Genomic DNA, 572,584 nt, shown 5'->3' on the forward strand with positions numbered 1-572,584 from the left:
CTGCAGTGGCTGCGACGAGGAGAAAGTGAAGCACACGCTCGCGTACTGCCCTGCTTTAGCGGAGCAGCGCCGCCTCCGCGTCACGAAGTTAGGACCGGATATTTCGCTGCCAAGGATCGTGTTATACTTGGCGGCGACGAGTCTGGCAGGTCGACTTCTACGAGTCCATTATCTCGGAGAAGAAGGCGGCGCAACGGGAGAGAATACAGAACCGGATAGTCTTAGTTTTCAAAATTCCCAATCTTTACAAAACGCAGCTGAATGCGACTTTCTATTACATGATGTGACTCGGAACTAAAGCAAGCGACTAGCTAATATATACTAGCTAGTACATAATAATCATATGGCGATCTCCTGCTAATAAAAGACTACGCATAATATATCTCGCTTCAGGCCGTAGACAACACACTAAAACACATCAACTAGCAACATACCTTTATAATAATATGCCATTCTGCATTGTAATTGATGTTAAAAAAAGTCTTAGAACTACATATTAGGTTCACCTAGAGCTAGTGAATTACCGGAAGTTGTTCTAACCAACAACATAAATGTGACCAGTGTGTGTGAGAGTAACTTAACTAAGTCATAACTTCAAACAGATTTTACAAAAGTAATTTCACTTATTATACCTTGAAATCTCAAATGAGTAATCGTTTACGAATTAAATATGCATTAATCCTTGCGCTATGAACACACCAAAATCAAATTAAGGGTTTCCTTAAATTTTGCGTCGCCAATGGACTTTCGTAGTTAGTCACTAAAAATGATACAGAAAGTTTACAGTGAATCAACTTTATCAAAGACATGTGCATATAGGACGCGCTCGAGATGTGTTGGGAGGATTTGTCTCGCTCTGGTAGGCCATCAACGTCTGCAACTGAAGTTAGCATCGCAATAGTAAAGGTCACAAGGTAGCAAAAGTCACTGATAATCCTCATTCCATGGACTGCCTTTCGCACTAAGCTGTCAATACCAGAAAAGCTTGATGTTAAAACTAGACTCTCCACAGTATGCATTCTTAGAGTATTAGCAGTCCTTTGGACACATTTCTCGAAAGAATGGTCACAATCTTGAGCAGCTAATGGTGACGGGCAGGATGGTGGAAAACGTCCCATTGGACGCAGTCCCACGAGATGGTCGGACCAAATTCAGTCTTATCTGAACACCAAGATCCACGACACCCTCCACGAGGCCAAGGATCATAGCAGATGGAGAACAATCGTACAAGAGAGATTGATGCAGGAGGGAGTCACGATCCTCAGTAATGAGGAGAACGATGCAAGGAGGAATTTTCATTCAAGTTTCAGAGCGACGGCCGCTGAACTTTCTATCTCTCGAGTCGATCCATGCCATTTTAAATAATCAATTGGGTATGAAACATGTTCCTGCATAATATGTATTACTAAGTTTCCATTTTGGGCTGTTCAATTGTGCAGTATTCAATTGTTGCGCATGTTATCATCATCATCAGGCCACAGTCGTCAACTGCCGAACCTCTGTCTCTGCCTCTTCCGATCCACACCACAGAGCCCGGTTTTTGGCTTTCCTCATTCACCTTATCGTGTTATCATTTGTTTTTTTTTTTCCTACCTAAGCTGAGAGCCTTGAGAGGCTATTTCAGCGTAACCCTAACTTTTGTAGGTGAGCTCACGGGGCTCAAACCTGATGACGTTGCTAACACGAACCCTAGCAAGAGCCGTGCTTCGCAGAATCTACCACCGGATCGGAAACGCGACCCACTGAGAAGATCCGGCGAGAAACTCAGTGGGCTGTGTCTGTGGGCTAATTCACTCGTCGAGCCCTTCGTCGCAAGCGACGGGTTCGACGAGGACGGTGACCGGTGCTTGTAGTGCCTAAAAGCACCGTTAATGGATCAGGAGGATCCGTGATGACGTGCTTTGGGCGACGTCGACGGGTTACCATTCGGTCTACAGGATCGGGTATGTAGATTCCAGCGGCCACGACAAGAGGGTTCTCATGTGCCGCTTTATCGAAGTGGCGCATCGACGCCGACTGCATATACTTACTGGTGGACTCTAAGTCCAGGTCGTCGTGGAGGTCGACGTTCCTGACGAACCACGGGGCTCCGACGGCTATCCTGCAAAAACGGGATTGAATGATTTGGAAGGATTTTAAGTGAGTGCGGGTCGCGTGAGCGAACACTACACTTGCATAAGTCATGACGGGGCGTATGCAAGTTTTGTAGAGTGTCATCTTATTTCTAAGGGACATTTTACTTCGCCTACATATCATCGGGTAGAGACGTCCTAGAATAAAGGCGGCACGGTCGCGTACCGTCTTGATGTGCGGGCGGAATGTCATCCTACTGTCGAGGGTGACGCCTAAATATTTGACCTTCGGGGCCCACGGTATGGGCTGGTCGAACATCGTGATTGGGCGAATGGCGGAGGCGGAGGTGTTGACGCGCCTAGTCGGGAGAGGGATGCTCAGCGTGGTGTTCGGAGGGCGACCCCTTTTGAAGAGCACCGCTGTGCTTTTCGTGGGGTTGATGTCGATGCGCCACTTCCGGAACCACTGTCCCATGGTGGTAGCTGCGGTCTGAAGTCGTCGATGAAGCAACGCCTTCTTCCTACACGAGTAGTAGATGGCGGTGTCATCGGCGAAGAGCGCCAGATGGGTCTCCGGAGACCGGGGTATATCATTGATATACAAACTAAATAGTAACGGGGAGAGGGCGGAGCCTTGCGGGACTCCGGCTGTAATGTGACGGGGCCGGGAACGCGTTCCCTCGACTCGATATCGGAACGAACGGTTCGACAACTAGTCTCGTATGATGAGCACGAGTCTGTCTGGCACTCCCATGTTATACAGTTTGTATATCAAACCGTTGTGCCAGACTTTGTCGAACGCCTTCGCTATATCGAAGAAGAGGGCTCCTGTCGGAATGGTATCATTTGTAAGTTATAGAGTCAGACAGATTTTATAGACATTATGAGGAACGCAGGCAGCGCGAAATATGATAAGAGACTATATTGACGGTATAAATCAATTAAATAATCTTTATACTATATATTACCTTTATTCCATAATCAAGCCATTAACTGAATAAGATAAGTGAACAGGTTTTAGTATAAAATCTATCTCACCTTTCTACCAGACATTAGTTGAATCTACACAATTAAAAACGTAAGTAGTTACTTTTAAAGAATATTAAAAAAATAATCTCTAGTATTTGGTTATAATTCACCGTCCTCGTTATGTAAATTTCTGTTTTCAGCCAAAATGAAATTCCTCGTTGCCTTCGCCCTGATCGCCGTGGCTTCGGCCCGTGTCTTTGAACCTATTTCCGTTGGACCGGCACTCGTCGACACCTACGAACCCATCGACACCGAACCCGCCTACGTAGACATCCCTATCACTGACGGTGGTGTAGTGACTGCTCCCGTGAAGCCCACTCCTGTTGTCGTTGGACCTGCTGTTCCCTCCGGTGCCTCTCCTCTTGTGCAGCTCATCGTGAACGTCAATGTCCCCGCTGGTGTTTCTGTTGGACCCGCTGAAATCAAGCCCGAACCCGTTATTGTCGTCGAAGAGGCTGAAGAGGGCCCCATTGTCCCTGAGCCCGTCATCGTTGCTCCCATCAACCCCACCCCGATTGTCCCTGAGCCCGTCATCGTTGCTCCCATCAGCCCCGTCCCCGTCTCCCCCGTCATCATTGGCACTCCCATCATTCCCACTCCCGCCGTCACTCTCCCCGAGGAGCTCAACTAAACGAATGTACAAAACGTATTCTGGTTTCGATGAAAATAAAATAAAGTAACAATTTTATAATTACATGTATATTATCATTTAAAATCCTACCAGATATCATCACCTGCCACAGTTTCAAGCAATCATCCGTCGGTTTTGGTGCGCTGCAAATAAACCTAGAACTACTGAACCTTGTTCCAAATTATATTTACTACATTACCTTCATGAATGAAGATTATTAATTCGCAAGCATAGAAAATGACAGTAATCTAATTAGACGTTTAGCATATTTACAATAACTAGTGGTCGCCTCGTAGTCGAAATTAGACTATAATTGAGAAGCCATCAGCGTAAAAGCGGCCTAACCCAAAAATTTTGAAAATTGGTGCTTCAAAATTACAATTTATTTGAAACAAAATAAATTTTGACGCAAAACCGGCCTATCCCTAGTTTGAACGCCTCACCTTCCGTCTGGTGCAGGTGCTGACTGGGCACGGATGCTTCGGAAAGTATCTGCACCGGATAGGAGCTGAGCCGACGACGAGGTGCCACCATTGTGGACACGACCCGGACACGGCGGAGCATACGCTCGCTGTCTGCCCCGCTTGGGAGGTGCAGCGCCGTGTCCTGGTCGCAAAGATAGGACCGGACTTGTAGCTGCCTGGCGTCGTGGCGTCGATGCTTGGCGGTGACGAGTCCAGGAAGGCTATGCTCGACTTCTGCGAGTGCACCATCTCGCAGAAGGAGGCGGCGGGGCGAGTGAGGCAAAGCTCTCCTCACTACGCAGAAATCCGCCGCCGCCGAGCAGGGGGTCGGGACCGGGGTCTCGTCCGTAACCCGGCCCCCTAAGAGCTTCGGCCTCCACCCGTTTTGTGCGGGAAGGAGCCTAGGCGTGGGGCGGCGTGGTAAGCCGCGTTCCCCCGACCGCTCCGGGGGAAGGTGTAGCGCGGCGCCATCAATGCGGGCTCTTGGCCCGTCGACCGAGGGAACCGGCGGTCGTGTCGCTGGCGGCCGCTGGTCCGGCGTCTGGGGAACGGCGGGATGGATGTAATATGCTCTGCGTAAATCCTGTCCCGCCGTCTCAATAGCTCCGACTGGGTTCCCACCCGGTCCGGGGTAGGGCGCCGGCTGTGAGCGGCAGGAGTTTTTAGTGAGGTTCAACTCCCACATCCGGCGATTTTCTCCTGTGGAAAAAAAAAATCCCTAGTTTGAGCGATAATTAACAGATGGCTTTGTATGGACATTATTTTCGCCCGTCTTGTTTTTGCCTACGAAGCAATGTAAAAGTAAATTCAAACCTCGATATCTCCATACTAACTATCATAGGCTTAAACCACTTTTGCGCTGACGGCCTCAAATATATAATTGAAATTAAAAGTTTGAGCATTATTATGATTCTATTGTCAAAAACTATACTTGTATGATCAGAGATTTCGCCAAGGCTACACAACAGACGAATAATATTAGTCTATTCTCAGTTTGATCACATTAACAAGTAACAAGAGAGTATATATGCTTGTGTGTCAAATACATGGTAGAGTGAGTAATTTTTTTTATTTTTTAAAAGTGTATATTTAGTTAATGCACATCATATAACAAACACATCGCAACCTAGTCAGATATCGTCAACTTTATCGCCTAAACTAATAATAACTACTAAATTGTACTAGATTGTACATTACTACTAGATTATATTAAGTTCAGACCTATATTGCCCGATGGCGAACTGTGTTCATAGTACCATTGCATGGGACCTCATCTTCTACCCATAATTTTGCCGAGTATTAAATTTTTTTATATTTTTTTAATATTATTGACTCTACTATGTTTTAATATGTCTTGAAAGTCGCCATTTAACTACTTTGGAATTTTATTGAATTCAAAATTTATATTAGAAGAACGCATTTATAACTGCTTCTCGATTAAAATAAGCCATCTATGATATCGCCACCGAAAGCTTACGATTTTGAAGCCTTTTATTTTAATGGCTCGATTTTATTCTCTCGTACATAAACTTGATAAAATATCCGACATACGTCCTCATTGGAGATCTTTGACCACGCCGACTCAAGCCCAGACAAATGTAGTTCTTTATTTATTTGTCTTTATTTATATTAATCTTTATTTATTATTAATCTTATTTATTTATTTATTCAGCTTTATACACAAAAGTACAGTGGCGGACTTAATGCCTAAGGCATTCTTTACCAGTCAACCAAGGGTCGTCGGTCCTGCGTTAGGTGCATTGCTTTTTGAGAACTAAGAGAAATAATAATAATATTATATACTTATACAAAAACACACACACACATCACAACATACAATTATCTGTAAATAAACAAATTATCTAATTATTTTTTTTATTATTTTATGGCATACTGTAATTTATTTATTATAAAAAAAAGAACACAATATTCCTAACCTAAAAGTACATGTTATTATCCGCAACATGCTTCGTCAGATTACAGAAATAGAGCTATCAGCAACATGCTTCGTCAAAAAGTACAATACTTACTTTCAGCTGCAAGCGTCGCATATTATCTAAATTATATTGGATAAATATTAATGACGGGATTTTAAAAATACAATTATTTGACCTTTGGATTCACTCTTTATCACTCTTAGTTCCGTTACAATTAATTTCAAAGACAGATTACAAGTTTTACTTAAAAAATAATTTAAATTCCACACACCGGAACCTCTTGATACTGTTATTAATAAGGAGCTTACTTATCTAAACGTTGTTGATGAATGAATTTCGTACTAAAATGTGTAGATTACATTGTTATGCTTAAAGTTATCGGCGTCGCACTTTGCATGCGGACGCATAGGACAATACCTTCTTTGCTGTTAGCATTTAATCTCGGCTGTGTTACTGGCAAAGAAGACATGTCGTAAGATAGGCTGAAATTAAAATATAAATGTTAAAAAAGTTAATGGTTCTACTGAGAAAACTATTTTTTTTTATTGCTTATATGGATGGACGAGCTCACAGCCCACCTGGTATTAAGTGGTTACTGGAGCCCATAGACATCTACAATGTAAATGCGCTACCCACCTTGAGATATAAGTTCTAAATTAATTCTGTCATTCATTTATTTATCCATGCAGCTAAAGCCCTTTGTGAATTTTAATCTCGTCCAGAAGTGTTTTCCATTTCGCTCTATAACTTGCGTCTCTCTCCCAGAATTATAATAATATTATTATTTTTGAGGTTTAGCTTAAAAATCGACTTTTTTTACTAAATGAAATAATACGATGAAAATCCCGCAAAATAATAGCGTGTCTTATTTTATTGAAGGTTTACTTACTCCTTATCGCTAAATGCTTATTGTATCGAATTATGATATATAAAATTTACAATTGAACACTATTTTTGTAAACAATGTGTGTAATATTAAGAATGTATTACTTTGTGTATGTAGGTGAATTTTAATTCGCGTCTGTATGAATGTTATTGGAAATGTAATTAATCAGTAGATTCATTGAACAAATAAAAAGAAGTGATAAGACTCGATTTTAATTAATCTTTCTTTTCGTGCCTTAGAACGCAGAGAGACAAGCATACATACGGCCCACATTATTATCCTGAGTAGTAATTGGTGCTCGTGGATATTAGCAAGAAAAAATAAAAATAAAAGCTTTAAAAACTGTCTTGGCTTTTACGTAATGTTAATTCGAAACACCGAAAAGCTGCCAAGGGCGGTTTATCCCTGTTATTAAAAAGCTTTTTTTTATTTATTTTTAAAACACCTAATAATAATAATAATAATAATAATAAATTTTTATTTCAGAATTAAATTCCATATGAAGTGTTAGTAATACAAAATCTTGAAGTGTTAGTAATACAAAATCTTTACATGGACTTCATTCCAATGCCTCAGTATAGGGCAGCAATAGCGACTCCCTATCGCGGCCAGGAGGCTATTCAGGCTGTCCCGGAGCCGGCACCACGCGGAGGCCACGCGCTTACGAATGATCGCGTAAAAGCCATCTATGTGAGCCTCCACGGACATCGTCGACGCGCTACAGTAACGAGACAGCCCCATCAGTGCCCTGAAGCCGTTGTTATATTGGACGCGCAGGGCTCCAAACGCCTTTTGAGTGTACTCAGTCCACAGATATTATGTTCTGGTATCTTCAATTTTTTTTTTATTAAGTGAGCCAGGGGCGAGAGCAATTAAATTTAACAAAATATTTACTAAATGAATAAATGGATCAACCATACGTTCACACACCATAGTTCACAATCATAGTTTCACACAATCATACCCGTTCAATAAGGATGTTCAACTGACTTAATAATTACCAGAAATTTATGTGGGATTAAACAATTATTAAAAGTCAATTTAGATTTCTAAAATATATCCTATTATTCATTTAATTATCTTATTATTACTTAAAATTTTACAGGTGGTAAATGATTCGCAAATGTAAATTAATATTATGATGCTAATGTTAGTCTCAATTAATTATATCGAACAATCCAGAAAACTTAAAACTGTAATATTTAATATAGAAGTGATTCACAAAATCAAGATTTGCACTAAGATTAATAACAAAAGAGGCTTGATGAATTATTATTGTAATAAAACAAAAAACGATTGTTTCTTTGTTTTCGACTCGCGAAAAGCGAAAAACACACTATTATTATAAATATACTATCGTTTCCCTTTTCCCAGCGCGGTTGTGAAAGTCAGTACACAGTCTAAGAAGGACTTACCAAAGGCAGACTAAAGTTCCTATGCAATTCTAATACACGAAATCGGCAATACGTCACAAGTACTACACCTTGTAAAATTGCTGTTAAAACGTTGAACGCCATATGTAAAATCGAGTATTTTCATTCAGACCACAGTGTGAACGGGTGAGCCTTATCTTACTGAACCGTTCGGATCATGAAGATTACCCGTGAACCGCGTGAGGGTTCCAAAATAAACGCTTCCTACAAGCCACAGATTGCAGCTATGCGTCACCTGCACTTGTAATTGCACACCAATAAGACTGAAAACATTTCAGGATGAAATACAAATATAAATAATAAACAGGATGAAATATAAATAATAAATCAAGATGAAATACTTCGTTGTCCTCGCCCTGATCGCCGTATCCTCAACCGCCTACATCAAGCCTGCTCCCGTCAGCGCAGAGCATGCAGAGCTCCAGGCTATCATCGACGCCATCAATAGTCCCAGCACCGACCCCGCTACCGCTACTACCCTTGCTGAAATATTCTACAGCTTTCTCAGGACCAGTCCTCAGCCCATCCACATCGACTTCCCTCTCCCAGACGGTGGTGCTGTGACCGAACCCGTGAAGCCCACTCCTTCTCCTGCCGTCGTCGGATCCGCCGCTCTCAGCCAGACCTCTCCTCTTGTGCAGCTCATCGTGATATGCTCCCGCCGCAGCCCAACAGCCGCCGGCGGATATGCTCCCGGACCAGTTGTTGAGTCCGTTGAGATCGTCCCTGAGCCCGTCATGATCGTTGAGGAAACCGAGGTTCCCGAAATACCCGACCCCGTGATTGTTGACCCCACGCCCGTGGTCCCGAGCCTGTCAACCAACTCGTTGTAATCGTCGAAATCCGTCATAATCAACTTTAGCTTTTAAAAATCGTTCTCCATCTGTAGTTCGCCTTCCATTGCGAAACAAACTAATCAAAATATTGTTGGACGACCTTCGTCCATCTTATATAAACACATACCAAACAAACACACTGGCTATTATACAAACTGACTCGTTTATGCACATCAGACAAACATTCGTGTGATGAACAGGTTTGTTTGGTCTTTGCCCGGGGGTCTATTATCTATAATTAAATGTTTAAAAGAATGTATATCAATCTCTGGGATCCATAAAACAGCGAATCCTAATTTGGAGCCGGATAACCGTGCATGTTTTCTTTCCAGTTACAATTTATTTATTTAAACAAACGATCTGTACTTATTTTACTATAACAACGTAAGGTACAAGGTCCCACAACTTATATTGCTGAGATAGGTTGACGAGTTCACAGTCACGGCCCAGCTGGTGTCAAATAAATAGCTACCGAAACCCACACCAATCAACAATGTTAATACTGCCACCTACCTCGAGACATGAGTTCAAATCCCAACTTTTACAGTACAACAGCAGCCCAACTCCCCTAATCGAAACGCATTACTGCTTCATGGCAGAAATAGGCAGGGTGGTGGTACCACCTACCTGTGGGGACTCACAAGATGTGCTAATAACGCAAATTATGTAATAATTTAGCGAATTAGATTTTTACTACAAGATATTATTCCTTCGCCGTGGAAGTGAAGTGAGATTTTTGAGTGAGAAAAAAATTGGTTCTTGCCAGCTGGATCCGAACACCGGTGCATCGCTAGATACGAATACACCGGACGTCTTATTCTTCAGGCCACGACAGCGACTGTTTTTTTTCTATATTATTCATATCCGAAGGGGACATTACTCCACTCAACAACTGCGGTTTACAATTTCGATTGGTTATCGAGGCAACAGATCGATTTCGTTATTGATTTAGACTTTTTGAAAGAGTTAAAATATTACAACTCAATATTACAACTTAATATTTGCTATGTGTATGTGCATTACTATAATTCTCATGTTGTATTTGTTATTTTAGCTGTTCTACACACACTCATCACTTTTAATTATTATTCTCATAATCCTCTCGCAGGTGTGATGGAAGAGATTTCTTAAAGAAATAAGCAGTGCCTTTGTACATAATTTTCCTATTACTCTGTACTATGTCTTCCTTTTTGTGTGTACATTAATAAATAAATAAAAATATTATACCCTACCATTGTTTTACGATACTAGATAAACCAGGTATGTCTGTGGCGCAGTCACAAATGTCTGAAGATAATATATGTCAAAGTGGAGATCCTTTAGGTAAAAAAAATAATGTCGCGGTATGACGAGGTAATTTATTTTATAGAAGAATTAATTTGGATTAATTAAAATAAAGATAATGCTATTTTATTGATAAAATACGTCATATCTGGTGATTACAAAATTTTGTATAAACATTTATTATTCAGTATTTAATCAAATAGTAAACGTAATTCTAAAACTAACAAAACACGCCTAGATAGCGAACCGAGTTAATTAAACCTTGATGTCCATAAATCAGCCCGCCGAGTTTTTCGAGAATAGTATTTATTGATTTATAACACTTCATATCAAATTTACATTGGCGGACTTAATGCCTAAGGCATTCTCTGCCGGTCAACCAAAGGTAGTGCAGATAAATACAACTATTATTAATGGTAAATACAGTTGAATTTTTGATTAAAGGAATACAACTATTCACTGAAATACTAATTAAAACTCAATTAAATTATTACGACAGTTAAGGTACACTTCACTGTCACAATTCACCTCTTCACCATCTTGATGAGGTGATCATTTTAACAGATAATTTTTAGATCATTTTTAGGTTTAACACATCTCACATTTGAAGAAATGTCGATTTTATTAACACAAATTAAAGCCATTTTGAATTCAAGGCCACTCATTCCTCAGATGATGCTTCGGACTATTATCCTCTCACTCCAGTTCATTTCCTAATAGGATGATCTTTACTGTTTGTACCTCAGCCTGATTTAATAGACCATTCAGCTTTAACTCTCTTAAGCGATTCTAGCGCATCGAGTACCTTAAGCAGCATTTTTGGCAGTGATTCTCCAATGGATACGTCGTGTGGCTACAACAAAAAATGAAATGGCCAACTCAAAAGGGAGACTTAAAAGAAGGCATGATGGTTGTCATCGAGGAAATAGGATTTCCGCCTCTAATGTAGCTGCTAGCAAGTAGTATCTTTGTCCTGGATGAGATGGAGTTTTTTTTTGTTGCCCTTGTAGGCAGACGAGCATACGGCCCATCTGACGGCGAGTGGTTACCTTCGCCCATGGACTTCAGCATTGCCAGGGGCAGAGCCAAGCCGCTGCCTACCGCGTTAAGTACTCTCCACTAATCTGTAGATTTGGATAGCCGTTGAATAATAAAATTTAATGTTTCACATCAAGTTCCGAGATGGTGTGCGCCAGTTACGTCCTGGTCTATGGGCTATCTCCTCTTGTAACCCCGAGTACTGAGCGTTAAAGTTAAGTTTTTGGGTGGTTAAATTGTACAGGATGCAATTATTGCGCGTGTTATTACTCATACGTATAGAGCCAGACAGATTTTATAGACATTGGCTGTGAATTTAAGGAATGTATGCAGCGCGAAATTTGATAAGAGTATATACTGATGGTATAAATCAATTAAATAATCTTTATCCTATATATTACCTTTATTCCATAATCAAACCATTAACTGAATAAGATAAGTGAACAGGTTTTAGTATAAAATCTATCTCACCTTCCTACCAGACTGGAACAGACTAGAATATTAAAAAATTAATCTCTAAGTATTTGGTTATAATTCACCGTCCTCGTTATGTAAATTTCTGTTTTCAGCCAAAATGAAATTCCTCGTTGCCTTCGCCCTGATCGCCGTGGCTTCGGCCCGTGTCTTTGAACCAATTTCCGTTGGACCGGCACTCGTCGACACCTACGAACCCATCGACACCGAACCCGCCTACGTGGACATCCCTATCCCTGACGGTGGTGCAGTGTCTGCTCCCGTGAAGCCCACTCCTGTTGTCGTTGGACCTGCTGTTCCCTCCGGTGCCTCTCCTCTTGTGCAGCTCATCGTGAACGTCAACGTCCCCGCTGGTGTTTCTGATGGACCCGCTGAAATCAAGCCCGACCCCGTTATTGTCGCTGAAGAGGCTGAAGAGGGCCCCATTGTCCCTGTCCCTGAGCCCGTCATCGTTGCTCCCATCAACCCCATCCCCGTCGCCCCCGTCATCATTGGCACTCCCATCATTCCCGCTCCCGCCGTCACCCTCCCCGAGGAACTCAACTAAACGAATGTACAAAACGTATTCTGGTTTCGATGAAAATAAAATAAACTAACAATTTTATAATTACATTAATCTGCTCATTTAAAATCCTACCAGGCTTACATCTCTCAGGTCTGAAAATACGTTCAGTGTTAGTTAGCTCATTTACTGAGGAAGGCTGTCGGGGTTTTTTCCTTTTTGAGAGCTTCCGCTGCGTGCGCTCCGGAAACGGTAAAAGTTTCGCTAAAATAATGTATGACAAAATTGTCCCCCTTTAAAAGTTCTAAAAAAAAGTCCGCGACAGCATATGTCTATAATTTAAGGTTAAGGCTCACTATAACGTTTTTTATGCTAACCAAATTTGTTCTAAATTAAAGCATTATTTGTGAAGGTGTTTTTATATAGATGATATTTAACCTTATATCCAATAAAAAACGTTACTTACAAGTCTTTACAAGAATTTAATTTTAAAGAAATTTTCCCTCACTTATAAGTACCTATGACTATTTTAATGAGTATAAGATATCGCAGTTTTAAAATAACATCGCAGCAAAATAATGATCAAGCGTAATATTGATGTACAAGTGCGGGCCAGTGCGCGGCGGCACAGAAAAATAAGAATAACAAGAAACACCCGAATCACTTCAATAGGCATCAACAATCAACAACTTAGTCTTTGAAAATTATAGATTTTTTGAATTTCTCATCCCATTATCAGATCTTGATGATTACAGGACCATTCGGGAAGTCTACCCTTTCGAACAAAAAAAAGAAAAGACAATTATCGAAATCACCCACCCCACCCTTATCACAGATATTGGCATGAGCCTTCTTTTGGACCTTCTGCTGACTACTGACCCAGCCGGATACAGTGTGTTAGTTGACGCTCCGTTTGGATCGTCTGATCATTGCCTTATGCATGCTGCAATACCACTCTCTCGTCTGGTGGCAAGACTGGTGGTAGGACCTCTTGTGAGTCCGCGCAGGTGGGTACCACCACCCTGCCTATTTCTGCCGTGAAGCAGTAATGCGTTTTGGTTTGAAGGGTGGGGCAGCCGTTGTAACTATACTTGAGACCTTAGAACTTATATCTCAAGGTGGGTGGCGCATTTACGTTCTAGATGTCTATGGGCTCCAGTAACCACTTAACACCAGGTGTGAGCTCGTCCACCCATATAAGCAATAAAAAAAAGTCCTGGTCGTCGACGACTGGATATCGAAAAGTTTGGCAGTTTAAGTCAAGAGATTGGAATGTATAGTGTGAATTTTACGCATCCTACCCATGGGGGCGATTCTACTTTTTCTCTGATGTCTGTGCGGACCGTCTTAAAGTCGTGGTGCTCCAGGGGATGGAATTATTTATTCCCTCTGAGGTGCGCGTCGGGGGTCGCAGCAGACCCTGGTATAATAATGCCAGTGGGGATGCCGCACACCTCAAGCGGTCAGTATATGCGATCGTCAGTTGATCAGTGACCGACAGTACGGTTCCAGTCATGGTCGCTCAGCTGACGATCTTCTTGTATACCTTACTCACAAGTGGGCTGAAACCTTGGAGAGCAAGAGCGAGGCTCTCGCTGTAAGCCTTGATCTCACGAAGACCTTCGACAGGGTCTGGTATAGGATACTTCTATCGAAATTACTATCTTACAGAATCCCCGAGAGACTCTGCAAGTGGATCGCTAACTTTTTGGTTGGTCGGGGCATCATTGTCGTTGTAGAAGGCTGCTGCTCCGATACCATGACCATTAACGCTGGCTTTCCACAAGGCTCGGTGCTGTCCTCAACACTTTTGATCCTGTATATCAATAACATGCTATTTGTTGATGGCATACATTGCTATACGGATGTACGATATATCGGGCATTAGAATCTTTCTCAGAGCGTGGTGCAAGAGAGACGTGAGAGCTTAGAACTTGAATCCAAAGTGAAGAACTCTTTGAGGCGAGTCAACGAGTGGAGTGAATCGAACTTAGTTCAATTCAACCCATTGAAGACATAAGTTTGCGGGTTCACTACGAAGAAGGACCCCTTTGTCATGGTGCCGCAATTCCGAGGAGTGTCCCTGCAAACTTCCACGAGTACCGGGATACTTGGAGTCGACATTTCGAGCGATGTCCAATTTCGGAGTCACGGGCGGCCAAAATGCGGAGAATCCTCAACAGAGTGAAGCGGTACTTCACGCATGGACAAAGACTTCTACTTTATAAAGCACATCACATACAAGGCATCACGTGGAGTACTGCTCCCACCTCTGGGCCGGGGCGCCCAATACTAGCTACTTCTATTTGACTCCATCGCTTGGAACCTCTGGGTCTGCGGAGGGACTTCGTTTCTCTCTTTATTTTGTACCGTATAAGGAATGCTCTGAGGAATTGTTTGAGATGATCCCATCATATCGGTTTTACCATCGCACCGCCCGCCACCGGAGTAGAGTTCATCCATTCCACCTGGAGCCACTGCGTCCATCCATTTCCAATCCATCCATCCGTTTCCAAAGATATTTTTTGCCACGTACCGTTCGGCTTTGGAATGAGCTCCCCTCCACGGTGTTTCCCGAGCGCTATGACATGTCCTTCTTCAAACAAGGCTTGTAGAGAATACTTAATGGTAGGCAGCGGCTTGGCTCTGCCTCTAGCATTGCCGAAGTCCAAGGGCGGTAACCACTCACCACCAGGAGCGTTGTATGCTCGTCTGCCTACAAGGGCAATAAAAAAAAAAATACTGCGACATAAGCCAAAACTGGAAGATAATATTCATTACTGTAAGGAAGTTAATTTAAGTTCAAAGAAAATAGCTCAGATTAGGATGGATTTCGGCCCTGATAATGATATTTCATAATGATCACTCAAGGGCAATTACAATATAAAACATATACGTTTTATATTGTAATTGCCCTTGAGTGTTAGTAAGTAAACTGTGTAAAGGGTTCTTGCGATAATTTTTATATTTAATGAGTTCCCGACATTACGGTACTGTTGCAAAAGCTATGATGACAGGTGGACTATTAAAAAAATTCATAAATAAACGATGCCGGCCGGATATTTGAGCCAAATACGTCGTTAAAATGTTTATTTAATTAATATCATGCAACAGATCGGAACATAGTCAGGCATAGAGTCAATTTTATTGCCTAAAGCACCGATTCCAATGATCTACAACTAACTAATTAATTGGATTGTATTACCTAAGTTCAGGCCTATATTACCCAATGAAGAACTGTGTTCATTGGACCACCGCTTGGGACCTCTTCGTTTACACAGAAAATTGCTCATTATCATCAGAAACTAATATCATTGATATTATTTTACTATAAGGAGGTCGCGGGTTCGAATCCCGCCAAGGAAAGATATTTGTATGATAAATATAAATGTCTTTTCCAGGGTTATGGATGTATATTAAATATATGTATGTGTATAATAAAAATCTTACATTTATTTCCGTTATCTGGTACCTCTAACACAAGATCTTTACGAACTTATCACGGGACCAGTTAACGTGGCGTGATTGTTAGTAAATATTTATTATTATTTATTGTTGGTCTACTACTTGAGACTTTGAATTTGAGGTTAAAGTCTCAATTATATCGCGCAACTCCTCTTATTGTACTAGATAATAAGAACGTATAACTGATTCTCGATTAAAATAAGCCACATTAAGATATCGCTCCCGATATTAACTATATAATGTTTTGAGGGCTTTTGTATTAATTGTCGGAAGTTATTCTTTCATCGTGAAATTCGTTAATGAATTCGTTTAGCTATTTTCCGACATTGACGTATCGATACAATCTCATCGGAGAACTTTGAGCCCAGACAATAAATGACTACATTTAAATTGAAATATTAATTATCTGTCAATGAACAAGTTATCTTAATTATACTTTAAAAATGTACGTACTAGACAATCTACTTGTGGTAAGACGTCTTGTGAGTCCGCACGGGCAGGTACCACCACCCTGCCTATTTCTGCCGTGAAGCAGTAATGCGTTACGTTTTGAAGGTAGGGGCAGTCGTTGTACTGTATTTCGAGTAATTGAGACATTAGAACTCATATGTCAAGGTGGGTGACGACATTTGCATTGTAGAAGTCTATAGGCTCCGGCAACCATTTACCACCAGTTGGGCCGTGAGCTCGTCCACACATCTAAGCAAAGAAAACCTAAGGGTTAGGAAAAAAGGGATTTTAAAAATACAATTAATTGATCTTTGGATTCACTCTTTATTACTAGTGGTTCTGTTACAATTAATTTCAAAGATAGATTACAAGTTTTACATAATAACGAATTTAAATCCCATACGTCATAAGTTATTGATATTGTTATTAATAAGGAGCTTACTTATCTAAACGTTGTTGATGAATGAATTTCATATTTGCCTTAAATGCCATAAATAATCTTCTTTCAAAATCTTCGGACGCATCAGACAATATCTTCTTTGCTGTTGTCATTTAATCTCGGCTGTGTTACTGACAAGGAAGACATCGTCAGCATACTTGACATTCGTCAAATAGGCTGACATTATAAAATCGTATACTACTGAGAAAAATAATTAATTAATTCATTTATCCGTGATTCCTAAAACTCTTTGTGAATTTTTATCTCATCCACAAGCGTTTTATTTTTTATTGCCTTTGTAGGCAGACGCCCACCCGGCCATACGGCCCGCCTGATGGTAAGCGGTCACCGTCGCTCATGGACGTCAGCAATGCCAGGGGTAGAGCCAAGCCGCTGCCTACCATTAAGTACTCTCCGCAGTGTTATTTTATTTGACTCTGTACCTTGCGTTTGTTCCTCTCCCAGAATTATAGTAGCATTATTATTTCTGAGATTTAGGTAAAAAAACGAATTTTTACTCAATGAATTGATACGACGAAAATCCCGCACAATAATAGCGTGACTTATTTTATTGAAGGCTTACTCGTTCTTATCACTGAATGTTTATTGTATCGAATTATGATATAAAATTTACAATTGAATACTATTTTTGCATACGCTAGATAGTGTACGCAATGTTAGGAATGTATCATGTTGTGTATTTATTATCCTGAGTGGTAATTATTTTAGCAAGGAAAAACAAGCAACTGACGCAGATTCAGTCTATTGATAGGGCATAATAGAAGCCAAAAAAAAGTACCAGCGTCCTATTTAAACATATTGAAAGTATTGAAACATTCTCTCTAAAAGACTATTGTTGAATATGGCGGTCGAATGAGCGTGGTTACTGAATTTCATGGGCCACCAGACGGGCTCGGCTGGATCGCATGCAGCGTACGTACTGATAGTCTGAGTAATAAAAGCACTGACTTCTTATGAACAATTGTATTTCGTCTGAATTACAACATTTAATTATATTCAAGTCTGATTGAAGAGTACTGAAGACGCGTCCGTTCGCGTGAGAGGCGCTTGGGCAGAGAGCGAACAGAGTAGTTGAATGATAAAACTGAACATTAACATAGATTATTACGGCTTCGTACTGATCTAATACAGATAAACAATTTCGTTTCTACAGAGTAATAATTACATGTGAATTTGCGTGAACAACTATTACCTACATATTACTTGCAATTGATTCTTTCGGTTCTTGTTTCAAAGTGAGCGTTGGCATTATCTTTGTGAAATTTACGGGCTCCAGTTATTACATAGTAACAAAAAATGTCAACATATAGTCGACGACTGTCTGCAAGAAAAACACGGTCTGCCTCTTTTCCAATCACACTGCTGCTTTGCAAACAATGACTAACCCGAGTCATTCTGTAACTCAGTTTTCAACGTTTGCTAAATAAATACCTTTTCTGAACACCGTAAAAACGTGTCTCAAATTGCACTCAATAAAACTTATTACCCGCCATTGATGATAATACTTCATTAAATCCAGTGGCACTAAATTGGATAACGAATTTGTCATGTACGCACTCAATGTGACATCACCATGCTATAATAACATCGATAATAGTGGACGATTAGTTATTTATAAAATAATTTAAAGCTTCACGTAAAATTCATTCATTTTCTTTAATTCAATTCAGTTTTTTAATACAAATTCTCAGTATTTTACTGTCTTCGCTTTCGTGTAATTTTAATTTATCGAAAAGCTGTCAAGGGCGATTGTTAATAAATGAGATGAAGGATAACAAACGGTTTCTAAATTTCAAAAAAACCTGATCATATTCTGGAAACTTCCATTGTTTTATTTTGTTAAGAGAACCAATGGACACGAGAGTAATTAAATTTCACAAAAAAATTAAATGGATCAATACAACAACAAAACCATACAGATGGTTCCACACAATCACAGCTTTAAAAAAACTTGATCTGAATAAGGGAGCTGGTTCGGATGGCCTTCCTGCAGTATTTGTTTCTAGATGCGCTGCAGTACTTGCTCGTGCGGGTGGGAATACGGCGAGTTTCTCCTGTGGAAAAAAAAAAACGGTACTTGCTCACCCGTTGCGTCTTATATACAACAAACCGTTAATAACCGGTGTTTTCCCAAGCGATTGGAATCTGGCGTTGACTGTTCCTGTGCATAAGGATGGCCCGAAGGATCGTATCAGGAACTACCGAACTATTTCAATTCTTGCTGTATTCGCAAAGACTTTTGAGCAACTTCTCCACCCGATTTTGGCTTGGCATTTCAAAAATCTAATCAGCCCTCATCAACATGGTTTGACGAAGTCTAGATCTTCGTCAACAAACTTGACATCTCTCATTAACGAAATTGCTGTTGAGGTCGACAGGCGCTCGGCTGTTGATGCTGTGTACACCGATTTTAGCAAAGCGTTTGATCGCGTGATTCACAGAATCATTTTGCCGAAGCTAACGGCATAAAGCATAACGGCGCCGCTGAGCCATTGCTGAGCTGGTGTTCATCGTATCTCTCAGCCCGGCAACCAATGGTCGTAGCGTCGGGTTTTTTTTCTGACCCTTTCTCGACACCCTTTAGCGTGCCACAGGGATCCCATCTCGGTTCTCTATTTTTTAATATATTTATAAATGACATTGGTGATTGCTTTCACCATCGCAGACATTATCTGTTTGCGGATAATTTGAAAATTTTCAGGATTGTCAATTGTGTGTCGGATGTGATATTCCTGCAGAACGACATTGACCGCCTGATTTCATGGTGTTCACGCAACAATATGGACCTCCGGCCAAATGCTATTCAATTCATTTTTCCAGAAGAAAAACTAGAACTTACTACAACTAGGTACACTATAAGCCATAATATCATAAAAGAGGTCGATAGTATTAGGGATCTCGGTGTAGAAGTCGACAAAGCATTAAGATTTCACGTCCATATTGAAAAGATATTTTCGAAGGCTTTCAAGTCCCTCGGATTTGTTTTGCGGAACAGCAGAGACTTTAGTAGACCGGAAACAAAAATATTACTTTACAACTCTTACGTTCGTAGCACCTTGGAGTACTGGTGTCACTTGGAACCCTTTTTACGACGTGTACAAAAAGAATTTAGAGAGGGTCCAGAAGCGTTTTCTATGGCACCTTGTTTTCTCCTGCAATGTTGCTAGAACCATTCAGAGCTACCCGGCGAGGTTGAAGTATTTCCACGTGAGCTCTCTTTCGGAGCGGAGAAGCACTCTCGGTCTATTGTTCCTGCATAAACTTGTTAACGGAGAATACGATGCCCCTGATCTCTTATCTCTTCTGAACTTTAATGTGCCGCTGACGTCGACAAGGGCTTCGAAGTTGATGGTGTTCAGGGTTCCCAGATACTACACCATCCTTGGTAAAAACGCGCCTCTCAGCAGACTAGTTGAGGAATTAAATAATTTGCATAACAAGTATTCTCTGGACGTTTTTGCTGGCACTGTTGACAGTTTTAGACGAGAAGTCTACATACAACCTTGCTCGATGAGCTTTTTCAATTATCTAATAGCGTATTTGGTAGTAAATATGTAATAATGTAAAGTCTTCATGTAATGTTATTTGTTTTTTTATACAACGAACCTTCGATCAATAATAGTACTCTTGATCGAAGCAACGAACCGCTTTATTTTTCAATGTCGGTACCTGTAATTGTGTTAGCATTTAGTGTGAAATCAATGCATATGATACCTGTAATGTTCTGTGCTGATGTCTAACATGTTAGTACCCAATATATAAAATAAAATCTTACGAGTCCAATTTAAGGAATAACTCAACGGACTTAATAATCATCAGAAAGACATATGGAAGTAAACAATTATTAAAAAAAAAATTGTTGTCTAAAATATCTCTCTCTCCTTACACACACTAATACACTTTGTTTTAAAATTTTACTATTACTTAAAATTATACAGGTAACAAACGACATGAAAATGTATGTTAGATAAAATATGATGACAATGATAGTCCAGTTAATAGAACCGAACATTCCAGAAAACTTTAAAACTATGGCAGTGATCGGAAAGTCAAGATATTTTGTATGGTAGGTACTTCTTGTTTCTCTTTTCCGGCGTGGTTGTGGGCACACAGTCTATGAAGCACTTACCAAAGGCAGACCAAAGTCCCTTTTGAAGTTTTAATTCACGAAATCGGCAATAAACATACGTCACAAGTACTACACCTTGTAAAATTGCTGTTAATTGACCAATTCGGAAGATTATTTCATAAACTGACTTAATCTATGACTCCAACACTAATATTAAACGATAAAAAAATGTATAAAACATCTGCATCTACAACTAAATTTCATTCTTTGTTTGGAAGAGCAATCGCGAAGGTAAGCTGAAAAGTTTTATGTTGTGATTCGGTTTTGATCTGAGAAACGATTGCTAAATAAATCTATTTCCAACAGCAAAGATGAAATTCCTGATCACTGTTGCTACCATATTCGCCATGGCTTCCGCCGTGCCTGCCAACCGCGGTCTAGTGACGCCTGGCTTGGGCGGCCCTGTTCCCATCCTAGACGAGCCTATCGACGTCGGACCTGCAATCATCAACGAATTCGAGCCAATCGACAACGGACCCGCTATCGTCGACTTCCCCGTTCCTCCTTCCCCAGTCGTCATTGGCCCCATCGCCCCCGGCCAGACTTCTCCCCTAGTTCAGATTATTGTTAATGTAAACCATGCATTAACTCCCTCTCCCGTCGAAATAAATCCCGAGCCAGTGATCGTTGATGAGGAAAGCGAAATCAAACCTGATCCCGTAATCGTTGTTGATGGTCCTGAAGTTACGCCCGTAATCATTGCTGATCCCGCCATTGTTGTTCCTGAGCCCGTGATTGTGGTTCCTATTGAACCTACGCCTGTGTCACCCGTCATCATCGGTGCCCCCGACCTTCCCAACCCCCAATGAGTACTAGATAATATGACAACTGATATTGTTAAAATTTTAAGTAATTAATACAAAACAATTCATAAATATTCTTAAAGATTAATTCCGATTAATAAAGATCTGTTATAAAAAAATATAGTTTCAATTCATCTTACAGATAGAAATATTTCGTGCGTACCGGCTTCGATTCGTGAAGTGAGTAACTTTGTGAAGGATATTCAGCATACGGATCTTCAAAAATAGCGTAAATTCATTCTATAAACTCACATTGCATTTAAATTAAATTATAATACTTAAATTTTGAATCCTCAACAGTTTTATGTAGTTTTTAAATCTTTCAATTTCTCAGTGGTCATTGTCACTGACTGCCTGGAAATCTGCAACTGCAGGGACACATTGATGTCGCTATATACCGCTCAAGGATCCTCTTAAACCTCCTTTGAAAAAACATGCCATAATACTTTTTAGCGCAAGGAGGAAACTTCGGGGTATTTTCTTACTCCAAAGCCAGATAATAAGTGACTAAAAGATCTCTGGGAACAACTCACTCTGGATGAGCGTAGTGCTTCCGTTAGTATGAATAAATTTTGCTCCAACGACGAGTTTTGCGATGGTAAAAAGAGATGACAGACTCATTTCAAGCTTACTCTCTTACTATTAGGCTTACTCTCCACGAAACACACTGTCTGCCACGTTGGCCTAAAAACCTTGGCCGCCTAACTAGAACGGGTGAGCAAACTCGAGGGCTCAACTAAGAGGCGAGGGTTTGTAAACATGCATTCCAGCCCCCTTAGCTTCGCTAACAGCTCAAGGGCAGATGCTTTCCAAGTGCATTTACATACTACGAGATCGGAATCGCGACCCAACGAAGAATTCAGCGAGTTGTTAGTGTAGGACGCTGGATTTTGAGTGTTAAGGGATTGCAATCGACTCGACTGCAATAATGGTTAATAGTGGTTTCTAATAGTGATGGTTAATAGATGTGTTTCGAAGTATTGTAAGCTCATTTGGGCTGTATTGGCAGCGGCTTCGGTGTGCCCCTGGTATTGCTGACGTCTATGAGCAACGAAAACCACACACCATCAGTTTGACTATATACTCGTCATCCTACAAGTGTATAAAAAGGTGCAATGGTCCCCGAAGCAGTCACTTATTCCGGTGGAATCACCGTTAAACAATACAGTTGAGATTACGACATCGTTTGAAAGGCAGCTTTCAAAATCATTAGCCACGTACTCGAACCAGTAATCTTTTTTTATGATTGAAGGATTACTGGTGGCCCGGAGGCCTTTCTAGTTCCACAAGGACAGGTAGGCAAGCAAAGGCTGAGCCAGGAGGGGTGGGATTTGCTAACAGCTGCCCGAGCGCCCCCGAAGGAAACTTAACAACTCAAGAGTAACTGCTTCGCGAATAAATCTACTAAGGGATCGGAATCGCGACCCGCTGAGAAGATCCGGCGAGAAACTCAGCGGCCGATGCATGGGTTAGGTTGCACGTCGACCTCTTTGTCGAGTTCGACGAGTACGGTTACCGGGGTCCCTAAGCCTGCTCCTAGTGTTAGAGCTGAAGGCGTCTAATGCAAAGATCCGAGGGTTAACATTGCGCTCTGGAGCTTACTCGCGATTAGGGACTTGTTTCTACTCGAGTAGGAAACGGTTGTGTCGTCAGCGAATAAACTAAATAGGAGCGAAGAGAGAACGGAGCCTTGCGGGACTCCAGCCGTGAGTGGTTGCGGGGAGGAGCGGGCCCCTTCTACTCGATATCGAAAAGAGCGGTTCGACAAGAAGTCCCGTATGATGAGCACGAGGCTCCCGTGTAGAACGGTTTTGGTCGGTTAAGGCCAGTAATCTCTCAAGACCGATGTAACCTGAACCGATAAATACAATATATAAAAAAGTTTGACATATCCATGGAACAGGATTTCATCTCGATGACTACATTTACCTCTCAAATAAATAAGTAAACGATTGAAATTTTTGAACGTTTGTTTACTTGTATCGACTATTAACGCACTAAATTGTTGGAGGTTCAATCTTGCAAATTCTTTTGAATTTTCAGTAGTCTAGTACACAACTGAAAGTTATTATTATGCATTTAGGTGATCAGCTAGCCTATGTTTTCATCAGCATACGCAAATCGGATAGCTTTCCATGACTTCTCATGCTACCGTACTTTCTGGCATGTTAATCTCACAACTGATGATTTCAATTGAACAAACTTATTTGAAATTAAAAATAGATAAAATTAATTAACATTTTTTTTATTGCCTTTGTATGCAGACGAGCATAAGGCCCACTTGATGGTAAGTGGTCACCGTCGCTCATGGACGTCAGCAATGCCAGGGGCAGAGCCAAGCCGCTGCCTACTAGGCTGCACTAAAAGTATCGGGAATTATATTTCCACTGTTCCTGTCATATTAAAATCTTTTTAAATGAAAACTCCTTTGTTTTAAAAATCGAATACCATTTATTTATTTAAAAAAAGATTCTCGGTCTTGTCACGAGGTTTTGTCAAACTTGTTTAGTCGTTGAGAAAATGGAATTGACTCGAGAAAATTCAAGAGCGATGATTTATTATGACTTTCGAAGTGGTTTAACACAAAAACAGTGTGTTGACCGGATGATTTCTGCATTTGGTGATGAAGCCCCATCCAAAACCACAATTTATCGCTGGTTTGCTGAGTTTCAACGTGGACGTGTCAAGCTCAGTGATGATCCCCGTCAAGGTCGTCCAAAAACTGCAGTCACCCAAGAAAACGTTGATGCTGTGCGTAAGCTGATTGAGGAAGATCGACATGTGACATACCGCGAAATTCAGGCAACTTTAGACATTGGCATGAGTCAAATACAAATAATCTTGCATGAACAATTAGGTGTAAAAAAGTTGTTTTCCCGATGGATACCGCATTCGCTCTGTGAAGAGCAAAAAGCGGCTCGCGTTACTTGGTGCGTCAGAACTCTCGAAAGATTCCACGCAGGATCCTCAAATGCTGTATACAACATTGTATCAGGTGACGAATCCTGGATATACGCGTACGAACCCGAAACAAAAAACCAGTCACGAGTTTGGGTGTTCGAAAATGAGTTAAAGCCAACAAAAATTGTTCGTTCAAGGAGTGTTGCAAAAAAAATGGTGGCCATGTTTGTCTCCAAAACCGGCCATGTTACGACTATTCCTCTTGAGGGACAAAGAACGGTTAATGCAGAATGGTATGCTAGCATTTGTTTGCCACAGGTCGTTTCTGAACTCCGTAAAGAGAACTGCAACCGCCGCATCATCCTCCATCACGACAATGCGAGTTCTCACACCGCGCACAGAACAAAAGAGTTTTTAGAGCAAGAAAACATAGAATTATTAGACCATCCGCCGTACAGCCCCGACCTAAGCCCTAATGATTTCTACACTTTCCCTAAAATAAAGAATAAATTGCGTGGATAGAGATTTTCATCACCTGAAGAAGCTGTGGACGCCTACAAAACGGCCATTTTGGAGACCCCAACTTCCGAATGGAATGGTTGCTTCAATGATTGGTTCCATCGTATGGAAAAATGTGTCAAATTTCGCGGAGAATACTTCGAAAAGCAATAAATACATTTTTAAATAGAAATGTTGTGTCACTTCGTTAATTCCCGAAATTTTCAGTGCCGCCCTCGTACCATTAAGCACTCTCCGCAAGCCTCGTTTGAAGAAGGACATGTCATAGCGCTCGGAAAACACTGTGGAGGGGAGTTCATTCCAAAGCCGGATGGTACGTGGCAAAAAAGATCTTTTTAAACGCACTGTCGATGAACGCAGTGGTTCCAGATAATATGGATGAACTCTGCTCCGATGACGGGAGGTGCGATGATAAAAAGGAGATGAGGGGATCATCTCGAATAATGCCTCAGAGCATTCCCCGTGGACCATACGGTATAAAACACAGAGAGAACCGAAGTCCCTCCGGAGACCCAGAGGTTTCAAGCGATCCGCGAGAGCGGGACTATCGACCATCCGAACAGCCCATTTCTGTATGGAGTCAAACAGAAGTAGCTAGTATTTGGGAGCCCCGGCCCAGAGGTGAGAGCAGTACTCCACGCGAGGCCGGACCTGCGGTTTATAAAGCGCAAGTCTCTGCCCAGGCGTGAAATACCGCTTCGCTCTGTTGAGGACTCCCAACATTTTAGAGGCCAATTTGGCTTTACCTTCCAAATGACTCCGAAATTGGACACCGCTGGAAATATCGACCCCCAGAATCCCGATACTCGCGGAAAGCTGCAGAGATGCTCCTTGAAATACCGGCGCCATGACAAAAGAGTCCTTCTTTGCAGTGAACGCGCAAACCTGTGTCTTCAATGGGTTGAACTAAACTGAATTCAGTTCACGTTCAGCGTGTATTAAAATAATTATAACTTAACAAGAAATCCCGGTTTGGGTAAAGGCCACCTCCAAAGACGTGTTTTGAGAATCTAGACCCTAGATATTCCGGGTGAATTTCCAATGTAACAAAACATAAAAGTATTGTGTTCTTCTATTTTGTTACCCTGTCGTCTAACTTCCGAAAGTTCCATGATATCATAGTTATTTTTATTGAAACATTCTTCTAGATCTAATACTCGTAGTCGGTTGTATGATGACAGACAGGGTTCTAGCATTGTAAGTTATAATTTTTAATTAGCGACTATGCTTTGTGAGATTTTTCGAGGATTTTAAAGTTTGAGATTTGTAACTTTGGAGGGTTTTCTACGTAATCTTCCACGGTGACCAGCCGGGTTGGAAGATTTTTTGTCTTTTTTATTGAAGTTTGTTTATTTGTGGCATCGGTGTGGAGAGAGGGGGTTAGTTGTTAGGTATTTTTATTCGTTGTATTATTATTTGTCAAAAAGTTTTTTTTTATTGCTTAGATGGATGGGCGAGCTCACAGCCCACCTGGTGTTAAGTGGAGATATAAGTTCTAAGGTCTCAAGTATAGTTACAACGGCTGCCCCACCCTTCAAACCGAAACGCATTACTGTTTCACGGCAGAAATAGGCAAGGTGGTGGTACCCACCCGCGCGGACTCACAAGAGGTCTTACCACCAGTAATTACGCAAATTATAATTTTGCGGGTTTCATTTTTATTACACGATGTTATTCCTTCACCGTGGAAATCAATCGTGAACATTTGTTGAGTACGTATTTCATTACAAAAATTGGTACCCGCCTGAGATGCGAATACCGGTGCACCGCTCAACACGAATGCACCGGACGTCTTATCCGTTAGGCCACGACGACTTCACGACGACGAGTTCAGCATGCTTGGTTTTATAACTTTTCCGCGGCACTATTTGACCTTGTGACCTTGATTTTTGAGTCAGACTGTCCTTGTTTACTCTTTTGTGGTTTATTTACTAGATTATGGATATTTTCGGGAGACATTGAGAGACTTCTCTTATTTGTTATACTCTTGTCTTTATCTATGTAGTATTTATAAGTTTATCGTATTTTATTATGGCAGTGTTTCCTTTTTCTCTTTCATTCTTTAGTTCCTTTTGTAATTATTTTCTTTTATTTAATATGTCCCGTGGGTAATTTTCCTTTGTGTAGTACGTTGTGTCTTTTAGTGAATTTTTTTGTTTACATATTTCGTTTTTCAATCCTAGATTAAAAAAGTGACGAGAATTGGTCTTTCTCCTTTTTTTTCAATTCTCTTTATTTCTTGTACTAGCGACCCGCCCTCGCTTCGCTTCGGAAACATTAAAACACACATGAAACAAAAAAAAAAAAAAAAAATTAAAAAAGTAGCCTATGTTCATCAGGGACAATGTCTGCTTCTAATGGAAAAAGAATTTTTCAAATCGGTCCAGTAGTTTCGGAGCCTATTCGAAACAAACAAACAAATCTTTCCTCTTTATAATATTAGTATAGATGTCTCTTCGTTCTATATTTAACTCAAAGTATTTTTTCGTAAATTTAACTAAAATATTTTCCAAGTTTGAGTACGATGTCTCTTTTTCGTTTATTCCGAACAATACAAAGTTTCTTTGTATTGCTTGTTTTTCCAAGAAATAAATACATTTCTCTTGATTTTCTACTTTTACACACTATACATACACATATACTTTAATGGTGTAAATCCGTATGGCACTAAAGTTTTGTTTTTGAAAAGAAGGATTAATTAGTAAACGATACTCATAAATATATTGATATTTATTTAACACATTTAATGATTAATAACAATTATTAATGACACTTGTAAATCTTGTAAATTACATTTCCATGTAAAATCTACATGTGGAAGATGTCATTCGGTTATTTTTTTTATATTTTAGAAATGATTAGCAACGATAACTGGTTCCACTCCGACTGGCTCGACGGGACTGATGATGACAGGCTTAGGGGCAACAACGGCGGGGTCAGCCACGACCACGGGGGACACGATGGACACGTCACCGACGAGCACTGGGCTAGGGGCCACAATGGCGGGGTCAGCCACGACCACGGGGGACACGATGGACACGTCACCGACGAGCACTGGGCTAGGGGCCACAATGGCAGGGTCAGCCACGACCACGGGGGACACCAGGGACACGTCACCAACGAGCACTGGGCTAGGGGCCACAATGGCGGGGTCAGCCACGATCACAGGGGCTACACTAGGTCCCTCGGCAACAATTACCGGGCTAGGTACTATGATGGCAGGATCAGCAATGATCACGGGAGAAACAGCAGGCTTTTCTTCAACATTTGATTGTTCAGGTACGACGCTTTCAACGGGGGTAGCGCTGGCAGCATCGTTGATGTTAATAAGAATGTGGACGAGAGGGGTAAGTTGACCAGGAACGAGGGGTCCGACGTGGACTGGGGATGGGACGATGGGAGCTTCGACTAGGGCAGGACCGACATCTGGGCTCTCATAGTGTCCACGTTTGGCCGGCACGGCGGCAGCTACGGCGAACACAGCGGCTACGGTGATCAGGAATTTCATATTTGTTTCTAAAAAATAAAAAATGAACTTGTTAATGAATAAGAATTCACGTTCGGCGAAGAGCTCGACGAGCGAACTAGCCCGTAGATAATAATAACCCACTGAGTTTCTCGTCGAACCTTCAAAGTAGATCGCGATTTCTATCGGGTGGTAGATTCTGCGAAGCATGATTTTTGCTAGAGCCAGTGCTAGCACTTTTTTCAAGTCGAGCCCCATGAGATTACCCACGACAACGTAGCTGGAATAGCTCCTCAGGCTACCAGAGAATAGGTAGGGGATTAAACGAATAATCTCACATACATTTTTCGGCCCTCGCTGTAAATTACTGTATAAAATTAAAACGCTCTATTTAAGGAAAATATTCGGAAGAAAAATAATTTCGAAGGCACTTGTAATCATTTTATCCACGCCCGCACATATGGTACCGCAATCCTGATTGTCCTCAAGAGTACAACAGAGGTTGAACAGTACTTACCATTTGGAACCCATAGCAACAATAATAAATAAATAAGTTGTATTAAAAAAAAAAAACATTTAAAACAATTTCACAAATTTATAAAATTATTTTCCATACCTGTTTGTTTAGTAGAACAAAGTGAATCATTCCGGCTAGGTATCCCCATTTTATAGGAATGTATTATCATACAAAGACACTAAAATACGCATCGATAAGCTCTTTTGTGTGATGTAATCTCCGCACGGCTAAAAAGGATTATTGTCCGCTGCTGGGGTATAATTGCAATGAGGGCAATAAATGGTTTGGGTAAAGATAAAACGTGTTTCACAAAACGTGACAATATTGAAGACTTATATTGGTGAATTTAATTAAAAACTTCTTGGAATAACTATTTTTTACGTATTAATTTTGTACATCATCTTATTCTAACGCAATATATCTTTAAATGTATTTTATTGGTACGTGCATTGGTATTTGTCCCTGAACTCATTCTAAGTAATTTGACTGATTTTGCAAATTTTTGTTTTTTGCATGCATGGTTAGGATTACAATTGAACCCGGCAGGCAACGCTACCTCAAATAAATAAAAACAATATAAGTTGGTCTAGGAATGGGTGGCCTTTTCACTAAAAACCTCTTCGCAAATATCTACGTGAATGAGTTATTTGTTAAAGGAGGACGGTTATTTTCAATAATCCAATTAAATACTTTCTGTCAGGAAACTCATCTCCGCTACCGTATCTGTGTCTACATTATCAGATTTTGCTAATCTGATTTTAGGAATAATTTACAATGACTATAGAAGTAGTTTTAAGGACAAGATACGTGATCAAGGATTTTGAATTCAGCGCTGAAGAGATTGCCTTTCATCTAAACTTCAGATTGAAGAGTTACAGCGTAATCGTGATAAAGCCACACGCACAACAATAGTTTTCTCGAAGTTTTTGCAGACCCTGTAGATTGAATCTGGATAATACAGTCCAGTAATCGTTTATCCTTGCAGCATGTATTAATAAAGTTATTTCTTGACTATCCAAGAACACTAAGTCCATGCCAGGCGCTAAGTCTAGGACGGAGAGAGTGGTAAGTCCATGCCATGACGGAACGGAAACAGTGGTCGTATCCACTTCATTCAAGACGTGATTTGCCTTGTAATCTCGAGATCTAAATGCTGGAGAAAATAAGCCGCTTCGAATTCGTCGTAACAATTTGAGGACGAACATTGAAATTCTGAAGCGTATCTCATAAATATACAAGTTGTGAATAACATCATCCGGATTATGATTCAGCCGTTTGTTTTCAAGTAAAAAACCTGCAGAGTCTTGATTTTGCGTTCATATTCTTCTGAGTCAGCATCTTCATTTCTGAAAGTCTTTTTTTTTATTGCTTTAATGGGTGGACGAGCTCACGGCCCACCTGGTGTTAAGTGGTTACTGGAGCCCACAGACATCTACAACGTAAATGCGCATGCGTCCGGTGCAACACGAATGCACCGGACGTCCTATCATTTAGACCACGACGACTTCTAAATGTCTTCATGTCTAATTTGATGACTGTTTCCCATAATCCGTTGCACAATTCCTTTCCACGTGTCTCTGTCTTCAGCAGTCCTGAGTGCTTTAGGCATAGGCATGCTGGTAAGTGATCTTATCAATATTTACCAACGGGCAGGTGATCGACTACGTAGTCTTTTCCCGTCAATATGACCTACTATCATCAGCTTTTCGGGGTTCTCAGGGTTTCTGGGAGCAATGTGTCCATATTAGTAGACAACAGATTGTAGACAGCCTAGTTGTTATGTGGAGCTCTTTGAGGATGGATAAATTTGTTTAACGAGCGGTCCATGGACTGCGTAACATATGTATGTATGTAGGTAAGAATCTACTTTGCATTAGGGAACTACAATATCACAACTATACCACGGCGATATAAAAATAACAGCCCATAATAAAGCTCATTGATAAAAGAATGATAATCGGTACAATCTTGTACCCTTTTATGCTTAGATCTCTTCATTCGATGCTTCACATACACTTACAGTTTTCGTGGTGACATGAAGCTGATATTTAAAAGTCTAATTCTAGATAATTTGAATACTAAACGTGATATCATTTATCTCAAGGCTATGAAAGTAAACTGATCATTCAGTAAAGTTTAGAAAAGGAAAATTGCAATCAGCCTACGGTAAAATAGTGCGAAAAATCCCTCTCCATAGAGAATGCTTCAAATCAACGTAATAAAAATTAAGTAGTCGTAATTTCGCTTATCGCAGGTTGATCTTCTTGTGGGGTAGATAACAAGTAGGGTTATTATCCAATTACTTTCACGTAATCATACTAATTGAAAGATAATTCTTCTATTTATGGATGACTAGCTGACCCGGCAGACTTCGTAGTGCCTAAACCTTTGTATAAAATAAACTTAAAACAAACAAAAGGAATCCGTCCGACGGGGGACACATCAAAGGAAAAACAAAATTGTTATTTTTATTTAATTCCGAGCATTTTCATATGTATCTACCTTTTAAACCTTCTCTGGACTTTCACAAATAATTCAAGACCAAAATTAGCCAAATCGGTTCAGCCGTTCTGGAGTTTTAGCGAGACTAACGAACAGCAATTCATTTTTATACCTAGTCTGGCCATAAATACGGTTACAAAGGAAAACAAAAAAAATTCTATGGCAAATAACATTTATTACTTTTACATGTGTGTTACGTACCCTAGTTACATTCATTTTGCTAATTCGCGATTTCGCAATTAGCAACCAGTGGCGTACGTGACTACAAATTGTCGACGCAGCAACTAGGTAAGGCAGAAGCTAGGTAAACGTCACATCACGCGCGCTCTGCTCGATTGTGGAAGCGAGCGATGTTTCATCACAAAGCGATTATGCGATTTACTTAGTATTCCTACCATACAGTCCACTACTCACATTAAAGGTGTCGGAAATTCTATAACTCACAGTGCGCAATCATGTGAAGTTGAAATAAAAGCGATAGCTGGCACTTTTATTACACGCTTACAATGTTTCGTGCTGCCCGAGATAACTTCTTCGTTGCCACCCGTTTCTATACAAAGCGAACTTTTACGATTACCTAACAACATTCAGCTAGCCGATGCGCACTTTAATGAAAGTCAACAAATAGATATTTTAATCGGTGCGGACATGTTTTGGGACTTGTTAAGTGAAGGAAGGATGCGCTTGCAAAATGGACCTTTCCTTCAAAATACAAAGTTAGGGTGGATTATTTCGGGACTTGTGCACTCTAATAATTCAAAATGCGACAATTTAATTCATTGCAATTTTACACAAGCTATCGACAATCAATTAAGAATGTTTTGGGAACTTGAGGAGCTACCAAAGGCTAATTTATTAAGCGATGATGAGATTGCATGCGAAGAGCATTTCATCAAAAATACGATGCGAACAGCTGATGGTAGATTTTGCGTCAAAGTACCTCTCAAACGTTCTCCAGACATTTTAGGTGATACATACACGATAGCTAAACAACAATTTTTATCACTTGAAAAACGATTACAGCGCAACCCTTTATTTAAAAAAATGTACACGGATTTCATGAACGAGTATTGCAGTCTAGGGCACATGACTCGTGTAGACTTATACGGTACACCACATTATATCATGCCTCATCACGGCGTTCTTCGTAATCACAGCACCTCAACTGTTCAATGGATCATAAATAATGATTTTTATGTTGATGACATGATCACAGGGTCCGATTCCATAGAACATATTTTACGTTTGTGTCACGAAACAAAGAAAGTCCTAGAATCTGGTTGTTTTCCACTGCGCAAGTGGACATTCAACTTTAATGCGAATGACTGCAACTTAAATAATATTAACATAAATCAAAATAACATGGATCTATCATTGGGTGAAAACGTTAACTGTCGTACACTAGGCCTAGGTTGGAATAATTTCACCGATGTACTGTACTATCATACTCAGTTCAAAAAGAATAATAAACAAATTACTAAGCATTTTATACTTTCTGGTGTCTCTCAAATATTTGATCCACTTGGTCTACTTAGTCCTTTTATAATGATGGGGAAAATATTATTACAAAAATTGTGGTTACACAAACTAGACTGGGATGAACCCGTTCCCAGCGACATATTAACGTCTTGGAACCAATTCGAAAAATCGCTTTCGATTCTGAACACTTTACGAGTGCCGCGACTCGTTATTGGCTCCAACCCTAGCTACTTAGAACTACACATATTTAGCGATGCCTCGCAGTTGGGCTACGGCGCTTGCGCATACATTCGAACTATACATACAGACTTTACGATTAGTGTTGAACTTTTGTGTTCAAAGGGTAAAGTAGCACCTATCAAACCAGTCAGTATTCCCTGATTGGAACTATGTGGGGCTTTATTGAGTGCTAAATTATATAATAAAATTGCACAATCACTGCGTTGTACTTTTCATCAGGTATATTTTTGGACAGACTCCACAATTGTCCTAGGGTGGCTTCGTATGACACCAAGTTTGTTAAAAACCTTTGTTCAGAATAGGACTGTGGAGATACGCGAGCTCACGAAGGAATACCCGTGGCGCCATGTTTGTAGCAAGGATAACCCAGCGGACCTCGTTTCACGAGGATTAGCGTTAGATTCGCTAAGTATTTCTAAGCTGTGGTGGGAGGGCCCAGAGTTCCTCCGTGATCTCGATCTAACTTACAACAATAATAGCTCTGACATCCCTGTCACAGAACCTGAAGTACTACCTGAAGTTAAAAATACTCGTTCATACGTCATTTCTAATAACAATAAACCATGCGAATGACTCACGGACAGGGCCCGTGAGTGCAAATGAATTTCAAGAATCATTCAATTTTTTAATTCACTTAGTTCAACAAGAATCATTTAGCGATGTTTACGATTTCTTGACTAATAACCAAGCGTTACCTAGTAAACATAAATTGTCAAATTTAAATTTATTTATGGATGAAAATCAAATTATTCGAGTTGGGGGTCGGCTCAATAATTCATTAGAATTCAATTACAATAAAAAATATCCAATTTTAATTTCATGCAAACATCATTTTACCGTCATACTTTTTCGTTGTGAACATAACAAACTTCTACACCCTGCACCACAGTTATTGCTTTACACATTGAGAGAAAATTGGTGGCCACTAGGGGGACGTAACTTAGCCCGGAAGGTATTCCACGACTGTGTGTTGTGTGCACGATTGCGAGGTAAAACGCCACAACCTATCATGGGCGATTTACCTCCCGAACGGTTGCATCCAGGCTATCCGTTCATACACTGTGGTGTAGACTACGCCGGTCCAGTGCTCATATTGAATAGAAAAGGCAAAGGGGCTAAAACTGTCAAAGCTTACATTTGTTTATTTGTATGTTTTACCACTCGCGCTGTGCACTTGGAGCTGGTTAGCGATCTCACTACGGATGCTTACTGTCTAGCATTAAAAAGATTTATCTCTAGGCGTTCAAAACCTTCAATAATTTATTCTGATAATGGAAAATGCTTTGTAGGACTCATGAACGAATTTACAAAATTTTTATCAAACTGTTCAAGAGATATTGTTGATTATGCCACTAGTCAAAATATTACTTTTAAATTTATTCCCCCTTACGCGCCTCATTTTGGTGGATTATGGGAAGCCGGAGTAAAGAGCTGTAAATATCACCTCCGGCGTGGGTTAGGTAATGCGCATTTAACCTTTGAAGAGTTGAGTACGTCACTGGCTCAGATAGAGGCTGTAATGAACTCCCGACCTCTCACCCCTCTTTCCTCACATCCACACGACCTCTCCCCTCTTTGTCCCGCTCATTTTCTAGTTGGTCGTCCGCTGACTGCACCTGTTTGCGCTGATCTGCAAGAGAGACAACTGTCCAGCCTGACCCGGTACCAGCGAGTCGAACAAATACGCCAACATTTTTGGAACCGCTGGTCCAAGGAGTACGTGAGCGAGATGCAGACCAGAACAAAATGGAAGTCCAACCACTCAGACCTGAAACTGAATACGTTAGTGGTAATCAAAGACACTAACTCTCCGCCACTCAAGTGGACTCTTGGCTGAATCACATCGGTCCTACCTGGCCAAGATGGCGTGTCAAGAGTTGCCGAAATCCGCACTGCCACAGGAACCATTAAGAGGGCATTTTCCAAGATATGTCCGCTTCCAGTTGAAGTATGATTAACATTGAAAGCGACCCTGCAGTCTGTCAGCTTCCAAGGCCGGGGGCATGTCTATGCGCACAAAAACTACCAAAAAAAGAAATCGGTCAACGAGCACTACTGCAACCGCACCGACACTTCTCTCGCAGCAACCTTACGCACAACACCTATGTACCTGTTTATTGTGACTGCCGTTATTTCAAATATACTTTGGAACGAAAAATAAAATATTCATTTCGTTTGTACACCACTGCTTGCCTCCTCTTCCTCGCCAACAGGTTATATTCAAATTTTTCAGTATGTTAAAAATTTGAATAGGCGCGTAACCGCAACGATGCAACGCAATAACTGCAACACGGTCTTCTTTAAGCGTCCACTCCATATTTAAAAGTGAGTAAAATTCTAAAAGTATACATTTTTATTTTCATGAACAATTCGAAATTCGAATTCAATAAACTTTTTTGTGGCCAGCATTCTAAAAGAAAAGTTTTTACTGTGTGACAATACTTAAGACCTGACTAGTTATAAGGTACACAATGCATGACGGCACCTTTATCATTAAGATACTACTTTCAGAATGAATATATTGTGATAACTTATTCTTGTGTTTAAGTATTATAGGATAACATTCATATAGGACATATAGGACAACTTCAGTCGTCGAAGTCGTGAAGTCGAAGTTAAGTGTTCAAGTCACTTTCATAATAAATAAACAGCTTTTATCACGTTTATCTCTTTTTTAAATCAATTTTTCAAAATTAAGTTGTTTTGTGATCCATCCTTTATTTTATTCATCTATACTAATATATAAATCTACAGTGGTTTTTACGGATGTTCCGTTATAACTATTGAACCATGCATCCGATTGATTGACTTGAAACTTGGTATCCAAGTAGAAAATACATGTACTTAATGGATATGCTAATATTTATGTGAGTGTTGGACTCCCTAATAATAATGACAATAAATAATAAAGTTAATTTTAAATGCCCAGCGAAGCGGGCGAGTACGGCTAGTAATATAATAAATCTCCTCAATCAATGAGCTCCTTCAGAGAAAACGGCCAACTCGATGATGAGTGGTTACCGTCGACCATGGACGTCAGCAATGCCAGGGGGAGAGCCAAGCCGCTGCTTACCGATAAGAATTTTCCATAAGCCTCATTTGAAGAAGGACATGTCATAGCGCTCGGGAAACACCGCGGAGGGGAGCTCATTCCCCTCCTCAGTGCGTGGCAAAAAAGAAACTGAAACGCAGTGACCCCAGGTAGTATGAATGAATCCTACTCCGACGGCGTGCAGTGCGATGGTAAGAACGAGATGATGGGATCATCTCAAACAATTCCTCAGAGCACTCCCTATGGAACATATGGTACAAAATACAGAGAGAATTGATGTCCCTCCGCAGACCCAGAGGTCCCAAACGATCCGTGAGAATGCGATTATCGACAATCCGAACAGCCCTCTTGTGTACGGACTCAAATGTAAGTAGCTGGTATTTGGGAGCCCCATCCCAGAGGTGGGAGCAGTACTCCTCACGAGGCCGGACTTGTGCTTTATAAGCTGCTAATGCTAAGCAAAAGTCTTTGTCCAGGCGTAAAGTATCGCTTCGCTCTGTTGAAGACTCCCAGCATTTTGGACGCCAACTTGGCTTTGCCCTCCAAATGACTCCGAAATTGGACATCGCTCGAAATGCCGACCCTAATATATCCCGTAGAGTATCCCGATACTCTCGGAAGGTTGTTGGGATCCTTTGAGGGTCCTCCTTCTTCGCAGTGAACGCGCAAACTTGTGTCTTCAACGGGTTGAATTGAACCAAGTTCAATTCACCCCACTTGGAGACTCACCTCAGAGAGATCTCCACTTCGGACACAAGTTTTGATCGTCTCAGCTGCACCACGCTCTGAAAGAGATTCTGATGACCCATATATCGCGCATCCCCCGTGCTATCATCCGCATAGCAATGCATGCCATCAATAGATAGAATGTCATTGATATACACGATGAAAAGCTTGGAGGACAGCACAAAGCCTTATGGAACGGCAGCGCTAATGGTCATGGTATAAGAGCAGCAGCCTTCTACAACTACAGTGATGCTCCGCCCATCCAAATAGCTGGCGATCCACTTGCAGAGTCCCTCGGGGATTGTGTAAAATAATAATTTAGACAGACGTGCCCTATACCAGACTCTGTCGAAGGCCTTCGCGAGATCAAGGCTTACAGCGAGAGCCTCGCTCCTGCTCTCCAAGACTCCAGCCCACTTATGAGTAAAGTATACAAGAAGATCGCCAGCTGAGCGACCATGATGGAAACCGTACTATGGGTCACTGATCAACTGGCGATCCTAAAGATACTACTTCAGGAGTTGCGTATTTATTATTCTTTACACCATTTTCTTACCACAATTTAGAGCTAAAGTCGATAAATCTGTCTACCCTACCTTTCTAATTCCGAGGGCACACGCTATCGACAATTTTTTTTTAAAACTGAGAACATATTGCTCAGTAAAAAAATGTTTGTTCCTAACGTTCAATCCGTAGTCTTCGGTCTATCTCATAGGTGTGTGTAGTGCAGATAGTCACGAAATTTTAAAACATTATCTATAGCCGTTGTAAGCAGAAGATTACTACTACTAAGATTAAGATACTACGATTAAGATGTATTACTAACTACTACTACTGCGCTAGCGCTATGACCCCGAAGTGGGTCGTGGCCTCCGACAACAAACGTTGCCATGCATCCCGGCGCTGCGCAACACCTTGCCAGTATACGGCTCATCTTATTACAACGGCAATAAACTAAGGAGTGCAGCCAAGTCGCTGCACACTGATCAGCTACAACACATTGTCATAGTGATTTTAACTATATTGTTAGTGTGATAAAAATGAACCAATAAACTTAGGTGAACTTAGTAAATGAATAAAAATTCAGAAAATTCTCATCATGCAATTTATTCTAACTATTTTATTGACATACCATAATTTTCATTTAATAAAATAGTTAATATTCCGATTACGAGCGCTCGAGAGCGGTCATGGTGGACATGTCGAAATTGATCGATATTCAGTTGAGGGTCTCAGGAAGAGTGACAGCGGGTGCGGGAATGATGGGAGACGCGACGATCACTGGCTTGGGAACAACGGGAGTAATGTCAGCAACCTGGACGGGCTTGGGGACGGGGCCATCGACAACGATCACGGGTTCAGCAACGATTTCGGCTTCGTCAACGACAATCACGGGCTCAGGGATAATAGCATCGGCACCGGGTCCGGGGACAATAGGGGCAGAGCTAGCCTGGTTGATGTTCAAAATGATTTGCACGAGTGGAGTGCTGTCAGCAACGGGAGCGAGAGGAGGGTTGTTTACGATAGCAGGTCCGACGGAGATAGGTTCGAATTCGTCGACGATGGCAGGCCCAACGGAGATAGGTTCGAACTCGTTGACGATAGCAGGTCCGACGGAAATGGGCTCGAACTCATCTATGATGGCAGGTTCGACAGCGATAGGTACAAAGTCGTCGATGATGGGAGCAGGTCCGGCAACGCCGGGACTCACCAGGCCCTTAGTAGGGCCGGCGACAGCAACGGCCACCACGGCAGCGAAGGACAGGAAGAATTTCATAGTTTCTGTGAACAATATTTATATAATTTAAACACACTACAGCTAATTATTGTCATGTATAAAGTTTTATTGATATTGAAATTCACAAGTATTTTGTATGTATTATATTACTTAATTTAACTAATAAAATTTTTTTTTATTTGTCACCCTGTCACCAATTTAAGTTTTGTCTATATTTTTGCGTATTTAATGGAAAAAAAGGGAATATTAATTATTACTTACCAAGTGGTTTACGATTGACAAATTATACTGTTATACTCACAAAACATAGCATTATATACGAAATATTATCAAAACAACCTTACAAAGATAATCTAAATACGCCAATCTTGACTACCAAATTCATAGTTTGTAACGAACTGTCATAAATTTTTTTAATCCTTTTAATTGCTGTTAATGTTAGATAAACAATAGCATTATTTATACATGTAATGTTTTTTATACCAATAAACTGGAGTATTCTGGACATTTTCTTGTAGTAGAGCGTACTTTAAATCGGCACCTATCTACTTTGCCTATTTCAGCTGCAAAGCAGTTATGCGTTCGGGTTTGAATGGTAAGACAGCCTTTTTTTAATAATTTTTTTAAGATTACTGGAGGCCGCGAGGCCTTTCCAGATTCACCAGGACAGATGGGCGAACAAAGGCTCAGTCAGGAAGTGTGGAATTTGCTATAAACAGCTGCCCGAGCGCCTCCAAAGGAGACCTAACAACTCAAGAGCAACTGCATCGCGAATACCCGATAAGATAGCCGTTATGCTATGTTACAATGGAGAATTAGACCACATATGTCGAGGTTGTGAAAACTATGTTCTTTAATAACCATATTATGACCCGTTTACGCAATAAATAAATGAAAATACTGAGTAGGCTGTTGTTAGAGCTCTGACTGTTTGCGTCACGAGACGGTAATTTTTAATACGCTTTTATTAACTTTATACGTATATACATATATTATTATCTAATATGTTAGTGTATAAGGAATCATTGAAGATGATTTTGTCCCCCTTCAAAACGTCAGATTAACTCGAAATTTGGCGTACTTATCAAAGATCGATGATCAATGATTTTAAACAGTTAAACCTGTTATTTACTTTCGGCCATCGATAGTGTTACCACTAGATCCCGCGTAAAGACGTCAAAAGTAACCTAACAAAACAGTGCTTAGATTCATATTAAGCACTGTTTGGCCGTCAGTGTCACGCCGACCGTCGAGTGGAACGATGCCAAAATGCGCTGTAAAAAGTTGTAAAAAAACACGCTTACAAAGAGAAAACAACATGAAATTTAGTATTTTTGGTAAGTTGTATAACTTTTACTAATAGATAGTGATAAACATTTGAAATAAATCAGTTATCCTTGCTAAATTAGTACTTCAAGAAATTAAATCCTATTATTTTGCTTCGCAGTTATTTCTTTCGCACACATAATAACGTTTACATGCAAGACAAGGATGAAATAGGGCTATTTCAGAACAAGTGTAGTGGAGACACCTAATTTTTTATTTTACTTATTTTTTTATAATTTTTTATTGCTTAGATGGGTGGACGAGCTCACAGCCCACCTGGTGTTAAGTGGTTATACTGAAGCCCTTAGACATCTACAGCGTATTTACGCTGCCATTTGCGCATTTGCGCCACTCACCTTGAGATATAACTTCTATGGTCTCAAGTATAGTTACAACGGCTGCCCCACCCTTCAAACCGAGACGCATTACTGCTTCACGGCAGAAATAGGTGGGGTGGTGGTACCTAATCATGCGGACTCACAAGAGGTCCTACAACCTGTAATTACGCAAATTATTTTGCGGGTTTGATTTTTAGTACACGATGTTATTCCTTCACCGTGGCAGTCAATTGTGAACATTTATTAAATACGTATTTCATTATAAATATTGGTACCCGCCTGCGGGATTTGAACACCGGTGCATCGCTAGATACGAATGCAACAGACGTCTGTACAACGGACGGCGAAGTGAAATCTGTAAACTGGAATTTGTTTTACATTTTTACAGATTTCCTCAAAATGATGTACAAAGAGAAAAGTGGCGGTCAATAATTAAAAAAAAAGAAGCGACGATTATTTCAAACCGAATTGCTCCAGTGTGGTTTGTGCAGACCATTTTACCGAATCTGACATGTATTTAATAAATAAAACAATTTGATGGGGATTGTGTGTTGTGATTTAAAAAGCTCTTATCCATTTTCCCCACCGATGTACAAGGTACAATATAGCTAACTCAGGTATAATGATCTATAGTTTTACAATATCTGTTATTAATCATAAGGAATTAAATTGAAAAAATTGAATGAATATGAATTAAAAAACATAATAAAAAATAAATTACTCAAAATATTCTTACAAAAAGTACAAAGTGCGACTCCGTAATACTCTGTTCGGAGCAGTAAAGTCTTAATATCGTAAGTTTAAAATGGCGTAAGTAAAATGCTATGCGTGTAAATTTTTGCTTTATTTTTAAGAAAATAAGGTGGAAGAAAAGTTATTGTAAAAACTATCTCTTTCTGTCATTCATGGCGTAATGTCGTAAGCGAATGTTAAAACAATCTAAACTGCACTTTATTACTTGGGGAACAGGCATAGTTTAGGTTACACTTATTAAACCCTTACATCGTTTTTCTGCACTTGATGGTATAGTCAGATTAGTTAGTCGATGCCATATTTGAGTCGACTAGTATCAAAGCCGGCAATGTGACTTGTGGATAATTATTGGTAAATCAGAAAAACGAATTATTGACTTTGTATTCCAATGGCAGTCACAAAACTCTTCTGAACGACATCTTAGATAAATAACAGGTTAAGTATTAACCTTTATTTAATGCAGGTTTTGAACCGTATTCTTTGAAGGAGACGATTATATTCAAATCAATCTGTATTGAAATATCAATAATTTTTTTTTGTCCAAATGCACAGATTGCCACCTTTGATAATAGACGACTCATTTGTGTTTGGTTTTTGTTTGTGAGGCGTTATCTAGTGGTAATAATATTTTATATCGATGCTTTCGGCAGTCAAAACAACAAATTCGTTTGAGCGCCTTCTTTTTTTCACTTAGCAAATTGGAAACTCTTGTACGAGTATTTGCCTGTATGTACATTACCTAATGAAGTACGATACATTAGTTAAATTGTTAAGCTAAAAAATGAAAAATAAATAATAATTAAAAAAAAAACAAAAAAACACGCTTTTATACAAAACCCAACTAAAAAATAGAAAATAAATTTACTGTATAAAAGGTTTTTTAAGATATATTCACAATGTTAATACTTCTACTCATATCTGTTAATAAAATATTTATAATTATTGACACCAACCATGCACCCTACACTTTTTTTTAATAAATTTATTTTCTATTTTTTAGTTGGATTATCTATAAAAGCGCGTTATTTTGTTTTTTTTTTTAATAATATTTATTCACTTTGTAAGTCGGGGTAACCCTAAACTAAATTATGGTAGTCGGAGTTAGTCAATATTCAAACTTTAAACGGGAACTACAAATAAGAAAAGTTTTAATTTTCTTTGGTTTTTTACACAAAACATTTATAAAGTACTACTGGTCTATTTTTTCGAGAAGGAGGTAAACAATATACCTAACCTATAAGTTTTGCCAGTGGTCTGTTCCCTTGCTAATAATAATAATAGCACACTCAGAGACAATAATGTCGCTGAGTGTGGCAACGCCTTCATTGATTATGAATTTTGAAATTTATGTGACGGTTGTGATAACTCTCCCAACGTTTCTGGTAATTTTCATCACCATTTGAACCATGCTTCTTGAGTATATTCATTTTGATCTCTAGTAAAGCGCGTGTAAAGGTTTTTTTAAGATTTGACCGCAAGCGAAGATTTTTTCCTGTGTCTCGGATGCTACTATTGTAGGTGTAATTCTAGCATCTTCTAGCAAGAACAACCACATCCAAACGTCAAATAGCAAAAGTTCAACTGGGGATCCAACCGTAGCAAAGCGAGCCAGTCAACCTATTAAAACAACGAAATGAAAAAAAACGTGCCGTAAATAAACAATTCTGAATCTCACGTTTAATTACACGATTCAAATTACACATAATCGTATATAGTTATAAAGTAGATAATGATAATAATATAGTTAATACTATAATAAATGAGAAAGCAGCGAAGCTTAAGCAAATTGGAATTTTATCATGGTACGTACGTATATGGACGTTTTTTTTTTATTGCCCTTGTAGGCAGACGAGCATACGGCCCACCTGATGGTGAGTGGTTACCGTCGCAAATGGATTTCAGCAATGCCAGGGGCAGAACCAAGCCGCTGCCTACCGTTGTGTACTCTCCACAAGCCTCGTTTGAAGAAGGACAAGTCATAGCGCTCGGGAAACACCGTGGAGGAGAGCTCATTCCAAAGCCGGATGGTACGTGGCAAAAAAGATCTCTGGAAACGCACTGTGGATGAACGCAGTGGCTCCAGGTAGTATGGATGAACTCTACTCCGATGGCGGGCGGTGCGATAGTAAAAACGAGATGATGGAATCATCTCAAATAATTCCTCAGAGCACTCCCCATGGAACATGTGGTACAAAATGCAGAGAGAAGCGAAGTCCCTCCGCAGAGCCAGAGGTTCCAAAAACGTAGACGTAGTCAGGCCCTTCCTACGGCTACAGATATGACCTCCCAGTTAGTCACATAATACGGCAACACATACCTCCTATTTTAATTGCTTCCGCGCACACTATAATTTAGTATTCCAGGCCATTTCAAGAGCGACCCCACTATTGATTTTAAAACTGGAGGTCTGACCCACGGTGCTACAGAACCTTGTCGATCGGCCCTATGCTCTTAGCAGACACATTTATAGAAAACAAAGATTTAGGTAAATTCCTAAATAAGTTTTGTCAAAAATTCCGAAGATTGGTATTTATGTGAATTAAATAAACAATTGTGTAGCATAATTTCTTTTATTACACATTATTATATTTCATTACATGTTTATATACAAATATCACCTAATATATAAGGTACACAATGCACTTTTTTTTTTTTTTTTTTCCTACCTAAGCTGATAGCCTTGAGAGGCTATGTCAGCGTAACCCTAACTTTAGTAGGTGAGCTCACGGGGCTCAACCTGACGATGTTGCTAACACGAACCCTAGCAAGAGCCGTGCTTCGCAGAGTCTACCACCGGATCGGAAACGCGACCCACTGAGAAGATCCGGCGAGAAACTCAGTGGGCTGTGTCTGAGAGTTAATTTACTCGTCGAGCCCTTCGTCGCAAGCGACGGGTTCGACGAGAACGGTGACCGGTGCTTGAAGTACCTAAAAGCACCGTTAGTGGATCGGGAGGATCCGAGATGACGTGTTTTGGGCGACGTCGACTGCTTTCCATTCTGTCCGCAGGATCGGGAATGTAGTTACCGGCGGCCACGATGAGAGGGTTCTCGTGTCGTGCCGCTTTATCGAAGTGGCGCATGGACGCCGACTGTAGATACTTACTGATGGACTCTAAGTCCAGGTCGTCATGGAGGTCGACGTTCTTGACGAACCACGGGGCTCCGACGGCTATCCTGCAAAAACGGGATTGAATGATTTGGAAGGATTTTAAGTGTATGCGGGCCGCGTGAGCGAACACTACACTTGCATAAGTCATGACGGGGCGTATGCAAGTTTTGTAGAGTGTCACCTTATTTCTGAGGGACATTTTACTTCGCCTACATATCATCGGGTAGAGACGTCCTAGAATGAAGGCGGCACGATCGCGTACCATCTTGATGTGGGGGCGGAATGTCATCCTACTGTCGAGGGTGACGCCTAAATATTTGACCTTCGGGGCCCACGGTATGGGCTGGTCGAACATCGTGATCGGGCGAACGGCGGGGGCGGGGGTATTGACGCGCCTAGTCGGGAGGGGGATGCTCAGCGTGGTGTTCGGAGGGCGACCCCTTTTGAAGAGCACCGCTGTGCTTTTCGTGGGGTTGATTTCGATGCGCCACTTCCGGAACCACTGTCCCATGGTGGTAGCTGCGGTCTGAAGTCGTCGATGAAGCAACGCCTTCTTCCTACACGAGTAGTAGATGGCGGTGTCATCGGCGAAGAGCGCCAGATGGGTCTCCGGAGACCGGGGTATATCATTGATATACAAACTAAATAGTAACGGGGAGAGGGCGGAGCCTTGCGGGACTCCGGCTGTGACGTGACGGGGCCGGGAACGCGTTCCCTCGACTCGATATCGGAACGAACGGTTCGACAAGTAGTCTCGTATGATGAGCACGAGTCTGTCTGGCACTCCCATGTTATACAGTTTGTATATCAAACCGTTGTGCCAGACTTTGTCGAACGCCTTCGCTATATCGAAGAAGAGGGCTCCTGTCGGAATGGGTTTCCGCCTGTTCAGCCCTAGTAATATGTGCTCCGTGAGGCGGTGCACTTGATGGACGCACGAGTGTCTGGCGCGGAATCCAAACTGCTCGTCTATAAGAATTTTATTCGCGGATACGAAGTCCCAGAGGCGTTTACGAAGGAGCCGTTCGTATAGTTTGCCTATCGCCGGGAGGAGACTGATGGGGCGGTAACTCGCGGTTTCGTTCTTCGGTTTGCCCGGCTTGTGTATGCCGATAACGTCCGCTTCTTTCCACGCCGCGGGAAAGATGCAGTTCGTCATAGCAGCATTTAATATGGTGGCCAACATCGTTATCAGTTGGGCTGGTAACAATTTAAGCGCGCGGTTGCGGATGCCGTCGGAGCCGGGAGCTTTCCGTGGTTGTAGGCTATCGATCGCCTCCTTAACCTCGGAAGTGGTAATGGGGGGTAACGCGTCCGAGGGCGGCAGGGAAGCTCTGCGCTCGACCTCCCTGTCGACGAACTCGGTGTGTTCGGGGTCCGCGTGTTGAGTGCTGGTGGTGCACTGCTCTTGCAGTGCATCGGCCAGCAACTCTGCCTTGTCATCGTCATCGTAAGCCGGTGATTGGCCTGAGGGGCGTACGAGAGGCGGCATAGTGGCTATAGTTTCGGACTTGAGGGTCCTAGCTAGTTGCCAGTATGCTTGGTGAGTGGGCGCGAGCTCTTCTAAATAACTATCCCAGTTTTCGTTTCGGGCGTCGCTTAAGCGGGATTTGACCTCCCGCTGTAAGCGACGCATCCGAGTCCGGTTTGAGTCCGTGGGATATCGATCGTAGGCCCGGATTGCCGCGTTTCTAACTCTTACGAGGTCCCTAAGATCGGGGGAAAGTCTGATGCGGTGGAAGCAGTCCTCCACATCGACTTGCTTAGAAGATCTTATGATCGCCGTCGAGACGTGATCAGTGAAGATGTTTATGGATTCGACGGTATCCTCGGGGGATGGAGTTGAATCCGGGCCGCAAGGGAGGATTGGTGGAGCGGTGTCAGCTAAGCACGTGCCCAGCTTCTTCCAATCCACCATGGTCCTCGTATCTGGTTCGCGGTTGACTGGGCGACCGAGCTGCATGACGACAGGTCGGTGGTCTGAGTCGAGTTCTGACATTGCCTCGATGGAGCGCAAGCGCAGAGTTACGTTCCTCAGCAGTGCCAGATCTATTGTGCTCGGACGACGCGCGGCGTTGTACGGATAGCACGTGGGGGTCGGGGGGTTGAATATTTCGAATGTGAGGTCGTCTATGAACGCGTCGAGACGCCTACCGTTCACATTCGTGCGATGGCAGTTCCACCTAGTGTGGTGGCAATTTAAATCGCCTGCCAGGATGACCGCGTCCCCCATACCGAGCAGTGTCTCGAGGTCACTGCTCAGGAGGGGTTTGTCAGGGGGGAGATAAACGGATGCGATGACGATCGGCTGGTGTCCCGTCAGCGAGATACGGCACACTGACGCCTCGATATGTGAGAGCGAGGGAGTATCGAGAGGGACAACGTGCAGGGCCCGCCTATAGTAAATGGCAGTCCCGCCTTTGGAGGCGGTGAGTCTGTCATTCCTAACCATGACGTAATTCGCGACTTTGGGGTCGCGACGCGAGGGCTTTAGGAAGGTCTCCTGCACCAGAAGGATGTCGATGAGATTATCGCGGAGAAACTCATATACTTGATCGCGCTGACGCGCGAGTCCGTTAGCATTATAAAATGCTAACTTTAAGGAGCGCGGTTATTCCCTACCGTTGTTGGCCATTGATTACCGGTAATCAAACCAGCGTACGCTGGACGGACTCGATGACGTCTATGTATTCAAACGTCGCGTATAGGCGGTCTTCGGCCGTGACCGATCTGCGCATGGCGTCGGCGAATGAACGCATGCGATCGATGTTTATCGCGGCGATGTAGTCGCGAATAATCGAAAAGTCGTTTGAGTGCGCGGGGGCGGGGCGAGGCGCGGGACCGGGCGCGGGGGCGGGGCGCGGCGCGAGCAGGGGCTGGGGTGCCGGTGGTTTTCCTGCCAACGTGAGCGGCAGCGGTTTTGCCCACGCGGAGACGGTGGGCACCGGTGCCGGCACGAAGGCAGGTTTCGGCGCGTGAGGCGCCGAAGTCTTTGGGCTGACGGTTTTCGATGGCGCGTTGGCCAGACGCTTCCGCGGGGCCTTGGGGCATCCGCGGTAGTTGGCTATGTGGCCCTGCTTCTGGCAGAGCACACAGCTCGGCGGTTCGGTCGCGGTCTCTTTGACCCGCGAACAGTCGGCTGTCGCGTGGTCACCGAGGCACTTTACGCACCGCGGACGCGCGTGGCAGTTGCGCGCGGAGTGGCCATAAAGTTGGCACCTATGGCACTGTCCGGGAGTGCCTTTTTTGTGTGCGGCCTCGACGGTGACCCCTGATAAACCGCAAACGGTGCGGAGGCTTGAGGCAATTCGTTTGCCTTCGGCGGTTGGTTCCAACGCGACGAGAACCATATTATACGCGAATTTGTCGCGCCCGCTGTGCATACGGTGCACACTTACGATCGGGTACGCTTGCCTGATTAGGTCTTCCTTAATTAGCTCGACGTCGAGCTCTTTTGGTACTCGCGTATTACTACGCGGAGCTCGCGGTCCTCCTGGAGTGCATAGGTGTGGTAACCTATGCTCTCCTTTCGGAGGTATGAAGTGAGGGCCCTATGGTCGCCCGGTGTAGCGACCTTGATTTGTATCCCGTGCGCGAGATTACGCGCTTGGGAGTAGTTAATTTTATTGGCCATAAGGGCCTGGGATACCCGGTTCCACGCGGATTTTTCACGTAGGATTACGGGCGGGGGCGCGGCGATTTTGCTGACGGGCGCGGGTTTCGGCGACGGGGTTGCGCGGCGAGGGAAGTCGGGTGAGACCACGACTTTAGGCCGTGACGCGTTCGCGGCCTTGGGTTGTTTCGGCGCCGCGGACGGTTCCACGGCGCGGGCGCGTTTCTTACCGCGCGTGACGGTTTGGAACCCATCGGAGGTTCCGGGTTCGGGGCTGGCGGCCGACTCGAACTCCATCTCCGACTCGGAGTCGGAGCCGGAGCTCGATGCCGCGCAGGACGCTATCGAGGCGGGCGCGGGGGTGGGGGGCGACATTGGCGAGTCGGGGATATTCGCGGCGGCGGCGAGCGGTGCGCGGGACTGTGATGCTAATTTGGCTTTATGGGCCCTAAATTGAGTCATGATGTCCGGGCAAAACTCCCGGACGAAAAGGACGAACATGGCGGGGTCGTCGTCCGCCATGGTGGTTGTGCCCAGGGGGGGCGTCCCCGGGACTTAAAGCAACTCGCCGAAAGGCGAGTCCCCTGAGTAGGAGTTCACCCCCTGCGCTGTGCCAGCTACAAGGGGGGGAGTGCCTTTGCCGTGAGAACGGCAGTCAGCTAGGATTGGGGTGGAGTTCGGGAAGGTGGGGCCCCACTGGGTTGTGAGTGCCACAACAAGCGGTGATCGCAGTGGGGGTTTAGTCTTTAAAAAGACTGTTTTGCACGCCGAATAAGATAAATAAATTTAATAAATGAAATGAGTGAATGATAAATGAGTTGTCATTTTCGATAGCAAAACTAACGAACTCGAATTATGTTTTACTGATTCAAGGTCGCGATGCCAGCGACAGAGCGTCTGGAATGCAAAACAAAGTCACGATCAAAGCGACAACGACGATGTCGTGCAAACCAAACACACAATCGCGACAGCAGCGACAATTTTTCAGGAAAACGCGTCCGGGCTCAACAGCGTTGCGATCGGAACTGTCGATGACAATGCACGACGGCACCTTTATCATTAAGATACTACTTTCAGAATGAATATATTGTGATAACTTATTCTTGTGTTTAAGTATTATAGGATAACATGAAGTCGTCGTGGCCCAAAGAAATGGGCTCAGTGTAGTCATATGAAGTGTTCAAGTCACTTTCATAATAAATAAACAGCTTTTATCACGTTTATCTCTTTTTTAAATCAATTTTCCAAAATTAGGTTGTTTTGTGATCCATCCTTTATTTTAATCATCTATACTAATATATAAATCTACAGTGGTTTTTACAGATGTTCCGTTATAACTATTGAACCATGCATCCGATTGATTGACTTGAAACTTGGTATCCAAGTAGAAAATACATGTACTTAATGGATATGCTAATATTTATGTGAGTGTTGGACTCCCTAATAATAATGACAATAAATAATAAAGTTAATTTTAAATGCCCAGCGAAGCGGGCGAGTACGGCTAGTAATATAATAAATCTCCTCAATCAATGAGCTCCTTCAGAGAAAACGGCCAACTCGATGATGAGTGGTTACCGTCGACCATGGACGTCAGCAATGCCAGGGGGAGAGCCAAGCCGCTGCTTACCGATAAGAATTTTCCATAAGCCTCATTTGAAGAAGGACATGTCATAGCGCTCGGGAAACACCGCGGAGGGGAGCTCATTCCCCTCCTCAGTGCGTGGCAAAAAAGAAACTGAAACGCAGTGATCCCAGGTAGTATGAATGAATCCTACTCCGACGGCGTGCAGTGCGATGGTAAGAACGAGATGATGGGATCATCTCAAACAATTCTTCAGAGCACTCCCCATGGAACATATGGTACAAAATACAGAGAGAACTGATGTCCCTCCGCAGACCCAGAGGTCCCAAACGATCCGTGAGAATGCGATTATCGACAATCCGAACAGCCCTCTTGTGTACGGACTCAAATGTAAGTAACTGGTATTTGGGAGCCCCATCCCAGAGGTGGGAGCAGTACTCCACACGAGGCCGGACTTGTGCTTTATAAGCTGCTAATGCTAAGCAAAAGTCTTTGTCCAGGCGTAAAGTATCGCTTCGCTCTGTTGAAGACTCCCAGCATTTTGGACGCCAACTTGGCTTTGCCCTCCAAATGACTCCGAAATTGGACATCGCTCGAAATGCCGACCCTAATATATCCCGTAGAGTATCCCGATACTCTCGGAAGGTTGTTGGGATCCTTTGAGGGTCCTCCTTCTTCGCAGTGAACGCGCAAACTTGTGTCTTCAACGGGTTCAACTATAGCAGTTGTAAGCAGAAGATTACTACTACTAAGATTAAGATACTACGATTAAGATGTATTACTAACTACTACTACTGCGCTAGCGCTATGACCCCGAAGTGGGTCGTGGCCTCCGACAACAAACGTCGCCATGCATCCCGGCGCTGCGCAACACCTTGCCAGTATACGGCTCATCTTATTACAACGGCAATAAACTAAGGAGTGCAGCCAAGTCGCTGCACACTGATCAGCTACAACACATTGTCATAGTGATTTTAACTATATTGTTAGTGTGATAAAAATGAACCAATAAACTTAGGTGAACTTAGTAAATGAATAAAAATTCAGAAAATTCTCATCATGCAATTTATTCTAACTATTTTATTGACATACCATAATTTTCATTTAATAAAATAGTTAATATTCCGATTACGAGCGCTCGAGAGCGGTCATGGTGGACATGTCGAAATTGATCGATATTCAGTTGAGGGTCTCAGGAAGAGTGACAGCGGGTGCGGGAATGATGGGAGTCGCGACGATCACTGGCTTGGGGGCAACGGGAGTGATGTCAGCAACCTGGACAGGCTTGGGGACGGGGCCATCGACAACGATAACGGGCTCAGCAACGATTTCGGCTTCGTCAACGACAATCACGGGCTCAGGGATAATGGCATCGGCACCGGGTCCGGGGACAATAGGGGCAGAGCTAGCCTGGTTGATGTTCAAAATGATTTGCACGAGAGGAGTGCTGTCAGCAACGGGGGCAAGAGGAGGGCTGTCTACGATAGCGGGTCCAACGGAGATAGGTACCAACTCGTCGACGATGGCAGGCCCAACGGAGATAGGTTCGAACTCGTGGACGATGGCAGGTCCGACGGAAATAGGCTCGAACTCATCTATGATGGCAGGTCCGACAGCGATAGGTACAAAGTCGTCGATGATGGGAGCAGGTCCGGCAACGCCGGGACTCACCAGGCCCTTAGTAGGGCCGGCAACAGCAACGGCCACCACGGCAGCGAAGGACAGGAAGAATTTCATGGTTTCTGTGAACAATATTTATATAATTTAAACACACTACAGCTAATTATTGTCATGTATAAAGTTTTATTGATATTGAAATTCACAAGTATTTTGTATGTATTATATTACTTAATTTAACTAATAATTTTTTTTTTTTTGTCACGCTGTCACCAATTTAAGTTTTGTCTATATTTTTGCGTATTTAATGGAAAAAAGGGAATATTAATTATTACTTACCAAGTGGTTTACAATTGACAAATTATAATATTATACTCACAAAAAATTGCATTATATACGAAATATTATCAAAACAACCTTACAAAGATAATCTAAATACGCCAATCTTGTCTACCAAATTCATAGTTTGTAACCAACTGTCATAAATCTTTTTAATCTTTTTAATTGCTGTTAATGTTAGATAAACAATAGCATTATTTATACATGTAATGTTTTTTATACCAATAAACTGGAGTATTCTAGAGGTGTATGTGCCTAATATTTAATAATAATATTTTTGTTGGATATCTCCAGTATCGCACTATCGTTTGATTTAAGGCAGGAGTGCCATTTGAGACAAACCATTGATGGAAATAAAATGTATCAAGCCTAACGGAGAGAATAATGGGTTCATCGAAGGTCATCACTAATCCAAATGCTCCGATTCTTATACTATCATTGAATATAATAAATTATACTAGTGAACGGTTATGCTTACAAAGTCGTAAAATTGTCTTATACAGAAATAATTCACAATTATTGAGAATACCGTTACTCTAGATACCGGTATGTATTTTTTGTTCCTTATAAAATTTGTTTCAGTCACGGGAAAAGGCCGTCAAAAATTCATATTTCCTCAATAATCATTGAAGAATCAGCGATGAATTGATCTTGTTTTAACGCAATGGTAACATGAATATTGTTCTAAATAACGTATAATATAAAAAGAAATTAAAAAGAAAAATTGAGCTTTCTTTCAAATGTCCAACAAGCCTTTGCAGTCCGGGTCCATGAACAAAAAAAAACCTAAAGATTAAACCGTAAAATGTTTTGTAGACATAATAGCTCGAAGAAAACTCTGTTTACTAAATTATCTGGTTTCACGATAGAGCCCTTATGGAGGGCCGTCAGCTGATGCTCACATCGTGGTTAGTTGTGTTCCCGTTGAGGTCGGACTGCGATTGAAACACCTAGGTTCCATTCTAGACAATCGTTATATATACCTTTGTTTACATATTCCAAGCAGTCTGGTCCCCAAGCTGCTCGAAATGGTTGGCCTTTTGGGCCGGCTTCTGAACAAACCAACACATGAAGGTGGTGCGGTCCATATACGAAGCCTTCGTATAAAACAGATCCCCAAGCTGTCATAGTAACGAATCAAAAGCGGCACCACGTCCTTATTCGATTTATACGGTACTCCGTCGGCTATCCTGCAAAAATGGGATTGAATGATTTGAAGGGGTTTCAAACTAGTGCGGGTCGCGTGAGCGAACACTGCACTTGCATAGGTCATGACTGGGCGTATGCAAGCTTTGTAGAGTGTCACCTTATTACGATGGGCCAGTTTACTTCGTTTGCAAATCATGGGATAGAGGCATCCTATCGATATAGGGACGGAATGTCATCCCTCTGTCGAGGGTGACGCCTAGATATTTGACTTTCGAGGCCCACGGTATGAGCTTGCTGAAAAGAATTATGGGGCGAATGGTGGAGATGTTAACGCGCTTAGTGGACTGCTCGAAGTAGTGGAAAATACTAAACAGGCAAAGTCGCAAACTTTTCCCTACCAATCCTTGAAAAATAATGATTCACTAAGTATTTTCAAAATTTCGTTAATCCAATTTAATCGTGTACTATTAGATTATATTATCATTTACGCGCATGTAATTCGTTATTATCGCAGGCCATAAATCAATATCAAAGTCGTTTTCCAGACGTTTAACCGAAAAACACATTTCTAAAGTGATTTTTCCTTCTGATTAATCAGGTTAGTTTCTAGTTAGTAGCTTATAATTGTTAGTGCACGGTCGTGTTATCTCGTCGTCTGCGAGATATGTGGTCAATAGACTTCACAACATGAGTAGCAACGCTCGCTCATCAGATCCAATAACCCTTGCATTAAACACCTTTAGCTCTATCAATAGGAGCAGGGACTCCGGTAACCGTACTCGTCGAACTCGGCAAAGAGTTCGACGTACAACCTTTTTTTTTTTTTTTCGACGTACAACCTAACTTAAACATCAGCCCGCTGAGTTTCTCGCCGGATCTTCTCAGCGGGTCGCGATTCCGATCACTTTTTTGTATGGAAGTCGTCGTGGGTTAACGGATAAGATGTCGTGTTCGAATCCCGCAGGCGGGTACCAATTTTTCTAATGTAATACGTACTCAACAAATGTTCACAATTGATGATTTCCACGGTTTAATAAAAATGAAATCCGCAAAATTATAATTTGCGTAATTACTGGTGGTAGGACCTATTGTGAGTCGGCGCGGGTGAGTACCACCACCCTGCCTATTTCTGCCGTGAAGCAGTAATGCGTTTCTGTTTGAAGGGTGGGGTAGCCGTTATAACTATACTGAGACCTTAGAACTTATATCTCAATCTGGGTGGCGCCTTTGCTGAGTCTTTGCTCGCCCACCTGCCCTGGTAAAACTGGAAAGGCCTCCGAGCCACCAGTAAATTTAAGTATAAAAAAAAAACGCTCGCCTTAGGACATACATATTATTATATCAGTACATAAGATCGAAGTCTAATATGGTACGATGTACTAATATGGTATGGCGGTAGAAACTTAAGTCAAATAGCACGATGGCTCGGCTCTAATCTTCTTTGGTATCCTTCTTCTTTATCGTTCCCTCACTGCTGAGGATCACGACCAGTCCGTTGTGATTTTCCTCCACAGTGTTCGATCGTGGGTGGCATGGACCACGTCGTATAGACAACCATTAACCGCTTCCTTTATTAGATTTGACTATCTTGCTGGCATTCTGCTTGTATACTACCGCACAAAATGCAGAGCTTAACCCAATTTCCTGGAACCGCTTCGTTCATCAACAGTGTTCTACAGAGATGTTTTTTTGAGAAATAACATATTGCAGGCATAACATATTGCTATAATTATCTACTGTGGTTTCCGTCCCCACAACGTTATGATATATCATTCTCCCTTTTCTCCTGCTGGTAAGTGATAAGTGGTAGGTAGCGACTCGACTATACTCCAATACGCCTACCATCTGTCGCAAATTAAAAACATAAACGACATAAAACAAAATTGTTTAAAAACCTTGTCCTGCTCTTCAAACGAAACATTGTGAATGTATTTATTATTAATGCATAAGCAATTCAACTTTGAACGAGATAAATAATACGCACAATATATATTTTCAAGATTTATATAGTTGAAGTATCTCAGGAAGTCTAACAGTGGGTGCAAATAAAACATAAAAATCGTTTTATTTCTATTTAATTAAGCATAAATATTTCTGCTAAGCCGATTATTCAAATTAGAAAAATAAGATCATATTTTTTTTTTGTTATACTTACATTAATAGACTAATAATAAATTTTAATTTAAATTTAGTGAAATTCAAAAGAACCGCTTTTTTTGGGACCGGGATCTAATCTTCCGATCCGATCGAAAGCGAGTGACCAATTATATAATATGTACATTTTCTATAACGTATTTTGTCTGGGGTCAATCGCAAATAAAATAGTGAAACGGTGAGTGAACCCTTCATTCCCACATCGTGTTGTCTTGTAATTTTTTAAATACATACTTTTACATACATACCGCACAAAATTTCTCTTTTAGTAGATACCCGGGTGAACTAACTTACCCGGTATCTTTTTTTTATGATGGAATGATTACCGATGGCCCGGAGGCCTTTCCAGTTTCACCAGAACAGATGGGCGAGCAAAGGCTCAGCCAGGAGGGTTGGGATTTGCTAATATCTGCCCGAGCGCTTCCGAAGGAGACCTAACAACTCAAGAGCAACTGCTTCGCGAATGAATCTACTACCGGATCGGAATCGCGACCAGCTGTGAAAATCCGGCGAGAAACTCAGCGGGCTGATGCATGGGTTAGGTTGCACGTAGACCTCTTTGTCGAGTTCGACGAGTACGGTTACCGGTGTCCCTAAGCCTGCTCCTAGTGTTAGAGCTGAAGACGTCTAATGCAAAGGTTATTGGATCTGATGGATCCATAAGGACGTGTCTAGGGCGTCGACGGTAACTGACTCCTGCGTGATCAGGATTCGGGGAGTAGTCAGCGGCGGCAACGATAAGGCGATTATCATGACGCATAGCCTTATCGAAGTACCGTTCCGACGCTGACTTCATGTATTTCTGGATTGATTCGAGGGCCAGGTCGTCATGTAAGTCAACGTTCCTCACGAACTACGGAGCCCCGACGGTTAACCTGCAAAAGCGGGACTCTAGGGATTGGAGGGTGTCTATATGTGTGCGGGCCGCGTCAGCGAACACCACACTCGCATAAGTCATGACGAGCCTTATGCAAGTTTTGTAAAGTGTCACCTTGTTCCAAAGGGACATTTTACTCAGCTTACAGATCATGAGATAGAGTCTGCCGAAAATAAATGCGGCACCGTCGCGGACTGTTTTTATATGCGGGCGGAATGTCATGGACGCATCCAGGGACTTCCAGGTACTCGACCTTCCTGGGCCATGGTATAAGTTGGCTGAAGAGGGTGATCGGGGGTGTAATATTTCTCCTCCTGATGCGGAACCCGGTATCAAATGATTACGCGGCCTACATAGACATCCATTCGTGAACGTCGCAACCCACCTTGATTCATGAGTTCTAAGCCTTAATTCTCCCATTCTTCAAAAGAATGACTGCGGCACAAAACACCCTACCATTAGTAGGGACATAAAAAATGTTTTCTTCGACTGTAGCACCTTTGCTATCATTTAAGTTATATTATATTAGTGGATTCTCATGGAGTATGTGCTTTATTGTATACCAATACAAAACCAATGCTAAACATCCAACACGAAAAGCACAGTGGCTGATTTAATTGCTTAAAGCGATCCCTTCCAGGCAATCATCCTGGACAAGAATCATCTAAGATAAGGCATAATTATATAGTAAATTATATGTCAGTAAGATATTATAAAGCTTGCTTTTCGCTTTATAGTTTTCGTAAAGCAGTCTATTTCAGGTCATTTAAATTATTTGTTTGATATATTTCATTGTGAAAACAATAAAATTAATCGCCTGGAGAGAAATCAAGAGCAGAATTTCTTTAAGTATGTCAGTAAAGAGATTGTTTACGTGTTTAATGAAATATTGTTAAAATCTATTTAAACAATACAACATACTAAATAACAATAATTTTTGCTAAGATTAAAATCGTATATAGTATCTCCCTCCAGTCAATAAACTTTCACAATCTTTGACAATTACTCATCTCACGGGTAAAGTGCACGAAGATTCCAGAAACAATGCGGTCACCATTCGGACTTACAATTATTTTCAACATTGTATATTTCAATCTTGATGTCATCTTTCTATGAAGTTCTATTTATGATCAATCAATGGAATGCTTGCACAATGGTCAAGAGAAAGAGACTTTGTTACGGTCCATATGTGTAGTGTGTAAATATAATATGTGCATTGCCCTATGATTCGGTATTTTATTTTGAATAAATAATTATTGAAAAATGTCCTTTTGTCTAGCACACTCTTTGTGTCCTAGCATTGCGCCCTGATTCTTATCACGACTATTGGAGATATGGAATGTTTTGAGCCGAATATGCACTATCAATATGCATATACGAGACTTAAACAAATGCTCCTAAATCCCTAATGTCTTTAACAGAGCCTTATTGGCTATTAAAAAACGAATCCAGAGGAAGCAATCAGGGTCGCCGTCCACCAGATCAATTGTTGTTATTGCCGATGTTTGCAATGTAACAATCGTCGTTTGTAGTACAGTTTGTTCACATTCGGTTCCTCAAACATCGCCTGGCTACATCACATACCTATTAGAGATCTAAAACGAGCTGAAACACTGCTGTTGTACTTAGGAAATAATCATCACCAACGCAAATGAGAATAACAATATATAAAAGTATTCAAATTATTTATTTGTCACATTATAAACTCGTTATTTTGTGTCTTGTTGTTATTCTGGTTATTTTATTTTATATTCTAAAATGATGCACTTAAAGCTAAAACTGCACTTAGTTGAGGATCTCGGGTAAAGTTACGACGGGCGCGGGAATGATGGGAGAAGCGACGATGACCGGAGTGGGAGCCACAGGCTTCTCAACAATCTCGGCTGGCTGAGGATTATAGACGGGGGTTTCAACAGCAGAAGCAGTGGTTGCCTGGTTGATGTTCAAGATGATCTGCACGAGTGGGGTGCTCTGGGTGGTGGGAGTATCGACGATGGCGGGTCCAACGGAGATGGGTTCGTAGTTGTCAACATCCACAAGAGCAGGTCCAACGTGGATAGGTTCGTAGGTGTCAACTAGAGCGGGTCCAACATGGATAGGCTCATAGGTGTCAACTAGAGCGGGTCCAACATGGATAGGTTCGTAGGTGTCAACTAGAGCAGGTCCAACATGGATAGGCTCATAGGTGTCGACAATGGCGGGTCCAACATGGATAGGTTCGTAGGTGTCGACTAGAGCAGGTCCAACGTGGATAGGTTCATAATTCGCTGGGACGGCCACAGCCACAGCTACGACAGCAGCAAAAGATAAGAAGACTTTCATTTTCTGAAATTAAAAATTAATTAAAATCAACGTCTAAAAATAACTTTTAAAGATATACATTGCTCGTGCCATCAATGAAAATAATGTTCTCTTCATGCGTATATGGGTGAACACGCCAATGGGCCACCTTTGTAAAGCGTTACCGGAGCCTATAGAGATCACGACGGAAATGACGCTGCCCACCTTAAGACATGAGGCGGAATTCTCGATATTTTTGTATAATGACTTCCCGCCTTTTTTTTTAAACGGACCGCACCCGTATACTAATGTGAACTACACATGAGGGCTTACAGTACGCCCGACCACCGATAAATGGCGTTTGATGATCGCAATATTCACCCGTTCTCTGGTGAATGCTTTAGTTAAGCTTTTACAGCACCCACGGGAAGAAAAGAGTTGGTGCTATGCTAGATACAATATGGCCGAGTTCAGATAACTTAGTCTGTAGATCCTGAACAACTCACCGGTTTGTATTCACAGAAAATATACATTTATTTTCGATGTACCACATTTTATATGAAATTCTCACTGATCACCGTCACTAATCATTTCTTTGATTGTGCCAGTCATAAGTTCACTCGGATTTTGGATAATCTTCATATGTCAAAAGTATTACATAACATTAAGTTTGATTAATAACACCTCTGACATTTCTCACATCGCTGCAATAAATTATTAATTCTTTCATGACATCTATTGATTGATAATCTAAAAATTAAATGGCAGTTTCAATGTTAGTTTCAATGTGATAATGCGTTAGACTACTAAAGGGTTTTTCATGAAGAGCGCTCCCCTTAAAAATAAAATATAATAAAGCCGTTTAAGTGATATTGGCACAATTTTAATTTTATCTTAAAGTGTATTCGATGACATTATGTATGGAATATAATTTCAAGTGGGGCAGCCGTTGTAACTATACTTATAACTAAATTGTAACTATATTAAGACTTTAGAACTTATATCTCAAGGTGGGTGGCGCATTTACGTTTTAGATTCCTATGGGCTCCAGTAACCACTTAACACCAGGTGGCGTGTGAGTTCGTCCACCCATCTAAGCAATAAAAAGTAAAAATTAAATAAAACTATATTTAGTTACTACATAATATGTATTTAAGACTGTTACATAATATGTATTGAAAGCAACTTGACGACTGTGAATATAATTTTCTATACTTTATTGTTTTTTTTTATGATTGAGAGATTACTGATGGCCCGAAGGCCTTTTCAGTTTCACCAGGACAGGTGGGCAAGCAAAGGCTCAGCCAGGAGGGTTGGGATTTGCTAACAACTGCCCGAGCGCCTCCGAAGGAGACCTAACAACTCAAGACCAATTGCTTCGCGAATGAATCTACTACCGGATCGGAATCGCGACCCGCTGAGAAGATCCGGCGAGAAACTCAGCGGGCTGATGCATGGGTTAGGTTGCACGTCGACCTCTTTGTCGAGTTCGACGAATACGGTTACCGGGGTCCCTAAGCCTGCTCCTAGTGTTAGAGCTGAAGGCGTCTAATGCAAAGGTTATTGGATCTGATGGATCCGTAAGGACGTGTCTAGGGCGTCGACGGTAACTGGCTTCTGCGTTATCAGGATTCGGGGAGTAGTCAGCGGCGGCAACGATAAGGCGATTATCATGACGCATAGCCTTATCGAAGTACCGTTCCGACGCTGACTTCATGTATTTCCCAATTGATTCGAGGCCCAGGTCGTCGTGTAGGTCAACGTTCCTCACGAACCACGGAGCCCCGACGGCTAACCTGCAAAAGCGGCATTGTAGGGATTGGAGGGTGTCTATGTGTGTGCGGGCCGCGTGAGCGAACACCACACTCGCATAAGTCATGACGGGCCTTATGCAAGTTTTGTAAAGTGTCGTCATCTCGTTCCGAAGGGACATTTTACTCCGCTTACAGATCATGGGATAGAGTCTGCCGAGAATAAATGCGGCACAGTCGCGGACTGTTTTTATATGCGGGCGGAATGTCATGGTTGCATCCAGGGTGACTCCCAGGTACTTGACTTTCCTGGCCCAGGGTATAGGTTGGCCGAAGAGGGTGATCGGGGGTGTAATATTTCTCCTCCTAATGCGTGAGGAAATAAGCGGTGAGATTCCCCTTTAAAATAACACTGCGGTGCTTTTCGCTGGGTTGATGTCTAGGCGCCATTTTCGGAACCACTGTCCTAGGGCTACGACTGCGCTCTGAAGCTTCCTCGCAATAAGGGACTTATTTCTACTCGAATAGTAAACAGTCGTGTCGTCGGCGAATAAAGCTAACTGGGTCGGCGGCGACCGGGGAATATCGTTGACGAATAAGCTAAATAGGAGGGGCGAGAGGACAGAGCCTTGCGGGACTCCAGCCATGAGAGGTCACGACTTTATTATGTTTAATCTAGCGTTTGACAGGCATCCGTAACGAACGAAACGTGAAACGAAAATAATAAAAGTGAGATTGAACCATTGATATAAATACATACTAACTACATACCTAGGCGGCACTGAAAATTTCGGGAATTAACGAAGTGACACAACATTACTATTTAAAAATGTATTTATTGCTTTTCGAAGTATTCTCCGCGAAATTTGACACATTTTTCCATACGATGGAACCAATCATTGGAGCAACCATTCCATTCGGAAGTTGGGGTCTCCAAAATGGCCGTTTTGTAGGCGTCCACAGCTTCTTCAGGTGATGAAAATCTCTGTCCACGCAATTTATTCTTTATTTTAGGGAAAGTATAGAAATCATTAGGGCTTAGGTCGGGGCTGTACGGCGGATGGTCTAATAATTCTATGTTTGCTTGCTCTAAAAACTCTTTTGTTCTGTGCGCGGTGTGAGAACTCGCATTGTCGTGATAGAGGATGATGTGGCGGTTGCAGTACTCTTTACGGAGTTCAGAAACGACCTGTGGCAAACAAATGCATACCATTCTGCATTAACCGTTCTTTGTCCCTCAAGAGGAATAGTCGTAACATGGCCGGTTTTGGAGACAAACGTGGCCACCATTTTTTTTGCAACACTCCGTGAACGAACAATTTTTGTTGGCTTTAACTCATTTTCGAACATCCAAACTCGTGACTGGCTTTTTGTTTCGGGTTCGTACGCATATATCCAGGATTCGTCACCTGATACAATGTTGTATACAGCATTTGAGGATCCTGCGTGGAATCTTTCGAGAGTTCTCACGTACCAAGTAACGCGAGCCGCTTTTTGCTCTTCACAGAGCGAATGCGGTATCCATCGGGAAAACAACTTTTTTACACCTAATTGTTCATGCAAGATTATTTGTATTTGACTCATGCCAATGTCTAAGGTTGCCTGAATTTCGCGGTATGTCACATGTCGATCTTCCTCAATCAGCCTACGCATAGCATCAACGTTTTCTTGGGTGACTGCAGTTTTTGGACGACCTTGACGGGGATCATCACTGAGCTTGACACGTCCACGTTGAAACTCAGCAAACCAGCGATAAATTGTGGTTTTGGATGGGGCTTCATCACCAAATGCAGAAATCATCTGGTCAACACACTGTTTTTGTGTTAAACCACTTCGAAAGTCATAATAAATCATCGCTCTTGAATTTTCTCGAGTCAATTCCATTTTCTCAACGACTTAACAAGTTTGACGAAGCCTCGTGACAAGACCGAGAATCTTTTTTTAAATAAATAAATGGTATTCGATTTTTAAAACCAAGGAGTTTTCAATTAAAAAGATTTTAATATGACAGGAACAGTGGAAATATTCCATTCCCGATACTTTTAGTGCAGCCCTCGTAATTCTGTGTATTACATGTATATCGATGAATTGAACCGTAAAAAATTTATCAACTACATGTACGAAAACCTAAGAATATGTAATCATTTTATATTGAGTGTCATCATGTTATATTGAGTGGAGTGCTCTGAATAATTGTTTGAGATGATACCATTATCTCGTTTCTACCATCGCACTGCCCGCCACCGGAGTAAAGTTCATCCATACTACCACTGCGTTCATCCACAGTGCGTTTCCAGAGATCTTTTGTGCCACGTACCATCCGACTTTGGAATGAGCTCCCCCCTCCACGGTGTTTCCCGAGCGCTATGATATATCCTTCTTCAAACGAGGCTTCTGGAGAGTACTTAACGGTAGGCAGCGGTTTGGCTCTGCCCCTGTCATTGCTGTTGTCCATAGACGACGGTAACTACTCACTATCAGGTGGGCCGTATGCTCGTCTACCCACAAGGGCAATAAAAAAATTACCAAAAAATAGTTAATAGCCATCAGTTGACCTCTGTAAGTAATAATTAAAATATTTGAACTCCTATGTGTTACTGAATTAAACAATAAAATCCAACTGCATTAAAAATGCTGGCTAAAAAGAGAACTAAATTGCATTATTTTATTTCTTTGCAGTAACTAACAGTACTGCAGTAACTAACATTCAAGTTATATTTGATTTGGTTGACTATTTTTAGTTTTTTTTGGACACCACTGACTATGGACAAGTACAAATGGACAAGTATTATATAGTAATACTATACTACACCCACAACTGAGATGAATCTAACTAATAATACCTCATATTTTAAAAGGTTTAGATTCCTATGTGCTACAGCGTGCTGAAGAATACGTCTATATCTCACGTATTCTTCAGCACTGTATACACGATGTGTCACCGCCATCATTGAGACTTCTTTAATGGTATTTTCACGAACGTCATACGTGTCATTAATCGAACGTAATTTTATGTAATACTGATGGCGCATGAAGGGTATGCCTTAAATCATGAAAATTATCTAAAATACAAGTCAAATTATGACTGACACAATCAACCAAATGCTTATTAACGGCGATCAGTGATCTTCAATTCTTTGATAACAATTTCATATAAAATATCGTACATTGAAAAGAAATGTACAGTTTCTGTGAATACAAATCGGTGAGTAGTCTACAGTCTACGGACTATGTTATGGGCTTTAGAATAAATAGCACCAACTCTTTTCTGTCCGTGGCTGCTGTAAAAGCTGGCTAAAGCATTCACCGGAGAATGGGCGAATATTGCGATCGGCAACCGCCATTTATCGGTGGTCGGGCATACTGTAAGACCTCATGTCTAGTTCACTTAACGATATAAATGGGAGGAGGGGTGGTTTTAAAAAAATATCGAGAATTCAGCCTCATCTCTCAATGTGGGTAGCATCATTTCCTTGGTGATTTCTATGGGCTCCGGTAACGCTTTACAAAGGTGGGCCGTGAGCGTATTCACCCATATATGTACACAAAAATATAATAATTTTCGTTGATTGCACGAGAAATGTATTTCTTCAAGATGTGTTTTTAGACGTTGGTTTTATTTAATTTTCAATTTCAGAAAATGAAAATCTTCTTATCCTTTGCTGCCATCGTAGCTGTGGCTGTGGCCGTCCCAACGAATTATGAACCTATCCACGTTGGACCTGCTCTAGTTGACACCTACGAACCTATCCATGTTGGACCCGCCATTGTCGACACCTATGAGCCTATCCATGTTGGACCTGCTCTAGTTGACACCTACGAACCTATCCATGTTGGACCCGCTCTAGTCGACACCTATGAGCCTATCCATGTTGGACCCGCTCTAGTTGACACCTACGAACCTATCCACGTTGGACCCGCTCTTGTGGATGTTGACAACTACGAGCCTATCTCCGTTGGACCCGCCATCGTCGATACCCCCAGCGCTCAGAGCACCCCACTCGTGCAGATCATCTTGAACATCAACCAGGCTACCACTGCTTCTGCTGTTGAAGCCCCTGTCTATAATCCTCAGCCAGCCGAGATTGTTGAGAAGCCTGTGGCTCCCACTCCGGTCATCGTCGCTTCTCCCATCATTCCCGCGCCCGTCGTAACTTTACCCGAGATCCTCAACTAAGTGCAGTTTTAGCTTTAAGTACATCATTTTAGAATATAAAATAAAATAACCAGAATAACAACAAGACACAAAATAACGAGTTTATAATGTGACAAATAAATAATTTTAATACTTTTATATATTGTTATTCTCATTTGCGTTGGTGATGATTATTTCCTAAGTACAACAGCAGCGTTTCAGCTCTGAGATCTAATAGGTATGTGATGTAGCCAGGCGATGTTTGAAGAACCGAATGTGAACAAACTGTACTACAAACGACGTTTGTTACATTGCGAACATTGCCAAGAACAATGACAAGGTTTTGTCCTAAGCTGTGATAATAAATAATAAATAAATAAATATTTACTAACAATTACGCCCCACGTGGACGTGGGCTACGGACCGTCGAGGCGGTTTACCCAGTCTTTGATGACTGGGTGAATCGTGGCGAAGGACGTCTCACCTTTCGTCTGGTGCAGGTGCTGACCGGGCACGGATGCTTCGGGAAGTACCAGCGCCGGATAGGGGTTGAGCCGACGACGAGGTGTCACCATTGTGGACACGACCTGGACACGGCGGAGCATACGCTTGCTGTCTGCCCCGCTTGGGAGGTGCAGCGCCGTGTCCTGGTCACAAAGATAGGACCTGACTTGTCGCTGCCTGGCGTCGTGGCATCGATGCTTGGCGGCGATGAGTCCTGGAAGGCTATGCTCGACTTCTGCGAGTGCACCATCTCGCAGAAGGAGGCGGCGGGGCGAGTGAGGCAAAGCTCTCCTCACTACGCAGAAACCCGCCGCCGCCGAGCAGGGGGTCGGGACCGAGGTCGTATCCGTGACCTGGCCCCCTAAGAGCTAGGGGTCCCACCCGTTTTGTGCGGGGAGAGACCCAGACGTGGGGTGGCGTGCTTTGCACGCTCACCCGCAGTAGGAGGCCGGGTGATGGTAGACCGCGTCCCCCGACCGCTCTGGGGGAAGGTGTAACGCGGCGCCATCAAGGCGGGCTCTCGGCCCGCTGCACGAGAGAACCGGTGGTCGTGTCGCTGGCGGCCGCCGGTCCGGCGTCCGTGGGACGGTGGGATGGATGCTCTGCGTCAACCCTGTCCCGCCGTCTCAATAGCCCCGACTGGGCTCCGGCCCGGTCCGAGGTAGGGCGCCGGTTGTGAGCGGTAGAAGTTTTTAGTGAGGTTCAACTCCCACCTGCCGCGCGGGTGGGGATCCGGCGATTTTCTCCTGTGGAAAAAAAAAAAAAAAAAAAAAAAACAATTACGCCACGGTAACTGATCCCGTGATAAGTTCGTAAAGAACCTGTGTTACAGGTACCAAATAACGGAAATAAATGTAATATTTTTATTATACACATACATATATTTAATATACATCCATAACCCTGGAAAAGACATTTATATTTATCATACAAATATCTTCCCTTGGCGGGATTCGAACTCGCGACCCTCTTGTGTAGTGACCATGTCACTTACCACTACACCAGACAGCCGTAGACTAGTCCTTTTTTAATTCGTTTCATGTGAGACGCCGTCTGGATATGTTGCGATTAATGTATTGAGATCATTAAAACCATAATTATCCCTACCACATATTGATCTGGTGGATGGTGACCCTGATTACTTCCTCTGAATTCGTATTTGAATAGCCAATAAGGCTCTGTTAAGGACATTAAGGAATTAGGCGAATTTGTTCTAGTCTCGTATGTGCATATTGATAGTACATATTCGGCTCAAAACATTCCATATCTACGGTAGTCGTGATAAGAATGAGGGGTGCCATGCCAGGACACAAAGATGTGCTAAATAAAAGGCGCTGGGAATTGTTCAATAATCCTTTTTTCAACATAAAATAGCGAATCGTAAGGCAATGCACACATGTATGTGTGCAGTATATATTATATATTGAAGGAATAACATCGTGTATTAAAAAGCAAAATTATAATTTGCGTAATTACTGGTGGTAGGGCACCTCTTGTGGGTGGGTCCGCACGGGTAGGCACCACCACTCTGCCTATTTCTGTCGTAAAGCAGTAATGCGTTTCAGTTTGAAGGGTGGGACAGCCTTTGTAACTATACTGAGACCTTAGAATTAATATCTCAAGGTGGGTGGCGCATTTACGTTGTAGATGTCTATGGGCTCCAGTAACCAGGTGGGCTGTGAGCTCGTCCATCCATCTAAGCAATAAAAAAATAATAATAATAAGAAACAAAAGTTATGCCTCTGAATTCTAAATACCTAGAATTGATTCCAATTCGTGGTCAGTTTTACCTGATTATTAACAAAAAAATACAATAATTTACCATTAATTTTTGTTTTGTTATACAAAAACTATTATCAAGACTAAAAATTATCTTAGATAACTATTTTTTAGATATTAATTATCATTGTTGCATGTTAATCCTTCTTAGTGGATAATTTATGTATTTACGAACGTGTTAGTTTTTATTATTTGCAAGATAACTTATAATGTTTTAGCAAGTAATCACGTGTGCTCATATTCTAATTTATGATTTTTCGCATTAGGAATTTATAATCCATGGAAAATCGCTATCCCATATTAGGTTTAATTTATATACGTTATATAGTTATGATACATTATCGTTTATTTATTTACTCATTTTGGAGAATCTTTTTTGTACTTATGGAGTTAATGTTGAATTTTTTTTTTTGTGTAAACTTAATTTTCTAAATTTCTCTTTATTTTCCTTTCTAATTATATGTGATTTTGATGGTGGAAACATGTTTGGTTATTGTTTTAGCTATCTTTTAATTTTATTTTATTTTGTACTGTTGGTTTCCCAAATAAATACATAAATATGATTTTGATTCCAAAGTATATCAGCAAAGAGCAAAGAGACAGTTAAATACATGTTAAATCCACGTGATTCGTAAATCTCAAAAAATACTTCACATTTTCTAAGGCATGGCCTTAAAAATCTCCAGTCCCGTAGAGACAAGAGACTGTACCTACCTCTGCGCTCGCAAAATCATCATAGCATCAACATTTTAGACGGTAATCATGTGAAAAATAACAGATAACTCGGGAAATGAAATATTCAATTGCAAAAATAAAACATTCAAATGTATCAATATACTTTTGTGTCAATTTTATTCGTACAATTGAGGTAATGCAATACCTATGTTATTGACATTGCATTGGAGCAAGTTCTATCACAGTTACTTAGTTGAGCTCCTCAGGGAGGGTGACGGCAGGAGAGGGTATGATGGGGGTTCCAATGATGACGGGGGCGACGGGGGTGGGGTTGATGGGAGCAACGATGACGGGCTCAGGGACAATGGGGATGGGGTTGATGGGAGCAACGATAACGGGCTCAGGGACAATGGGGCCCTGTTCAGCCTCTTCGACGATAATAACGGGGTCGGGTTTAACTTCATCGGACTCGTCAACAATGACGGGCTGGGGAATGATAGCAGCATCAGCGCCTGGCTGGTTCACGTTCACAATGATCTGAACGAGAGGAGCGGGCTGGCCTGGTGCGACTGGTCCAACGATAACGGGGGAGGGCACGATTGGCTCAGCGACATCACCACCGTCGGGAAGAGGGAAGTCGATGATTTCGGGTCCGAAAATAGGCTCCTGGATGGGGTCTATGACGTTGAGAGCGACGAGGATTTCTTGCAGGTGCTTGAGAAGGAGAGCAGCGGTGGCTGGGTCTGTGCTGGGGCTGTGGATAGCGTCCAGAATGGCTTGCAGCTCAGCATTGATCCTAATGGGCTTGATGGGGCTGGCGACAGCCACAGCTACGATAGCAACGAGAGCAACGAAGAGTTTCATTTTTAGCTGAAAAAAGAAAAAACATATTTAAACATCTGGCTACTCGGTGCCCATATCAATTCTTTTTATTGCTTAGGTGGGTAAATGAGCTCACGGCCCACCTGATGTTAATTGGCTACCGGAGCCCATAGACATTTACAACGTAAATACCGCCACCTAACTACCTTGAGTTATGAGTTGTTAAGTCTGAATTTTCACAGTACAACGGCTATTTATCAACAATTAATTTTTGATTGAAGAACAGAATAGTGATAAGTAAAAAACGAAAAATAAACATTAAAAAAATTATTATTCGAACGTTTAAAAAAATGAAGTCTGACAGGTGGAATTAGCATACTGATTATTATATTATTAATATGTTTACTCCATAAATTGTACTTACATACTTTTGTTTGCTTGCAATGATCAAACTGATGCAATCGAAATGAATACGACCTATTTTATAGTATTTGGAATATTGCGTCTTATCATTATGAAATTAAGAAATATACCCAAAAAATTTATTGAGCTATTATTTTTATTAAACCTTTTTATTCCCAATCGTAAATGATATGTGTTTCTTATCATATTGTAAGTCAATTCAACATTTTTCTAAGCATGACATGTACAGTTTTGTCCTTTGAGTTCAAGATCATTTTACATTAACAAATTGTTGCGCAATTCATGTTTGAGAGGAGGGCATTGACCAGCGAACTTAGAAAAATGAGACCAACGAATTTATGTTAATTTCTAATAGATTTTTTTTTGTCAGTAGGAAATCGCCGGACTTCCGCCCTTCACTGGGGATGGAAGGCGGGGCCTGTCGGAGTCGAACCGACTAAAACCTCCTGTCGCTCAACAAGCAGCATCCAAACCTCGCATGACACAGAGCTCATGAAAAGGCAAAGGGGGGAAAGTGAAGTGTTTAGTGCGGAGCACATCTCTCCCATTACCCTCCCCCTGGGGACGCCGGACTGGCGATCGTCGGCGCCACGACCACCAGCCCTCTCGGTCGGCAGGCTATTCGAAACCCGTCTAGATGGCGCCGGTTAGAATGGTCTATCTTACGGAATACCCCGCTGGGTCAGAACCAGCGTGGGTTGAGGATAGCCGGCCTTCCATCACCCGGATGCTCATGCATAAAACGTGTGCAGAGCAGCTTGCACGTCGTGTTCTTAGACCCCCTTCGTCGGTCCCCAGGCCGACATGTGAGGAAGACCCGAAACACTTAGAGGGCCAGGGCTTGGGCGAAATCCGCCTCCCTTGCGCCCGCTCGACGGCGGCGGCCCTGTGCGTCTCTCACACACCCCGCCGCCTCCTTCTGCGAGATGGTGCACTCGCAGAAGTCGAGCATCGCCTTCCACAACTCGTCGTCGCCGAGCATCAATGTCACAACACTCGGCAACGACAAGTCGTTTCCTATTTTTGCAACGAGGACACGGCGCCACCCCTTCCATACAGTGCAGGCGACGAGCGTGTGCTCCGCCGTGTCCAAGTCGCAACCACAATGGTGGCACTCTGCCGTCGGCTCGGCTCCGATCCGGTGCAGGAACTCACCGAAGCAACCATGCCCAGTGAGCACCTGCGTGAGCCGGAAAGTGAGGCGTCCTCTGTCACGATTCACCCATTTCACAAGAACCGGGCGAATCGCCTCGACGGCCCTACGACCAGCCGAAGGATCGGTCAGCCGTCTGGACCATGACTCCAGCAATTTCAAATAGTTAGTAGAGGAGCCCACGATGCATAGAGATTTACTGCCTTCTGTGTCAGGCCAGCTAGATAACGAAAGTTTCTTAAGGTGTTGATCGAAATGTTTCGTTATCAAACCGTGTACCGTGTATTATTCGTTATTATTATTATGTATCTTTACTTCAGTAAATAAACCATAATATTTTGTTAGTAACTATCACTTATAATCTATGTTAGTAAATTAAAAACCTAACACATAATTATTAGATTTTTTGTCTCCCGGCTTTCTTACATATGTTTTTTTATTGCTTGAAACGCATTACTGCTTCACGGCAGCGTCGATGAATCCCCTACCGTGTCTGAGCCTGTCCAGGTCGTAGATGTCTCCCCCAGTTGTCCCTAAGCCTGTGATCGTGGCCAAACCCATCATCCTCGCTCCTGCTGTCACCCTTCATGCGACTCTCAACTAAGCTATAAGCATATAAATATTTTCAGTCAATTCAAATATGAATAAAGAAGCAATATCCTAATTTTATACAATTATATCAAACAAAGAGCAAAGAGAGTAAGGCGAAATATGTAACTAATAATAATAACGAATTCACTACAAAATAAAGATCTGTTTGCCAATCATTTTACCAATTTTTTTTCACCTTGTTCCTTTTTGTCTGTTCAGGCCAAATTTTGTACCTGTTTAATTAGTATTTTTTATTGCCTTTGTAGACAAACCAGCACACTGCTTATCGGCGTTCACTAGTCATTAGCACATAGGGACGAAAGTAACGCAAGAGACTGTTTTTAAAAGGTTTCCTTAAAACCTTTTCCTTCAGGTTCGTAGGGCCTGATGCAAAATGTTTTCGCATCAGGTCCTACGAACAATGTGCTCTGTCCACTTCGTCAATCTCGTAATTCTTCGGCCGTATACATATTACTATACAGTCAAACCTGGATAAGCGAGAGTTCAAGGGAGCACAATCTTATTCTCGCTTATAGAGGTTTCTCACTAACCCGAGTTTCTCCTTAATGCACCCTCTGAACTTCATTTCGCGATTTTCCGGATTCAAACGCATTAACTATTTTAAGTTTATTACTTAATGACAGTACTTTAATTTTCCGTTTTGACATAATGCAGAACAGAACTTTCCTTAGCAATTGATTAACGATAAACTGAGTAAGTTCGACAAACAGGACAGTACACAAGCACACGTGTCCATTCGAAAAGCATACGATAAAATAACAACGTTATTTAGTTCCACGAAATAGAATATTCAATATTGACGAGAAAACAATACGAAATCAATGATAGGACGTTCCACGAAAGTTAAGAATGAGTCATAAAATAGCACATGTTAAATTTGTAATTTGTTTTTTCATTTGTTCCTCCTAAATAATATAAATAAATAAAGCTCGATTGTCGCTTATAGAGGTATAGTTAAGTAGCTGTCTCCCTTATGGAGGTCCATGAGGGAAAAACGACTCTCTCTTACAGAGGTTTCTGTTTCTCGCTAATAGAGGTTTTGGGAGCTTAAAATGACTGGTCCTGGCTATTACTCTCACTAATAGAGTTTTCTCACTTATCCAGTTCTCACTTACCCAGGTTTGACTGTATATACCTATAGAAATTACCGCGGATGCCCCCGAGCCCCTAAAATAAATCGACGCGTCGCCCGCCAAAACCGCCTCCGAGATTTCGGCCCAGACATCAAAGCCTCGGCACCCTCTGTGTCGCAGGCTAAGCCAGCGTTCGTTTCGGCGCCGGTGCCCAGTGTCTCGGCCTGGGCGAAACCGCTGCCGTACACGAACACGGCTACAACTCCCTCCTCCGCGATTCGTCCCGCCCCCGCGACTCGTCCCTCTTCCGCGACTTGCCCTCCGACCGCGTCCGAAAATCTCGCTTTAGCGATCGACTTCTTTCAGTCGATCAACTTTGAGCGCGTTAACGCTTTGGGCGACGCCATTCGCGCTGCCTCCACTGCACAACACTTTATCGCCGTTGTGCAAGAATACGCCGACGTATACGCGTCATTAAATACGTACGTCCTCCCCTCACTCCGCCGGTAATCAATGGCGTATATAAGTAGAATAAAGCCCCTATCCGTAACGATAGGATTTTTTAACGCTTACGGTCTCGCAAATCAACGTGATCAGGTTTCTGACTTTTTGCGTGACCATCAAATTGATATCTTTTTAGTGCAGGAGACCCTACTTAAGCCCGCGCGCCGTGACCCTAAAATCGCGAACTATAACATGGTCAGGAACGACAGGCTCTCTGCTCGTGGTGGTGGTACCGTCATTTACTATAGAAGAGCCCTGCATTGCGTCCCGCTCGATCCTCCCGCGCTCGCTAATATCGAAGCATCAGTGTGCCGAATCTCACTGACGGGACACGCGCCGATCGTTATCGCGTCCGTTTATCTTCCACCGGATAAGATCGTTCTAAGCAGTGATATCGAGGCGCTGCTCGGCATGGGGAGCTCTGTCATTCTGGCGGGCGACCTAAATTGTAAACACATCAGGTGGAACTCACACACTACAACCCCGAATGGCAGGCGGCTTGACGCGTTAGTCGATGATCTCGCCTTCGATATCGTCGCTCCGCTAACCCCGAATCACTACCCGCTAAATATCGCGCATCGCCCGGATATACTCGACATAGCGTTATTAAAAAACGTAACTCTGCGCTTACACTCGATCGAAGTAGTTTCAGAGTTAGATTCAGACCACCGTCCCGTCGTTATGAAGCTCGGTCGCGCTCCCGATTCCGTTCCCGTCACGAGGACTGTGGTGGATTGGCACACGCTGGGCATCAGCCTGGCTGAATCTGATCCACCATCGCTCCCGTTTAACCCAGACTCTACCCCGTCTCCTCAGGATACCGCTGAAGCCATAGACATCTTAACGTCACACATCACCTCGACATTAGATAGGTCATCGAAACAAGTTGTAGCGGAGGACTTCCTTCACCGCTTCAAATTGTCCGACGATATTAGGGAACTCCTTAGAGCTAAGAACGCCTCGATACGCGCCTACGACAGGTATCCTACCGCGGAAAATCGTATTCGAATGCGTGCCCTACAACGCGACGTAAAGTCTCGCATCGCCGAAGTCCGAGATGCCAGATGGTCTGATTTCTTAGAAAGACTCGCGCACTCTCAAAGGTCTTACTACCGCTTAGCTCGTGCTCTCAAATCGGATACGGTAGTAACTATGCCCCCCCTCGTAGGCCCCTCAGGCCGACTCGCGGCGTTCGATGATGATGAAAAAGCAGAGCTGCTGGCCGATACATTGCAAACCCAGTGCACGCCCAGCACTCAATCCGTGGACCCTGTTCATGTAGAATTTGTAGACAGTGAGGTAGAACGCAGAGTCTCCTTGCCACCCTCGGACGCGTTACCACCCGTCACCCCGATGGAAGTTAAAGACTTGATCAAAGACCTACGTCCTCGCAAGGCTCCCGGTTCCGACGGTATATCCAACCGCGTTATTAAACTTCTACCCGTCCAACTCATCGTGATGTTGGCATCTATTTTCAATGCCGCTATGGCGAACTGTATCTTTCCCGCGGTGTGGAAAGAAGCGGACGTTATCGGCATACATAAACCCGGTAAACCAAAAAATCATCCGACGAGCTACCGCCCGATTAGCCTCCTCATGTCTCTAGGCAAACTGTATGAGCGTCTGCTCTACAAACGCCTCAGAGACTTCGTCTCATCCAAGGGCATTCTCATCGATGAACAATTCGGATTCCGTACAAATCACTCATGCGTTCAACAGGTGCACCGCCTCACGGAGCACATTCTTGTGGGGCTTAATCGACCAAAACCGTTATACACGGGAGCTCTCTTCTTCGACGTCGCAAAAGCGTTCGACAAAGTCTGGCACAACGGTTTGATTTTCAAACTATTCAACATGGGCGTGCCGGATAGTCTCGTGCTCATCATACGGGACTTCTTGTCGAACCGCTCTTTTCGATATCGAGTCGAGGGAACCCGCTCCTCCCCACGACCTCTCACAGCTGGAGTCCCGCAAGGCTCTGTCCTCTCACCCCTCCTATTTAACTTATTCGTTAACGATATTCCCCGGTCGCCGCCGACCCATTTAGCTTTATTCGCCGACGACACGACTGTTTACTATTCCAGTAGAAACAAGTCCCTAATCGCGAAGAAGCTTCAGAGCGCAGCCCTAGCCCTAGGACAGTGGTTCCGAAAATGGCGCATAGACATCAACCCAGCGAAAAGTACTGCGGTGCTATTTCAGAGGGGAAGCTCCACACGGATTTCCTCCCGTATTAGGAGGAGGAATCTCACACCCCCGATTACTCTCTTTAGTCAATCCATACCCTGGGCCAGGAAGGTCAAGTACCTGGGCGTTACCCTGGATGCATCGATGACATTCCGCCCGCATATAAAATCAGTCCGTGACCGTGCCGCGTTTATTCTCGGTAGACTCTACCCCATGATCTGTAAGCGGAGTAAAATGTCCCTTCGGAACAAGGTGACACTTTACAAAACTTGCATAAGGCCCGTCATGACTTACGCGAGTGTGGTGTTCGCTCACGCGGCCCGCACACACATACACACCCTTCAATCTCTACAATCCCGCTTTTGCAGGTTAGCCGTCGGAGCTCCGTGGTTCGTCAGGAACGTTGACCTACACGACGACCTGGGCCTCGAATCTATCCAGAAATACATGAAGTCAGCGTCGGAACGGTACTTCGATAAGGCTATGCGTCATGATAATCGCCTTATCGTAGCCGCCGCTGACTACTCCCCGAATCCTGATCATGCAGGAGCCAGTCACCGTCGACGCCCTAGACACGTCCTTACGGATCCCTCAGATCCAATAACCTTTGCACTAGACGCCTTCAGCTCTAGGAGCAGGCTTAGGGACCTCGGTAACCGTACTCGTCGAACTCGACAAAGAGTTCGCCGTGCAACCTAACCCATGAATCAGCTCGCTGAGTTTCTCGCCGGATCTTCTCAGCGGGTCGCGATTCCGATCCGGTAGTAGATTCATTCGCGAAGCAGCTACTCTTGAGCTGTTAGGTCTCCTTCGGAGGCGCTCGGGTAGCTGTTAGCAAATCCCACCCCTCCTGGCTGAGCCTTTGCTCGCCCACCTGTCCTGGTGAAACTGGAAAGGCCTCCGGGCCACCAGTAATCCTTCAATCATAAAAAAAAAAAAAAAAAAATATATACCTATAGAAGATTGCACAAAGTGGGAATGAGTTGCTCGCTCCGGGCATTTCAATATTGTAATAATTGTTATGTTATAATACTCATGTAAAAATGAATATTTAAAAATAATCTAATATTCAATATTTAAAAAAAAAAAGACATGCCCGCTGAGTTTCTTGCCAATTCTTCTCAGGACGGAGGGTAGTTCTTGTGAATTGGCGGTAGTTCTTTTGACGTTCAACAAGTATGTATATTTTTGGTCGATCAGTCAATACGCACGTCATAGAGCTCCGCGGAAAATTAAAAATAAACAGTGTAAAGAAGTGCCAACAAAGAGTGTCATACGAACTATTGTTTACAACAAAGAACAAAATACACGATTAGCAAAAAATTACAGAAAAGTGTTAAATTGTGAGATCAAATCAACCACATATTGTTAACATTCTACCCTACAAAAATACTGTCAAGTGTCATCTGATGCAAATTGTACATAGACTGCAGAGTGGAAACTACAGTACCAACATGACAAACATCGAAACAAGTGCTGCCACAGCAAAAAAAGTGCTGCCATTATAAAACCAGTGTTGTCACAGCGAAACAAGTGCTGCCATAGCAATATAAAATATACCAAACATGGAGAAAAGTACGGAAATTCTATTGGCAAAATTAGATGAAAAGTTAGACCAACAAACTAAACTTATAACAACTACAGTAACACAAAATGTCATGGCAGCACTAGACGAAAAGTTTAAAGCGATCACCGAAGAAAACACCCAACTCAAAAATAAAATAAGTGAGCTAGAGTTAAAATTGAAATTCGCTGATAAGGATAAGCGCAAAAATAACCTTGTCTTTTTTGGCATCGAGGAAGGAAAAGCAACAACAGAAACGGAGCTAGTAGACTATATAAAAGACATTATACTGGAAATGGGAGTACATTTTGATACCTTCGAAATTAATAATACTTACAGGATCGGTGAAAAAGAGCTCGATAAAAATCGCCCTGTTGTAGTCTCACTCACAACTACGTGGAAAAAACACATAATTCTGCGAAATAGACGTAACCTACAAGAAGGTATAAATATCAAAGAGGACTACCCTAAAGAAATAATAGAAAAACGTAAACAACTACAGCGGCAAGTTGAAGAGGAAAAGAACAAAGGGAATATAGCGTTCATCAAATACGACAAACTGATAATAAAGAAAACACATGAAAGCAACAGAGAAAAGAGGAAAAGAGAGACTTCAGGATCACCGAAATCACCATCACAAAAGAAAGTCAATGCAAGTAATACCCAAAGTACATCGACCACCCTGAACAACGCCTCTTCTAAATCCGCGACAAAGGAAACAATGCGCCCAAATATACTGATCTATATAGAGCGCGGGAGATCAGCTTCATTATCAAATCCCTCAAGAAACTAATATGCGGCACCCGGATCCAAACAATCCCAACAACCACATTACCAAACAACATTTATAACAAGCACCCCAAGCCGGCTTGTCACCGTGGGGGAAGAAGACAAACACCCTCCATCTAAATCAAAATATTACAACTCGAAATAACCTAATATCCAGAAAAAATATGCACAAAAAGAAAACAATACAGACAAAACAAGATAAAAAGAACACCGAACATAATAATATACATGTCTGCACACTGAATGCTCGGACACGAAGAACGGAAGAGAGCCTAAAAGAATTAGAAATAGCCATATCCAACATAAAATGGGACATAATAGGTATCAGCGAGATGAGAAGGCCAGGAGAAGGAATAGAAGAGAGGAACGACTATATCATGTTTCACAAAGGAGAACACACCGGACAAAAAGGAGTAGGTTTCCTTATTAAGTCTAGGCTGAAGAAAAACATTATGGGTTTTGAAGGAGTATCTGACAGAATTGCGGTAGCTCATTTTAAATTTCCGGAATACAAGAAAAATTGGGCCATCTTCCAAATATATACTCCAACAGAACAAGCAGGGAAATCAGACATAGAATATTTTTATGAAAGTATCTCAGAAGCAATAAAACCGCACTACAATAACAATATAATAATCATGGGCGACTTTAACGCACAGGTTGGAGAAAGACAAAATGGAGAAGAATCCACAATCGGGAAGTTTGGGCATGGCAAAAGAAGCCAAAATGGACAGAAACTAGTAGAGTTCATGATGGAAAATAACCTTATTTTAATGAACTCACGTTTTCACAAAAAGACTAAAAGCAAATGGACGTGGTCCTCCCCAGGTGCAAAATTCAAAACTGAAATATACTTTATTATAACTAACAAAGCAAGCGCGTTCACAGATACCAACATAGTTAAAAACCTTAACTTTAACACAGACCACCGTATGGTAAGAAGCTGCCTAAGCTTAAACCAATCCAAAAGATCCAGGAAAAACCTAGCAAATAATAATAAGCTGTATCAAATGTCAGAACACAGTCATTCCATTAATTCCCCCACAACAGAATCACTTAAAGAAATTATTGCTTCCGACGCAGAAACTGGGATTAAATACAGGAGATTACAAAACAAATTGAAAGAGATGCTAGTCAGCAAACCCAGGAGCAAAGAAAGCTATTTAAGCAAGGAGACACTAGAACTATTGGATAAAAGAAGAACACTAATATCAAATAAAGGGGATAAAGAAAGACGCCAAAAAATTGCAAACCTTAGCAAGGAAATTAAGGAGAATATGAGAAAAGACCGTAAAGAGAAAAGAAATAGTGTTTTAGAAGAAAATATAAAAAGAACAGGAGGAACAAAAAAGGCTCTGAAGCAACTAAGCGAACATGGGAAAGAATGGATATTGAAACTGAACCAACGCGAATCTAACTTAATTAACCGACTCTCAATACTGAAACTAGCTACTGACTATTACCGCCTATTGTATTCTGATAAATTTGGTTCAGGGTTGGACACAATTGTGGAAGTTTACGAAGCAAATGAAAACAAAGTAGACGAACTGCCAGAGATCCTTGCCTCAGAGGTAACCAAGGCAATAAAATCTCAAAAACTCGAGAAAGCCCCAGGACCGGACAAGATACCTAACGAAATGCTTAAGGGAACTTTAGAGGAAATCAGTCCTGTGCTGGCAAAACTCTTCAATGAAATCTTACAAACAAGGCAAATCCCAGAAGAATGGACCGAGTGTCACATAATTTTACTACATAAAAAAGGCACTAGAGACGAGATTGCGAACTATAGGCCAATTTCTCTAATATCAAACATATATAAAGTATTTGCTAAAGTGATCCTGGAAAGAATATCATTAACGCTAAACGAAAGCCAACCCGCAGAGCAGGCAGGATTCAGAAAAGGCTTCAGACAATAGATCACATTCACACAATAAAACAGTTGATACAGAAGTATAATGAATACAATAAACAAATATACTTGGCGTTCATAGATTACTCAAAGGCATTCGATAGCCTCAGGCACCAATACATATGGCGGAGTCTTAAACAACAAGGAGTCCAGAGCAACTATATAGAAATACTCAAGAGTATATATAAATCTAGCAAGGCCAGTATTAAACTTGAATCAACAGGAGAATCATTTCCTATCAAAAAGGGTGTACGCCAAGGCGATCCTCTCTCCCTTACACTATTTAACGCCGTACTCGAGCACATCTTTAGACAGCTAAACTGGGACCACTTAGGTCTAAATATAAATGGAGCTCGCCTAAACCACCTAAGATTTGCCGATGATCTGGTGCTTCTTGAAGAGGATCCTGCGGCAATAGAACTAATGATGCAGAGCCTAGCAAATATAAGTAAGGAAGCTGGTCTGGAAATCAATGCCAGTAAAACAAAATTGATGACAAATTCAAAGGAAATAGACGTTATGGTAGATGGCAATAAGATCGAATATGTCAAAGAATATAATTACTTAGGCCAGATTATATCCCCTTCAGATGTAATGACCAAGGAAATAACCAGGCGAATAGCCCAAGGTTGGAGAAAATACTGGTCACTGAAGGAAATAGTGAAAAGTAAGGATCTAGGCAATCACATCAAAAAGAAAACATTCGAGACCTGTATTCTACCAGTTCTTACTTATGGCTGCGAAACTTGGTCATTGACACTTAACCACAGGGAAAAGCTAATAAAATGCCAACGTACCATGGAAAGAAGCTGCTAGGGTTAAAAATCAAAGATAGAGTCAGGAACGTAGACATAAGAACAAGAACGAAACTCACAGACATTCTCACCCGGATAGACGTCCAAAAATGGAGATGGGCTGGACATATGCTACGCCACCCCACTAACAAATGGAGCAAGCAAGTCACCCTCTGGCAACCAAGAGACGGCAAACGAAGTAGGGGTCGTCAAATCAGGAGATGGGAAGATGACTTGAAGCAGACAGCGGGACCATTCTGGCTGAGAGTAGCAAGGGATAGGACCCATTGGAAGGAATTGGACGAGGCCTATGCCAAAAGGCACACCGAACTTAGGGACCTCTTGTAACCCTATGTTTAGGAATAAAAAGGCTATTATTATATTCAATATTTAAAAAAAAAAAGACATGCCCGCTGAGTTTCTTGCCAATTCTTCTCAGGACGGAGGGTAGTTCTTGTGAATTGGCGGTAGTTCTTTTGACGTTGAACAAGTATGTACTTTCATTTATGTTGAATAAAAATTTTTTGATTTGATTTGATTTGATTATAAAGAATTTATTCATTTCTGATTTTGAAGCCGTCGTGATCTAAAGGATATGACGTTCGTTGTATTCTATGCCTGTTCCCGTAGACAGGTGTCATTTTTTTATGAAATACGTAGATACTCAATACACGTTCACTAAAGATTTCCACGATTATGGTATAATATAGAATAATATAAATAAAACCCGAAAAAATTGCAACATACGTTATTACTAAACAATTGAGACGTAGAACTCAAGTCGAGAGGTGCGTAGCGGCGTCCACCTTGATGTCACGTTGTCCGTGGGCTCCAGAAACCCCTTAACAGCGGGTAAATCAGAAGCTCATTCACGCGTCTACACAATAAAAGTAATTTAAAAATAGAAATTGATAGCAAAAGTAATCTCTTAATTATCGGCACCAGTTAATACGCTTTTTTTTTATTTTCGAGGATTTCGTTTCTACGAATAATATACTGGCGCACTCCAATTGGCTAAACATTATAGGAACATTGACGGATACAATAGCAAAATGTATTTTTTTGGTAGTTTTCCTCCTAATTCTTGGTTGTATTGGAGATTAACTTTACAGTTTATTTAGTTAGCCTTTGAAAGAAGTGAAGTCTCTACTAGTCTCAAAGACCTGTATTACTGATCTCCAGGCTCCATATACAGATAATAAAACAATAAAATCCAATATGTATGTACATTCAAGATAAATAACTAAAGAAGAGTAATATTGTGGTCCATAGACAAAACCCATTGAGTTTCTCGCTGGATCTTTTCAGTAGGTCGCGATTCTGATCCAATGGTAGAGTCTGCGAAGCATTGCTCTTGCTAGAGCTAGTGTTAACAAATTCCCTCGGGTTGAGCCGGTGAAGGTGACCTCATGTGAATACCCGTCCCCACAAAGCTGGAATATCCCTTAGGCTACCAGTGAACAGGTAGGGAAAAGATACTGTGGAAAATATACCAACGATTTTTAGAATTATTTTCTGCCTGTTTATTTGTTGGCATCGATTTCTGACACCACTAAATGGATTTTCATGTAGTTTTACTATTAGACAGAGATTCATTTGGAGTTTAATATAGATTTTGTTTAATTAAAATCGGATGTTCCCAAAATAAGTTGTCGTCATTTATAGGATTTTCGAGATATTTTTATACTTTTTTATTTATTGCTAAGATAGATGAACGAGCTCCCGGCCCACCTGGTGTTAAGTGGTCACCGGAAGCCATAGACATCAATCACAATAATACCACCACACTTCAAATCAAAACGCATTACTGCTTCACGGAAGAAATATGCAGGGCGGTGGTACTCGTACCAACCCCCTACCAACAGTAACAAATATTATTAGAATTTACATTTTGCTATGTTTATGTGTATGCCATATTATTTTATACATAATTAACATTACTTGTAAGTTAAATTGTTAATTCATAATAATAATAATCATATTTTCAGTTTCCTTAAAACCTTTCTTAAAAATTATAATGGCCTTTTAAATATTTATTCACTTAAGTATTTATGATCCAAGAAAGTGCTGTGTAAACTTAAAGTTCACCATCATTATCTTGCCCTTCTCCCAGTCACCTGGGGTCGGTGCAACATGTTTTCTCCTTCCATACTCTTTTATCATATACTATTTCTTCGCTCACTCCCTTCTTACCCATATCGTCTTTCACGTAATCCATCCATTTCTTCTTAGGTCTACCTCTTCCTCTATATCCTTCCACATTCATAGTTAACATTCTCTTACCAACCTCATTTTCATTTCGTCTCATCACATGTCCATACCATCCCAAACGCACAATTCTCAGCTTCTCTATCACAGGTGTCACTTTCAGACTTCCTCTAACATATTCATTCCGTATTCTATCCATTCTCTTTACTCCACACATCCATCGCAACATTCGGATCTCTGCTGCATGCAATCGCCTTTCATCCGCTACCTTAGTCGTCCAACAAGCTGATCCATACAAGACGGCAGGCCTTATTAAGGTTTTATTGTCTTCCCTTTTAGGAGGTTTAAAATCCACCGCAATTATTAAAAAAAGTCAGAAATTACTCCGAAACACTCCAATACAATGTAGGTAATAGACCAGAGATCGAGGAACCGCTAAGTTCTTTTAATTATGTGTACAAATCACAAGTTTTAAGTACCTAATTGTTGGGCGTGTACGCAGCTGAACTATGGAAGCATGACGGTGTATTTAAAGAAGATGCGAAAAGTAGTCCATAAGTATTAAACACGTTTTAGTTAGGGATCCACGTGATTCGTAAATCTCAGAAAATACTTCACATTTTCTAAGGCATGGCCTTAAAAATCTCCAGTCCCGTAGAGATGAGAGATTGTACCTACCTTTACACTCTCAGAAATCGTCCTAGCATCAACATTTTAGATGTTAATCATGTAAAAAATAGCAGATAACTCGGGAAATGAAATATTAAATTGCAAAAATAAAACAATCAAATGTATCAATATACTTTTGTGTCAATTTTATTCGTACAATTAAAGTAATGCAATGCCTATATTATTGACATTGCATTTGAGCAAGTTCTATCACAGTTACTTAGTTGAGCTCCTCAGGGAGGGTGACGGCAGGAGAGGGTATGATGGGGGTTCCAATGATGACGGGGGCGACGGGGGTGGGGTTGATGGGAGCAACGATGACGGGCTCAGGGACAATGGGGATGGGGTTGATGGGAGCAACGATAACAGGCTCAGGGACAATGGGGCCCTGTTCAGCCTCTTCGACGATAATAACGGGGTCGGGTTTGAGTTCATCGGACTCGTCAACAATGACGGGCTGGGGAATGATAGCAGCATCAGCGCCTGGCTGGTTCACGTTCACAATGATCTGAACGAGAGGAGCGGCCTGGCCTGGTGCGACTGGTCCAACGATAACAGGGGAGGGCACGATTGGCTCAGTGACAGCACCACCGTCGGGAAGAGGGAAGTCGATGATTTCGGGTCCGAAAATGGGCTTGGTGGGGCTGGCGACAGCCACAGCTACGATAGCAACGAGAGCAACGAAGAATTTCATTTTTAGCTGAAAAAAGAAAAAACATATTTAAACATCTGGCTACTCGGTGCCCATATCAATTATTTTTATTGCTTAGGTGGGTGAACGAGCTCACGGCCCACCTGATGTTAATTGGCTACCGGAGCCCATAGACATTTACAACGTAAATACCGCCACCTAACTACCTTGAGTTATGAGTTGTTAGGTCTGAATTTTCACAGTACAAAGGCTATTTATCAACAATTAATTTTTGATTGAAGAACAGAATAGTGATAAGTAAAAAACGAAAAATAAACAATAAAAAAATTATTATTCGAACGTTTCAAAAATGAAGTCTGACAGGTGGAATTTGTATACAGATTATTATATTATTAATACGTTTACTCCATAAATTGTACTTACTTTTGTTTGCTTGCAATGATCAAACTGATGAAATCGAAATGAATACGACCTATTTTATAGTATTTGGAATATTGCGTCTTATCATTATGAAATTAAGAAATATACCCAAAAAATTTATTGACCTATTATTTTTATTAGACCTTTTTATTCCCAATCGTAAATGATATGTGTTTCTTATCATATTGCAAGTCAATTTAACATTTTTCTAAGCATGACATGTACAGTTTTGTCCTTTGAGTGCGAGATCATTTTACAAATACATTTGACAAAATGTTGCCCAATTCATGTTTGAGAGGAGGGCATTGACCAGCGAACTTAGAACAATGAGACCAACGAATTAATATTAATTTCTAAATACTGCTCCACTAACTAAATGCGTCAAACTGATTAATTTCGACATTTTATTAAATTATACATTACTAGCGACCCGACCTCGCTTCGCTTCGGAAACTAATTTATTATTGATTTCTCCACTATTTAATGGTTGTTATTATACACCTTCCTCCTTCCTTCCTATACAATCATATAAACCTTCCTCTTCAATCACTCTATCTATTAAAAAAAATCACATCAAAATCCGTTGGGTAGTTTTAAAGATTTAAGCATACATAAGGACAGACAGATATAGGGACAGAGAAAGCGACTTTGTTTTATACTATGTACCTAGTGATTAAACATTATTATCTATATATTAATACGTGAAGCAAAAACTTTGTATCCCTTTTTACGAAAATTGCGCGGACGGAGGAGTATGAAATTTTCCACACTTATAGAGGATATAAAGAAGAAGTGCACAGTGCTATTTTTTTTTTTAAATAATGCATAAAAGATACATTAAGTCAATAACGAAAGCATTACACACACTACATACTATGTATTTGACGCACACACGCATGCATACTATTTATTGTCAAACTTTTGTTCTTCACGTCTGTTGTCAAATTGAGATTAAATATTGTTTGTCTTTGTTAATATTTTTTATAGTGTAGTCTTGGCGAAATTTGTGACTATAGAAGTATAAAATACAATCACAATAGTGTACAAACTTACAATTCCAATTAATTATAGTCGAATTTCGACTACTGTGGGACCTCTAGTTCAGATTATTCGTTGATGATCAAAATACAACGAAAACATCGCCTCAACTATTTTCTGGAGTTCATGGGTCTAGCAGGAGCTTCTTATTTGAGCAAGAACATAGGTACAATATCTACGTAACAGCTTTCATCCGGTAAATTACGTACACGGACATAGACGTAAAATATAACTGCGTACTTTATCAAAATGATTATGTTTGTTTTATGACCACTATAAATACGGAATCATTAAACAGTAACTATAAATGATAAGTTAATATATTTATCTCTATGGCTCTTTAGTAAAATACGCCGTTTAATCGTCCTAATATCGTAACAACTGTGAACCTCCGAAGACCTATTGAATTCGGATCGATGAACTTTAAACAATTAATATTATTCACATATATAGAGAGAGCGAAACTAGTCGTTATTCACCAACATAACTGAATACCTCAAGCATCTTTAATCATTCAATATTAAATGAGAATCGACGAAGGCACAATCCGGATAGAGAAAACAAACACTTCCAACAGAAGCTATATACATAATATAAATATCTATACATATAAATAAAATTGGAGTGTCTGTTTGTAATATTGAAATAACAGCTTTTTACTACATGCATATGAATATATATACGGTACATACATCAAAATAACATTTTTTTACAATTTTTGTCTGTCTGTCTGTCTGTTCCGGCTAATCTCTGGAACGGCTGCACCGATTTTGACGAGACATTCACTGATAGGTAGCTGATGATAAAAGGAGTAATTTAGGCTACTTTTTTAGACTAGCTTCAGCCCGCGGCGTCACCCGCGGTACGACAATAACCGCGGGTAACATCGCGGGACTCAGCTATCAATAATAAAATTTAATGTTTCCGAAGCGAAGCGAGGGCGGGTCGCTAGTATCAAGTATTTTTAGAATAGTACGATATGTGTGTGTGTATATTTTTGTTGTTGTATAATAATATACTTCACTTTAGTGCGTTGTGCTATACATGTGCGAGTTTGTAAAGCATTATCTTTATTTAGGAAAATATTGTCACCCCGAGTAACAGGTTGCGCAAAATCTTCTCATTCCAAACACCGCACTGCTTCAAGACAAAAGTCACGTAGGTATGCGTTGCCGTTAATGATAAAATATGGTAGCTAGTTGTTACTTCCAATGAATCTCAAGCTCAAAGAGCAATAGAAAGGCAATGCTCGGAGTCTCTGTCCGCGAGGGAATCAGGAGTGGTGAGATTTGCATGAGATTCGCAGGAGAAGCATGGTCACCGACATAGTCCTAAGGATTGCAAGGTTGAAATGATAGCGGACAGGACAAATGATTTGCTCCTAATAAGTTCTCATTTTCTTTTTATTGCTTAAATGGGTGGACGATCTCACAGAGCTTAGATGGTTATTGGAACCCATAGACATCTACAACTTAAATGCGCCACCCACCTTAAGACATAAGTTCTAAGATCTCAGTATAGTTACAGCGGCCACTCGGAATTCAAACCGAAACGCATTACTGCTTCACGGCAGAAATAGGCAGGGTGGTGGTACCTACCTACCCGTGCGGATTCACAGGAGGTCCTACCACCAGTAATATAAAATAGTATGTGTAGGATGTATAGAAATGAAATCCTATTTATTTATTTATTCCATTCAATACAAAGTCAGGCTTACAGTTTTCACCAAAACGCCTGACTCGTTAACACAAAAACATTATTGAAATTATAAATTATTATAATATTATGCTAAAAATAAAATTATTTTGGAATAAAGTCTTCCCCAACTATCGGCAAATACGTGAGCATCCTGGATTTCGGACAGAAATTCGTTTAACAGCGCAATTACCCTGTCCGTTGGACAGTTCCTAGCTCTACGGGTCTATAATTTATAAAGCTGATAAAATACGAAACGATATAGATATGTTTAATACACTGAGAAGCTTATAGATGTCATAACGGTAATTGCCATATTCAATGCCAATTAACATACCTTACCGGACATGTAGAACTAATACAAACCAGATTTAAACCAAATAGAACTGGTTTGTCGTGAATAGTGATGTGATATTTGTTGGAATAAAGTTCTACATTAATCTTACAATGTGACTTGAACGTATCATTGCCAGATACAAAGTAGATAATATTAAAGATAAAATTTAGCAGTAGGCAGCGCGCTTGATAACGGGTTTTTTTTTTTGTAAATTTTACCGGCTACTGGATTATTCAACGTGAATGTCACTGCTCACCTTGAAATGTAATGCTATAGTCTCAATTCCTACAATGGCAACACCTCAGCGCTCTGTAACATATATATTTAAAAGTAATAAGATAATAAGAGGTTATAATTATATTTTAATTTATTTATTGCATTTTATAATAGTTATTGCATCTACGATATCTGATTCTCTCTCTTCTCTTTTTCAACGTATCTGATTTAAAGTGGTAACGAAGCCCATAATATAAATTCGTAGCAGCGGGTCCAGGTGATCGTTGACTGAGTGCTAATACCAGGCAGGTTCACTAGATGCGCTACCTACCACCAGTAATTACGCGAATTATACTTGTTGCGGGTTTGATTTTTTTTCACAATGCCATTCCTTCACAGTGGCGGTTAGTCGTGAACGTTTGTTGAAAAATAAATACTAGTTTAAAGGTGCATGGTATCAGTAGTTATAAATGTTTTATGAACAGATATGAGTAGAAGGGTTATTTTGATAATATCCTGAAAAGCACCCCACGCTTTTTTTACAATAAAATATTTTTTCGTTCCCTTATTTTTAATGCAAATTTATTAATATTTATTTTCTAGTTTTTAGTTGGATTTTCTATAAAAGCGTATTTTGTTAGTTTTTTTAAACTATGATTTATTTTTCGTTGAATTTCATTTTTTTTAATTTTTTTTTTAAATATTGAATTGTCATCGGTCCTTAATAAGTATACAAAATTTCGAGTTAATCCGACGTTTTGAAGAAGGTCAAAATCATGTTCAAAGATTCCGTTACAAACATACATACTTCTGAAGCTAATAAAAGCTTATTAATTAGTGCAAGTAAAAGGGAAGATTTTCCACCGAGCGGTTGACATTGCTCGGTAGACCGATATTCCAAATGTTGCTGTTCGGAACTTGTATATGTGCAAGCTTATCTTGAAAATGTTGTAAGCGGGATTCAGGCATCTGTCAAATATCCTGTGTTCTGTGATGGCTACCGCCACACCTGTCTTCGGGATTTGAGCAACGGCACAGCCGCATCGCTTGATACGAATGCACTGGACGTCTTATCCTTTACGCCAGGATGAATTCACCCTATTTTTTTTATTGCTTAGATGGTTGGAGGAGCTCACAGCCCACCTGGTGTTAAGTGGTTACTGGAGCCCATAGACATCTATAACGTAAATGCGCCACCCACCTTGAGATATAAGTTCTAAGGTCTCAAATATAGTTACAACGGCTGCCCCACCCTTCAAACCGAAACGCATTACTGCTTTACGGCAGAAATAGGCAGGGTGGTGGTACCTACCCGCCCGGACTCTCAAGAGGTCCTACCACCAGTAATAGTAAATGCAAATAAAATAAAAAGGAAAACATTGGAATAAGTCTGCCAAAAAATTTCATTAAAATTACATAATGAAATTAAAAAAGGACAGTTTAAACGCCCAAAGTAGTTTTAATGATGGCTACTCTCGAAAACCGAAGACAATAAATACTATTATAGTAACCAGAAAAACAAAACCCATTTAATCCTATACTAACCCATCTAACTAAAATGACATCACCGCGTCGTAAATAGTTTCAGTTAATACAGGAAACGGTAAGCCACATTTATCGGGTAGATAACGCGTGTTATCGGCAGTTCAATATCTCGAAGTTCAATTGTACAATAACTTAATCATTTCGCGGTCATCGCAGCGAAGACTTGTTTAGACGGTATGTAAATAAAACACAATAGAAAACGCGTCTGCTTACAAAGCGAATATAAATGATCTATATATAGCTGTTGGTGCTTACGACATTTTAGATTTTATGAATGTTATTACTGGTGGTAGGAACTTCTTGTGAGTCCGCGCAGGTAGGTGCCACCACCCTGCCTATTTCTGCCGCGAAGTAGTAATGCGTTTCGGTTTGAATGGTGGGGCAGCCGTTGTAACTATACTTGAGACCTTAGAACTTATATCTCAAGGTAGGTGGCGCATTTTCGGTGTAGATGTCTATGGGCTCCAGTAACCACTTAACACCAGGTGGGCTGTGACTGCTGTGAGCTCGTCTACCCACCTAAGTTGTAAAAATGATAAACAATATACGAAGAACTAAAAAACTTTTTATGAATTAGCACATTCTGTGGTTCGAGAATAGAAACGGGTCTAAATGCTTCTGATGAGAATGCTTTTTTTTTAGTAACATTGATGGCAAACATCGTGTACTTTCTATTTTAACCAAAAGTGTCCAGTGAAAGTGCGTTCGCACAATATTGAGGATATCGCATATCAGCTAATTATTATTTAGGTTACATTGCGTGCAGCGCAATTTGTAGGCAGCGGCTTGGCTCTGCTCCTGGCATTGCTGAAGTCCATGGGCGACGGTAACCACTTACCATCAGGTGGGCCATACGCTCGTCTGCCTACAAAGACAATAAAAATAAATAAAAAAAGCAAGCCTAAAAAACGGCTCTGAAATATCCTTTGACAGAAATCAGTAGTTACCAACAGCTGACTTTGCTATGAGCTATTCCGATATATCCTAAAAAATGTTTTAATTCGTTCATACTTCATGTCTGATTTTATAATTATAGAAGTTTTATTGATAATACAATATTTTTTTTTATAAAAAAAACTTTGTTCGCCAGTGACGTGGATTCGCAGTCCGAAAGAATCAACATTAATGATTTTGATTAACTAAAACTACACGTCACTTTTGATTTATTGCTTAGTTGGTTGGACGAGCTCACGGCCCACCTGGTATTAAGTGGATACCGAAGCCCATAGACATCTACAACGTAAATGCCTCCAACCATCTTGAGATATAAGTTCTAACGTCTCAGTATCGTTACAACGGCTACCCCACCTTTCAAACCGAAACGCGTTACTGCTTCACGGCAGAAATAGGCAGGGCGGTGGTACCTTCTCGTGCAGACTCACAATGCGTCCAACCACCAGTTGCACTTTTGCTATAGAGTCTTAGTAAGTAAATACAAAATATTACAAATTTAGTAACATTGTATCGAGCCGAGTTTTGAACACATTCTTCATAATGGTTTATATCAACGAGGTACTTCAACGCCTATAAAACTGATTATAATTAAATTACGAAATAAAATAAAATACATTTTAATGTATTTATTGCTTTCATGGGTGAACGAGTTCGCGGTCCACTTTGTGTTGATGACCACTTAAGTGGATTCGGTAGTCATCACAAAAAAAAACCTACCTATGCTGATAGCCTTGAGAGGCTATTTCAGCTTCACCCTGACATGTCGGTGAGCTCACGGGGCTCAAACCTGAAGTGTTGCTAATACTAGCCCTTTTTTTAACGCTGGGGAATCCATTTACGAATACCCGGTCGGAGGGGTAAGAGACCGGGTTATGTCAGACTCCGCCGCCTCCAGAGAAGACAAGCCCTGGCAAGAGCAGTGCTTAGCAGAATCTACCACCGGATCGGAAACGCGACGAAAAACGCAGTGGGCTGTCTAGCATCACAACATGAACGCCGCCTCCCACCTTGAAACTTGACGTCTACGTCTCAATTGCACAGTAATTACGCAATCTCTTCTTGCGGGTTTGATTTTTATTAGACTATATTTCGTAGGAGTCATTCGTGAACACGAGTAATAGGTTTCAATAGGAAAATTGGTATCTGCCTACATGATTCGAACACCTGCACAGTGATACCTATCACTCAAAACGAATTCACCAAGCGTCTTATTCTTTAGACCACGATGACTTCAAGTAGGTGAAAACTATATTTGTACTTTCTACTACAACTACGTAAGGACTGAATGTGGACATTGGAATATTCTCGGTTGCAATATTTTCTTATTGGACATACAAATGTTAGTCTTCAACTCTACCTAGGCTAGGAAGCTAGCTAGCTTAGGAAGTGTTTTTAATTTGATTTGATTTGAGTAGGTAACTCATGATGCTATTTAATACGAAAATAAGCTATAACTATCAAATCCAGGTCCACATTTGGAGTCGAATCGATGATACTTACTTTTTTTTACCTGATTATTATCGAGAAGCAGTGGTGTAACGATCTTAAATTGCGCCCGGGGCACCATACCTTTTTAGAATTAGTTAAATAGATACCTATTATTATCATAAATTTCCGGAAATCGATTAAAATAAAAATAAAAATTATCGAGATTTGTTTTTGTTTTGCAGACCATTTGTGAGTAGCGCCAGGTGCATGATGCCCCGTGCCCCCGCTCGCTACGCTACTATCAAGAAGCAATAGGTTTTCATTTGCTAGACTAGGTACCTATTAACTTATTTAATCTGTAGATCCAGAAACTTTGTGAAAATTGACTGGCAGACGGCAAAATAATGCATAAGAGCGGGTTGAATTTCAGATGGTGCACATGCATGAACACGCTTATCTATACAAATAATAATTTTATTAGATTTAAAAGCATGTATGAAATCATGGCTCTTCCATTATTCCCACGGTTTAGTTCCCTTACAGTTTGAACTTGTTAAAGATTAGCTTCATAACGATAGAGAGCAACAAGGCATTGGGAGACACTGTCATGAACCTACAACAGCCTACGGGTATACTATTAACTTGCGACCGAGAGGGCTGGTGGTCGTGGCGCCGACCAACGCTGGTCCGGCGTCCCGAGGGGGAGGGTAATGGAAGACATGTGCTTCACTTTCCCCCCTTTGCCTTTTCAGGAGTTCTGTCTCATGCGAGATTCGAACGTGGGTTGTTGAGCGACAGGAGGTTTTAGTCAGTTCGACTCCGACATGCCGCGCCCTCCATCTTCAGTTGAAGGCGGAAATCTGGCGATTTCCTCCTGACCAAAAAATAATAATAATAATACTGTTAACTACATACTATGGCGAATATGACATAGTGTACAATATACCATGTGTAGAAATGATACTAAACTCATTGTGGGCACTGTTTTACACTGAGTTTTTTTTAAATACTTTAAATTACTCTTAGCTCTTGGTTTAAAAATTAAACGCAGGTTTTTAAAGTTTTTTTTTTTCAAATTGATACTTGATAAAATTACTCAAGAAGGTAATTGTGAAAAAATTAATAAAAAACCTTATTGACACAACCTTTTATTTCCAGAAATTTAAATAATATTATATTAGTGAATTTTATTCACACACATTTCAATCATATAAGCTGTTTCAAATCATACTCAATTCATTAACAATTTACCTGTTTTGTTAATGTTCACAAAAATACATTTTTAAACATAAAATGTTTGTGTGTGTATTTAATTCAACAAATTATTAATGAGAAATACATTGCTTTTCTATAAGCATTACACTTAAAAACCTAATTTACTTTGAATTTATTCTTAGGTTTCACCTGAATAGTTTATTCTGTTTGAAAATTTTAAACATTAATATAATGTAAGCACATCTCAACAGCAATCTAAAATTAATGTTCTGATTAATTAAGTTTAGGATGTTTAAATTGCTTTCTGTTCACGAAGATAATTATACTAATTAATACTTCACAATTTATTGCATGTTTACATACTGTTTATTTATCTGACTTAAAAATACAAAATGGGTTACAAACACCAATAGATAATTAACACTAATAGATAACAAACATAAACTTTGAACAAAGACTAAGCACTTGTTTTTTATGATTTATGATAATAATTGCTTTTCATACTAAAAGACAGCCTACACCAAAAATTTTCACTAAGAAGTAATTAATGTTTCCTATCATAAGTACGCCTTCTCTGATCATCTATTTTCACAAGGTAATATGTTCCTGGGAACAGGACATCTAAAGAACCAGTAGGCTCATATGGTGCGGAATGATAATTTTTAGTTCTAACATCCATTATGTATGAAAACTTACTGGGTTCCACACTCTGCCTTTTATCCAGTAAAGCAACTGTTTCATGCAACGAGGAGATAAGCTTTTCTAACTTTGATCCAGTACTCATGTCATGACATACATTTATGGAATACATTGTCGATGCCAATCCTGACCCGTATGAAAACAAAGCAAACTTCTTCCCAATTAACTGATCTGGAGATTTGCTTATCAAATAAGACACAAGACCTCCGTATAATGATGGTGTGTACATATTACCAACATTACGTGCAATATGAAGAGAAGGTTTTGTTTTCTCCTCAAATAAACTTAAGCTATATGTCATAAATGCTTTTTCAACTTCCCTATCAAAGTAAGTATCTTCTAATTTATGATTACTAAACTCGGAGAGCCCAGGAAATTGTTTCTCACGTTCCTCAGCAGGTATATTCAGAAAATCATTGAAGCACACTCTTGCTAATGATTTCTGAACAAGTTTACAGTACGGAGAGTGGAATAGCATACCGTCTAAACTAAGCAAACCTTTGAAGTTAGGATCAGTCTTTCTCATTTTTTTACTAAACAAATTATAACAATTATCTAAAGCATTGAGGTAGCACTGTATGGATAGTTTCCCATCTACATAAGGAAACTCTGATGATAAATCTGGCTTGTAAAAGTCATATGCATGTGTCATGTATGAGGCCCGCACTCCACAATCAAACACAAGGGGTGCATCAGGCCCTATCAACATAGCAACAGCACCAGCACCACCTGTAGGTCTCGCAGGGCCCTTTCCATAGACAGCAATATCACCAGCAACAACTATGGCCTTCCTACCATCCCAGGATGAAGATTCCACCCAATTTATGGCATTAAATAGAGCAGCAGTACCACCATAACAGGCATTAGTTGTATCTATTCCTTCTATGTCAGTAGCGCCTTCTTTAGCAAACAATGTCATCAAAAATGTCTTAACACTCTTACTTTTATCAATGATAGTTTCTGTGCCCACCTCCAAGCGCCCAATATCATGCAAGTTGATATTTTGTTTGTCAATTAGTCTGTGCAAGGCTGTGAGACAAATGGAATTGATGTCTTCACGATCAGAACAGAAACCCATTTTACTCTGGCCCAAACCAATAGTGTACTTGCCAGTAGACACCTCATCAAATTTTTCTAGTTCAGTCTGATCAACGTATTGCGACGGGAAATAAAGTTCCATGGCGAGTATGCCTACATTCTCAACTTTTCCGCCCATATTTACAGAATACTGCTTTCACAATAAGAATTGAACAAGTGTTAACCGGCGCGAACTAATAAGAGCACTATTTACCGACCGTTCTCTGGCCAGTCGAAACTCGTCTGTCAACATAGATTATACACTTAATTGTCTGTCAATGAATGCCGGTCGAACACAGACGTCACACACTACACAGTAGGTATCGACACGCACGAAACACCATTGACCCAATACCAACATAGGCAGCAACTAGCTTTCTTTATTATAAAAACTAGTGTGCTTGGAGTATCTTTATTTATTTTATAAAGAAGTTTGTCGCGATTTATCAGTATGTTTTTAGTACAACAAGTGGGTACAAATGAATATCAATTTCAATGAAAAATTGAAAATCTAACCGTAAATCTATCGACACCAAATAAACTAGTTTATATTTCACTTATTTCCTTAAGTTATATCAAAAAGCAAAAGTGAACTTCAGGAATCAGCAACAAGACATAACGGTGGCGTAGCGTTTGCTTTTCATAATCTTTGAACATAACAATTATTTAATAAAGTAATATTGTTAGTTAGCTGTCTGTAATTTTTTTAAAAGCATTTTGTTCCATTTGCTTGATTTTGTGACTGTAGTAAATTTAGGTGAAATATTTACATACTTCCAATATGTACTTTTTTAAATTATGTGTATAAAATATCTGAAAATATCTAATTATCTATGAATAAAGTAAAAAACAATTTTGACGTTTGACATTTTTTAAATGATGTAGGTAGGTACCATAGACCTTTATTACTTCAGTGGTAGGTAGGTACCGCTGAAGTATGAAACCTGTAGGTACCCAGTACGGTACTTTAGCGTCATACACTATGGTCATACAGTAAATCATCAATAAATTTACAGTATAATGTCAAAATTAACACAGTTCAATCTTAATGCAAGAGTACCTACTGGCTAGGTTCCTCAATGAGTATACAAAACTATCTCGGCTATAGCTAAACTCTAGACTATGAATACTGATCTACTGATCTTAGTACTAATAATTAGGTAATTACTGAAAAATGCAACTTTCTGGCAGAAACATGAGGAGCAATGTAAAAGACATTGCTCCTCATGTTTCCTTGTGATATGATTTTTACGTATCTGTGTTAAAGTACAACGGCTGGGCCACTATGCAAAACGAAACGCATTTCTGCAATCTGCTTCATGGCAGAAACAGGCAAATTTTGGTACATAGTTGTAATACGTGCTACAACGAATAATTAGGTAAATTATATTTTTTAAGGTTTAATTTTTATTACACGATGTTATTTCTTCACTGTGGAAGTCATTCGGGAACATATGTTAAGTACGTATGTATTTCATTACAAAAGTTGGTTCATGCCTACAGGAGTCAGCACGAGCATAGTGACATCGCTCGATACGAATATCTTAATCTTAACCTTTAAAGACCACGATGACTTCTGTTACATAGACAAGTGAACGAGTTTAAGACCTACCAGGTATGAACTGGTTGCTGCCAAGAGCATAGACAAAGCACTTGAATCTCAATTTTATAGTATAGCGGCAGTCACAACTCACACTCTTCAAACCAGAACTTCACCCTTCAGAAATAGGACAAATTTAATATTAGTGCATACGATAACGTATCAAAATAAAACATTGATTTTTGTTGTATTACTTTTATTTGTAGTGAATAGAAAAGACTGGTTTATAATCCAATAATTTATTGATATAAAAGTTTAGCTATTTTACAAAAACTAATACTAATTACACACTTGATTCTTCACAATCATTTTTACTGTTATATCCAAAATCTCCGGCATAGATTTTTTGCTAATGAATTTGTAAAATTTAACTCCTGAAAGAAAAATAAGCAGTTGACTTCATCGAAAATGAGGCGCAGTGAACAAACTAATCTTTAAACATAGAACGGTAGCCTTTTTAATACTCGTTTAAAATCAACCAAAAGTATTAGTATTAATTATATAGATTTTTATAAAAAAAAAATACTTAACCATTGTTTTTAAACATTTTCTTTTATATTAATAGCCCCCGTGTTCCGTTCTATTTCATTTCATTCCATGGTGAACTTAAGGCGCTTATTTAGTTTATGTTTATAGTTAATAATATACTTTATTTTCAGAACTAAAGTGAGTAGTTTTATGACCTGCGCGTTAAAAGTTGCCGACCATTACATTATAACTTATCAAAACAACAAACAAACAGAGTTACGAAATTCAACATTCCACCCCAATTCCTCTTGTCTCATGTTGTGACGCAATGGGCTCTGGCTAACGCCTCTGACATTCTACTACCAAAAGTAATCGATTTTTTGGCAAACCTGTACTTATACCAGGTTAAAAATATTCTAATAAATGCAATTAATGCACAACACTAAATAGTCAGATGTATATAATTAAAGCACATACTTCAGAAATATCTCGGTGAAACCACTCTTTTTGCCATTTTCGTATTAAATAGCAACGGCTCTGTTTATCCTTCGAGATTTTAGAAAACAATAAACGCCAGAACGTACCGGTAGAAGTTAAGATAAAGGACAAATTTAATTACCAGAAGGGTTAATCCGAACTTCGAAGTCGCTTGTGCCATCCCATGACCGAATTTCTTCTTCTTTGTATAAATCCTAAAAAAACAATTTCAAATTATAAATCAGTCTCAATTTAAATTCAAAACAACTAAAATAACAAAACAAATAAACTCATGACGACGGTAACATTTAACATTTTCCGGCAATTAATTTTCGGGTTCATCAAAAATTACGTACCTACACCACATGTATAAGAGACTAATTTCCTTCTGTAACTGACCTGTACTTCAAACTCCGACTGAGGTAATTGCATGTCATAATAAGTAAATTTGGCTGCGTAAGGTATTCCATCGTCCCGATAACTCACAAAGGCCATAGCAAAAGAACCGTCATAAAGTTCTCTTTTCCATATCTCTAATTTGGACCTCTGTAACAAATAAATATCACATGTTCAAAGTCTATCAAGGTGAAATGCGCGCGATCTCCATAGCGCGATTGATACAAAAAAAATATGTTTCTACAGTAATATTATTTTTATTAAAAGAAAAACTTTTTTTTTTATTGCTTATATGGGTGGACGAGCTCACAGTACACCTGGTGCTAAGTGGTTACTGGAGCCCATAGACATCCACAACGTAAATGCGCCACCCACCTTGAAATATAAGTTCTAAGGTCTCAAGCATAGTTACAACGGCTGCCCCACCCTTCAAACCGAAACGTATTACTGCTTCACGGCAGAAATAGGCAGGGTGGTGGTACCCACCCGTGCGGACTCACAAGTGGTCCTACCACCAGTAATTACGCAAATTATAATTTTGCGGGTTTCATTTTTATTACACGATGTTATTCCTTCACCGTGGAAATCAATCGTGAACATTTGTCAAGTACGTATTTCATTAGAAAAATTGGTACCCGCCAGCGGGATTCGAACACCGGTGCATCGCTCAACACGAATGCACCGGACGTCTTATCCGTTAGGCCACGACGACTTCCTTTAAGCACGAAGCCTTTAAGCACGAAACTGTCATAGATAATGCAATTAATATGGTAAACTTTTCTGACCGAAATGTTATGTTTGCAAGCCATGACGATTCATTTGGCTATTTTCTGTTCATATCGGTTGTCTTCTCTTTCTCATCGCTCCGATCTCAACATTAGTAATAAACGGCGTTGTGATATTGAATACATTAATAACCTTATTATTAATAGTAACAACATAATACAGCATTAAGTTCAATTTTAATAGGTAAATAATAATTAAAAGTACTTTTTCGCTTTAATCTCGCATTTCTTTTATTGTCAATATATTCTTTCCGGCGTTTCGAATAATTTACATTTAGGAACAATAAAAAAGCGCGATACAATCTTAAAACTAGTTTTAATTATGTCTACGACTCGCTAAAACCGGAGAGAATACTAGGTAAATAGCGTCACCGAGCACTAATAGATATACTCACGGATCCAGATCCCATTTTTTTCCAAACACGCAATCCTTGTTTACCCAATTTGTCTTGGTTGATGGCTATAATGTCTCTGTTCAGTAATATTTGTTTGAATTCTGGCCTTATTGTCGCCAAATCAGTACTGATCAGAAGCGGTGCTGCTAGGATCGCCCAAACAGCCATTTGTACTTTAGCTTGGTCCACCGATAGACCGAAGTTGCCAATTAGTAACTAAAAAGAAAAAATCTTGCTTGCTTGCAATTATTTCATTAAACAATATAAGATTTTAGAAGAAACGTAAAAGGTGGGCAAAAAGAAGTCATTCGATGTTGTTTGGCTCTCATTTTTTTTCTAAATGAAAAACTTCGATTCTGTTTTTTGATTATCTTTATTTGAACCTTTAGAATTTTATTGGTCAAATAAGTAATAAGAGCTTCTTCCAATAGGGTGATCTCTTTTGGCTCACCTTGTACATTCGTCACACCGTTTTTATCGCCATTACCTATATCAAACATAGAAATGATTTTAAATGCGTGTCCAACATTGTGCATTTGTGCTACAAATTCTTTTTTTTATTCTACTTGGAGGATCATAATTATAGTTTTATTTGTCTTATTGCTTTAATCTTTATAATCTATTGACGTAAGATTTAACTTGAGAAAGTCAGGCCATAAATTGTCAAAAGAGGAAATAAATCAGTGAGGGGGTTGCATCTATTACAACTACTGATGGAAGACGTGAAAGTATTTACCGCCCAAACTGGACTCGAACTTCCGTATCTCCTTTCCTCATCATAACCTTATGACCTCAAAGTAATGTTTGAAAAACTAAGTAATCTGTCCTACTAACCATATCAGGGTCGTTCCAGTGTCCAGGCCCGGCGTGCTGAGCAAGCCTGTCCTGGTTGTCACCAAACCAGGCCATGATCTTCGTAAGAGATGCCCAAGAGTCTTCTATATCATCATAATTGCGCCATAGGTTACAGTGTTCAGCTATCGATGCATAGTTTGGCTTAAAAAAAAAACAATTATTTAAATACATAATTGACAACACATATTTATGAAATAAGAATATGTACCTACTAGTTTGATTGCTAATTTAAGCCTAATAGTTAAGAATAACAGTGCTTTCGCTCATTAAACGTATATTATGAAAACATTAAACCTCCTACCGCAGCGACTGCAAAAGTTTTTGTCAAATATCTTGGTATTAATATGCGTAACCAAATAAACTCTGCTCAAACTGCCCCGTTTACTAAAAATGAGAAATTACCCAACAAATGAGAATTTGACGAAAAGTTTATACAAACAGCGTAATTGAAAATATATTTTAAGGTTTACGTAACCAAATAAAAAACAATACCAATATCTTTTTTTCCTCTTGATATGCTGGCCAGCTACAGGAGTACAAGATGGATCGTCCAGTAGCGTTCAACAATTTACCGAAGTCTGGATAGCCTAAGTAACATAAGGAAGATATTTGTAACTGTAAACTACGATAAAACCATGCCTTAGAAATATAGATTTGGAGTTTGGAAGTAATTAGAATTTTGTGCGATAGCGTTTTGATATGTGTTAGTGGCACGCCAGAAACACCGAAGCTTACGAATGCATTGCGACTTGGAGAACGCTGTACTGGGTTTCAGAAAAAAATCTGGAAGATCGTTCATAGCAACAAAAGTTTCAACTTCACAAAAACGCAAGCTACAAAAATGTTAGGTATAAAATGGTGCAAGTCTGTCCTGCACTGTCAAAAAAGGTTATTGGCATCTGCGACCTCTTTGGAATCCAGATCAGCATTCTTCTCTTACTTTCTAACTGAATCCACAAGCAGGGTATTCGTATTGCCTCCGCTTACCAATCCCTAGAAGACTAGGGTTGACATGTGACATACAATCATTCGTAACAATGTGAGTTAAACCAAAACTATATCGTGGATAAGTCCTGTTCTGACCATTACAGGATAAAAACATAAAGAACGAAGCATATACCTTTATCCATTTGTATCGGGTCAATATAACATCCATCGAGCTTCAAATAATCGATTTCCCATTCGACAAATGTGTTGATATCGATTTTTTCGTTTCCAAGCACCCCGGGGTAACCGGCACATGTGAGGTTTCCATAATCTTCGTACATGCCGAACTTTAAACCTTTGCTGTGGATCTGAAAGTAAGCTTTTTTTCTGTAGTAAATTATTAAATTTTACAAAGGAATACAGATAACCGGGAAAGATGGTTGAGAAAGATGATGCTATGTCTCAGATGTCATGCGTTCACAGTGTGATGGCTTTAAGCTCTGTGATTTAACACGTCATCTAGTTACTCCATTCTATTCTCGAATAGTTCCTAGTGAATCTATGCTGTGTACTTTAATGCCCTTAATTAATTTTAACTTACATTGATGCTTGCACTAGATTGCCAGAGGGATATACTAGGGGCACGTGACCATCTATAGTTTAGGGCCAGATGACAGTGTGTGATTCGTCCCCAGTTATTTGTTGCCAGTTAATAAAAATTCAGCAAAATAATATAGTGTTATGTTAAAACCTAAGGAGGATTGACGTTAGGCAAGCGGACGGTCCTAACACTTATGCCAAAACCCTATGCAACATGATAATATGACATACACTTACATTTACTGGTGGTAGGACCTCTTGTGAGTCCGCGCGGGTAGATGCCACCACCCTGCCTATTTCTACCGTGAAGCAGTAATGCGTTTCGGTTTGAAGGATGGGGCAGCCATTGTAACTGTACTGAGATCTTAGAACTTATATCTCAAGGTGGGTGGCGCATTTACGTTGTAGATGTCTATGGGCTCCAGTAACCGCTTAACACCAGGTGGGCTGTGAGCTCGTCCACCCATCTAAGCAATAAAAAAAAGTAGGATTAAGGCAAAAAGAAGAAGATTCATATTTTTGTGTACATTATAAAACTTTACGCCCAACAATACTTTACTTACATAATCAGCTATGGCCTTCATCCCATTTGGAAATCGTTTCCTGTCGGGTACCAGCCGACCTTTATCATCGCGTGTCTTCTCTAACCAACAATCGTCGATACCTAAATATTCATATCCTGCATCTAGGTATCCTTCGCTGACCATCAAATCTGCTGTTCTCTTTATTAGGCTCTCGCTGAGAATAAACATAATTTTCAATTTTTAAATTTGAAGGTACCTAATGAATAATCACGTTCGCAAATTATCGGAACTCTATTCCGGTATTGTAACAGATAGGCAATTCTAGATTTTATAATCTATTTAATACTAGCTGACCCGGCAGACTTCGTAGTGCCTCCATCGATAAATAAAAGACCTAAAGTTTTGTATAAAATAAACTTAAAACAAACAAAAAGAATCCGTCCGACGGGGGTCACATCAAAGGAAAATCAAAATTGTTATTTTCATTCAATTCCAAGCATTTTCATATTTATCTACCTTTTAAACCTTCTCTGGACTTGCGCAAATAATTCAAGACCAAAATTAGCCAAATCGGTCCAGACGTTCTCGAGTTTTAGCGAGACTAATGAACAGCACTTCATTTTTATATATTTATATAGATATACCTAGATTAGTCACGAATGCTCGGTCCCGTTAAAATTAAATGTCTAAATTATATATTCAGAAATATCAATTACTAAAACGACAAGTAGCGGTGCTTATTTTATCATTATTTCCTTAAAGACACATACTTCATTGAATAGTCCCGAAATCATGTCAGAAACTCTATGACTGTGAGAACAGTATTCGGTAAATATTATTATACTACGTATGGGTTTTTTTTAATAGACCCCAAAAATCTAAGCCATAGTCAGGTAGTACCTATTCACGTATAAATACCATAGATAATACACATAAATTAGTTATAGATATCCAACTCAAGCACTCAACAAAAATGTTTCCGGGCGTCGGCCACTAGATGGCTTCGCTTCGATCAGTTTCTCATTACTCTTGTAGATGACAGTAACATATGACCTACCCTATATTTTATTTTTAATGAAGGATTTTGTAAATTTCCAGGAACCACAAATTGATAAAATTTAATCAATAACAAACAAAGACTTGTATGATATTTTTTTTCTGTGTTAAGTTATACAATAATAAAATGCCTTAACTTTAACAAAATATAAGTTTAGGGGTATGCGCTACAAGATGTCGCTAGTTGCCATAAAAAAAAATAATTGTGTTAAAGTATCGCAGTTTCAGGGCCCTGATAAATAAATACCTTATGCATTCGTTGGGATATTTCTCGCAGTCGGTTATACACCTAAAACGTTCCCATGTCAGCCAGCCCATTGGTGGTGTCATTGCTAATCCATTATTCAAGGCGTAGCTGTGCGATATTGTTAAAAAAACTAAAATCAACCTTATCATCTGAAAACAAATACGTTTTTAGTTCATCAGTATTTATTAAGCTTACATACACAAGCCACTGAATTTCTCGCGAGACCTTCTCCGTAGGTCACGATTCCGATTCGGTGGTAGATTCAGCGAAACACTGCTCTTGCTAGGGCAGGTGTTAGTAAATTCTCTTAGGCTCAGCCCCGTGAGTTCACCTAACAGATGTGGCGAAGACTGAACGGCCCCTTGAGGTCATTGGCAGATACGTTAGCAAAATAATAACTTAACGAACTCTCGGAACGGCTATTACCAGAATCTATAGTCATGCTGTCAAAATCTCAACTTTATTTTAATTATTTAGATGGGTAGACGAGCTCACAGCCCACCTGGTGTTAAGTGGTTACCGGAGCCTATAGACATCTACAACATAAATGCCGCCACCCACCTTGAGATATAAGTTCTAAGGTTTCAGTATAGTTACAACGGCTGCCTCACCCTTCAAACCGAAATGCATTACTACTTCACGGCAGAAATAGGCAGGGTGGTGGTACCTACCCGTGCGGACTCACAAGAGGTCCTACCACCAGTAAAATTAAGTAATTTATTTATTTATTAAGTAGGTAATGAAAGTTGTTTATTATGCAATTGTTTATATAGTAACCAGAAAGTAAATTGTTTAATAAGTAATGACGTAGGAGGTGACAGAAATAAATAGGTGGCACCATAAAACACTTGCGGACTCAAATTAAAAATAAACAAACGCTTGAATCTCCAAAATCGTGCTAAACTAATATTTTTGTATTACGTCTCATTTTGTCCCTGTATCTCATTTTATCGTTGCTACTTAGTAAAATGTTTTCCTTGTTTTACAACCTAATGTCGTATTAAGGTCATCGGTCATTTAATTCAAATCATTAAGTTTCCTGTACCCATGCAGCATACAAATAAGTTAAATGCATATATTTATCAGGATACATACGATATTGCCGCTTAGTAAGTACCTATACAGAAAGGGATTTTTTTATAAATTGTACATCTTTTTTATTTCTATCCGTTAAAATATACACCCATACCATCGATGCATCGGTGATGTAGTGGTAATTTTGTCAATGTCCCTCTTGAAGAAGTCATCTGTCCGGGAACCAACAAACTTTTCAAATATGTTTTGTACTGTAACTCAGCTACTTTTATTTATTTATTTCCCTTGTAGATAGACTAGCATACGGCCCACCTGATGATGAGTGGTTACCGTCGCCCATAGACTTTTGCAATGCCAGGAGCAAAGCCAAACAGCTGCCTACCGTTAAGTACTGTCTATTAATTTTTAAGTACTATTAATTTCTAAGTACTATTAATTTCTAAGTACTATTAATTTCTAAGTACTATTAATTTTTAAGTACTATTAATTTCTAAGTACTATTAATTTCTAAGTACTATTAATTTTTAAGTACTATTAATTTCTAAGTACTATTAATTTCTAAGTACTATTAATTTTTAAGTACTATTAATTTCTAAGTACTATTAATTTTTGTCCTGAAATCTGGCGCAAAGTCTAGTGTGTACGGTGGAAGACGCAAAACTTCCAACCTTCCAAGATCTTATAGGTTAGAGGCCATCTGTTATGTCGTATGAGATCGGGCGTTGTCGTGTAGGAGCAGCGGAGACGACCAATTAACCAAGGCTGGTCGGAGATTCACGAATTTCTCCATCATTGTGTTCTTCACAGTACACATCCGCAGTTATGCTGGTGTCGCTTAATAAGAAGTTATGATAAGTTTTTTGCTGATATGATTTTTTACTGGTGGTAGGACCTTTTGTGAGACCGCACTGGTATTTCTGCCGTGAAGCAGAACTGCGTTTCGGTTTGAAGGGTGGGGCAGCCGTTGTAACTATACTGAGACCCTAGAACTTATATCGCAAGATGGGTGGCACATTAACGTTATAGATGTCTATGGGCTCAAGTAATCACTTAACACCAGGTGGGCTGCCAGCTCGTCCACCCATATAAGCAAATTTTTTTTATCAACACTGCCATCAAACAGTAAACATGTAACTTATAAAAAAACCAATTTAACTGTTTTTTAATTTTTAAATAAACTACTACTAATTGAATAAGAACTGTCTGATGAACTCATCTTTGTTTAATACTTCACTATTAAATTTTATTGCCTTTTGTTTATTTCACTTTTACACTAAACACAATATTGCAAATTACCCGAGCACAACAATGGCGGAGAATTATAGGTGCGTGAGAGCAGACGTAGACACTAACGCGCATGCGCACTTGTACCCAGGGAGAAAAAGTTACACTTTCTTCCCTGTACAGCGGGACGAAAACCGCACTTTCGGCGTAGGTAGGAGAAAAAAATATTTTATAGGTTGCGAGGAGGGCGTGGTTCATTGCAAATGGCTGCGGAGCCTAAAAAGTTTCCCTCTTTCAAAGTGGAACGCATGACTCTTCATGGCAGAAAATACTTGGTATTCAGTTTTCCGATACATAGAATCTGAACGCGTTATTTTTTAAATGCAAGTATATGTATAAAAAAAATTATGCTTTTTTTTATTAATGCTTTGATCAGTCATACTGTGTTACTTTCAGTACGATTGAATGTAATGTTTTTCAATCTATAATAATATATTTTTTAAAATAGTAGAAAAATACATGCCGCACTATATTACTATATTATTCTTTCAATTAAATAAAAATTATGAGATGTTTTATTAATGAACCATGCGACCCGCCCTCGCTTCGCTTCGGAAACATTAAAACACACATGAAACAAAAAATAAAAAATATTTTTTTTTTTTTAAAAGTAGCCTGTGTTCATCAGGGACAATGTCGGCTTCTAATGGAAAAAGAATTTTTCAAATCGGTGCAGTAGTTTCGGAGCCTATTCGAAACAAACAAACAAACAAATCTTTCCTCTTTATAATATTAGTATAGATATTAATTGTAAAGTGTGTCTCTTTAATGATATAATATATATTCAAATACGGTCAGATTTTTAAACAATGCCGTGACAATGTCTTCTGCGTGTACTTAGCTGTGAAATTTAAATATTTTTACACACAATTAGCATGTAACCAATGCTAACATTATATATAAAATTTCTATGGATGTCAAATTAAATCGACGATAATTTAAACAGCTTCTACGGTATGTAACGCTTTGGTATTTTCATTTTATTATGTCCTGTACTTGGAATTGTCTATTGTTTTTTGTTTGGGTGTACTCAAATAAGTAAAGTACCTTCGCTCGTTTAACACTACATTGGTATACCTACGGACGGGACGTAGTCATGCTATTCTACGTAAGCACCACACAACTCGTCGAGGATATCGCCCCCGTCATCTGACTGCCGGAGTCCCGCAAGGCTCCGTGCTATCCCCGATATTATTCAGTTTGTATATCAATGATATACCCCGTTCTCCGGAGACCTATCTAGCGCTCTTCGCCGATGACACGGCTATCTACTACTCGTGTAGGAAGATTTCGCTTTTGCATCGGCGACTCCAGATCGCAGTAACCACCATGGGACAGTGGTTCCGGAAGTGGCGCATTGATATCAACCCCACGAAAAGCGCAGCGGTGCTCTTCAAAAGAGGTCGCCTTCCGAATACCACTTCGAGCATCCCACTCCCTAATAGGTGCGTTAACACCTCCGCCGTTAGCCCCGTCACTCTCTTTAGCTAGCCCATACCGTGGGCCTCGAAGGTCAAATACCTAGACGTCACCCTCGACAGAGGGATGACATTCCGTCTGGTGTAGTGGTAAGTGACATGGTCACTACACAAGGGGGTCGCGGGCTCAAATCCCGCCAAGGGAAGATATTTGTATGATAAATATAAATGTCTTTTCCAGGGTTATGGATGTATATTAAATATATGTATGTGTATAATAAAAATCTTACATTTATATCCGTTATCTGGTACCTGTAACACAAGTTCTTTACGAACTTATCACGGGACCAGTTAACGTGGCGTGATTGTTAAGTAAATATTTATTTATTATTTATTCCGTCTCCACCTCAAAAGGGCACGCAACCGTGCCGCCTTCATATTAGGACGTCTCTACCCTATGCTTTGTAAGCGAAGCAAATTGTCCCTTCGAAACAAGGTGACACTCTACAAAACTTGCATACGCCCTGTCATGACGTATGCAAGCGTAGTGTTCACTCACACGGCCCGCACCAACTTGAAGCCCCTTCAGGTTATTCAATCCCGATTCTGCAGGATAGCCGTCGGAGCACCATGGTTCCTGAGGAACGTGGATCTCCACGATGACCTGGAGCTCGACTCTGTCAGTATGTATCTACAGTCGGCATCATTGCGCCATTTCGAGAAGGCGGCACGACATGAGAACCCTCTTGTCGTGACCGCTGGAAACTACATACCCGATCTTGTAGACCGAATGGTAAACAGTCGACGTCGCCCAAAGCACGTCATTACGGATCCTCTCGATCCATTAACGGTGCTCTTAGGCACCACAAGCACCGGTTACCGTCCTCGTCGAACCCGTCGCTTGCGACGAAGGACTCGACGTGCGAATAAACCCATAGACACAGCCCATTGAATTTCTCGTCGGATCTTCTCAGTGGGCCGCGTATCCGATCTAGTGGTAGATTCGTGAAGCACTGCTCTTGCTAGGGCCAGTGTTAGCAACACTCCGGTTTGAGCCTCGTGAGCTCACCTACATGTTAGGGTGAAGCTGAAATAGCCTCTCAAAGCTATCAGCATAGATAGGAGAAAAAAAAGTTTAGGATATTCTTCAGCAATCGGGGACACGAGTTTGGGGGTAATGACAAATAAAATTTTCCACCTCATGTCTGAGTGAGTGTCTTTGCTCTGCAGACCGACTGATCCAAAAATGTACTAAACTTTTTGTAAAATTGTATAACAAGCGCGATCCAAGTTTTATCGGCTTCCCTCCATGGAAATTGTCGTATGTGAAAGCCTCCCTACATGCATATTCGGTCACCGTCCTTGCCGAACCCGTAGGGGCTCGACGAGTAAATTAACCCATAGACACAGCCCACTGAGTTTCTCGACGGATCTCCTCAGTGGGTCGCATTTCCGATCCGGTGGTAGCTTCTGCGAAGCACTGCTCTTGCTACGGCCAGTGTTAGCAACACTCCGGTTTGGGCCCCGTGAGCTCACCTACACGTCAAGGCGAAACTTAAATAGCCCTCAAGACTATCAGCATAGGGAGAAAAAAAAAACAACCATAAATATATTTGTTTAGTTGGTAACGTTGGTAAAACACACCCTCAAGTGTATACCAAATTAAGGTCAAAACTCTATAACAAAACGACGTGACATTTGTTATCGATTACTTTATCATTTTAAATTCGATTCAGAATAAATATTTAATCTTAGCAGCTCTTGAGAATTTAGAAACAATAATCGTACGTGTTGTGAATTAAAATTAATTTCAAATTATTAAAGAATATCTGGAACCAACGATGAATCAAAAAATTCTTACACTAATATAACAATACGTTTAAGTAATCGAAAAATCGAAGTAATTTATTAGTCATTAAGCAATCGAGAATGGTCTTATGCTCAATTAATTTTAATTGTATTGAGAAATATACAAGTTACTAAGCACGCAAAAGAAATAAATGTCTTGTTATTGTAGTATTTTGGTTAGTACTTAAGCTAAAAAAAACACTGGGTACCTAGATCGTTATTCACACTGTTGTTCACTAGTTTTTCCCATTTCTACCAATGCTAACTTTCCGTCTACAACTTTTCCCGTACGAACTACACTTCCTCATCAAATTTTTAGATTTTGTTTCTTTTTACTTGTGTTTTTTATGTATCTTTTTAGCTTGTGATGTGTATTGTGAACCTAATAAATAAATAAAATAAAATAAATAAAATAAATTTGGTCAGCATACGAAAACAGTCACTTTTTACATAACAACGTCATATTTAGGCCATTTTATCTGTTATTTTGTACAATTTAAACACACAAACCATTCTCGTTTATTATTCTGCCTATTAACAAAAACCGCATCACAATCAGTTGCGTGGTTTACAAGATATAAGGGGCATATGGTGAAAAATTTAATACTATTTAGTATTAATCGTGACATAGAATTAAATTAAAAGATTATTTAATAAATACTTTCTTACAAAAACGAATTAAGAAAAAACTTTTAAATTAAATCCAAATTTAAAATACAATCAATCGCGTTTGAAGTCATCTACTCTGAAATTATTTAGCGAGAACGCTAAACATCACCATGTGCCCGCCCTCCCAAGGCTTCTCCACTTAAGCAACGTTCTGTCGATCAATGCCAGATATTTATCGAAAATGGCATACGTTGGGTTATGGATAATATATAATATAAGCGATATATAGATGAGTGGCGCCCTTGGTGACGTGGAGAAAATACATACAAGAAATTAGTTTTATTTACGAAAGAGCTCTTTCACGAAACGAATATGTCACATCATGAAATTCATCAGTATACTAAATAAAACTTAACGAAAATTATCTTAACATTAATTTCAGAATTTCGCGGCAAGGAATCATTATTGGTTTTTTGTTAAACCGGACTGAAGGACTCCATTTTTATTATCATTATTTTCTTCGCGAGTGTCGCGATTCGTACACATAATTATAACTACTTTTACAATTTAATATTACAATTAGTTTAGCGTTTGTGGTAACAGAACAACTGAAAACTGTAAGTAATTCAAAATGTCGGAAATATTACACTTCACACACACTTCTGACGTGTGAACTCTGTTGTATTAGTATTTGAAATCAGGTGTGAGACAAGCATAGCTTATTTTATTTATAAATTAAATTGTACATACTAGGTATATACAATACTAGGTATGTACAATTTCTTCAGCAAAAACTTCTGTCCTAAAACAATCTAATACACCTCTTGCGATCAATAAATAATAAATTTCAAAGGAAACTTCTATTTAGATACACCATTTCAGATAAAACTCGAGACATATTTTTTTTTTGTTGATAAAAATATAAGTAACCTTTAAACCTTCCAGCATTTAAAACATCGTAATCCGATTAAGCACTAAAAATTTCAAAATAAAAAAATATTTATTTAAATATGTACGATATTTATGACTTTGAACTTTATCTGCAAAATATAACACATACATAATATCTGTTAATAAACAACATTATTAAATTAGTAAAGGATAATAAAACATGTTCTTTTAAAAAATTGGTATTTCTAACAAATAAGAAGCCACTTAAATAATATTTTGGCACCTACCTTGATTTTGGAACGTACTCTTTCAGTGAATTTAATTTTCAATTTATCTTTATTTTAACACTTGAACACGACTGACCACTAGTGCGTGTTGTTTAAAATACAAACGATATTAAAATTTGAAGGAGGTCCGTGTAGATAAGCTTTGTTCGCAAGACCTGAGAACAATTTACTATAAAATTCGAATTTGATTCTAAACGTAAACTAACAGGGTCTATTTTAATTTGCAGCTTTAAGAAAAAGGCTTTCATCGCATTATCGATCTACTATGCTTATGTTAATTATGAACTAACCAATACAGAAAGTTCATTGATCTTAAGATTGTTGCTTGAAAAATATTGTCTCGTCTGTGCTGTTTTTTTGTTACCATCATTTTAGAGGGGCTATTAATAAATTAAATTTAAAATCCAAGGTAGCCAGGACACACAGCACATCATATTTTTAAGATTGAGGTGATATCGGGACCTATCGATCACAACGTGTGGCCTGGAAGTGTACCTGCTATTAGGCTATTACTGTTACTAGAGACCGAAGATGATGACTTGTGTATCAGTTTTCAAAGAGTACAGGACTTTGTCGCATGTTGAACTTTGTCGTATTACACTAACTTGTAATGGTTGCGGTTATTAAAACTTTATAAATATTCGCCTTCGACGAGACGCAGGGATAAAGATGAAAATATATGGCATAGATAACACACATAAATTAGTTGTAGATAAGCAACTCAAGCACTCAACAAAACTGCTTACGGGCGTCGGCCACTAGATGGCTTCAATTCGATTAGTTGCTCATCGCTCCTGTAGATGACAGTAACACATGACCTACCCTATATTTTATTTTTAATGAAGGATTTTGTAAATTTCCAGGAACCACAAATTGATAAAATTTAATCAATAACAAACAAAGACTTGTATGATTTTTTTTTTCTGTGTTAAGTTATACAATAATAAAATGCCTTAACTTTAACAAAATATAAGTTTAGGGGTATGCGCTACAAGATGTCGCTAGTTTCCATACAAACAAAATATTTGTCTTAAAGTATCGCAGTTTCAAGGCCCTGATATTTATATGGTACAAAATCGTTGATGATCGCAATCGCTAGCGGACATCGATAATGCTACGAAACATGACTGCACTGTGGAACCTCCTAACTCACTCCATCTGAATTGTTAAAAATGTGCAACAAAAGTAATTTTCGCCAGAAAAAACACTGCACACACTTTTAAGTATATATTTAACGAGAGGCATCAAGAAATTTTAATGATATTTCTTTTTCTTCTACTATTCATGTTGGAGAGATAAAAAGTTATGTTTATCAGATGTCATAATTTATAATTAATTACCACTCATATCAAAATTTATTTTGATGGAATAGCAAGAATTCTTTTAAGTTAACTGTATCAAAACCGTTGTAATAGATTCAAACTTGTTTTTATTTGCATAGGAAGCTAGCATGCATGGTAAACGGGGCGATGAACCTAAACTATTTGCAATGCAAACAGTTTAACATAATAACATATGTACCACATGCCATTGTGTTTATGGAGAAGTATGTATTTGCATCTTATGATATTATGTAAGATTATCCACCAACCAGAAGTGATTTGTAATAATTAAGTTAAAATATTTAATTTTTTTATTTAAATTTTCAGTATTTCATAAGAATGATACGATCACAATTAAAAACGCAAACAATAAGCTGTTTCAATAAATAATTTCATCAACAGATAATGAACTAGCACTAGCAATTCATGAAGCCAATAAAATTGATACTACTACGTCATATTAATTAAAATATGGCGAGTAAAAATGTTTTATTAAATAAAATATATTCAATAGCGACCTCTTTGGTTTGCTTTTCAAAGTATATAATATCAAACAACGGCTGGCAGCAGCAAATTGAAACATCAGATTTTTTTGCGTAGCGCCATCTATCCGTCATTTTTAGCTCCAACACTTGCAGTCAAAAATGTATCTTTTCATATGACGTAAAATAAAAATTAACAATGGTTCTATTTCTCCAAATCAAGAAACAAAACTTAATAAAAATCTTTTTTTATTCCAATTCGAATTTCGTCCTATGTCAAAGCATTTAGGTTTGACACAGAGCACACTATAAATGGTACGTCGAATGGAACGCAAGCCAAACATAAACAAAGCATACAGTGAGTCTAACGTCTTACTGACGTTAATTTGAAAATCGGAAAATCCAAAACACTGAAACAAAAGAATAACAATAATAAAAACAGTGATAACGATAAAATATTTATCTTGCTTTTAAGATAGCACGGTATATGGTATAACAGGACAGAAAACCAGTGTTTTAAATGTGCAAAAGTGTATCGACAGGAAATCCTGCAGGAAATGAGTGGAACTTGCGGTTTCCAATCTCGATGACTAATGTTTAATCTAATATTTTCACTTAAGCATAGCCATGGGAACGACGTACAAAGAGTGTTTTAAATTATACGACTTAATTCAGAACGGCAAGTTCAGGTATGGATTATTTTGTTTTTTTTTTATGGATCGACATTAAAAAATATGCAGCTGCTCTTACACCTGTCGACATGTAGGTACGATACAAAATTTTTGCAATTCAAATTTCGAATGTCAAAGCGTGGTGTAAAAATTTTACTCTAACAATAAATTCTTACATCTTTATGTAATAATTGTGAAACTATTATGAAAGTTGGATAACAATATTAACTATTTGTAATTATTATGCAACCTAAATAAGCTTAGACAATATTGATAAAAAAAGCATTTAATAAACATTTCTAAAAATAAATAATAAGAAAAAATAAAACAGATTCATCATGTTATATTTTTTCTTTTTAGGTTTATGGCAATTTTAAAACAGATGGTTAAGTTCGCCCTTTTTCTCAACACGACATTTAACTAAAACAACCTTTATATTAAAAACAAATTTATGATATTTATATTTTCTACTTCAAATATATTATTTTAATTATTTAGTAACAATGAAAAAGGCCCTTAGGAAATATACTTTTAAATAAATAATGTGTAAAAATTGAGTAATAAAATATGTATATTTTCATTTTCAACATTTTGTGTTATTATTACTTATTTAGTTTTTTTTTTAAATGATTATTTCTTAGTAACCATAGATACAATTACAGTTCAGTGAAGCATTTCATATCTAAAAATACAACTAACATCAATGTGGTGCTACCGTGCAAAGGGATTGGAGTGCTGCATCTTGCTGTTGGTATTGAGCCTTTAGAAAAATCAAAGGAATGCACAGAATTACTCCTGAAGAACGGAGGTGATCCTAATCTTTGGTGAGTAAAGTCTTCAGATATTGATAATAGAGACTAAGCCACTGTAGGCAGCGGCTTGGCTCGGTCCCTGGCATTGCTGACGTCCATGAGCGACAGTAACCACTTACCATCAAGTGGGCTGTATGCTCGTTGTGTATGCCTGCTCGGGCAATAAAAAAGAAATCAATACATATGAGATACAAAAAATTATTAAAGCGTTTAATTACTATGTTTGTAAGCTTATTAAAATGGTTTAATATGGTATAGTCTTTAACAAATATTAGTGCGCTGTACTAGGAAAAGATCAACAATACATAAAATATTAGTTAAAGGCTTTTTCTGGTATTAAGTTCAGTTCTCAAATTCTCATTTATGTCTTCTTTCAAATGAAAATAGATGCCATAAAATAGTCATCTTAGTTTAGAAAAAAGAAAGAAGTTTGCTGGATCCATATATGGTGAATAAGGGGGGGTTGTTTGATTGAATTCATTGAATTTTTGGAAAATTGTTTTTCTACAATGATGGTCCTGTGGGAAGTACTGAGAAGGCTTATTATCATGGTGCAAAATCTAAGATTTTTTCACAAATTTAACCGTTTACGTCGTATTTGCTCTCGTAAACGCCGTATAACTCTCAAATAATATTCTTTATTTACCTATTGATATACCATTCGGTAAGTAAGACCAGTTTTGATCGACTTTTACATGTTTTTTTCGGTTACGATTCAGTGGGAAGGCTCCACTCCTCAAATTCGTAAACCAAAGTCTCGCAACCACTGCGTTTTATGAATGTTGCGTCATATGTGACTCATTCTAGCAGTCCTCGACGAATCTTATTCGATAGAATTTTTGAAAAAAATCAAGTTTTTTATTTAGAATGGTACAGATCGATTCGTGAGATACAGAAAGTTCATCAGCTATCTCTCTCAAACTTGAATAGTCGTGATCTCAAAGATTGCTTTGATCTACGTTTGTCGGGAAATTTCAGTTCCTTCTGTGGTCTGTAATGTATATTCCATGGTGACTGTACTAAGAAATTGTTTGATCATCCGCTTTTAACCATTGCACTGCCCGCCACTACAGCAGATTTCATAAATACTTCCTGGAATCACTTGCGTTTTACGAAGTCAATTCTGCCACATGTCCTTCTTCAGGTGACGTTTCAATAGAGTGCTTGATGGTAGATAGTAGCTTCGCTGTGGCTTTGTCATTACTTACCTTACCGCTCACCGGAAGGGCGATCTTCTTGTCCGCCTTCGAAGGCAAAAAAAAACAAAACAAATACGACCAAATTAAAATCATAATTAGCATTGAATATGTCACATAAGTTGTTCCAAGAACAAAAACTATTTTGAGAGCGATCACAATCTGAATCCTAACCTCGAGACACTGAGTTTCTCGCCGGATCTTCTCAGTGGGTCGCGTTTCCGGTCCAGTGGTAGATTCTGCGCGAAACGCTGCTCTTGCTAGGGCTAGTGTTACCAACATCCTCAGGTTAGAGCACCGTGAGCTCACCTACTCGCCCGGTTACGCTGGCATAACTCCACTAGGTTATAAGGAAATCAAATTGAATCCCACCAAGGACCTTCAAACATGAGGTCCGAATATAAAACACAGGTTATATATTATTTACTACTATTTACTACTGGTGGTAGGATCGCTTGTGAGTCCACGCGGGTGGGTACCACCACTCTGCCTATTTCTTGAAGCAGTAATTCGTTTCGGTTTGAAGGGTGGGGCAACCACCCACATAAGCAATAAAAAAAATATGTGTAGTTACAGTATTATTGAGGCTTCGATACATTGACCACTCTAAACCTGGCATGAGCTCTTTCATCTTTTAATATTTATTACCCTTGCTTTATTAATTTTCCAGAGTTAACAGCAGGCCCAAATGTTGTGCTTTTAAAGCAATAACACAAAACGAATTTTTAATAATTGTGTATATGAACTTTTTCATTAATCCCGTTTAACAAAAACATCCGGTTAAATTTTCATATCCTACTTGGAAATTGACTGTTGCATTAAAGTGACACAAACAAACAACGGTTTTAATTGAACACGTCCGTCATAGACATAGTTACGTATATACATGATAAATGTCTCTCATCCCAAAAAGCAATAACAAACTTACCAAGGACCAAGTAAAGTTTTATGCCGCCAATTTAGTGCAAATGTGTCCTTTCCGTTTTAATCATGAAATAAATTGCGTAAAGAACGCGATTATGATGCAATGGACTTTTATGTTTCGTCGGGCTTTAGTCATCGCTTGATATGAGTCATTGGAACCGTAAGCGAGACCTCTACTGTTCTATGCCAGATAAATTCATAAATAAACCCGAAATATGTCAAATATAAATAGTACTTTTCAATCGTTTTAGAATCTGAAATAGTATCCAACCTATTCGAAAAAGACAACGGAAAAAGTTAAAACAGCTATAAACATTTGTCCCGTCCGGGCGTAGCTATTAGGCTACCAGCCAAAAAGGTAGAGAAACAACTAGAATTTGTTAGTAATTTATAAAAACTTTTACCGCCTTTCGTTTTGACCATCGCTAAGTTTTCGTCGCGTCTTTTTTATGTGACAGCTCTTTGCGAGAAAATAACTGGAATTCCAACAGCAATTTAAAATTTCAACTCAATCTTGCGAAAGGTATGCGAACCTATAGAAAAGCTTCTTCTATTCGACAAAATCTTTTGTAGATAACACAAAATGCACAAAAACGCATTCAGTACTAGCTTATTTGAGCAAGCAACAGAATGAATGGAGCAAAAAAAATCACATTGCGCATTGAATTAAAACGTACTCTAACAGCGGAAAAGGGTGCTTAAGGAGCTCCCACGTGAAACTGCAAGTGTGTAGGTTGGCAAAATTTATTATACTTTCGAAATATAAATTAAGTAATTTTTGTGATCACGGTATTGCGTCAGATGTGGGTGTAAGTTTTGTCGCGCCACTATTCACTGTGGTTTCGATTGATAAGGTCACAGAGCCATTAGGGTTAGGGTCTTACGTCGTCAATAGAGTGATTAATTTTTATAATACATCTGTGCTCAAGTTGCGGTAGGCAGCGGCTTGGCTCTGCCCCTGGCATTGCTGAAGTCCATGGGCGACGGTAACCACTCACCATCAGGTGGGCCGTATGCTCGTCTGCCTACAAGGGCAATAAAAATAAAAAAAAACAATGGCTGACGGGTGGGTACCACCACCGCTCTGCCCATTTCTGTTGCTTAGCAGAAAACATTTTTGATTAGAAGCTGTTGTACTATAAAATCGAGAATCAGAACTCATGTTTCAAGACAGGTGACGGCAGTTACCTTATTGAGATCTGTGCGCTGTGTTATCTGTTAGCACATCTAAGCAATAATAAAAAAGAATAATAGTTGTAAATAGAAATGCTTTAACAAAAACCGACTTCAAATAGAAAAAGAAGATATTCCAAAACAAATTAATATATATACTAAAAACAATAATCATCGAAATTGGTTGGCGTTATATTGAGTTATTGAGTTATTCATCTATTTATCGCGCACATACTTAATGCAAATTTAAGACTTATATGGTTTTCTCATGGAACTGGACTAAATTGAAATGGGACCACACGGGAAGCGTCAGCTTTCTAATAAAAAAAAAGTCATCAAAATCGATTCACCCAGTCAAAAGTTATGAGGTAACAAACATAAAAAAAAAACATTTTTTTCCTACCTATTCGCTAGTAGCCTAGGGGACTATTCCAGCTACGCCCGAACGGGTAGGTGAGCTCACAGGCTGAACCTCCGAGAATTTGCTAACACTAGCCCTAGCAAGAGCAGTGCTTCGCTGAATCTACCACCGGATCGGAATCGTGTCTGTGTCTATGGGTTATTTCACTCGTCGAACACTTAATCGACTAGTTCGACAAGGACGGTGACCGGTACTTGAGAAACCTAAAAGCACCTGCATGATTCCAATTCGGGTGCACACTTCGAAATCAAATGTACAATCCCAAATTCACTAGTGCCTACAAAATCGACCGGCAGATTTTATCAACTGGTAGCAATCTATTGCCCATATTAGTTTAAGATCATAATACCTATAGCACGATGCATTCAGGAAAATTGTCATTTTTAAAACCTGCTTGCCAAATATAGAAATTATCGAAAGGTAGATATTTCACTACTATGTAAAACTTAATAAAGTTTTAAAAATATCGAGTGCACTTAAATCTACGCCAATTGAAATATACAAATAAAATGGATTCGTTTTTGTGACACGAAATCAGTAGAGCGTGCGAACGTCGAGCACCAGTGAACAAAGGCACGTAGAGGAGGCAAACCAGTTTAATCCTTTAGGTTAATTTGAAAAAGCTCAATGTTCTTGATTTTAAAGTTTTCCTCAAGTATTTTAATATGTTGTGTACCAATTGACTATAATCATGAACGCCAAATAAAATTATTTTTAAAATATTTTTCTTTTGGATTCGTATAACTGGGCGTAAACGATGTAAACTCTGAATCTACTAAGAGATTTTTCTCTCTCTTTGTTTTGTACCGTATATTCTACGGATTAGGTTCTGAGGAATTATTTGAAATCCCTTCATATCTATTATCGCGCCACTTTATAATTCCTCCATCTCCTTTTTACCATAGCACCTCTCGCCGACGGAGTTCGTCTGTACTATCTGATTCCGCTGAGTTCATCCGAAGCGCGTTTCTACATATCGTTTTTGCTACATACCATCCAGTTTTGGAACGAATTCTCCTCCACGGTTTTTCCCGACCGCTATGACTTGTCCTTCTTCAAACGAGGCTAGCGGATATTACTCAACGAAAAGAAGCGACTTCACTGGCCCTTGGGGCTGTCCATGAGCGGATAGCCACTGACCATTTAGTGGATATGCTCATCTGCCTACAGAGGCCATAAAAATAATAATAATGTGGTTCGGTAGCGACTACTGCATACATTTCCTTAAAATTGCTTCAAGAGAATGGAGATGGTTTATAAGAGGTTTCAAAACAGCTCTAAGGTTCATACACGCACAGTTTCGGTGATCACAAGTACTTACAAAGTTTCGATCATAAGGAATAACTTAAAACCTATTAAGTGTAGCCATGAGAACTAACAAGTCCATTCTAAGGTAGCTAAACATTCGAAAAAGGTTCTCTTCCATCTGCCGGGAATGTGTTATGGGCTTCTTCGGACACATCATGTGGTCTCCTAGACATGAATTAGAGAAGCTCATAATTGCGGGTCGCATAGAGGGCAAGCGCGCCGTGGGCAGAACACCAGCCAGATGTTGAGATCTAGTAAGAGAAGCAGTTGGTGGTAAGTCTGTACCATGCGGTCCATGCCACCAATGATCGAACACAGTGGAAGAACAGAACGTCACATGTGGTCGCGATCCTTAGTAGTGATGTAACGATATAGAAGTGTAACCAGCTACAAATAATAATAAAATTTTGTAAATATTTCTTTTTAAATCTAGCAACTTTAAAGATCAATAAATTCTCGCTACAAAACTTGGCCGGACTATGTACCACAGACCTGTCTACTTCAGCCGCGAAGCATCCAACCATGTTTCTATCCGAATTGTAGTAGAGCCGTTTTACAAGCCAACTAGAATTCTATCTCGTGTCTCAAGGTGCATTTATAAATCAAGTCCATCTATGCCCTCATGTAATCACTTAACATCAAAAAAATCGTGAGCTCGTCCACAGATCTTTTGCAATATGAGAACCAGGAAAGCTTGTCCACGCACACATAACAATATCGCGCACATAAAATGCAAATAGAAGTACCTCACACACGAAGACAAGTTTGTGATTCATCTCGACACTCTGCTTCTAACAAGTCAAGCATCTGTTCAATTACCGTAACTCAATTCCTCTGTAATTGAGACAATGGAATTAATCGTAAATCATCTTGAGTGCAGCTGCGTCGGTCTGATTGTTAGATTAATAACGCTTGAGATTTAAACGATTGTTCTGCTCTTTGAACCTTTTTATTTATTGCTTAGATGGGTGGACGAAATCACAGCCCACCTGGTTTTAAGTGGTCACTGGAGCCCATAGACATCTACAACGTATATACGCCACCCACCTTGAGATATAAGTTCTAAGGTTTCAACTATAATTACAACGGCTGCCTCACCCTTCAAACCGAAACGCATTACTGCTTCACGGCTGAAATAGGCCGGGCGGTGGTACCTACCCGTGCGGACCCCCAAGAGGTCCTACCACCAGTAACTTGAACTATTTTTTTTATTATTTTTTTATTAGGGGATGTGAAAATTTTATTGGACGCACCAGAGTTCCTTTAGTCGTTGTATTTATATAGACTTAAACGGTGAGAAATGTCAAATCGCAATTCGTCATTGCAGTTTCATAAAGAATAACCTTATTGATTGATGACCAGCGACCAGCGGCCCGCTCCGGCTCCACTCGGATCTTTAACAAAAATTTCAACGATATTTGACGTTGTTTTTTTTTTTTAATAAAAGAACACTTATTGCGGCATATAGTTAGACATATTATGCTGTCGCGACACTTTTTGTAATTAATAATGTGTTCTACAAAATCTTAGTACATTATTTTATTCTATCATCAATAGTTTTCGCAAGGCACACGATCTAAAGAATATATTAGGTAATTTTTTTACACCTTGGGTTACATTATTGGAGTTTTAGTAAGGATCCCAAATTTATTTCAAAAAAGATTTTAGCCTATGTCACTCGTGAATAGTGTAGCTTCCAAACAATGAAAGAATTTATCAAATCTGTTCAGTAGTTTCGGAGCCTATTCAATACAAACAAACAAACAAATCTTTCCTCTTTATAATATTATTATAGACTAGCGACCCGCCCTCGCTTCGCTTCGGAAACATTAAAACACACATGAAACCAAAAATAAAAAATAAAAAAAATAATAAAAAAAGTAGCCTATGTTCATCAAGGACAATGTCGGCTTCTAATGGAAAAAGAATTTTTCAAATCGGTCCAGTAGTTTCGGAGCCTATTCGAAACAAACAAACAAACAATTCTTTCCTCTTTATAATATTAGTATAGATTATAGATTATTAAAACTATCGCGATCCAACCCATTGTTCTGCTCTTGAACTATTAGGGGATATCAATTTTTTTACTGGACGCACCAGGGTTTCTTAGTTAGAATTATAATTCGTTAACGATAGCTAAATATGCATTGTCCGATACTTCATGAATAAATGTTTCTAATCATAATTCTTGGGCGACATCAATATTCATAAAGAACGGTTCAATTGCACCGGCTACCTCACGATTGTGTGATATTCAATAGGCTCAAAGGGAATGAATAATTAGATGTGTATTTCTTGTCTTGATTTTAACTCCATTGCTGGCTTCCTGCCTTCCTCGATGCTAAGGGTAGTGACTACTCTCACTATCTCTCACACGATATTTCTCTGTCTCTTCCTGTCTCAGGCGGCTTAATAACTACATAGTATAAAACAAAGTCGCTTTCTCTGTCCCTATGTATGCTTAAATTTTTAAAACTACGCAAGGGATTTTGATGCGGTTTTTTTTAATAGATAGAGTGATTGAAGAGGAAGTTTTAATAACATCCACTAAATAGTGGAGAAATCAATAATAAATTACAGTTTCCGAAGCGAAGCGAGGGCGGGTCGCTAGTAATATTATAAAGCTGAAGAGTTTATTTGTTTAAACGCGCTAATCTCAGGAACTACTGGTCCGATTTGAAAAATTCTTTCAGTGTTAGATAGCCCATTTATCGAGGAAGGCTATAGGCTATATAACGTCACGCTAAGACCAATGAAATGATAACTTCCTCTTTTGAAGTCGGTTAAAAAGCGAGATTTTGGTACCTTAAATAACTCTTTAACATTCTATTATTCAAAAATACTTTCACTTTCTACGTAAATGAAGAGACTGGTAAAATTTAGCGTTATGCCAAAGTAACTATTCCACGCGGACGAAGTCGCGGACAAAAGCTAGTAAGTAATAAATTTGGTGGCTTTAACAACATTCACTAAAATTTTAGCAGGCTTCGTCCGATGATGTCACTTATGTTAATGTTTAATGTTAATGTTGTAATGACGTCCCGGAAACCACAAAACCGCTACCGTAAAAGTGCGCATGGTTCGCATTACAAGTACCCTAGTTCCTTTAAAAATAAAACTAGATGCGCTTCTCTGTTGCACTCGCCTCAATTTGCCTCAACTTTTCCAAAACATCAAAACACCTTTCCGTCATTCCATGAAAAAACGTCCGAGAAATGAACACGCATCACGTTTTTAAAAAGTACATAAATGATAATTAAAACTACTTTTATTACGTGTTATCTTACTACGTGTTAATCTCGCGTTCTTTACTGTCATTATAATGTTATTTCAAACGTTTAGAGTAAGCCGTAAAAAGTATGTACATAGTTTAATTAACATGTCCACAAGGCACGCAAAAACCAACGAAACTACTAAGTACCACCCAGTTTTCTACCCACCTATGTAAAGCTCTCCGTCTTTAATAACGGTTAGCTGGTAGATAACTCAATTGTTGAGTTAAGCTCGCCGTTTTTATAACTTTTCGCAATTATTATATTGTATTAACTGTGTGTACAATAAAGAAGGCGCAGAAGGTGCAGAAGGCAACGGAAAACCACTGCACTAATTTCCCACGAGAGTCATGAGCAGGTTGTATCCGACTGATGCATGATCACGACCACTCTGTCAAGAGTGTACGAATAGGAAGGAAGAAGAAGACAATAAAGAATAAGTATCGATATATAATTAAAATTGTGCTCTCCACAATTAAATGAAAAGAGATTGTAAGAAATCGCCTCGGGGCAGGTAAAGTAATTTTGGGTTATTTTAACCCACGCCGTGTTCCGTGTAGAAGTAATGTCCAGTCGTTATGAGATTTCGTAGGCGTGTACGTCGTAACGGTAGCGCTGCTTTTGTTCTCGAAATAACATCTGAGCGTCGGTCACGAATCTAGGATAATCCCTTCAAAACGTGCGGTGTGCTTTGTTCCTTACGTTCGCTACGAAATCACGAGCCGCAATTAGCTACAAGTACACACGAAATAACTTAGAAGTGCAACGAACTTACAATAGTACATTGTGCACCAAGGAAGAAAAGTCGGACATTTCTTGAATAAGAACTGTCTGATGAACTCATCTTTGTTTAATACTTCACTATTAAATTTTATTGCCTTTTGTTTATTTCACTTTTACACTAAACACAATATTGCAAATTACCCGAGCACAACAATGGCGGAGAATTTTAGGTGCGTGAGAGCAGACGTAGACACTAACGCGCATGCGCACTTGTACCCAGGGAGAAAAAGTTACACTTTATTCCCTGTACAGCGGGAGGAAAACCGCACTTTCGGCGTAGGTAGGAGAAAAAATGCTCTTGATTCAACGGTACGGAATGAGGTCTTTAATTACAATGAAACAGTTTTCAAACTTACGGTGCTAAGCGGTTACCATAGTCATTAGACATGGCAATGTGAAAACATTAGGTCCAGGTCACGACGTTACCAACAGAACGAATGCAAGATTACTGTCGTTGGTAAAAAATAACAGACGCGCGACCCGGGTTCCATTTCTTTGTATTGTAGAACTCCAATAATAGTTATATTTAGTTGATTCATTAATTTACATTCTTGGTCCTTTAGGTTCGTCATTAAACTGTTATAAGGCTTTCAGATCTTCTAGCCATTTGTCCAAAACACTGACCATTCTATAGCTGTTAAAAGTCATAATAATATTTTGCTTGTTTTCATTGCAATTAACACATATAATAAGAAATGCTTTGAGATTTATAAAAATGAACATATTCATGGTTGTGTTTTTATTCGTGATCTATAATTAGCATGTAAGTTTATTTATTTCATTGAATTGGCTCTTTTAGTATGACAAACAGAAATTGAGTCGCGCGCGAATATTTTGTGTTGTTTTTTTTAGTGTGTTTTCAAACATATTACACCGTTCTCAATAGCTCACAATAATAAACCGCATCGGAAATATGCTTAGGTCTTATCAAATGACATATAAATTGCACTTCACGCTTGAAAGATCTAAATTGGGAATAATTCTTTTTATTTTTTTATTGCTTAGATGAATGGACGAGCTCACAGCCCACCTGGTGTCAAGTGGTTACTGGAGCCTATAGACATCTACAACGTAAATGCATCACGCACCTTGAGATATAAGTTCTAAGATCTCAGTATAGTTACAACGGCTGCCCCACCCTTCAAACCGAAACGCATTATACTGTTTCACGGCAGAAATAGGCAGGGCGGTGGTACCTACCCGCGCGGACTCACAAGAGCTCCTACCACCAGTAATTACGCAAATTATAATTTTGCGGGTTTCATTTTTATTACACGATGTTATTCCTTCACCGTGGAGGTCAATCTTACTTAGTGTCAATATTACATGAATTACAGTAATGACGACGGTGTAACTCCGGTACACATAGCGGCGATATGGGGCCGCGTCGACAACCTGAAACTCTTGCTCGGCTGCGGAGGAGATCCATATGTACGGGACCTAGACGGGCTGACTGCCTTTGACTACGCTGCCAGAGAACAGCAGTGGAACGTATTTGACTACCTACAGAATGTAGTGGACGAATCCAATGACGTGGGCACTGGTTGCGGGTACACTATGGACTTGGGTAAGTTTTATATTTGTTATATGAGAATGTTTAATGTTTTTTTTTTCTTTTTTACTGATAGCGTGACCTATCGTGCGTCTGCATAAGTAAATACGTAATAAATATGAATTTACTGGTGGTAGGACCTCTTGTGAGTCCGCGCGGGTAGCACACACTGCATATTTCTGCCGTGAAGCAGTAGTGCGTTTCGATTTGAAGGGTGGGACAGCCGTTGTAACTATACTGACACCTTAGAACTTATATCTCAAGATGGGTGACGCATTTCGGTTGTAGATGTCTATGGGCTCCAGTAAACACTTAAAACCAGGTGGCCTGTGAGCTAACGTCCACCCATCTAATCAATCTAGTAAGGATATCGGGTCGTAGATGATCATAGTTTGTGGTATAGACAAAACACCAGCTCATCTCGACCCGTTGTTGTAGAAGACGACAAAGAGATCGACGGAAGAACGGACAGCATTAGCCTCCGAATATTGTACAAGTATGCTGGATATGTATTTATTTCAAGAAAAAAATATGCGTTCTGCTTTAAAGCTAAACACAGTCGTTATTCCAATGCAATAGAACTGAGATTTCGCGTAGTCTTATCTATGACTCTCACTGACTACTCGACACCAAAAGTGCACAAATGTGGGAAAATGAAACAAAGCTGCTGGACGTAACTTCTCGGGTTCCTCCAAAAAGTCCACTGAAAAAATCTCAGTAAATGACCACCATTTTACTGCGATTATATTTCATCCCCTATCATCTCATTTCATTAAATTTATCTCAGTTGATTAATGTCTCAAATTAATCATCTTCATTTCATTTCACTCCATATTATCATTTTTCATAAAATTAAGAATATAAAGTAAAATAAGACATGACTTAAAGGTCATAGTTACCAGGTCATAAAATCTCTTAAAAAAACTCGACACCAACTGACAGCACATGTAGCTAATAAATAATAGTAATAACATAATTTTAATACGCTAGCAAATGGAATCGTGACTCGATACAATTAAAACTACCTCTACTATTTATGTTAGAAAATTCAACAGTAGTTATCACACTATTCAATAGTCCACGAATAGCAGGCAACATCTTAGTTGTCGGTAGGTACACATGAAAACTGTGAAGTATTTATTCTAAAGGTCGCAAATAATGACAAATGAATGGGAGATTAAATCGTAAAAGTAGTTTTTAGTTAAAAACAGTATGTTTTATAGTTGAATAGTTAGTCTTAACTATCAATATACCGGTCTTTGCTCCGTGATTTTATTAAATCAAATCAAATCAAATCAAATCAAAAAAGTTTTATTCAACATAAATGAAAGTACATACTTGTTGAACGTCAAAAGAATTACCGCCAATTCACAAGAATTAGCCTCCGTCCTGAGAAGAATTGGCAAGAAACTCAGCGGGCATGTTTTTTTTTTTTTTTTTAAATATTAGATTTTTATTTTTATTTTAAATATTTTTTTTTTTTAAATATTCATATTACAATAAGTAATTATAACATAACAATTTTACAATATTGAAATTCCCGGAGCGAGCAACTCATTCCCACTTTGTGCAATCTTCTAGATAATCATTGACTTTATAGTAAGCTTTATTGCACAGATGTTCTTTAATAGTTTTCTTAAACCTATGTATATGTAGGTTCTGAACATCTTGTGGGATTTTGTTGTACAGGCGCACAGACAAACACCCGAATGAATTTCGTATCTTATGTAACCTACTCATCGGCACAACAAGCTTGTGTTTGTTCCTAGTATTTCTATTATGTATGTCCGACATCTTAGGAAACTCCTCAATATGTTTACGAACATACATCAAATTTTCAAAGATGTACTGGGATGGCATAGTGAGAACTTTAATTTCTTTAAATTTTTCCCTCAGGGATTCCCTTGAGTGCATGTTATAAATAGCACGTATAGCTCTTTTCTGCAGAATAAATATCATTTCTACATCGGCCGCATTGCCCCATAGCAAAATGCCATAGGACATGACACTGTGGAAGTAACTAAAGTAAACTAAACGAGCCGTGTCCGCATTTGTTAACATTCTAATTTTTTTTACTGCGTATGCTGCAGAGCTAAGCTTACTCGCCAATTTATGAATATGAGGTCCCCACTGCAGTTTGGAGTCCACTGTTATACCAAGAAATACGGTTGACTCAACAAGCTCCAATGATTCCTCAGAAACAATTACATTACTATCTACTTGTCTCACATTTAAAGATGATTTAATACATTTTAAAGTAAATTTAATACATTTCGTTTTCTTACTATTCAATAATAGGTTATTGATACGGAACCAATGAACCACACACGAAATCGCATCATTCACTTCGTCATAGACTTGTAATTGTCGTTTAATTTTAAATAATAAAGATGTATCATCTGCGAATAATACGACCTCGTGTCGGGACTCAATAAAACTAGGCAAATCGTTTATATATATTAGAAATAAAAAAGGACCCAAAATGGAACCCTGAGGTACACCCATTTTCAACGTGGTGCCTGAAGATCTATTTCCTTTCACATCTACTGTTTGTATCCTTCCTGATAAATAGGAAGTAATAATATAGAAGAATAAACTTAAACATTTCACATTTCGACCCATACCCAAGGTTTCTGTCAAAGAAACTAGACATTCAATGCTGCTATCACTCACTCACTCATATATTCTCTCACTCACTCATTCATTCACTCACTCACTCATTCATTCACTCACTCACGAGTACAGTAAGGGCACGCAATAAGAATCACGATTCCGAACCAACTTAAAAAGGCATTCCTGTACGGTATGATTGGTACACGATCACAATTTGGTTTTTTTTTTTGGGGTTGCGTGATTTGAACGATCAAATCGTTTTGGAAGGTAATAACATAGAAACTATTGGCATCGAATTTATGTCTTGATTGTCTTTCCATCTCGTGATCCGACGTTCGATGGTCGCTCGGTTTCTTTATTGAAAACATACGGTGTTTTATAGTTTGGATAAAATATGTTCTTGTATTCTTAAATCGATGGGTGAAAGGCTATATTTGATTTAAACGACATTTATCTTTGTGACTAAAGTGCCGTTTTATTTGGTATTAGCATCAACAATTCGATGTTTTTAATTGAACTTCAATTAAGCTTACCTCATTCAAATAGTAGAAAAAAAAATTTTGGTCATGATATTTTTTCTAAATTTTAAACTTTAAATGGTTCGCCTGTAAAGCTGCACAAATGTCGCTTAAACCAAATAGCATTTCACTTCTCGATATAAATCTGCATTAATACTGGAGGAAAGACGTGCCGGATATTAAGTATTGGACTCTGCCTCTCGCGGTGGCGACATTGTGACGTCTATAGTGACCACTTTATAACAGGCAAGCCGTGACCTCGTGCACCCATCCGCGCAATATTCCTCCCGATCCATTAACGGTGCTTTTAGGCACCTTAAGCACTGGTCACCATTCTCGTCGAACCCATCGCTTGCGACGAAGGGCTCGGCGAGTAAATTAACTCATAGACACAGCGCACTGAGCTTCTCGCCGGATCTTCTCAGTGGGTCGCGTTTCCGATCCGGTCGTAGATTCTGCGAAGCACTGCTCGTTCTAGGGCCAGTGTTAGCAACACTTCGGTTTGAGCCCCGAGAGCTCATCTATACGCTAAAGTGAAGCTTAAATAGCCTCTCAAGGCTATCAACATTGGTAGGGAAAAAAATGCGCAATAAATAAACAACATAAACACAGCTAAGTTGTTTTTTACTACTCTGTTTATCTTTTCCTTTTGGACGAACGTTGAATATGACTTAAATGACCTATTCATCCTTTTTTTTTTTTTTTGTTCGGGCCGAGAACCGATGTCCCTTAACTAATCTCAAACTATCAAACATTTTTCAATGCAGTTACCAAGAAAAACATAATTGAATTGAACTTTTATTATCTCGCAGTGGCTCGCGTTAACCTCTGATCTTCGATACGGGCAGCTGACAATGTTCATTGTACAGGCCGAGTGAATTATATGACAAATGAAGAATGCATTGTTTGTCAATCATTCCTTCTTTGAACATTGAGTAACTTGAAAAGCATTCTATAAAATGTCCACAATGCGTATTCGTCACTCGCGTATAAATCTATACATATAAAAATGAATTGCTGTTCGTTAGTCTCGCTAATACTCGAGAACGGCTGGACGGATTTGGCTAATTTTGGTCTTGAATTATTTGTGGAAGTCCAGAAAAAGTTTAAAAGGTAGATAAATATGAAAATGCTCGGAATTAAATAAAAATAACAATTTTGTTTTCCTTTTGATGTGTCCGTCCGTCCGTCGGACGGATTCATTTTGTTTGTTTTAAGTTTATACAAAAGTTTAAGGCCGGTTACAGTGCTCCACCGACCGTCTGTGCGTACGTTCCGTCCTGACGGTACGCATTAACCGATCGTCAGTTTGCTTCATTCAGTGCTCTCCTGACCAACAATCTGACCAGATTGGTATAGTCGGTACACGAAATGGAAGCGTTTGCAAATAGTGTAATTGCTGCTTATTTTCGAAAACGTTTAAGTAACAAAAGACGTAGATATCACGTACATCCAATCGTCGTCCAAAGAGCATTGCAAGGGGAATTCACTACTTTATATTCATTATTGCGCGAAGATCAAAAAACAAAATTTAATTACTTGAGAATGTCGATTAAAAGTTTTGATAAATTATACTTCTTGCCAGGCCTTTAACTTGGCATTGCGTTCTTTATATAACACGTGGCCTTTGTCCCAGAGAGGTTCACGAAGATGAACTTCGGTGATTATGCGTTCGGTGTCGATATATTTGGCCATGTTCAATACGAAATCGCTTTTTTTGATGATGATACACACATCCGTACTGTCGGTCCACCCATCGGTGCAGCACAGAACGCGTTCATTTGTTTCCATAGCGCGTCGGTCGACCGACGGCACGCATGCGGACGCGCTAGACCGACGGTCCTCGTACGCAGTGCGTAGCAATATACGCGTGCGTACGGTCAGTCCAGCACTGTAATGATTTATGAATTTTCATATAAACGACAAGCGCGACTGACGTACGCACAGACGGTCGGTGGAGCACTGTAACCGGCCTAAGTCTTTTATTTATCGATTGAGGCACTACGAAGTCTGCCGGGTCAGCTAGTAATAAATAAAATTCAATTCAAAACACTATATGTTTACTGTAAAATGTATATTCATTTTCAAAGACAATAGCTTTGTACAAATTACGCCATTGGAATGTGAATCAGATCAATAATATTCCGTGAACTTTCAACGGTCATCAGTTCCATTTATTAGATTATCGTTCGTAATCGAACCCTGAAATACGTTGGATAACTTAGAATTACTGTATTTGAACACAAAATAATAAAAAAAACTTAAAATTAGCTCTCGTAACGTCTCTACCCCTGGCATTGCTGTGCGTTCATGGGCTACAGTAATCAGTCACCACCCGATGGGCCGTAAAGGGCAATAAAATATGTGGTTTTTATGTTTAATCGTTTTTTTGTTGTCAAGTCAGTTTTACTGGTGGTTAGGCGTTTTGTGAGATCCCGCGTAGGTTTCACCTTCCTGCCCATATCTACTGAAGAAGTAGTAGCACGTGTCGAACGTCAAGTGAAGCTAGCATAACCCCTCGAGGTTACTAGAAATAGTTAGGCAAAAAAACACGTGTCCGTTCAAAGATTGGTACTTGGATATTCTTGGGATATTGAGATGGGCAGTGGAATAAAAAAGTTTTTGATATGAAACATCATAGCCCCACCTAAAATCGATTGCTGGCGTGGCGACGCATGCAGTGGCGACGCATGCTGTGGCGATGCGTCGCCGCTCTATATAGTACCAGCAGTATATATAAATAATCAATCTGTATGTAGTAGTGTATACGTATATAGTGGATGTGTGTATACTGGTGTGCCGACGCATTGCCATGTGCAAGCGTCTGTTTCTTAAATATTTCATTTTTCATTAACATTAATACATGTATTTCCTATCGCACACTACCCTTATATGCATCTATTCTATACAAAATAATATCAATGTTTCAAATCTATCATCTATTTTATTACGTGCTACTATTTCCATTACATGATACTATGCTCATCAATGTTATTGTCGTGTATTTACAAATTTACATTGTCCAATTGTAGAACGAATTCTGGTTACAACGGACAATATGGTGGCTGAATACGAACCGATAACTGACGAACAAATGCAAAACAAAACGTACAGAAAATCCGACATGATCCGTCAGTGGTTCGACGATAACAGTTTGGTTATAAACAAACTGTACCCGACTATATTAGGCGAAACGTACCTCATAGACGACTTCCAAAGTATCACGTTGGACCTGACCGAATCGCACGACACGAACAATACGTTCAGGACTTGCCGATCGAATGGGGACGTGGAAATAAGTGGCGTTAAACCTCTAGATTGTACCGTTGACAAAACAGGAGATCCCAGGAAGCAAAGGTTGAGCGTTTTCGAAAACTTCTCGCTCCCCGGATCCCCAAACAACATAACGCATATGAATTACAATACGAAATCGTCTTTAAAGAAATCAAAAACGATCGAAACAAAAGAGATTCCGAGAGATGACCGCGAACTCGATAAAGCTATGGCCGTTGTACAGAATAGGACAAACGAATTTCTGTCTTCGACTAATGTAGATAGAGTATGTAATACAAGGAGATCGTCTAACAGCAGCGGAGTGAGCAGTAATTATTCTGGTGGCAGCATCACTATAGCTAGTTTCCACGAGGAATACAAGTATGAGGATAAAGAAGAAGATATAGTGCTCGTTGAGAAGAGACTGCGAGTTTCGCCTATTGTGTGAGTATTCTATTGCTTAAGAGACATTTTTGCACATTACAGGAAACCCATTTAAAATTTGAAAAAATATAACAAAACGTCTTCAGCTCTTTGAATAAGGTAAACTTATTGAAGTTCAATTAAAAACATCGAATTGTTGATAGTAATACCAAATAAAACGGACCTTTAATTGTAAAGATAAATGTCGCGTGTTGAGCGAAATGTCGCATGAAAAAATTTGTCTTTCAACCTTTCAAAGATTTAGAAGCATTGATGATTGATCTGTTTAATTATTTATAATTTTTTTCTCGCTAGTTGCCTTATATAGCTCTTCTACTTAAATGGCTCACGAAACAGACAATAGAGACGAGGCGACGGATATGTGAATTTGCTACACAATAGATTGTTAAATGGAATTTCCTAATTCCAAAAACTGTTCGGTGTTTACATAATAATAGTTTTAGGGGAATACGACAAAAGGTAGATCTTCTACGGAGCGACCGAAGTTGCTCGGTAGATTGACGTGCCGAATGTATACATTATTTAAACTAATCTTGAAAATATCTTTAAAACGGATCCTTCCGATCCATTAGCGGTGTTTTTAGGTACCTCAAGCACCAGTCACCGTCCTCGCCGAACCCGTCGCTTGCGACGAAGGGCTCGGCGAGTGAACTAACCCATAGACACAGCCCACCGAGTTTCTCGCCGGATCTTTTGAGTGGGTCGCGTTTCCGATCCGGTGGTAGATTCTGCGAAGCACTGCTTTTACTAGGGCTAGTGTTAGCAACACTCTCGGTTTGAGCGCCGTGAGCTCACCTACACCTACGTTGGGGCGAAACTGAAAAGCAAAAAATACCCAAAATGTAAAAAATATCCCACAGCTTGCCCCTGGAAGAGACAGTGGAATCGATTGACCAAACAGCAGTTTCGGTGGCATCTTCCCTACCGACCACGGTACAGTACGATAATAACACTCTGAGAGCGGAACTGTTGAAGTTAGGCTTCTCGCCGGGTCCCATACAGGATTCAACAAGGACTCTTTATCTAAAGAAATTGCAAGCCTTGAAGAAAACCCCAGTGGTCGTGAACAGCCAGGGCAAAAGTGAGTATTAAACTGAAAAGCAAACCCAAACAGTTTATACTGAATATTAAAAAAAAAATTGTAAATTAAATGTCATCATTTTGAAAAAGTCAGTTTTTAGGTTATGTTTGTATGTCTTGTATAAATATTTAAAAATTTACAATGATATTTACAAAATGCAAATATTTAATGAAAATTCCTAAAGTCTACCAATCTTGTAATCTTTGGAATGTTCCGTATAGGAATAACCAAATTGCCTATAAAGGTATTATATAAAAATATTAATACAAAGTTATTGTCACGTATTGGTTGCTTGAAAATGTTCTTTATTCCCGCAGCGTACAGTGTAGAATTAGAAAAATCTCTACGTAACGTTGATTGGATGCTGAATCTCCAACAGTATGTTGAGTTGGAAAGCAAAGCGCGCGCCGATTTCGCTAATCCCAATAAAAAATGGCGGGAAGGCACGGCGAAGACTTCATTCACGTATCTTCTCTTGGATCCGCGACTCACGCACAATCTCCCGGAGAGAGCCAGCAAACAAAACCAACATGTCTCTTGGGTCACTTTTGTAAACTCCATATTTTACGTCGGGAAAGGTATGTTCGAAAATTTTGCATAATTAACTATTATTTATTTTTCATTTTTTACTTGAATATCAATTTTTTTAATATATTTTTTTAATATTGAATTGTCATCGGTCCTTAATAAGTTTACCAAATTTCGAATTAATCCGACGTTTTGAAGGGGGTCAAAATCATGTTCAAAGATTCCGTTACATACTAACATACATACGTCTGAAGAAAATAAAAGCGTATTAAAATCGGTGGAGGTACGTCGTACCTGAAGGTACGCAGCAGACTCCGGCGACCACGCCAAACTAGAGCAACGAAACCTCACACAGCAAATGTCTCCTTATTTCAGGTAAACGTTCTCGGCCCTATTCTCATCTATACCAAGCGCTGACCCTGTGGAAGCGCGACTTCAAAACATCTAAAGACAAGAAGGTTCAGCAAATCCTGGACATATGGTCGGATAAGGTGGGCGTAGTTTGTCTTCACATATTTCAGAACGTCATACCGGCGGAAGCGTACACGTACGAAGCGGCCATGATCGATGTGCTCGGAATAAGTAATATTAAGAATTTGAAGGCTGGCAACTATTACGGTGTTGCCGCCTCGTGGCCGCAGAAAGAGAGAAGGCTGCTCGGTTTGTACTTATTGTACAAGGCCATGCTGATCTTCCTTAGCGAGGGCGAAAGACAATTAAGGCCTGATGATATAGACTGAAATATTTATTAATTATATTATATGTATATGGAATATATATTTTTTATTAACTGACATGTTATTTCTATTTGGTAACGAGAAAAATATCCATTCGCGGAAACAAACGAAACTAACCTTTCACAACCGAGGTTATGTCGGTAAATGCCGCCACACACCTTGAGATATGGGTTCTAAGGTCTCGATATAGTTACAACGGCTGCCCTACCCTTCAAACCAAACCGCATTACTGCTTCACGGCAGAAATAGGGAGGGTGGTGGTACCTACCCGCGCGGACTCACAAGAGCTCCTACCACCAGTAAAATTACATACATATTACATGTGCTAAGTTTTATATTTGAATTAAAAAAATATATATAGACAGAGGTTGTATAGCAAAAGAACGGGAATACGAAAAAATATTCTACGTATATTTTAAATGATATCCTACTTCGTGGACGCGCAATGTATAGCAAACAAGATTCGGAGGTTAATGAACGCGGGAGACAATAGAGTACAGTCAATTAAACGACCACGATCAAGTACCCTGCACTATTAACCACTAATAATATTGCATACATTTATAGTTTAAAATAAAGAAACAAACGCTTTTATAGTAAATAGATAATAATAGACAATAGTAATAAAATCGTTGTATTGTCTCATTCCACTACAGTTCATTGACATTTGAATTTTATTTGCCATAGGTTGCGGGTTCACAAAATAAAAAAAAACGAACTTTATACTCAGATTAAAGTAGTTCTACCTTTCAGATTTTCAAAATAGTTACATTACGCTTAAAAATATGTATACAGTAGCAATCAAAAATAAATATAATAATATGTATATACATTGGTTGTGAAGTGTTCTTGCGAAACTAGAATGTAAATAATTTATTTATTAATTTGTACATTAAGTACTTCTCAAACGATTATTTCTACGTGTCTACGTGCATGTGTATTTATGTGATTTGGCTTTGTTTTTTTTTATATGTACCTAGTAATGTAAAATTTAGATCTCTTATTAAACCAAATTAAAATTTCGAAATGCTACTTACATTTCGAGCCCGTAATAATTGCTTACTTTTGGTTTTGATTTTTTTTAGGGTGAATATATTTTTATTATAGAAATTGTATTTAGTTAGTACAATATTTTTTGACAAGCCTTGCGAAGTTACGTGTGTAACCAGCTTAAAATGCGCTACTATGTATATACTAAGCTTAAAAAATGTCTAAGTAATGTTTTTTTTTTTTCGAAAACCTTGCAATGAATTTTCGTTGAAAGTTTTAACTAAAAAAATGAAATTAACTTGACACATCTTCTATACGAAGATTAAGTACCTGGGCACTAACATGAATTTTAAAACTAAACAATACGACCAAAGACTTTATTTCTAAGTATTAACCCTTGACAAAAATAATATAATTAAAGTTTACCACGTCCTCAGTATTGTCCACTAATTCTAAGCTTTAACATTTTGTATTTTTCTATTTATTAAACGTGTTTTTATTTTGTAATTATTCGAATTATTTATGCACGTATTCTATTTTGTATGCACTGTTTAAAAATCTGATTTTATATTTGAAGAATAAGAAAATAATTAATATAAGTGCTTCCATAAATACGAAATATTATGTACGTTAAAATTACAATGTAGATGAGTAAGTATTCGTGAAATTTGTGAAACATTCTTGATCAAAATATGTTCCTATTTTTTGTAACATCACAATTTTTTGTCGCATTGTATTTGGAATTAAAATCGCATCGAATTGGGATTAGTTTACCGTTTTTGGGAAACAGCCTATCATTATGCCGATCACGATGTGTTTTACATTTTATTGTTCATTAATTTTTTTTATACTAAACTGTCATAGCTTCTGTGACGTCACGTGTTGCGAAAAATCCTACTTCTACTTTTTAAGTTTTAAAGTAAATACTTTTTAAGTTTTAAAGTAAAATTTAAGGATAAATATGTTTCGTAAAACGTTGGCTGATGGGCTCTGGCAAATATATATTTATATTTTATGTATTGACAATATGAAATAAGTTTGTATTTGTAAATTGGATTTATTCAAACCAGCCATAGAATTTGTTTTATCAAGTTTTTCATAATTCATTTTTAGCCTTACTCTTAATTATGAAACTAAAATAAAACACATTTTTTAAGAAATAATGTTATTTTTATTATTCCTTTTTTTCCAACGTCTCGAATTCTTTTCTAATAAAAATCAAACTTGGCTTTATAGTTACATCAAAAAAAAAAAATACACAAATGTCCATACAAATTACATTTATAAATACAATGATGTTACACACATCAGACACTGGTAAGTCGAACCATAGGAAAGCGTAATTGGCGTCGTGTGAGGATTAAAATAAAAACTCAGTCTATGCATCCGTACAATGTCGAGCGTTTTTGAGATCAACCCGTCTCTCAATCTAATTAAACACTCACTCTTCAAACAATCATAGAAAGGAAATGAGTACTGTGAGTTTAAAGTCGAATTTGAATTTCTCAGATCGTGCTATTAAAAGAGAAAAGCATACAATCGTCTGAAATCATGTTTTCATTTCGCGTTCCAATGCTTCTTTTATTGAAGATTTGCAAACAATTTGGATGTAGATTTTTCGTGATCAACCATTTTGAACACTACCTTAATCATAAGGCGTAAGCCATCATTAACAACAATTTTATATTCATTCAAAGTGAGAATTTGTTATTTCATTATATTTGAGTGGCAACTCTTGTATCCAATATTAGTTGAAAAAAGAAAAGTGTTTTACAAATATATAACAAGAAAACAAATAGAGTCCTGTCTAAAAATACCTATTTTACCTATTTTATCAAATTAGCAATTTTGAAACAAATCAAAACGTTAAAAATTGACATTTGATTCGACATTTTGAAATAAGCGGCTTGAAAGCTTTTAAATCCCAAAACACAATTCTTTTCAACTAACATTTGAAGCAGATTTAAAATTAAAGATGACGGTACGCCCACTTTTGATGACAAATGTTCGCATACAGTTTGCAAATAATCTCATTATTATCAAACAGTGTTGTAAAAATGTTTTTGTACCTATACAACTGAGACAATTCGGTACAGACAAGATTCACTAAGTGGATATGTTCAAGTTTAGCTAATTAATACAGTTTTAATTAAATAAACTTCAAAGCCACACATTGCCAATTAAAAACAAAATCATAAGATCTAAATTATTTTAAAAGAAACTAATATTTCATAAGTCCTTACTTTGCGGAATCAAATATAGATAAAATAATCTACTAGAATATGGAACGAAATTTACAACATTGTTTGGAAGCAATTAAATGTGTAACACAATATACAATATTGGCCTTTTACAACAGTCTTTTTTTCTATTTTAAACATTAAGTAGGTATGCACTAAGAATTATTATAACAAGAAAATTAACGATCACTGGTTCTTTACGGAACTGTCGCTTGCATCAACACGTTTAGGCCCCGAATTCTCTACGAAACATTGTTTTAATACACAAGGAAACAGGTACGCGCGTACATTGACTAAAATGTCATGAAAGTAATACCATTATTTAACTACAATAGGTCAATCTCTATGATAATGTCTACTAAATTGAAGTGTGACAGAGGGCCGCAACACTAGCCGACACACTCGATTATAACACTTCAGACACGTAACATTGCGTACAATTTAAAGTAATAATCAATTATGAAAATTATTCACGTGAACACACAGGATCTTTCAAACGAACCAATTGGAAGACTAGGGAGGGAAACGTCAGCCCAACGGCGCTGCGGGGAGACTTAATTTAATACACAGTAACGTCCAACATAATGCTTTAGAACATCGCTTCTCAACCAAAGTGCAGTAGTAGAAAGACATATGCGAAACGAATGAACTTTATTTAATAATCACCAAAAATATAAGTGAGCTCATTTACATTTATGATGCGACTGAAATGCGTCCTCGAAACTTCTTCAAGAGTCGCCCAAAATTTTTTTGGAGTATTTTAAATGAACCATACCGTTTCTCATTAAGCGTTACCATTCATAAATGAGGATCGGAGGTAATTGTATATAGTAATAAAAAAAATTTGTTTAGGTTGGAAACCATAGATATTCTTTAATATAATTATATATACTGTGGGAACAGTTCGGCCTCTTTCAGACGTGACGTCACGAGCACTTGTATGCATGTTGAAACGCATGAAATTTGAAGAAAAAACTACAATATAATTTAAAAATAGATTCGTCTTCAATTTTATTTAAAGTTTTTGAACAAAATAATTTAAAATTTCGTTTTGTACTTATTAAACGAAACCAATACATTAATGGGTTTTAGTGAACTTTCTTACTCAGTTTCTATAGCTCAATGGTTGAGAAGCAACGCTCTTTAATAGTACCATTAAATGCGTTTAAGTGCAATTGTGTGGTACACAAACAGAAACCGGATTTAGTATCAGAGAATATCGGACTATGAGATTAATTAAATTTTTTTTACATTAACTTTTAAAAGCCAGACAGACAAACACACGCACAGCGATGTCCAAACACTCCACAAATCTATAGGATGCTCTCTACGATACATTGAATGATTCCTCACTATCAGACATAATACGATTTGTGCACGCTACGTTCATATTATTACGATCACATTGACGCTCTCACGGTGCACTATCATTACCTAAACATTAATCGATATTTAATTTTTATAAACTACGTTCGCTCTCGTCTCTGTGGAATGCTGTATTCATAAATAAAGGTATCGTCCGTGTTCACTTCGATTCGGTCCTTCGGGGGGGCTTCAATCTTCAGTACGACGCCCGGCGTGGAGAACAAACCCTTCGACGTTTTATATTACATTAAATTATTAACGGAACGTTTCGTTATTATCGTCGGCTAATTTACACATAACACTAATATATACAAGTACTAGTTTGTGCTTCCACTAGTGAAGGTTCATTCGGGGGGGGGCGCTCGGCCGGTCCTCGCCTCGCGCCCCCTCGCACTCGGTCCCTATCGCGGGTAACTATCCGGAAACATTCTAGAACATTCAAAGCGCACATCACATACACATATCCGTGGGTCACGCGAGATCATTGTTTCAATTATCCGACAAATTGTTCTCGGTTAAGTTCACTACGCGGTCGCGTCACTGCCGCGTCAGTTCGGAGCGGAGGGCGGGCGGGGGGTGACGCGGGGCGGCGTCTCTGGGAAGGCTCCATTGTTTGCGCGGCCCCTCGTTTCATTTGGGCGGCGTCGGAAACGAGTTGACCACGGCCTGCGTGCTCGCCAACACCGCCGCCGCTGCAACACACAATCTTCGGTTACTCTCAGTGCGGCGTCCTACCTATGCGGCGCGAGGACTGCTATCGAGCGCCTGCAACCCAACACACTACAGATTACGACACACGTTGCGACCACCACAGACGATATCGAAACATTTAAATTTAAATCTACAAAGCGAAACCAATCATTTTCGCATTAAAATACAAAAGTTTATTACGAATACTCTATTTACTTATTTGGTATAATCATAACAATAATAATCAAGATTCTAAGGGCGGTATTCGTAAAAAATCCCTCCTGATTGCACCTTTTTTTTCCTACCTATTCTAATAAGCTCGAGGGGTTATTCTAGATTCACCGAACTAGTAGATGAGCTCGCGGGACTCAAACCGGGAGTTTTACTAACACTGACAAGAGCAGTGCTTCGCAGAATCTACCACCGGATCGGAAACGCGACCCACTGAGAAGATCCGGCTAGAAACTCAGTGGGCTATGTCTATGGGTTAATTTACTCATCGAGCCCTTCGTCGCAAGCAACGGGTTCGGCAAGGACAGTGACCTGTGCTTGAGGTACATAAAAGCACCGTTAATGGATCGGGAGGATCCGTAACGACGTGTTTAGGGCGACGTCGACTGTTTACCATTCGGTCCACTGGATCGGGTATGAGAATTGCACCACTAGGATACTCTATATTACATGGAAATTCTAGTGGTATAGATATATACGTCCAATTAAAATCCCCACTAACTAAAAAGGCTTTCCTTCTTTTTTTCTACGCAGTTGGTCGGTCATACGGGCCACCTGTTGGTGAGTGGTTACCGTCGCTCGTGAGCCTCAACAACGCCAGGGGCACAGCCAAGTCCCTGCCTATCGTATCGACAAATTTAAACCAATAATTCGTATAATTTTAAGAACCGTGGAATTCCAAACACACTTCAGTTGAGAATTAACATATTACCCTCATATTACCTAAATTAATCATTTTTTTCGTAAATTTTTTAAAAATGTTAAAATGAAACATTTTATTTTTATGAATAGTGCAATACAAAACAGTTCTCAATTGAAAATTAACATATTATTACCCTCGTATTGAATATAGTACAATGACCTCTTTACCTACTGACACTGGTCACAAACGTTTTTGTATTAAGTGCAGTTTACATAAAATGTTTGAACAAGAAAAACAATTTAGTAACTTATTAAATAAATTATTGTTATTACAATAAATTATTTATTAAGATTTTATATTATAACAGGTATAAAAATCGAGTTACAATTACTAAATAGGCAGAAATAAAAAAAAAAAATTTCAAAAATCACAATCCGATTCCTCTGTATCGGAGTTACTACTTTCCGACGACGCATCGCCAATCATTTATTATAAAAGTATCAACAGTTTTGTCTAATTTAATTTCCTAACTTCTAACCTAAATGATCATCTAGTCTACCTAATTTCTATATTCCTTTTTTTTACGTGACTGGTGCAATTCTACCATTTTTCTGCTGAAATATTGCCTAAAACCTCCTTAAACAACTTTTTAACATCCGCCATCTTAAATGTTGTATTTTTCCGGGCCAGATGCACCTGACGCCTGCCCACACTATTTCGATCAGATTCAATTCGCAGTGGTATGGGGGTAATCTCAATACCTTCACACCAACTGCTTTTGCTATCTCATCGACCACGTACGATTGGTATTGAGTTTTGACCCTCTTTCACAACATGCCAACATGCAAACAAGAACAAACTTTACCGTCTCAGATAAAAGGTTTACAATCCCTGAGGACGGCGGTCATTGCATCTGTGCGAGCGAGACTCATTATATTTACGCGGGAGTGACAAAGACAGGTAATAATAACAGGTTAAAGGCTTCGTCAAACAGAACGCGTACTTAGCGCTGCGTTTTAACGTCGCGCTCTTTTCATGTCACACAAATTGACCAGATGAGCCTAACGCTCCTTGACGCAACGCATTCGCCAAATCATAGTGCCTTTCGATAGCAGTGTGAAAATTTAAAAGTATTAAGATGTCGAGTGATTCAGATGTGGCATTGTATAAGCATGAGTATTTTCTAACTATTTCTATCAATTTTTCAGGCATTATCCAGTATTCTAATACACATTCACTTGGACGCTAAATGAAATTTGTAAAAAATTACAACGCCTGACGTCAAAGCGTCCTAAAGCCGCGACAGAGCGCTGCGTACTTATAGCGCTGGCGCTCTATTTGACAGTATATCACCAAGGTAGTACAATACATCTCGGCGTCATAGCGCGCCGTCAGTTTAACGCTCTGACGCGCGCTAAGTACGCATTCTGTTTGCGTTTGTTGTTTGCGTTGGACGATGCCTTAACGTACGAAATTGTTCCTGCTTCGCGGCCGGAGTATACCTAGAATGTTAGAGTATATAAGTATTGCACCGACCGGGATACGGCGGCGGGTAGAGCGGGTAGCCGAGCCCGACGTGCGTGTGGTGGTGCGTGTGCACGTGCCGCTGCGGCGGGGGCGAGCGCGCGCCCTCCTTGGGGGCGTCGGCGCGGGGCTTCCCCGACGGAGACTTCGCGTGCTCCTGTACGTACACGTCACAGATTAACCACCGACCTTAAATATTAGCTTTTTTTTATAGCCCTGGTGGTAGGACCTCTTATGAGTCCGCGCGGAGAACCACCACCCTGCTTGTTTCTGCCGTGAAGCAGTAATGCGTTTCGGTTTGAAGGGTGGGGCAGCCGTTGTAACTAACTATACTTGAGACCTTAGAACTTATATCTCAAGGTGGGTGGCGCATTTACGTTGTAAATGTCTATGGGCTCCAGTAACCACTTAACACCAGGTGGGCTGTGAGCTCGTCCGCCCATCTACACAAATAAAAAAAATAAAAAAGGCAGACGAGCATACGGCCCGCCTGATGGTAAGTGGTTAGCGTTGCTCATGCAAGACGTCAGCAATGCCAGGAGCAGAGCCAAGCCGCTACCTATCGCTTAATACTTTCCACAAGGCTCGTTTGAAAAAGGCTTCATTTGTAGTTCGGCACTGCATATAACCACATACATACTCTATACGGCACCGAGCCCGTGTGCGGGTACGACAAACATTGCAACTAAGACTTTGACTTAATGTGGATAGCGTTCAAGTTAGGGGCCATCCATAAAGTACGTCACACGTTAATGGGGAGGGGGGGTATCACCGAAGTGTGACATCGTGTGACAAGGGGCATGGGGGGGTCAATACTTTTGTGACGTCACATGTTAAAATTTAATAAAAGAGTGGATCCAAAGTCCATGGACACTCGATAATTAAGTTTTTCATATTTAATTAATATAATTAATCGTTTATTATTTTCTAACTAGTCGTTTGTTTTTTCGGTTTTATGAAATGTTGGACTTTATGTTGATTTTATTAGATTATTATTTAATAAAAATAAGTAAAAAATGAAAATAGCTGTTTTCTCTCGATTATTTTTAAATACATACATAAATTAAAAAAATGTGTGACGTCACATCAGGAGGGGGGGGTTATAAAAATGTGACAACCTGTGACAAGGAGGGGGGGAGGGGTTCAAAAGTCCTAAAATTCGTGTGACGTACTTTATGGATGGCCCCTTAGCGTTGGCAACGATCTGACCGCTCGTTTACATAAATAATTAATTACAATTTTTACACAACTATAAACTATTTACTTGCAAAGACTGTCAAAATGTTCAAATTTAGTTAGTTATATATTAAGTTGATAACTCTAGTTAGCAAACCGACCTGCAGCTCGTGGATTTTGTGTTGCGCGTGCGGCGTATGGGGCGCGTGGGAGGCGTGGGGCGCGTGGGGCGGATGGCCGGCGTGGGGCGGGTAGGCGTAGGGCGCGTGTGCGGGGGGCAGCAGGTCCAGTTTGGGCGGCGCGGGGCGGGACAGGTCCTCGGGCGCCGGGTACCGCGGCACGCTCCAGCCGGCGCCGTACCCGCCCACCAGCATGGGGGACAGCGGCCCGCGGTACACCGGCTCGAACTGCAGGGCGCCGTACCCGCCCTGCATGTAGGGCGGCAGGTAGTACTGCGACGTGGGCGGGGGCGGCGGCCCTTGCGTTTCCGTCGTCGGCTTCTGACCTTCCTGCTTCACCTGCGAATTAATATGATATCGTTTTTACACTCACAATATTGAAAAGATGTGAAATTCTACCACAAGGTATTATTAAAATTTGTATGTTATTGCTACATGATAACAATCGAGCGAATGGTAAACAGTCGACGTCGCCCTAAACACGTCATTACGGATCCTCCCGATCCATTAAGGGTGCTTTTAGGTATCTCAAGTACCGTCCTCGCCGAACCCGTCGCTTGCGACGAAGGGCTCGGCGAATAAATTAATCCATAGATACAGCCCACTGAGTTTCGCGCCGAATCTTCTCAGTGGGTCGCGTTTGCGATCCGGTGGTAGATTCTGCGAAGCACTGCTATTGTTAGGGCCAGTGTTGGTAACATTCCCGGTTTGAGCCCCGTGAGCTCACTTACTCGCCCGGTTACTCTGACATAGCCTCTCAAGGCTATCAGCTTAGGTAGGAAAAAACAATGATAATAATAAACTAATCTAAAAACGAATTAGTTATAAAGAATGCTAATTAAATTGAAAAGATTATTCAATCAGTATCTCTGCGAAATGTTTAATTAATATATAAAATCTGATAACATTTTTGACAGCAACCATACCGCATAATGTGTCATTAGTAACTAATAGTTTTGTATTCGTGTATATATTCTATAATTAGCTCATCTTTTTAGACTCGAATGACGTCATAAGTAATGAAACTGAAATAAAAGACAAGCGCTTTTTTCCTCCATTAGTAACTTATTGTCTGTAATCACCTAATTCGTCAACTCTCTCTTTAATTTTGATTAGAACTCTTTCTGGCAGTACTTATTCAAAGCCCCCCACAAACTGGCACGACATTCTTATTTGTTTTTGTTTCTTGTCATGACTTATGTGACTGATGGAACTCACAAAGCGATGTCAATGCCATTAGTGACACTAAGGGCTGGACCCATCATCAGGACTTGAGCTGGTCATATCCCTAAGGGCCGATATCTATATCTTAATACGTGAAGCAAAAACTTTGTATCCCATTTTATGAAAATTGCCCGGACGGAGGAGTATGAAATTTTCCACACTTATAGAGAATACAGAGAAGAAGTGCACACACAATGCTAATATTTTTTTAAAATAATGCATAAAAGATACATTAAATCAATAAAGAAAACATTACACACACTACATACCATGTATTTGACGCACACACGCATGCATACTATTTATTGTCAAACTTTTGTTCTTGACGTCTGTTGTCAAATTGAGATTAAACATTGTTTGTCTTTGTTAATATTTTGTATAGTGGTAGTCTTGGCGAAATTTGTGATTATAGAAGTATAAAATACAATCATAATAGTGTACAAACTTACAATTCCAATTAATTATACTCGAATTTCGTCTACTGCGGGACCTCTAGTAAAAATAAAATTTTAACTCACTTTAACGTCGTCCTTTGGTTTTTCGTCTTTATCTTTCCCGGAGGACTTGTGCGCAGGCTGCGGCGCCGGTCTGGGAGGGACCCCGGCTCCCTGGTTCGGAGGCTTCGAGTCGCCCCCACCGTCTTTTCTTCTTTGCTCTAAGCTCATGTAATATCTGCAATTTTTTTTTTTTAATTATAGCACAGACTTTAACCCATAGATCCTAACGGTCGCAGCGTCAGACAGACATTTGTTCAGATACTATTGAATAAGATACGCCACGAATACACGTGCAATAATAATAGCCTCGAATTTAAACTTTATTACTATGTGATAAAGTCATTATTCGTCTAGTTAGTAATCAAATCACGAGTGACATGTTCTAAATCATTAGTACTGAGACTGAACAATCGCTTGAGAACAAACATACATATGCGGGTAGGTCCGTACGGGCCGTGAAGCAGTAATGCGTTTCGATTCGAAGGGCGGGGCAGCCACAGTTAAAAGACCTTAAACCTCGTCTCAAAGTGGGTGGCGGCATTTACGTTGTAGATGCCTATTGGCTCCGGTAACCATTTAACACCAGGTGGGCCGTGAGCTCGACCAACCGAGGAAGCAATAAAAAAATATATATACGTATGTACTGTGCCCTATGCAATTCTATAATAAGCCCACAATTATGAAATAATCTCTCACCTCCTCAATTCTTCTTCCCTCCCGTGCGGAGGCCTCTGGAACGCGTACGGTCCCATCTGCGCCTTCATCTCAATACTCTCTTTGAGGATCTGATGGTTGTCGTTCGGTCTGTTCTGGTTATCTTTCCCCTCCCTGGGCTTGCTCTTGTCCAAAGGGCTGGGCGTTGTCTTCGATCGGTCAGTCTCTTTGCTCTTGTCTTCCAAAGGCGTCCCCGGTTCCACGTTGTACGGAAAATTCGGTACGTAATTGTACGGGTAGAAATGTTGCGGAAGCACCTTTTGCGGTCCGTTATCGGTTTTGCCGTCCTGTTATATATAGAGGAGGATGTTTAAACGAATATAGAATGTATTTATATGTAATTTAAGATGTATTTATGAATGAATTAAAATTAAATTTTGTAACCTTTTGGCCGATACAAGTCGTGCGCCCTCTCCCTATCAATGAACATGTTCTTGGAATTCGAGTAATTGTAGGAAAAAATGAGGTAGTTAACACGAGTGTCATATAGACTCTATGAAGTATTATTAAATATTGAACGTTTCGAAGAAATAGTTGTAGAATAAATAAAACGTGTGGCACTGGGGGACTGCCGCGGTAAAGCTATTGCATAGCATTTTTTATCAACTTATGCAATTATAATTAGACAATAATAATTTAATATTAAAACAATAATAAAATAAGACCACGCTATATTTATAAACATTAACAAAAGCAAAACATTAACTGTCCCCTTCACAGTCATAAGCCAGACCGCGCGAGAGAGTGATGGGCAGACTTTTCATGATACGCATGCAGTGCGACGTCACGCCGCGCGCTTCTTCACAAACACTACACAAGTGCAACGTTTGAATGTGTTGAATGCGAGCTACATAGTAGGCGGAGTGGGGGTGTTAGGTTTTATTTTCGTTACGGAATTTCATGATTCGGTCGCTGCGTTCAAAGCCCGCGATAAAACATATGCAATAGCTTAATATATTTTTTCGAGGTAATTAGGCATAGTCTGCCTTGGAAAAGGAGTTTTAATTATACAATTTTAATGACGCGTAGTCATTGATCTCTGTCTAGAATTTAAATAAAATAAAACGAAATGGTTCTACATGTTTTAGATAAAAATTATCATCTACAATGAACTTCTGAATTTACGAATAAATGTCTGAGTATGAAAATAGTCGGCACCTTAAGGTCTCCCTTAGAATCTCCTTTGGACGGATCTTCTTTGCTCTTGTCCCCGGTAGGAGGCGGTCCTGTCGCCGGGTGACTCGGCGGTAGATACGACGGCTGACCGTAGTACTGTAGTGAGAGGTTCAATTAAACCGACGTATTAATGACAACACTAACTGAGCCCGCGGCTTCGGCTTGCATTTTAAATTGAAAAATGTCGACGGGTAAGACCCTATTTGGTTTAAGCGACATTTCGCTTTGTAATTAAAGGTCCGTTTTATTTGGTCAACAATTCGATATTTTTAATTGATTTTAATTAGGTTTACCCTATTTAAATAGCTAAAGATGTTTTTTTCTTATGAGACAGAGAGAGAGAGAGAGAGAAGAGAGAGGGAGAGAGTATTCTTTATTGTACATCAAAAAATTTAAAAAGTATAATTGGTGGTCTTATCGCTAAGAGCGATCTCTACCAGGTGGACAAGAATCATTTGGAAACAAATTACGCGCGATGTACCAACCCAGTGAAATATATATGTGTATATATACATACATACACATACACCATATTATATGCACATGCATATTTATTTATACATAACATAATTTCCACAAATTTGAGGATTTGTTCCTCCACTTCCGACTTTCTCGTGGGAGAACGAAAGAACGAACGATACTGGTGGTAGGACCTCTTGTAAGTCCGCGCGGGTGGGTACCACCACCCTACTTATTTCTGCCGTGAAGCAGTAGTGCGTTTCGGTTTGAAGAGTGGGGCAGCCATTGTAACTATACTGAGACCTTAGAACTCTTATCTCAAGGTAGGTGGCGGCATTTACGTTGTATATGTCTATGGGTCCAGTAACCACTTAACACCAAATGGGCTGTGAGCTCATTCAGCTATAAAAAAATCGTAAAATTGAAAATATGGAAAACGTGATTGATGTCAGTACCTGGTGGTAGACGGGGAAGGGTCTGTGGGTGGTGTCCGTGTCGGGGGCTCCGTCGGGGGGCGCCGCGTCGTCCGAGATGTCTGAGTAGGCCGGCGACCGCACCCCGGGGGTCGGCGAGCGCCGCGCTCGACGCTTACCCGGGGACTCGCCGGGAGGAGACTCCGTCGACTTACGATCCTCTGACGGCATCAACGCTGATCTAGGTTTCACCTGGAATTCCATTCAGAGGTTTCAAATACATCGTCTCTGTGCATAAAGCTGTTTTTCAGACTACGCTATACTATAGTGCCATATCAAATCAAATCAAATCAAATCAAATAAAAAAAAATATTCAACATAAATGAAAGTACATACTTGTTGAACGTCAAAAGAACTACCGCCAATTCACAAAAACTAGCCTCCGTCCTGAGAAGAATTGGCAAGAAACTCAGCGGGCATGGGCATGTCTTTTTTTTATTTTAAATATTAGTTTTTTTTTTATATTAGATATAGTATAGCAGCGTGTACTTAGCCAACAATATATAGTACAGTACAGGGTTTTTTTTTTACCTACCTATTCTAGTAACGTCGAGGTGTTATTCTAGATTCACCGAGCTAGTAGGTGAGTTCACGGGGCTCAACCGGAAGCGTTGCTAACACTGGCCTTAACAAGAGCAGTGCTTCGCAGAATCTACCATCGGATCAGAAACCCACTGACCCACTGACCCACTGAGAAGATCCAGCGAGAAACTCAGTGGGCTGTGTCTATGGGTTAATTTACTCGTCGAGCCCTTCGTCGCAAACGACGCGTTCGACGAGGACGGTGACTGCTGCTTGAGATACCTAAAAGCACCCTTAATGGATCGGGCGGATCCGTAATGACGTGTTTAGGGCGACGTCGACTGTTTACCATTCGGTTCACAGGATCGGGTATGAGTACAGTGTGAGCATGTCCATAACAACGTATGGTGCGCGTTATTGTTGTGTTATACGCTATATACTATATGACACTATAGTATAGCGTAGTCAGAAAGCAGCTTAAAACACCGAAGTTTTTATTTACAAGTAAAGCAGCTAATTGAATTCAGTTTTGCTCATACATATATCTAAAGATAGTTGATAATCACATACCAATTAGGTATAATACAAGCCCCCACTGGTAGGTTCTACCATCCATCCCATTTCTACCACGAAGCAGCCATACGTTTCCGTTGGCAGAATGAGACAACCGTTGCATAATACAAATGAGACTTAAACCTCATGTCTCAGTGTGGGTGACGGCATTTACGTTACGATAAACATGTCCGTGAGACATTTCATTACAGCAGCGGTCGGGGAACTTTTTTAATTATTACCCCAAAATATTTTTGTGTAAGTTGATATTGTTGATATTATTACACTATGGCGGAGAACAAAAAAAAAACGAAATCGCTTCTTTTTAGCATCTTTCATATTATAGCCCCATGATAATTTTGAAAAGAAAACAATAACTAAAAATTTAACGATTCTAAAGAAGTTTCACTTCAATATATACTTTTTACTCACAAAAGTTTCATTTTTACCCCCCAAAATTTAATTTTACCCCATTTGGGGTAATTTACCTCGGTTCCCCGTCCGCTGCATTACAGAAAACCACTTAACGTCTGATAGGCCGTCAGCTCGTGCAACCAAACAAGCTCGAAAATAATTAAAGGTGCTCCGTAACTAGTATTATTACAAAAAATATGTACCCTAATCAATATCTAGATTTAATTAAACCAATATATTTGAGTACAGTAAATATTATTAATTTATTGCACTTTCGCATCGTACAATATCCTCCAGGCAAAAACTAAACAAAAAATATAAACACATGTATAAAACGTGCACGTAATAGTACAAAGATTACAAAGCAAAATAATTTACTGGTATAAATCTTAGAACAGCCTAATCTATCATCGTAAAATATATATATGTATGTGCGCTGTTATCAGTGATAATTTTGAGGAGTGCTTTGACTGTGCCGTCTGATAAATGTTGTATTAAGAACGGAATATGTACTTTTCAGATTTACGCTGCTTTTGATCTTTTTTTTATTGCACTTGTAGGCAGACGAGCATACGGCCCACCTGTTGGTGAGTGGTTACCGTCGCCCATGGACTTCAGTAATGCCAGGGGCAGAGCCAAGCCGCTGCCTACCGCTTGATACTCTCCACAAGACTCGTTTTAAGAAGGACATGTGAATCTTTTCTTATATCATACGTTTTTTTTTCATTTTGTTGTCTGTCTTAAAACTGAATAGTAAGCATTATGTTTTACCTTAAATTGTGTAGTCTGTAAGGAAGGTAGAGGCTCAGGCGGCGTGGCAGGGGGTGCGGGCGGGGTGTGCGCACGCTCGGGGGGGGCGGGTGTCTCTGGCGTCGCGGCCATTTCCTCTGGGAATCTCGTCTGCGCGGGGGACTCTGCATTTGTCTCCACCTTCTCCGGCGACTTTTCTGGAGACTTTTCGCTCTTCGATTCCGGGGACTTTGCGGGAGTTGGAGATTTGACCGGGGTGGCGGGCGTGGCGGGCTCGGACGGCGGACACGCCGGCGAAGCTGGTTCCACGGCAGGCTCTTCCAGTTCCGAGCTGGACTCGTCTTTGTCTTCCTCATCGGGCGAACCGTGTGCGTGTGATCGGTGATATTTCAAACCGTTCGCGTGTTTGTATTTTTTGGAACAATTCGGTTCGGGACACTCGAGAAGGATCGGGTCGGGCGGCGGCGACGACGGCGTAGGCGGCGGCCGCTTCGCCTTCGGCGTGGGCGGTCGTTCGTCCGCTTCTGAATTTCTTTTTCTTTTCGAATCCGGTCTCGGCGGAGTGAATGGAGTGGGTGACGGCAAAGCTCTTCGGCCTTTCGCTCCCCCGTTTCGGAGTTTGCTGTGGACTGATGATCGCGTTTCTGTGAAATTCGTCATGTCCGTGGGCGCCGCCCCGCGACCACGTTTCGCTCGTCCCTTAGGCGTACGCGAATCTAATTCTTCCGTTGGAGAATCACAGAACCTGAGAAATTTAATTTGCTCATTACGACATCGAAATTATATTTGTTACTAGCTTTTGCCCGCGACTTCGTCCGCGTGGAATAGTTCACAAATAATGCTTTATTTTAGAACAAATTTAGTTAGCATAAAAAACGTTATTGCGAGCCAACCTTAACATATAGACATATGCTGTCGCGGACTTTTTTTAGATGTTTTAAAGGGGAATAATTCTGTCATACATTATTTTAGCGAAACTTTAACCATTTCTGCAGCGCACGCAGCGGAAGCGGTCAAAAGGGAAAAAAGCCCGATTTTGAAATATTATTTATTGGTGCTCCGCTTGTATTGGTCTTAGCGTGATGTTATATAGTCTATAGCATTTCCTCAATAAATGGGCTATCTAACACTCAAATAAATTTTCAAATCGCACCAGTAGTTCCTGAGATTAGCGCGTTCAAACAAACAAAGTCTTCCGATGACCGAGCTTTTCTCTGTTTTTTTTTTGATAACGCCATCTTGTTGTGCCTTTAAATAGTATTATTATTCGCCAATAGATGTCGGGAAGAGTTGATTATTGAAAACACGAATAAGACAACATTTTCTGAAAACAAATCGTAGCTAGATCGATTTATCGCCCCCGAAATCCCCAGAATTTTATGAAAATCGTTGGAGCCGTTTCCGAGATTCAGATTATATATATGTATATAAGAATTGCTCGTTTAAAGATATAAGATAAGATAAGATATTGTTTTTGTGACGCCCGATGTTAATGAACTAGTGATTTTCTCCATAACGCGCTGCACACGCCATAAATATCATTAACATTGTTTCACGCTCCTAATGTTCAAACAGTGTTTGGTATTTCTGTTCACGTCGTTCCGCTGACTCATTTTAGACATACGTGACCCAAGCGAACCAAGATTGTGGCTCTCGTTTCATTTAAGATATTATTTTTCCGAAATTATTAGTATTCTATCTCCGTTAACATTACTAGCTGATCACATAACTCACCGCGGTGGCGCCCAGTCGTGTCGCGTGCAATCCAGTAGGGTTCCCACGTAAGTCTTCCCTCGCCACGTCACGTTTACAACTAATACACCTGTAACAATAACAACATAATATGTTCAACTTCAATGTTCGCGTGCGAGTTGAATCACTCAAGAATTAGATTAGTTTTAAGGCGTGTGTAAGGAGATAAGTTTTTAACGAAATTGATGCATCGACGCGACTTGTACTGTTCAAATCCAATTTGTGAGGCGGCTTCGAATTTGCATGTCGGGGACGCAATCCGGCTGGCGGTAGCTCGCGTCCGGAACGTGACTTCGGTCGTATATTTAGAAGCGTTGTTCGCGTCATTTTATGCCGCCCCTGCCGAACGCGCTGTCGTGTTAACTTATGCAAATCAAATTAATCAATTTCACCCCGACTATTCCAGTCATTTTTTTTTTTTTGCTTTTATGAGGAGCTCTGAAGTTATTTTTATTGTATTAACTAGACGTAGCGTCATGAATTTATAATGTATGCAGACCGAGAGATCGCGTAATTCAGGGAGAGTTAATCTCTCTTTGTCCTCTTATGTTTTTCGTAAACAACGGTAACAAATTGAGATAAAAACGGGGTCTCGAGCGATCCTTTTTAATCCCTTGGGAGCCTTTCGCTGAGTCGATCCCGCGCGGCCGCCTCGTTGAATTGTAAATAGGTATCTTTTAAAATTGTAAATGGGTTAAATGGGATTTTGCGGGTCTCGTGTGTTCGAATCGCGTCATTTCGTTATGTATTCTTGCGTATGAACCAAACAACATTTCGTTTTCTCTCAATAAAACTGTATAATCTCAAAACTTACTAATTTTACAGGAGAGTGTTTTAAAGGTTTAACATGTGATATTTTTAATAATAATCATCTTTGCTTTTTTTTTTGTACCAGTTACATTATCTGTCTTTTAAAGTAAGATAAAATTATGTATTAATTTTGTTAATAATAGTCAAAACAAAGGCAAACTAAACAAAAAAAAAAAAAAACTAAACTACGCTCTTTTGACAGTATTTATTAGAGAAAAATACTGGTATGATACTAAATGATTCCGCATACTAACTTAAATTTCGAATATTTTTGGAAATTGTACGCTTTTAATGCGAAAAGACGATTTAGCGGTCGTCGAGAACAAAATATTTTACCGCTCCGCGCGGCGCTTTGGCAGCTAACGACTTTGTATTATGCCAACATTGTATCGAATGTTTTACAGTTTTAGTAATGACCGTTTCCTTTGTTATTATTATATACACAAAATATTTTCACAAACCGAACACGCATAGTGCACTCGTAAACGTAAAATAAACATTTGAGTTACAATGCAAATGTTTTATTTACACTCTGTGTGTGCAAATAGATCTTTTTCGTGTATATTATATTTCTTGGTACGAAACGTATTTGCATATACGTACTGGCGGTAGGACGTCTTGTGAGTCCGCACGGGTAGGTACCACCGCCCTGCCTATTTCTGCCGTGAAGCAGTAATGCGTTTCGGCTTGAAGGGCGGGGCAGTCGTTGTATCTATACTGAGACCTTACAGCTCATATATCAAGGTGGGTGGCGCAATTACGCTGTAGATGTCTATGGGCTCCGGTAGCCACTTAACACCAGGTGAGCTCGTCCATTCAACTAAGACCCTCAGACACAGCCCACTGAATTTCTCGCCGGATCTTCTCAGTGGGTCGCGTTTCCGATCCGGTGGTAGATTCTGCGAAGCACGGCTCTTGCTAGGGTTCGTGTTAGCAACGTCGTCAAGTTTGAGCACCTTGAGCTCACCTACTAGTTAAGGTTACGCTGGAATAGCCTCAACGCTACCAGCTTAGGTAGGAAAAAAAAATCAACTAAGCAAAAAAAAAAATTAAAAAAAAATGTACGTACACCATTGCTTAAATTAATGAATTCGGACGGTACATTGTATCAATCTAAGGTTACAGAAATATGTATCTACTCGCTAATTACCAACAACAATTAGATATACAACGTGACACTACGAATACGTAAATGCTATTACAGAAATAATTTCAATAATGAAAACGAAAATTCTATCAAACAATTAAATCGACTTCAATACTAAATCTTTAGATTCGCTTAAAAGTAAATTCAAAAACTTCACATGATCAATTTAAAAGGCAATTTATGAGTAGATAAATTTGGAGTCGATCTAATTGATTTCAAAGATTACTAAATATATTTTATTTACTAACTAAAATAAACTTGTTACTCAAGCACACGTGAAGAAACTAATAATAATCAATGTTAGTTAATTTATTTGAACAATAAAATATTTATTATAAAGCTTTCCGCCATAAGCCATTACCATGAAATGAACGATGCTATTGTCGAGATCTGTGCCATGACATAATATTAATTTGACAATCAGTCGAATAACAGCCTTAAACCAAAGTGATAAAGTTAAGGTTACATCGCGTGCTCATTATTCGTTAGAAATATAAAAAGCAGAATGTTATTATAGGATTACTTGGTCGCTTCCGTTCAAGAAAAGATTAATTAAAAAATTTCTTTTATTTTATAACGAAATTCAGAATCGTATTTTTGTAATGTAAATTTTGAACAATTTCTCTCTTGTCTTTAATTTAGGAGTTTTATTTTCTTCTTTTTAATAAAACCAAAGTTCACTACTAGCTAACCTTTTAAGCTCTACTGAAATATTAAATCCAAAATGAAATAATAATTTGAAACCTGTTCTAACAAAGATAACAAGGTAACTTTAAGTACCAGGCGCCCAGAAGTGAACAGGAATTAACAAAGAAATTGATACGTACGGAGCACGGCTGAGTTTCGTGTAAAAAGGAAATCGTTTGCCGCGCTCGCTTTTATTATTTAGGGGTTGAGCAAACTCCCTTTTAAATTGTTAATACGGGCCGCCAGTCACGGAAAAGTTAAATTAGAGGTCCACCGGTTGTTTGGTCGCGTGTAATCGCTTCGATTTGTCTGTCTGTCACTAATGGCCAGCCACCGTCATTAACTCACTCGTTAGTAACATACGACTGTAATTACGATGACATTTGTTTTCTAATAACAAAATTGTACGTCCTTAAAACGGTCGAACGTTGAATAATTTATTATTCGCAGTGTATCTTCGAGTATTAAACTTTTTACGGTCTGAGTTGATAATGTAAGTAAATATATTTAGCTGCAAACAATGAGGCAGCTGGCATAATAACGTGCCAGCATTTCAACTGGTATCTTAATTAAAAGGATTCTACATTCATTCACCCGTAAATGTAAACACAATTTATTTTTGTTTAATAAATAAAGTTCTAGGACTATATAATGACAGCCTGGAATTATCCTTCATCATTAACGTAGTGTCTAGTTTGGATTTCAATTAAGATGGTGACTAACACACCAGGAGATCAGAGAGCTGAAATAGGTTCGTTTGACTGGCGCTAATTACCGCTTGGATTAGGGTAATCAACAGTCTAATGGTTTGTCCTAACCCTTTGTCTCATTCGATAACGCTAACTGGTTTCCCGTATTCGCTTTCGAGTTTTGGTGGCAATATCAAAACGTAATCGCATTGTCTTCGAGTTATTTGTCGATCAAGTTCGATAAACACGGTAGGGGCGTTGTGTCTGTCATCGGTACTTACATCACACACACGTTCCATTGTTTCTCACACCGAGACAAACAAAGTTCCGGTGATTTCATTTACATCCATTCAACGCCCACGGACCGACTAAAACAAACTTGGCGCTCTTAAAAGGTCCTCTAAGCAAATGAAGTCCATTTCGGGCTATGAAATTAACAGTCTCCTTTCAAATTCAACGAAAATTTTGATGGGAATATTTGTTTTTGTATATAAAACACGCTGAATCCACGAAAGAGACGTAAAACTAAAGTTTATTATTACGAAGCACAGTATAAATGTGCGTCCACTAATTAGTGGAGCGGGTTCCGAGGTGTTGGGTTCGGGTGGACAGAGTTTAATTGTTAGCACGTACCGGTACACTGAATGAACATCGTAAACCTGTCTCCGAGGGGTTTTTTAGACGTCAGCCGCGCAAGATACCGCCATGCCGCTCCGCTGTATATACCCAAGCTTTAGGAATTAATTCCGAGAGGCGTCGGCATCGTCCCGGACGAGGTACTTACGACCAAACTTCATATAACTCGGTTTACATGCGCGGCCGTGATAAAATTATAACGCGGTCGGAGTCTCACTGTAAACAGTATTTAATTTCCGTAAGCTCCTCGGCGCCATTAGCCGAAAATAAATAAGCCGAAAGAGGAAGGGCGTGAATTGCCTACCCCGGTCTCCGCGCGCGCCCCTGGGACCATCACGCGGATAAATTTGGAAAGTGGCAACAGAAGCGAGCAGATGGTGATTTATTATCGTGTTTTATAATAATTACGAGCCGGATCGAGGGAGCGGCATTGTGTGATGGGTGCCGAGACTCTAAATGTGTTCGGGACAGAGTTCTCATATTACATTGTGTTCTATTTTATATTCGACCCGATGATGGACGATCCCATCTCTACGATAAGCATTGAATGTCCAGCGGCCGACATCCGGAGTGTTGCAATCGAATCATTTATATAAAACAGACAGCAATTCTCATGGATTCCACGATCAATGTGGAAGATAATAATGATTATGTAACAGTACAATACAGAATAAACGTATTTGAACCGTGAGGCTTTAGATTAAGGTCGATATTATGTGTTGAAAAATATTAACTCGTCCAATAATTATTACCGATACAATCGTAACCAATAATGAAAATGATTTGTGAGTGTGTGTGTGTGTGTTAAAAAGAGGATCATGGAATGAAGATACATTTAAGTATATTGAATTTATTTATTTAATCCCAACTAGATTGTGATGGTTGAGTATTTTATTACGTCAAGTTTAACTGCTTTAAAATGGCGGCCGTCAATAAACTGGAACTGACTCTTTTAGAATCGATCGCGTTGATTATTTTTTAAAGTTGCAAAATGTATTTATGTCTTTAAAGGATAAGTGAAAAACATACAGGCTGCAATTATATTTATATATTTGAAATTAAGCGGAGATGTGCATGGATAGAATTCCTTGTACAGTAAGTATTATGGTATTATCTGAGATATCGTGAAAATGTGGGTTTTTAATTAGGTTATTTTTCATGTTTTTTGTTCCTAATTTGGTCTTTCTAATGTGATAAAACTATAAATGGTACATTCACAATAGTACTTAATGGCACGAATGCTAAAGTTCTTCTATGTTACTAAATCAAAATAATTAAAATTGAATTAAATTTACACTTGGTACGCTTATAAAGTTATGCTTATTATCCAATCTAATTCTTTTTCATCGATAGATAAAAAAAAACTTTAAAAATAATTCGATTACCTACTTTGTATCGTTTGAAAAAATAAAGGTGTTAAAATTGTAATTAAGAATGTACCGTTATTAATTTCGCGATGGTATCTGTGTAATGAGCGCCACAGTAATAATTATGCGGGGCCCATTGACTCCCGGTTTTATGTAAGCCATGAATATTCAATGTTAATCAGAAACCATTAAATACGTTGAAGGAGCGGCAAGATTATGTTTATATTCTTTTTGTTTATGCTAGTTTAATTGGAGCAAGGGGATATGGGATATGGCCGATTTTATTAGAGTTAAATAAATGTAAATATTTATGAATTGTTTTATTTTAGTATATTCTCGTGTTTTTGCGAGTCGTGGACTTAATTAAAACTACTTTTACGGTGTCACGTTTTTATGTGCATTATATTAATTCCGAAGTTTCAAATATTTTACTATGTAGCACTAAATTCAAATGTCGACTCGAATAACATTCCGTGACCATGAAATCTAGAATATTCGAAACATAATATGAAATAATAAGTAATAACAATAAAAACTCGATATTAAACCGTAAAAATATTTTTACCTAATTATGTAAATCTTTTGTTTCGGATTCCCTTCATAAAGATGGCCGAAATTATTTATTCATTGTACAAGAGTTGAGACAAATGAGAACTTCTGCATTATGAAAAATCAATTAGGCGGATGGGTAACCGACGATACAACAAAAAATAAATTATATACAGTATCAGTAGCAATCAGTGAACCGGCAGGTGCCACTAGTCCCCGGTGGGTGGCTGGTGTCATATTAGCGACTCATGAAGACTTAATTATTTCGAAACTGCTTTAATTATCCCCTGTTTTAAAATTGCTTTTAACGAACGATAAACAAATAAAATATGTAGTAGTAGGTTTTCGGTTTGCTTTTATGTTCGTCGAATGTCGTTTGTAATATAAACAGTTTTATAGTTTTAATTTTTATTATTCATTTTTATTGCTGTTTATTTTGCTTAAGACTTCAGTACAGCCGTATATGGTGCCCGCGAAATATGTATTTTAAAATTACATTTCAGTATGAATTGGGGTTAAATACATATTCTAAAAAATTCCCAATATGTCGCAACTAAATGTTTTTGGTGGTGCTCCAAATGTTTGGTGAAATAAAGTGGCGATTTCCGTTCTACAAAATCGAATTTATCTTTGGTATAAATAGATTAGATCGATTTTGTACGATTTATGACTGAGTCAGTCATTTAGTAGGTATTTTAATGTACTTTTGTTTGAATAAAATAATCATGAAGATGAAGTCGGAAAGGATCGCAGAGCGCACAAAAAGTACCAGGCGTGCATAAGCGTGAGGAACGAATGTTTGCGGTGCGGCGTGCGCTAGAACAAACTCACCACCTTCCGTCTCATGCCAGACGATGCCCTCCAGTGTGACCGATGTACCAGGCTCGCAGGGCCCGAGGCAGTCCGGCTCAGTGATTGTGCCGACTGACGTTCCCACACACACTTCTGCAGTCTCCTGCGATAGAAACAAAATGATCACTTACAAACTGTTCTAACGTTCTCAACTCGTTTATTAGTCTAGACAATATATACAATTTGCACTTAAATTAAATTACACAAACGAAGCGTATTCAGTCTAAATCTTCGAGATTATGAAACATATTAAAATTTCCTTTGAGAATTCAACAACGAATTATTTATATACGCTCCCCATACTAAGTAATAAACATAACAGACGAACGTTTTAAACGCAACAACAATACGAATTTATTAATAAAGTTTTACCGCCTGCGCTTCCCACGCGGAGATCTCGAAATAAAAACCACATCAGTGAACACGTGTTTAATATTAAATAATTTATTGGACACGAATGAGTTGCTTTTAATAATGAGGTATTCGGCGCGAACAACCAACGATACGCGAAATTTAATAATTTACAGTAACGGGATCGACGACAAAATATGGAATCCGATGCAAATTGTTTTCGACGCCGAACCGCGAGGTCCGCATGGGTTAATTGATCTATCGTGCAATCGGTAAATTAAAATTTTATATTAAATACGAATGACAGTCGGGATGTCGAAATGCATTGTTTTCAATGGTTAACAAATTCGGTACATGTTTATTGAATATTTTAGATTGTTTTCAAGTGCTTCAACCACAAATGTTTTCGGTTTGATAAATTATATTTTGTTTGTAAGTATTGTACCTAACAAGCTTTTAATCTCCATTTTTAACATTAACAAACAGCATTTCAGTTCGTTTTAATAATGAACTTTACGTAAAATTAACGTAACGTAAAATGTCTGTGTTCGCAAATACTCCATTAATTCGTGGCAAATTTCAATGAACTCTTGTGTATAAATAATATATTTTGATCAAAAGACAAAGCAATAAAATGTAATCTAACATCGATTAGGTTATCATTAAAATTCTATTTCAAGGCCCAACTCTTGAGATTCTCAAAAATAACAAATAACGGAATCTCTATAGAACAAAGATTCGAAGAACCAGGCTTGCATAAATGCAAAGAGCATTTAAACGACGCTGAACATAACCAAATGAAGCCATTTACATTCTACGCATAAAGCTAGTTCTTGCTATCTCGCTCACGCGCGCACTTAATGGCATCACAAATTGTGAACTAAAGCGCCGATGGTATTGAATCTGAGATTTCGATGGCGAAAATAGTATCTAACTACTGGAAGAATAACAAAATTCCATGTGAATCGACAGACATAATATCCGAACAATAATCTCTTCACGTTTCTGTATCTAACAAGGAGGAAACGACGTCAAGTGGGGTCGGGATAAATAAAACCCTCGACTCCCTCAATCTTTTATACAATAGCTCTTTATATTTGTCTATTACAGCACAAAGGCTCGTAATGTTTCTTTGGTTTCTCACAAATACAACAATAGTTGCTCTCTCAATCCGGTAATTATTTCTATCAAATCAAAAATTGAATATTCATAGTTCGATAACAGCCGTATTCGTTCGTTAGAAAAGCACACCCACATACTGTTTGTTAATGAAATGAAACACATTACTGTTAGCACAATGATAAATGTGATATTCTATCATTTTACGCCCACCAGTAAGTAATCGACGGTATAAACGTGTAACCAATTCGGAACAGCTCCGCCGCAAACATATTGATTCTTAGACTGGCATGTGAAGCTTGCGGGTATACGGAGCAGCGTTGAGAGGGTGTGATCTGAGGAGGCAACGTTCGAATCTTACGAGGGGTTGAAGCAAAGTTGTGAACGAAGCACAATTCTCTTCAACTAGTCGACTGCAAATACAAGGGGACGACCCCGTCCAGTTGCTACTTTACATCCACCGAACAGCTCGCTTTACTGACCAGATACTGATCAGATTCGCATTTTAAAAGTAATGTACGAAGGCAAGCGCCTTCAGAAGAAACGACATACGAGGTGCGTGCAAGGATTCTCACAAACAATAGGGTGTAAATCAATTCACTTGTCAAGAACAAAAGGATCGCGACATGCGAGAGGGAGTTTAATGAGCTCACCTCGCTTCAATTGAGACACTAAAGGGAATCGTTTTGGAAAATATTCCAGAGAACGGCGTCGCGGGAACTAATTTGTAGTCACGACGCGCTGCCCGCAAAAGGAAAGCGTTCCGACGAGCCACTATCGTACATGCGTAATGACTCCAGGCGACCTCCGTTCCACTCACACGGCTCGCGCATAACAGTATCGTTTCCAAAACTCGAAGCTCCAGCCAGCCGTGTATGTCGAATTTAGGAAAATTCTCGAATATTTGGCAACGACCGCGTCCTTGGGGAAACGAGAACGATCTCTGTCATCTGGGTAGTATCCAAATTACAATACAGTCAACCTTAGGAACATACGTCATTAAAACGATTTAGATAAATGGCAGGTTTTAGTAATCGCGTTTATGGCAGCCCGGTGGACGTCGTGCCAGGAACAATAAATACTCAGTCAATACCTCCCACGGTCCTGTTTATACATAACCTATCCGGGTGGCCATATTGCTTTTCCTTTATGCGGTATAACTGACGACGGACAATATATAGATCGCCTAATGGCCTAGAACAGACATCAGAGTTTTGAGTAATGTGCCAAGAAGAATTTGAGATTAAATGTCGATATATATGTATAACTTTTGCCGAGAGCTCGGTAGGAAATCGTAAGACGCTGGCCGGTTAGAAGTCAAATTTCCTTTTAACTTCGAAGGTTAAAGAGCAAATAGCTAACGATCCTTTCTGACGGATTCATTCAAAATTTTGTATTCTACCTGTTCGTTAACTAACCATTATCACGAACATTTTAAAGTGTTTACGATAACACAGGTCAAGGTGACAACAATTTTTATTTATTAAGCGAATACATTGGAGATATTAATAGGCGCAATTAAAAATCAATACGTCGGTATCTCGTTTTGGGACCGTGGAAACGTTAAGAAACAGTATATTAGAGATGTTACGACATTTTACGCGGTCATTTGAATAAATCCATCTTCACGTTCGGTCGTAAAAGTTTAGTGGATACTCAGAATGTAGGATCGGAAACACGAACGAGGTATAAATAATAATTAGTAGCACAATCACGAAGCGGTCTGAGGGACCGCACGTACGGATAAAGGGTCTGCGAGACCCTGCTCAGGGCTGACACTACCTAATTAACTTTGTACAATTCGATTTGCCCACGCAACTGTTACAATATTCGTTTATTCAACCCTCGTTTGTCTGCGCGCTAACATTTTTAATTGTTTTCTTTTTGTAATTTAGTTTTAGTGTTACCATAATCTGTTTTCAATAAAATTAGATACATCTATTAATTGTTTGCAACATTTGCTTACGTTATGTATGAGAGTTATAGAGTTATCCTGTTTGTAAATTTATATTCGTTTTTATGTATAATTTTGGTTTCTTCTCTGAATTCTCTGTTATTGTTTGGATGGTTTTTGAAACGATTATGTATTTTTTTTTTGTTTGAAAGGGTATAATACTCTCATGGTGGTCCTATCTTTATCTCTAAATGATACGTTTTATGCTTTTCATATATATATTTTTTTAAATTAGGATTATATAAAACATTTTAATCGACATAATTATAATTAACTGTAACGCTATAATATCGTGGTTTTTTATTGTCATTATATATATATAATTTTCGACTTTTCGAATACAGTTTTTGTGATCACTAACGACTGACCGACTGACTGACCAAGAAAATTGTAAAATGTTTTTTTTTTTTTATTATATTTCTTAGATATGCGAATTTTAGTGTTAAGTGGTTATCGACATGAGTTCTAAGTCTCAGTTTTATTGCAGAACGGCTGCCACACCTTTGAAACAGAAACGCATTATTAACAGTACCCACCACGCCGTACGGCAGAAGTATATGGTGGTATCTACCCGTGCTCACGAGACGCCATGCCACCGTAAATAAATTACGTATTGAAAACTAATGTTATTTTATATTGATAATTTATAAAAATTTCAATTACACGAATACTGTATATCATTGATAGTCCAGTATTAGTGTTAGTGACGCCTATCAATAGAGCGTAATGTGACAGAGACGATAGTAACAGCATCGAGTATTGATTCTATCGGTCGACCCGTTCTTTCGTTCGACGCTGACTTATGTTTAAACGCCAGGTTTCTTACGGTCATAATACCGGTGCACGTTATCGTTGAGCCATCGCAATTTGTTGGCATGTCAATGTATTTGACTGGCTTTTACCTTGCGGCCATTACAAGTAACCGATTTCGTGTTTCGAGCTTAAAGTGACCGGTGAGTGAGCGCTAATCGTGAACTAGTTCAGGAATATTTGTTATTTAAGAACGAACTACTTGCAGTTTTTTTTTTTCGTTTTCGTTCTTAGGGTCATTTCTTTTACAAGTACAACGGAGGCCAATACTGAAAAATAACTAGGTACACATTAAATGGATCTTGTCGCAAATTGGATTACATCGTATTGGGACGGAGGCCATTCGGTTAGAATTCCATTTTCGAAGCGTGCGAATAAGTATCGGCGGACCGAATTTATTGACTGACTCAATGACCATGTTGTATCTGTCTCTGGTTAGGGGGTTATAGCGAATCCCTAATTTTTAGAGCCAGATTTCCGTGGATTTCTTCCAGATTATTTATTTATATTCTATTGTGGAAAATACACATAGATTACTTCAAATTTTATATAAATTACTTTTCTTCGCCAAGCAATTTTGGACATGAGATCGAAGTCTCAATTATATTACATAACTGTCCTATTCTATATCAGAATGAATGAGTGCTCCGTGGTTATATTGGTCGGCACAGTGGCCCTACCCGTACGGGCCCGCAATTACCCAACCGCCGATAAAAAAGTTAACCATAAACTAGCCACGCAATGAATGTAAGCAAAAAAACATCGTTCTGTTTTATGATCGTTCCACGAATTAGTCTGTAAAAAAATGGAGTATACAACAACGATTTTCAAATTAATTAAACTCCGAAAGATTTTAGAAAAATAAAATTGAAAGACCCGAACTTAGTTTGAAGTCACGAGCAGTCGAATGGAATTAATTTTATGAGTCGGTTAGTGAATTATACTCAGTATTTCGTCTAAAACAATCTGCCAGATATTATTACGTAGTAACTTTCTGATTATTTCCATTTTATTCTGTTCATTATTAAACTCTTTATTCATTTTTCATTAGTAGTAGGTCGTTATCTGAGTCTACACCGGTAAGTACCGCCTCCTGGCTATTTTTGCCTCAAAGAAATCAAGTCTTACGGTTTGTGAGACACTGTTATAATATACAATTGAAGCATTCAACTCCACGCATCAAAGCTCAAGGTATTTCTTCTTACCCTTCTCACTGTGTGGGGTCCAAGCACATGTCTTCTTTTTCCATTCAGCCCTATTATACATCATCTCTGCACTCACACACGTCTCTCGCGTATCCTCTTTCACACAATCCATCCAAGTCTTTCTTAGGACGCTTCCTTCATACTTCACGTCTCAAAGTGAGGGGCGGTATTTACGTCTATGCCCTTTGATAAACATCCAAAACCAGTTGGCCGCGGGATTGAGAAAAAAAAGACAATTTCCTATTATTATTATTTTTTATTGTTTAGATGTTTGTTTAGATAGCCCACCTAGTATTAAGTGGTTACCGGAACCAATAGACATCTACAACGTAAATGCGCCACCCACCTTGAGATATAAGTTCTAAGGTCTCAGTATAGTTACTGATATGAATTTATCTCATAATCCGTATTCAATTGACAACGATTCGAATGATTTTCAAATCGAAAACGACTTTATTTCCGAACGATCACAAAATATAAACCAACCGGATTAATTAAAAACCCAGACGCTTCGGAAACGGATTTCGAGTTTTCATTAGCAATTAACAATAAAAGATGGGCCCCTTACTGAAATGTTTCAATCGTTATATTTTAGTTTTTACTGCTACGCCCCCATTATTCCGCTCCCCCGGCGCCTAATTACCCTTTAAGTAACGACAGCAATGCACAAACAACTTATTTAGTTTAATCGCAGATTGAATACTTCGGCGGCTCTTGGCTTATCTATATATTAATACGTGAAGCAAAAACTTTGTATCCCTTTTTACGAAAATTGCGCGGACGGAGGAGTATGAAATTTTCCACACTTATAGAGAATACAGAGAAGAAGTGCACAATGCTAATATTTTTTTAAAATAATGCATAAAAGATACATTAAATCAATAAAGAAAACATTACACACACTACATACCATGTATTTGACGCACACACGCATGCATACTATTTATTGTTAAACTTTTGTTCTTGACGTCTGTGGTCAAACTGAGAATACATTAAATATTGCTTGTCTTTATTAATATTTTTTATAGTGTGCCTTGGCGAAATTTGTGATTATAGAAGTATAAAACACAATCATAATAGTGTACAAACTTACAATTCCAATTAATTATAGTCGAATCTCGACTACTGCGGAACCTCTAGTTTAATTGAATATGCAATTTCGAAAAGGGCACATGTCGCATATTTTGTCAAATACGTTTTTTCATATTGTACATGTAGTTTTGAGGCTTACCTATACCCATTTTATAATAATTCCAGTAATTTTCAATTGCTAATTAACACAAAAATATATCTCAAAAGTTAATATTTTAAATTTTACACTGCTCTAGAAAATAATCAGTTTTTTTCATTTCCTGAACATTTTACATTTTCAGAGATGTGCCCTTTTCGAAATTGCATATTCAATTAGGTTACGATTTTAAAGGAATACTCGATGCTCTTATAAGTTATGTAAAAATATTTACACAGTGTTAGAAAACATTACAATTACACATAAAAAAATTAATTAAATGATTGATGAGTTTTAATTGAACTCAACTTCTTTAGATCATCTTTTGATCTAATGCTATAACATATTTGAAAGTTTGAAAGTTAATGTAGAGCGTTAGTTATTTCGTTAAAAGCTTTGTTGTTTAGCGAATATTCATAATATATTATAATTTATAATTATATAATATTTTATAATTATATTATCCCCTTTGATATTGTGAGTCATAAACAAAAACGTAATTGCGTTTCTCTGTAAAACATAAGGATGTAAAGCCAATATTTAAAGTTTGTTTTTTATATTCTAGAAATAGAGAATATATAATACATATATTTATCATCCTCTATTTCTAACATTTTTTTGGATAATGTCAGTTATAGCATCTAGCGAGGTTGGTGCTTGCTCGATGACACGGCGTAGACAAACTTGAGGAAAAGCATTCGTATGTGAGTTAAAAATATGGCGAAGAATGTTTGAGGTTCGTTAAAAAAAATCGGCAAAGATTTGTTTTTTTTTTTGCTTAGATGTATGGACGAGCTCACAGCCCACCTGGTGTTAAGTGGTTACTGGAGCCCATAGACATCTACAACGTAAATGCGCCACACACCTTGAGATATAAGTTCTAAGGTCTCAGTATAGTTACAACGGCTGCCCCACCCTTCAAATCGAAACGCATTACTGCTTTACGGCAGTAATAGGCAGGGCGGTGGTACCTATCCGTGCGGACTCACAAGAGTTCCTACCACCAGTAATTACGCAAATTATAATTTTGCGGGTTTCATATTTATTACACGATGTTATTCCTTCACCGTGGAAGTCACCGGACGTCTTATCCGTTAGGCCACGACGACTTCAAATCGACATCAACTTCGATCATAAAATGTAGCAGGATAAGCTCTGAAACATTTTCACACACGCCGTTTTCAACTGTAACAAATTTTCCGTCGATATAATTCCCATTCAATTTAACCGCTGCGCAAAATTCTAGAGGCTAGCTTTACCCGGGAGATAAAGGGGTATTCATCGGAATAGAGGGGCGATGATAATAACATGATTACATTGTGCTGGTTACAAAAAGCGTTCTGAGTATTTATGGCACATGCTTGTGTAATCTGTGCGCTCGTTTCCGGTACTTTTAAATATAGAATGCTTAAATAATAGAAGGTATTCTCATACGATCTATATTTGAATATATCTACTTATGTATACTTACTAAACAACTTAATAAAAAAGTTAAACAAAAATACATTAGTTTTAGTAAATTCAATGACTTGTAAGTGACCTCTATAAATAGAAGCCGCAAGAAAACAATATACACTCATATTAAATATTTAAAAAAAAAACATAATCAAACACCAAAATAAAAGTTTACAGAATTTCAATAAGAATCCAGAAACAGAAAAACGCGCCCGACTCCGCAAAATTACTAATAAAACATTTTTTTAATATGCGAAGCCCGTTCAAAGAGTCTTTTATTCAAGAGTGGAAGTTTCCTCGTACCTAAACCGGAATATAAAAAGGAGCCGTAGATTACTCTAAACAGGACCGAACGAAGCGCGCCCAATGAATACATTTTTATACAGCCAATTCATCGCTTCAAAACTTTAAACGAATTCCATAGACAAATATCTTGAGTAACCATCAATAAAAAAAAATGACACATGTAGTCCATAAATTTGAGACTCTGTGGATCTAAACGCTAATAAGAAAAAAAAAACAGACTGAAACAAATCGTATTTCGCGGAAACATGTAATAACACATTCCTCGCGATTCTAATGATTGTGCAAAATATAATATAAAAGATCCGATCCTCTTTGTGCTCGACAACAAAAGAAAACGCTACTCGCATGTTGTTCTCGTATCAAAGGAATACAAAAATATTTTCATCGTAACACATCCGAGAACGGATGGAAGAACTTAAATGATCGGGATGGTTATAAGCTTTTTTGCGGCACGACCGTGAAATGTTAATTTAAAAGACCGCGAGCCCGGCTCTAGCTGAAAACAAAGAGTTTATTCATTACAAAAGAGAGAGCAAAAACCTAAGTAGGGTCGTAGCGCGATTCTCCTTACAGGCCGGGTACGAGTGGAAGAATGCGACTTTGTCTCGAAGCGTTCTTTGTAAACGCGAAACGAAACGCATAGAGCCGAGTCTCGCATGGCGGAAGCCAGCTATGGCACACGGAACGCCGACACTGACACACGACGAAGTTGCATTGAATCTGGAACACCTTTATCGCCGCAGGGAGCCTTATATCTCGACCTCGCCTTTATACAATTGTAGTAAATATGGAAATACAAATCGCATAACGCACGCAAACATAATGGACGCGAACAAAGTATAGATCGTTCAAGAATTTGATTACACGGTCGATCTATGTTTTTGTTATCATCAGACTAGACGCCGGTCAATGTTATCGTGTGCCTGTAAAATAACATCATTCTAATTTAAACGAGCAGCCATCGAGCAATGATTAAAAACAATTTGCGTAAATGAGTTTAAAATTAATAAAATGACGTGTACCGTTATTTGACCAATTTCAGGACGTATTAATTTTTTAATTTATAATATTCATGTAATAAATCACCTACGTATTATTAAATCTGTTAGAATTTCCTCAATAAAGCGACACGAATAGATCGAAACAAAATACAGCGTTGAATAAAACATGATGACATATTGTTTCTGACAATTTGATAACATAATACAAATTATATTATCATCGGAAGTTCATAGTTACTTCGATAAAATTGTATTCGTTACAATGTGAGGAATATTCAATACAAACATTTTAGTCAGTAAGTAAGCAGTAGTTAATTTTATTTAAATTAATGTATGTTGCGTTAAATATTCGCCTGAATATGGAAATGGATGGTGAATAACCGGGAGTTCAAATGTGTCTAGGAATAAAGCAATAAACGGTCATAGTGATTTAGAAGCTCGATTTAAGAGGTTAATAACCTATATAATTACTTGATTGCCGTTTTGAAATATAGGCTGGATTTTCGGATAAAACATAATCGAAAAGGCTTCTTCAAAATCTGTAGATTAGGTTTTTGTGAAATACTAGCAAACAATTCAATATATTGTTTAGGAGAATTTGATACGATTTTCGATTCTAACCATTCATATCATCACAAAAGAAGACGAAAATCGGATATCTTAAAACGCCGTCAACTCTTGAGGCGACCACTTGTATTAATTGAATTATTTTATGTTCAATTAATTCCAGAAATTTTTTATTTTCTTTTCACAAATAGTTCGGAACACAGACACGATTTCCGCTGGTATCACCAAAAAACGAACTAGAAACAGCGACATATACAATCAACATCTTTATCACACACGTACATCTTAATTCCGAATCTAGATGGCCACGTCGCAGGCTATCAAATTAATTTCCGTATAAATAATAATTATATTCTCAAAATCAAATTGTATCGTTTTTTTCTCTAGAAGAAAATTCTCTCCCGAATTTATAAATCAAAATTATAATTGAACCCTCAAAACGAACTTTTTTGTGCTATCCAAATTGATAATGGCCAACTAATTAGCTTCCGTTATTGGTCTATTGTGTGAAATTCTGAGATGTATACAACGTAACTGTCAGACATTAAAAATGATCAAAATGATTCATACGGGGCCGGTATTTCTGTAGTAACACGTGGGAGTCTTATTAATAAACATTGAAGCGTTAAAAATTGAATTGGCCGCACTCTGAGAAGAAATTAATTCCTTGAGAAGAATGAAACGTTATTATTTCGTTGAAATGTATCTATATATCAATACGTGAAGCAAAAACTTTGTATCCCTTTCTACGAAAATTGCGCGGACGGAGGAGTATGAAATTTTCCACACTTATAGAGAATATAGAGAAGAAGTGCACAATGCTAATATTTTTTTTAAATAATGCATAAAAGATACATTAAATCAACAAAGAAAACATTACACACACTACATACCATGTATTTGACGCACACACGCATGCATACTATTTATTGTCAAACTCTTCTTCTTGACGTCTGTTGTCAAATTGAGAATAGATTAAATATTGTTTGCCTTTGTTAATATTTTTTATAGTGTAGCCTTGGCGAAATTTGTGATTATAGAAGTATAAAATACAATAATAATAGTGTACAAGCTTACAATTCCAATTAATTATAGTCGAATTTCGACTACTGCGGGACCTCTAGTTTTCATAATTGCTGGATCGTAAACCGTTATAGTATTTGGAGGCACTTCTTCGCTGTAATTTCACGGGACGGGTAAACAACCAAATAAAATAGTGTTGAAAACATCGTGATTTTTGTACGAAGCCATTTAATTTAAGCACAGCGGGCCTCCAGAGGGTATAATCTGATTTATATCCGCGGCCGGTTCTTTATTTTTCCGCTCGCAAAACTAAACTTATTATTTGAAATAATAATAAAAAACAACAACAATTCTTCAAAAGTAATTTCTTTTTTTTCCGAAATCACATTACGGTTGATCGTATCTAATTAAAGTTTTAATTTAGGTAATTAAATCTTTCAAAGTGGCTTATGGATGGTTTTATTGCATGCACGCGTACCATAATACCAACCATTTATGCCGCGAAGCAATCATTCGTTACAGTTTTGAGGATATCAATTTAATAGACGCCTCAAGATTGGTGGCAGCCGCCATGTTGTACTGTCTATATGAGCTACAATAACTACTCAATACACAAAGTCGTAACCCAATCTGCCCTGTCTATAGCAATAAAAAAACACGTAATGAAACAGAACAAACATGATCCCATCAAACTCGTATTACAACAGTTGGATAAAAAAAAACACTCCGGTGTGTGTAGCGCGTCAACCCTCCGAACTCGCGGCGTACATTCCCGACGACGATGTGTTATTTATCCCCTTCGAATGGCGTCGAAGCGCCCTTTACGAGCACAATATCGACGTCCGTTTTTCCATTCCGCCTCGGGGAGAGCTAAAAGAAGTTTAACGGACAATCCTTTGCGCGCGGCTCCTGGCAGATCGCAAATAAAACTATCAACTCGAATAACTTGACATTCCGGGCCACTTTAACAATCCACACAGCGTTTCCTGTCTCGAAGCTCGCCCCCAGAACGTCCTCAAGCCGTGTTAATATTACGGAGGAACTTAGGAATTTGCGAGCGCTAATGAAACAAGACGCTAACTCCGAACGGCTTAGCGAAAGCTTAAATTATTCCGGGCGCGTCCCTCTCGTGTCATTGTGCCGCAGCTATTATTTCAAATTATTTTTAATTGAGTTAAAGCAAGCGAAAAACACGAGAACGGCCCTCAGAGTTAATTAGCAGTCACAAGACTTTCTGAGAACTAAGGCGGCACAAATGTAAACTGTACGACAGAAGTAGCGTTTCGGTGCAATTCTTTAAAATTAAATTAAATTAAAAACTTGAAAATCATAACGCAAGAATGGGCCGTAATGAAATCGCTTTTTTACGGTTCACGGCTACACGGGGTCCGAGCAATTTTAACCTCGTTTTCATTGAAATTCACATTTCATCCGAGCAACAAAAGGGTTGGGCTCTTTGCGAAATGTCAATTGTGAGAAGGGTTGGAGAGTGGCGCGGCGGGCCCGGGATGTTATCCCGATACCAGCGGACACGTGAACGCCGCCATGACAAATACAACAAGTCGCATACACGCGCGTACTATACCTCACTCAGCCCCTCTGAATAATGCATGAATACCGAACGAATGCTTTAAAAAGTTAACAAGCTTTTCCGAGCTTTCCTTTGTTCTGCTACTTGGCGAACAAAAACAAATCGCTTCAACTATAGTTTACTGAAATCGTTTTTCAAAATTCGAATATTTTTCGAAATTTCCAAAAATATTCGAAATTGAGTTTATATCTACATCTAAGCAATAAAAAAAAATATATATGCGGAATCATTTGGTATCACCAGTATTTTTCTCATAAATACTGTCAAAAGAGCGTAGTATAGTTTTAGTTTTTTTCTTTTTTAGTTTACCTATATTTTGACTACTATTAACAAAATTAGTACATAATTTAATCTTACTTTAAAAGACAGATAATGTAACTGGTAAAAAATAAAAAATAAATGTTGCAAAGATGATTAATATTAAAAATATCACATGTTAAACCTTTAAAACACTCTCCTGTAAAATTTGTTTTGAGATTATACAGATTTAATGCGAGAAGACGAAATATTTGATTTCCACGGGAACACAACTTGTACAGTCGAGTGAATAGGTCTGAGAACGCAGAGACGTGCCTTCGTGACTCCAATTACAGTAATTTAAAGGGTTACTTACTATCTGCCGGAATAATTATACAGCTAAGTTTTATTCATTCAACTTCGCGGCTTATACCGTATTGCAGAAACCATTATTTATTTACGCTACTTACACGAGCTATTTCCTTTTGAACCATTTAAAAAAGGAGAAATATCTTGAGATTTTTTTCTTGGTGAACCAACTTTGATCGTCTTTATGTTTGAAAGCTGATGCTGTACTCTATTTTTCAAGATATGTCCAGTAGTTTTCCTTAATAATGTACATTTTGATTGACTTCAACTATATTGATGAGTTTCTCATTTTTATTTTATTGAAATAAAACGTTTTCATTTTATCTATGTCAGTTAGTTTCAAATGAATGAGACTTTTTGGCGGGAACGCGAGGAGTGAAGTTGTGTAATTTGTTTTATTTTTTCTATTTAGTGTTTCTTCGGGTTTAAATGTGTAATAACGTTGGTTTATTAACTGTTTAGAATCTGTGAAAGTGCACAAATGTGAGAAAATGAAACAAAGCCGCTGGATGTAACTTCTCGGTATCCTCCAAAAAGTACACTGAAAAAATATCAGTAAATGAACACCATTTTACAGAGATTATATTTCATCCCATATCATCACATCTCACTTCATTTCGTTATCATTTCATCATCGTCATTTCGTCATTTCATGCCATGTTTCATATTAATCAACTTCATTTCATGAATAATATCATTTTAGATATAAAAAGGTTTTCATTAAAATTAAAATAAGACTTGACCTAAAGGTCTTAGTTACCAGGTCATAAAATCGCAAAAAAAAATAGAATGAATGAAGTTCGCTAATGAATTCAGTACCTACGTAAATCACTTATTGCAGACCGATTTCTTTGAAGGTAACAATCAAGTTTAGCTACCAGGGGATAAGAAGCTGGTAAAAGTTGTAGTTACGCCTACGAGCATTCCACGTCTCGGGCGGGATACGTTCCCGATAACGGGATTAGCGCGCCCTCCCGTGTTGTTACCGGCTAATTCGCAACTTCCCACGCGCCGCACTCTCTGCGGTAATACTATCTCGTACTTGGCCCGATATTCACTTAATACTTCCGACGAGTTTCCAACGAAAGCCAAAGTAAAAAGTGTTTCGTGTAACAAGAGCGACCACTGCTGATTTCGTTTGTCGGTACTTTGTATATATATTCGCGTTGCTAGTTCTCCGAAGAAACTTCTAGATAATGTGTTTCAAACAAATCGCACAAACAAAAAAACAAAACAAAACATTTCTGTCGATAGAATCACGTTAAAGTAATGAACGTCTTTTTTTTTCATTCTCGAGACGAAGGCAAATAAACCGTCGGTTGACGGGAGCTGCGAACAGTTTACGAGAGTATAAAACAGTAATGGATTAACTTGATCGCCGCAGTCGGCGTTTAACGACCGACCTGGGGGACTTCCTCAATAAAATTATCGTCTGTCACCGCCTTTAGTCGCGCATCTCGAAATGATCTCGAACGTACGTAACCCACTCGCCCATAGGTACTTGTTTTGTTAACAGCAACATAATAATATTATATCGCACCTTTAGAGTTATAGAATCCTATTTCGAAATTTTTGAATTTCGACTTTAATTCAAAAATGGATTTAGAACGACCCTTTCCAGCGAATCTTATTAATTAAATGACCAAAAGTAGCTTAAAAAAGGACACACTTATCCATCGGTCTCTTTCACTCCGTCCCCTTCCTCTATGTCTTTCCGGTTTGAAAACTTTATTCAACGTTTTCCAAAAAACACATTTTTGGGTTGGGTCTCTATAATTCTAAAGGTGCGATGTATTAGGAATACCAGAACGCGAGTCCACACGTCGCTTTTCTGTGTAACCGTGAATTTATGGATAGACATTTTTTTATTTATTGCTTAGATTGGTGGACAAGCTCACAGCCCATCTCGTATTAAGTGGTTACTGTAGTCCATAGACATCTACAACGTAAATTTCACCACCCACCTAGAGATGTGAGTTGTAAGGTCTCAGTATAGTTACAACGGCTGCCCCACCTTTCAAACCGAAACGCATTACTGGTTCACGGCAGATATAGGCAGGCTGGTGGTACCTACCCGTGCGGACTCACAAGAGGTCCTACCACCAGTAATAATAATGCATTTAGATTTACAGTTCATAAACACAAAACGAGTTCATAGATGAATAGGTACCAGGATGTCATAACTTTTAAGAACTTTTATAAGCATTTGTTGATGTTCAAAGTGGATTAAACTGTCTATATTACTAGGTATTTTATCCTTTTTAAATTTCTAAATAAGGCGATAGCTTTCGTAACTTAATTTATTGAACATAATTTATTAACGTCAAGTAATTAATGCTCATCGCAAACTATAATTAATTATATACACTAAAACAAGAAAGGCAAGTCTCAATTTACAAACAAAAAGCTGTATCCGATATTAATAGACTTCTAAGAAGAGTTTGTTGGTACATAATAATTTATGTATCTTCGAACCACTGAGAGAGGAAAAATAATGAATAAATTTTAATGTATCGTGAAACAAGTATAATAATTTCAGACTACTTATTTTAATGTCTCGAAATTGTTTTTGATTGTATTCTCGTATGTATACTATTTTAGTCATTGACACAACTAATTTTATTTCGTTTTGTCAGTGTCAAAATGGCTTTCGTAATTTGAATTCAGACAACGCCCATTACATATTTGTAACTGGCAACCGTATCGAAAACTGACAAATAAAAAACCATTATTTTTTTTTAACAATCACAACATTAAGTCTCGTAAAGTATAACTTATTAATTATTACAAATATAACTTGGCCCAGTCGTAATTAAGAGTCCATTTTGTGACAGCCTCTTAAAATTCACTCCACGAACGCGAGGGGCCTCAAAGGCGAAATAATTAGAGCCGAGGGTAAGAAAATGGCGGAGGTGGGGAGATCAAAGCACAGAATTTCCCCTCGGGTAAATAACTGGTGTGCTGGATTTTGGTACTTGCCGTAACGATGCACGCTTTACCAACTTTATTGGCAACAAACAGGATTTCATAATATAATTAATCAATGAATCGTCTTGTTTCGTGCGCGGAGCTCATTAATGACTATTAGTTTACTAATTATTATATTTAGCACGGTCTATTTGTATTGTTGATGTACCGTTTCGTAAGGAATACTTACTTTTTTGTCTCTTCTTTCGAAATCTGGTACGTCGCTACTAATTACGTTACTGTCTGAACAAATTCGCTCAATTACGAAATAGAAATTTTCAAACAACATTCCGAGGGCACTTTTAGATTAATCGTAATATCAGAACGTTCATTTAGCATAATTAGGGACTAATAAAACGATACTTCGCTTCCAGAGGCCACCGAAAACATTCAATTATGCAAACCTGGCCGCGTTGTAAAATGGCTTTATGAATATTAAATTTTAAAGCAAACGAAACTCGGAGATGATTCAAAATATCCTTTGTTCTTGCGTTTCAGCTTTGTGAACTTACCTCGGTCGCGCGCCGGCGTTACACATAATTTATACAACCTCGATTGCGCTACGTGTACCCCTCATCCACGAGGACTTACCTGTAAAGAATAACAACTACAATAAAACGTAATTCATTCTCGTTCTTCGACAAATTGAAAATAAAACAATTTTCGTATAAAACACGTAGCTCTTTTTGAAGTTACGTACGCGTGAACCAGACTGCGTTGTCTCTTTTTAATTCAAAGCGAATGAACGCTTACGGTATGTAATAATCGTAAAATCGCATTACTCCGTCAACCTTTAAGGCTGCTATTTCGAGCGTAAATATGAGACGAATGGAGCCGCGCGGATTTACGTATTCGCCAGACGCGGTTCAACTCGGGACAAAGTCACTAAACAGCTTTAAATTGTTAAAAATTAACATTCAAATTGGGAGAGTGCTGTTAGTGGAATTAGTACGAGTTTCACTCATAAATCGTCTGAAGAGGGTGGCGAGTGCACGCCAGTTTATTGGCTCGAAGTCGACATTCGCCCGTTAATAAATGAAGCAGAAAACTTGTACTTACGTAGCGCTGTTTGTCGAGGGCGGAAGACATCACGATATGACCTACCTAACCGAAAACTGCGCTTACGTCCAGCGCCGTAGAGCTCAAACTTCGATGAGGAATGATTTTATAGCTGTTGCCGTCCCGCTCGTTCACGACGAGGAAAAACGAAACGGAGAAAACGCATTATGGGTTATGAAATGAGCTCCGTTGCCTCATGTTACCCGGCGGAGAAAATGAAATTATGGCCGTGGCGCGGGCAAAGAAAGCGGACATGACATTCACGAACAAAAAGCTATTACAGATTGGAAGAAAACATCTATCTTTACAGCTTCCTAACTTATTCCGTTGGCTTCGCGAAATCCGTTTATATGAATAACATTAAGGATACTAAGTTCAATTGATCCATTATACACTAATCATATGTGGCAATGTACCGATTATGTCGTAATTAGTTTTGATGCGAATATAGGGCCCATTCAGTATCAATTTCGATCCAATCAAAACGATAATTAAATCGAGGGGATCCTTTGATATGGCGCTGTGTCGACGAACGTTTACATACGCCGTAATTTAACATCAATTTACTGCCGATACATTTGAATAAAGCCAACAACACACGTAAAGGATCCCAAACGAAAATTGCGTGGACGGAGGAGTATGAAATTTTTCACACTTATAGAGAATATAGAGAAGAAGTGCACAATGCTAATAATTTTTTTAAATAATGCATAAAAGATACATTAAGTCAATAAAGAAAACATTACACACACTACATACCATGTATTTGACGCACACACGCATGCATACTATTTATTGTCAAACTTTTGTTCTTGACGTCTGTGGTCTAATTGAGGATAGCTTAAATACTGTTTGTCTTTATTAGTATTTTTTTATAGTGTAGCCTTGGCGAAATTTGTGATTATAGAAGTATAAAATACAATCATAATAGTGTACAAACTTACAATTCCAATTAATTATAGTCGAATTTCGACTACCGCGGGACCTCTAGTTTTGTCTAATACGCCATATGAAACGTTTGATCGTGAACAACAGAGAAAGTATAATTGGGGGGCGCGTTCGAACACATACATTTCCTCTCAAATAAATCGACAATCATAAAGGGAAGAAAAGGAAGCGAAGTGATTTAAAGAGGTCGTGAACGTTTTGAAAAGAATCACGGGAGCAATCATTGAAACGCGACCCGGTGAATCAATATTCCACGTAACCGAGGCGGCTGAAGCTACAAATGGAGCTATTCGTGCCGCCTAATTGAAATCTATTAGCTTATAAACGGCAGTTGTTCAACTGTCTACATTACAATCATCGTGTCGTTGAGTTTATAATGAAAATTAATTTCATAAATATGATTCTTGTGAGATTATCGATTTATTACGCGAACTGTTACTAAAATCGCATTTAATATAATTCTATTATATTATTTCATTTCATATTCCATTATAATTTCCAACGCTTTCAATAATTTACAGTTTTCATTGTCACCATGGATAATTGAAGTATCATTTCAACAATAGTGTGCCATCTATTCTTTTTATAAGAAATAACATTTAACTTGAGATTTAAAACGTAAAACGTCTACGACTCATGAAATCCAAAGACATTACCACATTGACTTTACACAATTCCACACGATTCAAGCAGAACTAGTAACTCCTAAAACTCCTTTGTTTTGTACAAACTTGCGTTCTATTTCATCATTCTTTTTTTTTAACCTATAAATGAGTCTACTATTATCAAAGCCGGCAATGTGACTTTTGGACAATTATTGGTAAATCAGAAAAACGAATTATTGACTTTGTATTCCATTGGCAGTCACAAAACTCTTCTGAACGACATCTTAGATAAATAACAGGTTAAGTATTAACCTTTATTTAATGCAGGTTTTGAACCGTATTCTTTGAAGGAGACGATTATATTCAAATCAATGTGTATTGACATAATAACATTTTTTTGTCCAAATGCACAGATTACCACCTTTGATAATAGACGACTCAAATAATTTCGATTTTTAATCTTATTGAATTTTCAACGCTTCAATTACGTTGTTGTTTAGAGAAATACGAGTTTGATCGCTAAAGTAATAGCCTAATGTAGTCTTAAATTAACGTGAGGGTTTTATGACAGAAACCATTCGGTCGTTAAACAAGGCAATTTCATTCAAATGAATGTTTGAATACATCGTTCGTTCATTCGTACACGAGTATAGGTCTTTCGGTTCACAGCCCGTTATACACTCGGCGATTCAATCTGCCATTCCTCGCATATCTCTCATTATTCACTAGGGCGTTGTCACTGAACATTTCCCTCAACGCGCGATGTTCGCAATTATGAATTGCCTTAATATTTGTTGCCTGACAAAAGAAAATATCGATTGATAATTCATACGCTTTTTTGAGTTAGATTATTTCTTTTACACTGACGATTTCTGTTACTGCTCAGTTAGGTAATGCCGTAAGCCTTATTTTGAACCAGAATAAACTTTTACCAAACAAATTACTGCGATTCATATTTATCAAATACTAGCCGTACTCGCCGGGTTTTTAAAAATTAACGTTATTATTTATTGTCATTATTATTAGGGAGTTCAATAATAAATATTAGCCTATCCAGTAATTACATGTATTTTCTACATGAATACCAAATATCAAGTCAATCGGATGCATGTTTCAGTAGTTATAACGGAACATCCGTAAAAACCACTGTAGATTTATATATTAGTATAGATTACGTCTTCATTCGTAATTGTTGTGATAAAAGAACCCCTTTTATACCATACCACGTTTAGCTCATTATTTTCCGAGTAGCGTCAAATTTACGATGCTAACATTATATTTAACTGTTAGCGGATTAAATTAATACTGCCTCACCCAAAAGACGTACAAAAGTACAGTACTTTGTATGTTAATAAATAAACACGCACAAATTACAAAGAACAATAGAAGACTCGGAAAATTTCTAAGAACATGTTGGTAAAGGAATTTACGATTTTGTTGCTCCCAATAACGAGAATTCAGAATAATATTTGTCTTTTAGAAATATAATATATATCCGTTCGTCGTTCGTAGCATCCGAAGTATCTGTTATTATATATTATATACTGTTATATACGTAAGATTATTTATTGAATACTAGCGTAATTATATTTATTGAATACTAGCGTAATTGTATTTATTGAATACTAGCAACTCGCCCTCGCTTCGCTTCGGAAATATTAAATTTATTATTGATAGTTGAGTCCCGCGATGTTATTGTTGAACCGCGGGTGAAGCCGCGGCGAGAAGCTAGTCTAAAAAAAAGTAGCCTAAGTTACTCCTTATATCATCAGCTACCTATCAGAGAAAGTCCCGTCAAAATTGGTCCAGCCGTTCCAGAGATTAGCCGAAACAAACAGACAGAAGACAAAAATTGTAAAAAATGTAATTTTGGTGTATGTACCGTTTAATATTCACATGCATGTAGTGAATAGCGGTTATTTCAATATTACAAACAGACACTCCAATTTTATTTATATGTATAGATAACAGCATTAGACCGAGATACGAATCTGGGCTACAGTACTGTTAGTGGGGCGTGATTCTGAACTCCCCCACGTGTAGAGATATCTGCAGCGATGCATATGTACTATCCGAATCTATCTATCGCTTCGCATAGTTTAACTCGTGTGTCTCGGGAGAAATATAGGTTTGATTTCAATAGCCGCGTAGTTCTGATTTGAATGGTACGACAGATCATATTAGATTATAATTGGTCGGCCCGTTTAATAGTTATTCTCAGTCGCCATTCATATCTTTAATATTTGGTATTCGTCAGCGCATAAAAATATTTACAATAAAAAAAAACAAGCCATAATTTGCGCAAGGGTTCAATCAAATCTGAAGTTATAATATTTTAGATTTTTCCTCTTCTTTAAGTTAGACCTCTTAAGTTTGACGTTTGAAGTGTACTTTTGATCTACAATCTCTTTCACACTGACCTTTTGAATATTATTAGTGTACTAGAATAACTAATTTACTTAATACTTTTTTACTTTGTTTCAATTATTATACTATCCCACGTTTTTCTCATCAAATGATGGCACAGTAAGAAGAATTGTATTCATTACAAAGAGGATATACCACTCCGATATAATTATAGATCTATGTTCGGATTGAGTTCACTTATATTTTTTCTTATTGCTTAGATGGGTGGACGAGCTCACAGCCCATCTAGTGTTAAGTGGTTACTGTAGCCCATAGACATCTACAACGTAAATGCCGCCACCCACCTTGAGATATAAGATCTAAAGGTCTCAGTATAGTTACAACAGCTGCCCCACCCTTCAAACTGAAGCGCATTACTGCTTCACGGTAGAAATAGGCAGTATGGTGGTACCTACCCGTGCAGACTCACAAGAGGTCATACCACCACTAAAAAATTGTTCTACTATCCAACGTTTTTCTCATCAAATGATGGCACAGTAAGAAGGATTGTATTCATTACAAAGAGGATATACCGATCCGATATAATAATAGATCTATGTTCGGATTGAGTTCACTTATTTAGCTATAAAATTATATAATAATGTGGAATGTTGCACCATACGTTTGTTTATGTATTAATTATTCGAGTTATATCGCTCAATTACTTCTATTGCGGAGGCAAGTGAACGAGCTCCCGGTCTACCTGTTGTTAAGTGGTTAACGGAACCCATAAATCGTGAATGCACTCATCCGTTCCTACTCACAATACACAGCAGTCTATTTTTATTTGACTTTCATTGCGTTTAGAGAAGTATAAAATAATTTTATTTTCGTGTCTATCACCAATACATATTACCGCTGGTTTCGGCAAATATTCCTTACACACCCGATACATTCTTATAAATGAGATTTTAAGCTATTTAATTCACAGAAACAATTCGTAGACTATTATAAAAAAATAGCGACCCGCCCTCGCTTCGCTTCGGAAACATTAAATTTTATTATCGATAGCTGAGTCCCGCGGTTATTGTCGCACCGCGAGCGACGCCGCAGGACGAAGCTAGTCTAAAAAAGTAGCCTAAGTTACACCTTATATCATCAGCTACCTATCGGTGAAAGTCTCGTCAAGATCGGTACAGCCGTTCCAGAGATTAGCCGGAACAAACACAGACAGACAAAAAACTGTAAAAAATGTTATTTTGGTGTATGTACCTACCGTATATATCCATATGCATGTAGTAAAAAAAGCGGTTATTTCAATATTACAAATAGACACTCCAATTTTATTTATATGTATAGATAATCATAATAAAACTCATCAATGAACATTAAAATAACAGTCAACACGAAACACACTGCTTTCGACCAAAGTCGTATAAAGAACAATTCCCGTAATATCGAAGTTCTCACAATTATTCGAACGTACAACTAAAAATAAAGTCGTGGAGCAACAGTGCGAGCGATTACAGTTGTTTGCGAACACAACTGTTGACATAACAATTGCTGTTACAAAGAAATGGATTTTGTGTTAAGAGAGGACGTTTTTAGTTTGTAACTTTTGGAAACTATTGAATAAAGCGTTTTTAGCTTCACAGCTTTTTTTTTACATACATTATCCTGAACTTTACGTCAATGACATTTTTTACGATTTGAAATAATTTTGTAGTTGCTTTAACTGGTCATTGCTCTTCATTCGTTGATTTTGAAACAGTTAAAATATTATAAATTACAGTATTTAATACCCTTTTTATTACTCTACTAGTGTGATGAGCTCATGCCCCATCTAGTGTTAAGAAGTTAGCTGGGCTCATAGACATCGCGACGTGTTACATCACCCCTTATAACCAATAAAATGCGAACGTAGCATACTATTAGTATTTACATCATCACCCCTTATGAACATCTCTACATGGTTATAAAAATTTTAATGTACAATACGTTCATGTAATTACTAATTAACGTTAACATTTACAAGTGCTGTTATACCGATCACACTGCAATGTAGATCATATCAAACATAGGCAGATACATCGTACAGTAATATAATGTTTATTAAATCAATTACCGTAGTCCGCGTCACGGATGTGCGCGACTATGACCGTCTTAACGGCTTAATTCATCGCTTCGACTTTTTAAAGCGAACACGCAAGCGAAAACGGGACGGCTGCGTTTAAGCACGGGCGCGATAGAGACGCAAGAGCCAGAGGTTCTCAACATGTCGCGTTTAGCGGTGTTAAGGTTAATAGCGCTATTTGTATGGCGTGCGGAGATCTTATCACCGGAGGCTGCGGCTGTGAAGCCGACACTTTATTGTATGTAGACATCAAATAATTCCGGGAATAACGCTTCGTATGTTCCCTGTGCGCATATATTTTTAAAATGTTAAAAAGAAATCCCTCGTTTTGTAAAGAATCGACGGCAGATGGCGTTTCACCGATCATGTGCTTCCTGCGAGATAAGGAAAATCTCCAATTCGATTTTTTATTTATTAACAACTCAGACCTTTTTTATGACGACGAAATCGATATTTACTTACCTACGTACACGTGTTGACTATTGCCATAAAGATGCACACAGTTGTATTGCTCAATTATTTTCCTTTTTTCATTTTATATTTTCGCAACGTTATCATTACGAAAGTAACTTTACATTGAAACAAGCTTAAGAAACAAAATTACATTCGTGTCAATACAAAAATTAAATGATTGTTTTGCAAATTATTTATTAACGCAATAATATCGAAGTAATGTATAACATTGTCATCAATAAAACCGTGTCACCACACGAAAAAGCATATTACGCACGTTAAGTAGTACATTTCAGAATTCGAAACGAGAAACACAACGATACAACAATTTTTCTTTTAATTAAACCCAATTAACTAATGTAGCTGCGTGCGCACGCCATACATAGATCGTTACAATAAATTTCAACTCAACTACAATAACAACTCACGCTAGTTTAAACGCAAAAAGGAGTGGTTATGCTAATCCAACAACGAACATACACGGTAATGACACTACAATTAGGTGCCCGCAATGTGTTATTATCATCGCTTCGACATGATGAGCACGCAAAAAAATACAAGCTCCGCTCAATAACGCGATCGACATTCGCTTGGCCCGCAGAAAATAAACCTGTTCTCGTACCAACAGGGCTCTTTGATTGCACTACAAAACGTCCAACACGACAATCTGTAACTGCGGGCAAAAACCGAACACGGCCAAGATACATTGCGTTAAGCACGTATATTATACCAGACACGTTCCTGCGTGGTTAGAACTCCGCGTTGAACCTAATACATCTTTTAATGTTGACACGATACGAACGCTGGCACGTAAGCAAATATGATGACAAGATGAAAATTAAATATTGGCCTTATTCTGACGTCGAATGACAAATAGACGTACTCGAAATGTAACCGGAGCGCCCGAGGGATCTCACGGAGCTTGTAAGTACCATTAAGCCGCCTGTAATACACCAAGTAAGTATTTGCATGAAAACGACAAGATATTTGCATATGCAAATTACGTTCCGTCTTTATTTGGGGCGCGGACGGTTATCTCTTATGTCCTTATGTAAATGTATGAAGCCCTTGGTTTCGATAGCCGAACCCTGCGAGCTCATTGTTTCGAAAGCCCTGTAAATCAGTTACCGTGTCGACGACTTTTTCATCGCGTCACTACTCCACGAAACAATTAAACTCGATGTCTACGAGCGAACCGAACAAAAACTAGACGTGAATAGAGCGTTAACAAGGCAAAAACCGTAGCCTATTACTGCGTTTAATAATGCCATTATACGGAACGAGCTAAGGCTTCGAGAAATCGTCGAGACGGACCAGAGACAAGAGTTTAACGAACAACAACGATGGTTCCGTTCATTTTCGTAGTCTCAAACGAAAACAATAAAAACAAAGGGAGCGCAAAAACGAAACCGAACACGCAAGCTGGGCTCTCTCGGAAAATAGCAGCGGCACACACGCGACGCGCTGCGGTGCCGGCCGCGCCCCACGACCGCCATCAAACCACACATGCACGAATAAAAACAGGCAACCGCACACCGGGACAGCTCAGCTTACCCTCGTACTTGTGGAGGCATTCGTGCGTGAACCCGACCGACTCTGCTCTGTGTACCTACGTACTTATTACCGGTACGTGTGCTGCATCGCGGTATCCATTACGCGGCGCCGCAATGGAAATAGCGCGCCGGCCAACGATGTGTGTAATTGATTTACAGTTTAAGCACTTCTTGACTGATGAAACTCTCCGAGCAAGCCTCGAGGAAGGCCCAGCTCGTTGCTCATTTAAAATCTTTATAGATGCACGTCATTTAAATTTCAATTATATCAAAACCAATTGAGACTTGTTTCTAATTGGTTGTGCGCGGTACGTTCACTCTTATGACTGTTATTTTTATGTTGGAGTTTTAAAACCACGTTTATTGAGCGCACCGCACGTTTTTTTATTATTTAATTTTAACGTTTCAGAATTCAAAATTTAATGTGCGTTTTATTGCTTCCCTTGGCACGAATTCAATTAACTATTTTCAATGGTCGGTTAAAGAGCGGAGACGGTAAACCGTCGGTACGCTCATGTGTAAATTAGTGCAAATAATAAAGGTTCTATGGGTTATAAACTAGATGAGTCGGTTATAAATCGAAATATCGACTGATGTGTATATTAATAAAATTGATCGTATTCAATAGAACGATTTATAACAATAAAGGGAAGCTTGGAGATGTGTTTGCAAGCGCGTCTGGGTGCTCCGCCGTTTCAATAATTCATACGACATCGCGCCATTGAGAAAGTGCTTTGCGCTATCCATACTAATCTGCCACACCATTAAATCAGTCATACATTTGTAAATTATTGAGTACAGCCGTACTATACAACAGATATGATACGGTGATACGGTAATAATACCTATGTATTGATGTATTTTCTGTTCGAAAAATCTTTGTTCAACAACAATTTTTTATGTTGATATTTTTATTGTTTTAGCAAAGTTTTAGTTTTAGTAGGCCATTAATTGAGTTTTTTCATCACTTTTTATTAAACCCTTAATCACAACTAACATGTCTACTACATATATTATATACAAACATGTCAGTCTAAAATATAAACTATTATTTAAATAAGCTGTCGTAAAGTTAGCAAAGTCCACCCGTGCATTTACTAAAATTAAATTTGTGAAATCTAGAATTTATCTAGATTCAAAACGAATTTGAAACGTTAAAAACGAGAGAAAAACAACATGCAAGTTGGTTGATAGAGTCCTGGGCACATTCATCCCCCGGGAAAGCGCAGTATCCGGCTGGATTAATTCGTGTAATTTAAACTCCAATACCAGGAGAATACGAAGCAAAGGAGGTATTCAGAGCATCGACACAAGCCGCTCGACGTAGACGAACGAACCCGATGCTTTTTTTCAATGCATTAATACGTGAACGTGTGAACCGAATTAACTAGGCCCCTAGACGTCACCACACCAATCCCTTAAGACATAAGGTGGATATTGGAATGAATAACGGCTTTGCGCCAGAAATAGACAAGATGATTGCACTCACCTACTGATTTTTATTACACTCTGGTACTCCATCTTCGTGGAAGTCATACGTGAATACGTTTTAATGATAATAATTTACATGGTACCTGCCGGTAGAATTACACCGGACGTCATATCTGAAGTATCTAAACAGCTATTGGTTTTAATCATAGAAACGCTGTTATAACATTTTTATCGTTAAAACTAATTTGATTGGTTTCGATTCTAATCAGTTTTTATTATATTAGAGACAATAAAAACATATTATTGGAAATAATATCAATTACTTTTAAAAAATTCTGTGAACTAATAATTTTGTTACTATCGACACGTGTCTGTAAAAGATTACAGAATTTAGAATAAATAGTAATCAAATTAACGATAATTCTAGATAAAATTTATCTAAAGATTTTTTTTCGTAACGTCATGTTATTAATTAGTGATAATCCAAATAACAATCACATATAAATAAAACTCCATTCGAATAAGATGAGATGGTTCTGATTGCAGAACATTCGACGGCAGTGGAACGCTCGCCTGTGTAATATCGCAGAGGGCGAGGGAGGGAGACCAACTCTGGGCGGCAGCGAGGGTGTGAGGGAGAGGTGGATATTTCATCGACTCCAGCTACAAGATGGCAGACGTTTGCGGTTGATAGTTTATAGTTATTGCGAGAGAGCGCGACGTGTCCGGGCCCGCTTTATCACATTGTTAGCGTTGTTATCCGCGTCCACCGGATTAAGTGGAGATCACACCCGAGTTATCCGGCTTCCTATAACACCTTTTAACATTTACAAGCCCATTCATACAATAAGTGAAAACCTTTTCGATTCACGTCCCGCACAAAGCATCTGTTCTCTTTGTTGTTATCGTCTAAAATATTACAAACATAATTGTACAACTTTACGGCGTTTTAATTAAAAACAGCTACGGAGCTCGACAAGAATTTATTCCCCCTTCGTCGTGGCGACTTCAAAGGGCGGAGAGGTGTCGCGCTCAAATATAAATCTCCCGGTGGGATAGAGAAGTGGGTAAGCCCAGGACAGATCTATATAAATGTTGCAATTCGTGCGGGTTCGCGTGATCGATTGCTCACACTATCGTCCCACTATTTCCAAGTACAAGACGTCTCATTTATTCCTGTCATATTCGAAGCGTTTTTATTTCTCCGTGAAGAATTCGTTGCGATAAATCAATACGGGTTACCTTTCTCCATGAATGCTAAAGAATTTCAATGAAGCGCGGTGACTCTTTTTTTATTTATTTAAATAATACAGTTTTGCCTATTACCAGTTTCTAGAAAGCAATACGAAATTTTAATGCAAATAAAACGTTAAATGATTTTGCGTGAACTTGAGCGGTACCAGGAGTACAGAAACCGTGGAAGATACACGAGCGGGCGTAGCCGAGCTCTCCGCTATAAATCGACGAGTAAAGAAAGCGTTAACTCTGATTTACCGACACCCGCGTCGGCCGTGACGGGCATCACGGAGCACGAACATTGGCACCGGTAATGCACCAAGCCGTATTACCCCCTGAATAAATAAAAGTACACGTTGAAAATTCCAATTCCACGCTATGGTTCGCAAGGCGCGAAGCAGAGAACGGAGATGTTCAAAGGAACGACAATATTGGTGATTTAGCGAGAAATCCTCCTCGGCATAACCGAGATAACCATCTGACGGATCGTTCCAGCCTTAGATTCCTGTCACACGAACAAAGGAATTGTGTACGCGTGATCGGAGCTCGCCGACTCAGCTCGGCTGTTATGATTTTAAAGACGAGATTCTCTTCATTGAACTATCCGATCCGATTTGACATCGACCAAAAATTGTTTCGCAAACGAAATTCAATTAAAACTTTATTCATTTAGCAAAGAATCGTCGTCGGAGAAACCCCACGGTCCGTCGAAACTGTTACGACGACGCCGAAGTTGAACAAAATTTTGCTTAATACAAATTTGTAAAGAGATGGAATTGCGATTCGGTACCGCTCACAAAAACCCGATTCGAAATTATTTAATTTGCATGAATAAACACACAACAACAGCGACATAGAATTGTATGTTGAGAAACGTGTCAGTTTATCTGAATAGTGAGCGTATAACGAATGGCAGCTGGAAATAGTGCTAACGATTTGTTCCCTGCGGGCGGGTTATTAGTTAAAAGTGGAACTGTGTAATTAGAAACATATTTGGCGGGCGGAGAACGCGGGCGCGGCTGGCCATGCGTCCGACAGCGACCTAGCTGCACACAAGCCGCATTCATTAAATAATTAAAACACACTCGTGCACACACGGCGGACTAATGGCCGTCTCATGCAACGGCTTTCACGGAAACAAACACTCAAATACGTGATCATTGTTCGCTTATATAACAACGAAACAGAGCGAAACCGACGCTCCTTTTTTGTTGTTTAGAGCCCGTAGACTTTACCAACGTAAATAACGCCACCAACCCGCGAGTCATTCCAACTGGTCATTTACTGGTGGTAGGACCTCTTGTGATTCCGCACGGGTAGGTACCACCGCCCTACCTATTTCTGCCATGAAGCAGCAGTAATGCGTTTCGGTTTGAAGGGTGGGGCAGCCGTTGTAACTGTACTGAGAAATAGAACTTATATCTGAGTCGTCTATTATCAAAGGTGGCAATCTGTGCATTTGGACAAAAAAAAATTATTGATATGTCAATACGGATTGATTTGAATATAATCGTCTCCTTCAAAGAATACGGTTCAAAACCTGCATTAAATAAAGGTTAATAGTTAACCTGTTATTTATCTAAGATGTCGTTCCGAAGAGTTTTGTGACTGCCGATGGAATACAAAGTCAATAATTCGTTTTTCTGATTTACCAATCATTGTCCAAAAGTCAGATTGCCGCCTTTGATAATAGTCGACTCATCTCAAGTTGAGTGGGGCATTTACGTTGTACATGTCAATTGGGTAACCACTTAACACCAGGTGGGCTGTGAGCTCGACCACACATCTAAGCAATAAAAAAAAAAAAGTTTTACACTACAAGTACCCGACTCTTCAAACTAAGTGTATGAGCGGGCTCAAAAGACGCTCTGCCACCAGTGTTATAGATGAAACTTCAACACTTCAAATTACAATATTACCCATAATAAAATTTAAATCCAGTATTACAAACATTGTAGTTTTAGTGTTGGCTCGGATAGATCGTAAAACAACTATTCGTGCACGCTAACGTCCACTGGTCCAGCCCGACACATTAAAAGTTGAGGTTCCCTGTTTAAAGAGACAATGTACATCGATTACAAAGTCTCTATAGATAAGATAACGTTTTGTTAGAGACAGACTTAAAGCACAATAACTGTTATAATACGATTCTGTTAATCGGATAACGAACTAAATTTACAATGAAACGGAGCGATATATAAAACAGAGCCGAGTCATTGGTCGAACGGGCATAATTTGTAACACAAATAGCTCTGAATGGGATTTGAAATTTAAATCGTAATAAACGCTACAAGATTTATGCGCCAAGTCGTATAATTATTTAAAATCTTTTGAGACCATCTTTATGTTAACGATAAGATGACACGGTATATGACGCGTTCGGATTATACACGGCCGCCATAATTCCATTTTATGCATTTCATAAATATATGAAAAGAAGAACTGTATTAATCCGAAAATCCACTTAATATTATTTTGGAAGAGAGTTTAATTTTTTTTATTTATTGCTTTGATGGGTGGACGAGCTCACAGCCCACCTGGTGTTAAGTGGTTACTGGAGCCCATAGACATTTACGACGTAAATGCGCCACCCATCTTGAGATATCAGTTCTAAGGTCTCAAGTATAGTTACAACGGCTGCCCCGCCCTTCAAACCGAAACGCATTACTGCTTCACGGCAGAAATAGGCAGGGTGGTGGTACCTACCCGCGCGGACTCACAAGAGGTCCTACCACCAGTAAATGACATGCAAACTCTAAGATTCCTCTCGTGTTAAGTATTATAAAAAAAAAAAAAAACCATTACACCACGGATATAAATAAAGACGACAACACTACATAGATCAATAGAAGTGTACAACATTATTTTCTTGAGTGGCCGCTGAACTTAATAAAATCGGAGAATAATGTCCGAGCCCAGTGAAGGCTGCCCGCTGAGATTATTAGTAGAGATTACACCGAAGTAATAGATCGAATGGATTTTATCTCTTCGGATTAAACTAATTGCGTTTTGTAATAATGGTTTTCATTGAAGATTTTATCGGTGTTTTATCGGTTCGGTCTGTCTGTACGTACGTTGACAGATATTATGAATAAATGTTTTCACAATGATTCCTTGCTGTTCCTTCCTAGTTTTAATCTTATCGGTGTTTTATTTTTTTATTGTCTACCTGTTCGTTGATAGACCAAGAGGCTATTCCAGCTACGCCCGGATGGATACGTGAGCTCACGGGCTCAAGCTCAGCAGTGCTTCGCAGAATCTACCACCGGACCAGAATCGAAACCCACTGAAAAGAGATCCGGCAATAAACTCAGTATTATAACCCAGTATACTACGAATAACTCATGACATAGCGATGACTTATTTAAATAATACTACATATTTAATGATCTCGCTTTTAATATCAATATTGACAATTACCTACGGTTTAACTTCGCGTTTTCTTTTGTCGTTATATACTAGATCCGACATTTCGACTACTTTACGGGTGGGTACCTACCGTCAATATTTCTATACATTTCGACTACTTTACGGGTGGTACCTACCGTCAATATTTCTATAAATTTATTTCTCCACGTTTCTCAAGATACTATACTAATATCTATAACAGGAAGATAAGATACTAATAAACTATCATTTAATAGTATCTTATCTTCCTGTGTGAAACTCAATGTAAAATACATATCGGAATGAATATAATGACAAAAAAAGCAAGATTAAACATTAAAGGTTTTAATTATGTCTCGTGAAAATGAACGAAGAAAATAATGAAAACAAACTACACATGTGTTGGGAACTTGCAAGAGCAGACGTCGCCATCATATCTTTTTTTTACGGCCTGCTAACGAGACCTTTAAGCCAAACGTCGTGTCTATTTCTTACGCAAAGCAAAAGTGCGTTTCGTTAGGGGAGTTAGTTTATTATGACGTAACCGTTACGAAATACAATTGTTATTTGGAGGTCATATCTTGAAGAGTGGCGCTTTTGGTTCCGGTAATCGTTTAAACCAGGTAGATTGAGAACTCGTCTGCAACTTATAAACGCTTTCACGAAACCGCAGCCATAAGCTCGGATCTTCTCTGCAAACTAACACAAAGTTTATACGTACTCCTTTTGTTTCTTTAAGCCTCGATTTCTAAACTATAAACTGGAGAGCAATCATTCAAAGAATTAAGAACGAAACTTCACTAATAACTTAACCAACAGTAGCTTAAAATATACAAATCGAAAATCTAGAATATATAAAAATAAATGTTAAATGCTTCGTTAAATAATTTACTAACCATCTTCCCCATTGCCGGCAACGGTTATTGCAATAAATAGCAATGGAACGCTAATGATTCACCCGGGAGGAAGTCAGCACTTAAAGGACACGGTCACTAGCAATCACCGGTCAATAAGCAACCGACATAACGTACAAAATAACTTTAAATAATTCAAAATACAGCATTGGCGTAACGTTAACAATAGCTTATCATAAATTAATAAAATAAAGTACTGAAACAACATCAAAACTATAATTAACCGACTGCTAATTAAAAGGAAACAAACAGGGAAAAGTTTATAGTATGAAGATAATTTCGGAATAAAAAAAACTCCTAGTACATATTCCACGTTAGCGAGCCGAAACTAAGTGTGCTGCTACAAAATGAATAAACTTTTTACCGTGTTAGCTCACCCGGTGTCCGCACAGTCATGAGTCAGACTTCACTTACCTGACAACACGGGGAAGCGAATCTGATAACACGGATGAGAAATTCAAATCGATTTTTACAGCTCAGGGAAATTTATTGCCTTCTGACCACGCACCGGACACCGAAATCGCATAGAGAATGGACATAGCTTATTTATCATTAGATAAAGTCTGCCTTAAAAGACCACGATACCCGTAAAAGCCCTTGGGCGATCGTAAAAATGTTGGAAACGAATTTTTTGTCGATGACATTAACAATGTTGCCCGAAATTCTACCTGACTTGAGAAGTTAGACGAGAATATGTGAAAACCGTTCTAGAATATTCAAGGTCGATAATTCGGGTCGAGTAGGTGAGATAACGTAGCTATGAACGAGACAAAATCGTGACATAATTGGCTTCAAACACAAATATAACTCAAGAACGATCTCTATAGATTCTTAGGCTATTTTGATTATACATATAAACGAAAAAAAATACTAATTATAAAAATTCTAGACGAAAGTCATTAATTTATCAAGTTATGGTGGTTTTTATTTGTGGCTTTATTTTTAATCTCTTCTTGGTGTTGAAATTTCTCCCACGAACGAATCACAGTACGTCGACGTATTCTCTGCTCTTTAGTATAAGATTCAATCACTGAAAACGTAACTGCAATATTACATATTTAAAAGCAAAAAGAAAATGCCTCGTTATTTTGAGTGCATGCTGCCATTATATTTAAAGCTGTTTTGTGGGTTAGGAGCATTTCCTGGACGAACCGTGATGCAAATAGCTCGCTAACGGAACAGAGTCGCTTTTTATTTTGGTCTCGTGTTCAACTACTATTACGTGCATCCTTTATTGCTCGTAGCGAAAATAAACACGGTGCACTTTATTTAGGGGGAGGAAAACGTTTTGTACAACTAAAACAAAGTTACAACGGGTTATTGAATGTCTAAACTAGTGCAGATGTTAATGTTCAATTAAATGTAAACTTTATTATGTTTTTCATTGTACAATATACAAAAAAAAAAACGCGAGAATTTATTTTCATTAAAACTTCAGTATTTAATTAATAATCATAAATATGTAAATATATTGAACCTATGTTAATAAAATAAAATATTTTAAAGATAGTCGATACCTGGCATTTTTAGTTAAATGGTTTTAAATTTTTATGTTATTATTATTTTTCCCTACCTATGCCTCGAGAGGCTATTTTAGATTCTCCTTGACGTGTAGGTGAGCTTACGGGTCTCAAACCGGGAGTGTTGCCAACACTGACCCTAGCAAGAGTAGTGCTTCGCAGAATCTACCACCAGATCCGAAACACGACCCACTGAGAAGATCCAGCGAGAAACTCAGTGGGCTTATTTTATCAGAATTAACATAATAAAGGAGAAAAAGCATTGTAATTGTTGTGGGTATACAAAAAAAAACAATTTTGATACTAAACATTGTTCGCGTAATATCACCGTAATATCACTACATAGTATAAAGTCGCTTTCTTTGTCCCTATATATGTCCCTATGTATGCTTAAATCTTTAAAACTACGCAACAGATTTTGATGCGGTTTTTTTTAATGGATAGAGTGTTTGAAGAGGAAGGGGTATATGTATAATAACTGCCATTAAATAGTGGAGAAATCATTAATAAATTACAGTTTCCGAAGCGAAACGAGGGCGGGTCGCTAGTTTAACTATAAATAGGCCTGCACTTTGAACAGATGAGATATGTCAAAGAACATACGCGATAAACGAGCACATCACTAAAGTCCATAACTGTTATTTCGAAATACAAGTAATAAATAACGATTCGCTACGATGTAGCGTTATTGTTATTGATGTTAACGTATATGTCAAGCCTAATGTCTGGTTAATGCGAGTCTGTGTACGGCTGAATGGGCACTGATGTACGGTCGTTTAGCGAGACAAAGAGACTGTACATTATAAATAAGTGATTTCATTATGAAATTTTATACAGCTAAATATCGTCTTTTTACCTCGCCTAAAAATATTTTATTTGTGCTGCATTCAACGACTTATGTATTAGTTATCATATTAAACCGGTCTATGAATATTTATTTATGTGAAAATCGATTCCGAAAATATGTTTCATTCAATAAACATTTTATGAATCGAATGCCAATTTCTTAACGAAGTTGGTGATTTGCATTAAAAATATTAGTTATTTTTAAATCTATACTAATATTATAAAGAGGAAAGATTTGTTTGTTTGTTTGTTTCGAATAGGCTCCGAAACTACTGGACCGATTTGAAAAAATCTTTTTCCATTAGAAGCCGACATTGTCCCTGATGAACATAGGCTACTTTTTTTTATTAATTTTTTTATTTTTTTGGTTTCATGTGTGTTTTAATGTTTCCGAAGCGAAGCGAGGGCGGGTCGCTAGTAAATGATAAATATCAAATTTCACATTTATTTATATGAATAACTGTTATTTTTTTATATATTTTAAAACGATTGATTATTAATAAATGCCAGTGAGGTAACAAAAAAAGTTGATTATTTTATGTTTATATTTAGTTACAATCAGATTGCGCAATGAATTTCTGAGAAATGCAAACGTTACGAACATAACAATGGAAATTATTGTTCAAAGACTTCCTCGTTGTTTCGAATTGAATTGAGTTGGTTACTTATTGTCCGATGACAAAAGCATGCGACCAATATAACATATAATATTTACCGCGAAACTTATAACCTACACTTTATAAAAAAACAATTAAAACAATATCTTATGCCAGTATCTTCGGAGCCTTGCCTAAAGGGACTTCTTTTGATAATATGTTTTAGTTATTAAATTATTATTATTATTTATTTAAAATCTTATTAATTACATAATATTTTTTAAAAAAGATATTAAGAATACAATTTAAAAAAAACACTATATAAAAATAGATTGCCGCTGATGGCGGTGTCTACGACACAAGCTATACACACATTATTATTATTATTGTTGTTATTTTGTAAGGTTTTTAGTTTTAGATTCATTGTTAGAGTTGATTGCTTATTTATTAATATATTTTGTATTTGTGATTTTATTGTAAGTAAATTTGTCCAAAAAAAACATCAAAGTGGTCCGAAAAGATAAATTGAGAATAAATTAAATATTGTTTGTCTTCATTAAAGCAACTTAATCGTAAATTCAAACTTGTTTCAAAATAACACAGACGCTTTCTTTCAGCGGACGGACATTAAATAATATTTATGTGACTAAAAGAGGAAATGTGGGGAGATTTTTTTAAGAATAAGTTTTAAATTTTTTATATTTGTTCCATCTCTTATATTTCCACAAAAATTACGTATAAAATAAAACGCAGCTTGGACTGAAAAACTAACTTTAAATCGGCACTTTGTATTTGTTAAGCCAATTAAAGAATCACTCGATGCCTGTTTGTTTTATTTTATTCCTTTTTCCTCGTAAAATGTGGTTGGCTTACGATATGAGATTGGTAAAAACAACCCGGCAGATACGTATCGTACGGTATATACAAATATTTACTTCAGTATCATCCAGGAATTAGGAAGGGGTGTACGTTTGCATGTACTATACGAAGCCCGCGTTATCTTTTTTTTTTTACCTAAGTTGATAGCCTGGAGAGGCTATTTCAGCGTAACTTTAACTAGTAGGTAAAGGGGCTCAAACCGGAGTGATGTTAACACTGACCCTAGCAAGAGCAGTGCTTCGCAGAATCTGCCACCGAATCGGAAACGCGACCTCTGAGAAGATTAATTCATTTATGTATGGTTTCTTAGTAAAGAACGAATTGCCAATTTTATTGCATAGATGGCGTTAGTAATGTATTGAATCGGTGCTTGTAAGCCAGAACAGAGCTTTTACCTAATGCTTATGTTGCGTTAGATGTTTAGTAGAGCTTACGACCCACTTGGTGTTAAGTCGTCCTGATCCTAATCCTAGCATCGCAGCGTGAACGGCATGAAATTAAAGTCTCAATTATATTGAAAAACGGCTGTCCCATCCATCAAGTTGCCGTTCACGATTGACTTCCACGGTGAAGGAATAATATCGTGTAATAAAAATCAAATCCGCAAAATTATAATTTGCGTAATTACTGGTGGTAGGACGTCCTGTGAGTCCGCACGGGTAGGCACCACCACCCTGCTATATCTGCTGTGAAGCAGTACCAGTAATGCGTTTCGGTTCGTAAGGTAGGTTGCGGCATTTGCGTTGTAGATGTCTTTGGGCTCCGGTAACCACTTAACATCAGGTTGGCCGTGAACTCGTCCACCCAATAAAGCAACAAAAAAAATGACTGTTGAAATGACAGCAATGGGCAGGATAGTTACTGGTACTGGCTTACAATATGCCCTACCTCCATTTAAACTGTCAAAACATTAGCAAAAAGTATACTAAGTGGCCCCGCAGTAGTTGAAATTCGACTATAGTTAATTGAAATGATAAGTTTAAACATTATTATGGTTCTATTGTCAAACACTATTATAATTCGATAATATAATCACAGTATTCGCCAAAACTACACTATAGATCAATAATATTAAAGACAAACCATATTAATCTATTTTCAATTCAACTACAGACTTTAAACAATAACAAAAGTTTCCCAATTGACAGTGAACAAAGAGTATATTTTTATATATGTGTTGTGTCAAACACATGGTAGTGTGTGTAATGTTTTATTTATTGATTTAAAGTATCTTTTATGCATTATTTTAAAAAAATATTAGCATGTGCTCTATATTCTCTATATTCTCTATATTCTCTATAAGTGTGAGAAATTTCATAATCCTCCGTCCGCGCAAATTTTCGTAAAAAGTGGTACAAAGTTTTTGCTTCACGTATTAATATATAGATACGTTCGAATTTGTCATTAAATGCTAATAAATAACAATGACAACGTACGCTGAGTGACACTCCGTATTCACACGCCTCGTTGCCTCGCAAACAATGAGCGAAGAACTTTTTATTTATTTATTAAACCTCAGATCACAATTTTCGATAATAACCGCCACGCCACCGCAGTCACTGGCCGAACGTGTCAGTTTGCTTTGCGATAACAACTTAGGTAAATAACGACTGTTACTACATAAAACGTGTGAATTACACACAATTCGTCTTTTCGCATTAAAAGTGTACAATATCCAAAAATATTCGAAATTGAGTTAATATGCGGAAATATTTCGTATCACCAGTATTTTTTTCATAAATACTGTCAAAATAGCGCAGTTTAGTTTTAGTTTACTGGTGGTAGGACCTCTTGAGTGGAGGACCGCGTTTGAGAGTCCGCGCAGGTACCACCACCCTGCCTATTTTCTGCCGTGAAGCAGTAATGCGTTTCGGTTTGAGCCCTTCAACAGGGCAGCCGTTGTAACTCTACTTGAGACCTTAGAACTTATATCTCAAGGTGGGTGGCGCATTTACGTTGTAGATGTCTATGGGCTCCAGCAACCACTTAATACCAGGTGGGCTGTGAGCTCGTCCACCAATCTAAGCAATAAAAAATAAAAAGTTTTTTTTTTAGTTTTCCTATGTTTTGACTACTATTAACAAAATTAATACATAATTTTATCCTACTTTAAAAGAGATAATTTAACTGCTACAAAAATAATTAATAAATGTTGCAAATATTCCAAAAATGATTAATATTAAAAATATTACATGTTAAACCTTTTAAACACTCTCCTGTAAAATTAGTAAGTTTTGGGATTATACAGTTTTAATGCGAGAAGACGAATTGTACTTTTCGGACGGCGCCGCGGCGTCTTCGCGATTATCGCAGCGCGCAACGCTCGCTGTAATAAGATAACGTGTCTCGTATATGTTAAATTAATGAGCCGCTGACACCAAATTTGGGTATCGGATATCGAGGCAAGCCGCCCGATCGCCAGCCTTTAGACAATAAAAGCGGCCGTAATAAAGTTCACACATGTCGTCGTCGGGCACCGCAAAGAGAATAAAACGCTCACCTGCCCGACCAGTTCGTTCTTACCTGCAAAACAAAACGCAGCGTCAGTGTTGCCAACATACGACTACAATAATAATAATATCGATTCCGGGGTACCTCCGGTTCGCGACTGCATCAACGATTATCTGTGCTGATGTGAGACTAAATCAAATGTTTATCGATTTATCGTTAATGAATTTCGAAAGATACAAGATACTCGTACTATAAGTCGTACGACGTATATCGGAAAGTTGATGATAAGATCGCTATATACAAAAAAAAACTTTAAAAACGCCGTTATTCCCGCTTAAACGCGATAACACCGGGCGATTAAGATAATGTACTTCAACAAAAAAATTAATGTGCCTTTCAAGACAAGACAGCTTGAAAACTTTTAACGCAGATAAATTTAGATTGCTTTTTCGTTTGATTTGACATACTTTTAAATAAGATTACTGATAATATATTGTATGTTTTATGGACGAAGACAGTTCAATATACAAAGCCTGTATTTGATAAACACATTTTATCGTACAAAAACCTTAGCACGTAAGTTGATATTGCTAAAACTAAACCTACCTAAAGTTCTCTATTCCACCCACATTCGGTCAAATTGATCGATAATTAAAAAGTTATCGATTTTATTATACAATGCCGATAGCTGTTTTATTGACTTGCAAAAGAGAAAAAAAAATTTACTTATAGTTTAATAACGGCATTAAAACGTTTTAATTCCACGAAGGTTTAAAAAGGTCTAATGTTAATTAAATTAACTATACACGCACGGTCCTTGTAAGTTCTGCTTACTTTAATTTCAGGCAAAGATCGTCGCTTTGAAGGTTTCATTTAATAATGACTCATAATAAATTTACTCGGTTAACTTTGGCTTTAATTTTTTTATTTCTTATCTAAATCGATAAACGATCACGTAGTGCATCAAGTGAGTAGCTAACGGAGTCCATGTACATTCATGATAACCTGAATGCCGCACTATGGGAGGTCCGAGAGACCTAGACGATTTTCATTTTAATAAAAAACTAAAAGATAATTTTATTAGTGAAAATTATTATCACATAAATGATTTTCTTAGGGGGGACGACATTGAAAATAACTGGATTTTTTAATTATTAGTTGAATTATGGATGAATGAATGGTAATTTATATAATATCATAATATAATATCTTAGTATCTTGCACTGCACTAAAACTCTCATGTCAAGTAATAAGAAAGCATACACGCTGCTTTTAACTTATGTAATAACTCATTTTCACTATGCTTAGCGAATAAATGATTTCTTTCTTTCTTTCTTTCTTTCTTTCCGTCAATTAAAACCGAAATGCATGTGAGCTTTGCGGTAGGAGCAGCCAGGATGGTGACCTGATCATTCGGCTCATAATAGGCTCCAGAATACACTGCAATTCATTACGAGCATTAGAAGGGGAAAATATTCCCTTTATAGACACTTATAACATATTGATGTCTTTAAGAAAGCGAAATTTTCTGTTGGAATTTACGATCATTGTCCCACATGTAACTTACAGTTCATTTCATGGTAACTACGTGACTCGGGTTTAAATAGTGATAGATGAAGGAAAGATTCTTCTCAGAATTTTTTCTTTTCGGCTTTTTTTTATTTAGAAAAATAAAATAAAATCAATATAAGCACAATTATTTAACGGATCCTCAGCACTTTATTTAATTCGAATAAGTTCTCGATATTTCGGCTAATAATAATAGTGTTTAGAATATAGATAGTCGCGAATGTTTAAAATTATTAATGCCATATTATGATGTTAGTTAACTTATTATAACAAACAAAGAAACCTTTTAACTTCGTACACAAAAAACAAATTAGGATGCTCGTTGCAAAAGTTCAGAAATTTTAGTAGTTTATTCAGTTACCTCGTTTCGCAAATATAATTAATGCTACTTTTACAATTTAATCTCGTGTTTCGTGGTCGTGAAAACTGTAAAGTATTCAAGAACGCGAGATTAAACCGTAAAAGTAAATTTAATTATGTTCAGAAATCTTGTTATGAATACCAATGTCAAATGGAAAAAAATGAGAATTCCTATATTTGTCTATTCCATTTTCAAATAACTGAATGTAATTCCAAAACGACTAGGTTACTAGCTCTGTCAGCAGTTCGTGATAATTGCGCTTCTAAAGTCGTAAAGTATTCAAGAACGCGAGATTAAACCGTAAAAGTAGATTTAATTATGTTCAGAAATCTTGTTATGAATACCAATGTCAAATGGAAAAAAATGAGAATTCCTATATTTGTCTATTCCATTTTCAAATAACTGAATGTAATTCCAAAACGACTAGGTTACTAGCTTTGTCAGCAGTTCGTGATAATTGCGCTTCTTTATTTGTAAAGTATAGAAGAACGCGAGATTAAACCGTAAAAGTAAATTTAATTATGTTAAGAAATCTTGTTGTGAATTTCAAAGTCAAATGGAAAAAAATGAGAATTCCTATATTTGTCTATTCCATTTTCAAATAACTGAATGTAATTCCAAAACGACTAGGTTACTAGCTTTGTCAGCAGTTCGTGATAATTGCGCTTCTTTATTTGTAAAGTATAGAAGAACGCGAGATTAAACCGTAAAAGTAAATTTAATTATGTTAAGAAATCTTGTTGTGAATTTCAAAGTCAAATGGAAAAAAATGAGAATTCCTATATTTGTCTATTCCATTTTCAAATAACTGAATGTAATTCCAAAACGACTAGGTTACTAGCTTTGTCAGCAGTTCGTGATAATTGCGCTTCTTTATTTGTAAAGTATAGAAGAACGCGAGATTAAACCGTAAAAGTAAATTTAATTATGTTAAGAAATCTTGTTGTGAATTTCAAAGTCAAATGGAAAAAAATGAGAATTCCTATATTTGTCTATTCCATTTTCAAATAACTGAATGTAATTCCAAAACGACTAGGTTACTAGCTTTGTCAGCAGTTCGTGATAATTGCGCTTCTTTATTTGTAAAGTATAGAAGAACGCGAGATTAAACCGTAAAAGTAAATTTAATTATGTTAAGAAATCTTGTTGTGAATTTCAAAGTCAAATGGAAAAAAATGAGAATTCCTATATTTGTCTGTTCCCTTTTCAAATAGCTGAATGTATTTCCAAAACGACTAGGTTACTAGCTTTGTCAGCAGTTAGTGATAATTGCGCTTCTAAAGTCCTAAAAGGTAAATATTATGCGGTTAACTCCGCGAGTCAGGGTCAAATGGAAACAGGTGGGAATTTCTTTTATAAATTTATATATAGAATTAAAATTGAAATTAGTGGGAATAAGATCTCTCGACATCGGAGCTGTGTGGTTTTATTCTACTTTATGCAAATATCGTTCGTTCATATTATTGTGTAGTTTTTTGTCTTATTCTTGGAGTTTTGCTCTTCTTGACTGTGTGTAACTTTAGGAAGAATTGATTAAACAATCTTAGCCTAAAAACGGCGACTTAGAACTAATTGTGTTGAAAATTTTATTAAGGTTAAGGCTGTGCTGTCTATATATTATATGTTGTTCAATTTTGGGATATTGATTACATGTGAAGTTAATGATGAAACAGCTGTACAAAAATATTGTTTTTCACAAGTATCAGTAAGTCACACTTTGAGAAGTAACGAGTGAGAACTATGGTGCAATACTTTGCTGTCGATAGCAAAGTTTTTATTTTTATTTTTAGTTTCATCTGACGGCTATGCGATTCAATTTCTTTTATACTACAGAAAATTTCAGAAGACCTTTTTATTGAAGTTCATAGTGAGATTTTTTTTTTAAGCCACAAAAGCCGTACTGCAAATCTACCCTCTTTGTTTATCTTTTCAACTATTGGGCAAAATAAATACAAGTAATCATCGCCTTTCAGTTTGATTAAGATTTTAGATTAGGCGTTTTTATTATTATTTGTATACACTTCACAATAAGATTGAATTTTCATTGTGAAAGTTCATTGCGACTACAAAAGCCTCCACTGTGTTTGCGATGAGCACATGATCCATTGATTTTGTCTGTAACATATTTCTTAGACCTTCAATTCAAACTTTTAGCAAAAAAGTAGCCCTTGGTAGCAAACTGACAGGCCAGTTTAAAAAAAAACCGCAAATTCAAACTTCGGCATAACTTTTACACGAAATGTGAATAAAATATCTGAGCGCGATTTGCGTGTAACTAACTGCATGTGTGCAGCGTTTTCATGTTTGATGTTGAAATTTTGCATATTTAGCGTGAAGTAGTGAGGCCTTTTTATATTATGTCATCGAATATGGCAAAGCTTTTTTCGCAGAAATTCTAAAACGTACTTTTTCATGGAAGACTGCTATAAAATTTAACACGATCACGGTTTTGATACGGATTTCTATACGAGGGTCACGACTCGATGACAATTAAGGACTCGCATTCATTAGCAATTCACTCAGTTTGTATTCAATACGAATATCACAAGAAAATAGACTAATTATTGTATGTTGCTTGCGTGTATTGTTAAGTGCTTATTTCATTCATCATGTCGATTATCACTGGTGGTAGGACATCTTGTGAGTCCGAACGGGTAGGCACCAACACCCTGCCTATTTCTGCCGTGAAGTAGTAATGCGTTACCTTAGAACTTATCTCAAAGGGGTGACGCATTTACATTGTAGATGTCTATGGGCTCCAGTAACCACTTAACACCAGATGGGCCATGAGCTCGTCCACCCATCTAAGAAATAAAAATAAAAAAAAAAACCAAAAAAAAAACAGTAGTACGTTGAAGAGCCGGACACTGAAGTTTCAACGGTATCTGATAAATAAACTTGTGGAACATTAACAAACAATTTCGAGAGCAATGACTTGTATTGACTTGACTGATTGAATTTACAAGCAAAGCAACAATAACCTTAACGAGATTTAATTAAGATTCAAATTTGATTACTTTTATGTTCACTTAAATAATACTTTCCAAACAAAATATTTTTATCTAAGGTGACCCCAGAGATTTGTATCACTCTTGCACCCTATGGGCTGAATACACATACAACTGTTTACTAGCCCTTATCTTTACTACTACAGTTATTAGATTATTTATGTATAATTGAATAAATGTGCTAGATCCAACTTCAATTCAACTACATATATATTTATTGAATGTAAGTATGTAGGGGTGTCGCGCATTTGTAAAAAGCATGTAAGTGCGTCGCTGAGTTAAGTATTTTTTTTTTTATTGTCCTTGTAGGCAGACGAGCATACGGCCCACCTGATGGTGAGTGGTTACCGTCGCCCATGGACTTCAGCAATGCCAGGGGCAGAGCCAGCCGCTGCCTACCTATGTATTAAGATCGCTGGACTAGACGTTCTCTGTAATATTTGAAAAGCAAATTTAAAAACAAACAGACAGTACATTTTTTAAGGTAATGTTGAAGATTCTCTTTGGAAAAAAACACACACACAACTTACTATCTTCGTTTTAATTTTTATCGATTCAACTAAGCTAGATAGATAATTGTGATTTGATAATTTTAATATTTACGATAATTTTATGAAAACATTTTTAAACAATCTCATAGAACAATAATTTCACAAATTTAGGCTTTTTTATTCGAAAAACAACATTTAGGCCACTTTTAGGTGCTGACGGTCTCATATATGAAGAACGGTGTTCATTAATATGGCGCATTAATATTGTTAATAGCATTAATATGGCGTTGCGACTGCGCCAATTGGTAGCCACCGAGTGCGGGTTGCAATATACTGTAGGCAACGGCTTGGCTCTGCCTCTGGCATTGCTGAAGTCCATGGGCGACGGTAACCACTCATCATCAGGCGGGCCGTATGCTCGTCTACCTCCACGGGCAATAAAAAATAATAATCATAAAATAAAAATAGTAATAATAAAAATACTCTGGAGTCCAAACCACTGGTGGCTTGTGTCGTAAGCACCGCTATCAGCCGCAACCTATTTTATATAGTGTATTTTTAAAAATTGTAATTTTAATATCTTGTTTAAAAAATATTGTGTAATTAATAAGATTTTAAATAAATCTAAATAAATAATAAAAAAATAAAAATATATTAACTGCGTAGTTATAATGAAAACAGGGATGACTTATTGCTTCAAACGGGCGACCCGTGGTTCATCAGCTTATCGCTACGAGACAAAATAGAGATAATTGCGTTACCCTTATTGTTTCCTTTAATAATATTTTAATTATATTCCATATTTATAATAATATGGGATTGAAATTTCCAAAACTGAAGCTAAAAAATATATTTAAGAAAATTTTATTTTAAAGTTGTCTTAATGCGCAGGTTTTTTTTTCAAATTTGACCTGCGGCTTTATTACTGCGAACATAAATTACAACAAGTTCTGATGTTGTAGATCATTATGTAATGCCGACAACATTTCGCTTTAAGTGCAACGAAATATGCAAATTAACTTTTTTTTTTCTCTTGACCGATGAACTCCCGTCCCAATTAGTTTTAAATGGCATCACATCATAAACCATGCCGTCCATCTTGACACTTGAAAAAATAAATTTTCAATTTTATTATCTCACTTTCAGATTGTTTAATTATTTTTAGTTTAAACTTCAAACTAATGACATCGAGGGAGCATTATTTATCTTATACTAGCTGACCCGGCAAACTTCGTAGTGCCTCAATCGATAAATAAAGACCTAAACTTTTGTATAAAATAAACTTTTTTATATTTATCTACCTTTTAAACCTTCTCTGGACTTCCACAAATAATTCCAGACCAAAATTGGCCAAATCGGTCCAGCCGTTCTCGAGTTTTAGCGAGACTAACGAACAGCAATCCACCTTTATATATATAGATAAATTATTTTAACGTTTATACAATAACTAGTGGTCGCCCAGTAGTCGAAATTCGACCACAATTGAAATTATAACTTTGAACGTTATGGTTCTATTGTCAAAGACTAATACTTCTATAAACACAGATTTCGCCAAAGCTACACTATAAACAAATAATATTAAAGACAAACAATATTAATCTATTCTCAATTTGACCACAGAATTTAAACAATAACAAAAGTTTGACAATAAACAAAGAATAAATAACTTATGCGTGTTGTGTCAAATACATGGTAGTGTGTGTAATGTTTTTTTTTTAATTGATATAACGTTAAATTTTATGCATAATTAAAAAAAAATTGCATTCTGCACTCCGTCTCTATATTGCGTGCTATATTATCTAAGCGTGGGATTTTTTTTTTTTTTTATTGCCCTTGTAGGCAGACGAGCATACGGCCCACCTGATGGTGAGTGGTTACCGTCGCCCATGGACTTCAAGAATGCCAGGAACAGAGCCAAGCCGTTGCCTACCGCTTAATACTCTCCCCACAAGCCTCGTTTGAAGAAGGATCATTTTCCTCCGTCCGCGTAATTTTCGTAAAACGGGTTACAAAGTTTTTGCTTCACGCCTTAATATATAATATATAATTATAATTATAAGTAGATACTGGCGCCTTGAATAACTCATTCGTTTCTGAAAGAAGCTTGTCTATTTTAAACAGAGGAGTCTATTTTAAATAAGTTCTCAAGTTTTACTGATATTCGATAGAAGCATTCACTAAAAATAGATTTAAATTTAAGAAGCTGATAAACAAGAAAATGCAGACGTATTATGACATCGTCTTACGAATACCACATATTTTACACGCACACACACCTATGGCCGAAGTGAATTCCACTACAAATTCTATACGAATTCTAGTCTAGAATTAATAATGTCATTAAATTTAAAATATCGTTTTTATATTTTGACCAAAAGTTTCTAAAACAGTCAATTTATTTATTGCAAATGCACATAAAAAAATGCATAAATATTTTCTGGGATTAGTTGTTTAATAATTTTGTTTCTCTTGATATCTCTAGAGAAATATGGTTGTACGATCACTATGATTTTGAGTACCTGAGAAAATTTAAACATTTTATGGATTTGGATCATGGATTTTTTTACTATTAATAGAATTACAAATACATAATTCATAAATTTATGTAATTTGAAAGGCACTGAAAATTTACATGAAAGCATGAATTTTCTATAGAGATTGGTTGAATTTAGAAAACAGTCTATGTTTATTTTAGAGACATAATTAGGCAATTCAAAACTGTTTTATACATTACACGCACGCTACAAATTAAGATATAAGTACATGACGGTTTCGGTATATTTCGGTATTATAGCCGACTTAGCTAATTCTCGTGAATAATTTCATACCGATATTCAAGAAAACGGCTACCATTTGTAACAACCGAGCTTATTGTATTAAAATATCTCTACCTATTCGCTGGTAGCCTACGCCCAGTATTCCAGCTACGCCCAGACGGGTAAGTGATCTCACGGGGTCAACCTGAGGGAATTTACTAACACTAGCCCTAGCAAGAGCAGTGCTTCGCATAATCTACCACCGGACCGGAATCGCGACCCGTTGAGAAGATTCGGTGAGAAACTCAGTGGGTTGTGCCTATGGGCAATTCGCACGTCGAACTCTTCGTCGCAGTGGTCAAATTGGACGAGGATGGTGACCGGTGCTTAAAGAGTCTAAAAGCACCGAGAGTGGATCCGGGAGATTCGACAAGACATGTTTTGGGGACTTCTCTAAGATACGTACGTATCGGTCGGTAGATTTAGGTCGTCGTGAAAATCTACATTCCCCACATACAACGATGCTCCGACGGCTATTCTACAAAAACGGGATTGGATGACCTGGAGAGAATTAATTTATGAACGAGACGCGTGAGCGAACGCTAGACTTGCATAGGCCATGATGGAACGTATGCAAGTTTTGTAGAGTGTCACCTTATTATGGAAGAACAATTTACTTCGCTTGCAGATCATAGGATAGAGCCGATAAAGTAGCGAAACGCGGCTCGATCGCGAACTGACTTAAGTCCCCATTAATGTGGGGACCGAATGTCATCCGCCTGTCAAGGGTGACGCCTGAGTAATTTGCCTTCGAAGCCCACGGTATGATCTGACCAAAGATTTTAATGGCGGGAATGGAGTTACTGTGCCTAATTCGTGACGAGATACTATCAGGGCGACCTCTTTTGAGGAACATTTGGTAACGCGTTCAAAATGGCTGGGAAGCATTGCGCTCGACATCCCTGTGAACTAACTCGGTGTGTTTGGGGTCCGCGGTTTGAGCAATGCTATGTATTTGTGGTCAGGAGAATCATCATTGAGCGGGTGATGAAAGGTTCGCGTTTCATACAGGCAGAATAAATGATGACGAAATATTGAGAAATTTATTGAAAAAACATTTAAATTTTATTTCAAATTTGAATTTGAAATGAAGGAATTGAGATTAAATCAGTTTTAAATGCGTTATTAATTCGCTACGATTTAGTTATTTAATGAGAAATAATGTATAAAGTGTTCATTAAACAACCTGCAGTTTTAGTGACCGAATCCGTATAACCCGAACGACCGACTACACCTCAATTAAAGTTTTAATATACAATATAACCGGTTATTTCATTGCGATGGAGTTTTTTTAAGTTATTTTTTTCTTTCGCCTCTAAATAAAAGATTCAATTATGATTCAGTCTGTGCATTTAATTATTTTACTACAAAAAATAATTAATATTCATTTAATTAGTTATAATACACGATTAGAATAAATTGATCGTTAAAAAACTGGTTTTAACACATTTTTAAGTCAGAAAAGTCCGATCTAAATGTACATTAATAATAGCATGTATAAAAAGAAAATTATGTTATAACCTTATCTGAAATTCTTTCACTAATATATTTCAACACTTACTGAGCGTCGTAGGTTTTAGTTAATCTTAAGAAAAATGAGTTTTCTGTTCGAAATATCAAATTGTATTTTTTTTTATATATTTTGTGCATGCATTTTGATCATGAATTTATTAAGTTCAGGGCGCTGCTTTATTAAAGTTTGACCTCTAATGCGCTGTGAATTTCAATGAACTAAAGTTTTTTTTTTAAGCAAAATGACTTGAGCGTCAGTACATACGTATAAAAAAATATTTATTAAAAAAAACTTCATCCTCACTTCAACAACTGTACAAATTTCAGACTCGAACGGACTAACAAACACAAATTTACATTGTAACGATAATATTGTGACATTTATAAAGAACTACCCAATTTGTCGTACAAATAGTTTGAATTTCCTATATAAAAAAAATTTAGCTTAACACACCTATATATCAGAATAAGAAAACACGTGAAATGACATAAACCGGACACTAAAGCCCTCTTGATAATGTAAAACATTTTACGACCAGTAATTGTATAGCATTTGAATGTAATAAAATATTTAAACGACTCTTTATATGCAAATACGAAACGATTTGAATATTTATCACTATACGCGTCTCGATAGTTAAATTTTAACATTTTAATTAACTTGTTATGCTGATATTTCTGTTTTGTATCGGAACACGGAAATTCTCGGACGTCTGTCGAGTTACGAGGTCTCATCATTGGTATTTCAAAATGGCCGATGAAGTTTAATGGCGGCGTATACAGTACCCGGCAATAAATGTTGCACATCGCGACACCTACGGAAAGAGAGAGTCGTCTTATTTTGGCTCCGAAAAGCGTTTTCTCCGTTTTCTTTTATAAAGTATTTTATAAGTTAAATTATTTAACGTGTCACCTTCTTCGTGGGCGACCAACGTTTTTAGCTACTGAATTTCGATTGGGAATAGAACTAGGATTCGTGAATCGCCTCGATAAAGAATGACATTAGTCTTCGGTGCCAAACTGTGATTGGCATTACTTTTGAAGCCATTGTTACTCCATACATGTTACATATTTCGAAAGTTTCGTATACCTGTGACCAAATGGAAATATTTAAACATATGCAAATATGTACACGACAATGTTGCATTGAAATTAAATTCTTGTTACGGACTGTAATTTTTTATCGCTGGTTATCTTCCGTAGATTTTTGTTATTTTATCAAATTAAATTGAAGTAATAATTCTTAAACAAATTTTTATATCTACTTAGTTAACTTCGGTCACGTTTCGCTTTTGATATCACATGCCTATACGTACACTCACACGTTTGATGAAACTAATTTTTTGCTCAAAGCTATAAAATTTAAGTTTGGTTAAGACAACTGGGTAGCTTGCACATTAATTATCACAAAGCTCAATCAACATTTCGTTATTGGCACGTTGGTAAATCAAAGTTCACGATAAGTTAGCATCGAATACAATTATCATAATGTTTTATAAATTAAGATCACGTTGCACTAGCACAGACTACGTCTAATATATTCGTTTGCAATAAAATTATCATGATCGACGACCGCTACGGTTTAATGTCACGTTTATTATTGTCATTGTATTACTTCCGACTTTTTTAATACCTTACTGCTTACGTTCTTTTTTCTTTTCCAAATCTAGAAAAATGGAGCAAAATACATACTACACATTGGTACCCAAAGGAAGGCAAGAGGAAAAGAGGCAGACAACAAAAAAGATGTGACGGTGATATCAGGTAGGTTGCATAACATGGAGTAGAGTAGCCAGAGAGAGATCAGAATGGAGTAGGTTAGAGGAGGCCTTTGCCAACTGGCAAACGGATTTACAGAAAGTAAAAAAAGCACCAAATACGTGAACAATTTTAATTTTGTAAGATACATATACATATTATATATAAGTATAAGTGCAGTAGTTTAAGAAACATAATTGTATATCTGTTGTCCGAATAAAAGGGTTTATTATTATTATTGCTGTTTACGTGGTAACGGAGGACCTGCTCCGTATGAGTAGTTTTAATCACTCAGGAAAACTACTATAACACTACTATGTACCTACTGTGAAATTTTTTTATTGATTGAAGGATTACTGGTAGCTCGAAGGCCTTTCCAGTTTCACCAGAACATGTAGGCGAGCACGGGCACAGCCAGGAGGGGTGGGATTAGGTAACAGCTGCCCGAGCGCCTCCGAAGGAGACCTAACAACTCAAGAGCAGCTGCTTCGCAAATGAATCTACCACCGGATTGGAATCGAAACCCGCTGAGAATATCCGGAGAGAAACTCAGCGGGCTAATGCTGTGGTTACTGTGTATCTGTGTGTATAAGTATAGTCCGAATGATATCGTAGAATCTTTGTAATAACCAGTTTACATATTGGACAACTTGTTTTGTTTTAATGGATAGATGAGTTCACGACCCACCTATTGTTAAGTGGTCATTCACAAACATGAATGCTGTCATCCACCTTGACCCCGGTTTTGGTAACTAAGCAATAAAGCAAACAACCTTTTAAAACGTTTGCCGCTTCGTGTCATAAATACACAAGATGGCGTTTCGCGTGTGAGCTTACAATACGCCTACCATAAGCATAGATACAGATTAATCTTTAGTAGTGGCCCCGCAGTAGTCGAAATTCGACTTTAGTTAATTTAAATTATATTTTTAAATATTATTATGGTTCTATTGTCAAACACTATTATATTTGTATAATATAATAACAGACTTCGCCAAAACTACACTATAGATAAATAATCTTAAAGACAAACAATATTGATCTATACTCAATTTGATTACACACAATAATAAAAGTTTGACAATTGACTATAAATAAAGAGTATACTTATATGAATGTGTTGTGTCAAATACATGGCAGTGTGTGTAATGTTTTAGTTATTGATTTAAAGTATTTTTTATGCATAATTAAAAAAAAAAATTAGCATCCTGCGCTCCTTCTTTATATTCTCTATAAGTGTGGGAAATTTCATACTCCTCCGTCGGCGCAATTTTCGTAAAAAGGGGTACAAAATTTTTGCTTCAAGTATTAATATATAGATTTAATACTCTTTGACAAGTTCTGTAGATAAATAATAAGTTTTAAGCATTTTGTTAATCGCTATGTTTTGCGTAACAGAACATCGAAGTACTGGTTTCAATGCCGTATAATTGGTATTGAGTTTTAAATAACGGTTCTGTAACTGTTTATTTAAATATAACATTAAAATTTCATTTAGCAACGTGATTAAGCTTTTTTTTATATAATAAACAGAAAATAACAGGCGACGAAATTAATATAATGAAATCTGCGTAATCAATAAGATTGTAAGGCAACTCACTGTTAAAATATCTGGCATTTGTACACATTAGAGTAATAGAAATATACCACTATTATTTCCATACAGAATAAAGAATAATAAAAATGAGATTCAAACTTGAAAAATTATTCAAATATTAAACTAACTTTTATTTTAAATTTATTTATTGAGGAGAAGCATCGACATAATTTATAGGAGGATAATTTAAACACGTTTAATACACCATTTAATGTCGCCATTTAAGTTGCCACTTGTAGACGAAATGAATTATGTGATAGAGTCAGTAAGTAAATGTTAATCTAGCAAAAAATATTACTCGTTCCATTAATAAAACCTTTGTGTTCGTAAGATACATAATAGTTATTATATCCATTATCTATCTCACAGTCTCTATAAATAAAACTTTTTCTGGCATAATAGGCATATGAGACCTTTTCTGTTTCTCAAGGATCCCGCGCAACTTCATAAGTTTGCAGCTGAACTGAAGTTCTTTACGTGTGACGTCATTCGTGGCCAATGGCGCCCTAACTATAGAATATACACTTCAACATAAATAGCCAGATATGGCATCGTGCGTTGTGGATGATGTAAAAAAAATTGTTAACTACTGATTAATCTTCACTACTTTTTTTATTTTTTTTGTTTGCCCTTGTAGGCAGACGAGCATACGGCCCACCTGATGGTGAGTGGTTACCGTCGCCTATGGACTTCAGCAATGCCAGGGGCAGAGCCAAGCCGCTGCCTACCGCAAGTATTAGATTATCTTTTGTTATTAATTGCAAATCGATTTTAAGCATGCATTTTAAATGACATTATAACGATTGTGCATTTAAATTTCGGGTATAATTTTATGAGGAATAAATAAAAGGCACTTAAGCGCTCATTCGATTCCGAGAAGCATGTGTTCAAGTTTTTTTTGTTTGTCGCCAAGCGAAACGAGCGCACGCTATATTACGTGCCCGAGCGAAGTCGACACACAAAACCGATTATTCACACGATTTCAATTAGCCACGCGTATTACTATTACTACAATTTCATCAGAAAAAAAAAAAAAAAAAACCATTACATGACATAGTTTATTCTTTCAATGTCACCTAGGAAATGGTTTGTTTAGATTCATATTCTAAACGCTTCATAACGCAAGCGAGATACGAAGACATTTAAACATTTAAATGTTGAAATGAAAATATTTGCGGATGAAAATTAAATCCGGTTCCCAAAAAAAAAGCATGAAATAATCTATGTACATCTATATATTAATACGTGAAGCAAAAACTTTGTATTCCTTTTTACGAAAATTGCGCGGACGGAGGAGTACGAAATTTTCCACACTTAAAGAGAATATAGAGAAAAAGTGCACAGTGCTAATTTTTTTTTTTAAATGATGCATAAAAGATACATTAAGTCAATAAAGAAAACATTACACACACTACATACCATGTATTTGACACACGCATGCATACTATTTATTGTCAAACTTTTGTTCTTGACGTCTGTGGTCAAATTGAGAATAGATTAAATATTGTTTGTCTTTATTAATATTTTTTATAGGGTAGCATTGGCGAAATTTGTGATTATAGAAGTATAAAATACAATCATAATACAAACTTACAATTCCAATTATAGTCGAATTTCGACTACTGCGGTACCTCTACTATCTATAAATATATACATAAACATAAGTTAGACAGATTCCTACATGTTTCGACTAACTCAATTTCGCATGACATAGAAATGTGTCGATCAAACACTGAATGCTTTATAAATTAATTTATTAATGAATTCTGTATGTTCATAAACAAATTATAATAACCAGAGTGTACCTCAAATTATTGTACTCACCACTTTCGAATCTGCTGTGTCAACTTTTTATTTATTTATTGCCCTTGTAGGCAGACGAGCATACGGCCCACCTGATGGTGAGTGGTTACCGTCGCCCATAGACTTCAGCAATGCCAGGGGCAGAGCCAATACGCTGCCGACCGAGTCAAGCCGCTGCCTACTATGTATGTCTATGAGCATTAGTTTTCACGGTAAGTTTTTTTTAAACTCTATAATGGGATTAGAAAAAGCACTAATTAACCTAAACGTTTGCAAGATTGATGACACAAATTCTCATAATTACAATGTTGCAGTATTTTTTTGTCCAATTATACTTTATTTAGGCTCAAAATTAGCCGCTTTGAAATACTTTAAGCGCTTTGAATTACAATAGCATTTTTAAGTCTTAAATACGTTAAACAATTTAAATTCATTATGAAACGAGGCCATTGTAACGAAGTCTAGATTTTAATTACTTAAATCGCATCTTTGATGTGAACTTCTGAATACAGATGAGGTATTCATGTTGAGAGTTTCAAATATTTGCATATTTTTTTTAAATTAATGACCGTTAATTTTAACAATGTTATTCTCAGCGAGTATTTTTAAATTATATTCTATTCTGTTTGACTTATTAATATTTCATTTCGAATTTAGAATTTTTAAATTTTAAATGTCATTAACTAATAAATGTTAACTCTAGGATGAGTCCTAGATAATATGAAATTGAATATACATTTCTACGATTTGATATTCCGGGTATTGATTGATAACAATAATGTATTTTTAGTGAATCACAGCTGATTCGATCATGAACCGATCTTGAAAGATGATACGTCTTTCACATGAATCCACAATGCAGTTTCTTAGTACACCAATTTGGTAAATGAAAGACTTCAAAAAGTTATCCACCCCTCGGCTATGAAACGAAAAGTACTGGCGAAGGCAGTGCGTTTCATTAATTCAGTAACAGTTTCATCTTACAAATAACAAAGGGGCGTACAGTCGCACCGAAAAGAAACTCAACCAATATTTGTATGGCTTTAATAACACTACAGTTTTTTCTAGCTTTTTTTTTGTAACTCTTAAAACGTTCCAACTTTACTCAGTTTACGAAAAACAAAATACTGCGCATTATATATTCGATGCGGCTTTAGGTTTCAGCAAAACAGCGCAAGAACTCATTAACAAATAATAAGTGAATAAAGTAAATTCATGCCTTTGTACAGCCGAGGAAGTAATTCCAGTCGGATGCACGTTGAATGCCTTTTCAGATACAACACGACCCACTCTCCGCTGCTCTGTGCGCCTGGTACTTGACGGCGTGCTTATAAGTAAAAATTACTTATCGTGGCGCATAAGATAAAACTATACTGTTCTCTTGAAAATCTTCTCTTAAAAATATTAACTGACATCTTTTTTACGTCTAACTTATTCAGACGTCTTCGGTATCTTCCTTTCCTCTGTCAATCTTTTTTCCCTTTCTTACCGTTCTCTCTCATTCACATCTTAACGCTCCGTTCCACACTCTTTTCATACGTTCCGTTTTTACCAATCCTACATGTATTTTTATTGTTATGAATTGAAACATCAAGTGTTTAATCAGCTATTTATAAAGAGAAAGAACGCCATTACATTACCAGAATACATTATGCTGTTACCAGTAAAATTACTCGCATCGATCATAAGCGTCATAATTCTACACAAAACCATAATTGTTATTATAGAAAGGTCTCTATTAAATTTTAATAGAGCCATTGCTGAATTCCTGTATCGTTGGTTCATGAATAATAAATGATTTTGACGCTCCAGTGCAGACGAATCATACGAAATTAATGTTGAACTCCCGAGAAATAATACGGACCGAATCAAACGTATCTCTGGTTTACATTGCAATAAGATGATGGCGCGTTTCCATTTGCCTCGGAATGTCATACCGCCTTCTGTGGAATCAAGCGATGCAACCGTGGAATATATTTCAATGACATTTATATAGTTTTATCTCAATGTTGATTACGATAAAAATCAATGCCTGATTTACTGCGCTATTTTACTGCGCTGATTTAGCTATAAAAAAACTGCTTAATCAAAAACACTATTTTGATTCAATATAAACTATTCTATAGCTCTTTAATTTTACTACATATGCCTCTCGATAGTCATAGTTTGAATTTTTTGGATTCCTTCGAGATTTTTCGATGTAAGAAATTCTAGTTTCAACAAAATTTACCGATCATAGATTTTTCAATTTTTATAAACCATTCACCGCTATGCTTATTATACTGCTAATTCAAAACTACCGTAGTTTTCGACTTTCGCAAACTGGACAGATGCTGAACGTAATTTAATTGAATTCGTTCAGGACTGGCGCGGGCTGTTTCATTGCAGACATACCTTCATCAGATTAAGTCGTCAATTTCGCGTTAGGTGTGGATAAAACAAAAATAAAGGTTTTACATTTACTTTTTAAATTCCCAAATGTCGGAATTAGATCGAAGCGTACAGTTAATCGTTATCGTATATATCGACAGATAAACGTTGCTTTTATATCGAACACGGGCCGGGCTTAAGAATAACAAGATATAAATGTTTGCTGAGCTAAATTAGTTGCCACGTGTTCTTCTTGGTTTTAATTCCTCGTGATCTGCGCGCTAATGACCCCATAATTTCGTGTTAAAAAAACATCTACTATCCAATGGAAGGACTCATGAAGTTTTGTTTGGAATTTTAACGGTCTAATAATAAAAATGAACACAGTTCTTGTTCTAATAGAGTGTTATTCTAAAAACGTTTTTCTAAACTTCATACAACATCTATTTGCTTTGAATCGGCATCGATTTACTGACAAGCCAAAGTGTCAAGCTCTCTCTAATTAATAAAACAGTTCACTTAAGTTAGATCAAGATATATTGGTACTTGAAAGATCTCCGTCCCTCTTACACTTGCCTTTGTACAAGAAATACAAGCGAGACGAAAACAAACTAAAATACTGTAAATTGTAAATTGTTTGTCTGAGTCTTCAATAAAAATATATTTCATTTTATGTAGCATCTACCTATGTCTTACATATTAAATATTAAATGGAAACGGAGCAAGTCAGTTACGGAATGATACCCAAAGGATTGTAAAAGAAACCGTGAAGATAAAATTCGAGTTGGAAAACGGTGTAAGAATGAGAGCAGAACCAATCTCTTCAACGTTGTCAAAGACAGACACAGTAATGGAAAAATGGAAATTGTTTGAGATATAGAGAACTTTACCTAAAGACAAACCGGAATATGGCATTTTGTTTATAATTATAGCTTATTTTTACGATTTCATGTACGACTCACAAATCTATATAATGTATAAAAATAAATTGCTGTTCGTTAGTCTCGCTAAAACTCGAGAACGGCTGGACCGATTTGGCTAATTTTGGTCTTGAATTATTCGTGGAAGTCCAGGGAAGGTTTAAAAGGTAGATAAATATGAAAATGTTCGGAATTAAATAAAAATAACAATTTTGTTTTTCCTTTGATGTGTCCCCGTCGGACGGATTCCTTTTGTTAATTTTAAGTTTATTTTATACAAAAGTTTAGGTCTTGGCACTACGAAGTCTGCCGGGTCAGATAGTACAGAATAAAATACTATCTTGTTTCAAGTTTCCAAGCATTGTAAAATTAAATCTATTAATTCTAATACTTATGTGATCTAATAACGTGTCTCCTTAAAATAAATAACTAAACGCTCTCTTATATGCACGAAAAAAAACGGGACAGCGAACATTTGACCTAAAAAAGTATATTAGATACTACGTAACCCCACGTACTGTGTTTATTTCGTTCTAAAATGTTTAACACATCTGATATGCGCACATCATTTATATTTGGACATGTCTAAGTGGATTATATCTTGAGTGCTCCTGAAGATATAAATTTGAATTCGGAATTGTCCGTATTTTTTATTTTTTTTTGCTAACCAGCCAATCATGACAAAAGAGTTTTTGGCGATAGTTAAAGATCAAGAGTAAAATTGTGAGACTTAGTAAAGAATCTACAAAATAATTAATACCTACCAAACGTTAGTTTACAATCTCATAAATTTATTAATCAAATTCGAATAAAAAACAAAGAGAGGTTATCAATTGGAGACATGTTTTGTTAGTATTGCTATTAAGTTTTTTATTTCAATGTTTTTTCTGTGATCTGAATAAGCGGTTGTTGTTTCCGTTTAAATGTCATTCCGAAAATGAGCTACTCTTTTACTTATAATGCTGGCACCTCACTAAGCCTCGTCATTATACCAATAGCAACTTTAGGCTTATTTAGGATTAAGTCCATTTTCGTTGCGACGAATATCTGTACAAATAAAAACAAAGTGAAGTCCAATATAGCGCAAAAGAAAAAAGTAGTAATGACAAATGAACACGGTTTTGTTTTCCAAGAACCCGTTGAAGATTGCAAAGAAACGAGGGGACAAAGGAAAATGCAAAGTAAAACTTTCATCGAGCTACATTCATATGCAAAGGCCACTTAAGAACAAAAGACTCGAATTCTTTATGTTGAAAGATAAAAACTTAAGAATCACGTGAAACTACACTTTGTTGTATGTTTAAATCTGCGCAAATATTCTAACTGGTAAGGTTTATTTTTTGATAAAGGGATTGTTTTGTGGTGTTATGGCCTTTCTTCGTCAAGGAAGGGGAGAACGGGCTCAGCCTGGAGGGGCGGGATTTGCTAACCTCTAGCTGCCCGAGAGCCTCCGAAGGAAACCTACCAATCATCTCGAGGGCAGCTGCGGAACCGGGACCCATCTTTTATTTCCTACCTAAGCTGATGGTCTAAAGAGACCACGTCAGCGTCACCGGGTTAGTAAGTGAGCTCACGAGGATCAAATCTGACGATGTTGCTAACACAAACCCTAGCAAGAGCCGTGCTTTGCAGAATCTACCACTGGATCGGAAATGCGACCCAGTGAGAAGATCCGGCGAGAAACTCAGTGTGCTACCAGTACTGGTAGGTGCCACTATCCATGCTATGTCTACCGTAAAGCAATGTGTTCTGATTTCGGCATCGCCTCAATAAAATAGTGACTTCGTGAGATCTCATATTAAGATATGATTAATGTCCGTGACAACTTTAACGCTCTGTCTCAATAGATCCTGGTAACCATTTAGAACCAGTTGGATCGTGAGCGTATTTATCCATGATAGCAACGAAAAACAGCGTAATTTACAAAAAAATACAGCACACTAGAAATATGTTTGAATTTTGTCTATTGTGCTTAAGGGATTTATTCTATGAGTGCGATCAAAATAGACAAGCCTTTTCAAGTACACACTTCGGCTAGATATTGTGAAAACAAGATTTTATTGAGGAGTGACGTTTTAAGCTTCAAATAAAAAAGCGAAGCCGAAATAACATAACGTAGTTTTCGAATTGAATTCGTATTCAATTTTTCGTGGGTGATTTCCATTAAAATTTATTGATTTGCAGTCATGAATTGGAAGTATATCGAGGCCTCTTTGCGCCGTTTGTTTCGTAGCTCAATTGTTGATTGTTTTAATTCGATACATGAACGATGTAAAGTGTGTTGTTGTTTCTGGTATCGTGCCGTCTTTTTTCTTTTCCTACCTAAGCTGATAGCCTTGAGAGGCTATTTCAGCGTAACCTTAACTAGTAGGTGAGCTAAAGGGGCTCAAGCCGGAGTGATGCTAACACTGACCCTCGCAAGAGCAGTGCTTCGCAGAATCTATCACCGGATCGGAAACGCGACCCACTGAGAAGATCCGGCGAGAAACTCAGCACCTAAAAGCACTGTTAATGGATCTGGAGGATCCGTAATGACGTGTTTTGGACGACGTCGACTGTTTACCATTCGGTCTACCGGATCGAATATGATCGTGCCGTCGGAATGTCGTGTTTTGGCTCGGATACTCGCGTCTCTGTAAATAGATAGCGCCGTATCGGCCTCCAGCCGTGCATGAAGAGCGCTCACCGGACTTGTGGGCGGCCATCAACATCAAAATATTATGGATGCAAACATTCCGAATTAGCCACGAATAATTTCATCCGTCCGACGTTCGAATAAATAAAATTCAAATAAATTTCGATAAAGCGAACGATTTATAGCTTTATGTACTTTGAATCTAAAATGCTTTGAAATAATATTACGTATTTTTTTCTTTCAAATAGACGATTAGTAGGAACCCGATAATATGAAGTAGCATTCTTTACTTTCGTAATCTAAATACAACAAAACACGAAAACTAAATCAACAATGTATCAATTGATGAGGATTTCTATTGAACAAATTGTTACTCTCAAATATTTACTCTAAAGCTTCTATACCACAAACAACGAACCGCACTAGCCAATTGAACAAAAACTTTCTCCGTTAGGGTTGCATAGTAACGTTTTTATATTTTGCGATTATAATTGTTGTTATTAAAACAGGATTAGCATCAAAGAGCATCGCGACCTCATAAATAATTCATTTCGTATGCATGAAAGTTTGAATTTTTATTGAGTTTACGTGTCTAGAGGTAGTGTTACGGTTTTGCCAAACGACGCCGAAGATAAACTGTGTGCAGCAGAGTCGCCGGGTAGCTTTGCTTCGTGTCGAGAGATAGCCGGGGCTTTGTGGCCCACCGAGCGAACGATCCGAGAATCCGTGCTCGCTAATACTAGGGGAACAGAACTGAGCCGAAAGTGGCTGTTGTATGAACACACGCACACACGAACAAAACACATAATCGATACGGGGCGGCGCCCCGCGGCCCGCTCCGGGGATGAATTTAAATTATTCACAGCGGGCATAACTGTGTGCATGCAGTCTTTAACAAACATATTACGTATTCGTTCCTAATAACGCGATACACGGACCGGACTTCTGGGCCGCCGAGCTTTCAATTATAAGTTTGAAGATAAGCGACTCGGCTCGGCTTTGTAATTACCTCCTGCCAATTGTTGCGAGCCGCGTGCGGAATTCTCTAATCACTTCAACTATGTCGTAATTATGAGAGCTATCAAACTAAATTCGCCTGAAGATCTCAACTCGAACCTTGAGATGTATCTTCATTTTATAACTTTAAATTTATTTATTTATACTGACTGCGATAAATTAACAAAAAAAAAAAACTTTAAGTTTACAGATAAAATAATCGATTAAATCCTAACAAAGAACTACTTGTTCGTTCTTTTTTTTTTGTAACTTGACTTCCTTCTATTCTTATAAATCAGTGTGATGCGTTTGCTTTGATCAAGGTTATTGAACGGGGACTCAGTAGGAATAGCTTTGTGTCGAACAATGATCAGTCAAAGAAGCCAACAAAACATCAGGCGAGAACTGAATACCAGACGCCGGTTAAGGAAGAGACAAATGCTCGCCAATCTCAATCATTCGCCCCTAAACGGCGACACAAAGTAAGAAAGTAGGGACCGTATAAAACGTCAAAAGAGATTGAATATCGATTGTGAAGTCGACAGCAATCTCGGCGGAGGAGCTCGCCCGGGGGGAGGGGGGAGGGCATTTCCGACCACCCGGGCACCCGTGACAATTTATGTTATTGGCACCCTCGCTGCCCGGCGGTGATACGGGACCCTCACATGTAATTGTTAGTTGGATATCGCGGGATATTGGGGAATTAAACGAGACCTGTGATTGATTAACCGCCGATAACGATTACGGATATTGCTGTGCCGGAAAAATAGGAGAGGGTCTTTCTCGTTCAAATGAAGTGTCGATTTAAAATAATAAAATTCGCCACCGAGGTGCCGCTATCGAATAGATTCCGTCATCACATATTTTGACAGAATTTTCAAACAAAACATCGGAATTGCGCTCTAAAGTCGCTCTAAAGGAGAAAAATCAACAAATATAATTTAATCCGACCCAAAACTGTAGGTGCTCACATTTCCGGCGGCAAAAACGCGTTCGCCGCGACACATGGGCCAGAAAAAACCGGAGTTATTATCTTAAGTCGAACCCAACAGAACCCATTAGTAAACAACACGGGCACAAAAGAGGGCAAAATAGCGGCTTATAAAAAAAAAACTGTAACAAAAAATCGGCTTTTGATCCCCGGCTCCCCTGTTTGTGCAGGTTTTATTAGTCGACGAACTAGTCGTCCGACGCGATTTCATCTCGGATTTACGAGTGTGTAGTTTTATTGTATTCAAATGTAGATATTTGGTTTTGGCATACAATTCTCAACGTTACCTACAAATCAATTTTATAGCTTCAACTAAAATATTCTCATTTAAACATTTTGTTTAACCGAATTGATATTTCGTTTGGCAGCGAAATATGGATGATGGTTGGTTAAGTTAAACTAGAGGATGACCGAGCTTTGCTCTGTATTTTTTTTTATAACGCTTTTTTTTGATAAATTTTGTTTTTTAGAAATTATATTTAAATACGAATTACATATTGATATTATATTATTTGTTATTTTCTTTCAATAAAAAAAAGTTTATGTTTAAGTTGATTATCGATAAAATTGATTATTGAAAACACGAATAAAACAACATTTTCTGAAAATAAATCGTAGTTAAATCGATTTATCGCCCCCGAAATCCCCTGTATACTAAATTTTATGAAAATCGTTGGGAGCCGTATCCGAGATTCAGATTATATATATATTTATATACAAGAATGGCTCGTTTAAAGATATTAGATTCGGGCCAATACGTCACATTATTTTTATTACTATTCGAGCACGGGAATTATCAAAAGTTACGCTACAAATCGGCTCGACGTAGTCACGAGTAGACACTTTCCGAGTGAACAAAGAGGCAGCCAGGTATACGGCAGCTGCGGATTAATCGTTCACCCGAACAATTCCAGAACCGAGCCGAGTCGGCCATTCGACGACTCCTGTACCCGACTATAATATTACGAGCTTAGCCGCATTTACGACAACTAATACTGATTAATTTATTTGACTACCGAAACTGGGAAACGTTTTATTTGGTGACAGAATAAATTTAGCTTTAATTCAGCTCGTAATACAGAAGCCGGAGAGGCGAATACAGCAGCTGTCAATTGGCCAGCAAACATTTCGAGCGGAATATTATTCAGTTAGCCAGCCAAATTGCGAAACCGTTAAATGAGTAACTGTAAACATGAAGTGGGCACGTCGTGAACGCCGGAATGGAAAAGCGTACCGGAGGAACGTGAATCGTTATAACTCAGAGATCGCCTTAATTATAGCTTAATCAATTTGCTGCCGCCGGGAGCTAATATTTATTATCGTTTCAATTGTTCATGACATAATAAACGAGAATGTAACAAACCGAAGCGGAGCATAATGCGGAGCGGAAATAATAATGGCATTTGTTAGAGTGGAGCGGGTCTGTCGGCGCCACGGGCTCACCGGCCCCACATCCTAATTACGCCAATAATAATTACACAGTAGCCGCCGGCAGCTGGCGGACTGCTTCGTCGCACCTTCTGCTGTCAAAACCAATTTTATTTAAGTCTATGCGTAGTCAATTAGTCTTGTTTTAATTAATTTCACTAAACTTCTATATCAAATCCGAATACCTCTGTTTATTGCAAGGAAAGTACAAATTTATATCTAATGTGTTGTTTATGAAACAAAAAACCAAGTCGTTGCTCTGCAGAGTTATTTATTATTATTATTTTATTAACTTATTTCTACACATACAATTATTATAATTATTTTCGAACCTGCAAGGATAAACAACATTAAAAGCTATTGCTTCAATATTTAGACCTTTTTAAATCTCCAAGTTTTTTAATTTTTTAAGAAAGCACAATGTATTTTTGAATGTCCAAAGCCAGAGAGCAATTCCAATTATAGAATGAACATAGCTTCCACCATAGATAATACAATTATGATAGTCGAAGCTAATGCGCGGGAAATTTAAATGTAATGAAGGGCCAAGAGAGCTTCATTTACATATTATATATGTTTTTTAAGTTCATCACTGGTGACATGTGCTTTTGAAATATAGTGCAAAACAAATTCGATATTTTTACACGCGACTCTGGTTTGTGTTCAAATTAGTTCATGAATGAAAGTAATGATAATTGTTTTCATGATACGATCACTGTAGCTAACGATATTATGGCGATTTTATCACGGAGTGCCCAACGAAAGAGTAATTACAGCGATTCACTACGGCCCCGCAATGAAGACACGACGAGTTCGAACATCAATTTTTTTTTATCGCGTCAATCAATTACGCTGTGTAGATTATTAAAATATTTAATTCACGGCAAAACCGAAAAACGTGTTGAGCAAGCTCCGAAGCAATAACGCTTTCCGAAGTGAATAATAATAACACGCTCGTAGCCGGTAACGAAATACGTTCGTTCTGTTGTATAAATAAAATCTTTGATGTGAAAAAAAAAATAATCAGAATTTATTATTGCTGTCGGCGTCGGTTTGGTTTTGCACGTTTCAATGGATACATTCTCGGCTAAATGCCATTCGATATTTAGGTTTTTATTCGAGAATCGTGTTACAAATAAACTTTAATATAGACGCTGTAATGTTATGGCGTTGAGCAGTTAAAAGTCGTTGATGTGAGACTTGATATTTGAGCTGAAATGGTTTGATTTGAGAAATTCGAGTAGTTTGGTGTGTGTGTGGTAAACTCCTTGGATTGTTTCATGCGTGCGACAATGTTGGCAGCCAGTTAGCAGTTAGTTTAGCGAGAGCACTGATCAAGCAACCATCAACATGTAAATTTATTCAGAGCGATCTGTATAATCGAGCCGTGCGGTGCTATTAACCTCATTGCGGCGACGTATACATGCAAAAACATCATTCCGCCCTGGTCGCTACCATTCAAATCACTTTATCATATTAATCAAGATTTTTTTGTCTTATTCATATTTTTTTATTTTTTTATTCATCGCCCTCAAGAAATCTTTTATTTAAATGTTAGTTCGAAATGCATTAACAGAAAATATAGTTTGAACAGAGTCTCGAATTAAATATTGCTGTAGGCGATATTAGGCGGTACATTAAGCCAGTGATTTAACCTTTGATAATTACGTATAATGAATGTCAAAACATTTATCTTCTGTAGTCATTTTAAATGATAGTTTTAAAATATTAACGACATATTGAATGTGAAATAGAGTAGGACTGCCAACAGTAACAAATTGCTCTTAAGTAATGCTTGAATCAGTTTCATATCAGTTTAAATTTATACCAAGTTTATTTGCTCAAATTCGTTTTGTCAATCCAAAATAAGCGCATTACCGAGGCAACACATTGAAAGGATATTTTATTGACGGAGGGATCGTCCCTATCCGAAAGTGGCTCGTAATAATAGTGTATTATGCGACAGTTTAAGTATTTTGGACGTATATTGTAAAGGCTGCACGGCTGCCGCGCGTAGCAAATACATATTACGAAACACATTGGATCCCTTTTTCGCAATAAATAAAAAGAAGAAACGTTCACAAACGGTTACCGTTCCAAAAACGATTCTTCGTCGACATTTTAATTGTTACTACATGATGACCGAGCTTTGCTCGCTTTTTTTTTATAACGCCATCTTCTTGTGTCTTTAAAGCGGTTAGTTGCCCTCAATTAAGAAAAATAGTATTATTATTCGCCAATAGATGTCGGGAAGAGTTGATTATTGAAAACACGAATAAAACAACATTTTCTGAAAATAAATCGTAGCTAGATCGATTTATCGCCCCCCGAAATCCCATGTATACTAAATTTTATGAAAATCGTTGGAGCCGTTTCTGAGATTCAGATTATATATACCTGTATTTGTAAGATTTGCTCGTTTAAAGGTATAAGATTTTTGTTAATGAAACTGAATAGAAAACGTTAGCGTTAAAATGAATTTAAATAAAAAGTAATTGATACTTCGACAGCTCACCGGGATAATTTAACGATTCGTACACGAGGGCAGAAGCTGCAAAATTATTAGGCGGAAACAAAGGGAAAGTACATTGTAACATTAAGTTCTCGAAATTGATATCTCGTCTTTAATTATCGCGATCGAGAACTTTCCCGGTTAGGGGCGAAAGCGAAATTGATTCCGCTAGCACTTTAAACATTTTTACAGTTCCCGACAGTTGTGATTAATGAATGGAATTTTTGAGTCTGCCGATGCGTTCGTCCCCCGTGCGAAATAGTAACAAGAAAGCGTAGGGTGACGACCCTCGTCTTAAACACACCCCATACACAGCGCGGTAATATCGCCTGTCGTAAAATATTGTGGTAACGACATAACGCAGCTGTCGCGCTGCTGATAAAACTCTAAGGTAAGAACTACCCATAATTTAATGTGTTTAAACATGATGAGTTCGTAAGTCGAACGCGATTTGCATTAACCTTTGCAATATCAAATTCAGTCGTGATTAATAGAGTTTGTATAGTTTGGGCTTTACTACATTAAAAGACGTGCGTTCAAATGCTAATTACTGAAAATTTATGAGACAGTGAATATGTGTATCGTTATTTGATGAGATTTTAATCGGACAAGTTTTGTTTTTTGCACTGCAGTATTTTGCTACAACTAAATACCTTGACGGCGGCTTGAATGTACAATTACAATGTTATATACGAATTTATTAGCAAACAATACATTAATTATCTCGCGATTGACTATGGTGTTGTTAAACGTCATAGTGAGGTCACAAAGACATTTATTACGGTGGAATTCTTAATTGAGCACAGCAGAAATCGTTTTGTTTCGAACTGAATCTACAAATCGACGTTTGAGATTTATTAGACGTTGTTTATCGTCAGCGGAGACGTTCAAGGCCCGGCGCCACGATCGTGGAAAACATTTAATTGCGAATTCAAAACTCGATTGTTTTGCATGGACTATTCGGCTTCTGCAATCCTGCATTGAGGATACAAAACCTTATTTGCCACAGAGGCCGCAATCGCATTAATTTGTGGAGTGCAATGGGCATTGTGAGGCCGGGGGTGTGGCGAGGGACCGGGCAGCGTAGGGGTGATTTAATGAACCGATGCGGCGAGCGACAGGCGCGGATTACACCCCACGACCGTTTGCACTCAATCAGCCTCGCAAACAGCTCTAAGCCCTGACAATTAAATACACTGTTCCGAAACAATCGGATACATGCTCGATAAGAGCAATCAGACGATTAGCAACCGATTACTACTATCATGGCAGAACGGGTGATCGATAGTTTGTTTATGATTTCCACTGTTATGTATAGTTAGTTTCATGAAAGAAAAAAATTAAATATAAAATAACGTTCATTTCCATATACTTACGTGGTATTTATTTATTGTGTGAGGCAGACGGTTTCTATTGTATTCATTGTTGTAAATCATACGATTTTTAAATTAAAAGTAGTTGACATGACAATTCGTAATTTAAATACCTTTTAAATGTATATTTACCTTGGGTTCCGTTTTTTGTTTCTTGGCTGGTGGCTGTATGTTTTGATTTTCTTGTCTTGAGTCGTCTGGTTCAGGTTTAGAAGGGGGTGGAGGATGAGGGAGATGCGCAGGAGGCGCGGGAGCCGGCGGTGGCGCAGGCGCTGTCGCCGCCGACTGTGGGGATGGCGTGGGTGCCATAGGCTTAGCTTCCAGCCGGGGCGCTGCCGCCGGCCTCTGCTCGGGCTTGGGAACCGTGGGAGTGGTCGTACTGCCGGCGGGTAATGACACAGGCGAGGGTGCTGCGGGGGGACCCGGTGCGTTCGGTGGTGGGGGTACTCTCGCCACGCCGTTAACGTCGTGCGGCGGGTGCGGGTGATGATGTTTGTCTCTTGCCTTGTCCCGCCGGTGTCCGCCGGAGCCGCGCTTGGCGGCGGCGGGCGGCACGGCAGTAGTCGGCGCTTGCGGCTTCGGTTCGCCGTTCGTCTCGTTAGATTTGACGATCTCGTGTTTGGCCTCGGAGCTTTTAGTGCCGGGCTTGGTGCGCTTGATCTTCATTTTGAGCGCGGTGCGCTGTGCATCAGGTTCGGCGCGCGCCGCCATGCCGCCCGCCTCGTCAGTCTTCTCTATGTCGGCATCGAGGTCTATGATAAGGTCGCCGATGCCGATGTCCCACTCGTTGTCATCGTACTCGAAGTTGGCGGGATGCGCGTGGGGCGCGGGGCGAGTTCCGCCGGCCGGCGCGCCCTCCCTCATTGGCGCCGCCATGCGCGCCGCTCAGCACCGCCCGCCCCCCGCTGCCCCGCACGCGCACACACCATTGTAGCCCTGCAACAATACCACCACCGTCAACTTTGGAACAAAACTTGGATTCTCTTACAACTTTGTAAGATGAACGAAATTAAATTAGCATCAAAAATATGTTGGCGATGAGTTTTTAAACGCACCTACAACATGTTTGCGTAGATTAATAACTGATTATAATTTTATTGACATGTTTTGATGTAAAACAGCGATAAGGTATAATTTGAATAACAGCACCGGTCGTTTCCGAGCTGAGAGCTATAAAAATTAATACAACGCCGTAAAAACCACTTAAATTAACATGTCCATTTGAAATTATTCCTTTATAGAAATTTCATATCGTACGGAGTTATAACCGATTCAAAGGGGGCAATAATCGTAAAATAGTCATAAAACAGCGTAGATAAGGCCGGATACTCTCGCAAAGCGTAACATAAACCCAGACTAGATGTGTACTTAGTGCCAAACCTATGCGTATTTATTGCTACAATGCCGTCACTGTTAAACTAATTGACGATGCAAAGTACCTCTGTCGGCGTCGATGTTGCGACGTGTTGACGACACTACTGCCTAATAGACGTACGAACTCAGAACGGCTGATACCGTTTGGACGTAGAATGTTAAAAGCGTTTATTTCGTGCCAACGTGCCGTTCCGAAATCCATTACCGCGCTATCTATAAAACTGCTCTGTTTTATTTAACCGCTCGCCCCTCTGACACTAACCGTGTATTCCAATATGTTTATAAAGAAACACTCGAGTAATTAATATGCTAAGGGGGCGATCAGAATTCGTGTAATTAGTTACAAATCATTCTAATTTTAGTGTTGTGACATATAAGACTAATATGACAATTTGTTTCACTTACTCATTTTTTATTATTACAAATTTTGTTTTCATGACTGCAGAGAAATGAATTTCGGAATAAATATCCATCTTGTTTGGTATATCTAAACCGCGATTTCAGAAAAAAAATATCGTGAATAAACTACTGACATATTTTAGTGAAATTGAGGGTATGTACTTTAGTGGTGTGAAAGTACCGTATTTATACCTATTTTTGCCTTGAACACGCTTACCGCTTTGAAGGTTATTTAAAAGTTATTACAATACAATAGAGATTTCGACCTTACAATAGCAATAAGCAATATTAAAAAAAACATCTGTTTAACATCAATAAATTTCGATTCACGAAAGTTAAGTTTTATTTAATTTCATAATTCCGTTTCGGATACAGAAAATTAAAAACGATCATTAAAACAATAAAACTCTCCAAATAATATCACAAGAATAACAACATACACCTGTATAAATAATTGCGCAATTACAATACCATAACCCACAGCAAATTTCTATAATTTATGCAATACGATGATAACAATAAAGTTTTATGATGTCTCCATAAACATTATATTTGATTAACTGTAGACATTAATGTAAAAGTAAATAAAATAACAATTTTAAGCTCGACAGTTTGCTCCAAGTTTAAGTACCAGGAAAACAGGGGTATAGAGGGGATATTGAATTTATGTTCGAGAAAAGAGATGGCGTTTACATTATTATGAAGTGAATCGTTATTTAATAGTAGACCAGGTTTAAAGTTTACGAGAATTGTACCTTTGTATATTAGATTTAAATTTAAGTCTTTACAAAAAGAAAAGAAAAAATTTCTGCGTTATTAAATATAATAACAAGAATCTAGAAATACAGAATGTTAAACGATAAAATAAGCTACACGTCTTTTATTAACGATGTCACTTTATGATAGCAAAATAAAGAAGTGAACCTATGAGAGAAACGTCAAACCGATCGTAAAGGGTAAATAAGAAAGAAAAAAGTTAAGCAAATTACAGAGTATAAGTAGCTCTATTCCTCGATTTCAAGAAAGACGGCCGCGCGGCGTGTCCCCAAGGCGTACCTTTTTCGGGAATTCGAATGTTTTCATCCGAAACTTCTAAGTGGTGTGGAAAAGTTGTATATGGCAACCCTACGACATCCAGCGGGCAGTTTATAGCTCAGTCGACGACGCCGACTTTACTGCGCCCTTTTGATAACTCGTCGTAACTTTTTTATGACGCGCGTGCTTATGCGAGCCTGGTACAGCGTTCGGTATTTTATATGAGAAAATGGAGCTGCATCATGGAAAACGACCATGTTTTTTCTTGATTTTTAAATATATTAATAACATACTAGAGGTCCCGCAGTAGTCGAAATTCGACTATAATTAATTGGAATTGTAAGTTTGTACACTATTATGATTGTGTTTTATACTTCTGTAATCACAAATTTCGCCAAGACTACACTATAAAAAATATTAACAAATACAAACAATATTTAATCTATTCTCAATTTGACAACAGACGTCAAGAACAAAAGTTTGACAATAAATAGTATGCATGCGTGTGTGCGTCAAATACATGGTATGTAGTGTGTGTAATGTTTTCTTTATTGATTTAATGTATCTTCCATGCATTATTTAAAAAAAATATTAGCATTGTGCACTTCTTCTCTATATTCTCTATAGGTGTGGAAAATTTCATACTCCTCCGTCCGCGCAATTTTTGTAAAAAGGGATACAAAGTTTTTGCTTCACGTATTAATATATAGATCCTCAACACATACGTGGGAAAGTGAACAACAATTAGTTTACAATAAAAACATTTCCGATAAATTTTATCTATTCAAGCATCACACTCGTGCACTCAGTTAAATGTAGTTAGAAGATTAACCACTACAATTAGCTCGTTAAGACAACCACTAAATTCGTGTATCGTAAATGCAGTAGGTACAATCAAAACCGAAACGCGTCCACTGTTTATCTACAAAACTTAAGACAAGCACGTTTTTAAACGACCAACCAAAGTATTAAAGACCATTAAACGGAGCAAATTGAACCGTAAATAGCTCTAGCAATTTACTTAATAACCAACAGAATTATACCTGGACTTGATTACCTAATTAGCGGCTAGTAGAAGTGAACTTAAATAATTGTAAAACATCTACCTGCTTATTTGTATTCATTCATAATATTACGTTGCGCTACTTTAAGAGGCGTTTTTTGTGTCCGTTGTGTTCGATGTCTTGACACTTTTATGGTAGGAAAGTGGCCGGTAGAAATGTTGATGAGAGGAAATTGTTACTTTGTTGTAAATTTAAATCCGGATTAGTTTGTAACTGAGGATTGACGAGGTTTTATATCTACTCTTATTAGATTTACTAATTAAAAATATAACCGTGTTACTGTTGTTATAATAGTAGAAAAAAAAAAACATTTTAACGTTAAAAAAAGAAGATAAGCAAGATTTTTTTTGTCAGGGAATGCTCGTAGAAAGAATTTTTTTTTATTGCCCTTGTAGGCAGACGAGCATACGGCCCACCTGATGGTGAGTGGTTACCGTCGCACATGGACTTCAGCAATGCCAGGGGCAGAGCCAAGCTGCTGCCTACAAGAGAAGTTTACTAGTATTAAAATTAAAAGACAAACAGAAATTCTACAAAAGACATATCTATTTACTTTATATTTGTCGTATAAGGTCTCATTTTATATGTTTAATAAAGACAGGGCATATACTGTATTCTTAAGTTTGGTTAAGGAAAAATTACGATTCATATGCAAAATTTTAGTGTTTCCAATTAAAAACACAGATTTCCAGGAATTCGGTTCATTGCAGATGAAATTTCGAGGCTTGAAAACATTATTAGATCAAAATCTAGTCAGTATCTACGCTTTATATTTATTTACAGATTTCTCATTCAAATAAAAAAAAAACTTAAGCAAGAATTTAAATGATTCATCAATTTCAAGTCTAGAACTAAATCGCAGCGGATAAGCCGTACAAAAAAAAACATGACGTTCGCTATTGGCTCTAGCATCATTTTATTTCAGTGAAAGACAACATTTTCTTAGATTTCATTGAATCCCACTTTGATTGTCTTTATTCGAACAATAAATATATACTAAGAACCACGACAAATGAAAAATGACTTTAAGAAATATATAATACATAACCAATACAATATGAACTCGACATATTACATTAGATATTCAGAAAACTATGCAACTTATCCAACTTAAGCTTCTTAAAATACTTGCGTTTTAAAAGATTCCAATTGTCATATTAAAAAATATGCTACCAATTGCTTAAGTAGTTAAAATAGAAATAGATTTCAATCAATTTAAAACGATATTCAAAATATCCAAAACAGATAATCTTGAAATCATTCTGTCAGCCATTATAATGGCAACTATAAAATAATTTGTGTAGCCGAAATATTGTTCATCAATCAAAGTTAATGGTGCTTCATTTAACTCGTCTGGGCATCTCGCCCGAAAAGTGTGTTAATGATTTATTATTTGAAGCTGAGTTTTTATTTATTTTTTAAATAAACTTTTCAATCCAATATTAATAACGGTGAAGCGACACACAGTCTTGACTTACTTATTGGAATCGAACGGAAATTAAACGGAGATTAGTCTAGAAAGATGCAGCCATTGGATCCTCTTCGCCATTATAAAACTAATTTCGTTCGAAACATCTAAGTACATGTTCTATTCATATCATATGAAATAGTTTAGTAGAATTACATTTCTATTCGAAAGAAAATAAATGATGAGTCAAACGTTATCAATCGCCTTTATTAAGTAGAGATTCCACAGCCAATTCCACTTTACGGTCAACTTGATAAAAGTTATGAAACGAAATGCAAATAAACGTCGACAGACTCCATTATGGCTCGGCCATATGTTTGTCAATAGGGCGGTTGATTGGGAGTTCCTCGACGCGCTGCAAGCCTGGTAACTCTCAGCTAACAAAGACTTGAATGATGATAGAATTTATTTTGATTTATTTGTAGAGAAATATTGTTCGTATGTGTTGCTTTTTGAAACTTTTTGTTTTATTTTAATGTCCGCAGTAAATAAAATACAAAGTTGTTTTATAGGAAAGTAACAAAGAACAGGAAATATGTTTTTGTTGACTTATATTTTGTGGTTTTATTTTTTTATTTTCACGATTATAGAAACAAACCTATGCGGTATTTCTTTATTACAATTCGGGGAATGCTTAGGATCAAACGTTATTATAATTCAACCAATTTTCTGACCCAACCGTCATCAATTGAACGGGAAGTCGTGACAAAAAATAGATGAAAATGCAGGCAAGCTTCTTGGCTCAGTGAGTGTGGGTGATTTACGTACCGGCCGGGCGAGTTGGCGAGTTGCCCGCGCATCGAACCCGGACCGGCAGTGCACTTACCACGAGAAAAATTGCTAGCTGTAAGGAAATACGCCCGACGATACCCCGACATTAGTTTAAACATGTTGTTTTGGAATGTTTTCGACGGAAAAAAAACAAATTTTTTTTTTTAAAAACAATGTCGAAACTATTCTTTGACTGTTTTATAAGATGAACGTATTCTTGTTTTGAAATATGTGAAAACGATTTTTTTGTGATCGTATTTTCAAAACAGCTTCTTCAACTGAAATGCTACATTATTTTTACGTATTTTGCTTGCTTATTCTGTAGTGCAATACCTTATTTTCCTCGCTTTTGTAGCTCTGTTTCAATTTTAATATATCATTGTACCTACTACTAATGTGTTTTCTTGTCGTATCTCACGGTTCAAAATGACGTAACTACATAATATTTAAGGTTAAATTACTTTACCAGATGGCAGACAAGTCGTTTGTCTTCTTCGTTTGTATAAGGATTGAGCAGGACGGGGAAAGATCTGCTTCCAACCAAGGCAGGTAATAAGGTTGATAGCGGCGTGTATTATCGTGTTAATATTACCTTTAATGGTATTGGATGCTTGATATTATATTAATGAAATGTTGTTTAGAGGTAGGGAAGCAAAGTTATAATGATCTTATTAAACGAGCAATAATACTGTAATAATGCTATTAAATATCTAAGAGGTTCAACGTTAATAACTGATACAAAATCGTGTGAGAACCCAGAAACCTATTAATGATCATGTACATTCTATTTTAAACTTTAATTAGCCAAGATATAAATAACCGCATGAACTATAAACTAATACTGTTATTGGTAATGTAATGTTCTAATGGGTGATGTTGAATCGCCTTTATTAGTGTTGCAATTCCGGTGTAATAGTCAAGAGTAATGGCACTAGATAATTTACAGTTTACTTCAATCCATCCCATAACAGATTTAAATAAAGAATGGCGGTCGCTTTTATAAAAACACGATATTGCCACATTCAAAATAAAACTAAGAAATTGATACAAAGTGCCAAGCACTGGGGTTAGTGCCAGTAACATTATTTGACCCTAGTTGATGCTTTGTTCATTTCAATATTTTAACATTAAGTAAACCAAACCGAATAAATAATACTTAACATATTCAAGTTTGATCAAATCGAAGATTTAAACAGATATTATACGACTGAACATTCGCGCAAACAAAAGTCAAGTATACATTCGTAAGTAAATCGATTTTTCTTTCTCAAAATAACTTTATTTTCGAAGATCAAAGATTAGGATTTCAAATTTATATATTTTATGATATAAAAAAATATGAGCGATGCTATCAGCTCGCTTTTTCGCATTAATATGCGTAAACATTTGTTATCACCAGTATTTTTCTCATAAATACTGTCAAAAGAGCGTAGTTTATCGTTTTTTTATTTTTTGTTGCATAGATGGATGGACGAGCTCACAGCCCACCTGGTGTTAAGTGGTTACTGGAGCCCATAGACATCTACAACGTAAATGCGCCACCCACCTCGAGATACAAGTTCTAAGGTCTCAGTATAGTTACGACGGCTACCCCACCCTTCGAACCGAAACGCATTACTGCTTCACGGCGGAAATAGGCGGGGTGGTGGTACCTACCCGTGCGGACTCCCAAGAGGTCTTACCAGCAGTTTTTTTTTTACTTTACCTATGTTTTGGCTACTATTAACAAAATTAATACATAACTTTATCTTAATTTAAAAGACAGTTAATGTAACTGGTAAAAAATAATAAATTAATGTTGCAAATATGATTAATATTAAAAATATTGAATGTTAATAAACGTTTAAAACACTCGCCTGTAAAATTAGTAAGTTTTGAGATTATACAGTTTTAATGCGTGAGACGAACTGTTGGAAAATAAAAATTGTATTGGTGTATCACTTGAAAAGATTTCTGTTTTAATATTAACATAGACAGCAAACGCAATTCACGGCTCGGACGATATAGATAATGAAGATAACGATTACCTACCGTCAGACGCTACTGCATGACTAAAGCTCACCTTCAGACCAGACGAAGTCTCAATTCCATTTAATCCAAGTAAATAACTAACCTGCCCAACAAAAGTCAGATAATAGAATTCCGATAGATTGTGTAGCTAGTACAGAGTAACAGAACCCCTTCGAAATACAAAACAAACTTAAAAATACACTCATATTGTTAAGAATAGCTTCGTGGTGCGTCATAACAAAAGGACAACATCGTTAAACACACAAACGGGCGACCGGCAACAATAAATACGTCTTCTGTTTAATGTCGATTGAATGGAAACGATAATTAAAGCACAACAAATTAAACTGAGTTATGAAACTGCAAATTATTCATGTTCTTGGAATTTCTCGCATACCTGGCAATATTGGATGTCATTTATTACTTTATTACGATATCCAGATTAGGTTTTTATGTGTATAAAGTCTGCCCTGTTTTCCACAAATGAAATTATTTTAGTAACAAAAATAGGTGATTACTGGTGGTAGGACCACTTGTGAGTCCGCGCGGATAGGTACCACCGCCCTGCCTATTTCTGCCGTGAAGCAGTAATGCGTTTCGGTTTGAAGGGTGGGGCAGCCGTTGTAACTATACTGAGACTAGAACTTGTATCTCAAGGTGGGTGGCGCGTCTACGTTGTAGATGTCTATAGACTCCAGTAACCACTTAACACCAGGTGGGCTGTGAGCTCGCACACCCATGTACGCAATAAATAAAAATTTCAACCTTTCTAGATAAAGATAGAAAGATAACAAAAAATCTGTCCTATTCCATAGAAATGCTAACAGAAACCCCACTATAAACATAAGCAATTTAAAATGTTAATAATTAAATTTTAAAGACTTTTCTGAGGAAATTTTGTTACACGGTTTAAATTGAAGTTTTTATCTACAGTCTTTCTTTTAAGTCATAAATTTAATTATATTGACTTTGTGCTTTTTGCTGTGTTTAGTATTTTATTGAAACGCTATAAAACCAAAGATAAGATTACATTTTATTTATAATCAGCCGTATCAGGCACAAAAAAATCTTTTTTACATCTCGAAAATCTATTGAATCTAATCTAAAATGTGTTTTTAGGGAAATGCCTTCAGGGTTGTGGATATCTTTTTTGGGACTGGGCTCTCTAATAACAAAAGAGAATAGTATATTTGCAGAGATAAAATACTTATCTTCAAAGTTGTATCTCCTTTTAGTTCCTTTGTATATTTTCGTTCAAAGCCTAAGCATAAAATGAAAATCTTACTTCATGGGATTATACTAAGCGTACTATTGCGTTGTTTTAGCGTATAAGGTCAAAGATGTGTAAAAAAGATGACAGACATGCCCCGCTAATCTTGAAGCGAAAGATCCTCAGCAGAATTTTGGATACAATACAGTTAGAAGATGTTGACGCCACTAAAACAAACTGTACAAAAGTCGCTTTCTCTGTCTCTATATCCCTATGTATGCTTAAATCTTTAAAACTACGCAACGGATTTTGATGCGGTTTTTTTTTAATAGATAGAGTGATTGATGAGGAAGGTTTACATGTATAATAACATCCATTAAATAATTCAAAAATAAATTACAGTTTCCGAAGCGAAGCGAGGGCGGTCGCTAGTGTTCTATAAAGAACATTGGCAAAATTTATGAAATTAAACAATGCAACGGATAAACGATTTTGGAAGCAAATTCTAAATCCACTTTTGTGGATAAAGTCAGGAACCCTAAGAAACCGTTGACGCCCTAAGTCAAGTTGACGCCTCAAGTGGTTGGTTGGCACGTAGACAAAGGCGCCAAAATAAAAGGCGTTAGTTAGTCTTGGGAAAATTGGATAGAAACGAGTTTTTTTATTTTTTTTTATTGCCCTTGTAGGCAGACGAGCATACGGCCCACCTGATGGTGAGTGGTTACCGTCGCCCATGGACTTCAGCAATGCCAGGGACAGAGCCAAGCCGCTGCCTACCGCTTAATACTCTGGTTGATTTTTTCGACCAGATTAAGGCTCTGGCTGGCGAGCCAAACCTGACCACCAAAACCTATTTTCAAATTAATCTGTATTTAATGAAAGAATAACGATGATTGTTTGCTGACGTCATGCAAGATATATTGCCAGATTTAAAAATAAAATAAAAATCCAATTACTTAATCTTTGTTTTATCCCATTACACGGTACCGTGGCTGTATTGCTCTTATGAGTTCATAAAATGATAAACGCAATATGCTGCTGTGTATTCTTCAAATCTATTTACTCTGTACCGTTTATCGACGTCGTAAAGAAAACATTTGTACACGTATACGCGAATAACTGTACCGTCATAACTAACAAGAACATTCATAGCACAATATTGTCATCGTTTTGTACCTTTCGAGTTACGAGATGTGATTTCGAGTCACTAAAGCTTACAGAGTGTGTGACACTAATTTTATTTAGTTAATTTATTTATTATAAAATAAAAAGAACACAATATTCCTAACCTAAAAGTACATGTTATTATCCGCAACATGCTTCGTCAGACACTAATTTGTAATAACAACTTTATACATAAGCATGCGAGTGATGTGTCCGGTGTTCAAAATGAAACAGGTTTATGTTTCTCAAAATAAATATTGAAAACTTTTTGGAACAAAAATGTCATTACTTTTTCGTTTTTTTTCTCCCTACCTAATCGTTGTAGTCCAAGAGGCTATTCCAATGACGCTCGAACTGACAGGTGAGCTCAGGGGGCTCAACCTAGAAGGACTTGCTAACATTAGTCCCAGCAAGAGTAGTGCTTTACTGACTCGTCCACCGGATCACAATCGCGTGATTTTACTACTATTGATACTACCACTGAACAATATTATTAGCAATCGCCTCATTTATGTATTCGTATTCACCTCAACAGTTAAATTGCATTTTCACTGAGATCTTTACTCAATTAATTATTTTAATCAAAAATATATCGTACCTTATCTATACATATAAATAAAATTGGAGTGTCTGTTTGTAAAATTGAAATAACCGTTTTTTACTACGTGCATATGAATATATAGACGGTACATACACCAAAATAACATTTTTTTGAATTTTTGTCTGTCTGTCTGTTTGTTCCGGCTAATCTCTAGAACGGCTGGACCGAGTTTGACGAGACTTTCACTGGTAGAAAGCTGATGATCTAAAGAGTAGCTTAGGCTACTTTTTTTCGACTAGCTTCGCCCCGCGGCGTCACCCACGGTACGAAAATAACCGCGGGTAACATCGCGGGACTCTGCTATTAATAATAATATTTAATGTTTCCGAAGCGAAGCGAGGGCGGGTCGCTCGTCTAGAATAAAACTCAGTAAGAATATCATAAACCCGTTCCGAAATTATTAAAGTTCGTAGTCTTTTAAATTAGGTGGCGGAGGAAATTGTTCAAGCCAAAAGCATGGTTTTGCAATGGACGTGCAAGAGAGATAGGAGATCCCTGCAACGACACTCACTCATCTATAAAATGTTTCAATAATACGTCAACGAATTTTTATTCAAAAAGAGGGTAATTTTGGTTGTATTTTTATTTACGTATTAAATAATTTATGCAAATTAACTTAAGAAACATCCCTATTCGTGTTTTCATAAAGAAATAACGAATAATGTTTTTTGAATTTTTAATACACTCGGTATCAAATACTAATAACCTATCTGTTTAAATTCTTCAGCTTATTTTTCAAAGACAAATTTGTTTATTCCTCTTTTTATTTGTAGCTAAAACAATGCAAAATCTAAATAGATAGAATGACAACAAATTGCTTCGACGAAATATCGGGAGAGATATCGAGATATCGATCGCTATTTCACAAGTAAATTCCAGTTCTATTTCACGAGCCATCTAAAATTTACTGTACAATCAAAATTGATTGGGGATTATCAAAACGAAATGGATTACGAACAGACTAAAACATTAATAGTTGTTTAATTGGCGGTATAGATATCTGTTCAATTTGCTGAAATCCTATTCTCAAATAACAACATAATATTGAATGTTGTTAGTAAGTGCCGTCACTATTGTAAAAGATTGGTCGTTCATTTTATAATAAACAAGTGACCCGCTCCGGCTCCGCTCGGGTCTTTAACAAAAAATTCGACGATACTTGACGTGGTTTTATTTTTTTAAATAAAAGAACACTTATTGCGGCATCTATTATAGATTATAGATACAATATTATATTCTATCATCAATAGTTTTTGCAGGGCACGCGATGTAAAGAATATTTTAGGTAATTTTTTTACACTTTGGGCTACATTATTGGAGTTTTAGTAAGGGTCCCTAATTTTTTTCAAAAAAGATTATAGTCTATGTCACTCGAGAATAGTGTAGCTTCCAAACAGTGAAAGAAATTTTGAAATCGGTTCAGTAGTTTCGGAGCCTATTCAATACAAACAAACAAACAAATCTTTCCTCTTTATAATATTAATATAGAAGTATAGATATTTTATGAAATTAATACACACACTAAGCTCTACTTACTTACCTAGATCATACGTTTTCACATTCGATTTACTCTATAAATACTATGACTTAAGATTCACTTTACAATGATCATATACAGGCCTTACAAATTAATAGCGTGTTGAATTATAAAATTATTCCGTTATTACTATTCGCTAACGTCAGGGTGCTTAATTTGAAAAAAAATACTGCCTTTTATCAATCGCTTCCCCAAAAACAGTATTTTAATAGTTTTGATTATTTTAAAAATATTATTTTATTATTAAATATATAAAGAATATGAACCCAAGCCATTCTCATTGTTTTAAAAACAATTTTAAAACTAAATGACGCTCTCATAATAACTCAAATAAACAAAGGGACCGTTGTCCCTTGCACGTAAAAAGCTTTTGAGGGGAGCCATGTTGTAAGTGGATTTTTTCACAACTATTGCAATGTAACTCTTATTCTTATTAGCTTAAGGTTTTCTTTGGATCGAATGTACTTCTCTAAGAAACACAGCTTTGCATTTTACATCTTTCTTCGTTTAGAATCGACTGTAAATTTTAAGTTTAGTGTTCCGGCAGTAGTGGGAATTTGAATCTAACATTGAAAATTTATGTTTCTATCAAAATTTTATTCTACGACAGGCAAAGACTCTGCTCCTGACTCTAAAACAAGTGGGCCGCGTGATCATGTGCCTACTGAGGCAATAAGAAAAAAAGTACAGGCAGGATATTAATAAAACAAGTTGTAATAAAGTTAAGATATCAAAACCTTTTTAGATACTTTTAAAGCTAGAGCAATACATCATTTAATATTGTCATTATAAATATGAGATTAATATTTATATGTTTTAGTTTAATGACACAATAATTCATCTAATGAAAGACTATATGTACATAATAAATCAAGCCGCTAGAATCCATTAAGTCAAATCTATGGCAATATCGCTAGTCTGGGTTTATCGATGTGTTAATTAGAAACGTTCTTGTATAGGTATTCCGCATTTCAACTATCTTGTCGTACCATTTTAAATAAACATATTAATTCCAGAACAGTAATAAAAAAGTATCTACTCTTATTTTGTATGTTATAACTAATCTGATAAAATCTGTCCATTAAAACGCTTAATTAACTGTAGACAAGATAAAGATGTTTACATATTTATGAGCTACTCACAGATGAACATTAACACTTAAATACCAATCTAAACAATATGTTAATTTATATTATCTAAATTTAAACATAGCGTTTAAAAATAACATTTTTTTATGTACGCTAATAATAATTACATTAGATAAAAACGAAATTATCTCACCGTTCCCAAGTAGATCTAGTGATGATTCGCGATGGCAATCCAAAAGAGACACAATCCGATAAAGCACTATACGGCACTATAGTTAACACTGACACTGCTACGTACCGGCACGACTTCAATGCACCATCACTAGACACACAGGCATCCCGGTAACGATTCCCGCACAAGAATCGGGCTTCTCCGCACACCTACGGAGAGACAAAGGAACCATCAGCATACACAGCACATTCGAAACAAGAAATTTGCAGTCGCACGACACACACAATGCAGTGCAGAACAGCGACGCGATAAAAAGCGAACACGAAATAAACGCGCGTCACAATCGCGCGCCGCACGTATACTGACTCCGACCAAAACGGCGGGCGCGCGGACAGTCAGGCACGGAATTCGAATCGTGATGTTTCTGTACAAGCAGCGGCAACAATCATTTCACGCTTCACTAAGTGTAAGAGCAAAGTGTAAAATCACAGACAAACACTAACGTGTACATACTTTGTGTTCGCGGTAATGCTGACGATGTACTTGCGGTTTCCGAGATGCTAATTTAAAAACAACGGTAACCACAAACTCGTGCAAGGTAACGTCTTTCAATGCTTCAGCACTAATGATTGGTAATAAAATTGGAGGTTTATCTATGCTGAAATTGAACTTAGTTACGCATTCGCATGTTATACTTACCTACCTAATTGGAATGCCGATCAGTCTATGCCGAACTATTTATGACAAAACGTTACATACTGTATGTCTTTTAAAATATATGCAAAGAAAAACCTTTTTAAAGAGATTTTTCTTTTATAAATTAACTGAACTCTCTGTCATTGAAAAAAAAGACGAGTTCAGTTTTATTTAATTCAACAATATTGTGTAAAATGATTTGTGAAAAATAAAGGCTTTAAATGTTGTTTTCTTAATAATATTATACAGAAAACGCAATTAAGTATTTTATAATTGTTTAACCACTTTTAGAATATTCCATGTCATTGTAATAGGTTGGGGAAAAAGTTTTTTCGTATTTTTAAAAAAAATTCACTGCCTTTTTTAATATAGTTTATTTACATTTAATTAAAGTATGTAGGTACTATTTTGTTCGATAACTTTTTACCATCTTGTTACATGATCCCATTGCTCTAGAAATTTTGGGGCTTCTGATCAAAATACCGCGACAATTGGTTTTGGCAGTACTCTCGTGATGTTAACCTGACACTGCCTAAAGAATTCTGAACAGACCGAAACAGGTGGAAATCTGAAGGTCAGGACTATACGACAGATGCATTAACAACTCCCAGCCAAGTCTTCTTATTTTTTGCTGAGTGGCTAAATATGTGTGAGGTCTAGCGTTATCATGATGAAAAACCACACCCCTTTTGTTGATTAATTTCGGCCGCTTTCTCTCAACTTTTTCCTTTAATCTCATCAGTTGTTCGCAGTAGAGTTTAGAATCGATGTTCCTGCCTGGTGGTAACAGCTCATAATAAATAATGCCCTTCCAATCCCACCACACACACAGCATCACCTTGTTGCGAGTTAACCCGGATTTCGTCACAGTCTGTGAAGCCTGACCGGCCTTTGACCACGACCTTTTTCGCACGTTCTTGTCGTACGTGATTCACTTTTCATCACCAGTTATCAGCTTCTTCAAAAATGGTTCGGTTTCATTACGTCGTAATACAGAATCACAAACGAGTACACGGTTCATTAGGTTTCTTTCAGTGAGCTCGTGAGGTGGTACCCAAATATCGAGCTTGTTTGTGTACCCAGTTTTTTTCAAATGCGCTAAAACTGTTTTGTGGTCAATTCAAAGTTCTTCAGCTACGTCGTAACTACTGATATGCCGAACTTGCTCCACTTTTTCAAAAATGGCATCCATTTTATCCGTAATAGGGCGCGAGAACGACGTGCATCTTTGATATCAAAATTTCCGGATTGAAAACGCTTAAACCAAATTTGTGTTACCCTCACAGATACTGCACTAGGTCCATAAACATCGCAAAACTTTTTCGCGGCATGCGTTGCATTTTTACCTTTTTTGTAATAAAATTTTAAAATGTATCGAATATCTTCATTAGATTCACTCATCTTGACAGTACGAAAAATCAATAAAATCACACATTTTCCTAATTTGAATTTGGAATTATCTGCTTTAAAATTTAAACTTTTAATGATACCTAAACCAGCCAGATACAAATAGTATAGACAAAGAGTTATTATTGCAAGTTCATACATACTATAATGCGAAAAGACTTTTCCCCAACCTATTATATCACTCGAATGTTCGTGAATAGAAAACACGAGATGCCGTTGAAAGCTACACTGAACGAATTTAAAAAACGTAGGAAACCGCATGGATGCTTGTAAAATCGAATTTAGCGCGTAAACTTCACGAAGCTGCTGTGTGTTATGTCATTTCAGGCCAAAACGCTTGCAATTCAAGCAAACCATAGATCATACACTAATACACAACGATTACTCACATATGACATCAGAGGCTGTGATTAATGAAGCCGAACGTGTAGTGTGAGAATTATTAGACAATATTTCGTTTATTAACTTTTAATCATCGGTAAATAATATCTTCACATCTTATATTTTTATTATGTAAAAGAACATTTAACGCAATTTTCACTAATAACGGTTCGAACACACGGAAAATCAAATTTGTACATGATGACCGATGGTTAAGAAATGATTTTATTGCCTAATACTCGGACCAGTATCAGTAATAGATCAGTATCAGTAAGTAATAGATCAGTAAGAGAATATAAGTTCGAAATATTAAAACGCTTGGTAAAAACTATAAAGCGAGTTTTTTTGTTTGACTTCGGTCTACATTTACATATTCTCAAACACATTAAAGTTCAAATTTAATTTAATTTAAATTATATAAGTCTATTTTTCAGTGTTTTGTTATTACTGTCCGCTTGTCTATTATAAACGCGACGATGATAGATCAACAGTACATTTAAGCTCTTAACACATTGATTCCCATGTAGGTCACCGGTGCCCTACGCACGCACTGAAGTAATTATGTCGACGCTTGCAGCTGAAAGTAAGTATTGTACTTTTTGACGAAGCATGTTGCTGATAGCTCTATTTCTGTAATCTGACGAAGCATGTTGCGGATAATAACATGTACTTTTAGGTTAGGAATATTGTGTTCTTTTTTTTATAATAAATAAAGTTAAATTATGTCGATGTCTGTTACTAAGTGCCTGGATTGCGTAACTTTGCCTTTTTTGTTTGTTAATGTTTTAGTCTCTTAGAAATAGATTCATATTCAGTATCTTCGGATTCAGCTTTCCCACAGTCTGCCAGATATCCCGGCGCCTTAATAAGAAGAACGAAGAGGGCAATCGATATAATTACTTCAGTGCGCCGCGTAGGACACCGGTGACCTACAGGGCAGTCAACGTGTTAATGTACTTCAGTTACTTAGTAAACAGTGGTAACTTTTATATTATATGAGGCGACCGCATATGTTAGGAGCGCGCGGTAGGTGGTAATAAAATGATTTTTTCCTCTACACGCCTCGAGAAAACCATGTGAGGCAATAAAAAGTTATGTTCAAACATCGAAATCGTAAAGTTTATTTGTGTAATACATTTTCTTTAAAGCAAACGGATAATTACAAAGCGTTTTATGATCTGTTACAACGTTCGTCGGGTACGAATATATATATACCTATATATTATTTTTTAAATGGCAATTTGCCGATACTTTCAGCAATTTCTGCCAGTGTCGTGTTATGGCTACACATGGAACATTGTGGAGCTATTTAAACACACTTTATATTATAAAAAATATCCAATTTTGGCAATAATAATGGTGCCCGGGACTAACACAAAATTAATGTTACTATAAACTTACATATTATAATAAAGATTATGTACAGAGAATAATGCACTACATATAATTATAATTTTAATGGAGTTAGTAGTTATAAACTTAATAAAAGCACTTATATATTAAGCACGGATATATTCATTACTGGTGGTAGGACCTCTAGTGAGTCCGCGCGGGTTGGTACCACCGCCCTGCCTATTTCTGCCGTGAAGCAGTAATGCGTTTCGGTTTGAAGGGTAGGGCAGCCGTTGTAACTATACTGAGACCTTAGAACTTCAACCGAACTCTCAAGGTGGGTGGCGCATTTACGTTGTAGATATCTATGGGCTCCAGTAACCACTTAACACCAGGTGAGCTGTGAGCTCGTCCACACATCTAAGCAATAAAAAAAAAAAAAAATATTACCGAAATGGATTGCATCTATATAATCAAAATTGAGAGACGGGTAACGTGTAGTTTAGTTAGTTACTGTTTCTTGGAAATTCTTTGGTGGTTTATGTAAATAAGCACTGAGTCGACGCCACGTTTTGTTTATTTTAAACGGAATTACTAAGACATTTACGAACAGATTTAAAATTGTTTGATTACATTTTTATATTTATAATATTTTTGTATACCGTTACAATTGCTTTTTTATTCTGTTTTTTTTTTATTACTGTTCGTATCTTTACTGTGTATCTTAAAAGAATAACATAATTTATTTAGTTTTAAAATAAAGTTTTTAGAAGGAATTTTAGATAAAAATAAACTTTGTGCGTTGAAAATGTACCATATTAGCAATTTAGCATCCAAATTATGAAATTAAACTTTTTTTTTTTGACAAAAAATGCTAATGAGCATACCTAGTATTTTAGTGAATTGTATAATTTTAACATAAAATAGTTCAAACAAAAACATTTTTATGATCTCTAAATATTCCTCATAAACCTTTATCTGTGTTCATTATAATATAAACCGCATTACCTATATTCGGAATCTATTATAATTATGTTTTATCGTTCACGCTATTAATAGACATTAATTATTTATCCACCAATGTTTCCATACACACGAAACGAAGCAAACATAATAATAAATGAAAATAAATATAATTCCGAAAATAACATCAAAAGGAAATGAGAAATTATTCCGGCGTAGTCATTAACTGTATAGTAAATTGGTACGCGCTCCTTACTTCTGGGAGGTTTGTTTAAAAAAGACGCACGTTCCCAGCCAGCCGGGAGCTTCAATGGCCGAAACTATTGACATTTTAATCTTGGCCCGATGAGGCAGACAGCGAGAAAGAGCACGAGGGACTGACGCCTGTTGGCTTTCCGAGAAACAACCTAAAGGGCGTCCACACACGGCGAAGAAACTATTTTATCTTAACACTAGCTTTTGCCCGCGACTTTTGTCCGCGACTGGAATAGTTACTTTGGCATAACGCTAAATTTTACCCCCCACTTCATTTACCTAAAAAGTGAAAATATTTTGAAACATTCTTTACTGGTGCTACACTTGTATTGGTCTTACCGTAATGTTATATAGCCTATAGCCTTCCTCAACAAATGGGCTATCTAACACTAAAAGAATTTTCATCAAATCGGACCAGCAGGTTCTGAGATTAGCGCGTTCAAACAAACAAACTCTTCAGCTTTATAATATTAGTATATATACAATATCGCTCGCTATACATTTTGTATGAACTATCAAATATATGTGACCTTAACCGCGTGTGATAGTTCATACGAAATGTTTACCGAGCGATATTGTATGTTAAGATAAAATATTATAGGTTTTTTGTTTTATGATTGAAGGATTACTGGTGGATTGCTTTCCAATTTCGCCAGGACAGGTGGGCGAGCAAAGTTTTGCTAACAGCTGCCCGAAGAAGACCTAACAACTCAAGAGCAGTTGCTTCGCGAATGAATTTACTACCGGATCGGAATCGCGACCCGCTGAGAGGATGCGGCGAGAAACTCAGGGGACTGATGCATGGGTTAGGTTAGGTTATGCACGTCGAGCTCTTTGTCGAGTTCGACGAGTACGGTTAAATCAAACCAAATCATTTTTTTTTTATTCAACATAAATGAAAGTACACACTTGTTGAACGTCAAAAGGAACTACCGCCACATTCACAAAAACTAGCCTCCGTCCTAAGAACTGGCAACAAACTCAGCAGGCATGTCTTTTTTCTTAAATATTAGGTTTAGATTACCGAGATGACCGAGGTCCCTAAGCCTGCTCCTAGTGTAAGAGTTGAAGGCGTCTAATGCAAAGGTTATTCGATCTGATGAATCCGTAAGGACGTGTTTAGGGCAAAATATTATAGTATCTTCGCCGTGTGTGACGCCCTTTATATACGCCTAAATACGCCGGATGGAGCCGAACTTATACTCGGCTAAACTGACAACACACAATGGAACGTAAGTAAGGGATACCGGATACTGTAATCGACGTGAATTCGTTTTAAACCCAAAATCCTCACATCGTAAATCGTCACAATAAAACCTGTCCTCGCTTCGATTCATATCTCGCGACGTATCGCCTTTGCGCAATGCAAGTTTATCGCGTTTCGTAATACATAAGTTTGTGAACGATTGTTTTGTGTCAACGGATATAAAATTACCTTCGTGTCGCGTCCGCATCGTTTGGCGAATATGTTCGTTGATCAAACTTCGAATTTGTGTGCGTCACGCGGATCGTTCGATACGTTTCGAACCGCAAAACGTACTCTACGAAATGAAGCGTTAATCTCTGGATCGACAGCAATTTGTAAGCGATAACCACAGCTGCAACATGACACCCATACCATATACACTCGATCGGTCCACTCGCTCCAGAGTGATTGATGGCGCGGTGTCAATATCGTGTTATCGCCGACACCCCAATCTATCGGCTGGCACGATGAGATTGTTGCATAAATTTTACAATGCAGATATATCGTTACAGAATTTAATATTTGGCTCAAACAATGCCGACACCGATCGAGTAGAGCGCATTCAATTATAATTGTTTTAATCTAAAATCGGATTATTAAAGTTCCAAATTTTAACACAAAACCAGCCCACTGAGTTTCTCGCCGGATCTTCTCAATGGGTCGCTTTTCTGATCCGGTGGTAGATTCTGCGAAGCACGGCTCTTGCTAGGGTTCGTGTTAGCAACGTCGTCAAGTTTGAGCCCCGCGAGCTCACCTACTAGTTAAGGTTACGCTGAAATAGCCTCTCAAGGCTTAGAGCTTAGGTAGAAAAAAAAAAAACATTTTTAAGTATACACAAATAATATTCTAACAAACCTAAATTCCAGATTAAAGAATTGGTAGAACTTGAATTGGTTTTAAAACCGATCCTAAAAATGATGATCCTTGAATTTTGAGATTAAAAATTGCCCACGAAAATAACAGCGGACGAAGTGAGGCGTGTGACGAATTATTAACGCCCCAAACAATTTGGACAATAGAGCGAACAGCTTTCGTCGGTACCCTGCGCCGCACCGCCGCGCCGCTCCCCACAATACAGAGACTTCACTCAACACATTTATTTTCTGTGAAACGCTTCGTCAAGCTCCGTGTGCCGGGATAATTCTCTAAAATATAAAAAAAATACAAGCACATAACGAGTTCATGTTTGTGTCATTCATTTCTGGTTCTTTTTACCCTTTTCCCTCGATACTAAATGGGGTTATCACATCACACGGTAGTTGAGTTGTTTTATAGTTTAACTTGCTTTTAAAAATTGAGCTCTGGGTTTGATTTCAACATTCCCTATATTGATTCGGGAATGACAAATCGGGATAGGAAACAGTAGTTATGTTAGAAAACATAATCCCGCATTCCGTTTATTATAAACGAAATCCGAATTAAAATTCGTTGTTCAAAATTCGAATATAGAGTCGAGAGCGATCAACAGAGCGTATTAAGCTCACTAAAAAAAACGTCTATTAGTATATACAACAATATCGTGATACAACAAAGTGTAAAAAATATTTAACGACAATATTAAATGTCAAACGTACCGGTGCGGTGTAGTGTACGAGTAATATGCGGCAAATGTACATTTTTTTTTTTATTATTGCTTAAATGGGCATCACGAGCTCACAGCCCAGCTGGTGTTAACTGGTTACTGGAGCCTATATATATACAACGTAAATGCGCCACCCACCTCGAGATATAAATTCTAAGGTCCCAGTATAGTTACAACGGCAACGTTTACCCTACCATTCAAACCGAAACGCATTAGCTGCTTCACGGCAGAAATAGGAGAGGTGGTGGTACCTACCCGTGCGGACTCACAAGAGGTCCTTGTAACTGCAGCTGATGATCGCTTCGGTAATAAGTTCGCGTGCTAAGGCACAATGTTAAACCGCTCGATACTTCTGTAGTTCAACGTTAAAAAAAAAACACGACGTTTTATATACGTTACAATTCCCCTTATGATAATTTCGAACTAAAAAATACCAAGCACGTAATTGCACGCGCGCTCGCATACTTTCGCATTTTTAATCTCGTAAAATTGCGAATATCGCTTACCGTTTAGTTTTGGTTATTACAAGAAAATAAAAGCGTAACGATTTTTAAAAAAAACCCGAAGCATTTGTATTGTACACGAGAGGAATGTCACAAAAACTTTTATCGAACGTACCTAAATATCTATTTATGTCCTCGTCGATTTCAATGTTTTTACAACACAATCAATCTTTGCGAATACAATCGATCGTTGTTGTGATTTATCTCATATTTTATTTTTCGTAAGCCTAAATATAGATAGCTAGATAAGTCGCAGATAAAATGAATCAATTTATTTTATTAAAACTGAAGGATTAAATAAAGTGTAATAACTCTTGAATAGGATCATAAAACGAGTTACCTATCCGAATTCACGTATTGGAGTAGGATTACAATATACGAAACGCAAGCAGCTATATCGTATAAGTAAACTCATAACATAAATACGGGACTCGATAAAAATCCCTCGTGGTCCCCTCTGCCCCCACTCGCTCCGAGTTCGCGGTATGCTCATAACATTCGCACTTTTGATCTTTCTTTTGATATAATATAAAAAACATTTTTTTTGCCTCTGAGCTTGAATACACTTTCAATGAAATGTAATTTCAGACTTAAGTTCAATATGCTTAGTGCGAGTTTTTTAACGTTGTCGATAGCGTAAAATTTTTTTCTTTTTCTACCTATGCTGATAGCCTTTGGAGGCTATTTCAGCTTCGCCCTAACGTTTGTAGGTGAGCTCGCGGGGCTCAAACCGGAGAGTTGCTAACACTGACCCTAGCAAGAGCAGTGCTTCGCAGAATATACCACCGGATCGGAAACGCGACCCACTGAGAAGATCCGGCGAGAAACTCAGTGGGCTGTGTCTGTGGGTAGCGTAAAAGATAGCTCATATTCGTATAGAATGGGATCGTTTGCGTACGTTTGCCGCTAGGGGCGCTGTTCCAACTGCATACAAAATAGAGTTAACTTTTACGCTTTCGAGAACGTTAAGAAACTCGCACTAAGCACACTGAACGCGAGACGGTCCCCGCCGTTAACCGAACTTGAGTTATCAGGGATTCACTTCATGTTAATCTTGTTTATGCGAGTGGATATTTAGTTTTTTTTTATGACTCGTATTCCGTGCAGCTGTTTAGTTACGTTAGCTGATGATTGTCGGACGCGTGGGAAAATGTATAACTGTAAACACAGCGTTTATTTCCCCGTTGTGTAGCCGGAGTGAACGTGTGGATAAGCTGCATGAATCATCACACATCTATAATAGTTTTTTTTTATTGCTTAGATGGGTGGACGAGCTCACAGCCCACCTGATGTTAAATGGTTACTGGAGCCCATAGCAATCTACCACGTAAATGCGCCACCCACCTTGAGATATAAGTTCTAAGGTCTCAGTATAGTTACAACGGCTGCCCCACCCTTCAAGCCGAAACGCATTACTGCTTCACGGCAGAAATAGGCAGGGCGGTGGTACCTACCCGCGCGGACTCACGAGAGGTCCTGCCACCAGTAATATGTGTCGATGTGTCGATTTTGTTAAATAACTGTTTTCCTATTCTTACCGGACTAAACAGATTCGCGGCAGAGATAGGCAAGACGGCGGCGTGGATCTGTGTGCTCGTATTGGCCTTTTATCTAAATAATAGGTAAAGTATACTCGTAGATAGGAAAATAAAAGAATGATTTTCAACAAATACAAGAATTAGCGTGAAAACATACAAACGTTTTAAGAAGCGATGACAACACAATAATGCTATTGCTTTCGCGTGATATTTCCATCAGGATCACGAGAATAATAAAAAAAAATGTACGCTTTACTATTAAAGCGTGTTTATTTTAATTTTTTTACTATAACTCTATCTGATAAAGAACAGGAAATTCAATGATGAATCCTCTAGTGATTAGACTTACATGGATTCTCACTGCTACATAGCTCGACCGCACACACATACGAGGTATGTACATGTCGCTAATAAACACTTCAACGACTCCACGCACGTACCTACCGCGTCAACTTGTACGGACACAAATTGGTTTTGTTCTACATCGGACGCGGAACATACTGTTTGCTACAACAGTATGCTGGTTCCATGGAATTATTGCGGCCGACGGCTGATAGACTGATAATGGCTCCTCACAGATAATTACTTACTTTACTTTACTGGTGGTAGGACCTCTTGTGAATCCGCGTGGGTAGGTACCACCACCCTGACTGTTTCTGCCCTGAAGCAGTAATGAATTTGGGTTTGAAGGGGTGAGCAGCCGTTGTAACTATACTTGAGACCTTAGAACTTATATCTCAAGGTCGGTGGCGCATTTACGTTCTAGATGTCTATGGGCTCCAGTAACCACGTAACAACAGGTGGGCTGTGAGCTCGTCCACCCATCTAAGCAATAAAAAAAAACTTCAAGTATCAGTTTCCCTAGTGAATTGATATTAAAGACACTTAAAGACATACAAAAGCGTTCTGTTGAGATTTGAAGGATTGTTGCGAAACTACACGTGTACGCAGACAAATTACGTGTTGATATTATTTTACACTAAGTAGTGTATAACAGCTATTTATTTACCAGCTTTATATCTGAAATAAGCGTGATCAAATGATAACGACATTTTTATGATTATTACCGTACAACAAACAATCTCAGATTAAGTTTATACTTTGTAAATGTCCATATCTAATCTTGTTGAAATAAAAAAAAAAAGAAACAAGGTTACATGAGGAATCTGAGAAGCCTTTTTTTTTTTTATTGAAACAAGATAAAAATACTCTATAAATTTATATTCGAAATCTGACTTTAAATATTATTATTTTTTTATTTCTTAGATATGTGGACGAGCTCACAGCCCACCTGGTGTTAAGTGGTTACTGGAGCCCATAGACATCTATCTACAACGTAAATGCGCCACACACCTTGAGATATAGTGCTAAGGTCTCAGTATAGTCACAACGGCTGCCCCACCCTTCAAACCGAAACGCATTACTGCTTCACGGCAGAAATAGGCGGGGCGGTGGTACCTACCCGTGCGGACTCACAAGAGGTCCTACCACCAGTAATATATACATACCTAGTCAAGTAGGTATAGTCTACTATAAATTCGAATGAATAAGTTTTATTTATGAAATGTCAATGTAATTACATTAAAATTCGTCTAGGATTGAAACACTTTTATGGCATAACATCGCGCTTCTTTTTTCGAACGTGTTATTTTCATCTAAACACGGACAATAAATAATAATGTCATGATTTTTTTACGTCAAAGTTCGAAATCAAATTTCAACAGTATTTATATTCACGTTACAAGACTATCGTAATTCAAATTGGACCATTATTTAACCCGAAACATTAACATTACGAGCAAAACAAACAAACGTATTTACTGATTTTCCCTTTGATGGTCGATACAAAGTATATATTCCATACTAATTAAAATTATTAAAAAATTATTAAAAACTAGCTGACCCGGCAGACTTCGTAGTGCCTCAATCGATAAATAAAAGACCTAAATTTTTGTATAAAATAAACTTAAAACAAACAAAAGGAATCCGTCCGACGGGGGACATCAAAGGAAAAACAAAATTGTTATTTTTATTTAATTCTGAGCATTTTCATATTTAACTGCCTTTTAAACCTTCTCTGGACTTCCACAAATAATTCAAGACCAAAATTAGCCACATCGATCCAGCCGTTCTCGAGTTTTAGCGAGACTAACGAACAGCAATTCATTTTTATATATATAAAATAAAATTACAAGTAATTAAATTCGCAGGTCGTGCAGTGGCGCGGATCTTCGAACCTTTAAGGTCACCCGTTATCGCTTCAACGATCACAAACACGTGGTCGGCTGCTCTAAAATCCATGTTTCCCATATCATTATTACAACAAACACACTTATTAACATTCGAACTAGTCACTTTCACAAACAAATGATAAGTTAAACTAGTTCTTGGAGTACACACATTCGACAACGCATAGAATCTGCCCGTAATGTTTTGATAACGTAGTTAATAACCAGTTGGAGAGTTGGAAACAAAGTAACATTGGCGCAACACCAATGTCGTTTACAATTCTGATTTAATACACTAGAAGTTACAAAATGTCGGAAGTATATTTTTATACCGCTGTGGAAATATTTGTAGACTATTTGATGAGATTCGATGTGATTTTAGCTTGTTTGTTTTGTTGTTTTTTCATTCTATTCTCTGGAAGCATTGAACGAAAAGGTAGCTTACACTATTCCTAATTCATTTACAAAACAGGTTCCCTACATTTTATTTTGGCAAGGATTATACATTAGTTTTAATTCTAATATTTCTCCCTACATTACTTCTATATGTGACCAATAATAACCTCTTAAAATTAGATCGCGGACACGATCAACTTTGTCAGTGAAAAAAAATGGTAACATAGTTCAAACAGTTTCGGACTGATTTTACGAATACAACCTTATTGCTATAATAAAATGGTTTGCCATTTTTTTATCTTATTAGATTCATGGATTTCCATTTCAATAGTTAACTATTTAATTAAACCTTTTCGGCCTCACGAGTATAGGACTGCTTTTGATTTTTCAGATACAAAGATTACATTTTAGATTAATTGTAAATTTAAAACGACCGGAGACGTGAATTGCCTTTTATTATTATTATAAAAACGAGTGTCGGTGGTAATTTGTGAATTTAACTGAGAAACCAATTCCAATCGTGTCATTAGGTAACGCTGCTATTCCGGACTCAGCTATGCGATGACTAACGCTCTAAATTATTTCTCCTGAATACACGTAGCCATAAAATAAAGTCATTAGTCAATGAAACGATTGTAGCAAACGAAAGAATACATATTGAAGCGACATAAAACTCGTTGAGAATATGAGTACAAGTGTAAGAACGCCGGCTGGCTATCTTCCAACGACCGTCATTATTGTCACGCAACACGCAGCCATCATTTAATGTCAAATTTACCGTGACACACAAAATGCCTACCGATTACCTCAATATACCATTCGGTAGAAGTCCAACGTGAGAGGTTGTAAATAGCAATAAAATTCGGAAAGATTTCTCTTTGTTCCCCCCCTCAAGCGACTTAAGAATTCATTTGATTTTTAAAAACATAGATTCGTCGGGAGCAGACTAAATTAAGAGTAGATGTATTTATGTTTTTAAAGCTGGGTACGCAGCACGTCACATGTGTCGATAAGGCGAGTGACGTCAACCTGGGTTGGATGCATCTTATAAGACGCCGGATTCCCGCTCGTGGCGATTACTCTTGCCGATCCGAAGTACTCAATGTAGGGTCCCAAGGTGTACGATATTGCATAAGCTCACTCGATATTAAACTCAAAACAAATACCGGTCTTTGTGAGTTATCAGCTGGAGGCAAAATATTAAAGTCACAGAGGTTCGGCGTAGTCTCATTAAAAACGTTTCCGAGAGCCGCGGTCCCCCCGGCTTACGGCTTACAGCTATCAACGGTACAATACCATAATCGATTTTATTGCTGATCCCTATAAAATCGGTCGCCGGTTTGTTTTAGTTTTATCGCAACCCTAGTTAATCTTGCGAATCAATTCTGACCCCCGAAACGGCCTGTCGTACATATTTTTAAATGTATTACGGCTCTAGATTTCATAAAAATTAAACTGTCAACCGAACCAATTTCTTCTCTATAAGTTAATTTGGCTGTAACAGATTTATGTGTACGTCGAACAAAAGACTATTCTCTTATAAATATAACTAGACGATGAACGGTTTTTTTTTTATAAATTGTGTTTTTCGGGTGTCTTAACAACGTCATCTGCTGAAATACCTTTAGTGTTATTGTGTCTTTAAAAATAGTATTATTATTCACTGGGAGAGGAGGACTATTGAAAACACGATTAAAACAACATTTTCTTAAAATAAATCGTAGGCTAGATCGATTTATCGCCCCCGAAATCCCCTTTAAACTAAATTTTATGAAAATCGTTGGAGCCGTTTCCGAGATTCAGAATTTTATATATATTTATATACAAGAATTGCTCGTTTAAAGGTATAATATATTAAATTTAACAAGTCTCAGTCATTACTTGTCTAGTTACTTAAATGGAATAATAACAAAGGAGACGGAAAATCGTGGGCCAAAAATGTAATAACTTGGAATGTAGTCTAAAAAATTTGTCATATTTTTTTATATAAGAATATAAAAAATCACCTCAATCCTCTTTCTGGGACCGGAGAAAAATGAGAAAGTTAGTTTTTGTCGGTATAACGGTATGATCGATTTAATTAATCGATTACAGGATTATAAAAAGAAAAACATTGCACTAGGTAATTAATGCAAAGTAATTAAATGAGCGATTTATACTTGTTGTATACAAGTGCGGTATGCGCCGGATTTCATTGCGATTATATACATAAATGAAGAAAAAGTCTATTATTACTTAGCAAAGTAATATGATTATCGATTTCAAATCGATTGTATTTTTGATGACAGCTTTGACAGTAAGCTGACATGACGTTTGTTCATAGATTATACAATTATTTTTTGGCGCTTGTTGGTTTTTTCTGCTCTACTCGTTTTGTATCTTCGACGCATTTTGAGTGTGTATCTATCCGGCTGTTTTTATATTTTCAACGATCACTGCTTTATTATTACGGATTCCAACTCTGCCAGCCTTGTACGACAATTGCTTCTACACTGGACACCGAAGATCGCTCACACGTTTGACTTGAAATTGTTGCATTGGATACTGTTGAAATTATGGATCGCTGTGTGAATTGTGGGATAGCAATTCCATATTCCATACCTGATATATATCATTGATATTCATTCATAATATGACATTTAAAAGATTATCCAATGGATATAATAAACATTTACTTATGCTTAAATAAGTTATTATTCAGCTCTTTTAAAGAGATTGTAACATAACCTAACTTTTACTAAATCTTTAATAACTCGGCTCTCAGATTGAGAAAACTTTTATAATTTTCAGCAAGGTACTGATAAATCTGAATCTATTAATTCATATTAGTTTCATCACGTTACATTCGGGCCCAAAAATGTATGTAATCGTTTCAGTCTCCTTTATATTGGAGTATATTTTATTTATTGCTTATATTGATGAATCAACTCTCGGCCCGCCTAGTACGTGTATTCAATGGCTAACCATAGTCATTAGAACGTGAATACCGCCACCCACTTTAAGACTTTATGGTTTTTTGTCTACCTATGCGCCCGTAGCCTCGAGGGGCTGGTTCTTCTTCTGATTTCATCTACATTAGAGGACGACCTCACGAAGCAAAATTTAGAAGACTTTGCTAACATCTGCCCTAGCAATAGCAGTGTTTTGCTGAATCGCGACGATCGAAAAAGATGCGGTGAGAAATTCAGAGGACCATATCCATGGGTGAAACATGATAAGTCTCAATTGAATCGTATAACGGTTGTCGCCAATCAAACCGGTCGTTTTCCGAGACAACACGTGCGATCTTACAATACCACACACTTACAATAATTACGCAAACTTATAAAATTGCTTATAAAAAGTTGTTCCTACGTCGTGTAAGGCCTTCGTGAACACGTGTTAAGTGTGTATTTCCTCCTTATGAAAATTTATATATGTTTGCGGGATTTGAAAATGCGGTATTAAGTATTAAGCTTTGTATTAGGTATATAAACAACTTTCAGCAAAATAGTTATTGTTTTTTATGTGTTTCTCGTACGAATAAATATACAAACGAACAAACAGATAGACTAACAAATTAACTACTGTACAGTTTATGGAACTATGTATACCTAAAATAAAATGAAATTACTCATGTATAAATTAATTCATATTAAAACAGAAAAAAGCTACTAAAGTTAATTCGTATCCTTCAAGTAGGTATGTTAATAAAAAAGGCCTAATTACGTAACAGTTTACGTTTGGTGCCAACATTATTAAATGGTTAAACTGAATTTAAAGTTTTATTGAATAAAGTGACGTGTAGTTTGCTAGATGAGTCGTCTATTATCAAAGGTGGCAATCTTGTGCATTTGGACAAAAAAATGTTATTGATATGGCGATACAGATTGATTTGAATATAATCGTCTCCTTCAAAGAATACGGTTCAAAACCGGCATTAAATAAAGTATTAACTTAACCTGTTATTTATCTAAGATGTCGTTCAGAAGAGTTTTGTGACTGCCAATGGAATACAAAGTCAATAATTCGTTTTTCTGATTTACCAATAATTGTCCAAAAGTCACATTGCCGGCTTTGATAATACTCGACTCAGATAGTAGATAGAAGGCACAGAGGCGTTAATTAAAATACCATGAGGACAATACAGAGATGACACGTTGAGTACGGAGCCGGGTCTGTTTGAGTCGAGTCAAGTTGCAAGCCGAGTTTGGTTAGCGGCAAAGCAGAGTCGCTCGCTTGCTGGCGCTCGCTCCTGTAATTTGATTTGGAGGGGACGGTGAGCGGGGAGGGGTGAGATCGATAGCGCGCGGGGTCCGTGCGGGGCGCGGGGGGCCTCAACCACCAGGCGCGTGTTGTTATGGAAACCGAAGCTACCCTCGCGCCTCCAGATTTCGGTCGGTAGTCCCGCTAAATTAAACAAAGAAGATCACTGATATTATTTCCAAGTTACTTGGGATGTTAATGGTTCGAGCAACTTAAATATTAGGTGACGTTTTAATGTTAATGGAGCTTTTGAATATAGGATATTGTTAGTGTTTCGGTCGTAAATATATTTCACGAACGTTCTATTTTATTTAGTGATTGTAACACAAATAGTTTTTGTTTAATTTTCTACTTTGAAAATTTAAAAATGTTTTTAATAACACAACATAACTTTGAATAAACAAAAAAATATTTGTTTGTACTTACAGCATTCTATTTATATTCTGTATTTCGTAAAAAGAATGCAAAATAAATTCGCTTCACACAAAAAAAAAATAAGCCAGCGAATCTCGAATAAAGAGATGTAAGTAAGCGTGTGTATAACATGTATTTGTTACGCAGTTTGAAACGATATATTTGCTACTTTGAAATTTTTTAAATGTTTTTAATAACACAACATAACTTTGATTAAACAAAAAAATCTTTATTTGTACCTACAGCATTCTATTTATGTTCTGTACTTCGTAAAAAGAAAGCAAAATAAATTCGCTTCACACAAAAAAAAAAATAAGCCCGTGAATCGCGAATAAAGAGATGTAAGTAAGCGTGTGTATAAAATGTATTTGTTACGCTGTTTGAAACGATATTGGAAGCGATAAACGTTGAAGTCGGCCGGCGAAAAGCCGAACGCAAGCCACAAAATGAATTCCAATTTACACATTTGTGGGGAAAAATCTTAGTAGCGGTCCCGACCGCATCGTCGAGTTTTCATAATACCTGTCCTACGTAATACGAATGACTACACGTGAAAAGAAACTTCAATACTTTAGAATTAATTTCAGAAAATTGTTCATAATGATATTTATTATTCTCAGATACACATATTCAGTAGTATCTTAATTACGAGGTTACATTTGAACTTATCAGATTTTATTATTAATACGCTTTTATTAGCTTCAGACGTATGTGTGTGTTAGTATGTAACGGAATCTTTGAACATGTTTTTGACTCCCTTCAAAACGTTGGATTAACTCGAAATTTGGTATACTTATTAAGGACCGACGACAATTCAATATTAAAAAAAAAATTGAAAAAATTGAAAACAACTAAAAAATCAAAAATAAATATTATTTAAAAAAAAACTAACAAAATACGCTTTTATAGAAAACTCCGCTTTTTTTTACAATAAAATATTTTTTTCTTACACTATTTTTAATTCAAATTTATTTTCATTTTTTAGTTGGATTTTGTATAAAAGAGTATTTTGTTAGTTTTTTTTAACTATTATTTATTTTAACAGCAAACATCGTCGATAATATTATCTTAGCCGCAATAATTTCACTTACACTGTACTGTTTACGTGTAGAAGCGCTGGCGGCAGAGAACAATTCTATGGGCTCATTTAAATTGCCTTCAATAGGCCCATTTAAATTGCCTAGACCAGAAGATAAGCAGACACGAAAGGGCGGGCGATGATGTTAATGCAGTGCACTTAACCTGGCCCGCAGCACCTTGCGCCCAACCAAACTGGTTCTTACGACGACCTTCGTTCACTCGACGGCTAGTTCTTAGCGTTTATGTCGCCCTGGTACAACCGATTGTTAAACTACACTTTAACTGATCGGAAGAACATATTTTAAAACGATTGGATACATCTTTTTTTTTCCTAATCTTTAGTCGAACTATGTTTTGTTGTTATTTCACCAAGAAAAAAAAATAGGTGACTCATTTTACCCTAAAAATTTTATTGAACAACAAGCCACGTCATATTTTCGCAGAAGAATTTTTTGCAAAATATTTTATTAGTTAATCTGTTAGCAATCTGGCTACTAATTAGTTTTTCTTTGGTTATTTTTAATCTTAGTTGTGGTTTATTCTAAAATGGTTTTGTTACGCTGACTAATTCTATTTTAAATGCATCAGGTAAGAGATTATCCGCTTACGGACAGAGGGTTACAACATAGTTGATTTGTAAAGATTGCTGGACGAATAGAATTATTATGTAGATAAACAATGGATTCCAATACACAGAATGACATTATTATCCTATCCATAACATAAAAGCTAGAACTTTCTTATTACGGTATAAAGAAAAGTCTGGAAATAACATGGAGGATGAGATATTTAGTCGTATTTTATCGTCAGAGCTGAGTAAATTCTTCGAAATAAAATGGAACAGAATTGTTTTCGTCGAAGCGCTCGTAATTTTTGTACATAAATGGTATTATTAGAAGCTAAACAAAGCTGAATGATAATTTCGATGCCTCCAATGAACACTACGCTAACTCCAAATTCGTAGATTTACAGGAGGAGCGTTTAAACGAAATAAGTTTATAAAATCTTTATTATTGCAGATATATTTATGGTAATTTTGTGTAACTAGCTGATTCACTCTTGCTTCGAACCCCATCAATAATGATTAATTTGTAATACTTTTAACATAGTGAAGCGATTTGCGTGCAAAACGATTATTTCAAAATTTTGAGTTAGAGTAGTGTTCATTGGAGGCATCGATTTGCAATCATTATACAGAGCGCATTATCATTTAAATCATTGAAAGCGAAATCGAAGAGGACTGAATTGGAGGGTGCTTCAATAGATATTAGAACTTATGTCGCAAAGTGGGTGACGTTGTTGATATCTATGAGTAACCGGTAACCATTTAACATCAGTTGGGCCGTGAGCTCGTCAACCCATCGAATCAAATCAAATAAAAAGAAAAAAAATCAACCCAAATGAAAGTACATACTTGTTGAACGTCAAAAGAACTAGACTCCGTCCTGAGAAGAACTGGCAAGAAACTCAGCGGCCATGTCTTTTTTTTAAATATTAGATATTTTTTTTAAATATTAGATTAATAAATATATATAATAACAATAGTAAATTTCCAAAGCAGAACGATCATGTTACCAGATTAGAGACTTTTATAATAATCCACGACATTAGTCGTCGAACATGGAAATGGTATAGCAATTCACGGTAGAGTAATGAAAGAGGCGTCTCTCTATAAATGGAGAGGCAATCCGTAAATCGTGACAGTGTAATCGCGTGAATACTATAATTGGCTTTAATCAAGCTATATGGCCCGTTAGTCACAGATACATGGTTATGTATTAAACCTGATTGTTCTTGTGTTACCGGTTACATATTAATATTCCATTAGGAACATTTACTATTTGTTTGAATTCTAATGGCGAAACATGTTCTATGCGTAACGATATTTACTTTGATAAAACATTTCTTCTTCTATATCGTTCCCTCACTACTGAGGATCGCGACCACATGTGATGTTCTTCCACTGTGTTCGATCTACTACCAGACTACCACCAAGTGCTTCTCTTACTAGATCTCACGGGCTGGTGTTCTGCCCACGGCGAGCTTGCCCTCAATGCGACCCGCAATTATGAGCTTCTCTTATTCATGTCAAAAACAAATAAAACATTTATTTTTATAATACGCATATGTATTGTGTGTGCGTGTGTGTGTGGACTTTTTGGCGAGAACGCGAGTGTGTGATTTGTTTTATTTTGTCTATTTAGTGTTTCTTCAAGTTTAATTAAATAATAACGGTGGTTTATTAACTGTTTAACATCTGTGAAAGTGCACAAATGTGAGAAAATGAAACAAAGCCGCTGGACGTAACTTCTCGGGATCCTCCTTCTTAGTCCACTGAAAAAATGTCAGTAAATGACCACCATTTTACTGAATTATATTTCATCTCATTTCATTTAATTTCACTTTATATTATCATTTTTCATAATAATAAGAATATAAATTAAAATTAGACTTGACTTAAAGGTCTTAGCTACCAGGTCATAAAATCCCTTAAATCTATATTATGTATATACATAAACATTGTGTATGTTTGTGTCACAAAACAAAACAAACAAGAGTCGAATATTTTATGAGAATGTGTCACCTTCACGCGTCTACAAAAACGTATGAATACGCCGAGAGCCGGAGTAATTGCTCGTTACGTCATATCGCGTGGTAAACGTCGCTAAGAAATTTCTCCGGGGAAATGGGAAAACAAATGAGAGAGCTCTTATCTACGCATTACCGGCGCGCACAGTGATTTACGATCCGGCTACTAAGCTCCACACACGCGAGTCTTGCCCAGACACACATTATACCGGTTTTAGTGAGTGAAAAGACATAACCTCGTTGAGAAACATACGTGAATTGAGTGTTAAACATGTCAGTTGCGACGTTGCAAAACGCTTCAACATATTATTACGAACAAGAGTGTTGTTTGACATGCGGCTCTGTCTCACGTAGGGTTTCGAAATTTTAATGTTACAATATATTATTTGAACAGTTGAAGTCGTCGTGGCCTAAAGGATAAGACGTCCGGTGCATTCGTGTTGACCGACGCACCGGTGTTCGGTACCAATTTTTCTAATGAAATACGTACTCAACAAATGTCCACGATTGACTTGCACGGTGAAAGAATAACATCGTCTAATAAAAATCAAACCCGAAAAATTATAATTTGCGTAATAACTGGTAGTAGGACCTCATGTGAGTCCGCGCGGGTAGGTACCACCGCCCTGCCTATTTCTACCGTGAAGCAGTAATGCATTTCGGTTTGAAGAGTGGGGCAGCCGTTGTAACTATACTTGAACTATACCTTAGAACTTATATCTCAAGGTGGGTGGCGCATTTACGTTGTAGATGTCTATTGCTCCAGTAACCACTTAACACCAGATGGGCTGTGAGCTCGTCCACCCATGTAAGCAATAAATAAAGAAAAGAATACCCTGTGCTAATATAAAACAACTCGCGCAGCCCAACACTGATCTGTAGAAAACACATCTAAAACAACCATGTGATAATAATTAGTAAGATTCCGAATACTTTATGATATGCAAACGACTGAGAATTTATATCTTGAAACCAGTCTCGGACATCACGACATTTTAGCTCAAACAAAAAAAAAATAGTAACGTTGTGAATCATGACCGTAATATCAAGATAATTATCGAACGTGATACAAAGAAGACGTTAAAAAAAATTTGCTAAAATTAAAATTAATTGCTAAGATTAGTCTATTAGTGCCAAAACAATAACTCTAACAGCCGTAACGTAATCATCTAATAACGTCACTGCCTCGGATGTCTTATTGAAAATTTGAAATTAGCCGTGGGCTGCGGATCAAATAGGGGCCTATTACATTAGCATAGCGTTTAGTTTGAGAACATGCCTAAGAGGCGAGGTACGAGTGAGGCGCGCCGCGGGCGTAAGGCAAATTGCCAGTGGGCGGCCGCGTCATGATCCCGCGACCCCTACTATAAATACTCTATCTAACGTGCAAGAACCAGTACCACACAAATAAAACGACTGCTGAACAACAATAAAACAAATAAAAATCAAGACCCAAAACAACAAGCAAGAGATCGAAATTTAAAAAGATTTGAATGCAATTTAATAGCTTTAGAACAAGATAAGAATTATGAAAACGTAGAATTTAAAGTTCAATAAAACGAAGACATTGAACAATTTCACTGGTGGTAGGACCTCTTGTGAGTCCGCACGGGTAGGTACCACCACCACGCCTATTTCTGCCGTGAAGCAGTAATGCGTTTCGGTTTGAAGGGTGGGGCAGCCGTTGTAACTATACTTGAGACCTTAGAACTTATATCTCAAGGTGGGTAGCGAATTTACATTGTAGATGTCTATTGGCTCCAGTAACCACTTAACACCAGGTGGGCTGTGAGCTCGTCCACCCATCTAAGCTATAAGAAAAAAAAAAACAATAAGCAAATGCAGATGGCCGTGTTCACGCCTCACGGATTGCGTTTAGTGTCGGGCATTGCCGCATACGGCTGTGCTCAATAAACCAAACCAGATCTAATCAACTGCGATTCTAATAGTGTTTGAGTTGAGAATATAGGGGAAGACAGCCAACATACGCTCCCTTAAGCACACATTATGCACACATTATATTATCGCTCCACAATTCAATTTCACTCAAATGTGCTACCAATTTCTACTAGTGTTTTACGAGTAAATTGACATTTACATACGTTCAAACGGGCCGGCAATAACATGTTGATGCAGTCACGGAAGCCCAAAGATAAAATATGCGAATAATAAGCAAACGAATGAAAATAACAGGGAGGGTTCGTTCTCAAAGTTTAGTTCACAACACAACTTAGTAGCAATAATTAGTTCACTCGCTGTAATTTACCGTTTTGAGCGTTAAAAATACTCAAAAATACGATATGATTGCGCGCAATCATCTTAGATCTATGGCCCACTGAGTTTCTGGCCGGATCTTCTCAGTGGGTCGCGTTTCCGATCCGGTGGTAGATTCTGCGAAGTACTGCTCTTGCTAGGGCCAGTGTTAGCAACACTCCCGGCCTGAGCCCCGTGAGCTCATCTACAAGTTAGCATAGGCAAAAAAAGATCTATGTATATGTGGAACTAAGTGTGTCCAGAACTTTTCAGAAATAAGTGATCGATGTGCGCTCAATAAAAACAGTCGAAGACGTAGGCAGCCTTGACCAAAACATATCTCATCTCAATCAATATTACATAGTTTGTTATGGAGTTTAAGTTCTGAGTCCGCCTGGAGATCACCGAGATTGTGGGGCTTGAGAAATAGCACTCCTACGTAGTCCACAATCAACTGGAGGTACACGTTAAAGTAGCCTCTAAAAAGGACAGATGAAAAATCTTCATTTATCAATGTCCCACTCGTCACCGAAGTGCGGGTTTGCAATACGGGTGTACCTACAAGAAACTAAGCAAATATCCAAAAAAAACTTCGGGTATTAACTTCGAGCATTACAATAACCCATCCTCGCCGGGTGTTACCTGAATACGATCGAGCCGTTTTTATCTATCAAGCCAATCTTATTTTTTTCAAACTACTTACACTAAGTACTCGTACTTGATGATCAGAATCCAAATGGGATTGGTAAAATTCATATCATATCGATATTGTATTTGTTTTACTCCTCTTTTTATCTATACTAATTTTATAAAGAGGAAAGATTTGTTTGTTTATTTGTATTGAATAGGCTCCGAAACTACTGAACCGATTTGAAAAATTATTTCACTGTTTGGAAGCTACACTATTCCCGAGTGACATAGGGTATAATCTTTTTTGACAAAAATTAGGGATCCTTACTAAAACTTCAATAATGTAACCCAAGGTGTAAAAAAATTACCTAAAATATTCTTTACATCGCATGCCCTGCGAAAACTATTGATGATTCTTTGTAGAACACATTATTATTTACAAAAAGTGTCGCGACAGCGTATGTCTAACTATTATAGTTATGCCGCAATAAGTATTCTTTTATTTAAAAAAATAAAACAACCTCAAATATCGTTAAATTTTTTGTTAAATACCCGAGCGGAACCGCCTAGCCGGAGCGGGCCGCTAGTTATCTATATGTTTATTCTGTGATACAAAAATATTTACCAGCAATGAATTGAAATTGAGTTTAAAAAAAATTCTTTTTAATGATGCACGTCTAAATCCTGAGATTCTAGTACGATAAGTTAAAAAATACCAGTTTTTTAGTCGTCAACAATATTTATGTAGGTAGCATTTTTGAACAAACAAATATAGATAAAAATACTAACATTCTTGTCATTATTTGTTTATATCTCCAAAGAATTAAGTTGCCCATACAAATACTTCTTTTACAGTCATACAGTTGCCCATACAAACCCAGTCCTCGTCGACTGCGGAATATAGACCTCTCATAATAATTATGTGCCACTGAACGCGGTTTTCGACTCTTCTCATTCCGTTCTTACTGGGCGCCTTCGGTAGGTACCTAAGTAAGGGCTCCGGCTGGTCGGGAGTAGGTACTCGACACTTTTTGCGATTCGTTGACAGTTTTGTAATAGAATCAAAGACGTTACATGTTTACACAATAATTATACAAATAGTAAAACAATTGAATAATTGCGAAGCATTGCGAACTTGTGCGAAGATATAAGGCGGTCTTAATTTTAAAGAGATAGAAAATGTCTTTGTTTATCAAAAAAGATATAATTTCGATCGACACGTACAACAAAGAAGTAAAAATAGAAACACGCAACACTGAACATAGTATTGTTTAGAACTACAAACAAGCCAGAGACCACGTGCATTATTAACACCGTTGAAACATTTATTTTATATACGAAATCGATTTGAAGTGTTCAAAATGAACCAGTTAACGTACGATATTGAATATTGACATAAATACGTTCGTTCGTAATTCGCATGAATGTTGAAAACACGCAAGGCTTGACTAATGTAGGCAGGACGTATTCCTGCTAAGGAAATGAGAAAGCGTGACAAAGAACAAGCCGTGTGACAATGAATATTACGCTTCACCGACTTCGGCGACGCGTCCGTCCGTCTTTCTGTACGGTGCCCTTATAGCTTCTTAACCGTTACGCTGTTGAGGGGACGAAAACATAAAAATGTCCCTTTTCATTGATCTGTTTTGTAGAATTTTCAACGAGGTATTTCGATGATCGTTCACGGGACCCTCGTTCGGACGTAGTTTATTCTCTGCTTGAAGCGATGTTTCTTTGTGTTTCGTCTTGCTAATCTATTTGTCCTTTAGTCAATGATTCGTATCTGAAGACGATTTCGATTTATGGGCATTACGTGTTGTATTATATTAATTTCGTAGATCTATAGAGCACCTCAGTTTTCTAGTTGCGACAAGGTTTACTGTGCCCATGCTATCTGCGTCTTTAAGTCGATATGTACCTATTTTTGGTCACGATTTCAAGGCGAAATTTGGGACCGTTGTTTAAGATACTTTTAAGTTTATAAACCTCCTCTAAATTTATATAGATTATCCATATAAATTGCAAATATGGACTGAATAATGTAACGTAAAATAGTATGTTTAATTCTATTAAATAAACATGTACATGGGCACAAATCGTATACATATACTAAATCGTTTGTTTCCCTTTACATTAGTATTCCAAGTAAAATATTTTTAAACAGTCGAAGTTTTACAACAATGGCGGCTTTAAAGTGCCACTTGTTATAACACAACATGTTTGTTTCCAGAGCTAAATTCGCAAACATATCTTTGCCCGTCCATTATTCTAGCAATTCACGACTATTCTTAAATGAACATCTGAAGTTGTTAGTATAGTGAAATTATTTATTTATTACGTGTCTTCATAGCATACCCGAGCGATGAAAAGTTTGAGTAAGGCATTAACAACAAAACTGTTTTAGCATGATATGCGATTTTAAAATAGTGTACGCGACACGACGCAATGCCTCAGTAATTTCAGTTCGGTGTTAAGACGTGTTTAATCTTCTATCTATATATATAAAAATGAATTGCTGTTCGTTAGTCTCGCTAAAACTCGAGAACGGCTGGACCAATTTGGCTAATTTTGGTCTTGAATTATTTGTGGAAGTCCAGAGAAGGTTTAAAGGGTAGATAAATATGAAAATGCTGGGAATTAAATAAAAATAACAATTTCGTTTTTCCTATGATGTGGCCCCCGTCGGACGGATTCCTTTTGTTTGTTTTAAGTTTATTTTATACAAAAGTTTAGGTATTTTTGAGGCACTACGAAGTCTGCCGGTTCAGCTAGTTTGTAATAAAACAGACAGCGAAATTCATAGTCGAGTTAGTGAATGTTAGGTCTTATTGGCAACTACCGCAGCGAAGTTATAGTGTGTAATTTTGAGTCATTTATGAGCGTCGAGCGCTATCGGCGAATGCCCGCTGCCGTCTAATGGCAACGCAAACAGACGGACCTTGTTGACATGAGCGAGTCGACCGCTTTATAAATATTTCGTGTGGCGGTCGCGCCATTATCCCATTAGGGAAGGGCATTACTCACTCACAATGTGAAGCTATTAGCCGATGTGGGACGTTCGATACATACTGAACGGGATTATCGCGCGACAACTTTATGAAAAATTCTTATGAAATTAAAACTGTAAAAATTTGTATTTTTATACTGACTGACTACACAGTAAATCACTACATAGTATAAAACAAAGTAGCTTTCTCTGTCCCTATATCTGTATGTCCCTATGTATGCTTAAATCTTTATAACTACGCAACGGATTTTGATGCGGTTTTTTTTAATAGATAGAGTGATTGAAGAGGAAGGTTTTTATGTATAATAACATACATTAAATAGTGGAGAAATCAATAATAAATTACAGTTTCCGAAGCGAAGCGAGGGCGGGTCGCTAGTAAAATATAATTAACAAAAGATCATGTAATGTACAAATTGTAGTGAATTCTCCAAAACTTCTTAATCGTATCCAATACGAATACGACCAAGTAGTGGATTAATAATGAGATGTTCGTGACGTTGCTTGTAAACATTCGCTTCAAGTAACATGGCGTAACGATCACAATGTTTTTAGTTATCAGTAGGTAACTGTGAAGTTTGATTATAAATTTATAGTATATACTATATTCTGAACTTATATCAAGTATCAAATGAATTATTTATGTATAAATATAAAAGTGACATTTATTATTACGCCGTAGATAGGTAGATGATATCACGTCCACATGGTGTTATGGGGTTACTAAAGCACATGGATTGTTAACTCGGCTCACCTTAAAACGAGAGAATTGGACAACGGCTACGCATTTTTCACCGCATGTTTAGTTCTCGGCACAAATAGTCTGAATTGAGACAATAAAACTCAGAAACAATAAATACAATAATACGCTTGTAGGTAACATCTAAACAAAAGTCCTTTTGTATATAAATTAGGTCAGGTCGGTCTGCCCACAAAAAAACTACATTTTTTTTTACAAATTCAGTTAACATTATGTTAGTCTTTGTTTATTATTGGTGTAATCATTGATACTATAACTTAGAATGCAACAATAACGCGGTTCTCCTTGCTTGTCTACGTGAGTAAAAGCTCGTGTCAGTTACCATTCTGTTGTGTTTACTCTGTGTATGTCGCATCCTCTCTTTCGCAGCGTCGGACAGGTCCGACTGCCTGAGCGGTCGGTGCCGTTGATTCGTATAACCAAACTAATAAAAATACTCACCTCTCGTTTAACCGGCTGATTCCTCGCCGCAATGAAAATCCACTGCTTTGTCTCTCAAAAAGATCGATAAACACCGACCCTTAACACGGTAAAAGCAAAGTAAATTACTTTTAATCACTATTCAACATAAACGAGCACGGACCAACGTTTCACAATAGTATTTTGTTGATTAACACACAGGCATGTACAGTACAGCTCACAGGAGCAATCCGATCCTTGATACGATGATGTTCAATACAGTTTCCACAGATAATGTTATATTAATAAACAACACTTGATTTTACTGTAGAAAACATAATATAAAACGATGGAGACAGCGAAAAGGACGTCAGCGCCGCATCGAGTCGGCGGACGACCGCGGAACCCAGTTGAAGTTGACACGAGGAACGCTACGTGTCCCCCGACTCTGAACTGGGTGCATGAGTGAGAAGGCAATAGTCTCTCGATTGATGTCTGACAGAGAGGACGACATTTTACGAGGCGGGTGGCATAAAAATGTGAGAAGGGCGCGTAGGTACTAAGTACACAGAGTAGGTTCAACGCCGGCACAGCGTGCCTTCTGCCTTGAATTGATCCACAGTGAATAGGTAATTATTGCTGTAGAGTTTGTGGCTGCGAACGGCATCAGCGAGCTATTCATTCATTTCATTATCCAACAATAATGAAGTATTTCGAGTAAGGTCGTTGCCTGTTCGCACGAGAATCTCTTCGCTGTTACAGAGTCGTGGAGTAATTAGATGCTAGTCATAACGAGACATGCGATCTCATCGGTCTTAAATGTTTTGAAAAAGAAAAATTCAAAACTCAACATTTTTTCTTATTAAATGTAAATGCGGCTTGCTTGCATGTTGCATACTGAGTCTTGATCTTGAATAGTGAATGTTAGGCTCGTAAAATAAAATTTCAGATCTTGGCTATTGATTTGTTTGGACTATCTATAGGGTTCCTAATTAAATTCCATATAAGCTTGATGATGAAAGGAACCATCTTAAACTGAAGCAACAGCTCGTTTTTTATTGATTTCACTTCGTAGATAATCGAGCATACAGCCCACTTGTTTTTGAGTGGTCACAGTCACTAAGGTATGTCAGCAATGCCGAGGCACAGCCAAGCCACCACCTGCCGCGGGTTTAATAACATTCGAGCTCCAGTAATTCACCTACTCAGGTTAAAACAATGAAACACAATCTCAGAGTATTTACATTTATTTCGCTGTTACATACCTAACCAGTTACATTCATTTCTTTTATCAATACATTTTTGGAAGTTATCGCAATTCTGTAAAATACCAACGATCTCATTTTAATGTCTAACTTATTAATAAATAATTTAACTTCTATCTTAGAGTGTGTTACATGGAGAATAGAAAGATCTTTAAAAATACATATTTAAATTACAGGTACACATTTATTTTAATTGAAATCTTTGATAACAAGACTAACATTTTTAATATCATTATTTAATGTCATGCTCCACAAAATGTTTTTTTTTTCAAAATTCATACCAGTAATGACAGCAACCAACACAGTCATTATCCACCAGTCAACTTAACTTCCAATTTAATTACTATTGCTAATATTACAGCTATTTTTTGCATATTAATTTCGAACCATGTCATTCTGAAATAATGTACAAAGTTTTATTGCATTCATAGTTGTAATTTCAACACTTAAAATTAAATTTCCGGTTTAGTTATTAGAAATATCGGTTATTATAAAATTTCCAAACGAAATTTAATTTACAATTAACTAATTTTTTGTCTTTAGTGAAAATAACAGTGTTCTTCATGACAAAAACAATTTAAAAGTGACTATGGATATTAATATGACTTGTATAGATTTCAATGTAAAATATACGAACTTAAGAAACAAACTACCTTCACTACGTTCCCGCGAGCAGTATAAATAATAAGATAGAACACACTCTAAAAGAACGCTTTAAACTATAAAGACAATCTCCTGTCCACATAAAAACACTTCTAGACATCATTATAGGCTACTTCTTGCTACAAATCTAGTGTAATATTTACATTTCAAATCGCTCAGAGATCGAACTATTTGAATACAATAGCTTTTAGTGTCTATAGCCAGTCAGGAGATACCTCCACGTTTTGCATATTACATCTGCTCATAACGGGCATAGTTCATTTAGATTTAGATTCGATTTTCAGTTCACAGATTGTAGTTAATACGCGATGCGTGAAGCAATTGTCGGCACACACATTTAGTCCTCACGGGGACGTACGTATAATGTCCAGATTAATTTAACATAATTCCGTAGCATTAGACGAAATCAGGCCACATTTCTTTAATGTTGGCGGCATTGCGCTCACAGCGACAATAATGGCACCTCCGGGTACGAGGGCTCCTGGTCTTCTTCTGAAGAATGGCCACTGACATACGCGACGCCATTCTTCTCCCTTAGTCAGTATCTGAATTAAAATAATGTACTTTGTTATTAGTTTGTCTTGCTACAGCTGTTGTTCAAACTGTTGGCAGAGTTCAAGTTACTTCAGCTAACTCATCTTTTTTATCCCTGTATATTTATTCTCAGTGGCGCAAGAAAGAAAGGAATGGAAAAGGGAGGAGGCCTTTGCCGACTAGCAAACTGATCTAGGAAAGATCTATAAGTTTTTTACATAAGTTTAAAAATTCATTGTATTATAGATCTAGATACTAGAGATCTGAATAAAAGGCTATATTATATTTTATTCTATTGTGACCTGGAGTGATGTCAATGACAAGGGTCAAGTAGAGACAACTTATGAGGGCCTAATGTACCGGCGGGGTTCTCTAGGACTACATTTATTCTAGATTTTTAGAAGCAGAATTGTTTACGACTAAAACATAATCAGCTTGTTTAATTTAAGTGAATCGTCATAATTAAGTTTAAAGTAGTCATTTAACATACTTTCTGTACGCGTCGTCTCTGTCGCTGTCGGCGTAAGGCGCCCAGTGTGTAGGTGTGGTATCGTTGTCTTCACGCTCAGAGTTATTGCTCGTACCTGTTTCACATAAAACTAATTGTAATTACCATAATACGCATTGCCTTTCATTGTTAGACTATGGAATATATTAAAGAAATCTTATAAACAAAAGTAGGACAGGAAAAAGCGATGATGCTTTACAAACACATATACGGGGATCAAGTGTGATAGAACAGCTTTTACAGTGTGTAGGAAGCGCATAGTGCATGCTGAAAACACACTTTATATTGGGTGGTCTTTGGGGACTTACGACAACACATGAGAGAAATAGAGATAAAAGAAAACCTTCTGGAATAATTACTTAAGACGACAATTAGGGGAAACTAAATTGACAAGATTGTGGTGATTTCCTCGTACACGGGTGTGACAGTAGACGCCTCTTTGAGGAATGGAATAATATATTCAGATACACTATTACAGTGGAAAACCATTGGCGTTGTATGGGACCAGAGTGGACGGCAAAGGATACTTTTATTTTAATCTATACTAATATTATAAAGAGGAAAGATTTGTTTGTTTGTTTGTTTCGAATAGGCTCCGAAACTACTGGACCGATTTGAAAAATTTTTTTTTCCATTAGAAGCCGACATTGTCCCTGATGAACATAGGCTACTTCTTTTAATTTTTATTTTATTTTTTATTTTTTGGTTTCATGTGTGTTTTAATGTTTCCGAAGCGAAGCGAGGGCGGGTCGCTAGTTCTCATATAATCAAGGAATTCATTAAAATATTTTTTTAAGTCATAATCTCTCGTTTGGCGCTCGACAGTCTACGTTCATTTCATAATAAATGGAAGAGTAATATATATATTTTTGGATTGAGGTTGGGGTCACGAGGAAGTTCCTTTATAGAAATAGACCAGCATGTGTCGTAGTCTAGTGTGCTTTGCGCTCTTTGAGTGGTTGCAATAGTAATAAGCAATACTTACATCGTTCGATGGGCGTGATGGAGACCTGAGGCTCGTGCGCCGGCGGCGAGGGGCTGTCCAGGGAGATGACGGCCGCCGCGCCGCCCGGGGACCGGTACCCGCTCGACGACACCGCCTCGACAGCTGCGGAATATGCACACTGGTAGTGAACCCATAAACCCATAGACACAGCCCACTGAGTTTCTCGCCGGATCTTCTCACTGGGTCGCGTTTCCGATCCGGTGGTAGATTCTGCGAAGCACTGCTATTGCTAGGGTTCGTGTTAGCGACTTCTTCAGGTTTGAGCCCCGTGAGCTCTCCTACTAGTTAAGGCTACGCTGATATAGCCTCAATACAGCCTAAATTGAGCTCAGGCGTTCATTATTACTGTTATTGTTGTTCTATTTTTTTTTTTTCATTTTTTAGTAAGGAAGGTTGCTCGAAAACCTTTCTAGTTTCACCACAACAGATGAGCGAGTAAAGGATCTGTCACGAGGGATGGGACTTAGTAACAGCTGCCCGAGTGCCTCCCTGAAAAATTCAAGAGCAGCTGCTTCTTAATCTAATATCCGATAATTTGGATCGGAATCGTTACCCGTTGAGAAGATCCGGCGAGAAGCCAGCGGGTTGATGTATGGGTTAGTTCTTCTAATAACGAATGTGATTAATAATATATGACAACTCCAATGATCTAACCTTTAGTTACTAACATATTTTGCAGGCTAATTTTTACAATATTACTCTTTTATAATGGATATCATTTGCGAAGACCTGTTCTCACAGTGCCGGTGGTCGAATAAAATTGTAATTAATTTTAAGTGTATTTTATTTTATTAAAGTTTTATTTAAAATTTATTTTACTTGAAACCAACAGCCTGACTCTAATTTTAGAATTTATCAGAACCGGTCTCTGAACATCTATCTCAGATATAGTTCCAGATTTAGGAATTAGCCACCAAAAATTAATCTCGTGCAAATATAAAATAATTCCTATTACAAGGTTATAGAAAATAAAATAGTGCTAATGTTCTGCAGGGCTACAAACATTAAATTCGGAATAAACTGAGGAGGTAGCATAATTAGTTTTATTTCTACTTAATCTCTTATTAGCACCGCAAAAGATAAGAAGCTTAAAACGGTCTAATTGATAAATATTCATACACAAAACCAGTTAAACACATTTTTTTCTTGAATCAGTCAAGGTTTTTGCGTATTCCTAACAAATCAACAAACAAACAGACTAAAAGCAATATTCAACCAGATGTACCTAACTGTTCATAACATGGCTTTTTTTTGCAAATAAAGTATTCCAACACTACTCTAGCAGTTTTATTGTTGTTTTATTACGAGGATGAGTGACCCAATTCATTAGTGAAACCACCACCTCGTGACTTAAAATCAGTCTCAGTACACCAATACGAAACATTAGAAACATTAGAAACCAAATGTATATGTATATGTGATTGTGTATATATACACTTTTTTTGTGTATGTATTCGTAACTTAATATAAATTTCATTGCACCTACCACTATTTACTCTGCACTACCTTTGGTTGACTGGTAGAGAATGCCTTAGGCATTAAGTTCGCCAATGTAAGTTTTACATGAAGTGTAATAAATAAATAAATAATATACCACTGGAAGAAGAGTAATTGTCGTCGCTCTTGATGCTGGACTCGGAGACCGGGGGCGTCGGCTTCGGCTGCGGCACTTTCCTCTTCAACGGCAATTCGTCTTCAGAATCTGAAGTGAGATCAACCAGAACTTCGGTTGCGGGTTTAACTGCTCGATTCTCACCGACGGCCGCGCGTTTCGCTCCGCTACCGCCACTGTCTACTGGGATAACTTCTATAATGGGAACAGACGTTCTAACATATAATGGTTATTGAACAACAATCACAAAACTTAATAGAGACCACCAGGAGTTCACCAGGTAGTTGAAATTCGACTATAATTAATTGAAATTATAAATTTTTACACTATTATGATTCTATTGTCAAATCTATTGTAAATACCAATAATATTTAATCTATTCTCAATTTGACAACAGACGTCAAGAACAAAAGTTTGACAATAAATATTATGCATGCGTGTGTGCGTCAAATACATGGTATGTAGTGTGTGTAATGTTTTTTTTTAAATGATTTAATGTATTTTTTATGCTTAATTTAAAAAAATATTATCATTGTGCACTCCTTCAGTTCCTTCTTTATATTCTCTATAAGTGTGTGAAAGGACAAACCCGAAATCCATACAAACTTGGGCCTGGCGTTACAGTGCTAGAATTTGGGCATAAGTTACAATACCTAAGAAGGTTTCATGAGCCCAATTTTCAGGTCTCCCAGCAATGGCCAAATTGGTAAAATCAGACAATGTTTACATTTTAGGTTATGTTTATTGTTCGAGATATTTTAATAAAAACGATATTTTTGAGGCTATTTCCTACTAAAGATGAGTAATTTTTTACGAAACCTGTTGCAGCAACAGGTTGCTTTAAAATAAAAATGGAACCTGTTACGAGAAATCGCGCGTTAGGTTGTTTACGAAAACGAACGAAAGCCAAAAATTAAAAACAACGTAATGCGAAACGCGCTGCGCACGAAATGATTTTTTTAAGGGATTTTATGACCTGGTAACTAAGACCTTTAGATCAGTCTTATTTTAATTTTAATGAAAACTTTTTTAAATGAAAAACTATATTTATATGATAGCTTTTTTATATAAAATATAAATCATTACGTGCTCCCATATTATCTCATCACATTTCATTTCATTTTAGTTCATGCCTTTTTTATTTTTATTTTTTATTGCTTAGATACCCATCGACGAGCTCACAGCCCACCTGATGTTAAGTGGTTAGTGGAGCTCATAGACATCTACGACGTAAATGCGCCACCCACCTTGAGATATAAGTTCTAAGGTCTCAGTATAGTTACAACGGCTGCCCCGCCCTTCAAACTGAAACGCATTACTGCTTTACGGCAAAATCCAAAATATCTTCAGTTGGCAACATTAAAGATAACTTAACACGATTTGATACATTTGTGTTTTTCTATGGCATAGTCACATTAATATAAAAATGCAAAACTACCTTTTCATGCTATATTTAATGTTGTCAGTTGTAGATATTTTGAATTGCCGCCATTGTAAGTAGTTGTGTCACGATTCGATGGCCATACTCTATTTACATTGATTAAAATACCTATAAAAACAGTCATTTATCCTAAAGCAAAAGAGTATTAATTATTTTTTACACTTGATTTCCACTAAATCGATCCTATTTTATGGATGTTCTAATTCTAATCCGCACGTTTGTGGAGCTAGTTACGTATAATGAAATAAGTGTTGCGGATGTTTACAAAGATTGTTTAAAACAAAAAATTGAATTCAACTTATTTTCTACACTTGGCCATTGTCAATGAAGCTAAGATTTTAATAGGTTAATCAAGCAAAATAGACGAATTTTTTGGTACGTATCCCATTCGTGTAACGCTTAGGCCCAAAATGGGGTTTCTCCTTTCATACTCCTCCTTCCGCGCAATTTTCGTAAAAAGGGGTACAGTTTTTGTTTCACGTATTAATATATAGATATTGAAGTGCACCATGAAACTGTCTGTTTGTACCGGGCTCACTCATAATTCAATTGAAACTCTAGTTTCAACACAGTTATTTTATTCACATAAATCATTAATACATAATACCGCCTCATTATTTTAGATTTTGGTAGCACATATTTTTTGAAACAATTTCATTTCATTCAGCTTTTAAACACAACGATTTTTATTAATGTTCCGGATATAGTATGTAGCAACGGACCTAATGAAGTATGTATTGTAACTACTAAGTCACACCGAGCCCCAACTCGACCTATATTATGTTGGCTCACTTCTCACCCCCACAAAGATTCTCATCATTAACGCCCCCGCAACTGGTGTAGGGAGTCCAACACTCATAAACATCAGCCTATTCATTAAGTATATGTATTTTTTACTTGGATACCAAGTTTCAAGTCAATGGGATGCATGGTTCAGTAGTTATAACGGAACATCCGTAAAAACCACTGTAGATTTATATATTAGTATAGATGTTAGAGGGAGCAGTACCTAGATCATCTGGTATGAGCGTGACGGGCTCTGGCGCGGGCTGCAGGGGCTGCGGGGCGCGGGGCGGCGCGTGCGCGGACCAGCTGCCGTCGGCGTGCAGCTGGATCTCGTTGCAGTCGGCGGCCAGGCGCGGCGACGTCAGCACCTCCTGGAAGTAGCCGTCCACGACGAGCGAGTCGTAGGGCGCGGCGCGGTCGCACACCGGACACAGCCAGGTCGGCTTGCGCTCGTTCATCTGCAGGAACAGCGACGCGTCGAAGCACTGCAGGTGCGGGCAGTTGGCGGGCCGGCACGGACACGACATGCGCATCTTGCCGAGCGGGCACATCAGCGACACGCGCAGCGACGTCGTCGCTATCTCGCTGTCGTAGTCCTCGGACAGCTTCTCTTTTACTGTTGCACAAAATTAACGTGGTGGGTCAATCAAACTATTCCCTTTACACCCTAGCTTTGCCACTCATATAGTGCAGCCAATATATATTTTTTGATTGGTTAGATGGTTGGACGAGCTCACAGCCCACCTGGTGTTAAGTGATTACTGGAGCTCGTAGACATCTACAACGTAAATGCGCCACCCACCTTGAATTATAAGTTCTAAGTTCTCAGTATAGTTAAAACGGCTAACCCACCCTTCAAACCAAAACGCATTACTGCTTTACGGTAGAAATAGGCAGAATGGTGGTACCTACTCGTGCGGACTCACAAGAGGTCCTACCACCAGTAATAAATAATATTACTAAATATTTAAGAATTTGTTACCTAATGAAACTATCATACTACTACATGGTATTGGTAGAAGAGGACAACACAAATTATCAATCAATGGTATGACAGTGACGATTCTCAAAGTTTTTATTACTTTATTCTTTTTTAATTTTGGAAAATTGGCTACGCAGCCGATTCATCTTAAGACATCACTATCCTATTTCTACTAGTTGTCATCGTTATCATCATATTAAGCCTTGCAGCCCAAGGCGATCCTTAGCCTTAGTATAAGTATGTCTCTCCAGACATATGTATCTTATATATTTTACTAGTGGGTGTCAGAAAATACGACTAAGGAATCTAATAGCGAAATGACGGCATCATTCTCAGAGTGTTATACCAGTGCAGCGCGATCGACATATACAGTTGATAAGGTCTAAGTAAATGGTCGCATTGATAGTATGATACATTTCTGTCGCAAAGCAGTCATGTGTATCGATTTGAGAGTTCTCCCATCTTTATACAATAAAATCGAGATTCTAGACCTTATCTCTGGACTTGAACTGCCTTATTTACTTCATGTTGTTTGTGGGCTTCACTAACTTTATAACAGAGAGCTCGTGAGTCCATTCACGCATCTACTAAGTAAAATTCTTCATGATTGCAGTTTAATGGCTAGTCTGTCGCGCTGACGGTAACACAACTGTTAAGATTTGCCATGCTCTGGACTGTTTGAAGCTGTCAATTTATTCCTTTGCATCGTTTTAGTGAACAAACCTTTATAGACAATTTGTTATTTGACTTTTGACTTTTGTTATCTGACAAGCTATTGCGCCCTTGTGATTTTAGCATTAGCGATATAGACAATAGACTTGGGTGGTCATTTTCTATCAACACACTCGTTTACCTCAGTGCTTGTAGAAACATTATTAACAAAAAAAAAGTTTGAGAAACTCTGTTCAAGTGTTGAACAGAGTTGGCGTATTTTCTCACTGGATACAGTTATAACAAAACGAGTTGAAAGCGATGTAATAGAATCGCACTTACTTAAAGATCTAGTGTAGTCTGGATTTTTGGTGCCCTTGTTCTTCAGCCGCTGTAGTAGTTCTGCAGACGTGAGCTTTTTGACCATGAAGACGCTCAACACGTAAGCTCGTGTAAAGTCCGCCGCCCACGTCACCTGGATCGTGTTGGAGACCGTGGGCGACAGCTTCACGAGCGACGATATGTTTACTGGACGCGGTGGCCTTTTTGGTTCTGGAGTTGGCTTATTGGTCGGTATTGGATTCTGTAGATTGCAAATTAATACATTGTATATTTCAATACCATTATTCGTAACTTTTTGTCTTATCAACATGCAAAACTTATAATTTTGTATAATTACTGGAGTTTTTGTATAATTTGTATAATTAAACCTGCTTACTTTCATTATTTTTAATCTTCAGTCTACTAGACTGAAGAGTACGAAGCATCGTAGTAACAATGTCAACGGACTTGCTATACACCCTACTGCCAATTTGTTTAGAGAATTGGGGGCAAGGAAAAGTAATTCCTTTGGTAAAGAAAACTGTTATGTATGTAGATGAGTTGGAATGGGTAGCAGTAATTAGAGACAGTCGGGGTCCCGACAATTATAATCAGTGTAGGATCCGAAGACATGCAGTGTATTCCTCAATATATTTTGATAATAGATATTGATGTTTAGAATACTTACAGGTAGTGGACACATCTTGTTATTGACTTTGACATTAACGCTAGGAGGGAAGTGGTCCTCTTGTTCACATGAAGTCTCCAGCAAACAAAACCGCAATTGAGCCTGTTAGCAATAATAATGCATGCAGTTTACATAGAGTATTTAGTTGTAGTACTTAGAGTAGTATGCTTTTATGGCAAACTAAAGTGAGCATTAAAACACTAATTTTTTGTATCCGGATCAGGATATTAAGCTAAAGTAACAAAATAAATCAATTTAATATGACATATTAAAGAAAACAAATACTTTGAAAGATTCTGTTTCATAAATACAATAAAACATGTCTAACTAATAAATGGTTAAAACAAAACACATCATATTTGTTTTCTTTTACTTAAAGATCAATGAATATGTCATCAAAATATAAAAGATGAGAATTACATTTAACGGTTGTCTGGAAGAGATCGTTTTTAGCGATAAAACCGTCTATTGTACAAACGTATCTGCTTGTTGACTGTTTTCTGATGTTAATTGTGTTTTGGTGTGCAATAAAGTATGTTCTCTTTCTCTCTCTCTCTAAATTTCCTTTTTTTTCCCCTACCTAAGCTGATAGGCTTGAGAGGCTATTTCAGCGTAACCTTATCTAGTAGGTGAGCTCACGGGGCTCAAACTTGACGACGTTGCTAACAAGAACCCTAGCAAGAGCCGTGCTTCGCAGAATCTACCACAGGATCGGAAACGCGACCCACTGAGTGGATTCAGCGAGAAATTCAGTGGGCTGTGTCTGTAGGTTAATTTACTCGTCGAGATGACCCGGTGCTTGAGGTACCTAAAAACACCGTTAGTGGATCGGGAGGATCGGAAACGTCGTGTTTTGGGCGACGTCGACTGCTTTTCATTCTGTCCGCAGGATTGGGAATATAGTAACGGCGGCCACGATGAGAGGGTTCTCGTGTCGTGCCGCTTTGTCGAAGTGGCGCATCGATGCCGACTGTAGATACAAACTAAATTTCCGAAACACACACCTGTATTATGTAATCAAGTTTGTTGCTGGTGCCGACGATGTCCTTGCCGGTCGCTATCTCGGTCGCCTGCTGCGGGGTCAGGTGGAATATGTACGTGCTCTCCTGCATTCGTCCCGCCTGTACCGGCATCATCGTCGAAGGTTTCATCAACTCTGCTAGCACGTCGTAAAACGGTAACCTATAAGCATCAACAGTCATTTTACAACAAATAAACTACCAGTCAAAATCAATATTTTCACGGATTACTTTTTTCTGACGGGACATTAGCTTAAGAGCACCCGCGCTGCTGATGCGTAAGAGTCGCCGCACACGGGCCACCGGCCACAACCACAAAACGCCTCCACCGGAATATTCCCTTTTAATCTTCATACATTTTATATGTAGCGTGTGGCGGCCATCGGCGTCATCCGCGTGCGGCCAGTCAATATAAAATGTACGAAAACAACAAGAAATAGGTCGGTGACTGCGTTCTGTGGTTGTGGCTGGTGGCCGTGGCGTGGGCGGCGACACTATTATAAAACCCTGCCATTATTTTTTCGGACAAGCAACCGACTAAATACCAGACTGTAACCAGTATCAAAGGTCATAATGGCAATGTCCACTTTAGAGACGTTAGCAGCCTTTTTCCCCTACCTAATCGCTGGTAAGGGGCTATGCCAGCTACGCTCGGACGGGTTTACAGCTGTTTCGATATTATAGCGGCGATTTTACCTATAATATTGCCGGTATCTATGACGGTAGTGACCACACTCTTATGCCTAATGATACAATATCATTCTCAGTATCGGATACAATCTCATTCAGTTACATTCAGATTCGGTCACCGTCCTCGTCGAACCCTCCAAGGGCTCGACGAGTGAATTAACCCATAGACACATCCAATTGAGTGAGCTCAGCTACACGTCAAAGAGAAGCTGAAATAGCCTCTCAAAGCTATCAGCATAGATAGGGAACAAAAAAAAGCATTCAGATAATAGCCATCCAAAACGTGGTAGGGGCCAGCACGGACATGTCCAACCATGTTTCCATATTTTTTTTATTGCCCTTGTAAGCAGACGAGCATACGGCCCACCTGATGGTGAGTGGTTACCGTCGCCCATGAACTTCAGCAATGCCAAGGACAGAACCAAGCCGCTGCCTACCGCATATAGCCACAAATGGCCCAACAGCCATTCCCGTTTGTCCTATATGTTTTGTTTAATAAAAACTGCATATGTGTTATCTTACTTTTTAAATTTGACGTCGGGGTGCACGGGAAAAGGCGGTAGCGGCGTGGTAGGTGACGGCGAAGGCATTGGCGCCAAAGCCGCCGGCCCGGCCGCTCCGCCATACCCGTGGTACATGGCGCCCGCATACAGCGGGTTTTGCCGTGCCTGAAATCATTGTCAGTGTAAGTTTTTTTGTTTTTTAAGAAAGAACAACTAGTCTTGGCTCGGAGGACTTTCCAGTTTGAATAGGACACTGGCTGGAATTTGCTAACAACTCCCCGAGAGCGCTTGCAGAGGAGGCCTGACAACTCGAGGTTAATTCGCGAATGATGTCAATTTAGTTACAGTTAAAAAAGCTCACTTTCCCCTGAAAACGATTAGTAAATATTAATACTCTAATATAATTACCGAGACTGGCATTGTTTGCGATCGTGTATCCTGTGGATTGTAGCCGCTAACGGCGGGATGCTGGTACATGTTGCGCGAGTTAGGAACGACCGGCGCCAAAGGGTCCTTGCCTTGAGAGCCACCAGGGCCTACGTTGCCGGACGACAGTGCCTGACTGGTCCTGTTCAATTACGTACATGAAAATAAACAGTGGGCACTATTGAATTATTGTCGACAATAAGGACACGGTATGATCTCGGTTTCAGGTAAGCTCTGAACCGTCTTACCCTGTTTTCTAGGCTATGGGCAATTTTCAATCATAAAATGCAAAAACACATGGCATGTTTCATGGTATGGCATGGTTGTTTTGAAATTTTCATTAGTACCAATTTTTTAAAGTTATACTTCTTTAGGCGCGTTATGAAAAATTGATGAGTTTGAAATTTTACGATGCGCGCGCACCGTGACACAAAATGAACAGAAATGAAGTTGATGAGAGTGACATTTTACGATGCGCGCGCACCGTGACACAAAATTAACAGAAATGAAGTTGCCCACTAAATCGTTCATTAAGTTGTGGAAAATATGCTACCAACAAAACAGAAATGGAACCTCTGTTAGTGGCGCATGTTGGCACGCACGCCGCCTCTGTTCACTGTGTATTTATATTTATAATATTTAACCACATGCTTTAAGTTTCTACATTTAAAACACATGTTTTCATTTTGTTTTCATTATACAAGTGCGAATTTTATATGTGCGTCTGAATTATAATCAGAAGTGATTTAAATTAAATATTTAAATAAATACTAATTAATATTAGAAAATATTTGTGAAAAAAACTGTGCTCATCAACCTTCTAAGTACTCCAATACAATTGAGGTTAACTATCCGTATGTATTATTTAGTAATATAAATGACAAAATTATTATTTAATATAATTCATACTAAATATTATTAAATTATTAACGTTAAATATTTTTTATTAATTATTTAATATTAAAAAAATATATATATTAATAAAAATAAAGTATAACTTCTTATGTGCGTAATTTGTTTTTTAAATTCCTGATGGGCCTCTTTTTAGTCGTGGAAAATTACTATACGGTAAAGAAGTATCTACGTCCATATCAATTTGTTCATCAATAGAAGTATTAATAAACTGTTCCGGAGAATTGGAAGGAACGGCTTCTCCGTCTCGTGGAGGTAATTCCTGGTCCATAATCGTGTCTTGATTTAATATATCACGCTCCTGATCATGTACAATGTCTTGAGTAGATAAAATATGTACATTCGAGGCACCAGCTAATTGTTGAATAGTTTCTTGGGCATGAAGCAGTCGGTTTTGCCCCATGTCTGCTAATAAATTATTTTCTGATGTACGTTGATTATACGGCACAGGAGAATTAGTCATATGCACCTCATACAACTATAAAGTTGCGATTGTCGTGTATTGAAGCAGATAAAAATGAATCGTTTACATTATCGCCATCATGATCAGCGATACCAGTACTGGACAGCGTTGAGACATCTGGTTGATTTGTACTAGCACTGATGGTAGCTAACCGAAATGATGGCGCAAAAGTCCTTATTCGTGAACTTGAAGTTGACGGTGTGGATAAAATCTCAGCCACGGATGATTCGTCTACTTGTGAAAGCATTTTTTTTCGCAGCCTATAGGCACGATTACGTTCTGCTCCTGTTTTTCTAATTGGCTTTTTTACTGACAAGCCTTGACGAGCTTTTTCAGCTTCCTTAGCAGCTTTTTTTCGATTGTAATAGTTTTTACAATGTTCCGCATTTGTTTTACCCATCTTGAAATCTGAAATAGAAATTGAACAGTAGTACCATTAATAGTCATCAAATGTAAGCGAAAAAACTCTTAGATTGATAAATAAGAATGATAGTAAAAAATTAGATATAAAAAATTAATAATAAATATTAAAAATTGACATTTAATAATTCAATTATATATATATATATATATGGCATCATTTGTACTACATATTACAGAATTCTTAATTTAAAATATTTATTTGTTAAAAATTAATTCATATTTCAAGAGTCAATGAATGAACTTATTGATAAATTTGAAAATTGTATTTGAATTTATTCATTTTTTTAATATTTATTATTTATTCAATTTATTTCTTTATCGTTAATAGTTTCATATTTAGTATATTATTCAATTATTAATTAATATTAATAATAAATATTAGAAATTAATATTTAAATTTGATGTTCAATTTTAATTTTTTATTACAAAAATTTCACTTAATGTTTTATTAAATTTATTTCATTTTTTTTTTAAATATTAAGTAACCAATAATAAATATTTAACATTAATAATTTAATAATATTTAATATTTAGTACATTATTCAATTATTAATTAATATTAACAATAATAATTATTATTAATTATTATATTATATTATTCATTAAATTTAATAATAAATATTAAAAGTTAATATTTAAATTTGATGTTCGATTTTACTTTTTATCACAAATTTTTCACTTAATGTTTTATTAAATTTATTTCTTTTTTTTTTTTTAATATTAAATAATTAATAATAAGTATTTAACGTTAATAATTTAATAATATTTAGTATGAATTATATTAAATAATAGTTTTGTCATTTATATTACTAAATAATACATACGGATAGTTAACCTCAATTGTATTGGAGCACTTAGGAAGGTTGATGAGCACAGTTTTTTCACAAATATTTTCTAATATTAATTAGTATTGATTTAAATATTCAATTTAAATCACTTCTGATTATAATTCAGACGCACATATAAAATTCGCACATGTATAATGAAAACACGTGTTTTAAATGTAGAAACTCAAAGCAAGTGGATAAATATTATAAATATAAATACACAGTGAACAGAGGCGGCGTGCGTACCAACATGCGCCACTAACAGAGGTTCCATTTCTGTTTTGTTGGTAGCTTTTTTCTTAGTGGGCAACTTCATTTCTGTTAACTTTGTGTCACGGTGCGCGTGCATCGTAAAATTTCACTTTCATCAATTTTTCATAACGCGCCTAAAGAAGTATAACTTCAAAAAAAAAAGTGAAATATATAAGAGCACTCAATCTGAATTATTTTTATCGGTTTTAATTTAAGTTTCTGAGATATAATAATTTATTATTTTTGGTTCATTTTGTACGGATGTCCCTTTTTCATCAAAAGTCGAGCATCGACATAACATTTGTAGGGCACACAAAAACATTCTTTTATTATTTCATTCAATAATAGTCTGTCTAGTAAAAAAGGGTGCGTGTACTTATGTACGCGCGTAAGGTATACTTTATTTTTATTAAATTTATTTCTTTCTTTTTTTAATATTAAATAATTAATAATAAATATTTAACGTTAATAATTTAATAATATTTAGTATGAATTATATTAAATAATAATTTTGTAATTTATATTACTAAATAATACATACGGATAGTTAACCTCAATTGTATTGGAGCACTTAGGAAGGTTGTTGAGCACAGTTTTTTCACAAATATTTTCTAATATTAATTAGTATTGATTTCAATATTCAATTTAAATCACTTCTGATTATAATTCAGACGCACATATAAAATTCGCACTTGTATAATGAAAACAAAATGAAAACACGTGTTTTAAATGTAGAAACTCAAAGCATGTGGATAAATATTATAAATATACACACGTGAACAGAGGCGGCGTGCGTGCCAACATGCGCCACTAACAGAGGTTCCATTTCTGTTTTGTTGGTAGCATTTTTTTTTTAGTTGGCAACTTCATTTCTGTTAATTTTGTGTCACGGAGCGCGCGCATCGTAAAATTTCACTCTCATCAATTTTTCATAACGCGCCTAAAGAAGTATAACTTCAAAATAATATATAACACGCTTTTAAATTCTTTTTTTAACAAATTGTGTATCTTTTGGAGTTTCTATGGGGTGTTAGATTTGGAATAAGATAATACAAATTAATCAATACGAAAAATTATGACAAAATCGTATTTATTTCATAAAGATCACACTTGAATCGCTATAAAAATACAATTGTAACCTTTGTAAAATCTCGTTTATTTACTACCTAGTCTTGCCATAAATACTGAGACTAAGGAAAAAAAAAATCCATTGCAAATAACATTTATTACTTTTACAGTGTGTTAGTTTAATACATAAATATAAAACAATTTAAAGTATAAAAAGCTTATTCGAAATGGTCTCCATTGGCTGCAATACAGTCCTTTAAACGTTGAGGCCAGTTATCAATAGAAGCACGCACTCTTTCCATGGGAAAATTTTTCACTGCCAATCGTACGGATTGTTTTAGGGACTCCAAATTATCATGGCGTTTAGAGCAAGCCGTACTCTCTAAAACTGACCATAAATCATAATCCAGCGGATTAAGATCGGGACTAGACGACGGCCAGTCTTCAGCTCTGATGAAGTCCGAAACGTTCGTTTCCAACCAAGACTGCGTAGACCGAGCTTTATGACCTGGCGCCGAGTATTGCTGGAAGGACCATTCTTGATTATTGAACATGGTGTTGTTACGGGGCTTCACTACTTTCTCAAGAATGGTATCTTGAAATACTTGTGCCGATCTTTTGATACCTTTTTCACAAAAGTATGGCTCAGTCACTCCTTCATAGCTAATACCCCATCAAACCATCACTGAAGTCGGATAGTGCCCACGTTGCATTCTGGCGACTAATTGGGAAGCTTCCTTAGAGCTTGGAGCATAAATACGGTCATTTTGTTTGTTAAAATGTTGCTCAATTGTAAAAAAATTCTCATCCGTAAACAAAAATTTTCTATGACCTCCCTTTGCGTATTGCTTCAGTAGTTGTTTCGATTTTACCACCCTATTCTCTTTTAAATTATCAGTTAAGAAATGACCAGTACGTCTCTTATAGGCTGCAAGTCCTAAGTCATCTTTTAAAATACGCGACATGGTTCTAGGTGCTATCTTCATCTCCCGAGATAAAATATTTTGCTTTAGGACAGGATTTCTTCGAATTCTTTCCCTTACTGCTTTGACCAGCTTTTTCGTACGAACACTACGTGGACGGCCAGATCTTTTCCTGTCACAAACAGGTCTCATTGCACCTTTTAATAGCCCGGTACACAAACATTTTACCAATACCAAGCGTATGGAGAGTTTTAAAATTGCATTTGTCTCCATACCTACTTTGTGTAATGGAATCACAGCGATTCGGTTCTCTTTATCACCCCACTACATTTTAATATCGCAAAATATTTTACAATGTATTGGCGCAAAAATGAGAAAACTCAATGAGCAATCATATAAAGATGACAGATTACAAATTCAAATGTTATATTATTCTTCATCTTATTCAGATTACATCAACTTGTTGCTATATGTTAGACTTTTTCTATCCGTATTACTTTTAGGAAACGTGGTTGTGATCATTTTCTACAACTGGAAGATCTTTTGAGCTTTCTATGACCCGCTATAGGACGTCCATATGTTGTTACAACAGTTACTTAATGGATACCCACGTCACGACATTTATGTACACGGTACAATCTGTTTATAAATACTGTTATAATAAAAAATACATTAATATTACATTTGTATTTGAGACATATTTTATTTGATAATTCATTGTCGAAATTGAATGAAAATTCACTGTGATAGCATTGCATTAACTTAGTACCTATGAAGCCAAATACATTTTTGAAGTGAAACTTCTTTAGGCGCGTTGAGGATAAAATTTAACTCGCGTTAGATTCTTTGGGGCTAGAGAGAAAAGATACAATTTAGGAAGAGCGAGAGTAAGAAAATAGATAGCGTCTCGCGAACCACTCGACCGTGGAGAGAAGGAAAAGATGAAAGGACAAAGCAAGCTAGGTCGTTTCTCTTATTCACAGCATTCCCTCCTATTACAAGAAAATAAATATTTAAGGATGAAAAATGATGAAAACCACAATACTACACACCGCAAAAGAAGTTTCACTTCTTTCACGTACAACAAGTTGCGCGCGTACCATTTTTTATTTTATTTCTTCGTTCGCTTCGGATTAGTCAAGTGCATGTGCACCGAGCGATTCATAGTAAAAAACGAAGCCCGTTTGCAACAGCCAAGTTCTGGCCGTCTACGTACTTTTAGTGCTAACACGCTGATCAGAGCAAGGAAAGACAGAATTCGAATCGTAAAACATTTTATATAGGAGTATCTGAAACCACTTCGCATTTTTTAAAAGAGGTCTTAGAACTTCTTAATAATACATTGATTGTTTTTTTAATAATAGTAGTATTTTATTAATAACCAAAATGTTGTTTCTTCTAAAAGCTTTATTGAAACATCTCAATTAGTCACTAGGGTACAACTTGGTCTTATCCGGCTAGAGGAAGGTCTTGATGGGGTGCTAAGTACCAGGGGAGCCTCGTCGTATTTTTCTGAAAACGATTTCAATACAAAATATTATTATTAAAAACGATAAATTGTCTTCGAGTGGCTCTATGGAAAGTTTGAAGTAAAAAAACTATTGACGTTCATGAAGAAAGGGCTTGATCGTTTGAAACCTGGTCTAGAATGAACGAATTGCCTCAACCGACTTTCTCATAAATGTACACCCTATTCTTCCTGTTTATACGTAGATCAAAAATGAAATTCGCCCCGGCTTGCAGTCGCATCGCAACACAAACGATCGTATTGTATATTGATTTATCGATATTGTTTCCTCATCTTCAATGGTGCCAGCTTCGCGCCCGCTTGACAAGATGACAATGAGTGTTTAAGCTTTGTGAATCTACAATAAAATGTAGTAAAATGTAGTAAAATTATTAATAAAATAGTAGATATCTATTAAATCTATTACAAAAAATAATCCCCTCCTCATCGCTGGTATACTTTTTCCCCTACCTATGCATAGGAGTGCTATTTCTCGAGCCCCACAGTCTCTGTGATCTCCAGGCGGATTCTTTAGAACTTAAACTCTATAACTAATACTACTAATATAACTAAACTATGTAATATCGATTGAGATGAGAGATGTTTTGGTTAAGGCTGTCTACGTTTTCGACCGTTTTTATTGAGCGCACATCGATCACTTATTTCTGGAAAGTTCTGGACACACTTAGTTCCACATATACATAGTTCTTTTATTTTTTTTGCCTATGCTGATAGCCTTGACAGGGTATATCAGCGTTACTCTAGCATGTAGGTGAGCTCTCGGGGCTCAAGCCGGAAGTATTGCTAACACTGGCCCTAGCAAGGCCAGTGCTTCGCAGAATCTACCACCGGATAGGAAACGCGACCCACTGAGAAGACCCAGCGAAAAACTCTGTGGGTTAGTTTGCTCGTCGAACTCGTTGGCCTAATCAGACGGTGCTTTAGGGCTCTAAAAGCGCCAATTGGATCCGGGGAATCCGACAAGACATGTTTCGGGCTACGGCGGCTTTGCGTTGCCCCGTCGCCTGAGTCAGAAAAGTAATTAGCAACGGTCACGATAAGAGAACTAGCATGTCATCACGTCACTTTGACGAAGTAGCATTCTGGCGCCACCTTAAGATACTTACGTTCGGTTCTAAATTTAGGTTGTCATACAAGTTCACGCACCATAGTGCTCCGACGGCTACCCTGCAAAAACGGGATTGGATGACCTGGAGAAAGTTTATGGGAATGCGGGCCACATGAGCGAACACTACACTTGCATTTCTAAATCTACCTAACTACTTACTAGGTAGCAAGGTGGATGCCAAAATTAAAATTATCAGAAAAATACATAAATATGAAAGTATGCACTTACTTTTTTACTTCTTTATTGTTTTCTCTAAAAGCACAATCGGCACGTTTCAATAAATCAATCAAAAGATAATTTTAATACAGAGAAACCCGGAACCACCAATCACGTCCATCGCTGTCCCAAAAACTCAAAACATTCGATGAATTTTTTTAATGTAAATAGTTTTATCATCAAAGATGGTACATATGAGTCGACTATTATCAAAGCCGGCAATGTGACTTTTGGATAATTATTGGTAAATCAGAAAAACGAATTATTGACTTTGTATTCCATTGGCAGTCACAAAACTCTACTGAACGACATCTTAGATAAATAACAGGTTAAGTATTAACTTTTATTTAATGCAGGTTTTGAACCGTATTCTTTGAAGGAGACGATTATATTCAAATCAATCTGTATTGACATATCCATAACATTTTTTTGTCCAAATGCACAGATTGCCACCTTTGATAATTTATAATAGACGACTCCTATAGTAGATGATTAATCAATCAAGAATTTTTTTGACTCACACGAATTCTCAAAAAGTGTTGCCTATGAACGATACGTCAGAGTATTTTAAAATCAAAGTGTTAATGGAAAATCTTTATGTAGGGTGATTTTCTGAGGGCGCTGACGCCCTAGAGAGTTCATTATATCGTATAATCTGCCAGCCAACTTTGCATTTAATGATCCTATTTCGTTTTTAATTTGCAATCATTTCATTTCCCCCTTATATTGAAACATTGTTGAATTTTACAGTTACAATTTTTTTGTTTTACGCAGGAGACAGTACCACTCATTTAATTTAATATACTTTTAGTTCCTATCTATAGCAATTTTTGTAACTATTTATTTTAATTCTTTAGTCACACTATTTTCAAAAATACACCTTTTGTTGACATTATAATTCATCTACATCTTAAATTTCATAATGATATGGGTCAAATTATACATGCAACATTGACTTTAATTATATACAGTCAAACTTGGATAAGCGAGAGTTCAAGGGAGCACAATCTCATTCTCGTTTATAGAGGTTTCTCACCTTTGATTATTTATATACACTTTAATCAGTTTCTCACTAGCCCGAGTTTCTCGCTAATGCAGGTAGCGTTTCTCTCTTATAGAGGTACGCAGCCATAACAAGACACAGCAAGTACGAATGTAGTAAATATGTAATATAATAAATTTATGTGCATAATATGCACAACATATATTATGTACATATATATTGTGTTAAGTTCATTAGATCTCGACATATAAGTACTTTATAAGGGTAGGTATCAATATGCTTACGAAAACGAAACAAAAATTCATGGCACTATGTAATTTTATTTTATTTAGAACTTATTTGAACTTTAAAAAATCCGTCAATTTCGTTTGGGTTTCTGTTTTTGTATTAGGAACGTCTTTTTCTTAACTCATAAATTTTGTCGAATATTGCTTGATCAACAACCGCCGCGTATTTAAGGTACTGATGGGCCGTCTCTAACGTATTTAAAGCTAGCTTTATTGGAATAATCTTTATTTCTGTTTCAGGAATCTGTTTTTTTTTTTCCTACCTAATCTGATAGTCTTGAGAGGCTATTTCAGCGTAACCTTAACTAGTAGGTGAGCTCACGGGGCTCAAACTGGAGTGATGCTAACACTGACCCTAGCAAGAGCAGTGCTTCGCACGCAAAAAAATTTCTTACACTATTTTTTATTCAAATTTAATAAAATTTATTTTCTATTTTTTATTTGGATTTTCTATAAAAGCGTATTATTAAGTTTTTTAAACTATTTTTTATTTTTTATTTTTTAGTTGTACATATTTCAATTTTTTCAATTTTTTTTTAATGTTGAATTATCGTCGGCCCTTATTAAGTATACCAAATTTCGAGATAATCCGACGTTTTGAAGGGGGTCAAAATCATGCTCAAAGATTCTGTTTCATACTAACATACATACGTCTAAAGCTAATAAAAGCGTATTAACAATGCAGTTTCATACGCGTTATAAATATCGTCTGGTTCATACCCTTCTAAAAGATTTGGCAGATCTTCAGTCCAGTGGTTGCACACACCTTGGTCCACAGATTTACTTTTCCCAGCTGCTTTTTTGAAAGCTACATCATGACGCCTTTTAAAACCCTCTAACCAGCCGTTGCTAGCAGAAAAGTTCTGGATTCCCAGTTTTGTAGCAAACTCTTTTGATTTTTTTTTCAACACATGTCCATTTATCGGAATATTCTTATCGAGAGTTTGTTTTATCCATTCCAACAGGCACTTTTCGATATTGGGAAATTCAGAAACTTTAGCCCTCTTAATATTTCCATGTCCATCAGAGCACTCACACTTTATAGAGTCTTTTGATTTTATAATTTTATAATAGGTGGATTCTGGTAAATTAAACTCCCTCTGAATTTCATTTCGCGATTTTCCGGATTCAAATGCATTCACTATTTTAAGTTTATCACTTAATGACAGTACTTTAATTTTCCGTTTTGACATTATGCAGAACAGGACCTTCCTTCGCTATTGACAAACGATAAACTGAGTAAGTCCAACAAACAGGACGGTACAAAGGGACACGTGTCCATTCGAAAATAATACGATAAAATAACAACGTTATTTAGTTCCACGAAATAGAATAGGTTCAATATTGACAAGAAAACAATACAAAAACAATGGCAGGACGTTCCACGAAAGTTAAGAATGAGTCATAAAATAGCAGATGTTAAATTTGTAATTTGTTTTGTCATATTTTGTTCCTCCTAAATAACATAAATAAATAAAGCTCGACTGTCGCTTATAGAGGTATACGAGCCCCGATGTAAAATAGTTCGTCTATACAGTGTGAAATTTTCTCTGTGAGATTTTTTCTAAGTTCATTATTTTTGTATATCTATAAAAAATATTAAGCTGTTCTACTATCGCATGTCGCGCTACTTACGCCCTTTTTTAATTATGAACTAATAAACTATTTTAGCTTTTGAAATTTATAAATACTCGCGGTCCCCCGGTATAATATAATTAATTAAAATTAAAAGTTTGTACACTATTATCTATATTTAATATTATAAAGAGGAAAGATTTGTTTGTTTGTTTGTATTGAATAGGCTCTGAAACTACTAAACCGATTTGAAAAATTCTTTCACTGTTTGAAAGCTACACTATTCCCGAGTGACATAGGTAGTAGACATCTTTTTTGAAAAAAGTTAGGGATTCCTTACTAAAACTCCAATAATGTAACCCAAGGTGTAAAAAAAATACCTAAAATATTCTTTACATCGCGTGCTTTGCGAAAACTATTGCTGATAGAATAAAATAATGTACTACGACTTTGTAGAGCACATTAGTATTTATAAAAAGTGTCATGACAGCATATGTCTAACTATTATAGCTATGCTACAATGTGTTCTATTATTAAAAAAAATAAAACGACATCAAATATCGTTGAAATTTTTGTTAAAGACCCGAGCGGAGCCGGAGCGGGCCGCTAGTGATTCTATAAAGATACTTCTATAATCACAGATTTGGCCTAGACTACACTTTAGACAATAATGATAAAAAATATTAAGGCAGATTTATATTGAGTCAGTAACTAACGTCAGTGCTGGCGCCGAAAACTGACCCATACGATTTATACGCAGTAAGTACTTCGTCAGTAGTTGAGGATATTTCTTATGGTGTACACACATTTGTAAAGTCAGTGTGGAAAAATGAATTCTCGAAAACAGCAAAAAATCTGCGTTAATAATTTGTTGAGAAAATGTACCTTAATGATGATGCAAGAACTAACTGGTATGTTAGAAGAAATATCTAAAAAGAAGCGAATTTGGACAAGAAAATGAATAGGTGCCAGCGATCAAACTGGAGGCTCAGCCCTGTTGTTAACCCAGTTGAGAATTGAAGATCCTGGAGAATACAAACTGGCATTGAGAATGACGTCAAAAGACTGATGATTTGCGTATGTTGTTTCAAGCTCTATTCAGCGTCAAGACACATTTATGAGAGACGCCTTGCCAGCCAATATTCTGTAATGCTGTTGCGCGCATTTCTTTATTTCTATAATTTTGTGATTTATTATCTCAATATAATAATAATCTTTAAGTTCTCCGTGTCGTTTACTTTTCGCGTCATTTTGTGATGTGGTGCAACGCAGCGTGGTCACCGTACAATAAAGCGGCAGCGACTGACTTCGGCTTTTACACAGCGCCAGTAGCGCTGGAGTGGGTAGCGGGGGAGCGGACTGATGCCGAAAAATATAAAGCAGGAATATTGAAGTCAGTACTGACGCGACAGTACTGTACTGACTTGAAATCAATTTACACGATGCCAATGCCAGGTCAGCACTGACTCGGCAGCGCACTGACGTAATGACGTTATTTACTGACTCACTGACTGACTTTTTTACTGGTGGTAGGACCTCTTGTGAGTCCGCACGAGTAGGTACCACCACCCTGCCTATTTCTGCCGTGAAGCAGTAATGCGTTTCGGTTTGAAGGGTGGGGCAGCCGTTGTAACTATACTTGAGACCTTAGAACTTCAACCGAACTCTCAAAGTGGGTGGCGCATTTACGTTGTAGATGTCTATGGGCTCCAGTAACCACTTAAAATCAGGTGCGCTGTGAGCTCGTCCACTCATCTAGAAATAAAAAAAATAAAAAAACTCAATATAAATCTGCCTTTACTCTATTCTCAATTTGACCACAGACTTTAAACAATAAGAAAAGTTTGACAGAAAACAAATAGTACCTATGCATTATTGTGTGTGTCAAATACATGGTAGTGTGTGTGTAATGTTTTTTATGGTATTGTTTATGCATAATTAAAAAAAATATTAACGTTCTGCACTCCTTCTCTATATTCTCTATAAGTGTGGGAAATTTCATACTCCTCCGTCCGCGCAATTTTCGTAAAAAGGGGTACAAAGTTTTTGCTGCACGTATTAATATAAGTATAGATCCTGTTTTAAATTCGAAGACGTTCTAAGCAAAATAGTTCGTCTATCAGTGAGATTCAATAAGATTATTCCTTCTTTGTACAATTATGTTGCATAATTTAAATTTGTAAAAGTAATTCTATGTCACTTTACAAGTGAGATAGTAAAAATTCTGAAAATTGCAGCTATTTTCATTAGTTTTCAAATAACAATGGGTCGTGGCAAACCCGTGTGTGAAGAGCTTCGAAAGCGAATAGTTTGTGGGGTCGATGCTGGCAAATCAAGTTACCCAATATCTAAAGACTTAAATACTTCCCAGATCTACAGTCCAATCTATCATTCAGCACTAAAAAAAGAATAGAACGACTTCTTGTTTGAAGAAAACTGGTCGACCACGCATCAGAAGCAGTAGAAAACAGAATCCTGAAGAAAATTATCAAAAATAATCATGGTGCTCGAGCTGGAGAACTCACGGTGCAATGGAAGGACATGATTCAAAAAAGAATGGGTTACGGATTTTACACCGCTAAGGAGAAACCACTGTTGACTGCTTTACAAAAGAAACAGAGGTTTAAGTTTCCTCGTGATCATTTAAATTGGACTTCCGATCAGTGGCGGTCATCATTTGGAGTCCGATCATCATTTGGAGTGACGAGTCCAAATTTGATGTGACAGTCGGCGATGAAAGGAAAAAAGTGATTCGGAACAAAAATGAAGCATTTCATACTGATTGTCTCAAATGCAAAGTGAAGTTTCCGGCGTCTCTTATGACATGGGGCTGCATGTCTGCACAAGGTGTTGGTGGTATGCAGTTTGTGGATGGTTCTATCAAGGCTGCGAGGTATCAAAACCTTTTGGAAGAGAATTTACTGCCCTCTATTCCGTCACTCGAGCATTAAGATTCCTTCATTTTTCAACAGGACGATGCTTCCTGCCATACTGCAAGGACAACAGTAACGTGGCTATTGGCGAAAAGCATCCCTACAATCGAATGGCCATCTAACAGCCCGGACTTGTCGCCGATCGAAACCCTATGGTGGAAAATGAAAAAGCTCTCCGTAAAATACTTCAAGATCGAAGAGCGACTTAAAGGCTAAACTCTTGGCTGTTTGGGAGTCAATTACGCTTGACGAGTCTGCAATGTTGGTTCCAACCATGCCTCTTCGCATTAAAGATGTCATTGAGAGCAAAGGCGACACAACTGAGTGGTAGACGAACTATTTTGCGTGAGTGACAAGGGTAGACGAATACTTTTGCGTTGTATTTTAGAATATTTTTTAAATTTTATGTAAATTCATGAAAGAATTTCAGTTATGTTAAAATAAACTTTAAAATGTTCCTCAAATTGTGGTTTACTTTTCATTAAAAGTTCTTAATTATTATTTTACCAATATTTACTTTCTATATTTTACGCTTTCACTACTTTCCATACTAGACGAACTATTTTGCATCGGGGCTCGTAGATAAGCAGCAGTCTCATTACAGAGGTCCATGTGGGAAAAACGACTCTCCTTTACAAAGGTTTAAGTTTCGCTAATAGAGCTTTTGGGAGCTTAAAATGACGAGTTCTGGCTATTACTCTCGCTTATAGAGTTTTCTCACTTACCCAGGTTTGACTGTATATTTGCATCGCTCTTTTCCCAACACCAAAAGCCAAGATGGCATGCTCAATATGCATGTTGCAGTCCAACTTTAAGACAACATACTTTTACTCCCTATAAGAGGATATGACATTTTATTTGTCTTAAAATTGAACTATTTCAGATAGATCTTTCACACTCATGTAACACACAAGTGAAGTCAATTAGTATGTGTCGTCAGATGTCATGCTGGTAACTGACGATGTGGACGCAACACAGACTGACACTTGCCTAGATGAGTAGCTCTTTTGTGATCGGTTGTTGTGTCCATTCTCAGTTGTTTTGAGTCGGGTTCTAAGTTCGGAAGACGTTCCATTTTCAGCAGACGCATTGGTGGCCGCGTTTCCTACTCTCGCTGAAGATCGTGTTTTAACCATTGTTGACGAGCGACCATGTCATGTCAACTGAAATTCACGAATCCCAAAAAGGGACAAACTATAAAGTAACTATTAGGAAAGTGCCTTTTTCTGGAAAATTTCTTCAATGTGGCAAAGAACCGCAGAACACCTTATTTCTCTTATGCTGTAAACTGCAAGTAGGGAATGGGATCTTTTATAGATAAACATCTGCAATTGAATAATTCCATTATTGTCGTCAATGGTTAAAACAAGTCTTGCAGCAAATACATATCATAGAAACCGAACCTTTGAAACGTAAATAAAATTGAAAACAATGATGATCCTTTCATTTAGTGGTATTTGGTAAATTATTCCACTGCAGCTGTGAATGAGTGAGGCTATGGAGAAAAAGTACATTAACAAATTCATCTTGTTACATTCAACATTATATTGAACAAAAGACTGACAGGAGCCAAGAGAAATAAGGAATTTGTCCTGTCAATGAAATTTTCCAGAAAATAAATAAATAAATGTAATTAGTACAGTTGGACTGTCAAGGTTTAAGATCGAGAAATGAGAATCACTCCAATTTGCCATTTGCAATTTGGGATAGAAGTTTGTTATTTTAAGATATAAGATTATATTATTTGTTTACGAATAAATAATTTAATTTACTGAGTAACAAGGTACATTTTAGAATATTACTACTAATCATTATACAATGACAATATTCAATGATGTGATGTGAAACAATAAATAAATGAAAATTTTATGAGAATTCTGGCTGGAGTGTTTAGATAAAAGTACAAAAATAAAACTTGAAAATAAAACATAATGGACAATGTAGTGTTAATTTTTTTCTGATGCTTTTATATGAAGACTTTGCTTTTTGTGTAACCACTCCATGTTTCAAACATAATGATAAATTAACGCAATTGTTCGATTAGCAATTGGAAATTCTGAATTTGAATGTACTTTTACTTAACAAGAAAAAGCTGGAATACTCAACAACTAAATAACTCACCAAACATAACTTTGTTTGTTTGTATCAAAAACATTGTTATAGTCTTTATTTACAACGAGCGAGGAAAGACCACTGATTTACATTGATTTTGAAATGCAAATAACGTGATACTGTAACCGTCCCCCTCCTGAATTTGAATAAAAATCAATAATCACCCCTGCGGTCAATTGACGCCGTGCTGCGTTCTCTAAATGTCATACGAAAACTAAAGTCAGCATACTTTATTAAATATTATTATACTTTATTCCGGCATACAGACCACGTTATACCGAACGAATAACGTAGGCACGTAGTCTTTCACAGAAACACGTTAAATCGACGTACCTATCATTTAACAAATAAACAATGTTATTCAAAAAGCCCGGTACGTGACTCAATTTTATTTACACTACAGTTAGCTACATCTACTGTTAGATATTTTAATACACCTTCGAATTAAATTTAATGAAATATATGAGAAATACATGTTGTAAACTTATAAAACAAATGTTAAGTGCATGTCAAAGTGGACAAAAAAAATACTCACCATGATATCGCGTTACCGTAATCGTAGTATCTACTCATATTATGTTTATGTTATCAAAATTTTTCTGACATTAAATTTACTTAAAAACACTATTTACAAAAGTTTATTTCTAAACGCCATCACTTGACGCTTGCGGTCGAATCACTTGTGTCTTGGCGGCCATATTGGCAATAGACTATTTTCTACTTTTTACGCTGGACCGCACTGGAACTGTAAAGTCCCAAAGAAAGTAAAAATCTTCTCAGTGCAGCTATGTACTGAGTATTTTAGATATGTTTTTTAAATTACCTACATCCTAAACGATTACAATTACGAAATGGACTGTACTGATATAAGAATTAACACAAGTAGGAAATGAGTTAATGAAACGTTCCACCATAAACAAGATAATTCACAGAACACTATTTCCGTTTCCTAACAAATCGTGCTGTGAAAAGCTTGTTTGGATACACTAGGAAAAATGCATCTAAGCTTTATATAGCATTATTTTAAATTTACAAGAAGAACCTTTCAACTTTGTTGAGAATGTTGTAGAATTTTGAATTTTGAATTTTGAATTTGAATTTGAATTTGAATTGAATTTGAATTTGAATTTGAATTTGAATTTGAATTTGAATTTGAATACAAAGGATTGAAAATTATAAAAATGAGGTATATATAGGTATATGAGGTATTAGCAAAATATACGTCACTGTGATTTAATCGGAACGTTTTTTGAAATAATTAGTTGCTAGATTAATAGTAAAAAATGATTTTTTATTCTCTGGCTAGTTTCTTTCTATTTGTTTTGATATTTACTACGTCTACTATCATTACAGTGATGTTATATGTAAGAACTTTTTTCTCGATAGTAAACAATGATAATGAACTTGAAATAAAGTTGTAAATAATAATGTAAGGAAATACAAATTATTTAATTTTTGAATTTAGATTTCGACTGATTTTAATTCCCGAACATTGAATTTGGTAATTCATATTAATTTGTTTTTTGTTTTAGTTATAAATATATGAACAGTAAAGTGTTATGATTAAATACTTCTAACATTTTATTACACATGGTCACATAATCCTACCCAGCGATAGGAACTGAATTCATGACCGAGATTTAAGGAAGTAAATAATTTTATTACTTAGGAAATTATGATTTGTTTATTCAAATAGCAAGACACCGTTTAAGATATTATGTAAAAATTAAGAATCAACTAACGCGCATATTCAATGGTTAGTAAATTTGACCATACTAAAACATTACCTAAAATTCTTGTTGGCTTATGAGGAACATTAAAAAACAAATAAATCAATGCACACAAATTTTCTGTCAGTTAATTTATAATTTTGTAGGTAGTTTTTATTTAGGTCTTACGTATACGATACATAGTTTGCGTTGTTTAAAATGACAAATATGATTTTTAGATTCCTTTTTTTATACTGTCATGTTGGTAAAAACTACTTGTATTGGAGGTATCTGATTAGTACAATAAATTCGAGATTAACGTAACAGAAGAATCACCAAAAGCGTGGAGTATAAGCAACGCAAATTCAATTTCATTTCATAAAAAAAAATGCTTGCTTATCTAGAGTTCATCTCAAAACTTTAAATCAAATAATTTAAATCAATAAAAAATTTGACTCGCCAGTGAGAACAGTTGAGAATTAAAGGCAAGTTAAAATTCTTTATTCTCGCCGCGAATGTGCCAGACATTCCATTCCTTTACATGATCCTTAATAAGACATGTTTGAAGAAATGATAATAAATAATCAGAATAATTAATAAACTGAAGATATAAAATTAGTTAGTTCCACAAGCGAGCTTCAGTGACCTTCTCCGCCGAAGAATGAAGCTGCAAGTATCATTTGAACACCATAATACAATTTGATAGTATTTTATTGCGATTTAAATTAAATGCAATAGGTAAATATACTGGTATAGCTTGCACCTACACCGTCGATCTACCGAGAAAAGATAGCCGCTCGGTAGAAGATCCTTTCGTTATCGTTTCCCTCGAAAACTTAGCTGCTTGATTTTAAATTTGTACCTGTGTGTTCGACCCAGGATTAGACAGAGATTTTGAACCAAAATATTTACGTTGTCAGTTTTTTTTCCATTTAAGTTAAAGATTCACTTTATTTTTCACTTTACCGATCTTGTTTTGTGAACCTTTACACTTACAGCCTATTGAGATTTCTTCAAATCTATTTTTTTTTAATAAATTTAAGTAAATAATGATTCGATTATCATTTCCCAGAATCACATCAACTGTTCTGCGTGACATTTTTAAATAATAAATATTGATGAAAAAAAAAAATTTTTTAAGAGTTTTTAACAGCCATTAATCTAAAATAAAAATAGAGATTTATTATATACAATTTAATATTTAACACGTGTAAGGGTTTTGAGTACACCACATAGACCATATAGGTGCTGCTTTTAGACCCCGCGCAACCAACCGAGAGCGATGCAAATCTAACCTCGCATGTACCGGACGGGTCGCGCCTTCGGCACGGTCTGTCCATAATCTTTCTGCTAAAGCAGCCGCCCTAGGCCACACCGTGGCATCGAGACCATCATCACTTAAAGTCGAGGACCAAACTGTTGCCTCCCCTCCTTCTATATTAGCGACATCTTTCGCCCATGGCCGGTGTTCATACACATGTTGCCATGAATTGTAAGGGATACCACCATTAGTGTCATACCAAGCTCCCATTCCATTATTCAGATCCCATGCGTCTTCGTGTGAAATGACTGTTCGTATTCCATTAATAGACTTATGTTTCCATGTGAATTCTCGTAACTGCAAACCTATAAAGTCCGCGGACTCTTTCAAATCAGTCTTGATACGGTCGCTTATGGAAGAAAACCAAAATAATGTTAGATTGGGTAATCGGCCATTGACATAGCGTAGCCGATCTAACGCAGACCGAGTAAATTCTATCAAATAGTTTTCACTGTTAGTATCATTGAAATAATGTTCCCAACATTCTAGTGACACATCGTCGCCTCCTATGTGAAACAAATCATCGACTCCAGTGAGCTGGATGATTTCTGTAAAAACTTGCTCTAAAAGTAAAAACAAATCAGTGTTACGTGGATTTAATTGCCCACAAGGAGGCTCATGACATAATGGACTCCAAGGTTGAGCGTTGGTACATAAAGATAGATCATCAGTTTCCGAATCTGAACTGAAACTCCAAGTTTGACCAACATGAGATGGTACATCTATTTCTATCAGAACTCGTATCCCACGTAATCTCGCTCGATGCACTAATGCTCTGACGTCATCTTTTGTGTAAACATCTCTCAGACTGTAGGCTCCTCGTTTTGATAAATGTTTTACACTGTCTAATTGTAAAGGGAATGCTTGGGTATCGGTTACATGCCAGTGAAAGGTATTAAGCTTAGAAATGGCCATACCATCAATAGTTCGCATGAGATCACGAACCGGAAAATAATTACGCGCTGTGTCTAATAACAGCCCCCGGTATTTGAATCGAGGCGAGTCGTCAACTGATGCAGCTTCTAGCATAAACAGTGATGCGACGTAAGGATCAAACCATATTAATTGTATTAAAGTTTCTAAGCCATGACGTGCACCACAGAACGTAGATGCAGATATATCTACGAGCATCACACCGTCATCGGAATTAGGGCGAATTACAAGTTTGTAGTTTTCTTCAGTATCTATACGCATTCGTGGATCTTCACTACCATTTATGGCAACCCGGACGAGTACACTTCGCCGCTCTTCGAAACCAAATGCTGACTGTTCGAGTATTTTAACATCTTCCCGAAATAATTCAAAGGACTCTTGTAGATATTCTTGAACCGTACGGGATGGAGTTAATAATATTTTCAATCTGAAAGAGTCAGCGTGTACTGGCACAGCGGTTGTGGAAAGGCTGATCGCTCCCCTTGGTTGAGGCCAAATTTGACCTCCTGCACACAACATGTTACATGTTTCAAGAGATTGTAATTTATTCGTGGGATCGGGACGAGATGGTACACATTTTTCATCAATACATTCCCAAGTCCATAAAGGATTTTTGCTCCTGCTTAACAATACATTATTTTTTCATATGTAGTCAAGTTTCTATTAATATTAATGAAATAACTATTGGATTTAAATATTTTAAACTAACCTGAAACTACAATTGGAAAATGTGACAAGAATTTGCAATCCAAGTACTGGATAGTATCTCGATACAAGTATCATTCCACAAAATATTCCTTTCTGGAAACATTATTTAATATTTAACATAATTTAACATTGTGCTATAAATTGTAATGTTGTGCAGTGCCAATATAAAGAATAGCAACATCAAATTCCAAAAGTCAAACAACGTGCAACCTTGTAAATCAAATTCTCTCTAAATTTTTCTGTAAATTTTAATTTATATTATTTTACGTCATTTAATTCATTCAATTTAATTCCATATAAATTAAATAAATTCAAATTATTTTATTTCATTTTCATACAACAGCCATAAGCTAAACCATTTTTTTTTAAAAAATTGCCCGTTTTGTCTATGTTCCCTTTGGTCTGCTAAATCATAAAATCAAATCAAGTCTATGTCTAAGACAGCGACTTAGTTTTGCCATATGCACTGTAATTACAGAAGATTCACTATAATTTTTTTGATTTTACTTTCAACTACGTTTTTAAAAATACAATGTATGAAAAACAAGTTGAGTAAATCAAAATATCTATCTATCTCTATACACCCCTATTTTTTAATTAGTACAAAAAATTTAACTGGGCTCTAAGTATCTTTAACTAATCATATTTGTGTAGTTAAAAAATAAAAAACACTAAGTCTCAAAACTGTCCACAAAAATACGTAATAACTGGTAAATGCTAAATAATTATAAAAAAAATCAATCAATGACCGATAGTAGGTACGTGCGGCGGGGTTTGGGTACCTACGGGGCGCTGCTCCATTGATAAATTCCGGGAAACTCAAGTCGAAGCCCACCAACCACCCCTTGTCCCTCTGCGCCCGCGCCGCGCCCCGACGCAACAACGACAAAAAACAGTGCTAAATTGTTATCGGAAGTGTGCGCATGCTTTTTTTCGTTGCAACAGTTGTTTGTTTAAGTTTTCCCTGACGCGATGGCTTATCAGTTCACATCACGGGAGTATGTAGCTATGCTTCGTGCGTACTTTTTGAGTGGAGAAAACGCGAGTGCAGCTGTACGTATGTACAGGGAAGACACCCAAACGCTCGACAGCCAAATGTGCGAACCGTGGTAAATGCTTACCAGCGTTTACTAGATCACGGTTCATTCCACGCACGGTCACCTACGTACGTCAAGAACAAGGAAGACCGGCGTTGTCACAAAATCTGTACGACGATGTACTAGCGTATTTTGAAGAGGATCCCCGGCGGAGTACAAATGACACTGATCGACGGTTTAACATCAGCCAGTCCTGTGCCTGGAAGATTATTAATAAGGCTGCATTACATCCATATCACTACAGGAAATCTCAAGAATTAACGCCCATGGACTTCTTTTTGTGGAGTGAAATTAAGAGACGTGTGCACAGAAGCGAGCGAATTAGGCTCGAATGATTAAAACAGCGCATATTGGACGCTATTCATGAAGTGAAAAGACAGAGAAGCTTACTTTTCTCGTTAAAAACAATTTAATGAAACGAGCCCGTCTGTGTATTAACAATAGTGGCGGACATTTCGAAGGACAATTGAAGTACTTGTAAGTTTAGTAAATAATACCTATGTAAATAATTATTGTAAATAGCACCTGATTCTAACTTCATAAATATGCCAAAATTTCTCTTTTCTTTTAGTACAGAATACCTTATTTTATTGTAATATTTGTTTATTGTTTTCTAATCACATACGTATTTAATTAATTGTAAAAAGGTAATTTTGCCGGTCCTAAGCCCGGATGAATATGAAGGAGAGGTTAGAATTTAGAAAATTAAATAAAGTAGGTAACTACATCACATGTTCTTTTGTTTCATTTTATTGCCTAAGGCCATCTACGTCACAAGTGCGATAGTACGAATGCGAATGAGTAGGATGGAATACCATCAATGAAGTTCAATGAACTAATGAATGGATTGTAAAGTAATATGTCCATGATTTCAGTGAGATTTTTTACAATAAACAAATGATAATAACTTTGCTATTTAAAGGTATTATGAGATTTTTCCGTCACATATATGATAATAATGTCTTCCCTAATATGTCCTTAAAATTTTTGTACTAGTTATAAAATAATGGTGTATATATATAAATGAATTGCTGTTCGTTAGTCTCGCTAAAACTCGAGAACGGCTGGACTAATTTGGCTAACTTTGGTCTTGAATTATTTGTGGAAATCCAGAGAAGGTTTAAAAGGTAGACAAATATGAAAATGCTTGAAATTAAATAAAAATAACAATTTTGTTTTGATGTGTCCTCCATCGGACGGATTCCTTTTTTTGTTTTAAGTTTAGTTTATACAAAAGTTTAGGTCTTTTATTTATCGATTGAGGCACTACGAAGTCTGCTGGGTCAGCTAGTCTGTTCATAAAAGCGAGATGCAACCCTCTACTTCTAAAACAAAAGAAATAACAAACAACAATTCCGCGATTAGTTGTTACGGTATGAATATTTTAGAATGGTTGCGACGTGATTCACGACATCCCTATCGTGCCTATTGTGCAATACATCGATGAATGCTGACATGAGGGCATTGAAAAGCCTAAGTTCATCAATAACCTAATAACAAAGATATTTTTAAAACTCAAACTTCTATGGCAAGCGTATTTTAAATGTCGTCAATATCTTTAGCATCAATGCATTAAACCGCGAAAATAAAGTTAGCAGGTTGTATTACTAGGAAAACGAGATATGGACAACGCGCTATAACCACGAGTTGTATGATATTTACAAGGATCCTAATATCATAACAACTATAAAAATTGAGTGCCTACGATGGGCAGGACATGTGGTTCGAATGGAGAATACCAGAATGCCAAGACAACTGCTCTATGGCAAATCAGAGGGCAGAAGTCGTGGCAGACCCAAACTCCGATGGTTGGATGGCGTGGAGCGCGACCTCAAAGTTATCGGTATCAGGAACTGGAAGGAGAAAGCTTTGAACAGAGCAGTCTGGAGAGACATACTGGACCAGGCTAAGGCCCACCCTGGGCTGTAAGGCCTAATATTTTGAGGTTGTATTACTGAGCGTAGAATATCTCAAAGCTATAGATCTTTTAATTGACTTTTTGCCAAAGATGTTTCCAGATTCTGAGATAGCAAAGAAAATCAAAACAAAATTCTGCGCCGTAAAAAGTAATTTTTTGGGCCCACATCATCGGGACATCGACCCACAGACACAAGGCACTCAGTTTCTCGCCGGATCATCTCAGTGGATCACGATTCCGATCCGGTAGTAGATACAACGAAGTACTGAACTGGTCCCCGACAGTTGCATTGATTTTACCAAACGTCCGAAATCTCGAAAATGAGGATTTCATGAACTTGGCAATTTTCATGTTCAGCATCTCAAAACTATGAAATTCAAACGTAGAACATGACGGAAGGTAAGCGCGAGAAATGGCATCAAAAGAAAGAAGATGAATCGGTTGCTTAAATAAACAATCAAGTGAAATTTTTAACACGCCCTTACCGGTTGCTTAAATTTTAAACCAAGCTATACCATAAGGCTTTCATAGTTAAAATTAATAAAAATGAAACTGCTTTAAGTTAGAGAATGATTTATTTTATTTTTAATTAATACATGTGATTTTCAGAACATAAGGGTATTTTTATTTACCTGTAAAAGTGCAGTATTTAACTAGAATATACCGTATATTTTATTTAAATAATAAAACACTGTAAAATATAAATCTTGTCTGGCAGCACTGCAGTGAATACCGAAAACTAGGGAACTTTTTGGCGGGAACGCGAGGAGTGAAGTTGTGTGATTTGTTTTATTTTGTCTATTTAGTGTTTCTTCGGGTTTAAATGTGTAATAATGGTGGTTTATTAACTGTTTAATATCTGTGAAAGTGCACAAATGTGGGAAAATGAAACAAAGCCTCTGGACGTAACTTCTCGGGATCCTCCAAAAAGTCCACTGAAAAAATCTCAGTAAATGACCACCATTTTACTAAGATTATGGTTCATCCCATATCATGTCATTTCATCCCAATAGATTAATATCTCAAATTAATCATCTTCATTTCATTTCGTTTCACTCCATATTATCATTTTTCATAAAAATAAGAATATAAATTAAAAATAAGACATGACTTAAAAGTCTCAGTTACCAGGTCATAAAATCTCTTTAAAAAAAACCGAAAACGACTTTTTGGCGGGAGCGCGAGGAGTGAAGTTGTGTGATTTGTTTTATTTTGTCTATTTAGTGTTTCTTCAGGTTTAAATGCGTAATAGCGGTGGTTTATTAACTGTTTAATATCTGTGAAAGTGCACAAATGTGGGAAAATTAAACAAAGCCACTGAACGTAACTTCTCGGGATCTTCCAAAAAGTCCACTGAAAAAGTCTCAGTAAATGACCACCATTTTACTGAGATTATACTTCATCCCATATCATCTCATCTCATGTCATTTCATTTCGTTTTCATTTCACTTCATGCCATGTTTCATAATAATCAACTTCATTTCATTTCATGATATAATTTTCTTGCAAAAAAGTTACGTATCATTAAATTTAAAATAAGACTTGTCCTAAAGGTCTTAGTTACCAGGTCATAAAATCCCTTAAAAAAAAAAACCAAAAACTAGACTTTTTGGCGGGAGCGCGAGGAGTGAAGTTGTGTGATTTGTTTTATTTTGTCTATTTAGTGTTTCTTCAGGTTTAAATGTGTAATAACGGTGGTTTATTATCTGTTTAATATCTGTGAAAGAGCACAAATGTGGGAAAATGAAACAAAGCCTCTGGACGTAACTTCTCGGGATCCTCCAAAAAGTCCACTGAAAAAATCTCAGTAAATGACCACCATTTTACTAAGATTATGTTTCATCCCATATCATGTCATTTCATTCCAATAGATTAATATCTCAATCATCTTCATTTCATTTCGTTTCACTCCATATTATCATTTTTTATAAAAATAAGAATATAAATTAAAAATAAGACATGACTTAAAGGTCTCAGTAACCAGGTCATAAAACCATTTTAAAAAAAAGTTACTGAAAACTATACTCTATACCAAAGTTTGTTATCTATGACTATGTTAAATACAAAAAGACAAAAGTGCTAAAAATTTTGCAATTAGCCGACTAGTATTTATGTATGAGTTTCATTATAATACCTTAATGATAAATGACATTCTGGTGCTAAATTAATCACATCAAGATGATGTCGACAACAGAAGTGGAAATAGACTTTGATCCAACAAGCGAGCGCGAAGAGGGGGAGGTAAGCTTTTGTAATAATTCCTTCAAATTTTCGTATATTTTTCTGCTTTGTAAAATATACAATATTTTCAAGAACCCCAAAGTAATCTACGAATATTGTTTTGGAACATTAAACAGATCATGTTTTGGTACACCCAGTATTTGATAATTGTTTCGCTTTTGAAAACATTCAACGTTTCATAGAAACAAAAGATGTTGGCCAAAAGTAATATTTTTGACCTATCGTTTTTAAGAAAAATGTGTTAGGAATACTTAGTATTACATTCTTGGTTGTGAAACCACTCTAAAAAGATACAGCTAAAACACGTCATGTCAAAAATAGTCTTTTGAGAATGGTAAAAAAGGTCAATTTTTTTTAAAAACAAACCTGTTTTATTTTTAATATCGTACAAATATCGCAATTCTTACCTTCACAAAATAAGCTAACAATAACTTAAGTTGCTCTAACTAAAAACCCAGCACTTAACTTGAACCTGTTTGCTGTATCTGCCCAGAAACATTAAGATGTAGTAATGTAAATGAACTTACGACCCACCTGGTGTTAAGTGACCAAAACAAAAAAAAAGGGGAAGAAAATACTAAAAGTACCATCTGGCTTGGAATAAGCTTCCCCACCACTGTGTTTCCCAAGTGCTAGACATGTTCTTCTTCAAAGGAGGCTCGCGGAAAGTGCTCAACGGTGGGCAGCTTGGCTCTATCCCTGGCATTGGTAACGCCCATGAGCGACTGTGGACCGCATGCCTGAAAAGCCTGAAAAGGCAAAAAAAATTTTTTTGCCGTACTATGTTATTTTCATCTTCATAACTTTACTACAGAAACTTTATATGGAAAAAGATCAATCAACATTTGTTGTTGTTTTATGAATGTCAAGTACACAATTTGAAGAATAAACCAATATAATTCTTTTCAATTATTTTTTCTATATCTTGTCGTCATTTTGTTGTACTTAAGTACAAAATGTTCTGGTCTTTGTATTGTATTGTATAATTCTCATATTTGAGTTTATTTCTAGTACAAATCACAGGAAGGCGTTATTGTACCATTTACCAATATATGGTATTGGCCAGAGCATATTGCTCACAGAACAAATTGCCTCTGTAGTCAAAAAGTATATGAGGTAATCAACAGCAATCCAAGTTGGACTGACAACCTATTTTATGTCATTGGTATCAGCTGGATGCGGGCAGCATAGTACTGGTCATTGAACTTCAGAGAGGAGATTCACCACCAGGAGATGTATGTGTATAGGGTGTGAATGATGATGATGATGATGATTATAAAATATTTAGCCAACAACAGTTTTGTGAATATGCTATGCTGAAAAATTTCCTTCTCTAAATATATACAGCAGCAACCTCTTCTAAAGATTGCTAGAAAATTTTGGCTTTCAGAAACATTGTTAAAATTAAATATTTGTAATGGTATAAAATTTAACATTTTAGTTGGAAGATTCAGATGTAGAAGAAGGTACCTATATCCCCTTAACAAGACCAGAAGCTTTCAACCCTCCATCCTTAGTACACATGCAAATTCAAGATGAACAAAGCGATGATCCATCACCAGAGTCATCAGCTACAGATTCTGATGAAGAACCCAGGAGGCGTGCTAAACGCACAAAAGTCAGACCAAGAAGGCCGCAATCTCAACCCCAAAATAATAAAAGGGAGAAATATAATGTGTGGTATAGAGCTTTGCAGGTTTGTAGCTTAGACCACTCTAGCAATATTTATTACAAATACATAAAATAAATTAAGTAAATTTGTGATTAGTAGTGTTAAGCCACAGCCAACAATAATTTATAAAAATCCAGAATAAGACATACATTTTTTAAATAATGTACCAATAAGGACTTTAGGAACAGAGAATGCATGGAATTGAGTAATGGTTTGAAATTTGATACTTTTGACAATTTATTAAAAAAAAAAATACACATTATTTCTTTATCCTTCAATCATTATCCAACTTACATAAAAATTAGTGATGGAAAATATACCCATCATAATCTTTTAAGAACCATTTAACCCCTAGACCTCTGTGAAGAACCTCAACAAACCCATTGGAATTGCTAAACTGTATTATGTTAAATAATCCTTTCCATCTTAATATTCTCAGTAAAACATTCATCAACTATGATATTGCTTTACTATATTATCTGTACTATAGGTGTCATTTCATTATAAAGAGATATCAATTACTATTACCAATTTAAGGTATTCTTATTTTTTTATGGATTGAATTGATTCAGGTAGGCAAAGCTGCTTATTTCTGCCGAGCAACTATCTTGTAGCTAAGAAATAGAATTGGGACAGCGACTTTTATTTCAAAGGCAGAGTAGAGTAGTATGACCAACCATTCATTACCAAGTGGTCTGTGGCCTTATTAAAATAACCTTATAATGTTTTAATTTACTCAGGAAATACATATCGAGGAGTGAAAGGCCATTTGGTTCAAGCAACATTTTTGCAACTTTACAGGAAAGACATTTTAAGTTTAAAATTTGGAAAAAAATATAACAAAAAACATCTTCAAATATTTGAATCGAGTAAACTTAATTGAAGTTCAATTAAAAACATTGAACTGTTGATGCTAATACAAAATAAAACGCACTTTTAATTTCAAAGGTAAATGTCGTATTTCACTGAAGCAAATTGTCGCTTAAACCAAATAGCCGTTCACCCCTCAATACTTCTCAATATTACAGGTACTTAATGTCTAATTACAGTAGAGCCTTGTGATGAATTCCAAGAGCTATTTTAGGTTAAATTTCAGTGTTAATCTTTGAGCAATGAGCTTCGTTCATTTATTCACTTAATCTACTTGTATTTCTTTTGAAGAAGTACTTATCTAGCTATCCAAGAAATCTATGTAAATTCTTTCAAGAAATAAGAGTTTTGTTTGTGAATTACAGGAAGAACTACTCTCGGAAGACATGATTGGTTTCGATGTCTCAAAGAAACGAAGATATGGTGTTGAATCTTATGATTACACAATAAAGTATCGATTAGAAGAAGAGTTAGCATCAGGAAATGCTTTTACAAAAAATAGCAACTCCAATAGAGACGTGACATCTAACAAACGAAAGCACTCTGACAGATCTAATGTAAAGCTAAGATTGGGTAAAAGAATTAATAGTAATTCGCATATTGAAGAGAAACATGCTCCGAAATACTTGAAGGATTTGGTGGTTAATGCAGAAGATCCGTTAGATATAGTAGCATCTGATATAGCTGATAAATTATCAGAAGAAAAGAAAGAATTAATACGTAAGCAATCATTTATACTTAAAATATCCATTCACTTTTGACTCTTGCAATATGAATAACAAGTGGTTTTCAAATAAGCGGCACACAATTGTGCTTTAATATTAATATTCAGTCATATCATGAGTTAATGAATCATATGGTTAATATTTATTATATTTAATATCCTTCAATCACTTAAGTACTCTCCCTTTTAGTTAAATTACTCCACCAAAATAGTCAGTAAGCAGTTACTTCTAATCAATGTTTTTTTCTTCAGTTCTATTCCTATTATTATTAATTGGTATTGACTTACTATCACAAACATCAAAACTATGAAACTACAATAGTAAGATTTCTCAAATTTCAACAGAGTTCTACATTTAGTATTTTTCTTTTTCTTTTACAGACAGAATCGTAGGAGCAATTGGATCACAGAAAGCAATGGAATTGTTTAAAGAAACACAGAAAATAGAGGCTGATGGTGGCATGCTTGTAATGGTAAACACCAACTTTTCACTGAAGTAACATTTGAAATATTTATTTCAAATTACAACCGCATCATTTGTTTTGATATTATTTGGATGTTTATCTAAATCCAGAAATATATAGTTATTTAACCAGAAACAGTAAATTATACGATCTGCAGCAAGAGAATCGGTAAATTTGGACAGAACAAAAGCCTTCGTTGTACAGTCCTAAATATGTTCAAAATAAGAATATGATACCATTGGAAAATGATACCATTGACAAATACCATTGGAAATATAAATTAGTGAAAGATGGAAGAGCAGTTTGTGCTTGAATACAAATCCTTAAAAGAGGATTACTTTTAATAGGAAAACGAATATAGAACTTTAATAGAAAAGATGGTTGGCGCTTAACTAGGAGTCTAGAAATATTGTTTATAGAATAATAGAGAGTAGTTAGCACACTATTCAAACGTCGATGAATATGAAAGTAAAATGAAATTTTTCAATTTACAGAATGGAACACGTCGTAGGACCCCAGGAGGTGTGTATTTTTTTCTTCTGAAGCGTAATGACGAAATCTCCCAGGACGTAGTCAGTAAACTTTTCGCTGAAGAAAAAAAGGAGAATACGCGCCGTATAAAGAAAATTCACAATAAAAGTCGTCAGAAAGCTATGGAGCAACTAAAACAAACTTTAACTGGTAAATAATAATGTATACTATGAAACAGTACAGTAGTCTAGTTTTTAAATATTATTCATAATCCTAACATATAACTTATGATATGCAATTAATATTAGGAATGCATAAGCAATAGATGTATTTTTTAATAATTTTTGATCGCTTCATTGCCATCTAGCAGTATCCCCGAAAAAGAAGACGCATTAATCTTAATGTCACAGAAATTTCTTTAGTTAAGTTTTGTTCATTGTCATTGTAAGAGAAATGAATGATTAAGTTAATACTGTTAATAGGTCCTTTCCACCATTTAAGCAAAAATAATTACATACGATAAATACTCGAACAAAATTTAAGAACTATATTTAAAAAAAAACTTCAAAAACTAGGTTTCACTTGGGCTACATAATCAGAAACTGATTTCAGACTCGGAGCTACCGTCGTTAGTATCTCGCGGCGAGACAACGGCACAATCAGAGCACGGATCGAATCCACCCCCCTCCCCGGCGACGGACGCCCGTGAGTGTTCCAGTGACACGGACGCGCACTCGCACACTGAGGCGGACGCGCACGCACTAACAGAGGTGCACTCGCACGCGCGAACACAGGCGGACGCGCCTGCGCCGTCAGCACCTGCCGCCCCGTCCGTCAGCAACGACCCACGCTCCATACAAGAATACGAAGACGACGACTTCCTTGATGTCATGTGTAATGATGACATGGACCTGTTCTAAACACAAGTCTGATACTGCAGCCCCCTTTTTTTAGTGAGATCCGTTAATCGTGTGTAATTATCTTGTCATGGGACAAGATAAACTCGAATTATTGTTGTTAATTTATCGATTTAAGGTGCGTCATGTTCGCGCTCGCAATTTGTCAGTTTTGCTTATACCTTCCTTCAATTACATAAAATTGGCCCGAATATGTAAATATGTATTTGAAAATAAATTAAAAATAATCTAATGAAAGACTGAGTAGATGTTTCGGTAGTAAATAAGTTTCTCTATTTTTAATTTATATAAGTCTTAATAAAGTAATCAAGACATAACGGACGGCAGTGGCTCTGCTTTTGGCCTTGTCGATGTTCACCGAAACCAAGAAGAATAAAAGTATGTGGTCTATTACTTCGACTACCTTCGCAGTCCATAAAAAAAGTCAAGTAACTGTTATAATTATAAATATCAATACAAACTAATTTTGCGAGTGGGAACATTATGTATATCATTTAATTACCATTAGTTTATTCTAATATAGAGTAAAAAACCTCTGACCATAAATTACTGAAGACTTCAATTTTAGTGTTTGAAGACTTGTAATTAATTACTGTAAGCATAGGGTGGGTGTTACTGCTCGTTGCAGTAAAAAGCACTGTGCTAAGAAAACGGCTTAAAGATTTTTTCATAAACCATATATAAAAAAAATGTGTAAGGCACCCATACATTTGTTGTTTGGTTCATGTAAGTTGGTTAATTATTGTACAAAAACCTCTGCAATTTTAATGTGTAGGTATAATAAATCTAATCTTATATGCTCGAAAGAAAACTAGTATAGTCTACCCCTTATAGTGTTAGATCAGCCTAAAGAATCTATATTTTTATACCTCAAAATATTATATCAAAATTAAGTCACTTTTTAGAATGCCACTGAAGCTAGCTTATCTGTGTGCAATAGTTTCATCTTTCTATGTACACTGTATGTTAAGTGCCTTCACATGTACTCAGTGTTACAAAGAGTATAAAACTCTTATGTTAGAACTAATAATTGAAAACGCATGTTTAATTTTGTTTAGTTCCATTAAATAGTTTTATATAAATAATGAGTTTCTATTTAATTTTAATATTCTTGCTGGTTTATGGTGTTGGTTCTATATTAAATATAACTTTTGCCCGCGACAACATCCACGTGGAATAGTTACTTTGGCATAACGCTAGATTTTAGCCCCACTTCATTTACGTAGAAAGTGAAAATATTTTGAAACATTCTTCATTAGTGCTCCACTTGTATCGGTCTCATGATGTTATATAGCCTATAGCCTTCCTCAATAAATGGGCTATCTAACACTGAAAGAATTTTTCATATCAGACCAGTAGTTCCTGAGATTAGCACGTTCAAACAAACTCTGTAGCTTTATAATATTAGTATAGATTAAGTATATTATCTATGGTCCTATACTATCCTGAATTATGCTATCATCGAAAAATCTTGGGCTTTTGGAATTAATGTAAATCTTGAATTCCAATATAAAGCAACTGAAAAATATGGTTCTTCATTTTATTGAGCATTTTGGAACTCTGGCCAAGTTAGCGTTATAAAAATCTAAAATGCCTTTCTTAAAATTCTTTTTGTGTACAATAAAAAATAATGTTTTTGGTTTTCATATTATTTTATTTGAACAATAAAATAATGACTAATTGACACTGATGATATATTTTAAAATGGTACACAGTTTGGTCTAAATTCAAACAAATGTGTGACTATTTCATTAGTTGTATTTTTATTACATCGTTTCGCAACCACAATCACTGGCAGGAGTGTCGAACGAAGAATTATTATTATTATAATTTATTATTGACGTATAAGCAGACGATAAGACGATATAGGCATACGGCCCATCTGATTGTGAATGGTTACCGTCGCTCATGGACATCAGCAATGCCGGAAGCATTTTTTTTTTTTTTTTCCGGGCCGAGGGCCGAACCTCCTACGAGGTCCCCACGCCTAGGGGGCGCGCGGGGTATGTGAGACTCAACGATCTGCAGGTGTTGAGAGCAGACCGCGGGCCCAAGGAATTTAGGGCCCACCCACTAAACGACTCCCCTGCACTCTTACACCCGGCGTCCGATCTCCGTCCGGGGTCAAAACCCGGTCAGAGTAGGGGGGTTCCCGCGGTAGCAATGCCGGAAGCAGAGCCAAGCTGTTGCCTACTGTTAAGTGCTCTACACAAACCTCATTTGAAGGACATGTCATAGTGCTCGGAAAAGACTGGAGGGGAGCTCATTCCAAAGCTGGATGATATGCGGCAAAAAAGATCTGGACACGCACTGTAGATGGACATAGTGGCTCCAGGTAGTATGGATGAACTCTACTCCGATGGCGGGCGATGCGATGGTAAAAACGAGACAATGTTATCATCTCAGACAATTCCTCCTATTATCCATACTATAAAATAGTTACCAATAAAACTCATTCCATTTGTAGCATCTTTATTAATTTAAGGGAAGTCCAGCATCTGCAATTATGGGTTAATAATTTTAATATGTAACATTAGACTACAAGAGGAAGCGGAAATAATAAAATTTACAAGAAAGAAAAAATACTAAAGTGAACATTAACACTTGTTTAAAAACCTGACATTTTAGCAACCCATCATTCAACAGTAAGGCTTGGTGGCAGTAGCCCCTGCATCAGAATGTTTTTAATTTGAGTTGGTTGATATACAGGAAAAACAAAGATTATCATTTGATTGAATGTGTTGTATTATAGTATTGCTAGAAACCATTGTCTGTTTTCCAGATTTTTTCCAATATACCAAGTTTGTGCATAAATAAATATAGCAAGTATGCTGAATAATCTCTTCATATTAAAAAAAAGCAACTTTAAAATGTTGTGGGAGAAAACAGTATATTACATTCTATTTCCTACTCGGGACATTGGTTGAGCCATCTGTACAGAGAAAAGAGGAGAAAAGTTTTGGTCTATAATTACCAGCTGGGGTAAACATTTCTCAATATGTTCTACATCAACTTTGTTAGAACCCTCTCTCTGTGCTTGTTTGACTGCACGCAGGCATGTCTCGGTGACCAGACATTTGGCCACATCTGCCAACAACATAAGAGCATGTGGGGCAATCTTGGTTTTACTTTCTTGGAAGTGGTTTTCTAATAGTTCCTTTATTACATCCTGCAAATTTTCAAAGCTTCATTTTCAGTTGAACTTACTGCAGTTTGTTATCAACAACTTTATTTGGAATTCAGTGTATTAAGCATTTCATGTGATTTAAATATTTTTAGAAAGTAAAAAATGTGTTTAATGCTCAAAATCTGATTCTCACCTTTTTAATTGTACTTTTCACATTAGATAATAAAGTAGCCGGATCAATATTATTATTGTCCTTATTATTGCGGGCCATTGCTGTTATTAAATTTCGGAATATTTTAAAGCAAAATACAGTTCGTATAAAATTAAAAAATAGTATTAGTGTAACAATTATTGTATCAGGGTATAATAGATCTATTATCTAAAGAACAAAATTAAGTAAATATTGAATTCGTTCACTTTTCTATTCGTTGACAACGACGACCTTGCCCATAGATTATACACTTAATATATTAACCTTGCCTTTACCTTTGACTGCATTAAGCTGATAAATATTAAGGGACTTTTTGGCGGGAACGCGAGGAGTGAAGTTGTGTGATTTGTTTTATTTTGTCTATTTAGTGTTTCTTCAGGTTTAAATGTGTAATAATGGTGGTTTATTAACTGTCTAATATCTGTGAAAGTGCACAAATGTGGGAAACTAAAACAAAGCCGCTGAACATAACTTCTCGGGATCCTCCAAAAAGTCCACTGAAAAAATCTTAGTAAATGACCACCATTTTACTGAGATTATATTTCATCCCATATCATCTAATTTCATTTCATTTAATTTCATCCCAGTTGATTAATATCTCAAATTAATCATGTTCATTTCATTTCACTCCTTAATATAATTTTTCATAAAAATATGAATTTAAATTAAAATAAGACAAGACTTAAAGGTCTCAGTTACCAGGTCTATAATCCTTAAAAAAAATTAAAAAAATTATTAAGTGTATAATCTATGTACTGATAAAAATATACCGTAAAACGGGGTGATTAGGGATTGAGAGGTGAATGGGGAAAAAACCAGGAAAATCGTTCGACGCTCAATATTAGTTTTATATTCGTTGCAAAATCTTCCATTTTTTTTAGTATAAATTATAGTAGAATGTTGAAAGTTCACAAAGCAACTGAAAATGCATTGTAAAATGTTTATTTACTGAGACTTTTTCGATGATCCCAAGAAGCTGCGTCCAGCGGCTTTGTTTCATTTTCCCACATAGTTATACTTAACAGTTATTAAATCTCGTTTCTTACACGCTTAAGCCGAAAAAAACACAAAATTAACAAAGTAAAATAACTCACACAACTTCGCTTAATTACATTGCGTCTGGGCTCTCGAATTAACTCAATTTACAAGAGGATCATCCGTATTGTCGAAAATTCTTGGTTTCAGGAATGGATAACGTGACTATACGTCCCGCTTTCAGGCTGTACGTCCCGATGTCCCCAACGAGAACAAAAATCTCCCGCTTTCATTTATTGTTACTTATCCCAAATCCTTATTGTATTAGAAAATACATACTTACTAAGGTAATTCTAATTTTGCTGTAGAAAATTAGTTTTTTGTTGCGAAATTATTTATATATATTATTTTAAGGGCAAGTTTATTGTAAGAATTAAGATGTCAGTGAGGGTAAGAATACCATAAATTTTTTCAAGTAATTTTTAAACCATATTTTTTATTTTGCACTTAAATATTACATCTTACCCCGACGTACCCTTTAAGTATTTATCTAAATACGAAATTCCGTAGGCGTCCCACTTTGACAGGAAAAAAAGGTCACATTAGGGATGGACCAAATTAGTCCGACAAGTTTATCTCAACTTAGCGATTGATATTTTTACGTTTTCATTTTAACATGAATCAAGAAGCTCGATCAAAAATGGCCACGCATATGTTGATTAACAATGCACAAAGGGTAAAACTTCAGTTTGAATGAAGTGCAATTTACATGCTAATAATATGCCTTTATCTATGATGTTGTCGTTTTGTAATACTGGCCATTTGAAACCTAATTTCTGTATGACTGATAATAAACTCTAATTTCAAATGAACTTTATTTAAAGAAAAATGGAATTCTATTTTCAAATTGACTGATTCATTTGTAGATTATTGTTGTTAACTTTACTTTTGTATCTTTTTCATCAATATGGATAAGATAAAAAACGAGTGATTAAGAAATACGAGTTCCGTTCCGGTAGGAATGCCGCACAAACTGCTCAAAACATTAGCGCGTACGGAGTGAGCACTCCAATCGTGCGCACGACTCGTTATTAGTTTAAAAGCTTCCGGTATGGAAACTTTGATCTAAAAATTTAACCTCGTGCTCACCCGAAAACTAAAGTCGACCATGACAAATTGAAGGCGATAGTTGACGTTGACAATACTCAATCTATCGCTGAGTTAGCAGCGGTTCTCAACTTTACCATCTAAACAATATTGGTCCAGCTTGAAATTCGCATTGGGCATTGGTTAACAGACAAAAATGAAGGTTTTTGAATGGCATTGTGACTTGTGATGCAAGGTGGATTATTTCTAGTAATCGTACGCGGTCATGTTGGTTAGACCTGGTTCAGCACCTGGGCAATGCCCTAAAAGAATTGTCCCTAAAAGCTCATGGTAAATGTTTAGCGGTCTGGTGCCGGTATAATTCATTACAGCTTCTTACCAAAGGACCCTAGCATTAATGCGGATGTATACTGTGAGGAAGTGTGCTTAGTGCGAGTTTTTTTAACGTTCTCGATAGCGTAAAAGTTAGCTCATATTTGTATGGAATGGGATCGTTTGCCACTAGAGGCGCTGTTCCAACTGCATACAAAATTGGGCTAACTTTTAAGGCTTCGTCAAACAGAACGCGTACTTAGCGCTGCGTTTTAACGTCGCGCTCTTTTCATGTCACACAAATTGACTAGATGAGCCTAACGCTCCTTGACGCAACGCATTCGCCAAATCATAGGTTTTTTCGATAGCAGTGTGAAAATTTAAAAGTATTAAGATGTCGAGTGATTCAGATGTGGCATTGTATAAGCATGGGTATTTTCTAACTATTTCTATCATTTTTTCGGGCATTATCTAGTATTTTAATACACATTCACTTAAATGCTAAATGAAATTTGTAAAAAATTACAACGCCTCACGTCAAAGCGTCCTAACGCCGCGACACAGCGTTGCGTACTTATAGCGCTGGGGCTCTGCTTGACGGTATATTACCATAGTAGTACAACACATCTCGGCGTCTTGGTCCGTCGTCAGCTTAGCGCTCTGACGGGCGCTAATTACGCGTTCTGTTTGACGAAGCCTTAACGCTATCGAGAAAGTTAAAAGACTCTCACTAAGCACACTGGACACAATGATGAAGCTTCTGAATCTCTGGCCAGCCATGGTTGATTGCTCGCCCCGCAGCGCCTACACCACAACACTAGGCTTCGGACGGAACAACAGACTGTCTCTAAGCTACAAGGGCTAGAGTTGGAAGTTTTGGGTCGTCCAATGTACTCACCAAACCTTACGCCGACAGACTTCTACTTTTTCCAAAGTTTCGATAATTTCTTGGCAGGGAAAAATGTCAATACCCTATACAGGCAGTACAAAATGTCTTTGAAGAGTTTTTTAAGAGCATTAAAAAATTACCATTGCATTAGTATCCATTGCAGGGCATCAATACCCTAGGTCAAGGATGAGTAATACGCTGCCCGCCAAATATTTCTAAAATTGAATTTATTTTTTCGACTTTCTCCCATCAATTCGTTTTTCTTTTCTTTTCTTGTTTGGTTTTTAATAAAGAAATAATGTTTCGTAAATTATTAATAAGTGTTATACTATACGCGACCCGCCAAAAACAAATCAATTTTTTTTTTAGATCGGTCCACTTCCAACTCTAGCCCTTGTAGCTTAGAGACAGTCTGTTGTTCCGTCCGAAGCCTAGTGTTGTGGTGTAGGCGCTGCGGGGCGAGCAATCAACCAAGCCTGCCCAAAGATTCAGGAGCTTCATCATAATGTCCAGTATGCTTAGTGCGAGTTTTTAAAGGTATCGATTTATTTTTTTATGGCTTAGATAGGTGGACAAGCTCACAGCCCACCTGGTGTTAAGTGGTTACTGGAGCCCATGGACATCCACAACGTAAATGCGCCACCCACATTGAGATATAAGTTCTAAGGTCTCAAGCATAGTTACAACGGCTGCCTCACCCTTCAAACCGACACGCATTACTGCTTCACGGCAGAAATAGGCAAGGTGGTGGTATCTACTTGAATATTAAAATTGGCCCATTGATTAAAAAGGTTGCCCACCCCTGCCCTAGATGCATATTTTGATTGATAAACCAATTACTTTAATTTTATGTATGTATAATACAATATGGAAATTTTTTGGGCGAAAAAAGCTAATATTTTCATAATTAAAAGCCACATAAATCAAACCAAAAAGGTTAACAGTATTAAGTATGATTATCTAAAATAGTAAATAATAAATATAAGTATTTCGTTTATTGTTATAATATCACGATTGATTTAACAAAACCATTTCTAGTAAATACAGGACTCGCGATTTTATATCTTCTAAAGTTTTGTCAGTCAAAACGTCCGCCAACGTTCTGTACACGTCTTTTTCCTCCATAATTTCTAGAATACTTTTGTCGCTCCCGTTTTGCGAAACAATAAAATGTTTTATGACTTCAAGGATTATTTTGTCTTCGTCGCGTTTCCATTCGACTTCCGTTTTGACATCCTCCTCCGCTATAAGCATGGGTTCAACGACCTCTGTTCTGTGTTCCGTCCTTAGCAGGTCGGTGTCTTCGCTTTCATCAACGACTTCCTGAGAAAGAACAAAAAAATATTGAATAAGTGCTACACAATTCATAACGATGCCAACACTCAAGACCAATGCACCGGACGACATATATGTAAATATACTTACGATTTTAATAATATGGTTTTCTATGTCCTGATTTGCTGTTTGGTTGGTTGTTTCTACGATGTTCTCTTCTTCGCCATCATCACTAAAAACAACGTAATATTTTGTAAGTAGTATAAATATTGGCAAAAAAATGTCGATTGGCATTAACAGGGTTTCAAACTAGCATTAGCTTACTATATTGTTACTAATTAACGAATAGTTGACGGTTAAGGGTTGTTACCGTGGCTTAATGTGAATGTATAGATCTATTCAAACTTTTTGGCAGCTCAGGAAAATGGTAACCAGATAATATCTGACCAACACTAAGTCCTACTCGGGTACAGGGCCAAAAACTTTTTTACCTTGATGATGATTCTTCGCCACTATCTTCGTTTGAATCACTCTTATCATCTGATGGATCGGTGGCTGTCTGAGTATTCTTCTTATGCAATGCAAGAGTTTTAACTGCATTCGTATTGTCACTTACTGAACTGGCAACTGTCCCAGCAATTTGCTTTTGCGACTCATTAATAACTTTACTGGTACATCTTTCTTGATTTGATCTACCAAACAATTATATTTATTGATATGCATTTACAATTATTTTTTCATAGATGAGTGAATGAACGAGCTGATGGACGTATGAGTTAAGTTGAAAATTTAATCAATGAGATAATCAGCAGCCTCTTTCGATTGTTACAATACTTTTTACGTTGAGGATTCCATGCTTTTTTTAAAATTTATTTTTCAGTTATAACCCATGACGTGTCCCCGTCATTAGGTTCTATTTAATAGAAATAGTTACTGTAGTCTTTCAGAGGCACCGCCAAACCAGTAGTCCACCACGTCACGAAGGATTGAAAACTTATTTGATGACTACAATTTTGTTTCAACTGTTTATGACTCAAGATGGGTAACGGCACTCACTTAGCGTTGTTTACGACCAGTGGGCCAAGGGTTCATTGTAGGATTTCCGTAAAACGAATGCATTAGATCAGGCCTAAGCAACTGGCGGCCCGCGGGCCGGATCCGGCCGTGTCTTGTCTGGCCCGTGAAGCATTGTATATGACGGCATTAACGATATTTCTGTTATATAGCACGTGCCATAGGAGTGACTCACACAAGCCAGGTGCGCCGGCCGTGTCGTTCCACTCGTAAACAACAGGTGCAACAGAAGTGACTCATAAATAAGCCAGCTGCGCCGGCCAGTATAAAAAGGCGGTACGTGCCTCGCAATGAACATTCGTTGGACTGCGTTTGCCCGGTGCACTTACTATATCGTTGTTACGTTGTGTGATTCAGTGACTGTTGTACGTACTGGTTAAAGTTGGACAAGTGTTAAAGTGAATTGTTAAGATAACATATTGTTGATTAAATCAGGAATCAAAAAGTGACTTCGTTTTACTTGGTGTTCAGCAAGATAATGTCTACCCTCAAGCTTATATATATGTCGGCGCAAATATGACTATTTACCTACTGATCATCAACTAATTACTCTGTGATAAGAAATTGATGTTAAACAGTTCCTTTTATTGTAATTTCAATACTTTAAAACGTGTTTGAAAAACGTGTAAACCCGCTCACGTGTTTGAAAAACGTGTAAACACGCTCACGTGTTTAAAACGTGTCAACACGCTCACGGGTACGAAGCCCCATAAATACGGCCGTGCTGTCTAGCACTGATTGATTCGTGTCCGAGCCGTTGTACTGTACGGTTATCTCTGTAACGTTGTTATGCTTCTCGTGCAATATACGAAGTTCTCGTGAAGTTCTCGTGAAGTTTTGTTTCGGAAACCCAAACATGAGTCATTCGTCAAGAAAGTGGTGACCGCGACGTCAGCGGTGCTGACGTCACACTTTTTACAAACATCACGGCGGTCTCTACTCCGTCATCAGAAGCGGGATCACACGCCGCCTCCGCTCAGCAACAACCTGGTGACCAGATAACCGTATCGGCGGATAATGACTACCCTCCAGCATCAGCCGATAAGCCTGTACCGTCTGCTTCACAAACCAGCATGGTCGAGCGACGGAATCAACAATCAACTGATCAATGAATACAAAAGATAAGTTTTTATTTTTGATTACTAAAATTTCACCACAAAATTCATCTGAAGACCATGATATCCTTACACAACGAACAACACCTTACACATTCTTATCCCACCTTCAATAAATCTACGAGAACCTCCGAGAAATCTACGAAAACCTCCGAGAACCCTACAATAAAATCGCATTAATAGTCTCAAACTTACATAGTTACAAGTAACGCAAGTATAACAGATGCGCTACTCAGAGAAACTTTTTATTCCTGCAGATCAATGGGAATCAAAGAAAACCTACGAGAATCAACGAGGCTGGTGCAGAGCGCGCACCGCCCAAGTGGGATCACATGCCGCCTCCGCTGAGCAACAACCTGGAGACCAGATAACCGTATCGGCGGAAGAAGACTACCCACCAGCATCAGCCGATGAACCTCTACCATCTACTTCACAAACCAAGATGGTCGAACAACAAAATCAACAATCGGCATAAGGATAAGTTTTTATTTTTGATTAATAAAATTACGCCACCACATGAGTACCACAGTGTACGCCACCACATGAGTACCACAGTGTACGCCACCACATGAGTACCACAGTGTACGCCACCACATGAGTACCACAGTGTACGCCACCACATGAGTACCACAGTGTACGCCACCACATGAGTACCACAGTGTACGCCACCACATGAGTACCACAGTGTACGCCCACTACATAAGTACCACAGTGTACGCCCACTACATAAGGTACCACAGTGTACGCCCACTGCATAAGTACCACAGTGTACGTCCACTACATAAGTACCACAGTGTGCGTGCACTACATAAGTACACAGTGTACGTCCACTACATAAGTACCACAGTGTACGTCCACTACATAGTACCACAGTGTACGTTCACTACATAAGTACCACAGTGTACGTCCACTACATAGTACCACAGTGTACGTTCACTACATAAGTACCACAGTGTACGTCACAATATAAAACTACACAAAAACATTCCATTGTTTCACATGGACTCCAAGAACTCTCTGGTGATACACCATACATGGGCGGCTGGTGCAGAGCGCGCACCGCATGTCAGTATGGCCGTGTCGGCGCAAATATGACTATTTACCTACTGATCATCAACTAATTACTCTGTGATAAGAAATTGATGTTAAACAGTTCCTTTTATTGTAATTTCAATACTTTAAAACGTGTTTGAAAAACGTGTAAACCCGCTCACGTGTTTGAAAAACGTGTAAACACGCTCACGTGTTTAAAACGTGTCAACACGCTCACAGGTACGAAGCCCCATAAATACGGCCGTGCTGTCTAGCACTGATTGATTCGTGTCCGAGCCGTTGTACTGTACGGTTATCTCTGTAACGTTGTTATGCTTCTCGTGCAATATACGAAGTTCTCGTGAAGTTCTCGTGAAGTTTTGTTTCGGAAACCCAAACATGAGTCATTCGTCAAGAAAGTGGTGACCGCGACGTCAGCGGTGCTGACGTCACACTTTTTACAAACATCACGGCGGTCTCTACTCCGTCATATATATATTATTATTAAAAACACAAATATTAGTTTTTGTCTAATATAAATTTTCTTTTAAATTTTTTAATTCAAATTACTTGATAAATAAATATTTTGATTTAATATTTTGATTGAGCAAAAACTATACTCAAAATTAGAAAAAAAAACTGTTTGTCCTGAGGTCAAATTTTCATCTGCAATGTGGCCCGACTATCAAAATATTTGCCCACCCCTGCTTTAGATGTTCAATAAATACTTTTTGTATTTCACCTTTGCTCGCGTTTGTGTGAGAACAAAGAGAACCAGTGTTGGGCGAGACGCGGATGTCCTTCCATGGTCTTCAGCAGCAAAGAGCACATCTCGCACGGCTTGTGTTTGAATGGACCGTACAGTATCGACTTCAGTTCCGAAAGTATGACATTTCGTTTCTCTTTAACTGTTACTTCTTCCTGAAACAAATTAAGCGATTAACAACATATTATTTTGGTCATTGACAAAACCTTTAATAACGAATATAATCGGCTTACTAAACCGACACAGAGCGCTAATTTATTTTGAATGTTTGTACTGTACTGAAAAAAGGACTTTTTATTTTAAATCTTACCTAGTAGAATTGAAATTATCGTGTGAAAATGAAATATTTTTAAGAAAATTATTTTGTGTCATTCCATCAGTTCTCATTTCCAGAAATGAGAAATTTTATTCTCACTACATCACTACATAGTATAAAGCAAAGTCGCTTTATCTGTCCCTATATCCCCATGTATGCTTAAATCTTTAAAAGTACGCAACGGATTTTGATGCGGTTTTTCTCTATGTATAATAACATTCATTAAATAGTGGAGAAATCAATAATAAATTAGTTTCCGAAACGAAGCGAGGGCGAGTCGCTAGTTCAATATAAATGAAAGCTTATTTAACGTCAAAAAGAACTACCGCCAATTCACAAAAACTAGCCTCCGTGCTGAGAAGAACTGGCAAGAAACTCAACGGCCAAGTCTTTTTTTTTTAATATTAAAATTGTTTTTTTTTTAAATTAGTTTTTTTTCAAAATCAAATCTATTCAATCTTATTTAGATAAAACTTTGTACAGTATATAGAGATGTCAGAACTTCAAATGTCACAACTCACATCGATTATCCTGAGGACGTCCCTGACGTGGCTGGCCAAGTAATTCTTGAAAACGTCCGCTTCCTCCGCTTGTTCGGGCGTCAGAAAACCGAGGAAATCCGTGTAAACGTCCATTAACTTACTGTTAACAGCTCTGTGCAGTGTTTTGGCCAGCTTTACTGGGTTCCCGCTGTCGGCGTCGAACTGTGAGAATATCGTGTGTATCCGATTCTTTAGGCGCGATTTTTTGTGGCTCATCCGCATTGTTAACCGTATTTGATATGACGTTACAAATGCTGAAAGACAGGAATATATATATATATAGTTATTTAAATGGTACATGAATAACAAAAAATAATAATTTGAATATTAATTTGAAGTCGTCGTGGCCTAAAGGATAAGAAGTCCGGTGTATTCGTGTTGAGCGATGCAACGGTGTTCGAATACCAGGCGGGTACCAATTTTTCGAATGAAATATGTACTTAACAAATGTTCATGATTGACTTCCATGGTGAAGGAATAACTTCGTGTAATAAAATTAAACCGGCAAAATTATAATTTGCGTAATTACTGGTGGTAGGACCTCTTGTGAGTCCGCACGGGTAGGTCTTGTGAGTCTGCACGGCACCACCACCCTGCCTATTTCTGCCGTGAAGCAGTAATGCGTTTCGCTTTGAAGGATGAGGCAGCCGTTGTAACTATACTTGAGACCTTAGAACTTATATCTCAAGGTGGGTGGCGCATTTACGTTATAGATATCTATGGGCTCCAGTAACCACTTAACACCAGGTGGGCTGTGAGCTCGTCCAACCACGTAAGCAATAAAAAAAGTGGCTAGATTTAAATCATAGTTAAATTAAAAAGTCTAAAAGTAAAGTCTTAAAGTAAAAATGTTTAAATCATTGAATAAAACATATTGCTAATAAATTTTCATAATATTTTTCTTATTTCATAGACGAGTGAACGTGCTCGCGACCTACCTGTTGTTTAGTTATTCGGGAGCCCATAGACATCACAATGTTAATGCCATAACTCACTTTAAGACATGAGGTCGAAGTCTCTCTGAGCACTAGACTGCTTCGCGGCAAAAACAGGCAGGGTACCTATCCTACCCGTTGAACAGAATAAAATAATAAAATAGGCTAGGTTGCACGTCCTCGTCGATTTCGTAGATTAGGACGAAGAGTTCGATGATCAAACTAACCTATAGACACAGTCCAATGAGTTTTTCGCCGGATCTTCTCAGTGGGTCGCGATTCCGATCCGGTGATAGATTCAGCGAAGCACGGCTTTTGCTAGGGCTAGTGTTAGCAAACACTCTCAGGTTGAACCCTTGAGCACCTACCAGTCCAGGCGTTGCTGGAATAGACCCTTAGGCTACCAGCGAATAGGTAGGGGAAAAAACAAAAAAAAACCGAACTCTTCGTCGCATTCGACAAGAATTGTGACCGGTGATTGGAATGGTTAAAAGCACCGAGAGTCTATCGTGGAGGGGGGGGGGCACATGCATGACGATGGCGGCGTGGCCCCGTCGTCTGGGTTGGTTAAGAGAGTTGTCGTGCCGCGTCGCTTTCAGTTAAAACCGTCTACTATACTTGTAGTGAATTAGCTAAACTTACCGAGATCTTCTGGGCTCGAACCGTCCATTTCGCTACTAACTTTCACATCACTATTCGATCGGTACTCTATCTCCTGCGACAGAGTTTCACACTGACACTTGTAATTCTTCACAAAAATCTTCAACCTATTCGATATCTTTGGATGCGATACATCACTGCAAAAACATTTTTTACTTTTCACTGGTTTCTTGTAGCTAAAATAATCTGTTATCGTTCTTTGGTTCCCTTTGGTTATCTTCTGCATAATCGTACAGCACTGACAGTGGTTACGTTCTAATTGTGTTGCTGTCTCTTTCTCCGGTAGCTCCGTCCTGTTCTCGTGTTGCGGCTGCGCTGTAGCGCTGACGACAGCGGCTGTGGTCACTGGAGACTGTACTGCGTTGACTGTGTTCGTGCTTTCTATAAGTTTTAAAGGTATCAACACCGGTCCCGTGGACGTTTCCACCATGCTGTATATGTTGGTCGCCAGCAGAACCTCAGTCGACGGCGTCTCTGTCCCCACGCTACTGAATATTCCCGGATCGGGTAAAGCCCCGGTTCTTTGCTTGTTCTTCTGAGGTTCGTCCGTTATCAAGTCGATCGGTAAGGGAACTTTTTGCGGAACTTCCAAGGGCTTTTCAAAGTCAACCAGTACCCCTGCCGGTGGTTGGATGGGCACCACGGTGCTTCGATGCAAGTTAAACTGAAACAAAAGATTTTTTCTATATTAATTTCTTTTTTGCAACTCGGCCAATGGATTACACCTTCAAAACCACCATGCCTTTAGTTTTACCATTTGTATAATCGTAAGACGTTTGGTGCAGCAAAGCGTGTATGTTTTTGAAAACGACAGGAGACGCAAACTGGACGACAGACGAAATAAACTGAAAAATAGACCGTCTTCCACCATTTTTTACAACTTCGTGGATGGTGATCTTATGTTTAGCTTCTGTTTTTTTTTATTGCCCTTGTAGCCAGACGAGCATACGGCCTACCTGATGGTGAGTGGTTACCGTCGCTCATGGACTTCAGCAATGCCAGGGGCAAAGCCAAGCCGCTGCCTACTATTGTGCTACTGCTGTTTGCGCACGTTTGAGAACAAAATAGGCTACCATAGCCATATTAGAGGGCACGCCTTTTTTTCCCTGCCTATGCTGATAGCTTTGCGAGGCTATTTCAGCTTCTCCTTGACGTGTAGGTGAGCTCACGAGGCTTAAACCGGAATTGTTGCTAACACTGGCCCAAGCAAGAGCAGTGCTTCGCAGAATCTACCACCGGATTGGAAACGCGACCCACTGAGAAACTCAGTGGGCTGTGTCTATGGGTTAATTTACGCGCTGAGCCCTTCGTTGCAAGCGACGGGTTCGGCGAGAATGGTGACCGGTGCTTGAGATCAAGTGCACGACAGGCGCGAACATTAGCTATTAAGTTATTAAACGAAAAATTTTGACCGAAACCGGCTTGGAACCATGACGATGATTTATATTTGACAAACGACATCCTTAATCTGGTGGTAGGACCTCTTGTGAGTCCGCGCGGGTAGGTACTACCGCCCTGCCTATTTCTGCCGTCAAGCAGTAATGCGTTTCGGTTTGAAGGGCGGGGCAGCCGTTGTAACTATACTGAGACCTTAGAACTTATATCTCAAGATGGATGGCGCATTTACGTTGTAGATGTCCATGGGCTCCAGTAACCACTTAACACCAGGTGGGCTGTGAGCTCGTCCACCCATTGCTTAGGCAATAAAAAAAAAACTTACTTTGAATCGCTTGCATTTCTTGGCGAGGTGTCGTATCCATATCCTTGGCATTTCCGTTTCGGAATGTTCGTAGAGCGTCATCTTAGGGTTGAAAGGCAGGAGGCGGTGAGCGACCGGCGTCACCTGACCAGTTTTCAAGAATTTCTAGAACAAATAATATGGCGTTATTTTAAGTTCTTATTTGATCGATGAAATTAATTTCACAACTCTATAAAAAGAAATTCGTTCTTTGTCCTAACGTTTATGCTAGGGTTTTGCGGTTAATTATTCAACAAAAACAAAAATAAAATACCTTTTTTTTTGTATAAAGTTTGTTTTTGTGATAGTTATAGTAATAATACTCATTTTTAATTTTTTTTTATACATTTTAATTAATTTTAATACTTTAAAAAAAACCGCGCTATGAGAATGGAGTGTTTACGTTTACACAGTGCCACTGGATGGCACTCGAGTCATAAACAACGATCAGGTGTTTTGTGCAAGCCCAGAAAAACCTAAAACGTCACGAAAGTGTAAATACGATGCTGATGCATTTTGTTTCACATGTGGTCAATTTATTAAAGTTCAAAAGCAAACTGTTTCATGCCATGTATTTTTTTTCCCGTCTAATTACGATCTAAAATATCGAAATTTTATGTTTTGCAATCAAAGTAAAATTTGGTGTTGACCCGTGCTTTCAATGCAACTAAAACGTATGCTACATCATAATATTAACACATACAATCACATCTCCAAAACGTCACTTTAGCGTATTAGGATTTTGGAAATTATATTTTGTACTAGCGACCCGCACTCGCTTCGCTTCGGAACCTTTTTTTTTTTTATTGATACATAGTTGAGTCCCGCGATGTTACCCGCGGTTATTGTCGTACCGCGGGTGACGCCGCGGGGCGAACCTAGTCTAAAAAGCCTAAGTTACTCCTTATATCATTAGCTACGCGCGCGATTTTTTTACCGCCAGTGCGGATACTCCTATAATATTAAATGTCTTACAGAATTACGAGAAAAAAATCGCGTGGTGAAATATCGCTGTGCGGACAAGGCCTAAGTGTTTGTAGACCATTTCTTAGAAAATCATAATTCAAAATTAGATAATTTTAAAATAAAGAATAACGTGGTATTTTAATTAACAATTGATGGGTTATAGTTTCCGGTACATCGTACAATACATTGAAAAATAATGAAAGTAGTAGAGTAATTAAAATTATGACAGTAGAATACATAAATAAATTATGCAATCAACTCTAACAATGAACCTAAAACTAAAAACCTTACAAAATAATAATTATAATAATAATTGCCATCAGCGGCAATATATTTTTATATAGTGTATTTTAAAAATTGTACTTTTAATACCTTTATTGAAAAATATTGCGTAATTAATAAGATTTTAAATAAATATAGAACATAATAATAGTAATTTAATACGTGATTCGCTACACTACAAACAGCTACTAGACTTAACATGTTCGCGGAACTAAACAGCTACAAGTACAAACAGCTACTAGACTTATCATGTCCGGCAATGTCCGCGGAACTATACAGTTCCGCGAACATGTTTTCTGGAACTAGTTCCGACACTCGAAAGAACGATGTCATGTTCAATCCTTTACAGAACATGATTAGCGCATGTCTAATCCCGTCTTATCATCAGGACGGGTACCGACGAAGGCGGACTTTCAGCGCGCACTGCGGTACCGTAGGTCTGGTGAAGCCGGTGTGGTGGAGCTCGATGAGGTTTAGTCTGTAGTCGTTCTGCGGGGCAAGTGCTTCGCGCGCCTTTTTCAAGGCGTAGTCTCCTGCGAGGAATTCGGGGAGGTGGAGGACCTTGGCCCTCCTCGTCCCCCTCTTCCTCTCAGGAGGAACCGGAGTCCGACATAACCCGGTTCGTTACCCCCCCGGACCGGGTATTCGTAAATGGATTCACCAGCGTTAAAAAAAAAAAAAGAAGGTATAATGTAGCAAGAGAAATACGAGAACGTCTACCAACTGTGTAACATCTCGTCACCGCGATTCAGGAATTGTTGAATTTACGTGCAGCTCCTGTGTTACAGAAAAATGACTACTCACCGTAATAGGATTACTAATGTCTCCGTAATGCCTGACTTTGAGTATATGCGTGACGAGCAGCCTCCCGGTGGTCCAGGGAAACATGTGGCGGGCCACGAGATCTACGGCGGCCGCCAGCCCGGGCCGGTTCCACGGCCTCTGAGCCTTGCGGATCTTGAACAAGTCAGTGTTGCTCTCGACGTACTGCCAAAATTGATCGAGGCCTAACGCGATCAACCTGATGCGGATAATATGTACTATTTTTTTATTGCTTAGATGGGTGGACGAGCTGGGTGAAATAGCCATTCAATCTTCGATATGTTTTATTTGAATACACACATGTATATCAATATCTGGTTTCCATAGTATAGGGAAGAATTGATCAAATGACATTTAGATGTCTGCCATTATTTTTTACCTACAAGAACATTATTTTTTTAAAAGATCACAAGCCGTACACTTCTTACAAAGCTTCACTGGGCATTGAAAATTAACATTATTATTTATTGTCATTATTATTAGGGAGTCCATCGCTCATATAAATATTAACCTATCCATTAAGTACATGTATTTTCTACATGGATACCAAGTTTCAAGTCAATCGGATGCACGGTTCAGTAGTTATAACGGAACATCCGTAAAAACCACTGTATTCGTATGTCATATCACTCATGTCAGAGCGGTCGTGGTCGTCATCCAGCATAATTGCTGTATGCAGATGTTATGCGCCTCACGAGCAATCGCCACTCCTCCCGGTTTGTGGTGAGCCGGGTACACTCATAAAAACCACTATAGATTTATATATTAGTATACACAACTCACTCGTCCTCCGACCGAACGTAGTTCCTCCTCCTGACGACGTCGGGTCGGTACGGCGCCGGCGGCAGCAGGTGCGGGTAGAGGAACACCGTGCTGTTCGATACGATCTCCTTGAACGTCGCGTGGAACTCGCACAGTAGCGCCGTGTTCGTGAGCACGCGCTGGAGGCTGCAAGCACGTGAGCGGCGATGACGTCAACATTACGAGTTAACCCACAGACACAGCCCACTGAGTTTCTCGCCGGATCTTCTCAGTGGGTCGCGTTTCCGATCCGGCGGTAGATTCTGCGAAGCACTGCTCTTGCTAGGGCCAGTGTTAGCAACACTCCGGTTTGAGCCCCGAGAGCTCACCTACACGTCAAGGAGCTGAAATAGCCTCTCAAGGCTATCAGCATAGATAGGAAAAAAAAGGTCACAGCCACACTAGTATCTGAGCTCTTATATGATATTAGTCCATTATCGTAGCCCAATATATACTTTTAATTAAGAAAATCATCAGTTTCCACTGGCAGCTTATTTGTATTTTAAAGTCAACGAACTAGGTTTTTATTTTAAATGAATGAATATTTTTTTTATGTGAAAATGAGAATGCTTTCATCAATTAGATGAGGGCAGTTGAGTGGACAAGTGAAATTTAGTTGAATGAATGAGACTAAAAACTTATTTTAAAACGCACGCTACAATTAAATATGCCTGTTTCACATGTATCTTCAGTTACTCAATTAATGTATTTTATTTATAACTAGCTGACCCGGCAGACTTCGTAGTGCCTCAATCGATAAATAAAAGACCTAAACTTTTATATAGAATAAACTTAAAACAATCAAAAGGAATCCGTCCGACGGGGGACACGTCAAAGGGAAAACAAAATTGTTATTTTTATTTAATTCCGGGAATTTTCATATTTTTATACCTTTTAAACCTTCACTGGACTTCCACAAATAATTCAAGACCAAAATTAGCCAAATCGGTCAAGCCGTTTTCATGTTATGTCGTGACAACAGAAAACGGGTTTCATTTTTATATATATAGATTTTATATTATTATACTCAATTTGTTTTTAAAACGATGTTCACTGAATGAAACGATGAATACTGTTGATCTTAATTACGAATGTTTGTGGTTCAACCTTTAAAACCTGCAATATGGTCGAGCTTAGGCAATTTAATACAAGGCAAGTGCAATTGCCTACACGTTTGGTAAGTTCATCGAAAACCAATGCAAATGGCCAATATAGACGAGTTTTGAAGAGATGGCCACACGATGGGCTCCGTCTGTTGAGAGTAACATTTTGTACGCCTACACACGACCGACGGAAGTCGTCGTGGCCTAAAGGATAAGATGACCGGTGCATTCGTGTTGAGCGATGCACCGGTGTTCGAATTTCAGGCGGGTATCAAATATTCTAATGAAATACGTACTCAACAAATGTTCACGATTGACTTTCACGGTGAAGGAGTAACATCGTGCAATAAAAATCAAACTCGCAAAATTATAATTTGCGTAATTACTGGTGGTAGGACCTCTTGTGAGTCCGCGCGGGTAGGTACCACCACCCTGCCTATTTCTGCCGTGAAGCAGTAATGCGTTTCGGTTTGAAGGGCGGGGCAGCCGTTGTAACTATACTGAGACCTTAGAACTTATATCTCAAGGTGAGGGGCGCATTTACGTTGTATGTAACCAGTAACTACTTGACACCAGGTGTGCTGTGAGCTCGTCCACCCATCTAAGCCATAAAAAAAAAACGCCAACCGCGTAATGTCGCGCTGACAAACATGCGGACAGTACTATTGGCCGAGGTTGCGCGAGCGCCTTGGATTTGTGCAGAAAAACCGACAGCGCTCCGTAGTGCGAGCTACGCCAAATGAGTTCTATACGCGTTAGCGCTTAACTTCACTCGGCTAACTAGGCGAGCGGCACCGAGCGACGGCAAGACAATGCAAATATACTGTCTATAAGTTGATATTGGCGTTCACTCGGCGACGCTCGGCCAACATGTATGTATTGCAGGCTTCACACGCGACTCGCGAAAACTGGGATTGGATAAGACAAAAGGAATTTAAAAAGTTAGTTAAACGAAAGTAAGTTAGCGTGAATGTCACGTGCACTAAAATATTAATAACTAAAGGAATAAGTTAAACATTGATTATTGTAAATTCCTCTGCCACTCACTCCCACCATTTAGCTGCTGTGTGGCCAGGATTCACAACTCACGTGTAATTTAGACTGGGATATATGGCAGATGACGTTGCCATGAAACACACGCATAATTATTATTATTATTATTTATTATTAACATAGAAGTAGAAACACAAGCATAATGTGCATCTGTGCTTGAACTAGGTGATAAAACCTGTATCTCAAGCAGCAGTGCTCCTCGTACAAAGAATACAACAGCTTTACTTCACAGAAACAGAAAGTTAATAAACAAGAAATACACTGAATTTCATGGTTTACATAAAAGTGACAAAATGTAAGCTTAAAAATATAAAAATTAACAAAAAAATAATATTGAAATGAATTTATTAATGTATTTGCGTGCGTTTATTTTATTAAATTAACTATATAAATTTTTACTCACTTTTTGCTGCATTGCTCTTGGTAAAACCTGAAAATCGAAATAAAACGTTAGACCAATAATCGGTAGCTAATATATTTACGATACTATTGGAGGTCCCATTTCTGTTGGAAACCCAAAATACGATTCTTAAAAATACTTAATTTTAAAATAATAATTTAAATCTACTAGATCACAGAAAACATATTTTCCTATTCTATATAAAATATAAATATTCAGTATTTATTAGTACAGTATTACTTAGTACTGCTGTAAATAAATTATATTTGTTAATAAAGATTTGTCAATAACAATAATAATGATATTTTAATTTATTTATTTTTTAAGATTAATATTTAGATAAAAATAAAATACTTGATAACCGTTTTCTCTTCTTCCAGGTAATCTTTTTATTCTTTTTAGTAACTATTGGCTTGTTTTATTGTTATAAATGTATTTTTTTGGGAATATTCTATTTTCGAAATTATTTTTTCAAAACGTCCAAGACAAAATGTAATACATGAATTAAACTCTTCAAGCACCAGTGATTATGGTCTAATTTCGAATTTCAGGCGAACGCCACTAAAGTTAATTATGATGGTAACACCGAATTGCTCATTAAAAGTTCGTAGTAAGTCAATCTGGCAAATGCTCCCTCCAATAGTGCGGCTTATGTTCAGATTTGCTTAAAAAGGCATGCATGCGCTAGTGACGACGCATTACGAAGCCGCGCCAACCAGCTACAGAAAAAGTCCTTAGAGTACGCAAATTATTAGTACTGTACTATACTAATATTATAAAGAGGAAAGATTTGTTTGTTTGTTTGTTTCGAATAGGCTCCGAAACTACTGGACCGATTTGAAAAATTCTTTTTCCATTAGAAGCCGACATTGTCCCTGATGAACATAGGCTACTTTTTTTATTTTTTTGGTTTCATGTGTGTTTTAATGTTTCCGAAGCGAAGCGAGGGCGGGTCGCTAGTACTGTATAAGAATGTTTTAACATTCAAGTCTATAAATTGTGCCCGACGTAATTTATCGGTAAGTCATTGATTTTACATATATGCTTGTTCTATAATGTATCATGAACTTATTATGTACAATTCATACGTTATAGGGTTCCAATAGTCCCGTAAATCGTGACATTGTATATATTGGAATACGCTCCGTGGTACGTTACGTCCCGGAATAGAAAAAGGATCTAAGTACTGTACTGACTGACGCGAGGGAACTGGTACAACATCGAGCCAGGATCCGATCTTCGTAATCACCGTATCGTACACAGAGAAAGATACGTATTTACTTGTATTATTTAATTACATCGCAGAATCTGTATTTACCCTCAATTAATTTTATAACCAGAACATTGTAGTCTAGTTTAAGTATTTTTAGTTATCTCTTTTTATATTCTTTTAAATTAATTTAGTATACGTGTGTGTGTGTGTGTGTGTGTGTCTTTTTTTAAATATATCATTATGTGTGACTGTATTTCAACTTTTATTTAATTTATATGGCACCCTGGGATAAACAGTAATTAATAGTACATTCTCTCCACTGCGGCTACTGGTGGGTGTAACCAAGTTTTCACCTTAGATTCATAATAAACGGCCGTCTGGTGTAGTGGTAAGTGACATGGTCACTACACAAGGGGGTCGCGGGTTCGAATCCCGCCAAGGGAAGATATTTCTATGATAAATATAAATGTCTTTTCCAGGGTTATGGATGTATATCTATACTATAATATTATAAAGAGGAAAGATTTGTTTGTTTGTTTGTTTCGAATAGGCTCCGAAACTACTGGACCGATTTGAAAAATTCTTTTTCCATTAGAAGCCGACATTGTCCCTGATGAACATAGGCTACTTTTTTTTATTTTTTTTTTATTTTTTTTTTTTGTTTCATGTGTGTTTTAATGTTTCCGAAGCGAAGCGAGGGCGGGTCGCTAGTTAAATATATGTATGTGTATAATAAAAATCTTACATTTATATCCGTTATCTGGTACCTGTAACACAAGTTCTTTACGAACTTATCACGGGACCAGTTAACGTGGCGTGATTGTTAGTAAATATTTTTTTATTTTTTTATTTATATATAAGGTAAATGCGTTACATGATTTCGAGCGATAAGTAACTGAACAGTAAAATCAACACTCACTTGACAACCTCTGCGTTTTCTGGAGTGTCTTTAGCCATGTTCTTCTCCCACGATGTCACTAATTCTAATGCCGGCTGAAGATTGCACACATTGGCTACTGTATTCGGATTCGCATCGTACATTTTTATAAAAGTCTCCTGAAAAAAATTATAAGATAGAATTATAAACATAAGTGTAAAGACGCTCTTAGTTGAAAGTGTCTTTGGCTTAAAGCAGGGCTGTCCAGCCTACATACCTTTGCGGGCTAATTGAGTTTGCGACAAAAGTTGGAGGGCCACAAAAAAAATTGTATAAGATAGCTTCACTTTTAAATGATGCCATGGGAATGGAATGTTATAAGTACAATCATAAATTATACTAAATATTGAATATATGTTTTGACAAAGAATTCTATTATCCAAACTGTTTACATCCAAAACTATTTTCTGATTAAAACATGCGTTGCGGGCCGATGAAAACAAGCCCTTGTCTAAAGGATAAGTCTGTTAAAATTCCGTAGGAGGGTACAAAATTTTCTACTGAAATCGTATAGATACTGTATCATATTATAGGAGAGAAAACAAGAATGCTTTTTGGTATAGAAATACAATACCACCTACATACTTACCACCAGTACAGTCGAAGTGGGAATTGTAGCATCCAGCAAATCATATAAGATTCGTTTTAAAACGTTAATAAAAGTTTACGTCACACGACTATTACCTACCGCGTACATACCAAATATTCTTTATAATCTGACGCATAGCTCCAGTGATACGGATGTATGAAGATCTGAAGGAAGTTCGAAGCGGCCAGCTGGATGTGCTGACGCAGCTGTTGTTGCAGCAACAGGACTTGTTGAGGCAGCACCTGCCCACAGATACGGTAATGTCTCATATATTTTAAAGTGAAACTTTTATTACATCGTCTCATACTTTTTCGTCTGTGTGTTGCATGTCGCGTGACGGTCGGCTGCGGAGTAGGGATAAAGTGTAAGGCGCTCGTCAGAGCAGCCAAGGTCAATATGGCGGCGCCTATAGTTCGCAGCAGCTGACCGTGTAGTGTATAGACTATTACTCATTTGTGCCAGTGCTCCACGCTATTTTGTTTGTTTTTGTCAGTGTTTAATGTAAATGTTATTTGTCAGACTTAAATGTCTATAATGTGAAAAAAAGTTTCACTTTTACCGTGGTTTCATAAAATCACACAATCCTTTTTTTATAGATAAAAGAAAGAAATTTCAGCGGTAGCTATCCTATAACACAAGATGCCTGAGTCGCGCTAACGACATTTTCAAGATCAATTTGCATGTCTACAAGTTCCGAACGAGACTTGGATTGTAGTTCCAATGGGCAATTTCAAATCTACAAAAGATCTTTCCTTTATATATTCGTAAGATCGAACAGCTTTATTAAGGTATCATTCTACATTATAATTGGACTACATATCTGCCACTATAGATATAGACAGCTACCACCACTACTACCATAGATACTATATTTACATATCTGTGTTGGTGTCCAGTCCAATATTATAATTTGTGGCAGTTACGTTTTAGATTTGCATTATTTTATTATTGTAAATTTTAGGTGTGCTATCAATAAAAATTCTGGCCAATCACTATCTCTAATGACCTTTGGACTAAATGTGACCAAAACCCCATCGCGCCCATCGGCAATGGCTTTGGGTAGGACACACTCTGCGGCATAGCAGAGTCAACGCAGCACCAATCGCGTTTAATTGGCAACCGTTTGGCAGGAGAAGACCTGGTCGCCCTGTACACACTTGGCGACGCACCGTGGAGAGTCAGATGAAGACTACCAACGTGACCTGGAGTGATATCAAGTAACAAGCGCAAAACAGGGTCAAGTGGAGTCAACTTGTGAGGGCCCTATGTACCAGCGGGGTACCCTAGGACCACAACAACAAGAACAAAAATCAATAAAAAACAAAAGAAGTACCAAGGCATGACTTACAGTGACTCCAGGACTGACGTGTACGTGGACAATGTAAGATTCTTTATCTTGTGTTTCCCCGAACTTCCTCAACGACGGCGGAGCTTTGGACAAATTCATGGACACCGGGTCTTCTTCCCTGATCATTATATCTACTTGGCGTTTCCTGTAGGTTTACAGAAAATAACTTATAGAGCGGCGGGCGTGGACGCTATCATCCTCTTCGAAACCTGACCTGGTGAGGTTGGAAGCCCGTCCTTGTGGGTACCACCATCTGCCTATGTCTCAAACTGAGTGATGTCTATGGGCTCTCGTAACCAAGTGACGCATCTCAACGCGTTTACCAATTTGAACATTAAACATATATGCATAGAGTTGTATGTTGAAGTTATGTTAGAGAATAGCTGATATGGATGGGCGTCTCTGGGTGAGAGCCGCATCCACAATCTGTATCTTGGCATCTATAGTCGACAAACTATCATTGTAATGGATTTCTGGCCTGTTTTTTTTTTTATTGCTTAGATGGGTGGACGAGCTCACAGCCCACCTGGTGTTAAGTGGTTACTGGTGCCCACCCACCTTGAGATATAAGTTCTAAGATCTCAGAATAGTTACAACGGCTGCCCCACCCTTCAAACCGAAACGCATTACTGCTTCACGGCAGAAATAGGCAGGGCGGTGGTACCTACCCGCGCGGACTCACAACAGGTCCTACCACCAGTAATTAATTATTATTAATTAAAATTATATTTTTTTTATCGTAAACGAAATGCTACTTTGACGTTGTATAGTCCGATAGTTCGGAATGCATTATGTCGGCTGCAGACCACAGTGTGCAAAACAAACAGTAACAAAAAGTTGGTTTACTTTGGCAATGAAGGCGTCAACTTCCCCCTCTCCTTAAATTTATTAGTTTCCATAGATTTGTTGTTTCCCTGTCCGCCCTGAACCTTGTCCACGGATATTTCTTTTCCGTTCGAATCTGAATAACCGTGCTCCGGTATATCTTCCACTTGTTTCTTCCCTGCGCATGCGTTTTCATAGTTTTCGTGTAACGTTTTGAGCGTTTCATCGTCCGACGTGGGTTCCTGTTTCCCTTCCCAGTGTGAGACCTGTTTATAACCATGTGTTATACTTTCTCAAAACATGGATAATTTTTCTTTAGATCTTAAAATATTTTTAATTCAATTGGTTTAGTAATATTATGTTGAAAGAGGCGCAAAAAAAAAAAACTGTGCGCGTGCAACTTGGTGCACGTGAAAGAAGCGAAACTTCTTTTTCGATGACTCTCCGAAACTTCATTTTTCATCCTTAAATCAGATTGCTTTTGTAATAGGGAATGCTGTGTATAGGGACTTCCACAGTGAACGAATAACGTCGTGTAATAAAAATCAAACCCGCAAAATTATAATTTGCGTAATTACTGGTGGTAGGACCTCTTGTGAGTCAGCACGGGTAGGTACCACCATCCTACCTATTTCTGCCGTGAAGCAGTAATGCGTTTCGGTTTGAAGGCCGTTGTAACTATTCTGAGATCTTAGAACTTACATCTCAAGGTGGGTGGGCACCAGTAACCACTTAACACCAGGTGGGCTGTGAGCTCGTCCACCCATCTAAGCAATAAAAAAAAGGTGTGGCCTAAGGTTCGTTCCTTACATCGGTGCGCGCGTTGCCCGTGAGCACGCTGTTGGCCAAGTTCTCCGCGAGCTGCACGTCCTCCGTGGATTCGGGCATAAAGTTGAACAGCTCCGTGACCAGATCGTTCAGTTCCTTCTTCGATATCTTTATTATGCTCTTACTGAGGTTGTCTTCGTCTTCGTCGTCTGTTGGAATGAAGGATAATGTGTGTGTAATAACCAGCTATTAGATTTACCCAAATATACCTAGTCAGGTCATAAATTCTGTCACATGTTTAATGTAAAATAATTGAAACAAGTTTATTCATTATGTAACCATTCATATACCAAAATGAACTTAACAAAACATAGATTCTTATGACACTAAAGTTTACTCAAAATGACCTCCGTGATTTTGAATACAGGCCTTCAATCTGCGCGGCCAGTCGTCTATCGCAGCACGAACGAGGTCCATGTCAATATCGGCGGCTGCCTTAATCAAGGATGTCTTGAGTGACTCCAAATTGGGATGAGGCTTTGAGCACGCCTTTTTTTTTTTTTTTTTTTATTTATAAAATTAGCCGGATACAAGTCCATTGGCCGTCTACATATTATAATACACTAATAAAGTTAATATTTACGAAATTTCATACAGTATACAAAATTATTAAATTCCCGGTTTTTTCTAAGGTTTTCATGTTATTTTTTCAGGTCAGATTTTTTCTACAGTCGCTGTAATAAATTTATATAAGCCCGGGAAAAGTCTTTCATTGCTCAAAAGTTCTTGAACGCGGCGGGTTAAGTCCTCTGACACTGACACATAAGTGTCTGACACTGAGAGTGACATTCGTAAGTCATCATCTTCAAGGGCTGTTCTTGTTTTCGTTAACTCAAAATTTTCTTCCAATTTTTCCGTTATTTCTGTTACTAGGGTCAGTCTTTGTGTGGAAAAGTTGGAGCATTTCAATATTATGTGCGTCAGGTCTGCATTTTCATCATTACAGAATTGGCAGTGGCTGTGAGCACGCCTTTTCCTCCAAGTGTTGCCATATCTTGTAATCTAACGGATTCAAATCTGGACTGGAGGAGGGCCAGTCTTCGTGCCGGATGAAGTCGATTTTACGCGCCGCCAGCCAGTCTTGTGTGCTCTTCGCTCTATGAGCTGGCGCCGAATCTTGTTGGAATACCCAGCGCCTGTTATTGAACATGGTATGAGAAACAGGTTCCACAAGGTTCGTCAGGACTGTATTTTGATACACAACTGCATTCGTTTTTACACCTTTCTCACAAAAATGTACCTCTGTTAAGCCCCAATAAGAAACTCCCAACCATACCATGAGCGAGGATGGAAAATGACCTCGTTGGACACGCGGAATACGGTTGCTCGCTTCTTCACTACTGTGTGCGTATACCTTATCATTTTGTTTGTTGTAGCTCTCTTCTACGGTAAAAAATTTTTCATCCGAAAAAATAATTTCCCAATATTTTTTTCCCGCGTACCGCTTCAACAAAGCGCGGCATCTCTTCAGTCTCAGGTCCATTAGACGAGCATTCAAACGATGTCCTGTTTTTCTTCGATATGCCCGAAGCCCTAAGTCTTCATTTAACACCCTTTTCACCGTGGTTCTGCTTAACCCCATCTGAAGGGCCAACAGTTTCTGCTTACGTTTGGGATTTCTTTGAATTCGCGCCTTCACAGCTTTTATCACTGCTGGAGTCCTAACAGACCGAGGGCGACCACTTCTTGACCTGTCATCTACCCTAGAGTCTTCATTGTATCGTTTGATGGTACGATAAACGAATCTTTTGGTTATATTCAAATTTTTCAGTATGGTAAAAATTTGAATTGGCGCGTAACCGCAACGATGCAACGCAATAACTGCAACACGGTCTTCTTTAAGCCTCCACTCCATATTTAAAAATGAGTAAAATTCTAAAAGTAAACATTTTTATTTTCATGAACAATTCGAAATTCGAATTCAATAAACTTTTTTGTGGCCAGCATTCTAAAAGAAAAGTTTTTACTGTGTGACAATACTTATGACCTGACTAGGTATTACCATGCAAAAAGCGACAATTTTAAATACGTGCCGGATTGTTCGAGGTTTTTGCAGGACGAAACTAAAACTGAAAATGAACTCCACTTGGCGTAGGCCCGTGGTTTTTCAATATTTACCGAAATTCATAGAAATTCGAGAATAAAAACTGTACATAATTGTTGGCGAGGAAGAGGAGGCAAGCAGTGGTGTACAGACGAAATGAATGTTTTATTTTTCCTTCCAAAGTATATTTGAAATAACGGCCGTGACAATAAACAGGTACATAGGTGTTGTGCGTAAGGTTGCTGCGAGAGAAGTGACGGTGCGGTTGCAGTAGTGCTCGTTGACCGATTTCTTTTTTTTGTAGGTTTTGTGCGCATAGACATAATAATAATAACCAGGAACAAAAATGGTCATCAGGTCCGAAATTAGGATTTCCTATACTAAAGAGCTTACAGTTCACCTAGTGTCAAGTTTTCATCAGCCCATAGACATTCACAACATAAATGGCGCCACCTTGAAATATGAGTTCTAAGTTCTATAGTTTAATGATTGCCCTACTCTTCGAACCAGAACAAAGCCGAGGCCTTCCTCATTCATGGGAAGGCATTCTTCGTGAAACGGGCAGCAGTATATTCTGAGTACATATGTGATACCAGTGTACTGCGTTCGTCAACACTTATTTACTGGTGGTAGAGCATTTGCAAGACCGCACTGGTATATACCAACATTCTACCTGACTCTGATTAATTAAGTAATTAATTAATTAATTAATCCTAATTCTAAGGACCGGACGAGATGGAAACAGCTCACGAGACAGGCAACGGTCAAGTTTCAGGGACACGACCTTCAGCAATGAAGAAAGCGACGAAGAAGAAGAACCTGACTCTGACGCGAAGTAGTAATGTGTTCCAGTTTGAACAGGTGAGGCCAGTATTGTAAAATGTAAGCGAGACTTCAACGTTTCAAGTTGCGACAACCTTTCAGGGTTCATAATATGTGGTCTACGGGTTTGTATAGCCTCTTGGCAACAAGTGAACTGTGAGTTCGTTCAGACATCCAATAGCATTAAAAAGTTAACATTAGTGACTTACTGGCGTCAGGATCAGCAGCTACATTATACTCGGGGTCTGCTTCGTCATCATCTTCATTTCTGGATGTGGAAGCTGGGTTCAGGCACTCGTTCAAGAACTGATTCCAGAGGTCATCGTCAACAGGCATGGGTATGTCATCTGGTGGTACAAAAGTACTTTCTATGTGCTCTATGGGAGTTGAAGAGAGAGAGAGCTTGGAGCGAGTGCGACGGGCTATAGTTGCTTCCTCCTCGTCGAGTTCAAGTTTTCGTTTCGCTGCTGATGCTGTCTACGAAATAAAGCACAAAGCATCCTTTTCAAATTCAAAAAGCAAATTTTGATACATTTTACGGTTTTTGAAACGGTTTATCTCAGGTATATTTTCAATGTCTCTTTTTTTAGGATTGAAGGATTACTGGTTGCCCGGAGGCCCGGTGGCATTTCCAATTTCACCAGGACAGGTGGGCGAGCAAAGGCTCAGTCAGAAGGGGTGGGATTTGCTAACAGCTGCCTGAGCGCTTCCGAAGGTTTAACAACTCAAAAGCAGCTGCTTCGCGGACGAATCGACTACCGGATCGGAATCGCGACCCGCTGAGAAGATCCCTCGAGAAACTCAGCGGGCTGATGCATGTTTTTACTTTATCGTCAAAACATAATAAATAGCAAATATGTGGCGTTTAAGGTGCTATGTAATTATTTGCATCATGCCTGTGTGTCACATACCTGTGGTATTTTAAATGGTCCATCTTGAACAACCTTAGGACTCTTTTGTTTGCCCGGAGTGGCCGGAGTCCTCGGTTGAGAGTCCAGATCGCTGCATGACTCTGCCTGATCATCATCACTCTAAAAAAAATAATTGTTTTGTTACTTTCATTTTTCTAAAACAATGTGTAATTTTTTAATCTTCTTCTTCTTTCTTTCCTATTACCCTCTGCTGGGGTGTAGGGCTCGAATCAAATTCGTCAATTTACATCGGTCTTAGACAATCTGTTCTAGCTCCACCTACGTCATACCCAAGACGCCCAGCTCCTGCTCCACCGAGCGACGCCATCTTGTTCTGGGACGGCCTCTGTTCCTTTTGCCAGACATTTCCCAGGTCAGTGCTCTCTTGGATAGGTGGGTATTGGGCTTTTTTAATAGATAAATGTAATTTGTTATGTAAAGAATTTGAGGGATAGGATCGGGAGGTAAGAAAAGCGATCACAGTCAACGCTGTAATAAGACACATGGTCACCCCAAGGACATGGAGCGACGAAGTCATCGGCGAGCACTATTTTAGGGAATTACGGTCAACGAACTGGGCCTCCTAGGCGGTTCCACTGATATTCCGAGGCACCCCATTGTACCAGAACGTGCCAGTTGAGTCTGGGCGCTATTCACTATCAACCGGCTAATTAATTTCAATCCTTGCGGCAATCGAAAGTGAACAGTGCGCTACGCGACCTCCGACATGACCGGCCGCCCTCAATCGGAATACCGAGGAAGGGCGTCTCTTACACACACGAGCTGGGGGTCAGTCCTCCTACCAGACTCGATCACTACTTCTATGTGAAGACGAGCCTTTTTGTCATTGCGCCAAAATTCCAAGGAGTATCCTTATGGCCTTCCGCGAGTGTTGAGATTCTTGGTGTCGTTTTTGGTTTTATTCCTACCTATTCTAGTATCCTCAAGGAGTTATACTAGATTCACAGAACTAGAAAGTTTCATGTCCAGTATGGGAGTCACTTGGAGGACAAAACCAAGTGGGCCTAAATAAAGCTGAGAGCCCTCAATAGAGCGATAAGGAGCTTCACACCAGGACAAAGTCTTTTCTTTACAAAGTACAAACAAAGCACATGTTATATAACTATGATTTTCAAAAACACTGAAAATAGTGTGGTACAGCCTTGAATGAGAAGAATCTCTTGGATGTTTAGTGACCAGGAATGTAACTTTAATTTTTTTACTTTTGATTCTAATGATAAGGAAGCAAGCACCTACTTATTCACTTACAATAATTTTATTTTCAACTAAAAATCAAGTAAACTCACCGGGATATCATCTGCTGTTGGTTGATATTCATCATCATCTTCATCTTCAGGTAACTCTTGGGCTATCAGAGCTTTCACCTCAGGCCTTGTTTTGACAGGTATGTGTTTAATTGGACATAAATCAACTGGAATTTTCCAAGCGATTTTCGGTGATACTTTCATTAGCTCCCTAAGAAAAGATTATTTATTTTTACTTAGTAATGATTTGTTACAAACATTGCTAAATAAATATAATAAATATCGACAGGATATTAGCACCGACCCGTCCTGACTTATATTCATCTAGTCTACCAACATTCATTTTAATTTTACGAGGATTAAAACTTGTAACCTTTGTAAAAAAATTGTTTGAAGTATTGAAATGGTAAAAATGTGTATCCTACTAAAATAAATCACTACATTACCCAAATCACACAATTTTTTTTACACAATCACTAGCAGACAGCACGAGACACAGTAACCACTCACCCTCAGGTGTATGCTTGTCTGCCTAGAGGGGTAGTAAACAGGGAAAAAATACTGGAGTGATAAATATTTACTTGGCCTTTGATCGAGTGATCTTAGTTGGCACTTCTCTTTCTTGAGTACCACTCTCCATCTCTTCTTCTTCACGTAGTTTGACATAAGCTAATACATGATCATTTTTTACAACTGTCTGAAATGAAAACCATAATTCAATTAAAGTGTATCTTTTTTACTTTTACTGAACTTAAGATGTTTATATATATTGACATTTAATAGGAGTAAGATGTTGACATTTAATAGGTTGAACATTAAGCGACCCACTAGTGGACCTAGCTTCCATTTGCAACCATTTGGGCCAAGCCAAAATCAGGTAATCAGTAATTTTTATCAACTTGAGATTTTCATTCTAAAATTTATAAAATGAGATAGGTGTTGAGATAGAAACTACAAATTTACCATCTAGTTTTTAAGATATTTGAAAAGGCTATAATCTTGATAAAAACTACAACTGAGGAACTTGTTGAAAACCAATGTGCTTGCTCAGTTTGGCTAAAGAGCCACACGGCTCTCTTCTAATACACATTTTGTCTGATACTTGCAATCTGTGACTTGTAGGAAACGTTTACATCGGAACACATGGCTCACAGGTGACCCTCATTGCCGGAATGGTTCAGTAAGATAAGGTTCACCGGTGACCACCATGGCCTGAATGCAAATACTCAATTTTTCAGGTGGTGTTCAACTTTCAAGAGAAAAAACAATATTATTGGTATGATGATTTTATACTGAAAATAGCCTTGTAGCCAATTTATGATATAGCTTCAAGATGTAGGCTATAATGTGAAAAAATAGTTTAAGTACAATTATGTGAGGTTTTTAATAACATTGTGATAGTTTATAGTATTTTATTAGAAGAGAACTAATTATATTTAAATTGTTCTCTAGACAAAACATTTAAAATACTAACCTATACTACACCTGAGTTTTTAAATTTGATCTAAATTTGTATGCAGTACTCAGCCAAATATTTTTTATAACTAGTACTTACTTTTATAATTTTTCTAACACCAGTTTCATTCAAGTTGTTTTTGATGGCAGATGCATTTAGTATTTTTTCAGTTTGAAGAATATTTTCTGGGAGTTCATCAAGATCATCATCACTGCTGATGATGCTATCACTTTCACACCTAAAATATACTTTATTTATTAATAAAATTCTCAATTTATTAATTCATTACTAATTTATACTTCTTAAGCATGACAGTGGTAATAAAACACAATTAAAAAAAAATCAATTTACTTTTCAATAAATTGATTACCAATAATCATGAAGACAAAGTGCTAACATGGTATTACTATTAATATATCTATGCTGTGCCACTAATTTTGTAAAGAAAATTATTTCTTAGATATCGTTATGCTTACCAAAATGGGATTAATTAATCTGGAATGAACTCAGTGGTTTTTAGTAAACGTATTATTGTACATACCGTTTACGTTTTAATGAGACATTTCTGGATTTTTTTAATGAGTTGAGTTCCGATAACGTTGGAGAAGGGCATTTAATAGATTTACTAGCTTCCATTCTGTGTCCAATTTGCCGTCTTAGAATTTTTCAAATAAACATTGTCAAAATATTTACAGGTAAGTTTATTCCATAGACCTATATAGTAGGGACACGACATATTGTTCTATACGTACAATTGCTTATATAAATAGCACCCATTTTGAAGGCACATACATAAACATATATCTATCTCGTTCTTACTCAGCACTTTAACTCGCAGGAAAACAATATAACAGTATTTCAGTGCGTACATAAAATGAAACATGAATATACGTAAATATCTCCATCTCCGTCTAATGAGGCCGAAAATCCGCCATGCTTAGCGCGCCAAATGTCATTGTCACGTCAGTTCGGCCGTCTGTTTTGGGTTGTACATTATTTATTGACTATGATATCGATTTAATATGATTGATTATATAAAATTTCATAATTTATCATGCTTAAAACATACAAAAATAATTATTAAAACTTATTTTATAGGATCTCAAGAAAGTCGATGTCCTAAAACTATTATCTATATGTATTTAAATTCATTATGGAGCCCTCATCCGAAAAATCCATTTTTCGGTCGGAATTTATTGATCATGACACTAATCATAAATACCACTTTAAAATATGTCATCAGAACATATTTAGACATTCTGTTTAGATATTTCGGGAAAAAGGCTACCGACAAAATCTCTTCGGAACTATTTAAATAAAATAGTTTTATTCCGCAGTGAGTAAAACACTATTGTAAATTTGTTAAATATTTAATAATTAAGTGATTTTAGAGAGGAAGTCACAAGGAATGACGTTTGTAATTAATGAATAAATGTTCTGTAGGTGTTTTTTTTTTCACGCGGTCCCTTGATAAGTTTAAAATTTTAATCACTCTCAAGCGAAAGTGATTCAAATGGTGCGGCGCACCTTCCTTGGGGTGCGCTGCGGTAGTATATTACGGACTTTAGAGTCAGCAAAACAATTAAAATAGATTGTAATAGTCTAAGAAAAACACGTACTCAAAATACGATAACATTTAGCATGCTGGAAATGGGCTGATGGCTTTGAACTACGCCATATCTTTATGTTTTGCGACAAACGACAACTTTTAAAAATCATCATATCGTTTACTTGGCAAATTCGAAGGACGAACTTGTCTTAGATTTCACCCATCTAAATCATATCATATTTGCACAATTCTACAAATAAATAATACTCAACAATATTTAAAATAAAATGAGCCAAGAACGTTTATCGATAAAACCTGATAACATTGAAATCTTTTGTACAGCACTAAAGCCGCCATGTTTTGTGGCCAGATGACGTCACAGTGGCACGAAATTTTGGTTGACGTTTCATTTCCATAGGTTTCCTACTTCATTGGTTTATTCTGGCTTAATCTATGGACTCAGTAGTAGTAGTAGTTTTATTTTTCCAAATGGAAAGGCAAAGGTATCATACCCTATTAAGTGTATAATCTATGATCATACCATTAAGCGTAATCTTATATATATTTTTTGTTGGAGTTTGAATATAAATGTAATGGCAGGCAACACTTGACACATGATTACAGATTTCGAATATTAGAATAATTTTAAATGTTTAAAAAACAGATGATTATCTTCTCGTAAGAAAAAGTTAGGACTTCTCATCTAGACACGGTCAAAGAAACATGTAAGAGTTTTATAAAAAATATAAAGATAATAATTTTATAATGGTGTAACAGTGTTCAAATTATCTGCAATATAATTATAATGAAGCAGTGTGTTTTTAAATAGCCCCTCATCACCTACAGAACCCAATCCCCTCAAAATCTTAAGCATCCAACATATTTTATAATAAATATGATATTATGAAATGAAATGAAGTTAATTAATATATGAATCATAGCATGAAATTAAATGATATGATATGGGATATTTTTATGAAAAATGATAATATGTATGGAGTGAAATGAAATGAAGATAATTAATTTGAGACATTAATCAACTGGTATGAAATTAAATGAATGAGTTGAGATGATATGGGATGAAATATTATCTCAGTAAAATGGTGGTCATTTACTGAGATTTTTTCAGTGGACTTTTTAAAGGATCCTGAGAAGTTACGTCCAGCGGCTTTGTTTCATTTTCCCACCTATGGACTCCGTGGTCGTTAACATAAATATATTTTTAAGGGATCTATGACCTGGTGACTAAGACCTTTAAGTCATGTCTTATTTTAATTTATATTCTTATTTTTATGAAAAATGATAATATGGAGTGAAATGAAATGAAGATGATTAATTTGAGACATTAATCAACTGGGGTGAAATAAAATAAAATGAGATGAGATGATATGGGATGAAATATAATCTCAATAAAATGGTGGTCATTTACTGAGATTTTTCAGTGGACTTTTTGGCGGATCCCGAGAAGTTACATCCAGTGGCTTTATATCATATTCCCACATTTGTGCACTTTCACAGATATTAAACAGTTAATAAACGACCGTTATTACACATTTAAACCTGAAGAAACACTAAATAGACAAAATAAAACAAATCACACAACTTCACTCCTCGTGTTCCCGCCTAAAAGTCTAACATAGATATGGCAGTGAGATACACTTGATACGCTTGGCTATCGACTGAAGCAAGTTAGAAACTTCTGATTACCGTGTTCTAAATTCTGTTACTGAATCACTTGTCAGTTTAAGCGCGACGAAGTAGGACGTGTCGTGTGTGTAAGAGGATGGCCCCAGTATTGTCTAGACAACAAAAAATTGGTCTTGGCGTAGCCCTCGCTGTCGGCTCAATTGAAACAAAAAAAAAGAAAAAGAAGAATATGGGTAAAGAAATATTTATTGCTGCGCGGAAAGTTAGCAAATATGAAGATTAGGAGTGATTTAGAACCAGCAGACTTTAGATATTATATATGAAAGCATTCGAAATCGTTTGACCTAATATTAAACCTTGTGACACCGTTTATTCAAAAGCAGGATACTATCCTACGAGATAGCATAAGTTCAAAAGAAAGATTGGTTGTAACATTAAGATTTCTTGCAACAGGAAATTCGTATCAAGATTAAAATTTAGTTCTTTAATATCCCAACCCCTTGCTGACAAAAATTATCCCTGAAACATGTCGGGCTATTTAATTTTATAAATGTCTGGAATATTAAATAAAGGTGACAGAAATAAATGCTTTTCATTCGGAAGTAAAAAACAAACTAAAATGTCCTTACGCTCGGAGACCTATTGGACGACTGAAATCATTAAGTAAATAAATACGATTACCCCTTCCTAAATGCGTTTCTAATTAGGCTTTTAAATGATTTAGTCAGTCAGAAACCATCCTTGCTACTGAATTTAGTAGGCTAACTTACTAATATACATTAATAACAGCATTCATTACACTTAACTGAACTCAGTAGAGTCTGAATTCAGTCGACTAAATTTAGCCAAGTGTAGCCTTTTACCGCCTATCAATGTTGACTACCAGTTTTGTTTTATTTTACTATCTAGACACAACTAACAACAATGACTAATCTAATTATATCTAATAAATGAATAAAAATAATGAATAAAGTTAGAATGTAAATCATTTAAAACGAAAAATTAAGTGTTTAACTATGGTGGACCAGTTATCGACATTAAAATCATAGGTATTATACTAGACCTTGAGACAGACTAGACATATTAAGTGTATAATCTATGGACTAGACTAGACTAAGACACAAAAAAAAAGGGCGGGAACGTCAAACTAAATAGGCGCTTTTTTCAAGTTAATTTTAATTTATTTGGTTTTAGCCCTTTTTTACGACATTGTTTCCTAATTTTTCACTGTGTTTGAGTTTAAAATTATATTTCATAAGTGTGTTCCGTAATAATGGACGATGACGACGGGGGTGAGGGCTTCAGCTCCGCCCCTGTGTCCGCTCCCATAATAATGGGAAAAAGAAGAATGAAGTCATCTGAATACTACGAAAGCCGCAAAATAAAAATGACTTTCATTAAAAATAAGCGCGGTCTTTTTAAAGACCACCATGCTCTTTACGAAGACCTTACAAAAAAAGAATACCCAGTGCTTCTTCAATCAAGCATCTCACAACCTAATAACAGAGTCCCAATGGACCTGTTAAAAATAAATAAAGCATTAAAAAATATTCAAGGGGTCCAGTATGTCAAAGCTGCTGGGAACTTTTTGCTAAAATTTACTTTGGCTGTGCTCGGGATGCCAACGCTTTTTTATTAAATGTAAGTTTTATGGAGTTAAACAATTGGACAGCAAAAATACCTTACGATAGCATTGAGAGTCAAGGAATTATTCGAGCTCCTGTGGAATTGAACGAAGAATCTCTTTTAGTAAATTTAAAAGCTTCATGCACAATACTCGGAGTAAAAAGATTTTTCAAAAAACAAGAGAATGGAAGTGACAAGCCACTGCAAACTGTGCTGGTTACATTTTTGGCGTCTAGCCATCCTGATCACGTCACATACGAGCATATTTGGATGCCTGTTTCGGATTATATTAGACCTGTGTTACAGTGCTTCAAATGCTACAAATTCGGACATGGAAGTGGTGCCTGTAAAGCCACTCAAGTTTGCTCTATTTGTTCAGGCAATCATTTTTATAAGGAGTGCAGCACTCCCAACATCTTCAAGTGCTCCAACTGCAGTGGGCCACATTCTGCAGTTTCTTACTCTTGCTCAGTAAAGGCAGCCAAGGTTGCTGAAGTAAAAAATAAGATCATCGGCAAGCAAACATCATATGCAGCCATACTAAAGACTCCTGTTATTAAGAACCCCGTGACCTCTTCTGACATACCTATATCTGCGAAGACCCCTCAAGGTAGGGCTTTAATTTCAGACATTATCAATTCAGAAATTGTCATCAGAACCATTACAAAAACTTTAATAGAATTGTTAAAGAAAAAGGATTCTAAATCCCCTTCTGGACCTATATCTACTCAATTAATTAAAGAAATGCTAGTAACAAATTTTACATCATAAATTATGGATAGTTCTACTCAATCTTATATGCATAATTCTGTTGGTCAGTTTAATATCATTCATTGGAACTCTAGAAGTTTATTTCCTAAATTAGATCAACTTAAAGATTTCCTCAGTAAACTGGACAAGTGTGTTGATATGATTTTATTCAATGAAACCTGGTTAACTTCACATAAAATCATCAAATTACCTGGATTTAATGTTATAAGAAGAGATTCCAACCAACCACATGGTGGGGTTGCTATTGCATTACGCTCTAAGTATCAATTTAAAATAATAGACACAATTTCTCAATATCATTTTCAAAATATTTTAATTACAGTTTACATTAATAATTTTTCTTTTGACATTCTATGTGTTTACATTCCTCCACCACCAAATGGTAAGTTCACTATTAATTTATTGAAAGATTCATGTTCTAAATTTGTTTCAAATAATTATTTAATAATTGGTGACTTCAATGCACATCATGCTTCCTGGAGTTCAAGAGTCAATGATAGAAGAGGTAAAGCCCTTCATGATTATGTGGAAAGTTCTGAGTTGGTTTGTTTAAATGATGACACAATCACGACCTTTGCTCCATTTGGTCAACAAGGTAATTTATTGGATCTAGTATTCGCATCCCCTGCTCTTAGCTCTAGTTGCACAGTTTCTGTCCTTGATGATTTGCTCAGTAGTAATCATTTCCCTCTATTTATTGAAATCTTTAACGATGCTTTTATTTCTTCCTTTGGCCCGACCACCTTTTCAATAAATCAAGTTGATACACTAGATAATACCTCCTTAGCTAACATAAATTTTAATAAGATTGACTGGTCAAAATTTAATAAGTTATGTGAAAGTGAGTTTTCAAGTTTTAGCTTCGCTGATAACTCTCTTGAAAATTATAATAAGTTTTTGAGTATTTTACATGACTTAATAATGACTTTTGACAAAAAGTGTTACTCGCACAAAAAACGGATTTATTCCAAAGCTGTTCCTTGGTGGAATGCTGATTGTGACCGCGTAGTTTTACAAGCCAAAGTTGCTTTATTATCGTACAAGCATTATCCAAATATGGAAAACTATATTATTTTTAAAAAGCTGGACGCTTTGAAGAAAAGAACTTTATAGGAAATAAAACGTTCAAGCTGGATGAATCTTTGTTCATCATTCAATCGAATGACTTCGAGTAAAATTATTTGGGATCACATTCGTAGATTTAAGCACGCTAAACTCAATAATATTTCTACGTCTTCAAGTTTTTTTCAAAATTCCGCTAATGCATCTTTGTTTTTGGATTCGATAGCTGGTTCTGAGAATGAAATTTCCGAATCTAAGTTACAAGATTTTTTTAACAGCCACGGAAAACTGGAGGCTCAATGGTTGGTAGACCCATTCTCTATGGGCGAATTTGCGACTGCGTTAGAAAATAAAAAGGAAACCTCCCCTGGTCCTGATTTCATCCCTTATAAAGTAATCAAAAATCTTCCCCAGTATGCCAAGGAAATTTTATGTCAAATATTTAATGATCTTTGGCAAAACAACTGTATTCCTCCGATTTGGAAAACTCAACATGTAGTACCGATTTTAAAGCTTTACAAGGATCCCAACTGTATCAATTCTCACAGACCCATTTCTTTAACTTCTTGTTTTTCGAAAATTTTCGAAACTATGTTAAAAAACAGGTTAGAGTGGTTTACTGAAAATAACAACTTAATACCAAGTACTCAATACGGATTTCGTAAAGGTAAAAGTACAATAGATAACTTAAGCTGTTTGATTGGCGATATTAAAAATAACTTCCATAATAATCAATTTACATTAGCGGTATTTTTGGATATTAAAGGGGCTTTTGATAATATAGATCATTCCTACCTTATTGAAAGTCTACATTCTTTAGGCTTTCCAGGACATGTTCTGTTCTGGCTGTACAATTTCCTGAACAAGCGCTCTATGTTTTTGAAAATTAAATCTAGTTTATTTGGTCCTAAAATTTCTACAAAAGGTACTCCTCAAGGTTGCGTTTTATCACCTCTCATATTCATACTTAGTTTAGTATGTTTCATAAAGAAAATTCCAAATTCTGTTAAACATTTATTCTTTGCTGACGATCTTGTTCTCTATGTAAACTGTAATGATATTAAAAGTGGTGAATCGGTTATGAATAGTTGTTTGCGTAATATTTACGATTTACTTACAAATTCCCTAAAACTTGAGGTCAATATTTTCAAAAGTTCTGCAATTTTATTTTCCCAAAATGGATTGCATTACCCTAAAGTTTTATACAATTATGATATTATTCCTGCTCAATCTTTCGTAAAATATGTTGGTCTTTCTCTAGATTTTGATCTTTCGTGGAAAACTCATATTGATGTTATTTGTAAAAGAGCTGAATTAGGTTTGAATATATTAAAATCGCTAACTGGAATAAAATGGGGAGCTGATCCCAAAGTTTTAAAAACGATTTACATTGCAACAATCCGAAGCCATTTCGATTATGGCTGTATGTTCTTTTCGGACGCAAATTTTTCTATTCTTAAGAAATTAGATATTGTGCAAAATAGAGCATTACGAATAATTACTGGTGCTATGATGTCGTCTCCAATTAATTCCTTGGAAGTTGAGGCTGGTATTGTTCCTTTATTCATACGAAGAAGTTTTATATTAGATAATTATTGCCTTAAGCTTATTAGCCGTGATAATCAAGTAACTTACAGGTATTTGAAGTATGCAAATATTCCAAATTATAATTTAATTCCGCTTCCTAATTCTTCATCCATATCCAGTGCCTTAACGTACTTGAATTTTGAATTTCAGGATGTGGTATTTTGGTCTACTCTATTGCCTTGTTTCGAATATAACTTTCATGACATGTTGAGAGATGTGGCTGTTGATCTAATCAAGTTTAAATCTAAAAATGATTTTCTGGAGTTCCTTGAAGATAGGACTGATTTTGTTAAAGTGTATACAGATGGCTCTAAAACTAAAGATAGAACTAGTTTTGCATTTTTTGATTCGTCCATGAACATAGGATCAGTTTATAAATGTAGCAATTTTTTCTCTGTTTTTTCGGCTGAAGTACTAGGTATTATATATGCTTTAGAGCACATTCGAGTAAATTACTCTGCAGGGGACAAAATTCTAATTCTATCTGATTCAATGAGCGCCTTGCAAGCTCTTAAAAATAAATGTATTAGTGCATCTGTAAATTATTTAATTTATAAGTTAAGAAGTTGTTTGAGTTCTTTGTATTTCAGAAATATATTTATTGAATTTTGCTGGGTGCCAGGTCACTGTGGTATTGTGGGTAATGAATTTGTTGATAAATTAGCCAAATCTACAAAAGATATAAATATTTCCGATTTTAAAGTTCCGTACTCAGATTTAGTTTATTCAATTAAACAAAATATGATGAAACGTTGGTATAATTACTTGTCTAAGTCCAGAGAAACGAAAGGTAAATGGTTAGCTGAAATAGTCCCAGTACCTAGTACTAAATCTTGGTTTGATAGTTTTAGATTCTTCCCGGGAAGAGCCTTTATATCGATTATTTGTAGATTACGTATAGGCCACGGCCATTTTCCTGCGCATCTTTTTAGATTAAAGTTAAGTGAATCAACTGCATGTACTTATTGTAACTCTGGCATGTGTGATCTAGATCATATTTTTTTTAATTGTCCTGAATTCAATCAACAGAGATTATTGTTTAATGCATTATGTAAAGACACAGGCTTAAAATCTATTCCTAATTCCATTCAAGGTATTTTAAAGCTTCCACAACTATTCTCAATAGTGTATAATTTTGTACTTCACACTATAGAACGACTATGAATGTATAATTCATGAATGTATCATAGGTCTCCTGCTTATGTGCAAGTTTAATTATTTTTTATAACGACTCATGTTCTTTTTTTGTTGTTTGTTGAAAGAAAACTTGTAATTTTTTATTTTTTTTATAGTAAGTTCTTACAATTCATTTTGTCATTAATTTGTTGTTTTCAATGATTTGTAATTGTTTCTTGGTTTGGTTTGTTTCTTTTATTTGTGTTTTTATTGTAAGTTCTAGTTCATGTACTATTTTTTTGTAAAATTAGTTTAAGCTGATGGCCGTGTTGCCAATGATTTCAATAAATTAAAAAAAAAAAAAAAAAAATAAATAGACTAAGACATTTTGGGGACTTTTTCGCGGGAACGCGAGGAGTGAAGTTGTGTGATGTGTTTTAATTTGTCTATTCAATGTTGAAACAAAGCTGCTGGACGTAACTTCTCGGGATCCTCTAAAAAGTCCACTGAAAAAATCTCAGTAAATGACCACCATTTTACTGAGCTTTTATTTCATCCTATATCATCTCATCTCATTTCATTTCGTTTTCATTTGATTTTGTTGCACGGTTAAATTTGATCGGATTGGGTTCTGTAGGTGATGAGGGGCTATTTAAAAAACACTTTTTGTTAAAATAGTTGTTTGGAATTTTTGTTTTAGTTTTATATTAAAATAATTGAATTCTTAATATTAAGAAAAGAGAGAAAATTTAAGAAATGAAAGAATGAAAGTTTGTATGGATAATAAAAGGTTGTATGATTAATGTAAGGTTGCATGTGTTATGTGAATTCAAGTGTTGAGTATGTTGAAGTTGTGTGAGGTTATTTGTTATGAGTTATGTTGTAGTTTGTTAGTGGACTTGAAGGTTGTTAAGCTTAAAGAAGTCTAGAAGGAGTTTAAGGTTTGAAAAGGTCGAGAAGGAGTTGTTGTACTATTGTACGGGAGTCCGTACGGGTAAATACCACCGCCCTGCCTATTTCTGTCGTGAAGCAGTAATGTGTTTCAGTTTGAAGGGTATGGCCATAGATTATACACTTAATATATTTTGGTATGGCAGCAGTTGTAACTATACTGAGACCTTAGAACTCATATCTCAAGGTGGGTGGCGGCATTTACGTTGTAGATGTCTATGGGCACCGGTAACCACTTAACATCAGGTGGGCTGTGAGCTCGTCCACCCATCTAAGAATATTTTTTTTTTCTTAAATATTAAGTTTGCTATCTATTATTTAATTATTAGAATTTTATTTAAATACGGTATTCATGGAAATCTAAAGTGGACCAAGTAATCTGGTCTACTAAAATCTATTTATATTTTCTAATCAGAACACAAACGCTTCATGATTTTTTTTAAATATTGTATTTGGCTACATATCTAGTTTGTTTAACTCTAACACAGCAATTCCTTTTACTAACACATGCCATAATTTTTGTGAAATGCTATCACAATCATTATTTGACAAACACTATGCTGTTAATATAAATTGATTATCTAACAAATACAGATATAATTTAAAAAAGTTATTTCTGTGGTCTACAGAGGTATTTACACACCACAGAGGCATATGATATAAGATCTAGTTTGTTAATTTTTATTTTCAAACACTTATAAACATTGTTTTTTTATGATATACATTGATCATTGGTGTATGGAAGTGGTACTTGACAAAGATACAATTTCAAGATTAATAATAATTTTAATAATTCGATTATCGACTTTTACATTTCTCATAAAATTCCGCAAGCAATTGTCTCATGTCTTCATATTTTGATATTGCCTGTGCTTCTTGCAATGAGAGCCACTTCATATCTTGGTGTTCAGATGAAAGGGTGACTGTTTGTTCAGGATTTTTAAGCTTCGCCAACCAGTACACAACAGTTTTGGGTTCTCCGTTCACTTCATAATTTAAAGTTTTGTTTATGTCTTTGTAAATCTGAAATGAAGTTTTTAAAATGATTGCCTTTTTAATTTAATTAATGGCGTTGGCAATAAGTATAACATCTATAAACTGGTTTGCAGGTAAATTTAAATATTAGGTGATATCAGGATATGATTACTCCTGTTATCTGTTTTTTGATTCTCTTCTACAAATACTAATATGTTGAAAAGTTCATAAGAACCAATTTCTTACATCTAAGTGATCTTCGCACAGACCGGCTTCTTCTTTTGTTTCTCTCAAAGCTGTCATCCAATCAGTTTCTCCAGGATCAACATGTCCTAGTAAATTTCATGTAATTAGTGCTGAGATTAACCAGTGATGATAAATTCGGTTTTGTTATTATATCGGATATGTATTAAATTCATTCATTTTACCTTTTGGTGGTGTCCAATGATGTTCTCCGTAGGATGTTTGCAGTAATAGGAATTGTATAATTTGATTATAATTTCTGAAAATAACCAAACCTGCGGCTCTTATAGATGACATAACTTCTATTTTATTTTAATTTTTGCATAACTTTTAACCTCACCTAGAGTGTCTAACGTAAGTATTTTCGATGAAACTAATGCATAGACCTATGTGTATTAACTAATTTAATAAAGTTAATAAATTCAAATTTTTTTAAGGTATTTTATGACCTGGTAACTAAGACCTTTAAGTCATGAAAAATGATAATATGGAGTGTAATTAAATGAAATGAAGATGATTAATTTGAGATATTAATCAACTGGGATGAAATTAACTGATGTGAGATGAGACGATATGGCATGAAATATAATCTCAGTAAAATGGTGGTCATTAACTGAGATTTTTCAGTGGACTTTTTGAAGGATCCCGAGAAGTTACGCCAGCGGCTTTGTTTCATTTTCCCACATTTGTACACTTTCACAGATATTATACAATTATTAAACCACCCGTATTACACATTTGAACCTGAAGAAACATTAATACGAAATAAACAAATCACACAACTTCACTCTTCGATTTCCCGCCAAAAGTCCTAAGAAATTTAATTTTTTTAAGAGATTTTATGACCTGGTAATTGAGACCTTTAAGTCATGTCTTATTTTAATGTATATTCTTAATTTTATGAAAAATGATATTATGGAGTGAAATGAAATGAAAATGATTAATTTGAGACATTAATCAACTGGGATGAAATTAAATGAGATGATATGAGATGAAATCTAATCTCAGTAAAATGGTGGTATTTACTAAAAAAATTTCAGTGGACTTTTTGGAGGATCCCGAGAAGTTACGTCCAGCGGCTTTGTTTCATTTTCCCACATTTGTGCACTTTCACAGATATTAAACGGTTAATAAACCACCATTATTACACATTTAAACCCGAAGAAACACTAAACAGACAAAATAAAACAAATCACACAACTTCACTCCTCGCGTTCCCGCCAAAAAGTCCTAAGAAATTTAAACCTACAAAATAATCATAGATTCATAAAATAATACCATAGATAATATGTACACTTATTTGATAATACCTACCAAACCCAGGTAACTCTTTTTTTCCTACCTATGCTGATATCCTTGAGAGGCAATTTCAGCTTCACCCTAACATGTAGGTGAGTTCACGGGGCTCAAACCGGAAGTGTCGCTAACATTGACCCTAGCAGGAGTAGTGCTTCGCAGAATCTACCACCGGATCGGAAACACGACCCACTGAGAAGATCCGGCGAGAAACTCAGTGGGTTGTGTCTGTGGGTTAATTCGCTCGTCGAGTCCTTCGTCGTAAGCGACGGGTTCGACAAGGACGGTGACAGGTGCTTGTGGTACCCAAAAGCACCGTTAATGGATCGGGAGGATCCGTAATGACGTATTTTGGGCGACGCGGCGACGTCGATTAATTACCATTCGGTCTACAGGATCGGGTATGTAATTTCCAGCGGCCACGACGAGAGGGTTCTCATGTCGTGCCGCCTTTTCAAAGTGGTGAAATGATGCCGATTGTAGATACTTACTGACTGAGTCAAGCTCCAGGTCATCATGGAGATCCACGTTCTTTAAGAACCATACAAGGTACTTACGTTACATAATATATGTAGATGCAGTACCGTACGAGTAGGTAGGTAGAAAAAAAAATAGGTACACTTGCTTAAAATTCTTCTTCATCTCTATTTTTTGGCTCCGCCACAGTTTGCACATTAGCCAGCGTCGAGTAATAAGATTTTTATCTAAGGATTACCCATAATGGTAATTACCCATTTTATTTTATTTTATAATCCTTAGATGGGTGGACGAGCTCACAGCCCACCTGGTGTTAAGTGGTTACTAGAGCCCATAGACATCTACAACATAAATGTGGCACCAACCTTGAGATATAAGTTTTAAGGTTTTAGTTACAACGGGTACCCCCCCTTCAAACCGAAACGCAATACTGCTTCACGGCAGAAATAGGCAGGGTGGTGGTACCTACCCGTGCGGACTCGCAAAACGTCGTCCTACCACTAGTAGGTGTCATGTCAAGTCATTCAGTACTATTTCACGTTTTAAACAGCAGACATGATTTTGGTTTGTGGTTTTGGCTTTTGTTACCAAATGGCTGTATGGATGCGATTTCTTAGCCTATCCAATGAACTAAACAAATGTGTTACAAACACCAATAGCGTTTGATGTTAAAATGAAACAAATTCGAATCGCAACGGCGAGGACTGCCTCCTAATTTAATAAAACGACAGTTTAAAAACTGTTTGTATTTGTAAAGTACCTACCTGCTTATGTGTTTATCTGTTTTATATCAATTAACATAATAAGAGTCTTAATTTCAGTTTAAAGTTAATTATAACTATGATACCGAAGTGGAAATCTATTCTTATTCATTGGGTGAGCAGCAGATGTGTAAAACGACAGATGTTCGACAAAAAAGTCTGTGATAGTTACTGTGTTCGGTTTTCATCCCATTGATCAAAGCTCTATTATCTTATTACAGATAAACTGTTATTTCAACAATGCCAATAAATACGAAACCTCTATTAATTTAGAGTCTCTTATCAATATAATCGCTCATCTGCGTGAAAATTTTAGTTTGGACGAATCTAAATCTTCTCTACTAGAAGCTCACACCGTTGAGCAGTTTATACTTGAAAAATATCCACATTTCAAATTTGAAAATGGAACTGTTGAGCCGGCTAGCGAGAGCGATTTTTACTTAGCCGCGTCATTGTTATTGTTCTTTGTTTGTGTGAATTCAAAACAAATTGATATAAAAAATGTTATGTGTAATAAATTGAGTGCTGACGACCAAGAGGTGATACTGAAATTTAGTAAAAACCTAATGGAGTCTTCTCCTGTTTTGTACCAGGACTTACAGGCAGCAATTACAGGTAAGAAAGGAATGAGAAAAAAAGCAAAGAAATGCATTCTAGGAACAAATGCTAATTTCGAATGGTAAATTTGGGAGTAACTTTAGAAGTGAAATGGTTGTGAAAGAAAATTATAGGAACTTGAATTGACCTGAAAAAATTGAATGGAAAAAAGTTTGTTTTTTCAAGATATTCAAGCTTGTAATCCTAATACATCCTTCTTTTGGTGAACGTTCCTTACACTGAATGCACAATTAAAATGACAGTACTACCTCACTGCTTGATTGTACTTTGACAGTAAATATTAATCTATTTTACAGATGCATGTGGTCAACAAATAATACCATCCACTGGTGTACCTCATTCCATTATGACTGAGACTCCTCCAGCTCTGAGGTCATTGCACAGTGAAGTACGCCGTCTGCAGGTAGCACTTGATGCTGAGAGGTTCGACCGTAATTACTTGCAAGATGAATTGGCCAGGACTAATTCTAAATTAGAAAAGTTGGGTAGGTGATTTAAAAAGAATTGTTACAAGTGCTAAGAAATAATTTTACTAAGACTTTTACTATGTAATGCATTATTTGTCACCTTCTCTTTTTCAAAAACATTTTTATGATGAATCTGAATATATTTTATGAACAATCATTAAAAAAAAAATGTATATAGAGCAAAATTATTTCTTTAAATCATAAAAATTCAAATCTTACCCTTATCCCTTTTCAAAATAATGGACTTAATTGACGTCTACTACTTACCTCCTTGTTTACTTTTTACATGTTAGCTAAAGACAAGGAACAATATAAACTTGAAATCATGGATTTGAAAGCTCAGATATCACTGTGTTGTGGACAAGAGGAAAATGCTAAAAGCTCAGAAACTAAAGCTGATCTTTCCACTAAACTTGCTAAAGACCTACAGGAGATGGAAGAGAGACTAGTCCAGATCAAAGGAGAGTTAGATGATGTTGTCTATGAAAGAGATTCATTTAGAGCCAAGGTATTTGTTATTTGTGAAATAGTATTGAAACTTGAGTACAGATATTATGACTGTCAGTCTGAATATAAAATGCACTTACTTATTAACGATTGTGCTTTTTGGTGTTGAATGTGTACCAATAGGCTTCTCAGTGAAATTTGGCTGTGTAGTGTCACCCTAGAATAGCACGACCTGTTATTGTAAAAGGGACTAAATAATTTACTGAAGATTGGGCTGCTGTATGCTGAGGCTGCTATTCTTTGACTATTACACCAGCATATCACTTGTGGTAATGCTTATTTATAAATTCACATTGGTTTGAAGGTAAAAAACAAAGTGAAGGTCTTCTGACTAGGCAGGTGAAGTTGCTCGGTAGATCAACGGTCCAAATTTTCAGAACTTGTATATATGCAAGCTTATTTTGAAAATGTTATTAGTGAGATTCAGACATCTGTCAAATAAATGTCTTGGGGTTCTATGATGCTACCGGTACAATACCTTTGTCAGAGACAGCTGTAATTTAATGTATTTGAAACTGACTATGTGTCTCAACTTGGTTAGTGACATTCATATTGTGATGTCTACACGCTCTATTAGGTATTAAGCTTGTTCACTCATAAATGTACTATATACAAAAAAAGTTTCTACGAGAATGAAATGGTTGAATGCAATTTACAAAAAAATGTGTATAGAAACTGTTTTATTATCCAGATACCCTATGTAGACAATATCTTGATCTGTTTGGATCAAATAGTTTTCTAAGAAAAACATAAATTACTAAAAGTTCATGAATCCCATTTGAATATTAAAAAAAATCTTATTTTAATAAAATTAAATTAGCTATTCATCTGTAGAAGTAAAGTACTAATTTCAGGATGTTTCAATTAATGTACAACAACATAATTGTAGATTGAAGAACTCAAAAAGGATCGTGATAAATGGTTTGGTCTCAGTCAACAAGAGTCTACTCGAGTGAGCCAGTTATCTGAACAACTTGAAATTGAGAAACAGCATGTAGCTACATTAAAAGAACTGGTTACTGAATTCCGTCAACATAATAGATTGAATCATTTTGACTCAAGTTTATTGGAATGTGATGACCCTGATGCTAGTATGCAGATTTTACAACATAATTCTTGTAAGTTTTAAAGCACTACTTAGTTTTTTTCCAATCAGTAAAAATAATCACAAATTCATTGTAGCTATATCCAGTGAAGTATGCGCGAATGTAGTTGAAGTCCAGTTAGGAGAAGAAAGAGCAAAGATTGTCGAATTAAAACAACAGATACAGGATTTACAGGTGAGACTATAAATATAATTGAAATTATAAATTAATGCTGAACATATAAATTGCTAGTAAACAGCTCATAAGAAGCAGATAGTATTAATATTATTCAACTATGCAGGACCAACTAAATGACATCAATAAAAAATCTCAACAAGACAAATATTCTTATGGATTAGAATTGTCTGAGAAAGAATCCGAAATATTTAATCTAAAACATCGTATCAATGAGGAAATTGAGCAGAAAGACCATCTCAAAATGTACTATGACAATGAAATTACTAAATTAAACAATGAGATCAATGAATTGGAACAGCGTCTCAAAGATAATGGTGAGAATTCCAGGAATATTATTGAAAGGAAAATGCTTGAGATTCAGACATTGCAAGAAGAAAAACTGTCCTTACTACAAAGCTTAGATGACGAAAGTGCTAAACTTGAAAATGTGATACAAAGCTTAAAGAAAGAGCTTGAAACAGAGAGGCAGTTAAAAGCTAATATGAAAGAAAGTTACGAAAGCCATATTATGAAACTTAATGAAAAAATGTTGAATAGGAATAATGAGCTAGTTGAGTTACAAAATAATGTATGTTCACAAAGTGAAACTATAGAAGGTTTATACCTAGATTTGAGAAAAGAAAATGAAAAAAGAGAAGAATTAATTAATAAATTTGATACAGACAAAAAACAACTCAATGAACAAGTCAATGATTTAAGCAGAGATATAATTGCCAAATCCAATGAAATTGTAAACTTGAAAATGATTTTAGATCAAAAAACAAATCTTATCGAGGAGTTATATAAAGAACTGAATAATAATAAAACTTCATTGTCGACAATCATAGAGGACAATAATCTTTTGGAACAAACTAAAGCTAAACTATTGATTGAAGTAAATAAACGTGATACAAGACTAGAGGAGATCTATAAAGACATTGAAAACCTCAAATTGGTTTTAACTGAAGAGAAAGATAAACTTATTTTCGATTTGGATGAAAGAAATGCAACCATAAACACCTTAAAAAATCAGCTGGAAAGTGAGATTAATTACAAAGTAGGCTTACAAAATGAATTGGCACAACTGCAAAAAAGTAGAATTGAATTATCAGACACTGTTAAGAAAATGAACAATGACTTAATAGAATTACAAAAAGTAATTGATGACAAAGATCTTATTGTTGAAGAACTTAATAAACAAAATGCTGTTTTTAATGCTAAAATAAATGAAGCGAAAGTAGAAAATGAAAAACTTTTTGAAGATTTAAAAAAACAAACTGAGGACAATTCTAAAAAGGAAAGTTGTATTAAGTCATTAGAACTTCAAATTGAGAATATACAGACAACTTTTAAAAATCAGCTGCTGGAAAGAGATGAAGCTTTAAAGAAAATTACAAATGCTTTAGATATAGAAGCCACTGAAAAAGAAATGGCCCTGAGTAATCTAAATAAGCTGAATATAGTAAAAGTTAACTTAGAAAAAGAAATATCGGACGAGACACTTAAGAATTCGGAACTTCAAATTAAAAATGATGAATTAGCTCATTTTATATCAGAAAATAAAACAGGTATTTATTTTTAACTATTTTACAATAAAAAAAAATTACTTGTCGTTTAAAAAAACTTTCATACATTTTATAATTTTTTATCCTAACCTCGTATCAATTAATGTTTTAGTAATAGAAAACTTAGAACAAAGTTTACAAGCAGAAAAGCAGACATATAGAGATCTTGAAAGTAATTTTAATTTAAAGATATCTGCTATGACTGCTCAAATTGATGAATCTGAGAAAATTAAACTAGATATGATATTGGAACATGAACAGTTTGGCCAAAATAAAGATTTTGTTGTACAAGGACTTGAAAGGGATAATGAACTCCTTAACAAGCAAATAGAACACTTAGCAGAAAAAATATTACACATTGAAAATGAAAAGAAAGCAGTAAATGAAAAGTTAAGTGATGAACTTTCACATAAGATGGATATTGAAGAGACCTGTAAAAATCAATGTGTTTTATTGGGAAATGTTAATGATGAATTAAAAGCTAAAATTGATGAAATAACTAAGTTGAGATCTGAATTAAAGTCTGCTGCAATAAATCTTGAGAAAACACATGCTGGTAAGCACTTTAAAATGTAATAAGATATTCAGTGGTGTTTACATTTGATATTGGATATTTACTGTTCTATCTAGCTCACCTGTATATATGTGTCAACGATATTGTATGCATATCTAATGTAAAGAGAACATCGTCGACTCAGAACCTATTGCATAGTATACTTGCGCGGTTTCCAATCTTATTATTGTTGGGAACTTGTAGATATGTATACATATTTTTTCTATTGAGTTGAAACAACATAGCTCACTTGGTTCTATAGCTACTAGATTCTATATGACCATGGACATTGTCTGAGCTATTGTACAATGGTTGTCCCACCCTTCAAACCGGAAATAATTACAGCATCATATGCAATATTTTTATTATTCCGAATATAACAGATTATATGTTTGTTTTTGTCTTAAATACTTTTTGGCAACATCTTTCTACTGGGTATTATACATTTTTATTGAAAGGGTAGCACATCCTTTATCCCAATGAATGTAACTGGAACTTCCACTTTATGCTGTAAGTTGAAGGCGAAAGCATTTATATATGGGAAACCCTTAAAAATAGTAACGTACTAGTGACATTGGGTCAAACGGTACTTTGATCATTATTGAATGTATGAAATATATTATTATAATACACGACCTACTGTAACTTAATTATTATATAGTTATAGTCATAAAATGTGAACCAACAAATAACATTTTTTTTATACATGAAATTGCTTTTCAGACATTGAAAGTTTAAATGATAAAATACTTAACGGTAATCACGAGGCGCAAGTTGTTGTGTCTCAAAAAGAAACACTAATAGCAAACTTAAAACAAAACTTATTAGATATTACAAAATTAAATGAAGAATTAGAACACACACTAGAAAGTAAAAACTTAATGATTGAATTGTTGAAAAAGGAAAAAGAAAGCTTACAGCGTTCTTCACAAGATTATAATAATAAATATGAATCAAAACTGAAAGAAAAAGTTGAATTCATTGTTAACTTAGAACATCAATTGAAGACCAAAGAAATTGAAATTAATTCCATAAAAACTCAACTAGGACAAAATGAAATACAATGGCAAACAGAAAAGCTTGAACTGACGAACTCTCTGCAATGTAAACAAATTGAAATAACTGAATTAAAAACGATTATTACTGAACTCGAACAAACACTTAATGATTGCGAAGACAGGAATACTAAACTAAGAAACGTTTTTGATGAACTAGTTGATGAACAACAAATAAAAACACTTAAGTTTGAAGATGAAATTTCTACCCTAAGAGAAGCACTTCAGTTAGAACAACACAAATGTTTAGAAATAGATGAACACCGGAATATGTTGGAATCTCAATTAACTGAAGAAAAGGCGATAAAGGATGCTTTGGAAAACGAAAAGAAAATTCTTTCAGAAGAGAAATGTAATATATCTGATGAATATAAAGATTTGCTTAATGACAAAGCTATACTTGCGCAAGAAGTTTGTGAAGAAAGATCAGTTCGTAGAATAGTGGAAGAAGAAAAGAATAATTTACTTTTAGAAAAACATGCTCTTGAAGAGCAGCTACACAATGAAGTATCCATTAAAATCAGTCTTCTAGAAGAAAAAGCATGCCTAGGTCAGCAACTCATAGAGGAACGGCTAGTTAGAGAACTTATTGAAAAAGAAAAAGAAGATGTGGTTGCAGATAGAATGGCAGTACAGCAAAAGCTTGTACAGTGTGAGACGAAAATAACTGGGCTTGTTAAAGAAATTGAATGTTTGGTTCAAAGGAAATCTGCCCTGGAACACGAAATAATTATTGAAAAGAAGTGTAATACAGAAGTAAGTGCAGAATTAGCTTCGGCTATAGAAGAATTTGAATGTGTTAAATCAAAATACAGTTTCGTAAAAACCGAGAACAAGAAGTTAATGTCTGAAGTTACTGAATTGAGTCAAAACAATGTAGAATTACAAGACAACGTAGATACCGCTCGAGAAGAATTAATAACTTTGAATTGTAAACATAATGAAATTCTTTCAGAAAGAAATCAGTTACATTCTGAAAATGAGCACTTGAAATTGTTAGAAGAAGAAACAAAAAATAAATTCAATGTAACTAAGAAAGCACTTGAACAGGTAGATTCAGAATTAGTTAAAGTGGGATCTGAGAATTCCATGCTACTTTCTGAACTGGAAAACTTGAAATCTAGGGAAAAAGCATTAATTGACAAATTAAATGTAGCAAATAAACAATTAGAAGAAATGAAATCGAAATATAATGCATTGGAAAATGAGAACAATAAGCTTCTTTCTAAAGTAGAGCTGCTAAAATCTAATGAAAAAGAACTCAAAAATAAATTAGAAGAAATGGAATCAAACTATCATGAATTACTTTCTGAAAAAGAAAACTTAGTTTCACAAATTAATCATCTCAAAACAGAAACAGCGGAGATTACACTAGCAAACGAAATGCTAGGCAAAGAAAACCAGTTCTTGATATCAGAAAAAGAACGAGTATTTGAATCGCTGACAAACGAAAAACATGTTTTGGATCAAATTGAAAATGAAAAGAGAAACTTAGAAAAAAATATTTTAGAAATCAATGAAATTCATAGTCTTGAATTAAAAGCGAAGACTGAAGAACTTAACAGTTTAACAAAAATGATGGAACAGATGAAAACAAAAAATGACAGTGAGTATGAATTACTATTAAAATGTTTAATTAATTCCTTTTAGTATTATGTATATTATTATTGATCTAATAAACACTATTACGCGCTGGGACTTGGGGTCAAATAAACTCACCAAAGTATAAAGTAAAACTAGTAATTAGAACACTGAAATATTAAAAATTAAAATGCAACTGATGACAGGGTGGTATACAGAGACTGTATTTTGTATTTATTTTGTTGCAGTGAAGCTCTAAAATGTAAAACTTTTCTTTTTCAGATCAACAGGAAATAAGCAAAAACATATCTAAAGCTTTGAATAAGAATATTGGGTATATTTTTGAAGAATTAAAAGAAAACAGTCCAAACAGTGAAATCCTACAAAAAATTCAAGGATTCACTGAGTTTGAAAATTTAATGGACAATGAGAAATGTAATGTGCTAGCAAAAATAGTTGAATATCTTATTAATGAAGTGGTACTAAAGAGTAAGATAGAAAAAGCACTAGAAAATGAAAAAAACACATTAAGCGAGATCCAAGAAATGTGTAACCAGAAGGAAATTAAAATATTTAAATTAGAAACTGAAGTAAAAACTTTACAACAAACTATAACTGAATATAAGACTGGTCAGTAATTATTTAATGTTGTATAAAATAGTATTACTCTTTGAAATTTTTAATAAAGTTATTGTAGAATTTATTAAACTAGTGTGGTCACAAATGCATCATCTTTGTTTATTATATTTTAAGAAAAATATTATTAAGATTAAAAAAATATGTTTTAAATATTTTTCAGAATTTTCTAAAAAAACCGAAAGATACACAACATCCATGAGTTCTAAATCTAAGGACGTACAAACTTTGCTACAAGAAAATCAAACGCTTCACAGTGACTTGGATGATGTCAAACAACAATTGGAATTAAAAGTGCATTCATTGAAGGAGAAATTAACAGATAATGAGAATCTAACCGACAAGCTCAAAAAGAGTTATGAATGTCAGATAGATAACTTGAATGTTATGGTGACTAAACTGACTAATTATTTGAAAGACAAAGTATTGGAATTGGATATGTTACGGAAGGAGAAAGATGAGTTGCAGCATGCAGTTGAAAAAAGCAATGAAGGTAATGTATATTATATGGCTATGGTATATGTAGTATGGTTTTTGCCGCTTGATATGTTCTTTTATATTGTTTAGTTGGTTGGACGAGTTCACAGCCCACCTGGTGTTAAGTGCTTACTGGAGCCCATAGACATCTACAACGTAAATGCGCCACCCACCTTGAGATATAAGTTCTAAGATCTCAGTATGTTCTGACAGTTTTCCTGTGAAGGAATTCAAATTTCAAGATTTGACGTAAAATCGCGGCACAATTTGTAGCCCATTGAATTAATGTACTATAACTTTCTTCTATTAAAGGATAATAAAAAAATAATTCTAAAGATTAATTTTTTAGTGAACTATTAAAAATTAGGAAAGGATTCATTTGGACAGAAGCTTTCAGGAAAAATATGTAAAAGCGAGATGTTGAAAGTGAAACGGACTTTCCATAAATGATCAAAATTTTTTTTCATTCTTACAGGTATAAAATCTCTAGAAGACGATCTAAAACTAGCAATGCAGAATCAAGAGAAACAAATTAACGATTTCGAATCTGAACGTCAAGTTCTGAGAAACATGATAACTGTGACCGAATCCATAATGGAGGATCAGAAGACTGGTTTTAATAATACACTCTCTGAATATTTGAAAAACATTGAAACTTTAAAATTAGAAAACAAAGGCATTAAAGAAACTTTCGAACAGGATACTTTGTTATTACAAACAAACTTAAAGGAAAATGACAATATAATCCAAATGCTCATGAAGGAATTGACTGACGTCAAAAACGAAAAGGTTGATATTGAAAAGAATTTGAGTGAAGTACAGGCACAGTTAGAGACTATAACAGCGGAACTGAATGCAGTCAATAACGAACTGGGTTTGAAGAAAATTGAATATGAAAAACTTGAGGCGTGTAACAGATCCGTGACAGAAGAACTTGAGAGACATAAAAACGGTAAGTACATATAATTCAATTATGAGTACTCATTAATGGGTAATTTGGGACTTAAAGATTAATGCATATTTTTAGATGTAGATTGTTTAGTAAAACATAACAAGGAACTGTCGAATCAACATGAAATATTACTAATGCAATTACAAGAGTTTGAAGACTTGAAGAGAGATTTGATGGAACAAAATGAACTTAATAAACATGCAGAATTGATACTCAAAGAGAAAACTGATTATATAGATGCAATTGAAGAAAAATTAAGTGGACTCATGCATGAGCTTGCAGCTAAAGACGCTATCATATTAGAAAAGGCAGCTGTTGTAGATTGTCTTAATAACGAAAATGTAAAATTAATCAAAGCTATCGAAGAAAGGAATACTTGTGAGTATTAAATTTTTTTTAAACCATTACCTATTTGCTGTATTGCCTTCTCGCTCATAAACAATTTTAAGACACTGTTATGTACTGGGAATTTGTAATTTATTTAAGTAATTGTAAGTAATGCTTGCTACAACCGTTAACTAAAACTTTTTTTTGGCAGTATACAATATGCACATTGAGTAAGTTGCTAAAACATAATAACTCATTGTTTATAGATACTGCAGCAAACCAAGAGACGAGTCCAGAAGTAATTCAAGACGTTCACAGAGATCAGGTAGATAACTACTCCGAAATTACTCAGTCATCACTGAAGAGTCTAAATACTATTAATGATTTGGAAAAAATATTACGCGATAAGAACCGTACAATAACAACATTACAAAGTGATGTAAGTTACATGAAGTCATTGATGGCCGAGTCCGAAACAAGACTTATGGACGTCACCAAAGAACTCGAACTCAGCAAGGAGAGCTGTCAGCAACTGTCGCATCAGTTGAAGAAAATAGTGTATCAGAAAAACGAAGAAATCGCCGAACTCAAGAAGCAAGTTAACAAAATGACCGTTATGGAAAACAGGGCCAGTCAGATCATTAAAGTGTCCGCGAAGTACCAGGCGATTATACTGAGGCGCATAGCCGAAATCAAATCTAATACAGTCTTGAAGGAACTCACGAATTTCGGAAACTCAAATACTTGCGACAACGAACTACGGCGCAACTTGAACGCTGGCACCATCACCATGGAAGATTTGGAAAACTTTTTGGAGACCACAGAGAGGCATCTACGACGATGCTCTGAGAAACAGATCGCGCTCCAGAAGGAACGAGACAGACTGAGCGAAGTGAACAGAATCAACGAGTCAGAAATCATCAACTTGAAGAAGTTCTTGACGGAAATGTCGGTCACATTCCAAACATTCAATTCCGTGAAGGACTTGTACGCGCAGAAGTTGACTCGAGTCGTTTCGATTCAGAGGACGGTCAGACGAGAAATATTGAGCTTAGACGGGCACGTCAATGATTCGGACATGTGTAAATTAGAAAGAGGATACGCGGCCGTAATGCAAGACCTGGCCGAGTGCGCTTTGACCATGCAGAGGTGGGTCGAGAAGTCCGTCTCGCGAGCCGTGTCGCCTGAGAAAATTAAACAGGCGTTTGCGAGCGACAACGAGCGCGCCTCCTTCGCGTCGACAACGTTTCAGAACGCCGGTCTCGAAGTACAACTTGAGGAGTTGGAGAACACGTTCCAGAAGCTTCTAGCAGAGGTCGCGGCGGGGCGTGACGTGGCGGGGCGGGGCGCGTCGGGACGGGGCGGGGCGGGGCGGGGCGCGGCGCCGGAGTCGAGCGCGCTGTCGGAGGTGCGCGCCGAGTACGAGGACAAACTCAACTGCATGAAAGCCAAAATGGTCAGTATCCTACCCCTCTTGTTAATATTGCTCTATCAAATCGTGTGGTGGTTTTATCTGCATATGGATCACTGACCTGTTCGTTTACCTGTGTGGCTCGTTATGTCGATTATTTATTAAATAAATTATGTTTTAATGGATACTTTGGTTTTATTTTTTGTTTGTTTCGAGTGTTCATTAAAACGTTGTAGTTTAGTTCCTTTGCTTGTTGAAGCTACGTTCTGACGCAAGGTAATTTCATTTGTTTGATGCATGCTTTTTCATGAGTGCACGTCAATGAATTTTTTTGCATGATCGTTTGGTCAGTCAGTACGAGCAGCCAAGTCTTACGGTACGAACTAAATTCACGAATTTTCAGAAACAACTGTACCAAGAGCAAATAGCCATTTTTAAGGAGAAACAACGAGAAGACATTTCTGTCCTCGAACAAGAACTAGAAAAAGCTCGAGATAAATTAGCTGAGTCGAGTAGAGCTTACGAGGAGCACATCAGGGGGTTGACCACCGAGCTTTGGAGCGTCGGGGAGAAGTTCCTCGTGCAGAGGGACGAGGCGGAGTGGTTGAGACGCAAGCAGAAGTCCGGCTCCCTCATGTCCCTACAACATGTTCATTCAGTATGTACTCAATTTTCATGCAATCGTTATACACTAATCATATTCTTCTTCTCAATCGTGTCACTCTTGACAGAGTGGTCGTGATCGTCATGTAGTGTTGGAAGGGGCAGACTTGATGCGTTTTACGATGTCGCGCCATCTCTCCCTGCTCGAGGCCATTCTACTGCACTCATTTAGGGGACCTCCCACTGCAGTTTTAATTTGGTCGGTCCTCCGCATTGGTGGTCTCTCGCGTGGTCTTATACCATCAACGCTTACCTGTACAACTATCTCACATAAACAAATTTATTAAATTTAATTCACGAGATTAACTTGTTGATTTCAATTAACCCATAAATCACAGCGGAAGGAATTGATATTTTCCTTAATACCTTAAAGCAGCAGTTCCCAAGCTTATTTTGCCTACTGCCCACTTTGAGAATAAATAATTTTTTAACGCCCCCATTTTTTCACTTACTTAAAAACCACAAGGGGGCGTTATCGCCCACTTTGGGAAGGCTGCCTTAAAGTGTTTATCTGAACCCATAGACATTAGAACGTGAACACCACAATCTACCTTGAGACTTATGGCTTATGGCCCGTAAAATATGGCCTGTAAAATATTGTATTATTTAATAACATTATTTACAGTCTGGTCTTGCCCCACCTCGAGAGGAGCCGTCTCGTGCTTCCGACGCACACTCGCTCCGTTCGTTACCTGTCAATAACAATGCTAATTCAAAGAAAGGTATGTACGTACCTTCTAATATATTTGTTAAATTTGAATGTGTAATTTCATTAATAAGATTAAATTAAATGTCACATTAGGATATAATTCCCAAAGAAAGATTCAAAAACCAAGATGAATTTACTTTGTTTTAATCTCAATTTTATTGGTATTACCCTAAGAAAATCCTCTAAAAATTTGTGTTGGACTTGGAAAGCGTCCCCGATTCCCCCTAATCTACTTACCTAAAGTATATTATTATATTTTAATATTAGAAGGTCGCGGCCTCCACATGTCCGACGAAGGCGAAGTGTTTGACAACCGCTGGATCAACGAGTTGTCGGCGACGCCGCGCCGCGAGCCGCCGCCGCCGCCCGGCGTCCGCCTGTCCGAGCTCCGCTGGAGAAATTCCCTCTGTCCTCCTCATCTGAAGAGTTCGTATCCCGCTGAAACACAATTCGCTCCAGCCTTGGACGAGGAAGATATAAAGGTAATCCTTGAAACTTTTGGAAATTAAAAGTTGTCGTGGCCTAAAGGATAAGACGGCCGGTGCATTCGTATCGAGCGATGCGACGGTGACGGTGTTCGAATCTCGCTGTCAGGTAATTTTTCTAATGAAATGTAAATGTACACAAGTTCACGATTGACTTCCACAGCGAAGGACTTGCAAGTCATGCAATAATAATATCTACGTCAAATTACTTATTTAATACTAAATGATAATACTATTCATGTCTTCTCTTTAACGACTATTAGAGATTAAGATGTCGATTAAAGCCTAAAAATCGACTACCACAAATTATTCTATTATTCTTCAATAAATTCAACGGTTCTTTATTATTAAGTGATATTCTTATATTTTATTTTAAATAAATGTTATTTTGATGTTAACAAAATAGAAGATTCAATTTATTATTTTCATGAAATGTTGATAACAAAATTTATTTGTTTACGTACATGTGTAAACAATATCCATAATTGCAGTGCGTTGGAGCCAACACGACCTGCGGAAAACAGCAAAGGAAAGAAGTCGGTATAACAGCTTACAAGAAACCCGGACCTCCCACACCGAGCAAACAAGCTGGGAGACTTTCCGCTACCGTGAGTGTTCAAGTTAACAACGAATGTTCGATACAATATGAAACATTTAACACTAGACGTGGCCCGCGAAAAAGTAATATTCCCGTGTCATATTTATTCAGAATTATCGTCAGCGAAACCTCGTGTAAAAGCTAGTGTATATATAAATAGGCAGACTAAACAGTTGAGTAACTTTTTCTCCTGTTTGTAAAGTTTTTTTTGTCAACTAGCTTTAATGTTGTAGATTTTAATAGATTTAGTACGTAGGTGTCAATGTTAGTATACCAAATTTCGAGTTAATCCGACGTTTTGAAGTGGGTCAAAATCATGTTCAAAGATTCCGTTACAAACATACATACATACGTCTGAAGCTAATAAAAGCGTATTAAAATTGACACCTACATACTAAATGTATTAAAATCTATTTCATTAATAACATTAAGGGTAGTTGATTTATTTTTTAGTTATTTTTTTATATATTTTTATATATTATAGACTATTTTTTAGTTGGATTTTCTATAAAAGCGTATTTAGTTAGTTTTTTAATACTATTATTTATTTTTCATTTTTTGTTGAATTTCAATATTATTTTTTTCAATTTTTATTAAATAATAACTGATCCGGCAGACTTCGTAGTGCCTCAATCGATAAATAAAAGACCTAAACTTTTGTATAAAATAAACTTAAAACAATTCGTAATTCCGAGCATTTTCATATTTATCTACCTTTTAAACCTTCTCTGGACTTCCACAAATAATTCAAACCCAAAATTAGCCAAATCGGTCGAGCCGTTCTCGAGTTTTGGCGAGACTAACGAACCAATTCATTTTTATATAATATATACCTAGTCAGGTCATAAATTCTGTCACATGTTTAATGTAAAATAATTGAAACAAGTTTATTCATTATGTAACCATTCATATACCAAAATGAACTTAACAAAACATAGATTCTTATGACACTAAAGTTTATTCAAAATGACCTCCGTGATTTTGAATACAGGCCTTCAATCTGCGCGGCCAGTCGTCTATCGCAGCACGAACGAGGTCCATGTCAATATCGGCGGCTGCCTTAATCAAGGATGTCTTGAGTGACTCCAAATTGGGATGAGGCTTTGAGCACGCCTTTTCCTCCAAGTGTTGCCATATCTTGTAATCTAACGGATTCAAATCTGGACTGGAGGAGGGCCAGTCTTCGTGCCGGATGAAGTCGATTTCACGCGCCATCAGCCAGTCTTGTGTGCTCTTCGCTCTATGAGCTGGCGCCGAATCTTGTTGGAATACCCAGTGCCTGTTATTGAACATGGTATGAGAAACAGGTTCCACAAGGTTCGTCAGGACTGTATTTTGATACACAACTGCATTCGTTTTTACACCTTTCTCACAAAAATGTACCTCTGTTAAGCCCCAATAAGAAACTCCCAACCATACCATGAGCGAGGATGGAAAATGACCTCGTTAGACACGCGGAATACGGTTGCTCGCTTCTTCACTACTGTGTGCGTACACCTTATCATTTTGTTTGTTGTAGCTCTCTTCTACGGTAAAAAATTTTTCATCCGAAAAAAGAATTTCCCGATATTTTTTTCCCGCGTACCGCTTCAACAAAGCGCGGCATCTCTTCAGTCTCAGGTCCATTAGACGAGCATTCAAACGATGTCCTGTTTTTCTTCGATATGCCCGAAGCCCTAAGTCTTCATTTAACACCCTTTTCACCGTGGTTCTGCTTAACCCCATCTGAAGGGCCAACAGTTTCTGCTTACGTTTGGGATTTCTTTGAATTCGCGCCTTCACAGCTTTTATCACTGCTGGAGTCCTAACAGACCGAGGGCGACCACTTCTTGACCTGTCATCTACACTAGAGTCTTCATTGTATCGTTTGATGGTACGATAAAGGAATCTTTTGGTTATATTCAAATTTTTCAGTATGTTAAAAACTTGAATTGGCGCGTAACCGCAACGATGCAACGCAATAACTGCAACACGGTCTTCTTTAAGCGTCCACTCCATATTTAAAAATGAGTAAAATTCTAAAATTTCTAAAAATTCTTCATTTTTATTTTCATGAACAATTCGAATTCAATAAACTTTTTTGTGGCTAGCATTCTAAAAGAAAAAGTTTTTACTGTGTGACAATACTTATGACCTGACTAGTTATATATAGATTATCGCGAGCGAAACCGCGTGTAAAAGCTAGTCTATATATGAACAGGCAGACTAAACAGTTGAGTAATTTTTTCTCCTGTTTGTTAAGTTTATCTTGTCAACTAGCTTTAATGTTATTAATGAAATAGATTTTAATATATTTAGTATGTAGGTGGCTTCAGACGTATGTATGTATGTTTGTAACGGAATCTTTGAACATGATTTTGAACCCCTTCAAAACGTCGGATTAACTCGAAATTTGGTATACTTATTAAGGATCGATGACAATTCAATACTTAAAAAAATATTGAAAAAATTGTAATTCAACTAAAAATGAAAAATAAATAATAGTTTTAAAAAAAACTAACAGAATACGCTTTTATTAATCGTTTAAAATCATTTCTTTTGGACTCACAAAAACTAATTTAATTTATCGTATTTATAGTAACTAATTTAATCCTAGCTTGTGAAAACTTCCTTTTATTAAAGTTTTTTTTTTTTTATTTAGTCTGCCCACAGGTTGTTATTACTGGTTGCTTATTATGTTTTGTATTCGGGTACACCATTTAATTTGATTTTTGTTTAGTTTTTTTCTTAAATTTTTGGTTTTGTTTTCGGGTTCACCATTTAATTTGATTTTTATTTTGTTTTTTTCTTAAATTTTTATAATTTACTAATTTTACTAATTTATACCATATTCTGAGTATGTACACACGTACGGAGTCTTCATTCCCGCAAAGAACCAAAGGGAAACGGGGGTGACTGAAAATCAGCGCTGTTCAATTTATCAACCTTGAACAGCAATAGCTGAGCCACCTCCTTTTGCCTTTTTCTCTTTTTTTTTTGCTTTTCTTTTTTTTTGTATTTCATTTTATGATGTGAAAGGCAATAAATGATCTTTATTATTATTATTTTATAGAAAACCCAACTAAAAAATAGAAAAGAAATTTTAATAAATTTGAATATATTATCCAAATAACCCTTCTACTCATATCTGTGCATAAAATATTTATAACTACTTATACCATGCACCCCACGCTTTTTTACAATAAAATCATTTGTTCTTACACTAATTTTAATTCAAATTTATTAAAATTTAATTTCTTATTTTTTGTTAGATTTTTTATAAAAGCGTGTTTTGTTTTAGTTTTTTTGAAACTATTATTTATTTTATGGTCGTATTGCGATCACCGGGCGATGACAAGCATTTTTTTAATTATTTTTTTTATAATTATTTGGTTGAATGTACAGGACTCTGAGCTCCGCGAGTCGCTCCGCGTGGAAGCCGACCCCCAGCCCTCGTCTCGTCGGACGGGCACCCCTTCGAGGTTCCGTTTCATGTTCCGTTCAAACAAAAACGACACAAACGAAGTAAGTTTTCAATTGTATATAACTTTGTTTCTCAACGAAAATTTCGATTGTAACAGAAAACATTGACGGGGTTCGGTGAATCCCCTAATTAATTTGTTTAGTCTAAAATGTAAATGTTCATGAAAACGATGCTTACAGGAGTAATTATATTATAATATATTAAATTATTTATAAGAGTAATTAAATATAATATATTATAACATAGATTTTTGTTGCGTTTCAAAAAAGATATTTCGATATGGCAAAGATGGATTAATGCGTAGTGATTTCCGTAATTTTACCGTTCATTATTTTTATGAAAAAATACTGTTCTTAGTAGTTTTGTTTTCAGAATCTTTGCCCTCCCCCTGTAGCTATATATTTAATGTTCATTAATAATCTATGTATTATATTACAGGGAACACCTCGCAGAAGATTAAGTAATATATTTAGAATGAAATAAAATTTTGTCAGCGTGCTCCAGTTTTTTTAAATTAAATAAACGTATTTATTGCTAATGATTGTTTTATTTTCATTTCCCTAGCAATTTCAAGACGAAATAATGAATAAATAATGGTTTAAATACTAATAAACGGGGATAGGTATATTGAGTACATTTCCGGATACAAAGGTGAAACGATTTTTTTAAAATATACTACGTAATGACAACTGCAGTTCAAGAAAGGAAAAATTGACAATTCCTATTCAAAGTTTTTTATTGATTGACCGTCTCTACGCCTCTGCTGTTTTAATTTTGTTTTACGCATAACCTGTTTGTCGGATGTTTGAAAGCGGTGGGAAATTCTGAAATATTGATAATCTTATGAGGATTTTATTTCTTGTATTAATTTATTGAAAATAAACTTACACTTGAAATATAATTGTGTTTATTAACTGTTATTATTGTATATTATGATCAGGATGATACTGTGAAATATAGTTTGTGCGAAACAGTAGTTTCCTTAAGAGAGTGTACATTTTACATTAACAAGTAATCTAAGTAGAGTAGAATTTAGTTTCGTGTTTGCTTTGTTTTTCCGGATTGAACATTTATTTTGCATTAAAATGTTATATTCGTCTTAATGAAACATCTGAATTTAATTTTTTTTATCATCATCATTCTTAGTACTCTAGTAGTAATATATTGCAATAAGTCAAATCACACAGCAAGACGACAGATGCAGAATAATATACCCGATGTCGTCCAGCATTGGCGATTGAGGCGTATTGAAGGAGAGGTGGTGTTTTTCATTAAATTAAACAAGTAGTACACATTTATAAATAATTTAATTCCGTAAGAAGTACACAAAATCTATAGCACCAAACATTACGAACAAAAACGTACAAAATTGTGCCTACTTTTTCATTTAAATATTTATAAGAATCATTACTACACTAAAGAGATGTTGAGACGTAGAACGCAGACATAGCAGCGCACAATTGACAGGACAAAGCAATAACTACGGAAACAGAGGTCGTGAGAGTCGCAAAATATTGAAAAAATATTATTTAATTACTATTTAATCCAGACCATTCTTGTCTTTTATCAAAATTTATTACCATTAGGTATTATATAATGTATTTACTTTGCATTATTTACTGGTGGTAGGACCCCTTGTGAGTATAAGCAATAAATAAAAAAAAAACAGCATTGAGCCAAATCTGTGTAACATTTCATATCAGGCATTCATACTTAAATAAAACATTACTAGATCGGTCGTCCTACTGCGTCTACTACCCCTGCGTCTCAACATGATATCCTTATTTTCATAGAATGTTAGACGAAGTGTACAGAACAACGATTTATAATACTATTATATCAACGGTAACTTTGAAATGCAATTTCAACTGTACTAGACAGTATCAAAGAATCAGTTCAATATGTTCCAAACATCTATTTCATAAAAATATGGAAGGAAAAAATCATGTCTAGTATTTCCTTAGTACATTTAAAGTATTTTTATACCGCTTTATTTTATTCATAGACGCCGTCTTAAAATTATACTTTAATGAATTTACGTCGCGTGTGGTTTTTGACGACGAAAAATAAGGATTAGGGATGGCACAAGATAAATATATTTTGGCGACTTTAGACTTGTTCAAATGTGCTGTAAACGGATTTGCAAACATGACTTCATATATTTTATGGTATAACCGTGAAAATTAAATTGAATTGTTTATATGATTACTATATTAAGAGATAAAAAAATATATTTTTATTTTCAAAAAATAATTATAAATTTGACTGTTATTGCACTATTGATGCAGCAATCATTATTGTATTAGGTGATGCCTGTAATAGTTCTAAGATTAGTAGTAATAGTTCTAAGTTTATAAATAAATAATATTTAAGGGTTGAAGTGATGAGTATCTGCAGTCTCACAAATATCAAGATATGAATATGTTAAAATCCAATTCGGCGTGTTAAGCCAGAGGGCGCGTCAAAAAAAAATGCAATACATGAATAATTTTTATCAGAAAGAAGAAAAAAAAAGTAAAAATTTATTTTCACATCCTTAATATTCAAAAATTTATGAAATAATTTAACATGTAAGAACATATTAAATAATAAGTTATTTCAAAACGAAGTAACCGATCAATGGTATTGTGACGATTAATATTATGAAAGAGGCTTCTTTAATTAAATTCATAGTATGTATATTATTTGTTCTGTATTGTAGTGTGTGTTAATGGTTGTTCTGTACGCTACGTCATCATTTGTGTATTGTGACGTGGTTGAGTTTGGAGGGTAGGCGAAAATCATCGCCATCGCAATACAACAGCCAATAATTTGTTTTTTCTATTAATTCCACCAATTTACTTAAACATAATAACTTATGCATTCACCTTTTAAAAAAGGGGAAACTTTTTCAAATTCATTACAATTATCTTGGTTTAAAAAAAAAACAATATCAATAGTCATACTCTTCATTTCACGAAATTAGAGGCATTAAGTCGGATGTATCATAATTTAAAATTGAAAACTTCTAAACTTTGGATTTAATTGAAAATTACTCTATATAGTTCTAGCATTCACGAAAACATCCCACAAGAAGTAAATATGAAAGTTATGTTTTTGCGGAAAGCAGATCCGACATATTGCATCTAATGCGTGGACATCTTAAAAAACTTTGTAGTTTAAAAAGCCTTTTTTTTCTTAGCTTTAACTTTTTTGGCAATCCGAAAAGATTTTATTTAACGCAACTAAAGTCTACGCACAACTATAATAATAATAATTAGATTTAAAATAAGTTAGTTACCATAATCGTGCCAGTTACCGTAAGATTCACTTTTCAAAGCTCCAAACAAACTTTTGTAGAAAATAAATAATAATCTCATACGTAAATAAACATTACCACGAGTATACAAAATATAATGGGATTCTATTTACAAATAACGATGTTGAAATGATTGTGAATTAATTAAATTAGATTTTATTAATGAAGACATGAGTAGATGAAGGGGGTTAAGTACAATTTTTAAGATTTTTGAGTTTTTACATTGAATGAAGGTTAAGTGTTTATAAATCATATTAGACCTTAAAATTTTGGATATAAAGGCTATTTTTAGAAATTATATGTGATGAAGCAGTTATGTACAAAGAAAAAGTAAAAGTTTGTGGCCAGTTTACTATTACTAAAACTAACAAATTGTATCATATCCCCTTCATCCACTCGTGTCTTCAATTATTAGTTGTCACTTATAAGATATGCGATTGTACTGTCTTTGTAAACGTGAGCTTTTTTTTTTAGTTTTGTTGTAACTTACAAAAAATAATATCAGTAATTAAGGAATTGATTGGCAATATCATAATACAGTCAAAGGTACAACTTTAACATTTTAATGTAACACATATTATTATGGCCAGGGTTACGATTCGAAAGAATAATAAGTCTTATTACAATTGACGTAAAAGTTGATTTCGATTGAACTGTTAATATCAAATTGTATTGTTAATATCATAATTCAATTAAAGAGGTTTTCACGGGGAATGAGTATATATATACATTTCTTTAATTGTCTTAATTTGTTAACTAACATTGAAGAACGTATAGTAACAAATGGCCGACAATGAAAGGTTTAATGACAATTGAAAAAAAAAAAGACAAATTTAAGCCTTAGCTTTGTTAGTTTAAAATACTTATATGTACACAAATATGTATGTACAATCCTTCAAATATACAGCAACAAAAAATTGCTGACTAAATTTTAATATGTTTAGTAAAAAAACATGAAACGTTTCTGACGACGATTGGAAAACTAATTTTTTGGACAGCTACAAAATAAATAAACGACGATTGTTTGATCACACAGGCGGCCCCCCAACCCCCCCCCCCCTCCCGGACGGGCGGCCACAGTTCAGTGTGCTTAGTGCGAGTTTCTTAACGCTCTCGATAGCGTAAAAGTTAACGCAATTTTTGCATGCAGTTGGAACAGCGACAAACGTACGCAAACGTACCCATTCCATACAAATACGAGCTAACTTTTACGCTATCGTTAAGAAACTCGCACTAAGCACACAGCTTACGATCCTAATGATTTATCGACATTAAGTTTGTGATCTAGCTAGTCTCATACGTAAAGCGCTGTACAGTTCCTATCTAAACTTACAACTTAAGCTAAATCAGACGCGACTCGGATAATACGAGCACTTCGAGTATCAGTCATTCGTCAAATCTCATTTCGTCTTCTCGCATTAAAACTGTATAATCTCAACAAACTTACTAATTTTACAGGAGAGTGTTTTAAATGTTTAACATGTGATATTTTTAATATTAATCATTTTTGCAACATTTATTTTTCTTTTTTTACCAGTACATTATCTGTATTTTAAAAGTAAGATAAAATTATGTAAGTATTAAATTTGTTAATAGTAGTCAAAATATAGGTAAATTAAAAATAATAAAAAAACTAAAACAAAACTTCGCTCTTTTGACAGTATCTATGAGAAAAATACTGGCGATACCAAATGATTTCGTATTTGAATTTAATTTCGAATATTTTTGGAAATTGTATAATTTTAATGCGAAAAGGCGATTTCTTATCTAGTTTGTGATTGTACCGTTGTAGTGGAGAGGGGCCGCACTAGAGGCACGCGTGCGGGTTGTGGGAGCACCAGCGCGGCCACAGCGGCGCCGCCCGCACGCCCCGTGCCACCAGCCGCGCGCGCTGCGTGTCGAGCCGCAAGTACACGTCCGCCGTGGCGCCCTCGGCACGGTCCGCCCACAGCCGCTCCGCCAGAGCCGCCGTCCGGGGCCACACGCGCGCGTCCAACCCGCCCGGACCCAACTGCTCCGTCCACTGGCACGCCGCGCCACCCTCCACCGGCCATGCCGCGCTCTCGGGCGTTTCCGTCGCCCACGGTCGGTGCTCGTACACCTGCTGCCACGACCGGTATGGCCCGCAGTGCCCGTCCGAGCTGTCGCGCCACGATCCGAACCCGCAGTCGAGGTACCAGGCGTCCACGTGCGAGATCACCGATCGGAAGCCGGCGTCCAAAACCGCACGCGACTCGGGCCACTGCGACGCGCCCCACACTTGGACGCCAAAGCGTTTTGGATCGAGCCGTTCGAGGTACGGGGAACGCGTCAATCGCGACGACCAAAGCAGAGTGAGCTCTGGCGCTTTACCCCCATTCGCGCGTTCGAGAACGTGCATGGCTTGTCGCGTGAATTCCATCCAAAGATCCATCGGATCTGTATCATTGAAGTGCTTAGCCCAGCACTGCTCCGACACCTCATCGCCACCAAGGTGGAAGATGTCGTCGACCCCAGTTAATTGAATGATCTCCCTGTAGACGTGTTCTAGTAGATCGTATATGTGAGGGTTGCGAGGATTCAGTTGGCCGCACGGAGGTTCTCCGCAGTAGGAACTCCAGGGTTCGGCCTCTATACAGTGCGCTAAGTGGCCGAGGCCAGCCTCCGGACCCCACCCGAAAGCTCGACCGACGTGCGCCGGTGTGTCTATTTCCATCAGCACCCGGATTCCTCTGATGCGTGCGTATTTAACAATTGTTCTCACGTCGTCGGACGTGTACACTGCGCCCGGTCCGTAGGCGCCGTGCTGCGCCAGTTGGGGTGCGCTGTCTAACTTCCACGGAAACGATTGTGAATCGCTCACGTGCCAGTGGAACGTGTTTAGTTTGTTCGCGGCCATCGCGTCTATGGTGCGGAGAAGCTCACTGACGGGGAAAAAATTACGAGCCGTATCCAGAAGCAGGCCACGGTAAGGAAAACGAGGGGCATCAACTACAGTTGCCGCTTCTAGTATGAGTAGCGATCCGGCGTACGGATCCAGCCAGGTGACCTGCAAAAGTGTTTCGAGGCCGTGTCTCGCTCCGCAGAACGAATGCGCTGTGATGTCTACGACGAGGGAATTGCCGGAGGGCCGTAAGGCGAGTTTGTAGCTTTCGTTCGTGTCGAGCCGCATGCGAGGGTCGCCGGACCCGTTCACGGATACCTTCACCAGTACGTCCCGCGGGGGTCCTATGTCAGACCGACGGTTTTCACCGACCACGCCATGTTCTAAAGTTCGCATGTGATTTTGCATCACAATAAACGCTTCGTTTAAGTGTTTGGTGACGTCGCGTGATGGTGACGCTATAACTTTGAGGGAGAAGCGGTCCGATCTCACGGGCACGGCCGCCGATGCGAGGCTGACAGGCCCCGTCGGCTGTGGCCAGAGCTGGGTGGAGGCGCACAGCATGTTACAAGTCTGCAGCGACTGTAGCGTCGTCGTATCCGACGCTTGATACCTCTCGCATCGGTCGTGTTGACATAACCAAGACCACTGAGGTTCGATGCCCCTACAACAACAATAATATTAAATTACATTTATATATTGTACTAGCTGAATCGGCAGACTTCGTAGTGCCTGAATCGATAAATAAAAGACTTAAACTTTTGTATAAAATAATAAACTTAAAACAAACAAAAGGAATCCGTCCGACGAGGGACAACATGAAATGAAAAACAAAATTGCTATTTTTATTTAACTCCGAGCATTTTCATATTTATATACCTTTTAAACCTTCTCTGGACTTCCACAAATAATTCAAGACCAAAATTAGCCAAATCGGTCCAGCCGTTCACGAGTTTTAGCGAGACTAACGAACAGCAATTCATTTTTATATATATAAGTATAGATAGATATAGATTATATTATAATTGTTAATTGGATCATGGCAGTGGTTCTCAAATTTTGTGATAAAAAAAACTTACGAATACATGGAGTGAAGCGGTCTGTTGGCGCTGTCGTCAGTCTGCTGTTTCCAGTAGAGTACAGCAGCAGCGGTGCAGGCGGCCGCGGCCAGCATGAGCACGGCTCGTCGCAGCCGCCCCACCCTCGCAAATCTCGCCGTCAAGCCGAGCCATAATGCATCACCCCACGACATCATCTTCATCACCTATCGATGCAGCTGAAAAGGAAATAATTTCAAATCGATTTGTCAATTAACAGTTTTTTTTTTTAGTGCTTAGATGCGTGGATGAGCTCACAGCCCACCTGGTGTTAAGTGGTTACTGGAGCCCATAGACATCTACGACGTAAATGCGCCACCCACCTTGAGATATAAGTTCTAAGGTCTCAAGTATAGTTACAACGGTTGCCCCACCCTTCAAATCGAAACGCATTACTGCTTCACGGCAGAAATAGGCACGGTGGTGGTACCTACCCTACGTACCTACATTACGCCTTTTTTTTTGTTGTTGAATATTTAATTATTTATAGTGTTGCGGTGTGTCTGGGCTCATGTTTTCACTTTACAATTGAGCGATGAGTTACACTACTGACGTCTTCTTCTTTCCTTTCTATTACCCTCTGCTGAGCTGTAGGGCTCGAATCAAATCCTTCCATTTACATTTACACTACTTATGTGTCGCAAAAAAATACTAATCTCTTTTAAACCCACTGATCATTTTTCGTGGTCTGCAAACAAGGTATTCGACTTGAACTTTGGACATCGAGTTCCGCTCGTTTTTTGATTTATTTAAAGATAAATAGAGCTATTTTTTGGACAAGCTTTGAGAGCGTTTAATGCTTTGGATTGTTTCGTATCGCACGGACCCTAATTGTTACAGTAAACGTGATTTTATTAAAGTTTTTATCGTAAATAATTAATACGCAACAACGTTACATTTACTAGTATTTTAAAATTATCATAGGAACACATAGGTGTTATTAAAATTGATATAACTATTAAATAAATGAGAAACGAAATAAATTTAGAACTGAAACCTGTACGATTCACGAAAATCATGCATACTCCATATCTAAATTTAAACCAAATACCGTTTGGTATTATCCAAAAAAAGATATCTACCAATATTAGGTAGGTACTAGCGTCGTTGTTTCGAGACGCGAGAGGTGTCTATTTCTATAGGGATGAGCTAAAAGCTCCCAGACGATGCAGCCCGAGCTTTTAGGTCACTCCAGTTAACTTTGTTCTTACGTACAAACGCAGTTTTGTTACACCCTTTTAAATTGCTAATTTGAAAACTTTCTTATGGGAGTCGTTTTAGATTACGCCAGAATGTTTATTTAAGAGTAAACAGTCTTTGATTTATTAAAAATTTATTCTCTACTGTCTATTTGATTAAGAGCTAGTACTGCGATTTCGCAGGCACAAGTGGTATCTACGCATCCTATTTATCTATTAACGGATTTAAATAATACAAATTTAAAATGCTTGTGTGTATGTTTATCTTATTACAACACTGAATACTACAAATAATCCTCCTATAACACGGTAGATACGTTCCTACAGTATCCAGTGTTGTTAAAAACTGTGTTACATATGAGACTAAAAGTCACTACTAAAAGGAATAAATTTTTTCTCAATAAAACATCTCACCTATGCCTGTATGTATTTTTTTACCTATTATACATAAAAAATAAGCGGTAAAATGTCGGTTATTTCCATATATTGTGTTTTCATAGTGCATATAATTTTAATGAAAAATCTCGTTCTCGCGTTGTAGAAGTACCGTGTTATAAGAGGGTTTTGGGATTTTTTTCTTTTCGTGTTAGAGTGGAACCGTTTTGTGAAATACTTTTTTTTAAGGGATTTTATGACCTGCTAACGAAGACCTTTTAGGTCAAGTCTTATTTTAATTTTAATGATATTTTTTTTATATGAAAAATTATATTATGAAATGAAATTAAGTTGATTATTATGAAGCATGCCATGAAATTAAATGAAAACGAAATGAGATGAGATGATATGGGATGAAATATAATCTCAGTAAAATGGTGGTCAATTACTGAGACTTTTTCAGTTCATTTTTTGGAGCATCCCGAGAAGTTACGTTCAGCGGCTTTGTTTCATTTTCCCACATTTGTGCACTTTCACAGATACTAAGCAGTTAATAAACCACCGTTAAACAATATTTAAACCTGAAGAAACACTAATTAGACAAAATAAAACAAATCACACAACTTCACTCCTCGCGTTCCCGCCAAAGAAAGTCCTTTTGTAAAATACAGTGTTATAGGAGGGTTATCTGTTACATTAAAATTGGTTGATTGCAAAGTTCAGCGCCGTCTTTACAGACAGAAGCATGCGTATTTGTACCTGAACATTTATATAAATGTGGAGGATGCACTTGTAAAACGTATAAAATTAAAAATCTATAACGTAAAAAACTATAGAAAATTAAAAAAAAATTATGAAGAAGGCTGTTCTACTAATGCAGTAGTACGAATTAGTGGAACATATTTTGCTTGATTAGCATATATTTATATGCGTGACCAATTATTATCTTACAGTTATCGGTAATTAAAAGAATTATGGTCACCATAACGCACCTCGTGTCAGGTCGAGTCTCTTAATAATAGAAAAAGCAATCGATGGGCGAACAGTGTGCTTAGTCCGAGTTTTTTAACGTTCTCGATATCGTAAAAGTTAATCCGACTTTGTATAATGCAGTTGGAACAGCGCCCCTAGCGGCAAACGTACGCAAACGATCCCATTCCATACAAATATGAGCTAAGTTTTACGCTATCGTGAACGTTAAAAAACTCGCACTAAGCATTTATAAACATTTATAAATAATTAACGCGTTTTTTTATTTATTTTTTATTGCTTTGATGGGTGGACGAGCTCACAGCCCACCTGGTGTTAAGTGGTTACTGGAGTCCATAGACATTTACAACGTAAATGCGCCACCCACCTTGCGATATAAGCTCTAAGGTTTCAAGTATAGTTAGTTAGTTTCAACTTAGTCTCAAGAAGTTCTGTCGCAATTTCTTTGGTTTTCACTTGGTGTTGACATTATTATATAATAAATAGTGTATTTTTACGACGACCACGATGATTATAAACGTATTCCAAGCATCGAAAATGATACAATGAGAATAAAAACACGAGAGTAAACCGTAAAAGTGGTTTTAATTATGTAATTTTCTACTCGAAATTTAGTTGAGTACTTTATTATAAGCGAATGGCTTTCCAAATGTTTCCAAAATAAAACCCATTTACGTAGTTAGGTCTCAGAAGACACCTAACTACATTTGTCGTAGTCTAAAATAAGCTGTGCCGAGACGTAGCACGTAAACGCTTTTCACGAATCCCCAAGGAACTTCAGATATTCAGCGAGTCGAAGATAAGACTCTTTGTTTTATGATTTACGAACTATTTCGCAGTTTTCAATCGTAATCGAATAGCTCGTCCCGATGGATTCACCTGATCTACTCTCGGTATTGTTGGAAGCTTTTAGTTCTTATGCTAGCAAGAATCATAGCACGCGTCACGGTCTGGGGACCGGCGAGGGGGACCTAAAAAGACGACGTGCAAGCTGCTCTGCACGCGTTTTACGCAAGAGTATCCGGGTGATGGAAGGCCGGCTATCCTCGACCCACGCTGGTTCTGACCCAGCGGGGTATTCCGTAGGATAAGTCACTCTAACCGGCGCCATCTAGGCTGGCTCCGGATAGCCTGCCGACCGAGAGGGCTGGTGGTCGTGGCGCCGACGACCGCCAGTCCGGCGTCCCGAGGGGGAGGGTGATGGGAGAGATGTGCTCCGCACTAAACACTTCACTTTCCCCACTTTGCCTTTTCATGAGTTCTGTCTCATGTGAGGTTTGGACGTTGGTTGTTGAGCGACAGGAGGTTTTAGTCGGTTCGACTCCGATATGCTCCGCCCGCCGTCCCCAGTGGAGGGCGGAAGTACGGCGATTTCCTCCTGACCAAAAAAAAAAAACGCGTCACGGTATTCGTTGAAGAGTTAGACGTGACACTTCGCCTCTAGCATCAGCCCACTGAGTTTCACGCTAGGATCTTTTAAATAGGTCTCGATTCCGATCCGGTGGTAGGTAAACTCGCGAAGCAGTTGCCTTAGAGGTCTTCTTAGGCTTCGGAAGCGTCCGGGTTGTTTCTAGTAGATCACACTCAAGTGGACACCCACCCATTTGGAAAATCTGGATCTGGATCAACAGAAATCGATTTTGAAGATCGAAAAGTATCCAGTATCAGCTAATAAATAAATTTAATCTTTAAGCTTTGTTTTTTCCATTATTGTAGATTTTTCAAAAGTTGAAATGTTCATCCTAAATGCTTTTTACTTGGAATTTATCACCCAATTACGACTAGCCTAGTGACAATGGTTTTTTTGTTTGTTTTGTATTCGTTTGCAGTATTGAAGCTATAATATATTTACCTATACCTATAATATTCACAATATTCGCTAGTGATAATAATCACATCCACTATATTAAGTTATTCCAGATTCTCAATTGTTGTAAGTGGTTTGCGAGACAACGAACTTGCATATTTTATGATCGAATACACTGACTGACCCAAAACTGAATTTCGCTGAGAAGACTGAGACTGTTTCCCTGACACGCGAAATTAGCTTTTATTTAGAACACGATAAGGGAAAGGGCATATACTGTTTTTATACAATGTTGTAAAGGTTAATTCAATTTCGCTGTAATGAGAAAATAATCTGTACGAAATTATATTTTAAAACACATCGAATTTATATTCACGAAGGTTTACGATCTTGTAATTATGTGAGATTATAAAAAGAATTTCTCTTGCTCAAATAATGCTGTAGAGGGGTGACTGTTGACTTCAATAAAACATAAAAACACTTTTTCTTTATTTAATATATAATCTACATTTCAATGAGAAGCAATATTTAAGAAAAATTCATGCGTGATTTTGTTGGAGAGTGTAAATGGTGGATTGATGAGGATTCATAGTTTTTATTGCTTCTCTATCTATCTATCGATGTATCTATATTAATCTAGTACTAGCTGTACCCGTTCGCTTTGCTGGCCATTTAAAATTAACATTATTATTTCTCACCCCCCACAAAGATTCTCATCATTAACGCCTCCGCAACTGGTGTAAGGAGTCCAACACGCACATAAATATTAGCCTATCCATTGAGTACACGTATTTTCTACATGGATACCAAGTTTCAAGTCAATCGGATGCATGGTTCAGTAGTTATAACGGAACATTCGTAAAAACCACTGTATATTTATATAATAGCATAGAAGTATAGATGTATGTATACTTAAAATATGAAACCTGTCTACCACAACCTCTTCACTAAACAAAAATATATGTTTTTCCGCCGAAAATCACATAAACGAAATTTACATTTTTTTTTCTATATTTTTAATTTTGCGTTGAGAATACTCACGGCCTACCTGATGGTTACAGAAGCCCATGGGCATCACCATGTGAATGCCGCCACCCACCTTGAGACTTGAGTTCTGTCTCAATTTTAAATTAATTACACGAATGAAAATTTTTGCAGGTTCGATTTTTATTACACGATATTATTCCTTCATCTTGGAAGTCGTACGTTAATATGAGTTTTTTATTAGCACGTATTCCATTTCCTGTTCATTACCGAATGTATACCTTCTTGCGTCATTGGAACACTGGCCATAGTCGTATTGCTTGATATTAGTATACTTGGCGTCTTATCCTTTAGGCCACGAATTAGTGATGAATTAGACTAATTTATGTAAGCAGTTGGTACTGTTTCAAAAAGCTTCGATTGCTGTACTTGTATGTTTTAAGTACAGTAAAAGCTCTTTATTCGCGCTCCTTATGCCCGCTTTTTCGCGGATTAAAAAAATGCGATCCAATTCCTATTTTCGCGGTTAAAGATCTTTTTACTCATGGATCTAATCAGTACATCGGAATATACACTTTGATAAAAAGGATTCCAAGAAGTAGGAATCCAGCCAAATATCCTTTGTATATTCATATTCACTGAACGTTATTTTTATGGTTTAGATGTGTGGACGAGCTCACAGGCCATCTGGTGCTAAGTGGTTACTGGAGCCCATAGACGTCTACAACGTAAATGCGCCACTCACCTTGAGATATAAGTTCTAAGGTCTCAGTATAGTCACAACGGCTGCCCCGCCCTTCAAACCGAAACGCATTACTGCTTCACGGCAGAAACAGTCAGGGCAGTGGTACCTACCTGTGCGGACTCAAGAGGTCCTACCACCAGTAAACGTATACCATGTTTCCTGTATGTCAAAGTCGTAAGATCAATTATGGATACTTGTTTCGCCTTAGATTTCCGACTATATAAAGATAGTTTGTAGAAGTTATGAAATAACTATCGATTCTTTTATCAAAGATTAAAAAAGGACTATTAGAAGTGCAATTTTAGAATGCAATAAGCCCGCGAAAGAATTTTTCATAAGCCTTCAACTCCCCATGAATATACGTTCTTCTTTTGTTAACCGCTTTTGCGTGATTTAAATAGGCACCATACTATGTGAATTTGTTCATATTTTATTAACATACTGAGCTCGACGCGTTACTTACTGGTTAGTCGGTTGATTTTTTTGCTATCGTCGCCTTTATAGACTAACGCTAATTGCGACTAAATGGCGCCAACGATAATTTCAAAATATCTTGCGCATATAAAAATTTCGATATAATAACATTTAACTTATAGAGCAGGCATGTTTTCTTTATTATCTTACGTTATCCTTTAGGCAGTCATCGTGGCCTGAAGGATAAGATGCCCGGTGCACTCCTATCAGGCAATGCAACGATGTTCGAATCCCGCAGGCGGGTACCAGTTTTTCTATGAAATACGTGCTAACAAATGTTCACGATTGACTTCCACGGTGAAGGAATAAATAACATCGTGCAATAAAAATCAAATCTGCAAAATTAGAATTTGCGTAATCACTGGTGGTAGGACATCTTGTGACTTCGCACGGGTAGGTACCACTATATTGTCTATTTCTGTGGTAAAACAGTAATGCGTTTCGGTTTGTATGGTGGGGCAGCTGATGTATTATTCAAAAACAAAAACTGAGACCATATAATTCATATCTCAAGGTGAGTGGCGGCATTTACGTAGAACCACAGCCACGTTGGTAACCACTTAACATCAGGTGGGCAGTGAGCTCGAACACCTATCTAAGCAATAAAAAATTAGAAAATTTAAGTTTGACGCGAGAACTTTCCATTGCAGTAATGTGATAGATTTAATTAAATTAAAATTTAATTAATTTAAAAAAAACAACTTAAAAGGTGTATGTATGTACCTTTCACTGTTAGTGGTATTTCAATTTTGCACAGAAAACCGATTGCGTTATATTTATTGCTTAGACGGGTGGACGAGCTCACAGCCCACCTGGTGTTAAGTGGTTACTAGAGCCTATAGACATCCACAACGTAAATGCGCCATCGACCTTGAGATATAAGTTCTAAGATCTCAGTACAGTTACAACGGCTGCCCTACCCTTCAAACCGAAACGCATTACTGCTTCACGGCAGAAATAAGCAGGGCGGTGGTACGTACCCGTGCGGACTCACAAGAGGTCCTACCACGAGTAATTACGCAAATTATAATTTTGCGGGTTTGATTTTTATTACATGATGTTATTCCTTCACCGTGGAAGTCAATCGTGAACATTTGTTGAGTACATATTTCATTAGAAAAATTGGTACCCGCCTGAGATTCGAACACCGGTGCATCGCTCAACACGAATGCATCGGACTTCTTATCCGTTAGGCCGCGACGACTTCAAATGCATTACACTTATTAAGTACCAGGGTTGCATACACAATACAGAGCATTGGAGTTTTTCGTGATTATTTTATGTCATTTATGATGTCGAGCGCGGCAGGGGCTCTTTCCCCCGAGACTTAACACCTGTCGTCACTCGATCGCCGTAGCACTCATTACTATAACCTAAATGCAGTTTATACAAATATTGAACTATGAAAACAATTACGGATTGAACGAAAAAAAAAACCATTTAATTTACTTTCTATAGTACAATTGGCCGAGTAATCCGGAATTAATATGTCGTGACACGTTTCATATTAGGCAGGAATCTAAATTTAGGTCTCTGTGGTACGTATTTCATTAATGAAATTGTAACTATCACGATTGCTGGACCGTTGTCGTCTTTAAGCCATTTTTATTTCAATGTTTTTAATGTTTTAATTTTTTTATTATTTTTTGGACGGGTGGACGAGCTCACAGCCTACCTGGTGTTAAGTGGTTACTGGAGCCCATAGACATCTACAACGTAGATGCGCCACCCACCTTGAGATTTAAGTTCTAAGGTCTCAGTATAGTTACAACGGCTGCCGTACCCTTCAAACCGAAACGCATTATTGCTTCACGGCAGAAATAGGCGGGGTGATGGTACCTACCCGTGCGGACTCACAAGAGGTCCTGCCACGAGTAAACAACCCTTTTAACGTTCGCTCGTCGGGCACTTTATGACGAGCAATATATAGATAGTGCGTATACTAACGGAATATTCTTTATGTTCAGTGTTACACCAACGCAAGCGACCCATTCTAATAACTTTTCTAATTAGTCGATCATGAGAAAGTCAACGTGCACTGGCTGTACTTTAGTTTCATAATTTATTGAAATCGATCCGATATAGTTTTGAACTGCCGCTGCCTTGCAACCTTTTTGTATGACGTGGTCTTGTGCGCTATGAAACTTGGCAGATTGTAATGTATTTAAGTGAATTCAGAATAAATTCTACCATTTCATTGTCTTTCAGTCAAATAAAAGTTTTATAGGATTGTTTAAATTTATTGCTTAACAGAATTTGTTTGGGTTAAATGAAGCCTCTTTAGTTCTGATAGTTCATGATAATTTGATAAAGTTTTTCTTTAAAATTTAGCATAAGCATATAAATTTATTATAATATGTCCACCACCAAATGGTTAACGAGTCTGAAGTGGTACCACAGTCTGAATTCAATTCCCTTTTGGCTATAGTATATTTGGGATATTCGGGATTATAGTATATTTATACTATACCTGGGAATTTGGTACAAGAGTCCACTATACTCGAAACGCTTTGAACCGCCATTTTTGGAACCGCATCGCCAGGAAAGCAATCCTCGCAAAACATTGGGTACCTAACGAATGTTTGTGTGTGCAACATCAGCACAACCAACCATTGAGAAGAGTGCCCGACTAAGAAAAAGAATAATTGATACGTAAAGCATATGACAAAAACGATGTCAAGAAGAAACCAACAACACCATTAATAAACATACGATAAATGTGATATTTTTTTTTCATATTCAGTGAATACCTACTTGAACATAGCACGTTATAACGTCGTTTCGTAGCAGACGGCGGTAAACTTAAAGTTTTGTCAATTTTGTCGCATTCAAGTACAGAAATTTAATGCATATTAAATTTCTCCTCTATGGTGAACGACCCGAGCGAAATTGTTTCGTATAACGGCGTGGTCGGTCGAGTCATTGACACAGGTGTAATAAGGGCTTATTCGGATACCAAAGTCACAAGAGCTTTAAAAGACAAATAAGAATTTGATTTAAGAAAAACATTTCGAAAGGTATGTTGAAAAATTGCAGTTAACCAAATTTAATGAGGTCCTACAAGCAAACAACGTTGTGGACGCGTCCTAAATGCAGTGACAGCGAGGGAAAACGTTCAGGAAAATTCTCGTACCCCAATAATTGGATGCCCTATTCGTGGAGAAAAAAAAAAAAAGAACAAGCGCCCTCGTAACGCAACAACGTTTGTTAGGACTGTGCGTAAACGGAAGTGACGAGTGATTGATTGTGTTACGGATCCTAATATCTATCTCTAATCTGTCGTCTATTGTTTAGGATTTAGGTAGTTTTTATTTAAATTGTTAAACCGAAGAGATACGTGATTATTTATTGATGTAACCATATCTCTTAATGGAAGAATATGAAATGGATTAATTTCTAGATACAAAGATTCTATTCCTGTAAGATCCACTAATTGTTTCAATGATAGTTTTTATTTTGTTTGTTTGCTTATTTTAACTGCATAGTGGGTGAACGCCACTGAAAGGTGGCCTATATTGGTTTGATTTTTATTACACGATGTTATTCCTTCAATTCTTAAGGACGAATTTTTTTGCAAGATCCGAAGACTGTCTCAGTTGTTAGATACGAATGCATGGAGCGTCTTATCCTTTAGGTTACGATAGCTTCAAAAGTAGTAGTTAGAAATAATAGGATCCAGATCAAGGAATTTCGCTCAGCACTATCGTTACATAACGATTTTTACTTTTCAAATGTCAGTGATTTATCATAAAAAAAGCAAGAAAAATACATACAAAAATATCTACTTAGTGACTTACGTGGATATGTATGCCCATCTTGTTAAGTTTTGAGGTGCCAATATGCATGTAGTAACATCAAATAGCAACAAGATAAAAATATATTTTGTTTTGGTACAAAATGTGTTGGTTCGTAAAATTTCCCAATTTTTTTGGGGAAATTAGCTACATACATGAACTTAAGAACCGAATCTTATCTAAATACGGAGATGCACGAAATACATTTGATTGTACAGGGTGACTTCGAAACCTCGAATTTTGAGCTCACTTTTTTACATAGTCTTGTTCACCGGCTATTACAAAGACGGGTCAGGTGACCCGTCTTGCTCGTTTGCCTCTCGTTGTTATAAAAAAAAAAAAATATTCAATAAGAAAGTGATCAATGTCCAGACAGATTTCGCTTTTTATATTACGTTGTATGTATGCTATAGCGAGACATCAAAAAGTTTCAATCTCCAAGACGTTGTTATTAATAGTTATAAGAGACGACTATTTTGCTCGCTCGTCGACCGTCATCGCGATCACTGAACTTTAAGCCCGTCACAGATTGGCACACGCGGTTGGAAAATTGCTCATCTGAGATCTATTTATTAACTACCTACATAAGTATAAAATAACACGTGGAACACTTAATAGCTGCAACTTTGAATAAAGATGATTTAAGTCAATTTACATTTGTAACGTTTCCAAGTTAAGATTGTGTATATCCAAGTTCCGAACAATAACGTTTGAATGGCCAGCGGAGTAAGGACGCTGCCGAATGCCGCTCGTTGGAAGATCTTCCCATCATCGTTCCCTATAAACTGGTGACCTGCGATAGGACACATATATTCCTATACTTTGAGAGAACGAATAACATTGATAAAATGATCCATAATACCAAAGTATTCCGACCAAAGTCCTATTGAGCGAGAATGTTTGGTTCAACTACATAATCTATATATTAATACGTGAAGCAAAAACTTTGTATCCCTTTTTACGAAAATTGCGCGGACGGAGGAGTATGAAATTTTTCACAATTATAGAGAATATAGAGAACAAGTGCATAATGTTTTTTTTCTTTAAATAATGCATAAAAGATACATTAAATCAAAAAAGAAAACATTACACACACTACATACCATGTATTTGACGCACACACGCATGCATACTATTTATTGTCAAACTTTTGTTCTTGGCGTCTGTTGTCAAATTGAGTAGGTACCTATAGATTACCTAAATATTGTTTGCCTTTGTTAATATCTTTTATAGTGTAGTCTTGGCGAAATTTGTGATTATAGAAGTATAAAGTACAATCATAATAGTGTACAAACTTACAATTCCAATTAATTATAGTCGAATTTCGACTACAGCGGGACCTCTAGTATTAATAAATATCTATTCAAACTGAAATGTTACGTCATAATGCATTTATTGATGGCACCATCGCAGTTATCTATACTGACTGAAGTGCTAACAACAGCTGTCAAAAGATTCAACAACAACGAATAAATTACAGGCGGATGCATAGTACACGAACAAACAAAGTCACAAATATTGATTTCTATTATAAATATTAGAAAAGCGGAATTAAAAAGCGGTTGGTCGCGATTATACTCTATTCCAATTACGAAGTCCCATGAGACAGATGTTATTGTGTGTGTGTGTGTGAATTAATTGTATAATGATTTAGATTGATTATGTATTTTTTAAATGGTGTTTACGATCATGAACAAAAAAATATTATTATTTCAAATTCTGCGATACGTGAAGAGTTACGTTCTAAGAAGTGTCAAAAGGAACTTCGTAATTGGAATAGAGTATAGGCTGTGTCTGGCATTGCTGACGTCCATTAGCGATGGTAACTACCCACCACTAGGTGGGCTATAAGGACGTCTACCTACAAAAGCCATAAATAATATGTGTTCCTTTTTAATGACATTGCACCTCGTCAGCTATTCCAAGTGCGCATACATACATGAGACTATCCGCTGCCACTGTGAAGTATGATAAAATAGTTTTACGATCCGACCATTCACGTTGAGGGAGGACACTGGACCGCTACGGCGTTCGTATTCATATCATATATATATTTAGTATTACTCGTGGAAACCAAAGAGAATATTGTAGGTGTTGTTAAATTTAATTTTATTGATTTAGCTCTTGATCTCTAGTAAAGGTCACGTTACGATTTTTTTTTTTTTTTTTTTGTCAGGAGGAAATCGCCAGACTCCCACCCTCCACTGGGGATGGAGGGTGGGGCATGTCGGAGTCGAACCGACTAAAACCTCCTGTCGCTCAACAACCAACGTCCAACCCTCGCATGAGACAGAACTCATGAAAAGGCAAGGGGAGGAGAGTGAAGCGTTTAGTGCGGAGCACATCTCTCCCATCACCCTCCCCCTCGGGACGCCGGGCCAGCGATCGTCGGCGCCACGACCACCAGCCCTCTCGGTCGGCTCACGTTATGATAAGCAATTGTTTGGAGCCCATACACATCGCAATATGAATTCCGTCAGACAAAATATAATGGTTTTCTATCTATTACGAATGACTGCTTCTCATTTATCACGCTATATTTGTACCATATAAAGTATATTATCATAATAAATATATTATAGATATCTGATTTTCGTACCGTCGTTTAGAGGAGAATACTAAACGCTACGGACATAAATTTAAAACTGTCATTTCATTATCTGAAGCAGATTCTGGGTAATACAGGATTTATGTTAACACATCAAACCTGGCCTTTTGTGCGAGCGAGCACGACCATGGATCTAACATGATATAATAAAATTTCGAGCTTAAAACATACCTGATGTTTGTGTATTTTTTACACGCTCTTATTAGTTTGATCTGTATCTATGTAATATAAATCTTTCACTGTGATATTCACCAACATCAATGCGTACGATGGTCGTGAGTATTACATTAAAAAAAATAAAAATACGAAAAAAAAAAATTAAAATTAATATAAAAAAATTAAAAAATTAAGTAACGATGAGAGTGTAATCATTTTGATACTTTAACCAATCATTGACAAACATCAACAAGGTAAAAAGTTTTTTTTTTAATTCGGCGTATCATGTAGTTTTTGAGCTGTATTCATTTTATTTTCATGAACCTAAAATGAAGACTGAAAACTGAGGTATTAGGCGTTTTTGGAATTAGTCTTAAGATATTATGTGTTAAAGCAATATATTTTGTACATATCAACTGACGTGAATTTAACGTGATAGGTACTTCAACTTCGCAATACCATTTCTTATTGTACTACATAAAAAAAGCTCCAAAATAATGATACATTAAGGATTTTATTTCGTAATTATGTAAATACTTACCCTGTGAACAGAAAATCATGGATGGTCTGGAGCGTGTCCATCCTTTAATCCAATCACGTAATCTGTCTACGAGCGAAAATCCTAACACTGTAGTAGTTACTGATTTATTCCAAGCCCTGTTTTTAGTATAACAAATTAACCTATCGGACATTTGAGTGTAGCTATTTAGTATTATTACGCCGATAAGAGCAACGCCATCTATCGTCGAATAGCAGAAATGAATATCAAAAGAACTCGTAAAATCGAGAACGCTCGAGAATTACAACGCCATCTATTGTCAAATGGCGGAAACGCATATAGAAAATACTCGACTTGTCAGTAATGTTCTCGATAATGCTAGGGATGTCGTATCGACTACAAATGCGTTGCAGGGACGTCACGAAGGTAGTTAGTAAGTGGTTCTACTCGAAGCGAAACAGCAAGCGGATCACCTGAAGCGAAGCGGAAGAAGTGAATTGAGAATTTTAGTGTTCTGACTATTAAATACAGCATTAATTTGTTCTTCGGTAGATTTTTTATTAATCATGAACCCCAGCGCGTAACAGTATGTTAATGGTGTACTACTGTTGTGGTTGCAACTGGTAATGTTAGGTCCATGTCTCTAACATTAGCATTATAAGGGTGCCTGGACGCGTCCGGATATAGCCCTGTGATCCTGCGACTACCAAGCAGATAGGATAGAGACAGTTACCCGTCATGTTTTAGTTTTTATTATACAGGGTGTCCCAAAAATAGTGACAAGCCGAAGTCCAGAGGTAGAGCTTCACTAGGGCCATCCGGATCACCTCCATGTATGTTCCGCGATTTTTTATAGTTTTCGAGTATGATTTTTTTAATAAATTTTTTCTGTGTTAAGGCCCTTTTTTGGTCACCGTAGTGCGAATAGTTAACGTACATAATCCATAATAACATACAACCCTAGTGATGCTCTACCTCTGGACTTGGGCTTGACACTATTTTTTGGGACACCCTGTATATTACAGCGACTTGTTTTTTTTTTAGTTTTATAAAGCCATGTTGCATAAAAGATAACTGGTACTTACTTATATGGTAATGATACTTACTTGGACTAATTTCAATCAATATTTTTCATTTTATTGATGAAAATTTATCATTTTTTAAGTAGCCAGTAATAATTTGCACACGTTAACAGTGCCGTATTGGACCGACGATCTTAGACCAGAACTAGCGTTTCATTCCAGATAGAACAGTTTTCATAAGTAGTAGCATTCAATCGCGGTTTATATTAGATTATTATTTGGCATTTCTCTCTTCTGTCTGTATTTTTTTTTCTTAGGCGGATGAACGATTCGGTAGTTTAGTCTAGTCGACAAGTCGAAAATGGTACAAAATAGAGATACTGCTCTTAAAATTATGTGCGATAGTTCATTGGATCGGGAATGACGCCTAGAAAAATGTGCTAAAAGCGTGTATTAGCACATAAAAAATTGCAAACAATTAAAGATGAAAAAAAAATGGCATTTCGTTTTTTGCCAATACTTCATAAAATATTATTATTTAAGAAATTAAAAAAAAAGATTCTAAAAGAGGAGGAAATTTCCAATAAAAAACTACTAACTACCGGAAATCTATCTCCATTATTTATAATTTTAATTTAACGCTAAAAATAGGTCGGCGCGCGACATTTTTAGGTTGCGCGCGTGGCGTCAAAAGCGAGTACGGCACATTAATTAATTTATTTAAGGTATTGAATATTTTTTTTTAATTTGAAAAAATTATGGTGTGTTCTGAACACTATAAATAATTTATTCCCGTTGGAAATTTTACTTAAAGTTAATTTTTCAACAAGTTAAACAATCGTTAAAACTAACAAAAATTTCTCGAACTACCGTCTTAATTGTAAGTAAAAAAAAATTTAAAAAAAATGGTCGTAAAAAATTTTCGCTTCGTAGAGCCTTTCTTACATACATACTTAACAAGATTGTGCCATAAAAGTTAAAAAAATATTTATACTTTGTTTATAACATTTTTTTTACGTTCGTGTTAGCAAGGCTTGAGCCCCGTGAGCTCACCTACTAGTTAAGGCGACGCTGATATAGCCTCTCAAGGCTTAGGTCGCTTAGGTAGGAAAAAAAAGGTACCAGAGACTGACATATACACTTATATACATCTAAATATATACACATATTGATAATAGCCACTCAGACGAAGAGCAAATGAACCTGTTCATCGTAAGAATGTTTGCCTGATGTGGGAATCGAACCCACGACCCTTGGCGCAACAGTCAGGGTCACTAACTACTCTACCACTGAGTCAGCCAAGGAACTAATTTGACAACAAAAGTAAACGCGTAAACTCTAGATGTTATTGGAATTATAAATCTGTTATCAAAAGACAGGACCCATTAACTTATTGCAATCTGCTAACTCGCTAGAACTGCAACTAGTAATGCCAGAAAATCAACATCTAAAACTTATGCGAGGAATAAAACCTAAGCACAGCAAAATGCACCTTAACTACCAAATTTTAGGACATGCAATCGATTTACGTACAACATTTGGATGTTATTCACGTACCTTAGAGCGGTGTGACGGGACGGCCACGCTCGAGGGAGTGACACCGAATGTTGGTCAACACTCGCCGACAAGGGCTTAATGATGGAACAAACGTTTGACGACATTAGCGCTTCGGACGCATAAGTCACGAAAGATTGCTCCTTTTAGAATATTTAACACGTTGACTGCCACGTAGGTCACCGATGCCCTACGCGGCGCACTGAAGTAACTATGTCGATTTCTCTCTTTGTTCTTCTTACATATTATATCCAGTAGACTCTGGGAAAGCCGAATCCGAAGATACTGACAATGAATCTATTTCTAAGAAACCTAAAAGACTAAAACATACCTACCTTATCAAACAAAAGAAGGCAAAGTTTGGCAATCCAGGCGCATTAGTAACAGAAATCGACATAATTACTTCAGTGCGCCGCGTAGGACACCGGTGACCTACATGGCAGTGAATGTGAAAGAAAAGAAAAAAAAACGTGTGGCACTCGGGAACTGCCGCGGTAAAGCTATTGCATAGCATTTTTTATCAACTTATGCAATTATAATTAGACAATGATAATTTAATATTAAAACAATGATAAAAAAGACCACGCTATATTAAACATTAAAGCAAGCAAAACCTTAACTGTCCCCTTCACACTCATAAGCTAGACCGCGCGAGAGAGAGATGGGCAGACTTTTCAGGATGCGCATGCAGTGTGACGTCACGGCATGCGCTTATTCACAAACACTACACAAGCGCAACGTGTGAATGTGTTGAACGCAAGCTACATGGTAGGCGGAGTGAGGGGTGTAAGGTTTTTTTCGTTATGGAATTTCATGATTCGGTCGCCGCCACAGTGATCTGTGGTCGCCGCGCTTAAGGCCCGCGATAAAATCTATGCAATAGCTTAAAAACAAATATATTTTACTTTAGTTTTGTGGGTGTTTTTAGATTAAACTAAATGTTATTTTGCGCGTTCACGAATTATAAAGCTTTCGTATTTGAATAAATTCAACAGACAACAAAGTCTACAATGTGTGCGAATATAAACCGATAAAGTGTTTCAAAAGGTCACCGTAAGAGCAATTCACGAAGACGCATCATAAAATGTAATACAATTCGAACAGGGCAGATATATAAAAGCGTTGCCCTTTAGACGCTCGACGTTGTGATCCAACGTTTGTTCCAGTTTTCCTATGTTGGCGGTTTGGCTTGAAGGCGGGTGGATTCCGGACACTCCCTAAAATTTCCTCCCCGCAGTCACAGTGTCGCGGTTCGCTCGAGGCGGGAGTCGCGTCGCGCTGCCCGCTAAAAACTTTCCACCTTACGTACGCTTATAAACTTTCGACTGTGAATGACTCGTGTTTATATAGAACCTGTTTTGATAATGAAAGGTAATCTTTATTGGGTTTTAATTACATTCTATCGGAATTTCGTATAATTTAGCCCAGTTTAAGACATTAACTGCATATTTTTTACAATAAAACGTGTCGCTATCTATTGTATTGTTAATTAATTTATATGATAGGGTACAATTTTTAATGCTGGTTTTATATTATAATTGCAGTAATTTTCCAATACTTACTTACATACTTATGGGTATTTTCGTATCACAGAAGTGTGAAGGTTTCTTTCTATGATTTAACATCAAGCCCGACATATTAAAATTTAACGAAACATGTGACTATTCAATAAGTCGCATAATCTAAATTTTTAACCAATAACTTTGATGCAAAACAGTCGAAAAAAAACTACATACTCACATAATTGTGCAATATTTTTTGGAATAGGAAAGGCATTGTTAAAGATTCGATAAAAAAAAACTGTATAAAAATCGAAATCTCAATATTGTCTAAGCAAGTTTCCCAATTATCATTGTAAACTATGACGTATTCTCAGATTATGCAAGCCTAAATTATGTCAGACTAGCCGTACTCACTCGCCCACTTCGCTGGCCATTTAAAACTAACATTATTATTTATTGTCATTATTATTAGGGAGTCCAACACTCATATAAATATTAGCCTATCTATTAAGTACATGTATTTTCTACAAGGATACCAAGTTTCAAGAAAATCGGATGCACGGTTCAGTAGTTATAACGGAACATCCGTAAAAACCACTGTAGATATTAGTATAGATTCAAGTTAGGCGAAGCACATTAAAAATTACACCCCACGCCGCCTGGCCTGTCTAAATGTCAAGTGCGCGGCAGCACCGAAAATGTCCGAATCACATTCATATTTTACAACTTTGTATTATTGCAACATTTACAAGAAAAGACATACATACATATACATATTACATATTTTAAGTTCAAAAATGTATGTTGGATAATACGAGTATAATCAACGGTTAGGTTTAGTTAGGTTTACTGGCGGTAGGACGTTTTGTGAGTCCGCACGGGTAGGTACCACCATCTTGCCTATTTTTGCCGTGAAGCAGTAATGCGTTTCGGTTTGAAAGACGGGACAGTCGTTGTACTGTAAAGACTGAAACATTGACACTCATATTTCAAAGTGGATGGCGACATTTACGTTGTAGATGTTTATGGGCTCCGGTAATCACTTAACAACAGGCAGGTCGGAAGCTCGTCCACCTAATTAGAAAATTTTAACCGCCAAATGATCAACAATAAAAGATATTGTAGTCGGCATTAAAATAATAACGTTTTTTCAAAGCTGTTAATAATTCATATTAATAATAAAACGGTAATATGCATATTAACAGCCAGCCGTGAGAACGGTAACACATTACATTCCACGTACGGCGTAATGCATAATAATAATTTAAGCCTTATTATATTATTCTTAGTAAAACATAAATAGGTATTTTATATTTCTGAGCCTCGCAGACAACATAACAAAGATTACTACAAAATTGAGTACTTTAATTTTTATTGGGTAATTTAAAAGTTGTTTGAGCAACAAGCAGGCTAGGAAAGTAATTATATTTTTCCCGGTGTCATATTTAAATTCAAATACTTCTGTTTCCAGCGCTCCTCCCTCTTTTTTAATGGTGGTAGGACCTCTTGTGTAGGTACCACCACTCTGCCTATTTCTGTACATTACCATCAGTTTCGTTATTTTAAAAACCTTCGTCTTCGATCTTGATGATAAACAACCTTTGATACTAAACTAACGAACAAAATAATAAACTACCGGGAACCAATCAAACATGTCAACTGGCCCCATACTATGACCCCTTTACGATGGGAACCCGGGACTTTTGTAATTTAAATATATATTAAACATCTACAAAAGGGCAAAACACTCAAAACACAATGGGAAGAAAATCTGTCACACGAATGTTTGCCCGTAGTGCGAATCAAATCCACGACCCTCGGCTCAAAAGTCAGAGGCGTTGACTAATGCGCCACCGGATTGGTCAGAGTGTTTAAAACAAACATATTATCGCACATACGGTGCGATAACGTCACTTATTTTACTGGTGGTACTTGGTGGTAGGACCACTATGAGTCCGCGCGGGTAGGTACCACCAACCTGCCTATTTCTGCCGTGAAGCAGTAATGCTTTTCGGTTTGAAGGGTGAGGCAGCCGTTGTAACTATACTTGAGACCTTAGAACTTATATCTCAAGGTGGGTGGCGCATCTACGTTGTAGATGTCTATGGGCTCCAGTAACCACTGTGAGCTCGTCCACCCATCTAAGCGATAAAAAAAAAACTTATGCAAATTATGTAATTTTTCAGGAGAAACATTGGAAAATGAAATGAAATGTTATTATATATTTCTTATATAGTTCTGCTAGGCTACAAAAATAAAATGATAATATATAAACACCATCAGTAAAAGCAAACATCTCTCTCGTCTCACTAATAACTATTAAAAAAATGTATTTTCCCACACTTAGTTCAGTGTTAACAAAAATCGCATAAGTGACTTTATAGCACCGTATATGCGATATGTAGGTGCATATTATTTTGTTACTTTTGTCGATGATGAAACTCATCGATCCCGCGAAGGGGTAACGAACAAGCCAGTGAAGCCATTTAATTAAAGCTATTGTTTTTCCTTGGAACGTGAAAACGTTACTAATTATATTCATTAGTATTAGCTAGTACGTGGCGTGTTTATTAGCAGCTTTCTGAAATAGCTATTCAAATTCACTTTGAATATCGTAATGACTTTTAAAATTACATTAGGTATTCTGTGTTGCCTTAAATGATCTTAGCTTATGACGTAGTTATTGTTAAAGCTTCTTTTACGTTTCAATTTCGCGTTTAATATTTTAATTATATTATTTCAGATGTTTAAAATATGTAAAAGGCAGTCATTAAGTTTCTCCTTTTTGATAATATTTTCTCCGTTTGTTTCAGATGCATCACGCATTCGCGCATTTAAAAGAGACTGCAAACTGATAAAATTAACACAAATTCAATGACCGCTGGTTGAAAAAGAGCGAATACAGAGTAGCATAAAAAAATTTTTGAGATAAAATTCAGCAAAAGGTTGACTGACTGACAATCACAGAAAAGTGAGGATTCTGCAGCGGCAGTCGCGTAGGCGGCGCCGCGCGGTGCTGTTGTGGCTCGCTGGCGCCACTTGTGGCTTGTGGCGGGCCTGGGTGCTGCGGGAGCTCAGAAGAGCCCCCTAGGCTGGGCCATGGGAAGCTCACAGAGACTGGCCGCCGTAGCAGCTGTCTCACATGCGAAGCACTACTATAACCATACACAAATACAGTCACAGCAAGCGGAATCTTCACAATTCACTCTTAATGTATTTTTTGTAAGGTTTGTATTAAAAAAATTAATAATAGTTTAAAAAAAACTAACAAAATAGGTACGCTTTTATAGAAAATCCAACTAAAAAATACAAAATAAAATTTAATAAATTTGAATTAAAAATAGTGTAAGAAAAAATGATTTTATTGTAAAGAAGCGTTCCAATTTATTCAAAAAAATTTTTAGATTTTTTTTTAAATATTGAATTGTCATCGGTCCTTAATAAGTACTAAATTTCGAGTTAATCCACGTTTTGAAGGGGGTCAAAATCATGTTCAAAGATTCCGTTAAAAACATACATAGGTCTGAAGCTAATAAAAGCGTATTAAAGAAATATGCGTTATTTAATTACATAGCGATGCGATTTAGAACGCGCCAGTCAGAATATTACGACTTTGACCAGTTTACAGTCCAGTTTTAAGGTCGTGGGTCAAACTTGGAAATGTAATTCAAAATTGTAAAAACTGTATATCATGAACTATAAAGCCACAGTAGAGAGACCTCGTAACACTTTTATGTTGATAGCACGTCTTCTCGTGATTACTCCCAGGACACGTCTGGTCAGTCCGACATTTTTATTTCAATGAACAATACAAACAACCGTTGTTTGAGATTTATTAAAGGGGATTAAACGAACAGGTAAGAAAGGATGATGCAGTATTAAAGGACGCCAGGTGGGGATTGCAGCCTTTGCGAAATTCTTCTTCTGGGGGTTTAAAGGAAAGGGTTTTTCTGTTATCTTAAAACTTATTAAACATTTTCTCTTTGTATTATTTTAGTGAAAACTGTAATACAGTGACATGTCAACTATCTCTGGTGTATACAATTTTGTTTTACTCACAAAGAGATTTATTTGATACGGTACGAATTCGCCTATTTTTCGGGTTAGTTTTAAATAGTCCAGTTTTTTTTTATTGCCCTTGTAGGCAGAACGAGCACACGGCCCACCTGATGGTGAGTGGTTACCGTCGCCCATGGACTTAAGCAATGCCAGGTTATTGCCCTTGTAGGCAGAACGAGCACACGGCCCACCTGATGGTGAGTGGTTACCGTCGCCCATGGACTTAAGCAATGCCAGGGGCAAAGCTGTACCGCTGCCTACAAAATAGTCTAATCAAATACTATGATTCAACATAAATTAAATGCATAATTTTTAACTTACAACCTATAATCATTATAACATCGTTTAAAATAATAATTTTGAAAGTATTTTGACGGAATTATAATTGTTACGTACCTGCCGTATGTGAATCTTTAAGTTTTTATAAGTATATTTATTATATTATTTCTATATATAAAAATGAATTGCTGTTCGTTAGTCCCGCTAAAACTCGAGAACGGCTGAACCGATTTGGCTAATTTTGGTCTTGAATTATTTGTGGAAGTCCAGAGAAGGTTTAAAAGGTAGATAAATATAAAAATGCTCCGAATTAAATAAAAATCCGACAGACGGATTCCTTTTGTTTGTTTTATGTTTATTATATACAAAAGTTTACGTCTTTTATGTATCGATTGAGGCACTACGAAGTCTGCCGGGTCAGCTAGTTATATTATATTAGTAGGTGAGTTGTATCCGTCATATAATCCAGACAAGTGACCTATTTCTCGGAGTATATTTTAATTAAATTACCCCGCTGTCCGTTAGTGTAAATTGTAACACTTTGGGAATTATAACTTAAGTATGAATATCGATTTGTAACTCCCAAGCGTTCTATATTAATATGACAAGCGAAATGTTATTTGTAGGGCACGCATGCATCATAATGTTTGGTAATAGTTAACGTATAACTTAATTACTGTTCAATCATAATAATACGGACTAGAGGTCCCGCAGTAGTCGAAATTCGACTATAATTAATTCGAATTGTAAGTTTGTACACTATTATGATTGTAATTTTTTTTTATACTTCTTTTATACTTCTATAATCACAAATTTCGCCAAGAATACATATAAAAAAATATTAACAAAGACAAACCATATTCTATTCTCAATTTGACAGCAGACGTCAAGAACAAAAGTTTGACAATACATAGTATGCATGCGTGTTGCGTCAAATACATGGTATGTAGTGTGTGTAATGTTTTCTTTATTGATTTAATGTATCTTTTATGCATTATTTTAAAAAAATATTAGCATTGTCCACTTCTTCTCTATATTCTCTATAAGTGTGGAAAATTTCATACTCCTCCGTCCGCGCAATTTTTGTAAAAATGGATACAAAGTTTTTGCTTCACGTATTAATATATAGACAGCGGACGATGTATTGATCGACCTTTGAATTACCATAGAATGATGCATTAAATGAATACGACTTAGCCGATGAAATTATAGTTTCTTTACGATTTCATTGAAAGAACGTTCTTGTTTATAGGCGAGATAAAAGACGCACGTTAATTTCAATACTGAACAGAAACTAAAATTGTTTCCTTAAGCCCTACAAGTCGAATTCAAGTTTTTTTCTCCTACCTACGCTGAAAGTTCGGTTTTCCTCCCGCTGTACAGGGAAGAAAGTGTAACTTCTCCTCCCTGGGTACTGCCAAGTGCGCATGCGCGTTAGTGTCTACGTCTGCTCTCACGCACCTAAAATTGTCCGCCATTGTTGTGCTCGGGTAATTGGCAATATTGTGTATAGTGTAAAAGTGAAATAAACAAAAGGCAATAAAATTTAATAGTGAAGTATTAAACAAAGATGAGTTCATCAGACAGTTATTATTTAATTAGTAGTAGTTTATTTAAAAATTAAAAAACAGTTAAATTGTTTTTTTTATTACCCCCGCCCCTGGACCCCGGCTCAGTAATCCACGGATGCTAAGTTCTTTACAATTCTGAACTTTCGGCCTGGTAGGAGAAAAAAATAGTATGTTCATCGCGGGAAAATGTAGGACATCACGCGTGTTTGCCATGGCAATTTTACACGCGGGAGGAAATGTCCAACTTTTCTCCCTTTGTGCACAATTTACTATTTTGACAAGGGGGATGCAAGCACGAGTATTTACAAGTACCTACATGTAGATGATTTCCTTTACCGAAGACTTTCCTTGAAGTGACCTTGTGGTGTTGTAAACGTCCTTTGTGGGAGGGGTCACGAAGTCTTGCCACTAATAATGAAACGATATGATTATGCGGGTTTTCTTTGTCATAGGGTTGTTTGTGCCCAATGAGCGAGATACGATGTAGTACAATGACCAAAGGAGCAAATTTTCACAGTCAATTCCTCACAATCTGAGAAATTATTTGAGATGATTCCATCATCTCGTTTTTACTATCGCACCGCCCGCCACCAGAGTAGAGTTCATCCATACTACCTGGAACCACTGCGTTCATCCACCGTGCGTTTCCAGAGATCTTTTTTGCCACGTACCATCCGGCTTTGGAATGAGCTCCCCTAAACGGTTTTTCTCGAGCGCTATGACTTGTCCTTTTTCAAACGAGGCTTGTGGAGAGTACTCAACGGTAGGCAGCGGCTTGGCTCTGCCCCTGGCATTGCTGAAGTCCATGGGCGATGGTAACCACTCACCATCAGGTGGGCCGTATGCTCGTCTGCCTACCGGGGCAATAAAAAAGAACGTATTATGATATTCAGCTTTTTTTAAATTTACTTTATTTTATTTCTTTCGCCATCAGAAAATTAATCCGCAAACGTTGGGAGTATTTAGATAGTTCGTTTAATTAACACATCCGCCGGCAAACCACGTCGATAGGATTAAAGCGCCCTGTAATCAGTTCATGTCGGCTTTCATTTCATTTATACGCGGCTCTTTTGATATATTCAATTTGGTGCCATTGTTATTACTAGAGGTCCCGCAGTAGTCGAAATTCGACTAAAATTAATTGGAACTGTAAGTTTGTACACTATTATGATTGTATTTTATACTTCTATAATCACAAATTTCGCCAAGACTGCACTATAAAAACATTAACAAAGACAAACAATATTTAATCTATTCTCAATTTGACAACAGACGTCAAGAACAAAAGTTTGACAATAAATAGTATGCATGCGTGTGTGCGTCAAATACATGGTATGTAGTGTGTGTAATGTTTTCTTTATTGATTTAATGTATCTTTTATGCACTATTTAAAAAAAATATTAGCGTTGTGCACTTCTTCTCTATATTATCTATAAGTGTGGAAAATTTCATACTCCTTCGTCCGCGTAATTTTCGTAAAAAGGGATACAAAGTTTTTGCTTCACGTATTAATATATAGATTATGGAGAGCGCAGGCCGTGCTGTAAGCCTGTGTTTATATGTCTGAATTAACTGCTTCGGTTTGTCCTCCGATAATAGTTTTTTTAAAGGATTTTTATTTTAATGAAGTGAGCTCACTGATGGATTAGCGAAAGTAATTAACGTCTGTAATACTCGCAGAATACCTGTATATATAGCTGTTAATAACAATTTGTAGTACTAATAAAGTCCTAGGTTTATATGCATGTGGGTAAGTACAATTTCGCCGGTTTCTACAGGCGAAGCAGTGTTTTTTTTTGAAGATTACGCAGCCTTAATACGATGCACTTAAGTTTTCTTAAGTCTATAGGCTCCGTAGGCAAATGGATGGATGGGATGTTCTTCGTCCCCATTAAGGGTAATAAAACCAAACAAACAACTTGTGTAAATTCCAGTCAAAAAATCTTTTGATTCTTAGCGGGTTCCAAAATAACAAGCCTTCCATACACTAAAAACTAAAATACATGCAAAATTGTTATAATTGCTGGAGCTCAATGTATAACGAAAGCTAAGCAATTCGTGAGATCTTTATCAGTCGTTTATTAAAAAATAAATAATAAAACTCAAGGCTGCCACATTCACGTACTACTTTTACAATAAAAATTTTTATTTTTCATTTGATTTTTTTTTATTGCTTAAGCGGGTGGACGAGATAAAGTTAATGCCGCCACCTACCTTGAAGTCATCGTGACCTAAAGGACAGACGTCCGGTGCATTCGTATCTAGCGATGCAACGGTTTTCGAATCCAGCAGGCAGGTACCAATTTTTCTAATGAAATACGTACTTATCAAATGTTCACGATTGACTTCCACTGGTGGTAGGACGTATACTGAGTCCGCGCGGGTAGGTACTACCACACTGTCTATTTCTGCCATGAAGCAGTAATGCGTGTCGGTTTGAAGGGTGGGGCAGCCGTTTTACTGTAGAAACTGAGACCTTAGAAGTGATAACTTTTTTTTTATTGCTCAGACGGGTGGACGTGCTCACAGCCCACCTGGTGTTAAGTTTAGGTGTTAAGTATGTATTTCATCAGAAAAATTGGTACCTGCCGGCGGGATTCGAAAACTGTTGCATCGCTACACACGAATGCACCGAACGTCTTATCCTTTAGGCCAAGATGACTCAATTTTCGAAATGAGTTCGCAGTGTTAAACTCTTATCTCTTTCCAGTGCAACGCTATGCGGGGTGCTGGTGGCTGTGTGTGCGGCCTGCTGGAAACGATCGCCGTCTTCAGACAAACCTGAAGACGTGGTCGAGTGTCACGGGATATATACAGTCAGTGGCGACACTAGGCTGAGTCAGGTTAGTGACAATTCTGAAAACTTCTTAATTTATTTACGTGTGGTATTTTTACGAAGCTCGTAACAAAATTACTATACTGAGACCTTAGAACTCATATCTCCAGGTGGGTTGGCTGCATTTACGTTGTAGATGTCTATGGGCTACCTCTTAATATGAGGTGGGCCGTCCAAGCAATAAAAAAAAAATTGCACCGTAATTAATAATTGTCCACTTTTCATTCCGTTATATATTTTCAAAGCTTAGTGTTAAAAATTGTGGCACTAATTACCTAATACATTCTTGGTGACTGGGTTCGGAAATGTGCAAAACGGAAAAACCAAAAAAATATATATTATGTCTTAATATTAATTCCTTTTGCTTATTGTTAGTATATACATATATAATTATATAAGCAGTGTAACGATAAAATTACTTTATATTTAGGCGCCTCATTGGTTCCTCTTGTCACGCCAAATTATAAATAACAATAATATGCGAATTGAAAATTTTATTTTAGCTATAAACAATATTATCGTGGTTAATGCAACGTATTTGTTCACGTGACTAAATCAAATCGACGAATCGGTTAGATCTACTTGTTTCTAATTTAAGTGTAATTAGTCGGTCCTAGTCCTCGAGCATTTCACTAACTAAATCCGAAGTTCATCATTGCTTCTGACGCAATCAAGACTGGCCTTTAATCTCGTTAAGGTCTATCTCTATGACATAACAAAAATCCCTTTTTTTTAATAAATAAATATTTACTAACAATCACGCCACGTTAACTAGTCCCGTGATAAGTTCGTAAAGAACTTGTGTTACAGGTACCAGATAACGGATATAAATGTAAGATTTTTATTATACACATAAATATATTTAATATACATCCATAACCCTGGAAAAGACATTTATATTTATCATACAAATATCTTCCCTTGGCGGGATTCGAACCCGCGACCCCCTTGTGTAGTGACCATGTCACTTACCACTACACCAGACGGCCGTTAAACATTACTGAACAATATTCAACATTAACGAGGCTTAATGATTTTCTATGTAATTTACCTATTGTTTGGGTCTATAGCATAATAATCTTTGTTTTTAATTAATTTACTTGGTTAAAGTCCGTACACATCAGAACGTGAATGTTGGTAACCATCTCAAGACATATCTAATTCTCAGTTATGTTGTGTAGCGGCTATCCCGCTTTTCAAATCATATAGCTCACAGATACAGGCCATTGAGTTTCTCTCGCCGGATCTTCTCAGTGGGTCGCGTTTCTGATCCGGCGGTAGATTCTGCGAAGCACTGCCCTTGCCAGAGCTGGTGTTAGCGATACTACGGTTTGAGCCCCGTAAGCTCACCTACACGTCAAGGAGAAGCTGAAATAGCCTCTCAAAGGCTATCGGCATATGTAGGAAAAAAAAAAAAACTCAAAGTGGGTGGCGGCATTTACATTGTAGATGTCTACGGGCTCCGGTAACCACCTAACACCAGGTGGGTTGTGAGCTCGTCCACCTATCTACGCATCAAAAAATTTTATCAAATCATAACACATGGGTGTTTCGCGACAAAAATCGGCAGTGGTATCCATTAGGGCGAACCCTACATCGCATTATCACGTGAACTTATCAATTAAACCAGTAATTACACGTCAATCTATCAATTTTACGGGTTTAGTTTTTATTAAACATCGTTATCGCTTCGATATCGAATAGGTTGTGTTAGGTATGCAGAAATAAAAATAAGGCGCCTATTCGCGGAATTTGAACACTTGCATCTCGTCATTTCATATGAATACAGCGAGTGATTTTACTTTAAATATGAATTTATCTAATATTGGATTAGATTAAGGAGATAGCTGGTTGCTTTCTCGGTTTGGTTACATAAACTTAAACGATTAGATCACATTATTTAGGAAAAACATTATGACCATTTTAGATATATGATTGTCTATGTTAAATGTCATTTTAATGTTCAATAATAGTTTTTGTCGCTTTTATTGGTGTGCCTTTATTGTGCTAACACCATCCATATAGTATTTTAAATACCGCCACACATACAGGAAGAGAGGATTCAGTGAGTAATCGAAAAGTGTTTAGAAATACACATAAATCACAGTTCACAAACAAACACATTGGTTATTTTTAAATGCCAAAGAATATGTGGCGCATATGAGCAGACGAGCTTATGCCTTACAAGCGGTAGTCCAGACATATCACAATTTGAGTTCTCAAGCCTCAGCTCATCTTGAGACTTATGTTGGAAGCGTCAATTATATCTGTATTGACGGCTATACAGCACTTCCAAGCTGTATGTACTGCCTCACAGTAAAGATAAGCAGGGTGTGGAATGGAGGGGAGTGGCATCGGACTCGTATGGATTCCCAACCAATTACCTGATAATTATATTTTAAATTTATTCTGAAAATCGGATTACAGTGAATGGGGCTATTTCTTGGAAGCTTCCACATTTTATGCACCCACGAATGACGTCACTTTATTATATTATTACCTATGTGGGCTGATCACACTCCAGTGGCAATCTTTTACAGTACTCTTAGCACGCACGGGTTTGTTAGGGCACGTACATTTTTTAGGCTCCTAGAGTTGATGTTTATTATACACAAAACTTCGAGTAACTTTGTTCTGAAGCTAGTAAAAAACCAGATACAATATATGACGTTTATCTCTGATTATTCAATGTTAAGAAGTAAATACGAATTTTTCCATTCTATGTATGTATACCGAAGGCAAAAAAACATCATCCAAGTTTAGATGGACAATTTTTCACGAATGTTAGCATATCGTTAAGTTTGTTTTTTTACGTCGACTTACGGTTTTTACGCAAGCTAATTGGGGTAATTCCACGAATGTAAAAAGTGAAGCTTGGATTGAACGTATAAGAGAAAAATCGATGGCAGATGTGTTTTTATTCAAAGAGGCTTACGCATGTGCTTTCAAATCGTTTTGACTCTTGACTGTTTTTACCTTTTAATGCCGCACGTGTACCCCAATCCTGTCTATTTAAGCGGGGAAGCAGTTACTCATATCAACATTAGACATTTTTAATACTTAATTCGACTTTGTCTTGAACTGGATGGTGACATTCACGTTGTCGTGGTCCCTAGACGACTAACAAAAACTTTGAAGTACCTATTTGAAACATCGGATTTAAAAAGTAGTTTTAATTATAAAAACTTTGTTCTAAATATAAGCACTCAAACTTAAGTTACTTTTTTCTCTATTTGAAAATTTTTGTTTAGCTGTGGAACGACAGAACGCGGTCGTACAGCTAAAGTCTTTAGCGCGATGGCTTCCGGCGCGGGATTGTTGTTCCGGTGACGCGGCAATTTGCAACCGCGACGTCGTTCCTGATCTTTTTATAACTAATTTGAAACATTAAAAGCGCTTAGAACATCAATAATGATGTGTGCTAATTTTACTGGTGGTGGTACCTCTTGTGAGTCCGCGCGGGTATGTACCACCACCCCGCCTATTTCTGCCGTGAATCAGTAATGCGTTTCGGTTTGAAGGGTAGGGCAGCCGTTGTAACTGTACTTGAGACCTTAGAACTTATATCTCAAGATGGGTGGCGCATTTACGTTGTAGATGTCTATGGGCTTCAGTAACCACTTAACACCAGGTGGGCTGTGAGCTCGTCCACTCATCTAAGCAATAAAATTTTTTTTTAGGGAAAATACATAAAATTTCTGAAACGTTAGATAGAAACGTTCACATAGAGTTTTATGGATAATAGACAATACGACTTTTTTTTAAAAGAATTTGAATTTTATATTCAAAAGCATTTGGGAAATTTGATTTATTTATTTCTACATCTTGTTACTAATATACGGCTATAATGTAAAGAGAGAATTTTTCATGATATTATGTTGGTATGACGTTTCTGATTATCGCGGTCCGATTATAATTTTATCATTCGAATCAGCACTGATAATAATTCGGTATGAACGATCGGAAATTTGTTTGTTTTCGTTTTTTTTTTCATGTAAAATTAAATAAATTGTCCGTTTTTAATAAAATCTAAACATTTTTTTCACATCCGAACGTTCCGTTTCTTAAATTTATTGGTCTTTCTTTTTTTTTCAGTTAAATAATTAATGACGAATACTTTCACGTGTGTAGGTGGAGGAGAGATAAATTCGTTTCTACATTTATTGCATTTAAATAAATAAACAATTTTATAATCATCCAGACACGCTTTTTTTATTGCTTTGATGGGTGGACGAGCTCACAGCCCACCCGGTGTTAAGCGGTTACTGGAGCGCATAGACATCTACAACGTAAATGCCGCCACCCACCTTGAGATATCAGTTCTAAGGCCTCAGTATAGTTAGTTACAACGGCTGCCCCTGCATTACTGTTTCACGGCAGAAATAGGCAGGGCGGTGGTACCTACCCGCGCGGACTCAGTAATGTGTGCATATTGGTTGGGCGGGTAGGCCATGAGCTTGCCCGTCCATATCGACGTTAATAAAATGAGCGCACACGACAGAAAATTATTATCAATATGTTTTGTCTACAAATAAAACGCAACGGTCAATGTAAACATAAGCGATTTTTATAGTAGTAGCGATGTGAATAATAGATAGGTGCTATCAAAGTGTATCGTACACCGGGGCACGTTTATTATTTAAATGGGAACGCGTGACGCACGCCATTGACCTCCCGTTGCCCCTACCATTTGTTATAGATCCGATAATATCGAATAACAGTTCGGATTAGATCATAATTATACCGGGTACTGCGGAAAGTGTGCTAAAATGTAATAAACGAGAACGCGTGATTGACGTGTCTTCAAATGCTGTGAACAGTTATCTACATATTTTCCGGTCATCGTTCCCGTCGAACCCGTCACTTACGACGAAGGGCTCGGCCAATAAATTAACCCACAGACACAGCCCATTGAGTTTCTCGCGGGATCTTCTCAGTGGGTCGTATTTCCGATCCGGTAGTAGATTCTGTCAAGCACTGATCTTGCTAAGGTTAGTGTTAGGAACGTCGTCAGGTTTGAGCACCGCGAGCTGACCTATTTGTTAGGGTTACGCTAAAATGGCCTCTCAAGGCCATCAGCTTAGGTAGGAAAAAAAGTACATATTTTATACTTAATATGGGCACTACAAACTGAGTTTAGATGGAATATAATTATTTAGTTTTTATCAACAAACGAAGATACAATAGGGATGTTTAATTAGACGTTATTCACGAAAATTAATCACGTTCGCATATAATAAATTTTCATTCGAGAGTTGATTGTAAAACAAAACCAGTCGTACGTGATTACGTTGCGTGTGACCAAATATTTACGTCGTCCACTGAAAACTGAGACGTCACGAAACAGCCAACTTTGAAAAGCTTACATAAAAACAAGATTGCACGTGAAGACTGACGTCTTAGGCATTGAAATGTTCCTAACATACAAACTTAATTAGAACTGCATGTTATAAATTTACTAAGTTTTCTATTGTCTTGAATGGAATTTTACTGGTAGAGCGCTTGTGAATCGACAATGGGTAGGAACTAACGCCCCACATATTTCGACCGCGAAGCAGTAATGTGTTCCGAAGGGCGGAACAGCGCTTATACTCTAAAATTGAGACACGGACCTGATGTGCACTCACACTCACATTGTGATGTCTATGAGCTGCCGTAACCATTTAACACCAGGTGAGTGAGCTGTGAGGAGTTAGATCACCCATCTATGAAGAAAAACTGGGGGTAGGTATATTCAAGTACATATTATGTAAGCAGGCTTCCGGGGCGGGGAACAAAAATTTTCTTTAAATTATTTTAATTTAGTGTATTTCTTTATAATGGAAACAGTTCCATAAGTTATATTAAAGCGTTATAAGAAACGATCGAAAAATTCTTACTTTTTCGGTTACGTAATACCTAATACTTGAACTACCTATTAATACAAGACACCAAGCGCATATGCAGTTAGTGTATCTGCTCCATCGATATCGTGTATCTATAAAAAGTATATCGATAATTCGACACACACCTTCGGAACTCACACTAAACTATCTGAACGGAACGTGCTAAGGGCTCAAAATGACTTTCTAAATTGCCTTAATGAAGACCCCAACAGATTTTTACGGCGCATCTTCAAACATTATCCAGCGGTAATTGTGTTTGCAGTACAATAAAACGCATGATAGATCGAAGATTCCGTGTCTAATCGCGGCAGAACCAATTAGCGGTAATGTGGTTTTTATCAGGATTGGTACGGACCCTTGGGACGGTAGGGGATAAGCGAAGGCTAGCGTCAGATAGCTTAGAGCGCGATATGAAATCATAATGCCATCGTTTTCGACGGAGAAGTAATGATCATTGTCAAATCTGAGGCACCCAAGCTAAACTATCTGGTATATTGCTAGTCTAATATTCATAACTGATATAGTTGGATACATAAAAGAAAATTGTCTTTGAAATAAGAACATGCTAGCATACTGCCAAATTAGATTAATATGAATGTATCTAATAGCCTATTGACATCTTTCGGAGCTGTATGCATGCAATTAATGGGGAGAATACGTTATTAAAATGCTGAACAAATCGGAAATTTGGTATTCGATTTGCAACTTGACGTTATAACCCCATCAGGTCCGTTAATATGCGGACATTGTAATCTGTTCCACTACGCCACGGACGACAGATGTAATTTTAATTTCTATAGTGATGAGTGTACTGATTTTGGTGAGAGAGCGTGCTTGGGCCACATGTACCTTTTTTTTTTTTTTTTGGTCAGGAGGAAATCGCCGGACTTCCGCCCTCCACTGGGGACGGCGGGCGGAGCATGTCGGAGTCGAACCGACTAAAACCTCCTGTCGCTCAACAACCAACGTCCAAACCTCACATGAGACAGAACTCATGAAAAGGCAAAGGGGGGAAAGTGAAGTGTTTAGTGCGGAGCACATCTCTCCCATCACCCTCCCCCTCGGGACGCCGGACTGGCGGTCGTCGGCGCCACGACCACCAGCCCTCTCGGTCGGCAGGCTATCCGGAGCCCGCCTAGATGGCGCCGGTTAGAGTGAGCTATCCTACGGAATACCCCGCTGGGTCAGAACCAGCGTGGGTCGAGGATAGCCGGCCTTCCATCACCCGGATGCTCTTGCGTAAAACGCGTGCAGAGCAGCTTGCACGACGTCTTCTTAGGTCCCCCTCGCCGGTCCCCAGACCGACATATGAGGGGGACCCGAAACACTTAGAGGGCCAGGGCTTGGGCGATATCCGCCTCCCTGGCCCCCGCTCGACGGCGGCGGGCTTGCGCGTCTCTAACGCGCCCCGCCGCCTCCTTCTGCGAGATGGTGCACTCGCAGAAGTCGAGCATCGCCTTCCACGACTCGTCGTCGCCGAGCATCGATGCCACAACACTCGGCAACGACAAGTCGTTTCCTATTTTTGCGACGAGGACACGGCGCCACCCCTCCCATGCGGGGCAGGCGACGAGCGTATGCTCTGCCGTGTCCAAGTCGCAATCACAATGGTGGCACTCTGCCATCGGCTCGGCTCTGATCCGGTGCAGGAACTCACCGAAGCCACCATGCCCAGTGAGAACCTGCGTGAGCCGGAAAGTGAGGCGTCCTCTGTCACGATTCACCCAATCCACAAGGTCTGGGCGAATCGCCTCGACGGTCCTACGACCAGCCGAAGGATCGGCCAGCCGCCTGGACCATGATTCCAGCACGGACCGCCGAGATTGGGCCCTCCGCGCTCTGACCACACTGGGGCTGGGACGCGCCATGCCCCGGGCACGAAGGTCAGCCCGCCACTGATAGTCAGCGGCGAGCGCCTCCGCTTCCAGAACCCAAGGCGGCGTCCCAGCCAGTACACACGCCGCCTCGAAGGAGATGGTGCGATAACCACGAATGACCCTGACCGCGATGGTGCGTTGCGGCTTTTGCAGCAGCCTCGCCACCCCCACGGCCAGGGACTGGCCCCACACGGGCGCCCCGTATAGGGCCATTGATCGCACCACTCCTGTATAGAGACGGCGCGTCACCTGGTCAGGCCCCCCGATGTTGGGCAGAAGCCGGCTTAACGCGCCGGCCACCCCCAACAAACGAGGGACCAGTTTCTGAAAGTGAGCACGGAAGGTCCAACGACTGTCCAGAATGAGGCCGAGATACTTCAGCTGCACCCCGACCCCGATACGGACGCCTCCAACCACGATATGGGCATCGACAGGTGGCACTCTCCGGGGCCTGTGAAACCACATGGCCTCGGATTTACTGAGCGCCACGTCGAGGCCCAATGTACCTAGATCATTTTCTTCTTCTCTTCATGATTTCGAAGTCAAAACATTATTTGAAATTTGAAATGTGAATAGCAGGTTTGGGAAACTATTACCATATTATGGTATCAAAACTACAGTTTTTAAAATAGATCTCCTTATTTAGTTCAAATAAGTCTTTATCAAATCTGTATCCTGAAGTGACCATACGATGACGGAGAATTTGGTAAATTTCACCATTAAAATACTGATATTTTATCAAACATACGTTCTTGCCATGATTTATTAATAAAAATATTTCATTAATTTATAATAACTTTTTTTGATTTTTACTACTGTGTAGATATTATTCTTGCATTGAAATTGCTTCTATTCTAGCATTCAAAGAAGAATATCGATTACTTCGTGATAGAAATTTGTTAGACGATTTAACGTACTTCTTATAATATTTTATCAAATAATCTTTCGACAATTAGAAATATGGTTGTTACTCTCCGGTAACCCAAGAAGTTGCAGTGGAGTGGCTGTTTGCGTCAAGTTCAACGGTTTACTGCAATATTTGCGACCACATTTCACCTGACGACTTTAGACTTTGCAGTAAGCGACTCACTTCACTCCAACTCGATTAAACTAAGTCTGAACTCGGATTAGTGGAGATTATTTATTATTATACCATATTTCAAAGTGTCTAGCTTGAAAGGTTTACGTATTATGAAGTGTGTCCGCATACTCGTCGTAGCTGGTATTTTGAAATTGAAATAGTTTGTGGCTTAGACTGTTGGTTTCAAGTTGGTTTACTAACGTTAGCTATTATGACACAATCGGTAGCTCGTGTCATGTTGATTTATAATTAACTAGTGGTCCCGCAGTAGTCAAAATTCGACTATAATTAATTGAAATTATAAGTTTTAACATTATTATGGTTCTATTGTTACAGATTTCGCCAAGACTACACTATAGACAAATACTCGTAATATTAAAGATAAACAATACTAAGCTATTCTCAATTTGACTACAGACTTTAAGCAATAACAAAAGTTTGACAATAAACAAAGAGTATATGTGTGTGTGTTCTTCTCTATATTCTCTATAAGTGTGGAAAATTTCATACTCTTCTGTCCGCGTATTTTTTGTAAAAAGGGGTACAAAGTTTTTGCTTCACGTATTGATATATAGATATATATTAATATATGTGGGATGGTATGGCGAAATCTAGTGGATCTTTAGTTAAACAACAAAATTTGTTATTCTTTCAAAAAAAATACTACATACATATTCGTAGCATCGTCATGTCAATTTTATAACTGTCATTTATATTTTCTTATTTTAAAATAAAATATAATATTATAAAGAGGAAAGATTTGTTTGTTTGTTTGTTTCGAATAGGCTCCGAAACTACTGGACCGATTTGAAAAATTCTTTTTCCATTAGAAGCCGACATTGTCCCTGATGAACATAGGCTACTTTTTTTAATTTTTTTTTTTTTTCGTTTCATGTGTGTTTTAATGTTTCCGAAGCGAAGCGAGGGCGGGTCGCTAGTTTTAAAATAAAATTAGTGTGCCAGTGTGAATTAACCAAAAAGTACCGATCTTCCCACTTATATATTTGATATTGTACTAGTAATATTTCGTTTGGTTACTATGTCCAACAATTCGGCTTCATTCACAATGTCGTAACCAGTAATCAAACAACTAGATTATTTTAATTAACTTTCGTCCTGATTGGGAGTGTCACAGAATTTAGATGCGACATTAAACGTGATACGAAAACACTGTTTCAATTGTTATATATGTATATAAATATACGGTACAGTAATTAGTCACTAAACTATTAGACAAACGAAGCGACCAAATTTTCCTTCTATATATTATACTAGATGATGACCGAGCCTTGCTCGGCTTTTTTTTTATAACGCCATCTTGTTGTGTCTTCAAAGCAGTAAAAATAGTATTATTATTCGCCAATAGATGTCGGGAAGAGTTGATTATTGGAAACACGAATAAAACAACATTTTCTGAAAATAAATCGTAGCTAGATCGATTTATCGCCCCCGAAATCCCCTGTATACTAAATTTTATGAAAATCGTTGGAGCCGTTTCCGAGATTCAGATTATATATATAACTAGTCAGGTCATAAGTATTGTCACACAGTAAAAACTTTTCTTTTAGAATGCTGGCCACAAAAAAGTTTATTGAATTCGAATTTCGAATTGTTCATCAAAATAAAAATGTATACTTTTAGAATTTTAACTCATTATTAAATATGGAGTGGACGCTTAAAGAAGACCGTGTTGCAGTTATTGCGCTGCATCGTTGCGGTTACGCGCCAATTCAAATTTTTAACATACTGAAAAATTTTAATATAACCAAAAGATTCGTTTATCGTACCATCAAACGATACAATGAAGACTCTAGTGTAGATGACAGGTCAAGAAATGGTCGCCCTCGGTCTGTTAGGACTCCAGCAGTGATAAAAGCTGTGAAGGCGCGAATTCAAAGAAATCCCAAACGTAAGCAGAAACTGTTGGCCCTTCAGATGGGGTTAAGCAGAACCACGGTGAAAAGGGTGTTAAATGAAGTCTTAGGGCTTCGGGCATATCGAAGAAAAACAGGACATCGTTTGAATGCTCGTCTAATGGACCTGAGACTGAAGAGATGCCGCGCTTTGTTGAAGCGTTACGCGGGAAAAAAATATCGGGAAATTCTTTTTTCGGATGAAAAAATTTTTACCGTAGAAGAGAGCTACAACAAACAAAGTAATAAGGTGTACGCACACAGTAGTGAAGAAGCGAGCAACCGTATTCCGCGTGTCCAACGAGGTCATTTTCCATCCTCGCTCATGGTATGGTTGGGAGTTTCTTATTGGGGCTTAACAGAGGTACATTTTTGTGAGAAAGGTGTAAAAACGAATGCAGTTGTGTATCAAAATACAGTCCTGACGAACCTTGTGGAACCTGTTTCTCATACCATGTTCAATAACAGGCACTGGGTATTCTAACAAGATTAGGCGCCAGCTCATAGAGCGAAGAGCACACAAGACTGGCTGGCGGCGCGTGAAATCGACTACATCCGGCACGAAGACTGGCCCTCCTCCAGTCCAGATTTGAATCCGTTAGATTACAAGATATGGCAACACTTGGAGGAAAAGGCGTGCTCAAAGCCTCATCCCAATTTGGAGTCACTCAAGACATCCTTGATTAAGGCAGCCGCCGATATTGACATGGACCTCGTTCGTGCTGCGATAGACGACTGGCCGCGCAGATTGAAGGCATGTATTCAAAATCTCGGAGGTCATTTTGAATAAACTTTAGTGTCATAAGAATCTATGTTTTATTAAGTTCATTTTGGTATATGAATGGTTACATAATGAATAAACTTGTTTCAATTATTTTACATTAAACATGTGACAGAATTTATGACCTGACTAGGTATTAATATACAAGAATTGCTCCTTTAAAGGTATAAGATTAATAATACCCTACGATTAAAAGCGATATAGCTGATATTAAAAAAGTAAACTGATTTAGCGATTAAGGATTGGTGAAATTTAATGATGGTTGTCGGTACAGATCGAGTATGTCTGTCTACAATAAATTTCACTCGGTACAGCATGCAGAGCTTTTTTGTTCGAGTGCTGAAATTAGCATTTTACATCTTTGAGTATTTTTATGCTTGTTATTCATAATCGAGTACCATCTTTGCCTAGCCTATTTTTTACGCGAAACAGTTTATGTATTTCGTTTTGGAGGATCAAAAAGCGGTTTTAAAGAGGAATTGGGCTTTCGACTATATACTTTAATAGCGACCCGCCCTCGCTTCGCTTCGGAAACTGTAATTTATTATGGATTTCTCCACTATTTAATGGATGTTATTAAACATATTATAAACTTTCCTCTTCAATCACTATATCTATTAAAAAAATGCATCAAAATCCGTTGCGTAGTTTTAAAGATTTAAGCATACATAGGGATATAGGGACAGAGAAAGCGACTTTGTTTTATACTATGTAGTGAAGATGAATGGCGGGCATTCACATTGCCATTTCTATTGGCACCAGTGACCAGACAAAACATGATCTCTTGCAAATCATCTAAGCAATAAATATATAATAAGTACATTTCCCAAATAATTCTAAGGCCATATTGTTTGACAACTCGATCGCGATCCCATTGAGTTTGAAGTTTGAAGGATACTTAAAGAGTTCAAGTCACAAGTCTTAGTCACGTGTTCTAATTCGTAGCGAGAAACTCTTATACAAAAGCTGCCTTTATGCACGAATGTGCCCAGTATTTCGGAAGACATTGAAACTTAGAAGGGACATAGCGCGAGGTTAAAGCTACACAACTTGTTGGTAATTCAAAAGCGTTAAACTGACAGATTTTAAATTTATGGTTTAATTGAGAATATTTCGGAGGGAAACTACACAGGCGTTTGTAAATTTTTTCTGTGTTTTTTTCCCCCTTATGTATTCGCTGGTGGTCTTAGGGGCTGCCCTCAGACACAGCCCACTCAGTTTTTCGCCGGATCTTCTCAGTGGGTCGCGTTTCCGATCCGGTGGTAGATTCTGCGAAGCACTGCTCTTGCTAGAGCCAGTGTTAGCACCACTCCGGTTTGAGCCCCGTGATCTCACCTACTAGTTAAGGCTACGCTGATATAGCCTCTCACGGCTCTCAGCTTAGGTACGAAAAAATAAAAACTAATGGGCTATTTTAGCCTCTCACGGTTGGATATGTGAGCTCACGGGCTCAACTTGAGATGTTTTCTTAACACTAGCTATTCTGTGTGTGTAAATCTATACTTATATACTTATAATATTATAAAGAGGAAAGATTTGTTTGTTTGTATTGAATAGGCTCCGAAACTACTGAACCGATTTGAAAAATTCTTTCACTGTTTGGAAGCTACACTGTTTCCGAGTGACATAGGCCATAAACTTTTTTGCAAAAAAATTAGGGATCCTTACTAAAACTCCAATAATGTACAACAAGGTGTAAAAAAATTAACTAAAATATTCTTTACAACGCGTGCCCTGCGAAAACTATTGATGATACAATAAAATAATGTACTACAACTTTGTAGAACGCATTATTATTTACAAAAAGTATAGCGCGAAAGTCTAACTATTATAGTTAGCCACAATAAGTGTTCTTTCATTTAAAAAAATAAAACAACGTCGTTGAAATTTTTGTTAAAGATCCGAGCGGAGCCGGAGCGGGCCGCTATTAATAATAAAACGGTGTACTGACTCTCAAGGTACATTAAGAATAAGTGACAAAGAATAAATTCGTTTAAACAATTACAAACTTTCCGTTACAAATACTTCAACGTAATTAATTATAAATAAACGTAAGTTTAGTGTAATACGTAGCGTTTCGTATAACAAGATTTAGCAGTGTTAATATTTGATTCCGTGCAGTCGTGAACATAAATAACTAATTCGTACGAAGAGTTTACTTTCAGTTGAGAAATTTAATTTCCTCTCCGAAACTGATGTTTTATATCTACTATTTTATTTTCCAATTACAATATTTATTTTGCCTTTACTTGAGCTATTATACTGATTAGTATTAACAGTTCACGGGGCAGTTGTCAAATGCCTTGTTATATTTTAACATGGATTAGTAGTTTAAAAAGTAAGTGAGTCGTTCTAATGTAGGCATTTTCGAATAAGGCTAACCAGGCAGCCTTATGTTCACAGGAACATTATGTTCTAATTCTGTTACTTTAAGACATTTATTTATCTACTATTCAGAGTTTTGTAACATATCGAATTCAACATACTTCATATCGACGCTTGAAAGGCAAACGTGACTAAGCGACAATAACTGCTTTGTACATAAATTATAGGTAATAACCATATTCGGCGCGCAAAAAAAATATATTTCTAGGTCTATCAAACTCATTTCAATCCTATAGCTAGATTTGTTAATCTATAATTTTTTTCAGGTATTTCAACTTTAAATTAGTCTACTGTAAAGTTCACGCATTGTCGCTTAGTCACGTTTGCCTTTCAAGCGTCGATATAGTTCACAGTCTCTAAACAAAACACAGGATAACATTTAATTGAATAACGCGGTAAGGTTATCCTTAGATATATAGCTATGTAGTTTTTCTTCGGAATAAATTCAAACAGTTATCGAAAAATCTGCGGACCGATGTTTATCTTTTTTGATTGATGATCGCTTCACAAGCAAATTCTCGATTAAACATATCATTTACAATATATTTTTTAACGTAAACATAGCGATGTTCCTCATGCGATCACGATTAGAGCTTAACAATCTACCATTTTACAATACAATAGAAGATCTTTCAAATTATAATGATTCTACCAACGTAAAGACATTTTAACGCACGGGTAGGTAGGTTCCAACACCCTTTTTATTTAAGCCGTGAAGAATAGCACGACGGGAAGGACAGTCATAATACAATATAATTAAGACTTCAGCCTCATTTCATAGGGCGGTGGCATTTACATTGTTATGTCTATGGACTTTGATGATCACTGAAGACTAGACCGTGACCTCGTCTACGTATCTAGTGTAAAACAAAACATATCCTCTTGTTACATTACGAGTTCGGTACGAAAACAAAAAAAAAACAGTCAAACTGTAATCGTCCGGAACCATTCTGGTGTTCACGAACTATTTTATCGATAAAGGAATATGATGCTGTTCTGGCATGTATGGTATATGTCGGTTTAATATTGAGACCAACATTTTTATAAATGAGATAATTTTGTAATTAATTTTTGGTATTAATATCTGGCAGTCCAAATATTTGACTTGTTTTAATATTATTTAAATTCGATATCATTGGCGGTTTGTGACAAAGTTCTTATCATGATAAATCATTTATGACGATAGTGTTGTATTTGTAGGCAGCGGGTTGGCTCTGCCCCTGGCATTGCTGACGTCCATGAGCGACGGTGACCACTTACCATCAGGTGGGCTCTAAGCTCATCTGCCTACAAAGGCAATAAAAAAATTAAAAAAACTTAGCTTTGAACTAATCAATGAAAATGATATAGAAAGAATTCATGTCCTCAACTCAACATTCGGAATATCGATTTAATTCACAATCACAATCCGTTGTATGATCATATTTTATATTAATTAAAACAGTAACGAGCGTCGACACGAGCGCATTTCGTATTCTCATCAATCAGAATCGGAAGCCGGCCCTAGGGGTTACAGATCCTAGATTTAACGGCCGCCGAGACTGGAGCGAAATAAAAATCACATTTGCGATAATTGGTTACGGACCGGCGGGCTTCGTAGCGCGGTTTTACATGCTCCATCAGTGCGGTGCCTCGTTCTGCCTCGATTCCCGCAGATTTACTTAGAGCACTAGGCCGCTCCGAGTGCTCCTTGGTTAAATCTGCACTTTTCTATTTTATCAGTCGAGCGTTTATTTCCGCTCTAGGCTCCGTGGTTTCAGTAGGATTACTTTGTTAATAGCTATTAGCTCGTAATGCAGTGTAGTGTGCTTTGTCAGCCGAGTTTCTGATCCAATAAGTGCATATAACTAAAACCACTTTAACGATTTAATTTAGCGTTTTTTATTCTTGTCTAATATGGAATCATCTCTCGTCTAATTCGGAATTTTGGAATACTTACAGTTTTTTTAATTAAGCACGAGGTATTTTTTTTTCTCCTACCTAAACTGATAGCCTTGAGAGGCTATTTCAGCGTAACTTTAACTAGGCGAGCTCACGGGGCTCAAACCTGACGATGTTGCTAACACAAACCCTAGCAAGAGCCGTGTTTCGCAGAATCTACCACCGGATCGGAAACGCGACCCACTGAGAAGATCCGGCGAGAAACTCAGTGGGCTGTGTCTGAGGGTTGATTTACTTGTCGAGCCCTTCTTCGCAAGCGACGGGTTCGACGAGAACGATGACCGGACACGTGGTATAAGTATGTAGTTTCAATTCTCTCTCTCTCTCTACAGTCGAAGATCTAGACCCGAATACAATAAGTACTGATTTACAATAAGCTGAAGCTTCGGTGTGTTAATATAGCTTCTATGTATGTTGTTTTCTTTTCAATATATCAAGTACGTATTTCATTAGAAAAATTGGTACCTGCCTGCGGGATTCGAACACTGGGTCAATCGCATCGATACGAATGCACCGGGCGTCTTATCGCGCAGGCCACGACGACCTAAGACATTTTTAATAGTCTTACCAGTCTGCTTATTTAACAACAGATCTAAATTACTTTTCGCATTTATATAATTTTTACAAACGAATCGTCTAAAATTATAACTACATATGTACATCCATAATTTTATTTAGTTACAGAAAAAATATAATAAAGGCACAGGAAGTCATTCATTGTAAAAAAAATTTTTATGAAAATGATCGTTATTTCGAAACAATTTTGGACACATGGTTCTTTTTTCGTATTAATTACTTCAATTTACGACTATCAACAGTTTTGTAGTTCAATCGTTAAGAAACATAAATAAATTCAATAACTAAAACGAAAAAAATATATAAATTTCGAACTATATTTAAAAAATACAATCATGTCTTTACATATTACAGAATCGCTTTTAGATTTTCATAATTTTTTTTTATTGCTTAGCTGGGTGGACGATCTCACAGCCCACCTGGTGTTAAGTGGTTACTGGAGCCCATATACATCCACAACGTAAATGCGCCACCCACCTTGAGATACAAGTTCTAAGGTCTCAAGTATAGTTACTATTACAAGTATATTCTGTAATGATGCACCGGATGGCCTCGAAAATCGAATGTCGGGCCCTTAAGTCAATTATTGGAAGCGAACCGTGCAAACTGCGAATAGACGGCGAACTCGAGTCGAGGGGTAATGGAATGTAACTAAAATTTACCAGCGCAGTTCCAATTACGTGGACTCTAGTGGAATGACGAGGATCTTTTGAGCGATACGGCTTTCGTCGCTCGTGCAGTGTACGTTGTGTTGTATACAGTGCACTTGTACTTTGTGGGGAGTACGTGAATGCTTGACGTGTTTTATAAACGTGTAAAGGCAAAGCATGTATTGTATAAAGGTACCTTGTTTACTGTTGTTGCAACATGCTGTGTCATCATATCCCACCTTTAGAATTGGTTTAACTAATAAAAAAATTATAGAAATGTATTTTATGTTTTGAAAGATTTTATTTATTTATTAGGCACATAATTCAAATCACAAGCTAAAAAGATACATAAAAAACACAAGTAAAAAGAAACAAAATTCGGCTTGCAACATAAGCCATACTAACAGGCACAACTAAGCAAGACAAAATGCTGATTTTGTACACAATGTTTTTTACAGCTGTACTACTATAACATGTATACTATTAATTTATATTTTTTTTTTTAATTAGAACTTAATTTAAATTTTAGTTAAAAAAGGACAAAGTACACTTTCCGTCTCTTTTAAATCAAGCGCATACTTTTAACTTTTAGGTACCTATGAGTTTTAAGGCTTAAAGTATTAAAATCAAAACTGAAAAATTATAATTCTTTAATTACACATTTTTGGCGTTTAAAAAAAAACAAGAATTTTGAATGAAGTCACTTGAATTCTAAAGGTGCGATATATGATATAAAATGGTTTATCGACAACCATATCGAGTTTCAGATCACAAATAGGCACAGAGAGAGTTGACAATTTTATCTATAACCTTTTAGGGAATACCTACATACTTTTTACTATTAACCATCATGTTTACATTTGCACGTTCGAAATAAAATGAGATTACTGCAGATTCTCGATGCAGCGACGAGATCAAGTATCTTTCTATCCATTAATATATCTTTTTTTTTGTTATTATATTATTTTAAATTATCATTTTTATCAGGTTAATTATAGATACGTTATTGTGTTTGAAACTGTGATTCAAGTTCTGCGACGTTGCAAGTAGACTTACTTGCCTATTAAAGTTTCAAACCTAAGCGTCCTGTCTAAATTGTCCCGTAATATTATTAAGTGCAAATTTCTAAGATATTTCGTGCAACTTTGAACATGTGCAGTTTTTAATTTGCGTACATTTACGTGGTAGGGTTTTTTCATGAAACCGCCTATGACGTCATTCGACAGTGTCTAGACTTGCAAAATCATCCGACCAAAACTAATTAGGGCCTGTTAGTTAATCTCTGACGTAACGCGATAATCCCCTAAATATTAATTATTATGAAACTTTATGGCCGCGTTAGTCAAATGTTAACAGATGTTACTATACTAGTTATATGAGTATATTCAGCCAATGTTGTATTACAAGGATTAAGAGCATAATTTGAAACGATTCTCCCTATCAATTGTTTTTAATTTAGTGTCAATAAATTCTGAAGGGTGGAGTAACAACTGAGACCTTACAACTTTTGCCTCATAGTGGGTGGGGGCATTCACTTAGTAGATATCTATGGGCTCCAGTGACCACATAACACTAGGTGAACCGTCAGATCATCCACCCATCTAAACAATAAAAAATGCTTATAATAGGAAACAGGATAACTGTGTTTTTGTTTGCTACACCTTGTAATACTCGAGCGAAAACTACTTCGTTGAGTGTTACGTCATATGGGGCTAAAATTATATTATGACGGGCTAACCGCAGATTTTACAGTAATACGCAACTATTAGCTATATATGACAATATGTTTCGTGAGAGGTTTATTTTTACGTAATTTTTTTTAGTATTGCTCCTTTAATTTAAGTAAGGTCCTTTATATGATTACTGCTTTATTTGATTACTTATTATATTATTTATTGATACTAATTAGAGACTAATAATAAGTCATACGTCTTTTGTTTATTTGGGTTTAGGTAAAATCATTTACTTATAGGGTTTTATCTTTGTACTCACCATTACAATCGCTTTTTGATTAAGGTCTTTGAGCAATCTTCAAATGTATTTTGCCATCTGTAACAAAAATATATATTAGGATATATAGTGTAGGTATGTTGTAGTTCGGTCGCCCATTGAGTGGTTAGTGTAGTGTTAAAGATGTGTAAGGGTCGTAAATGTTTGTTGTTGTCTTGTTGTGTAACACAGGAGAACGTTCTAACTTGGATACGTTGAGTATGAAACATTTAATTGGGCATTTCTAAAAAAGTATTTTTTTTATTGCATAGATGGGTGGACGAGCTCACAGCCCACCTGGTGTTAAGTGGTTACTGAAGCCCATAGACATCTACAACGTAAATGCCGCCTCCTACCTTGAGATATGAGGTCTAATGTCTCAGTATAGTTACAACGGCTGCCCCACCCTTCAAACCGAAACGCATTACTGCTTCACGGCAGAAATAAGAAGGTTGGTGGTACCTACCCGTGCGGACTCACAAGAGGTCCTACCACCAGTATACATACAAACATAAATAAAAATACTATTGTAATATTATAGTACTACTTGAGGATGCCTGAACAGATTTGGCTATTTCGATCTTAAAATATTCGGAATAGACCAAATTAAGATTTTATTCCTAATTAGACTAAGCTAATATTGCTAAAAACTATCATTGGATTTTATTATAAGTCCGATTTAGGTCTACACCGTTCAGTTGTTTGTACTAGGATTTTTTGTGAAAGATTCCGTGTCAGATTTTCGAAAGAAAGCACTTCATATACGTTTTAACTTAGCGTACAGATTCTTATTGTCTTTGGACAAAAACATTAGGTATTTAATTAAAACTGCGACGAATGAGTGTCGTCATCGGTGACCATGACAGCTGTACTGTATACGAAGCGTCGGAAATAATAATACGATGACAATAAAAATGCGAGGTTAAGCCGTTAATTAAAAGTAGTTCTAATTATGTCTGACCCCCGTATCTTTAGTGGTTCACGCGAGTTTAACTCGACTCGACTCAACCTCCAACGCGCGTTTTGGTATGCTTAGTCGTAAAAATAAACTCCACTCAAACTTCCTTGGAAATTTTTTCTAACCGGAGTGGAGTGAACGAACTGTCAAGTCAACGTTCCTCAAGGCTGGTTTTCTATCAATGTCCAAATAGTATGTTGACCGCAAATGGAAATATATGATATTGTTGTGCAATGGCCTGGATCTGTGCATGATTCGCGCATATTTTGATAATTTAATTTTTATATTTTATTAATAAAGTAAATAGTTCGAGGTTAGACTCTTGTTTAGACTCGTGGTTAGACATTTGAAACTCCTTATTTTATTTACCTACATAAGAGTCATATTTTGCTTACTACCTAATAAATAAAGTCAATGCGATTATAAGTAATTAGAACAAGTTCAATGCTTCTAGTGTCAAACTGACAGCGGCAGCTTGACTTTGACATTAAACAATGACCATAGACTACAGAACTCTATGGGTTTGATGCTAGCTTGATCAAATTTTCCTCAAACTGATGTTGTCGTTGTGACGCAATAACGCGACTCTACCTCACTCGAGGACAGTTGATGAATATTGTAATGGTCGACTAAAAATACCAAACTCGAGTAAGTTTGGGAGGAATGCTCGAGCATCATCGGATGAGTTAAGAGTGGAGGACTATTTTACGAAACGTCTAAAGATACGGGCATAAGACTCGTGAGCACCAAAGAAAACATTAAGTGTATTCAAAATTTTTATTTTTATTTTATAAGCTTTTTATTCCATGCAAATAGTAGGTTGCATACATATTTTAAATATAAAGAAGAAAAGAGAAAGAGAAGAGTATTCAAAATTAATTGGGTATTAATTTGGGTAATTCCTTTAATAGCCTGAAGATTTTGGCTAGGCCAAATTAAAGTGTAACATACGATCATGAATCAATTGAAATGTGTTCTTCTTTTGCAGGTTCAAATTGATGTACCAGGACCTCCACCGGCATATGAGACTCTGGCAGAAGGACAATCTCATCACAAGGACTGCGCTCATATCTTGCAGGTTCGTGAGCTTTTAAAATGCCTGTTTCTGCCGTAAACCAGTCATGCGTTTCGGTTTGAATGGTGGGGCAGCCCTTGTAACGATACTGAGACCTCAGAACTCATATCTCAAGGTGGGTGGCGGCATTTACGTTATAGATGTCTATGGGCTCCGGTAACCACTTACGACCTGGTGGGCTGTGAGTTCGTCCACCTAATAGGCAATAAAAAAAAACTTTTTTTCTCCACTGTTCGTAAAATGATGTATTAAATTGGTACGTTAAATATCTTTTAAATTTCGTTTATGTAAAAGCCTCTTTCAATCTATTTTGGTGCATTTCAAGGCTATTAACCTTCACGTGTTACCCTAAAATCGAGCTTATACAAGTAGGTGGGTCTTCTTGAAAAAATAATCAAATCATAGATATCATAGGTATATAATACCATAGGTAATCAAAGATTTGCTCAAAATTTTAGTAGTCCATTCTCGTTAGTTGAGATGTTGAACTTTGTCCAAACACAGCTGAACATAGTGATCAAAATGCTTTGAAAAGACATTCCCATTTTTTCCATAATCTACATTTACGTTGCGCGACATTTTGAATCCTGCGTTCAAATTTTGAAAATATTTTTTTTATTTTTATTTTTAGGAGACTGTTACAGAGCCGTGTCCGCGTTGCCAATCGAACCACGGGGACGCCGAGCTCCCGTCATACGAAGCAGCGTTAATGCTCCGCGACACCAAAATATAAGGCCTTATGTTCTATTAACTAGAGTTTAGTTTTGATGTTATAGTATACATTTTATCACTGTCTGTGTTTCTCAAGTGGAAATTTCTTTAAAATGTATCGCTGTTTCAAAATAGCGCGGGTCGAAAAGTAGAAGCATTAGACATTACTTAAGTTCGTAAGTACTAAATGCACCTGCAAAGCAGAAATCTTAATAATTATATAATTTAAGGTTGATGTTTTGCAATATAATTAATTATGTTATAATTAGGTTTTCTTTCTATTTCAAACTTTGCTGGGTAAATTCAAATGTTGTACATTAAAATAATAAAATTATAGAAATAACAAATTAATTTAATTATTGGTAGAAGGGCATGTTGCAAGTCCGCACGAAAAGTCCTACATTCCAGTTTGGATAGTTGTCAAACTGTCGTATATCAATAGTAGTGACGTCTGTTGGCTCTCGGAAACTGCTTAAAATTAGATAGGATGTCTGCTTTACATAGTGCCTAACTTAGCCAATTAATAGTAAAAAATAATATATTTAATAGGAATTAAAACAATTTAATCATTGTAATGTAAAAATCAAATATAACATAAATTAAACTAGTATCGTCAAATGCGCGAAGATTTGATGCAATTTTTAAAGTCATTTTAACAATTAACTTTAGTCGCGTTCTATTGATTGTTTTCGTCATACTCACGTCAAGAGAATCTATATATTAATACGTGAAGCAAAAACTTTGTATCCCTTTTTACGAAAATTGCGCGGGCGGAGGAGTATGAAATTTTCCACACTTCTAGAGAATATAGAGAAGAAGTGCACAATGCTAATATTTTTTTAAAATAATGCATAAAAGATACATTAAATCAATAAAGAAAACCTTACACACACTACATACCATGTATTTGACGCACACACGGATGCATACTATTTATTGTCAAACTTTTGCTCTTGACGTCTGTGGTCAAATTGAGAATAGAATAAATATTGTTTGTCTTTATTAATATTTTTTGTAGCCTTGGCGAAATTTGTGATTATAGAAGTATAAAATACAATCATAATAGTGTACCAATTTATTATACAATTCCAATTAGCTATAGTTGAATTTCGACTACTGCGGGACCTCTAGTTAACGTAAATGTAAAATTGAAGAAACCGATTGTTTTAATGAGCATTACAATATCGTCACAATAAGTAGTGAACAACAAAAGAAATTGCTAACACTAATGACATGCGTATACGCAATTACGTATATAATGCGTTATATGCTATTAATGAAGCAGTAAAAATTCTTGGAACTTGAATTTGTATATTAGAAGTTTAAGTTGGGAATACGCGAGCGAATTAATCTCGCGAGATAGCATATAAACAATAATGTGACTGCCTACCTCCCTTAATAAATAAAAATAATGTATTTAAAACTAAAAACAACACGCTGTATTAACATATCGTACTAAAAATGGTATTTTTTCCCACTGGTCATCAAAATGTTAGGTGAAATTAATAAAATTGTTGTATTGTCATCGGTCCTTGATATATCTTGAATGTTGGTGTAAAGATTACGTTGAAAGTACTGTTTTATTGACAGAACAGGTCAAGCTAATAACAGCGTGTTAAAAATTGTATAGCCTAGCTCGCGCAAGCCTGCACAAATATTTTTGACATAAACAGAAATCTGTTTCCGCATTCATTCTATCACTACACGTATACAGATTTCTACTTAAGCAATTCCATCAACACATCTTCGGTCTTCAAACGCGATCATCTTCCCATAGACAATAGACATGATAAAGTATCCCCTCTATAATTTCAATTTCTAAGTTTCCAACCTCCATCTAACATACATCATGAGACGTCAGTGGTTGACAGCTCAGGGCTGAGCACGCGACCGGCATGCATTGAACCACGAGTTTGAGTTATGACCAGGGCACGTGACCCGGTAACTGTGTGCGAGATGAATCGACTATAAGAATGGGGAAGTATGGCATAAATGTAATTAGAAATGTTTAGGTTCAATTGTATTTATGTAATATTTTTTTATTTTTATATTTATTTGAATAAATTAAGTGAAATGTATAAGGTATGCTCACCTTATAAATGAGTTAGATTTTTTATTATTATTTAAAATTCTATCTAATATTCAGAAGAAGTAGTTAATTGTATTTATTTATTTAGGTCAAGTTTATCAATAGCTGATGTCCTGGTAAAGCTGGAAAGACCTTTCTTCGGGCCACAATCCTTCATTTAAAAAAAAGACAATAGCTGATAATATCTTAGGTATAGACACATTTTGAAATTGTTCTACATAATATGGGTTCTAATATTGTACTATATTTATTTTGATGCGACGCCCAAACAATTGAATTACATTCGAAGGGACATGGTGGTAGGACCTCTTGTGAGTCCGCGCGGGTAGGTACCACCACCCTGCCTATTTCAGCCGTGAAGCAGTAATGCGTTTCGGTTTGAAAGGTAGGGCAGCCGTTGTAACTATACTGAGACCTTAGAACTTATCTCAGGGTGGGTGGCGCATTTACGTTGTAGATGTCTATGGGCTCCAGTAATCACTTAACACCAGGTGGGCTGTGAGCTCGTCCACCCATCTAAGCAATAAACAAATAAAATAAAAAACATCTTACCCAGGGCAAATCCTAACGAACGAATACACATACACGTCAAAATTGAAAATAATTTTCTGACACTTGTGATGGTTATTTTCAAGACTGATGTGCAATTTTGAAAAATCGTCGATATTGTAAAAAATCATTAGTTCTACAGTTTTTAATCTGGCAAGACCATTGATTTCCAAGATGTCTCAAGATTGCAACACTGAACGTAAATGTCACGTAATTTTGACAATAAATTGTTTGGAGTGTAAACCTAATAGTAAATTTGATTTCGATGCTTATTAATTTGAAATTTAAAACAAAACAAAAAAGAATCTTAATTCGTACGTGTCAAAATAAAAATCGAAAAACACGAAAAAAAAACAACAAGATACGAAAAGTTTGCCATACAATAAATAAGCTATATTATGTATATTTTAATTAAACTTTTTATTCATTAGCAAATAAAACTTTTATAGGTAAATAATATTCAATTGAGACACGTGTTAATATCACTATTGTTTAACACTATGCCGTCTTCATCCATCAATACCATCATACAAATTCTATTATATTTTGATAACCAAAATTGGTTCATTATATAATTATTTTACTTTTTATGTACTCGTTATCTTTTATACACTACACTATCCAGCAACGTATACCAACAAATATTGTAGTATAATTATGATTTATACATATATCATGATTATCCTGCCCTTCTCCCAGTCACCTGGGATCGGCGCAACATGTTTTCTCCTTCCATACTCTTCTATCATATACCATTTCTTCGCTCACTCCCCTTTTACCCATATCGTCTTTCACACAATCTATCCATTTCCTCTTAGGTCTACCTCTTTCTCTATATTCTTCCACATTCATAGTTACACTCTCTTACCAACCTCATTTTCATTTCGTCTCATCACATGTCCATACCATCCCAAACGCGCACTCCTCAGCTTCTCTGTCACAGGTGCCACTTTCAGACTTCCTCTAACATTTTCATTCCGTATTCTATCCTTTCTCGTTACTCCACACATTCATCGCAACATTCGCATCTCTGCTGCATGCAATCGCCTTTCATCCGCCACTTTTGTTGTCCAACAAGCATATATGTCATAATAAAAATAGCGTTTCCAAATCATTCATCCGATTGTGATGAAACTTGGTGCAGTTGTCGTTGGAGCTTCAGGGAAGATTCAGTCATAGTACCATCAAAGTACGATAGGGAGTGCCGTTTAAAAAAAAAACAGGTTATTCATACAATTATTAATAGTCACAAGGGAGCGTGACCGGATTTCGCTAGTAGATAATATATTATGTAACACATTGTTGATATATAATAACGCTGCATGTTTCACAAATAATTAAGTTAGTAATCGTTGGCGGAAAAAACCAAACATGACGAATAATATGTATCGCGTGTGATTATAAGTGAGATTGTATATATTTTGCACTCATAATTACAGAGAAGCTTGTTCAATAGAGTTATTTAATTTATTACTCTTGTACTGTGTGATTGTGAACAGCAATGAGCCATTTTAGTAATACATAATACTTTAAAATGCCTTTTAAATGTCGCGGTGGGGATAATTTTCTAATACTGAAAAAGGACGCAGAGAATAATCAGTGACGTCACTGCGTTGTTGGTCTGCGCGTGCGAGAAAGATAGCTGTTACATTTCACAATTGAAGATATGGGTGGATGAAGGGGATATGATACAATCTGTTAATTTTGAGAAAACGAGCATCAAACTTTTGTTACTTGTACTTTTTCGTAAATAGTTCCTTCATCACATGCAATTTCTGAATTAGCCTAATAATAATAGCCTTTAAGGCCGGAGTTTTAAGGTCTAATATGGCTTATAAGCACATAACGCGTTCATTCAATTTAAAAACTCAAAAATCTGAAAAATTTTACTTAACCCTTTGATCCACTCATGTCTTTAATTATAATGCTATATTTATATTAAAAAAAAGGGTTTTCTTTAACAATTTTGTACGCAATGCAACACAGGAAATATCCCTATTGCTAGATCTGTTTGAACTTACAATCGGATAAGTTACAAGCTCATTGGCTTTTGTTGGCAAAAGAGAAATAAATTTTACGTTCTACAAATTTATTTTTGTGCTTTTGTTAGTACAGCACATAAATATTAAATGTGAACTCTTATGAATAGTTTAAGAATAAAATGAATGTGTAAACATATTGTTTGTTTTGATGTAAATATAAAATTGATATTCCATATCTATTTCTATTAAGTTATCTCAAGAGAATGATGGGATCATGCTATCAAAAAAGCAGATTTATATTTACAGCTCACCTGGTATTGAGTAGTTGCGGGAGTTCACAGACATGAAATGTCGTCGTACACCTTGAGACTTGAGCTTTAAGTTCTCAATTATATAGTAATTACGGAATTTATATAACCGATCCTGTAGACCGCATGGTAAACAGTCGACGTCGCCCTAAACACGTCATTACGGATCCTCCCGATCTATTAACGGTGCTTTAAGGTACCACAAGCACTGGTCACCGTCCTCGTCGAACCCGTCGCTTGCGACGAAGGGCTCGACGAGTGAATTAACCCATAAACACAGCCCACTGAGTTTCTCGCCGGATCTTCTCAGTAGGTCACGTTTCCAATCCGGTGGTAGATTCTGCGAAGCGCTGCTCTTGCTAGGGCCAGTGTTAGCAACACTCCCGGTTTGAGCCCCGTGAGCTCACCTGCACGTCAAGGAGAAGCTGAAATAGCATCTCAAGGCTATCAGCATAGATAAAAAAAAACAGAATTTTCGAATGATCTGATTTGTTTGATACGACTATGACAGTGTTCAATCAGACCCCAAGAGCAGGTATCAAAATTTTGCTAAATATACTTACACTTGACATATCACTGTCAAACCAGTATCTGCTATGCGCAATAAGGATAACTTTTCTAAGCGAAAATGATAAATATTACTTATCAGTCACAATACTGTAAATGCCGACATCTCCAAAGAGTCACGGGAGATTTGACAACGAAGATATTATTATGCTCACAGACGACACGAAGAACGAATAACAACGTGTATTAAGACTCAAACTGATTTATTCATTTGGGTAATTTCTGATGGTGGTCGCATCTTGAACTCGCAAGGTAAGGTACAAGTATCCTATCCATTCTTATCGCACAAGCAGGAATAAAATGCAAAGGAAAAACGGCAAAACGTGATATAATCTTGAGCCGCAAAAGAAATGTAACACCGTATTTTTTTCTACAAATGAATTCGTGTGCTGTTAGGCAATTTACTCAATTAAGAATGGCGCTTTATTGCATGTTAACAGCTTCCACTGGGATATTGAGCAATAAAATTCCTCTTTAGCCATTAACCTAACGTAAATGGAGAAATGGCGACTTTTTTTTCTGCAAATTATTCAAGAATTAATCTATGTATTTTAAAAAACTAAAAAAACACACCTGAGTAGCAAAAGTAAGAATTAATCTAATCTTCTTTTTATCAGGTTTATACTAGTCAGGATAATATAGCAATATTATCAAAAAAATGTGAATTTTCATGGACAGCGGACTTTTATTCTTGATGCGTGTGCAAATTTTCAAGTTGATAAAACGTCTTGAAGTCTGTGAGAATTACGTTCAAAGGCTCCATTAGATACAAACATACACACAACACAACACAGTTTGAAGTCGTAGTGGGACTAACGGATGAGACGTCCGATGCATTCGTGTTGAGCGATGCACCGGTGTTCGAAACACAGGCGGGTACCAATTTTTCTAATGAAATACGTACTCAACAAATGTTCACGATTTACTTCCACATAGCAGCTATATAATAGCAGTTTGAGTTTTCATTTGGAAGTTATGTTTTAGTCTGCTACATTTTTTTATATTGTCCTCTGAGCATATTTAATGCCATGCTTAGGGATTTCGATTAGATTATGCTCCGTCAATAATTCGCGATCAGTACGACAGCAAATTGAAATGAATAGATGAGATTATCCCGTGTAGATGCACGCATCCGATAAAGCCTGATGGACGCCCGTTTAGTTCGACCTCTGAACGTTTTTATTATTATTTATTATATAGGCAGATGAAACCGTACACAGATGAATCGGTCCATCTGATGTTGAGTGGTTACGGGAGCGCATAAACATCACGATGTTGAGCCACCTTGAGACTTGAGGTCTAGGTCTCAATTGTATAATGATTAAGCAATTTGCGGGTTAGATATTTATTACTATTAGTGTTTATTAATATGAGTCGGTTAAGTTCATTAGAATAAGTCTTATCTAAGTTTCATTGTGAGCCCTTAAGCGACTGCGATCGTACACGATAGAAAAAAAAAATAGGAGAGCAATTAAAAAAAAAACTTAAATTATGCAGACAGTTTTATGAAAAATAAAAACAGTTTTTTTTAAGTTGTAAAATGTATGAGTCTGTGTAATGCCAACGACGGATGAATGAATGATGAAAATGATGAGAGCTATTTGACTGCGGTCGGAACGCATTAGTATATTAAATAGGTACGATAAATTATATTTTCAAGAGTTTGAAATGAAAGTTTTAGTTTGTCGTTGAGTTTCTATATTTTTTTAAGCATTGACTACCTATGGATATTTACGAGTACTAGTGGTCCCGCAGTAGTCGAAATTCGACTATAATTAATTGGAATTGTAAGTTTGTACACTATTATGATTGTATTTTATATTTCTATAATCACAAATTTCGCCAAGGCTACAACACTATAAAAAATATTAGCAAAGACAAACAATATTTAATCTCAATTTGACAACAGACGTCAAGAACAAAAGTTTGACAATAAATTGTATGCATGCGTGTGTGCGTCAAATACATGGTATGTAGTGTGTGTAATGTTTTCTTTATTGATTTAATGTATCTCTTATGCATTATTTTAAAAAAATATTAGCATTGTGCACTTCTTCTCTATATTCTCTAGAAGTGTGGAAAATTTCATACTCCTCCGTCCGCGCAATTTTTGTAAAAAGGGATACAAAGTTTTTGCTTCACGTATTAATATATAGAAGATACAAAGAAGTTTTTTGTTATTCAGTCAATTCTAGGATTGTGGCAGCATTTTTCGATGTAATTAGATATTGCAATATTCTTTGTTAACTAACTGACGAACATATGAAAATAAATAAAAGCTACGATGGTGATAGTATATGAGAACGAAACGTTTGCAAGATTATTGTCCGAAATCATTGAGATTCCTGGGTTTAATATATTGGTATAAATCGTTTATTTTCTATGCAGACCGAAAAATATATCAACAACCGGTCTGGTTTTGTCTTTGAGCTTAATTGGCTAATATTAAAATGTGTAGTAAATTTGAATAAAGTTTTTTTATTTATTGCTTTGATGGGTGGACGAGCTCACAGCCCACCTGGTGTTAAGTGGTTACTGGAGCCCATAGACATCTACAACGTAAATGCGCCACCCACCTTGAGATATAAGTTCTAAGGTTTCAGTATAGTTACAACGACTGCCCCACCCTTCAAACCGAAACGCATTACTGCTTCACGGCAGAAATAAGCGGTGGTGGTGGTACCTACCCGTGCGGACTCACAAGAGGTCCTACCACGACGCCTTAGAAAAAGTAAATTGCGTTTAAAATACTTGTATAACAATCGCGTCTCTAAAATTGGTACATTTTTATTAAAAATATAGGTTATTGAGTTCGGGGAATTAATCTTTTCCGGATCTCCGTACGGAGTGGATGCCTGAGGGCGCGTACGTACCCTCTCAAAGTACTCGAGGGAAGCACTACTGGCGGCCGCAGACAATGTGGAGCCTCCACTCGATAGGGGCATTCTTTACATCGCTTCTTATTCCGACATCTATTCTTGATGACAAGAAATTTTACTAAAATATTTAAAAAAAAAACTTTTTTTACAGAGAGAAAAATCATTTTTTAATCCATTCTATAATTTTGATATCTTATGAGGTTAGAAAAATTACAAGCAATCTAACATCTTAGATCATTAGAACGTATTACGATTAAACCCCAAAACCTTAATTTTTTTAAAATAAATAGCGAGCGATTGAATTTTAATCAAATAATTTCAAATACACTGCAAATACAATAATAATTGCATTACACATTTCACAATTTAATAAATTATGAATACGTTGTCAATCGTGAGCACTCGTGAACACACGTGAACACTGTAAAAAAGAATAAGTTATAAATAATCGTCATACCCTTCGCTAAATATGCTTAAAATTGTATAAATCATATAATTATAGTGACCGTATTTGATCCAGTAAGTAACCTGTGTTGTTTTTAAGCCAAGTTAAATTTCATAACATGAAGTGAGTTTACTAAGTGTTCACTGTCCATGTTACTAACAATGTATTGACATTTGATACGAACATTTGACCTCGTCCGCGACCTACTAAAACTCATAACAAAAGCCATCCAAATAGCAATTTTAGTAAACTCTACGTGCGGCATGCTAGAAGACTAAGGAAAACAGTGAAATTCAACATTATAATAAGATCGGTTCTAATAAAGCGTCAGAGAAAAACAATTCGGTTTTAATTTATTACTGGTGGTAGAACCTCTTGGAGCCCGCACGGGTAGGTACCACCGCTCTGCCTATGTCTGCCGTGAAGCAGTAATGCGTTTCGGTTTGAAGGGTGGGGCAGCCGTTGTATTGTTAAAACTGAGACCTTAGAACTTTTTCGGGCACGTCACTCGTAATGAGGACTCCATTGAGCGGTTGGTGGTGCAAGGGAAAGTCGAGGGCAAAAGATCTTGCGGACGATCTCCAACACGATGGACCGACCTCATAAAATCTGTGACTCACTCCAACATAAATGATTGTTCTCACTCTGCGAAACATCGTGCCATATGACGTCGCATCGCGAGAGCATCGGTATCGCAGGATCCGACTGATGCATGACCACGACCACTCTGTCAAGAGTGTACGAATAGGAAGAAAAGAAGAACTCATGTCTCAAGGTAGATGGCGGTATTTACTTTGTAGAAGTCTATGGGCTGTGAGCTCGTCCACGCATATATGCAACAAAAAAAAAAAGGTTCTTTTTTCATTCAAGAATTTAATTTAGTAAAAGAAACAAGCGAGAGGCTCTCGTCGGAAAGTAAAGTGCATTCCGGCGTTGATTCCGACTGCAAGGAAGCGTCCTCATTAAGTATGAACACGGAAGGCATCGCGTAATGTATCCTAGAGGACGACGGTCGATGTACTACATACACTAAATATACATTACATTACGGTCTGTAGTGAAATCGTTGTGCAAATGAACAAAGTTTAATGACCGCAAAATTTCGTTTCAAATATTTTTGAACAGCTGTATTGTGTTTACTTTTCATGTTATTGTTTTAAATGAGCACCTATTTATGCCATTATTTATTCTCATTGTTGTTAATGCTGGAGGAATGAATGAATGTTGGAACATTATTGTACAGTTCAATGCACTGTAATTTTTTCGTGAAATATTGTGGCTTTCTCCATCTCGTTTTTACAATCGCACCGCCCGCCACCGGAGTAGAGTTCATCCATACTACCTGGAGCCACTGCGGTCATCCACAGTGCGTTTCCAGAGGTCTTTTTTGCCACGTACCATCCGGCTATAGAATGAGCTCCCCTCCACGGTGTTTCCCGAGCGCTATGACATGTCCTTCTTCAAACGAGGCTTGTGGAGAGTATTAAACAGTAGGCAGCGGCTTGGCTGGCATTGCTGAAGTCCATGGGCGACGGTAACCACTCACCATCAGGTGGGCCGTATGCTCGTCTGCCTACAAGGGCAATAAAAAAAATATTGTGGTAAAAAATAATATCCTTCTGTTCTTTTTTATTTTGCTTAATTCATACTCTTTAATAATAACGCTTTATATGTACCACGAGTATTAGCATATTTAATTTACTCGTATTTAGGTCTCGGATTTAGAAATTTCAAATGAATACAAAATTCGATTTCTTCAAATAAAAATGACAAAGGTGAGCGTAATCTCGGTCGCGGTGTCAGAGTTTCTTTTATAGCTTATATTGGTGGACGAGCTCACGGCCCACCTAATGTTAAGTGGTTACTGGAGCCCATAGACATCTACAACGTAAATGCCGCCACCCATCTTGAGATATAAGTTCGAAGGTTTCTAGTATAGTTACAACTGCTGCCTCACCCTTCAAACCGAAACGCATTACTGCTTCACGGCAGAAATAGGCAGCGTGGTGGTACCTACCCGTGCGGACTCACAAGAGGTCCTACCACCAGTAAGAGTATTTTAGTGATTATAAGTTTGACATCTAATTAAAATAATAGTCATGTGCATGTAACGTCATAAGTCGGTAATCACGTGGAGCAGCCTATTTGCAATATATTGTAATTTATTCGAGAAAGCGACACGGTATGATAACCCTCTTATCGTAGCCGCCGCAAGTTACATCCCAGACGACGGAGCAACGAATAGAGATGTTCTTTCGGATCCTCTCGATCCACTCTGGGTGCTTATAGCCATTCCAAGCACCGGGCATCGTTCTCGGCGAATGCGAAGAGTTTGACATTTACATAACCCATAGACACAACCTACTGAGTTTCTCGCCGGATCTACTCAGTGGTCTCATGATTTCGATCCGGTTCTAGATTCAACGAAGCATCATTAGGGCAGATGTTCGTAAATTATTTCTGCCTAAGCCTCTTGTACTCGTGCCTACTAGCCAGGACAAAGCCAGAATAGACCCGAAAGGCTAATGGCAGATTAAAAAAAAAAAATTAATGATTATTGTCATTGATAATGGACACGGGCGAGCGTTTCTAGGTCAAGAGTCTTATTTGTATGAGTGACGTTTAAGCAATTATGATAACTTGTTGTTCTATGTGAATCTGCATTTCTGAAACATTACAGTGCCGGACGGTTGAAAGCGATATCCTCACGGGGTCGGTGATTAGAGTTAGTCGGCTTACGTTACTCAGATAATTACACGATTGTAATTAACATTAACTACTAAGCCCTGATTATAATCAAGCATTGATCACTGATGTTGCAATTATGTCAATAATTCTTCATACGATGAATAAAAAAAAGAATATACTTTTTTACGAGGTGTGTGTGATAATATACGTCATAAATATTACCGACAATTTAATGTAATATTTTTATAGCGTACATTGCAAGAAGATAAGAAAGATGACATGTTAATAATAGTCACATTGAATTTTTATATAGTTTTAAAATTTAACATTTTTGTTTCTCAACTGCTTTACTAGTGGTATCGTGTATTTTGAGCTTGAGCACGGGTAAGTATCACCATACTGCCTATTTCTGGTGTTGTGCAGTTATGAGCTTAAGGCTGAAGGTTTGAATAGCCCTTCTACCATACAATTAATACTTAGAAGCCATGTCGTGAGCGGCATTCACGTTGTTACCACTTATTAACAAATGGATCATAAGTTCGACTGTCTATATTTATAGTATCAAGCGAAAGTGACCGATATTCCGACCGAGACCTGATGTTGTTGTGTATTGAAACGTCAGGGTACCGTTTATTAATCAGTGTCAATATCCCCTCAACATCTTCCCCTTTTACAATATAAGCGTGATACAAGATAAACATAAAATCAAAGGTTAATTATTATTAATTGTAAAAGTGTGTCTTTCACTCCCGTAAGAACCGTCAAAGGGCGATTCTTTCTATGACCTATCCAGTGAGTTTCTCGCCGAATTTTCTCAGTGTACAGCATTTGCGATCCGATAGTAGTTTCAGCCAAGCACTACTCTTGTCGCGGTCAGTGTTAGCGATAATCTCAGGTTAAGCCCGTGAGCTCATCTACTTACTGCTCCGCGCGTAGTTGGAATAGCACCTTAGGCTACCAATGATTGGGTAGGAGAAAAAAACGACTACATAAGTTACTCGTGGGTGCGAAGGCGCTCAGATTCGCTAAACCAGCGGTAAACTGTTGACTTATATGTGCTTTTGTCTAACCTTAAATGATTATTTTATGTGCCTCTGTACATTTTACCGATAAAAATGAATTGCAAAAATCATTTCGCTGCGAAGTAACCATGTCAACCATCACGGTTTGATGGATATATTATTTCAATCAACAATACCCACCCGGATAGAATAGCAGCTATTCCCATTTATTTGTGATTTAGGTTGGGTGTTATTATCACATTCAGCCGCCTCTGTCACCGTAGGATACAACAATAGATTTCGAATTGGTTTGTTTTTCTGTAAAACCAAAATACGGATTAAAGAGAAGGTAGTCATTTGTTTGTTACTAGCATCCTACCCGAACTTTTTGGCGGGAACGCGAGGAGTGAAGTTGTGTTTCTTCAGGTTTAATTGTGTAATAACGGTGGTTTATTAACTGTTTAGTAACTGTAAAAGTGCACAAATGTGGGAAAATGAAACAAAGCCACAAAACGTAGTTTCTCGGGATTCTTCAAAAAGTCCACTGAAAAAGTCTCAGTAAATGACCACCATTTTTCTGAGATTATATTTCATCTCATATCATTTCAAAATATCATTTTTCATATAAAAAAGTTTTCATTAAAATAAAAATAAGACTTGACCTAAAGGTCTTAGGTACTAGGTCATCAAATCCCTTTAAAATAAACATCCTACCCGCCGTCTTTAGTCCCGTGGTTACGGGCTTCTTCAACAGTGCCAAAATATCGAGAACTCATGAAATGTAAAAATCATGACAGGAACCCGTTAAATAATAGTGTGGATAAAAATATGTATATTTAAAATTTGGGTCGACGCGGAAACTCGTCTACATTGTGGTTACGAATGCACACTTTACTTCCTCATGTAGCCAGCCACTGTTACAAAATTCAAGCATCTTGTCGCCCATTAGGCGTTACGGATGGAGTAAGATAAAATTAAGGGCCGCGTTTAAAATTAATCGATTTCAATTAAATTCAGAACAATTCTTTGGTAATATTTTGAGTTTAGAATTTTTAATGCCAGCCATAATTCGCCGCAAATACACATACAATAATTTAAGCAGAGATATTTTCAAATAACAATACAAAATTGAATGATTCAAAGTTACATTCAGCGTTGTTTGATATCCGAAACAGTATAGGTAAGTTACTATAATAAGATATATTACAGACTTGCTGAAAAGCGTTTTCGATAAAATGATGTATTTGCTTCAATATCCTATAGAAAAGATTCATTCAACTTGTATTTTTCCAATAAAGGAAAAAAACGTCAACGCCTTAAAATACCGGCCATTGTTGGCGTCATTAACCTAAATTACGGTTTGAATTGATAAATTGTATAAACGTTGCCCCTGTCTCTATCACGATTCGTGGGAAAAATGCTTTAAACAAACTCGGTTCTAACTCAATTTTCTTGCTTGAAACTTACCATGAATTTTACAGCATAGATTTATTTTACTTATTATTTCATTATTGAAGTGAAATAGCTGAAATGTTGTTGGAATCGAACAACTTATTAGTTACATTTTAATTCTCAATAAAAATATCATTCAAAACTCAAAATTAGGCATAACGGTCCGTCGAAGCGAAAATAGAGAACAATTTGTTCCACGGAAATTTTCAGATATAGAGGTCAACAAAAGGCCACGAAGGGATATTTCGAATGTGCCTAAAATAACATCATATTTTCCAAACAATATTACAAAATATACGTGTACCTTATTAGGTTTATATTGGTATGTTGCGAGGGAGATTTGATATAGTTCACTTGAAAGAGTATGAGTACTAGATGATTATTAGGTATGGCTTGTTTTATGGCTTTAAGATCCATCCTATCTATAAGAAATATTTATAATTTTAGAAACCGCAGTGCACGTATGACGGAATACAAAATCTTAATATCACGGTACAAAACAATCTAGTTTGGGTTCCTAGACATGTAGGTGTCCAAAGAAAATGGGAAGCTGAAGAGTTAGTAAAATGGGCTTGAAAAATAACCAAGAACCTGAACTGTGTTAGATATTCCAAAGAAGATGATCCACAGTGCATTGAGCGACTCCAAAAATGAAATTAATCATGGAAGAAAGCAATACCACGATGTTAAGACATACGAAAGAGTTATTGAAACAACTAATAGAGACAAAGTTTTTGTGAAAATCAGCTACGACATTTCTTTGGGTCCTTACACGCATTTTGGTACTAGTGAGCGCTTACGTAAGATGATACCTGGCTGACGACGCATCCTGCCGATTCTGTAGTGTGTACTGAGTGTGATAACCTAGAAAGGATAAGACGAAAACTAATATACGGCCCAGGCGCATATGAGCTCTTATCTCTAGATTTTTTATATTATTTTTTTATTGCCATAAAAAATAGCTTTAAGAACGTACATATACAATCAGGGCTAAAACCAATTAATAATAAAGTAATTTCGTCGAATTCATATAAATCAAACACGGAGACGTAGTGGCGGATATAAACATTTCCTCAATTTCTCTCTCCGGAAGTGACTCCAAATATGGGAAACTGCAGGAAATGAGCAATCTTCAACACTGTATACGTAAATCTATTTACAAGATCGAAATGAGGCAAACGTCGCCATCTAAATTTATCTAAGTGTAATGCGCATTTCCTAACGTGCCGTATTCTGTAATTTTGGTCTTATTCTGTAGTTATTCACTAGCTGACCTTCTTGGATGATCGCTAGGTTGACGTAAATAAATAACAGGTTCACCTTTAGTACAGACATCTCGGAATGAAGTCTTTTTAGTGTCCACTGTATATTTAGAAGAAAACGTGGACCATATCCGACAAACTTAATTTTTCCTTCGTTCTTATTATGTACATTTTCTTAACTTTCCTGGTAAGATTTAAGGATTTTCGGTCATTTGTGAAATGGCTGAGAAGGTCTGACAATATCATAGCGACTTTATTACAATAACTTTGTTACATTTACTAGGTATATCTATCCAGGTTGGAGGCGGGATTCGACCATGTCTACACACCTATTACGCGAACGAGAGCTCCTATGTTCATTTAATGTTTATAATAAATTACAAATATCCATAAATAATTACCGTATCCTAAGTCGCTTTAGTCGATGAGTTTCGAAACTGGCGTCCCGATAAAAACATTTTGTATTGTTATCCTTAACAACAACGTGAATCGCTATTGTTTATGTGTTATTTTGGTTAATTTAGTCATTTTTGGAGCCACTCTATTATCCAACGGTTCAAGTGTGTCCATACAGAAAATTGGCAATATGCGAGCTTAGCTGCCCGCTTGTAGCGCCTCCGGGCACAATGGTCTACAAGCATATTTTAAGATTGGCCGTCTGTTTGGCTGGATACGGCACGGCGGTCTTTTTACACTGGTTTGGGCTTTAGAAATATTTCGCTATTTATTTCTCGCTCTAGATCGCTGGCCGAGTTCATACCGTACCCAATTAAGTGATGACCTGAGTTTACAGATATTACAATGCGTATACCCCTCCAGCTTTGAAACATGAAGTTTAATTGTATAATGGCTTTCTCATCCCTCAAATCGGAAAGCAGGACGCTTTGCGGCAGAAATAGGAAGGCATTGGCAAAAACTGTATTATTTTTTTTTACTTCAAATTCAGAAGTTCCTTCGTAAGTCAAGACGTAGTTAGTGCTTTAGACCTCCATTTTTTTATCTCAACATAGCCACATCGCTGGATACGTGTACACCGGGCGTCTTACCCAACAGGCCTCGAACGGTATTATACACGAAATTCGATTATGTAATATGTAATAAGTTTCCAAGCAGAAGGTAAATTTAGTTTTAAAACAGGAAATTAATTTTCGTTACGTAGATAGCTTGTGGCACCGCGTTGTAGGTACCAGCGAGCTAATTAGCCATTAAAAGTTTTGGTTGTCACTGTAGCTCAGGCAGATTTAGAAATTTATGATGTACTTTTAAGTGTCCTGTATTTTTTTGCACAAGTGAAGAAAATTCAAGTTTTAAATTACAATGCAATTTTTTTTTATTGCTTATATGTGTGGACGAGCTCACAGCCCACCTGGTGTTAAGTGGTTACTGGAGCCCATCGACATCTACAACGTAAATGCTCCAAACACCTTGAGATACAGTTCTAAGTTCTCAGTATAGTCACAACGGCTGCCCCACCCTTCAAACCGAAACGCATTAGTGCTTCACGGCAGAAATAGGCGGGGCGGTGGTACCTACCTACCCGTGCGGATTCACAAGAGGTCCTACCACCAGTAACGCAATTACGGGCATTCAATTGTAGTGTCTTCGCTGCGCCTCTGGTATTATTGTCCATGAACGATGATGTGACGATGATTATCCTAAGCACGACTGCCATAGAAGGCAATAGAAAAAAATATATATTGTTAGAAGATGATGATGACATTGGAGGCGTGGCCTAAGTGACGTCAAGGATGGTGTGATGTCGGGAGGGCGCGTGGCGAGATGTTGTTGGAGGGGCGCGTTTGGGCTCGAGACGCGTTGGCGCAAGGCATCGTTCTCTTTTGCTTGCGACAGTCGGGACGGACGGACGTTCACATCGTTGCACAATCGTTGTATTTTATTATTCAAAGTTATTATTGTCAAAGTTTAGTTGTTGTCAAGATTTAGTTGCATTTTGTTAACCTTAGTTAATTTACATTGTTGGTTATAATTAAAGTGATTTCTGTCTAGGTTATATCGTTTATATTTTTTTTTAATAGTAAAGTTAGGGTGTTGATAATATCAGAAGTGGGATACGCATAAAGTTTTCATATCTTTGTGTGTATCCTTAAGCCTACTGTGCTATTCTGAAACATTGTTCTAAAACAAAGTCGAAATGTCAAAGTCAAGTACAGGTAGAGGTAAAAATAATAAAACACGTGAACGTTCTCCGAATCCTGGACTGTACCAACAACTTCAAGCGATTGTATCTCGCCTGAATGCGTTGGAAGACAATTCAAGGTCTGGTATAGCGACTGTTGTTGAGAGGCAGCCTGCGGTGGAGTCATCGGGATCGGCGGGCAGTGCTGTGGTGCCGTGCGTGGTTCTGGCTTCTGAGCAAAGCACGACATCTCTACCCGATGATATGTAGGCGAAGTAAAGTGTCCCTTAGAAATAAGGTGACACTCTACAAAACTTGCATACGCCCCGTCATGACCTATGCAAGTGTAGTGTTCGCTCACGCGGCCCGCACTCACTTAAAGTCATTCCAAATTATTCAATCCCGTTTTTGCAGGATAGCCGTCGGAGCCCCGTGGTTCGTCAGGAACGTCGACCTCCATGACGACCTGGACTTAGAGTCCACCAGTAAGTATATGCAGTCGGCGTCGATGCGCCACTTCGATAAAGCGGCACGACATGAGAACCCTCTCATCGTGGCCGCCGGTAACTACATTCCCGATCCTGCGGACAGAATGGAAAGCAGTCGACGTCGCCCAAAACACGTCATCTCGGATCCTCCCGATCCACTAACGGTGCTTTTAGGTACTTCAAGCACCGGTCACCGTTCTCGTCGAACCCGTCGCTTGCGACGAAGGGCTCGACGAGTAAATTAACTCTCAGACACAGCCCACTGAGTTTCTCGCCGGATCTTCTCAGTGGGTCGCGTTTCCGATCCGGTGGTAGATTCTGCGAAGCACGACTCTTGCTAGGGTTCGTGTTAGCAACATCGTCAGGTTTGAGCCCCGTGAGCTCACCTACTAAAGTTAGGGTTACGCTGACATAGCCTCTCAAGGCTATCAGCTTAGGTAGGAAAAAAAAAAAAAAAAGCACGACACCGCCATTGGTGCCTACGCCGGTTCCACGAGTTTCCGCTGACGATTGCGTCGCTGCCGAGGTAGCCGGTAAAATTGTAAGCGCAATTAATGAATTGAATCTGGTAAGGCCGAACCATATTTATATATCAAACTTTGATCCCGATTTAAATGATATTAATGTTTGGTGTGATGAAGTTGATCATGCACGTGTCATTTATAGGTGGACCGATAGGGAGTGCTTATCTCATATTGGTAATTGCCTTAAAGGCGATGCTCGTGTGTGGTTAAATGAATGGGTCACCAATGACCGTAGCTGGTCTAATTTTAAACGCGAGTTTAAGCCGTTGTGTCCCCGTCGGGTAGATGTTGCAAATATCATTTTTGATGTTATGAAAACCGATTCCAACAACTATCCTACATACGCGGAATATGTTAGGCGATCTTTATTGCGTCTTCGCATAGTAAATGGACTTAGTGACGAATTAGTTTCAGCAATAGTGATCCGGGGTATCGTTGATCCACAAATTCGTGCGGCCGCTACAAACGCGAGGTTATTGCCTAACGATTTAGTTGAGTTTTTCTCCATATATGTAAAACCTACACCTCAAATAAAAACAAATCATAATACTCGTACTGTCGCTGGTCGCTTTCATAATACACAATTCTCATCACGTAAAAGAGAGCATAGTTCTAGTAGAACCGGTTGTTACGTATGTGGATCATTTGGCCATAGACAAGTGAATTGCCCTAAGCGAACGAGAAAACGTTCGCCTACTGTGAATGATAGATTCACATCTGTACCCGCTGCCAGCTCCTCTGTGCAGAAGCCTGAACCTTGTTCTTTTTGTAAAAAGCTGCGCCATAAAGTAGAGCAGTGTTTCTTTAAGCAGCGTTCTGAAGCTCGTGGAAAATCTAACGTGAATTTTTGCCGTGATACTGTAAATGACTATAGAAAAAATGATATAGCTACTGCGATCGTACAGGGTGTACCAGTCGATATCCTGATAGATAGTGGATCCACAGTCTCGCTTATGTCTGAATCAATTGTAAAACATTTTCAATGTAAACGAGTACCCTCATTTTGCGTGTTACGAGGAATTGGTGACTGTGACACTGAATCTCGCTATTTTACTACTTTGACAGTTGAGTTTCCCGAAATTACGCTAGAAATAGACTTTCAAATTGTTAGTGACAAGTTCATGAATACCCCAGTCATAATCGGTACTGACGTTTTGAATCGGGAAGGTGTCACGTATATTAGGAAAAAGGGCATACAGCGCTTAACTCGGGTAGAAAAGGTTTTTACTGCTGAGACAACTGAACTTAATTCAATCCCTACCGTGAATACTTCATTAACAGGTGAAGAAAAAAATAAATTATTAGCTTTGGTACGAAAATTTTCAAAATACCTTATAACTGGTACCGCGGCCAGTACTGTTACAACTGGATCCATGCAAATTCGACTCAGCAATGAAACTCCTATTGTTTACAGACCTTACAAATTATCATTTAGCGAAAAACTTCGCGTTAGAGAAATTATTAAGGATCTTCTTGATAAAGGTGTGATTAGGGAGTCTGAATCGGAGTTCTCGAGTCCGATATTGCTAGTTAAGAAAAAGGACGGCAGTGACAGGATGTGCGTGGACTTTCGGGCTCTTAATGCGAATACTGTGAAGGATCGCTATCCATTGCCGTTAATAGACGATCACATTGACCGGTTAGGTAGCGCAAAATATTTTACAAGCCTCGATATGGCCACTGGTTTCCACCAGATTCCTTTAGCAAACGACTCCATTCACAAAACCGGCTTTGTGACACCCGAAGGTCATTTTGAATACCTTAAAATGCCCTACGGGTTAGCCAATGCCCCGGTTGTTTATCAACGTATTATAACTAATACTCTGAAAGCCTTTAGTGAGACAGGGAGGGCTTTAATATATATCGATGATGTTTTAATACCTAGTCAGACCATTGATGAAGGCCTAAATACTCTGCGTGAAATCTTTGAAACACTAACTAAGGCGGGCTTCTCGATTAATTTAAAAAAATGCAAGTTTCTTGCTAACGAAATTGAATATTTGGGCAGAACTATCAGCAATGTTCAGGTTAGGCAGAGTACGTATAAAGTAGAAGCATTGACAAGAGCCCCGAAGCCTGGTAATGTTAAACAAGCTAGACAATTTTTAGGTCTAGCGGGTTATTTTTGGCGCTATATTCCTGCATATTCGTTGCAGACAGCTTGTATTTCTAATCTGTTTCGTAAAGGTGTTGAGTTTAAATGGGGTGATGAACAGGAACAAGTACGCCAGTATATAATTACGCGTTTAACCAGTGAACCTGTCCTCAATATATTTAATCCATCATTATTAACAGAAGTACACACGGATGCTTCTTCTCGAGGGTATGGAGCTGTTTTACTTCAGACTCATGGGAATAATAATAAACGCGTGGTGGGATATTTTAGTAAAGTTACCCAAGGCGCCGAACCACGCTATCACTCCTATGAGCTGGAGACACTCGCTGTGGTCAAGGCTCTGCAGCATTTCAGGCACTACCTCATAGGTATACATTTCAAGGTAGTTACAGACTGCAACGCTTTGAAGCTTACCCAACGTAAAAAAGATTTACTACCGAGAGTCGCTCGGTGGTGGATCTACTTACAAGATTATGATTTTTCGTTAGAGTATCGTAAGGGCGCTGTGCTATCTCATGCCGACTATCTAAGTCGTAATCCTATAAATGTTTGTGAAATTGGTAGACCGCATAACTGGGCACAGATAGCACAGAGTGCTGATGAAGAAACTCGGAATTTAATACAAAAGTTACAAAACGGTGAATTAGATGAGACACGCTATGTAACTAAAAATGATGTTCTTTATTATAAATTTGATTCTGTTGGCCAACCTAGTAAATTATTATGTTATATTCCAAGAGGACATCGCCTCAGTTTGTTACGAATCTTTCATGATGAGCATCATCATATTGGAGTAGATAAGACGCTTGATCTAATATTAAACCATTTTTGGTTTCCTAGTCTAAGACAATTTGTTTGTAAATATGTACGCCATTGTATAGTATGTCTTTCACACAAAAAAATACCACGTCAACCCTTGCAGCCGATCGAGTCGTGGAAGAAACCGGACGTACCCTTTGACACGGTACATAGTGATGTCTTGGGTCCTCTTCCCGAATCGAACGGTTACAAATTTGTTGTCTTGATAATTGACGCTTATAGTAAGTTCTGTCTACTAAATCCTATGCGTAAGCAGGATGCAACAGAGTTAAAATTAGTATTTGAAAACGCTGTATCTTTATTTGGTGCACCTAGGCAGATTGTAACCGATAGGGGTAGAATGTACGAAAATAGATCATTTAGACAATGGGTATCAGACGTAGGTAGTAATTTATTCTTTATAACGCCAGAGATGCACCAGAGTAACGGTCAGGCTGAGAGATATTGCAGAACAGTTCTTAACATGATTCGTGTGGAGGTAAATTTCAGAAACGAAAATTGGTCAGAAGTTTTGTGGAAACTGCAGCTCACCCTGAACGTTACGAAACAAAAGTCCACTCAATATTCACCTTTATATTTGTTAATTGGTAGCGATGCTGTGACGCCCGTCATTCGTTCCGTTCTACGCGATGTGGCTCTAGAAGGAACAAGTGCCAACAGAGAAACCTTACGCGAGCTTGCCCGACAAAGAGCTTCTCAACTGCTGGACAAAAACCGAAAACAGTAGGACACTCGAGTAAATGAACAGCGCAATGAAAACGACGTGGTCTTCGTGCATAAGAATAGCCAATCTGTTGGAAAGCTGGATTCTGGTATGCGTGGCCCGTACAAAATAGTGCGTGCGCTGCCACATGGACGTTATGAACTGAAGCTTCTTTCTGGCTCACTTGGGAAGACCACGGAAGCTGCTGTCGAATTTATAAGTGCGTGGCACGGAGAGTGGACGCCGGATGTGTGCACCGCATTTTTCGAGTGTGAGCATAATTTGTAACAGTAATTGGGTTTGTTTCTTTTTGTCATTTAACTGGCATAAATGAAGCCGGTCTTTACTACTTGTTGGTCATCCTGAGGGCTCTGACAACTGTTTTATTTTGAGATATACTGCGGTCACTGTCTCGGGCAACCTGAGGGCTCTGCCACTGTATACAATAAGACATTAACTTATTTTGAGATATACTGCGGTCACTGTCTCGGGCAACCTGAGGGCTCTGCCACTGCATAAATTAACTTATTTTGAGATATACTGCGGTCACTGTCTCGGGCAACCTGAGGGCTCTGCCACTGGAAGAATTTGTGAAGACATGCTACGGAAATTGTCACTGAACAACAACTTCCCAACGGTCAGCAACATAATATTGCATTTCTGTGTGTCATTTTTAATGCAAACAATCTATTTTTAGGTGATGAGAATAGCTCTGAGGAAGGTATTGTCGCCGGTCCATCACACCACCATGACGACATAGTACCTCTAGACGGACCTATTAATGCGGGCGAGGACGCTCCGCCGTCAGGAGAGGCCGTGTTAGAAGATGATGATGACATTGGAGGCGTGGCCTAAGTGACGTCAAGGATGGTGTGATGTCGGGAGGGCGCGTGGCGAGATGTTGTTGGAGGGGCGCGTTTGGGCTCGAGACGCGTTGGCGCAAGGCATCGTTCTCTTTTGCTTGCGACAGTCGGGACGGACGGACGTTCACATCGTTGCACAATCGTTGTATTTTATTATTCAAAGTTATTATTGTCAAAGTTTAGTTGTTGTCAAGATTTAGTTGCATTTTGTTAACCTTAGTTAATTTACATTGTTGGTTATAATTAAAGTGATTTCTGTCTAGGTTATATCGTTTATATTTTTTTTTAATAGTAAAGTTAGGGTGTTGATAATAATATTAATACCTCACTGTTCCAAAGTAAATTTTACAAAATTAAATATGTTAGACGGTTCCTTTATAAACCTACAAATTCCAAAGACATATCATAAATTAAAAACAAATATTTAGTGAAGCTACGTACGTACATATACCTATGACTTAAGAAATAAATTGGTTTAAAAATAAAGCGCAAACAAGAAGATAAAGTTTTGTTCACCTTTGCTATTTGTTTGGTAATCGGGCGCAGGGCCACCTGATGTTAAGAAATCTCCGGATCTCATCATTATAAATGAAATGGGAGGTATATTGTTGTGCGTGCATATAAAAAATACCGAACTGATATTAAATGTGTACTTCAATGATTTTTCTAGTTTTACTCTTTAGATCTCTATTTTTTTTATTGATTATATGGGTGGACGAGCCCACAGCCCACCTGGTGTTAAGTGGTTACTGGAGAACATGGACATCTAAAACGTAAATGCGCCACCCACCTTGAGATATAAGTCCTAAGATCTGAGTATAGTTACAACGGCTGCCCCACCCTTCAAACCGAAACGCATTACTGCTTCACGGCAGAAGTAGGCAGGGCGGTGGTACCTACCCGCGCGGATTCACAAGAGGTCCTACCACCAGTAATGTAAGGTTTAAGTAAACAAATGTTGTCATATGTTTGTTTCTTTTACTATAAATATTTTTATTAAAACTTTGACTTAGCTTTTTTCTTTTTAAATGTTTATAGGCGTGATGTATCAAAGCTCACATCAGCATCAACAAAGTAAATGCCGGCACCCATCTTAGGACACGAGTTCTAAGTCTCAGTCTTATATTAGTACAGCAGTTGTCCTCGTCTTTAAGCCGAAACGCATTATTGCTTTGCGGCAAAAATAGGCAGGGTAACGGCACATACCCGTGGGTTCGGAAGGAGACTTACCAACCAACAGTAAATTATGTAATAAGTATAGATTTTTTGTTAGCTTTAGTTTCAAAACACGATGTTATTTCTGTATCGTGGAAGTCATTTGTGAACACGTGTTAATTATTTCATTAGAAAAATTGGTACCTGCCTGCGGGATTCGAACACTGGCACATTCGCATCGTTTGATACGCGTACACCGGACGTCTCACCCTTTAGGCTACCACACGGTATTTCTGAATCGCGCTATGCTTATATTGAATGTTTTAAACCATTTGCAATATATAATAAATAATGTAATAAATGCATTTCTAAACATTTAACTAAATCAGTGGTTCCCAAACTTATTTTGTCAACTGCCCACTTTGAGAATAAATTATTTTTAGCGCCCCCATTTTTTCACCTAGTAATTACCACCATAGCGAGAGCTCAGTCGTTGTCTGAAAGTCCTCTTAGATGAAATTAAAAATCGCCCTCTACACAACGCCCCCATTTTTTCTGGGTCTCTTACCGCCCCCATTAGGCCTGCAGCGCCCACAAGGGTGCGCTATCGCCCACTTTGGGAAAGGCGGAACTAAATTTTTTCGAACGGGGTCGCTGCCGTAGCTAGTGCATAATTCGATACGACTGGCGCTGGCTCCTCAATTTCAGATTTACAGGAGTGAGTAGGCAATCGTATTATTGGACCTAAGCTTTTGTACACAATGAAATCATAGCCGTCGCGTTGTAATTCAACAGCTGACCGTTATTTAATACAGGCGCGTTGCATTTCAACGGCGCGGTGATGTCATTAGTGAAATCATAACGTGCCTATATTGCTTCCGAATGTACCTGCTTGTTACAATCGTAAATTGGTTGTCGGTAATTAAGAAATATACTTATATGAACATAAAATATAAGTCATTTAATTTACATTTTTTTTTATTAAAACTTTACAGATTGAATGGAGTTCCATTTTAATGTTTGTAATAAAAATTATTATTTAATTTACGTCGTTATTTTCACGTGATTGTTCTAGTTCTATGGAATAGAAACTTCGTTCTGAAACATAGTTGATTCGTTTGAGTTTAAGCTTTGTCGAGTCTTGTTGGTTTGTCGTTTAGTACTTAATTAATAATCTTGATAAATACGTCTGTAGTTTATTTTGTGATAGTCATTTTAGAATATAATTGATATTACGACCTCACGTGTCAAGGTTTACTGGCTTCAGTAATTAAGAAACAGAGGGGCCGCGAGCTCATCCTCTCATTTAGAGCAAGAAAGTTTTCGTACAAAATCGATTATTGCAACCCAATTCTTCTAATATCGACAAATATTTAGAATGACGTTGGTGCATTGCTACGTTTAAAACAAACAATGGTAGGAGAGAACAGTATGTTATTAGACGATGGGTGGGGGTGGAAAGGCATGTATGATGTATAGTTTATCCCGCGACGCGGCTAGACTTACTATTTATCATTAAATTCTGTTCTCTCATAACTCTGAAATATATACCTCTAGTACTGTAGTTTTTACTTTGAGTTTCAACAAAAATAATACATTTTTTGGTTATAAAATAACTATTAATATTATGTACCAATCGTTTCGTATTGAATTCGATAATTATTGAAACTACCCTAATAATTACATATTATAGATTGATAACAGTTTGGTTTCAGTACTAGACTATGCTATAAAAGGTAGGGTTATTTCTTTGAGACATCTGCTGGTGAATAAAACAGATTAGGATAAGAGCAAGGTTTTTTATTTTTTTTTATATTTTTTTTATTGCCTTTGTAGGCAGACGGGCATACGGCCCACCTGATGGTGAGTGGTTACCGTCGCCCATGGACTTCAGCAATGCAAGGGGCAGAGCCAAGTCGCTGCCTACCGCTTAATACTCTCCACAAGCCTCGTTTGAAGAAGGACATGTCATAGCGCTCGGGAAACACCGGGATTTTAGGGAAAGTCTCATTTTCAATGACAACTTTCGATTTACCGAGCAAGATTGCTCACATATATTTATTAATAATAATTATTATTATTGATTAGATATTCATCATCATTATTATATAGATTAGTTATGTATACCTATTGGTATAACCCATTTGGTATTTTTTTTTGTTTGTTTTCTTATTGCTTAGATGGGTGGACGAGCCACCTGGTGTTAAATGGTTACTGGAGCCCATAGACATCTATCTCCTACTACTACGTAAGTAGCCCATAGACACTCACTACGGGCCTCACTACGGGTCGGCGTCTCTGCGGTACGTACGTACGTATCCACGTACACTCGTATCACAGCCTGATCCTGCTCTATCCGCAATACATACAAGAGTAAGAACCGTCGCGCCTTCGTCTCTCCTAGAATATTTGGCTCAATAATAACAACATGAAACTAGTAATAACGTAATGTAACATTAACCAGTAATAACGAACCGGTCAACGTTCTCGTCGAACCCGTCGCTTGCAAAGAGGGGCTCGGCGAGTAAATTAGCCCACAGACACAGCCCACTGAGTTTTCGCCGGATATTCTCAGTGGGTCGCGATTCCGATCCGGTGGTAGATTCTGCGAAGCACTGCTCTTGCTAGGGCTAGTGTTAGCAAATTCTTCACCTACCAGTCCGTGCGCAGCTGAAATAGCCCTCTTAGGCTACCCGCGAATAGGTGGGCAATAAAGAAACTACATACGTACTATAACCGCGTAGTGTCAGGGATTTCCACGCATTTATAATAAATAAGCACATAAGCATCTATCGGCTCGTACTAAAGTCGAATATTTTACTGTGTGTCAAGAAGCATTTATTGCGGAGCCGTTAAATATGGTCGATAGTAAAACTTATAGATTGGCACGTGTTTACTGTCCAATCCGATTTTATATACAAGGCGGTGCCTTATATGGCATTGTCAAATTTTCGTATAGGTAAACTGAATATATAATACTGCCTACTATTTTGGACTTGGTTTTACGCCTGCACGTCACGTGGCTTGGCACCAAACTCTTGAAGCCCGTAAACAGACAGAAAATCTCTTAGCTCTACTATTGTGGAGGCCACCGAGGTTACTACATAATTTATAAACATAAGATGTCATTGTTTTGAAAAATGTTACTTTCTAGTGTAGGTATTATATCACGGAACAATATCACAACTATAACGAGGAACCGATCACCGACCACGTATTGAGTTAAGCCGTCATCGTCCCACACTGTTAAGGCCAATATTCACTGAACTATAAGCGTTGGCGAGAGTTGCGACAACTCAACTTATACTTATACATAATCACAACATAGTTAAAGTATTTACTTTCATGTTTTTATTTCGTCTAATTAGGTAACTGGTGGTAAACAATAAAACCTACAATTCAAATTTTGATTTCACGTCTCGACGCGGATGGGTCGCTACCTCATCATCATCATCATCATCTTAGCTTTATAGCTGTCCACTGCTAAACATAGGCCTCTCCAATCGCTCTCCAGTGCGGCCTGTCCGTTGCCACCTGTATCCAACCTGACCCAGCGATTTTCACTGGGTCGTCGGTCGCTACCTACATTGTATTATTCAGTAACAATTTGATAAGAAATGGCCGTAAGCTCTTTCGCCTTTAAAATGCCATATAATAATAAAAAGGTTAGACAATAAAATTGTGAGTACTAGAGGTCCCGCAGTAGTCGAAATTCGACTATAATTAATTGGAATTGTGGGATAAGTTTGTACACTATTATGATTGTATTTTATACTTCTTTAATAACAAATTTCGCCAAGACTACACTATAAAAAAATATAAATAAAGACAATCTCAATTTCATCACAAACGTCAAGAACAAAAGTTTGACAATAAATAGTATGCATGCGTGTGTGCGTCAAATACATGGTATGTAGTGTGTGTAATGTTTTCTTTATTGATTTAATGTATCTTTTATGCATTATTTAAAAAAAATATTAGCATTGTGCACTTCTTCTCTATATTCTCTATAAGTGTGGAAAATTTCATACTCCTCCGTCCGTGCAATTTTCGTAAAAAAGGGATACAAAGTTTTTGCTTCACGTATTAATATATAGATACGGTAAGCCTAAAAGTGACAAATTGAGAGAGACCACACGGGACTGCAGACCAAACAAGTTTTTTAATTTGCGGTCGACTCCTAGACGCGGCTTAGTCTGGGACAACCGAAATCTAGAGTTCTCATTAAACTACAACAAACAATTTGAGTTTTGATAGAATTATGAAATATAATTGCAGAAACATGGTGAAGTTTACTGTAGAGTTTTATTTTTATTTCTACAGTATTGCTCTCTCTCTACCTTTGGCGTGAAATGAATAAACCGCGTGCATGAATTGTGGGAACTTCTGCGCCATTTTTCTTTATTTGGTTGTTTTTTTTTTTAAATCCTACGTTGACGCAGCACCGAATACTGAAAACTTGTTTACTTAGCAATACCTGTCAGTGGAAACTTTAATAATACCCTAAAACTTGGGCCATTTCAATATTCCACCAGAAAGTATCGTCAGGTTACGACCGGCAACTATGAGGATACGAAACACGAACAAAAAGAACATAAATATAATTTTATATCCCTTAATGTTTGATCTAGTCATGTCAGTGTTGTATGAGGATTCGACTTTGCAGTTTTTCCAGTTGCTGCCCAACATCGGTATACTCTTGATGTGAGATTTGTGATGGATATTTCTTTTAAAAAATGTGAGGAAAACTGTAGTCCTTATATTTATTAAAATTAAAATATAGAAATTGCTACATTAGTATTTTTTTAAACATGGTGCCACCTATCGCATATTTGTGGAAATGGACGAAACCTGTGAAAAGTGAAACTACAAGCTTTGAAGTTATTCCACTGGGAGCTTTAAGTCAACACACGCTGCACACAGATGGCGCTTTCTTAAATTTAAAAGCTTCAAGTCTCAAGCGACTTCATGATGATATAGCAAATGTGACGCAGTTTTACAAGCTCGTTCAAGGTATTAGATTAAAAAAAGCTGACTAGAAAATCGTTATTTACAAACAAGCATGCGAATCGTCAAAACTTTTTTCATCGTTAAATTTCTTTTTTTACATTCCATTACTTCGTATTATCGCTCAGCTGTTATGTCGTTTCAGGCGGAGCTACGTGAGTTCGTCCACCCACCAAGGTGAAGCAATAATAGCCCCTTGACTTTTTTTTCCTACCTATGCTGATAGCTTTGAGAGGATGTTTCAGCTTCTCCTTGACGTGTAGGTGAGCTCACATGGCTCAAATCGGGTGTGTTGCTAACACTGGTCCTAGCAAGAGCAGTGCTTCGTAGAATCTACCACCGGATCGTAAACGCGTCCCACCGAGAAGACCCGGTGAGAAACTCAGTGGGCCGTGTCTATGGGTTAATTCACTTGTCCAGCCCTTTGGCGCAAGCGACGGGTTCGACGAGGACGGTGACCGGAGCCCCCTGGGCCTGCTGGCTATATAAATATAGGCAGACAAAAATAGTATGTCTCTTATTGTATCACGTTTACCAATAGTAACTTTTAGCGATTCGCCCACGGCGTCTAAATCACTTTCGACAATAACATCAGCGCCATTTAAGTATACAGAAGGACGATGACATCACTGAAATTAAATGAGTTCATCTGACAGATAAATTCAAACCTATACAAGACTAACTATACCTAATAATTTTCATAATATTTACTATTCAAAGTTCACTATCCGAGTCCACAATATGTTTGTACGTTAATTACTGGTTATTGCAACAAGGTTATTACTACAATTGTCACTCGGCACTTTGGACAGCTTGCAGCTGAATGACCAGCCTTGGTGACTTCAAGAAAATATATACTCATGCACAGCCAATCCTCATGAATAAAGCATTTGAAAAATAGTCACATCGGTTAAATTATGTAAATGTAATATTAATATCTATTGTACGGAACAATGATACTCCTCTATTCCAAATTAATTTTACTGTTGAGTTTGTTCTGAGCGCTCTTCTTAGGTTAACGCCTCTTTTTTAGAACAAATGGTAGTGTTTTTTTTGGCATAAAACATTCGCGTGTTTAATCTTATCAATTTCAAAATTATTGATAATGACTAAGTCTTAAAAACAATATTATTGTATACAACCCGGTTACATTATCTCTGGACCTGGCGAAAGGGAAACGTGGATGGGCTTCACATTCCAGCAAGGTCCGGAGATATTGTAACCGAGCAATACAATAGTGGTAGCTATAAAGGTCACTACAACCCGGTTACATTATCTCTGGACCTGGCGAAAGTGAAACTAGGAGAGGCTTCACATTCCAGCATGGGCCAGCGATATTGTAACCGAGCTAACGAACGCACTACTCACTTAGTGAGTTTCCAGTCACCCGTTTAGTGGTTAATTACCGAACCATATAGACATCACAATTATGCCACTCACCCAAACGTGAAATCGAAGTCTCAATTGTATTGTAATATTATATTTAGTTGCAAAAATAGGCAGGCACCTACTCTTGCTCGCTAATGATACACTTTTCCATCAGTAAATCCCAGTTGGAGATCACGGTACGCTGAAAGGATTATTGGTAGCCCGGAAGCCTTTCCAGTTTCACCAGGACAGGTGAGCGAGTACGAGCACAGCCAAGGATGGGATTTGATAAGAGTTCCCTAAGCGCCTCCGGAAGAAACCTGACAACTCAAGGGCATTTGCTTCGCTAATGAATATACTACTGGAACGGAATCGCGACCCGCTGAGAAGATCCAGCAAGAAATTCGGCGGGTTAGCGCATGAAAACAAATGAGTTAGGTTGAACGTCGAACTCTTAGCCGAGTTCGACGATTACAGTTACCATCTCTTAGTCGCTCCCAAGCCCGCGGGAAGAGATGGGGGGTGGTGCTATTTATGCCGCAATATGGCAAATCGTTTTGCTATGGTTTCATAAATATCGCGACCAACGCATTTTAACATGACCCGTGGAACTGCCTCTTTAAATAAATATATATTAAGAGGCTTTAAGTGCGAATAGCGACGAAAACAATGTTGAGAAACTGTTTTTGAGATAATTGAATTTTACCAGTGAAGTTGTCATAGTTGGTGGTTACTATGTTAGAAATTTTCTATTGAGTCAACAACAAGTGTTAAAAACTCAAATCAACGCGATAAACAACGTGTCAGCCACAAACATAGTTATTTGCTTAGATTTAGTAAAGATTATCACGCATTTTATTTCAAGTCAAACTTTAATAATCCCTCTTTTACCGAGTTTATCTTTTAATTGCGCATGACATTTCATTGGGTCTTAAGCGGCTATACAGACACAGCAGTATAAATGCTACCGCCTGCGCAAATCAAATACAATGATGGGCTTGAACTTCTAATTAGGTTCTAATAAAGAACAGTCTTTACGTACCCTTCAAAGTGGCTCATGGGCAGTTTGTTTAGTAACAGAAATGTGCCGAAATAGGTGCACAGAGCTTAATGCACAAGACAGCGAATCAAATTCACAAAAAACACACACACACCGCTCGTCATATCAAATGTTTGTAGTCAATTAGCGTTTGTGAGCTCAATTACAGATAATTACGTACGATTAGGTGCGCCCCACCAGGGATATCAAATGACCCATTTATACTACTGAATTTGATAACAAGATAAACGTTCAACTATCGGATATCCTGTTGTTGTTGAACCATTAAACTTTGTTGTAACTTAACATCAACAAATGTTTGTAGACGCGACAGACTACAACCAACTTACGTATTTCATAAAATTGAATCACGTGATTACATTGACGAAAAAATAACCTTAAAGGTAGCCCAGTCGAGTAATAGATTTGAAGAATATTCAAAAATGCATTTTTAATTTCGAAATAGGTTTTAAGCAATAATAATGTAAAGGTTTTTATTGTATTTGTAGGCAAACGGACCTACGGCCTATCTGACGGTCAGTATTCTGCACATGGACATCAGTAATGCGAGGGGCAGAGGCAAGACGTTGCCTACTGCTGAGGGCTCTACTAAAACCTCGTAAAATAGGAAGTTGTTAGCACTCTGAAAACATCGCAGTTTACTCCACAGCCGGATAGTACGTGGCGAAAAATATCTCTGGAAAGGCACTATAGATGAACACAGTGTTTTTAGGTTGAATGAAATAACCGAAGTGATTCGACGATCAAAATGATTCCTCAGAGTATTCCTCGTAGAACAAATAATCGATCTTTTCTTAGACCGTGTCTTTTGGTCAAGGTTATTTCATATCAACATAATTAAGCAGGATAAAACATACATACCCAGAAAATAAATATTTTTACATTTAGGGTTATCGTAGGTGCAAGTGTGAGGCCATGAAGATAACACAGAGGAATTAATTGTTTTTATAAGAACTGACTTCATTTATTATTTTTAAATTTAAGTAATGTTATCAAATTAAAATAAAACCAGTTACGAAAATATTAAGAATAGGTACAATTAGTGGTAGAGCTCAACGAAGCTTAGTCGGTACAAATTCATCAATTCAATTTGTAATAATGTCATTTTTATTAAAATTAATCAATTTTTGTATATTAAATTGTGTATATGTTCCTTATAGACATATTTTGATATATTTTATTGTTAATATGTATATGGCCAAAATAACTTTATTCGGTTTGACTATCCCAATTTCTTAGCCAATATTCTGGTAAAAAAGTTGAATATATGGCTAATGTGAACATTGATACTAAAAGTTAACAAAGTGTGCTATTTATTTAGCATGAAATTATAACTATACTCATTAGCTTATTTCTGAATGGATTTTAATCTTGTTAATCTGCTGTTTTTTGGTTAGTTTTAGAAAGATTAATAATTATTAATAAGATAATTAATTAATAAGATGAAAAATATAAGTATAATAATTGAACACACTAACTTGGTATTGAATTTGCAAACTTCTTGGTTATACAGATTATTTGATCATCATCATAATTACCCTATAGCAGTCCACTGCTGGACATAGGCTTTTCCTGGCTAAAATGGCAAAAAAAAAAGGCTAAAATTGATTTAGTAATTAGATTATTGTTCCACATCTAATGGCACCAAGCTAGGAACCCTGTGTTATGGTTGAGTGAAACAAATGAGACCCCGTATAAGTAATTCCAGAAGCTAAAGCTTGTTTCCCCAAAGTACTGACTATGTTGTGAATCAAATTCAAATATAAATAGAAAGTATAACAACAAAAATAAAAAATAAGATGTCACACAAAATACCATTATCAAAATGATGTTATCATTAACTTGTTTTCTTTTTACTGCTATGAATATTCACATTTTCTGTCAATTTGTTTCCATTAATTCAATTTAATAGTGAATCAAAAGTACATTTTTACTAATAATAATTATATAATTAAGATTAGTTAACCTATTGTATTAAATGTATATAAAATTAATAATTTATTCAATTAACATTATATTCTAACATTAATTTGTAATTGTTAGGTTTTCATGATATTAAATATTACTCTACTTTTTTTTATTGCCTTTGTAGGCATTCGCATATATGACCCACCTGATGGTGAGTGGTTACCATCACACTTAGACGCCAGTAATGCCAGGGCAAAGCTAAGTTGCTATCTACTAAAATCCTCATGTAATCAAACTTAAAAATCAATTCGATTGTATTGACTCCTTTTTTAAAATCAAAATAGTATGTAAGAGCTAAGTTAATATTTTATATAAGAAGCCTTAACAAATTGAAAATAAACTTTATAAGCTGTTATGGTATTTTATGATGTTGCTGCAAGTGTTCTGCTGATTTCTACCCCAATGTAGTCTTGTGTTCCGGTTTGATGTGTTAGGATAGTTCTCAGGGTGGGTAGCTGCGGTCCTTGATATCGCTTCTGAGGGTTTTGGTAAGCTGTTAACCCCAGACAGAACGTAAGCTCGTCTACCAATATATGCCAAAAAATAAAGACTTACCTTTAAAAAATTGCCAGTCGATGTTCAACAATATAATGTCGGTTTTGTATCCTCGCATCCACTGTCTTGTAAACACACACAGTTCAAATATAATTCAAAGTTCAATTCGCGTTTCGGTACATTTTATTAAATATTTTTTTTAGTCTGCTTTATGGAAATATATTTTTATTATAAGGAATATCAAAGCTGGACGTTTGCTCACTTGATTTTAACTAGCAGAAATTTGATATTCAAAAGCAAAGTGAAAGTAAGCGAAGTAATTTCCTATTTAGAACTTTCCATTGAATTAAAACGTTTTATCGCATTAATCTAAAAGAAAATCTTAACGTAGATAATGGAAATATAATGAAATTAAAAAATAAATTTACATTGTAAATACATGCATACACGAAACTAAGTTTTGATAATTAAATTCACAAAAACGAACATACGAATAAAAATGATTAGACGAAGTGTCACGAACGAGAACTGTCACTTATAAATCACTGTCTTCAGTCACAGTCTGTCACTTGCGAATACATTTTTTGCTCGTTGACTGTAATTCTTAACTTTACCGCAATTAATATGTTAATAAATTAAATAGGTTGAAAATAAACGAAAGTAGTATTTAGAGTGTTTAAACTTGGTGCCAGTGGCGCCTGTGGTAAGTGCTTAGGACGGAAAAAAATATGCTACCACTACACGGAACAAAACGCTAGTGAATATAAAGTAATGTTGGTTTTTTTTGATAGTATGTACATGTAGCAAGTTCATTCATTGTGAGTTGTTATTCTAAGGTTGCTGAAAAAAAATCTATTGATAGAAAATTAGAAGAGATTTTAAAATGTTTTAATCATTAAAAATGACTTTAGGTGAATAATAAAGACAGGAGTGGCGCTGGTTTGTAAAACTCGTCACTAAAAATATAAGGACTTCAAAAATATAACCCTGACGACGCCTCTGCCAAGAGTGTAGAGAAAAAAATTAGCGCAAAAACAACAAATGAGTACATGATCTTAACTCATCTAGTTTCATTTAATTTCACTCCAATTGATTAAAGTCTCAAATTAATCAACATCATCTGATTTTGCTTCATATCATTTTTGTAAAATATCAATTTACATTAACTGAATATTTTTATAAATTTGACACTGGCAGTAATGGCAATAAATTCGATACTGGCAAGAAGCCAATTGCCATACATAAAAAAACAAGAATACAAAATTGGACTCTTTGGCGGAAACGCGAGGAGCGAAGTTGTGCAATTTGTTTTTTTTTTTTTTTTTCTTTAGCTTTAGACGTTTAATAATGGTGGCCTATTCAATGTCTAGCATCTCTAAAAGTGCAAAATTGTTGGAAAACGAAAAAATGGTGGACGTAGCTTCTCGGGTTCTTCCAGAAAGTCTCAGTTTATTACCAACATGTTATTGAGCGTTAAATTCATCATCTCGTTTCATTTAATTTCATTCAAATTGATTAAAGTCTCAAATAAATAAACTTTTTTAAATAATTTCATTTGAAGGCGTGGTAACCTACGGGTAAGATGCCCGGTGTATTATTATCCGACGATCCGAGCGATCCGATTGTACCTCATCCCGCCGACATTTATCAAATTCGCTATTGAAATGCTAAATACATGGTATATACATTTTCAGGGTATAGGAATGACATGGTGTTATGAAAATTAAGTTCGCAAAAATTCTAATGCGTTTTATTTCGTACCTAAGCTGATAGCCTTGAGAGGCTTCACGTCATTACGGATCCTCCCGATCTATTAACGGTGCTTTTAGTTTTTTTTTTTTTCGGGCCGGGAGCCTAACCTTCTACGAAGTCCCCGCGCCTAGGGAGCGCGCGGTGTATGTAGGGACTTGATGATCTGCAGATGTTGGGAGCAGACCGCGTGCCCAAGGAGTTTTAGGGCCCTACCGCACTAAACGACTCCCCTGCACTCTTACACCCTACGTCCGGGGTCAGAATCCGATCATAGTAGGGGGTTCCAGCGGTCAAGACCAGGCTCGCGGCGCCACCCCGAGGATGCCCAACCGACGCGTCGTCGAGGCGATAGTCGACGACTAACGACGCCGGTCTCCGTGGTACGGCGGTCCACCACCACCAGGCCACACGAGCGTTGCCACTGGTGTTCCGCGATACCCCGCTGGGCCAGAACCAGCCTGCTGGGTCGGAACGCGATACACCACCGACCGGGCTGCTCTTCTACAGTATGTTCAGCGACAACAGCGACCACGAACGCGGACCGCATCGCAGGCCGCAGTCTCGACACGTCGTGCCATCCTCCTGGTGCCAGTGCGCTAGAGTGAGTGAGTAGAGAGAGTGATAGTAGCGTACGGCGCAGCCTCAAACCCCTCAGGTTGCCCCGTGACCATCACCGGGAGGAGACCGCGGTGTTTCGCGGAATTCCGCGGCCTTCTTCTGTGTAAGTTCACCTACACGTTAAGGAGAAGCTGAAATAGCCTCTCAAGGCTATCAGTATAGGTAGGGAAAAGAAATGAGAGGCTATGTGAGCGTAATCTAACAAGTTGACGACCTAACGACGTTGCTAACACTGACCCTAGCAAGAGCAGTGCTTTGCAGAATCTAATTTAACTGGATTGGAAACGCGACCCACTGAGAAGATCCAGGGAGTCAAACTCAGTGGGCTGTGTCTGTGGGCTAATTTACTTGCCGAGCCCTTCGTTGAACGAAGACGATGACCGGTGCGCTATTACTGGTTAATGTTACATTACGTTATTACTAGTTTATGTTATTATAATTGAGCCAAATATTCTAGGAGAGACGAAGGCGCGACGGTTCTGCTTACTCTTGCATGTAGTGCGGATAGAGCAGGATCAGGCTGTGAAACGAGTGTACGTGGATACGTACGTACGTACCGGAGGGACGCCGTCCCGTAGTGAGGTCCAAGTACCGCTGGTAATGCTGCGAAAGGGGATCTACGCGAGCTTCAAGTGCCAGAATGGCAAGGTGTTGTGCAGCGCCGGAATTAATGACATTTATTGTCGGAGGCCAAGTCCCATTTCGGGGTGATAGCGCCAGTGGAGTAGTAGTAGAAGTACTTATTACTGGTGGTGGGGTATCTTGTAAGCCTGCACGCCTATGTACCACCACCCTAACTGCCGTGAAGCAGTAATGCGTTTCTTTTTATGTAGCAGCCGTAAAACTGAGACTTAGGGTTCATGTCTCAATGTGTGTGGCGGTATTTACGTCGTTGGTATCTATAAGCTCCGGTAACCACTTAGCACCAGGTGGGTCGTGACCTCGTCCATCCATGTAACCACTAAAAAAAAAACCGCCCCAAATAATTTTTCAGCCAAATACTAGTACTAAATTTGAAACGAATGATGCAACGAAAAATTAAAAGAATAATTTATTGATATAGCAGATACATTAAATTATCGTTGGGTACTATAAAAACACAACACTAGACACTTTGTGCCGTAATAATATCACATGACATCTTGCACAATTTGGTCCCATTTAAAAATTGATAGCATTATTTAAATAATGCTTTATTTTGTTTTACAGTTAAATGTTAATGTAAGCATATAGCTATTAATAAAAATTTCTTAATGAATACCTATCTACCAATTTAGTTTTGAAGTTATACTTCTAGCTAATTGGTTGGTTGAGTTTTTATTTCTATGCTAAATTGAGCAGACGGAGTTCGCTCTAAAGGTTGATTTCGCTTGATTTTTATTTTAAAGATATACAATAATAATCTACTTAAATAAATTACCTACTTATAAAATCAATTTGAATTCGTAAAATAATATTTTAGTCGCGTCGGAGAAATATATAATAAGAGTGTCCAAGAAGAATCTAGATAAACTCTTACTTGGTAGAAAGCTCTAGAAAACATAATTTTTTCGATGAGATTAAGAGTTCAATTCAATTTCACGACCATCGGCTTGACTTTGAGTCTTTTGGCCAATTCTGCGCTTGATTCAATCTGCTGTTTCACATAGGATACAGTTCCGTTCGCGTCAGTTTCTTTTGCCGCTTCCTTCTCTTTATCTCCAGGCGCCATGACTGGTAAGTTAGGATCGGTCTGGAAAAATATGGAGGCCTTAGATAGTGGGAAACCACAATTATTACAAACTTCAGCCATTTATATTTATAGATATAGGAGAAGCAGAATATCAACTAAGTTCATACTCTGAGGTGTATACTTCATAGTATGAAGCTTAACCCTGTGTAGGGCTCCTCACGCAATTGTAGATCACCACGAGAAGATTGCGTTTTTGACATAGGTGTATTTGAGAAAAAGTATTTTATTTTATTGCCCTTGTAGGCAGACTAGCAAACGGCCCACCTGATGGTGATTGATTACCGTCGCCCATGGGCTTCAGCAATGCCAGGGGCAGAGCCAAGCCTGCCTACCGTTAAGTACTCTCCACAAGCTTTGTTTGAAGAAGAATATAACCATAGCACTCGGGAAACACTTTGGAGGGGAGCTCATTCCAAAGCCAAATGCTACGCGCCAAAAAAGATCTCTGGAAACGCACTGTAGATGAACGCAGAGGCTCCAGGTAAAATGAGGTATATAAAATGAAGATAAAACAAAACCCTCACGACAGGTAAGAAGAGATCAACATTTCACATTTAATTTGTAATTGCAAAATACAAACTTCAAAAATACTTTAAAAATCCGAAATTCAGGCTGATTAAGTCAGTTTAATTGCTCACCGGCTCCAACTGTCTCCAGTGCTGTATACTCTCCGACATTCTGTCCTCGAAACCAGGTGCAAAGCTTCCCGGGTTCACGGCGACGAAGCAATGACCCAGATTCGCTGGACCTCCGGATCCAGTGTGCGACCATGACCGTATGTGATGACCGTAATTCGATCCTAAAAGCATTTAGAGGAACGATATAATTAATTATGTAATAACATTTTTATGCTCATATTACCTAGATATTATGCATCAACAAATACTATGTTATCTTTTCGCGAGATACCTGACCCCGAAAATAATTTTCAATATCGCGTAACTAAATTTTTATTACAACAATGAACCAAGGGACGAATCATATGTATACTAGATGATCTTCCTTTTCAAGCCTTATAGAATAAAATCTAGATTAAATCCGTGATCATGAATTTAACTTGTCAAGAACGAATAGACTAAACGTTAAACATAACGCTTGACACTCACCAGACAATATCCCAGAGAAGATATCCACTACAGCAGATAGTCCGAATCCCTTATATCCTGATGTGTTCTCGCCACCGCCTAAAGGCATGAGGCAGCTCGTTTTGAAGGCCTAACATAATATAATGTTAGTATAGTTACGCTATCGTTACCTGCACACTTTGGGCGAATTTAACTAACGTGTTTAAAATGATATTTGTTTAGTCACAGTCCTATTTTATTGTTTAGAAGGATGGAGGAGCTCATAGCCCATCTGATGTAACCCAACAATGTAAATGTCACCCACCCATTTTGAGAGATTTTCGAAAACATTCGAAGTTTGTTTTTATAGTAAACGGCTACCTACCCGATCTTTCAAACTGAAACGCATTAATGTTTCCCGGCAGAATTATGGTGGTGCCTATCCATGCGGGCTCATAAGGCGCCCTACCACCAGTAAATGCAATCACCTAAATTTTTGTTGCGGTTTAGCGTTTTTTTTTTGTATTTAGTCGGGCGAACGATTCATAGACAACGTAAATGCCACTACTTAGCGTATCGAAACGTCAGGTGACATGACGTAACGTCATATGATGTGGAGCTTGCTTGCCTACTCGCTACATCATAAAACTCTTTTAAATCTTCAGCCCTTTGATACCCACAGCTGGGCACAACCCTTCCTTTTTTTATGCCATAATCTTTGATCGTCCGACATTCTCATCGACATCTGCCCCTACCGTCCTTATTTAAGAAATGAATTATTCATCATTATCCTGCCCTTCTCCCACTCACCTGGGGTCGGCGCAACATGTTTTCTCCTTCCATACTCTTCTATTATATACCATTTCTTCGCTCACTCCCCTCTTACCTATATCGTCTTTCACGCAATCCATCCATTCCTTGTTAGGTCTACCTCTTCCTCTATATCCTTTCACATTCATAGTTAACACTCTCTTACCAAACTCATTTTCATTTCGTCTCATCACATGTCCATACCATCCCAAACGCGCACTTCTCAGCTTCTCTGTCACAGGTGCCACTTTCAGACTTCATCTCATATATTCATTCTGTATTCTATCCATTCTCGGTACTCCACACATCCATCGCAACGTTCGCATCTCTGCTGCATGCAATCGCAATGTATGTATGTAAATGTATAAATGTATATAAGAAATGAATAGTGTAATAATTTAATTACCAGTTCTGCGTCTTGCGTTATTTTACCGTCCGGTCCCTGTGCCCAGCCCAGTGGCAAAGGTTCGCCTTTACGACATTGCATTTCTATCTGGAAAACACGAAATTTGATTATCATTTTATTATTATCACTTATTACACTATTTAAAAAAAAGATACTATTTATTACACAATATTTCAAATAAAAATATATATACATATATTTAAAAAAAAACACTATTTCAAAAATTGATTGCCGCTGATGGCGGCATCTACGACACAAGCTACCAGTGGTTAGGGCTCCAGAGTGAGAAACCACTTCTCTACTATCCTCCTGCTTTCTGTACCAGGCCCCCAACCCAGCTGGACAAGATGTCGACAGGCTCAAATACGAGCATGAATGTATTGTACATCCAATTCTGTATAAAAAGATATTGTATACGAACCAGACCCACGATAAATACTTTTAAATGTTGTATTCATAATAATGATAACCTACCTATAGATAAATTTGTGGTAATTTGATAATATGACATGTGTGTGAACATGATTTCGTAAATAATCTTGATACCTTGCCAACAGCAACTGCTGTAGTCGCCATGTCCAAATAGAAGGATTCTCCTTTCGAAGCGGGCGCAACGACTGATATAGGATTAGTACCGAGAGCTGCCTGGAACAACGAGTTTATTCAATTTAGTCTTTAAGGATTCGTTGCATTACAAGAAACGATGACAGAGATTTAAAAAAAAAAATACAATAAAGAAAATCGACTTCATAAAAATAAAATGAGAATATCATCATCATGTAGTCGAAGTAAATTAAATATTGATTATTAAAGATAATTCAAATGCTACTGGTCAGATCTTGATCTAATTTAAATGTTCCTATTTATTTGACAGACGAGAAGCACCAGCTTCCATAAAAAAAATCATCAAAATAGGTTAATTTCAAAAGTTACAAGGTAACACACATAAAAAAATAACCGAATTGAGAACGTTCTACTTTTTTAAATCGATTAAATACTTTAAAAGCTTGATAAGATAGGGTATATTACTTAAAATAATTTGTCAACGAAATAGTAAGGTAGGTGTGATCAAAAGTGTTTGTTGTCACTTGTACGTTATTCAAGGCGGTTTCTCATTATTCGTTTTTGGGGTAACATCAGTATATTACAGGCATGTAGGTACATCGATATTTTAGGTACAGAATAAATATCGGTTGAAAAAATCATTTGAATGTTGAAACACAATATGTTTGTTATTTTTTTTTTTATTCTCTAGATATGAGGTTACCAGAACCCTTTTTTTTATTAAGAGGAAATCGCCGCACTTCCGCCCTCCACTGGGGATGGCGGGCGGGGCATGTCGGAGTCGAACCGACTAAAATCTGTCGCTGAATAACCCACGTCCTAGCCTAGGATGACACCGACTGGGGACCAGCGAGGGGGACCTAAGAAGACGACGTGCAAGCTGCTCTGCACGCGTTTTACGCAAGAGCATACGGGTGATGGAAGGCCGGCTATCCTCGTCCGGGGCCATCTAGGCGGGCTCCGGATAGCCTGCCGACCGAGAGGGTTGGTGGTCGTGGCGCCGACGACCGCCAGTCCGGGGTCCCGAGAGAGAGGGTGATAAGAAAGATGTCCGCACTAAGCGCTTCACTTTCACCCCTTTGCCTATTCATGAGTTCGGTGACATGAATTTTTTTTTGTCAGGAGGACATCGTCGTGCTTCCGCCCTCCACTGGGGACGGCGGGCGGAGCATTTCGGAGTCGAACCGACTAAAACCTCCTGTCGCTCAACAACCAACGTCCAAACCTCACGTGAGACAGTACTCATGAAAAGGCAAAGGGGGGAAAGTGAAGTGCTTAGTGCGGAGCACATCTCTCCTATCACCCTCTCCCTCGGGACGCCGGACTGGCGGTCGTCGGCGCCACGACCACTAACCCTCTCGGTCGGCAGGCTATCCGGAGCCCGCCTAGATGGCGCCGGTTAGAGTGACTTATCTTACGGAATACCCCGCTGGGTCAGAACCAGCGTGGGTCGAGGATAACTGGCCTTCCATCACCCGGATGCTCTTGCGTAAAACGCGTGCAGAGCAGCTTGCACGTCGTCTTCTTAGGCCCCCTTTGTCGGTCCCCAGACCGACAACCAGAACCCATAAACGTTAATACGTGAATGTCAAACGCTAATACATCACACAAGTCGGGCGTTGGTGGACCTACCCGTGCGGACTCACAATTCTCTCTACCACTAGTGAAACTTTAATTTGAAAATTATTAATGACCAATAAAATTTTTTTTTTTTCGTGTTTTGAGTGCACTCAGCTTTGTTTCGGCAAATGTTTTCTTCCAACAACTTTTTTCCTTACCTATTCGCTGAAAGCCTAAGGGGCTATTTCAGCTACGCCCGGATGGGTAGGTGAGCTCACGGACTCAACCTGAGATAATTTGCTAACACTAGCCCTAGCAAGAGCAGTGTTTCGCTGAATCTACCACCGGACAGGAATCGCGACTCGCTGAGAAGAGAAATCTATGGGTTAGTTCACTCACCGAACTCTGTCATAATCGACAAGTTCAACGAGGGCAAATACCAATAAAACTTATATTATTCTAACAGCTCATAAAACATAAGAGTCATAAGGAATATGATTAATTACGTATATAACACAAAAATACACAGAAAAACTGTCTAAAATTACCTACTTATGACTTGACATAAAAAAATTCATATATTTCCGATGTTCATCTAAGGCTACCTACTGTCTCTATTTCCTCAAATGTTCGAAGCTGGAAGTACATTAAAGGATGTTGTTACGAGTCTTCTAAGTATTGGGAAATCCCTAGTTTTTTTTGGATTTCATTTTTACGTTATACCAATAATAAATACCTTGAATACTTTCTATTAGCTTAGACCGATAAACGAGTTCGCGGCCCACCTGGTGCTAAGTGGCTACCGGATCATTTCAGACCTCCCTTGGGGCTTGAGGTATATAAAACATCTCAATAGTGTAGTAATTTAACAAAACAATTTTACAACAAGGTTACTTGAGCCGATAGACATCTACAACGTAAATGCGCCACACACCTTGAGATATAAGTTCTAAGGTCTCAGTATAGTTACAACGGCTGCCCCACCTTTCAAACCGAAACGCATTACTGCTTCACGGCTGAAATAGATGGGGCGGTGGTACCTACCCGCGCGGACTCACAAGAGGTCCTACCACCAGTAAAAAATCGTCTAAAATTGACACGACAATTAAGATCAGCAATGTTCAAACCTTTTTGCTCCTGGTAGGGGCCAGTAGAGGTGAAGTATTCGTGAATGCCATGCCTATTAGTCCTTTATCGGCCGCCTTCTTTGCCCAGAACCCTGCTATGCCGTTATGATTAGAACCTAAGAATAAGAATGAAAATATTTTGAACGTAATGGTGTTCTTTTATTCATTTACTTATTCTAGTTGAGACAACAGCGATTAACCGGTGACTGTCAAAGTTCGCCGACCTGTTATGGCCAATGTTAAACCGATATTGTCATTGTGTCATAGGGCACATTTCAGTACTTATACGATATAGGTGAATGATGAAGAAACGTCATTGCAATCCATTTTTTAATACAAAGCCTTATAGTGGCGCGGTATTAAGTAACTATTTCTAGAAGTGTCTTAACTGCGTTGTATTTTTTTTTAAAACAGCATTCTGTCCGTTATGGTATATTTCTAATTCTTTTATATGGGTAAAAGGGTTCACCGCCAGCCTGTGTGTTTAGTGCGAGTTTTTTAATTCCTTAATATAAATATTTTTTCAAGCTTTACAATTTAAATATTATTTCTAAATAAAAATAATAATAAGCAAACTGTTACAAAAGCCTATATTTATCTTAAACATTTATTAAAACTTAGGTTTGCTCTAAACTTCGGGAGAAACGTCAAAAGTACAAATTGAAATCTTTAACCGCGTTTTTCTCAAAAGTGTCTCCAAGGTACTTACTGTATATATCACAAGCACGGCAGAACAGTTGATTTATGTTTAGGTACACCATTCAAATACCAAAAGTTTTTTTTTGCGTGATATTTTTTTCAAATTTTATACTGACTCTCATGTGAAGTTTCAAAAATTTCGCTAAGCCAAATAGTCTTTCACTCTTCGTAATGCTCATTATGTTTAAGTCCCTGAACATTCCCGTCACAGTAAAGAATTTACCTTTGACTGTCACCCATCCCACTCCAGTCTCCTGGGCTTTCTTAATGGCAATGTCCATAGCGAAATGGCTGGCTGTTGCGCCTAGCACGTTGTTAGCGTCGACCCACGCGGTGGATGCGTTCTCTTTCAGAATTTTGGGTTCGTTGTTGGGCTGGCACGCTCCGCTTATAATGTCGTTCACGTACATCTCTGGAATATATCATAAAATACACTTTATGGCGGGTAGCGATCATAGAACACAAGATAGTTGACAGATGCCTGAATTTCACGCTCGCCTGAGTGCACTGAGGAATTATTTGAGACGATACCATCATCTCGTTTTTACCATCGCACCGTCCGCCACCGGAGTAGAGTTCATCCGTACTACCTGGAGACACTGCGGTCACTACAGTGCGTTTCCAGAGGTCTTTTTTGCCACGTACCACCAGGCTATGGAATGAGCTCTCCTCCACGGTGTTTCCTGAGCGCTATGACATGTTCTTCTTCAAACGAGGCTCGTGGAGAGTATTAAGCGGTAGGCAGTGGCTTGGCTTTGCCCCTGGCATTGTCGACGTCCATGAGCCATGGCAACCACTCACCATCAGGTGGGCCGTACGCTCGTCTGCCCACAGGGCAATATAAAAAAAATCAGAGAAATCGCTGTTGGCCGAAGTAGAGACCGCGGTCACTCCTCTTAGTTCTACTACAAATGGATGGGAAGCGGTTCTTCCATATTTAACTTGATAACTGGATAGATCGCCACCTTTATCTGAACTATCAGCTGTAACATTCAAAGATACAAATGAAAAATAAATACGAACGTTACTTTCTTCATACCAAGTCTGTTCATTCCATGACTGGGATGTCCTAGTCTGTCTGCCTGAATGAGGAGTTCCGCTTGCTGCTCAGCTGCCTTGACTGCCGTTCCTACCGACTTAAGGCAGTCGACCATGAACCGCATAGCTTCAGCGGTTGCCACTTTACCCATGATTAATTAAGTATCTGAAAAACACAACGTATATCATGATTGTGTATGATACAAGATATACAATTACATAGTAACTTAATGTAATGTACGCGTTATGTAGTAAATTTAATTCGTTATTTATATCTGCGTATTCTTAATAAGAACATTTAACCATTTAAACTTATTTACTGGTGGTAAGTCTTCTTGTGTGGTGGTAAGTGGTCTTGTGAGCCCGCATGGGTAGGTACCACTACTCTGCCTATTTCTGCCGTAAAGCAGTAATGGGTTTCGGCTTTTCTTAGAACTTATTACCCAAGGTGGTTGGTGCTATTTACGCTGTTAACTCCAGTAACCATTTAACACTAAGTCCGCTGTAAGATTGCTCATCCGTCTAAGCAATCAAATAAAATAAATGCAACAACTCGAGAACGCTAATTCTCGATGACAAAGTATAAACTAAGTAATTGTTCATTAAAAAGGTAAATTGAGAGTGTTAGTAATTAAAATAAAGACATAATCGTATTCGAAAATAACGTAACATAATGAGCATCGAATTTACTTTGGTGTTATTACGTAAACTTATCGGAAAAAATAAATATTGAGTAACAAGAAACAAGTTTTTAATGCTCGAATTGTAGAGCGCATTATCAATTCCGATAAACTGCACTACGAAATGTATTATCTTAATTTAAAATATAATTAAGGAATCCAGTGTTAGGTCAATACTATTTATTATTAATAATTAATCCTTCTATATATTCCCCGTCTTTTTATATGGGGTTGAGACCTGGACTGTGAAAGAAAGAGAAAGAAGAAGGATCATGCATTCGAAATGTGGTGCTGGAGAAGGATGCTCCGTATATCTTGGACTGAGCATCGCACCAACGCCTCGATCCTAAAAGAACTAAATATCTCTCAAAGGTTGTCGTCAACAGTACAATCCAGGATTCTTCGATATTTTGGACACGTATCGCGACGGCCAGCAGAGTCTATCGAGAAACTTGTTGTTCAGGGTAGGGTCAATGGTAAGAGATCTCGTGGACGAATCTCCATGCGCTGGACTGATCAGGTGAAAGATCTTACTGAAACCCCACTTAACGAGTGTGTGCGCCAGGCCTCGGTTCGCAACCTATGGAAAACATCTGTCAAGGCTTTAATAAGCAAGAATTCCACATGACCACGACTGCTCTGCCAAGAGCAACCGATTATGATCATGATGATATATTTACTACACAGTTCAGTATTTTATCCTCCTCGCGTCGTTTCCTCACTGCTGAGGGTCGCGACCATTATACTTCGGTATGATTTTACACCTTGTAATGTCCCGCCAGCGCCTCCGATCATTGGCCGCATGAAGGGCGTCGTGGAATGGGATCTCTAGTGTGGTGCGGATTTGGTCGAATCAGCCAGTATTTTATATGAATCATAAATTACGGACTTAAAATTATTGAAAACCTCGTATATGTACTTAATGGAAGAAGTGTAATACTGTAGATACCTTTATTTGTCTCAAAAATTTGTTTGAATTTTAATTTTCATAAAGTAATCAGGTTTGTTAACCAGAATAGATTTATATTAATCTAATTTGAATTATCGAATAATAATATAAATATTCAAATTGATGACATCGTAGGTTCAACTCCCATAATGTTTGTTCGGTGTAAAGATTTGTCAGTGCCATAATATTTTATTAAATATCAAATTAATAAAAAGATGCTACAAAAAAAACGCAAAATAACACGTACATTACTAAAAGTACGTTACATCTCGCGCATATTTTTAGCGAATCATTTCACGACCTTGCAATCGATATGATGGGATATTTATATTAGGTTTAATTGCCATCATCAACAACGATTTCAACAAGCTTTTAAGGAAACGTGAATATATAGTAGCTCATAGAATTAATTATGTATAATATAAATAATTTATAACTCACCACAATATAAGTAAATTATTTTCCGTTTTATTTTTTAATACGGTAGATATCGAATACAAACCGCGTGCAATCGACTCGGCGGCAGACTGCGTACTAAAGTTTATTTATTTTGTTTTGAGCTATTAGATAATTTCCTACTAGGAAAATAGGTTATTGAATTATGGACTTCTGTTTTCTAGGTAACAAGTGCACTGTCGATGACCGATAATAGGATGATTGTTTGGAAATAAGAAATTTGTTTGCAACATGTCATATCGTTCATACGTAACGATAAGACGATAATCATGTTTTATTCACAATCAGTTCGTGGTCACATTGAGAGTTAATTTTTAGTACGAACTTGAAATAATAATAAAAACTGTTAGGATTTTCATTTCATTTGATTTTCAAGTTTGTTCAGAGATCCAGAAAAACTGTCTAAAATGACAGACAGGTGCTTGAAAAGTACAACAGGTTTCAAGGTTAAAAGTGTGACATGATAGCGGAAACAGAATAATTCGTAAACAAAAAGTAGGACGGTTAATATGCCGTTTAAAAAGTTAAATAAACATATTTAATTCGTTTTTGTTTTGATAGATAGATAGCACTAAATCTTCCTGCTGTACACGAAGTCCGCGGACTTAATAACATTTATGTTTACTTACTATTATTGTTATTATTTTTTGCTTAGACGGGTGGACGATCTCACAGCTCACCTGGTGTTAAGTGATTACTGGAACTCATAGACATCTACAACGTAAATTCGCCACCCACCTTGAGATATTAGTTCTAAGGTCTCAAGTATGTCTCAAGGGTGTCCCACCCTTCAAACCGAAACGTATTACTGCTTCACGGCAGAAATAGGCAGGGTTGTGGTACCTATCCGCGCAGACTCACAAGAGGTTCTACTACCAATAAAAAATAATAATACAACCTTGAAATGTGACAAAAGAAACTGCAACAAGAGATAGGCGAACAGCTGTAATAATCAGTAATACTTTAACATACAATATAAATAATATAAAATTACATTATAATTTAAAATATAAAAATCAGATTACATTATTACATAGTATGGATTAGAGTTCCGTAGCCATATGTCAAAATACATAAGAGTTTCTGAGAAATAATACATTTTCAGTTAGGTACATTCAACTTAGAATTAAGTGAAAACTTTTTATATCTACTTAACTTGACTACGGAACCTGTTTCTAAGTGCACTCCGAGTCACAAAACATACAAGTTAAATCCATTAGTCTACTATCTATTCAATAAAAGAAGACGTAGTTATAAAGCTTTTATCTTAAAATTGAGCGTGGCGATCTGTTATATGGCATTACGGATTTCTGATGTTGCGTCAGATAAAAATCATCAGGGACGTGTAGTGTAACATTAAAATACCATAACAATTTCCATTAAGGCTCACTATACAAGGGAATGATCTGAAAACATTTGAATTAGGCTTAGAGTTAAAAAAGAAAAAGATTTAGATTCGGTCTGATTAAAACAGGTATCGTAATGATGATGGACCATAAAATCAATGATACTTAGATCGACCATATTGAATCCCTTCGCTTCGTGACACATAAAAATTAGAATAAAAGTCGTTTATTCTTGTTTGCTTCTTAAAGAGTTACATTCATAGAAATAATAGATAGTAATAATAATATGTAGGTACACTTAAAATATGATAGAAATGTCAGTTGATTTGAATATCAATAAAAACTCGCTTAACTGACAGAAAACGGATATATCGTTCACCCTCTTCTATGGTTTTCTTAGAGACAGATGTAATTACTTGTGAGACATTTAAACTCTTTCAAACAGCGCAGGTGTTTCACATTTTTGCGGAAAAACTGCCAAACATTCAGGTCTGAAGTGTAGGATGATCATTATTCGAATACTATTGAGATTACGAGAGACAAAAAGAATATTCCAATACCTACTTCAATATTTAAGGTATAATTCGGAAGATGATTCAATGATCATCAGTGAACACGTTTCACGAACGTGAAAACCTAGTTAAGAGGCGACAACGCTATCAATATCGAGCCCGCGCAATTAATCGCATAAAACCATGCTTTTCAACAAAGGCAGAAGCGCTCACGAGATCATCAACTGACTGAAGCAAATATTAAGTGTATAATCTATGGACTGAAGATTTAAATTAATGTTCCGTAATATAAATTCTCGAATAGCACCCACTGATATTATCGATACAAGTGTTTGCGATTGTCGTCCGCCGGGATCAGTGCCCGGGCGTTATGTCATTGTTTACCACTACCGTTCGCCTTGACTGGGACGGCGGAGTATGGTTCGAGGTCAAAATGATAATCGTCAAACGAATGATAATAGTAACAAATTACAACTAAATTATTCCTTTCATTTAAAACACGGCTATTACATCTATTTGGTTTTCATTGCCGCTTTTTTTTTTCATTTTTGATATTTTAAGTAATACAGGTACTCTGTGTTGTGGCAAATAGAAAATGTTATGACGGAGGTTTCGATCAAATAACTCATGGGTTTTGGTGGCCGTGAAGCGCTATTTGAGCCGACCACCTGGCAATGTCTTATTTAAAACAAACATGAATGTATTAATACATAATATATGTCGGAAAATTATTATATACCTACCATATATGTATATCTAATCAATACGGCTGATTTGTTTTTCATTGTCTTTTTAATTGCGAAGACAAAGCTTGCATGACTATTTTTTAAACAACAAAAAAATACTAGCTTCTGCTTAAAGATTTTCGTCGCTTGTTGTATGTTGAAGAGGTAAAGAGAAAATGATATAAATCAGAGATTCCCAAACTAGGTATTTCGGGCCAATTAGCCTTTCCCAAAATAATCTGATATTTGAGACCCCATAGCAAGATTACTTTAAAAATCCTATCTTTAGTGGTTTTTCTGTTCCTATTAATATGCAAAATAATTATCAATATAAATTTTCTGCGCTTGGTTCAATGAGTAAACATATTTTTTTTGTAAAATATTAACAAATTAACAAATTATGAGCAAATGAATTGCTTCATTCGAAAATTTACATTCACGTTGTCTCCTCAGACCCTGTACTTTCAAAGTCTTTGTTTTGTAATCTTCACCAATTATTTTTATATTTACGTCTTGTATTGGTGAAGGAATTTATGATAAGCAATTGGAGTAATTAAATAAAAGAAGTAATTAATATATTACTTATTTTATAATAAGTAACTGCTATACAATGTTGCTTTTTATTGCTTAGATGTGTGAACGAGCTCACAGCCCACCTGGTGTTGAGTGGTTACTGGAGCCCATAGACATGTACAACGTAAATGCGCCACCTACCTTGAGATAGAAGTTCTAAGGTCTCAGTTAGTTACAACGGCTGCTCCACCCTTCAAACCGAAACGCATTACTGCTTTACGGCAGAAATAGGCAGGGTGGTGGTACCTACCCGCGCGGACTCACAAGAGGTCCTACCACCAGTAATTCTATGCGGTTTGTAGGTAAACTGAAAGGAAATGTCTGTTCAGTAAATACATATATATTTTAATTTTATAAAGTTAACATTTAAACGATTCAAATAAGCTTAAATGATATATGAACCGGGAATCAGATGTTTCGAGAAACAAGGACGGTACTTTATAGATTATTTTTGTTTCGAAGAAGAAAAGAACCTTTGGAAATAAGAAACATATAAAGAACATTTGAGACTAAACTCTGCCGAGGTTGTTTCGCCAGTTCATATTTATTTTAGTGGGTAGGGCCCTAAATACCATCCTTGAGCCCGCGGTTCGCTCCCAACATCTGCGGACCGTCCAGTACCACATACCGCGCGCTCCCTACGCTGGATGACCTGGTACGAGGGTAAGCCCCCGGCACAGAAAAAAATATTCATCTCTCTTTGGAGCCACTCGTACAGTTGAGCTTAGATGGGTGGACGATCTCACAGCCCACCTGGTGTTAAGTGGTTACTGGAGCCCATAGACAACTACGACGTAAATACGCCACCCACCTTGAGATATAAATTCTAAAGTCTCAAGTATAGTTACAACGGCTGCCCCATCCTTCAAACCGAAACGCATTACTGTTTCACGGCAGAAATAGGCAGGGCGGTGGTACCTACCCGCGCGGACTCACAAGTGGTCCTACCATCCGTATTATGGATATATAAAATAATATGTAACCTGTAACTATGGATAGTGATTTCACCACTTACAAATCAACCTTTTAATAAAAAAAATCGAATAGCTCATGGCCCAACGTGGTCAAGCCTAAGAATCCATGAAGTTGGAGATTTAGAATTAACGATTGAAAAATCTCGATTAATTAGTGAATAATTAAGAGATTTTTTTTTCTAATCGAGCCGGACGTATCGCTTTGGTCATTACGCAACGAGGGTCAAATGCTAAGACGGTTGTTATGTGATTATAAGGCGTGAATCAGCGTGATGAACATTTTAAATTATGAGTAAGTACACTTGCGGCCCTTGTTAATAGTAGAACTAAAAAAATAATTTATTAACGTTTATTTGTAACAAGCTGTATGAAGATGTGGGTGACGACTTGAAAACTGGTTACTCTGAATGCATGGCGCAGTCAGAAATCAGCTGCAAATGTATATGATGTTTTTTTTCCTACCTAAGCTGAGAGCCTTGAGGGGCTATATCAGAGAAACCTTAACTAGTATGATGATAATAGTATTCATAACGTTTTTATAATACTATTATCATCAATTTATTTGTCAATCATTAATAAAGTTCAGAGAACTTATTTGTCAATTCTTGTCAATTTGTCAATTATTTATTTGTTATTATTATTATTAGCCTTAATTAGCATAGACTTAAAAAGTGGAAGTTTGTTGGTGTTTTACACGTTTACGTGTCGTGTATTTGATTCAGTTGGAATTGTATACATTCTAATAGGGTTTTTGGTTTAGCTGCAACATCGGTACAGTATATGACAAGTTCATCAACGATTAAGAATGTAAATCTATTGTTTTAGTTTAGTATAAAATATTTTTAAGATAAGTTTAGAATAAAAAAAAAAATATTTGTTCAAGTTCATTGAATTGAAAATGTATGTACTTCTTACATTATGCATTTATATCCACATATTCCGAACCGGAACAAGTCCAGCGAGTTTCTGAACGAGATCGCATGTCGACTGGTTTAATTTTTTTTATTGAATTTTCTTAGTTCTTCACCAGTTAAACGTAACCGCTTTTAAGTTTTAATTGAACGTTTATTATATTCGTTTCAATATTTATCTTATCTTATCTAACACCTGGGAACGTTTTATCGTAATTATGAAATCCGAAGTGAAAACAAACAGTCAGATCTTAAGATACATACAAAGAAGAAACACAATTGACAAGTGCTCATTAATTCAGACACTTGATATTTTTCACCTTAGTTGTCAATGAGCACGATAATTCAAAATATCAATTCAAAAAAATGTTAATATTAAACGTCAGATAAAACCTTCTTCTTTAAAATGCTAGACACTATTGTACAATGACGTCAATGTTTAAGATCTTGTTTCGATTACCAATATTCGCGTTGCGGGAAAGGAATAGAACACCCATTTTTTCTAATTAATTAATTAATACTTTTATTAAATTATTTTAATTATTTCTTCACAATCCGTGTTTATTTATTTAGCCTTTTGATTTGTCAAACATACAAAATCGCATTAGCCTAATAAAATAACGCGTCAGAACTGCCAATGTCGCTAAAATAATATGATTATTGTTATTAGAACTGGGTCATTGCTGTTGTCCTCGAGTGTACTTTTTTGCGGTTATCTTAAAGCTGGTATAAAATGACATAAAAGTATTTCAATGTTTCTAGTTTCGCGTTCAAGTCATACGAATAAAAGTGATAAAAAAAATTTATACATTTTTTGGTAAGTTAAAATAGATACTGAATAAATTCGATATGAGAACAATTATAAAATACTGAATATTGTCAAGTGAAGAGTGAAAGAGTGAATTGATGAATAAGCCATAAAAAGTTATTAGAAGTCTAACTAGGATCTCTTTCCAAAATTGTTTTGATGCGGATGCGTGTGCATTTTTTTTTTGTTTTTGGCTCGGTGTTTTTCTTTTTAGACTAATTTAGAGATCAATTATTAAAGAAATGTGATGATATTACATTAGAATTCGTCCAATAATTGAAATTCGATCATAAGCACCGACTTCTGAAGATTTATTTATTTATTTCATTTTACTAATTATACCTGTTTTCGTTTGTTTCGCCGACATTTTTTAAAGAAAAAAGTGAGTATAAAAAAAATGTAGAGAAATAAACTATAGAGTTTCGTCAACGCCTACAAAAAATTATAAAAAAAGCCGTGTACACATTATAAAAAGATACATTACAGCTTTTCTTTCATTACAATTACGCTCACTTACTTTTTTCAATTATTATTATTTAAGTTATAGTGATTGTGTGTGTCGATAGTAAACCTTTAAGTGCTAAGTGATAAAGTTATCGATGGAACAGTCAGAATCAAGTAAATTTAATTAAATTTTAGTGTAAATGTTTATTTAATAAAAAATAAATGCCAAAAACAAATAATATAATACATAAAAAACTGCAAAACTCCAACTCCACTCCAAAAATGCCAAAGCTGTAAAAACTGATGCCAAATCCCTTATGCGGCAAGATAAGAGGACATGCTGCGCGGACCTCAAATAATGTGAGATGAGAACAAGAAGAAGAAGTAATGACTTAATGAGAAACTGAGTCAATAAATGTTATCAAAGTTGATTGCGTAACAAGAGTGTTTACAAATGAGTTGGCAGAAAAAGCATTTTCGTCTGACTCAAACAAGCGCTATGTTTCGTCACCCGTGAGCCGCTCGTCGCCTCATCTTGTTGCGGTTTTTATCATCTTGTGTGCTTAGTGCAAGTTTTTTAACGTTCCCGATAGCGTAAAAGTTAACTCAAATTTGTATGGAGTTGGAACTTTTGCCTTGGTTTGCCGTTAGGGACGCTGTTCCAACTGCATACAAATTTAAGTTAACTTTTAAGCGATCGAGAACGTTAAAAAATTCGCAATAAGCACATTGGTTCATACTAACGCCGGTATTTATACGAGAGACCATCGAGGTCCTAATAGCCGGTCATCGTTCTCGCCGAATACGTCGCTTGCGACGAAGGGTTCGACGAGTAAATTAACCCTCAGACACATCCCACTGTGTTTCTCGCCGGATCTTCTCAGTGGGTCGCGTTTCCGATCTGATGGTAGATTCTGCGAAGCAGCTCTTGGTAGGGTTCGCAATGTCGTCAGGTTTGAGCCCCGTGAGCTCACCTACTAATTAAGGTTACGCTGAAATAGCCTCTCAAGGCTCTCAGCTTAGGTAGGAAAAAAAGGTCCTGATAGTTTTTATTTAACGGAACCTTCAAGAGCGTAATTGCTTCAATTGTTGGTGTACGTATTTATAGTCCGAGAGCTGGTACCAATTTTTGGGTAGGTATTTGAGGCAAGCTGAAAACTTTTCACATACCTCTCCTATTATATTCCAACACGGAATTGCAGACCTGGCTGGTGAGTAGCGGGGCTAAATCAACCCCTACATTTTTAAAAATATTAATTTTTTTTCCCCAAAAATATATTTGAGGCAATACGCAATTTATACCTAGTCAGGTCATAAGTATTGTCACACAGTAAAAACTTTTCTTTTAGAATGCTGGCCACAAAAAGTTTATTGAATTCGAATTTCGAATTGTTCATGAAAATAAAAATGTATACTTTTAGAATTTTACTCATTTTTAAATATGGAGTGGACGCTTAAAGAAGACCGTGTTGCAGTTATTGCGTTGCACCGTTGCGGTTACGCGCCAATTCAAATTTTTAACATACTGAAAAATTTGAATATAACCAAAAGATTCGTTTATCGTACCATCAAACGATACAATGAAGACTCTAGTGTAGATGACAGGTCAAGAAGTGGTCGCCCTGGGTCTGTTAGGACTCCAGCAGTGATAAGAGCTGTGAAGGCGCGAATTCAAAGAAATCCTAAACGTAAGCAGAAACTGTTGGCCCTTCAGATGGGGTTAAGCAGAATCACGGTGAAAAGGGTATTAAATGAAGACTTAGGGCTTCGGGCATATCGAAGAAAAACACATCGTTTGAATGCTCGTCTAATGGACCTGAGACTGAAGAGATGCCGCACTTTGTTGAAGCGGTACGCGGGAAAAAAATATCGGGAAATTCTTTTTTCGGATGAAAAAATTTTTACCGTAGAAGAGAGCTACAACAAACAAAATGATAAGGTGTACGCACACAGTAGTGAAGAAGCGAGCAACCGTATTCCGCGTGTCCAACGAGGTCATTTTCCATCCTCGCTCATGGTATGGTTGGGAGTTTCTTATTGAGGCTTAACAGAGGTACATTTTTGTGAGAAAGGTGTAAAAACGAATGCAGTTGTGTATCAAAATACAGTCCTGACGAACCTTGTGGAACCTGTTTCTCATACCATGTTCAATAACAGGCACTGGGTATTCCAACAAGATTCGGCGCCAGCTCATAGAGCGAAGAGCACACAAGACTGGCTGGCGGCGCGTGAAATCGACTTCATCCGGCACGAAGACTGGCCGTCCTCCAGTCCAGATTTGAATCCGTTAGATTACAAGATATGACAACACTTGGAGGAAAAGGCGTGCTCAAAGCCTCATCCCAATTTGGAGTCACTCAAGACATCCTTGATTAAGGCAGCCGCCGATATTGACATCGACCTCGTTCGTGCTGCGATAGACGACTGGCCGCGCGGATTAAAGGCCTTCAAAATCACGGAGGTCATTTTGAATAAACTTTAGTGTCATAAGAATCTATGTTTTGTTAAGTTCATTTTGGTATATGAATGGTTACATAATGAATAAACTTGTTTCAATTATTTTACATTAAACATGTGACAGAATTTATGACCTGACTAGGTATATGTTGCAGTGTAATACTTAATAAATACAAAAAAAAATAAGCCAGACAATTTAATCGGGGTTGTAACATTACAAGACGCGTGCAAAAATTTTTTGCAAAAAATTATAAAAAATGTTTTTGAGGCAGCTTGAAATTTTAATGGAGTGTTATTTATAGCTAAAAAATAAGATTCCCAAAAAGACAGATCATTTCGGTAGGGCTTTCTACCTGCCAGGTGATCAAACAAATAATGGATGGGTACGGGCCTGTACTGCTATAGACAAGCTGTAGTGTGAGAAAAAAAAACAATTTTTAGTTTTGAATGTAGGGGCAACAGTATGAATTCTGTACAAAAATTTTTGGAACAAAAATTGTTTAAAAATTTTTTTTTTTTTTAATTCTCTTCAAAAAATAAATATTTTTACGGAAATATCAAATATTTAAACAATTCAGTACGTTTAAATTCGCATTAAAATTGGCAAAATAACTAATTTTTTAAGATAAAAAAGAAATCACAAAAATATGTCCCTCTAACGTCCATAAATCAACACAATCACTTTTATGCAAAATGTATTTAGTACAAATTCGATACGACTGCAGCGGGCGCTTTTAAAATGTTTTATTTTTATCCACGTCATTTTTCACTAAGATTATTGCATCGAACTTTTTACTAAAAAAAAAATCGAGATTCTAACGACATCTGCTCGACAGTACATCTGAGCTCAAACTAGTATTCCCTGTATTCGGCAGAGGCTGAGAGACTAGAGGCTGTTGATATTCATAATTTTAAGCTTTTAAAGTACATATATGTTTAAAATTCCAGACACAGAGTAAATAAATCTGTTTGTCCCACGAATGTTGGCCCAAAGTGGGAATCAATCTCATTACCCTAGGTCCAAACGAATAGCTTATTGTTAATTGCAACAGATCGCTATGTGACAATAAAAAAAAAGAGAAAAAATATCCAATGTGACGTAAAAGCAAGAAATAAATGGCTTATTATTATTATTATAAGCCCTAACAACATTTTAATGCGTGTGTATAAGCTCTAACAACATTTCTAGTCCGAGTATCTTTTACAGTTTACTGTAATTAAATTCGCAATATAATTTTCTTGTGGTCGATATCCGATAGTTGTGTTGATTTGTGTATGGGGTGTACTATCATTAAATATATTATTTCATTTTATTTGCTGTTAATAAACATTCGTAAGTGCTCTCCGACCCTGACAAGTGGTTATTGGAGCCTTAGAAATATATCTTCTGTCTATACACAAATAGATATATCTAAAATACAATATCCTGCTTAATATACGATCGTTATAAAATAGGTATGTAAGGTTTATTCTTCAAATATATATGGATATGGGATATATACATAGGTATATCCTTATGTACTTCAGAGAAAATGCAAAATTTTAGTGCCGCAGAATAAGGGTAGTGGCTCCAGCGAGTGCGAGGTCACAATACGCGGAGAAGGACCAGATATTAAAACACATTTATTAGTTTAACTAAATATTGAAGTCTAATGGTACAGCGGGTGCCTTTGAAATCGAACCACATCGTTTATTCGTAGAAATAGACAAATGGTATCATTCCGTCCGGTCATTGTCCTCGTCGAACCCGTCGCTCGCGACGAAGGACTCGACAAGTAAATTGACCCACAGACACAGTCCACTAAGTTTCTCGCCGGATCTTCTCAGTGGGACGCGCTTCCGATCCGGCGGTAGATTCTGCGAAGCACGGCTCTTGCTAGGGTTCGTGCTACTACTCACCTACTAGTTAAGGTTACGCTGAAATAGCCTCTCAAGGCTAGCTTAGGTAGAAACAAAATAAAAAATCATTCCGTATGCGCGTATCTAACATGCTTAACAACCAGTTGATTTTTTAAATCTAATTCGCTTTTGATTATTGATACTTGGTTATTCGTATTGTCCTTGATCATATTTCGAAATGTTTGGCTTAAATAAAATGGCTGGTCCAATCGTAGATAAATTAGCTTCGTCATGTGTTGTAATGCAATGAGCGAACTCTAGCGTATTTGCTACAAGTCACGTAGATCGTACATTTTATCGTATAGGTGATAAAATATATGTACGTACTTCGAAATTGGTATTTCTATTTTATAGATGGGCTGACGACCTCACGATTTGAGTGGATACGTGGTTTTCGTCAAGAGTCAGTTTTAGTAGGTAGTTGTAGTTAGTTGTCAATGGTATCCTTAAAATGTTATAGGTTAGAGGAAGATTTTAAAAATAATTATTTGTTAGTTCTAAATCATTTTTTAAGCAAAGTGAGCTTTTATTTGGACGAATCAAATTAATGTTTCAATACAACATATTATTTATTATCTATAAATATAAAAATGAATTGCTGTTCGTTAGTCTCGCTAAAACTCGAGAACGGCTGGACCGATTTGGCTAATTTTGGTCTTGAATTATTTGTCGAAGTCCAGAGAAGGTTTAAAAGGTAGAGAAATATGAAAATTTTTGAAATTAAACAAAGTTTAGGTCTTTTATTTATCGATTGAGGCACTACGAAGTCTGCCGGGTCAGCTAGTTAATTTATAAATATAATTTAAATTAATTTCAAATACGAACACGCTGTATAGTTTTACTTTCTTTAACATTTCTCATATAAAGCATTGTGTTATTGTTTACAGAGTACAGTCATGCCTGAGGTACTAGTTGAGGAAGCCAGGCGGTTCATGGAGGACAGCCTCACGGCTGTAGGCGCTCCTGTATCCGAAGCGAAAGCGCAAGCTGATCTTCTAATCCATGCTGATACAGTCGGACATTACAGTCACGGACTTAACAGATTGGGTATTATATATTCTGCTTTATTTGGATATAGAAAGAGTTCAATTTACGATTCAATTTTTCGTCTTCAGATTCAGCTCTCCGAGACATTCCTTTTGAATTTATCGTAGAACTATGATTGTCTCGAGATAGGTACAAGAACTTTTACAATAAATATAATTAAATTTTTATACAGAACTTCTGTAGAAATTAAACTACGTAATTATTTGAAAATTATAATAACATTTATATGTTGCATTTACTAATACGTAAGAGCCTATAGAAAATTGCCGTACTATTCTATTGCCTAATTATTATTATTTTTTTTAGAATTCTATATAAACGATATCCTGTCAAAAGCAACAGATCCTTGTGCAAAGCCGGTGATATTGAAAGAGTCGGCTGCGACCGCTCTGGTGGACGGTTGCGACGCTTTAGGTGCTACTGTCGGAAACTTCTGTATGGATGTCGCGATAAGGAAGGCGAAGGAAGCGGGAGTAGGATGGGTGGCTGCCAGACGTAAGTCGATTTATTGTGAATATATACATGTATGTAGTTTCTTATTGGTAATAAATCATATGTAGATTAAAACCTAAAAAAAACGCGCTTTAATAGCAAACCATATTAATAATTAATTTCATCTATTTTGTTGTCCTGTTCAGGATATTAAAGTGAAACTATAAAATTATTATACCGTCATCGATCCTATAATATTTAAGACAAGGTTGTGGCATATTTATTCAAGTTAATCGGACGTCAGTGAAAATAACACACAATGAATACACTCATCAAAGCTAATAAAAGCGCATTAAAAACTCTTTATATTAGCACAGGTTAGATGTGTCATCAGGTTTGAGCCCCGTGAGCTCACCTACTAAAGTTAGGGTTACGCTGATATAGCCTCTCAAGGCTATCAGCTTAGGTAGGAAAAAAAAAAAAAAAAGTTTAGATGTATTTGCTCATGGCTTACTGATTTCCATAGCCTATAGACATCAGAAATTAAATGCCACTATGAGATATGACGATGTAACTTAAATTATTTTGTAAAACAGCTGTTCCACCCTTTAATGCGGAATGCATGACTTTTTCGATGCATAAGATGATTGTAGGGACCATGCGTGTTGTGACACGCCGACCAGACCAGTGTGCTTAGTGCGAGTATTTTAACGTTCTCGATAACGTAAAAGTTAACTCAAATTTGTATGCAGTTGAAACAACGCCCCTAGCGGCAAACGTAGGCAAACGTTCTAACTCAATACAAATTTGAGTTCACTTTTACGCTATCGAGAGCGATAAAAAACTCGCACTAAATACACAGATAGTTGGCCGTTAATTGTGAAATTATTTTACAGGTAGCAATCATTACGGTATGGCTGGATACTGGGCATTGAAGGCGGAAAAACAGGGTCTCATAGGGCTGTCGTTTACAAACTCTTCCCCGATATTAGTACCGACTAGATCTAAAACAGTTAGTATATTTTTATATAGCCCTATATCAAGAATTTATTGGAACAACTTAAGGGACAATCATTGACATAATTAATTCATTGTATCACCGATCTTTAGTAAAATGTGTTTAGACTTTTTATTTATTTTTCAGAGTGCATTGGGTACAAATCCCATAGCTTTGGCCGCTCCAGCTAAAAACGGCGATAATTTGGTTGTCGATTTAGCTACAACGGCGGTCGCTATGGGCAAAGTAAGTAAAGAAATCGAGTAAACTCTGAAATATAATTTAATTTTAATTCAAGTATTTCTTGTAAAATTTACTATGTCATTTGGCGACACTTAAAATGTGACGCATACTGAGCCAATTTCTAAAAGTTAAATGCGTAATAATTTAGTTGAAAAACACAATTTTTTTTATTGCTTTAGTGGATGGACGAACTCACGGCCCACCTGTTGTGATAAGTGGGTACTGGTGCTCATAGACATCCACAACGTAAATGCCGCAACCCACCCCAAAACATGAGTTCCAAGGTCTCTCAGCCTTTACAGTACAACAGTTGCCCCGCTCTTCAAATCGAAACACATTACTGCTTCACGGCAGAAATAGGCTGGGTGCTGGCACCTACGCATGCGGACTCACGCGAGGTCCTGCTACCAGTAATTACGCAAATTATAATTTTGTGGGTTTGATTTTTATTACCAGATATTATTCCTTAACATGAACATTTCGAACAAAAAAAGTTTGTTACACGATATTATTTGGGTCATGCGTATTTTAATCAGATTATAGCAAAAATAAATCTAAAATTGTCCGGGGTTCGGGACAATGTGACTAACTTTATACCTACATTTAGTTAAGTTAAATCAAAAAGTATTCAAACTTTTATTGTTCTAAAATTCAGAAATATAGATTTTAAAATATATTTTACGATCATTTTCTCCTTATTTAGGTTGAAATACAAGTACACAAAGAGGAGCCATTGCCAGCTGGCTGGGCGCTCGGCCCCGATGGAAAAACTACCACTGATGCTAAATTGGTTAGTTATAATTTGTTGATCTTTAATAAAGCATGTTACATTATTATTTGTTGATGTTTGTAGACAGTCGAACATATTGTCCTTTTGATGGGGAATCGTAATAAAAAAGAGCCCACTAAGTTTCTTGTCGGATTTTCTCAGTGGGTCGAGTTTCCAATCCGGTGGTAGATTCTGCGAAGCACTGTTCTTGCTAGAGCCAGTGTGAGCAACACTCCCAGTTTGAGCCCCGTAGGCTCACCTACTCGTCCGGTTACGCTGACATAGTATTTTAAGGCTTAGGTAGGAAAGAAAAAATAAAAAAGATTATGCCAGTCATAATAAGCCAAAGATTCAACGAGGGTGCTGAGGGGACCGGTAGGTCAAGACTTCATCACCCTGACAATATACAGCAACGGATTTACTATTAGTTGCTAATAGAAGATAAAATGGTCAAAAAATCAGTTAAACATGTTTTAATAATTCTGTCTAAATCTTTAGGCTTTTGAAACAGCTAAACTCCTGCCGCTGGGAGGTGCTGAGGAGACCAGTGGTTACAAAGGGTATGCTTTGAGCGCCCTTGTTGAAGTACTGTGCAGTGGATTATCGGGTAAGTTTCGAGATCTTCCTAAATGTATGAAATATATAATACTTGCTGTAAAACCTTTTAGAGGTGCCGTGTTTTCGTTAGTTTAACACAAATTATACAAGTTTGAAGTGATTGGTAAAAAATTGCCCGAGATCTCGATGGAATCCTTTGGCCAATTAAAGGAAGCTCATAGACATCGTAATGTGAATTCTGCAACCGAGAATCTTGAGAAATTAGAACAGTCTCAATTGTTTAACGGCTGTTCAAATTTTTAAACCAGAATGCGTAACTGTTTCGTATAATAATAATAATAATAATAATAATTGCATTTATTTACTCCACAATACCAATACAAATACATTTTCAATGAACATGACATAAATAAAAACGCAAATTTAAATTTTCTAAACTTTTTTAAATTTTACGTTATTCCCTCACAGTGGAAGTCATTCGTGAGCACGTGTTAAGTTTCATCGATCCCCACTTCGTTTCCATACCAAACGCCCGCTATTGTTGCCTCTGATTTTCTATTACTGGTGGTAGAATATTTTGTATGCTCAGTCAAGTCGATACAATCATCCTCATTCCGCCCGCATATAAAATCAGTCCGTGACCGTGCCGCGTTTATTCTCGGTAGACTCTACCCCATGATCTGTAAGCGGAGTAAAATGTCCCTTCGGAACAAGGTGACACTTTACAAAACTTGCATAAGGCCCGTCATGACTTACGCGAGTGTGGTGTTCGCTCACGCGGCCCGCACACACATAGACACCCTCCAATCCCTACAATCCCGCTTTTGCAGGTTAGCTGTCGGCGCTCCGTGGTTCGTGAGGAACGTTGACCTACACGACGACCTGGGCCTCGAATCAATTCGGAAATACATGAAGTCAGCGTCGGAACGATACTTCGATAAGGCTATGCGTCATGATAATCGCCTTATCGTTGCCGCCGCTGACTACTCCCCGAATCCTGATCATGCAGGAGCCAGTCACCGTCGACGCCCTAGACACGTCCTTACGGATCCATCAGATCCAATAACCTTTGCATTAGATGCCTTCAGCTCTAATACTAGGGGCAGGCTTAGGGACCCCGGTAACCGTACTCGTCGAACTCGACAAAGAGGTCGACGTGCAACCTAACCCATGCATCAGCCCGCTGAGTTTCTCGCCGGATCTTCTCAGCGGGTCGCGATTCCGATCCGGTAGTAGATTCATTCGCGAAACAATTGCTCTTGAGTTGTTAGGTCTCCTTCGGAGGCGCTCGGGCAGTTGTTAGCAAATCCCACCCCTCTTGGCTGAGCCTTTGCTCGCCCACCTGTCCTGGTGAAACTGGAAAGGCCTTCGGGCCACCAGTAAACTTTCAATCATAAAAAAAAAAAAAAAAAAAAAAAAAAAAAAAAAAAAAAAAACAATCATCCTATTTTGGCTCTCGCGTTCCCGCGGATCCAGCTTTGGCGCCAGGAGGGGGTCACAGTCAAATTTTCGATGCGCTCGTTCCCAAACGCTTGCCATCATACAAAGTTATTATATTATATTAAATTAATTAAATATTGAAGGTATGTAGTTACATAAAATCTGTATAGTGACAAAATATATAAATAAAATCATTAGGTTCAATTAGTGGTTCACCTAAGTCCTGGAACCAGCTCAGGGGGGAGGGGGGGTCATGACCCCATGACCCCCCCCCCCTGGATCCGCCGTTGCCCTGTGATTGGGAAACAGCTAAGCAAAGCATTCAAATATCCTTTTTAAAATAATAATAAAAAAAATATCACATGTAATATACTACCAAGCTAATAACAAATGTATTATTGTAGGATCTAAATCGACGCATCAAGTCCGTGGTTGGGAACTGGACAGTCAAGGCGGACCTCCGGATCTGGGGCACTGCTTCGCGGCCATCGATCCGGGCTGCTTCGCTCCTGGCTTCGAAGACAGGATCTCGAACTGCTTACAGCACTGGAGGAACTTAGAACCGGTACGTTTTAAGCTATCATGTCTGGCTTCAAACGTGATTTAAGATGAGCGTAAGTAACCAGAGACAGCGGCCGTATCTCTTGGCGATTTGAACAAGACCGATAATAATTTGGCACAATTCAAAACGTGCAGTATTCTTGTATTATCCATGGCAATAAAAGACAAAACGTATTGTGTAGATAGAAAGAATTATTTTTTCATACAATAACTTTGTCGTCTTTTATTTTAAATTACTGCTAGGCTACATTTGCGTGACGTCTAGTTTTTTAATAGCACTATATAACTGCATCGGTCTTGAAACAAAAAGGGCCGGGCGTCAACTGTTTTTAAATTGTCACCTTACAGTAAGTACTATGCTCCATAGATCAGTATCTGATAAGTTTGTTTTGTGTAGTAAATAACTTTATAGCATTATTTGTAGTTCTTTGAACAAAAAATTCAATTACATTTTATTTCAATTTCAACCAATTGGTCGTACGAGTTATCAATTATACTGTAATAATAGCGGACATAGTAATCACGCTACCACCTCAATCTGTAGCTTCAAGCGGCTCAGCTTTTTCGGCTTCTTTACGCGATGCATTCTTAATATAAGCCATTTTCATAAATAAGCCCAATAACAAAATATTTTTGTTTTAAATCCAGATGGACCCTAAACTCCCCGTACTAGCACCAGGAGACAAAGAACGCAAGAACTACGCGGAAACACAGAAGAGAGGAACCATAAACTACCCTCAGAAACAGTACGAAGCTTACTTTAAAATGGCGAATCGAATCGGAATAAAACCAATGCAGATAGTGTGATCGTACTGATTTGTAATTATACTGTGGTAGGTTTGTACGGTGGTTAATTATTAATTTAAAAAAAACAACTTAAACCGAATGCAGAGTGCGTAAGTAACATCGAGCCTCCACGTTACGAACAGCAAGTCTTGTGCTGCCCATAGACAACAAGATTTTTTTCATTTTATTCTCCCTACCGCCCCAACGACTTATTAAAAATACTACATTTGCATTATTATCCGTGTGATTTTAGTGAAAGAATAAAATTATAAGACTAATTATTATTTTTATTCAATAATAAAGTTAGTATGTATATTTTATTAGAGATCTGGGCGAATTTCAGGGACGCTTCAGTTTGAGCTTTCGCAGCTTCGGCTTGTATTAAAGCTGCCTCGGCCTGGATCTTAACAGCTTCCGCTAGTGTTTCAGAGGCAGCCGCCAGTATCTGCAATAAAAAAAAAATGTTGCGCGTGTAACTTGGTGTACGTGAAAGAAGTGAAACTTCTTTAGCGGTCTGTAGCATTATGGTTTTAGTCATTCTTCATCCTTAAATACAATTTTTCTTGTAATAGGGAATGCTGTGTACAACAGAAATGATCTAGCTCGCTTTGTCTTTTCCCTCTCACCACGGACGGTGGTTCTCGAGACGCTCTATTTTCTCTCTCGCTCTTCCTAAATTGTATCTATTCTCTCTAGCTGTAACGAATCTGTCGCGAGTTAAATTTTACTCTCAACGCACCTAAAGAAGTTTCACTTTAAAAAGATTTATTGCACTGGTGGTAGGACCTCTTGTGAGTCCGCGCGGGTAGGTAGGTAGCCATCCTGCCTATTTCTGTCGTGAAGGAGTAATGCGTTTCAGTTAGAAGGGTAGGGCAGCCGTTGTAACTAGTCCGAGATCTTAGAACTTATATCTCAAGGTGGATGGCGCATTTACGTTGTAGATATCTATGGGCTCCAGTAACCACTTAACACCAGTTGGGCTGAGAGCTCGTCCAACCATCTAAGCAATAAAAAATAAAAATCTAAGAGCTAATATCCAGTACAATTCATATTAAAACATACCCTTCTTGATTCATTTCTAGACTTTGCTATTGCACGAGCATTACGATGAAGATTCAAATCTGAAAATGGTCATATATATTTTTTAAATATACATTTTTTTTCCCTGCGATATGATTTTGTAACGTTTTTACTGTAATCTTGATATATTTTAACTTACTTCTCTTTCTTCGTGGCCTCTTTTGTGCCGCTGTTAGTGCTGTAACTATGGTTGCAAATCTTGTACGACTCAATCCTGGAACAATGCAATACAGATGAAACTTTCATATAAGTGAGATGTATGCTTAAGTGTAATATGAATAATGAAATTTAACTATACTTTTATGTGCCACCGGAGACCGGGATGTTGTTTCTTGTACTTGTGCAGTCACTTGCTACAAGAACAAATACAATTTGTTTAATAGCAAATCCTCTTGTTGGTTTTCATAATAATTTAAATAATCACTAGAATTCCCTATAGAGACAACCCACTGAGTTTCTCACCGGATCTTCTCAGTGGGTCGCGCTTCCGATCCGGTGATAGATTCAGCGAAGCACTTCTCTTGCTATGGCTAGTGTTACCAATTCTCTGAGGTTGAGCCTGTGCGCTCACCTACCGATTGGCGCGTAGTTGGAATAATCTCTAGGACTACCAATGACTAGGAAGAAAAAAAAAAAAAAAAATTCAGACGCCGTAGGGGTCTGTGTTGGTATTCAGTGTTGACATAGTGACATGAGTTTTTACTGGTGACAGTTCGGTTTGAAGGGTGGGGCAGCCGTTGTAACTATACTTGAGACCTTAGAACTTGTATCTCTAGGTGGGTGGCGCATTTACGTTGTGGATGTCTATGGGCTCCAGTAACCACTTAACACCAGGTGGGCTGAGAGCTCGTCCACCCATCTAAGCAAAAAAAAAAATAATGTGAGCTAGTATGTATGCATGTATTTTGATACTAGTAGTAAATATTGTGTAGAGTAAACACTGAACTCGTGGCTTAAAAGATAAAACGCCTAGTGCATTCGTATCAAGCGATGCGCCTGTGCCAGGGTTCGAATTTATCTAATAAAATACGTATTTCACAAATGTTCACTAATGACTTCGGTGAAGGAATAACATCGTGTAACAAAAATCAAACCCGTAAAAATTATAATTTGCGTAATTACTGGTGGTAGGGGCTCACTCTTGTGAGCTCGCACGAGTAGGAATCATCAACTTGCCTATTTCTGCCGCGAAGCTGTAATGCGTTTCGATTTCAGGGATGGGGCAGTTGTTGTACTACTTGTACTCAAAACTCATGTCTCAAGTTGTGTGGCGTCATTTACGTTGTTGATGTCGATGGGCTACAGTAACCACTTAACACTAGGTGGGTCGTGAACCAGTTCACCCATCCACCCAATAAAAAAAAAAATTAGAACTTCATGCATAAATACCTTTAAATGACTTTTTTTCTTTAATTTCTTTATTATCTGCCATTATAAATTATAATGAAACTACAATTGGATGTGTCTTGTAAGATTCATTCATAGGACTTGACTGCCTCAAGTTAGAACAGTTTCCCAAGTGTATTATGTATATTGAAAATTGATAATATGATAAAAATAATACCAGCCATTAGATAATCTTCCTCTATTTCATCCTAAGTATTCAAGATGCATGATATATCATCAATTAGATAATCAATCCAAGATGAGAATGAAATTAAACATAGTATGGTGATGAGATGATGAGGAGTAATGCTACATAACTAACTTAGAATCTATTCATTCTCAAACTATTACTAGAACTATTTAAAGTTCTATTTAATGCACTAGATCAGTAAATGATCTCTTGACCCATCCGACGAGGTGAGGTTTTGGCTTGGTCCACTTTGAGATCATAATCAGCCAGTCTCTTCTTTTATTGTATGTCAGCTGTCCACCCTTCAAGCTTGATAGCTTTATAGTAAAAATGGACAGATTATCGGTAGCTACCAGTACTGACCCATAACACACCATACCATCAGTATTGAAGGCAATTTATACATTTTTGAAATTTGGTTTGTATTGCACGTTATTATTTACATTTATACAGCTACCCAATAATAGCAGGTAGCATGTTTGATAGTCAACTGTCCTCCATTGCTCTGGTGTTTTGACAGGGGTGTTGGAGAGTTTGTTGAGTTCATTGGTAACATGTTTCCAGCAAGATCATTGCCAGGCTTGATAGCCACGAAAATATTAATTTCTATATTATGAATGGGTTAGTTTTGATTTTCTCCATAAGTACCTCCGTTTGTGCAGGTGTGACGTGTGCTTCATGTTTACATCTGAAATATGTATATAATATATTATAATGACATAAAATATGAGTGAATGAACAATAAATGATTTTATTGATAGTATTAATTAAAACTATACTAAATTTATCTAACAAAATATTCACCCACCTGTAATAGAAATAAGAAAACAACATTTAAAACCCTTAATCTCTATTGAAATTAATATTTTAAACAGTATTATTAGGTATAGTAAAACTGAACTACATACTCTCCACTGAATGACAGGTGAGTGAATCCGTTTATGAAAATGTTTTTAAAACTAAAGAGTTTTAATTATGAAAGATTTTAAAGAGATCAATAATGTTCGAATAATTTTGCTGTACAGTATATATTTACCTGGGGATTATCTGCCTAATTCTCCCGTCTACGGCTGCCTCACTATCATCGCCCATATTTGAGGTACCTATGTCTTGAGAACGCTGATTTTAAAAAACAGGCCTCAGCGGTTTAAAATCTACTCTTAATAGCTTATATTTGTTAGTAGTTTCTTTGCAGTTTGCCTTTACTTATGCTGTTTTTTTATTCCTACATATCCCAACTATGCTATGGCTGGTTTCAAGTAGCTTCTGTTGTAGCAGTGAACACAAAACACCTCTCTCATTCAAAGTAACGTTAGTTAACGCTACCTACTTGTATTCTATAATGGAATTATTTAATATATATCGCGCTATTGGCAACCGAATTATTTCAGACCGTTGATATTTATTAGAAAGCAAGTAGAGGTATAGTATATTTCTCTATAGAAGTTTATATGAGTTCAAACTTATTTCGAGTACCGGTAAAATGGGGCGATTAGGGATTGACAGGCGAATCGGGAAAAAACCGGGAAAATCTTTCGACGCTCAATATAAGTTTTATATTCGTTGCAAAATCTTCCATTTTTTGTAGTTTAATAGTAGAATGTTGAAAGTTCACAAAACAACTCTGAATATGCATGATAATAGCTGCTAACTTATAAAAAATCGCGTTTCAAATTAACTTCCTGTGGTGGTCATTATTTTAGTGCTAGAAACTTTGGTCTCTTTTATTTATTTGTTAATAATAGAAGACGACTATGATTTATAAACGTTATTTAGTGTTTGAACCAGCATATATATTAAAGGTAAGTCTCAGTTGTTATTGGTTTTAATGTATTTGATTAAATAAAAATACATGTAAAAATCTGTTGTTTTTGGGGATATTGGGGACGTCTTAGGTACAAATAACAACGAAAAAGGGGTCAATTGGGATGAAAATACGTGAAATGGAAACGACCTAAGTATAAATAGGTACAGGTTTGTAGGCCCATTTTACGGTACGAGAATTCTCAAATACAAACAAATGGCAAACAAACTTGTTTATTAACTTTGAAATAAACAATAACCATAGATATTTTTTTTTGGTACAATTTTTCCTTATTAGGAAAGGCAAGGGGATCTAAGCCCATACAGCTTTGTCTGTTCTATATAATTTCTGAAAGAAATTTTCAAAAAAACCAAAGCCAGGTCTTATACGATTTATATTATATCCTGAATTAAAAATTATAAATTTAGTATCTATGAATAAATTTTTTTAGGGATTTTATGACCTTGTAACTGAGACCTTTAAGTCATGTCTTATTTGAATTTATATTCATATTTTTATCAAAAAGGGTATTATGGAATTTAATATCTATGAATAAATTTTTTTAGGGATTTTATAACCTGGTAACTGAGACCTTTAAGTCATGTCTTATTTTAATTTATATTCATATTTTTATGAAAAAGGATATTATGGAGTGAAATGAAATGAAGAAGAAGAATTTAAGACATTAATCAACTGTTCATATAATAAATAACTTTTCAGCCCCAGCGGTCATCCTTTAATAATTTGCCAATAATTTGGCATTATAATATTTTTTTAAATTTAAATATTAAAAAATTATAAAAAAAATTAAAAATTAAGATTTAAGCACAAAATCTACCTATTATATTTTAATTGAGAAGATCTCTATTTAAAAACTTATAAAATTGCGTACCGGAAAGCGTACCGTACATAGGCCTCTCGCGAGGTGGAGTGACGACCAGTGTGCTTAGTGCGAGTTTTTTAACGTTCTCGATAGCGTAAAAGTTAGCCCAATTTTGTAACATACAGTAGGAACAGCGCCCCCAGTGACAAATATAGGCAAATGATCCCATTTCATACAAATATGAGTTAACTTTTACGCTATCGAGAACGTTAAAAAACTCGCACTAAGCACACTGCTTAAATTCGTAGGAGTCCGCTGAATGCACGCGTCTGGAAGACCGGTTGTTGGGCCGAACCTTGCTGGACGTTTATGTTCAACAGTGGATAACCGTGGGCTGCAAAAAAAAATACAAGTCGATTTGCGTTTCCCTCCCTTTGTACACTCTTATAAAATCTTCACTGGCATTAATCTGCGTAATGATTTTATTCCTTTTAGACCATTGATTTACATATTTTATAGTCCGGGAGCCAGTGACAGATTTTCATGACCAAGTCCCTTCCAATCGAAAATTCGTGAAATGCATTAGGGACTTATACTATGAATACTCGCAACCGTTAGCTGCGACTCCGTGGGTGGGGCGGGCAATGGCAGCCTCCCACGAATGGAGAAAAAAAAAATTTTTTTTGGTCATTTCCTCCCATTTCAAAATTTGTCAGATTATAGTTAACCTAGTATTTTGAAGGAAAAACAAAGTCAGCTGGCCATAACATCGTGGATTATACGTCAGCTGGCTGCTTGAACATGAAAAAAAAATATTTATATTTGCAATGATTTCCTCTCAACTAAAAATTTACCTGGTGATCGTTTATATAGTACTATGAATGAAAATTAATGTCAGCTTGCTGCATCTCAGTGGAAAGTTTGTTTGCTGGTACCTTGAAAGGTGTAACGCAGCAGCATCTATCACCTATTGAATCTTATCAGCTGACTTTTCCCTTGACTTACAGCTAGCTGATTTCTTTCATTATTTACTAGAGTATGTTAACACTCCTCTTATAAATTTTCGTCCGGAAGGAAATAACGTTTCTTAAGTTATTCGTATTATATGCTTGATTTGACTGATTTGATAACAAATATGAAAGTTGATAATGGAGGAAATGTTTGTAAGAATAAATTGATTAATGAATAATTTATGGTAGCATATTTTTTTAATTAATAAACTTTTATTTCATGAGTTGCTTAAAAATAACAATAAAAATCAATCACTTTCATTCTCGCTTTGGCTTGAGTCGCTTTCATCTCTCTCTGATTCACTGTCAGAGTTCGATGCGATCATGTCTTCAGTATCATCATTTGTGAAAAAATGAAAAAAAAATTATTGGTCCGCGTGTATAGTAAAACATGATCATAAGAAAAAATAAAAATATAAAAAAAGAATTGATACCTTTTTCAGGCTGAATGGTTATCTCCTCAGTCGACGTTGGTAACTGAGTCCCAGAAAACCAATCAAATTCATATCGGTTATCTATTTCTTCCCCACCATAGTCTGTATAGTTCTTCAGTTGTTGGAACTTTAAGGTTAGCGTGAGAACAAAATTTGCACAATGTAACATGCCCTTAAAAATTACTAGTACAGTTCTGATTCGCATGGTGGTAGAGAAGAACCGTCAATACTTTTTTAGGCAACTTAAATTTATCATTGCAATGCAACCCTAGCGTCGTTATTTTTTCTTAACCGATTAAGGCCATACATCTGACAAGCAAACTCTTGAATTTCGCGAAATAAATCTTCTCTGTTCATCGATGGCTCTGACATTTGTATGAAACACTCCGTAAACGCTTCAGATTTTGACATAATCGAAAAAGGACGCTTCTTGCCTTTTCTAAAAAATGCAGGGTTGTAATCACATCCTGTAAATGCATGGAATGCTGGAAGTGCTGTGCTCAAATTCGATCCCAATGTAATATATAAAAAGAAAATAACTTAAGAAACGTTATTTCCTCCCGGACAAAAAATTATAAGAGGATTGTTAACATACTCTAGTAAATAATGAAAGAAATCAGCTAGCTGTAAGTCAAGGGAAAAGTCGTCAGCTGATAAGATTCAGTAGGCGATAGATGCTGTTGCGTTAACCTTAAAACTTTTCCATGCGTGGGAGGCTGCCACTGCCCGCCCCACCCACGGAGTCGCAGCTGACGGTCGCGAGTATTCATAGTATAGGTTCCTAATGCATTTTACGAAGTTCCGCTCGAGAAGAAATAATTGACTAAAATTGTACCTGGCTCCTGGACCATTATTTCAACTCTCTGTTTTAGACCATCTTTAATTAAGACCAGTTTGAACAGCTACACGCTTCAAGCAAGTAAGCGCGTGGAAATGTTTTTTGTGTAGCTTTTAGATTTTATGTTAACCTTACATGACGTCTTGTTATCATTTCAAATTTATTTTTAACTAATTGCGTTATGTTTATGTTTGAATTTATAAAAAAAAATCACGTTCTAGTTGGTTATTACCGTAATTATTCGACACGTTTATTTCGAAAATCTTAATGTAGTACAAGCAAATTGTCCTGTTATTTTTTTTTTTTAAACCAGCTTCATTAATCACTATAAAAATAAAAAAATACAATTTTATTTGTCGATGTAGTACTAACATACTATTTATTAATAACTTCTAAACTTCTGAACACTTTTCAATGCAGATTTAGCTGTAAATCCCGTATTAAATAAATAACTTGGGAGTCCCGGGCGCAAATGCCGATTTTAGTACCTAATTTTTTATTATTATTTCTATAACTCTATAGGTTTTTTTTTTTTTTTTGGTCAGGAGGAAATCGCCGGACTTCCGCCCTTTACTGGGGATACTGGGCGGGGTATGTCAGAGTCGAACTGACTAAAACCTCCTGTCGCTCAACAACCAACGTCCAAACCTCGCATGAGACAGAACTCATGACAAGGCAAAGGGGGGAAAGGGAAGCGTTTAGTGCGGAGCACATCTCTCCCATCACCCTCCCCCTCGGGACGCCGGACTGGCGGTCGTCGGCGCCACGACCACCAGTCCTCTCGGTCGGCAGGCTATCCGAAGCCTGCCTAGATGGCGCCGGTTAGAATGGTCTACCCTCGGAATACCCCGCTGGGTCAGAACCAGCGTGGGTTGAGGATAGCCGGCCTTCCATCACCCGGACGCTCTTGCACAAAACGCGTGCAGAGCAGCTTGCACGTCGTCTTCTTAGGCCCCCTCGCCGGTCCCCAGACCGACATGTGAGGGGGACCCGAAACACTTAGAGGGCCAGGGCTTGGGCGAGATCCGCCTCCCTGGCCCCCGCTCGACGGCGGCGGGATTGTGCGTCTCTCACGCGCCCCGCCGCCTCCTTCTGCGAGATGGTGCACTCGCAGAAGTCGAGCATCGCCTTCCACGACTCGTCGTCGCCGAGCATCGATGCCACAACACTCGGCAACGACAAGTCGGTTCCTATTTTTGCGACGAGGACACGGCGCCACCCCTCCCATGCGGGGCAGGCGACGAGCGTATGCTCTGCCGTGTCCAACGCGCCGGCCACCCCCAACAAACGAGGGACCAGGTTCTGAAAGTGAGCACGGAAGGTCCAACGACTGTCCAGAATGAGGCCGAGGTACTTCAACTGCACCCCGACCCCGATACGGACGCCTCCAACCACGATATGGGCATCGACAGGTGGCACTCTCCGGGGCCTGTGGAACCACATGGCCTCGGATTTACTGAGCGCCACGTCGAGGCCCAATCTCCTAATTTTGCCGACATGCGCCACCCCAGCCGTAGCAAGACGGGCAGACTCAGCAAAACTCCCCCCCCGGGCCACGACCAACGTGTCGTCTGCGTAACAGATTACGCTCAGGCCCGGGAGGAGGGCACCTCTCAGCACCCAGTCATACCCGATATTCCACAAAAGGGGGCCGAGCACCGACCCCTGTGGAACACCGCGCACGACCGGGAACCGGTGCAGGATCCCACCGTGTCCGGTACACGTGACCGATCTGTCCTCTAAGTAGGAACCCACCAGCCGGCGAAGGTAGGGGGGCACTCTATGTCGTTCCAGCGCCCCCCCTATCACGGACCAGGGCAGGGTGTTAAACGCATTGGCGATATCGAGCGACACCGCCAAAGCCACCCCACCCCTGGAGACGGCCTCCTCCGAGAGGGCCCGCACTCGAAGGATCGCGTCTACCGTTGAGCGGCTCTCTCGGAAGCCATACTGCTCCGCCGACAGATCGGGTCCCACCCCGACTAGATGCTGGATGATGCGGGCTGCCAGAATGCGTTCCAGCAGCTTGCCCACCTCATCCAGCAACACGATGGGACGGTACCCGGCGGCAGTATCCGCCGGGCGCCCCTCCTTTCTCAACAGCACGAGTCTGCCCGTCCTCCACGATGAAGGAAACCGTCCCGACTCGAGGCAGGAGTTGTAAAGTCTCAAGAGTCGGTCCCCCAGGGCACCAAGAGCCAAGGCCCAAACCCGGCCATGGACGCCATCCGGGCCGGGTGCAGTGTCCTTCGCGCACATTTTGCGAACGGCCACACGGAGCTCCGCCCCCGTTATATGGGGCACCTCAGCAGGGGCTTCGCCGTCGTAGTCCGGCGGCGCGTCCATAGCGGGAGCAACAAATCCCTCCCGCTCCTGCGGGAACAGCGCCGAGACGATGTCCCGCAGCTGCTGAGGCTGGAGACGCTCCGTGATCGGGGGGGCCCATGGGCGCATTTTATTGCGCACCATATGATAGGGCCGCCCCCACGGATCCTCATCCAGCGTCTCCAAGAGACCCTCCATGTGTTGGTTCTTGGCTCTTCTGATGGCCAGCTGCAACGCCCTCTGCGCGACGCGAAATGCGCCGTGCAGCCGGGCCTCTGCTGCCGCGAACGCAACCGGATCGTTATGCCGCGGCAAGCGGCGGCGGCGATGTCTGGCGCACTCGCGCCTCGCCCGAACGCACTCCACGCGGAGTTGCGCAATTTCGGGCGACCACTAGTACGCCTGGCGATTAGGAAGTCGAGGGCCGATCCGGGGCATCGACGCATCACAAATGCGACGCATCGTGTCCCGGAACCACCCCGCCTCGCCCTCGACCTCGACCGGGTGTGGACGCATGGGCGCCCACGCCGCCACTATAGAGGCTTCCACCAGGAGCTCCTTATTCAGGCGCTTCAGTGCCCACTTGGGGAATGACCGAGACGCACTACGGGGGTGGTCCCCGTGGACGTCCGCGACTGTGGAGCGGGCGGAGAGATCAAACCGAATATATCGGTGATCTGACAGCGTCTCCGCCCCCTCCAAAACCTTCCAGTCGCAGATACGGCGTGCGATGGCTGGGCTCGCGAACGTAACGTCCACAATAGACTCGCCCTGCCACCGCACGCACGTCGCAACCGAACCTCTATTCAACAAACAGAGGCCGGCCGCGTTCGCCCACCTCTCCAGTAGCCTACCACGAGCGTCCGAGCGGGGGGAGCCCCATGCGACAGACTTCGCGTTGAGATCCCCCGCGAGAATCACTGGACGGGGAGCGAGGCGGCGAGCAATCGCCCCGATCCCGCCCAGGAAATGCCCGAACTCGACAGTAGATAACTCTATAGGTAGGTAATTTCATTAGCATGATTGTGATTTATGTTCCAGTGGTACTTTTATTACAAAAATATCAATTGCTTTTTCGATATTTCTACCTTGTAAAAGCACGTACTTAATGCTTTGTCAAGTACGTGCCCTTTATTCCCTTTTTTTTATTGCTGTTTGGACGAGCTCACAGCCCACATGGTGTTAATTGGTTACTGGAGCTCATAGACATTTACGACGTAAATGCGCCACCCACCTTGAGATATCAGTTCTAAGGTCTCAAGTATAGTTACAACGGCGGCCTGCCCTTCAAACCGAAACGCATTACTGCTTCACGGCAGAAATAGGCGTGGTGATGTTACCTACCCGCGCGGACTCACAAGAGGTCCTACCACCAGTATTGCTGGTAGCCTCTTAGGCTACTAGCAATACAATACCAAAGGCTATTCCAGCTTATCGCGGGCGGGTTTTGTGAGCATACGGGCTCAACCTGAGAGAGCTTACTAACACTAGAGCAGTGCTTCGCTCAATCTACGGATCGGTATCGCGACCCACTGAGAAGATCCGGTGAGAAACTCAGGCAAACGTGCCCTATTTGAGAACACAAAAACGATAATAAACGTAATCTGATAATCCGCAATTCGTATACTCAGTACTTTTATTTACCACTAGTACATAATAATGTACTACATACTTATGTAAATAAATGAATAAAAAATGCATTCAAGTTCTCCTTGATTCCGGGAGTGGAATGCCTAGATTCCGTGCAATTTAATAATCTTCATTACACTTCATTAGACATAGATTAAAGTATGCTAGAAGTGAATTTTTATAACTGACAAAAGAAGAAGAAAGACAAAGATTCGTGTAATAAAGGAAGTCTTTAAGTGGAAGGATTTAAAAAAACAGCGCCATAATCTACCATAGTTAACTTCAATCCGGAACACTTCACTCTTTTTAAAACTACGATATTCATTTAATTTCCACTTCCTAGATTAAAGCTATTTCGGTGAGTCTTTCAACAATAGGATGCTTTTTATAGGTGGACACTTTTTCAACTTCTCTTCTATACGAGATGGTGTATTTTCCTTACCCTCCATAGTATACATAAATAAAAATAAGTATCTGTCTTTTCTGTTCTATCATACGTTATATACATACTCTTTGGTAACGCGTATCGCATATTGAATGTCAATTAAGTGCACTTGAAGTTAAATATAACCCGACAGCTTAATGTGTGCTACTCCGATAAAATTCCTTGGAACTAATATTGTTGTTGTTGTTATTATTTAAATTATATAGTCTCACAAACTATATTAATTCTCAATAAAAAAAAGCTATGATAATGTACCTACATTATCAGTGTTACATTGAGAATCTTCTCAATGTAGTCATCGATCGATGAATGTACTAATGATTATTGTATGAATTTTGGAACGGTTGGCGTTAAATTGTTCGGTGGATTGTAATTATCGTTTATTATTACATATACATATCGTATGAGCTTATTTAATTTTAAATTATATTTTATTCATCTTCCTTCTTTACGAAAACTTGAAGTACAGTCCTCGTGACCACGAGTGACCGTTTTTAGTAATGTCAATGTCCCGTGAAAACCTTGTGCCCCACCGTATCAATAGAATATATCAGAAAGCTATACGAAAATGTAACAGCTAATGTTCATAGGCTTAACTTACCTACCGCAACGGCGATTCGAATGAACGCGAAAGTACAGAAGATGAATACAGAGACATTTTTCTTATTATACAGGATAGTGGAATTTGTTCTTTTTTTATCTATGGAGGGTAGAAGTAGGGAGCACCATTTTTAAATATTAAGTGTATTATCTATGAACATATAACCTTCGTAGATATAACCTTTAAACAGCTAGTTATCGTTGTAAGACTCACCGAAATAGCGCTAGTGTAGTTAATGGAAACGATATCAATATAGCAGTTTTAAACAGAGTGAAGTGTGCTGGGTTGAAAATTTTAATATTTTCGTATCCGTTGTAGTTAAAACTATGCAACTTTAAAAGGGGATGGCCCATTTTCGGCCCAAAGCGGACAATAGATTATAGAAAAAATACTTAGTGCATTAATTTTGTCATAAATAAATATGCATTTACTTTCTTGCAAATAAGCGCCACTATAGTTTACAATAAGTAGTTTAAAAAAAGTAACTCTATTGAAAAAACAAGGATTTTTATTTTTGCGGGACAAATATTGCCAGCTTCAAATCCTTTTACGTATGAAGTAAATATTTTGAGTATATAAATAAAACATATAAATAAATCATTTTAAGTATTATCATTAATCAAACGATTTTAATGGATTTTATGCACATAAAATAACATCGAAGACATACCCATTGGACTTTAACTTGTAACTATACTTGAGATCTTAGAACTTATATCTCAAGGTGGGTGGCGCATTTACGTTGTAGATGTATGTGGGCTCGAGTAACCACTTAGCAACACCAGGGTGGCTGTGAGCTCGCCCACCCATCTAAGCAATAAAAAAAACTTTACTAGTATTGTTATTTAAATATGTACAACTAAAACAAAAACATAAAAAATAATGTGTACTCGTAAAAAAAGATTAAGATATAAATCAATTATCGGTTATTTAAAAAAATAATCGATATATGAATTTCATGTAATTATTTTTCTTTATACTGACAACACTGAATTTAATCTGACTGACTGACACTTCGCTTGCTGCTTGTGGTGTTGTGCTTGCGTACAAAATGGATGTGTTTTGATTTTTCTTCGATTTATTTTACTTTTATCAATAACGTTTCATATTACGACTAAAAAACATTGTGTGAATTGTGGTTTTACCCTGACCGAGATTTAAAACCGTGTATATGCTCTCCTTTGCTATTTTTAGATGATACTAATTGTGTATGAAGATGAAGAAAATATAGATATTTAAAGAATTAAGTGTGTTTTTATACCCTATTGGATAAAAATAAATTAGGAACATCTTAAACATTAAGAAAAGAAAAGTTCTTGAAGTATCTCACAATCCGACACTTATTTATATAGAAAATTAACCTCAAAACGAGTTTTTATTTTTATTATATTTTTTATAATAGTGGCGTCAATTTCAATATATTTTTTAGATATCCAATACATTTAAGAATTTGAATCAGTACATTTTTATAGTAATATTTGATGTCCATCTTGGGCCTAGCACACTATGGAGAGTGGGCAATCCCCTTTATTTTTATTATAATAATTTTCAGGTAAGAGAGGCCGTTCCAGAACAACTTGGCGCCGTTCGATGGAGCAGGAACTAGGCGTCTTGGGCATGACGTAGATCCTAGTCACCGTCCTCGTTGAACCCGTCGCTTGCAACGTAGGGCTCGACGAGCGAATTACCCCATAGACACAGCCCACTGAGTTTCTCACCGGATCTTCTCAGTGGGTCGCGTTTCCGATCCGTTGGTAGATTCTGCGAAGCACTGCTCTTGCTAGGGCCAGTGTTAGCAACACTTCCGGCTTGAGCCCCGTGAGCTCACCTACATGTTAGGGCGAAGCTGAAATAGCCTCTCAAGGCTATCAGCATAGGTAGGAAAAAAAATGAGGTGGGAGGAGCTAGAACAAACTACCCAATACCGATGTAAATGGAAGGATTTGATTCGAGCCCTACATCCCAGCAGAGGGTAATAGGAAAGAAAGAGAAAGAGATTACTTTTCACGTAGGAAGCGTTTCTTTTCTTCCTAATTTAGTATCCTACTCTAATAGTTCTTGGCGCTCTTTTTAAAATCTATCCACTTGGCGCCACCTTAGTTGGCTCCCTTTAGCGGATACTTTTTAATACACTGAGACGGTTTTCTTTACTTCTTCTACCCTCCATAGTTTTATCCCAAAAACACATATCATTACCACGAGAACTCTAACACTTTGACCACCCGGCGAAGTTTACTATGAAAAACCCATGTTAGGTATATTATAAATAATACATTACCTGAACAATTAACAGTCTTAAATATATTTATTTCAACTATGTTGCTGTTTATTTGAATTAAACATGTTAAATGAATTCAATTATTCAATAATTATCAATTTTAAGTTTTAATAAAAAAAAATACTTGACAATAGCTTGCAGTATATGTATGTACCTATTATGTAACAATTTATGGATGTGCTGAATAATCAATATAAATAAATAGGAATAAAAGGGTTTATATAAACAATACCGAAACCATATTCATTCAATATTATAAAAAATGAGGTTGTTTATCTCCTTTACCTATTGTATGATCAATGATAGTCTCACTTAAATTTGTAATAATATCCAGTCGCGCGTCGGAGCTGATACGCATATCTTATTGGTTTTGTATAATATTTTTGATGACTTTTTACCTAATAATATGGGATATTACAAGTAAGGCAGTGTTCAAGCACTAGTCATTTAGTTCTCTTTGACATTTTTTTACTAAAAATAACATTTTTTTCAAACCTATTGACAACAGGATATGTTTTGTATCTAGTTTTTCTTAACCTTTGTCAAACATACAAAAGCATCCATTAAAATTTTCATACACAAACAAGAGAATCAATTGTACACGATGAAGAAAAAAAAAGTATACAATCCGATGTCATTGACTTGAAACGATTCTTTGACAATAAATAATGACGAAATCACAATTCAGAGCCAGTTAAAATAATTAATCTAAGTCGAATTTACAATGGCTGATACTCAAAACGAGATTAATTTAAAATAGTTCGACCTTCATAGTGATGATTCGCGTGTGTTCCTTTTACGAAAACAAGTTCACCACATCAGATATGGCCACGACAAAAACGTACTAAATATGAACGTGTTTAACTTGATACACTCGCTTTACTTGATTCGACAGTTTGACGAGTTCACTTATAAAAATGGTGAATTTTTATCTTTGATTCAATTTTGAGTCTCCTCCTCCTTGCCTTGATAATCCTCAATGCTGAGGGTCGTGACCTTTAATAACTTTCTGTTGGATTATCTTGCGCCAGCCTTGCGTATCCTCAGCTGTGCGGATGACATCGTGGACTGCAGTGTTGAGAGTAGAGCGTATCTGTAATTTTGAGTTGCAAGTTAAAAAACTGTCATAATTAAATCTATCTCTTCTGAAATCTATCTCTTTTAAGAGTTACGGATCCGATTAATGACGATTTTCCCTTATTATCTAATTAAATTTGAATTTTCGAAATCATATTTTAAAATGTAACTTCAATAAAGATATGCTGTCGTTAAATAGCACTAGACACGACAGAAAAGGAACTTTTGTAATTCACCTCTAGAGGTCACGATTTCACGGAATGACATTAGCGTTATTAAAAAATTAAGTTTTAGTACGTCATGGTTTGCAAAGGAAACCTCAGCCCTAGATTCGAATCCGTGTCAACATCATTGCGGTCAAGTTGCTATCTAACTCGTAGCCGGCACGCGGCACAGAGAAATGCCTCCGTTGACTGCATTTACAAACATCCGCTTTCTCTGTAAACAACACACTGTTTTTTCAATTGACGAATCACTTATGTCGTTTGCACGGCCCAGCAACGTAATGTGGGTGTTTGGTGCGAAATATTACAGATTTAAAATTAGGTAAAAGCTACGTAGCTGCCATAAGGGGGGGTTATGCCGTAATCGCCACGCTTGGCAGGCGGGTTGGCGATGGAGATGGAGCGACGACCTGCGCAAGGCAGCTGGCAGTAACTGGATGCGTAGAACCGAAGATCGGGTTCAGTGGCGACCTTTGGGGGAGGCCTATGTCCAGCAGTGGACTGCCGCAGGCTGATGATGATGATGATGAAAAGCTACGTTTTAAGTATTTTAAAGTGGTAGCATGCGATGTTGCAAGTCGTCGTGGCCTAAAGGATAAGACGTCCGGTGCATTCGTATCTATCGATGTACCGGTGTTCGAATCCCGCAGGCGAGTACCAATTTTTCTAATGAAATACGTACTTAACAAATGTTCACGATTGACTTCCACGGTGAAGAAATAACATCGTGTAGTAAAAATCAAACCCGAAAATTATAATTTTCGTACACCACCCCCTGCCTATTTCTGCCGTGAAGCAGTAATGCGTTTCGGTTTGAAGGGGGGGGCAGCCGTTGTATTTTTTTTTATTGCCCTTGTTGGCAGATGAGCATACGGCCCACCTGATGGTGAGTGGTTACCATCGCCCATGGACTTCAGCAATGCCAGGGACAGAGCCAAGCCGCTGCCTACCGTTGAGTACTCTGCACAATATACTGAAAACTTTAGAACTCATATCTCAAGGTAGGTGGCGGCATTAACGTTGTAGATGTTGTTGTTATGGGCTCCGGTAGCCGCTTAACATCAGGTGGGCCATAAGATCGCCCGACCACTTAGGCAATAAAAAAAATTAGATTTTCAAAAAATGCCAATAAAATACTACACGAAACGAAAATAATATTAATTTATTGAAATAATCACAATTATTTGTCATTTTTGTAAGTATGTACGCTATGAGCCCGCGATGGATCGTAAAGTTGTCAGACGCACGACGTGTTCCTTTCAAGCTGTGGCATTGGAGATTTCTTTAACGGTCTAATTGTGAGACTATCTATTGCTATGCTATATAATAGGTGGTAAATTTATCGTATGAATAAATTTGTTGCACCAAGAAACGCGCTCCGGCGTAGTCACATCAATCGTAAAAAGGGCATTTTATAAATTTAATCACATATCAATACAGTGACATAATTCTAATCAACTCAACAAGCACGCAATTATACTAAATGAAGTGTATGTAGATAATCGTCGTGTACAGCATAAACATCTAAGATATACCTAATATTAGGAAAAAAACACATGCAAAAGTGTACTTTACTCAAAGAAGTTTGATTTTGAATTAAAATTGAAAGAACAATACGGACGCGGAAGACGACAAATTTATTAATTTAATTGTCTACCATGAGAATCGGAGATCGTCTTGTTTCAAGAACAATTAAGACTTTAAAAAATATATCTAAGTAAATTATTTCAAAGATTACTTGTAATACTAGTTCAAAACCATATCTCATTCATTCTTTTCGATAATGATCGGCTTTTTGTTAATTAATAATGAAAAGTTACTATTTATTAATGAGCAATAGTAACTTTTCATATTACCAGCGAGCCTTCAACTTATCATAGCATTTCAATTTTAATTACAGATCCCGCTGTCGTAGCCAATAGGCATAGGCATTATTAGTTAATTGTTCTTGTGGAAGAGTTTTGATAATTTTAAGAATTTATTTATTAAGTGTTTGAACGTAATTTTAATTGACTTCAAGACGCCTGATTAACTTGAAAATGCACACGCGCATCATGGACCGATGAAAATGCAATCATTTTATAATTTTGCTCTAAAATCATGACTAATATCAGCATAATAAAAAAAGATCAAATAAATTTATTTGTTATTTTGCTATTTCACCGTGTTTTTTTATATTCATTGTATTTTAACATTCTTCTATCTATTTTTACCTTTTAATCGCAGTCAGCTTAATTTCAGGTTTTACTATGAGCTCTACTACGCAAACGAATTTAAAATAAAACACGTTGCATTGAACCATCTGTGCAAGTTACGAGCAAATATAAGTTTTGTGTGTAAACAAGAAATCACTGCGGTTATGGTAGTTACTGTGACGTCACTCACGAGTCAGTGAACTAGGGAAAGTGTTCGACGAATTTTATGTAGAATTAATTTAACTTTGCCGCTATCGGTAATTTACGTAACAGTCGTTACGTAACTATGTAATTTGTAACGAGGTTATGGCGCGACACAGAAAATTAATAAATATTGTTTGATTCACACTTGCTTAGGCGCGTTGAGATTAAAATTTAACTCGCCACAGATTCGTTACGGCTAGAGAGAAAAGATGCAATTTAGGATGAGCAAGAGTGAGAGAATAGACAGAGCGAGCGAGCTTAGAGAGAGGGAGAAAGCGAACTAGGTCGTTTCTGTTATACACATTCTGTTTAAGGGTGGCGGCCACTAGATGGCACCCCATGCGCCTCACCCTTTTTTTGCAATAAAATATTTTTTTCTTATACTATTTTTAATTCAAATTTATTTTAAATTAAAATAATTAACAATATAATAGTAAAAATTGTAAATAAATAAGAAAATATTTTCAATTTTTTAGTTGGATTTTCTACAAGAGCGTATTTTTTTTGTTTTTTAAACTATTATTTATTTATATTATTAATAGATTTGAAACAATTAAAAAAAATAGAGCTAAATTAATATGGTTTAATGAATAAGGCCAAATGAGGCGTCGGTATCACCATCATATGACGCGATTGAGAGTTGAGACATCCTCATGGTTTAGGTGGGTAACAGAACTCACAGTGTCTATGGTTTGTTGACTTCTTGATAGAGCTAGTAAATTTCAATATCTCGGTTCTAAAGATTGACAAATGGAAATTGTTTCATGATTACGTCTCCTTCATATGAAATAATTTAATAAATAAGGATGATTTGAATTGGTAGGTGCTTTATTTTCCTATTAATACCATAAGGTATTGAAATGTACTTAATTGAAAAACGCACTAGACTCAGAACTTAGTTTGGGATACCGCCGAACTCAGAAATATGCCAAGTAACAAGATATATATGTAGCTTTAGTTGTACTTATTGTATAATTACTATACTGTTCTAGTATGGTATTTGTATGTGATTGCAATGATATTTGCGTCTGGAAGTAAATTATTGATAAGTTTTATCGTTAATTAGATAAAAGATGCCGTAAACTCCAAAAAATCTCCATAACAACTAGTAGACTGGTTCAAGGTTAATATGTTTTGTCGAACAATTTTGTTATGAGGAGATCAGTAGATTTTGCACAAACAGATTTAATGAAAAAAAAAAAAGACAAAATATTTGTGTGTTTTAAAACGATTTTATCGGTATTATTTCTTCTGCCTTTAAAAACAGGATTTTGAGAACGTTCGAAAACAAAATGGTTTTTTTTTTTTTAAATAGTAACAAGTTATTTAAGTTATTTTTATTGTAAAATAATTTTGTTACGCGAACAGGTCCCTATCGATATTTTGTTTTTAATATCGTTCGGTATTTTTCCACACTGTTACAAGACTAAAATAGGTATAACGTAACCTAACGTAAACAACATACGTATAAATAATTTTATTTTTGCAAAAAAAATATTTCATGTAACTACGAACCGTGAGTGCACGTTAAAATTGATTTTAAATGATTAGAAAATAGGTACTTGCAGCCATTTAACAGAGATATTATATGTTTTAACAAGAGTAATTGAAGACACGAGTGGATGAAGGGGATATGATGAATTTGTTAATTTTGAGACAACGGGCAATAATATAATTTTTTTTAATTGCTAGGTGGGTGGACGAGCTCACAGCCCACCTGGTATTAAGTGGTTACTGGAGCCCATAGACATCTACGACATAAATGCGCCACCTACCTTGAGATATAAGTTCTAAGGTCTCAAGTATAGTTACAACGGATGACCCACCCTTCAAACTGAAACGCATTACTGCTTCACGGCAGGAATAGGTGGGGCGGTGGTACCTACCCGCGCGCACTCACAAGAGGTCCTATCACCAGTAAACTTTAGTTACTTGTACTTTTTCTTCGTACATAACTCCTTCATCACATGCAATTTCCAAAAACAGCCTTTAAACCCATAATTTCAAGGTCTAATATGATTTATAGGCACATAACAATGAAAAAACTCAAAATTCTTAAAAATTGTACTACCCCTTCATCCACTCATGTCTTCAATTGTAATTACCTTTCTAACAGACTTAGATTATTACAGGATAATAAAATTAAATAAAAGAAAAGACAAACGAAGGTGGCTTAGCTAATTATTTTATCTTGTATTAAAACAAATATGTAATCTTTATATTAATACGTGAAAGAAAAACTTTGTATCCCTTTTTACGAAAATTGCGCGGACGGAGGAGTATGAAATTTCCTACACTTATAGAGAATATAGAGAGGGAGTGCAGAATATTGATATTTTTTTAAATTATGCCTAAAAAATACATTAAATCAATTTAAAAAATGTTACACACACTACCGTGTATTTGACGCACACACGCATGCATACTATTTATTGTCAAGCTTTTGTTCTTGACGTCTGTGGTCAAATTGAGAATAGATTAAGTATTGTTTGTGTTTATTAATATTTTTCTATAGTGTAGCCTTGGCAAAATTTGTGATTATAGAAGTATAATAATAGTCTTTGAAAATAGAATCATAACAGTGTACAAACTTACAATTTCAATTAATTATAGTCGAATTTCGACTACTGCGGGACCACTAGTATTTTGTAAATACGTAAACGTATAATATAATAATAACTAATAATATTTACATTCCCCATAAACTACTTTAGCTTAATTTGCTGAGCGTTTCAATTCTTATCTCGAAAATAAACAATCCTTTAAAACCATTATACTCTCGGACAGTCTTGGTAAACATTGTAATTATTATTGTTATTGCAAAATATCTAAGGATTTTTAACATCGCAAAATACATTGCGCCCATGCCACAATGAAATGCTATATTATGAGTCATGACCTTTTATAGATCATAATTATAACGTTTCTTGTGAGATATTTATATATTTTTTCCCTACCTATTCTCTGAGAGCCTAAAAGGCTATGCCAGCTACGTCCGGACGGGTAGGTGAGCTCACGGGCTCAACCTAGCAAGAGCAGTGCTTCTCAGAATCTACCACCGGATCGGAATCGCGACCCACTAAGAAGATCAGGCGAGAAACTCAGTGAGTTATATTTACTGTATATTTACTGTATTACTGGTGGTAGGATCTATTGTGAGTCCGCGCGGGTGGGTACCACCACCCTGCCTATTTCTGCCGTAAAGCAGTAATGCGTTTCGGTTTGAAGGGTGGAGCAGCCGTTATAACTGTATAGTTATAGTTAGTTGAGACCTTAGAACATATCTCAAGGTGGGTGGCGCATTTACGTTGTGAATGTCTATGGGCTCCAGTAACCACTTAACACCAGGTGGGCTGTGAGTTCGTCCACTCATTTAAGCAATTAAAAAAAATACAATTTTTACGGAAAAAATAGTAATTTATAAAGAGGTTTAATCAATTGCTAAGCCAATGTAATTGTTATCGTATTTAATCCGTCAGTATGTTTGATTGTCACAGCTCACAAACTCAAAGATTAATGGTTAATTTAAACTATGTGGCGGTCTTTGGGTCGTTAGCTTTCGGAGGCTCTTCTCAAATAAATGGTTATTAACCTTGACATTATTCGTAAATTATTATCAGTAATCTTAATTTTAGGACGATTTATCTTTAGTTTTCATTCTGGTTGTGTATATGTATAATACGGTATGTTTAATTTTAAACCATGGTAAAGATTATCAAAAGAAATGTAATACATTAAATGCAAAAAGTACAATGGGCGATCTTATTCGCTCAGAAAAGAATCATCAAAGAAAATCTAATTAACGGCGATGTATTTACCGATTTGAAAAACATATATAGTTACATTATATTATAATATATTAATATTATCATTATACTAATATCAATAATAATAATGTAATGATAATATAACTATTAAAGAAATTAAAAAAATTACAGTTTGAGGTTATGAAGTTATTCTTTGGAAAAATATATTTCTATAGGCATTCTCTTCTTGTTGACTTTTGTTGAATTACACAGTTTTCACACTTAATGCTTAATGGCTTTAGATTACTAAGCGCTGTTAGGGCAGACATCTTGCTAACCGATTTGTATTCAAAGCACTCGAGTGTTTGTCATACTTGAATGATCTAAATCAGTATCGACAAGGATGACACTGCATTGGTTACTAATAATGTGTGATAGAATTTTGAGGAAATGTTTGAAATAGCTTCCTTATCTAAATACAATTAAATAAATGTAGTTCTTGTTGTGTATTGTCTAAAATAACTTCAGTTTCTAGCCCACTGAGTTTCTCACTGGAACTTCTCAGTGGGTCGCGACTCTGATCCGGTGGTAGACTCTGCGAATCACAGCTCTTGCTAGGACTAGGTGTTAGCAAATTCTCTCAGGATGAGCCCGTGAGCTCACCTACCCGTCCGGGCGTATTTGGAATAGCCCCTTAGATTACCAGTGAATAGTAGTAGGGAACAAAAAGCTCCATCCCATCTCTTCGTTAATTCTCTTCTCGTTAATGTCGTAAAGGCGGCTAAGAGTTTTACTGGAGAGTAAGCAATATCGTCCTCTGAGCACTATGTTAGGGTACTCTCATCGCTCATCGACATTTTATGTTGGTAGGGTATATTTTAAGTCTGTACGGGTATCACTGTCCTATTTATTTCTGCATCGAAGCCATCAAATGTTCCGGTTTCAATGATGGCGCGACTGTTATACTCAATGTGTCAAGATCGGTGTCGGTAGATTGCGGTGTATAAGGACTACGGTGACGAGTCAACATCCGATGGGTGGTTTACCAATCAAAGCAATAAAAATACTGATTTCTCACCTAATTAACAACATCGTTTTAGCATTTGTATCTCGGCGAATTGATTTGGTACGTTAATCGTAATGCAGCTTCGCATTTCCGAATTTTGCTAAGTCAGTAAACTGGTCTTGTGAGGAATTTAGACTTTCTATTCATGGTACATGTATAACCAGACCAGTATTGAAAAAAAAATGTAGTCTATACTAATATATAAATGTACAGTGGTTTTACGGATGTTCCGTTATAACTACTGAACCATGCATCCGATTGACTTGAAACTTGGTATCCATGTAGAAAATACATGTACTTAATGGATAGGCTAATATTTATATGAGTGTTGGATTCCTTACACCAGTTGCGGGGGCGTTAATGATGAGAATATTTGTGGGGGTGAGAAATAGTAATGTCAATTTTAAATGTCCAGCGAAGCGGACGGGTACAGCTATAGTGTATATTTGCGTTTCATACCAAATCATCACGATCATAATCACCTCTCACACGTCCATTATATATTAAATAGGGATAGGCAATATGAAATACCACTACAGACCACATTAATTTTCTGGGACATTTCGTTAAAAATAACTTAATCGGTAGCTTCAAGTAGGCTAGACTAGCAGCTCGGTGATAAATAATATTGTAAACGAGCTACCGAAACGGCCACTTTCTAGAGAATGGAATTTCGTATTTGCACAGAGCATGACAGAAATATTCGTACTAATTTTAGTTTTTATCACGATATACTAGATAATATCAATGAACGATATTTCGTTTATTTATTATTACAGTTAATTTGTTAAAGAATTTAGATATATAATTTATGTAATTATCAATATTTATATTATATAAATAATTTAGATTTTCTATTTATAAGTAGCTTTACACTTAGATAAATTTTTAATGTTTAATTATTAATTTTTGGTAATAAAGAAAACTAATATATTTGTAAAGATTTATAATAACACATTCACTCACAAACTAATAATGCACTATGCTATGGTAGGTACTTATAACCATCCGTGGTATGTTTGCCGTCAGGCAGCATTCCGATATCGAGTTGAAGGAACGCGCTCCCGCCCCCGTCACGTTACAGCCGGAGTCCCGCAAGGCTCCGCTCTCTCTCCGTTACTGTTCAGTTTGTATATCAATGATATACCCTGGTCTCTGGAGACCCATCTGGCGCTCTTCACCGATGACACGGCTATCTACAACTCGTGTAGGAAGAAGTCGTTATTGTATCGGCGACTCCAGACCGCAGCTACCACCATGGGACAGTGGTTCTGGAAGTGGCACATCGACATCAACCCCACGAAAAGCACAGCGGTGCTCTACAAAAGGGGTCGCCCTCCGAATACTACTTTGAGCATCCCACTCCCAACTAGGCGCGTTAACACCTCCGCCTCCGCTATTCACCCAATCATGATGTACGACCAACCCATGCTGATAGCCTTGAGAGGCAATATCAGCTTCTCCTTGACGTGTAGGAGCTCACGGAGCTCAAGCCCGGTGTGTTGATAGCACTGGCCCTAGCAAGAGCAGCGCTTCGCAGAATCTACCACCGGATCGAAAACGCGACCCACTGAAAAGAGAGTTTCGACGAAAAACTCAGTGTCTATGGGCTAATTCACTCGTCGAGCCCTTCGTCGCGAGCGACGGGTTCGACGAGGACGGTGACCGTACGGCCTCGATATGAAATGCGGGGTACAACAACACGAGGTGGGATTATTTAGGTCTTATTAAGGCAAAGACTGAATCGCGGTCGCGCTTCCACGACTATCGTTGAATGATATAAAATAGTTTCGTACGATGCACGCGCCAGAAACATCGATCCTAGTAATTGAATAAACAGCGTGTAAACTTGAAACCTAAAAACGTGACTGGTAGTAGGACCTCTTGTAAGTCCGCGCGGGTGGGTACCACCACCCTGCCTGTTTCTGCCGTGAAGCAGTAATGCGTTTCGGTTTGAAGGGTGGGGCAGCCGTTGCAACTATACTTGAGACCTCAGAACTTGTATCTCAAGGTGGGTGGCGCATTTGCGTTGTGGATGTCTATGGGCTCCAGTAACCACTTGACACCGGGTGGGCTGTGAGCTCGTCCACCCAACTAAGCAATAAAAAAAAAACGTGAAAGCAAAAAAAAACACCGCAAAAAAAAAAAACAACCTATAAATATTTATTTTAAAAGTAAGAATGGTTAAATAACCAGTTACTGCTGAACGATTTATAATAACCAATATAATACAGTTATCATAAATTACATTTTAAAAATGAATACATATTCAACACGTCACATCGGCAGCACACATTAATATTATTGACAGCTGTATTAGCACAAATCAGACCGACCGTTACGTGTTTATAAAAAAATTACGTACTTACATGTCGCGGATTTAATTCAATCCTGTTGAAAGATAAACTTTACTGACGACGTAATGTAATTACAGAAATACATAAAGTTATCCCTACTTCTAATAAATAATGTACCTTTGGGTATTACAGAGAGTCTATAATTATAAATATAATAATAATATATCTATAATTTATATTTTTTTTATATTTATAATTAAATTTAACAATAAATTACATTTGTAACTGCTCCTAGGCTACACTAGATCATGTTTATTAATACAGCCATAATAATCTTCATCGTAAACTGTAGTGCGGAAGTAACTCTGCGAACCTCTTTTTATATTATATTATAATATTTTTTTATACTTGCGCCACAACATAGTTCAGCCAGTTACAGCTGTGCTAAGCGGTAATTAAGAACTTTTTTGGCAAATTAGGCAAATTATATCATGATGGACACAAAAAGTTTGCAAATGAACCGTTAGCTTATCTTTAATAAGACGTGTTTATTAATTTTTTTTTAAATATTGTATCTCTAGAATTATTTCAAGAGGTTTTTTTTTGTACTGGAGCTCATAGTTGTTAAGTTACTATTTTATTCGGTACTCCGTGTAACACGTTCTTTCGTTCGAATTAAAGTTATAAATAAATTGTATTTTGGTACAATGTTTTCTGTCTTAGCATATAGTTATGAGTCATTTATTTGTCTCTTGTTTCGAGAAAAAGGTGCCAACAACAAACCGACTTCGTCTTGGTTATTACATACTTTATCTATTACAAATTTGTATATTATGTAGCAAAATTAGAATAATATTTCAAATAAACCACAGTAAAATTTAACTAAATTTCAAGTGTTTTCCAATGTAAACAAATTTTACCGTAAAATTCTTTGAAGTAATCGATTATTGCATTCTATAATGTAATGTGGCACGTTTTCACTGCGGTATGGATAAATATTTTATTGAATCTTATAGTTTATTAAGGGCTTTAAATGCTGTTTTCTAATTTTATTAATTTCTAGTTAATTCAGAAAGGAAAACAATATGCTATTGTCGTTAAAGAAAGATGAACCTATCAGAACTTCTGATGAATCCTTAATATTTCTTATTGAAAGTGAAATAAACTATTTTACGTTCGTCTATATTTTTTCATTCATTTCAGAGCAATACTCCACAATATTCTCAGTTTGAAGATCATGAAGTAAAGGTAGCATCTTCCCAAACTATTCAACATAAAAAATAATGTAATAATATTATTATTTAAAGGGTTATTCCTACGATTTTTCTATTTTATGAGCTCCCGGCGACTTCCCGACAGGAAACCAATCTGTCTAACTCCTAATCCTACCCGCATCCTACCCGCGATAATAGCGCTTGTAACAGCCGAAATATCGGGAAATCTTTACATGTTAAGACCATAGGGGGACCATGGTAAGTACCCGTTAAATAATAGCGTAGAAATTATTATTTATCACGGTGGCAGACATTAACCATGTTAATGCCGCCTCCCACTTGAAACATTCGTTCTAAATCTCAGCTCTTACATAAGTCAGTTTTGTAGATAGTCGTGTTTAACAATTTTATATGTGATATAATAGCGTGTTCCTAGAGGCCGTAGCCCCAAACGTTGGTCCGACCAGATCTCCGAGCAAACCAGCGGACCACTTAGCGCTGCATTACACCAGGCAACTGATCGGAACCAATGGAGGCAGGCAATCGACAAGCTGAAACGGAGTCACGATCCTCAGTAATGAGGGAGCGATGGAGAAGAAGAAGAATTACGTTGTAGTTATATTTTGATGAGAGAAAATCGTTTGTACTTTTAAAGTCTTTGATGTCGCACTCTAACTCCCCTGTGACTCCGTAATTTGCGTATGAGTTACAGAAACGTTCCGAGCCGTTGCTGGCGAACAATGGTTCTTCCGTGACTTCAAATCTTTTCTTAATTTAACCGATTTGACAAGATGCAACTCTGGCATATCTTAATGATACGTGTGTAACTTTTCGAATTTCATTTGGGCCCATCTATTGTTTACAATAATTATTGTTAAAATATGCAAATTACGTATATGTTTGAAGTATTTATGATTTATCATACAGCCGGTAATTTATTGTCAGGAATGAGGTTATTCGATAGAGAACTAAGTTATCGACATAGCTCGAAAGAGTCGGCAAACTAAAGTTGCTAGCTAGGTCTTATATGTCGTAAAACCAATGATAGTTGGAGCAAACGGATTCTTCTCGAGTAGTGTACCTTCCGGCTGGTTGGAGCGATAATCTAAGAAGAATGGCTGACAAGGAATGGATGAAGAGAACAGATAACGGGGGTTCAGTTGTGTAAATAAAGATTTATGTCTAGCAATGGACAATTGTGGGCTGATGATGATGATGATGAGCTAATTTGTGTCATATATATTGACGTGATGAAGTAACTATGCTGCATTATTATTACATACGTACTAAAATGTTTCGAAAATGTCGATAACTAACTGTACATAATAACAGTTTTCATTCACAAGTCCTAATAAGGTACACACGATCCGTTAACTTTCTTTAAAAAAAAACAGCTATGTCAAGAGTATAGAGACCTCTTTGTTGTACAAACTACCGATTTGTTCTCAAGGCTCCCTTGATAAAACCAGTCTTAGAGTATTCGCTGCAACGAGGCTGCACTAAAGAAAGCATCTCGATTTGATCGTGAGCCAACGCTAATAACCTTAAAAACAAGCGCGTAGCCGCGCGCCCTCCATAACTAAACGCAAACTCGATTCGCGCGCACGAATGACGTTCTAATTTTAAAATTGCGCGGGAGTTCTCCAGTGCCACAATAAGCATAATTTGTGATGTGATTTTATAATTTAGATTCTCTTTTTTTTTAATTCGAAATGCGTGCTGTGATTTTTTTGTATGCCTGTGTGTTTGTTGTGGTGGGACAGGACATCAACGCAATGATGAGTATGCCGAAATACGACGAAAGATACGATTATTTAGACGTTGACGATATATTTAGAAATAAAAGACTTGTCAGAAACTATGTTGATTGTTTGATAAATGCTCAAAGGTGCACGCCAGAAGGAAAAGCCTTGAAAAGTGAGTAATATAGACAGACTATTGATTAAATCTATTTGTTAGGTAGCAAGCATCATTTTTTTTGATAAAGGAATGTAAAGCATAATCGAGATTATAGATTTAAGTATTTTTTTCAATTTACTTCATTTATTTTTAAAATTATGCACCTTAAACCTAAGAACGATGCTGTTATCTTTATGTGTATATATAAATGAATTGCTGTTCGTTAGTCTCGCTAAAACTCAAGAACGGCTGTACCGATTTGCCTAATTTTGGTCTTGAATTATTTGTGGAAGTCCAGAGAAGGTTTAAAAGGTAGTTAAATATGAAAATGCTCGGAATTAAATAAAAATAACAATTTTGTTTTCCCTTTGATGTGTCCCCCGTCGGACGGATTCCGTTTGTTTGTTTTAAGATTATTTTATACAAAAGTTTAGGTCTTTTATATATCGATTGAGGCACTACGAAGTCTGTCGGGTCAACTAGTCGTTATTAAAATTCTCCAGTTTCATTAAAAACAAAGTTAACGTGCTCTGTGGCTTCTTATTCGTTTTCTATTCCATTTTTTCTAGGTAGGTAAATAAAAATAGGCTTAATACCAGATGGACAGGGGCCACAGCCTATGCTGGTATAAAAAAACAACTTTGCTCGGAGCTCCGGGGTGATATTTTGCACTATAGAGTCTACCGACCTTGTATTGGGTGTCAGCTATCTTTATATCTGGTGGTAACGTCGCTGCGTTATCCGGAGAGCAGTGTTAGTAAAATATCCGTCTTTCTCTGACTCTACGACAATTACATTTTCTAGATCGTTGAAAACTGAAATAAGATTTATGCATTACATAAATAATCACTATTTATCGTGTAAAAATGTACTTTATAATAAGTCTGATAGTTATAATTTTGATACATTTGATAGAAAATATTGATTGAGATACTGCGGTGACCGCAAATAAGGTCACAAGAGCAGCGAACATAGTTCAATAAACGAGTATATTTAAAGACGTTATCTCAATCATTAATGTATATGCACAAGTCTTATAAGATTCGATTGATCTATTGCACCAACTCTTACTTACTGTTCGTTGTAGTCGACGGGTTCGGCGTGGACAGTGACCGGTTCTTGAGGGTCTTAAAAGCACCGAGAGTGATTCAGGGGGATCCGAAAAGACATGTTTCGGGCGACGACGGCTTTGCATTGCCCCGTCGCGATCTTTTTTTTCCCTACCTATGCTGATAGCCTTGAGAGGCTATTTCAGCTTTTCCTTGATGTGTAGGTGAGCTCACAAGGCTCAAACCGGGAGTGTTGCTAACACTGGCCCTAGCAAGAGAAGTTTTTTTCCCTAGCTATGCTGATAGCCTTGAGAGGCTATTTCAGCTTCACCTTAACTTGTAGGTTCAAACCGGAAGTGTTGCTAACACTGGCCCTAGCAAGAGCAGTGCTTCGTAGAATCTACCACCGGATCGGAAACGCAACCCACTGAGAAGATCCGGCGAGAAACTCAGTGGGCTGTGCCTATGGGTTAATTCACTCGTCGAGCCCTTCGTCGCAAGCGACGGGTTCGACGAGGACGGTGACCGATGCTTGTGGTACCAAAAACCACCGTTAATGGATCGGGAGGATCCGTAATATCAGTCGCGGTCGTTTAAGATAATTGTATTGAACACTTCTCGGGCAATCAGTTTGAATTAAAATAGAACACTTCCAATCACATCAAGCTGTATTATGACTGCGGGTCAATCAATGCTGTTTTCTTTTCATTCCGCACTTTTCAAATGTAGTGTATTCGTCAAATTTGTTGATGTGTGAGGGGAAGACAGATACTACGAAAGCATCTATATATTAATACGTGAAGGAAATACTTTGTATCCCTTTTTACGATAATTGCGCGGACGGAGGAGTGTGAAATTTTCCACACTTATAGAGAATATAGAGAAGAAGTGCACAATGCTAATATTTTTTTAAAATAATACATAAAAGATACATTAAATTAATAAAGAAAAACTTACACAACTACATACCATGTATTTGACGCACACACGCATGCATACTATATAGTGTCAAACTTTTGTTTTTGGCGTCTGCTGTCAAATTAAGAATAGATTAAATATTGTTTGCCTTTGTTAATATTTTTTATCGTGTAGTCTTGGCGAAATTTGTGATTATAGAAGTATAAAATACAATCATAATAGTGTACAAACTTACAATTCCAATTAATTATAGTCGAATTTCGACAACTGCGGGACCTCTAGTACTATTTAAAATATGGAGAGATTTTTTTTAAAAACCTTTGAACTTTTTTCTTCTTTATTATAGTTATCGATTCTTTGCAAAGGCAAAAAGATAAAAGTGAGACTTGTTGTAGAGGGTAGATTGAGTGATTTACATAATCTTCAATCTAAACATATGGACAGGTTTGATTGGAATGCAATAAAACGCAGATTGCATCACCATTTTTCCTGTTTCTTTGTTCGTTACGATTATTTAGAATTTATACATATTATATGAAGGTATTTGCATATTTAAATTATTTCCAACAAATTTTGCCTCAAAACTAAATTACATAAATTTTAAAATTGATATTTAGCATGAAGTGTACATCCAGTTCGTTTATTTGTTGTGGATGGTTCCGTATATTTAATAATTGTGTTTGTAACTTAATTTAGTCATAGCATTTAGTTTTCAATTCATGCTATTTCATTAATTACTGAATTAACCATCTCCAAAAAACACTCAGTTAGAAAATTATAATATATGTTCGAGAAAGAATAGTAATGGAAAAATTACATTAGGGGGCTTGAACAATATTGAGTATGTCCAACTATTTATCCGTTGACATTCCCATCTCATCCATATATTGTAATTAATATCTTCTCATTTGTCTGTTTTGAGAACTCGCTCCCTAATTCCCATCTTATAATGGTGATAAAGCGTTTTACTCCAGTATAGGCAATTTGACAGTTGCTTGTTTTTTGTATATTTTCCGCAATATAATGATGCTGCGACCTCATGGTATCTCAGCAGACACTATCTCAAGGTAGGCCATTGACGTTCTACGTTTATTTGTTGCCTTCAAAATCCGAAGGGTTGACTTGATGATGTGCTTTTATCCATGATTATGAAAATCGACATTACCAGTAGGATTGCTGAGTCTCTGGTCGGGACTTTTCTAAATCTAGTTTGAAGAAGGACATATCAAAGACATGCACTCAGGAAAGACCGTGTAAAGTGTAAAACTATTTCTGAATAAAAGTATAATTGTGGATCAGCGCAGTGGTTTGTTAACTACGGTGTTGTTTACCCATCTATACTACTAATAAGCTCACTGAGTTTCTCGCCGGATCTTCTCGGTGGGTCGCGTTTCCGATCCGGTGGTAGATTCTGCGAAGCACTGCTCTTGCTAGGGTCAGTGTTAGCAACTCTCCGGTTTGAGCCCCGTGAGCTCACCTACACACGTTAGGGTGAAGCTGAAGTAGCCTCTCAAGGCTATCAGCATAGGCAGGAAAAAAAAAAGAACTACTAATATAATATATTTCAAGTTCGTTCGTAAAGCGTGTCCAACACTTTCGGTTTTATAAATTTTATGGGGTCAAAGACAAAGGGCGTCGTCAATGAACCGTTTTTTTCTATGAATAAGATAAAAAGTACATTACGTGTAATGGTTTTCTTAATGGAGTTATTTCCGAAAATCATTTGGTAGAACCAAACATTAGTGTGAGATTAGAGCATTGAACTTAAAATATAAATAAAATAAAAAAAAACAAATTGTGTGTTAATATATTTGAGACCGGGACTTATCTTTAAATCTGTTTTTGTTTTTTACAGTTGATTGTGTTCGTGTCAATGTTAAGTTTGAATAAAACAAGGTCGGATGTTTTATTAAATATAATATGTTTTTCTTAGATTGCATGCGGCAGAGATGCGAATGTTGAGATGGATGTGTGGAGTGACAAGAATGGACAAGATAAAGAATGAGTATATCAGAGGAAGTGTGAAAGTGGCCCCGGTAAGCAACAAATTAAGGAGCGGACGGTTAGCGTGGTATGGACATGTGGTGCGTAGAGAGAAGATGCATGTGACTAGGAAATGTATGGAAATGGTAGTGCAAGGTAGAGGGGGAAGAGGTTGACCGAAGAAGACATGGATGGAGTGTGTGAATTACGACCCCACCTAGTGGGATAAGGTGGAGAAAAAGAAGAATATGTTTTTTTTAGATTCGTTTGCAACGTATCTTTTTGTTTCTATAAAAAATTCAATGCGACAATATATTTTTTTTGTAATAATACTCATAAAAGCCGTTTAGTTAGTAAATATAATACTATATTTTGATTCTTGAAACGCGCTTCTTATGTGAAACGATTATCTCTTTCTGGTTCAACACTAATCATACCAACACTTACTGGTACCTATTTCTACCATAGCGGGTAGATAGCGGTATACGACATGTATTACTCGAATTAAACAGAACTAAACAAAAACAAAAAATAGTATAATAACTGTAGATTAATTGGTAAGAAGAAGTCATGAAGTCAATTGTGCGAAATCAATAAGATGATACGTGCATTTTCATTGCAAAAATCCAAAATGGGTCATTTGATCCAGTATGGTATGTTTAGTGTTAAATAGATTATTTTTATCTGCATTTGCGAAGTTTTCACGAAAACTGGTTACATAAACATTTATGAATGTTTTACGTCCTTCATCAAATAACTTTACTTCCCAGTTAATTTCTGTATTGTAATATCTGACATTAACGGTGACCAATTTAAAATTCAGATTTGTCAGATTAATTTCAATTTTATTGTAAATATTTATCTATAATTAATTATTTACATAATTATATTGTTCGTTTCCTTCTCGATTTCGGCTACTTCATTTAGTTTTATCGATTAAAATTGTTCTAAATTAGTGTCGAATTTGAGTTCCAGCTTTGTTCAAACTACTTTCGTACATCACAGATGAGGGATTTCAAAAAACTAGAGGTCCCGCAGTAGTCGAAATTCGACTATAATTATTTGGAATTGTAAGTTTGGACACTATTATGATTGTATTTTATACTTCTATAATCACAAATTTCGCCAAGACTACACTATAAAAAATTAACAAAGACAAACAATATTTAATCTATTCTGAATTTGACAACAGACGTCAAGAACAAAAGTTTGACAATAAATAGTATGCATGCGTGTGTGCGTCAAATACATGGTATGTAGTGTGTATAATGTTTTCTTTATTGATTTAATGTATCTTTTATGCATTATTTAAAAAAAATATTAGCATTGTGCACTTCTTCTCTATATTTTCTATAAGTGTGGAAAATTTCATACTCCTCCGTCCGCGCAATTTTCGTAAAAAGGGATACAAAGTTTTTGCTTCACGCATTAATATAAAGATTTGTTGAAAAATAAAATTAATTGAGTCCTTTGTTTATTCAGCGATGATATTTCTGAATAAACTTTCGCGGTTACCCGTGCGAGATGCATTGCAGTCAGAACGCAGTTTGATTGTCGATTGTATTCGAATCAATGCCAAATTGAGTTTGACTTTCTCAAATCCACGTATCCTCGTAAATAGACACAAACAAACACACATACAAACATAAAACAGACAACTTAAAAACTTTTTTGCTCTGTTTCGTCAACCGATTTCTGTTTTGTTTTTTGTTTAATAATAACGATGAGCTTTAGTGTTATGTGAAATGGAAAAACTTTGGAAATTGTCAGTTTTATTTTATCCAAATTATAATCGCAAAAAATGCGAAAATGTAACCCAAAAATGAGTCTAAGTTTTGAAATTTCGGTGATTATGGTAAAATCTATTTAAAAGTTTTTAAAATGATTACCTAATTAATTTTAATGATTTCACAATTATATTTTTAGTGATGTAAAGTAATTACCATAGCTCATAGACATTACCATGTTCTCGCATTTATTTAATACGTACCTATAGCTCTCGATTTTTCGGCTTCTCTCTATTTTTGTTTCACCTTTGAAAATCGATAGTAATAAAAATTTATGCGATAATGATTTTGAAAACCATTCATTATCCTTGCCGCTTTATGGTACGACTATGACATTATGTTTTGCGTTCAATATATTTGATGATGAAATTTAACAAGCAATTTGAACTCGGTCTTGATCATAGACTATAAGCTTTTAATTATTATTTTTTTGTACAAATTTCGTCATATCCACTATTCAGCGAACCTTGAGCCAACGAATGTTTTAGTATCATTACACAACGGAATAATACGAAAAAAAATCGCTTCTTATGATGTTACCACAGAAAATTCCGATCTGTACAAAAAAAAATTAACAATTTATTAGAACAAAAACAAACGAAGCACGTCATATGTATTCGTGTGAAATACAGTTTCGTTCGAAACGTGATGGGAATTGTAATCGCATTCCAAATAGCTTCACTTCCTATTCCATGTTGTGGCAGGTGACTGTGCGTCGACAATGACGCCTATTTGTTGTCGTTTTTTTTTTGTTCCATTTATCCTGTTTGTTTTATTTAGATCTACATGTTGAACTCAATAGAATTAGTGGCCAAGAATATATACGTTTTATTTAGAACTAGAGGTCCCGCAGTAGTCGAAATTCGACTATAATGAATTGGAATTGTAAGTTTGTACACTATTATGATTGTATTTTATACTTCTATAATCACAAATTTCGCCAAGACTACACTATAAAAAATATTAACAAAGACAAACAATATTTAATCTCAATTTGACAACAGACGTCAAGAACAAAAGTTTGACAATAAATAGTATGCATGCGTGTGTGCGTCAAATACTTACATGGTACGTAGTGTGTGTACTGTTTTCTTTATTGATTTAAAGTATCTTTTATGCATTATTTGAAAAAAATATTAGCATTGTTCACTCCTTCTCTATATTCTCTATAAGTGTGAGAAGTTTCATACTCCTCCCTCGGCGCAATTTTCGTAAAAAGGGGTACAAAGTTTTTGCTTCACGTGTTAATATCTAGATATTATGCTTGCAGATGAGTTCATTGTCTAATATGCTATCACAGACGGCGCAACTCCAATGTCTCTGTCCATGGATAATACGCTTAATATTTAAAACGACTGTCTATCTTGAAGCAAAGTATTCAAATTAAAGTAAGTTTCATTTGCATTTTTACGTCAGTTTCACTCTCCGAATTAATAAATATGGTGGTTTTGCGTTGACTGCACCGTACCCACCAATTCACCCACTCACCCAACAACCTGGGTCACGCCTACATAAATTAGGAAATTAATTACTTATGTAAGGAACTGGGGATTGGGTGTTTGCCTAAATTTAGGTTTGCCTTTTATTTTCACACTAGCGACCCGCCCTCGCTTCGCTTCGGAAACATTAAAACAAAGATGAAACCAAAAAAATAAAATATTTTTTTTTTTTTTAAAAGTAGCCTATGTTCATCAGGGACAATATCGGCTTCTAATGGAAAAATAATTTTTTAAATCGGTCCAGTAGTTTCGGAGCCTATTCGAAACAAACAAACAAACAAATCTTTCCTCTTTATAATATTAGTATAGAAAATCAATTCTTCATTCGTGCTTGCTAGGTTTCTTTGTAAAGATTATAAAATATATAAGATAATAATATAAAAAAAACCCTTTGTCGGGCAAAGGCAGAATTTTTAGCATCAGATTTTTTTTTCCAAATAGGTAATGCTGGATGCTTCCTTATTAGATCACAATTTTATAGTTTGACAACATTGATGCATGATAAGAATAAAATAATATTATAACAAATAATCATTTATTAATTTTTTCCTTATTAAACAAATATAATGAAAGCAATTAACGGCCGTCTGGTGTAGTGGTAAGTGACATGGTCACTACACAAGGGGGTCGCGGGTTCGAATCCCGCCAAGGAAGATATTTGTATGATAAATATAAATGTCTTTTCCAGGGTTATGGATGTATATTAAATATATGTATGTGTATAATAAAAATCTTACATTTATATCCGTTATCTGGTACCTGTAACACAAGTTCTTTACGAACTTATCACGGGACCAGTTAACGTGGCGTGATTGTTAGTAAATATATTTATATTTAATTTAAAAAAATATTAACATAATAATTATAATATCCCTAACTGTTTTGTAGATGTACTTCACATATCGTTATGCTCTATATAAATGATAAGAAAAGTTCTGTTAGATATTATGTGAATTTTGTTTACAAAAATAATGGTCTTTCTTTTTCAATACTTTTCTGTGTGTGGTAAAGAATCTATTTCAAATAAAAGTACAGTTATATGTGTTCTTATAGATGACAAAGTTGATACGCGCACACACATGGCGACCCGTTGCATGACACCGTTCACAAAGGCCACGACGCATTTCCTATTCGAGTCGCGGATCATGATCATTGATTTCATTCATTGGAAACGCATTGTCGATCTCAATTATCGAGCTACATCGAAAAACACATTACTGAACTAATTGTAATGTATATAAAACGTAATTTATTTATAATCTATACATCTATATATTAATACGTGAAGCAAAACCTTTGCATCCCTTTTTACGAAAATTGCGCGGACGGAGGAGTATGTAATTTTCCACACTTATAGAAAATATAGAGAAGAAGTGCACAATGCTAATATTTTTTTTAAATAATGCATATAGATACATTAAATCAATAAAGAAAACATTACACACACTACATACCATGTATCTGACGCACACACGCATGCATACTATTTATTGTCAAACTTTTGTTCTTGACGTCTGTTGTCAAATTGAGAATAGATTAAATATTGTTTGTCTTTGTTAATATTTTTATAATGTAGTCTTGGCGAAATTTGTGATTATAGAAGTATAAAATACAATCATAATAGTGTACAAACTTACAATTCCAAATAATTATAGTCGAATTTCGACTACTGCGGGACCACTAGTATAAATAAAATTGGAGTGTCTGTTTGTAATATTGAAATAACCACTTTTTACTACATGCATATGAATATATAAGTATATACGGTACATACACCAAAATAACATTTTTTACAATTTTTGTCTGTCTGTCTGTTTGTTCCGGCTAATCTCTGGAACAGCTGGGCCATTTTGACGTGACTTTCACTGATAGGTAGCCGATGATATAACGAGTAACTTAGGCTACTTTTTTTAGACTAGCTTTGCGCCGCAGCGTTACCCGCGGTACGACAATAACCGCGGGTAACATCGCGGAACTCAGTTATCAATAATAAAATAAATGTTTCCGAAGCGAAACGAGGGCGGGTTGCTAGTACATAATATATTCATAATTAATCTCGAATTTTAGAAAATACGAAAATCACACATACATTCGATATACTAGAATCAGAATCATAATATTATTATGTATAGTTCGATAGCCCAATGGACGAAATTCGATCTTAACCACGGATACTTTATGATATAGATTAATTTTATGTCATAAATTTTTTCTTTTGTTTGATTCCCGACATTTTTTCTTGAAAATTAACTATTATATGACTATTGAATGCGTTCTTTTCTTGAATTTTTTTTTATTACTTAGAGGATTGGGCGAGCTCAAAGCCCACCTGGTGTTAAGTGGTTACTAGAGCCCATAGACATCTACGACGTAAAAGCACCACCCGCCTTGACATATAAGTTCTAAGGTCTGAAGTATGGTTACAACGGCTGCCCCACCCTTCAAACCGAAACGCATTACTGCTTCACGGCAGAAATAGGTGGGGTGGTGGTACCTACCCGCGCGGACTCACAATAGGTCCTACCACCAGTAAGGCATTCAAGGCTCACCAGATAAAATAGTGTCTACCAGCCTACGACCGTTACGGGAGTTAAATGGTTGCTGAATCCATAGATATCAGAACATGAATGCCCTCACCCACTTTGAGACTTGTCTCAATTGTATAGGTTGATTTTTATGACATCTTGTTATTTCTTCATGGAAGTTGTTCGCCAACATGATTTAAGTACGGATGTTAGTACAAAAATTGTTAATTTGCTAGCGGGATTCGAACATCCGCATAGGTGCATCGCTCGATACGAGTACACCGTGCGTCTTATCTTTTAAGCTACGGCAACTATCTGAAGAAGCACATCAATCTATATATATATAAATAAATTGCTGTTCGTTAGTCTCGCTAAAACTCGAGAACGACTGGACCGATTTGGCTAATTTTGGTCTTGAATTATTTGTGGAGGTCCAGAGAAGGTTTAAAAGGTTAGATAAATATGAAAATGTTCGGAATTAAATAAAAATAACAATTTTGTTTTTACTTTGATGTCCCCCGTCGGACGGATTCCTTTTGTTTGCTTTAAGTTTATTTTATACAAAAGTTTAGGTCTTTTATTTATCGATTCAGGCACTAAGAAGTCTGCCGGGTCAGCTAGTTTAAAATAAAATCCATCAAATCAGAAGGCCGGTCGTGTCAGTTCACGACTGTCATTAATAAATATTAAACGTCAAATCTTCAAGTCTACGAATAAGCTGTATGAAACATTTTTTGTCTGAAAGTTCAATGACACGTAATAAACATTCCGAAATAGAATTTGTTTAAATTTTTTTCTAATTAGTTTTAACCGTGAGAAGTTTCTTGTATGCACATAAAGGCACGGTTTCTTGTAAGCATTACTGTTTGAATTATGTAGGTAAGTTTATCGTCTTTTTTTCCAATCTAATCGTTAATAGTCTAAAGGGCTATTTCAACTTGAGAGAACTTTCTAGCACTAGCCCTAGCAAAGGCAGTGCTGCACTGAATCTACCATCGGATCGGAATCGCGACCGACTGAGAAGATCCAGCGAGAAACTCAGTGGGCTGTATCTGTGGGTTAATTTACTCGCCAAAACCTTCGACAAAAACGGTAAACAGTGCGTGGAATTTAATGATAACGATTTGCAAAATCTATCTAACCTGATCTGTTTATCTTGAGAATTCCTTTTTTAAAATTACCGGCTGTATTTATTTATTTGCGTGCCTAATAATTACTTGAAATTGAAACAAATCTAGTCTTCTTATTAAAGATTGCTCGAAGGTGATTTTTTGACACTTCAGAAGTAAAGACCTTAATAAGAAAACCAGGAGGCCACAATGGACGTACCAAATACAATTTTTTTTTTATTGCCCTTGTAGGCCGACGAGCATACGGCCCATCTGATGGTGAGTGGTTACCGTCGCCCATGGACTTCAGCAATGCCAGGGGCAGAGCCAAGCCGCTGCCTACCTATTATATTATACTACCTATTATATTATAAAACAATGCTTGCGTAAAGTTATTACCTGCCTATTTCTGCCATGAAGCAGTCATGCGTTTCGGTTTGAAGGGTGGGGCAGCTGTTGTAACTATACTGAGATCTTAGAACTTATATCTCAAGGTGGGTGGCGCATTTACGTTGTAGATGTCTATGGGGTCCAGTAACCACTTAACACCAGGTGGGCTGCGAGCTCGTCCACCCATCTAAGCAATAAAAAATAAATAAATAAAAAGTTACCTTTTAAAGAAACTGAGAATTCAAAAATAGAGTGTGCCATAAATACTTTATTAGACCGCAAAATAAAATCCATTAGGTATATATAAAATTAAGATTAAGTTTGAGATTTATAATAGAGATGGCGGTTGATTGTTAATATATACATATATTTCTTTCAAACAACTAGAGCGTGTAAAGAGAATTGTTTGAGAACTATATACCTATTCGTATTTTCGTCTGTTATAAAAAAAGCCAGCGGCTCGGTGTCTCCTAATAAAGTGTTCCGAGTCGTCCATTTTGATTTTATTGCGATAAAGAATGTGGTATTTGGAATTTATAACATTATTTATTACCTATGAATTGAAATTAATTTAATTCGCCAGAGCGTTGTTATTAGCAAGTATTATAATATAGCTTAAGAATGCGTCTTCATGATTGTGGAAACATTAAAACATATGATTTAAATCTTAAATTGATATATTTTACAAAATGGTATAAAAACGTTCATAAATTTTAAAATGCTAAAAAATCTAAATGTTATATTAAATCACAAATCTATTTTTGTTGTATTCATTCACTGTGCAGCAAGGAAGTGAGCGTTGATCACCTCTGGCAATCTACCGTGCAATTTATAAAAGATGTCGTGCACGAATCACAGCCCAAAAAGAAATCCAAGTAAAGGCAGCATTGGATGTCTACCGAGACCTGGGACTTAATTGAGAAGCGTAGAGAGCTTAAGGCTGGCGGTGCCAGAATGCAGGAGTTGAACGTCATGAGTTCCGCCATACAGGCTGCCTGCCGTCGTGACCGAAACACAGCGCTACAATCAATATGTGAAGAGGTTGAAAGGCATTCTCAAAATTTTGAAACAAAAGATTTACACATGAAAATCAGACTTATAACTCGTCAATTTAAGCCAAAGACTTGAGCTATTGAGAATGCGTCTGGAGATACTGTCACTGAGATCAAAAAGATTGTTAGCGCTTGGAAAGACTATTGCAAGTCTCTGTTTACTGACACCACAACAAAGATCTCAATGACCTACAGTGAACCCTCGGAACTGGAGCCGATGCCTCTAAAAGACGAGGTGCGAGCAGCTATCAACCACCTTAAACGGAATAAGGCTGTAGGTTTTGATGAAATCTCCATCGAGACAATAAAAGCCATGGGGGAAATCGGAGTGGATATACTGCACATCATTTGTTGTCGAATTTGGGTCACTGGAGTTTGGCCGAGCGATTGGTCACATTCGATATTCATTCCACTTCACAAAAAGGGATCAACGAAGAAGTGATATAACTACAGAATAATTTCTCTCGTATCCCACGCCAGTAAAATCATGCTGCACATAATTAACACGAGGTTCCAAGGTTACTTGTCCCGAGAGATCGCCCCCGAGCAAGCAGGTTTTGTAAAAGGTCGAGACACAACAGAGCAACTACTCGTAATGCGGCAAATTATAGAAAAGGCCAGAGAATTTAATATTAGCCTATATGTGTGCTTCGTGGATTTCCGAAAGGCTTTTGATACCGTCAAGTGGTGGAAGCTGACGGAAATGGGTGTACCGCAACATCTTGTACACACCATCAGACGTCTGTACGAAGATGGCACGGCCGCTGTTCGTGTTGACAGTATTGACTCCGAACGCTTCAGCACACAGGCAGGCGTTAGGCAGGGCTGCATACTATCTCCTCTTTTATTTAATATATACACAGAGTATATAATGCGGATAGTTCTTGAAGATTGGGATAAAGGAATATCCGTTGGTGGTCGGAAAATATCAAACTTGAGATACGCCGATGATACTACCCTCTTGGCGTCAACCAGAGACGAAATCGAGGTGCTTCTTCGCCGGCTGGAGACTACAGCGTTGGATTTTGGACTTTGGATTTGCGATCAATCGTGATAAGACCAAAATGATGATCGTAGATCGTGCTAACATCAACCAACCGGAAGTCCAACATATAGCGGGATGCGAGGTAGTTAATAGCTATGTATATCTAGGCTCCACTATCACCAACGCTGGAGGCTGCGAAGATCAGATCCGAAGACGTTGCGCCGTGACAAGATCCTCAGTTGAGAGGCTAACAAAGATTTGGAGAGACCGCAGAATAACCAAAAACACAAAAGTTCGGTTAGATGCCTGATGCCTGGTCTTTCCAATCTCTCTGTATGGGGCTGAGACGTGGACGCTGAGGATGCAAGACCGTCGTAAGATTGACGCACTGGAAATGTGGTGTTGGAGACGTCTCCTCAGAATTCCGTGGACCGCGCACCGTACCAACATTTCGATCCTGAAAGAGCTCAACATCAAGGAGAGACTTTCGTCAACAGTCCAATTACGAATCCTCAAGTTCTTCGGACACATCACTCGTAATGAGGACTCCATTGAGCGGTTGGTGGTGCAAGGGAAAGTCGAGAGCAAAAGATCTCACGGACGATCTCCAACACGATGGACCGACCTCATAAAATCTGTGACTCACTCCAACATAAATGTTTGCTCTCACTCTGCGAAACATCGTGCCACATGGCGTCGCATCGCGAGAGCATCGGTATCGCAGGATCCGACTGATGCATGACCACGACCACTCTGTCAAGAGTGTACGAATAGGAAGAATTCACTCGTGAATGAGTTATGTGTGTTCGTGTTTTCCATAATAGGTATTGTGTTTTTAATCTTAAAAATTAGATAGTTTTATGTATGTTTCCTACATACTGTAAGCGGCTGGATCGAATTTGTTGATATTTCATGGAATCTTTAGATTGGCCTAGCGAGTGATCCTCTGAAGTTTTGTAACGATAGTGCTAAAGTCAAATCATAGATCGACTGGCAAAGCGAACCGGGTCTTACTAGTTTATATAGTATAGTATGTATAATATATGTAGTTTGCCAGGTACCAGCTTTGGAATGAGCTGAATAAATGAAGAGAATGACGGTGTTTCCACAGAAATAAATCAAGATCAAGATCTTGATATTATTTCTGTGGTGTTTCCCGAGCGCTATGACATGTCCTTCTTCAAACGAGGCTTGTGGAGCATTAAGCGGTACGCAGTGGCTTGGCTCTGTCCCTGGCATTGCTGACGTCTATGAGCGACAGTAACCACTCACCTTCAGGTGGGGCCGTATGCTCGTCTGACTACACAGGCAAAATAAATAGTTTATAATATGTATACCTTTGTCAAATAAAAAAGAAGTGAAAGAATTCTAGCATGTTTCTTAAGTCGAAAGATGCTTCTAGACTAGCTGTTTCTTATGTATAAATCGAATTTACGGAAAATCTAGCGAATAGAAATATTTTCTGTTTCATTTTGTACAGTATTGTTTCGTAGAAGCATGTCTGTACAAAATTATTATTTTTCTTTTTCTCGGAACATCAAGATTAGTTCTAAAATATAGTCGTCAAACATGTTGTATGGAATGAGTTTTACGTGCTACCTAGCCCTTAGACCACAATCCACTGAGTTTCTCGCCGAATCTTCTTAGTGGGATTCCGATCCGATGGTAGATTCAGTGAAGCCCTGCTTTTGCTAGGGCTAGTGCTAGAAAATTCTCAGGTTGGAATAGCCCTTTAGATTATGAACAATTAGGTTGAAAAAAAGAGACGATAAACTTACCTACATAATTCAAACACTTTCCACGATTGACGTGACTACAGAGGCTACGTTATTTACAAATGAATGAATGCTGGTCCTTAATATTAATTAATAAAACCAAGTGCACGGACCAAGTGTAAAAAGTGATAATTAATTTATCTTCAAGGTCTAATTATAAATAAATCACAGATTACACATTTAACCTTTCCGAGTGAATAATAAAATTTAAAAAATCATAACGAAACATAATCTACTGACAAGTATTATTTTGGGATCCACGGATATTCAAATTTCAAAAACCATATTGACTTGATTGATTAATTTGTGAATAGAAATGTTTTGTAGTGTGAAGTGTGTTTTGTATGAATCTTGATCTTTTCTTGGCACATTTTATTATCAGGGGAAAACATATATGAATTTGCAAAAATATGATTAATTCATTCGGAGCTCAAAATAAACACCATTTAAAGAAAGACTCAATAAAGCAGTTTAATGAAGATTATAATTAGTGTAATTAGATAGTGTGTAGAATTTAAATTTATTTTTCACGCTTTCTAGAGCTTTTTTTATATATTACGATAACGAGGCTTCCGTTACGTAAACCTGCAAAATTGTTTTGTATTATTATTATCTTATGTAGTGTGTTTTTCATTTTAATGATTCATAGTCTTAATTAACGAATTATAATTAATCCTTTTAAAGAATAGTAGCTGTTTATTTAAAAATGTAAAACCTGTTCTTCTGAAGCCTCGGAAAATTTGCAACCAACGATAATTTATAACATCCAAGTTGTGATTTTTTATTTTAAATAAAGCTACTCTTAAATAATAGAAATAATAAAAATAATAATAATAAATAATATTAAATAAAATAATAAATAAATATTTACTAACAATCACGCCACGTTAACTGGTCCCGTGATAAGTTCGTAAAGAACTTGTGTTACAGGTACCAGATGACGGAAATAAATGTAAGATTTTTATTATACACATACATATATTTAATATACATCCATAAACCTGGAAAAGACATTTATATTTATCATACAAATATCTTCCCTTGGCGGGATTCGAACCCGCAACCCCCTTGTCTAGTGACCATGTCACTTACCACTACACCAGACGGCCGTATAATAAGGCCGTAATAAAGCTACTCTTAAGAGAAACACTTATATTGTAGACGTATATAGTTGTAGACGTAATTAAAACAGCCACGTATAATATTAAACGGATCTTGCGTTTTCTATAAATTGTAATGTAATAAATATCTGGTTTTTTTTAATGACTTTCAAAAATCGATTCGCATTTGATTTCGTATTCAAGGCGGGCCACAGATTTTTCTATACTAATCAGAAAATTAATTAATAAAAACAAGGGTATTTCTTTGTCCTGAACAACTATAAGATTTTGTGGCAATCTATACTCGGTAAATCTAAAATCATCACTGGAGTGTTGTCTGTAACATAAGTTAGCGGAATCGTCATCGTCATATTAAGATGAAGTTATTTCTTAAGAGAATTTATTAATATATTCCTTTTAATATTGTATAAACTATTACATTTATGTATGTATGTATATGTATATTTGTAATTTAATATAAACTTCATTGCAACTACCACTTTTTACTCTGCACTACCTTTGGTTGACTGATAGAGAATGCTTTAGGCATTAAGTCCGCTAATGTAAATTTTACATGAAGTGTAATAAATAAATAAATAAATACATAAGTGCTAAATATAATTAGATGCACACGCACAAAGTTCACCACGCACGTTTCATCTTCCTCTTCTTGTTGAGATGTCGTATTTTTACATCGAAAGTGTTTCACGGTTAAATCATATTACAATTAAATTGTATACGTTTAATACAGCCTTCCCAAAGTGGGCGATAACGCCCCCTTGTGGGCGCTACAGGTATAAAGGGGGGCGGTAAGAGACCCAGAAAAAAAGTGGGGGCGTTGTGTAGAGGCTTGGGAGGCGGTTTTTTAATTTCATCTAGGAAGACCCTTAGACACCGACTTGGCTCTCGCTATAGTGGTTTCTTAAGTAGGTGAAGAAATGGGGGCGCTAAAAATAATTTATTCTCAAAATGGGCAGTATAGACAAAATAAGTTTGGGAGCCCTTGGTTTAATAAATGACACTGTTTCAATTCGCACATGCATCTGGGATCTTCTATTCGATTTGGGTAAAAAAAAAAACAGTTGATCGCTTCACGCAAACCTGATTTTAATCCCGTCTTTATTATAGCAAAGTAAATAAATTAAACACGCCTTTTTTTTTCTGAATTACACTACGTCTGTCATCGGTTCCATCGGGTAAGTAACGCCATCCGCGGGTAGCTGGAATGGCCCCTTAGGTTACCAGCGAATACGTAGGAGAAAAAAGTTCCTCCTTTTCATTCCTCCTCCTCATTCCTCCTTTCATTAGAAAACTATGTTTGGAAAATGGAGCAATAGGCATCAATAATTTTACAAGAAAAAAAACCGAGTTTGATGTACCATAAAAATACAGAAACTTGTTGTGTTTTATAGGTTTTTAAGTTAAAGATGTCATCAGTAAGCTGCAACAGCTAAATTATGATGTATGTAGGGTAATTAAAAATGTTAATTAATAGTGGTGCTTCATATTACACAACTGAATGATGAAATTGCCATACTGGTTCTCATAAATTCTTTGGGTATGTTTAAAGAGTTTTTTAAAATCATATGCAGATGTCGAAGTAATTTTCATTATTTAAATAAATAGTTAATGAAATTACGCTTATCATTTAAAAAAAAGGTGTTTTAATTTCTTAATTCTTCATTAGAACTAAGTTGAAATTGTAATGCGTGAGATCTATTTGTCAGAGACGCCTGCAACAAAACAAAACTATTTCATCTGGATACGATACGATTCATCGTAACGATTCATCTTAACGATTCATTGTAAGCATTAAAAAGTTTAAACTATGGATACAAAAGCGGTTTAATTTTGTACGTTTAAAAAACCATACGGTTCTAATTATATGTAGTTAAAAAAACCTATTTGTATTTTATTGGTGAATCTCGATTAGATATATTGAGTTAATAGAACATTTGAATTTTAATATCTAGCATAATATACATTGCGAATGTTTTTATGCACATTAAAAAAATCAGTTTACGATTCGAAAACAGGTTCGGATAATGGCGCTGATTTATTTTTAAACTACATTTTTTTTTATAGTTATTCCAATAATGTGATTATGGATAACAATTTTGGAATAACATAGCATCTGGGGCCATTAAAGTTGTTTTTTTTTAAATTTATTACGATAACGTCGATGTTTTAACAACATTGTTTTGTGAGTCGAATTTTATTACACCCATACATATATTTATACATATTAGTATGTAATAAAATAGTTTAATTATTAATAAGATTATTAATCTACAAATTTCTTTAAGAGGATATAAAAAAGCTGTCATATTTTGTAATTTCAAGATTTTGACTTTCCAGTTCATTATATTTCATCGATGTAGAAAGATCAAAAATTTTTTTGGCTTACAATATTATTTTTAAAAACAAAATTTGCGTGGTTAATAGTCTAGCTAGAGTCCCAGCTGTTGCTTAGTAGTTACGGGATCCGATAGACATCTCAACTCTTTTAATATTAAAATTAAAACACGCGATTAATGAGTTTATTGTAATGTAAACCACTAACGTCTATTTAAAAAAAATACCAATCAAAACCATCAGAGAGGTGGCGAAGTTAATAATAAAATAGTACCACACTATTGTGGTTTTGAATGAGAATCTTGCGATGTTAACCATTAATAACCTCCATTATTATGAAATCAACACTTAATAGATTGTTACTTAATCGATAAAGACCGTGACCGTTTATAAATCATAGTACATAATATATCGAAGATATACTATGAAGTATTTATATATGTCTTATGTGGTAATTATATGAAATAATTGTTATTCTTTCTGGAAGACAGAGGTGGTTGCGTGTGACGGTACTAAATTATTTACGTAATGTAAAATCAAGAATATTCTAAAATCTAATTGTGGTTGAAATGAAATGTGAAATTGAAAAATAAAATTAATTTGAAATGTCATGGACGAATTTTCTTCGATACGAATAAGGAAATCAACTGTCTTTAATAATTATTAGCTGTACCCGTCCGCTTCGCTGGGCATTTAAAATTAACATTATTATTTGTCACCCCACAAAGATTCTCATCATTAACGCCCCCGCAACTGGTGTAGGGAGTCCAACACCCATATAAATATTAGCCTATCCTTTAAGCATATGTATTTTCTACATGGATACCAAGTTTCAAGTCAATCGGATGCATGGTTCAGTAGTTATAATGGAGCATCCGTAAAAACCACTGTAGATTTATATATGGGTATTAGTATAGATTGTAAGTATAAAAGTGCTATTGACAGAACTAGATAAAATTCCAACTCTCAATAAGGCAATCTTTATCTTATTTTTACAACATGAAAGTTATCAACATAACCCTGACGTTTCTAAAGGTGCTCAAAGTTTTTTTTTTTTTCATTTTAATTTTCTCATAGCGATTCCGGTCTGGGACCATCTGTGATGTATCGATTTCGGTACGTCAATATAGTAACGCTATTAAACTAACAAATTGACAATTAAGTATATATCACCAGTACCGGATTTTTTTTCTGTACTGCTACTGTTACGTCTACGTCCATAGAAATCAGACCGTGAACCACTCATCGAAAAACATGAAGCCTTATTGTAGAATGACCTCTCTACTCTTCGAATTGAAACGCAGCAAACTCCAAGTTCGCCCTAGAAATAGGTAGGCGCTTACACGTGCAAAGTGCGTGATGTAACAAGAAAAAAAAACCCAGTTATATTTAAAATAAAAGACATGTAAATTTTGAATTATAATACACAGTGTAAAATTAAAATGGCAGTATAAATCGTGCAAAAACTTGCGCCGTTATCAAATGATATTATAATTGGCTGCTTTGATCATTAAACTAGTCTTGTATTCTTCTGAACTGGATATTTTTCGAAAATCTTTTCCTGGCATTAATAATTATGAACAAGCTTTAAACCACTTTAGTATTTTAATTTATTATTAGTATTATATTTATGTTTGAATGTATCTATTTTGCTTAATGAGACATTTCGAGAATGTTCTTTGCATTAAAAAAAATGTACGTACACCATCTGTCATCTATCTCGTGCTTTTTAGCATGAATTATAATATATTGAATTTTGCGAATAGAACAATTACAGCTTATCATTTAAGAATTGTATATGATCTTCAATAGTTTTTGATTCTGATCGCCAAATTTATTAATTATATTATTTCATGCTCGGATAAGCAAGCCCATGGCCCAAATTACGTTAAGTTTTTACTGAAATCCATAGACAGCGCAATGGTTACTAGCCACATTATGGCCGAAGTCTCAACTGTACTGTCGACTGCCCCCTTCAAATCTGAATATATGCATGCTTCACGACAGAAACAGTGGAAATGGTGATACTTCCTGTGCGGAGTTCGAATCAACCACCATTGTATAGACTATCTAGCTAGACTATATATTCTTCGATAATAGCTTATGCGTTCGTAATTGCAGAATCATTAGCAAGTAACTTCGGGCCATTCTCTTCGTACCTATATATCGACCGGGGAGCATTTGTTGCTAATTTCGCATCATTTATTCGTGAGAGCAATTGGCTTTGATAGTGAATTAGGGATCCGATTGCCTAATTCATAATTCTCTAGATCATATCTAAAATTGGCAGGGCTTGTAATAAGACAAGCTCGCACAAGTACCATCCTCCCATTTTGTGTCGAAGTAATAATGCTTTTGAAAAAATGATCTTATGATATTCCAAGTTAAGCAGTTGCAGTATCTATGAGCTCCGGTATAAACGTTTAAAATTAGGCGGTCTGTGTGCTCATCTGTCCTATTTAGTTAAAAAGTACCTTCTGGAGAACGCAATATTAGCAGAGAAAATCCTGGTCATCGTTCTCGTCGAACCCGTCGCTTGTGACAAAGGGCTCGGCGAGTTCATAAACCCACAGACACACCGAGCTTCTCGTCGGATCTTCTCAGTGGATCGCGTTTCCGATCCGGTGGTAGATTCTGTGAAGCACTGCTCTTGCCAGGGCTAGTGTTAGCAACGATGTCAGGTTTGAGCCCCGGAGCTCACCTACTAGCTCGGTGAATCTAGAATAACACTTCGACGTTACTAGAATAGGTAGGAATAAAAAAAAGAGAAAATTACTTTCGTATAATAAATTCTCGGAAAGACCCTTTTAATCAAGGCAATGACGGAAGACCTTTTATTGTACTATTACAAGCCCCTTGTTTGAGAGGTTGCATGTTCCAGAATTGTCACCATTGTTCTTTTCTCCATCGTTATTGTGTACGTAATATAAAGTGTGTCACAAGTGACATCAAGGTAATAGACCTTCTGCTGGTGAAAGCTATGATAAAATATAGCATAAACGTGGCAAATTCAATAGTTCCAAGTTATGTCCAAGTATTTTACAAGTTCCGAATTCCATAGACTGCACGCCGGACTAACTTATCCATTTTATAGCCCGATATTACCACAAGGCTGTCCGCTATCTGCTTCCAGCGTATTCTCAAGTACTTCGGTCACATCACTTGTAAAGACCCTGCAACCTGGAGAAGCTACTTGGTCAGTTTGACGGGAGAAGATCACGCGGATGCTCACCTATCCACTGGTCAGATCTGGTAAAGTCGCTCACCGGCCTGCCAATAACCGAGGCTATAAAGATCTCTGAGGGTAGAAAGACGTGGAGAAGCATAGCGCATCGAGCGATCATCACTTCAAGCTAGACACGACCTTCAACAATGAAGAGACTGACTAAGGAGAGAGAGAGAGAGAGAGAGAGAGAGAGGGAGAGAGAGAGAGAGAGGGAGAGAGAGAGAGAGAGAGAGGGAGAGAGAGAGAGATAGAAGTAATTTTACGGGAAACGTGTACAAAACAAGAACAAATCCAACCAATCGAACAGCAGTAAACAAGGCGAACAAGCGAACTCCGAATTAATTCAAAAAGAAATACTTTCAGTTTTTATGCGCGATATCAAATCCAGGTTGACGTATGACGTACATACGTTCATGAGCAAAACTGGGGGGCTGTATGGTCATCAAATAAAAAAGCGGAAATTATTGAGTCAGGCACGCGACTGGTCGTGAATTCCGAACGATTAAGTAACAATATGACGTGTGAAGTTACCTTGTTGAACGTAACACCTTAATGCAGCTGGCGTGGTGAATTTAAATGGTCGTCACATGCAAAGCAGAGATGTTATGGTTGGGATCTCAGGTTTGTACCACTTTGTTAGATTCGGTTGTGTTTCTTCGCTGTACCTACCTATTATTTTGTGTTGAGTATTATTCACGTTGTGGTTGGTGGGCAAGGTAAAAGGGAAAAGACCCGCCGGCCGGCCACCAAACCGTTGGTCGGATCAGATAACTGCGCTCACAGAACTCTCTGTTACGAACGCCCTGAGAGAAGCCGAAAACCGAAGCAAATGGAAGCTGAGGGTACAAAGAGCCACGAAGGGCTTTCAAGGACACGACCTTCAGCAATGAAGTATTCGACTAAGAAGAAGAAGAAGAAGATTATTCACATCACGCCAAAGCATACTTAATACTTTCTGTTGCGATGGTATGAATAATCGAGTTACGAATAGTCTCGTAAGCAGTCTCGTACGTCATCTTAGCAAAAAAAAGTCTCATAAATATAGTAAAATACACAAAAATTTCATACTAAAAGATAATAAGATCCTTATTTAAGTTTGTTGTAACACTGTAGGTCACTTTATTGTAAAACTTATGAAGAATTTTTTTTTAACAAATATTCGTAATGCAAATAGTGTCTAGATTTATAATTGATGAGAAATGAATTGGAATCTAGACTAATCTTCTACACCTATGTGTATTTGAAAGATATACATATGTGTTTATGTACGTACGTTCTCTGTAGACTCCGAAGTGGCAAGATCGATTTCCATGAAATTTTCAGGAATTTTGTATGTGTGTAGCTATCAAATCAAAGTCAAATCTAAGGTCGGCATCCTTAGAGGGCCAGATTTGCTAATACATATTGCTAATCTCTATAGATAAAAATGAATTGCTGTTCGTTAGTCTCGCTAAAACTCGAGAAGCCCAGAGAAGGTTTAAAAGGTATAAAAATATGAAAATGCTCGGAATAAAATAAAAATAACAATTTTGTTTTTACTGGTGGTAGGACCTTTTGTGAGTCCGCGCGGGTAGGTACCAACACCCTGCCTATTTCCGCCGTGAAGCAGTAATGCGTTTCGGTTTGAAGGGTGGGGCAGCCGTTGTAACTATACTGAGATCTTAGAACTTATATCTCAAGGTGGGTGGCGCATTTACGTTTTAGATGTTCATGGGCTCCCGTAACCACTTAACACCTGGTGGGCTGTGAGCTCGTCCACCCATCTAAGCAGTAAAAAAAAAAGCCTTTGATGTGTCCCCCGTCGGACGGATTCCTTTTATTACTCTATTAAGGCACTACGAAGTCTGCCGGGTCAGCTAGTACATAATAATATTGTCCTATTTTTATAACTAAAATATGCTCCTATGCGTTTCAAATATAAACTTGTAAAAAATACCGCGACATAATGATATACATATTTAGATGTTAAATATTCTTCGATTCTTTACCTACCTAACAACCGGTGTTTCATTTTTTGCATATCCGATCAAAGGCTACATAATACAAAATACTCTATTCTTTTAAATATAAATTTAAACCTCAATTACCATTCGCTAACACAATCGCAAATTGACTAATGTATAATATGTATAGAATCTACATATACATAAGCACAAGGCTAGATATGTATTTAATTACCTAACAATTCATTTTTTTAAGAACGGACTAGCGAGTAATATCGTAATACAGAATAAAGTTTACGTTGTTTGATATTACATAAAAACACACGAGCAGAATTTACAACCTTCTCTTGAAGTTGGTAAAAAATTAACCTTAATTTTCGTGTTATTTTTTAAATTTCTTTATTATGTCCTTATCACCGGAGCGATGAATACGTAAAGTAAAAAATATTCGAAGCAGATACTTAATCAATATTAACGGATACTAATATTTATTTTGTTTGATAGTCTATAAACTTTTTAAGAAGCTTTATAATTCATGATACCGCAATGTATAGGTAAGACAGCTAGTGGCGTCTTGTGTAGTACGAGACATTGACCTGCTGATTTCTATTTGTGTTTCATTGCGTGAAGAATGTATGTTTTTTTTTAATTTTCATAAATTTCGGTAGGCAGCGGCTTGGCTCTGCCCCTGGCATTGCTGAAGTCCATGGGCGACGGTAACCACTCACCATCAGGTGGGCCGTATGCTCGTCTGCCTACAAGGACAATAAAAAAAATAAAATGTATTGGTGATTTTATAGCACCGCACTGTTTATCTAATAACAAATGGACTGTAATTGTATTCATTGAAGGGTCTCATTAGCAAATCTTCGGAACCATTATCACGTTTTCGATATTAAGTGATATGAAAAATAATCTTCGGAAGACTTATAAGTCTAGACTAGGTGAAGTCGTTGAAGCGATCCCTTCTCCAAACTCCAGGTATATCGTCAAATCAGCTCAAGGGAACTCGATTAGAACCTACATACCTGTGACTAGGTTCCCAATGAGTATACTGTCGTCGTGCCTACCGCTGGGCACTGGATTGGATGTACCACTAGCATTCTTTATGTTCGTGAGCGATGGTGATCATCGACTATACGATTATTGATAGACCGTATGCTCATTTGCCTCTAAAAACAATAAAAACCAGACCAAACTGCAGTTCCTGACATCTTCCCATTTCAGTTACGTCCAAGTTGTCTTAATTTAAGCGTTCGGAAACTTGAAAATCTTTTAGAACTCTGCAACCTTAATTTCGTATTGTTTTAAACCAGTTTATCGGGAAATATAATTTTGGTAAACGTAATTAAACTTTGTTTTATTTAAATATATAAAACTAGGTTTAATTACGTGACGTAGGAACGTGAATTTAAACGACTTTGCCATTCCGTACAGCATTAGTCTGCTGTAATTTTTTTTTTTTTGTTTTTTATACCTAAGCTGATAGCCTTGAGAGGCTATGTCAGCGTAACCCTAACTTTAGTAGGTGAGCTCACGGGGCTCAACCTGACGATGTTGCTAACACGAACCCTAGCAAGAGCCGTGCTTCGCAGAATCTACCACCGGATCGGAAACGCGACCCACTGAGAAGATCCAGCGAGAAACTCAGTGGGCTGTGTCTGAGAGTTAATTTACTCGTCGAGCCCTTCGTCGCAAGCGACGGGTTCGACGAGAACGGTGACCGGTGCTTGAAGTACCTAAAAGCACCGTTAGTGGATCGGGAGGATCCGAGATGACGTGTTTTGGGCGACGTCGACTGCTTTCCATTCTGTCCGCAGGATCGGGAATGTAGTTACCGGCGGCCACGATGAGAGGGTTCTCGTGTCGTGCCGCTTTATCGAAGTGGCGCATGGACGCCGACTGCAGATACTTACTGATGGACTCTAAGTCCAGGTCGTCATGGAGGTCGACGTTCCTGACGAACCACGGGGCTCCGACGGCTATCCTGCAAAAACGGGATTGAATGATTTGAAATGATTTTAAGTGTATGCGGGCCGCGTGAGCGAACACTACACTTGCATAGGTCATGACGGGGCGTATGCAAGTTTTGTAGAGTGTCACCTTATTTCTAAGGGACATTTTACTTCGCCTACATATCATCGGGTAGAGACGTCCTAGAATGAAGGCGGCACGGTCGCGTACCGTCTTGATGTGGGGGCGGAATGTCATCCTACTGTCGAGGGTGACGCCTAAATATTTGACCTTCGGGGCCCACGGTATGGGCTGGTCGAACATCGTGATCGGGCGAACGGCGGGGGCGGGGGTATTGACGCGCCTAGTCGGGAGGGGGATGCTCAGCGTGGTGTTCGGAGGGCGACCCCTTTTGAAGAGCACCGCTGTGCTTTTCGTGGGGTTGATGTCGATGCGCCACTTCCGGAACCACTGTCCCATGGTGGTAGCTGCGGTCTGAAGTCGTCGATGAAGCAACGCCTTCTACCTACACGAGTAGTAGATGGCGGTGTCATCGGCGAAGAGCGCCAGATGGGTCTCCGGAGACCGGGGTATATCATTGATATACAAACTAAATAGTAACGGGGAGAGGGCGGAGCCTTGCGGGACTCCGGCTGTGACGTGACGGGGTCGGGAACGCGTTCCCTCGACTCGATATCGGAACGAACGGTTCGACAAGTAGTCTCGTATGATGAGCACGAGTCTGTCTGGCACTCCCATGTTATACAGTTTGTATATCAAACCGTTGTGCCAGACTTTGTCGAACGCCTTCGCTATATCGAAGAAGAGGGCTCCTGTCGGAATGGCTTCTGCTGTAATTATGAAGCGGTAACGATCACGGTACAGGGCGTGTCTCGACAATAAGGAAGGCTCCTTATTCAATAACATTACGGTGTGTAAGCTTGAAAGAACTGAAAATATCTTGTGATTCTGTTTATAATTTAAGAATAAAGTTGTTGGATTTCGATGTTGAACAATAAAATATCTGTGTTTCTAATAATAACTAGTGGTCCCTCAGTAGTCGGAATTCGACTAGAATTAATTGAAATAATTATAAGTTTGAATATTATTTTGGTGCTATTGTCAAAGTCTATTTATTATACTTCTATAATCACAAATTTCGCCAAGACTACACTATAGACAAATAATATTAATCTATTCTCAATTTAACCACAGACTTTATAAAATAACAAAATTTTGAAAATACACAAAGGAGTCTGCGTGTGTGTGTGAGTCAAATACATGGTAGTGTGTGCAATGTTTTTTTATTGAATTAATTTTTATGGATAATTTTAAAAACATATTAGCATTCTGTACTTCTTCTGTATATTTTCTATAAGTGTGAGATCATATTTCATAGTCCTTCGTCCGCGCAATTATCGTAAAAAGGGGTACAAAGTTTTCGCTTCACGTAATAATATACCTATAGATAAACTAATAAAATAAAAGTAATAAACTAAAAATCTCGACCATTCCAGTATTTTGTTAAAAAAATAAATATTTTAGATTTATATTTCAGTGTTTTGTTTTACGGACGCTGTGATTTTCTGTTATCATATTTGGAATCAGCTTACTCTTTTCTCATTGTTCGAAGTCCTCGTGCCCTAAAGGATTACGTTCGGTGTATTTGTATCGAGCGATGTGACTATGGCGGTGTTCAAATCCCGTAGCTTCGAATTCTTCTAGGGAAATAATTAAGACTTCCACAATAAAGGGCCACAATAACGTGATAGTGGGGCTTTTTGTGAGCCAGCATAGGTAATTATCATGACCCTGCCTACTATTGTCGCGAATTTTATACGTTCATTGCAGTTGCACGACATTATTGACACTTCAACCTCATGTGATAAGTTGAAATTTTAATAAGTTGAAATTTTATATTCACTAAATTTACTGGTATAGCCTGTTTCGAAAACTCTTTTGAAGCTTTAACTCGAAATAAACCTCATCCGGTGGAGAACAAACAAAATGAAAAAAAAAACTTACTTTCTTATGCACAGTAATATTATATACTCGTAATTAAATAAATGAGTCTAATTTATATTTATAATACCTAACTGAGTCGCGCAATGTTATCCGCGGTTATTGCCATACCGCGGGTGAGGCCGCGTGGCGAAGCTAGTCTGAAACAGTAGCCTAATTTACTCCTTATCATCAACTACCTATCAGTGAAAGTTTCGTCAAAATCGGTCCAGCCGTTCCCGAGATTAGCTGCAACAAACAAACAGACAGAACGACAGACAAACAGAAGAAAAAAAAATTTTTTGGTACACGTGCTGTGGCATTTAATAAAAAGTGGTTATTTTATCATTACAAACAGACATTCCAATTTTATTTATTTGTATAGATAAATCTAATTTACCTTAATTTGTTACAGGGATATTGCCTGAAGCGTTACGTACGAAGTGCATCCGATGTACTGAAAGACAGAAGAGGACGGCTGTGAAAGTTATTCGAAGGCTAAAGAACGAGTATCCCGAAGAATGGGCCAAGGTCGCCTCACGATGGGATCCGACCGGCGACTTCACACGATACTTCGAAGATTACCTCGCTAAAGAACATTTCAACACCATTCCCGGATCTGGTTTGTGACTTACACATTGCTATGTAGGGAACTGCTTAGATGTGCCTCGGATATTTTTTTTTTTTATTGCTTAGATGTGTGGACGAACTCACAGCCCACCTGGTGTTAAGTGGTTACTGGAGCCCATAGACATCTACAACGTAAATGCGCCACACACCTTGAGATATAGTTCTAAGGTCTCATTATAGTTACAACGGCTGCCCCACCCTTCAAACCGAAACGCATTACTGCTTCACGGCAGAAATAGGCGGGGCGGTGGTACCTATCCGTGCGGACTCACAAGAGGTCCTACCACCAGTAATTATATTATATTGGATATTGGTTGGATATTGGTTATAATAATTCCTCACAATCTGTTTCAATTGAAAATCTATTTTCCATGTCAAAGATACTAGATAATTTTCAATGAATCAGCAGAGGTTATTGCAAAGTGATATAAATTTTATATCATACAAATATTAATGATCATTAGCTAAATTGCATTATGTTGAATAGATATGTTCGACCCAGGACTTTCTATTATTGTTATATTTTCTTTTTTAAGCACGAATTATTACATAAAGACACAGGTATTCAAAGATATTGTTTTATTTTGACGGTTCTTCTAAGGACTATTGATGTTTTTCAGAAGGAACTCGGAAGTAGTTTAAATAATTTTTTTTGTAACTTTCACGAGTCGCAAATAAATGTAATGTATTACAGATAGCTCACGTATTTTAAAATAGCCCAGCTTATCTCACTTTTTTCGCATCATTGCCTGCCTTAGATTTTAATTATGTAAAATTATTAATTGTGTCTATTTATTTATTTATAACATCATATACTAGACAGTATAAAGACGGACTTAATGCCATAGGCATTCGCTAACAGTCTACCTTAGGGGAGTGCAGAGATGAACCTTGGTAGGTGTAGTGTGAAGGTGATATTACTTAAACATATGTGTATATATAACATACATAATATTTATAGATACAAATACTCGTACTTAAATAAATACATATACATAAATATATACATATACATATCAAAAATATATACATATAAAAACATATATAAACAAATATTATCAATTAGATGACTCTGCTAATTCTCTGAGAATCAATTCTCGAACCTTCGTCTTAAACGCTTCACGTGTAGTCAAATATATTTTTTCAGTCTCATTATTAAATTCACTATACTAAAGATACTTCTGATATAATTTTAGTTTGACTAATGTCGCAACGGAAGGAAGGAAGCAATAACACTCGTTATTGATGCCATATCTAACTTGTTTCCAAAGTCGGATGGTCATCGCTTTCGCGGGCAAACAGCCTTTACCTCGTTACCTCGCGCACATCCGATTTCCTCAAATGCCTAACCAGAAGTTATTATGTAAAGTACATTCACATAACAAGAACAAAAGTCGTTCGCAAATGTGAATTATGGACTTTATAGTTTATTGCTTTACATAGATAGGAGCTTATTAACTCACGGTGCACCTAGTTTTATTTTACCTTGAAATACGAAGCCAAAGTATCAATTGTGTTGTATGTTCCAATAAGATTGTTCAAAATGTTCCAATCAGATCTTCCGTTTTGAACGGCTCGCCATTTTAACAGTTGTCACGAGTCAAGCTGTCTATTTGACCGTTGACAATCAAAAATCAAAATTACACCATTAATAAAAATGGAACCATATACCTCGTATTGGTTGGCCTTATAATTAATATAAAGATTGCCCAACCCTTCAAACCAGAACTAAAGATTGTACTGTTAACGTTTGTTTCACTTTATTAAAAGCAGTTTGTCTAGCCAACTATTTTTTATTTATACTCAATTTAACTTCGCCATTTTATCGTCATCACTTAAAAGTCAGTATTCGTTAAATGAGCTATTAAAAACTGCGTATAGAGGCTATAGTAAAAATATTTGAGCTCTTGAATGAAATTGATTAATTGATCTGTTTTAATGATGTTACTCTAGTATCAACTACCAATTCATTCTCTTTAAATTGTTCAAAACAAAACGAAGAAAGTAAACGAATTATGGGGAGATTAGAATGGAAAATAATTGTTAACATTTATACAGCCATCTTTTTTTTTCTAATCAAATACAAATTTCATTCACCACAAGATTTATAATCATTTTATGTTTTACATTTTCTCTTACGTTTTTCCTTTCAAAGCGGGAAATAAAAACTATTTACAAAATTCTCAACCTATATTAATAACGCTCGTCAACCCTTAGGTACCTACTGAAGAAACAAAAAATCAATCAACAAATAGAGAAGTCTACACTGTTTTTTTTTGTCTATATAATTAAATATTTTATTTTATTATAGGTCCAACAGTGAACGTGCTTTCCTTGCAAACAACACCTCCGCCCCCTCCACCGCCGCCTTCGAGACCAGCCTCCGTATTTACAAACCCTCCACCGCCGGTGATGTCCACGTCACCACGACCTGTTGTTCTCAATAGGTATTTATTAAACAACCTTTTTTTTTATTATAGAAGATAGACGGACGTGTTCTCAGAAGGAAACGCAAATGAAGTTGAAAGTAAGATAACACTACGTATTATATACATACATAGCTTCGAGACTTTTTCAAAACATGCTTTTAATAATGACCTGCTAGGTGGTGCCGTAGTTAGCAGCTGTGACTGTTGCGCCAAAGGTCGTGGGTTCGATACCCATATCGGGCAAACATTGGACAGGTTTGTTTGCTCCTAGTCTGGGTGTTATCTATATATGTATATATTTAAACACATATAAGTATGTTTATCAATCTCTAGTACCCATAACACAGAGAATCCTCAATTGGGGCCGGAAGACGGATTTGTTAACAGTTTTTTTTTAAGTGGTGTTAAGTGGTTACTGGAGCCCATAGACATCTACAACGTAAATGCGCCACCCACCTTGAGATATAAGTTGTAAGGTCTCCAGTATAGTTACAAATTGTTGTTTTTTTATTTTTTTAAATCGATATCAAATACCTGGCTAATAAATGATGATAGCTGCTAATTTTGCATTTGAATTACCACATTTTGGTTCGTAATTAATAGATTCCTCATACGTACTAGAAAAATTGGTACCGCAATTTTTTATTTTGTTTTAAATTTTATGGTTTATTGGATGCAATATCGGCGTATCTTTTGAATATATATATTATAAAAGTAATAATTAGATATTGTTGCGTATAACTAAGTTAAATTACTTTTATTTTGATTAATAATAGACCCGCAAAAAATAAAATTACATATATTGATTACAGCATTGCACGTACAATAATTAAACAGATATCTTCTAGAATGAACGAAGTATCCACGATCTTTGTTCAATTTTAAAACGTAGATTTTAGAAAAGCAAAAAGTTCTGATAGTTATTTGGCATTTCCTAAAGTTAATCTCGAGTTTTGATTCGAATAAAGATTGAACTGCAGATTAAAGCAAAAAGTGTATAATTATTACGAAAATAATCATAAAAATGTTAATTGGTTTTCAAGGAAAACAACAAACGGTGCCTATTACTATAGATGCAAAAAATTAGCAGGAAAAAAAAACTTGAAAAGTGAAAACCGTAACGAATACACTATCGAGAAACTTCGACTATTTTTTTTATTGCTTAGATGGGTGGACGAGCTCACAGCCCACCTGGTGTTAAGTGGTTACTGGAGCCCATAGACATCTACAATGTAAATGTGCGCCACCCACCTTGAGATATAAGCTCTAAGGTCTCAGTATAGTTACAACGGCTGCCCCACCCTTCAAGCCGAAACGCATTACTGCTTCACGGCAGAAACAGGCGGGGTGGTGGTACCTACCCGTGCTGACTCCCAAGAGGTCCTACCACCAGTGATTACGCAAATTATAATTTTGCGGGTTTGATTTTTATTACACGATGTTATTCCTTCACCGTGGAAGTCAATCGTGAACATTTGTTAAGTATGTATTTCATTACAAAAATTGGTACCCGCCTGCGGGATTCGAACACCGGTGCATCGCTACATACGAATGCACCGGACGTCTTATCCTTTAGGCCACGACGACTTCAAAACTAATGTGTACAACGTCTTTTAAACTCTCTCTCTCTCTCTCTCTTCTTTAACCCGTGTTCTCTTTAACCCATTGCTGAGTGTGGGTCCTCTTCACATGAACTCCATTCCCTTCGGTCTCTTCCCTTTGCATCCAGTCCCTTTTTTTTTTTTGTCAGGAAGAAATCGCCGGACTTCCGCCCTCCACTGGGGATAGAGGGCGGAGCATGTCAGAGTCGAACTGACTAAAACCTCCTGTCGCTCGGTCGGGACGCCGGACTGGCGGTTGTCGGCGCCACGACCACCAGCCCTCTCGGTCGGCAGGCTATCCGAAGCCCGCCTAGATGGCGCCGGTTAGAGTGAGCTATCCTACGGAATACCCCGCTGGACCAGAACCAGCGTGGGTCGAGGATAACCGGCCTTCCATCACTCGGATGCTCTTGCGTAAAACGCGTGCAGAGCAGCTTGCACGTCGTCTTCTTAGGCCCCCCTCGCCGGTCCCCAGACTGACATGTGAGGGGGGACCCGAAACACTTAGAGGGACAGGGCTTGGGCAGAGATCCGCCTCCCTGGCCCCCGCTCGACGGCGGCGGGATTGTGCGTCTCTCACGCGCCCCGCCGCCTCCTTCTGCGAGATGGTGCACTCGCAGAAGTCGAGCATCGCCTTCCACGACTCGTCGTCGCCGACCATCGATGCCACAACACTCGGCAACGACAAGTCGTTTCCTACTTTTGCGACGAGGACACGGCGCCACCCCTCCCATGCGGGGCAGGCGACGAGCGTATGCTCTGCCGTGTCCAAGTCGCAATCACAATGGTGGCACTCTGCCGTCGGCTCGGCTCTGATCCGGTGCAGGAACTCACCGAAGCAACCATGCCCAGTGAGCACCTGCGTGAGCCGGAAAGTGAGGCGTCCTCTGTCACGATTCACCCAATCCACAAGGACCGGGCGAATCGCCTCGATGGTCCTACGACCAGCCGAAGGATCAGCCAGCCGTCTGGACCATGACTCCAGCACGGACCGCCGAGATTGGGCCCTCCGCGCTCTGACCACACTGTGGCTGGGACGCGCCACGCCCCGGGCGCGAAGGTCAGCCCGCCACTGATAGTCAGCGGCGAGCGCCTCCGCTTCCAGAACCCAAGGCGGCGTCCCAGCCAGTACACACGCCGCCTCAAAGGAGATGGTGCGATAACCACGGATGACCCTGACCGCGATGGTGCGTTGCGGCCGTTGCAGCAGCTTCGCCACCCCCGCAGCCAGGGACTGGCCCCACACAGGCGCCCCGTATAGGGCCATTGATCGCACCACCCCCGTATAGAGACGGCGCGTCACCTGGTCAGGCCCCCCGACGTTGGGCAGAAGCCGGCTTAACGCACCGGCCACCCCCAACAAACGAGGGACCAGGTGCTGAAAGTGAGCACAGAAGGTCCAACGACTGTCCAGAATGAAGCCGAGGTACTTCAACTGCACCCCGACCCCAATCCGGACGCCTCCAACCACGATATGGGCATCGACAGGTGGCACTCTCCGGGGCCTGTGGAACCACATGGCCTCGGATTTACTAAGCGCCACGGCATCCAGTCCCTACCAGCTATTTTAAACTTACTACCTTTATAGTTACCGCCGTCATAAATGATTTTCCTACTTGAATATTTCAAAGCGTGTGCGCTTAAAAGAAAACGACCGACTTGTTATTTCTGGAACATAGATCACCTGTCCACATATTGTGTTAGCGAGAACAGTAATTAGGGCAAGCAAAATCGCAGCTCTAACGAAAGATTATTTGGGCTTAATATTATTTAATCATTCTCTATTACCCAGTTCGTTAGTAAGTTAGTGGTAAATCTTCCTGGTCATAGATTTATCGGTGGTATTGATAACTCGCACCTCCATTCTATCTATTTCAGTCTTACACGTGTTTCAAGTTGAACATGATGGCCTAAAGCATAAGACGGCCGGTGTAAACATATCGAGCGACCCGACTGTGCCGGTGTTCAAATCCCGCTGGATGTGTAAATTTTTTAATGAAATACGAACTAAGCATGTGTTCACGTACGACATCCACAATGAAGGATTAAAGTTGTTTAACAAAAATCAGAGTAACAAAAACCATAGACGGAAAATTTATAAATTTGTTTAATCACTGGTTGGTGTCCATCGCCATAAGCCCGTATGTGTAGGTATCCACCATCCAGCCTATCCCTAGTTTCAGTTTGATGGGTGTACCTTACCCAACCCTTACCCAATTCAATCAGACAGTTCGACGAGAAAGACTCGACACATGTCACAAGGTAACAAGCGGCTTAGCGTTGTTTGTCTATTACCTCTCGTAGCGTCTTAACACAAGGACTATGGAGATTATTAATTTTCATACATCGCACATATTCGATTGTGCTATTTAAGGGCGTTTTAAACACGTTACATTAATTTAATTACCTAAATAATTTTAATTTAATAAATATATTTTGTCGGGCGAAAACCGACAATTTCAATGTTTAACCTCAGATCGGGGCCGCATGGTGTGTGGGTGTGGAAGGTTTTACCAAAACCGGCGGTTCTGTACAAAAAATCAAACAAAATCAACTATGCCATTGACCTTTAGACGTATTTAATATGCAACTATCATAAACAGTTGTTATAATCTATCTTCTATCTATATATATATAAATGAATTGCCATTCGTTAGTCTCGCTAAAACTCGAGAACGGCTGAACCGATTTGGCTAATTCGTGGAAGTCCAGGGAAAGTTTGAAAGGTGAGAAAATATAAAAAAACTTGGAATTAAATAAAAACAAACAATTTTGTTTTTCCTTTGATGTGTCCCCTTGATGTGTCTTTTATTTATCGATTGAGGCGCTACGAAGTCTGCCGGGTCAGCTAGTACAATATAAAGATTCGTTCATAACGCAGTCATTCAACCGAGTAATTTGAAATAAATGAAGAATTTCTATTTGTTTCTTCTATGTTGTGAATCTAATGGGTAAAATGTGCTTATCAAAAGCAAATGCACGCATCAATCACACGGAAATTATGTAATACTTATTGTATTTAATATTTCATTTGGTACAGGCCTGTAAGGAAAGAACAACAAAATAATGTAAGAAGCACCGGTCATGGTCCTCGTCGAACTCCGAACTGATTACGACGAAGAGTTCGACGATCGAACTAACCAATAGACACAGCCCACTGAGTTTCTGAGTTTGCCGGATTTTCTTAGTAGATCACGATTTCGATTCGGTGTTGGATTCAGCGAAGCACTGTTTTTTTTTATTGCTTTGATGGGTGGACGAGCTTACAGCCCACCTGGTGTTAAGTGGTTACTGGAGCCCATGGACATCTACGACGTAAATGCGCCACCCACCTTGAGATATAAGTTCTAAGGTCTCAGTATAGTTACAACGGCTGCCCCGCTCTTCAAACCGAAACGCATTACTGCTTCACGGTAGAAATAGGCGGGGTGGTGGTATCTACACGCGCGGACTCACAAGAGGTACTACCACCAGTAAGAAGCTAGGGCTAGTTAGCAAATTCTCTCAGGTTGAGACCGCGAGCCCGTCCGCGCGTAGCTGGAACAGACTCTTAGGTCTTTTTCGATAGGCAGCGGCTTGGCTCTGCCCCTAGCATTACTGAAGTCCATTGGCGACGGTAACGACTCACCACCAAGTGGGCCGTATGCTTGTCAGCCTACACGGGCAATAAAAAAAGGCTACCAGCGAATAAATAAGAAAAAATATATAAGAATATTTTTGAATCAATCGAGATTTATTTGAATGCCATTAACAGGTTCACTTATAATACACTCAAAATTAAATAAAAGTCGAATTGAGACTTAACTCTTTTCTTATGTCGGTTAAAAAATTATTGTATTTGAAGCGAACCAGCAATCTAAAATACAATACAGCTACAATTAAATTCAAAACATATATTCATGAAGATAAAAGAACGCAATTTTTGCATGTCCCCATTTTTGGCAGTCTTTTTGTCTCTCCACCACAGAGTATAATAGCACCCTGTATAGTGAACGCTACCGGTGGCTGAAAGTACAATCCGCCACAGATATATTTTACTCACTTACGCAAAAACCATTTAACGAATTTTGATGAAATTTTCCACGATGTTTATAATAACCTGGATTAAAAACACATGGGATACTTTTTAATATATATTACGTGACCCGGACAACGTTAGTTATATTTAGTAAGATAAATACGTTAGTGTATTCGTGTCATTATTATACGTACCAACAGATCTGCATATAGACTGATATTTTATGGATCTAGAAAGTGACAGGAGCACTTACTTATCCCGGGAAATACGCTGGCATAATCCTCTAAGTTACCAGGCTATGTAGGAAAAAAAATCTAGGGAAAAGGAAACATTTTTCATGTTTATTAAACTGTAGGGCGCATCTTTTTTTTTTTTATTGCCTTTGTAGGCAGACGGGCATACGGCCCACCTGATGGTGAGTGGTTACCGTCGCCCATGGACTTCAGCAATGCCAGGGGCAGAGCCAAGCCGCTGCCTACCGCTTAATACTCTCCATAAGCCTCGTTTGAAGAAGGACATGTCATAGCGCTCGGGAAACACCGTGGAGGGGAGCTCATTCCATAGCCGGATGGTATGTGGCAAAAAAGATCTCTGGAAACGCACTGTGGATGACCGCAGTGGCTCCAGGTAGTATGGATGAACTCTACTCCGGCATCTAGTTATTTAAAAATGTAATCCGTGAACCACTCAGCTAAAACGAAAACGTCATTCAACGCTCTGATGGCGAGAACTAGTTACTAGAACAATCATTAACAATTTAATGAATACTAAAATAAAATCGGTTTTTGCAGAGGAAAACCCAAAAAAAAATTAATGTCGATTTTTTTAGGAACTAATTAAAACTAATAGGCTCTTATTAATAGTCCGCACGATGAGTATCAATCAACGTAGGCAATTAAGTTTTAAACTAGTATTTTACGATTCCAGATTCGGAGGTGACGGAGAGCTAATGGTGGGCAGCTCTTTGCCGGGCGTCGCTACAACCAAACCTTTAACGGAAACCACAATGAAGCCAACGACAACGAAGCCGACCACGAACATGAGACCGGCTTTCCCTACTAGGTAAATATAATCTGTACCTATCTATTATTTCCGTATTTACACGTTCCTTTACTACATCTTGGAGATGTATCGAAAAAAAAAAATGATTGTCATTTTTCACGCGGGAAACATATTCGCGGGAAACTTTTTATATTTTTTTTTCTCAGTATGGCAATTGGCTTCTTGCGATGCCATTCTTGCCGGTATCGAGATTATAATAATCTAAAAGCATCATATTATAAATATATGCATGAAAAATGAAACAATATGAAATTAAAAAATCCATTTAATTGAAAATGTAATAATCCATTGAAAATCAATGAAATGGACTGAAACGCGATAAGATAAGATGAAATGGAATAACGTCCCAGTAAAATGCTGGGTATTTAATGTTTCTACAGTGGAGTTTTTGGAAGAACGCGAGAAGACACTTTTGCTGGTGGTAAGATCCCTTGTGCGTCCGCGCGAGTGGGTACCACCACCCTGCCTATTTCTGCCGTGAAGCAGTAATGCGTTTCGGTTTGAAGGGTGGGGCAGCCGTTGTAAGTATACTGAGACCTTAGAACTTACGAGGGCGGCACTGAAAATTTCGGGAATTAACGAAGTGATGCAACATTACTATTTAAAAATGTATTTATTCCTTTTCGAAGTATTCTCCGCGAAATTTGACACATTTTTCCATACGATGGAACCAATCATTGAAGCAACCATTCCATTCGGAAGTTGGGGTCTCCAAAATGGCCGTTTTGTAGGCGTCCACAGCTTCTTCAGGTGATGAAAATCTCTGTCCACGCAATTTATTCTTTATTTTAGGGAAAGTATAGAAATCATTAGGGCTTAGGTCGGGGCTGTACGGCGGATGGTCTAATAATTCTATGTTTTCTTGCTCTAAAAACTCTTTTGTTCTGTGCGCGGTGTGAGAACTCGCATTGTCGTGATGGAGGATGATGCGGCGCACAGTGGGTCGATACTATGATTTTAGTGACTTAGGCACCAACTTTGTTTTTTTACATTTTTCTTTATGTAGATAGATAGAGCTCGTTAATCTAAATAATAATTGTTTTAGGCAAAAATGAAAAAAACTTTATAGTTTGGTCAGAAAAATGTGTTTTGTGATTTTTTTGTATGGAGCGGGTCACATTAAATTAAATTCCTGCTAAGTACTGCGAGGTCCCGCTTTGAAACTTTATTTTCCTTACACCTTGTCTAGTCTACTATCATTTGATGCTATGAACATGTGCATAAAGTTGCAACTCTGCCAAATAAATGGATCGAAAAAAATTAATAAATACATAGAATAAAAACCTTTATATTTTTTTTCGTAATTGTTTTAAGTTAAATTTGATATGGATTAGTAAGTAAAAGCACGTAATGATACCCATAATTACACAATACCTAACAACAATACATTTAGTAGGTCTCTAATTAAGCAATCTCTCTAATTATTAGGATAGTTAACATTATTTAATGAGGATAACTAGTTAAGCAACCATTACTGGGTAGTAGAAAATATAGTAAATATTTGTTTGTCTCTGGAAGTATAAAGTGACCATGTTTATTATATACTAACTAGTGTTCGTTTATTCGTACTACTACTAACTACTACTAACATCTCGTGATTGTCGTTGTGATCTTCCTTTTTCCGTTATAATGAATAATTTTGTTAACAATTTAGAATTATTTATGATTTTAAGAGAGCAACTACAGTCGCTGTCTGATAATAAAAACTCTTTCAATTCCTACAAAATCAAATAAACGTGACCGAAGTATTGAGCTCCAAAAATTCTATACGCACTTTTGTTCAAATATAAGTGCAATATAAAAACGAAGTAGTCGCATGTTAGCACAGTTTATAAGAAAAAATGTGATTGGTTAGAAGGTGCAATAAACTGGCCCGTAGGAATGATACCTGAAGCTATCAACACTGTACAGGAAAGACTCGAGATTTCTACTACTGAAGATGTTGAAAATGTACCACCCTCAAATGTACTACAGAAGCCTCGACATCTACTTTTACACCTCGAAACCTTTTGAAGAATTGGGATCCAGGCAAAAACGAAGACGCATTGAACAAATTTACCAATCGCTTTCGTTATCCCCGGATGAAATGAAAGCTACTACAATTGCTAGTTTGAGAAACACTGGAAATGAAGATGTAGGAGAAATAATAAACCACTTGTCAAATCACCCCGAAGATCTAGAAAAAGTTAAGGAGTGTTTAAGTACAAGTAAAGTGAAAAGTAGTACATATTCTCCCGATAAGGCACTATTAGTTTCACTTAAATTAAGTAAGTGGCAGTATATAAACCTAAGAGAAGCAGCAAGTGAAAATGGGTCTGATTTATACCCTTCTTAATATAAAATTAAGCAAGGAAAAACCAAATGTTATCCAGGGAAAGACGAGGTAATTATTACTGAAGAAGGAGCTGCTATTAAAATGCAAGCATTACTAAACTTGGCGCTATATAGGCTCTTAGATGTGATTACTTCGGATTTGGACTCAGCAAGAGAGCTACTGCTTATAAGCAAATAGGCTTTGATAGAGCCCCAGGTCAAAGTAATTATAAACAGAAAACTGAAACAGAGTTTGATGATTCATCTATTTTCATGGTCAGTCTAGTTCTTATAAGGCTTCAGACATTTGATGGAACAGTTGCTTGGGAAAACGATCTACCCTAATCAACTTTTTATTGCCGTCCAATAATGTTTAAATTTACAAAAGAAACGCAGTCAACAGTGGCAATTATAAAAGCTAGCATAACAGAAGAAATAGAATGACTTCAGCCATCAAAAATCAAACAAGTTGAAGTGAAGCATCAATTGCACATGACGATGATAGACGGCAAAATAACCTCATATTTGTTAGAAACATTTTCTGCTATCTGTGATATTTGCAAAGCAAAACCGTCAGAGTTTTTTGGAGTCACTTGCTTGTCAAAGAGAAAATAATGAAGAAATATTCCAGTATGGAATGCCATCTTTACATGCCTGGATAAGATGTATGGAGTGCTTACTTCATATCGGTAAATATAATTTTATTACTTCACAATTTTTTCATCGTACGTGGTTTCCTGTGAGATTATTTTTTTATGACACTTTTTTGTTTTCGTCTTATCGTTTGGACTTCAAGAAATGGGGTTACAGGGGGGGATGACAAAGAAAAAATATCAATCAGAAAGAGCGCTATACAGTAAGCGTTTAAAAAGGAATGCGGTTTATTTATAGATGTTTTCAAGCAAGAAGTAGGAACAACCAATGAGGACAATACTGCCAGAAGATTTTTCAGGGATGCAGAAGGAACAGCCCGCATAACAGGAATACGTAAAGATTGAATAGAGAGGTTTCACGTGATTCTTCAGACTGTTGCATCTGGAGAGCGCGTGGACCTTTCCAATTTTTCCGAATTTTGTAGATATACTGCAGAATTGTATGTTAATTTATATCCCTGGTATTATATGCCTTTCAGTATCCATAAATTGTTGGCTCATGGCGGTGATATACAATAATGAAGAACTTTGGTGCCATTCGAATAGGTAAGCTCTCGGAAGAGGCAGCGGAAGCTCTCAATAAAGATTTTCGGAAATATACAGAGAGTTGTTATTTTAGAAAAATAAGTAGAACGTCGACTAATGAGGATATTTTACACAATCTTCTTTTGTCTTCTGGCCTAAAGATCGAATGGTGAAACAAAATATATAAAACTTAGAGAGATTGCTTAATTAGAGACCTACTAAATGTATTGTTGTTAGGTATTATGTAATTATGGGTATCATTACGTGCTTTTACTTACTAATCCATATCAAATTTAACTTAAAAGCACTTACGAAAAAAAATATAAAGGTTTTTATTCTATGTATTTTTTCATTTTTTTCGATCCATTTATTTGGCAGAGTTGCAACTTTATGCACATGTTCATAGCATCAAATGATAGTAGACTAGACAAGGTGTAAGGAAAATAAAGTTTCAAAGCGGGACCTCGCGGTACTTAGCAGGAATTTAATTTAATGTGACCCGCTCCATACAAAAAAATCACAAAACACATTTTTCTGACCAAACTATAAAGTTTTTTTCATTTTTGCCTAAAACAATTATTATTTAGATTAACGAGCTCTATCTATCTACATAAAGAAAAATGTAAAAAAACAAAGTTGGTGCCTAAGTCACTAAAATCATAGTATCGACCCACTGTGCGGCGGTTGCAGTTCTCTTTACGGAGTTCAGAAACGACATGTGACAAACAAATGCTAGCATACCATTCTGCATTAACCGTTCTTTGTCCCTCAAGAGGAATAGTCGTAACATGGCCGGTTTTGGAGACAAACGTGGCCACCATTTTTTTTGAAACCTCCGTGAACGAACAATTTTTGTTGGCTTTAACTCATTTTCGAACACCCAAACTCGTGACTGGTTTTTTGTTTCGGGTTCGTACGCGTATATCCAGGATTCGTCACCTGATACAATGTTGTATACAGCATTTGAGGATCCTGCGTGGAATCTTTCGAGAGTTCTGACGCACCAAGTAACGCGAGCCGCTTTTTGCTCTTCACAGAGCGAATGCGGTATCCATCGGGAAAACAACTTTTTTACACCTAATTGTTCATGCAAGATTATTTGTATTTGACTCATGCCAATGTCTAAAGTTGCCTGAATTTCGCGGTATGTCACAAGTCGATCTTCCTCAATCAGCTTACGCACAGCATCAACGTTTTCTTGGGTGACTGCAGTTTTTGGACGACCTTGACGGGGATCATCACTGAGCTTGACACGTCCACGTTGAAACTCAGCAAACCAGCGATAAATTGTGGTTTTGGATGGGGCTTCATCACCAAATGCAGAAATCATCCGGTCAACACACTGTTTTTGTGTTAAACCACTTCGAAAGTCATAATAAATCATCGCTCTTGAATTTTCTCGAGTCAATTCCATTTTCTCAACGACTAAACAAGTTTGACAAAACCTCGTGACAAGACCGAGAATCTTTTTTTAAATAAATAAATGGTATTCGATTTTTAAAACCAAGGAGTTTTCAATTAAAAATATTTTAATATAACAGGAACAGTGGAAATATTCCATTCCCGATACTTTTAGTGCAGCCTAGTATATCTGAAGGTGGGTAGCGCATTTACGTTGTAGATGTCTATAGGCTCCAGTAACCACTTAACACCAGGTGGGCTGTGAGCTCGTCCACCCATTAAAAAAAATTAAATAACTACAAACAGAGCCGCATCCTAAAAATCGTAACTGTCTGTTTTATTCTAACGCAAGGCTCAAGACGTAAAAAGGCTTGGTGTATTTTTGATAGAGAGCTCTGAATATTGTTGATAAATAGCTCGCAATAAACCTGCTTTTTCAAAATTTCGCTGGATAAAAACAATTGTCTAGAAAAGATCGCTTTTGGCGATAAAACCGCCTATTGTATGTTGAATGATTTTTCATTGTTATTTTTTTTGTGCAATAAATTACACTCTCTCTCACACACAATCGTTTTCGAAAATTTCACAAAATGCCTTATCAAAGAACCATTGTTACTGAAGAATCGTTGTTAAAGAAATTCTCAGTTACTATTGTTTTGAAATAAATAATCAATAAGTTATTTTAAGAAAAATATTATTTAATTGAAAAAAGTATGGAAAATAATGTAGGACGCTTCCGAAATTTTAATTTACCACACGCTCAATTGAATAAGGAATACTAAAAAAGATAGCGGGTAAATACTCATTCGTTAAATAAATTATTGCTTAGATACAGCAGAAATGCCAACAAGTTATCATTTTTGTGTTTAATTTCGGTAAAACAGAAAAAAATGTAGATAGAACAATTAATTTTGTTTTGTTGTTACGAATTACGATAAAGCCAAAGGCCTGCTCCGCTATAACACTCGAACATTTAAATACAACGGATGTTATTAGATGAGTAAAAACCTTAAAGTTCAGGCTGCCGTATCTTCTTCTATATCGTTCCCTCATTGTTGAGAATCGCGACCACATGTGACGTTCTTCCACTGTGTTCGATCATAGGTGTCATGGACCGCATGGTACAGACTATCACCAAGTGCTAATATCTGACCATCTGGCTAGTGTTCTGCCCACGGCGCGCTTGCCATCTATGCGACCTGCAATGATGAGCTTCTCTAATTCACGTCTGGGAGACCGCATGATGTGTCCGATGAAGCTCATAATGCTGGCACATATGTGAAGTCAATCAAAGCAAATCGACCCTTAGTTTTGACAAGAGGTCTCAATTGATACTTAGCGACGGAATCTTCATCATTCGACCTAAGATATATTTTTCCCGAAGTCGTTTAATAGTGCTTATCTTTATCTGTGTCTCTGTACCACAAATCACGACACGCCGAAAGCAAATTTCCGCCGAAAAAAAAAAGTCTGCAAAAATAAATTTTTCATATAATATTAAATTTTTTGTTCTCGTAAAAAAGGTTACTAAGACGATAGGAGTTGACAGAACATTCGCTTTTATTCGATTCTGTGTTCTGGGTTTAGAATATTCAAGTTAATTCCACTATGATAAACTCGGAACATGCTTGAGTTTATGCATAAGTTAATTGGGAGTAAGAACAAGTTCTGTCGTAAAGAAACACGTTTTTAACATCAATTTTACGTTATAACATTATTGAGTAATATTTCGCTGATTCCCACGAAAGCATGCATGGTTCGATGTTTTTACAGCTTGCAACACAAGTCTAGCCCTCAGTCAAGGACAATCGATAGACCTCATTTGTTATCATTTGTCTTGCTCGCGTTTATGGGGAAAGCTTAGAGCGAAAAAGGAAGGAAAACGAGCAAAGGCATCCGTGTGAAGGTCTATCGCTCAGGTTGTGTTGCGAATTGCAAATACCAACATGTCGGCATGTCTCGCTTGAAATCAACCATTGATAATGTATAATTATATTTCAATGCGTTCGTGATTACATTGACTTATTGAAGAAATAATTAATTTGATATTTAGATTCAAGTCTAAGTAGTTGGTAATTTTTTTTAAATAATAAAATTTTTCATCGCCTCACCATCCACTTCAAAAACGACTCGATATTTTTAAGTTCCGCAAAGAATCGCAGGTATAAATTCGTTTCAAAGATCTTTTTACATCAATTCATTCAACGCCCATACATCGAGTTTCGTTTTGAGACCAGCCTAATGCAAATGGCTTCAAATTTCCAGCGACTCTTTTCCATTTTCGACAACTGGGCTATCAGATCGTGTCGTATCTTTGACCTCCTTCCAGAAAGTAATTGCTTTGCTGTTGCATTTGATACTGTACTCCACACAAGATAATTTTTCGGTGCCTGGTTCCCGCTATTGATCTTGGTCCTGCGTCTAGGCACGGCCCTAGCCCACACGGCTAGGTTTTGTCTATTCCCTATCACGAAAGTCGGTGGCTGGTTTCAGTATCTATGGGCTCAAAATATTGAATTGAATTCCGATTCACTGAATACCAAGATTACTTTTTTTTCCAGATTTTCCAGAACTTTTTTACCTAACTTTAAAAATCGTAATGAACTAACAACTATCCGGCTTACAGAGCCGCAACGGGTTTTCCTCGAAATAATAGACAAAAAAATAAAATTGCATTACGCAATTAAATCGAATTAAGTTTATTATACAAAATTACTCTGTTATTACTTAATGCTTATTTTTATTTGCGGTTATGAGATCAACTACTTTGTTTATTTTTGTATGAATTTAAAAATAGCCCACCTTTAGTGGTTAGCGCATATTTAAAAAAAAAAACGATTTATAAGTTCAATTAACGATTTTTCATTCGGACGATTCTGAAATGTAATAAAATATAACGAAGCGTGTTTAATTGTTTTTTTTGTGTATTGTTCAATCACGACTCTAATGAGTAGTATTTTGTTGGTGCAAAATAGAAGCGAATTTGGGTTTTTCAAGAGAAAAGAAAAATACGGCTCAGAGATTTCCTTGTGATCAAAACCGACGTTTGAAGGGTGGGGCAGCCGTTGTAACTATACTGAGACTTTAGAACTTATATCTCAAGGTGGGTGGCGCATTTACGTTGCAGATGTCTATGGGCTCCAGTAACCACTTAACACCAGGTGGGCTGTGAGCTCGTCCACTCATCTAAGCAATAAATAAAAAAAAGACCCGAGCTCTAAGTCTTAGTTTTTACAATACAACGGTCGCTCGATTTTTCAAGCCGAAACGCATTACTGCTTCACGGCAGATTTAGGAGAAGCAGTGGTATCTACGTCTGCTGGCTGAAAAAACACTACAAACTGAACAATTCATAACTTGTTTTTCTCTTTCAGACCATCGCCCTCGACCTGGTCTAGTGCAGGGTCCAACGTTTTCCCGACTCGGTTCACGTTGCGACCGTCGGGGATCGATCTGTCGCCGCCGTACTCAACCGCCATCACGCTCATCGATCAAATCGGATACAAAATCATTCGGACGACCGAACTAGTCACCGACTTGTTGAGGGACACCGTGCGGGCCGTTGTTGGGTAGGGATAGTTCTAGAAGCATCGAACCGACAGTGCGACATGTTGATATGACATTATGACTTTAAACAATTTTGACATTTTGTTTTTGAAGTGAAACTTCTTTAGTAGAGTTAAGAGTTGATATGACATTATGACTTTAAACAATTTTGACATTTTGTTTTTGAAGTGAAACTTCTTTAGGCGAGTTAAAAGTAAAATTTAACACGCGACAGATTCGTTACAGCTAGAGACAAAAGTGTGAGAGTGAGAAAATAGACAGATCGTCTCGCGAACCACTCGACTGTGGTTATAAGGAAAGGACAAAGCGAACTAGGTCGTATCTCTTGTACACAGTTTTCTGTTACAAGAGAAATTTGATTTAAGGATGAAAAATGAAGAAAACCACAATACTGCACACCGCAAAAGAAGTTTCACTTCTCTCACGTGCACCAAGTTGTACGCGTACCATTTTTTTTAATAGTCAACATAGAAATATGCTTTTCATCTTTAACGCAATGAAACGGATAAATAATCGTCATTAAAATGCGAACATTCTCAGTTCTCAATTTGATTTAAACAAAACAATTGAGGCCTATAAAATCAAAGGCAGCTAAACGCCATAATGTCGTAAAATGTATTAACAATGGCTCTATCTTGTTTAGTTAGTTGAACATGCTTTAGTGTTTTCATGTTATAACAAATGCAGCTAAATCTCTAACAAATTATGTTCAAAAAAAGTTAAGTTTACTCTGTATTAAGTACTAATAAACGAAGTTTTATCATTTAAAATTCAGATTATTAGTAATATTCTCATTCTTTATAAATATGTTTTAAAATAAAGAATATTTTAGCTATACGAACAAAGTTATTTCAGATTCTCAAACCGAGAGTGTTGCTAACACTGGCCCTAGCAAGAGCAGTACTTCGATGGATCGGGAGAATCCGTAATGACGTGCTTAGGGCCGATTTTTGTAGTTTACCTGAATATTTGACAGACTTAGATATAGCTGCCTTTAATTTTATAGGCCTCAATTGATACTTCTGTTGTGTTCTGTAGCGTAAGCGTGAAAGTGTCAAATCTTTATTAAATAACGTGTTTAAGAGATAAAGATCCAAAAATGTTTGCTCTAATTCGATTCGTGAATGTGTATCGTTAGTTTCGAATACTTAAGTTGTCGTGGCCTAAAGGATAAGACGGCCGGTGTATTCGTACCGAGCGATGCGACTGAGCCGGTGTTCGAATCCCGCCGTCATAAATTTTTTTCTAAAAAAGTGCGTACTTAATACGTATTCACGAACGACTTTCACGACAAATATATAATGTCGTTTAGCAAAACTTAAATCCGCTTAATTTATAAATTTGCGTAATTACCTACTGATGTCAGGGCGTATTTTAGGCTCGCACTGATAGGTACCGCCATCCTACCTATATATACTCTTGTGCAATTGAGACTTTAACCGCGTGTCTTGAGGTCGCTAACGGCATACTCATAGGCTCCGCTAACTACCTTTTAGGTGGGTCACCTATGCTGTAATGTATAATTAGAGAATTCGTAGAATAAAATTAGAATATTGCAGAACTACAAACATGAATGTAAATAAGGAAAACATTTTTTTTACATTACCGAAAAACTTAATCACCAAGTTTAAAATAAATAATAGTTTAAAAAACTAACAAAATACGCTTCTAAACAAAAACCAACTAAAAATTGAAAATAAATTCGAATTAAAAATAGTGTAAGAAAAAATGATTTTATTGTAAAAAAGCATGGGGTGCTTTTCAGATTATCAAAATAACCCTTCTACTCATATCTGTTCATAAAATATTTATAACTACTGATACCATGCACCCCACGCTTTTTTTTACAATAAAATCATTTTTTATTACACTATTTTTAATTCAAATTTATTAAAATTTATTTTCTATTTTTTAGTTGGATTTTCTATAAAAGCGTATATTGTTAGTTTTTTTTTAATTATTATTCTTTTTAATTTTTTAGTTGAATTTAAATTATTTCAAATTTTTTTTTATTATCTGATTTTTTTAATTGAATATTGAATTGTCTTCGGTCTTTAATAAGTATACCTTTCGAGTCAATCCGACGTTTTGAAGGGGTTCAAAATCATGTTCAAAGATTTCGTAACAAACATACATACATACGTTTGAAGCTAATAAAAGCGTATTAAAAAATGTTACTGCAATCAATGGAAACGTCAACTGTTAATTTATTCAGAATTATTATTGTGAACGAAACTTTTAACAAAATATGCGATAGTGATATATACAATAAACTCAAATATACAGATAATTTGTTTTTTTGGGATTTTGTTTTTGAGTTATTTCTTATTTTAAATAATTATTTCAAACTTAGGTACTCTTATTTACATTATTTACATATTATAAGTGTTAAATTATTTATGTTAAGCTATGTTAGACTATTATTATAATTTATACGTGACAGATGTCGCCGGTCGCTTTATTTAAATAAAAACTTTTTATATGTATATCGTTTTATTTTATAGTCATTAATTCGGTTATGATTTACTATATGACACCAAAACTTGAAGCCTTAATTAGCTAGATCTGTCTATATATTATTCATATAACGATATACTTCAACGTAAATTCCACCAGTCTAGAAACTAAGGACCGATGGTGATATAATAACTTATTTCCCTAGACACGTCCTTGCGGATCCATTGCATTAGACGCCTTCAGCTCTAACACTAGGAGCAGACTTAGGGGGCCCTGGTAATCGTGTCGAACTCGACAAAGAGTTCGACGTGCAACCTAACCCACGCATCAGCCTGCTAAGTTTATCGCCGGATCTTCTCAGAGGGCCGCGATTCCGATCCGGTAGTAGATTCATTCGCGAATCAGCTTTTAAGTTGTTAGGTCTCCTTCGGAGGCGCTCGGGTTAGTTCAGCTTAGCGCTCTGCTGTTAGCAAATCCCGCTGAGCTGAGCCCTTGCTCATCCACTTGTCCTGGTGAAACTGGAAAGGCCTTCGGGCCACCAGTAATCCCTCAATCATAAAAACAAAAAAACCTATACCCCCAATAAAAAAACCGAAATGCCTGAACATAAACAGTGAGCAATCTTTTTACGGAATTCGGTTGTAAAAATTTGTAGTAATAACGATTGTAAAGGGGCATTGGTAAACCACCGTGAAACTAGATCTTATAATATTATATAATATATTTTTTATCAGGTTGAAGTGATGTTTGTCTAAAAACCTATATTTACAGAGATTGATCCGCACTGTTAGATTTCACTGTAGCACCTATTTTTGGCGCGAAGTGGTCATATCCGGTCCGGTTGAAAAATAAGATAGCTCGTATACAAATACAAACAAATTTCGACTTCGATCTCATGTCTCAAGGGTGGCGTATTTAGGCTGTAATATCTCCATAGATATGCCCATGCTCCAGTTACCATTTTCCACCAGGCAGACCATGAGCTGCCTCACTTAGGTATATAAGCAGTTAAAAAAATATCACGGTAAATATTAGCCGAAACGATACGTCATTTTCAATCTTGGTTTCAAAAGTTCTTGTCAACGCAGTAAGTAAAATTGATCTATTTATTAAATAAAACGACCGCACGGCGAAAACCGCAAGTGAAAGTTTCATTGTTCGTAAAATCGACGCCGGCAAAAAGATATCAATAAACGTGGGTAAAAGTTGCTCCAATTATTCTGGCCAGAAATCGAAAGTTGTTGTGTAATAACCTTCGGTAATATCTGAATAATACTGTCTCAAAACATTATCTAATGAATAAACACGCTCGTCGCAAAGACCGAAGAAGTCGACAACGTACATACGACGATTATTGGTTATCCATGAACTTATAATCTTTAAGTAATCAATGTCACCTTTTATGAAATCCTCTTCGGTTATAGGACACAGGCATGCGAAGCCAGCTTCATTATTTATATTGGATACGTTGTGAGCCAAGAATGATCGGTAGTGTTGTCTTTACTATTCTCACCTGTTTAGTATACGTCTCATTTGGACAGGTAATAGAAAAGAGTATTTGAACTCATTACTTAAGATACGCGGTAGCATTCAACCGTCACAACACCAAGAGGATGGG

The 572,584-nt window shown here is 37.4% G+C and overlaps 30 protein-coding genes and 2 pseudogenes across 52 annotated transcripts; 15 read left to right on the forward strand and 17 right to left on the reverse strand.

Moving 5' to 3' along the window:
* The first annotated feature begins 3,033 nt into the window (after positions 1–3,033).
* Positions 3,034–3,795, forward strand: LOC114252187 (uncharacterized). Its single transcript, XM_089735145.1, has 2 exons — positions 3,034–3,150; positions 3,242–3,795. Exon 2 carries the CDS (start codon positions 3,247–3,249, stop codon positions 3,730–3,732), a length of 486 nt encoding a protein of 161 aa, XP_089591271.1. The 5' UTR covers positions 3,034–3,150; positions 3,242–3,246; the 3' UTR covers positions 3,733–3,795.
* Positions 3,796–8,408: 4,613 nt separating this feature from the next.
* Positions 8,409–9,335, forward strand: LOC114253624 (uncharacterized). Its single transcript, XM_028188572.2, has one exon. The coding sequence runs from the start codon at positions 8,785–8,787 to the stop codon at positions 9,283–9,285; it is 501 nt and encodes a 166-aa protein (XP_028044373.2). The 5' UTR covers positions 8,409–8,784; the 3' UTR covers positions 9,286–9,335.
* Positions 9,336–12,167: 2,832 nt separating this feature from the next.
* LOC114240554 (uncharacterized) lies at positions 12,168–12,694 on the forward strand. Its single transcript, XM_028171144.2, has one exon. It carries the CDS (start codon positions 12,185–12,187, stop codon positions 12,629–12,631), a length of 447 nt encoding a protein of 148 aa, XP_028026945.2. The 5' UTR covers positions 12,168–12,184; the 3' UTR covers positions 12,632–12,694.
* An 8,491-nt stretch (positions 12,695–21,185) lies between these two features.
* On the forward strand, positions 21,186–21,991 carry LOC114240832 (uncharacterized). The gene is made up of 2 exons (XM_089735370.1): positions 21,186–21,321; positions 21,397–21,991. Exon 2 carries the CDS (start codon positions 21,402–21,404, stop codon positions 21,897–21,899), a length of 498 nt encoding a protein of 165 aa, XP_089591496.1. The 5' UTR covers positions 21,186–21,321; positions 21,397–21,401; the 3' UTR covers positions 21,900–21,991.
* A 6,037-nt stretch (positions 21,992–28,028) lies between these two features.
* Positions 28,029–29,529, reverse strand: LOC114252186 (uncharacterized). Of its 2 annotated transcripts, none has more exons than XM_028186691.2 (2): positions 29,396–29,529; positions 28,029–28,829 (listed from the first exon to the last, which is right to left on the reverse strand). In XM_028186691.2, the coding sequence occupies exons 1-2, from the start codon at positions 29,463–29,465 to the stop codon at positions 28,162–28,164; spliced, it is 738 nt and encodes a 245-aa protein (XP_028042492.2). In that variant the 5' UTR covers positions 29,466–29,529; the 3' UTR covers positions 28,029–28,161. The 2 variants fall into 2 exon arrangements, with proteins under 2 accessions (XP_028042492.2, XP_089591488.1); XM_089735362.1 differs by lacking the exon at positions 29,396–29,529 and adding an exon at positions 28,941–29,052.
* Positions 29,530–38,386: 8,857 nt separating this feature from the next.
* On the reverse strand, positions 38,387–39,305 carry LOC149500872 (uncharacterized). Its single transcript, XM_089735369.1, has 2 exons — positions 39,295–39,305; positions 38,387–39,077 (listed from the first exon to the last, which is right to left on the reverse strand). The coding sequence occupies exon 2, from the start codon at positions 39,070–39,072 to the stop codon at positions 38,515–38,517; it is 558 nt and encodes a 185-aa protein (XP_089591495.1). The 5' UTR covers positions 39,073–39,077; positions 39,295–39,305; the 3' UTR covers positions 38,387–38,514.
* Positions 39,306–50,810: 11,505 nt separating this feature from the next.
* Positions 50,811–51,765, reverse strand: LOC114240422 (uncharacterized). The gene is made up of 2 exons (XM_028170953.2): positions 51,716–51,765; positions 50,811–51,501 (listed from the first exon to the last, which is right to left on the reverse strand). Exon 2 carries the CDS (start codon positions 51,494–51,496, stop codon positions 50,939–50,941), a length of 558 nt encoding a protein of 185 aa, XP_028026754.2. The 5' UTR covers positions 51,497–51,501; positions 51,716–51,765; the 3' UTR covers positions 50,811–50,938.
* Positions 51,766–57,565: 5,800 nt separating this feature from the next.
* On the reverse strand, positions 57,566–58,217 carry LOC114240775 (uncharacterized). Its single transcript, XM_028171457.2, has one exon. The coding sequence runs from the start codon at positions 58,215–58,217 to the stop codon at positions 57,681–57,683; it is 537 nt and encodes a 178-aa protein (XP_028027258.2). The 3' UTR covers positions 57,566–57,680.
* A 5,340-nt stretch (positions 58,218–63,557) lies between these two features.
* LOC114240760 (uncharacterized) lies at positions 63,558–64,220 on the forward strand. Its single transcript, XM_028171428.2, has one exon. It carries the CDS (start codon positions 63,567–63,569, stop codon positions 64,101–64,103), a length of 537 nt encoding a protein of 178 aa, XP_028027229.2. The 5' UTR covers positions 63,558–63,566; the 3' UTR covers positions 64,104–64,220.
* Positions 64,221–67,156: 2,936 nt separating this feature from the next.
* On the reverse strand, positions 67,157–68,345 carry LOC114240536 (uncharacterized). The gene is made up of 2 exons (XM_089735365.1): positions 68,266–68,345; positions 67,157–67,889 (listed from the first exon to the last, which is right to left on the reverse strand). The coding sequence occupies exon 2, from the start codon at positions 67,881–67,883 to the stop codon at positions 67,269–67,271; it is 615 nt and encodes a 204-aa protein (XP_089591491.1). The 5' UTR covers positions 67,884–67,889; positions 68,266–68,345; the 3' UTR covers positions 67,157–67,268.
* Positions 68,346–75,317: 6,972 nt separating this feature from the next.
* Positions 75,318–79,197, forward strand: LOC114248916 (uncharacterized; annotated as a pseudogene).
* A 2,650-nt stretch (positions 79,198–81,847) lies between these two features.
* Positions 81,848–82,898, reverse strand: LOC114240408 (uncharacterized). Its single transcript, XM_089735264.1, has 2 exons — positions 82,802–82,898; positions 81,848–82,426 (listed from the first exon to the last, which is right to left on the reverse strand). Exon 2 carries the CDS (start codon positions 82,418–82,420, stop codon positions 81,947–81,949), a length of 474 nt encoding a protein of 157 aa, XP_089591390.1. The 5' UTR covers positions 82,421–82,426; positions 82,802–82,898; the 3' UTR covers positions 81,848–81,946.
* An 8,248-nt stretch (positions 82,899–91,146) lies between these two features.
* On the reverse strand, positions 91,147–93,860 carry Hmg-s (3-hydroxy-3-methylglutaryl-CoA synthase). The gene has a single exon (XM_028170435.2). It carries the CDS (start codon positions 93,139–93,141, stop codon positions 91,771–91,773), a length of 1,371 nt encoding a protein of 456 aa, XP_028026236.2. The 5' UTR covers positions 93,142–93,860; the 3' UTR covers positions 91,147–91,770.
* A 965-nt stretch (positions 93,861–94,825) lies between these two features.
* On the reverse strand, positions 94,826–108,862 carry LOC114253117 (alpha-N-acetylgalactosaminidase). Of its 2 annotated transcripts, none has more exons than XM_028187881.2 (10): positions 108,705–108,862; positions 101,333–101,481; positions 100,069–100,243; positions 99,099–99,273; positions 98,471–98,565; positions 97,958–98,119; positions 97,124–97,339; positions 95,947–96,093; positions 95,690–95,762; positions 94,826–94,976 (listed from the first exon to the last, which is right to left on the reverse strand). In XM_028187881.2, the coding sequence occupies exons 2-10, from the start codon at positions 101,479–101,481 to the stop codon at positions 94,882–94,884; spliced, it is 1,287 nt and encodes a 428-aa protein (XP_028043682.1). In that variant the 5' UTR covers positions 108,705–108,862; the 3' UTR covers positions 94,826–94,881. The 2 variants fall into 2 exon arrangements, with proteins under 2 accessions (XP_028043682.1, XP_089591480.1); XM_089735354.1 differs by having other exon boundaries at positions 108,723–108,844.
* A 1,921-nt stretch (positions 108,863–110,783) lies between these two features.
* LOC114253364 (uncharacterized) lies at positions 110,784–133,964 on the forward strand. The gene is made up of 7 exons (XM_028188231.2): positions 110,784–111,197; positions 111,842–112,003; positions 122,406–122,635; positions 128,784–129,468; positions 130,329–130,549; positions 130,867–131,127; positions 131,453–133,964. Exons 1-7 carry the CDS (start codon positions 111,136–111,138, stop codon positions 131,815–131,817), a joined length of 1,986 nt encoding a protein of 661 aa, XP_028044032.2. The 5' UTR covers positions 110,784–111,135; the 3' UTR covers positions 131,818–133,964.
* Positions 133,953–265,016, reverse strand: LOC114239547 (uncharacterized). Of its 6 annotated transcripts, none has more exons than XM_028169789.2 (13): positions 264,643–265,011; positions 236,823–236,905; positions 222,936–223,739; positions 156,102–156,225; positions 149,368–149,455; positions 147,655–148,378; positions 145,378–145,587; positions 144,446–144,559; positions 143,270–143,574; positions 142,595–142,748; positions 140,835–141,191; positions 139,510–139,654; positions 133,953–137,101 (listed from the first exon to the last, which is right to left on the reverse strand). In XM_028169789.2, the coding sequence occupies exons 3-13, from the start codon at positions 223,677–223,679 to the stop codon at positions 137,040–137,042; spliced, it is 3,027 nt and encodes a 1,008-aa protein (XP_028025590.2). In that variant the 5' UTR covers positions 223,680–223,739; positions 236,823–236,905; positions 264,643–265,011; the 3' UTR covers positions 133,953–137,039. The 6 variants fall into 6 exon arrangements, with proteins under 6 accessions (XP_028025590.2, XP_028025608.2, XP_028025582.2 ...); XM_028169807.2 differs by having other exon boundaries at positions 156,105–156,225; positions 236,718–236,905; XM_028169781.2 differs by having other exon boundaries at positions 236,718–236,905.
* Positions 265,017–265,831: 815 nt separating this feature from the next.
* On the reverse strand, positions 265,832–294,269 carry Su(var)2-10 (E3 SUMO-protein ligase Su(var)2-10). Of its 10 annotated transcripts, none has more exons than XM_089735331.1 (12): positions 293,861–294,269; positions 292,204–292,376; positions 277,678–277,837; positions 277,289–277,434; positions 276,062–276,239; positions 275,058–275,159; positions 274,391–274,631; positions 272,639–273,031; positions 270,171–270,383; positions 268,556–268,678; positions 267,553–267,646; positions 265,832–267,073 (listed from the first exon to the last, which is right to left on the reverse strand). In XM_089735331.1, the coding sequence occupies exons 2-12, from the start codon at positions 292,347–292,349 to the stop codon at positions 267,067–267,069; spliced, it is 1,803 nt and encodes a 600-aa protein (XP_089591457.1). In that variant the 5' UTR covers positions 292,350–292,376; positions 293,861–294,269; the 3' UTR covers positions 265,832–267,066. The 10 variants fall into 10 exon arrangements, with proteins under 10 accessions (XP_089591457.1, XP_028043587.1, XP_089591459.1 ...); XM_028187786.2 differs by having other exon boundaries at positions 270,171–270,278; positions 293,861–294,263; XM_089735333.1 differs by lacking the exon at positions 292,204–292,376 and adding an exon at positions 279,223–279,478 and having other exon boundaries at positions 270,171–270,278; positions 293,861–294,175.
* Positions 294,270–296,213: 1,944 nt separating this feature from the next.
* Positions 296,214–298,366, reverse strand: LOC114240865 (putative beta-hexosaminidase fdl). Of its 2 annotated transcripts, none has more exons than XM_089735374.1 (2): positions 297,998–298,366; positions 296,214–297,907 (listed from the first exon to the last, which is right to left on the reverse strand). In XM_089735374.1, exons 1-2 carry the CDS (start codon positions 298,069–298,071, stop codon positions 296,236–296,238), a joined length of 1,746 nt encoding a protein of 581 aa, XP_089591500.1. In that variant the 5' UTR covers positions 298,072–298,366; the 3' UTR covers positions 296,214–296,235. The 2 variants fall into 2 exon arrangements, with proteins under 2 accessions (XP_089591500.1, XP_089591499.1); XM_089735373.1 differs by having other exon boundaries at positions 296,214–297,910.
* Positions 298,367–302,614: 4,248 nt separating this feature from the next.
* Positions 302,615–309,452, forward strand: Phax (phosphorylated adaptor for RNA export). Its single transcript, XM_028188253.2, has 6 exons — positions 302,615–303,252; positions 304,694–304,948; positions 306,160–306,514; positions 306,900–306,991; positions 307,477–307,663; positions 308,066–309,452. Exons 1-6 carry the CDS (start codon positions 303,190–303,192, stop codon positions 308,371–308,373), a joined length of 1,260 nt encoding a protein of 419 aa, XP_028044054.2. The 5' UTR covers positions 302,615–303,189; the 3' UTR covers positions 308,374–309,452.
* A 551-nt stretch (positions 309,453–310,003) lies between these two features.
* MHF2 (centromere protein X-like) lies at positions 310,004–311,939 on the reverse strand. 2 transcript variants are annotated; one of them, XM_028187443.2, is made up of 3 exons: positions 311,691–311,939; positions 311,345–311,539; positions 310,004–310,868 (listed from the first exon to the last, which is right to left on the reverse strand). In XM_028187443.2, the coding sequence occupies exons 1-3, from the start codon at positions 311,766–311,768 to the stop codon at positions 310,851–310,853; spliced, it is 291 nt and encodes a 96-aa protein (XP_028043244.2). In that variant the 5' UTR covers positions 311,769–311,939; the 3' UTR covers positions 310,004–310,850. The 2 variants fall into 2 exon arrangements, with proteins under 2 accessions (XP_028043244.2, XP_089591501.1); XM_089735375.1 differs by lacking the exon at positions 310,004–310,868 and having other exon boundaries at positions 311,190–311,539; positions 311,691–311,927.
* A 4,032-nt stretch (positions 311,940–315,971) lies between these two features.
* Positions 315,972–342,827, reverse strand: LOC114253017 (uncharacterized). Of its 2 annotated transcripts, XM_089735376.1 has the most exons (21): positions 342,651–342,827; positions 342,209–342,347; positions 341,235–341,350; positions 340,696–340,864; positions 339,389–339,508; positions 338,687–338,954; positions 335,594–335,760; positions 334,805–335,049; positions 333,959–334,103; positions 332,721–332,852; positions 332,004–332,140; positions 329,875–329,901; positions 327,298–327,462; positions 326,497–326,713; positions 324,427–324,570; positions 322,689–323,370; positions 321,091–321,365; positions 320,230–320,408; positions 316,758–316,958; positions 316,417–316,498; positions 315,972–316,314 (listed from the first exon to the last, which is right to left on the reverse strand). In XM_089735376.1, exons 1-21 carry the CDS (start codon positions 342,743–342,745, stop codon positions 316,000–316,002), a joined length of 4,020 nt encoding a protein of 1,339 aa, XP_089591502.1. In that variant the 5' UTR covers positions 342,746–342,827; the 3' UTR covers positions 315,972–315,999. The 2 variants fall into 2 exon arrangements, with proteins under 2 accessions (XP_089591502.1, XP_089591503.1); XM_089735377.1 differs by lacking the exons at positions 315,972–316,314; positions 316,417–316,498; positions 316,758–316,958 and having other exon boundaries at positions 320,266–320,404.
* Positions 342,828–346,670: 3,843 nt separating this feature from the next.
* On the forward strand, positions 346,671–347,702 carry LOC149500873 (uncharacterized; annotated as a pseudogene).
* Positions 347,703–349,940: 2,238 nt separating this feature from the next.
* On the forward strand, positions 349,941–351,641 carry LOC149500874 (uncharacterized). The gene has a single exon (XM_089735379.1). It carries the CDS (start codon positions 350,190–350,192, stop codon positions 351,513–351,515), a length of 1,326 nt encoding a protein of 441 aa, XP_089591505.1. The 5' UTR covers positions 349,941–350,189; the 3' UTR covers positions 351,516–351,641.
* Positions 351,642–353,184: 1,543 nt separating this feature from the next.
* On the reverse strand, positions 353,185–354,863 carry Apf (purine phosphoribosyltransferase family protein Apf). The gene is made up of 3 exons (XM_028187974.2): positions 353,822–354,863; positions 353,640–353,725; positions 353,185–353,441 (listed from the first exon to the last, which is right to left on the reverse strand). Exons 1-3 carry the CDS (start codon positions 353,931–353,933, stop codon positions 353,217–353,219), a joined length of 423 nt encoding a protein of 140 aa, XP_028043775.2. The 5' UTR covers positions 353,934–354,863; the 3' UTR covers positions 353,185–353,216.
* Positions 354,864–356,069: 1,206 nt separating this feature from the next.
* On the forward strand, positions 356,070–374,037 carry LOC114252616 (uncharacterized). 2 transcript variants are annotated; one of them, XM_089735380.1, is made up of 21 exons: positions 356,070–356,150; positions 356,231–356,285; positions 356,392–356,785; positions 357,085–357,273; positions 357,549–357,763; positions 358,652–358,880; positions 358,945–359,042; positions 359,149–360,592; positions 360,702–361,145; positions 361,866–363,803; positions 364,061–364,408; positions 364,578–364,907; positions 365,367–365,843; positions 365,919–366,221; positions 366,437–367,626; positions 367,985–368,239; positions 368,870–368,966; positions 369,221–369,435; positions 369,930–370,046; positions 373,421–373,540; positions 373,938–374,037. In XM_089735380.1, exons 2-21 carry the CDS (start codon positions 356,250–356,252, stop codon positions 373,980–373,982), a joined length of 8,484 nt encoding a protein of 2,827 aa, XP_089591506.1. In that variant the 5' UTR covers positions 356,070–356,150; positions 356,231–356,249; the 3' UTR covers positions 373,983–374,037. The 2 variants fall into 2 exon arrangements, with proteins under 2 accessions (XP_089591506.1, XP_089591507.1); XM_089735381.1 differs by having other exon boundaries at positions 356,072–356,285; positions 369,224–369,435.
* A 750-nt stretch (positions 374,038–374,787) lies between these two features.
* On the reverse strand, positions 374,788–463,538 carry FDL (fused lobes). 3 transcript variants are annotated; one of them, XM_028171376.2, is made up of 4 exons: positions 463,019–463,538; positions 426,293–426,349; positions 380,740–380,936; positions 374,788–380,324 (listed from the first exon to the last, which is right to left on the reverse strand). In XM_028171376.2, exons 3-4 carry the CDS (start codon positions 380,919–380,921, stop codon positions 378,605–378,607), a joined length of 1,902 nt encoding a protein of 633 aa, XP_028027177.2. In that variant the 5' UTR covers positions 380,922–380,936; positions 426,293–426,349; positions 463,019–463,538; the 3' UTR covers positions 374,788–378,604. The 3 variants fall into 3 exon arrangements, with proteins under 3 accessions (XP_028027177.2, XP_028027182.2, XP_028027187.2); XM_028171381.2 differs by lacking the exon at positions 463,019–463,538 and adding an exon at positions 460,478–460,585; XM_028171386.2 differs by lacking the exons at positions 426,293–426,349; positions 463,019–463,538 and adding an exon at positions 396,968–397,155.
* On the forward strand, positions 398,176–433,845 carry LOC114240736 (uncharacterized). The gene is made up of 5 exons (XM_028171396.2): positions 398,176–398,335; positions 401,280–401,693; positions 407,086–407,218; positions 428,236–428,325; positions 428,954–433,845. The coding sequence occupies exons 2-5, from the start codon at positions 401,566–401,568 to the stop codon at positions 429,053–429,055; spliced, it is 453 nt and encodes a 150-aa protein (XP_028027197.2). The 5' UTR covers positions 398,176–398,335; positions 401,280–401,565; the 3' UTR covers positions 429,056–433,845.
* LOC149500875 (uncharacterized) lies at positions 444,882–448,892 on the forward strand. The gene is made up of 3 exons (XM_089735499.1): positions 444,882–444,952; positions 447,340–448,388; positions 448,819–448,892. Exons 1-3 carry the CDS (start codon positions 444,882–444,884, stop codon positions 448,890–448,892), a joined length of 1,194 nt encoding a protein of 397 aa, XP_089591625.1.
* A 2,816-nt stretch (positions 463,539–466,354) lies between the features above and the next one.
* On the reverse strand, positions 466,355–476,520 carry LOC114239958 (uncharacterized). The gene is made up of 9 exons (XM_028170406.2): positions 476,399–476,520; positions 474,330–474,494; positions 473,514–473,702; positions 472,592–472,707; positions 469,887–469,985; positions 469,341–469,427; positions 468,167–468,275; positions 467,699–467,859; positions 466,355–467,060 (listed from the first exon to the last, which is right to left on the reverse strand). The coding sequence occupies exons 2-9, from the start codon at positions 474,478–474,480 to the stop codon at positions 466,896–466,898; spliced, it is 1,077 nt and encodes a 358-aa protein (XP_028026207.2). The 5' UTR covers positions 474,481–474,494; positions 476,399–476,520; the 3' UTR covers positions 466,355–466,895.
* An 11,429-nt stretch (positions 476,521–487,949) lies between these two features.
* On the forward strand, positions 487,950–494,173 carry LOC114253309 (uncharacterized). Its single transcript, XM_089735383.1, has 8 exons — positions 487,950–488,109; positions 488,416–488,604; positions 489,438–489,553; positions 489,686–489,784; positions 490,485–490,571; positions 491,049–491,157; positions 492,953–493,113; positions 493,758–494,173. Exons 1-8 carry the CDS (start codon positions 487,959–487,961, stop codon positions 493,914–493,916), a joined length of 1,071 nt encoding a protein of 356 aa, XP_089591509.1. The 5' UTR covers positions 487,950–487,958; the 3' UTR covers positions 493,917–494,173.
* Positions 494,162–498,507, reverse strand: LOC114252542 (uncharacterized). The gene is made up of 6 exons (XM_028187052.2): positions 497,588–498,507; positions 497,200–497,239; positions 495,274–495,328; positions 495,115–495,189; positions 494,958–495,016; positions 494,162–494,340 (listed from the first exon to the last, which is right to left on the reverse strand). The coding sequence occupies exons 1-6, from the start codon at positions 497,641–497,643 to the stop codon at positions 494,170–494,172; spliced, it is 456 nt and encodes a 151-aa protein (XP_028042853.2). The 5' UTR covers positions 497,644–498,507; the 3' UTR covers positions 494,162–494,169.
* Positions 498,508–522,316: 23,809 nt separating this feature from the next.
* Positions 522,317–570,995, forward strand: CSP9 (chemosensory protein 9). Its single transcript, XM_028170130.2, has 5 exons — positions 522,317–522,678; positions 550,726–550,932; positions 553,252–553,387; positions 559,916–560,050; positions 568,317–570,995. The coding sequence occupies exons 1-5, from the start codon at positions 522,474–522,476 to the stop codon at positions 568,513–568,515; spliced, it is 882 nt and encodes a 293-aa protein (XP_028025931.2). The 5' UTR covers positions 522,317–522,473; the 3' UTR covers positions 568,516–570,995.
* The last annotated feature ends 1,589 nt before the right edge of the window (positions 570,996–572,584 follow it).

The sequence above is a fragment of the Bombyx mandarina genome, chromosome 19 (genome assembly GCF_030267445.1).
Source record: "Bombyx mandarina strain Sakado chromosome 19, ASM3026744v2".
NCBI lineage: Eukaryota > Metazoa > Arthropoda > Insecta > Lepidoptera > Bombycidae > Bombyx > Bombyx mandarina.

Coding starts and splice junctions, on each gene's coding strand:
- LOC114252187 (XM_089735145.1), top strand. CDS start 3,247: ATGAAATTCCTCGTTGCCTTCGCCCTGATCGCCGTGGCTTCGGCCCGT.
- LOC114253624 (XM_028188572.2), top strand. CDS start 8,785: ATGAAATACTTCGTTGTCCTCGCCCTGATCGCCGTATCCTCAACCGCC.
- LOC114240554 (XM_028171144.2), top strand. CDS start 12,185: ATGAAATTCCTCGTTGCCTTCGCCCTGATCGCCGTGGCTTCGGCCCGT.
- LOC114240832 (XM_089735370.1), top strand. CDS start 21,402: ATGAAATTCCTGATCACTGTTGCTACCATATTCGCCATGGCTTCCGCC.
- LOC114252186 (XM_089735362.1), bottom strand. CDS start 29,037: ATGGGGCTCGACTTGAAAAAAGTGCTAGCACTGGCTCTAGCAAAAATC. Junction 28,830..28,940: donor AATCGCGATCTACTTTGAAG/GTTCGACGAGAA, acceptor TTTATTTTTTAG/AAACAAATATGAAATTCCTG.
- LOC149500872 (XM_089735369.1), bottom strand. CDS start 39,072: ATGAAATTCTTCCTGTCCTTCGCTGCCGTGGTGGCCGTTGCTGTCGCC.
- LOC114240422 (XM_028170953.2), bottom strand. CDS start 51,496: ATGAAATTCTTCCTGTCCTTCGCTGCCGTGGTGGCCGTTGCTGTTGCC.
- LOC114240775 (XM_028171457.2), bottom strand. CDS start 58,217: ATGAAAGTCTTCTTATCTTTTGCTGCTGTCGTAGCTGTGGCTGTGGCC.
- LOC114240760 (XM_028171428.2), top strand. CDS start 63,567: ATGAAAATCTTCTTATCCTTTGCTGCCATCGTAGCTGTGGCTGTGGCC.
- LOC114240536 (XM_089735365.1), bottom strand. CDS start 67,883: ATGAAACTCTTCGTTGCTCTCGTTGCTATCGTAGCTGTGGCTGTCGCC.
- LOC114240408 (XM_089735264.1), bottom strand. CDS start 82,420: ATGAAATTCTTCGTTGCTCTCGTTGCTATCGTAGCTGTGGCTGTCGCC.
- Hmg-s (XM_028170435.2), bottom strand. CDS start 93,141: ATGGGCGGAAAAGTTGAGAATGTAGGCATACTCGCCATGGAACTTTAT.
- LOC114253117 (XM_028187881.2), bottom strand. CDS start 101,481: ATGATAAGGTTGATTTTAGTTTTTTTAACAATATCGCACAGCTACGCC. Junction 98,566..99,098: donor CCCGATACAAATGGATAAAG/GTATATGCTTCG, acceptor TATGTTACTTAG/GCTATCCAGACTTCGGTAAA. Junction 95,763..95,946: donor AGTCGGAGTTTGAAGTACAG/GTCAGTTACAGA, acceptor TTGTTTTTTTAG/GATTTATACAAAGAAGAAGA.
- LOC114253364 (XM_028188231.2), top strand. CDS start 111,136: ATGGGAACGACGTACAAAGAGTGTTTTAAATTATACGACTTAATTCAG. Junction 122,636..128,783: donor CGGGTACACTATGGACTTGG/GTAAGTTTTATA, acceptor GTCCAATTGTAG/AACGAATTCTGGTTACAACG. Junction 130,550..130,866: donor CGTGAACAGCCAGGGCAAAA/GTGAGTATTAAA, acceptor TTATTCCCGCAG/CGTACAGTGTAGAATTAGAA.
- LOC114239547 (XM_028169799.2), bottom strand. CDS start 223,679: ATGGCGGCGCCAATGAGGGAGGGCGCGCCGGCCGGCGGAACTCGCCCC. Junction 145,588..147,654: donor TACAGACTACACAATTTAAG/GTAAAACATAAT, acceptor ATGGAATTCCAG/GTGAAACCTAGATCAGCGTT. Junction 143,575..144,445: donor ATTCTAAGGGAGACCTTAAG/GTGCCGACTATT, acceptor TATATATAACAG/GACGGCAAAACCGATAACGG.
- LOC114240865 (XM_089735373.1), bottom strand. CDS start 298,071: ATGATACTTGTATCGAGATACTATCCAGTACTTGGATTGCAAATTCTT. Junction 297,911..297,997: donor TTTTCCAATTGTAGTTTCAG/GTTAGTTTAAAA, acceptor TGTATTGTTAAG/CAGGAGCAAAAATCCTTTAT.
- Phax (XM_028188253.2), top strand. CDS start 303,190: ATGATGTCGACAACAGAAGTGGAAATAGACTTTGATCCAACAAGCGAG. Junction 303,253..304,693: donor GCGAGCGCGAAGAGGGGGAG/GTAAGCTTTTGT, acceptor TTAACATTTTAG/TTGGAAGATTCAGATGTAGA. Junction 307,664..308,065: donor ACTAAAACAAACTTTAACTG/GTAAATAATAAT, acceptor AACTGATTTCAG/ACTCGGAGCTACCGTCGTTA.
- MHF2 (XM_089735375.1), bottom strand. CDS start 311,768: ATGGCCCGCAATAATAAGGACAATAATAATATTGATCCGGCTACTTTA. Junction 311,540..311,690: donor TGAAAAGTACAATTAAAAAG/GTGAGAATCAGA, acceptor GAAAATTTGCAG/GATGTAATAAAGGAACTATT.
- LOC114253017 (XM_089735376.1), bottom strand. CDS start 342,745: ATGGAAGCTAGTAAATCTATTAAATGCCCTTCTCCAACGTTATCGGAA. Junction 340,865..341,234: donor ATCACTCGATCAAAGGCCAA/GTAAATATTTAT, acceptor ATCTTTTCTTAG/GGAGCTAATGAAAGTATCAC. Junction 321,366..322,688: donor TTCGAGCCCAGAAGATCTCG/GTAAGTTTAGCT, acceptor CCTGTCTTTCAG/CATTTGTAACGTCATATCAA.
- LOC149500874 (XM_089735379.1), top strand. CDS start 350,190: ATGTTCTTTTCGGACGCAAATTTTTCTATTCTTAAGAAATTAGATATT.
- Apf (XM_028187974.2), bottom strand. CDS start 353,933: ATGTCATCTATAAGAGCCGCAGGTTTGGTTATTTTCAGAAATTATAAT. Junction 353,726..353,821: donor TCATTGGACACCACCAAAAG/GTAAAATGAATG, acceptor GAAATTTACTAG/GACATGTTGATCCTGGAGAA. Junction 353,442..353,639: donor TGTGCGAAGATCACTTAGAT/GTAAGAAATTGG, acceptor ACTTCATTTCAG/ATTTACAAAGACATAAACAA.
- LOC114252616 (XM_089735380.1), top strand. CDS start 356,250: ATGATACCGAAGTGGAAATCTATTCTTATTCATTGG. Junction 359,043..359,148: donor AACAGATACAGGATTTACAG/GTGAGACTATAA, acceptor TCAACTATGCAG/GACCAACTAAATGACATCAA. Junction 364,908..365,366: donor AGTTGAAAAAAGCAATGAAG/GTAATGTATATT, acceptor TCATTCTTACAG/GTATAAAATCTCTAGAAGAC.
- FDL (XM_028171376.2), bottom strand. CDS start 380,921: ATGAAGATGATGTCGTGGGGTGATGCATTATGGCTCGGCTTGACGGCG. Junction 380,325..380,739: donor CCGCTTCACTCCATGTATTC/GTAAGTTTTTTT, acceptor TTGTTGTTGTAG/GGGCATCGAACCTCAGTGGT.
- LOC114240736 (XM_028171396.2), top strand. CDS start 401,566: ATGGGAAGCTCACAGAGACTGGCCGCCGTAGCAGCTGTCTCACATGCG. Junction 401,694..407,085: donor CTTAATGTATTTTTTGTAAG/GTTTGTATTAAA, acceptor ATCTCTTTCCAG/TGCAACGCTATGCGGGGTGC. Junction 428,326..428,953: donor ACTGCGCTCATATCTTGCAG/GTTCGTGAGCTT, acceptor TTTTATTTTTAG/GAGACTGTTACAGAGCCGTG.
- LOC149500875 (XM_089735499.1), top strand. CDS start 444,882: ATGGTCTACAAGCATATTTTAAGATTGGCCGTCTGTTTGGCTGGATAC. Junction 444,953..447,339: donor ACGGCGGTCTTTTTACACTG/GTTTGGGCTTTA, acceptor AAAAAAAAAAAG/CACGACACCGCCATTGGTGC. Junction 448,389..448,818: donor AATTGTAAAACATTTTCAAT/GTAAACGAGTAC, acceptor TATTGTTTACAG/ACCTTACAAATTATCATTTA.
- LOC114239958 (XM_028170406.2), bottom strand. CDS start 474,480: ATGGGTAAAGTGGCAACCGCTGAAGCTATGCGGTTCATGGTCGACTGC. Junction 468,276..469,340: donor TAACGCAAGACGCAGAACTG/GTAATTAAATTA, acceptor ATATTATGTTAG/GCCTTCAAAACGAGCTGCCT. Junction 467,860..468,166: donor CTTCTCTGGGATATTGTCTG/GTGAGTGTCAAG, acceptor AAATGCTTTTAG/GATCGAATTACGGTCATCAC.
- LOC114253309 (XM_089735383.1), top strand. CDS start 487,959: ATGCCTGAGGTACTAGTTGAGGAAGCCAGGCGGTTCATGGAGGACAGC. Junction 489,554..489,685: donor TACCGACTAGATCTAAAACA/GTTAGTATATTT, acceptor TTTATTTTTCAG/AGTGCATTGGGTACAAATCC. Junction 491,158..492,952: donor ACTGTGCAGTGGATTATCGG/GTAAGTTTCGAG, acceptor GTATTATTGTAG/GATCTAAATCGACGCATCAA.
- LOC114252542 (XM_028187052.2), bottom strand. CDS start 497,643: ATGGGCGATGATAGTGAGGCAGCCGTAGACGGGAGAATTAGGCAGATA. Junction 495,329..497,199: donor TCACACCTGCACAAACGGAG/GTACTTATGGAG, acceptor TTGTTCTTGTAG/CAAGTGACTGCACAAGTACA. Junction 494,341..494,957: donor CTAGAAATGAATCAAGAAGG/GTATGTTTTAAT, acceptor TTTTTATTGCAG/ATACTGGCGGCTGCCTCTGA.
- CSP9 (XM_028170130.2), top strand. CDS start 522,474: ATGCGTGCTGTGATTTTTTTGTATGCCTGTGTGTTTGTTGTGGTGGGA. Junction 522,679..550,725: donor AGAAGGAAAAGCCTTGAAAA/GTGAGTAATATA, acceptor AATTTGTTACAG/GGATATTGCCTGAAGCGTTA. Junction 560,051..568,316: donor AGACCGGCTTTCCCTACTAG/GTAAATATAATC, acceptor TTTCTCTTTCAG/ACCATCGCCCTCGACCTGGT.